This window comes from Salminus brasiliensis, chromosome 2, assembly GCF_030463535.1.
Source record: "Salminus brasiliensis chromosome 2, fSalBra1.hap2, whole genome shotgun sequence".
Taxonomy (NCBI): Eukaryota; Metazoa; Chordata; class Actinopteri; order Characiformes; family Bryconidae; genus Salminus; species Salminus brasiliensis.
Window position 1 is genome coordinate 35485514 of NC_132879.1, and position 514203 is coordinate 35999716.

At 41.0% G+C, this 514203-nt stretch overlaps 11 protein-coding genes and 1 non-coding gene across 26 annotated transcripts; 3 read left to right on the top strand and 9 right to left on the bottom strand.

Moving 5' to 3' along the window:
• Positions 1-3510: 3510 nt before the first annotated feature.
• anks1b (ankyrin repeat and sterile alpha motif domain containing 1B) lies at positions 3511-264756 on the bottom strand. 8 transcript variants are annotated; one of them, XM_072672508.1, is made up of 26 exons: positions 264312-264756; positions 200467-200547; positions 194457-194613; positions 178357-178653; positions 168605-168680; positions 167536-167637; positions 163847-163969; positions 162566-162747; positions 159463-159579; positions 141416-141569; positions 129765-129901; positions 106494-106680; positions 83253-83950; positions 78924-78996; positions 74937-75043; positions 62881-62979; positions 55174-55326; positions 26557-26664; positions 24236-24424; positions 22760-22885; positions 18837-18908; positions 17085-17168; positions 16356-16493; positions 14798-14965; positions 6092-6183; positions 3511-4862 (listed from the first exon to the last, which is right to left on the bottom strand). In XM_072672508.1, the coding sequence occupies exons 1-26, from the start codon at positions 264440-264442 to the stop codon at positions 4814-4816; spliced, it is 3900 nt and encodes a 1299-aa protein (XP_072528609.1). In that variant the 5' UTR covers positions 264443-264756; the 3' UTR covers positions 3511-4813. The 8 variants fall into 8 exon arrangements, with proteins under 8 accessions (XP_072528609.1, XP_072528608.1, XP_072528607.1 ...); XM_072672507.1 differs by having other exon boundaries at positions 17085-17171; positions 264312-264755; XM_072672506.1 differs by having other exon boundaries at positions 16356-16496; positions 17085-17171; positions 264312-264755.
• trnak-uuu (transfer RNA lysine (anticodon UUU)) lies at positions 211514-211586 on the top strand. Its single transcript has one exon. It is a non-coding gene; the product is annotated as a tRNA-Lys (tRNA).
• A 4182-nt stretch (positions 264757-268938) lies between the features above and the next one.
• Positions 268939-313714, bottom strand: bltp3b (bridge-like lipid transfer protein family member 3B). Of its 4 annotated transcripts, none has more exons than XM_072672500.1 (22): positions 313438-313714; positions 298524-298686; positions 296349-296387; positions 295242-295333; positions 294890-295079; positions 292643-292783; positions 291937-292107; positions 290797-290977; positions 290630-290713; positions 290270-290416; positions 289302-289411; positions 288369-288510; positions 287357-287550; positions 284771-286095; positions 283429-283479; positions 282726-282871; positions 281777-281931; positions 279557-279707; positions 274973-275229; positions 273065-273173; positions 272678-272838; positions 268939-271059 (listed from the first exon to the last, which is right to left on the bottom strand). In XM_072672500.1, the coding sequence occupies exons 1-22, from the start codon at positions 313479-313481 to the stop codon at positions 270919-270921; spliced, it is 4194 nt and encodes a 1397-aa protein (XP_072528601.1). In that variant the 5' UTR covers positions 313482-313714; the 3' UTR covers positions 268939-270918. The 4 variants fall into 4 exon arrangements, with proteins under 4 accessions (XP_072528601.1, XP_072528600.1, XP_072528602.1 ...); XM_072672499.1 differs by having other exon boundaries at positions 283399-283479; XM_072672501.1 differs by lacking the exon at positions 283429-283479.
• Positions 313715-322111: 8397 nt separating this feature from the next.
• Positions 322112-331071, bottom strand: LOC140549156 (plexin-C1-like). Of its 2 annotated transcripts, none has more exons than XM_072672512.1 (17): positions 330973-331071; positions 329396-329524; positions 328842-328976; positions 328490-328590; positions 326790-326895; positions 326550-326700; positions 326360-326453; positions 326052-326145; positions 325920-325955; positions 325571-325701; positions 325303-325479; positions 324675-324774; positions 324325-324501; positions 323718-323879; positions 323488-323587; positions 323271-323355; positions 322112-322855 (listed from the first exon to the last, which is right to left on the bottom strand). In XM_072672512.1, the coding sequence occupies exons 2-16, from the start codon at positions 329471-329473 to the stop codon at positions 323318-323320; spliced, it is 1680 nt and encodes a 559-aa protein (XP_072528613.1). In that variant the 5' UTR covers positions 329474-329524; positions 330973-331071; the 3' UTR covers positions 322112-322855; positions 323271-323317. The 2 variants fall into 2 exon arrangements, with proteins under 2 accessions (XP_072528613.1, XP_072528612.1); XM_072672511.1 differs by lacking the exon at positions 330973-331071 and adding an exon at positions 329712-330703.
• A 21541-nt stretch (positions 331072-352612) lies between these two features.
• Positions 352613-367332, bottom strand: LOC140549683 (plexin-C1-like). The gene is made up of 16 exons (XM_072673432.1): positions 366394-367332; positions 366078-366206; positions 365475-365609; positions 365025-365125; positions 361727-361832; positions 361484-361634; positions 361200-361293; positions 360937-361030; positions 360799-360834; positions 360447-360577; positions 360166-360342; positions 358993-359092; positions 358740-358910; positions 357172-357333; positions 356943-357042; positions 352613-352800 (listed from the first exon to the last, which is right to left on the bottom strand). Exons 1-16 carry the CDS (start codon positions 367330-367332, stop codon positions 352613-352615), a joined length of 2814 nt encoding a protein of 937 aa, XP_072529533.1.
• Positions 367333-375743: 8411 nt separating this feature from the next.
• Positions 375744-400248, bottom strand: plxnc1 (plexin C1). Its single transcript, XM_072672514.1, has 31 exons — positions 399022-400248; positions 398706-398834; positions 398181-398315; positions 397735-397835; positions 396591-396696; positions 396345-396495; positions 396046-396139; positions 395745-395838; positions 395579-395614; positions 395225-395355; positions 394948-395124; positions 393817-393916; positions 393564-393734; positions 393026-393187; positions 392822-392921; positions 392600-392701; positions 392382-392485; positions 391935-391976; positions 391137-391261; positions 390813-391011; positions 390101-390253; positions 387626-387794; positions 386509-386609; positions 384958-385033; positions 381333-381367; positions 379663-379758; positions 379004-379167; positions 377980-378130; positions 377745-377885; positions 377511-377585; positions 375744-376335 (listed from the first exon to the last, which is right to left on the bottom strand). Exons 1-31 carry the CDS (start codon positions 399958-399960, stop codon positions 376231-376233), a joined length of 4464 nt encoding a protein of 1487 aa, XP_072528615.1. The 5' UTR covers positions 399961-400248; the 3' UTR covers positions 375744-376230.
• A 10402-nt stretch (positions 400249-410650) lies between these two features.
• LOC140549684 (testis-specific serine/threonine-protein kinase 6-like) lies at positions 410651-412313 on the top strand. The gene is made up of 3 exons (XM_072673433.1): positions 410651-411459; positions 411589-411783; positions 412088-412313. Exons 1-3 carry the CDS (start codon positions 410651-410653, stop codon positions 412311-412313), a joined length of 1230 nt encoding a protein of 409 aa, XP_072529534.1.
• Positions 412314-416629: 4316 nt separating this feature from the next.
• On the bottom strand, positions 416630-427302 carry LOC140549158 (plexin-C1-like). Of its 2 annotated transcripts, XM_072672515.1 has the most exons (15): positions 426171-427302; positions 425855-425983; positions 425076-425210; positions 424833-424933; positions 423906-424011; positions 423614-423764; positions 423319-423421; positions 423009-423102; positions 422688-422723; positions 421012-421142; positions 420726-420902; positions 420421-420523; positions 420134-420313; positions 419875-420036; positions 416630-417203 (listed from the first exon to the last, which is right to left on the bottom strand). In XM_072672515.1, exons 1-15 carry the CDS (start codon positions 427107-427109, stop codon positions 417120-417122), a joined length of 2631 nt encoding a protein of 876 aa, XP_072528616.1. In that variant the 5' UTR covers positions 427110-427302; the 3' UTR covers positions 416630-417119. The 2 variants fall into 2 exon arrangements, with proteins under 2 accessions (XP_072528616.1, XP_072528617.1); XM_072672516.1 differs by lacking the exon at positions 422688-422723.
• Positions 427303-439661: 12359 nt separating this feature from the next.
• On the top strand, positions 439662-442194 carry LOC140549685 (testis-specific serine/threonine-protein kinase 6-like). The gene is made up of 5 exons (XM_072673434.1): positions 439662-440470; positions 440600-440788; positions 441091-441221; positions 441316-441575; positions 442018-442194. The coding sequence occupies exons 1-5, from the start codon at positions 439662-439664 to the stop codon at positions 442192-442194; spliced, it is 1566 nt and encodes a 521-aa protein (XP_072529535.1).
• A 3381-nt stretch (positions 442195-445575) lies between these two features.
• Positions 445576-456337, bottom strand: LOC140550030 (plexin-C1-like). Its single transcript, XM_072673829.1, has 15 exons — positions 455298-456337; positions 454982-455110; positions 453932-454066; positions 453685-453785; positions 452748-452853; positions 452497-452650; positions 452197-452299; positions 451887-451980; positions 451566-451601; positions 449917-450047; positions 449631-449807; positions 449326-449428; positions 449039-449218; positions 448780-448941; positions 445576-446157 (listed from the first exon to the last, which is right to left on the bottom strand). The coding sequence occupies exons 1-15, from the start codon at positions 456234-456236 to the stop codon at positions 446074-446076; spliced, it is 2634 nt and encodes an 877-aa protein (XP_072529930.1). The 5' UTR covers positions 456237-456337; the 3' UTR covers positions 445576-446073.
• Positions 456338-474725: 18388 nt separating this feature from the next.
• On the bottom strand, positions 474726-497217 carry cradd (CASP2 and RIPK1 domain containing adaptor with death domain). The gene is made up of 2 exons (XM_072672517.1): positions 496650-497217; positions 474726-476398 (listed from the first exon to the last, which is right to left on the bottom strand). The coding sequence occupies exons 1-2, from the start codon at positions 496954-496956 to the stop codon at positions 476103-476105; spliced, it is 603 nt and encodes a 200-aa protein (XP_072528618.1). The 5' UTR covers positions 496957-497217; the 3' UTR covers positions 474726-476102.
• A 4998-nt stretch (positions 497218-502215) lies between these two features.
• Positions 502216-511450, bottom strand: socs2 (suppressor of cytokine signaling 2). 3 transcript variants are annotated; one of them, XM_072672520.1, is made up of 3 exons: positions 510738-511445; positions 509946-510211; positions 502216-505277 (listed from the first exon to the last, which is right to left on the bottom strand). In XM_072672520.1, the coding sequence occupies exons 2-3, from the start codon at positions 510100-510102 to the stop codon at positions 504811-504813; spliced, it is 624 nt and encodes a 207-aa protein (XP_072528621.1). In that variant the 5' UTR covers positions 510103-510211; positions 510738-511445; the 3' UTR covers positions 502216-504810. The 3 variants fall into 3 exon arrangements, with proteins under 3 accessions (XP_072528621.1, XP_072528620.1, XP_072528619.1); XM_072672519.1 differs by having other exon boundaries at positions 509994-511450; XM_072672518.1 differs by having other exon boundaries at positions 509946-511445.
• Between the last annotated feature and the right edge of the window lie 2753 nt (positions 511451-514203).

Here is a 514203-nt window from a genome sequence, read left to right on the forward strand (position 1 = left end):
TTGACTGGCTCAGGACATCTTCAAAACATCAGGCAGGTCTTGAGGGACCAAACATTAACAGCTATTCGAGTTTATAAAGCTGCGTTAATGAAAGTTAAGAACATTCAAATGAGGCAGTTATATATTAAATGGTGAATTTATCCAATAATTGGTGGTAATTAGTTTCACAGTTTAAAAGCATAATAAACTTAATTACTTAATAATAATAATAAACTCCTTTAAATCTGCAGATCACATACTGGTGTCACAGGAGTGGCATTTTGACTTTAAAGGCAGCACAGCCAATCAGACAGTAGAAGCAGAAATATGTGCTCTATGATTATTGTTAGAAATCTGTTAGAGCACTCTACTACTGCCACAGTTAGGAAACTGGCTTAGATTTCTTGTAAAATATTGAGGCAACAAAAAAATTGTTAAAGGTGTAATTACATTCTTATTCATTTTGAATATTATTTATTGGCCGAAAAATGCTTGTTTATGAAATGGGTAGACCCAGTTATTCACACCCACTACATCATAGTCTTTAAAATAGTTTAGCCTTCTTCAGACAAAGGGATATGAGAGGGCCTCTTTCAGTGATCTTTGTGCTTCTGATGCTCTCAGCAGCCTGACTCCTGGCTTGTTTCACACAGACTTCTTTGATAAGCAGCCCTCTTATCTCACTTGAAATCTATTTGGCACTTTTTTGTAAGTGCTAATTAATTAATATGTGATATAATTACATAAACTGTTATCCTCTGATACTTAATTTAGCAAATGGCTGGAGGATACGAACCATCTGGGACACAAGGATCCTCCAGTTCTCGCATGCTCTCTCTTTCTCTCTCTCTCTATCTCTCTTTGTAAGTGATGAAATTATGCCGAGTGCATAATGTTTAATAATAAGTCCACGTTTTTGCCAAAATGTCATTCAGGTCCTTGCGTAATGCACATTAATGAAAGCAGCCCGCTGTTCTTTCAGATTTCTGCGCTTCTACAGGAGTGCTTGTGAGCTTTCAGCAAAACTGAGGGGATTAAACTTTTAGCTTGTGAGGCACCAGGCTGGAAATGTCTACACGGTGTAGATGTTCCTGACGGAGCTCCGGAGGGATCAGTAGCTAAACTTAACCTTAACATAAAGCACTCTGGAGATGTCTGCTACACACAACTTGTACAGAATGCAGGCCTCACTCTGTCTGGTGGTGTGTCCTATATTGAGCTTAAAAAAAAAAAAAAAACTAGACAAGACAGGCTCTTAATTCTCAGAAGATGGGAAAGTGCTCAATTCATCTAAGTCAAGGAAAGTTCTCTGTAAGCACAGTCATTCTTAGAATCACTGCACAGGAGCTCTCACACGGTGCTCTGAAATACGGCATACTTGGTAATCTGTAGACATTTGTCTCGATAGGAGAAGGGCTGCTGCCGTTTTTGCAGCTCGCGTCCATCCATCACAGCGTGAACATGAGCCGCAGAAACTGGATTCTGAAGGACTAATGAAGTAGGATGTGTGTAGAGGAACGTTAAGGTGGAAGCTCCATGGCAACAGAGGCCACCACAGACAAACTACTATCTTTTCATCGCGCCTCAGGGCGAAATCACCCTGACAACACACACGCGTGCACCCCCCAACAACAGCCTTGTCAGAACGCATCGCATAAGATGGTCTACGTCTCTCAGCTGAGTCTTATCCAGTGTGACAGGCATCATAGGGCTGCTAATAAGCCAGACTTCATGCAGAAAGCTGGGGAAAGAGTCGGTCTGCTGTCTCTCTTGCCTTATTTTGTGAACATAGGCATCATTATTTCCCATCTACTACTGAGCTGGCGTCAGTTGCAGCGTGGAGTTTTTCTAGGGTCCTTAAATTAGGCTCTAATTTCCCCCTCAGGTCCTCACAGCTAACAGCGTCTGTCCAGTGTCTGTCCCCATTCTTTCATTTCTTTGTTTTTGACCTGGCTTGTTGGAAACTCTCACTTGTGTTGTTGACAGAAAGGATCACTGAGGTCCAAGAGGTCTCTCTATATGTCTGGCTAATTTTTCTGGCTAAAAATATTTTATATCCTTGATATGTTTATTAGGATTAAACAGCTGAAGGCTAAGATCCTGCTATATCAGCACAGCACCTTCAGCTTCTGATGATTTGGGAAAAGGCTGTAGGAGAGGGGGGGGGGGGGGACTGGAGTTCGGGTAGCTTCTGCTTTGTGGATGGAAGCCGCCCCCCCCTCTGATATGCGGAGCCAGGAATTATAGACGACAGGGTTAAAAGGGAGGGGGCGGGGTGGAGGCGGGTTGTGCAAACTTGTCGTAGACATGTGAACAAGGTAGAGGGTGGAACTTATAGGAGGGGCTTCAGGCATGTTTCTCCTCCTCCCACTTATCATTACGAATAGCAGGTTTTTATTCAGCACTTGCTCAGGTGATGATGGGTCGGCTCAGGTTAGTTTTTTGTCCGGCTCGGGTCAGTTCGGTTGAAAATTTCAGGAAGAAATAAGGACATTTGCACACAGCATTAGACAGATTACTCCCCGCTCTGCCTGTCTCTTTCCACTTATCGTCTGACAGGTTAGCGCAGCTTTTCATGCAGCAAGAGGAAAATTACTTGTGACTGCAACACTGGCCAGCTAGAGCCCGTCCAGTGTAGACAATACCTACAGCAGAAAGCCAGCACTAAAGGATGAGGCGATTTCAGAGGCAGTTCAGTTCTTGCATTGTAAGCCCAAAACGTTTCTACTTGGAGGAAGGCAGGTGTGTGCTGACACGTGAGGTGGTTTCTTGGGGTCAAGCTCGCCTGTTGCACCACCTGCTGCTCTGCAGGCATTGCTTTGCCTGTCCACCAGCCTCTCGTTGAAAATAAACAGGGGGGGGCGTGAATGTCACATGCCGTGTAAAAAAACTCCTAAAGCTCTAACTTGGCTAGTCAGGATTGTGAAGATGTAAGAGCTGAATAAACACCAACATGAGGAGAGCAGGGGTACTCCATCACCAAAAAAGACTTTCTCTATTGCTGCTTGATTGAACACCAATCAAGGGACAAAACCGCCTTCCTCTGGATGCAGTAGCAGTAGATTTTCTTAGCCGATTTCCAAGTAAAATAGGATATTGAGCCATGATGTTGCCAAAATGTTGAGCCAGTTTATTTAATTTCATTTTAATTTGAATTTTAATCTGTACACACAGCCAGAAACGGAGGTGATAGCTGGATTTGCCTTCAATGATAGGTGTATCCACAGGTGGTGGGAGGGGGAAGGAAATCATGCTGGTGTAGTATTGGTTAATTACATTTTTCCAGAAGCTGTTTAGAAGCAGTCAGTATGGTTGCAGAAAATTCATCAATCATTTTGAATGTTATGACACAGTAATTTGTGTTTAATACGCACAAGGACATGAACTAGCAAGTAAACAACAGCCCTATTGTGATTCCAGGCTGGCTTTAATGCATGCAGGGCCTGGTGTGTGGAGCCCGAGGCAGACGTATCTGCAGGCCGTGGGCTGATGCAGGAACGATGGAGGAAGCAGAGACCACACAGCAAGAAATGGTCGTACAAGTCCAATTTATTCCATGTGCTTTGCCAGGATATAAATAAAGACCAAACTTAGAAAACTTAGAGTGCTGGAAGCCCAAGCCTATGTACATGTAGGTTAGCAACTCTGCTTCTCGACTCAAACAAGCTCTTTTTCAACAGTAAAATCAGTTGACCTTCGAAATTTGGTACCATGTTAACCAGTGTGATGTCATATCCTTCTCTTTCTTTTTTTCTGTTATTCGTTTTCTGCTTTTTTATGTTAAACTACATTACATGTATGAACAATGAGTCAACAAAATATTTATTTACAGAGAGAATTGTGGCAAAAATTTCTACAGTGACACTGAGTTAAAATAGTACATCTGTCTCTGTGTAACAGCCCCATGAGAAACAATGGCCTTTTCACCTGAAAGCAAAGTTGAATGGAGCCATTCACACATTCTTTGCTTTACTACAATAATAATAATAATAATAATAATAGATATTTTGTTTTTTTGTTTTTTAGGATTGGCTGTTATTCTCAAGCCCAACATATCATATAAAAATAATATAACATTAAGACAACATTAGACAAGAATTGCACATTAATAATAATAATAATAATAATTAATAATAAGAAGAATAGTTAATTAAGAATTAAAATAATGGTAATATAGACTTCTATTGAACAGTAAAATGTTTTGTCAATATGAATAGTAATCTGCATGGCATTGTCAATCATGTCAACAACAAATCTGTAGTGAATTTGGCACGAGACGCATCAATTTCATGGTTGTCCAGTGCAATAAATCCATTCACATTGTGCATAATATTCATAACAGAGAATCAACCATAAACAAACTGAAGAGAAACTGAAGAGGACAACTGAAATGTAAAAAATGCGTCCGCTTTTGCCCTGGTTTGCGTCGCGCCCTGGCATTCTGGCATAGAGACCAGGGCAAAAAGAGTCTGTGAGAGTGACCATGGTATACGTCCTATCCCCATGGCACCTTGCCTTTCCCCCAACTTTCTCCCTCACACAGCATAGTCCACGGGCCCCAGCAGCAGAGCCAACGCAGTGAAGCGGCTCCGAGTGAAGTGTACATTCAAACGCGACAGGTCCCTGTCGCTCTGTAGTCCGCTGTAGTGTGCGCATTAATGCATTCGGAAAAGGCCATAGGTGCACACCGGTAGTGTCTCTTGCACACTGCATTTAGGCTAAAAGTCCCTTCACCAGAGGCTCTGCCACATTTGTAGTCCAGTGACACTTTAAGGCTCCGCATTTGTAGTCCGTTTTGCAATGTGTGTATGAGAGGGTCCATGTTAGGGGCTGGCTACATTCTTTGATTTCCACAGTAATAGACATGGGCGTCCGGCACTGCCCTGCAAATGAGATTAAATCACTTATCCAGAGCGTCCATCAAAAAAAAAAAAAAAAAAAAGAAAAAGAGAAAAAAAAGGAAAAAAAAGACTCTCAGACCAGTCCAACACGGACCACATGCTCTCTGCAGGACAAAGTGCCTGTTTCAGGGCAACTTGCGTTCAAAGCCAAACAAAAAAACAAAAAATGAGGAAAAGGAATTAGAGATAAGATAAGATAGCTGGAAAATGCTTCAGTGTAAAATAAGCTTTCTTTAAACGACGCGCTTGCGCTTTTTTGCCAGGGTAGAGGATATGAACAGAAAACCCTGACATAAAACACGGCTCAACCTCCAGCAGGGTTTAGAGAAAGCCAAACCCTCCAGGCTGCCCGTTACAGGCCATTCTGGATATGTTAGCAAAAGTTAAAAAAAAAAATCTATTAAAAGGGACTGAAAAGTCGATTTGCTGTTTTCAGACAAGCTTACTTTTTATTTTAATTTTTTTAATATATAATTAAATAAACATTTTGCTACACAGCACATAAGCAAAAATGTTCTCAAGTGGCATCTGATCTCCATTCCTACACTTGACCGTGTGGAGCAGCCATCTCTAAAGTCCCTTGCTTTTGTTTTTCCTGCCCCCAAAAAACCTCTGCAGCTAACTGCGCCTCACGCTGCCTGCTGACAAACGAAAGCAAACCCCCTCCTAACTAAAACACTGTAGTGACACGCTTGTAGCAGCATTTACGGATTTGAAGTTCTCATTCAAGCAGTCGCGAGGGTGTAGGGCGGTATGCATGTGTGTTTGCGCGTAGTGGTTCGGTGGGGGAGAGAGTAAAAGCATGGAACGGAGGAGAAAGGAACAACAAAAAAAAATCAACAACAGACTGCACCTCTTTTTTCGATTTACGTTGGAGGAGAATGAGAGCGGAGTGAAGGAGGGTGTGACACGCAGCGTGTCAGCCTGAGGGCTGAGCGTGACCCTCCTGTATAGAGCTGCAGTCGGAGAGGGGGAGCGAGATAGATTTAGAGAGAGCAAGAGAGAGAGAGAGAGAGAGAGAGAGAGAGACAGCAGCAGCGACATCATGCAGAGGCCACGGTATACGGCTGGACCGGGCGGAGGGACGCGGGGCGGGTCACAGGTCACTGGGCCCGTGGCTCCGTGGGGGGCCTCTAGAGGGCGCTCTCTGAAAGGCACACACACAGGAAGTGGACAGTGTGGGTGTATATTAGAAAATAGTGGTCTCATACTTGGTGTTGACGCCTCTCTTGGCCTCCTGTCCCGGCTCCACTATCCAGGGGACGTTGCCGTGGCCCTTCTGGTCCATCGAGGGCTGCTCCATCTAGGGTAGAAGACAGGAGCGAGAGAGCAGGTCAGGCAGAGGCAGGAGACGTGAGAGGGAAATGAGAAAAAAAGAAGGTTAGACAGGGAGGGGGCGTGAGGAAGAGAAAGAGGCAGAGGGGAGTGTTCAGAAGAGAGTCAGGCAGAGAGAGAGAGAGAGAGAGAGAGAGCTGAAGGACAGAGCAGGGTGGCCACACAAACATAGACTTGCACAGCACAGTTAAGTGAAAATCCTTGAGGTGTCAAGGTGTTTTTTAAGAATTAAAGAATTAAAAGTGCACTCCGCAAAACTAGCGCATTGTCGCCGACTCGCAAAACATTATTTAAATATGGCGATTACTCTTTACATTGTGCTCAAATTTCATAATTAATGGCCCAATGGAAACAGTTTGAAATGCCCTGCAATCATCTAGTTAAAAAGTTAAGGTTTTTCTTCTCCCGTAAAGCTGCCAATGTTTTTGCGCGACAGCACAGGTCATGTAGTATTATGTGGCACAGTACTTTTTGTCCACTGGCTTTCTCTCACTACGATTCCCATTATGCATTATGCAAGTATGTCATACAACCACTGGGATTCCCTATTGCAATCACCCAATCCTGATTACCAGCCACTAAAGATGGCACATCGGTAAAAGGAGTATCAGCATCTGGCCTGCGATTTGAATCCCACATAGCACATACTCACACTGTGTGATGTGATGATGTTAGCTGTGTGTTTCTTAATGTGGGCTAATGTGTGTGTTTGAGTAGACTGACCATGATGATAGTCTTCTTTTTGATGCTTTAAGTGAATCGCTTCAATGAAAAACAGCCCAAGTATGAAGGTTAGCAACCACACAAAAAAAAATCGACTACCCATTTGTCACTGTTGTGCAAAAACAAACAAACAAATAAACAAACAAAAAACTAAAACAACAACCAATTTAAATCAACATTTTTGACATTATTTGGATCTGGCGCTTGTCCTTTACATTTTGTCAAAATGTCATGATGCCTGGGTTTGGGAAATGTGATGATAAGGGTAAAGGATCCGCTGGTTAGTAGTGTTAGTAGTAGGAGATATCTATTTAAATGATTATAAATACCGCGATTCCACCTTTATTTAACATGACCTACTTAACCAGAAGCGAGAAGAAGCAAGAAGACGCTAGCAGCAATATCAGCTATTGGTCTCCATTCCCTCTGCTGAAGCACAATGGGATTATTAAGCCAGATAGCACAGAACAATTCAAACAGCCCATTCTCAAGTATCCACCCTTGGCATCCTAGTGATGGTAACAGTCTTTTCAAACATACTACCATCTTCATGGTGCACTGCCAGAGGAGGGGGGGTCTGCATTCTGAAGCTGGCAAATCTCATTCCAAAGGCACAGAGGCATGTTCACAACAGGTGTATCAACGGTTACATTTTTGATTTTGGCCGAGGCGTCCCTTTAGAAAACAGATGGTGGAGTCATTCTCAGGAATGTGAGCTCTTTGTGAAGACAAAATCGCGTCAATCATTCAGCAATCAATGGGTCGAATGTGAAGGGGTTAATGTCTTTCTATGCAAGTAAACCCTGCTGTACAAAACGCTGCTTTCACATCACCTTCACATTTCTGTACGAAATGTTTTGGTGAAAATATGTTACCTAAAGATTTTAAGTAACAACAAGGTAAAACATTGAGCTTGACAAGTGTAATCTAAAATTATGATTTAATATCCTATATCAGAGAGAAGATTATCTTCCCTCTATTCGAACAGTGTGGTCAAAGAGACCATCATGATGTCACTTCATTTTAAATGATGTCAGAAAGATCAAAGCGTTGTTTTTTTACGGGCAGAGAAATTGCAGCATTACTGGGTTGAGTGGGTCAAAAGGACACTGGAAAATCCTGCAAAATCTAGAAAAAAATTGAATCATTTATATGTGGCTTTGCACTTTTAATAATATACTCAAATGAGATGACAATTAGATGCCAACAAGCTGGTATCAAAATAAATATGAATTAAATATTAATTTATATAATTAAAATAACAATTTAACCACATGTTACAGGTTATAAAGTGCACTGAATCCTGAGAATCACCTGGTAACAAAAACATGTTTCTTATTTTTCACTCACAGTTCACTGAAATAAATACAGACCTGCATTTGAAACCATTTTACTTCTAATTTTATTCTGATTGAACTGTTTTGAACTTGTTTTATGGAAAAATATAAAAATGATACTCCTTCAGTCAAAACTAACCCATACATGCAACAGCTATAACCACCAATCACACTGCTGTGTACACTGTGTATCCATGCAGTCTGAGATTTATTCCACACAGAGCTTCACACTTATCCTTCTCTACAGCAGCAGAAACACACACACACACACACACACACACACACACACACACACACACACACACAGTAATCTACGCCTTCTGTCATCTACATCTTCTTTTCTTTATCTGGTGTTTCCATATGGAGCCACATGAATATTAAATATCGTAATCCTCACACTGCCTGACTACCTCTGAAATCTCACATACGCAAATACACACACACACACACACACTTCTGATTAAGTGCACACAATCTGTAATCTTCTATGATAACTCCTACTGGTGCTCTGTCTGAGGCCTGTCTGGAAAGCCGCCATATCTCTCAACAGCACACTGCCAGTGAGGAGCGCAGCTGCATGAAGTGATGCAGTGTGGTCATCTAGACTGCAGAAAAAGATCTTACAGACTGACGGGATGAAATCCACAGCGTGCTGATTCAGCTGGTAACGCAGATGGATGGTAAGCAACATGCTCATACACACACACACACACACACACACACACACACACACACACACTCGTCAGCAGAGAAAGTCAAACAAATAAGCAAAAAAAGTTCCAGTCAAAAAAGGGTGTTGTTAAAGGAACAGCCCTAGGAAATATCTAATTTACACAATTTTCCTCTGAGATCAAATGTGCTAGATCAGCCCAACCTGGAAGAAATAATTACAAATGCCAGGCTTCAAGAAGCCAGCTCCTGTGATTTAGCTCACTATGCATTTTATTCAGTTTTATGAATAACAGTGCGCCATACAGTGTCAGAAAAGCAATAGCAGTAAACTCTGCATGCTTTAATGCAAGTGTGAATGAAGGCAAGTGTGTGAATGCCAACTACTGGGTATAAGCTAATAAGATCAAATAAAAAATGCACTCATCTAAAAATGACTATAGCAAAAGTGGGCGATATGGCAACAATATTATGCAACAGATTATTTTATTTATATTTGATTTCTTATTCACTTCTTCCTGGTCAGGGCCAGAGCCTACAGGAATACCCCCTGTAGAGGGTACCACTCTATTGCAGGGTACAGCACACCTCACCATTCACCCACACACCTAGGGGCAATTCAGCATAGCCAAGGTGTGTGTGTTCTTTCGGAGGTGGGAGAAAACCAGAGTACTTAGAGGACAGTGACATGAGAGACCAGAAATTGGAGTGAGGATTGAACCCATACAATTACAGGTCCCTGGAGCTGTGTTGCACACACTCACTGTACCACTGAGCTTCTGCAGTACAATGACTGTAATTCACAATTTGCTGCAATACGTCAGTTAAACAGGGGCAATTGTGCTCTCTTTGTATTAAAAAAGTAACATATAACAACATTTATCACAACAACAACAACAACGACCTGTCATAATGCCCATCTCTAGTATAGTAAAGTTTAAAAAGTTTAATCTCTTTAAATATTTTCGGTATTTTAAACACAGATGTATCCTCTTCTAAATATTAATCTGAGCAATAAAGAAACACAAATGCACAGTGAATAACTTACCAACCAATACTGCTGAGTTGTATATAGTTATATACAGGAATTACTCATCTCTCTGTTCTGGTTGTGACTTCTGTGAGAGTTTAGATTTGTTATGAATTTGGCATTTATTTTCCTGCTGGAAAGTGTCTGATATGAAATTCACCCAAAAATATGTAAATTAGAGAGTAGGAATCAAGAGTATTTAGTGGAAAAGGGTGGAGGAAGTACAGTACAGGTGGTTACAGATCCATACTTATCAGTAATACCTTTATGACTATTTACTATAATACAATAATCATAATTATTATTTATACATCTGCATTCCCCCGCAGGACCCGTGCAAAACTAAAGAATCACATTTTGTGACCAAACATGTCTTGGTTTGATTCATTCCTTGAGAAAATTGTGCAAATTAGATTTTCGCCAAACTAGTCCCTTATCAACGGTGCTGAGCAAAACCCAACCCAATGCAGACGAGGCCAAGCGGAACCAAGGAAAGAGACAGGAAATGAAAATTCCGAACAGAAACCAAATAACATGGGATGGGAGCTAATGGGATGAGAGCTAAGAAGGCAAAAGGAAAGGAAAATGCAAGGAGACCTGAAATTGAACTTTGTGTGGATGGAGGAAGAGGAGTCGTGAGGAAGGAGGGTGGAGAGGAGGCCGGTGCGGGGTGTATATGTGCCCCAGGGACCAGCGGCTAGAGGGGGACATGACCTAGGGGTGGAAGACAGAGGTTATAGAGGTCACAGAGGTCAGAGAGTGGCAGCACTCAGGCACAGACACACCCAGCGAAGCACACACACAGATGAAGGCTCGGGGAGGAAGAGGAGAAGAAAGGGAGGCAAGGAGATTGAGAGAGAGAGAGAGATAGAACTGATCCTAAAAGGATGAAGAGTATAGTAAGTCACTTACATGGATAAGGAGATGAGTATGTAGCAACATAATGTTCACTTTCTCTTGTGCTCAGGAAAATCAATAAAGTCTATTAGTGTATGCTGTACTCCTTGTGTGACGGCACACACACATACACACAGAGCCACACAGACACAGGAAGCAATTAACGAGTAATGTAAAGTTGCTGGCTCAGCAGGCCTCTTCACATATGATGATTAATCTCAACATACTCACACGCTTAGCTCAAGACTGAGTATCTTTACAGGAACAACACACACACACACACACACACTCACATGCACAGTGTATGGAAGTGCTGGAGTAGGAGCTTAAGTTTACAATCAGCTAGCACGTCAGACCAATACCAGCACTTCTTCCTTAGTGTCTGAAGCCAGTTCTGGATGGTAACCCTACTATAATTGTAACAATAATTATATACGGGTGCATCTCAATAAAAGAAATATCATGAAAGGTTAATGTTTGTTTATAATTTCATTCAACATCACATGTCATACATTTTATATTCATTACACATAATATGACATTCAGAAATATAGTACCTCAAATCATTCAAATAAGATCAAACAGAAAACTGTACGATTCAGAAATGTCAAGTGTGCTCATTTATACACTTATTCCATTCTAGGTTGGGTCTTCTTTACCACAAATCATTGCATCAGTGTGGCCGGGCACGGAGGCAATGGATTTGGGGCAGTGCTGAGATGTTACTGAAGCCCAGGTTGCTTTGATAGTGGCCTTCAGCTCGTCTGGGTCGAGTACTTCTCTTCGTCTTGACCATATCCCATAGCTTCTCTATGGGGTTCAAGTCCAGAGAGTTGGCTGGCCAATCAGGCTCAGTAATATCATAGTCAGCAAACTATTTAGTAGAAGTCCTGCTGGAAAAGAAATTCACCATTTCCATAAAGTTTGTCAGGAAGCCTGAAGTGCTTGTCAACCTCCTGGTCAACGGCTGTGTTGACGTTGGACTTAATAATACACAGTGGCCCAACACCAACAGATGACATGGCACCCCAAACCATCAGAAACCATCTTGGATGCTGTGCCTCTCTACTTTAGGACCTTGATTGCAAAATTTACTTTCTTCTGAAAAGACGACTTTGGACTGCTGAACAACAGTCCAGTTCTTTTTATTTCAGGTAAGATGCCTCTGATGTCTCTGTCTCTTCTGGAGTGACATGATATTAAGAATTTTGGCCAGTTGTAGCCCCTGTCCCGGAGACGTCTGTGTTTGGTGGCTCTTGATGCACTGACACCACTTTTTGAATCAACTCCTTTTGACAATCCTCTCAAGACCGTGGTCATTCCTGTTGCTTGTGCATCTTTTCCTACCACATTTTCCTCTTCCAGACAACTTTCTATTAATATGACTTTTCAGCAAAGACCTTTTGTGGATTACCTTCCTCATGGAGGGTGTCGATGATCGTCTTCTAGACAACTGTCAAATCCCAATGATTGTGACTGTGTGTGCTCTAGACTAGGCCGAGAGATACCCTGCATTAACACTGTCAAAATAGTAATTTACCATTTGATATACTGGATTTCTGGCTTAAAATTTGAAACTTTATGTAATGAATATAAAATATATGACAGTTTATTTTTTTTTGATGAAACCTTTTCACAATATTCATATGTTTTCAGTGCATGTATGAAGTCTTGGCTCAATTGGATATTATCAGCTACTACATAGTGATAATGTGTGCCTTTTACTTGGTAGAAAAAGAAGTAAGTGCAAACAGTAGGCTAAGTATATGTTACTAATGTTGAACTTACAAAGGACCTCATATAAGATTTCATATTTGATACATATTTTCTTTATTTACTTAATATTACTCTAGAATACTAGAACATACATCAGAATGAGCCTTTTGTTTTCTGAGGAGTCCAAAATATTCTTAAACCTAAATCAATAGAATAATCATCGATAATTGTCTCAAATGTACAGGAAGCAGATATATGATATATATCGTTGTAAATATATATATATATGGTTGGCCATACCATCCAACTACAGCTCTCAGACTAGGGCCAGAAACTCCCTGACTCTATGAGGCCATTGTGCCAGTAGAGACAGTGGAGACAGAACTGTGCCAGAACCCAGGATCCCTTAAGAGAGCAGTGAGGCCATAAATACAAGCTGATCTTCAAATCAAAATTTATCTGCAACCACACAGTGTGTTATCCATCACTGCCCTGCTTTTGTAATGCGCTCGCCCCTTGCTCTGGGGCTGCTCCAGATTAGTGTAATATGCTTGCCGTTGTCAGGGGAAGGTGCAGGAATTATGACTGTCAGTGGGTCACTGAGCCCGGGGCGGCTGCAGAGGCAGACTGTGGGGCAGACAGAGACTGAGCTGTGGAGCTCCAAGCAAACAGCACCTCATCAATCACCCTCAGTCTTAAGCCACAGGCCACAGAGAAGACAGAGGGCACCGTTTACCCATCAAAACACACACACACACATCTCCAGACACACATGCCCAACCCACAGTGACAAGTACCAATGTCTGGAAGTCAGTCAGTTTTCACATCTGAACATAGACACACACACACATACACTACAAGCCAAAAGTCTGGAAGCTAGGAATGACATCACATGTCACATCTGAAAAGTCTTCACAGTCGATGTCGACATCAGTCCCTTACATTGTCCAGTCATAATATAATTCAACACACCTGACTGAGCTAATCAAGCCTGCAGAAGCAGCTGAATGTGTGAATCAGTGGGATCTGATTAGAGCTCTAATAAAACTCTGCAGGTGAACCATCAGCTCCAAAACAAAGGAGCAATTAATTACAGCAATTAACAGCAATCAGCAATTAGTTCTACACAAAATAAAGGTGCTTCAAATGGTTCTTTGAGTGAGTTTGTGCCAATGAAGAACCACTTTTGGTTCCATAAAGAACCATATTTGTGAAAGAGAGCTCCGAGTGGTCTAGCAGGTGCAGGTGCTGCCAATATGTTCCAAGCAAACAGCACCTCACCACTGGTTCGAATCCCAGGTCATGCTGCTTGCCATCAGCAGCCGGAGCCTGAGAGAGCACAATTAGCCGTGCTCTCTCCGGGTGGCCAGATGGCTTTTTGAAAAGAGGTGGTGGCTGGTTGTGCATGTGTCAGAGATGGTATGTGTCTGTCCTCACCCTAGCAGTGTTGGGAGCATTACATGTGATGGGGGAGAGTATTAACGAGTGGGTTGTGTACAGTTGGGGAGGAAAATTGTGTAGAAAATAGAAAATAGTCAAGAACCTTTACAAGAGATGGCTCTTTAGACCTTAAAATGGTGGTTCTTCTTTATCATCACTTAAAGACCTCTCCAAAGCACCTGCTGCTGCAAACTTGTAGTTTTGTAATTGTACTGAACTACTGACTACATTTTAGAGCTAGTGTTGCGTCCCAACTTTTGGCCTGTACATACCTGAACAGAGAAATATATATATATATACACAATATGCAGACATAGATATATATTTAGACATTGTTTCCCTGCTCTGTCTTTGACAGATGAACAGATGCAATGCAAACTGGTGCAAACAAGATGCAACCAAAATCAACTAAAATAACAGCATAACCGTCATAAAGCAGAGCAAAGACTTCCAACACCATGGCAGCTCTCCGTAGTGCTGGACTTACTGAACAGGACATTTAATCTTTTAATATTTCTGGACCATGAATCGATAAAGCGCAGGCCAAAAGCAAGCGATTAGAGAAGAAGCCCTTTGGGAGTGGTGAGGATGGAGGACTGGATTTAGCAGCATTAGGCTCAAAGCTGCACTCATGAGCCACGGGGCCAGCACACACAGATGGGGAGGATAGTTAGCCGCAGGAAAGGTGAAGGGAGTAGAGAGGCAAAATGAGACAGAGCCAGTAGGAGTGGGCATGTGAGTGAGTGTGCATATGTGTGTTCAGCACTCACAGATTTGCGGATGTTGGCGCGGGGTTTGGGGATGGGTTTGGAGGGTTTGCTGTCGAAGCTTTCGGGCAGTGTAGAGGAGCCATGGCCGCCCTTCCTGGCCTGCAGGGCTAGCTGATACGCCACCTCAAATGCCTGGCCCAGTGTCAGGATGATCTCATAGGCCAGATTCTGCACATAGCACACAGGGAGAGAAGAGAAAAAAAGATAAAAAATCAATAACAGGTAAATAAATGAACCAGAATTTACAGTTCCTGCATGTTTATGTAGAAGATTTGAGAGAGTATCTACTAGGGACTTTTCCCTTTCTTTCATTTTGTTTCTTTCAGATGCAATGTTGCAATTCTTAACACTTTATTAATCTATTACAGTAATAGTATTATTACATTTAGTGCTGTTTTTAAATACAATCACATGCTCAATGATTTTCAATGAAAAACATGACACTTTTAGTATTATTAGCACTAGTACTAATTAGAATCCATACTTTCCAAAGAAGTAAATAAGGGATAAGGGAGAAATATTCAATTACTGAATTAGCATTAATAACAAAAAGGCAGTTACAATACAATGGCAAAAGAATCTTGCATTTTTCAGTGGTGTTACTCAGTGGAGCAGCTACGGAATATTCAGAATGAGGATTTTACAACTTTTGCCATCTATTGCACCAGTAGAATAAACCATGGGCCCTACCAGGAGAATTCATGAAAAAAAAAATGTTTTGATAAGTTAATAAGAATGTTCTTAAATGCAATTTTAAAAAAAAACAACAATTCAAATGTTTTCTTATCTTTATAGTTTTCTTAAGTAAACGTTTGTAACCTAGCCTTTTATATGGCATTTTACAGCTCACCATAAACAATGTTCAAACACATTTTTTTCAATATTGGGTTAAATCCATGCAGGATAGTAAAATGGAGAACAAACATAATCTAAATAGGTACTAAAAAAAATTAGTTAGCAAGAGCAAGAAGTGATGAAGTAGCAAATTGCCAACATGAAAAATGTTCATATTTGGAATATGATAAACATGAACTGTGGCGTGACTTCTTAAATCAAAAATAAAGCAATTCAACTGTTTAAACTGACCATTTTAGAGGCGTACCTTCAGAACTTTTTTAATACAGCAGTCTAGTGTAAAGAGTGTGAAGCTATCCTAATACCAATGTTTCTTACATATTTCTTAACAGTAAAGTTACTAAAAAAAAGTCTTAAGATTTTTGAAGAAAAAAAACTTTTTTCTTAAGTATGAAATTCTTGAAAGAAATATGAAATATGAACAAAAAGTTTCAAATTACTTTCTCCAGACACTTTTGTGAATCAGAGCTCAGAGGTTAATAAACTCAACAAATATTCAACAAAAAAACAAGGTTATCAAAAACACCATGAAAGAAAATAGTGTGTATTCCCAACAGCCTGTACTGGTTAGACTGCCACTGTTATTCCAGTAAATCACCATGGCAACATTTCCATGGCTGCATGCAGTCATCGGTCAGTACTGTTATGTGATCTAGATCTCAGAACTGTGTAGATTTGTCAATACACAATGGGGGCTACTGACCACATCGAAAGCTGTAAACACATGGCAGTAGTGGTGACTGGACTTCAAGTCTTTGGTGATGTAAGCAAACGTGGAGAGGTCCTCAGGATCCTGTGCTGCACACGAGATGTTCCTAATCTCATGCTCCGCTATAATGTTCTGCTTAGAGAGGGGAAAGAGAAAGACATTTCAATAATTACTGCCTTTCATCTTTTTAGAGTTCTTGTCATAGTTATAGTCATGCTTTTTTGTCCTGCCTGTGTCTGGTGGCTATGGTTTTCTGCAGCACACAGCAACAAACTCCCAGCAACTCTCGTAGGTACGTTTTGACAATTAGCCTTAGGCCCTGTCTACACGTGTCCACAAGTCTCCATATACGTTTCAAATTGTAGGTTTTTCTCTACATCTCCTGAAGCGTTTCTGAAAATGTCTTCGTCCACATGAGAATGCTAAAACTGTCCTGAACCGCTAATGTGAGCATGCCAGCCCAGTGTAACAGACCTTAATACAGTGCAAATGCGAAGCACAGCAAAGACTTTCTCACTTTTTTCAAACTGCAGCCTTAAAACCTTAATATATAAAATAAAATAAACCAAGGAGTAACCACAGTCAGTAGCTTAGTTAGCATGGTAACTGGGCCATAACCCTATAATTCATCCACCCTTATATTCCATATATGCTTGCCTATTTCAACATACTTCCAGAGTATAACATTTTGTAAAAAAGTGACTTGAAATGAAGGATACTTACCTTATTTGTTGCATCAATAAACTTGACTCCCTTGTAAGAGACGGAGAGGACGATAGTAGGGACTTTCTTCATTTGTTCTGTAGACTTCTTACAGAGCAGAAAAGAAGAAGATCATCACAGAGCTGCCAACAAAAACCTCCTCAACCCTTCATACACCCCAAAACCTAACATGCTATACAACCCCAAAAACCACTCACTGATTTACAGACCCCCCCTAAAGCCGCCACAGCCTTTATATTCCCAGAGAGAAATCACAGCATCCCTCATACTCATGAAAAAAGCAAGGGATTCGAAATTCCAGCGGAACACACAAATAAACATAAAGCCGAGAAAGGAAGTCTGTGTGCCAAAAAAGGACACCTAAACCAATTTCCTCTGCAGAATCAGCAGTAACCCACTGCATAAGCATTCAGAGAGATTTCTACTAAGAAAGACAAAGAAAGCTGCTCTGTACATCGTGCTCTGTATATATAACAAGGAATGCGACCTAAAATAATATTTCATGACTATGCGAATCTGATTGTGAATAGTAATGACCGGAATTAACTGCAGCTTCACCCTTTACCTCTATCTAGCCCTTCTGACAGTAATATATTCAGGGCTTTATTATTCATTCCTTTTTCTGGGTTAGCATTTATCTTTGCCTCAGCATGTCTACACTGGACCTGTCAGAATCTGCAGCTTAAAAAAAGAAGGGGAGAGGGGGCAGATGGCATATTACATGAATATAAAAACAGTGGTGTAGAGAGGAGCCATGGAACTCCAGACAGAGAGAAAGAAAGAAGGCATGAGGTAGTGAGTAAAAGAGAGAAAGATTTGTCTGTAAAGGACGACCTGAAGTCGGTTTTCCTGGGAGTCGGTTTTCAGTCATGTCCGGAACTCAGAAACTGAATCAACAAATCTATCAGTCTGCTCTGAGCAGAACCACTATTTTAACACTTCCGTAGCTGCAATCCATCCGCAACCCAACGTTCCCAAACCAGGTTGGATTAAAATATAATAAGCTGCATGTAGTCCTAATGTAACACAATAATAAGTTTGGGATGCTAAGGTTTGGGGAGCCAGCAGCTGTGACTGTACTGATAAGGAATGATCCACACACAGGCTAGGGAATTATTTGGGAGTTTAGAGGTAAGACATAGAAAATTAGCTAGTGGGCTACACAAAACCAAAAAAAATAGCACTATTAGCTGCTATTATCCAGATCAGTTAATGATGACGAAGCTTCTGGTTGTGAGGCAGGGCAAGAGTTCAGGGGCGGCTTTGAGTTGGCGCATGAAGCTGTACCCCAACATCCTCGAGGTGGATAGCAGGGATACAGGGGGGAGACGGGGTGGTGGTGGGTGTGATGTTGTGCAACATAGGAATACGTTGTGGAGAATTTATATAGGGAGAAGGAGGAGGAGGAGGAGGAGGAGGAGGAGGAGGAGGAGGAGGAGGAAGAGTTAGGGCGTGGACCCAAAATTGGATTGTGGATCTTCAGTTATGATATAATGCCATTGCTGTAGCCCAGAACACTAAAGCTGCTCAGTGTGTTCTCTCTCTAAGATGCCGTCTCTTTACGTTTGCCATGCAGCTTCATAACACATAACACAACGGCTAGTAGGCATTATAGACAGAACCAGGCCCATGTTGTTGGCATGCTTCTTGTCTCTATAGGCTTGTGATAGCATTACTAGCCTTAATACTAGTTATGCAATCTTTGTAGTTAGAGGAATGTGAGACTAAAATGTGACTCTACAGGAGTCTTACCCTCATTTTTGCGCAGGCGTCTTGTGTGGATTCTGTTCCTCTCAGTTCTTTCACCAGCATTGAGCCCAGGTACTGTAAAACACACACACATGCATCACATTTCACATTTCTTATTTCAGTGTCCTCATCTTAATCAGACAGACACACACCATGAGTAGGTAGCTAATCCCAAACTGTCCCTCGCAAATCAGCTCAGAAAGCAGCAAAATGGCCTCTGGGACCTCATGATGGTCTAGATTTGTGCACTATCCTTAAGCTTATGTTCACTGGAACACAGTAAATGTAGACCAAATGATCACTGTAAGCATGTCGGCAGTCTGTAGTCGACATCATGCCCATTTTAGGATTTTAGGAAGGTAGGGTTTAGGCTGGATATTCACCCTGGGGTAAACAGTATGTCCCAAACTCTGTATATTTTGTCCTGTGTATATTTTCCCATAATTGCCACTAGCTCCTCTGAATTATTAGGTGATTAAGCAGATGTGGAAATGGTAATAAGCTAACACTGCTGCATGCTGAAACCACACTGCATGAAAGCAAGTCAAGTCAGTAAATATGGGCGTGACACTCTAAGACACTTTTTTCCAGAAAGTGCTGGCGTTACTGACACTGTCACTGGATGATGTGTGAGTGTAATATCATCTGTGTAACCCTTTAGGCATCTTTCGTCTTAAAAATAGAGTTATGATGGACGAAAGTGGCCTTAGAGACCTGACTGCAACAGTGTGGTTTGATCTGGATTTATGAGGTTTTTTTTTAAACCTCTATTCAATACATCCATGAAGCTTATAATATATGTCTGATCAGGCTCACACTGAACATTTCCCTCACAGCACTGCAAGTACTCAGCTGGGTTTGGTTTGGGGTATTTCATCAGATAGCTTCTTGCCGGTTTGAAAGGCCTTTTTTTTTAAGAAGGCCGAAATGGTCAGATGCCATCCGTGACCCATTTGTGCTGCAGTAGGACCATCTTTTTAAAGAGCTTTCGTAATTCTGTCCTGTGTAGCTTTTGATATAAGTAAAGGGAAGTCTTAATCATGCTAGGGTTTTGAAGGCCACTGTAAAAAAAGGGCTTCTGTATAGGACTGAAACAGGGTTCTTTGACTCTTCTAATGACAGCAAAATCCACAAATTTAAGCATCCATGGTTCCATAGAAACCCAACCCTTGACCTACAGAACCCCTAAAGAACCTTTTTGCAAGGGTGCAAGCTGTAGTTGTGTCTGAGTATGTGTGAGAGAGAGAAAGTGAGAAAGAGGAAGTTAAACAAGGACAGCAGTGTGGGGGTACTGATTTAATAAAGGAAGTGTTTATGGTAATATTAGAGCACTCGGTGGAGTGTATGGAACAACATCTCTCTCTCTCTCTATGGAAACAGAAGCCGTCAGGCTGAGGCGCTTTGTGCTGCTGAGATCGATTGATGGAACCTGATGAGATTAAAATGCTGTTTGCGGAGACACTGTAGGCTCCTGCCAGCATGGGGGCGTGTGTGTCTTCAGTGTATGGCCTACCAGATGCTGTCCTGACAATTATATGTTTGGGCTCGCATGCACACATACACACACTCATTTGCACATCCACATTTCCCTGGCTCAGGGCTTTTACTGCCCTTTTGGTACTCATTACTGCCACTGTCATAATGAGCACCAGGATAATTATGATAAACACATGGAGAAAACGCTCTGGAAATATTCATCTTTCAAGCCCCGCTTTGATCTCTTCATCTGCTTGTCCTTTTTTCCTTCATCTTTTTATCTGGACATCTGTCTGCCGCAGCCACCAATCAGACGCTATGCCGGCCTGTCTCAGGGCCAATCATATTTACACAAGAGCAATACGGCTATAATCTACAGTTCCGACATCGTTCCTTGTGCAGGCAAAAATATACCAATCAGATTTACGGTGCTGTTGCTAGGTAACAGAGCAGCTTTATGTAACCTCCAGCTAAAATTACTCCAGGATGGAGAGAAGCTGAAAAACAGGCCGCCACTTTAATTGAAGAGAGAAATACTGTTATTCAGCACTGAGGAACTACAGGCCCCTCACATTTCTCTCTCTCTCTCTCTCTCTTTCTCCCTTGCTCTACAATTATTTAAAGCAGCTAGACACGTCTGCATTTTATGGGCTATATGTCTATGAAGAACTGCAGCTTCTTAAAATTAGCCTACCTTTTTCTATACTAGGTAGATGCACTTATGTACATACAGTACAAACGCTGTGGAGTGGAGATATATTTCTATACTAGACTCCATTAACAATATTATACTGACTATAAGGAGTAAAACAAGAGCAGAAATGAGGAAAGAACAATGGCTATTTACTGTAAAGCCCAACTGTGCATGTTTAGCAAGTGCACAATGATGAGTAAGTTAGGGAAAATAAACGGCATTATAATTTTTGTAGTTTATATAGCAGCATAAAATAATTTTGAACATGTTTCTAACCCCCCAGCAAGATTTTACAAATAAATTCTTCGAATAAAACCTTTTTTCAAACATTGAGTAATATAATGCAAAACATGACCTTTATACTACCATTACATTTTTATTAATTTCACTTCACTTTCATAAGCTCTAAACAAAAGACCAATGACCAATAAAAAGATTATTAGATCACTAGGTTTATATTAATTACACAATATTTTGTGCATGTATTCAGTAACATGTTCATTATAATTAAGTCACTATTACAACAACTGTTATTATTGGCAGTAGTAGTGGTCGACATAGTAATGTGGTAGCAATAGCAGAAGTAATAGTAGAACTAATAGTAGTAATAATAGTGGCAGTAGTAGTTATAATAGTAATAGTATTAGTAATTGTAGTACTAATAATAGTAGTAGTAGTAACTGTAGTAGTAATAGTTGTAGTAGTAGTAGCAGCAGTAGCAGTACTAATAGCAGTAGTAGTAGCAGCAGTAGTAATAATGGTTGTAGTAATAGTAGTAATAGCAATAATAGTAGTAGTTGCAGAAGTAGAAGTAATAATGGTAGTAGAAAGAGTAGTAGTAGTAGCAGTAGTAATAGCAGTTGTAGTAACAGTAGTAATAGCAATAATAGTAGTAATAGTAGTAGTTGCAGAAGTAGAAGTAACAATGGTAGTAGAAAGAGTAGTAGTAGTAGCAGTAGTAATAGCAGTAGTAGTACTAATAGTAGTAACAGTAGTAGAAATAGCAAAAATAGTAATAGCAGGGATAATGGTAGTAGTAGTAGTAGACGTAATAACAGCAGTAGTAGTAATAGTAACAGTGATAGTAATAGCTGCAGTAATAGTAGCAGTAATAATAATAATACCTTTTTTTGATGAAAAAGAATCATTATTTTAAAAATGAGGTCATTGGTCTAACATATCTAACGTAATACTCTCACTATGAAAGAAAACAAATCAATTGTAACCCCATATCCAGTAGATCAATTAACATCAAAACTTTTCCCGGGCAAAGAATCGACTTATATTACAACCTGGCCATATGTTAAGATTAGGCCTGATGTCATAATTTTATCAGGAAACAAAGTATGAGAGGGTATTGTACTGTGGAAGCTTCTTCCCTCAACTTACCTGGCTAGATGAGTCAGTGTATTATATACTGCAAAATGACTCACAGTGACTTTCTACAACAACTGCACAGTGCCTCAGAAACGGCTGAGCTGAGTAGTTGCAATGCTTTGCAAATATGAAATGAACTGCAGTTTTGGAAATGGTCAAATGCTGGAACTGCACTGTAATATCTGCCACTCAACAGGAATGCAAATTCAACACTCATAAAATAAAAGTACCATTGAGTCGGTCATTGCACATTGCATTTAAAGGGACAAGGACAAACACACTACTATGCATGTGAATGGACACTCAAACATATCCTTACACTCACACACACACACACACACACACACACACACACACACACACATGTAAACACACTTACATAGGCCTCGTAGTCACATGACTGGAATATGAGCTTCTCTGGATGGTGCTGCCAGTACTGTACAGGAGTGGATGATGTCGCCTCGTTGGGAGGTCGCAACGTGATTGGCTCACACCATTCCCCTTGCTGAAACAAAGGATGAAGACAGCTGTTAGAACATGAATTCAGCCATATACATGTGCTCAGGTCTACAAATGACCCCCCCAAATATTGCTCACCAGACAATACATGAGTGACAGGCATCATCTTTTTTTCCTGATACTTGGTTAAGCGCCTCATTGCCCTAACCCCAGTATGTCAGGGTTTAATTGCCATCACTTTTATAGGCCCTGAAATAGAACCCTGTGGCACTCCACAAAATCTTGTAAGCTATACGCTATATAATAGTTTCCACTTTAGGATCAAAACTGATTTATTAATTAACAAACTTTGGGTTTAAGGGGTTAATAAGTATCGTGTATGCCAAGTAAGGATTACACCAGCCTCTTCACATAGTTCTTTTAGTCTTTGGTACTTCACTCTTTTATTAACTGGATGCACATTTCTGAGAACTGGGATTGATGTCTGGTGATTTTGCTGGTTGGTCAAAGTGCCCTACTGCGGTCATTCTGGAACGTGAGAGTGTCAATGTTGTGTGCTTTTTTGACATGATGCACAAAGTTAAAGAAAGAGTGGGTTAAATAGGCACAAGGAATTGCTACCTAACAGGACTAGCGCTGATATTAGGGCAAGGAGATGCATAACCAAGTACTCCGAAAGAAATGATGCCTATTTTTTTTGTGTGGGGGAACTATAAATATATATCAAATCTGCTAAAAACGGGTTCTGCTCTCAGTACACAAGGTTCTCATTGCACTCATCAGCAGAGCTGGAGAGACTGATAAAGAGCCAGACAGAGGTGTTATTTATCCTCAGTCATTACACCTTAGAGTGCAATGCATCATTCCATTCACGGCAAGTAATCACCCGCAGACACGCACACACGGACACAATTAAGAGAGATGACAACAGGAGTGAGTGCAACCGGTGATAAGCTCTCCATCAGTGCCACAAAACATCAAAAGGCTGCTAAACATAAGCACATTTATGACATGTACTCACAAACAGGCACACGTGCAGAAGATACTTATACAAGAGCTACTGAGCATAGTGAAGCGACAAGCCTGCTATCAGCATACTAAAAGATCAATTACAAACAGGAACAGACACACGCTCACACACACCCTCGCACAGAAATGCCACCTGCCACTGAGGTTAGGTTTCATGAAGGGAGAAGGTCCACATTTGTAATTCTGTGGCATGTTGGGAAAATGTCAGATCACATCCATCTAAAAGGCTTGTTATACAACAGGCCAACATTCAGCCCCATTTTTAAGGGTGATCTGTATCAACCACAGAACCTAACCAACACCATCGCCATCACCGCCACAGTTGATGCTCCTTACATACAGCAGCACTCCAAGGCAGAGCACTCACCATACTGACTTGGGCCATCTGCCTCTCCAGCTTGGAGCGTGGAACGTCCTCAAAGTAGTTGTCATTGCGTCTGCGCCTGGCGTCGGCCTGCATGATGAGGTGCTGGACGTCTAGCGAGCCGGCGTTGGGGTAGGCCGTCTGGCTTATTGATGGGGAAAGCTGTGGAGGAGTGTGATTCCCACTGGGCTCCTACAGGGGCAGATCCATTAGAGTTAAGGATATTAGCATCAGAATTCCAGAATTTGAGATGGTATATCAGTATCCATTGGTATCAGCATCAGGCTGATATGAGCAGACCAATAGGCTGGAGTAGATACCAAAGTGAAAAACTGTAGTGTTAATAAAGACTAAACTACGGTGTTAATAAAGAATTAAGCCTGGTCTTGGATTAAACTGTAGTGTTAATTGTAAATTAGACCTAGTTTTGGACTAAACTGCAGTGTTAATAAAGAATTAAGCCTGGTTTTGGACAAATCTGTAGTGTTAATAATAAATTAGGTCTAGTCTTGGACTAAACTGTAGTGGCTTCCTGTAGCTGCTTCCCGCATCAGATTCAAAACCCTGACTCTGGCCTACAAAGCGAAGAACAGACCAGCCCCTCTGTACTTGATGGCAATGGTCAAAAGCCGATCCGCACCAAGAGCCCTTCGAGCTTCAAATACGGCTCGGCTTGACCCGCCATCCCTCAAAATCCACGGAAGACAAGCGTCCAGGCTTTTTTCTGTCCTGCACCAAAGTGGTGGAACGAACTTCCCCTGGGTGTCCGAACGGCCGAGTCGCTCCCTGTCTTCAAACGCAGACTGAAGACCCAAAAATAGCAAATAGCAAAGCACTTTTGTAAGACGCTCTGGATAAGAGCGTCTGCTAAATGCCTTAAATGTAAATGTAAATGGTAAGTGTGAAATAGTGCTGATGTTGAACTAAACCGCAGTGTTAATGGTAAATTAAGCCTAATATTGATCTGAACTGCAGTGTCACTTTGACTTGTTTTAGTTTAGTCTTAACCTGGGTCTGAGTAACTGGTTCAGAACGTTTTTTTGGGTCAAACACAGAAAAAGATTTACTATTATACAGCTTAAAAAATGAAAAGAACTGAAAGTATTGAAAGTTGGAGCATTGATGTGTTCGCCAAATTGCATGACTGAAAAAAAAAGTTTAGATGATCTGTGCAACGCCAACGCTACAGTACATTAGCCTCATAACTCCAGTAGCTGCAACTTTGAATACCAAATTGGCTAGTTTGGCATAAGGGGGAAATTGTGTATATTTGATTTGTTGCCAAAATGCTCCTTTAAGTCAATGGGAGCGATTTTGCTGGGATTCAGGTGCAAATGCCAGCAGTGCCAAGTGCTTCCTTTTGGCAGGGGGTCTTTGAGAACTGCCAGCGTTCTTGGGGGAGGATAACAGAATCCCTCTCTTTCCTGATGCCAAACACTGCACTAGTCAGATGGAGTGCCTGCACGCTCACGTTTTAAGAGGCCAACGCTTATTATTATTATTATATCATTTGAATCCTGGCCAGTACTTAGAAAAGCAGTGGTGGCAGACTTCATGTGGCTCAGAAAATACACCTGACAGGCAATAGCCCCTCTGGGGAACGAGCTGTGACCGAAAATAAAAGTGGTCAGAAGACCAACTAAATTCTGCTTAAATAAATCTACACTGGGCATCCAGTGTGCACTGCAGTTGTCCTGGTCATGGTGTTAGCTAGAGGTCGAAGAGGCTTTCTGCAGCAAAGCTGAAGAGCCTTCTGCTGCCTTTGGGACACTGGAAAAAACAGCCACATGATCCAGACAGTCTCACACGAAGAGCACCTTCAGTCCCCAGAGACAGAAGCACAAACTCCATCGCAATGAGAGGCAAGACCAGGACTGAATGCACAATGAGACCATCCAATACAGAAAGTGAGTAGGGGGAGGGGGTGGGGCGCTTTTCTGCCCTACCTTTTGGAGAGTGAAAGATGTACAGTATGTTAAAGATTACAAAGCGAGTTCTGGGCCTTCTCATACTGTAGATGTAATTAATGTGGAAGTGAAGGAACAGTCTGGCTCTTTTTTCTTAACAGAGAAGAGAATTAAATAGGACTGGAGGCGTCCCTAAGGAGAATAAGAGAGAGAGAGAGAAGGGGAGAGATTGCCTATATGTGCTCCAGTCCTGCATTTCTCAGTAGTTCCTACTTTTCATTGTGCACACCTTTAGGCTTAGAATTTCTCCCGCTGTATCCATGAGCAGATGAAGATAACATAATAACAGCCATGCTGCTTTCATGCAGCATTTAGTGTGTGTCTGTGTCTGTGTGTGTGTGTGTGTGTGATACTGACCCTCAGAGAAATAGCTCGTGGAGGTTTCTGTGGAGGGTCTTCGTGTAGCCGGTCTCCGAGCGATGCAAGAATTCTTTTTCTGTGTCCAATCAAGTTGATCTTAAGGACCTGAGGAGAGAGAGAGACACAGAGAGAGACACAGAGAGAGACAGAGAGAGAGAGAGAGAGAGAGGCAAACAGGTCATGAGTGGAGATAAGTAGATAGATTAAGATCAGAAGAAGACAGAGGAGGAAGAGACCACCATGGTGCAAGGCGCCCAAGAGGACACCCCAGATTCACTTGGAGGTAAACATGGCATGACTTGAAGGCATTGGAAGTTGGGACAACGCAGAGACACTCGCTCAAGACCAAAAGTACTGCAGAACACTTGCTGTCCGTCAGGCTAGTTAGCATGGGAGGATCTAAGTCTAAGCCTAAGTAAGAACCTAATATCATGAATAGAACTGAACTTAATTGTATGCTGAGCGTATCGTTACACCCCTACAAAACAGTGGCAAAGCGCATCTTAAAACTATTGCCAAACAGTGTCTCAGGCATCAGACAGTGTATTCATAAACAGTTGATGTAACAGTGTTCTCTGATGTAGCTTTCAGAGTCGTAACGCTTTTCAGAAGTCTGGTTCCTCCCAGCACTAATTCTGAGTTTCCCTACAACAGAGCTTTCACCTCAAAGCACACTGAATGACTTCTTTAATACATCTTGACCATTTAATTACGTCAGAATTTCGAAAAAATTAAGGAATTGGAACCACAGACCAATCATTCTAAAGTTTCCACTGGTTTTCAAAACGCTCCGAAAAAGAACCGACAAGACAAATGATTCAGTTCAGTGAGGAGGAAAGAACATTCTAGATTCTCCCATCAATCACACATATGACTACGTCAAAGTAGCACGACCAGGCTGTCTCATTTTGAAGACTTCGTACACGGCTGCGAAATGCGTTCTTCTTGTCCATGGTAACGAAGCATCCGACAGGTGAATCCTTCGTTAGCCAACATATGCCGAGATTCATTATATACCAGCAAGATGTGAGTAGACACACTTTTGCTGGAATATGTTTGTAATTGTCATTTTTAATATCATTTCATGATTATATATAAATGCATATAACACTACAATCAAGGTGTCGCGACTCCGCAGAGTACCTCTGCAGTTCCGGACTTCATGTCCCAGAATTCGTCAGTTAATCACATAGACCCCTTTCATCCCTCCATGTTCCCAGTCATCTTAGTACTGATCTGTATCACATGTTTGTTCAACTAAGGTGAGGTAAGGTGGTAAAATGAAATGGGGACCACCTGGTGCAAGGCACCCAAGAGGACACCCCAGACTCACTTGGAGGTGAACAATTTTACAGGCATGACTTGAAGGTATTGGAAGGTGTGTGGGACAATGCAGAGACACTCACTTAAGACCGGAAGTATTGCAGAACACTTGCTGTCCGATAGTTACCATGGGACGATCTAAGTCTAAGCCTAAGCAAGAACCTAATATCATGAATAGAACTGAACTGAATTGAACTGAACACATTTAATTCTAGGTCCATAGGACTGAGCAACCTGAAATTGTCGGTTAGTGTTTTTGCTATATGAGAAGAAGCAAGCAGAATACACATTAGGGTCTTCATTTTGAATCATACAGGCCTGTGGAGATTTTCAAGAGTGTCTGGCAAGAGTGTCAAGGTTTGATTTTAAGAGGCTTAGCCCTTAGACCTTACATTTTTAATGTTACATTTAGCAAATAAATAGAAATGCTGCTCTAACATTTACCCAAAATGCAGAAAACACATCATTTGAGCAGTGGTGTCTAAATTTTTGCATATTTTGCTGTACATATTCAGCTGATGTAATGATCTACATTGACTAGAAATTAAGAGTTGACTGTCAAAGACTGTACTGCCCTCAAAATTACATTTTAGGATTCGGACACTAGAAGGATAATTGGTCGACAACTTGGTAATAGTGTCCTAATATGCAAATATGGATCCATTTTTGGTCACAGACACAGTGGTGGCCTGCCAACCAAATGTTTGAGTCTGTTCGGTCAGTGTGCTCTGGTCTTTACACACTGCTGGCAAGCAGATAAGCATGCTGCCTTTGTAATAGAGGCCAGCATCAAGTCATATCAAAGGGAATGGTAAAGGGGGAGCACAGTATGCTGGAGATGACAGACCAACATATCCAAGCTAATTATACAGCGCTATAAAAATGCACACACACAGACACACCATGTGATCAGCATACATCGCTCATTCCAGACAGATTATTTCCACATTAATTACCAATTCCAACATGATCACACTCTTCAATATTGATAGATTTCTCTCTTCCCCTTTGTAAGGAGCCAGGCCTACATCTAATCATTATGGAAAGGTGGAACTTTTAAGAGGAATGGACTCTCAACAGTATTCTCATTAACCTAGTTTCAAAAAACCCAGCCAAAGTGTCATCACCAGTAGCCCACATTCAGCCTCGCCCCAGTGTGTCTCGGAGACGCTGGCCTGTTTGTGGGGAGTTTGGGCTTGTCTTGCAGTCTTGCACTGCAGTAATATCCCTCTGGACCACACTGGAGTACACACATATTAATGTATCCAGGCCATTATACATGCCTGTACCGACTTGATAAAGGGTATCTGGTTTGTTCATAAGAGTCTAGTGATGGATTTACGTCACCAGACTGTTGAGGACCTTGTTCGTTTTCTTCATACAACTACCAGTAAAACGTTTTCGCCAAATCTGCAGCTCCAAGTTTGCTCCTCACAGTTGACGAAAACTCACTAAAACTCCAGTGTTAAGCTAAGCTACAGGGTCTGATCAGATGGGGGTCTGATGAGTAGAGCAAGAACTGAGAGAAAAGAGTCAAAGGTGTGGAGGTTTTGGACACGTGGACAAGTGGTGATGGAGATCCAGTGGTTTCATAACTCCACTTAATTACTGCTAATTAGGCGTCAACTGGTACATCAGTACACCAATACAATGGTTGGATGTTCTTGTCCAGTGCCAAAATCCATATTGCACAGATGAAGCTCAGCTGCAATGACTGATGTTAGTCATTTACATAAGTTATTCAGATATATTATGATATTACAACATACTGTAACATATTTTATGCCTAGATGGCTTATAAAATATCAAATTGTTTTCCTACCCATGGTCACTGCTCCAATGCTCTTAAATACAATGGCGGTGGTCACACATTTCCAAGCAAGGGTACTGGGTGTTCCTGAATCCAGTAATTTATGTTCAATGAAGATTTGCTGTGAACAATTACCAGTAAAGAAATACAATACCGACTGTGATTGTTTGTGTCTAAATCCCGAGGAATTGATTTCTACACTGGCGGAGAACAATGCAGCAATACTGAAGTTGCACAGAAGTCTAATCGACTCCTGTGAACCGTATCAGAAAAGTCATGATTTGAATTAGAGACACAGATTAATCCCGCTCACATCAGAGTGTTTATCTGACAAAGCTCCCGCAAGGCCTGTGTTTATTTCCAGCATTTTAGTGAAGCAACAATCATTTGCTCCTACATGAAATGCTGCAGCTATATTTATTTATTGACCTTTACCTAACCAGGCTAGCCAATTAGGAGTCAATTCTTAATCATATCGGCAGTCTGACAGGCTTGGCTGGCTTTCCACCCAGATGGAGGCAGTTACTTCCTCTTCCTCTGCACCGTGCAGCAGAGTGGCGGAAATGTGTGTGCTTTTTTTCCGAGTAATTGCAGCAGTTTTAGCATTCAGCTGATACTTTAATCCCATTAGATTAGAGAGAGTGAAGAGGAACAGGGCTGATTAGAGGATTAGCCTCAGTGGACAGGCAGAGTGACCGTAATCTTCGCCTCTCCGGACAAGCGCACCCACACTGGAGCAATGCTGACACAGGGATAGGAGTCACTCACACATACACATACACAGACTCATTAACCAGTCTTTATAAGGAAGATTTAGCAGGGGACATTGATGTAGAAGCATATAAACATGGAAACAGGTCACACATCGGTCATGATTTGTGAACATTCACACATCACAACTCCTCTGCAAGCAAAAGGGGCCATTCTCTGAATGGGTGACCAGGAAGATGGTCAGTTTTAAAGTGTCAGAGGAATACAGTGGTGACATTTTTTTTAAATGGACAAAAAAAACTTCAATCTACTTCTCCTACTCACTCCTTTTAATGAGTGAGTTCAGCTACTTTATGCATGCAAAGCTTGCTTAGTCATCATAAAAAAAGCATTGACAATATAACAGAATGCTCTTGAGCAGCCATCCAAAGCCCCCATGCCCAATGCCATTCGGTAGACAGAGGTGCATAAAGCCCCGCAGCACTGGGCTGTGGATCAGTGGAACTGACTTCTGTAGAGGGCTGAAGCTCCAGCCAGTAACTCAGGAATAATTCTGAGTGGCATTTTTGATCTATGACTAATCACCCATTATCAGTACCTGACATAACGCTAATTCTCTTATGACTTAATGCCATCAAATCCTCACAGCAATGTTCCAAAGGGAAAAGGGAAAGCAAAGGGAAAACAAACTCTCTATTATTACCCTTGATTTCAACAGCAACTCTGGAGGAGCAGGTGTCAAACAGTTTATTAATTTAAACTCTTCTCTTAGGATGAGCATCTAAAACTAGACTATCATAGTCTAACTACTTGAACACATTTAGGTACCCCACAGGATGAAACACACAGCTAACATCATTACAACAGTGTGAGTGTGCTGTTTCAGTCTAGGATTAAATTGGATTTTCTTTTGTTTTCCCTTTCAGATCCTGCATTTTCTGCTGATACCAGTTCAGTATCGATATTCAGTGATACTGACAGGTCATCTCTATAAGAAAGTATATTTCACTCAATGCAGTTTAGACGTGCAGTGCTATTTGGCGGGGTGTATGTTTCTATTACTAGTTAGCTACACTCTTAAAAATGAAGGTGCTACAGCGATGCCATAGAGGGACCACTTTTAGTTTCATTAAGGCCATCAGCGTCCGGAGTCTGAGAGGGCACAATTGGCCATACTCACTCTCCAGGGGGGTAGATGTTGTTAAGTCCTTACCCTCCTAGTGCTAGGAGCATTGCTAGTGCTAGGGGGAGCTACGAATGGGTGGGCTAATTGGCAGTATGACAATTCTGACAAAATAACAAAGCAAAACAAAGAAAGACTTCACTCACACATCTCTAGTACATGATGGTTCTTCAGGGAACCAAAATCAGTTTTTATTCGGCTTTTGGCATTTTTAAGCATCTTTACTGTTAAGAGAGTACACTAGCCTTGCAGCATCTGTGTGTGAATCTGAAGGTATAACACTGAGATCAGCATTACAGAACATTGGTGGTCAGCTGAGGCCAGAGCCTCCGAAAAACTCCATGGTCACATTACCCTACATGATCTCATGCCTGGAGCCCATAAAAACAATGCAGTGGAGCACAGAGCGAGCGGCAGCACAGATGATCTGTGCTTCGCTAATTGAGGCCTAGGAGGCCAAGAGGCCTGGCTGATCACACACGAGCTGACGGGAGCGACATGAAAGCAGCCTTGTTTCTGCCTATGCACCATTGGAGCATTGGGTTTTTAATGACCTCGCAAACACAAAGTCCTCCTCTCTCTCTCCCTCTCTCTCTGTCTCTTGCCCATCACTCCTTTTGTCTCTTTATCTCTGTCCCATGCGCCATTGCTTCACGACCCAAACAATGTCCTACCGTTATCCAAACTGCACCCCTCCCACCCCCACCTCCTCCTTTTTCAGCATTTTTAGCCCTGTTCTCCCACCACTTACCCAACCCCCACTGCGTCTTCCTCTATGGGTTATTTAAGAGGAGAAAGAAGCACCAGCGCTCTGATTGGGTAATGAGCTGGGAGGCTTAGACGCGATTGGCTGAATGACCCGAGAAAGACGGGAGGAGGCTGAAGGCGTTTGTGTTTCTGTGTTTTTTTCTGGTTGACGACACATGGCCATGTCTGTCTCAATTCTCAGTCTCCTCTTCATCTTCAGGCCATGGTCAGACATACTTACATCACACAGACCCATTTCCTTCACACTGTAGTTCATTTTTTACAGGACCATTTCCCTACATCTCCTTATTGCTTAGACTGTGCCTTTAAGACTGATATGTAGATGACATCGGTTTTGATTGCTTGACCTGTATTGTGTCCCATTCAAAAAGCAGTCCAGGCTGAAACACGCCTCAGTGTGACTGGGTGGGGCTAAACTGCTGTAGGCTGAGTAGGTGGGTACCAAAACTAGTTTTTCCATGCTTTCCACGCGTCCTTTAAGATGCGCAACTGGACAAATAGGACTATGTGGTAGCATTGAGGGTACATGTATGCCTTGGAGAACAAATGTGACTTTTATTTTGACAGTGTTCTGAAAAGTATGTCAGAAACAGTTTGTGTAGTATGAATGTTTTTTGTTTTTTTTCCTCAGCTATTCATACTGTGCACATCGATCAATCAGATGTGGGTGTATTGATTTTGCGAACTGTCCTTTTCCAGGGCACCACTTTTTTTTTTTCTACGTCAACTGTAAAGGAAAAAACATGCATTTCCCGTGGCCTAGTGTGCAGCAGCCTTGCAATTGTGCTCTTTTGGGAGATCCACAGAGTGTAAAATCAATGCTCTCATCACCGCGGACATGACATTCCACTGAAATTATGTGCCGGGTAACTCACAGGGGGTGTAATGAGGTGTGTGTGTGTGTGTGTGTGTGTGTGTGTGGCACTTTTCATGCCCTCACTATGAGAAAATGCTTCAGTAGAGCACTAAGAACCAGTCATGAATCCATTCATTGGCATAATTCTCATTTCAGGTCTCCCAGAGTGTAATCGTATCTCCACTGTCGCACACAGTGGAGATGCCGGTCCAGTACGAAGCGCAGCTGAGGTCGGTCACAACCGATGCCCTCAACTCTCCATCAGCGTTATCAGCCAGCATTCAAACGTGGCTGGGAGCACCATCGTGACTAAACCACATTCATCTCCACAATCCATTTATAACCAGCACCTCCCGACCAGCGGACGACTGGAGAGGAACCAGAGTCAGCCGGTTACCTAGCAACTACAGAGGCAGCGCCGGGGCTATGCGTAAAAATCCGCAGGCCTCCCAGGCAAAGTAAAGCAGTGTATACTGTACAACAGAGCAACGGCGGCACGAGGGCTGACTACTAGCGCAGAGATGACGGACCAATGAGAGGAGGTGATTCATTTAAGCTCTGGCCAATAGCAGTAAGAGAGCGCACGGGTTGGAACGGTCTGCGGTATGTGGGAGAGATCAGAGACAGAGAGAGGGAAGCAGGCAGAGAAAACAAGACACACATAAACGCAGGAGAAGCCAGCAATCTGCTTGGGTTCTAACATACACACACAGACACACACTCATCCTCACACCTCCCCACCGACTCATACACACAAGCTAAAGCGGGAATATTACCGGGGTAGGCGTTGCACAAAATCTGTCGCTTCTTCTCAGTAAAGCTGGATAAGTGCAGAAGACTCAGACGTTCAGGCTTTTTCAGGTTTTCTAAATACTTTCAAACAGGGATTACACACTAAAACACACACCGTACACACTGCTCACCCACACCTGCAGTACTGTGCAAAAGAATCAGCATCAGAACACAAAGCTGAGATATATATTTTTAAGAACCTGACACAGAAGCCTCAACAGCTAAATCTAATATCAGATATTTCAGTACAGCTAGTAATGAATCAACCTTGGAGCATTTTTTGCTTCTCACCATCCAAAAAAAGCCAAACACATTCAACAGCAATGAGGCCTGGACTCTGGGACAGACATATTATACAGTATTATATTAGACTGACTGGCACAAAGGCTCAGCCAGCTAAATACACCCTTGATCTCATCAATGGAGGGGTTCCATACCCACCATTTAGAATGGCACTTCCGGACCCCAAGTAGGCACTCTGAGTGCTGAGGAAACAGCATGCAGCTTGCGCTGCTTAACTTGGTCTATGACTCTAAAAAATTGCAAACAGATATGCCAGGAGATTTTTACACACCTCCAAACTTCGGTCTTAAAAGATGAAGCCATTTTTTTGCTTGAAGCCTGGACTCTGGGACAGCTCTCTCTCAGAGTGGGGTAAGTGGGGTTTATCTGATGAGGTAGTTTTGGTGGTCTACAAGGTCTAGACCAGGAAAGGTCTTTCCTGGAAAAGTGGAAATAACTCAACCCAATTCCCCCCTTAGCACCCCCATCACGTTTATTGCTCCCAACACATGTGCAACCAGCCACTGACACCAACGCGACATCACCAAGGTAGCAGACGCCTGCCATGCCAGCCAGCATCACACTGCAGTGAGGAGAGAAAGAGAGAGCCATCCACCCACTCAAAGAGAGCCAAGTTGTTCAATTGTGCTCTCTCAGGCTCTGGCTGCTGATGGCAGGCAGCATGACCCAGGATTAGAACCAGCGATGCTCAAGTCATGATGCTGCCCATTCAGAGCCCCCTTTTTCCACTCTGTGGATTTATCTGTATTTATCTATTTCTAATCTCCTCAGAAATATCTCCTGACATGGGAAATAAATGAGAAACACTAACAGGCTTTGGAAAGAAGAAGCAGCACCCCAAAAACTCCTCATTCTGTGTATCAGACAAAAGTTGCATCGCCTGTGATGTGACAGAATACGAGTGTCTAACACCCGTTCCATCTGACAGTGTGTGCACACGCTCTGCTCTGGCCTCTGTGTACAGCTGTGTACACTGCTGAGAGCACGCCATAAGGACACACAGCATGCGGTTTAGCTGAGCTACACTCATTCTACCCAGTGTCATTCTGCCTCGTGTCCAGACCACACCAGCAGGGTTGCACTGGAACAAGGCCTGCATGGTTCCTTTCATCAAGTCAATCATATTTCACAGTATTACATTAGACCGACTGCCACAAAGGCTCAGCCAGCTAAATACAGCCTTGATCTCATCAATGGAGGATTTCCATGCCCACCACTTAGAATGGCACTTCTGGACCATCAGCGTTTTTCAGTCAGACCTGTGTCAGTCAGAGCCAATGTACATAAGTTTCGCTATCAAAAGACACCATTTCATTTTGACACCCTTAAAATGTGTATATTTTTAAACTAAAATGGGTAATGGAAACCGGGCAAAGATGGGACCTGAAAGAGATGGAGTAATGTCAGCACTCATGCTTTGTTTGGGATGAGGTAGGATTGAGGCATCAGACGCAATCGGATAAAGCATAATCCCCAGACTCCCTGTGCTGTCATTAGCTCGTCTTGTGAAATTCATTAAAGCAAGAAGCCTCAGCTATCTTTAACATACCTGCTAAACCTGCGAGGACATGCAAGGAGGACTTTTCAGGAAAACGTTCGTAGGGGAGTCCCAAAGGACCTGCACCACACATTCCTGGCTGTTAGCTGTAGACTTTTAGAAGAGCGTTCAAAAAGTCACCAAAGTGAACTGGTAAGAACACAAACTGGACATTTAGGACAACCTGAAATTGAGGCAAAGGCTGAATTACCCATGTTTCTGTATGACTTGCAGCTTGACTTGTTGCAACTTGGGCTTCTGTAAGACCTGACTGGACATGAAGCTAAGGGTGTTGTCACATTTGGTTCATTGTAAATCATCCTCAGCACTCATGAGATCTCAGGCCACTTTCTAGTCACACTCCAGCTTCTTTAGAACTCAGGACACATCTGAGAAACACTGATTTAGGAGCAGTGTTGCACAATTTCATCATCTAATAGATAGGATTTGGTGCTCTAACAGCTGATTTAATATTTTATGATTATGCATTTGAATATTTGATTACATATTATATTAGTTGTAGCCATTAAAAAAAACTAAGGCCACTGTAGCCTCTGTGGTCATTTGCTGTAAGACGAAAAGCCTTGAAGTTCTGCAACCATAAAGTGAAAGGTGAAGAAGACCAGGGCAGGCCGCAATACAAACCAAAATACATATCATACAGAGACCACCTCTGAGTTCAGTTTTTTGTGGGTTCGTTTACAGAGGTCTGAGACTGTTTGGACGATGAAGTGTTCACATATGCAAAAGAAACCATGATATCCCCCTAGGTGACTTTACTACAGCAATAGTATGGTTTTGTAATCTAGTAATCTGTAATCTAGGTTTTTGTATATTGGCAGGTGCAATTGTGTAAAATCTAGTCCATATATCTAATATTTATCATTTTGAGGTTGTTCTAAGAATGTTTTAGGGTTATTTAACTTTAAAAATGTAGCTGCTTGTTCTTGTTTTAACCTTAATGCTTCATGATTTTATTACACCATGAGAATTACTAATCAGTAACTACATGCAAAGCAATGCAAACTGTCTGAGTTGTTCCTAAGTTATAACAGTCTGAGAAAAGCCAGGAACCACCGGTCATGTTTCTGCTGTCACATATTTTTTGTGTCTCAAGCGAAAAAAATAAATAAAAATAAATAAATAAATATAAATAAATAAATAAATAAATTATATACATATAGATAGTAGGTTTATGCTGATTTTATTAGTCATGATATAATTTTTGCCTCTGTGTCCAGTTTTAGATGGTTAACGGTTCTAACTGCGTTGTCCTCAAGATTGAGGAACAGCTGGTGTTTTTGTAGTGGAATGAGAGTGCAGTCCTGCTGCAGTCTGTCTGAGACACTGGGGGCTTTTGAGTAATGCAGACTTTGTGCATATTCTGAGCTCCACATGTCACATGGGAAATAATCTATCGTAATCAACCTTGGGTGAAGGTGTATGTGGTTATAGTGAAATTTACACTGTTCGAATGCACCCCTGGATCAAAATGCCAAACCGCCCTACACAACATACATCCAACCAACAAACAGGAACAGGAAGCTGGCAAGTTGATTGGTTAGTCGAAGACTAATGCTCAATTAAACAGTGTGGCCAGCAAGCCAATATTTTTCAATGAAATCAACTTGCAGTCAATTTGCCATATGTACCACTGCTTACCAACGATAAGGCAGTCAACCAAAGCCATTGAACCGCCCACTGAACTGGTGTACAAAGAAGCACGAAAAAAAAGTCCAGTATTGGCAATCAATCAACCATCAGACTTGGACGGCTGCGTGGCTTGGCACTGTATACTGTGTATCTGGATTAGTGCTGTTGACCTGTGATTGGCGGACCAGGCTGCCTACTGTACTCTTAAAAATGGGTTCTTAGTAGGTTTTTTAGTAAAGACTATGTGCTTCTATATAGAACCATGCTTCTATATATACAAGAAAAATGCAAGGCACCTTAACTCCAGAAAGCCCTTTTTGCTTAGAGTAGGGAAAGCTGGGGAACTCCAGCCCTGGAGGGTCAGATTCCTTTTTTACTTGTGCTTTTCCTGCTCCAGCACCCATGATTCAACTCACCCGTTAATTACCAGGTGTAGTCAGCGCGTTACAGCCAGGAGATCACCAACTGTGCTGGACTGAGGCCCTTGGTTCCCCAGCCCTGGCTTTGAGCGTAAAGTCAGACGGGCACCATGCCCAGTCGAGAAATAAGCTCAGCCATGCAAGTAAGGAAAACTTTCCTAATCGAATTTCCTTCAGGTCGCACCCCGAACACGAAACTTCTGACTGCACCACTGTGTTGCTGAGACTGAGCGCTGGAGTTTGGAGTCCACTGCAGAGAGCTTATCTCAGCTGAATGTGAGCGGCATAGTGATGAGATTACTACAGTAGCGCTACAACACTCCAGCATCGTAAAGGAGCAAAACAGGGCAGTGCACTTCTATTAGAGCGTAGCCTCCGCTCTAGTGCTCAGCTCTGGTCTTCTGCATAATGCAGTCTAATGGGAATGGCTTACTGCTCGTCACGCTGGACTCTGACACCTGCAGATCAGGAGGGCCGCGAGAGAACTCAGCAGCGGGGTACATGAGGACAAACACACACACGCGCGCGGGCGCATACGCTCGTTACACCACGCACACATGTGCTCGGAGAGACAGAGGGGAGTAGAGAGAGTCTAGTACAGCCCAGATTAGATCTGAGAGGAAACTAAATGCAGGTATACTGCAGCGATCCCAGAACAATAGGCTTCACAGTGCACCGATCAGAGACCCTCGGCCGTAGTGAACTCTCCTTTATTCCCTCTTCTCCTTTCCTCTGGCCGTCACCTCACTGTTTCACCTGCTCCTATGTGTGTGTGTGTGTGTGTGTGTGTGTGTGTGTGTGTGTGTGAGTACTTACCTGGAATCTCTGCTGTTGTAGATGTGCTGGAACTGATAGAGTAATATCCTGGGTTCTTCAAGAAGATGCTTCACTACACCACCAAGTAGCTCTTTACACAGAGCATCACACCAGTCTACCACCTACTCCTTTTCTTTTCTCTCTCTCTCTATGTCTCTCTCTGTCTCTCTCTCAAACTGTTCTTCTTTCAGTGAGATGGCTGTAATGGTGAACACCACACCACACTACATTGCAAAAAACAGGCCCTCTCTCTCCCTCTCTCCCTCCCTTTCTCTCTCTCTCTCTCTCCCTCTCTCCGTCTATCTCTCACACACTCGTACGCTCTCCTCTCTTTCCAGTCTCCTCACGCTACGTTCTCCAGCACCTGCCTCTTCCTCCAGCTCCAGCACTCTCTCTCTCTCTCTCTCTTTCTCTCTCTCTCGCCCTCTTTCTCCCACCCTCTTTTTCTTTCTATCTTTCTATCCTTGTTCTATCCCATTTGCTCGATCCCTCGCTCTCGGTCCGGCGCTCCTCGTCCTCCCTCTGCCTGGTTACTATGGATACTCTGCTCCCATCCAGAGAGGAGCTGATCCGCTTCTGCAGCCATGCGCCTTAATGCTGTAAAACCTCCCTCTCTCTCCTTCTCTCCCTCTCTCTCTCTCTCTCTCTCTCTCTCTCTCTCCCCCCTCTGTGTGACTCTGTCAGAGCTGCTGTTTAACCCTTCCAGTGCCGTTGCTCGGCTGTAACCCGATGCAGGGAGAGATCAGAGTGCAAGGAGCTCCAGCTCCTGCTCAATACCCTGCTCATCGATCAAGCTTGAGTTGTAAAGCTGGGTGTGTGCAGAGGTGATAATGCAACGTGCTTCAGCGTGCAGTAAAAGATTTTTCCCATGTTTCTCTCTCTCTCTCTCTCTCTCTCTCTCTCTCTTGCTTCTCTTTCTCCCCTGCTTCTCCATTTGTCTCTTTTTCTAAGCCTGTGAGATCTGTCTTCAGCCAGAGCTGCAACAGCAGAAGAGCAGAGGAGCTCCAAAACCAAAGAGCAAAAATATCCACAGACAACATGAACAGGCGTGATCCTGCACGAAAAAAAATGTTTGCATGCTTTGTCTGCTGTGGATGTGTGTGTGTGTGTGTGTGTGTGTGTGTGTGACCACATGTATGTGTGTCAGAGAGAGAGAGAAAGAGAGAAGGCAGATAGCGCAAAGGATACAGAGAGAGGGGAGAGTGCGAGACAGAGAGACAGGGCAGAACAAGAGAGAGAGACAGAGAAAGAGAGGATGGAGAAAGTGAGGGAATAAAAGAAAGCGGTAGAGTGAGGGAATGAGAGAGGCAGAGAGAGCAAGCGAGTGAGGGAGTGAGAGAGGCAGAGAAAGTGATAGAGTGAGGGAGTGAGAGAGGCAGAGAAAGTGATAGAGTGAGGGAATGAGAGAGGCAGAGAGAGCAAGAGAGTGAGGGAGTGAGAGAGGCAGTGAGAGCAAGAGAGTGAGGGAGTGAGAGAGGCAGTGAGAGCAAGAGAGTGAGGGAGTGAGAGAGGCAGAGAAAGCGATAGAGTGAGGGAATGAGAAAGGCAAAAAGAGCAAGAAAGTGAGGGAGTGAGAGAGGCAAAGAAAGTGATAGAGTGAGGGAATGAGAAAGGCAAAAGAAAGCAATAGAGTGAGGGAGTGAGAGAGGCAGAGAGAGCAAGAGAGTGAGTGAGAGAGGCAGAGAGAGCAAGAGAGTGAGGGAGTGAGAGAGGCAGAGAGAGCAAGAGAGTGAGGGAGTGAGAGGGGCAAAGAAAGCAATAGAGTGAGGGAATGAGAGAGGCAGAGAGAGCAAGAGAGTGAGGAAGTGAGAGAGGCAGTGAGAGCAAGAGAGTGAGAGAGGCAAAGAAAGCGATAGAGTGAGGGAATGAGAAAGGCAAAAAGAGCAAGAAAGTGAGGGAGTGAGAGAGGCACAGAAAGTGATAGAGTGAGGGAATGAGAGAGTCAAAAGAAAGCAATAGAGTGAGGGAGTGAGAGAGGCAGAGAGAGCAAGAGAGTGAGGGAGTGAGAGAGGCAAAGAAAGCAATAGAGTGAGGGAGTGAGAGAGGCAGAAAGCAAGAGAGAGGAGAGACAGAGAGACAGGCAGAGACAGTGAGAGAGAAAGCAAGACAAAGAGAGAAAGATGGTGAGAGAAAGAGAGCAAAAGGCTTCCCTGATGCTTCGCCATTACTGTAACTACATGCAGTCATCCCATAAAACTGAACCCGGGCGCGCGAGAGAGGCATTTGAACGTGTCAGCATGAAGAAGAGTACACTTGCAGCAGCTTATATAAAACTCAGCGCCGGTCGACGTCACCATCGCTGCATTCGTGTTCCTTCCTCTGTGCCTCTGTGTTCAGAACGATCTCATCTCTAAACCTGCACACACCGGCAGCCTCCAGCACCGTGTGCCAAACATGCTCGCAGGACGCGTTAGTGTAACACATGAGCCCACACACTCGTCCACCCACACACACTACCATGTCCACACACAGATACTGAGAGCACACAGCACCACTCACAGAATGAAAACATTCCTGCACACACACACAGCATGCTATTGCTATCATCTCATGTACACAAGTACACACACACACACACATATATACATACACACACACACTCACGACCCAGCAAACAAAACAATCCTCACACAGAAGCACAAAATCAGTATTCAGTGCATTCTTAGGTCCTGAAGAAAGTCGTTTATCTTGGTAAAGGCACTGTGTACGTGGAGATCTGAGTGTGTGTGTGTGTGTGTGAGAGTGTGTGTGACTCTAGAGAAAAAGGTTGGCATCAGAGGTGTAACAATACAGAGTATCAAGTATAGAGATGGAAAATTCGGGTGCAGAAAGTCAAAATCCGCCCCAGGATTTTGTTCCAACTGCCTGGGCAGCTTAGCTGCAGCAGAGCTGCCCAGGCAGTTGGAACAAAATCCTGGGGTGGATTTTGACGTCTCTATATTTGAACACTGATTAAACTGCAATAAATAGAGGGGAACAGGGCACATAATGACATGGGGGTAATAATGTAACACAGACTTTCCTTATGCACTTAAATTGGTCCAAGCCGAAGATGCTTTAGGTCTTTGATCTTCTCATATTGCCATAGCAACATAAGTCTCAGCATACATCATGTAGACCACAAAATAAAGCTTTTTCATCATAAGTGGCCTTCCATCACTAATTTGTCGGGATGAAATTTACCCAGATAAGAAGCGCTCAGTGATCCTCTTTATTTCTGTCTGGATTGACAGAAATACCTACTGGTTTTCACAGTGGTGGTCTGACAATTTTAGTCCCATCCGGATTTAAATCTCTGTGATTTTCCAGGCAGATGTCGCCTTGTGCGCAAGAAAAAAAGGCTTTAGGTCACTGCTATGTGCTGTTTTTAGACTCATGCATGTGTCCATCAGAAAGTCTACTACTTTTCCCAAAAAACAAAAAGACTCTCAGAACTGAAATAAGAGCCTGTGTCGCAGAGATTCAGGTACTAGAAAATCTAGAAACGCTGCTATAAATTTTGCCAAAAAAACTAAAAGCATTAGGTCCTGTCCACCTCTGCTCTACAAGACAATGGAAACAAGCAGTCTGATAATGAGTACAAACCATCCATCCTCTAAAAAACAAGCCCACGCAGTGTCAGTGATGCAAAGCACCAAAAGCTATTTGCGCACTCCTGGGGAAAACCTTCAGCTTGCTGAATGTGTGAGGGAGTAAGCGGGTCCACGAGGTGCCAGAAATCTAGAGTAGACTCTTTCTAAATTTCTAATGGCTATGCTAGCTTGGGGCTAACATATTAGCTTAGTATAAAATATAGCACTCTTATAATGTTTAATGCTCTAATAAACTGAAAATGTAAACATTAGCATGGTAATATTTGGTTGCTGGCTTTAAAATAGGGCACTGAAAAATACACTGAAGTGAGGCATCCCTGTATCGAATCAACTTGTGAATTTTGTGAATCGTTCCACCTCTAGTTGGCACCGTTCTCAGCCTGTACAAGGAGAGAGGAAGTGCGAGAGGAAAAGACACAGAGTAATAATGTGTGTATGTGTGTGTATCCATTACAAAGTGTGTGTTGGATAAACCTGCTGTGTTAACGAAGGCAGCAGCCATCTGCTGGAGTGGGGAGAGACAATCTGCAATCTGTGCTTTTGGAGAGGTGATGGAGGAGGTAATGAACACAAGAACACAACACAAAGGACACAGAAACTAGGAACACACACACACACACATGCGTCACACACGCACGTCAGATTTGAATCACCCTTACTTCACGCAAGTGGTCTCTATGGTAACTACCGCTAGCAGTCATGGCAACAGGGTAACAGTTATCAGAAAAAGGAGCTAAACTATTATTACTGGCTTGATGACTTTTGGCCGCCTACTATTAGGACCCCGGTGACGCCATCACATCCTCACTGGATGTATTTCAGCGCGCACACACTTACCTGCTGTATGTCGAGTTATTGAGTTCGTTCCCATGAGCGTGGCCGACATAATCACGCTGCAATCATGGTAATCAAGTGAGCTCAGCATTAATAAACAATTTCAGTTATTAGTAGCGTGAATTATGGGCTCATTAATGTGAACTGTAATGTTGACAAGACCCAAACATGTATTCTAATGATGCTGCAGTCGTTCTTGGCAAGTAGGCCAAAAGGGCACAGATAGGTCCGCATTCTGGATGGGAGTCTAGTGCTCACCAGTCCTGCTCGTGGAGATCTACAGCCTTAGTCTCAATCTGTCATATTTGGTCTAGATAATAATTGCCTTCAGACATGGGTAAACCTGATATGACTCAGGTTTAAGGTGAAATCAGGAGGAAGACAGTAGAGCAGGTTTGGTGTCCACTGGCTTAGTTGCTCTCTCCTCTGTCTATCTACACTGACCATCTGTGTGCATCTGTCTCTCAAACATGTCCACTCACTGTTTCTAGCTGGTTGGCAAGGAAAGGCTCATTTTACCCCAGGTGTGGTCAGTGCACTGCATCCCGTGGCATGGACTGTATTGGGTTCATTATAGAGGTTAACTGCTCCACTGTGGTGCATCAATTGCTCTGCACCCCTCTCTCGAATTGTCATTCCCCTCTGGTATCAATGACCCATGGGGCACCACTGTTATGCTGTTGGGTGGCACTCAAGTCCATTCTCGGCACACCTTCACTACAGCGGCTCTAGAACATCGCACAAACTTAGTAGTTTCTGAGATGCTCTGTCACAGTCATATCAGAATATTATGACCACCCCTGGTCATGGGCAAAGAAGGTGATTTGGCTTATGCTCAAAAGGGCATGATAAAAGAGTACCGGGTGAAGGTACTGCTAACTTCATGGGATGTTCTAGAGCCACCATATTGAAGGTGTACTAAGAGCTGTGGACTTGTGAATGCCTCCCAATGGCGTATCACTGTTGCCCTATAGGCCATTGATGCCAGAGGGGAAAAATGATTTCGGAGAGTGGTACAAGACAATCGATGCAGCACTGTGGACCAGTAAACCTCTGTACTGAACTCCCTATAATAAATCACAGTCCATGCCGCGAAATAGTTCTTTGCCTGGTTAAATGAAAATGCCATACTCTTCTTTAAAGAGTAATTATAAGCTCTAAATTAAAACGTGTGGATTGAAAGACAGTGCAGCAGATGTTTAGATGGGTCTGTTTAGACGTATGAGCTGACAGTGATGCTATGCATTCATACAAGATGAAACAAGGCTGACTACATATGCTTAATCCTAAAAATATTCATAAGCACAGCCCCAGGGCAAGGCATCAATTTCCAGATGATGGTGCTGCACCTACACAACACACAGTACGGGTAGAAAGGATGTTCCAGATGTAATCTTGTTAGTTGCTCCTTTGCATTCAGGTATGGCTGAGTACCCCATAAGCTACTGTCATTATCATTGACTTTAGTGTTAGCCCAGAGCCAAATACATTCCACTCCACCCAGTTCTGCAATGAGGTTGCAGTGGATGTATGTACATGTTGAGAAACTGATGTCTGGCATGATTAAACCTGGATCCTGGCTGGAAGTGAGACTGCAAGAGCCATCATTTTAACCATAACCATCATCACAGGTCCACGCCTAACAATAAACACAGCTCTACCCGCAGTCCCAACTATCATTTTGACCCTTAACCAAAACAAAGAGCCCTAACACATGACCCCAAGCTACAAATTTAACCATGGTGACGTTTAATACAAGTGTATGCTACAAGCGCTGTATACGCTACCAGTGGTTGCTAGTTAGGACGCCTATTTTTATGCATACTCAAAATTCAATAAACATCTAAGGAGCCACTCTAGTCCTTTATGCTCCTAGCAGAACACGCGTTCCGTCATTAGTGATGTGACAGGAAAAAATAAAGTATTTATAAATTGGGGTCAGGTCTCAGACAGCTGGAACATGCTGCTAGCAGAGCCGCTGTACCTGCTGTCTGAAGAAAACAAATTTTTCTGACTCACATTTGAGGAAGGGAAGTGAAGGTAAGCTTGTACTGTGCTGATTGGACCGCATGCTGCTTCAACAGCACTGAAAGTGATTCAGCTTGTTCCAGAGACCGACGATTAACAAACCTGCATTGTGTGGCCTGATCCCTTGTGGAAACGGGCTATAGCACTTCCTGCAAGAGTACGCACATTCTGTAACACACGGTAATAGTCATATCTGCATATGTAAACATACCATGGACATAAAATGGATCAGTGCAGGTCAAGGTTTCATAGCTGCGTCTCTGAGGCCACCAGCTTAGCCAGCTTTCTCTAGATTGAAGTCTGCTTATTATCTCAGCCTTCAGTAGAACTTACAAGTCATTCAGGAGGTCCATTCTTCAGATGCCAGATTTTTATTATGCCAAAAAGTATAAAACATGTTATGTGAATTATGTGAAAGCAACAATATATTATTTATATCCAAGTATAACTGTCACCTGTTACAGGTATTTCTGCTTGAGGCTACTGTGTAACAGTCATAGCCATAAAACAGTACTGAGGTCTAAGAGTCCAAGGCAAGACCGAGACCAGACCAGGATAAGAGGGGGTGGACAGGGAGTTACCTAAAGCAGGCCAGCTTACCCTCTACCCTCATCGATCTTATCCTCAGAGGGTCAGTGTGGCTGCAGGCCTACATTCCATCCATGCAGTAGCATGTCTTCTATAGCCTCGCAGGCCAGGCTTCTGACAATCGTCTGGTGCTTTTCATCATGTGGCCAAAACTCACCTACTGTTGCTGTTTGACTAATGTGGAAAATGGCCAATCACAGCTTGCTGTTTTGGCATTGTACGTAGGGAGGGCACTGTGAAAAATTCCATTAAAAATGTTTTGAATGGATATTTTATTCATACTTGGAAACAACACTGCTCCTTTATGGAGTGTGAAAAAGATACTGCTTAACCTTGTCATTTCTTTATATTTCTATATTGTAAGGGTATGCTATTGGGTAAGCAGACACTGCAATTTGCTGCTGTGTTGTTGTCCGCCTACCGTAGCTTTATCCCCAGCCACTGCCACTAAAAGCTGGAGTAGGTGATTTTGTAGCAGGTGCAAGCGTAAGCTAGGTTTAAAAAAAAAAAATCAACTAAAAAAATCAACCCCCCTACTTTTAACCCTCCTTCCAAAGAATGAATAAACATGGCCTGACTAGCCATTATAGAGAGGGCAGCTTAGCGAGGGGTGGTGGTGTTGTAAATCCACGCATCCATGCTTTGAAGGTGTAGAAGTTGAAGAATCTCTCTTAACTCACTTACTTAGCTGCATCACCTCATTTGCAAATGTCCCGTTCAAAGCCAACATCGACTAACAAAAAATGAATACCATCAAACGACACCAGCTGCAGCACAATCTAGAATGCAACATTTAACATGAAGATGGCTAGCTAGCTTACACCCACAGCTAGGGTTTGCCACCCGTTCCGTAAAATACAGAATCGTCCTTTATTTGGCACTTAAATGTTGCGTCCCGTATTGAACCAATTTTGTTCAGTATTTCCATAAATGTCCAGTACAGACATGAGTGGGGAATGACACATCCTTGGCTGGACAGTGAAGATGATTTCAAGGCACATTGTTAAATGGGGATAGCTTATTTTAGTAGACTATGGTGGTTTGATTGCCTGTTTAGGATATTGAGTTTTGAAAGTCAAATGAATGATCATTTATTTAATATTCAGTAGTATTAACCAATGTAAATATTAGTAGTGGTTGGTGTGGCGCAACAGATAACACCACTATCTGCCAGTGAGCTATTACACCATGTGGGAGACTGGGGTTCGATTCACGGTCTGACTGTGCTGCGCTACACCAATAAGAGTCCTTGGGCAAGACTCCTAACACTACATTGGCCTACATCTGTAATAGGAGTAACCTTGTAAGTCGCTCTGGATAAGAGCGTCAGCTAAATGTCATAAATGTAATCAAAGCCATTTAAAGAACAAATCATACTAATGCAATAATAGTTAATAAATAAATACATTAGTTACGAAAAAACATTTATTCTTTATACATTTCCTAGATACAAAATGTTTGTAGTTGGGCCCATGATGGTCATGGCTCCGAGGAGCCATGGTGGGCGTCCCTTATTTTCATTTCTGAAAGGTGGCAACCCTACCCACAGCTTAAGACTGATTTCTATGAAGACCACCCAAGTCCATTTCATCCATCCAGACTTCTATGCGTCCTTTTCGCTGGCATGGATGTTGAGCAATATATCTAGTAGAGGGCAGTTCAGAAACAAAAGTTTTTGACAACAACAAGCATGGCGATGGAAGAGAAGGTCATGGTAATGTATAATAATGATGAATGTAAATGTAAAAAGTTCTGCTGTAAGTTTCTTCTTCGCCGTGTTCACATGGCGGCGGTCGGGTTTTGCTCGTACTATTGGCTACACCGCTCCCACGATTTCCAGTTTCATTCTATGTGGATCCGTAAGCTTTCTAAGAAATGCATGAGAGTACGGACCTTTAGCTACATAACACGCCTTTAACACATAATGTAGCTACAAAGGCTTGCTACTTTTAATTCATTACCTATCCAGCAACATATTTCTCTCTTTATCAGTGCAAGCTGTTTTGAATCCAACTTGGTAGCTTTCAGCTGTGTGTGCAGCCATATTTCACGTGTGGGCCGGTCAGGAGGTAGGTAGGTGGGTAGGTAGACAGGAAGATAGGCTATCCAATAATGTAATTCAGGTTGGAATCAAATTATTGGACAGGGTTTTTACATTTAACATGTTTTTTTTTTTAATACCAGAGCATAATTAATCATAATTAATAAAAAAAAATCAAATATAAAAATAATAATTATATTTTCATAATAAATCAAAATTAATAAAAATGAAAAAAAAAGAATAAATCACCTTCTCCAGCTTTAAAAAGTCCTAAATACATTTTTGTATGGTTAGTGAGTTTTTTCAATGCCTTCCCTTATCATTAAAAAAGGTACTGAATATCAAATACTTCCCACAGTACGGTACTGAACTTGGTAACCCCAGTATCTGGACAAAGTAACTTGTGGATATGTCTAGTGTGAGAATGCAAACATTTCGAGCCCCACCATAAATACAAATAGAAATCTCTCTCTTTCACATACACAGAAACACAGGTTCTTACACGTGTGGAATGCCAGTAAACCTTTGCCGAAAAATGAGAAGCACACACACACTAACACACCCACCCTTTGATGTTTGGACAGCAGCTTTGTGCTTTTCTCTTCAATAAAACATCTGAACTCCTTCAGACTCGACAGCTCGGCTCCCACCAAACCCATCCCCCTTTTTCTCATGCAAAAATAACACCCCTAAAAGCCCTCTGTCCCAAAAGCCCTTCCATCAAAGTGCACCCCCTAATTCCTTCTTTTTCCACTGCTCTATCAATCAGACAGTCCTAACAAGTCCAGGGTTCTTCTGCTGAATGAGGTGAATGAGGTCTGAGCTGAGGCGCACTAGAGCCATCTAGTGGAGAGCTGTGGTTAAATGACGGTCTGGCGCTCTGAGAGCAGTGGGAGTTTTAGTCCTCAAGACTCATCACTCAGTCCGCTCACTTTCCTCGTCTGGGGAAATCCTGCGCCGCACTCAGACCCACCGCCAGCATTTGGGGAAGGCGCAAATTTGTTTCATTTTGCTGCAGCCAAGTCCGCTGAGCCGCAATCTTATACCACCCAGGAGTGCCCAGGTGCGGTCTGCTTTCTGTGCCTACGCTCCTTTCAGTACTAAACACTTATTTAAAGCTCAAAAGGCACAATATCTTCCATCAACCTCACAATACACTATATAGACAAAAGTATTAGGACACCTGCTCATTCACTGTTTCCTTTGAAATCAAGGGTATTTAAATAAATCTGTGTATCCTTTGTTGGAATAACCGTCTCTACTGTCCAGAAAAGAAGGCTTTCTACTAGATTCTGAAACATTGCTGTGAGGATTTGGTTGCATTCAGCGACAAGACCATTAGTGAGGTCACCTCATCCCCAACCCCCCATCTCATCCTAAAAGTATTGGACAGAGCACCCACCATCATCCCTGATAACACTGCTTCAGCTCAATGCTTTGGGGGGGGGGGGGTGCTTTACACCCCTTTAGCCCACACCTGGCATTAGGCATGGTGCCAATAGGTTCATCTTTTTGGCACTTATTGGCACTACTGTACTACAAGGTGTGTGGGTGTGTGTGCATTTGCACAACTTAAAGTAGCTAAACGTCCAGAAACATTTGGACATATAGTGTATATCAAAAAGTTCCATAATATGGGACCTTCATCCACCTACCTGTGTGACATGACTCAAATAAAAGTCCTTGTGCAGACGACGTCAGCCACATGTCATCAGTGTAAATGGGTATACACTTCTGTTACTATCACTTTTAAGGGGTTCCTTCAAATGTCCCCATAGGACAAGTCACGCCTGGCGTATTAATGAAGCTGTGAGCTCAAAGCGAGCTCTGTATTCAGCAGCAGCATTAACACGCTGACTGCATCTCATTCACGTTCTGCATTATCCTCTTCCTTCCCTACTTCCATTCCTTCAAAGGAGCTCAGCAGTGCTACTTCAGCGAAGGTCAAAGGAGTGGCGTTGTGGTATTTTAATAATCCCCACACAAACACAAATCCATTTAACCGAACCCTCGCCACAGAGTGGAATTAATTAACCAATCAGATCAGAACAGAACACAACAGAAGCCCAGCTCTCAGGTCAAACTGGATTATTTAACCCTTAGAAGTCGCACTTAATGCTGGTGATATCTAAAGCAAGTAGTCCTTTCATATGAATTATAGCTCAATAATAGCTCATAGCTCACTGAATGAAGAAGTGAGTTCCTTAAATGACCAAGGCCTCACCAGTGGGCTGAGAGTTTTATTACACACTTCTATCTTCTATTACCGAAGAATAGCCTTCACCCACTGCACAGAAGCCCCAGTAGTAACTGAGTAATACGCCTTAGTGTGTAATAAGCTGTGTAATTAGAGTGTAACAGGGCTAGGATTGCTCTCCATACTGTCTTGTGTAGCAGAAGTTAGAAGGCTATATTTTGCGGACTGCCAGATTCAGCAAGAGCTTTGTCCCACAAGCCATCAGGTTACTAAACCCCTACAAACACAGCATACAACATGATGGCCTTCAGGACACATACACACATACTCAGCTCACATTCTATGTACAGACCATCAGTCTACACAACAACACACTGGCCTAACAGAACTGTAAACACACACACACACACACACACACACACACACACACACTGGATTGATGCACCTATTATTTATTGTATTCATAATGCAGTATATGTATATATGCCTATCTATTAATTCTATTCTATGTGTATTTTTATGTCTGTCAGTGCTGTCTGATATGTCTACTAGTCTAGCGTAGTCATTTTGTGTTATATTTGCACTCTCGTTTGGCTATGCGCTCCTGCTGGCTTCTGACTTATGTTGAGTAGTTAATTATGTGAGTAAATTCCCAATAAAATCAGCCACTCATCTTCTTATCTGCTTCTCGCTGGTCAGAGACGCGGTGGGTCCGGAGACAGTCCAGTGCAGGGTACCAAACGCACCCATTTTCTCACAGCTAGGGGCAATTTAGCATGGCTAATTCACCAACCATGTGTTTTGAGAAGTGAGAGGAGCCGGAGTCTCCAGAGGAAACCCACACGAACACGGAGTTCACAATAAATGATGTAATCATATTCAGGCAGGATGGCAGGATTGCATGACGCAGGCAGTGTGTGCGGTGCGCAGCTCTGGGGTTGTGGTTTTCGATTCTTGCTCTGGTTATATTTTGTAAGGAGCTGTTGTGTGCTCTCCTCATGTCTGTGTGGATTTCCTCAGGGTGCTCCAGTTTTTCCTCCTAAAACACATGGTAGGCTGAGTTGCCTCTTGGTGTGAGTGAATGGGTGGATGTAGTAGCCTGTAATGGACTCTGGGTAGAACCAACAACTCTGGATAGGCTCTGGAAGAAGTGGATTAGATGGACGGATGGATTATATTGAAACAGTGGCAATAAACAACAGTTCTTAATTCTGTACTGTACTCTGTACAATAATACTCTGCCTCTCATCATCACCAACAACACACATCCTGTTCTCCTGTCTCCATCTCCTTCCTCCCTTTCTACTTCTTGCTTCTTCTCACTGTGATACACACATCATCTGTTCCTCTATCTTCCACACACACACACACACACTGTTTTTCTCTTTACTCTCTCAAATAAAACCACACAACACACCACTCCTACTTGTCCAATTTTCAACACTCCCTTGGCAGCCATATCTCCCTCTGTGTGCATGTGTGTGTGTGTGCGTTGGTAATTTGCAGAATTTGCAGTACAGATTGCTGTCGGCTGAGCTCGGGGACAGAGCTTCTCTCTGATGTGAGCCGAGTTCAGACGCTCATTAGAGGAAAATTCACAATGTCCCTGCAGTGACCTGCGTCACCCTTCACACACACACGCACACACACACACACAGAAGATAGAGACACAGACAAAGACAAATAAAGAGAATGTGAAAATAAACAGAAATTGAGAGAGAAAACAATACAAAATTGTGTTAAAGCAGCATTATGGAAAATTGGCATTTCTTGCTCCTGGTCTCCCCCTACAGTCCGGAGGTGTAATTCACATTTTGAGACACGGGCACGCTTTTCACAAGCTGATAGATACAAAGAAGCATGTGGACTGAGGCGGTATTATGCAGAGTTATGAGGTTCTCAACAGTGTTGTCATGCTGACATCACCAAAGTTGCATAGTGCAGTTAGCAGCGAGACGCCATTCTCCATATTACCGGTCAGTGGAGCATCAGAGCAATTATTAAGTTGTTATTGTAAGGTCAAAATTTCACATAATGTTGCTTTAATAGCAGTAATTGGAGGTGAATATCACCTGTTCATTAATAGAGCTGCTGTGTTTGTATTACAAACACTGCTGTTCTTCACACTACAGTAACCACAGCTCTGACAGACTGAGCAAAGAAATATTTACAACCAACCACTGCTGACTGCTCATTACATACACACACACTCACACACGTACTCAAATGGAATATACACACAGCATCTTGAGTGTGTAACAGAGCTTGTGAGTGTGTGTAGCTGTGTCATTAGCAGAGTGCAGCACCCATATTAAACAGTCAGCTCTAATAAAGCTGTGTGAAAAGCTGAGCAAAAGCGTGTATTACTTAACCAGGAAGCCGGAGGGCTAACATAAAACCACACTGTGCTAGTCCTTTCCTCACACACGTACACACTGGTGATGTGGCGATAAGCAGTGTTACCGAAATACTGCAGTATAGACCTCAATAATAAGCATACTGCTGCAATAACACTAATACCAATGTACTATTACACCAGTACTATTATTGTTCTTATTATTTATGATCACTGAGTGATACTGTCTATTTAAAAGTCTGATTACTTCCAAACTACACACCAAGACAGTAAAGACATGTTGGTGGGTTTCCTTAAAGTACAGAGATGATTTGAGCTAGAGAAAAAGGAAACGCTGCAGATTCATACTGGATTAAAATCACTTTACAGTTCTTACTATCAGACTGTAAAAAACAAAACATTTAAAGGTCTGATTACTTCCAAACTACACACCAGGACAGTACAGACATGGAGGTGGATCTCTTCAAAAAGTACTAAGATTATTTGAGCTGGATAAAAAGGACTGCATATTCATACTGGATTAAAATTATTGCATAAATATTGTCCGTCTATCAAAATGAACCATTCAAACGCAATGCAAATTCATACTGGATTAAAATGATTAAATAAATGCTATCCAACTGTATAAAATCACACACGCTGCAGATTTATAATGGATTAAAATGACTTTACAGACAGAACAGTTATTACATACATACATATACATTTAAAAGTTTAATTACTTCTAAAATACACACCAGGACACGCTGCAGATTCATACAGGATTAAAATGATTACATAAATTGTGTCCAACTATAAAAATGACACATGCTGCAGATTCATACTGGATGAAAAACCAGTCCAGTTCTTACTGCCACGGTATAAAAATAAAACACTGCAGATTCATACTGAATTTACATCACAGATCTCGTCCGTTCCAATAAGCCTTATGTTTTTATGTCTGACAAACAATCATTTTATGAGTGAGTGTGTTCAAACCTTTGACTGGTAGTGTACATTATGAAGTACCTATTTTCAGCCCTATTTGGATTTTCTTTTAATTTTCAAATGATGTAAGAATAATAATAAAAAAACTCAAATACTGAATATTAAATAATAAAATGTGTGTACGAATAACGTACACTTTCCTCAATTTCAAATGAGCAAATACACTGCAAAGCATAAACACACAATCATGTTTACACATTGACACGAAACTTGATATCTGACTCCTTGCTGCCCTCTTGTGGCAAAAACTGTATCCCATCCCACTGCATCAGTCTGTGAGCTACTTTAAACAGCGTGTGGGTGGTTTTGAGAGATGAAATCACAACCCACGTCATTATATAATTCTCTCTCTCTCTCACTCTCTCTCTATCTCTCTCTTTCATTCTCTCTCTCATCATCAGCTTGGCCCTGAGAGCAGCAATCAGGCTCTAGGCTGCAGTAATTGCGGTTGGATATGGATATATATGGAAGATATATGAGATCACACTGACACTTGTGTCACAGAACATGTTGCACCACATACCAAACCCCTTCTCCTGGTCATCGTCCTCACACGATCACCTCCCTCTCTTATCAAACGCAGGGTCTGATCGACACTCGTCAAAGGCAGTTAGACAGCCCGCGACGAGCACTGCTGCTCATATCCGCACAGCTATTTAGTAAGACCACCGGTGTAAATTAGCTCCTGTGGAGCTCATATGTACGTGCTTTCCCCAGAGTGAGAGCGCTTAACATCGCTGATTTCATTGTGCATTTCATTTCATTACTCATAATTCCATTTTCTACATAAGAACAGGAGCAGCCTTTGATTGTCTGGGAAGGAGGCTGTCTGACTGTGGACAGTTTTAATCAAACCATTAAGTACCACAGTGTATATCCTCAGGAATCTATATGCAACGTGATTCTATAACCTCTGAGTCGCTCATATAGAAATATAAGGAAAGGATAAGGAAAGCTAGAACTTCTGCAATCATGGAAGGTCTGAGTATCAGCATTGAGCACTGCAGATTTCCAACGGCCAAATCTGATCTGCATGATCTGTAGTTGCTCACAGTGCCACACTGAATGCCACAGTAACAATGCATGCATGAATACTCTGCCTGGAGCAGCATCTGTGAATCTACATGTAGTATAGTGTACCATGTGTACCATAGGCCTGTCACAATAATGACATTATTGAATTATCATACAATACTGTATATGGACATGAGCTCATGAGATCATTTGTGCTGACCTCAATACTGCCCACTGTGTGTGTTACTTGTGTGTGTTTTAGCCAGGCATGAGTTCTGTTCTCGCCTCTGTTCTGGTCTCATCCGCTCTCTGCTCGAGTCTTGCAGTGGCCAATACCCCAATAATGACCTCCATACACACAGGTTGGACACTGTGACTGCCAAAGGCCTTAAAACAGTTTGACCGGTCCAATTTGAAATCCAATCTGAATCCAATTTAAAACTACATACAAATAATCATGCTTACAGATGACATATGAATACCTGGCTTGACTCTGATCAGAAAAGATAGTTTGGAAATCTGTGCGGATTAAATCGGATATGCTCAATAATCAGATCCAAAGCCTCAGAGTGTCTCTGGTCTGACTCACTCAGTTCAGTTCTGGAAGAATTTGTTAATCAACCGACAAGCTGGATCTGCAGTGTTAGGATAGGGAAAGCCAAAATACACAGGACATGCAGTAGCTACACCAGAAACATAGTTGAGGACTTCTGGACCAGATTAGTGAACAATACTCATGATAATAGCAACTAACTTCATAAAACCATAAAGACAGGCTGAAAGGGAAGAGCGTTTCAGGACTCACGTTGATGAGTTCAATTTCCCAGATCTTCTTGACCAGCTCCATGGACGTGTAGCCATTGATGAGAAAGGACTTGGTGTAGTCTCCTAGCTCCAGAGACTCCAGCCACTCGGCCACCGAGGTGGGGTTATTGCCGTCGTAACCTATGGGTCGCACCTGAAACACATGCAGAGTCACATCACCACAGAGCTTTGCGCCACAGCATGAGCACCGGGTCATCATTTTATTTTGGAGACTTGGGCCTAATCGCTATCTCCATTTACATCAGCTGTGGTGCTGTCTCATGGGTTCAGCACTGCTGTTTCCACTTCTAGTCTGTGATCTTGGCTTCAGCAGTTATTCACGTCAACACAGGACTGATCATTTCGTTTGAGGATCACGTGATCACTGAACATCTAAGCAGTGATCTATGCATTTTATGGCATATTAGGTGGTGACATAAGCTATTTACAGGTGTAATCATGATCAACAGAATACACTTGGTACTGTGGTGCCTGTCAGGAATGTAGTTTGCGGTTTCACTGTCAGTGGAATTGTGGTGATACACTCACCATCCACTTTATTACAAACACCTACCCTGTGCTTCCACTCACTGGGCACTTGAGCTCCACCTACGTTGTAGGGTCCGCTATACACGTTACGGACATTTTGTGGAAAATCACCCCATATCCCATTCGCCATTGGTCAGTTTCGTACAACCAGTGCAGCAGGCACATCAGTGTGACCAACCAGTATAGTGTACACCTCAACACCAACATGTATTTAATCTCCACCTGTACATCAGCAAGTATGCAGTCTGCACCTGTACACCAGCAAGTATGCAGTCTCCACCTGTACATCAGCAAGTATGCAGTCTCCACCTGTACACCAGCAAGTATATACTTTCCACCTGTAACACCAACAAGTATATACTCTCCACCTGTAAACCAGCAAGTATATACTTTCCACCTGTAACACCAGCAAGTACATACTCTCCACCTGTAAACCAGCAAGTATATACTTTCCACCTGTACACCAGCAAGTATATACTTTCTACCTGTAACACCAGCAAGTATATACTCTACACCTGTACACCAGCAAGGATATACTCTACACCTGCACACCAGGAAGTATATACCCTCCACCTGTACACCAGCAAGTATATACTCTACACCTGTACACCAGCAAGTATACACTCTACACCTGTACACCAGCAAGTATATACTTTCCACCTGTACACCAGCAAGTAAATACTCTGCACCTGCACACCAGCAAGTATATACCCTCCACCTGTACACCAGCAAGTATATACTCTACACCTGTACACCAGCAAGTATATACTCTACACCTGTACACCAGCAAGTATATACTCTACACCTGTACACCAGCAAGTATATACTTTCCACCTGTACACCAGCAAGTACATACTCTCCACCTGTACACCAGCAGGTTTGCAGTCTCCACCTATACACCAGCAAGTATATACTCTACACCTGTACACCATGGCTAAAGGGTCTACCAGTACACCAGCAAATATGCAGTCTCCACCTGTACACCAGCAAGTATACAGTCTGCACCTGTACACTAGTAAGTATACATCCTCCACCTGTACACCAGCAAATATATACTCTCCACCTGTAAACCAGCAAGTATATACTATCCACCTGTAAACCAGCAAGTATGTACTCTCCACCTGTAAACCAGCAAGTATATACTCTTCACCTGTAAACCAGCAAGTATATACTCTTCACCTGTACATCAGCAAGTATACACTCTTCACCTGTAAACCAGCAAGTATATACTCTCCATCTGTTCACCAGCAAGTATATACTCTCCACCTGTAAACCAGCAAGTATATACTCTCCATCTGTACACCAGCAAGTATATACCCTCCACCTGTACACCAGCAGGTATATACTTTCCACCTGTACACTAGCACGTATATACTCTCCATCTGTACACCAGCAAGTATATACCCTGCACCTGTACACCAGCAGGTAAATACTCTCCACCTAAACACCAGCAAGTATAATCTCCACCTGTACACCAGCAAGTATACACTCTCCATCTGTACACCAGCAAGTATACACTCTCCACCTGAACACCAGCAAGTATAATCTCCACCTGTATACCAGCAAGTATACAGTCTTTAGCTATTCAGCAGAAAGTATACAATCTCCACCCAACAGCAGCAAGCACACTATATGAACAAAAGTATTGGGACTGTTTATTCATTGTTTCTTCCCAAACCAAGGGTACAAAATAAGTTCTGTAGAGTTTATTCTATATTTATTGGAATAACTGTCTCTACTGTCCACGGAAGGCGTTCTACTAGATTCTGGAGCATTGGTGATTGCTGATTTGATTGCATTCAGTGACAACAGCATTAGTGAGGTCAGCATGTTGGATGCTCACCACCTCATCTCATCCTCAACTCCCCAGCTTATCCCAAAAGTATGGAGCACCATTCATCATTCCAGAGAACACAGGTCCACTGCTCCACGGCTCAATGCTGGGGGGCTCTATACCCCTGTTTACCTGTTCCAGAGAGTCCTATTATACTATGCTATTGGCAAGACTTCTCTACAGGGACTAGATAAGCTGCGTATGTGCACAGATGAAAGCATTCATTAAAAGGGGCATCCACAAACATGCAGCCCGGCAGCAAGTATACAGTCTTCACCTGTACAACTACAAGCATACACTCTCCACCTGTACCCTAGCAGGGTGAACCTACAACACAGGGGTTTATAATAATGCACTAGTGAGTGTATATTTTAATATTAGCTCAGTTAGGGAATATGTTTCCCTGAACTGCACATATGTTAAACACAACCCCTGCAGAAGAATCCTCTGCTTCTGTGTGTGATCCACCACATCCCCTGTGTGTTACTGGCCTTACTCGGAGAAGGGAAGAGAAAGAGAGAAAGAAAGAGAGAGAGAGAGAGAGTGAGAATGCTGTCTCTTTTACTTTAGAGGTGCAAGCAGACAGAAAGTGCTGACTCTACAGCTCAAAGTTTCCTTCCTCTCACTGGGAGCCTGCTTATCTCCATATGATTCACACACACACACACACACACACACACACACACACACATACACACACACTGCACCAGCAAAAGTGACAGCTCCATCATCTCTGTTTTATTGCTGAAACTCCTTTTGTTCCTTACACCCTCTGTTTATTAAATTTACATCCATCAAATTCAGTGGGTAAATTCTGAGCAGAGTCGAAATCTGCAGATACTCCAGCTTCCATACACAACCACACTTCCCATAATCGATTCGACAAAGTATGCAGACGGCTAAATAAGATGAAGTAACGTCACCATTTGTATTCTACAGCTCTGGAGAACACAGAGCTTTTGATTTTCCGCTCACATCTGATGGGGTCAAATTCTGAAAAAAAACAAACAAAGCTGGCTTATGTGTGTGTGTGTGGGTGTGGGTGGGTGTGTGTCCATCCTGCTCTCAATTCAGTCACACAATCTTTCCCTCGTTTCTTTCCCAGTCCTCTCTGATTGTGAAGGTTAGGGGGAGTGGAAGGTTATTCAGGACATTGGAGAGATTTATTTGGTATCATGGCGTATGAACGCACACGCATACACACAGTGCTAAGAATGGCTCTGGTGGATTACTGCAGTTGTAGGGGTCTTAGACTGAGCCCTCTTGTCTCTTGTGGGAGTGATTGTGTATATTTGTGCGCATGTGTGTGTGTGTAATGACAGTGGGCGAATACCATGAAATCTCATCCAGTAATGACATTTATGGCACATGCACACATAATCACAACACACACATACATAAAAAATGCAAGGCACTGTATGTAAGCCCTGCTTTCGGTTTTGGATGAAAATTCCTTTTTTAAACACTGTAAAATTATTAAATTAATGAACTAATGCACTGGCGATGACAGCTGTAATTCGGAACGCAAAGTTTTTATACAATTTATTTTTAAATGTTTTTTAAAAATAAAAAAGAGCAGATTATTTGGATTATTACTGAATGAAGTGCTTGAGAATGAGATTTTGGGGCTGCGTCCACAGTTCTTTGTGCATAAAGGCTGGTGTAGAGTTCAGGTCTGTGTTAATCGATAGTTGTCATTCTTAGAATCCATGCTTTTATTGGCCTGTTATTTTGAGAATCCTAATTTGGTCGTCCGGATCCAGCAAACATGCTCAACTTGCCGTCACTCTCATTTCTGCACATCTTGTTTTAGCAAAATATTGCCATCATCTGTCCTATCCTATTGGTTTGGTTTTGCGGATACATACTGTTGTTACATTATGCCTAACTGTTATGCTTATGATGATACTGCTAAATGAGTGAGTCTGTTATTTGCTCTGCTGAGCTACTGAATGTTTATCTGCACTCTATATTTAATATAGTATATAATAATTTAGTGTATTTAATGCAACCTATTATTTAGCTAGCTACTGTTGTTTTTTCAGGCCTGTTGGCTGATCTTTAAAATGCATTCGGCAGAGTAAACAGGTAGCCTACGTACTGGGCAGTTCTTATGCATACTTCATAATATATACCTGCCCGGGCTACTGAGCTAATGCATCTGCACCTGTATGGGTGTCACAATGGTCTGAAAATCTCAGAGAATCAGAGTCATGGATTCTGAATCAACCTCCATCTTGTTCATCACTCGCTCGCTAAGCAGTTGTATATGCATGCTTTTGGACCTTACAGGCAGTCCACATACCGGGCACTCTTTGACATTTATACCTGTCAGCGCTACTGAGCTAATGCATGTTAATGACCAGTGCTCAGCACCTGTATGGGTGTCAAAATGGTCTGAAAATCTCAGAATGTCATGGATTCTAATAAAAATGTCAAAAGCAGTAATAAAAACAGAAAAACGAAATATTTATAAAAACTGATAACATTAATATACCACATATAACAATAAAAAAAGTTAAATATTCAGATATATAGGCAGCTTTAGTGCTCGACACCAACTGTATGTTTGCTCTGAGTTGACTGTACTCCATGATCCTCCACCCAACTAATTTACAAAATATAGCTCAATTAGCTGAGTAGGTGTATGTGCATCTAGACTTGCCTAGGCGACCAAACATGTTTGAAAACATTACACAAATGTTAACCAAATCAATTTCAGCTTCCTACTGGGAAATTTACCATCAAACTCTTCCATATGAAAGCCGCACTTAGGCCTTTAGTATTTTTCTGGTGGACGCAGCACTAATTTTCTCTATAGAGCAGTGCCTGTGACTTTTATACTACTGAAGTCTCAAATGTGCATTCATCTCTGTAATGAGGGGTTTATGACCTGTAGCCCTCCGATAATATTCCTCTTTATGGAGCTGATGATGGACTGTTGTTGCTGACCATGGTCTGATCACGTCCTACGCTGCCACTCTCAGTCCCTGATAACCAGCTACTCCACTGTTTCTCCTTACATATCCCATTAATGCCCAAGGATCACACTCCAATAGATATAAATGCAGAGTTCACTTCAACCACTATTCCTGCTGAAATTCTGATTGCTGAGGAGCTTCATCACCAGCATGTTTGACTGTTGTCATAATGTTCTTATTCTGGACCTCTTCCAAAAACGTTCACTTTTGATTCCAAAGAAAATATTTCCAAGGCTTGGGGGTATTTCTAATTTTCACATTTTGCCACATTCTTTCTAATGGTGAAATCATGAATACTGGCCTTATCTGAGTTAAGCACTGCCTGTATTAGCTTAGGTGTTCATCTGGGTTCTTCTTCTGTGGCTTCCTGGTAAGTCGCTGCATTCTGAGGAATTTTAGTAGGCCGGCCGCGTCTGGGAAGATTCACTACTGTTTTCTCCATTTGCAGATAACGTCTCTCACTGTGGTAAGCTGGAGCAACACAGCCTTGACTTGTAAATGGCTTTGTAATCCTTCCCAGACTGAAATATTTCATTAACTTTCTTCTTCATCTCTCATTTCTCATTCTTATACTTTTGATTGCGGCGTAGTGTGCTGCATGTTAAGACCTTTTAGCCTACCTCACAGGGCTGGAAAGGTTCTATATGAGTGATGATTAGCTTCAACAGGGCTGCTAGTAATTGAGCTTGGATGTCCAGTGCAATTGATCCCAATGATCAACTTTAAATTTGGTTGATTTGTCAATTTGCTGACTGAGTAAGCAAGGGAGGAGGTACTTTCCACACAGGGTCTGTTGATACTGGATGGCGGTTCATGACTTCCATGACTTCTGCATGTGAGAACATGTATACAACGAGCGCATTAAAAGCCTCTCTGTATTAACTGGTTTTACACACATGGTTATACTACTAGTAAACACCTAGTACAAGCAATCGGGAGAAAATGACATGCAGCTAGACTCAATACAGCTGACTGATGCTTGCTATGAAGAAAATACAGGTTTAAACAATTTACGATTAAGAAGGAAAGCCTGCCAAAGTGTGAGGCACATGTGTGCTAAATGGTGTACTATTCATCAGTGATATACACATATTTGTATAGTGAGTTATGTATCTATTTATACTATTTAACACAGTTGGATATGATGCCAGTGTATACATTTGTCCACATGACCGTGCAGCATTACAAACTTCACTTACATCTACATTGAAGGCAATCAGCAGACACTTTTATCAGAGCGACTTACAAAAGTGCTTCACTATTTACTCATAAAGCACCTTTAGCTAGTTTGTATAGACTAGGATCCAAAAGATACCTCTAAGCTTAGATGCTACTAAATACAAAACTCCGTATGGAGACCACTATACGCAACACTACACTACGCCCAAGTGCTCCTGGAAGAGGTGGGTCTTCAGTCTGCGTTTGAAGACAGCGAGCGACTTTGCCGTTCGGACACTTAGGGGACGTTCGTTCCACCACTTCGGTGCCAGGACAGAAAAAAGCCTGGATGCTTGTTTTCCGGGTCAAGCCGAGTCATACTTGAAGCTGAAAGGGCTCTTGGTGCGGATCGGCTTTTGACCATTGACATCAAGTACGGAGGGGCTGGTCCGTTCTTGGCTTTGTAGGCCAGCGTCAAGGTTTTAAATATGATGCGGGAAGCAGCTACAGGAAGCCAGTGAACAGAACCCAGCAGAGGAGTTAAATGGCTGAACTTAGAAATGTTAAAGACAACGGAGCATCAGTAGCTTAAATATGCAATCACAGTGGCTTAAAATTCCTAACGATTTGTGCTACATTTTTCATGCGTTTCAATGACTGAAAAAACAGATATTGAGAAAATTGAGAAAATTCCAGGCTTTCCAGACAGCGTTCAGACCATGTTTTTAAAGCATTTTAGGCTTACTCGGCTTGTTGTGTCTTAAATAAAACTGAGTTTGAAATCTGAAACAATTAAGTGTTACCAATGTGCAAAATGTGCAAATATCTTTATAGCATAGTGTGCATATAGGCAATCTGTCGGTCAACCACATGTCTAAACTGTGAATCAGTTATGCAGCATCATAAGGATACAAAGCTCCTTTAGAATTTACAAACTGAATTTGATGGATATCAGTTGAAGTAGTTTTAAAGTATCTTCATTAATGATCTATAGACATACATCAGAGCTTTTAATCAGGGAAATCATCAGACTTTATAAAAACTCAGGACACTGAAGAACCCTGATACAGATACTGGATACTGGGAGTATGTTTAACTATAGAAGAATTTCAGGACCAAGGCAAGCATCCAGCATTCAACGCACATACTATATGACCTTAGTGGAACCACTACTCAGTGTACTTACCCTGGGCAGAAGGCGGATGGCCTGTAGAAGTCGTTGTCTGTGGGCAGAGTTTAAAATCCCAATCTCCAGCAGGTCCTGGTCCTCCACCACATTACTTCCCTGCATGAGAAAACAAACCACTACATCAGCTTCTTTAACTACTTCACCAATCTCTTATTCAACCAATAAGCCAATGCATGTTTTCATTAATCAGATAATATTGAAAGCAATATAATAAAGAACACAAATATTTGGCACATCAGTGGAGTACAGAACATGCAAAGAGAACTTTCTTCTGTCTCGTCTTCACAGCTGTAAAGTTGACAGATGTGATAGCCAAGGCACTCTTACATGCTTATTGATTCAGAACCCTCAACATGATGGTTTCATTACACCTGTCCTCCTCCGGATTCGAAACACACAAACCAAAAACACACCACACACACATTTAGCACTATCAATCCATTGCTTCATGCTGAGCTTCACCTTTAATGACCTTTCCTTAAGCCCTGTCAGACCAATCAACCTGGCATCCGGAGGAGATCTGAGGATGCACATATTTACATGCATGCGCACATATACTCAGATGTCCTCAGTACCTCAGGCCACACACAAGGCCAATTTATTTATGCTTCTGGGTCAAGGCAACGCAGAGCCTACGCCATTGTCAGCGTTTATACGTGTGCGTAGTTGCGTCTGCGGCACTCTGCAGGGGTTCTTAATGCTACTGTGTTGACTCTCTGGGCGTATTCTAAACGGCGGTGGCTGAAACTGAGAGGATTAGGTTGGAGTTGGAACAAAATAGCTGTTGTTTACATTCGATTTTTGGTAACAAAAGAGAGAGAAGAAGGCCATTGAACCTAGACAGAAGGAGGGTGAATTTTCTGTGCTTGTCTGGCCACACAGACGAGGAAATGCGGGTGTGCTGGATGCTTCGGTTGGTCACGGGCAACTGTTTTACATGTATACGCACAATCCATGATCCTTGGGGGATTCTCCATACAAACTACGGTGGGTTTGGACTGGTGTATTCAGTAGTACTGACTTGGCAAGTTCGCCCCGCGAGTACAAGGGCTCTGTACAGAAATTTTGCAATTGGAAACAGCAGCATGGTGTGCAATGCATTTATAGGCTGTATTTGGGATATAAGTCACTTCCTGATGCTTCCTAAATAACACGGGTGGAGCAAGAACAGATTCGGGCATTCGGACTGAACTTCGCTGGAGGTGAAACATTTGAAGGGAACAGTGGTTGGGCTGCAACTGATGAGGTTTAACAAGAACACAAGAACACAAGAACACAAGTACAGGTAAGAACTCGGGCAATGTTTGTCCAACTGAATTTAAAAGTGGTGGCAAAGGAAAAGCAGACCAATCACAGTCCACGCAGAAGCATAAATTGCCCCTAACAGGTAAGATAAGAGCGATCGAGGCCAGCAGAAACAGAGACAGAGAGAGAGAGAGAGAGAGAGAGAGAGAGAGAGAGAGAGAGAGAGAGAGAGAGAGAACAGGCAGGAGATAAAGTTAACAATAATATTTGTCTTGGTCTTGCTATGTGGATAACCTTGGGGAGAGCTACACTGATGCCACACTGATGAAATGAAACCTGAGTCAACATGCTGTAGTCATCATCACTGCGGTAGAACACTAGACCAGAGCAGTGCAACCACATCTGAGGCTGGACTGATGGGTGTTCACAAGCATGACTAATAACTCTGTTCCACTCTTCCACAGGGCAGGAGGTGTGTGTGGACTATAGATATACCATAGATAAATCTTATCATATCCCCCACCTTACTCTCCACACCTCCAATACCCACAAGCAATTCAAAGTAATAATGTAATTATAAACACGACATTCTGATTATCCAGCACTTTCCCTAAACCTAAAAGAAGGTGTCATAGAGATAATTATAAAGAAATATTATACAATTATTCATCCATCCATAGTTTTATCTGCATTTTCCAAGGTTATGGTGGGTCAGGAGTCTACACAGAATCACTGAGTGCAAGGCAGGAATACCCTGCACACTATCCTTTACACACTCACACCTAGCGACAATGTAGCATAGCCAATTCACCTACCTACCTACCTATTTTTGGGAGGTGGGAGGTGACTGAAGGACCTGGTGGAAACCCACACAGGGCAGAGATCGTAGCGAGGATGGATACATTATACAATTAAAATAATTATAATAATATAATATTCATCTCACAAAGTCATAGTGGTTTCAAGATAAAAAAAATCGTGAAAAAGATAAAAAGATTACACGATCCAGAGACCACAGGACCCCTATCAACAATGCAAGACCAGGTAGATCACCAAAACCACCTCCATCAGATAAACAACACCTAAAGCTCTCATCTCTGAGAGAGAAAAGAACATCAAGCTCCACTTTCCCTTCAAAACCACAGGTGCTTTTGTCCATACTTCTAAAGTGAGAAAATGACTCAACACTGGGTCTGAACAAATGTGGAGCTGATAAAGATGATCTTAAAAAAATAAAATAAAAAACAATAAACCTTTCATCCAATCAAACATCTGTGTATTACTGAATTCATCTGTGTATTAATGTATTACTGTGCTGTATTGTGCAATTGCTACTGGCTGCTAAATTTCCTTCAATTTCGTATCAATAAAGTATTTATCGAGCAATCGATCGCTTGCTCGATCTATCTATCTATCTCTCTATCTCTCTAACAATCTATCTATCTGTCTATCTATATCTCTCTCTCTCCTTCTCTCTCTCTCTCTCCCTCTCTCTCTCTCCTTCTCTCCCTCCCTCCCTCCCTCCCTCCCTCTCTCTCTCTATCTATCTATCTATCTATCTATCTATCTATCTATCTATCCATCCATCCATCCATCTATCTGAAGTTTTCAGAACCCCTGAGTCCAGATTTTAACATTGTTGAATGCATTTGGGATTATTTGCATGGTGTGGCAGGAGGTGTGGCAAGACCTCCTTCAGAAACATCCCAAAAAAATAGAAGCAGTAATAAAAATATAGGTGGATTCAACAAATACTGATAACTTCTGCTTGTGACTGAAAAGACGTTGAATTATAGGCGATCCCTGACCTTTGTGCAGTACTGCATATATCATACAATATTGGAAACTGCTGTATGTGCACAAACAGTACAATATGTGTAGAGAAATTGCAAATGGTGTGTCTCTACACCATTAGACCACCTAATTTGACAAGAATGCCTCCATAGTTACTAACCACTCCCCTTTTATTAAATGCAGAACATCAGCTGGCTTGGACATGAAGGTAGGAAAGTAACCATGGCAATGGATACCATGATGCAACACATGAAAGTGAGTTCTTCTCAGAAATAGACCAGATATAAATAGCATTTCCACAACAGGAGCACATAGACCCACTCTCAGCACAAAGACATGGGCTTCTGAAGTCATGCTGAACATGTCAAACTTTTCCTAGGATCAGTGGCCCCTCAGTAGAAGGGGGAATCATTTGGGCATGAAAGGCCAAACCTCACAAAGATCCCACAGACCAGTGCTACTCACTAAGTTGGTAGTAAATGAATGTTTCGGCGGCGCTGAACATCTATTCTTCTCCCCATCACAAAGCTCTTTGATCAGGAAGCAAAGGCCTTGGCCAGCTCTCTCTCTTTCTCTCTGTGTCTTTCTACACAGTTGTGCACTATTACGCAGTTGGAGTGTTCCCGGCGTACTGCACTTACATGTAGAGCAGGGCCACCACACACCAGCGCTCGAGTGGCAGGACATGAGAAGAAGCTTCAGAGCTTCCCAGCTTCATCAGAGACTGGAAAACACTGCGGCAAAGCAGCGGCACGCCATTCAATATTAATCATATCTGAAGGCATTTCAGTGAGGCTCACTCCATCAGATATTTATACCAAATGAGAGGCAGGAATGGGCATATTGAGACAGGCAAAGAGGGACGGGGGGTTTGGTGGGGTGTGGGGAGGAGAGAGAGTGAGAGAGCCTTTATGAGGTTCTTTCAGATGTCCCAGTCATCCGGAGCAGATAGCGCAGTCTTACATAATAATGAACTACTGATAGAGCAGGTGCAGGGGTGTCTGTGTGTGTGTGTTTGTGTGTGTATGTGTAGGTGTGTGTATGTAGGTGCTTTTTCGGCTAGATTGACCCTTTTCTTTACTGTTCAGCATGCTTAGACAACTCTGCATAGTGGTAATTCGACTGATTCTAAAGGAGTTTAGAAGGACCTACAATGCAGAAGACTTCAATGTTCTTGTTGATAATTGATGAGATGGCTTGCTTAACGAACATGCACTAATGCGGGACACAAGGATACGACGATCCTGATTTGCTAAAGCACATATCGAGAGTTTTTTCGATGTATGGTTGAGAAATTCCACGGGAGGCTCATGAAAATCTGGTAACGCTTCAGTCAAGGGGGACTTGCCCCTGTAATGCCCTTAATAAGCTTCAGCAAGCCAGTAGCCAATAAAGACCAAGGTGCTCATTTGTAACTAAGCTGAGGTAAGCATTTTTTTTTTTATATCTGTATATTAAACAGTGGCATGCAAAAGTTTGGGCACTCCTGGTCATAATTAATGTTACTGTTACTGTGGCTAAGTAAATAAAAGATGACCTTGCTTTTCTTTGCTTTGCAGATTTTTATTTTTATTTTATTTGAATATTTGACAGCATCAAAAGAACAAAAAAAAGTAACAAAGCAAAAGTGCAGGTCAGTACTTTGTAAGTATTCACAGGGCCCAGGTTCGCTTGCTGTGAGAGTTCTGTGCATTTGGTATAGAGTGGTGTGGTATGGAGTCCACTTCAAGCCGATTGATGTGGGGTCTGCTGTGTATGTGGAACCTTCTGGTGTCTCATGTGTGGTTGCGTGAAAGGTTTGTCACCTGCATGTCTGAAAACCTTCTCCAATGACAATGGCTCCTTGTTTGCAGGTGTTACTGTATGGTGAAATGCCATGGCTGCACAGTAAAATGCTCATGAAGTGTTCGTATCTAACAACAATAATGATAAGCAATAAACGGCTGGATCTAGGTCCTAGCATTTTGCAAAAATGCACACAGAAAAGTGACCTTCAACATCGAAATTCTTCTGTGTAAAAGCAAACTGCCGATGATATGCCCCGCCCTTAAACAAGCCCAGAGTCAGTGCTCAGGACAAGTGTAAAAACGACCACAGTATCATCCCCTTTGGCCAATATCACAGCTTGTGAATGCTTTGTGTAGTTGTGAGAGTCTTGAGCCTTTTCCATGCACTATGTTTTAGAGGTCAGTCCTCTAGGTTAGGGTGCTGTGAAGGCAATGGCAAAATGTGATGTCCGCTTTTGGAATGTGCTGGTATTTAATTCAATCCATTCATCCCTCTGCTTGTAAAATGTTCCCCTTGCCACTGGCTGCAACACATGCCCAAGACATGGTCGATCCACCTCATGCGAAACAGTTAGAGAGGTGTTCTGTTATTTTTAGGAAAATCTGCACCCTTTTTTCTCCAAACATACCATCAGTCATTGCAGCCAAAAAGTTTCATCAGTCTTCTTGTTTCCAAAATGTACCAGGGCTTATTAATATGAAAAGATCTGAGGCAGAATCTGGTGGTGAAGATGCAGGAAAGGATTTTGTCTGATTAATCTTCCATAACAGCCATAGGCAGGAAGGTAGGAAGGTCACATAAGGGTTGTTCTTGTGCAGGTGCTGCTGCATAGTAGTCTGCTTAATCTTCATGAGGGAAGCTGAGGAAGCGGCTACCCACAAATGCTTCGCTATCTTCTTAGTCTTAGACTTCTACTTCTTTGTGGACATCAATTATTATCATTTTCGGAGTGTCGGGCAGCTGTGTTTATAAAGCTTTGAAATGTATATCACCTGGCCTTTCTTAATGATAGTGAACTAACCATAGTCCTAACAAACTAATAAAGGTCTAAGACCTTAGTTTAGGTTTAGCTGAGAGCGCAAATATTTTGCATGGTGCTCCTTTCCTTTTTTCCACTCTTCCCTTGTTTAAAAGAAAAGGCATCTTGCTTAAACATTTGTAGAGAAAGTGTCATCCTTAACATTATGCCTTTTGGAGTTGAGTTCATCTTCTATCCACTGCAATAGTCACAGTAAGCAAAGGTGTGACTACAGGTGTTGCAAACTGTTGCATGCCACATAACTGAAGTCATTTGTAAAATGGAATTATTAGAAATGCAATTTTCCTGTGAGGAACAAGTTACTACACCCTATCCCTTAATATTTGGTATTTCCCCTTTAAATAAAATAGCCTCGTTTCCTATAACTGTCATTATTAGTATATACATTTTGGCCATTTCTCCATGTAAAATCTTTTCTGCTGTATACATTTTTTTTGCATGCACAATCCCTTTAAATGCTCTCACAACATCTCAATAGGATGAAGATCAGGGCTTTGACTTGGCCATTCCAGAACTCTCCATTTATTTATTCCTTGGTTGATTTACAGGAATGTTTTGGGTCATTGTCATGCTGCATTGTCCACCTCCACTTTAGCTTTCAATCTTGTACAGATGGTCTCACATTTATTTCAAGCACCCTCTTATACAATAAAGACTTCATAGTAGTTTCAATGATGGAGAGCTTGTCAGGCCCTGCTGCAGCAAAGCAGCCCCATCCATCCAGCCACATCTCCACCTCTGTGCTTCACGGTATCTGTCAAATCTCTGCTCAAATAAAGATCAAATGTGGATATCTTTAAACATATTAAGAGTACATTAGCTGTAAACTTTGTATGTACATTTTATCCTACAACATATTGGACAAATCAATCTGTTCATCTGCTAACAGAGAACTCCTGAAGCAACTTGAGCTTAGACACCTTATATATTCTAGGGTATAACTCTAGTGATCAGCTGGTATCAAACTGTTTACACTCTTAAGACCAAGGGATGGTCTCAGACTGCTAAAACATTACTACCCTGTGATGCCGAGAATTGAACAGATGGTATGTCCTTTTTTATTGTACTAATGGATTTGTTCATTAAAAACTACTAGTGGGGTTCAAACCCATGCAATATGTTCGCTGTATCCTAAGTCCATCGGCTTAAAGGGGAATTTGTGAAGATGGAAACAAAATAATGTCGAATTATCTGCTTTGAAATGAGCAATGAAAATAGAGTCAGAATTGTCCACAGTGGTGCTGATAGGAGCTATGACAGTGGAACGAAGAGTGTAGATGAATGGGTCTTTTATAAGACAGTTATGAAGTATCACTCACATGTAACGGAACTAATGCAAGACAGGAGCTTAATTAACAGTATAAATCACTATGCCCTCCAACTAAAGTAATCATTTTCTTACACTATTTCCAGCAAATTGTCCTGATGTGTCATGAAACTGACACTGTATATCTCTGCCCCTTTCAATTACATGACAGTGCCGCTCCATAACAGCGTTAAAAACTGAACAAATGTCTGTCACTTTAGCTTAAAGCTTATGTCAATATAATGTCATGGTTGTTTTATGAACAACAACAACAACAACAACAACAACAACAATAATAATAATAATAATAATAATAATAATAATTCAAAGAAAAAGAACACTACTACTACTAATAATAATATTAATAATAATAATGCGAAGAAGAACACTACTACTACTACTACTACTGCTACTACTACTAATAATAATTATAATAATGCGAAGAACACCATTACTACTACTACTACTACAACTAATAATAATGCGAAGAAGAACACTACTACTACTGCTACTACTACTACTAATAATACTACTACAACTAATAATAATGCGAAGAAGAACACTACTAATACTACTACTAATAATACTACTACTACTAATAATAATGCGAAGAACACTACTACTACTACTACAAATAATAATAATAATAATAATAATAATAATAATTAAAAGAAGAAGATAATATTTCTCATTCTCAAGGTCTTACAAGGTATTACAAAAAACTATTGTACTTATGCTTGCATTACATGAAGTATGTAAGTATGCAGCCTTTAACCCCCTTTAACGGCCTATGGTCTGTTTCTATTATTTCTATTAGCAGAGAATAGCCCCACCAGTTTGTACAGAAGTCCCTGTTTGACATAATTATTATTGTTGTTTCTTTAATTATCAAGACACTCATTCTTCTGAAACATTACTAATAAATCTAATTACCTCCAAAAAAATAGGCAAGTTAAAACATGTTCTCAGCAACAACATCTCAGTCTCAGCGTCAAACCACTCGGAATGACTTTGCTTACGTACTTTGCTTGCTTTGCGTAATTAACAAATGGAACAACTGGTAAAAGTCGGTACCTGATCTGCAGGTATGGTGACGTAAGCCCACCGTCACTATATACATGTCTACCTTTGTAGACGATTTACACTTGAATCAAGTCGCAGGTGAGAGAACATCCAAGTACCCTTTGAAAATGATCATTTGTTCTAGCTGAGCCTTGAGAGAGAAAGAGAGCATGTGCACAATAGAGAGAGCGGCAGAGAGACAGCTTAATGAAAATGAATCTATTCTAAGACTATTCATTCCAGCTTTGCTTATGGAGCGGACAGTCTTACACACTTCACGTCTCGCTTTTGGGGCTCAAAGCTCACGAGAACAGAAATACACTTTAATGCTCTTAAATTCAGCCAGAAGCCTGGAGATTGCTTCAGACATCCTGCTATTATGGCGTTTCGTTGGATTGCCGGGAATCCGGGCTGTATCTACTATGTGGCATGCAACATACGTCCGTATTACAGATTACAGTCGTGGATGCACACGTAGAAACTAATACATATATGTTAGCGGATGAAGAAAGAAGACACATAAATGCTGTGGAGTGAATGGAAGGAACTGGAGCTGCAGAAACAGTGTTTTCTCTTGTGTGGCGCAATGCATGAATCGGCCCACTCACACTGCAGTTGCCTCGGCAACCACAGGAACAGATGCAGGTCAGAGCTAGGAGAGGGCAATCAGAATCTGTCACCAAATGGCTACAAAATTATTCATTTACATATACACACACACACACACAATGCTAAAGATCAATTTATACTACAGCATGTCTCCTTTTCTGATCAAACTCCCCAATCAGACAGGGTGGTTCGTTAGCTCTCCTGAACTACAAATCCCATAAGTCTGTGTAACAAGTCTTACCTGGGAACAGAGTTTGTAGCTTAGCCTCACTTCTCTCATTAGAGCAGAGAGCACAGCACCCAACTGCTCGTGTACTCTACAGAGATGGGCTTACAGGCCATGAGACTTGCTGTGCCACCACCAGTCTGTCAGCCCTTAAAATAAAATCTCTCTCCCATAACATTCATTCCGAATTAGGTCCACTTCGAGCTCCACCAAGCTTCTGCTTCGCATAAATATTCCCAGAGCACTTGCTTCGGAATTCTGTACGGCTCAATGCGGATAACTAAAATGCGATTTTCGCATTGAGATGTTGCACAGTATTAGCCGAGCGCTAAAACCCTTGAAGATGACAGCGTACCTAATGGGGAAGTACGCCCAAGAATCTTTTTTTTATGCTGCCACTACATTGACCGAAGCAATTTTCTGGATTAGTGTTCCTTACTAAGAACACTAATCCAGAGGTTTTGACTGCATGGGCTAACTGAAATGGATCATTAGGTGAACTAGCATGAAGGTGAACTAGATCAAGCTGAGCTGGAAGGGCCTTTTGGAAAGCACAGCTTCCAGACCTCTCACTATATCGCAATGAAGAAACCAGGATAAAGGATGAAACCAGTCAGTTTATCTGCTTATGTAGATCCTGAAATAATGGTTTGTTCAAGGGGTTCTTTAGTAAAGCCCTTGGTTCTATATATGTCTGGTTAAACTGTTCTTCATAATGGTTCTATCTAGATTTTTATTTAAATGGCACTGCAATATACATACCATAGAATCTTTATTATTATAAAAGCTGGGCTTAGAAGGAGTCAATCAACTGCTGACTAACTGCCTAACATCACCTTCTCAACAAATACTTGTAGTCTGACAATCTCAAGTCCACTCGCTCTCTGTCTCCATCCTCTGTTCTCTGGTTCTCTTGATTGATCTCTCTAAGAGTCTTTTAGAGACAGAGGAAACAAGAAGAGGGGGAAAGTCTTTAGTAATCAAAATCAAATGAATAATGTAGCGATGCTGTCAGCTCTACATTATACAGTACCCTTAAAAAGGGGTTGTTCAAAGGTTCTGCAGTAAAAGCAACAGAACCGCGATCATGCAAAGACCCATTTAAATGCATTAAATCGCTCCTCGCTATGAAGGAAAACCTGTTGTACATTGTCTTTTTAAACAGCTTTTTATATAGCACTAAAAGGGGTTCCACCACTGCTACAAGTCAAGTAACCTTTTGTCAGTACTATATAGAACCTTTTTTGCTTAGCATGTACATTGCATGCCCATTTCCTGCCCACTCAGCTTTCGTTTTGTTAGAATACAGCTGCCACGAGTGAGGTCTGAGCCCAGCCAGATATACTGTAAGTCCATTAAGTCTAACAACTCAACCACTCAGCCATTATGGTGATAGAATAACATCTGTAGACAGAAGGTCAACTTTGAGAGAAGTTTGGTTTACAGTATAAGTTACACTCTTACCAAAAAAGGGCGACATAAAGAATAAAAAAATTCATAACATAACCGTTTTGCTATATAGAATTTTTTTTTCAAAGCACCACGTACAATAATCAACAGCATCAGTTTAGCTGTTTAGTAGATTAGTGTATTATATATATATATATATATATATACAAATGACAAATTTCCAAAGAGAAAAAATGCTTAGCTAATAATCTCATTTCCATTCCGTCCCTTGGCAGCTTAACATATACCAAATACCACAAACACAATATACCAAACAAAATTACAGAAACCCACGATTTTCAATATATGACCCACTCACACTCTCCAATTGATCTACCCTATCCAACCCAACCTGAAGAAACCTATGACCAGGCAAATACCTATTTAAACATGGCTATATATAGATCTGTGGCTTTTAGTAAAGAACCCTTGCAGAAGCCTTTTTTAAAGGGTGTCCCACAAGATACACGTAGCTGCCTTTTGACATTATCCATGAAGTAGGGCAGGGTCTTCCTGACCCTTAAAACGAGCAAATCAAAGATGGTACCAACAGTGCCAGGTCTACAGCATGCAGAAACTGGTTTCAGAAAGCTCCCATTAAGCCAAGTGAAAAACAGGCTGCTATGCTGGTCTCTTCCGGTTTTTGGACAGAAAAGAAAAGAAAGAAAAAAGCGAAGTCAATGGCAGGGGATTGAGTTTGCTTTTGATCAACAGATGGAGGAATCAGACACTTTTGAAAGCAGGTGGGGGATAAATGAGAGCGTCTGCAGAGCACTGGGGGAGGATCTGAAAGGAGATTTTCATTTAGGGGGTTTGGGGTTTCCCTCGTCACATGATCGAAAAATGGGTTGGAGAATATGCCCACAGAGGTGATCATTAATTCATTTAATTCATTTGAATTGATTGATTGATTGAATTCTCCAACATTTTTCAGTCTAACCTCTATCAGCATCCCCTCCTGACCCTTAGCTTCTGTTGTAAATGTGTTTAGAGTCAGGAGATATACAGACTGGACAACACAGACAGATGAAGTAGCTCAAGATGTAACACGCTGGAGCACACCTTTAATAAGCCAGGTTTCAGCAATCACAGCCTGCACACATCTCACTTACATATTTGCATGTCAAAGGCTAAGAGTGTGTGCTTGTGCAGCGGCACACACTGTGAAGGCAGTTCTGAGGTTGTCCCTACTGCAAGCAGCTCCAGACGCATGACAACAAATGCGAGAATGGCCTCCAACAGCGACACATGAACAGAGCACTGATGTTGGACTACAGACAAACTCAACTAACCCAAGCTACAAAGTCCCAGAATAAAGAAGCCGGCATATGAGAGGCGCCGGAGGGGAACAATAAGAGGCAGCTTAGAAGTGCACAACCCTGCAGAAAGAGTACAAACAATGGTGTACAGACAAAATAAAGAGAGTGCAACAGCCTCCAGACAAAACACGTGAACGACTGTAGTTACACTGAACTCTTGACTCCAAACAAACACAGCTCAGCACAGCAAAGAGGAGTGGAAGTGTTGGCACTCACCATGAACTGCACGTTGTCGAAGCCATTGGCAAGCAGGTGGTTCTCGTACTGGACCAGGCCGATGTTGTCCAGCCACTGTCCCACGGACTGCACGGGGCAGCGGGGGCCTATGAGGGGGTGCAGAGGGAGGCGTTTGAGCAGAGAGTAACCGTCCACCCTGTAGCAGCGGCAGTCCGGTTGAGACAGCTGACACTGCCACATCATGTTCCGCGCAAAGTGACTGTCAAAGGAGCCCGCCATGCTCGGAGACTCGAGAGTGAGTGTGGACGGCGTAGAACGAGAGCGGGGGTAAGAGAGCGGAGGTAAGGGGGGGGGGGGGGGGGGTGGGAGTAGTGAGAGTGGAAGAGAAGGAAAGAAGAGACGGAAAAGAGAAAATGTAGTACAAGGAGCGCAGTGATGGGCAGGAGAAAGGGAGGGAGAGAGGAAGAGGGGGGGATGGAGAGGAAGAGAGGAGCCCCCCTGTGCAGGTGAGAGGGAAACAGAAGAGGGAAGAGAGTCTTCTGTCTGTGAGGAGCGAAAACCAAAACGCAGCAGAACGAGGAGGCGACGGGAGGCAGAGGAGAGGGGAAAAAAGAAGAGCAAGGAGAGAGATGGAGAGGAGGAAGAGGAAAGGGGGAGGTCAGGGCGCGGAGGTGAGGAGGCGAGGCAGGGGGGTTCGGCCACTGGACATGCTGAAGGCTGGAAATCCCGTCCACTGCTCCCGCTCAGCTGTTGCTCCTGGATGCTGCGCCACGCTCAGAGTGCGTGTGTGAGTGAGCATGTGGATCCCTGCGTGTGTGTGTGTATGTGTGAGCGAGAGAGAAAGATAGAGAGATGGAGAAAGAGAGATAGCGAGAAAAAGAGAGAAAGAGAGAGAGAGAGAGACAGAGAGGGGGGGAGCTTGCAGCTTGCCTGGTAGAACGCTCTTTATCAACTACTCCCACACTCATCTGTATGCTTCTGCAGCCTGCTCCTCAGTGCTCCCCCGCTCTCTCTCTCTTTCTCTCTCTCTTCTTCTGTCCCTCTCTCTCTCTCTCACTCTCCCTCCCCTCGCTCCCTTCCTCTCTCCCTCCCTTCCACTGATTTCTCTCTCTCTCTCTCTCTCTCTCTCTCTCTAGCTGTACCTCTCTCTCTCTAGCTGCCGATAATAGCCATCAGATCAGCTCTAGCCTCTTTGTCTGAGAGTGAAGCTGCTGCTACTCCCTCCCACGCGTACACACACTCACACTCACACTCACACACACACACATTCTGTGGGTGTCTGTGAGCATTGGTGGAATGGCAGCACAAACAGGATTTCTTTCAGTGGACAAAGTGTGACGGGGGACCATTGCAGCGGAGAGGACAGGGGACTTGCGTTTCCTGTTCCCCTCTATTAAGCTTCAGTAGGCTTAATGTTGTTCTGAGGTCACCGCTCGGAGATAAACTTCTTTCCAAATCCACCTCACACACTACCCCCAACCACTTTCTGTCCTCGTATCTCCATTACGGCTACAGCAGAGCATCGGCAAAGCAAAGCAGCGCACAGTAACCATAGTTACTTCTCGAAGAGCTCAGCTTTCACAGAGCTGAAAGGAAACCTGCCTCCAACGTACTGCAGACTACAGGAGATACGCACAGGCACAGTGGCTATACTGCGCCAGATTAAAGTGACAGTTTAGCAAGATGGCATGTTTATACTACCCCCACCCCCCCACACACACACTCCACATAGTAGTCATTAGCTGAGACAAGTTCGGTGCCCAAAGTTTGCTTATTTTTAGTTTAGTGCACTGGAACTATGAGCTAGCATAAGATCCATGCACAGTTGCATCTATCCAGTTGCAGATTTCCTATACTATACACCTACTGACACCTATATCACCCATTTACAAGAAGCATCCGCCCTTCTAAACTGAGTAAGTGGTTGAACCGCAACAACTGCGCCCAAAAAGTCCTTATAACCAGAGATCCAACTCTTGCTGTTACTATGGAGTAATCTTGGTCAACACTTTTTTGCAAAATTGCTTGAATTCATTCACATCTGAAGACGTTTTACCATTAAATGCCCTTTTAAGGCCCTGCCCAGCATCTCAATGGGATCCCTGTCAGGACTCTGACTAGGCCAGTCCGAAAACATTCTTCTTTTAGAGGCCAGTCAGTCACTCAGTGGTGGACTTGCTCTTGCATGTGTTGCTTTGTCTTGCTGCATAGAATTGTACTTGAGCTTCATATCATGGATGAAATACTAGCAGAAAACTAAACCATCTCACTACCACCACATGTTGGCATGATGGTGCTATTGTGGAATGCTAGGTTATCAATACGCCAGACGTAATGGGACCCTTGTCCTCCAAAAAAGTTTACGTTTTGCTTTTGACTCTTATTATTATTCCAAAATGATGTAAGGGTCATCTGTGTTTTGGCAAATGAAAGATGAACCTTCATGCTCCTCTTGCTTAACCGTGGCTTTCTAATTGCACCTCTCCCATGGATACCACATTTGCCAATTGTCCCACAAATTGAAATTTGAAATTTGAGATTTCCTTTTGAGTTGGTCTTCTGATCTTTTCTAACCTTCTAGATGGATTGTTGCATCCCATGAAGCAAGGGGGGCCTTTGGTAGGCTGGCCAGTTCTGGTAAGATTCACCACTGTCTTTTTTTTTCTCTGTGTTTGGAGGTGATGGCTCTCAATATGCATGGTGTATAGGTCCAAAACTGGCTTTGACTCATTCAACAGCCATGATGCAAGGCTTGGATACTTCGTATGACCAGTAAAATGACCAGACCTCAATCAAAGTCCTCATTCTGGAACACTAGGTGAAATACACCTTCACATACTCTCTTAAGCACTTCTTTTCGCTGTTGTCTAGCATGCACTGCAGCTATAAAACACTCCACTACTTGTGCAACACCTTTCAACCTCAACCCTGAGCTCCCATGAAAATGTACCATACGTCATCTCTCTCTTATCTAACATGGACGTAAAACTCATTTTCAAACACTCATAGCTGTGCAACACACACATTTCCACTTATATTCTACTAACTATACATTAAGGGTGTAACAATGCATTGGAGAACAGGTGTTCTATTAATTATGATATCTAATAAACAACCAGCACAAACCAACATCCCACTCCAGCATGTCCAAGCCATGCACCACGCTCCTCCAGCCTCCAAGCTGTAGTCTCATTTCTAGATTATGTAACAACATGAATACCATCATCTTCACTCACATTTGGCTCAAAATATTAAATCCTGAACCTAATATTGTGAATTAAAATCCAGCAGCCCAAGCCTGGGCTGAGTGTATGCCATTACATGCTATAACACATATGGATTTCTAAATGTTTGCTATGTGTCTCAGTATTGTGTTTACTTTCCTGTCAATCAACTGTCTTAACCCGCCCCCTGAGAAGAGCCTCCTTCTTCTTCTGAACTGGGAAACATAGTGTATACATCTCATTTAAAAAGGTGTTGTCTGAACACCCCCACAAACTGTAGCTAAAACTGATAGGATCTCAAGAGACTGCTGTAATCATTACCTGACAGGACTGAAGAAGCTGTTCTGGTGGAAAGCAGTCATATAACCAAGCATTAGAAAAATAATAAATAATGGAAGCTTATATTCTACTAACTTTGCATTGAACAAACTACACACCTACATTATCTCACACTGCATCAGGTTGTTAAGCAATCTCAAATAAGCTTGCTCATGTGAATTGATGCTTATCTTGACACCGTATGGCGTACTGTTATCTATATAAACAGCTGCTGTTGCTACTGCTAGGGGACATAATTGGGCGCTACCCTTCTATTAGTTGTTAGATACATTGGCCTCATTGATCCAGTGCAGGACTAAAGAAGCAAACTTCAGGGTAGCAACTGTGTCTCGGCTGACTGACTCCTTTTGTAGGAGAGGAGAAATGCCACCGTGGGTGATGATACTCACAAAATATAACTTATAATGATTATCACACACAGAGACACACACAGAGACACATGCATGGATGCACAGACACACACCTGAGTGGTCTTCATTGTTCTCCTCGAGCTCTGTCCCGATTCCAGCGCCAATGGAACTCATAATCTTATCAATCTACAGAGACACAGAGAGAGAGAGAGAGAGAGAGAGAGAGAGAGAGAGAGAGAGGGAGGGAGAAAAAATAGAGAGTGAGAGAGATACGGAAGGGAGGAAAGGAGGGGAGACAGACTGGGAGAAGACTGCATGTTTGCATAATGCCGTGTTTTTGTTCCTGTACTGGAAGTCTTCTTCTCCCCCCGGGATGGTGGCTAACCTGCCTCTTCTCATTCTCTAATTCTCATATTCCCACATCTAATCCAATCGTGACCCTGCCTGCCTCCTCCACAGCCTGTAATTACACTCGGAAGGACCTGGTAATTATTGGCTAAAAGCTGCTCAGAAAAAGGGGGAGTTTCTGCAAAGTAATTCATCATCATCCGTTCTGATGGAGGACGCGCTGCGTTGATGGCGGCAGACAGTGCTTTTTGATGAGTCTATGCTCATTAGAGAACAGTGTGATTGAGTCTGGAATGAAGAGCACCTCATATTCGTCTCACCTCCATCTGTCTTCAAAGGCCCTTCTCCATCAGTTCCCTGTGGACTTGCCTGTATTCTACAGGGAACAGATGTAGGAATGTTGGTTTAAAAAAAGGTTGAATTTTCCATGTTTTTTCACCTTCACACAGCTGTATGCTGAGTATGCTCGGTGAACACTGCTCCTTCTAAATGGCCTGAGTGTTTCACCACCTTACATTATTCACTTAACCCCCTTTAAACAGTCCTAAATCCCTTAAAGCAGCTTTATGGGGGTATTTTTTGCTCCAGGTCTCCCCCTAAAGTCGAACAGTGTCATTCGTCCTTTGAGTCACCCCTGAAGGGTACACTTTACACATGCATTTCTGGACAAGCTTGGAAATCCAGAACTGTCACTGAAAGTGAAAGAAGCATGTGGATTGACACAGTATTATTACCAGAGTTTACGCACATTTGAGGAATATGGATTACCCAGCGTTGCCCTGTCTGCTTTTTCAAAGGTACACAGTGCAGTTAGCAGTGTGGCGAGCCTGGAGCGTCACCGATAAATATGCCATTTTCCTTATTACCAGTCACTGGAGGATCACAGTGATTTTGAAGCTGTTGTTTTATGGTACAAATGCTACATAAAGTTGCTTTAAAACTGTAGGTGGGACCACACTGTGCTATGCTCAGTATTGCTCTCTCCTGAGCCACTTTAGCTTTAGCTACAGCTTTAGCTCTATTGCAGTGTTTAAATGATGCTTAGCAAACACCTCATTTTAGACTCTGCTACTGGCTCACATATTCATTTCACACACTTGCATGTTAGCTTCATAATAATTACTAAATAATATGCCTTGACAGCTAATAAAATGAGTATAAGTTTTGGCATCAAGATCCAGTACTAGTTTATTAGAAACCCCTGCATTGTAGGTTCCCTTTGCTTGAGTACAGGTAGTTCATCTGTGGCCATGCACAATGTGTGCTACACATCCACCAGCTCTTTATCATTGATCATTTTCAGACCACAGAGCCACTCTTGGATGGATATTGTAAAATCTCTATGCCTGATACACTTGTACGAGTGTCACATATACTATCATACCAACTACCATCCCCACCATGAATAATATATGATCAGCTGTAGTCCTCTGGTCAGAAACTGACAAGCAATGACTGGGGTAAATGGTGGCTGTCGCAAATTGTGAATGACAGGAGATCAGGACCAGACACTTTTACTGTATATCTCCAATTTGGTCATGGAGATGCATGATGTTACCAGTGCTGGGAGGGAGAAGGCAAGCATGTTGTTAAATCTGAGGATGTCTGTCTAACATCAGGCTCCCTTATATATATATATTTCTTAATGATTCTGTTGTGCTATCTGTTGTGCTATCAGGATGGGTTTCCCTTTTAAAGCTTGGTCCCTCTCAAGGTTTCCTCCTGTTAAGGGAATTTGTCTTTGCCACTGCTGCCTCTGGCTTGCTCATTAAGCCTCTGGCTTGTTCACTAACTGTCAATACCGTTCAGCTTAAAGACACCTGCCTTGGCTAGTTTCGCACTGTGATGGTGGAGATGGAGTGCCATCATACCTGAAAAAAACAAACGAGACCAATTATGCTCTCTGGAACTGCTGACTGCTGACCATGGATGGCTGTGGCATCACTAAGGAATCGAACCTGTGAATTGTTCTGAACCTGCGAACCCCAACCCTTAAGCTGTGTCTCATAAAGTGGGCAGTAAGTGTACACAGTGTGTAAAAGCCCCAGCAATTCAGGTCCACTGATGGATGAGGTAGAGCAGGGCCTGATAAATTCTGCAGCAACAGATGGACTACAGTCAGGTCTTGGTAGAGGTATCTTATAAAATGGACGGCAGAACTTTGACTATCCATAGGAAACAACTTTGCCTAAACTCATTATACCAGCAAACAGGCTTCAGCCCACCTTTTATGGGGAAAGCGGGAGAACGTTTGGAACACATGCCATGTCATTTCATTGGAGAAAGTCAAGTAACTGCACAGGCATGACCCAAACAGATGGCCGCTATTAGTGCCGTCACTCAAGCGATTTCTTGTAGCGAGAGTTCCCAACTGACCAATCGGATTCCCCTCCATTATATTTCAAATTGAGACATCTCTGTAAGATACCTGACAGCTGGAAACGGGCCTAACACATGGCATGTCACCTGAGAGGGAAAGTCTTGCTGCTAAAAGCATCTAATATGACAAGACAGAAAAAACAGCCTTTCTCCTGAATTCCATTTGCTTTCTTTTTTCCCTTCAGAGAACAGAGCAGCGGATGCTACAGTCGTCCAGCGTTCTCTGTGTATCTGGTGCAAATTCAATGTTCTCTCCTTTGATTATGACCAGGTCCCTGCTCTCATCTGTATCAGTATCAGATCACATCGCTCTGTGTCTACTCTGACACACACACCTATCCAAGTGATCAATTTCAGAGCGATCAATATGTTTTGGCCAGTGGCTAGGGCACGCTCAGGCAGTAAATATCTATTCACAGACTGAATCACATAAGAGTTCAGGGAGTGCTGGGAAGGGCTGTACACAACCTGAAGACCAGGCTCGCAAGCAGAAATGGCATTTGTTTTTCCAGCTCATTTCCATTGCTCAATCACTGCTCACACACAATTCCGTCCCATCACAGCCTCCTTATCTGGATCTTCCTTGATAAAAGTGCACTACTCCCTGCATAATTAGGGATTCATTATTCAAACTCTTTCTTCCCCATAATTTAGTGCTTGTTGACTCTGCATGCTGCGTTGCTTTGGTTAAAAGACGCCACGTTAATCAGGTTGAAGATCATCAATGCAAAATGGGATGCCGCTAGGTTTTCAGATTAATAAGGTTTCATTAGGCTTGCTTGAGGAGTGACATTAAAATGTATCTATACACATATCAAATTTGCATGGAAGAAAGAAGAAAGCCATAAGAAAGAAAAATGAAGTGTCTTCTAACAATTCATACAACTTAAACATATGTACTGTGAGTAAAACATGGGAGATATGCTTTGAAGCTTTGCACCCATGCCATATTTGTGTCCATACGCAGAACAGTCCATTACTACCCTGTATTTCAACAGAAATGGTCCACCACAGGACCACTGCTGACCAGATCTATTATACCCAGCAATCTTACTGCTGAGTTGAGGATAGTCCAGCATACAATCAAAATCAGAATACTGACCAGAGCATACCCAATCCAGACTGTGAAAAAAAATGAGTGTCTAATAAAGTGGTCAGTTAGGGTATACGATGTGTAGGAACCCCAGCAATGCTGCTGTGCCTGATATTACACTTGTATCAGTGCAATACAAACTAACAGTCCACTCATGTTAGTGTCACTGCTGGGCTGAAAATGGCCCAGCACTCAAATAATATCCGGTCAATGGCAGGCTTCCTTTTCTTTGATGGACGAAGTAGAGGGAGGCTGATGAATTGTGTAGGAATAGATGGAGTACAGGCAGCATCTGTAAATCAAAAGCTTGGCTCCAGATTTCTCCTGGACCCCCCAGCCAGCATGAGCATACATACATGTGATATTTTTGCCCTGGTTTTGTCTTTTTTTGACATTAAGACAAATGAGAGAGGATGCAGAACTCGATACAGAATGTAAGTCAATTGAAAATGTAGCTCATTACATAATGAACTATGTGATTAATTATCCAATCATTAACTTTATTCAAGAAAATGACTATAAGAACTCAAGACCTCTACGAGTTAAACGAGTTCGGTCAGATAATAGAAGGAATCAAACAGTGATTATTAGGGTAATTGCAGGGTAATTAAGGTGTTATTACCTCCTCCCACTCCGCTGTAAAGGAGGGCGTCCTCTCCAGTCTGGTGGGGCTGCCTCCTTTCCCCGGGCTGTTCTGACTCTGACCTCGTGAGCTCCACTGTTCCTCCTCAATGGGCGACACAGCTACCAGGTTAGAGTCTGACTTGGAGAAGTTTCTGGACAGCTGCAGGTCCAGGACGTTACGTGGCACTGAGCGCATCCTGCCCAGAGTGCAGGCTCTCTCCTCGTAGCCTGCAGTGCTGCAGACACTGCCGCTGCTGGCCACTGGACTGGACGGTCTGTTGCTGCTCCGCACCTCCCCGTTCCTCGCCGGCTCAGTCTCTGAGTGGACAGGTGGTGGACTTTGGTTGACCCGCGTGTGGAAGATGGTGCGGTAGACCACCTGCGGCTTGGCCTCCTTCTGGTCCTTGAGTGGAGACGGCTGAGTGGTGGCGGCAGCGGTGACGGCCGAGGCAGCGGGCCGGGGGAAAGGGAGGCCGACCGGCTCAGGCGCGCGCAGCAGGTTGCCGTGGCGCTGCGGGGGCTCTGGGGCACAGAGCTTGCGCACTCTGCCGTAGAGCTGGTAGGGGTTGTCTGGAGACTCGCAGGCTGGAGAGGAACCGTGCAGCAGGCCAGCGAACTGCTCCGGAACGTGGCTGTCCCTGCGATCGTCCCTGCGCTCGTCCCTCAGCGCACACTCCCTCTGCTCTGACACCTCATCTAAAAGAGAAGGACAGGGGTCTGAGGTCACGCACACATACGAACACACCAGGGTCCATTGTCTGTTCTCACATATGACCGTTAACAGGCACTACTTTAAAGGACGATTCTCGCAGCAGTGTAATGCAGTCCTGTGCTACACCCGTGAGTGTGTACGTGTTTGTGTAGCCATGCATGTCTACACATTTAAATAGAACCAAATGGAAGCCTAGGGCAGAGGGGGGATGTGCCCGTCTGATGAAGTGAGAGAATGTTGTGTGAATGTGTGTGTGTGTTAGAGCGTCTCTGTACGTCCCCTGGGGAGAAAAGTCTTTCAGTGAGACATGCATGCAGCCCTGCACCCAGAACTTCCACTACAGAGCCCTTAAAAGCGTCTGTGTCCGCAGGCACTCAGGAAGCTAAAGAGTGAGACAAACACACGGTCAGAGAACCAACAAACCCTCACTTCTAAGAGGTTGACCGGTTCACTCAGTCATTACGTGCTGAAGGTATCCACACATCTGCTGTGGTGTAGTTTTACCTCTAATTATAGTTTTAGTCCCCCTTATTACTGGCAGCTACACACTGTTCCCAAGAGCATATCAGAAGTGCTTATTAATCAGCATAATACAGATCAAATTAATCACGCTCTGAGCTCGCCAATGACACCTTGCAGAGATCTGACGCTCACCAGCCAAAGCAGTAGAATGTGCACGGAAGCAAAAAGAGACGATAATATGGCTTTGATCACGGGTCGGCTGGCTATTTGCGAACGCGTTCACTGCTATGTTGATAATGCGGCTTAATCAACACAGCAAATATTCCGCGTCTAGGCAAGAGCAAACAAAAAAATTAGAGTGCACAAACAAAGAAAACAGACTGGAGACTTTTATCAGAGCATCAAACAAGTGAAGATATTCTTTTATTTTGTGCCACAAGAAATAGAAGAGCGTTCGAGCTACGCTGAGATGCTTCAAGAGAAAGACACTGTCTGCAAAGCATCTCTGCAGATCTTGCAAATCTTTTTCTTTGCATTTCAACCAGTGCAGTTGGAGGAAAGTGCTGGGACCCCAGCCCTGATGTTTCTCAGAGGTTCTCAAAGTGGGCTCCAAATGTTTATTTCCTAACTGACCCGACAGCACAGGAGATCATCTGCACCATGAGTGCCTCCTCCAACTGCCACCGATGCCACGTCATGGGGCAACCAGCGCAGCTGGAGGAAAGTCTCGGGTACCCAGCTCTGGTGCATTGGTTAGCAGATGTCCGTGCTGCCCAGGCAAGTTTGTGCTCCCCATTACATCATGTAACTGAAAGAGGGAAAATACAGAAGGCAGACACTGCAGTGCTGGGTTATGCACCAACTAATAAAAACCTAATAATTAATAACTAATAAAAAAAAACATTAAAAGTAATAAAAAATTTTAATTCAGCTAACTATGTTTCATTTAAATGAATGAGCTGGAGTATTTTCCCTGTGGTTAGATTACTGGGGCACAACAGCCATCCTAAAAAGAAGGAGCCTGCTGAAAGCAGGGTGTGATAGGGTAAAACATACCTTTTTATTTTTTCAAACTCGACTCAAATGCTGCTCTTCAGCAACCTACAGAAACTAAAGCTTGACTATTCCAGTCTTTTTTATGTTCTTCTCATAAGCTAGTGAGTTACTCTGTCTCTCCCGCTCTTCTCCCGTCTCAGCTGCACTTTTAAGGACTCTTACAGATCAGCACAAACTAAACAGTGCGATCCCCGATGGAGAAAACGAGCGAGAAGGAAAAATAGCCCCGCCTACAATGTCACCTCCACCAGTGTGGCCGAACATGAGAATCAGGATCGAACATGAGGCACTACACAGAGCCGGAGGCAAGGTTCAGGAGGCAGCCCTCTGGGACGTGTCCCCACGTGTCACAATTACACTTAGCTGCTTCATCGACCACACACACACACATATATATAAATATAAATATATATATAAATATAAATATATGGGTCACTGAAATATGGGTCACTAAAAACAGAGCTTTTGGAAAAATTGTTCCTGTGCTTTCGTGTGGAAGGTTGTTGCCATGCAAGCTGACCCCTCGTGTGATAAGCTGCTTTAGTATGTGTGTTAGATGTGGCTGATGACGGAGCTGTTTCCGTGCTCAGTAATGTCGGATCTGAATACATGAAGTGACTGACCACACAAAGTATTCGATTTATTGTTATTAGGGAGTTAAATAGAAATCAGCTGACCTCTACAAGAGCACCTGGACTGTCACGTAAGATTTGTGTATGTTCATTCTAATCCTTAGTCACAAAAGCAGTGTTTTCAGAAGCAATAAGATCTGTTGTCACGTCCGTGATGTCCTTTTTTTGTTAATACAATTCAGAAGTCGGGGAAGGTGCTTTGTGGTTAAAGGGCATCATGCAAAGGCTGGAATAATCATTAAACATTCAAAATATGACATAAGGCCAATAACAGCACAGCAATCAATTTTCCTCATGTTCATTGATTAAAATAGGGCACCACTGTAACTTCTCCAAATGCCACTTCCCCCTAAACTTAGCTTTTAGCCTAGCACAGGTAACCACAGCAGGCCTTCTACAAATAGTGTTGCCTAGCATACTAGTCTAGCATGGATATTGACAATGGCCCTTCTCTGAGCAGGGATTCCCCCGTTCGGCTAGGATTTAACCTAGCACAGATACCCATGGCAGGCCATCTATGAGCAATACTTCTCTCTGTTGGCTAGGGTTAACTTTTTTAGACTAGCACGGATAGCTTTTAGCCTAGCACCTATTCACTTACACATTCTCCTGAAGGGCCTGTTGCCTTTTTACTGGTTCACAGCTTACGGCTTTTGCTAGAAGGCTGGGTGTATGTACATTCTGGTCTTAGGGTTTAAAAATGATGGCTACTTCACAGTTATACTCTTTTGCTATTACAGGCTTTTCTTTTGAATGAGGAGATTGAGGTTCACAATATGTCACTTCCAAGTACTGAACTCTCTTAATCTTAACTGTGCCAAGAAAAATGCCATTTTCCATTATAGGGCATCTTTAAAGCAAATAGTTAAGTACAAATTCCATTAAAAGCTTAATAACTACTGTCCATTGTACCTCATAAAATACTCACAGTAACACTGCAAGCACATTTTGTGCATGGGAAGGTTGACAGAGAAACTATTAGAGTAGAGTCCTTCAAAAACATAAATATTAAGGTAATTTCTTCATTAGCTTCTTATTATGAGACATGTATGTTCATGTACATGTCAAGACTGTCCCTGCTTGACACATATTACACAACAACTGGGTTCATGTGAATGGCTAAATGAGCTGCAGTTTGGAAATCCATTACACTCATCCAGGTGGATAAACAGTTACACCACCCCTCAGTTTTCCTGCTTCATGTTAAAGTGGCACATTCTCCTCATATGGTTCTACCGATTTTCACAATTACACAAGTATGTCTTGTATTTTCCAGCTGTTTAATTATGTTTTACTATGCCTTGAGCATTAAGTAGCATAGAGTATCTGCTGTTATTTTTTTCAGTTCATTCCAAAGCATTCTGTGGCATGAGGTATTCTGAGGTATCCTGCCAAGTTTGCATTACCACATCACAGTCATCACCACTGCGGTAACTACATTTGTTCATACAGTAGGCTTCTATGCATGAATAAGATGTGTAGCCCACTGTTTTGCCAACAGACCTACTCACATTACTAAATGCGCACATTTGCATCCAGCTAAATAGTGTTTCTAGATTAGTGTTGCTAATGAGTACCATCCATTCAGAGTTGTTGTTATGTGAGGTAGAAAAAGCCTGGATTTTCAGCAAGTTTCCAAATCTGATGTTCACTTGGCAGTAGGGGAACTACCTCACCAGTTGTCTGGATAAATTGTGTTGTCTTTACCACCAGTATCTTATAAATGTAGATAACTGGAGGCAGCTGCTCCAAGCATTCAAGTAAAAAGCACCAGAGGGGTTCCTGATGTTAGACGGATGGCACAGTTGTTAGGAACCGTTTGTTTCGCTTGTTTAAAAGCTTAACTTTGATATGTGTTTGATGCCAAAACTGACAAATAAGAAGACAGAAAACAGGCGAGTAAATTAATTGACTTAATTAAGCAACCGAGACAGAAACTGTTACAGTGCTGAGAACTCAGCATTATTTTACATCCTTGACACCCACGACAAAATTAGGTCTTTTCCACCCCTGAAATCCTAATTTAACCCCAGTTTGGGACTTTCAGTCAGAATAGGATTTGATCTCCTGCTAAGCTTAACACACCGCTGCTCTAACATGAGGTGTAGCTGCTAATGCGGTGTGCGTAATGCAATGTGATATGTTGTTACAGACGCCATCTGTAGTGTGTCTTTGAAGGGATCTCACATTGTGATGGCAATAATACTAGGACTCCTCAGCTTACTGAATACCATTTTACATTTACAATTAAGGTAACCTTTGATCATAGCAAACTTATAGCCAATAAATACATGATGAGATATGTCTAGAGTCAAATACACTAATACAGCTGTTATAACTGCAAGCTGTCTTAGTCTAAACAAACACAGCCATGCCACTGTGCATATATTGCCATTCCACTACCATGGTGGTGTCCTACCAAAATAACATCCGGAAGGTGGTGGGTGAACCGAATGGGACTCAACTGATTTGTATGTGAAATTTACCTATAAGACTTGTGTTGGACTTGTTTGGGTCACTTTTAGACAGAATCTGGGTCCATTCTGAGCTCAGAACATGATAATGTGGGATGGTTTAGTTTAGATTCAGCCTCCAAACTTGAAGTTGTGGGTCAGGTGGGCTCTTGGGTTGTGTTTGGGTTTAGACCAAAGTTTCAGGTCCGGTTAAAACTTAATTACAGTCAGTAATTAAAGTATACCTATATGGTAGGAGTGGCTGATAAAATGACAATGGACAAGATAGTTAATAGTCTAATAGACTGGTGACCAGGGATTAACTACTGAAGCTAGTGCAGCATAGGATCTCTCTAGGTGCTGGGTGATAGTCCACTGCAGATGCAAAAAATAAATGAACAATAACAAATGAACAAACAGGCATTGAATATATAATGGCACGATAAATAAAAAAGCTTCCAGCAATAAAAGTATATTAAAATTTGTTTATTATTATTATTGTAAAGTGTGAAGGTGGGGGTTGCAAAAACACTTCTGCCCAGGGGCCTCGTGAGACCATTATCCATCCTTGCCAGCTACTCGCTGTATGCATAGTGTACATACAGCAATATACATCCATTACCCTACTCGAACAGGCATAACAGTTTTCATCTGACATAACGGTTCCTCAGTGTTCCTATACGACTCCTGTTTATCTGCCATGATAGAACGGCATATGACACACGTGTGAAGACACAACAGCGTATGGGCCTACAGCTCGTTAACCATATGGTGAGTGTTGGCGTGCTTGTTTTGTGTGCTGGAGTAAACTCTGCCTGTCAGTCCGGATGAGAACGGAGAGGCAGGGATGTCAAAGGTCCTACAAACCCCCGTCACCCATGTAGACAGATAAATGTGCATGAACGCCCCGTCTCTGCGCTGCCTCCCAGCATTAGCGCTGTGTTCCGGCACATGCGAGAGCGGTGTTCGTGGATGATAACGATCAAATTACACCCTGGCCTGCATGGGGAGGGTGAGTAAGAAGGATGGAGGAAGATAAGGAAGGAGATGGAAGGATGCTTGGTGAATCTACCACTTATGTGGTATGTAACACAATATGTCATTTAAGCTGAAAAACTTTTGCGACAAAAAGTGGTCACCTTAATTCTGCATTTAGGCCTCAGTGAGCTCCAAATTCTTTTCTAGTCCACGTCTAACAAGGTTAATGTTTCAAGGTTACTTTTATAACAGCGAAAATATCTAATTTATACAATTTTATTAGTGAGCACAGCTTGACTATATATGTTCATTATTGGGTCAGCCTGGTTTGACTTTAATTAGCCCATAAAAAGACATTGTTACTGATAAGTTGGCTTGAAAACTGATCCCCTGCCTGTACACTATATGTGTTAATCAGAACTGAACTTGATATTTTGTATAAAACAACAGATTCTCATAATCTCCAAAAGGAATGAAAGAAAAAAGGTCATATGTTCAATGTCGAATTCTGGGCAAAGTCTAGAGGTCTCTGAAAGTCGTCTTTTTGTGCATTTTAAACATCTTTGTGTTCATTTGTTTCATGGCTTAAATACTGGATAGTCGATTAGCCAAGGCATAATTGGTGTCTGGAGCTTGCGTGTTTAGTTTTGCCTTGCAGCTAATAGGCTAATGTGGCAAACAAGTAATGGAAGCTGAGTTACTACATTCAGTTTCATGCAAACTTACCTCACACACTAACATACTGCACTAAGCTGGGGCCTGAAGCCCCTCCTCCATAATTGAACGTTCTAGAAATTCTATCTCTACCTTGTTTTCCAAATTATTCAGCTAGCCAACTACCATTTTCAACCAACTACCAATTTGCTAGTTGCGTTGGCCCCTCCCTGCTTTCCAGTCTGCAACACTAGCTAAAAGGTCAGTCCCTTCCCAATCAAAACAACAGGTTGAGCCAACAGAGCAGACATGCCACAATGTCATAACAATGTCTTCCAATAAGCTGGAAATGCCACAATTTAGGACAGGAAACTAACGGAAAGTAGTAGTAGTAACAAAACATGCATCTCATGTACAAATCGGATGCTCTAAGAAAAAGTGTGATACGTAGATTGATCCTGCACAACCACATGCAAATCAGAAAATTATTATTACTGATCCATAAACATCCATTTGAGAAAAACAAAAAAAATCCAAAAACATCATTGAGAAAAGCAAAGTCTCCCCAATGTTTTGATAGGCAGTTTAGATTCATGTGCTGATAAATCTCAGAAAAAAATATAAATCTGACAGTTTCATGTTTGTGTGTGAAAGAAGAATGTGTTGACCTTAGGCTTCTTGCTTTTAGTAGTTTAAAGGAAGCAGCACAGGTGCTCAGAGGGAAATTCTCACAGCGGAGACTGGTGAGAACCACTGCGGCTCTTGAATGGAGCAGCCAGTGTGGGTTTTGTTGCCGATGTGTATCACAAAGCAGGTGTGGAGGAAACATGATGTGATCCTAAAAAAAGCAAGCTACAAAGTATATGCTCTCTTCTGGGGCTGCTGTCTGCTCTCTCTCTCTCTCTATATATATATATATATATATATAGAGAGAGAGAGAGAGCAGTGTGTGTGGATCCAAAGCACGGAAAATGAAATATTAAACATCAACTCGTGCAGAAACTACAGCATGTGGAGCCACAGTGCCTTGAAGATGCCATGTGCTGCTCCTTTCACATTCGTTTTCTACATCCCTCTATTCCCCGTTCACTCTTTTGCCTGTCTCTCACACTTTCTCTCTTTCTCTGTCTCTCTCTCCAGCCGCAGTCGCAACAGGTGACATCTGGTCGTCATGGCAACAGTTCCCTGGCTTACTCGAGCCTTGGGCAGAAAGCATTCGGCCTTCAGGAAAGAGAGAAGATGACGAGAGAGAGGGAGAGAGGGGGAAAAGGGAAGAGGGAGAATAGGGGGTGGGGGTGGAGGGGTTGACACGGGGACTGAGAATGTTTCATTTGAATATTTGTGTCCGGGAACAGCCAATAGAAAGGCAGAGGGATTTGAGTAAATGTGAGAGCGTCTTATCTAAGGTTGGCAGACAGAGTGGTGGAGAGGTCAAAGGCCCCGTCCACCACCAGCACACCAGTGAAGCAGCGCAGCCCAGGAATCCCAGCACAGTGCTGGAGAAATCTGATGGACACCGAATCCGTGACAGATCTGAATGCTGAGTAACGGGGGACCATGGAGAACGCAGCCAGAACTAAATCCCCCATAGGGGTAAATGTGACAGAGTCATTACTTTCCTTCAAACAAGCCAGAAACCTAAACCTCCTCCTGGAGATCTACCTTCCTGCAAGTTTCAACTCCAACCCAACACAACTCCACACCCCATTCAGCCAATTAAAGGCTTGTGAAGGCAGTAATCTGTTGGATCGGGCGGGAGGAAGGTAGCACTGCAGGAACGTTGGAGTTGGAAACTGGTAAACCACAACTAACAATGAGCCATCCAGTAGCTCAGTAGTGTTCTAGTAGCTCTAGGGCTACACCACCTGTTAAAAACAGCTTTGGTATGAAGACTTCATAGTTTCTTTTCCAAATGGTTAGCTTTGATAGTTTAGCTGGTCTACCAGCCTTACTAACTAACCGTCTAATTGGTCGACCAGTGTAACCAGCATTTCCAGCATGATCACGCTGGTTGACCAGCATAAGCAGAATTTTCAACATGATAAAGCGTGTTAACCAGCATTACAAGCATAACCAGGGCAGTCAACCAGCACAACCTAATGGGTCAACCAGCATAATCAGCTTTTCCAGCATGATCAAGCTGATTAATTAGCATTACAAGCATAACCAGGGCATTTAACCAGCACAACCTAATGGGTCAACCAGCATTTCTAGCATTATGAAGCTGGTTAACCAGCATTACAAGCATAACCAAGATAATCAGCCAGCACAACCAACTATGACCAATTTGCTTGATCTGAAAAATGAGCATTTCCAGCATGATCAAGCTGGTCAACTAGCATTTTCAGCAAATCCCAGGGTGTTCGACCTGCATTACCAGCATAACCAAGCTGTTTAGCCAGCATGGTCAAGTTTTTAACCCCTGAAACAGCCAGCAACTTCTGTTACCAAAGAATATCCTCACAGAGGTGCCTGTGGTTACTGAATAATATGCCTTAGTAAATAAAATGTCTTAATAAGTCTTTCTGCGTTCAGGGGTTAACCAGCATAATATATGACCAAGTTCATCGACTAGCATAACTAGCATGACCAATCTTTGTCGACAAGGATAACCAAGATTTTCAACCAGCATAACCAGCTTGACCAAACATTATTTGTGCACAAATATGTGAATTTATTTCTTGTAAAATTTTCTTTTTTTCTAAAACTAAATTTGCCTTTAATGCACTATTAACTATTACTACAAACTAATGCCATCCCCATACGGTCAGTGTATATGCAAGCACTGAGTGATTCTATAGTGATTACACACCATAATTAGTGTGTTAGCACAACTTCCTCCCGGCCAGATGTTATTTCTGGTGCCGTTAGACACAGCAGCTTTGAAACAGCATTAAACAGTAGGGCACATCACACAGAATAGGAGATGGAGCCACAAAGCATTTAAGCAGGGAGAGCAGAGCACACATCACACACACACATACACTCACACTCACACACACACACACACATACACTCACACCAGGGCTCAGATGCTAAAGCAACAGTAGCGGTTCCTTAATAAAGCCAATCTCACTCCCCATGGAGAAATGGGCGGACCCCAAAAATAGCCTGGGACGTGTTAACCATAGCCCTCCCTTATTGTCTCTTACCTTGAAGCTGGAGGGCAGAAGCGGGCAAACGGGCATCCGCAGGAAGGGAGAAAGGAGCTCCAGTATGTTTTCCTGCAGGTGAGAGGCTCTAACTGCCACATACTGACAGTCCCACCTCTAAGGGTCACATACACACACTCTCCTAAGATATCTGATAGGCCTACTGTTGCACCACACAGCATTCCAGGGTATTGGTCTTGTGGAGCTATACTCCATACTCCCACGTACACCAATATACACACCCTTACCCACACTCATACACACACTTGTCTTGTCATGCAGAAGATACGAGGGGGAGCGAGTGATAGGTATGTTGATAAGCAATGTTTTCTAAGTGGAGCTGACAATAAGTGTATAAGGAAGACAATGTCTTGACTGTTAGAAGTCCAGTTAAGTGTGTGCGTGTGTGTGTGTGTGTGTTGTGAGTGTGCATATTAAGGGTAAAACAACAATTTTAATACAGCATTTAAATTAATTTAAGATCAGGCCTCTAGGTGCATCTGTAAGACTACACCACTTTTCACATGGCCAGATGAGCATACTTAGGTGCCTGTGATTGGCCATTTTTAAAAAGGGAATTATTTATCCACCCTCCAGCCACCAACACATACACCAATAATTATCTGGAACTGCAGATTGGCCAATAATTGTCAGCTCTGATGTTGACTGGGGGTGTGGGAGAGATGCAGTACAACCCTTTTTAAAAGACTGGGTGTGAGGGGGTGCTGCAGCTCCTCCTGGAATAGCACCCTCTTTAATATATGATCTGTATATAATTTACCTACTCACCACTATAACATAAAATATAATAGAAAAATTGAAGAGAATGAATTAACATGACTCAGAAACCTCAAATGTTTCGTGCAAATACAAAAGAGGGAGAAAAGGCAATGCCAAACTACTAGGGGCGCCAGTCTGCTGCTAGTTTGTTTGCGCCCTTTTTTTGTTTATTGACTAGAGATCAGCAGTAGTTGACTAAGCAGTTAACAAAGAGGAAAGACTGAAATTGATCTTTTATGTGTCTAATATGAGTCCATTCTACCCTGCATTAACTGATTGGTTGGTTTAGAGGTGGATAACTGACCATTTCATGATTTAATGTTGGTGTCATGTGAATGAGATGACAGCCAATTTGTGGTTCAGGCAATAGCCTTTTTGATATATTGTAATCTTGACAGGGTGATTATCTTGGTAGGTGAAGTCTCTGATGAAAACATGCTAGTAGGACGTGGTAGGATGGATTTCATTATTTCCTTGTGAGCCAGGGTTCTGTTTTGACCTTCAGGTTCTAATACAGCATAAACGCTGGGATGTCTTAGCCCGCTAGTTCCGGCAGACACTCCACTCCATTAATATTGTTGACTAAGGCCTTTCACACCTACCTTAAAGTAAAGGTAAATGTACACGTATCTGTCACTGTACTATGTACAGCAAAATGTGTCCTCCACACTTTATCCTTCTGTTGTAGTGAACACTCACACATGCACTAGTGAACTAGGGGCAGAGAGGGTTAAGTGCCTTGCTCAAGGGCCTAACAGTGGCAGCTTGCCGAGCCTGGGTAGTAAACCCACAACCCTATGATCAACAGTCCGGACCTTTAACCGCTGAGCCACCACTGCCCATAGTCACCACTGCCCACCAAAATTTAATCCAAGCAAAAGAGGTGGTGTAAGTCAGATCAACTTAACCATGGTACGGTTCGTTTGCAGTTTGAAAACACTTTTGGACCAATTACAGGAAGTTGAGGCAGGCTATCGTCCCCCATCAGACATAAGAAGAAGAAAAAGAACCGGAAAGTGGAGACGAGATTAATTCATTTTATCTGGGGAAGTCTACCTGCTAAATTGACAACATGCCCACGTCAAACACACGTCCTTTTATAAAGCAATCAGTGTCAAGTATAGGAAGATTCAGCCCACATAGGTGATGACACCGGGGCATAGGAACACCACGCAAAGTTCTTTAATAAACTAACCGACTGAATGAATACATGGTAACAAGAAGACAAACCTTGGTTCGGACCTCAGTCACGTGTGAAAACCCCCCAAAATGTCCCTAAATTTGATAAGAAAATGTGTGAGACTTGACTCAGTTTGTGTTGGGTCAAATTAACAGATGATTCACAGACTGAATATGCTTAGATGTAAGCTCTGCAAAGTGTGGTGGTGATGTTTGACCCATGGAAGACTTCTCTCCTATTTCGTTATCAATAATAATAATCAATAAATTGGGTTCATCAGATTCTGACTACTTTCATGGAGTAAATTTCAAACCTCATGTTACCTACTTTGGCTTTTTGTGGTCTGCTTCTGGGTCTAATATACTGCAGGATAAGAGATGATGGGGGGTGCTTAGAGACTTGGAGCTACTTGGAGGAGCGCCTTGATTTTTTCATGTTGAGTGTGGTCTGGTGTGCAGTAACATTAGTCCACATAAGTCAGGAGTGCAATTAGGCTAAGGTGTAGGTTTAGGTGCCTAAGGTATAAGGTGTTAAGGTGTTTGAGATTTTAACGACGCTCATAGGGCTCACGACAACCTGTAGACCCAGGGCCTACAACATAACACATAAACTTCTACCAGCTTTTTTATCATTAATTGTGCCAATATTTTAATGCCTGAATGAGGTATTAAGCATCCATTTCATGAACATGAGTCACAGAGTGTTCGCGAGTTAGAGAGAAATATTACCAGAAAAGAATTCGGCTTGGAGGGCACAATAAAGACTGAGGTGAGAGATTTATCCTTCCCCTTTATCCCTGTGTGCAGATGGATGGCTTGTTCTGCCACTGGATTACAGGCCACGTGTTTAATTGCTTGTTAACAAATGTTTGCTGTGCCGTACAGAAGTGCAGCCGCTTGCTGCCAAGAATAGTAAGGCCAGTGATGCTGTCAGAGAGCAGAGGGACTACAACACTGCTGACCAAAGCATGCCATAGACACACGTAAAGCCACAGGGGGCAAGATCTCACATGGTAACATGTAGGAAACATCTGTTTTCTGATTCTTAATGTCATCAGGGCTGCATGAGACAATATCACATTGCGGTTAAATTGATACACAGTGTGATGGTTTAACCCTATTTATTGGCAAACATTATTTGGAAGAACAGTCTCACACTTGTGGGATAATGAGGGCTCTTGATTTGTTAAATTACCCAAAAAACAGCTGGAGCATCTCAGGCTGGTCAGTATGCTCACAGCACACAATAAGTCTTCGATCAACTTTCGTTGATTGCTTAAATGGCCCATTTGCATACTGCAGCCTCCTGCCCTGTCAGCATTGCAAAGGTCAACATTATGGTAACAGTTAGCAAAGGATACACTGATGAGCAACACCATTATGGCCACCTGGTCTTTTATGCAGTTGGTCCGCAACGTACCACGGCAACAGCTCAATCTGCAATCTGGAGGTCCCCTGTGGTGTCTGCCAGTACATCCTTTAAGCCATGCAAGTTGCAAGTGAAGCTGGTGTGGAGCGGACTTCTTGTTCCAGCACAACCCACAGGTAAACAGCACTACGACCGTGTGAAATAAAAGGAAACCTGACTCATCGGACAAGACTTCTTTCCCTTCTTCCATTGAACTTTACTCACAACTCACACATATCAGGGTGTGATGCATTGTGTGCTGTGTGGCATTCCTCCCGGAACCATCAATTACATTTTCTGGGACTCAAGGCAGCCCTGCTGGATAAGGGATTGGCTGTAGGTGCATATACCGGTTCATGGTTTGTCCCTCTTTAGACCACTGTTGACCAGGAATACCCCTCAAGCCTTGCTGTTTGGGAGATACTCTGACCGAGTTGCCTGTCCTGAAGGATTTGGGCCTTCATGCCAGCCCATTTCTATCACAACCAACACATTGACTATGAGATCCAGCTGAGATCCAGCTGAGATCCACAAGAACCATGTGTGTAATAGAGATGTGTGGGTGGAAAGAACCTTCACTTTAGGTTCCTTATCAATTCAAAGGCGTCTCATGCTCACTGAACTCTATTATAAACATGGTTCTTTTGGTTCTTTGTGGAACTAAAAGTGATATGTCTGTAGTATCACTCAAAGAACCTTTTAAGAGGGTATATCCCAGACCTCATGTGCCATTGTGACCAGATGGTGTGACCAGATGTTTTGGCATTTCTACTCTCATTTTTACTGGTGCTTCCATCATGTACCTTTCACGCAACATAAAGAGGCAGCTGGTGTTTTCAAATTATTATGAAAAATACATATATATATATATATATATATATATATATATATATATATATATATATATATATATATATATATATATATATACATAATAATAATGTCGTTCTCTCTGTCCGCACACAGACTGCGAGGGCGACACAAGGTTACATAGGGGAAAAGGGCCATAGCAGAACCATAGCAGAAACAATCCTGTTTCATTTCCCATCTCCCGCCTCTCTCCCAGATATTAAAAACCACAACAATATCAGACCTGTCAATCCAAGCCTGGCTTGCGGGGCAGCCACCACAACAACTGCTCAGCTTCCAAGGATTATGATCAGCTTTAAGCGTTCCAAAGTCTTTACCATAAATCGCTCTCTTTTGCTTTCTTACTTTCTCTTGTACACAAAGCTTTTAAGTCCCCTTGGGAGCAAAAAAGAAAAAAGTGCAATAACACCAGGAGCTCCAAATGGCACAGCTCTAATACATATGTTTTTTAGCATGTAATCATCATGCCTCTCTCTTTTTTCTCTCTCTCTCCCTCTCTCTTTACCCACAGCAATCATGGGCAGTCCTGAAACGACAAATTCACACTTTCTCCCTTCTGCTTTTGGAAATGTGAAAATATCGCCACGGCAACCGGCGCGGATATGTGGATACATGCTGCCGGCTACATGCGCTGTCGGAAGTGTGACGCCAGCGCTGTGCCCCATTACATTCCCACTGCGTTAAAATAAGGCAGAAAAACAGGCAGTGTGTGTGTGTGTGAGCGTGCTGGTGCCCCGGCTGTGTGATTTTAGCCTCCTGCATGTCCGCTGCGCTGGAAGGTCAGCACGCCCCATGGTCCAAGAGGGCTCTTGATGTTTGAGGTCCCAGGGTAAGCAACAGCTGGAATGTGAGTGGCATGTTACATGCTGAACAGCTGACCCGAGGGCACCGCAACATGCTGATTGCACTCTAGTGAACGACACGTGGACATGTGGGGAATGATAGGGCTAGCTGTCTCACTCAAAGGTTTATTCAATATAACTTGTTGTAAAAATGTTGTATTGAGTGCTTCGCAAACCTTTATTCCAATGGTGGGCCAGATTTATTTTTGCTCCAGCTCGATTCACAACACATAGGGGTCGAGTAAAAGCGCGGGAATTATTGTCTGAATTATTTGACTGCTAAGCCTGCAGCTTAACCTCTCATATTCTTATGATAAGTTTAGTGGTTTCCACATAATTCCACAAAAAGTCAGAATAAAACAGGTCAGAATACAGGCCTCTAGATTGCTGCTAATACTGTTTTAGCATTAGCATGTGGCACATCTGTTCATTTTTTGGAAGATTGTGTTTATCTTGGCATAGTCAAACAGTCCGTTACATGGAACTGACATACTGTGAACCTCAGTTACTGCTATCTCTTCATTGGAAAGATAATTCTCACAGATCCAGAAACAGAGCTGCAAAAGGCCCAATTTCCCAAACCCCAAAACTGTTATATAACAGTCTTGACTCATTTAATTTATTGCACCCCCAGAATGTACATACATCCAGCCCACTAGCAAAAGCCTTTCAAGGCCCAATGGCAACCTGGGGAGAATATGGGAGCAAGGCTAAAAAAGGCTAAGAACTAAGGCTAGCTTACGGAAATTAGCGTGTTTTATTCTTCTTTTTAATAGTCTTGTAAAACAACATCTGGGCATGTTGACTCCATCCACAATCACACACTTAGTATTTATACATCAGAACAACTTAGGAAAAACTTAAAATATGAAAAAAATATTTTATGGCATCTTTAAAGTCAATCTGAAATCATGGACTTATTGTTAGTTATAATTATTATAAGTATTTTTTTATATTGTTAGTTGATGTCCTTCCTCATATGAAGCACAATGTATTCTGTCAAATAACATTCTTGTTTGTCTGCCATCTTTAATCTTCTGAAGTTTAGCTTCAGCAGGGAAAAAATATATTAACCTATGATATCATAAAACTCAGCAGCTTTTGCCTCCCCCTTTGCCACCACTGCCACCTATCAAATAAAAATGCCAGTCATCCTCTCCAGTTCTGGATGCATGTGCAGATTAATACGACCTTAATATTTCCTCTTGCTGCTTGGCCTCCTGTATTAGCAGGCTTTTGTCAACCTCTTCCAGTTTTGTTACTATTATTTTATTATTATTACTCATATGACATCTAAATGTCCTCTTAAACTTCAGCAACTTTGATTGATTAACATCTTAGAGGCTGGTATTACTTTGAAGTAAGAGTGTAGTCAGTTGCAGCTGCTATTCAACGGGTAAAAGCTGTCATTTTGTTGCTTTTCCATACTTAGGGTGCTGGAAACATCATCTAAATCTTCTCCTAAGCTTTATCAACTCCTTAGAGGTTTGAAAATAGTGGCTCGCATGGATATCTCATGACTCGAAGGCATGTTATCCTAAGCTTTAGCAACTCCAAGCGATTTTACAATATTGCCAATACAGATATCCCAAAAATTGATTAACAGTTACAGCTGCTATCCAGTGGGTGAAAGCAGTAACTACTCATGCTCTTTCTCACTTAAGCTGCTGGAAATGTATTATTATTATTATTATTATTATTATTAATATTTTTTTCATGTTTAGGCACTTTGTGAATTGCCACTGTGCATGAAAGGTGCTATACCAATACACGTGCATCTCTAAGCTTAGCTGATCAATTACAGTTTAAACCTCTAAATCTAAGCCTTTAATCTAAAATCTTTACCTGTAATTCTATCTCCTCCTACCTGTAAAGCTAATGACTGCTCTGACTCACGACCTCCAAACATCACCACGATTAAAACATCAGCTGTGGTCTTAGTCGTCGTTTAAAGAAAAGTGCTATCTGCTCTTGCAGCTCTCTCCTGTGGAGCTCAGCTGCTGCTGCGTGCGTCTGCACACAAGCTCTGAGGCAGCTTCCCTCTCACTTCACAGTTACGCAACTCCACATCAATACTGTTTACACCAAATCTGATCTATAACGTGTCTATAAATAGACCACCTGAAACAGCTGCCCACGAAGGAGACCTATCTTGAGAATACGAGATGAGGTCGGGTGAACGCGTGTGCTTTGATGGATGTGTTGGAGCAGCGATGGACCAGTGTTGACAGCAGCAGGTTGCTTTTTTTTTTTTTTTTTTTTTGCACAGACCAGCAGAATGCCTTTTCACGCTCGGCGTCGCTATCTCCCTCTTCCTACTTATCTCTCAATCAGGAGCAAATTGGTGGCCCTTGATTCATGCACCTATGAAAATAAGCCATCGAAGAAATAACAGTGTGCTCCTCCTTCAATGGCAGTTGCCACGGCAACACCACAACGGACCTTATAAAGCTAATAAAAAGAGACAGAAAGAGAGAAAGACACAAAGAGAGAGAGAGAGAGAGAGAAAGAGAACGCGGAAAAGGAAAACTGTGAAGAAATCTATTCCTGGAGATGAAACTAGTCTGAAGTTGTGACTACGAGCATGGAAAAGAGGAAATCACTGCCTTTGCTGGGTGGCTGGATGCCCGGCCTCTGCTGCTGTAATGCATAGGACGGTTCACGTTTCTGCCCCGTCAGGTGCTCAAACACAGAGGACTCAATTAGTGGGGACACTGAGTTTAGTCCCACTGGTAGTATGCCAGCTGATCTGTGATTTACATACAGCATTACATAGTAAACACTGTAGCAGCCAGGAGGAATAACCCTGTTCATTCATACTTGGCACGACCAGGACCTCTGCAGAACTGTGTAGTAAGCTGTAACCCCTTCGTTATGTTCTCTATGTGGGTTTTTAAACTTTTTACAGCCAAGGAACCCTTCGATAAAACACAAGCTGTTGTCCTGACTGTATTTTCTGAACGTATTTGACCGGATTCTAGCTTTCTTATCCTTGGTAAATATGGTGTTCTGAAGATGTGGCCCTAGGTAATACAAATGTTCAGGCTTCATTTAGATGTGTTGGTAAGTAGGATATAGGTACCTGTACTTGGTTATTATAGTGTCTAGCTCAAGCGCTAAAGTGCCAATGACAACAAAAGGCTCCATAAAGCCTGGTCAAGTTCCTTTGGCTTGTCATCTGGATTTAAAACCTAAAAGTACCAGCAAAGGGGCCCTTAAATTGGTTTTGGCATGTAGGATTGACCACATATATGAACTATCTGCTGGTACTGCACTTTAACAGACTATAAATGACAGCATGAAGTGGCAATTACACCAAAAGGCTCCCTGATGCCGGGGAGCTCTCCTCACCTTTGGAGATGCCACTACATGCTAATACACTAGCAGCCTATTGAGCTACAGTTGCATTTAAAATGATTCAACCCTCATTGCAAATTAGGTTTATTAGATTTTTTTGGGCAATAAACCAATGAAACAAGGCCAATTTAAATATCTTAACACAACTAATACAACAAGTGCTTTCTCCACATTCAACACCAAATGCCACTTTTAATGATGACTGCAGTCTCAGAATTATCCAACCCCTTCATGACAAGCGTCTTTAGTACTTAGTAGAACCCCCTTTTACTGTTATGACCTGCAGCAAACATGATGCACAGCCAGACCTCAGCTCCAGTGGTCTCCAGTCCAGTAATATTCTTACATTTGCTTGCTGCCTTCTTCGAATCCCACCAAAGATTTTCGATGGCGTTCAAGTCAGGCGACTGTGACGATCAGTCCAGAATCTTCCAGGACTTCTTCTGAAACCAAACCTTGGTGGACTTTGAGGAGAAAATGCCATGCCTTCTGTCTGGAAGCTGACGCTTGAATGTCATTTGACCTGATCCCAATCAACTTCAAAGTCCACCAAAGCTTTGTTTCGAACGAAGTCCTGGACAATTCTAAATTGGTCATCACACTCGCCTGACTTAAATTCCATTAAAAATCTTTGCTGGGATTTGAAGAACACAGTTGAAGCATGCAAACCTAGGAATATTAGTGAACTGGAGTTCATTGGCCATTAGAAAATGGCTAAGATTCCTCAGGAATGCTTTCAGAAGCTGGTTTCTGACTTTGTATTACGTTTGTAGCAGGTCATAACAAGAAAATGATGCTCTACTAAGTACTTAAAACACTTGTCATGAATAATTCTAAAACTGCAGTCATTTAAGCTGGCATTTTGTAATGAATTTGAGGAAAGCACTTGTTCTATTAGATGTTATGAGCTGTTTAAACGTGTTATTTTTTTTGCTTTATTGGTTTATTGCAAACAGCTTTTGCAATAATAATAAATCCTAATTTGTTGTAAGGGGGGGTTAAATAATTGTAAGTGCAGCTGTAGGATAAATTGGTAATGCTGTCTACAATAGCAAAGGTAATGGACAAGCAAATCTGTGGTAATCTGCCTGTGTATGTAACCTTAATCACACACAGTAACACTTCTCTTCAGCAAGCTGTCATTATTATTGGCAGTTTTGTCCAGGACATCGAACACACCCTTGCAATACTGAACTACACAAGACATCAGAGTCTATAGAGCTTCCTAGAGGGAGGCGCCATCAAAAAGGAGGGGAGATGGCCCTTCCATTTCAAAGGTGCCACCTTTTACTGTGGAAAGTAGAAGAGATGAAAGACTACAGGGGCCTTTGCACTGTGGATGCTAAACTAAATCCAGCCAGCACTCACAATCCTGCCAGTTGGCTGGAAGCCCTGCTTTTGGTAAGATAGACACATAGTGTTTATCCTCAATTTTCTCTCCTCTGCCTAAATTCAGACACAAAAGTTACAATATTTTGGGTTCAGACTCTCATCAGACACAGTCATATAACCCAAGGTTTATTATTCAGACTTATTTTTTGTCCATTATTTAGTATCTAGTGTAAACCTGATCTGCAAGTGTTTCAGTTATAAGAACATATGCATCGGTCAATTTAATATTTATATTAACAGCACCAATATAAATACGCCAAAAAGACCAGTATAGCTGGTCACCAGCACACCAAGCCAGCACCAGACCAGCATAGACCTGCATAAACCATTATAGACTGGGGTGCAATTCAGGCGGGTTCAAGCTGTTTTTTTTAGACGGATGTTTAAACATTTCATGATTAATGGACCATTCAAAAAAACTCTAAAACTGTAATCAGATTATATCATTTTAATATAGCAATGCTTAGAGTAGGTTACAATAACATTGCTTAACATTAGGTCATCAGTAATCTGCACTGGAATACATTTTTAAAGCAACCTTTCCAACCCTGGACACAACAACAGGCAAGTATGAAAGTAAGATCCTGAAAAAGAGATGGAGATTATGAATGCCATAAATGTAATGCAAATGTAATGGCGGAGATAACATTTTTATTACATTTATGGCTTTGGCTGGCGCTCATATCCAGAGCCACTTACATTTAAATGAGGCAGGTGAGTGTTACACTAGAAATCTTGCCCAAGGTAGTAGTGTAGTGTGGTGTGCTTGCCCAGCTGAAGAATTGAAGCCAAGTCTGCCATAGGGAGGGCAGTTTTGTTATGCAGCTGCCTCAGACTGGTTGGGTACATGGGCACAGAGTTATATATCTATACCTATATCAGTGTAACATCACTGACTGGTATGCTTCAATATTTTTCATTCTCTAAAACAATCAACTTCACCTAAGAAAGGCCTTGTGAGCCGGTTCTTTTATTGTATTGTCTGAGTTCAGGGTGGGGAAACCTTAAAATGTGGAGGCCAGGGGTACTCCAAGACTGGAATGAACCATTTAAAAAGCCTAAACTTCTAATATCAAAGAATAGACCCACCGGTTTGTACAGGATAAATTGGTAATGCTGTCTACAATAGCAAAGGTAATGGACAAGCAAATCTGTGGTAATCTGCCTGTGTATGTAACCTTAATCACACACAGTAACACTTTTCTTCAGCAAGCTGTCATTATTATTGGCAGTTTTGTCCAGGACATCGAACACACCCTTGCAATACTGAACTACACAAGACATCAGAGTCTATAGAGCTATACTATAGAGAGTACAGACGTCCCTGTAGTTACTGAATAATATACTGAATAATACACCCTAGTGTGTAATAAGCCTCGCTGCATTAAGGGGTTAACAACCACTGATGTAAGTGTTAATGTGAAGCTCTGTCTCATTCCCTGATCATATGTTCATATGAGGCCAGAGGTCCACAGAGTGGGGAAATTTTGAAGCGAGGCAGAGATGAAAGTAATGACACCCACAGGGATCTATAAAAGAGGCTGAGGAAGATAAATGCTGGATGGGTCCCCTTAACTGGAAGAAAGAGCACCTCCAGAACTGTACACAATACAACACTGGAGACTATTACCAACCCTTGACATTTTAAAGTGACTTTATGAGTGAAATTCAGGGGATGTGGAACACTTCTATTAGTCTTATTCTCATAACTAGTGTACTCTCTCTCTCTCTCTCTCTCTCTCTCTCTCTCTCTCTCTCTCTCTCACACACACACACTCTCTTTCTCTCTCTCTCTCTCTCTCTCTCTCTCTCTCTCTCTCTCACACACACACACACACTCTCTTTCTCTCTCTCTGCCTATCTAACCTCTTTGTTACCTCCAAGCAGAGGAAGGTGCCAGACAGCATGCAGGAGATTGGCAGCTTTCAGAAACAGATCAGCACTGAACTCATCCATCACCATGACTCCCACTCCACGGTGACGGGAATCACACTGCCATGGAAACGGCATCAACTGCCCACATGCCCTCCAGCAGTGAAGGAGGGTCCAAAGGAAGTGACACACAGGAAGTGGCATGCCAGAGGCACCGATTTGCATGCATGTAAACATTCTCGCAGAGGCTTTGTCCTCACTCAGAACCATCACCATGGTAGCGTAATACATCTCCCATCGCCTCCTACTGGCAACGTGATCGTGCTGAAACAGCCGCTACAAGGAAGTCAATGGGTAATTGAATACTCATCCCAGCTTCCACTGCTGGTGTTTATGCGAGCAGAGTGGCAGCGCGAGGCTTTAATATGCTGTTTTGTCATCTGAAGCGGGTTTGATATATGAATTATGCAAGCAGCTGCTGTGGAGGCTTTTGGAACAGCAGGAGTCAGTCTGTGAGAAACAAAGCATTAGCGCTGGTTCCGGACGTCTCACGGTTCCCACAGAGGCAGCCAATCAGGCGGGAGAACTCCTGCTTAAATTACTGTATCTCTACAGAGAAGGTAACCCTTGGATCATCGCTGCGGGGTAAGTTCTGCAGCCTGCCAACTGTCTCCACCTGAGCGAGTTCCAGTCATAACCGGCGTTAGCCTTGCCGGATTTCAGATGGAAGCCTATGACCTAAACCCGGCGGATGGCGGCTAAAGCTGTCACTCAGAGGATTTCTTTCCACTCTGTGTGTGAGGAGCTTACTGGATCCTACTTTATGTAATTCCAAAGTTGAGTTGAGAGTTTAATGGGCACTAATGGCTGGAACCAGGATTACCACAGGTCCCATAACACCAATATTAATGTAAATCTGTGTGACTCTACCCATATCTCCAGTACAGTCACTAATGTTGGCGGAGCACACTCTAAGCAAAAAATATTTGAGATAGTACTGAAAACTACTGAAAAGTGGAACTGTTTTTGGCTTTATACAGAAGGTTCTTAAAAGAACCATCTATAATAGGTCCTCAATTGTAACGAACCCTTTTACCAACACAAAGAACTGTGACATAAGCTGTACATCTCTCTCTTTGCAGGCCCCCTAGTGGTCAGTCTGGTGACAGAATTGACATTGACTGGTGGTACTTTTGTAGAAGAGCTAAAATGTGTGTACACTCATGTTGCACATGAGATCAGCATGTAAAATCAGGGCTTTTCTGTGATCTATCATGTTTTTTTACTGCTGTTTTAAATAGACGTTTGTGCTTGTTGGATACACTGTGTTTTCTCAGAGTATTATTTCAGTGTATTTTGGATTAGTAAGTGCTTATTATTGTTTTTCTGAGGAAGATCTTCATGGATTGCATCAATGAACTGTGGAGAGAGTGCTCATACCGGTGAGTGCGCAGTCTTCAGCTGAGCCAGTGGAATAGTTGGCAGGGCTGATGGGGGGGCTGGCAGGCGGGCTGGTGCTGAAGCTGGCGTAGCCCAGAGATGAGCTAACCTCCGAGGGCTCTCCACTATGGTTCTGCACGGGCCGCTGCACGTCCTGAGATGAGGACAGAGACGTCCGCTGCTTGGGCTGAAAGAGAGATGAACATGTTGATATCTCAGCCGGTTTAATGAGCTTGAAGTTTAAAGCCAAGGTGTCGTGTGTGACAGGGTTAATATGCCGTTATGATTGCTCCTCTGGCTCTGTGGTTCAGAGCTGTGTACTTTATAAGTAAGAGATTGCTGCTTTGAATCCCAGGTGCTACGACCTTGCCCTCAATTTTGTCTTTGTTATTGAGCACGGCCCTTAATCCTCAGTAGTAATGTGTGGAGCTGTATTACCGGTAATTCACTGTCCCAGTGGGTCAGAGCTTGCACTGAATGGCAGCAGAGGGCAACAGTATGAAAACTGGGCTTGTAGTGGATATGAGTGACAAGTGGGTTGACGTGAATATTACACAGACTTGAGGCCATCAGATAAGATCTAACTAGTGCACAGTCACTGAGTCCAATAATGAAAGGAAAGATATTAATAATAGCCTCTTTTCCACTGTAGGGCCAAACAGTTAACCTGGTCAGCACTGTGACGTAAACTGTTTGCGTCTCTCCACAGGCCCCCTTTTGGCCATGCTGTGGACAGAATGGAAATCGACTGTTTTTGTAGAGCTATAACGTGTGTATTCTCAAGCTGCACATAGTAAAATAGATCAGTGTGTAGGACCAGAGCTTCCTATGATCTACCATGCTTTTTTACTGCTGTTTGAAATAGGCTTTTGTGCTTGTTGGATACACTGTGTTTTCACAGAGCATATTTTGGATCAGACTAACAGTAAACTGATATGTGTCTAACACATACCAACCAGCCAACAAAACATTAAAACTTAATATCCCCACATGCTGCCGAAACAGCTTTGACCCGTCTAGGCACAGACCCCCCTAGAACTCTGAAGGTGTCTTGTGGTAACTGGCATCAAGACGTTACCAGGAGTTCCTTTGGGTCACACCAATGAGCCTTGGGTGCCCATGACCCTTTTCCAGTTCACCAGTTCCTTCCTTGACCACTGTACACCAGGAAAAAAACCCAAGACCTAAAAACCCAAGACCTGCCTTATGTACATAGCCAACACAATTTTATCTCTTGTCAAAGTGTATCAGATTCATATCAGTGGTTTTAATGTTATGGCTGATCAGAGTATGTTTTGAACATTAGCAAAATAAAAATGTATGCATTTTGGTCTATGTTACATCACATCAATTACATATTAAATAAATGCTTAGCTGGGCTTTCTAGGTGCCCTAGAAAGGCTATATGTATTTCATTTGGAAAAGCTGAGTAATGAAAGTTTGGTTTATGAAAGTGACATAACATGAACCTCAAACACGGTTGTCTCTTCAGTAAAACCAAATCTGGCACAACCACAACAGAGCTGTACAACAGCCCAATTTCATCCCCCCAAAACTGTCACATAGCAGTGAACAGCCTGTTCAGATCAGCACAGATCCAAAATATGCTCTGTGAAAACACAGTGTATCCAACAAGTACAAAAGCCTATTTCAAACAGCAGTAAAAAAGCATGGTAGATCATAGGAAGCTCTGGTCTTACACACTGATCTATTTTACTATGTGCAGCTTGAGAATACACACGTTATAGCTCTACAAAAACAGTCGATTTCCATTCTGTCCACAGCATGGCCACAAGGGGGCCTGTGGAGAGACGCAAACAGTTTACGTCACAGTGCTGACCAGGTTAACTGTTTGGCCCTACAGTGGAAAAGAGGCTATTATTAATATCTTTCCTTTCATTATTGGACTCAGTGACTGTGCACTAGTTAGATCTTATCTGATGGCCTCAAGATGGCCTGAACAGCCAGGAAAAACATTTGGAGGAGAACAGCCAACCACCTCAGAAAGTGCTGCAACAGTATTCAGTAAGGAATAATGACCAAAAATGGCCAAAAACAATTGCTAAAAACAATGCTGGACAATGCTATGCTACGCAGTGTGGCTACTGTGGGCTGTCAAGATGGTGTAAACCAGCCAATAAAAACAGTGCTTATCCTTTTTTTTCATGCACCCTTCATTTCATTCTGAGGCAAAATAACAGGGTTGTAAATGGGATTGTAGCCGCATCTGGACATGCTTCACCCCAATCGAAGTCACATACTTACTATTCTATGGTAACGGCAAAAATATGTACTCTTATTGCAGGAAGGGGGATAGCTTCTTTTTCTATAGAAAACCTTTGCATAAAACCTATGCAGCTATGGATTGAGGTGAATCCCAGGTCAATCCCTGTATGGCTTCTAAATATTGCAACAATGTTGATCATTGGTCATTTTTCTCTCAGTGGGAATCATTGTACACTACTGAAAGTGTGAAGTACACTCCCTAATATACTGTGGGAAAATGGCTAAATGACTAAATGACTTTTTAATGTGTATTTAGGCAGTTTTGGGGTTTGAAATCTGCATAATAATGCACATGTCAAGCAAGTTAGCAAATATCTACATCATTAGACCATCCCATTCAAACCGCTGAGCTGCAATGAGCGTAGGCTGCAGGCGAATCCAACTGTGCTCAGGTAAAAAAAATGCTAAGGAACCGATTACTCTACATGCTCGCCACCATTTGGCGGCTACTGTGCTTTGTGTGGGTTTTATGTTTGTGCGTGTTTGTGTGTAGGAGTCTGGATGGGTGTGTGAAAGTTGGTAATGCATGTCTGTAATTGGTAAGTATTTGATAAGGGAGCCGCCTCTGTGCTCCTGAAGATAATGCATTTAATTAGCTTGCCAGGATTACCTTTCCTATTGAGTAAACACATGGAGCACTTGCAGCACAGTGCTTTCTCAAACAAACCAACACACATGCACATACACACACACACACACACACACAGGTGCATGCACCCACAGGCAGCGGTTTTAATGCTAGAAAAGCTTTATATCATGGTGCAGCAAGACCATTTCACCAGGACAATACCACATGGGTGAGGCCGCGCTGTTCCGTAGCGCTGAGTCACAGCGGCTTGCCATGTTTGAAAAACATGATGCGCTGCTGCACACACAGACAGAGGAGACATAACACACACTGCAGCGCAGCTCCGTACCAGCCGTGAAAAAGCCTGTTAGTAGGAGTTTGGGTGGATGTGGCAGAAAGGAGAGAGAGAGAGAGAGAGAGAGAGAGAGAGAGGGAGAGGGAGAGACATGATGATGACTGTGTTGCAGTTGTGTAACCACAGGAAGTTTTACATAAGCATAATCTTCACTTCCTGTTGTATCACAGGTGTCCAAGTTGTCACATTAATTCATTTGTTTGAAATGCCTTTTGTGTGTGTGTGTGTGTGTGTGTGTGTGCATGTGTATTGTTTACTACTATACAGCCTGTCCTTCTCTCTCATGCTCTCTCTCGCTCTCTCTCGCTTTCTTTCTCTCTGACACACACACATCACACATACACACACCTGCAGCACTATATAACAAACGCCAACAGACCAATACTTGCAACCGTCCTTAGAACATCTGGAAAGGACAGAGGGCCTGTAGCAGAGCATTCTAGGATAGAGTGAATGAGGGGAGATCTAGAAGAGCGTGAATGGGGGAGTCTTATGGAACAGACTGGGGAGAGGGCATTCTAGGACAGTGTAAAAGAGCATTCTAGGACAGTGTAAAAGAGCATTCTAGGACAGTGGGAGACAGCATTCTAGGACAGTGTAAAAGAGCATTCTAGGACAGTGGGAGACAGCATTCTAGAACATTCTAGGACAGTGCATTCTCCAGCAATGTGAATGATGGAACCTTATGAAACATTGGGACTGGGGATAGAACATTGAATGGGGACATAACATTCTAAAACAGGGAATGGGGGCAGAACATTCTAGAACAGCGAATGGGAACAGACCATTCTAGAACAGCGAATGGGGATAGAACATTCTAGAACATCGAATGGGGACATAACATTCTAGAACAGGGAATGGGGACATAACATTCTAAAACAGGGAATGGGGGCAGAACATTCTAGAACAGCGAATGGGAACAGACCATTCTAGAACAGCGAATGGGGATAGAACATTCTAGAACATCGAATGGGGATAGAACATTCTAGAACATCGAATGGGGACATAACATTCTAGAACAGGGAATGGGGACAGAACATTCTAAAACAGGGAATGGGGGCAGAACATTCTAGAACAGCGAATGGGAACAGACCATTCTAGAACAGCGAATGGGGATAGAACATTCTAGAACAGCGAATGGGGATAGAACATTCTAGAACAGCAAATGGGGACATAACATTCTAGAACATCGAATGGGGATAGAACATTCTAGAACAGCAAATGGGGACATAACATTCTAGAACAGGAAATGGGGATAGAATATTCTAAAACAGTAAATGCAGAAAAGCCTTCTAGAACAGTGTGAATCTGTGAGAAATAGGGAACATTGGGACTGGCATTCTAGAACAGTGTGAAAAGGGGAGATCTGTGTAGAACAGTGCAGCGGAGCATTCTAGAACAGTGTGAATGAGGGGAAATCTTTGTAGAACAGTGCAGGGGAGCATTCTAGAACAGAGTGACTGAGGGACACTATTCGAAAAGAGTGTGATTGTGGGAAAGCATTATAGGACAATGTGAATGGAGGAGAGAGCATTTTAGAACACACTATGAGGCTCTCTCAATAATAAGACACACCTAAGAGAGTTTCTGTGGTCAGTGTGGTCACTGGAATTTTCTCTTCTTTACACAACGCACAAATCTAAGATAACGGTTCTATCACCACATTGCGTCTGAGCACACACCCTGCCGCCATGTCCAAACACCCCAGTCTCACTCAGATCAGTTCTCTTGTCCCTTTCTCTCCTCCTGACTCTAATTCCCCTCAACTCAGAGTGACCCTCAGCCACAGTCAGCCTCAGCACCTCACACAGCTAGCTTGCTACTGTCGACTTGGAATCAGGATCAGCAAGTTCAAAATAGTTTTACTTTACTTTACATGATGAACCTTTTATTTATGAGTCCATTTATTTATTTAATACCTACACAGTAGAACATCATAGTAAACTCATAGTAAACTCATAGTACATAGCTTTGGTACGGAGACCATATGGACAGTTTGATGCACACGGACAGCGTGGTGCAGAAGTGTCATGGTTGCCGCTTCTGAATCTAAAAGTAAAAAGGTACAGTGAAAGGTGTCCTCTGCATTTACCTATCTATGGCAGTGAACACACACACACACTAGTGAACTAGGGGCAGTGAGCACGCGCACACGCACGCACACACACACACACACACACACACACAGAGCGGTGGGTAGCTAACCGTCAGCGCTACCTGCCACTACCTGCCACTGAGCTACCACATCATGTGGGAGACTGGGGTTCGATTCCCGGTCTTGGTGACTATGCTGCGCTATATCAATAAGACTCCTTGGGCAAGACTCCTAACACTAAATTGGCCCTCCTCTGTAATATGAGTAACCTTGTAAGTTGCTCTGGATAAGAGCGTCGGCTAAATGCCGTAAATGTAAAATGTAAACTTGAAGTTTTGGTGACAGTGGCAGCGGCAGCTTGCCGAGCCCGGGTATCAAATCCACAACCCTGTCATCAACAGCCCGGAGCTCTAACTCACGCTGAGATAAGATAAGATAGTCCTTTATTAGTCCCGCAGTGGGGAAATTCACAAAGCCACCACTGCCCCTGAACACAAGCTTGACTAGCTGTGCTTTCATCTTAGTCCTGTCTGTTTTATTGATGCCGTTTTTAATGTGATTTTATGTGCGTCGCCTTGGGTCTTCGGTTACCTGTTGCTTCAAACTGTCCTTTTTAGGGGACTGTTTAGCAAGGAAATGAACCATTTCTGGATGCTGTGTCCTAGCTTTAGCTAATACGCTCATGCTGTGTTTCACACTGCTAGCGCAGCTGTACTTCCATCACACCACCGGAAGCAGCAGAACAAGATTTATGCTGCTTGTGTCCACTGCATACCATTTCAGAGGATTTTTTTCTTGCTTCATCACCATTAAACTCACGTCTACAGTCATTCACTCATATCTTTTCAGAACGTAGCTGATTTTATATTAGTATTGTCAGGTACACTGACTTTTCTAAGCTCTTCATCAAATTTAAGTTCATACATCTTCAAAACGGAAAGTATTAACGACATTCAGAAACTGAAAAAAGCAATAGGCCTTTTTGATGGATAGCCATTTTGGATGGATTCATGGATGAAGTTTAGAATATCTTTTTTTTTTTCAGACTGTCTGTACATTTGTAATGCCTGTGGTGTATCTTACCTCCCCTAACCCTACAACAGAACAACAGCACTGACAATCTGATACAGCAAGTTGAGGTAACTGCTCAGCCTTTCCAGCCTGAGCTGGTGTCTGGGGGGAAAAACGCCCAGTGTAGCACACAGATATGACACTCTGCAAAACTGCCTACAAACACAGACTGAAATACAAATAAAAATGAGAGAACATTGGTTCAGCAGATTTTGGATGAGACCTTTCTTTTGTCTATAGGCTGTCCAGATTTTCACCAGTGGCAGAATGGACATTCATTGATTCAGAATTAGCTCATCTATTTAATCCAAGGCAGTTAACTCGGATCATTAACCAAACTTGTTTTTCACATTCAAATAATGGTCTTAGTTTTCTGACACTGTATTGACCTAAGCCTGTAAGTGCTGTTTAATTATTCTCAGAGACAGACAGTAAACAGCCCTGCAGTGAAAGCAAGGCTGTTGCCTGACCCTGTAAAACTGGACCAATCTAAAGCCCTCTCAGCTGAAGTTGCTGAATTGTCTCTCAAGTCTCTGGGGTGCCAGTCTGAGTAGAGTCTTGAGTCTGGGGTGAAAGTCTGAGTTGAAGCTCAAATCTTTGCAACTCTGAGTTGAGTTTTGAGTCTCAGGTGAGAGTCTGAGTTAATTCTTGAGTCTCTGACGTGCATGTCTGAGTCAATCCTCAAGTTACTGAGGTGCAGGACTGAGTAGAGTCCTCAGTCTCTAGGATCTTTGTCGAGTCTCGAGTCTATGGGGTGCAGGTCTGAGTAGAATTTCAAGTCTTTGGGGTGCGAGTCTTTGCCAAGTCACTTGTCTCTCGATTGTGAGTCATTGTCAAGTCTCAAGTCTCTGAAATGCAGGTCTGAGTAAAGTCTCAAGTCTCTGAGGTGCGAGTCTTTGTCGAGTCTCAAATTTCTGAAATGCAGGTCTGAGTAGAGTCTCAAGTCTCTAAGATACAGGTCTGAGTAGAATCTCAGACTCTCGATTGTGAGTCTTCGATGAGTCTCAAGTCTCTGGGGTGCGAGTCTTTGTCGAGTCTCTGGTCTCTGGGAAGCTGGGATCTGACCCTGTAAAACTGGACCACTCTAAGGCCCTCTCCTCTGCTACACACCACTGCCCTGAGGGGTTTACGAGTTGCTGAATAGACTCTCAGGTTTCTGGGGTGCAAGTCTGAGTCAAGTCTCAAGTTTCTGAGGCACAAATTGAGTCGAGCCTCTGAGGTGTGAGTCTGAGTTGAATCTCTGGGGTCAGAATCTATGTCAAGTCTCAAATCTTTGGCATGCAGATCTGAGTCAACAGCTGCATGTGTCAGCCATAACCATTCATTTTTCAAAGACCTAACACAAACAGAACAGACCAACATCAAAAACACATTATAAAGAATCCAAAAATTGCTCTTCAAATTGATTTACTAACTGAGGAAAAGTAAACAATCCCTATCAGGTAACTCCCATTTGCATTATGCTGCTAATGGCAGAGCTCAATTTCTATTCCGTCACTGCAAAAAACTCTGAACTCTTCAGGATGGCAACTTTTTAGGACAAGGAAAAAAAATCTATTGGTTCATTCATCATGACATTGGGACGCATTGTAAGCAACAACTGCCAGATTCAAGAACTTACAACTAAATTAGAGACCCAAGGTTTTTCACAAATTCACAAATTCACAAATGTTTACATACGAATGTAGAAAGTGTGGCCTGTGAGGAGGGGGGCAGCCCCCACCACACCATGCACACTGCCCTAGTGCTGCCCAGGACAACAAACCCCATGTAATGCATAAAGGTAGTTTTACCCTCACAGGAGGGGAGGGACACACACGGGAGCAGTGACTTTGAACAGACTGGTGAGTGTTGGGCAAAAGCCAGAAACAAGTTAAAACGGTCCTCATTAGACCCCCTTTTGGGCCTTGGTTGATGGGTGGTGTTAATAAAGGTCCCTTCGGGGTTGGCATTGAGCTCATCTGTGTCTGTCTCTGTGCTTGGCTGACGCCCCTACCATAAGGGTCGTTGCCACAATAGGTAAACAAAATGTACGGCACATATACAGACATACAGCATATAAACAAATAGAAATGACAGATGAAAAAAAAATATATATATATATATGCCAATATGCAAATTTAAATAACACGTTGTGGATGACTATCATAAACGAAATGTGTCAAAAACTGGCTAATTACACTAACTGGAGCAACAGAGTATGGCTCTGAATTGCTTCGTGCAGCTGTAAAGCCAGCCTTGTGTAACAGGGTTTTAGTCAGGAAGCGAGTCAGTTAAGGATGAGCCTCACATACAAAAGTATGGGGACACCTGCTTAATCCTCTTTATTTCTAAATCAATGCTATTAAACTTTAAACTAGTTTATCCTGCTTCTGGAAGAAGGCTTTCTACCTTCTTGGATGATCACCCCAGCACCTACTCCTCTGCTCCCCAACTTATCTCAAAAGTATTGGACGATGCAACATCATTCCAGAGAACACAGAGAACAGACTTAGTGCTGGGGGGCTTCATACCCCTCTAGCCCATACCTGGCATTAGGCACGGTACCAATAGGTTCATGCTTATCTGCTCCAGAGTTTCCTTTTCTATTGCCAGTTCTTCTCTACAGGGTCTGGAAAGCTGTGTGTGTGTGTTTGCACATCCATTCATTACATGCGTTCTTTAGAAGGGGTGTCCAAAAATATTTAACATATAGTGCACACACAGGACTTTTCACTGGACATTAAACACTTATAAATGTATAATGATCAATTGCACAGCATTATGTTGCTCCTTTTCTTTGACATTTCTGCTTTGATCCTTCATGCATTCCATCTTTATTATTTGATCTTATTGTCTTATCATGTGACCGGACAGTCATCAAAGCGTTTCACTGCTAGCTGCATTGTGCAAGACAATAAGGTTAATAATGTGACAAATAAATTGGATTTGACTTGATTTGATTTGGGTTTGATTTGGGTAGCGGGTCAGTTAGCATGTGTCCCGAGTGCAAGTCTACCACTGCTGCCTACCTGCTCAGCTTGAGCTTTACAGATGAGTTTTTTAGGTAAGTTTAGGTCTTGATTAGTGTGTCTCTGTGTGTGTGTGTGTGCTCTCTCACAGTTCTGCCCTGGTAAGCAACTTTACTGCATCGCTCATTAAGTTTTCAAACACACCTTCTCAGGAACCCTAATCACTCCAATTTTAAGCTGCTAATGAATCTGTCACTCCCTCTCTCTTTTTTTTTCATCCTCGCATGCGGCAAACACACACTCTCGCTGTCTCACTGTGAAGGCTGTGTTGCTCCTAATGAGCCTGTTACGCCTCACTTTGGCTGGATTAATAAACACAACACGCCTGTTCATCCACATCACATGGCTGCTGTCTGCACTAATGTCATTGTACATGCACAGACACACGATCATTTATACACCCCCCCCCCCCCACACACACACACACACATACACCACTCCTGCTCCCCATTTAAAGACATCTTGTCTCATTTTGCAATGATTTACCTCGGAGATTGTGCATATGTGTGTGCACTCATTAGGTAGGCCCATTTCTCACCGTGCGAGCGCAGAGTGAAGAATTCCCTGCTAATTTATGAATTGTAATTATGATAATTATGCTGTGAGCACAGGGACCGCAGGGCGATGAATGCCATTGGCACGGCTATTAGGTCTCCCAATGGGACATCCAGCACACAAAAGAGCCCTATACTGCAGATGCTAATGCAGGCCAACTACAGCCCAAAAAACACAGCTCTATGATTTACAATTATGGCATTCTTTTCAATGCATCTTTTATGTTGGGAATTTGGGCTCGTTTTGTAGAATGGATTACACATTAGCATGCTCCCAGTCTCTGCCTGGGCTTGTCCGTGTTGAGGGATTTCCGGGGGCCACAGGCCTCGTTCTAAGTCACTCCGTCAGTTCATTAGAGTGCATTAGCTTTTATATTAGCTGATTTACCACAGCTGTTACAGAACTCACAGTGACATACACACACACATGCACACGAACACACTGACTAAACACTGGGAATGGCTCCTACTTCTGTAGAGGTGCTCTCAGAAAATTAGGGAAGTGGAACAAAAGGAGCTCAGTTCATGTTCAGCTGACTTCAAGTTGTCTCTACTTCCATACTCAGATATGAATATATAGCATATTTAGGCCTTATTATGAGAAATCACATGTGGAATTACATGTGGAATTATAGTCCACAGTTCGTTTACTGGGCAGAACCTCCCTTTTCTCTCTTCAGTTCCTCATAGCATGGGTTCCACAACATGTTGAAAGCATTCCCTTGAGATTCTGCTCCATGTTGACTTTATTGTGTCACACAATACCCAGCCATTTTCCAGAAGAACTTTAATGCTTCGAAGCTCCCATTCAACCACATCCCAAAGGTGTTCCATTGAATTCAGATCATGGTCACATGGTCAACAACAATACTCAAAGGCTGTGGAATTCAAGTCATCATGAAAAATAATTGGTATTAAGGGGTCCAATGTCTGCCAAGAAAACATTCCCCACACTATTACACCACATCCACCCGCCTAGACTGCTGATGGACTCTTGTTGAGGTGGGATGCTGTTGGTGCCAAATTCTCACCTTATTATCTGTGTGCCTCAGAATGGGCAGAAATAGAGACCACATCTGTCCAGTTTTGGTGAGTTCTCGGCTAGAAAAACCTTCATGTGGTCTTCTGCTGCTGTACCTCATTTAACTTAAGGTACCACATGTTAGTTATAAGAGTTACTTTAGGCTTTTTGTCAGTAGTCTGGTCATTCTCCATTGACCTCTCATCAGCAAGATGATGCTTCCATCAGCATGTTTCAAGTCCAGCAGCAGTGGAAATACTCAGCCTGTCTGGCACCAACAATCATGCCATGCTCAAAATCACTAAGATCATATTCTTCCCTGTTGTGATGGTTGATGTGAACATTATCTGAAGCTGCAGGCTCATATCTGCATGATTTCAAGCATTGCACTGCTGGCACATGATTGGCTGATTAGATAATTGCATGAATAAGTAGGTGTTCAGGCATTCCTAATCAGGTACTCAGTGCATTTTCTGATTATGGCACTCCGACCTTATTTCTTTAAGTAAAGGTTTGACCCGTTCGTTTGTAACCTAGTAACAACCACAAGTAAGAAGCCTGAAGAAAAGAAATAGAACCAAAACCAATAACAAGACTATGCTGATGTTAAAAAAAACCAACAACAACAAAAAAACAAGCCTAAAAGCCTAAAAGGGACGAGGAGAAGTAGTGAACAGACAGCTTTATCAGCTTTAGTCAATGTTTAGATGCAGCTGTGCTTACTCATAGATCAGAGCTCTGTTTCTATGCAGATGCCGGTCTCTGATAGGAGTAGTAAATATCAGGAACTGTAGATCATAGGATAATAGAACTGTGGCCTAATTGCAATGATACACTCAATGTCATACTGTATCATGAGATACATCGACACTAGCATGGTGCATTGTACCCCAACGGGTACACTGTCTCACAATATGGCACTTTCTCTAATACTACTGTGTAAATATGCCACAAATGCTGTGTCTGAGATAGGTGCCTATTTGAGTTTTAGAGCACTATTAAGTACATGGTTCAACGTCCAACCTGTAAAAAGGTCCGGGGGGCTCTATAATTCCCCACAATCCACTCCGAATTTCTAGTGAACCTTGTAGATCACTACATCAGCTAAACATACTCTGTAAAAAGTAAAAAGATCCTTGAGGAACTTTTGGAGATTATTTATTACCAGTAAATGTGGATGAACCTCATAAGGTCCTTTAAGGAACCTTTAAGGAACCTATATAATATTTTTTTTTTTAGAAGAAAAAAGGTTCCTTGAAGGTTCCTCCATGGATTCAAACTAAAAACCTCCACTTTGCTTTTAATAGTGTATACCAAGTGCCTTGTGCCTCTCTTGTTACTATACCTCAGACAGAGCAATGTAAGGTTAATAAGGTGGTCTCTGGGTCATTGCTCTCTCTGGAAAAGCACTGTGAAAAACATGTGTTTAAACACTGAAAACCATAATACTGTTGACATCCACCTCTCCGTTGCACACACACACACACACACACACACACACACACACACACACACACACACACACACACACACACACACTTTCCCTCAATTCAGTACACCAGCAATCTCCATGGAAACTGAAAAAGCTGCTTGAACACTGTGCAGCAGCAATAACAACAACATTCCCATATATAGCAGTTCCTGTGTCAGAGCACAGCCGTTTGGACTAGGAAATGAAGCCAACATGAGCTCAGCACTAAGTTAGAGAGGAAGGGTCTCTTTGACGTTACAGTATGAGTCAACCGGCCAACGTCTGTCAAGCCGTCAGGCAAATATGGCACAGCGTGTCAAGGGTGTTTTTAGCAACAGCAAAAATAAATAAATAAATAAAGGAAGGGTTTGACTGGAGAGAGAGAGAGAGAGAGAGAGAGAGAGAGAGAGAGACAAAAGCACGAGAAACAGTGGCACTCTGATGTAAATGAGAAGACCTTTTATTAAATTTTAGCCTTATTTCTGAAGTTCTCAGAATATTATCAAGGTTGCAATCCACTGGAGAGGCCAGGGAACAAGCAGACAGGTCTAGTGCACAATTTGGCAAATGTTTCTATAGAGCTGATATACCCACACTAACTTTGTGGGATGTTTTGGAGGCACCTTAGTGAAGGGTCTCACTATTAGGGCTCAGGTAGGTAGATGGCCATAATACTATGATATGCATGTGTGTGTGTGTGTATATACACACTGTGTTAATCTGCATCACACACACATGCCACCAGCTCATTTAAACCATTAGTGTGACAAACTCCAAGCCCAAGAGACCGCGGCTATGAAACATGCACGTGTCCGTTTGGCCTGGCGCTCCAGCTGAGAGTGTGTGAGTCATCAGCTCTGCTACTGTTCAGTCTCCTGAGGGGTCAGTAATGGCCAGCTGTGTGCATGCATTCACAGGCTTTTACCCACTGCCCTTTATTCACACTCCTCTTTTAAAATAATGGCAGAGAACAACGCTGCAACCAGCTGCAGGTTTCACAAAGCCATTCTGTAGTGGCAACAGAGGAGGTCAGGCACTTGAAACGCTGTTCGGCCCTGTCCTAGCATCTACTCCCCCCGGGACACCTCAATGAGCGGGGCACGCAGCTACAGGGAGCATATGGATTTGATCTCAGCTGAAAACACGTCACACCCTTGAGCAGCACATTCAAAGACGGCTTCAGGCTCTGCGCAGTGAACTCGAGTCCTCGGGTAAGGAAGCACACAGAGAACGTCCTCCGTGAGAAAGTGCAACACCTTCTGTACTGTAACTCCTCCATCCAGCTTCTTCAGCCCATGGATTTCTCTTCTTAGACTAAAGGTAGTCTTCACCTGTAATATTACATCACCAACCCTCCAGTCCTACCTCCTATCAGCTGGCCTCCTGTCATCATTATGATGATGATGATGATGGCAGGAACATTGCATCACTGCATCACCCTTTTAATAATGTACCTTTATACAGTATATTATTGCAGGATTTGCACTATTAATAACCAGACTGTAATACTCATGTGTATTAAATAAAAAAAAATAAAAATAAATACTGTTGTTACTTTGCCAAACTATATCAATTTACCTTTCTGTCTGTCTCTCTATTTAACTGTTAGAGGCTTTATGTCTGTCTGTCTGTCTGTCATCAGTGCTGTCCAACTCTCCATTCTTCTTTCTGTTCTCTCTCTCACTCTGGAGAAAGTGAATCGTCACAGCAGCTCTCTGATGTGGGTGTGAGTCAGTGATGCAGAGTGTTTGTGTTTTTTTGTGTTTGCAGGTTGTGGGGTGGGGGGGCATTAGGATGGAGACATGGAGAGGGAGAAATTAATGAGAGCCGCTAATTAAGGAGTGTTTAATTGGCAAGGCAATCAGAGCCTCAGTCCTGCAGTTCCACCTGAGCCATTGATTCCTTTTCTCTTTCTTACACACACAGACACACACACTCAAAAAATGCTTAATGTATGATGTTGTTCTATGTTCCATTATTAGTAACAAAAGAACTGCAGTGCATTTCACATTTTACTGGCCATTCAGATGAAGTGTTTACAGCAGCCTTGTGCTTAGTCATGGGCTTCTTCACCTACTCCATCTTCCTTATGTAAAATATTAAATAAAATGGGTCAAGTGGGACTTGAAAGCTGTAATTACATGTGGTTACATGGCCCAGATCCTATATTTCCTTGCATTTTATACTCCACCTTCTGACATTTTTGTCTTGTTTTATTTTTAGATCATCAGTTTCTAACATATGCCATATTATCCTGTACTGTTAAAATGGGCTGATTCTATGACTGTTACTTTAAGACTGATGAAGGTTTCTGTTCTGACTGGCTGAACATTGAAGAAAAACAACTCAAACATAAAACTGCATGGGCTGCTGGGAGAACAGGACATTTTGAAACTTTAACAATGACTACTATGACAATGAGTGAGGAAAATTCAGTGTTCCGTGATAATGGGCCTTTTAACAATACAGCACAGGCTGTTCTCCATTAATTCACAGACACTCTCCAGAACTCTCCATTTCTCCCATCAGCACCAGCAGTCTGGGAAAAAGTGACTCAGAATGCATTAATGTAATCCATGCACATTTGCACCTTTTGCATATCATCATATTCCACCTGAACTGCACTACTGTAAATACTCTGTACACGAGGGGACAACAAACTGTTATCATCTGCAGAAATACTGTAATTTAACAACATTATTAACATCCAAATTCAGATACAAAAATATCATGTGATCAGACTGCTCAGGCCGTTACCCTATAGCCTGCATTTTCCTTAATGATAATATACAGTAATTATCACTTATGTTCTAACTGGGTTGGCGTCTAATATTACTGAATAATGTACTATATAATAACTATATTATTATACCTACACAGACAGCATGGACTTGTTTGAAAACCAAAATATTGTCAAACTGGCACACTACCACCCTTCTTGTGGGGAAACGCATCTGTTTAACATCCTTCCAAGTAGCCTAATATGATATATGGGATCATTCTAATTATTATAACAAATTAATATACAAAGAGAATGGTTCATTATTATTAATGGTTAAATAGTTAATAGTATCTACCATACATTTTCTATGATTATTTAGTATCCACTAGGAATTATTTAGCATTCACAACTAAATAGTCAGTACCTACTATCCATTTGTAAGTATCCAGTATGGATTATTCAGTATCTACCATAAATGATTCAGTATCCAGTATGAATTATGAAGCATATACCATAAACAATTTAGTATCCACAATGAAGTATTCAGTATCTACTTGGGATTATTCGGTATCCGCTATGAATTATTTTGTATCTACTATGAATTATTCAGTACCTACTACACATTTTTCAGTATCCAGTATGTATTATTCAATACCTAGTATAAATTATGAAGCATATACAATGAACAATTTAGTATCCACTAGGAATTATTCAGTATCCACTATGAATTATTATTTATCTACTATGAATTATTCAGTACCTACTACACATTTCTCAGTGCATGCATTATTCAGTACCTAGTATAAATTAAGAAGCATATACCATGAACAATTTAGTATCCCCTACAAATTATTTAGTACCTACTATACACATGTCAGCCTCCTGTATGTATTATTCAGTTTCTACCATGATTTATTCAGTATCCAGTAAAAATTATGAAGCATATACCATAAACAAGATCCACTATGAATTGCTTAGAATGTATTATAAATGATTCAGTATCTACTATCAAATGTTTAGTATGCACTATGAATCATTCAATAAACATTATCAATACAGTATGCAGTATGGATTAATTAGTATCCACTATGAATTGTCCTGTAACTACTAAGAAACAAGAGACCCTACAGCATTTAAAGGGTTAAATATCAGTGAAGCCATAGCAAGTAACACATGTGGCAGAGAATAAATGAGAAGGAAAGAATGATCATCTGCAATATATTAGTACTGACTAACATTTTCACAGTATTTGATAACAATTATTAGATCAAAGTGACTGTATGCTGATTTTTTTTATTACTGTTTAATTATTTGAGCACTAATATGGCTAATATATTGCTCTCGTGAATGCATTTTGTGTGAATGAAGTGACGTTCAATAAAATATAAAGAGAGAATCCGAGATGATTATGTATTTTCAGTCTGCTTCTCCGTTTTCACCAAGGGGTTTACCCTCAAAACACAACAGTAGGCACTCAAGCAGTGTGCGCATGTGCGTAGGTGCCCGGCTGGATAGTATCTCTGTCAGCAGAGGGGAACACAGGGAGGATCTCTTTATCAAATACTTGCCAAGCACACACACCCACCTGTTACCAATCTGCAACACAGTCTGAAATAGAGAGAGAGAAAGAGAGCAAGGGAGACAGAGGGAGAGAGAGTGCTGTATCCAATCCACTCACAGCCGATTAATCACAGCTGGCACGAAGCAACACACAAACTCCAACTGATTCTATCTCTCTCTCTCCCTCTCTCTCTCTCTAAAACACACAAATACTCAAAAAGTATGTGCAGCGGACCACTCATACGAAGTTCTCAGCAGGTGGCAGAATGGTGTGATGAAGAGATGAAAGAGCAAAGCCCCAGTTTTATTTATCAAAGCTCGAACAAGGATGGTGATAATTGGATTCCATATCTACTCCCATCATTGGCCTAACTGATCTGGAAGGCTGTGGGCAGAATCCGATCTATTCAAACGGGCCTAGAACATATTAAAGAGCTCAGATCAGCATATACCAGTGATTCCTAACCATACTATTGGAGACTGACATTGTCCTGCAGTGTTTTGGGACAGAGAATGGGTCAGTGGGGCCCAGAAGGATGGTTTAGGGCCTTTTCACATTTATAGTTGGTTTGCTCTGGTCTGAGTGTTTTCCCCTTGGTTTGGTTTTCACAAGGAAAAAATCCAAGCGCACCAAAATGAGTATCAGCAAGCCATGTGAGAACATCCTCTCCGCTTCGTAGTCAGACCTGTCTGGGGTGGGAGCAAAAAAGTAAACACAGGAAGAAGGCCCTGTGTTCTGGGCTAGTGCACATTTCTGTGAAATTTAACATGGAGCAACAACAGAGCTGGCATTTTTTTTCACAGCTGCAGTGATTACCTGGGCAATATACCAGGTTAACACCTGGCTGTGGTAGCCATTTAGCTCAACCCTGCAGGATACACCTGATACACTGTTAAGATAAAAGTATAAGATCCTTGTGGAGGAACCTCTTTGAGGAACTTCCAGGACACTTTTGTCTTCTAAAAACTTTTCCTGAAGATTCCTCAAAGCACCTTAAGAGGTTCCTCCAGTTTCAAACTGAATAACCTTCAAAGGTTCCTCAAGGATCTTATACTTCTAACAGTTAGTAGGGTCAGATCAAGGTAACACCACAATTTCAACACTAAAAAACTGCTCCAGAGTTTATTTGGGGCCGGACTGAGACTCGGAGCAGTTATGTTGGTCTGCAGCCGAGTGCGATTACTGCATTAACATCTGCCCAAACGGATCGCGCCAAGCGTGAGAATGAATCAGGGTCCGATTTAACGGGCTAAGACGTGCAGGTGTGAAACCGCCCTCAGAAAACACTGGCTTATACAGTACTTATGTTAATTATTAACATATTTACACATGTATTTTTATTCACATACATACACAAAAAGGCAGGTCAACTTCAAATTAATTACTGAGTGATTTTATAGCTTTCTCAGAACTGTGTTTTTATGCAGTGTAGTTTCACAGCTCTAGAGCAGCACATCGGTCTAACTGCCTGCTCCTCCAGTGTGAGGAGATCATGTGAGAAGTTCAAATCTCAGCAAGGGCTCAGCACTCTATTGTCAAAAACCTCCCAATCTGATTGCATTAGGCAATGGGGGAAGTTCTAACCTGCAGATAGTAACAAACTGTAAAACAATGCAGGGAAAGGGAAACATGCTTAATGTCTCACAAAGTAATTAGTAATAGTAATTATTTAGTAGTTATTACTTAATGCACACATTGTACTGTTGTTTCAACCTGACCTGCTGCTATTACTACACTGCTGTCACTGTGGCTCGTAGTAGTACTATTTTATCTATAGTATTACCACCTCATATCTCTATAGTGCAATAATACATATGCTGCTCCTGTACATACTTCATATATCCACACCGACCCTGCTTACTATTGTTTATTGTTTGATGTCAATAGGTCTTCTGTAACGTATGCCTGTTCCTGTGTGCAAGATGTGCAGTACCGTGACACTGCAATTTCCTTCAGGATCAATAATGTGCCATCTTATCTTATCTTAAGTAATGAATCCATTTCAGCTGCAGCTCATTTATTAATGCTTTTAAGGGTCAACTCAATATGTACTGCTGACCAAACTGAAGGAGGAGAACGTCCTACTAAACTCAACTAAAGTTGAGTAACTCAAAAACACTCAGTTACTAATCAGTTACGTTATAATAATTACATTCATCTGCCTTTAAATTATTGGCGTATGTAAAATATATATTTATATTTTATATATATATTTATAATAATATTAATATATATATATATATTAAATTCACACATTATTTATCTACTGTATATCTGTACCATTTAGTTCATCAAACTACCTGAACACTGAAATCTAGCCTGACAAGCAAAGTTCAAGCAGAAGGTGTCTACCAACGGCTAAAGAAATGGTCCCAATTGAAGCAGATGACGCTTTGCGTGTTTACTGGGGTTTGGACAGATATAGGATGGTGATGACAGGTTTGTATTGATTTCACACTCACAGTGGTTATTCTGTCAAGCTCTTCACTCCAGAAACATCACAGAGGATGTTAGAAAGCAGACACAGCTGGAAAAGTGATTGAGGTCACAGCAAAGCTTAGAGGTCTTACGCTGAGGACAGGTATATGTGTGTGTGTGTAGAGAGAGAGAAAGAGAGAGAGAGAGAGAAAGAAAGAGCTTATAAAGCACAGAGAAGATTTACTACTCATAGCCACTTCACCCACTTTACTCCAGACCACTATGCCAGGCAATACTATATGGCTTGAAATTTCAAACAATAAAACACATCAAGCTAAAGTTTTGTAAGATGAACTGGCCAACGCTAAATGTCTGTTCCAACTTAGCTACATAAGTGGACTAGTCCCATCATTTAGAAGAGCTAGTTAGCTGAACCCAAACAATAACTTGACTAAATGATGCTGAAAGATTCATTCCATTAAATCTGTAAAAGCAGAGTCTGTAGCACTGCATTCAGCACTCTGTGCCAACATCCCTAACACACTCACACACACACACATATTCTGTCCAGTTCTATAGCTCAAACAGATGAACATAAACATATATCTGGTGGTAAAACAGGGAAAGTCATCAAGTACAGGCAGTAAAGTTGCAAAACACCATTACTAAATACTATTATTAATACAGACCAGAAAAGCCCAAGCTAAACTGCACAGAAATACTCAAAGCTTCCCAGCTCATAAAACAGCCAAACCACCCGAAACAAAAGATGAAAAAGCACAACTGGACCAGAGAGGAGTACAAAGGCATAATGTGAGCTCATTTGTACACAAGCAAGCAAGACCAATGCTTGAAAAAACATAGGAACAAGAAACCTAGATCTCCTGCCCAACATTACGGTAAGTGGCCTCGCTAATGTACAGAGAACCATTGAGAAAAGTGGCTGGTTTACTCAGGTGGAGGCCAACACGAACCACCAGGTCAAAAAAAACACCCCGTTCAGTGCAAAAACAACCAATAGAAGCTACCCCAACATAGCAAGGACAGGGCACGAAACCTCCAAAAGGTATGAAAGTTAGGATTGGGCTAAACCTGTGATCTGCATCGTGAAGCAAAAAGGCATTAACAAACTAAAGCCTGATAAAGAAAAGCCTGAGCTCCGCAAAGCTGCCAACTTAGCTCTGGTTGAAAGGATAAACACCTGACCCTCACCAAGACTGCCCAGCAGACTTCATCTAGAACTAAAACGGCCATCATCTAACGAAGAGCCAAAATAGACGATGCGAATCAAGAACAGCCGTCTCAGCAGAACAGCAGAAAGCTTCTGGAGGAACATTCTTGAGAATGGCAGGTCTTACAACACGAGCACAAGCCTACTAGAACATGCCTGCTGGGCCTCAGCTTGACTTCTCACTTGTGGAACTCTGCCAAAAAACGGAAGAGCTCCACAAATGGAAGGCCTCTAGTCCAGATAAAGAACAGAACGGCTGTATATAAAGCTTTGATGCTTGTGAAACCATGAGGGTTCCAGATATTCTACTACAGTGTTTCTCAACCCTGCCCTGTACATTTTAGTGCTCTCCCTGATCCCAACACACCTGATTCAACTCCCCAGCTCATTAACAAGACTTTTCAGAGTTGCAAGGGGTGCGTTAAAGCTGGGAGTTTACTAAAATGTGCAGAGCAGAGCTTGCCTCCAGAACTAGGGATGAGAAACACTGGGATCACCAGTCTGAAAAGGCTTTAGAGAACATCACCATCATGTACGACATAGATGTGAACACAGATCCTACCACTGGAGTAGACATTTTTCTCCATGACGGAACCAACAAACGATGCCCCCTCATTGATGTGGCTGCTCCAGATCACACAGATGAGAATATTGGTCAAAAAGGTACAAATTTACCACGCGTGGCACACAAGGGTCTGTGTGATTCTGGCCACCATCAAATCTCACTTTTCATGGGATAACATGATGCTGACTGCTCGAGATTCCTCAAAAGTATCCAGAATCTCAGCAGCTACTTCGGAACAGACAAATATGTTGAAGTGCAAGCTCAGCATTTTGGACCTAAATGCCATAATGGCATGCAGTCTTTAAGTGCAGACACTCATTATGTCAATGAGTGAGGCTCTATCTGTTAACCCCTGTGCCAAAGTGCATCTCACAGGTTTTCAGTGCAGGGTAATGAAGCAGAGCACAAAGCTTTAAAAACAGGCTTCCAAACTGCTAAAGCATCAGTTTACTACATTCACATTAACTTTCTGTGTGAGGAAGACCAGTGTAAGCATGAAGGGAATCTCTGGGGAAGCACTTACCTAATATTTACAACTTGAAAATATACATATTAGACATGCAACTAAAACGTGTAGTGTTGAGGGTGATGGACAGCCTTATCAGTCAGCTTATAAGAAGCACTTACAGTTCACCTTATTTATTTAGCCCTTAGCAGTAGATTCAATGATATGTTGATGGTATAGTATAACATGCTCCTTGTAGCTCATTCATACAATTCTGTCAAAAGCACCGATCTTAAACAGCCAATCAAAACTCTTGAAGGTGGATACTGGATTAAAGCAGGATTAAATCAGGTAAGGAGGGACAAATATAAACAGTGAAGCACATGGGCAGTGCATGGGGCATGTAAATAAAAGGACAGAGACTTCTTAAATAAGAAGTGCTAAATTTCACCTGTTGATGTCCAATTAACAGAATCAAATATAAACTACTTTTTTTATTTTTCATTTTTCTACTTTCATTAGTATAGCAAAATGAATGACCATGAACACCTTTGCATGTCCTGAAATGAATAATCTGTGAATAAGTGTTTACAATAACAATTATGTGAATACTGGGGTGAGTTTAGTGCGACAGTACAGCAGCCTGTACAGATCCTCTACTAAAAATTCTCTCTCTCTCTCTCTCTCTCTCTCTCTCACTCACACACACAGACACACACAATTGGACGTGTTATGTTTTTTTTCACCCCCTGTGTGCTGGTGAATAAAAACAGAGCACCGTGGCTTTTGTAATGCTCCCAGCATGCAGTGCAGCTGAGCTCCAGGGGGAGGTCCAGCCCCAATAAAGCAGAGACACGGGCAGAATGAAAAGAGGAAACAAAGAGGACTCTGATAGGACACTGTCAGCACCACGGCGCACAGAGAGAGAGAGGCAGAGAGAGAGATGTGGTATATAATAGATGTGATGATACACATCATCAGGAGATCACAGGGCAATATCTGCTGGGCTGTTGTTATGAGTGTTTTGCCTGGGACGGTGCTGCTGATTTTACTCACATTAGGCTGGATGTTCTACAACTGTTTGAGATATGACCCCACTTGAAATTCCACATTAACCAGCAGCTAAGTTATTGCTTGTTATAATTTCTAGGGAAATATCAGACCCAGGCCAGTCTAGATCCGAGTTAACTAGACAATCTGACCACTACAGGACAGCGAATCAGAGCTCTGCACAGCCAGAAAGGGGAAGCTGAAACCGACCCGGAACATGAAGTTTGAGACATGACCCGAGCCAATCAATTTGAAACCCGAACATGCTCTTCCAAAGAGAGATACATAGAGCGCAAGAGAGGAAGTAATAAAAAGAGTAAGGATGCATAAGGTTGTCTGAAATTTAACTAAAATTTCACATAGTCATAAAAAATGACTGATGTTCTATGTGGGGTTGCTTTCCCGAAACCTGATATTGTGGGCGGCCTTGTTGGGCTCATGTTGGGTAGCAGAGTGCAATATTGACATGCAGGAGCTTTACACCAATTGTAGGGTTTGTTTTTAAAAATATATATTATATCTAGTATCTAGTATATAGCTATTGTTCTATTGTAGTGTTTCCATCCTTATTAGTTCAAGAGGACAACACCAGTCCACTAGTGTCTCAGCATGCATTGCTTTTGAGACGTTTGGTTTGCTAGGTTAAAAAAATTTCTTTTTATCGTCTACAGTGTGTGTACGGGGGTATGTGTGTGCATTTTAAAAGATGCTCAGAAAATTACATCCTGACACAGTTCTATCATCAAAAAGACCCATTAACCTTGAGAACACAATAAAAGCATAATGGATTCACAGGAGTGTGTACAGAAGTGTATACAGGTGTGTGTGTATATGTGTGTGTGTGTACCTGGGGGCGGATGACTCTCTCGATGTTCTTCAGGGCTGTATCAGGGGAGGGAGGGGAGCAGTCTGGAGTCAGACCTGTGTAGTCATCGCCATGGTTACGCTGCTCTGCATCATTGACCAGGGCATTGGAAGAATGGCCTTGAGAGAGAGACAGAGAGAGAGAGACAAAGAGAAAGAGAGCTTAGTAAGGATTATTAAGTCATCAACATGGGACTGAAGTGAACTGTCCGCTCTGGGATGTAATGTCTGCAGTAAGGGCTGTGTTTAGCATCTGAGGGGAATGATTCAGGCTGAAGCTTCGTGTGACGGATGGAGCAAACTTGTTTTTCCATCACATAAATCAGGTCACTACCCACGTGTGTGTGTGTGTGTGTGTGTGTGAGAGAGAGATAGAGAGTTTGTGTGTTTGGCTTATAGTTCATATAGTAATACCAGTTCTGAGATGTACTTGAACCTTGAACAGTCTCATGTGCACAGACACACACCGGACACACAGCAAGACTGGGCGATCCCCTGGCAGAGTTAAAGTGTCTGCTGTGATTTCCTCAGGGTTTGATTACTTACTGAGAGCAAGGGAGGGTGAAGAGGAAAGAGAGAACGGAGAAAGAGCAAATGAGATGGTAGGGGTAAGGGAGGGTGGCATCTGACTCCTACAACATCCTATTACACACAGAAACCACCCTATCGATCACACACACACACACTCACAGAGCTTCTACCTACTAAAGTGTTTCCACATTTAGAGACAGGGTGATGAAGTATATGAGATGTTGTAAGTGAAATGCATTTTATATAGACAGGGATGGACCACATTTTGGTCGACCCTAAATTACCCATATAAACTGTGTGGCCAACTGTGTGTCTCTCTCTGTCTCCGGCTGCTGATGGCGAAGCAGCATGACCCACAATCCAAACCTGCGCTCGTCAGGTCATAGTGTCAGCGGCTTCGTCTGCTGAGAATTCGCTTTCTTTTTGTCGCTTTAATCACTACAGAGTAATGTCACGTGAGCTCTACATTTGATTTCTAGATATTTACATATCTTTCTTTATGTATTTTTTGCAATTCAAGTTTTGGTTGAATGCCTTACCTTACCCCCTTCTAAACATAGCTCTGGTTAGTTAGGCCAAACATGATCTTATCTGACCATAAAACTTTCCACCAGAGGATTTTTTACCTTACCCATTTCCATGATGTATGTACTACAACTAGAACATTAATTGACTGCATTAATGTACTCTGAAAAAAGGGGGTTTTAAGGGTTATTCACTAAAGGCAACGGTTCTATACATAACCCTCACAACCTTGTGGATGCCTAAATGGTTCACTGCCTGATTTAAGAATCTTCAGAACAGTGGAAAATTGTCTGACGATGATTTTTTTAAATGGGCACTCCATAGCATTCTGCTATTGTAGAAGAACCCTTATTTTAGCTTATACTGAGGGGTTTACTGCAGTAAATTATTTCAGTGCAGTTCTTCTTGTGCTCTTCTTAACACTGATTTCAGTCAGTGTAGGTGATGTGGTACTGCCAGTAACCTCCCTCTGCCCTTTTGATTAAGCCTCTCAGATATATCGCACTGCTAGACATTTACTTGCTCTCTTATTCCACTCTGCAAAGCAACACTGTTTTATTTATGAGGACACTGTATCATCTGTTAAATTAGCTGATGTCCAGACTGGGTGACCACTTTGAACTGCTGCAATACAAACACTGAGAGCTTCTTCCTTCCACCAGCTTCTAGTAAAGAAGCTCAAGGATTCAAGGATTCAAGGATTCAAGGAGACTTTATTGTCATTCGCATCACATGTGGTACATGGGGTGGAACGAAATTGTGGTACCCAAGGACCCAGTTTTACCCAGACAGCAGTACTTAAATAAATAAAATATACATAAATATATAAAAATATATGTAAAAATGAAAATAAAAATAAAAATAAAAAATGAAAATAAAATACAGAGAGAATAAAATACAGAGAATAGCTACAGCTAACATGGTAGTTCTTTTATAATATCTAACTAGGCTGAGATATGATGAGACTGTGAGGCATGACTTCTTCTGGGAGTTGCTGAAAAACCTTCTATTTTTTTTTTTTACAGTAGCTAACTGTGCAATATTAGCTACATTTAACTCACTTAACTCATTGAACTGTTATTCAGTTATTAAACCTTAATTTTTCAGTTTGATTTAGGATATCTTGCGGAGTCCCACTGGGTTCTATTTTAGGGACCATGAAACTGATGATAATTACGGCAGTGATGTAGTTATGAAAGTGAAGAAGTGTGAAGTACAGGGTCTAAGGGGTTAAAGGATCTCTTGCATCTTAAAAATGTATACAATAAATGGTACTAAATTAAAAATCTATGCGCTGTCTCTCCAAAGAGAAGACTTTGCAGGAGACTGAAAAAGCATTCTTACCTTTTAATGGAAAATGATGTAAAAATATTTTTGTCCAGTTCATTCTGGACCATTTCTAGTGGTCAATTTATTGTGAAATTTTGACAAAATGTACTTTTTTTTCATTTTTTGTCAAACAATCTGTCTTACGCAAACACGCGCTCACATACAGCTGGAAGAAATCACATCCAGTTGTATAATGAAGTGTTCTGTATAAAAGTAGGCTTCTGCATTCTGCCCCCGTGCTCTAAACAGCACTTTCAAACTAGCAGCTTCATTCCAGACCCAACTTAACCAAAATTCACTCACAGTGGGTGGGAACAGGAGAACTATCCTAGAAGCTGCTGCTGCTGCTGCTGCTGAGAGATGTAGAAAGCTGCAGGACTTCAAAAGATTAAAGATGATCTCTAAACCAACTCAGACTGGCTAACATTAGCAATGTGTTCTGCTGGCTAAACAGCCAGACCTAACGCACTCGGAATGTCTCTCACGTAGAGAAGTGGTGGATCCTGGGAGGATTGTGTGTTAGGCTAGAACTTAAATTATTGGAGCCAAGCTCATGTCTAGTAAACACATACACACAAACACACACACAGAATATGTTACGAAGCATAACTGTCAGAGCCAGATAAAGAGGCGACTTTTCTCTTTCACACACTCGCTGAGCATCTACATTCAGCTCACACACTCAGTTCAGACAAAAGGACAGTATGATAATAAAATAAATACACAAAACGCCTGATACTCTCACGCAGAGAACGGAATTGTCTGAGGTGATTCTTACTGTGTCGGTTTGAAAAAGACACACAAAAGGTCACACACATACACACGCACACACACACTGTACATAGCCCCAGGACTCTTCTGGTCCTGTATTTATAAACGGGTTAGACCAAAATGAAAAAGGGCTTAATTATGTTTCCAGAATTCCATGAAGCCTAATACAATAACACAACAGGGAGGCTATTAGAGTCAGCAGTTGAGTTTGGATTGATTAACAACACACACACACACAAACACACATGCACATACTGTATGTATAGCCCCAAACCATGATATTTCCACCTGGATGCCTCACAGCTGGTATGGGTTCTTGTGCTTAAATGCTGTGTCTGGTTTAGGCCAAACATGGCCTCAGATACTGTGTCCAAATACTTTAGTCTTTCATGATGGTGATTTTAAATAATAGTGTGGTATCTTTCTGATGGTAGATGCTGTACTTTGACTTTAGCTGTGGTAGGAGCTACCTTTAGGATTGTTCAAGGCTTCTTTACACATCTTGCGGTCTGCTGTTAGACTGAACCTTGTGGGACGGCCTAATGTGTCCAATTCGCCAGTTGTTTTAAAGGTTTTCCATTTGTAAGTGATTGAGTGGACAGTGGACATCTTTTGGAGTGGACAAATATTTTCCAGACCCATCTGCATCTACAATCTTCTTTCAGAAAGCCTCAAAGAGCTCTTCAGGTTTTACCATGGTAACAACACTCATATTCCCAATGAAGAGTAAACTAAACCAAATGTCTGAGGTTTAAATAAGACAGTCTCCTCTAACCATGTTCTAATCATCTGCAGCTACTGTGCTGCACCTGATTCTAACTGCAGGTATTTTTCAGTAATACATGTGGGGGTGTGCTAACTTTTTCATTACAATGACAATTAGATTTACTTAACTGAGATGAAGATCAAATGTATTTATGTATTTCATGAGGTCTAAGTTCAAATCCCAAGCCATGCTGCTTTGCCATCAGCAGCCAAAGTGGGAAATTGGCCATGCTCTTTAAAGCGATGTTGGCCGGCACAGGCATCTGTTGGCAGGTGTAGTAGAGCTCTGGAGCCAGGGCTTTCCTCTGAGCGCATAGGCTGCCTGGTAGCGCCGCATCGGCAGTAGTTTGAAAAGAGGCTGTAGCAGTGTTAGGTCTTACCCTCCTAGTATCGGGGGCAGTGCTAGAGGGATCTATGAATGTGTGGGGTAATTTGTAGTACCAAAAAAAATAAAATAAAAAGACAACAAAATTACTACCAGATTCACAATATGTTGATAAAAAATGGATCAAAAATACAAGGTTAGCATCCAAAATAGCAAATTTTACAGGACTTAGTCAATGTTAAAAAAAAAGCATTGACTTATTGGAGCATTGTGGAGCATTTCTATTGGATCATTCCATTATTGGTTCATTCATAATGAATGGATATAATAAATGGACCAACAGACACAATGTGCTAGATTCACATTATCTCAAAAAGTAAAAAAAAAAAGACAAAAATGGAGAGGCCATTGACATCAATGATATATACAGTATATATACATAATAACTACTCTATATACACAAATACTGTACACACATATATCCCCATTACCCTTGTGCTTACACATGCTTCTTTCCATCACTCCATCTTCTGCAGCCTTCCCTCCTCATACACTCCCACACAGCAGTGTCATGAATACTGAGAAGCCCCCCTTCTTCCCTATGCAAATAACACTGGAATATTCATAAAGCGCTAAACTGCACTGTGTTAATAACTGAAAGAAATGGCAGCCTTGTGTGTCTGGCCTGCGCTCGTTTATTTCTCTGTCCTTGTCTCCTCTCTGTGTAGCTGTCTGCTGGAAGCTGCCTTTCTCTGCGAGCAGGTGGTGGAGACACCGCTTGCTACAGATTACAACATTTGTCTTCTCCTGGGGGGGGAGTGGGGTCCAAGATGTGTAGTCTATGTTGTGAGTGTGTTTGTGTGTATTCAATATGTGGATCACTGTGTGATCCTTAAAATTCCACAGCTGCTCTGCTAAAGCCTGGCTCCTCGCTGTGTGTCACAGGCTGCCTAATGGGCCTTGACCTGTAGGCCGAGTCTGCCCTTGATCTAAGATGTTGATCCATTAGGGGAATGAGGCATGGAAGAGAGCGGGGCACTAACAGTACACTAGGCACTCGAACGTTTGTAGAAACCTTCTCGACCAGCGCGTGCGTCTATTGAATTCTAAAAGCTTTTACTAGGAGGTTTATAAACCACTGGGAATGCTTTATACTGGATGCTGGGACATTGCTGAGAGGATGTGTTGGCATTCAGACACAAGAGCATTAGTGAGATCAAGTACTGATATTGTAGGAATTTGTGGATCACAAATCCTATTCCAACCCCAATTCCATCCCAAATGTATTAGATGGAGCTCCTTTACTACACAGAGCACAGATCCACAGCATAAGGTCATGGGGGGCTATATACCCCTCTAGCTGATGCTCGACAAACTTAGGCTCCAGAGCGTTCCTTTGTATATGCAATGCTCTATGAAGACTATACAATGTGTGCTCCTTAGAGCAACTGGATTCACTAATTAGAAAGGCTGTCTTTTGGGCCTATGTACTGGAGCAGGGTCAGGCCGGGATATCAGCGCTAATCTGCAGCATGATGGGGGGAAAGCAAGGACTCTTCTCTTTAGCTCATCACATGCTGCTGTAATTGAACATGACCCGGACCAGGGAGCGTGCTACAGCAAGCAGGGAAGTGGATCAAAGTGGACGGGGACGTAACGGTTCACTCCACCAGGATCAGCGCCACGAAAATAGCAGCGACACAACCAGGGCTTAAGCCCAGCCCAAGGCAGCTCCTGCCTCTTCACACTCAAATCCCTCCTGACAGCCCACCACTGCTTTCTAACCACATGCTGGCAATGCGGGCTTGCTGCAGAGTCCCTGCATCCGGGAACCCTCTCTAAGCTTAGAGATTCTTGAAGGTCAGAATCTCGTGTTTGTTTTCACAAAGCTTCGGAGGTTAAAGCTCCAATTACAATCTGCCAAAACAGTGTCAAGGCTGCCTCATGGCTATGCCTGTGTTTACTACCACAGAGACACAGCCATATTACAGCTATTTTCCTCCTGAGGTCCTCTGAAGGTAGGCAATATGGCAAAGGTCTAACATCATGATATTTCCATATAATACGTACATACTATTCCTAACACCTGGATAGCTTCGCTGGCTTCCCCACAAGGCGCTGCTTCATCAGCTTCCTCGCGACTAGTGAGAAGGGCTTTAACCTGTTGGCTAGCCTTGCTGTCATATGCTCCCAAAGTAGCCGCTGCGTTTAGCCTAGAGAGGGTTTCATTAGTGGGTGGGGTGCATGTAAGACCCCTTTGGTCTTTTCATTTTTGATATATACGGCCATCTAAGCTCTGGCCCTATCATTGAGAAACTGCCAGTGTAATCCCCAGTGATGTCAAAGCCAGTCCAGGAGTGCTTAATTGGCCTTGGGTAGCCCTACTCATTCTCTGGGTAGCCCTTCTTCTTCCCCACCTCACTCAACATGATGCTAGCCACCAAGGCAGAACTGACACGTCCAGCTGTCCAATTATGTTGTGCTAGCATGAGTTGAAATATAGCTGTCTGTCAAGCAAATGCTAGCCTCCTATCATCATGAGATAAATGTAGTACAATACCAGTGTATTGCCTATATGCCTTACATATGTTTGACTTAGCATATTGCATATAATGTCATTCATTATGCATTGTATATGATTTTTTCAAGGTAATGATACACTTTATGGACAGAAGTATTGGGACACCGTCTCATTCACTGTTTCTTCTGAAATCAAGGGCATTAAAATCATGCTTTTGTTGGAGTAACTGTTGCTACTGTCTAGAGAAGAGGGCTTTCTACTAGACCTTTGTAGCAACAAGAGCATTAGTGAGGTCAGGGTATTGGATGATCACCAATGCCCTTATCCCCAACTCCCAACTCATCCAAAAGGTACTGGATAGAACACCATCATTCACATTCACAAAACACAGTTCCACTGCTTCACAGCTCAAGACTGGGGGCCTTTATAATACCCCCAGACTATCCACATCTGGCATTTGGAATGGTGACAATAGGTGCAAGTTCATCTGCTCCAGTCCTGTCCTAGTCCTGTTTCCTATTCTATTGGTAATACTTCTCTACAGAGAGTAAACATGTGTGTGTGTGTGTGTGAGAGTGAATTTGCACGTCTGTGTCAGCAATAGGTTAAAGTAGCAGAATGCATTGATTATAAGGGGTGTCCACAAACATTTGGGCATTTTGTGTAGCACCCACCCCTGAATTTTGTATCTTGAGCCATTATACACTGTGATTGCGGTGAATGAAGGTTTTCCTAACACAGGCTAGATCTAACAGAGGTGATTTAAATGAATCAAAGCCCACCATGTCAATGAATGTTTGCCACAATTCATGAGAGCAGACAGGAAAGCGCTCAAAACAGCTCTACTGAATGACTGTGGGGAAACAGCTTTCTGTGATGATGTCCGGAGCAAATTATAAGCTTTCTAATTCCCAGAGTGCTTCTTCAGAATGAACTCTCTTTAGCCATTTTGTGTTTGTGTGTGTGTGTGTGTGTTTGGGTTGGAGGGCATGTAGATCAGACACACTGCAAACTTAGCTTCAATCTCACCAGAAAATTACCTTTTAGAAAGGGTCCATTTAGCTGGGCCACAGTAGGATATAACAACAGTAACAGCATTGATCCGGTTCCCTTGGTCTAATGTCTGCCTGTTGTTTTTCAATCCACACAACTGATGCACTGCAATCAACTGTTTGCAGTAGTTTGGGGCCTTAAGGTCAGCCAAAGCTAGAACCTGTTAACCTCTTGAACCCAAGAGGCTTACTATTATTATTATTTTTTTTTGGTTATTCATTTTAAAGCTTATTGTTCAACAACCACTATTACTTATTCAGAAACATATAGTAGTCATAGGGAAAAGCAATGAGGCAATAAGGGTTCATATACAGGGCCTTTAAGAAGACATATATTCTAACATTTTACTGCAGGCATTGTGATTGGATTGAAAGTACTTAGATGTAGATGAAATGCATAATCTGGCGACCCACAGGGTTTCCTCAAGTCTCATTATGCTGTTTATATAATAAAAAAAATGGTCTCTGTATGTTACAGGATTTCGCAGGAATTTAGACATGGAAACTGATTCACTCTGAGACTAAAATACAGAGGAAACGACTGTGGAATTATTCAGTAAACTGAGTTAAACAACTATATAGAAAAACATTATCTACACTGTTAAAAGTATAAGATCCTGTAGAGGAACCTCGTAAGGTGCTTTGAGGAACCTTAAATGAATCATTTTCTTCTAAAAAAGTTTTTCAAAGCACCTTAAGGGGTTTCTCCACAGTTTTAAACTGAAGAACCTCCAAAAGTTCCTCAAGGTGTGGGAATCCCGAATGTACAATGTTTTATTGCACTACATTACATGCATAACCCTGCCATGCCATAACCATGGCATGCATGATATATCCCTTATAATGCTTGGCATGCAATGTCTTTAGAATTGCTTGTAATTAATTATAGCTCTAATAATGCTCTAGTATATGTTATAAACTATAATATTCTAATGCACTTAATGAAGAAATATGCTTTTGCTATATAAAGTGTTATGCATGTGACTACAATCACTTGTGAGCAATAATACAGCCCCATACTAAGCATTGGAAGTTCACCCATTGGGATTGCATTTATATAATGCATTATTACCATGTGATTCATATGAGGTGTTTTCTCATTACTAAAATTGTTATTTATTTTTGTTTTTAGTTTTTTCTTCTTTATAAAAGATCTGCTGCTTACTTTGCTGATCAAAAGGTCAGAGATATGGGGTCTCCTTATGGGCTATCCTAAACAATGCCCATCATATGTTCCCTATTAGCCCTGTGCCGAGTGCTTGGACCCCGATAATCGCTATTTATCACAGCCCTCATCGCGTCTAAGACAGTCCACAGAAACTCAACATGTTCTACACCAGTATTAAATGAAAACTGGAAAAATTGGAAGCTGATGGAAGCTTGTCTTGGCGCCAGCAATGATAATTTGACATACCAACCCTCTTTTTCATCTACCGTTTGACAGCTATTGAAGATATAAACCTGAATATGCGAAACTAAAACCCTTTCACCGCTCACAAAACATGGATCTCTTCTCACGCTTCTGCAGTGTTATCTTATTTCAGTCCATAAAATTACTATTACACTACATCATGGGGGTCTCAAGTGGGAGCTGCTGGTGTGCTGTGTTTTGGACCTTCTTCAAAATGAAAAACTCAAAAACACATTTACGAGAATGCCATATTCTTCACTCAAAACTGAAAATACAATCTGAATGTGGTTCAGTGCTGGTTCAGTTCTGGTCATCAAGACATGAAAAGTAAAAAGGTCTGTAGACCAGGACACGTGTAGCCTAAAGCCACACACCCCACGCCTGCACACTGCAGACTCCAAACTGCTACAGACATGCAGGCTCGCCTATAATCAGACAGAGAGCGGCTCCTGCAAGCTATGATTGTGTTCTTCTGGAAAAAAATAAAGGCCCAAAGCCTGTTATAATCCTGCAGTCTCTCTCTCTCTTTCACACAGAAACACACACACACACAGAAACACTGATAGGACTCTTATCACAGTAGAATGGCTTTGGTGGGCCACTCTCCAGTGATCTCACATAAAATGAACACGCATACACACACACACAAACACCCTTTGTACGGTCCCACAGCAGCCCACAATGCTTTGTAAACAGGGAGACAGTGGAGGCTGCGCCAGATAAACGTTCTCACCGCAGCAGGTGTGAATCACTCTACCTACAGGCAACGCAGCGCTGCACAGCACGTCGCTATGGCAACCCACAGGTGACTCACCGGGCTCGTTTCCACGACAACCCGAACTTTCAGCAAAGCGATGCTGATGCCACAGATGCGACTGCAGCAGAAGGCTGAACTGCTGAGATTCCCTCAGTCACCTCTATGAGCCTACCTACGACAGGAGGAGGCAGCTGTCTTGTCTTGCCTCTGCCTCGGTGGCTTCAGACAGGTGAAGTGAGAGGACCACTGTACAGACAAGCATAAATGTGTATGTGTATGTGTATGTGTATGTGTATGTGTATGTGTGTGTTTGTGTTTGTGTAAAGCTGGTCAAATTGATGTCTGTTGCCATTGTTAAGACATACTAGAGTGAGAAATTGGGAGTGTTTGTACAGAATAACTGTACTGTTTAAAAGTTTGGAATCACCCAAAACAAAACTTTCCTTTTTTTCATATACAATTATAACTGCAGAAGAGAAGCCAGACATTATAAAATAATCTATAATACAAGCTAATTAACTACTTCTATTGATTTCAGTGCTGTTATTAAGAATAGAGCTTCATCAAGCGTTGAGAATAGTCCTAAAAGTTATGAATATTTATATGATTCACATTTTAAATATATTGGAGGGAAAATGTTTTAAATCAAATTCTATGTTTTTATTAAAACCCGTTAAACACATATAAAATATAAATAATATATATATATATTATATATATATAAATTGACCACTGGTATAATTAACTTAATTATATTTCTAGATTTGTATGTATATATCTATCTCTCTCTCTCTCTCTCTCTCTCTCTCTATATATATATATATATATATAGTTATTATTTAATTTCAATTATTCATGTGCACCCACTTTTTTCACATGTATCTGCAACCAAACTGGTTTTATATGATAGAGATTGTCAATCCCAACCACTTAATGCCAAACTTTTAAAAGGTATTACATTTTACATTTACATTTACGGCATTTAGCAGACGCTCTTATCCAGAGCGGCTTTGCTATTTACCCAAGAAAAGCATTAGCTAGTTAGATTAGACCAATAATTCAAAGGATACCTCTAAGCTTAGACATTACTAAACACAAGACAATAAGGTGACCATAGTACTCTAATCATCCAAGTATCCTCGGAAGAGGTGGGTCTTCAGTCTGCGTTTAAAGACAGCGAGCGACTCTGCCGTTCAGATACCCAGGGGAAGCTCGTTCCACCACTTTGGTGCAGGACAGAAAAAAGCCTGGACGCTTGTCTTCAGCGGATTTTGAGGGATGGCGGGTCGAGCCGAGCCGTACTTGAAGCTCGAAGGGCTCTAGGTGCGGATCGGCTTTTGTAGGCCAGCGTCAGGGTTTTGAATCTGATGCGGGCAGCTACAGGAAGTATTGTTAGATATATAAGGTTATTACTATTGGAATGATGTATTTGGTATATGCCATATGGTGTATAGCTCTTACACACACATACACACACACACACACACTTCGACTCAGGAACCCATTAACAGGTTAGATGAATCAGGCAGCTGTGTTGGGGTCAGGCAAAGCACCAAAGTCTGGAACACAGTGTTACGAAAGGACTAGGAAGCACTGCTTTGTGAGTACGGTGAAGCGATGTGATGTGTAACGAGTTCAGTAACTAACCATTGCGAGGACAGGAGTTGAGAAGGTGGATGTCCAGGGAGCAGGGTTTGCGAGTAACAGCTGTGGCCACAGACTCATATGGATTATCCTCGTCTTCTGGTAGAAAAACATCCAGAGAGGGAGACTGGATGATCTCCACACAGCGCTGAGAGTCCTGCAACACAGAGCAGAGCAGAACATCAGACACCTAGATAGAAAAAAACAAGCAGGCCTTTACCACCTTTACCACCTTCACAAGTTAGTCAATAGAGAGTACATGAGCATTAACACAGCTATAAAAAAAAGACACAAAGTGAGGGTATATACTCAAGTACTTAAATTAAATTAAGTCAAAAGTGACTGACTTTCAGTCTCAGAATTACTGTAGTAATGGAAGGAGAGACATTTTCCAACTGTTGATATAGCATTGTGGGTAACACCACAGCCCTCTGTGTGGCAGACTGAGGTTCAATTTTCTGTATGGGCAAGAACACCCATGATCTTAATAGCATCTGCCAAATGGCATTAATAACCATCTCCTTTAATCATTTCTCAGCTACACTCTCAATTATGGAGCAATACCATAAAAAAACACTTACGGTTCCATAAAGAACCATATTGGTAATGTTTGAGATGTGTAAGTGTGAAGAACCCTTTTATTTCTGTCTACTATAACTAGCGGGGCGGCAATATGATATTTTATCATTAGCGTGATAAACAATGCACTTTTCGAAATATCATCAGTGCACTGACAAGCTGCATATTTCACTAAGGAGAGGTTAATGAATATTTCTGTACTGAATTAAAGTTTTCAAAATCTGGCACAACTAGTGCAGTCAAAATATCATGATACACATTGTGCATTGTGAAAATGCCTTTAAGCATCATGATACAATATTTTGGCCATATAAGCCTAATGAATTATTACATTAAAATACCACAAACATACACACACATATATATCTACCTGTCTCATCACACCGAACAGCTTAATGAGAGCTGCAAACTCAAATCTCAGAGCTACTTCACTTCGTCAAATGTTGATGATATCTCAAGATGACAATGGTATATCAAAATTATGATATCTCTGATGTGTCAAATTTATTTTCTGTGTCTAGTATCTAGTGCACGGCCAAATAAACTCATTGCCCCATGTGCATGTAAAAGAGCCACAGGGTGGGGGGCGCTGTGGGAGCTCACTGATTGGTGATGTCATGCTGTGAGGGAAAAACAGCAAGTCCACCATACTTGTGAGTATAATTACATGCTGAGTTTGATTAAAAAGCAGAGCAAGCAAACCTGGATGAACCAGTCAACTCAATGTGCCTGAAAACAGTGGAAAACACTCCCTAGATCCTTCACTTCTCTTTGTGCTCTCAAATATGAGGCCTTTTCCTCTACACAGGTGTGATTTGAGCCTCAGTTAACTTTGGTGTTTAGCCTGCTAGCTAACTTATGTAAGCCTAGATAGCCAGCTACCATTCCAAACACAGTAGCTACTCCCAACACCAGCCCTTCAACGTCACTCTGAGACACAAGTTTTATCATCAACACTGGCGGTAGCTTAGCGAGTGGTCTACAGATTCAAAACTGAAATACCAGCTTTCTGATTTCAACAGCAGTCGAACGGTCCGAGTCATTCTAGTCTAGTGGTCTTTCTGTCAGCCAGATTTTTATCCTGCTACCTGAGCGAATGCTAGCCAGCTTCTCTCCCCTGATTCAGAGCAGTAGAACATTTGGATTTGTTGTCAGCCTGAGGGTTTAAGACTTATTGAATGCTTGATGACCCCCCCGCCCCCTCCCCAGTCATCATCATATTCTGCAGTGATATTTTGAGGTGGCATGACGGTATACCACCCAACCCGAGTAGGTACCAGTGTAAAGCGCTGCGTAAAGAGTAACTGTCACCCTGAGACAGAAAGTGTTATCAGATTCATCTCATGTGATCTGTATCGATTTCCTTTCAGCTAAATATAGGAGCCATTACTCTACCTGCCGACTTCGAAATCACACACATTACTACATTACCCAGCGAGCATCGAGCAGATCTGTCAAGCAGTGGGTGACAGCACATGAGTCAGAGTATGTGTCTTAAAGATCTGCTCTCTCTTTCTCGCGCTGTCTTTAATCAAGAATTTAGTAAACCTCACAAACAGACACACACACACAGAGTGCAGTGCAGAAGAACGTGCAGAAGCACAGCGAGGACACAAAGCAAAGACGCGAACAGCGATGGTGGTGGATCATGAATAATGAAGTAAATGCCCTTTTCTGGTGTTAGAAGAAAACTGACAGTTCCAGCAGTTGTCAAACTCTGAGACGGTGCTGAATCAGGCCACCGCTTTAGGCCTTTTGGCAAACCTGTCAACATTCTCACACTTGAATCAAGGCAGCTGTAGTTCGCCTTGTTCACTCAATGATGAAAACACTGTCAATTTTTCAGATCCAGGTCCTTTTTGATCCATTTCCCCCTTTTATCGTTTCTCTGTTTTCTCTGCTGTGTTTCTTTCCTCATATTTTCAGCTCGCCGTGTTTCTAAACGACGCCGTTAGACGCTCTTTGTTTTTTTGAAAAGCACTGATAAGTGCGATGTGGAGCAGCAAGGGTTGCACATCCTTCCTCCAAGGCACGTGGAGCCTCCCACTGCATCCTCACAAACCAGCAGCTTTGCCCCATTTTCTCCCGTACTTTCACACGGCCGAGGAAAGCGGAGCAAAGTGCGGATCACTCGGCTCATCAATCAGATCATCAATTAGATGTTAGAGCAAGTGGAATCCTTCACAACAGCACTTCCTCTACAAATCCTACAAGCTTCTCTTAGCTCCAGTCTTTGGAGGAAGCCAGACCTGGTCTGCTTTATCAGTTCCACTAACTGCCAATCACTTATTCTCGCTCTCTCTATCTCTCTCTCTGTATTTCTCCAGAATGCTGACGGAACATGCACAGTGGACATACAGCTCAAATTTGTGTCTCTCTACATGTATGGCAGCTATTTAATTCCAGGCATTTCATCAAACAAGGCTGAGTTACCTGAATTTGCAGACCATGAATGGCATAAAGACTAGTGGAGAGCCTGCCAAACATGAAAGCTGTGATTGGCAGTCAAGGTTATTTCACCATAGTGATTTCTGAATGCTCAAATATTAGTACTGTGTTGTTTCAATTTCAATAATAACTTCTGGCATTATAATTATTATCATTATTTCTTTGCATTATTTGAGCATTTCAGCATTTCTGCAAATAAATGCTCTAAATAGCAATATTTTTTATTTGAAATTTAGGAGAAATGTTGTCCATGGTTGAAATACAGGGCAAATATTAATTTCCCTAAACACACTGCCTATAGATAGTAAAACCAGAGAAACTGATAATGCAGGGTGGTCTCATTTTTTTCCCGGAGCTGTACGTCGAAGCTCTTGAGAAACAGAATGGGAGAAAGAACAGGAGTAGAAGCGCAGGCCCCTCAGGAGAAGTCTGAGCTCATAGTCGGTGCCTGCACAGTCAGTAAGGGCTGAAGCTGGGATGCCAGCTAGAGTTAGAGATATGGGAGGAAGACATGGATCAAGCAGAGGAGAATACTGCAGCTCTGAGCACAGGAAGCTAACCGAGAGGCTTTGAATTGGGAGCTTCCTGATTCAGAGTGTATTATCTATTACACACACACAGAGAGTGATCGGGAGGTAGAAAAACCTCTGTCTAGGTTAAAATAGAACCTGAAACCGAAACAAAAGCAGACTTAAGTTACAGTACGAACAGACGATCCGATTGCAGCTGATAGTGCTGAGGAGGAGATGTGAAGCTGTGGAAGCAGTCTGAGAGTTTGAGGGTCCGTGTGTGGGACCACACTTCAGCTCCTTACTGTCGTAGTTCATTACTCTCATATTTCTCACACAGCTCTACTTTTACTAGTGTTACAGTAAACACTAAGAGTTACCGAATAATGAACTGGCGGCCATTCATAACACTTCTTAGGACTCGGTCAGGAGAACCTGCGCAGGCTTGGAGAACCTTCATTCGGTTAACCAGGTTTATTTAACAAAAGACTTTATTAAAAGTGTGCATTGTTTAGTTTTCACCTCTTTACAGTACAGTAACACACCTAGAGTTTAAGGGGTTAAAGCTTGAGAAGCACACACAGTAAAAAAAAGAAAAAAAAAGCCACTGACCAGCACACTCACTTACGCGCATACAGCGCAGTCGAGAGCAGATGAAGAAACAGATCGGCCTGTACCTGCGACCTCAGGTCAGCTCCTAGGGTTTTAACATTAACCGTCCTTGCTCTGTCCACACCCGTTCAAACTCCTCTCTCTCTTTCTCTCTCTCTAACGCTCTCTAACCCTCTCCGTTTCTCTCGTTCCCTCCCCCCTAGCCTGACTGCAGAGATAGGGCTGAAGAGGAACTGTGTGATCTGAAGAAAGGAAGCAAACAAACAAACACGAGCGGCCCTCTCAGTAATTAGCGGGCGGCGTGGAGCTGCACACGCTGCAGCTCAGTCCAGAAAGGAAATGCCCCCCCCCCTCCAGTCCCTGCAGCCTTCACCCCCTGCACATGTGACCACAGCCTGACTCACTTCTTATCATTTCTCCCCTCCTTTCCAAACTTTTCTCACTCAACCCCGCCTGCTTCTCCCCTCTCCTCTCTTTCCTTTCACTGTGCGGCAACCAGATCCACGCTCTCTACTCCTGCTTTCCTTCTTCGTCCTGACACATTCACTCTTTGTCCCGCTGCCCCCCCCCCCTCTCTCTCTCTCTTTCTCTCTCTCTCTCTCTTAAGACACAGTAGATACTGTATCTGATCTGAATAGGCTCTGTCATTTCCTGTGATTTCCCCATCAGTGCTGCATGTCTGATTTGGAGAGGGGAACACACTGGAGGACAGAAGCCCCACCGCACACTGCAGAGGAGAAAACACACACGCATACACACAGACACGCAAAAAGAGGCAGAGAGACACAGAGAGAAAGAGAGAGAGAGGAGGTCACAGAAATAAAGTCAAAGAAAGACACAGAGAGAGAGAGAGAGAGAGAGAGAGACAGAGACAAAGAGAGAGAGCAACAGAGGTCATAGTGATAGTCAAAGAAAGAGAGACAGAAGGAGAGAGAGAGAGATTATTATTAGTATTGTGTGTATAGATATTAGTGTGTATATAAAATATATGTACATATTTTATATTTGACTTTTGTAAAAAAAATAATTATTGCTATTCTTATTCACTTCTGTTGTCACTTATTATTTATTATTAATTATTAATTATAATTATTATAACTGTTATTGCACTGTAATTTGATTGTAATTATTGTTATTTTTGTAATAACAATAATAATAATAATGTGTGGTTGGTGTGGTGCAACAGATAACACCACTACCTGCCAGTGAGCAACCACACCACGTAGGAGACTGGGGTTCGATTCCTGGTCTGGGTGACTATGCTGCACTACAGCAATAAGAGTCCTTGGGCAAGACACCTATCACTGCATTGGCCCACCTCTGTAATACGAGTAACCATGTAAGTTGCTCTGGATAAGAGCATCAGCTAAATGCCATGAATGTAAATGTAATGCTATGGCAATATTGTTGTCATTACAGGCATGCCAGGCATAAAGCTTCTTTGAATCTCAAATCTTGAAAGAGTGAGAGAGAGAGAAAGTCAGAGTCAAAAAGAGTCATAGCGAGAGTGTCAAAACGAGAGAGAGGAAGCCGAGAGTTCAAATGATAAAGAGAAAGCCAGAGTCAAAGGGAAAGAGAGTCATAGAAGAGATAGAGAGAGAGAGAGAGAGAGAGAGAGAGAGAGAGAGAGAGAGAGAGAGAGAGGGGAAAGTCAGATTCAGAGTGATAGAGAGAGAACGAGACAGAGAGAGAGAGAGAGAGAGAGAGGGGAAAGTCAGATTCAGAGTGATAGAGAGAGAACGAGACAGAGAGAGAGAGAGAGAGAGTCACTGAGTCAAACAGAGAGAGGGCTTTATTGAGACGGATAGTGTCAGAGAGACACACAGTCATAGAGAGAGACAGAGAGTGATCATATGATAAGTAATATTAACTCTGGCATTTGATCATGTGCTTGAAAGTAGGGCTCTCTATAAACTCTAATCTGAACTCAGGACAGGGTGAAAGCAGGAGGAGCCAGCGGGGGGAGAAGGAGCTATTAGACCATATGACTTCTATACAGCACTGAACACTCCTATTGTACCAGAGGGCACAGAGTCAACAAGAAACACCAACGGCTAAACATAACACACACACACACAAGCAGCACTGGAGCTTTCACTCTGTAATAGTTTAACACACACACACACACACACACACACAGAACTCATTTCCCTTCAGTGGGCAATGGTGCATATTCCTCGAAACACCTCTCTCCTTACATTTACTCCTCACTCAGTGAAACAGACAGAGAAGCTCTGCGGCAGGTGTGGCTTCCAAACTGTCTATTGAAGATGAGGAGAGTATGGCTGTGTATTTCTGTAGAAAGAAAAATAGCCTTTTCCTTTTTTGTTCTCCTGATATTAAAACAAAAGGACAGGAGCATAGACCTGAAGCTGTCAATCACAGACGTCAATCAAGAAATTGAACGTGTGTGTGAGAGAGAGAGAGAGAGAGAGAGAGAGAGAGAGAGAGAGAGTGAGAGAGAGAGTGAGACAGAGAAAGAGAGGGGGACTAAAAGTATAAAGAAGTAAAGCTACTGAGAGAGAGAGAGAGAGAGAGAGAGAGAGAGAGAGAGAGAGAGAGAGAGTGGGAGTGACAGAGAGACTGAATAGGCGTAGTGACCCCAGAGAAATGACTTGCCTTCCTCCTGAAATGAGCCGGCTCCTGTGTAAAAAGAGCCGAGTGCTGTACTGGCCTTTCCCCATTAAACCACTTCCCTTCAGAGATTTAACTCCAGCTCCTGGCACTGCCGCCTCGCTCTGAGGCTGGCTGAGAGTTGGGTTCATTTGCAGAGGGAAAGTCCACTGAAAGAAGGAAATGCCAGCCTCAGTAGCAGCAACAGGAGCAGAGGGCCGAGGGGAGTACCCCTGGATTTAGCCACTCCCTCTGAAGAGTAAGAATGTGGGTGTACTGCAGGGGTTAATGGGAAAGTTTGACATTTGAGCCATTCTAAGTACTTTTATTTGCAATTTTGAGGCATCTAAGATCTGTTTTCATCAACTTCTTGATTTCCATCAACTTCTAAACTAAATGAAGACAGAATGCAAGTAAAGGACTTTTCACACTTTTTTACAAGCAGAAGCACTCTAACTATAAATATGCGGCGGTTAAAGAAAATCAATGGCAGAGGCAATGACGGTGAGAACCTTGCACAGACTTTTCTTAGGTTTGCTTAGGTGCATCCTATTCTGTTCTTGTCCACAAAGCCAAGAGCAAGAGCAAAAGCGGACAGGGAGCAGAGAAAAAGTGGTCCGTCGGAATAAGGTGTTATCACAATGACCAGAGAATTGCTAGTTCAAATCCCGGGTTGTGCTGCTGTTCATCGGCAGCCGGGGCCCCGAGAGAGAACAATTGGCCAGAAAAGTAGCAGCCCCTGGTAATCCACTCCCTTCAGTGTGAATGCCAGTAACACAAAAACGAGAAAGAGCTTTTGTCTATACAAACAGATTCATCAGGATTTCAGAGCTATCATAGCTATCGACTGCTGAAAGCTAAAGAGAAGAGACACTAATGGATTGCTGCAACTCACAGAAACAAATGGAATCCGTGTGGGAGCTCACTGAGTGGTGAAGCTGCGCTCTAAAAGACAGGTGGGGAAAAGAATAAGCCCACTGTAGCTGCAAATTTAGCGACTTCATGCTCAGTTTAAGTAAAAAAGGAAAGCAAGCAAATCTCTACTAAATGTGCCTGAAAACAGTCTAAACCGCACCATTCACTTGACTTTGCGCTCTCAGATAAGAGTTTTTTTCGTTAAACGGGGTGAATTGAACCTCAGTTAGCTAGACATTTCTGGCAGCACATCGATGCCCATGAATCATTGGTTCACTCGCCTTTAGCGCGAGCAGATAATGGCTTGTTTTTTTCCCGGTTTGGTCGTTTTCCCTAATACTTGTTGGCGTTCCAATGGGAACGTGGCGCCAATGCAACCCCTCCATAGGGCCCTCAATGGCATTAGTCACAGCCATTGCTACCTGGACCTTTTGTCCCCAAATCAACATCGGTCCTCATGAGGTGGGTATGTAAACAGAATTGTGTCCACATTAAGAGATAAAACCCAATCCACACACACACACACTCCTTATTAGAGAATCTTGACTCTAGACTGTGTGAGGCCTGTAGGGCAATCAGGGGCATTTGTAAGTGATGGATTTTCGAGCTATCAGCCATGTCAGAGTAAACTCGTACAGAGACGACTGACAGCAACTCGTACAGAGACATCCAGCACAGCCCAGCAGACTGATCCATTACTGCTCTACTTAACAAGCAACCAGAACACACTCAAGGAGAAGCCTACTTACACTTTGGGTGAGCGAGTGACGCACAAAACGTAATTTTCACTGGATAGATATTGGCAAGGACAACAAGCACGTCCACCATGAGGCCATAGAAGGCAGAACTTAACGCATGCGGCCAGCCATCAGTGTTAGTATTCTCAACCTCTTTCTTAATCATTTTCTAAATCTTTACCCACCCACTTTTTCCCTGTGAGATTGCTCTGCTGTGCCTGGTCTCTCCCCATTGCCTCTGCTGGGCTGTATATTTTCAGAGCACTAAGGCATATCCCGGGCTATGTGCAAGCACAATTTGCTTTTGATCAAGATCGTAAAACACACACTACTTTAAGGAGACTCTTATTTCAGGCAGTCTATTTGGAGCAATCTATCATACACACAGACTGAACACCAGTGCCACTGGGGAAGAGGAGAACAAGCCAGAGAGACATAACTCTCCTCCAGTGCATACTCTCGGAGATGCCTACCCACACACACACACACACACACACACACACATTCAAACTCCTGAGCCCTCTTTACACACTCCCATTCAATTCTACCACATGAACAGAGAATCCTGATGGACTGCATTAAACATAAATGAATTACAGTGAGACGATAGTTTACAGCCCAGGCCAGAATTAACAACCGCCACTAAATCGAATACAAACGGTTTGTGTTCTGGATGCTGTTTAAGTGGAGCTTAGGCTCCTAGAACGCTGCAAAGAATTAAAAACAGGAACGTACTATTAAATGACTCACTTCTGCAAGTTTAAATTAAAACAGGTTAAGAAACGGTGACAACAAGGAACTGGAGGCCTTATTCATAGTCTCAGAGTTTCCAGCACACTGGAAACTCCAACACACTGTCCTATCATACTGCTTTTTGTGATACTGTTAGCAATGAGTTCATAGATAACGAGACTTATGATACGATTCTAAAGAATTACAATGCCAACCATTTTTAATGGCATTTTGTGTAAAATATGTAATTTACTGGATGCTTCCAGTTACTATGTGCCCTCTTTTGAAAGTTTTCAGAATCGGAAACAGAAATACCTTATTGATCCCAGCAGGGAAATTGCTGTTGTTACAGTTGTGTAACAACCATTTGTGTAAGAACAAACACTCTATAAAATAAACTCTATAACATGATTTTAAAACAAAGAGAAAAATGTTAAATATATCCATAAATATAAATATAAATGTAATACTAATATCTAATATTATATTATTATGATTATATTATACTAATATAATAACATGTATGAAAGATTCCGTTGCACTTACTATGTCTTATTCTTCTCCACAGGTTTTGCATAGTTTAGTAATCTCTGCACTCAGGTTCTAGGAACTGTGCACTGCTTGCAAATTGTTGCAATAGGGTTATTGTATGGCTTATTTCTGGCAGAGTCCGAGCTCAAAAGTATCTGGAATTATCAACACTAGCTTTGGGTTTTTTGAGTGAATGACTAAGCGCTTTTGTAAGTTGCTGTAAGAGTGCCGCTTAAATGCCATAAATGTAATTTTGAAAGAAATGTAAGTAAAACTAACTTTTAATTAGACATGGTCTGACAAGTTTGTGAGACACCTGTCATACACATCAGCAGTGCTCAGAAAGCATAAGGCAATTCACTGATGTATCAAATTTAACTGCAAACTCATTGATAGAATTGTCACCCAATATCTACAACCTAATGCATTTTGACTTACCTGCCCAAATCTCACTCAATGCTGCTACCTGACCAGCACAGTCAGAGCTTAAGAGATCATGATTGCAATGTTCAAGAACAGTCTGTCCACAACTCCACAAAGAAGGATATAATAGTAAGGCTGCAGCATATAAAGACCTCATTACAATGACGAATGGACACTGGAGACTTCAAAAACCCATAAAATGATCACAGTCTAACAGTCGGACTACTTCAGGAGAGAGACTAGGCTCTGTCTCTCCGGAAAAAGTATTTTGGAAGGCTTGCGATTTTGCCCAATCACAGACTTTGCACCGAGCCAACAGTGAAGTGCATTAAATATTAAGCACGCTACAGCCAGAGACTATATTCAAAGCCAACGTATTACTACACTAAGCATAATGATGAATGTGCTGTGTAGTACTTTTACTTTTACTATTTTGCCTGGTATTACGCCACAACGAAGAGACATTCCTTAAGGTCTGGTTATGACTCTAGGGCAAGAGTGTGGACAGCTAACTGGGACCGGAATCCAGCCCAGTTTGCTGATTTACCTGCTATAACAGACCCACTACACCTAGCAACTAACAGTTGAGTTGCATCAGGTGTGCTTGAGCAGGAAAAGCACAAAACCGTATGGGAATCTGTGCCTCCAGGGCTGGAGCTGTCCCACCCCTGCTCTGGGGCTACAATCCGAATTACATTCAGAGCCATACTGTCCAAATGCAAAAGGTTTTAATTGATAGTCAATTTTCCCAGGAGTGTACATCCTCCCAAAAATCTCTCCAAAAGCACAGTGTAAAATAGTCTGGGAAGTGACATGGAAACCAAGGACATCTAAAGAACTCAGATGCTTAGCTCAGGGTTCATGACCACTGTCAAAAAAGCACTAAGCAAGAATGAAATCCAAGTCAGTAGGATATAATGTGTAAAATCTAAGCTTTTTAAAGTCAGAACCTCATACCAACTGTGAAGCATGGTGGTGGTAGTGTGATGGTTTAGGGATTCTTTGCTGCATCAGGATGTGGACATGCAGATACCATTGAGAGAACCAAGTCTTCTGTTCTGTAGAGAATCCTTCAAAAGAACATCAGGTCGTATGTCCGTGACCTTAAGCTGAAGCTGAAGTGCAAGCAACTTCAGGCCATTGATCCAAAGCACACAAGCAAGTCCTAACCTAAGCCTTGTTGGCATGCTGCGATAGAACCCGAAACAAATGTCACTGAGCTGAAGCAGTTCTGCAGTAAAGGAGTGTGCCAGATTTCCTCTACGCCGTTGTGAGACACTAATTAACAACTACAGAAAGCGTCTTGTTGCAGTTATTGCTGCTAAGGAGGTGTAATCTGCAATTAAAAGGAAGGGGCTAATCACTTTTCTACACAGGGGGATTGTGTGTTGATTGTGTTCTTAACAAATATCTAGAGTCTGTTATTGTCATCGCTATAGCCTTCTGTGTAGCTGCCCAGGCACTACAGCTAGGACACATTTACAGAAATGGAACTGAACAACATCCATTTACATTTAAGAACATTTGGACAGGTACAATTTGCCCCCCGCCCCCTTCCAAACAAAAAAAAAGGTAACTGTAATTTTCATAAACATTGACTAGTACACCTTGGGGACTTGGGGATGATTCATCTGCCGGGACAGACATCTGTGATTTAGGAAAACAACCACTGAACACAGTGAAAATGTGAACAGGCCCACGAGGACACGAGGACCAGCACTTAACTCAGTCATAACTCAGAACTACTCATACGATAAATAGTGCTGTTTATAAGCAGCGCGTCGTGCCGATAATTAAACGACATGCGTTAACGGTTGGCCCTTCACAATTAATGAATCACACGGGCCAAAGTAGCTTTATTGAGTGATATGTAATTAACTGTACAGATCTCAGAAGAACGTAAAACTTCTTCTAGGGGTTTAATTTGAGCCCTAGTCATCGATCACCATTATTTTATGACCTGAGATCCAGATCATGCCAACAGAAATTGCTTTAATTAAAACTGCTTTACTGATATTGAGCCAGTAAGAGCACGCAGCAGCAGCCAATGAAGGGGGAAAAAAGCTGCAGAAATGATAGGGATTTCAGACAGTTCATCCCACAGACACGGCTGACTGTGCCAGTCGCATCATTAGTCACAACAAGTTGCAGGCATTTCCAGCCATATGGCAGCGTTACTGAATGAAGGGCACAGCACAACTGTGCAGATTGTCTTTTACCACCGAGCATGAATCATACATAGACCATGTTTATTTCAGAGAGAGAGAAAGAATGAGAAGGAGGGTGGCTGTATCAGAGAAATGAAGAAAAAACATGTATATGGAGACACTGCAGAAAAAAAAGAGGGGAAAGAAGATGTTGGCACCAAGTTATGTGAAGATCGAGATGATGATGATGAAGATAAAGATGGAGCAGAAGAAGAAGAGACTTGCTCTTTCTCTCTTGCTATTTCTCTCTGTCTTTCCCTCTGTCTCTCGCTCTCTCTGCTGTGACGCACCTATTCGGATGAAGCCTCAGATTTGTCAATGGAAAGTAGGCGGATATCCCACGCCTTGCACTTTATGAATTCTCTGTCTCCTAGCAACCATGAGAACCCTTCTGAATCTGAGTGCATCAGTGTGTGTGTGTGTGTGTCCGTACCCTGCAGTGCTGAAATTAAGCATTAGTTTGGAGCTGCAGAACTATGTTTCGCTCCATGAGGAACCCCGTCCCGAATGAATTGCTCACACCCCCTGCCCACCCCTCCGTGCCACCAGGAGGTGCCTCGGGGCTTTCGTTACTGTGGCAGCAGAGGGATCCTCACATGGCGCAGGTGGGCGGACCGGCGTGTGACTCCGGTATGCTTCCTGCAGCATAATTACACTTCCTGTCTGAGGGACGGAATCCCTCCTCCGCGATCTCTCTCTCATGATGCACGTGGGCCAGAGGAGCTCTCTTACACGTGACGTTCACTTATCCAGCACCACTAACTCACACAGCTGACACCTCTGCTGCAATTCCTCAGCGGAAATCAAGCTGCTGAAATAACTGATATAGGTGCGGAATTCATGGGAGCAGCAGACGCAACCCCCTCCTCTGCACTTTCTGAATGAACGTCTAGAGTAATTACACACACACACACACACATATCTGTTCGTATACAACACACTGTTTATACAGTCAGGACCAGTATATTTAGACAGTGACACAATATTTGCAGATCTGCCTCCATATAATACTGGGGGGAAAAAATACTGCATTGAATTACAGTTTTTTTACAAAGCCCCCACCGCCACCACCAATTTCACAGAAGTAATTGGACAGTTAACTAAAGTCTTACCTACATCAACACCTTTTTGAACAGCTCCACTGAGGTGTAATAGGCAGAATGCCGTCTCTGTCATTGCCGCCGGGCCCAGAGGACTACTAACTGCACTATGTACCTTTGGTGAAGTGTGCCCTACCAAGAGTATGCCGTCTTAATTATGCAGCATTGTGTGACCCGAGTCATATTTGTCAGAAAATCTCATAATATCACTCTGCCATATCAGTCCTAATGGTTCCTTCACTTCAGATGCCGGTCCTGTCTCTTTTAGCTTTTCAGCAAATTCCAACAAATTATAAATGCACATTCATATCTGTCTACGATGGGGAGCTCAGGGCGTATTTTGGTTCACATGACGCTGTTTTAAGTCCAGACCTTTTATCTCCTTGTCATCAAATAACAAGAGGACTGGCCACATCTGCACAGGAAGCTGCTTATCGGTTAATTGTCCAATTACATTTGAGTCTGTGAAAATGGGAAAAAAGGGACTGTGCCAGAAATTCCTGTAATTCCTAAATAGTTACAGGAATTAAACTGTTACTATGGTGAATTTAAGATGAAGGTCTACAGCTACATTATAATAGTCCAAAAATGTTGTTTCAAGTACAGTTATGGATTTTGGATAGAATAATTGCTCATTCTGTGTGAATGTGTAGACATCTAGCCAGACCAGCATAAAAGAAATACAGAGAAATATAGAACTCATTTTATGTATCGTTTTATGTTATAAACACAGTCAAATCTATAAAATACAGATTTTATTACAGTAGTTGCATTACCTAAAACATTCTGATATTTCAAAATGATATTTATATCATTAACCCCTTAAACAGCCGAAAGTGTTATTACAAACTTCTATTACCAAAGAATAGCCCCACCAGTTTGTACAGAAGGAGTAATACACCTTAGTGTCTAGTAAGCCTTGCAGTGTTAAGGGGATAAATATCACTTTGGAATATCAGTCAAATCTGTCCAATGTTTCTTTTTTATTATCTGCCAATAGTATCATTATTAGACTTCAATACAATTGTCCATCCTTTTTTTTCATATTACCTTGTAGCTCCACTGCACTTTATCTTAGCTGATGAGTTTCATTTGGGGGTTCGAGGAAAGTTGTGTAAATTAGCTGTCCATATTTCTTGGTATCTCTATCACTTTCTATCTCTCTCTCTCTCTCTCTCTCTCTCTCTCTCTCTCTCTCTCTCTCTCTATCTCTGTCTCTCTCTCACACACACACACACACACACACACACACAAACAGGTTCTGCCCTTCTCTTCTACACACGGAAACATAATCAACACAATTATCTGAGATTGATTGGTTAACAGCTAAGTGGCTAGGCATCATTATCAGATCAGATCAATCAATGCTGTATCTAAACCAGCTCCCTCCCTCCATTTGTTCTAGTATCCATCCATCCATCCATCCATATGCTCCATGCATGCCCTCCAGATAAGAAGCCCACTGCCCTACTGCAGGTTCGAGACTACTTGGTCTCTGCATTGACTCTGAAAGGAGAGAAACTTCCAGATCCTGTCGGAGCCGCCAGGAGTTTGCTTCTTACCTTTGTCAAGTTCCCATAGCAACACATTCAGATAAGAGGAGGCTTGTAGGAATGGCCACTAAAACACAAGCAGCTAGCACCACCACTTTACTCAACTGATAACTACAAGCAGATTAACACATACTGTGTTATCCTAGGACCTCCTCAGAACTGCATGGACACTGCATGGACTGCAATGAGCTGACTTTTCCAGATGTTTATGCATGTACGGGACAGCCCTCACACCAAAGCATGAATGTCAAAGGCACAGTTCATTTTCATGACTTAGGCCCCAGTCTGTTAAGTTTTTTGTCTGCATTTTGGCATCAAACTGTCAGAATGCACTGCACTCAGTTTTTGCATTGTGATTATTACTAGGGGTGTGCGATATGGTGAAAATATTATATCCCGATATTTGAAGATAATTTTACGATACACAATATTTATCACAATATTTTGACATGCAGACAAAACGCACCAGTAGTGACAGATTTGTGATTTGCTGCACTCTTGTCTAATTAAACAGCACTAATTACACTCTCTAGAACAAAATATGAAGTTGGTCACTGTTCTTTAAGCACTGGTGATATCCATAATATACACATATTTTGGTTTAGGACTAATATTCCTGCAATATGTTCGCTCACAGTGTTCTTCTTGATGCTATTTGACAGCATGTTTCTCAACTTGTTTTTGTGATCTCGAATGAGTGAATCAATTTTTATAAAACATGGAAAACTACAGTTTTAAAAACAGTTAGATTCTGAGAATGTTAAAGATGATCAAGCAATATTAACTTTCAGTTTTACAGACCACTTTTACATGATTGTGTGTGTGTATGAGTTACTTCTCAATGGTAATGTCTTGAAATATGTGGAGAGATTCTGCCATAATCAGCAGAAGTCGATTCCACATTTATGTTTTATTTCTATAATATAAATAATATAATTTAGAGTCATTTGTGAGAGTATTTGTTGTTGTTCTGTGGAAAGAAAACTCTGCAATCCTGTGCATTTTGCACAGGTTTTGTTCAGTCACAATAAAACGACTAGTAGCTAACAAAAATATGGTGTGGAAACTAGGCCTGTCATTATAACAGCTGTTATATAATTATAATTTAATTGCAATTAGCAATATTGACAATTTATTATTTTATCATTTAAAAAAGCAATGCACATTTAATTAAGAAGAATATTCAACATTTTAATTGGAATATATATATATATATATATATATATATATATATATATATAGAGAGAGAGAGAGAGATAGATAGATAGATAGATAGATAGATAGATAGATATATTCCGATTTAAATGTCTGAATATTCTTAATCATTGTCATGATTAAGAATTTCATTAAAAAATGACATATATTGTACGATAAGTCTACAATGTAATTATCTTGACAGGCCTAGTGGAGACCGGTGCTGAAGAATGCAAATCAGGCTAGTGGCATTCTTTACATGCCCACGTCATGAATAATTATGCAATTAAGTGTTGCATCTAAAAAATTATGTAACTTAAATGAAATCAAACATGGCTTATCAACAGTAACTCTAGATTTCTAAAGGTTGAGCATGCAATGTGTGTGGGGTTCAGTTTCCACGGGATCCTGCTCCGGCAAATATTAGATTTCCGCAGTGTGCATTCTGGGGACAGATTAAAGGATACATCAATTATCTATGCTGCGCTGTGGTGAGGGGAGGTACTGGCAAGAGAGCCAGTCTAAACTGTCAATGTTAAATCAAGTTAGTTTCCATCAAAGCGCCCTTATAGGCCGTATATAATCAGATTCCTTTTGCATGCAAAATAAGCCAAGCTCTGCACTCCTGCATGGCATCTGAAATGCCAAAAAAGCTGCCATGTAGGCGAAACACGGCTGCGCAGGCGGTCTTACGTCACTTGCCTACTTAGCTTCCTCTCTGGAAACCTGGGCAGTCATTGCTATTAAGTTTTTCTAGGTTCACAGTCTGAAAAACACTGAGCTTTGCCCAGTGTACAGTGTACAAAAGCATAGACTGTACATATGACGCTGAGACTGTGTCGAGATGATAAGCAGCGTCTGAGTCAAAAAACAGTCTGAGTGCAGCAGAACATGAGTGCTAGATAGGCCTCTGTGTGGCTGGTGAAACTTTCCGATTGAAAGCAGAAGGAGAGCAAGGTCTCATTCTGACCTAGCAAGAGAGTGTGTGTGTTTGTGTGCGCATGCATGCATTTGTGTATGTGTGCTGCCGTGACTCATAAAGCTTTGAAATAGAGGAACAGAGGCAAAGAGCCAGCCAGCAGCAGGTACAGCTGTTCAGCGTACTGTTGATAAGTGATGCCGATGAGTTCATTGTATTGTAAGCTGTATGAGGATATTTATGCTCCAGGAAATATGATTCAATATATATATATAATATGATTCAATATATATATATATATATATATATATATATATATATATATATATATATAAAAAGCAATGCACATTTAATTAAGAAGAATATTCAACATTTTAATTGGAATATATATATATATATATATATATATATATATATATATAGAGAGAGAGAGAGAGAGAGATATAGATAGATAGATAGATAGATATATTCCAATTTAAATGTCTGAATATTCTTAATCATTGTCATGATTATATATATATATATAGCAGTCTGTCAGTACTGTGAAAAAGGTCTAGGCACCTGGAAAAATTAAGTTCCTTTTCAGTTTCATGAGCTCTCTTCATGGGACTACACTCAGAAAAGGAGAAAAGGAACTTAATTTTTCCAGGTGCCTAGACCTTTTTCACAGTACTGACAGACTGCTATATATATATAAATAATTTATGGTTATCATCCAACACCTGGTTTGGTAAATCAGTGCTTAATGATGCAAAACCAGGTGGGCTGGTGATGGAATTGAACACGAATGTCATCTATTGAATTTAAAGGAACAACCCTCTTATTGCTCAGATTAATGGTTTTAAATAGCGTACTTAGATGCCTAAAACTTCTGCATATATATATATGTGTGTGTGTGTGTGTGTGTGTGTGTGTGTGTGTGTGTGTGTGTGTGTGTGTATAAAATGTGTGTGTAAGTGTGTTTTGACGTCTGTGTACCTGAGAGAAGCCCAGGTTTCTGCAGCCATTGCAGGGTGTGAGTGCCTCCCACAGGCCTGATGGACCACACACTTTCTCCTCCTCCTCCATGGCAGGGGGCAACGGGGGAGAGGGCCGCTGTGGCCGGGAAAGAGAAATGACACACTGTTACCACCCGTCTGGGACAGCTAGGCCTGTCACAATTATTGCAAAATAGGTTGATCACAAGCATTAGGGTCATTTGAGCTGAGCACCATTACTCTCAACTGTTGCTAGCCTTCAGAATGATATATTACCACAGCAGAGTGTGAATTTGCTGAGACATGCGGGGTCTTCTAAATTCTGTCTGGTGCTATAACATTTTCACAATTTGGCTGAGAATAATGCTTCTCTATTTGAGTTCAGGGTGTTTCTGGCGTCAGCTGGGAGCCAAGTATTGACAGCTAAAATGCAGGATAGACAATTAGTCAATGTTTAGCCACTTCAAGCTTTTATAGCTTATTTAGTAGCTGTTTATTCATGTGTGGTTACTTACAGTCAAGCTGGAACGTCAGCACACCCCTTTTACCTTCTCCATGTTTCAATGCATTATAGACTGATTCTACAATAGACCTTAGTTCATCTTTTGTCACAAAATATGCAATTTTATTTTACTGACAACATTAGGAGATTTAGGGATTCCATATCTCAAAACATCCTTAGCCTAGGATCTCAGAGTACGTAGCTTAGATAGTCCTCCAGCAGGCAGTCATGTGACTTTTACAAAGAAGTGGCCTCCGTCTGAACACTCTACCTCTAAGGCATGATTTGCCTGAATGGTTGATCTTCTCCACAGTGATACTCCGGAGCTCTTTTCAGAGGGATCCTCTGGTTCCTGCTCACCTCTCTGGCCTACACCCGTCCTTCCCGACCGCTCAGTTTGGCCGGGCATCCAGGTCTAGGAAGATTCTTGGTGATTCCAAACTTCTTCCATTTACGAATGATGGCGGCCACTGTGCTCTTTGGGAGCCGTAAAGCAATTTTTTCCATACCCTTCTCCAGATCTAAGCCTTGACACAATCCTGTTTTTGAGGTCTGCAGATAATTCCTTTGACCTCATGGCTTGGAGTTTGATCTGACATGCATGTCAACTGTGGGACCTTATATAGGCAGGTGTTGGCAATCCCCAATCATGTCCAGTCAATTGAATTTACCACAGGTGGATTCTAATTAAGTTGTAGAAACATCTCGAGCAGTCTCAGTGGAAACACTGTGGACCTTAGCTCACTTTTGGGAGTTATATTAAAGGGTGTGCACAAATCTATTGTAGAATAAGTCTGTAACGTAATACGTGGAGATGGTGGCGTTCCAGCTTGACTGTATATGCTAATATACAGACCCAGTACAGTGAAATGCACTGATTACTTGGTCAATCCTCTGCATAATAAAATACATGACATCAACTGAAATTCTGTGATGACGTAATATATCTTATTTATGTAAAATCAGTGTAAAGTAGAGCATTAGGTGTTCTTGCCTTTTCAACAGACACCCAAACAAGCACACACACACACACTCACACATAAAAGCATACACACCAACCTTCAGAACTGTTTTAGTTAAATGTCAGACTCAAGCCACCTGTCATCCCAAAGCAAACTTGACTAGGTGTGACAGATGTGATTAAAATTGATCTTGTTTGTGCGTGTGCATTCACCCTGCTTATGCGTGTGTGTGTGAGTGTGTGTGCATGGACACTGATATTACTCTGAGGACTGATTTCTGACCTGACACAAACACTTTGTACACACATTACTGGTGTGCGTGTGTGCATGTGTGCGGGTGTCCCAGTTATCGATCACGCCAGCAATGAGAAAAGCTAAGCTCCTGTGAGTTCCTGTGGACTATGGTGATGAATGATCCTGCCAGCTATCACCTCCCCATTGAGGTCCAATCAGCGTTCCAACACACAACACAGCAATATTCCACCGCACTGCCGACCCGAGGACTGAGCCATATCTCTGGCAGAGCTCAAACGCAAGTGCGATTTAGAGCGAATCATCAGCTCTTGAGCATCTATTCATCCTGCAGTGTGGGCTCGTTTCAAAAGAGAGCCTCTGTTCCAGCTGAGTGACGTCAGTGCTGAAATCTGGAACAACAGGAAAGGAACTGTTTTGGCGCTATAAATAAGAATTCTATGATTACATAAAGTGAGGGATACCCAACACAGACGCTCGCACTTGGAGGAAGTCTGCTCTCTACTGGCCACACGCTGATACGTCGAGCCGAATGAGACCTGCGCTGCTGTAACAGTGCAGTTATGTGCAGCTTATCAGCTTGATCGGTTTCAGCCTCATGTGATGCGCAAGCAGGAAAGTAAACACTTCCTCTGCTCGAGAGAATCTCATGTGAGGCTTGTTCACTCTGCCGGAGGGGTGTGGGTTAGTTGGTAACAAGGCTAGTTGCACTTCTGTAATGACTCAAAAACACCTAAAGCAGCTCCTCTTTTTTCTGGGGTCGGCAGTCTTAAATATGGCAATACCTGTGTTCCAGTAGCCAAAATCATGATTTGTTTAAAATATAAGAATACTTTTAATTTAATTCATTAATAAGAATTGCGTAGTCTGCCTGAGTATGTCCTTTTTTATCAGAATTGCTAATACATGTGATTTTGACCTGGCAACATTTTTCAGAACCCTTCTCTTTTTTAGAAATGAAAGACTTTCCTAAGTCCATTCAATCCCCATATGTGAACCAGGCTGCAAAAACAGACTGTTTAGAATTCATCATGCTTGTGGAGTCACAACCATGAGCTTATGAGAGCATATGTCATGCACTCATTGAGCCTCCAGCACTTCAGCCATCCATTCTCTGAATGTAACAGTATGTGTTGGTGATTTCAGGTTGGCACAGAAATGACAAACAGTCAAAATAGAAGAGAAAAATAATAGTCAAAAATAAATAATAAATTAAATGTTTTAGTACAGAAAACAACACAAACAATATTAATATAACTTTGGTTAAAAACATAAAGAAAAATGCCAGCAGAAAATTCAGAACATGCACCCTTCTTCCACAAACAAGCCTGATCTTCATGGCCATCACAGGGAGTGCGAGCAACTTTCCATGGCCTTGCTGCACTTACCTTGTTGACGCGAGTGAGGGTGCTGTTCCTCTCCTCGTCGGACAGACGGCCGCTGCAGAAGCTCTCCACAGACTGCGAGTGAGAGGAGATGGTCTGGCACAGCTCCTCAAAGGAGTAATCCCTGTCCCGGCACATCTTGATTTCGTTCAGCAACTTTGACAATTCTCCCGTCACTGCATCATCTGGAGAGCGAGGGGGGAAAGGCTTGGTTGAGGAAATCAGTCGAAATCATGAGGAAATCCTAATTTGACGCTAAATTAACGACAGTACGGGACCTGACAGATTAAAGCTGACAACCTCCACTTGTAAATAAATTTTGAATCTTGAAGCCTCTCCTTCTCATTCAGCCTTATCTCATTTCTCCTCATGAAGAAGGGTCCTTATGTGGCCCAGTTCTTCCCTCCCATAACAACGCAATGTACATAATGGGTCCATATTAGTTTCATAATAGTCACTGGGTTTGAGGGGTTAACCAGACTGGCTGTGTGAACTTAAAGTGCTGTAAGTTGACACGCTGTAAGTATATCCGCTGTGATGATTGCTGAGTCGCACCTATGCGGTGCACTGATGTGTGTTAACATCCGTTTTGCCCAGGCATACTGTGAGGTTTGGCTGTAATTGAGATCATTAAGAAAACGCCGCTGCAGCCCCGGTGAAAGGCCCTAATTCAGCAGTCCTCCTGACCACAGGGACTCCAGCCAGAGATGCACTGCTGCACGCTCACCACAGGGGGAGCTGCTGGTTGAGCAACGAGTGGCCATTCCGCACTCTACTATTCACCATCATTCAGGCCCTTGCTGAAATATACATAGTAATGACTGTTTTATCAGCCTAATTACTTTTCCTCATTTTACGAGGGCTGCTGATAAGTGATAGATATGATCAGCCGAGAGGATACTACACTGCTGAGGCTAAAAACATAGGTCAAAGACAGTGAGGATTCTGGCTGTTGAAGATTCTTAACTACTTTTCTCGAAATAATTTAAATATAAATTACAGTACTCTTTTCACATCAATATTGTATTTGTATATGAGGTAATTCTACAGGTGCCTTTCCCATTGATCAGAACTATGCTAAACTGTTCAGACTGGAATACCCTGCAGTACTCAACTTGACCGCTTGGTGCTGCTGTTATCTGTACTGGAATCGCATGTCAGTGAAAGAACGGTGGTCACTGGTATCACTGAATCGGGAAGACCAAAGTGACTCTCACATGTAAACATAAACATTATTTCGCAGTGTAGCTATTTTTACAGGAGCGCTCATCTGCACACACTTACTTTTGTGTCTAAGGGACGGGGAGGCAGCAGGTGAGGGTATTGAGGTGCGAGGTGTGGGAACTGGACACTGGCGAACTGGCTCCTCCATGATACTGCCTCTGTCACTCTCGGCCATCATATATTCTGCAGACAGAGCAAATATAAGTGTGTACAGCAGGGATAATAACAGATCATATCAGATATCTGTATCGGTATTGACAAATAAATGCTTACAAAAATGATCAGAGTCGGACAGATTTGATTTGGCATCATCAGTTTTGATTTGACTGCATTTACTGACTGATGTATTTACTGCGGTTAGAGCACCGGGATATCGATAACAGGGTTGCGGGTTCGATTCCCGGGCTCGGCAAGCTGCCACTGTTGGGCCCTTGAGCAAGGCCCTTTACCCTGTCTGCCCCCGGGCGCTGGAGTTGGCTGCCCACTGCTCTGGGTGTATGTATACTCACTGCCCCTAGTTCACTAGTGTGTGTGTGTGTGTGTGTGTGTGTGTGTGTGTGTGTGTGTGTGTGTTCACTACAACAGATGGGTTAAATGCAGAGGACACATTTCGCTGTACAGTGTACAATGACAAATACTTGCACCTTTAAACATCTCACATTTTATTCATGCATTCATAACCCTACAGACAGAAATCTGATTCTCGGGTCAATTTGATTCAGGTGGATGTCGTCTCAATTTCTACATGTCACAAATGATTATGCATCGATGTATCAGCATCAAAAGATGCCTACATTGAAAACACTGTTATTAGCATCATACTACAATTCGGGCATTGGTGCATTTCTAGTGTACATGTACTTGCAGATACATGTAAATTCACTGTAGCTGGAGAAGACTGCAGCAGATGCAGTAATGTGATCTCACAAGTTTTTAAAGAATGATCAATAAAGAATTGACCAACAGAAATTCTTCAAAATGCCTTTCAGTGATATTCATTTGCAGTTAGGAAGTTTTTTATGTTCATTTGGGTGACGGTTATGCTACGGTATGCTGTTTAGACCTGACATCATCAATAGTGGAACCCTTTGTGGTACTATATAGAACTATTTTGTATCTACAACCAGTTTCCCATCAGTCTACTATTAGTAACTATTTAACTCCAAATGTTCCTTTGAGTTGATCTATTTAGAACCATGGCCTATTTTGTAGGGTTAGTGTTACCCAAGAAAGTGAAGAATTTGGGTGAGATGATTCAGGCAACTGTTGAGGTGTAGGCTTTTACTGCTAAGCTAAGCTATGTCTTGGCTATTTCAACTCCATTTAGCATAGAGGGAGCACTGTAAGATTTTGACCCTTCACTGAACTATGCCTCTACAAATCACCAAATATCACTATCTAGCCTTAGGATACGCCTCTGGAGATCAAGTGCAACCTTCATTGACCTCACAAACAGAACGTGGCGTTCCCCTGAACGACAGCATGAAAATACCGCCACTGAAAACAGGAAATGAAACAAGAATGATCTTTTTCATTTTAGATAGAGCGTATATCAATCTCCTGACCCCTTCCTGTCTCATATTTACTCACTTGGCAGTAATTTCTTTCATATGGGCCTCATCCTCACACCCTCTCGCAGGCTGGCTCGTAAACACAGCTTCTGCAGCGACTGCGACCACAGGTTCAGCAAATGTTATAATCTACATCTCCACGGCTCCTCTAACTATAGCCCTACCCAGCCCATAGGATTGCTGTGGAAGCAACAATAGACTCAGAGCCGCCTCGTATACTAGAGATTAGCAAAACCCAAGTCATCCATAATCAGAGAATTCCTGCACTCTGCGGATGCTGGAAAGCCCACGTCTGAGGTGACTGCGGTGTTCGGATGGGCTCAGACAGAGTGCCGGAGTGTCTCTCCCGTACTGACTCAGAGGAGCAATAAAAGCACACCCACATTCTAATGAGACACTAAAATGGAGCTAGAAGATGAAAGAAAAGACACTCGACGTCCGAGATGAGACTGAGAGCACAAATACACTTAACTACACTCTTTCCTTGCAGCCCAGGTTGAAATCCAGTATAGGACACGATAACACACATAATACAGCATAAAGGACTTCAAGGTATTAAAGGAATCGTCTAAGTTCCTAATTTTTTCCTTTATTCCATATGTAGTTGAGCTGTCAATCATGTTTGGTGTGAAAAGATCCAAACCTTCATTCGTTTTGCAATGAAGTTACATTGCTAATTTAGTGGCTAATGAGGCTAGTGAGTCATGGATGCTCAGATAAAACAATTCAAAGTTATAGTTCATAGTTGCGTAAATTCTCTGTCCTAGCCCTGCCTTGTCATTAGTGTTTCCACCTGTGTTTCCTTTGTCAAGTCAAGTCAAATTTATTTGTATAGCACTTTGTTTTCACAAAGCAGCTTTACATAATCAGTAATTAGTAAAAGACAGAAAATGACAGTGGCAAAGAAAAACTCCCTCAGGGCTGGGGGAAGAAACCTTGGGAGGAACCAAGACTCACAAGGAGGACCCATCCTCCTCTGATCTGTAGCCCTGTCTTCTTGCTTTCTACCTCAGGTGTACCTTGTCAGTCTACATACTGTATACCTTTGTTTCTGTGTTGCTGGATGACATATTCTTTGTATTTGATATTTTTAGGTATAAGTAACTTAATAACTTTATTTTGCACCTTAACCCCTTAAACAGGCGGGCCGAAGTGTTACCAAAGAATAGCCCCACCAGTTTGTACAGAAGTTCAGACACACAGGGGAAGTTTGTTCTATCACTTCGGTGCCAGGACAGAAAAAAGCCTGGATGCTTGTCTTCCGTGGATTGTAAAGGATGGTGGGTACTCGAAGCTTGAAGGGCTCTTGGTACAGATCAGCTTTTGACCGTTCCCATCAAGTACAGAGGAGCAGGTCCAGTCTTGGCTTTGTAGGCCAGTGTCAGGGTTTTGAATCTGATGTGGGCAGCAGCTACAGGAAGCCAGTGAAGAGAATGCAGCAGAGGAGTTACATGGCTGAAATATAGTATAAGATATATGAAGATTTTGTGCTTGTTGGATACACTATGTTTTTTTTTCTATGCCCAGATCTATTCAGAGTGTAGTTCAGATCAATAAGTGCTTCTTTGTGTTTCTGTTTTTGTCCTAAATGATTGAGATGTGCCCTAAAAGTCTTATTTTGGGCATTGTTACATCATGTTCACTAGATGCAACAACACACGCATCAAATTATTAATAAAAAATGGTCGATCAAGCGGGAGACCCCCTCAGGGGTCAATAGAACTTTTGAATAGAAAACCTTTCAAAAGATTAACCACAGAAAACCTTCAGAATATCAGTCTGTCACTCTTAAAAAGCTCCAGCCACAACAGTAAGAGGCAGGACGGCATCAGCCAGAGCTGCTTTAGCGAGGCTGATTAGACACACTGAGATTGAGTTCCAAGGATGAAGATTTCTTTCATACTGTAATCTTCCATTGTTCTCCATCTAACACAAACTTCCTCCAATAGCCGTTATCAATCAGCACACATCCGTCCTCAGACCCACGCCAGCAGCATATGCCTGCTCGTTGGAGCGTGTGTGTGAGTGTATTTTGAGCCAGTGCTCTAAAAGGGTGGGATGGTAATAAAGGGGGGGGGGCAGCCAGACTGTACCAACCAGACTGTATGTTCTAATCTGTTGGGTTCTTGTCCATGACAATTCATGCTTCAGCTTGTGTGTGTGTGCCACACACATTACCTTGTATGAGAGCTGTGATTTGCTGCGATTTCTGGGCTGGGTGTTCCTTCAGTATCTCCAAAGCTGTTTTTCCCTGGTAATCTCTAATGTTGACATCGATCTCTGAAAGAGAGAGAGAGAGAGAGAGAGAGAGAGAGAGAGAGAGAGACACAGAGAGAAAGTCAGGACACAACTGGGTCAAATGGCCAATCAGGATGCCCTCTGTCCTAGCAATACTTCCTACTCACTTCCACTTCCCCACCTCCCAAAGGCACACACACTCACAGTGACTGATATACAAAATGTCGCTGTCATGTAACAACCTTGTATCTCCATTTCAGTGGCTTTTTTGACATAATGTGAACCTGGCAAAATGAATCTGTAAATCTGGACAACTCCATGAGGAATGGACCAATAGAAATGCTCCAAAATGACTTGGAATAAAATAGTTTTACACTGACCTTGACTTCCACTGAAAGTTGAGCAGGTTTATTCCTACTCCTGTAAAGCTGCCCTTTTGGAGATACAAGGTTTTTGCGTGACAGCGACAAAACTTACCGCCCATTCTTCTGCATGTGTTTACTTTCATCCCGCTCTACAAACAGATCCTTTGAAGAAGTCTGAATGCAGTTTTTTGGAGAATTAGGACTGTCAGTATTAGGGGTCTTCCATAACAGAGAGAAAACACTGTGTTGGCAGGATGGAGGCGGCAGCTCCACTACAAAACTACACAAACTCGATTCGGTTCTAAAACATTTACAAATCCAAGAAAACAGACTTTTTCCAGAACAATATACGACAAGAGAGCCCACAAAGCCCATTCTGTAATGCAGGAAGTTCCTCAGTCTCCCACTTCCTGCTCTGCAGATGGCTCTGAGAGGGAAGCGTCAAGGTCACAGAGGGATTAGGCTTGGAACCTCGTACACACCCTCGTACAAATATACCACTGTTCAGACCCAGAAACATGCACCCACACAGACACACACACACACATCTCCACACAGAAATAACCTTCTTCCAAACATACCACCATAACACAGCCCATGGGACAGAAGGCCAGGGGAACATCTCTGTGTCTGGAATAACGTACCTGAGTCAAGCAGGAGCCGGACTACATCCATTTTACCATAGAGAGCGGCTTCGTGAAGCGCACTGCCCTTCTCCGTCTGTGAGAGAGAAAGAGAGAGAGAGAGAGAGTTGTCAGTAAGTCAGAAACAAGCAGGAGGATGGAGAATATGATGCTGCAATGTTATTACTGCTCCCAGAAAAGGTGTGTGTTTACAATCTATCAATGAGACAAAAGCTGTCCTCTGGGGAAGTGTATAACAGAGAGTGTATAACAGAGCTCCACACACTGTTGAGCAGGAGCATTTTAATAAACTGCCGGGGGACTGCACACAATATTCGGCTTTACCGAGAACATGTCCCATCAGTCTTCATTAAATCAAAGACCCCTACAACATCCTGCCCCCTCAAGCATAGAATCCCACCCTATAGATAGGGAAGCACATAAGATAAGCACTTCTACAATGGATGCAATTTCCATGCTCCAGTTGATCATGATCAGAGCTGATCCAGACATAGTTTATTGGACAGGCTATCAGCTATTTTAAGGCTGATTTAGGGCCAATCCTTTGTTTTTACCACTGTGTTTTAGCATAGTGTCCTCTAGATACCATTAGTGGACATTATTCACAGTCCACAGCAGTGAGGAGTGTTCTAAAAAGGGAGCGGAAAAGTTCGTAGTCTGGAACATTAGAACATAATTAAATAATAAGGTCTGTGTTTCTAGTGCTTGGACTATTTTGGAACTGCTTTCCTCCAGATGTTTAACTATTTGCTGCTGCTTTTACCAAGTGAAACCTAATTTTGTTGTACTGCAATGGCATATTTTATTCTATTCTATACAGCTCTGGAAGAAAAGAAGTAACCACCCTATACGATCCATTTCTCTGCTTTTTCTATCTATAGGCAGTGTGTTCAGGGAAATTAACATAAACCATGGACAACATTTCCCCTGAATTACTGCTATTTAGAGCATTTATTTGCAGAAATGACAACTGCTCAAAAACAACTGCTCAAATAATGCCAGAAATTATTATTGAAATTTAAACAACACAGTACTAATATTTGAACTTTGAGAGCATTCACAGGCTCTAAACCAGCTCTAAAAAAACAGAATATAATACACATGTTACAGTAAATCAGAATATAGCATATTCACAACAGTTCAGACAACTGTAGACTACACATACACACATCAGACATGACGTGAATGTAGGGTTTTATTCAGTTATTAATCTTTATTCAGAAACTATTGTGCAGTATTTGGAAACAGTTTGGTTTAGCATAACACCTGGAGTCCCACATGGTTCTATTTAAGGGGCCTATGGCACTTATGTTAATTATATGACAGTAATCTCTTACCGAGCTGAATGATCAGGCAGGTCGGTCAGACTTTCTTACACTACAATAAAGCAGCTTTAAAATCGTAGACTACCAAACTCTGTAAATCAGTTCAGAATGTCTCACATCAACTGTTTGCTAAAAATAAAGTGATTTTACATCAGTGTTAATTAGCAGTACACTGTACTATCAAAATCTATAGAAACACCAAAATCAGATTAGATTGGACTGGATGATAATCAGCAGGTACTCAGCATTCAAGGTACCCAGGGGCTCAAAGATTAGGGGCCAAAACAACTGGATCAGGACATATTTATGATGGTACAATGGTGATGGGAAAATAAGGAAACTTTCATTTTCATTTTGCCTCACAACAGGCACCCATACATGTATAACCATGTTGTGTATGAGCTTGTGTATGAGGCACTGTATATGATTTCAGTCCAATACACGTTACACTACTCCAGCCAATCAGTAACAGGCAGACATGTATATACTAGAGACCCAGACTTGAGTAAAAGTACAATTGCTCTATCAAAAAAGTGACTTGAGTAGAAGTAGAAGTGTTCTTTAAGCACCATACTTAAGTGGAAGTACTAAAGTATTGTGAATTCTAAACTGGAACATGGAGTAAAAGCCCCAAAAAAAGATATCCTGTTATGGGTTGATTTTGCTAAAAAGAAAATGTAGCAAAAATAAATATGTAATATGCTTCCAAGTAAAATTACATAGAAATAATGATGCATATATGTCAAATTAATAGAAAAATGGCAGTCATCGTAGACATTTAAGCATCGGGATACAATGTATACAATAGTAGTAGTAGTAGCAATTTTGTAGTAGTGCATGTCTCTATAGGATGCAGAGAGATGTAAAACACTTCTCTGGGGTTTTGGAATACTGATTGGTTCAACCCATTCACATCACACTTCATCATCAACATCACACGTCTGACAGGTTGCTGGACTTCAGTTGCAGTCCAGGGGAATCCCGAGGAGTGATCGCACTCGCATACACAGTTCCCAGAGGCCACCAATAAAGCAAAAACACCAATCTTTTCAAAGGCTCTTCTGTAGCTCTATGCTCCTTTGCGCTGTGTACACAGAGCAAACACAGACCCTGCACCTACACAGGCTGAAGAGGCCCATATAACCCATACTTACATCTCAAAGAGTGCATCCTCAATCAGCAGGAAACGTCTCAGACCCGAGGCCAACATTCTGAGGGCCCAAATGTTGCAAAGAAAACCCACAGCACGATCGCATGAAAACCTCAGGAGCTAATCCAGACCTGACACAGTCAGACAGAAGCCTACGGGCGCGGGACGGTGTCTGCCGCTGGCTCCAGGGCTAAAGCTCAGAGACTACAACCAGGCGTGTGGAGGGATCTTCTAGGCTCCAACTCTCACAACCATGTTCTTCAGGATCTGAATGAGTACTGAACATGCTCACAGTGAGACAGGAAGCCAAACACCCCCCCCCTCCCATCACTGAGGGCCATTTCCAGCCTTGTTTCCCATGGCGGTTAGCTTGTGATATCATTGGAGAAAGGAAATCAATTCACTCTCACTGGGCTTCCAGGAATTTAAGAGCTTCCCTATGTGTCTCTGGCCATCTCTGTCTCACTTTTGCTCACGCTGACTTCCATTCGCTCTCTTTCAAACATACACACAATTGCTTTCGCCTTCCTACACCACTTCGGTGGGTTTAACATGAAGCAAATGAAAGCAATGAAGACCTGATTGAACTGTCAGGGCTAAGTCAAGTGGTTAAGCGTAAATACTGCATTAAGCTTTTAGGAATTACAGCCACTTTTTACATAGCATCTCCATTTTCACAGGCTCAAACCTAATTGGACAATTGACTGGTGAGCAGTTTCATGGGCAGGTGTGACCCATTCCCTTGTTATTACATGGCAAATTAAGAGGATAGATGTTGATACAAGTGTTCCGATTAGCATTCGGTAGCCCTTCATGGGAATCCTCAATATGCTGTTCAAAGAGGTGCTGATGCAGGTGAAGTACACCCGCCTCCCAGCCACTTGGCATGCTGGAAAAATGCATGGCAGGGGGTCGTTAACAAGCGTGCGGAGGTGGGGCTTAGTGACAAGAACGGAGCCAGTCAAAGGCTTCTCTGCTTGATACACCACTGCCGCAATCAAAGAGAGTGCTAACATTTAGAAGGCCGCCCATCACTACCTTATAGATGGCAGGATTCCCTCTATTTCATCAGCAATTGAGGAGGACTTACAGATGTGGCAGAAATGAATTTTCAGTCTCTTGGTGTCCCTAGTTTTGAAATTGCAAAAGTGCAATTCAACAGCATAAGTTTTTTTGTGACAATTTATTTACTTTAACACAATTCTACACATACTAACACATAAGAACAGAAAGGCCAGTTTAGACCAGGCCAGAACAGGAAAATTCTTTGGACAGATGAATCTGGAGAAGAATCTAAAGAATATCTGTCAAACATGGTGGAGGCAGTATTATGGCATTGGAACTGGGTTCCAAACAGTGTTTACTGGTAAGGTGATGCTTGACATGAGTAGACAGGAGCAGCAGTAGTTGCTCAGATTCTGCCAAATGCTGCAAAACTGACAGGATGCTCCTCACAGTACAGATGGATAGTGACCCATAGTGACCATGAAAGCAGCTCAAGAGCCTCTTAACACATGACCTCTACCCAAGTGACCCTCAGCCCAATTTCCCTTTTACTGTAAACAACACTGGACTCCCACAAATACCCACATACAAGCAGAAACCGAATACGGCTGCAGTAAATGACTGGCAAGGCATCTCAATGAAGGAAACTCAGCATTTCTCTACACAACACATTACAACGCACTACACAAGTCATTAAACTATGGCTTCTATACTTAAACTGAGCACTAAAGGCAGTACTGCATTTTTTTCTGAATACAAATGGCTTCCAATTAGACATATAAAACACTATTTTGTGTGTAGAACATAGAACCTATATTTTATGAGCCATTTGTAATTACGCCATAGATACTATCAAGGCAAGATACAGCAAATGAGAGGCTGGGATAGTTTTGCTTGAAACTGCTTAATGTTTCTGTGAATTTATTGCATTATTTCATTATGACAGAGTACTAGAATAAATGATAATGCCAAAAATAATGAATATAATAAACAGACACTGCCTGATGTGTGAAACAGTGGATTCCTCACCTCCTTGTGGCTCTTCATGAGGATAATGTAGCACTCTTGGACAGCATATCCTTCTATTATATTATCCTTCTAGCTCCAGAGCAGAAGTCAACTATTCTTGGGGAAATATTCCTTTAACTGATTATGTAAACTAGGTATTGAATGGTAGCTGTAAATATTGGGCTTTTTGGAGAAGAGCTTTGAAAATGGTCAGGCTAGCACACTCACACACACTGTATCACAATGTATCGTGAGAGCATTTCTTTATATGTGTCCTAATGTTACTGTTCTGCACATTTATTGCCCTGGGCTGGGTTTCCCGAAGGCCTCTTAGAACAACAACCAATTTTAAATGCTGAAGCAAGCATCAGACTAAACACTGTCTTTACCAGCTGAAATGACCTTAACACCACAATGCTTTAGGTCAACAGGGCTTAGATAAATAGCTCATACACAATTAGCACAGGACTGTATCCCTGGTCTGCTTTCCCAGGCTGGTGCTTTATTACCATTAGTCCTACTATTTCTCCCTTGAGAAGAACAACAGCTGTACAATCAGGCCTTCAATTTGCTGAATTTGCTCCTGTGTCCTCAATCACACAGTGGAACTGCCCCAAACCTGGTCACCACTGCATATGTGCATGTGTGTGAGTAGTTGTTATCAGATTGGGTGAGTGTGTTTCACACAGAGAGTGAGAGTGAGAGTGAGAGTGGAAACACTGGCTTGGAGGGAAGGAGGTGGGGGTGTTTCTGGGGACAGAGAGCATTGCAAATGTATCATAAATAATTCATTCACATTTACACTGAGAAGGGGAATTAGGTGTGATTATTTTCAATGTGTAAATGTGACGTGTGCACACACACAAACACACACATACACACACACACACTCCAATTACTCGTACAAATTGCAAATGGCCTGACAAAATACGCTCGTATTACACATAGTATTACTGCAGTATCATATCCTCATCCTGTTTTTACAGCCTTCACTGGTTCTGTCGGGGGGTAGAGGGAGGCAGAGACAGACAGAGTGGAGTGAGATGGGTAGAGAAAGAGAGGGACAGGAAGAGAATAAAAAGAAGTGAGGGGAAAAGAGATGGTGAGAGAGAGGAGTAAGATGAAGAGAAAGAAAGATGAAGAGAGAGAGAGAGGGGAGAGATGAGAAAGAGAAAGGGAGAGAGATTGGGTGAGAGAGAGAGGCGTGACGTGAGGAAAGAGGGAAAGATGGGGAGGGAGAGAGCAAAAGGAAGAGAGAGAAAGAGAAGAGGGAGAGAGAAGGGGCGAGAGAGAGATGAGCATTATGGGGAGAGAGACAGAAACAAAGAGAGAGGAAAGGAAGAGAGAGAGAGATAGGGAGAGAGAGAGAGAGAAAAAGCAAGAGACAGCGGAAGAGATGGGGAGCGTGAGAGGGGAAGAGGAGGGTGGGGGGCAATGCCCATGGCTTCCGTGATCAAAGTCCTGTTCTCATACAGCTGCTCTCAGTCACAAGCAAAGACCCCTACCCAGCATGTGTTCTGCTGTTCACGTGACAAAATATGCACACACACACACACTCTGACACACACACACACACACACACACAGTGAGAGCGATTAGTAGTGACTGTAGTTTGCTGATAATTGCCACAGTTTAGCTTTTGTTGATATAGATCAAGTTTGGCTTCTCTGGTTTGCAATGATAATCCCATTGGCATCAGTCTGTACAGATTCCCCGTATATCACGATTCTTCTTTTCAGGCTTGAAGATATACAGCTCTGTAAGGCCGGGAGACAGGAAATCTAGTCTAATCCAGTTTCCATCGCAAACTTAGGACAATTAACATCAATAACACTGTCATGTTCAGAATTGTTGCTCATTTTGTGTTTTATTAGACTAACTAGCCTCAGTGATGAGATCAGGCTGCAGGTGGCGGGGTGAGGGTGCACTGATTTATGTGTGCTATAAACAGACATTGCCTCACATGAGAAATGGGCCCGGCCATCAAAGCAGCTCTCGCCACAACTGAAAAAAGCGCTGAAAATGCAGTGAACATCAGATTGTCCGAATGGAGTTTAGATTCTTTGTCCCTTAAATGTTCCCTTGAGCGCACAGCCCAACAACTGATAACTTTTGCTTGGGACTCAGACCATAATCAGCTTGTTAGAAAAACATACTAAGGGGTCTTAAGTACTCAGTAGAGCTCCCTTTTGCTGTTATGACCTGCTGCAAACATGATGCACAGCCAGACATCAGCTTCTGGCAGCATTCCTGAGGAGTCTTAGCCCATTCTTCATGGCCAATGACCTTCAGTTCAATAGTATTCTTGGGTTTGTGTGCTGCAATCGTCTTCTTCAAATACCACCAAAGACTTTCTATGGGGTTCAAGGTGTGCGACTGTAACGGCCACTCCAGAATCTTCCAGGACTTCTTCTGAAACCAAGCCTTGGTGGACTTTGAGGTATGCTTGAGATCATTATCCTGTTGGACAATCCAGTGATGCCCAAGTTTCAGCTTCCTCACAGAAGGCATGGAGTTTAGTCCTAGGGTTTCCTGATACTTGAGTAAAGCCATATTGTCCCTTCACACATTCCAGTGCCAGCAGGCAAAGCAGCCCCAGAACATCACTGAGCCACTGCCATGCTTCACTGTAGGCAGGGTGTTTGTCTCAGCACATGCTTAATTCTTCCTCCTCCAGACACACCGCTGATACCTGGAAAGGTTCTGATTGTTTTGGGATTCTGTTCTGTGGACTAGGCCTAATAATGGCTCTGCATGGTCCTAGTGCTGTTTTGCACAATTCTTAGACAGGTTTCTGCTGTTTCTGTTTGGTGTATACTTATACATATTACAACTGACCATAATTCATCACCAAATTCATGTAATTAAATTTCCAATTAAGTGTTGATATTTGATAATATAAGGTCTTAAAAACTGCTAGTAGAACTGCACAGTATGTATTTCTTAATTTCATTAATTCAGTTTGAGCATTTACAAATGTTCTCCCTATCTCTCTCACAACACATGTACACACACACACACACACACACACACACAAGCCCACACGTGATCTGGCCTGAGGCCTGAGCTTAAGAACAGAGCGTTCCACTGTTTCTCTCTCACTCTCGGAGTCAGATCAATTATTCATTCCTCCAGGCCCTACACCACTCTCTCTACATCCCTCTCTCTCCCTTTTTCTCTCAAGAAGACTCATATACTCACTCACTCATATACATACACACACACACAAACTGCCCTGTCTGACCAAGTCAGGACAGTGGTTTAAGGTCCTTGACACACTGCCCCTAAGCTCAGGCTAGGTCAATGTCTTACCGACGCTCTTACTGAGAAAGTCTTCTGTCTTCCTGATGAAGATCAGGTAAGATTTAGGCTGCTGGTAAGTGCTAGATTGCGAGTGGCAGCACAGAAGACAGATTTTTCCAGACAAAGACTGAAAAAAAGATCCGAGCAATGATTGGGCAGTTCTTCAGCTGCAGCGGTATCAAGGCCATCAAAGGCTACGTTCACATTATCCAGAGAAGAGAGCTTGTCTAAATGACAACAGAGATGTAAACACAAAAAGTGGATCTTTTCCAAATCAGATCTGAGGCACTTTAATATGTGATCCTAAAGTAGGTACATGCCTGATAACATGGTCATACCACAGAGAACGGTCACACTGAATTTAATTCAGATTCAGATTTAGGCACTATTACTATATGCCAAAGATATTATTATTATTATTATTCTATATGCCATAGAACGATGCCATACAAAAAAAGAAAATTTGGTTGCAAATAGAACTGTTTTTTGTAATAGAGATGTGTAAGAAATTTTAAGAGTGTACCCGAGCTTCTGTCTTATTACAGACCTTTAGACGATTGAATGGAAGTGAATTCTTTTTTATGCTAAATGCAGCTTACCTGTAGTACTTACTGATTACACTGACATTTATGGCATTCAGCAACTCCTCTCATCCAGTGACTTCCAAAAGGGCTTTGAAAGCCTTGAATTAAAATACTGCCGGACACAAAAGACTGCAAAGTGCTGATTCCAATATACAAATATGCACATCTGAAAGCTCAATACTAACAACAGACTATGCCTAAAATATCAATATCTGCAGCAATAGGACATTGGCGAAACCATAAGTCTTGAATAACTGCTCGAAAAAGTTCAAGGTCTTCAGTCTGTGTCTGAAAATACCGCCAGCGACTCAGCTGTTTATACACCCAAGGGAGGTTCATTCCACCACTTCAACGCCAGGACAGAGAAAAGTCTAGATGCCTCACATGTGTTAGGCAAAGCTGTACTTGAAGCTTGAAGGGCTCTCAGTACGGACTGAGCACTGCCAACCGATAGGAGGCTTTTTTGGCTTTGTAGGCCAGTATCAGGGTTAAATCTGCTGCAGAAAGACACAGACTATAGAAAGGGGTTTAGGTCTGTAACTGATGGTGGCACTGTGTACATTTTTACAGGGAGGAAAATGCAGCTTGACACCTGATGCTTACATAGCTAGAAGCGTCTGCATTCATATACCTACCTAAACTAGTTTTTTGGCCTCAAACTTCCTTACAATAGCTTTATTCGATTTTTCAGTGGCATTAAAACATACTGATAATTGTATACAAACTGTTATTACATATTGTAGAATAATTGCAAATCGGACACCCCGTCTATGTTTAAAATGTGGCTCATACTGAGAGGCTCAGATATGTTTCGTCTGGTAGTCTGATGATTTTTTTTAGAGTACCTAGCGAATGTACATGACCATTAGGTTTGATACCCTAGCTGTTGTTTCTTTCTATTGTTTTTCATTACCCAGTTAAACTGCTGGATGTGTGCCCATTAATGTTGATAGCTCTATGGATATGGATACATTGTTATCTTACTTTAACTTGATCTTTTTACCAGTTTGATTCATTTAATTTATCTACTCAGTTTTGTTTACTTATTTATGTATTTTTTCTTTCATTTTTAATTGGAATCAGTTGCAATATGTGAAATAGGGAATATGTGAAAATTCTGTAAATATATATTTATCAAAAAACTTGTTCTTTACATATGCATAGCATTGCTGTTACGCAAACAGTTTGCATCTCCAAAATGACAACTTTACAGAAGAAGGGGAAAAAACCTCAAGTCATTTGGAGCGTTTCTATTGGTCCTTTCATCTTGACATTTAACCACAATGTAAAGAACAACAGCGAGATTAACTTACTTACTAACTTACATCTTTAATGCTGCATTATTGTTAACACTCATCCATAGTGACCCTCACACACCTGTGTGTTGACGTCCATGCCGGCCTCCAGCAGGGCTTGCACGGTGGAGTGGTGGCCGTTGCGGGCGGCCAGGTGCAGCGGCGTATGTTTGCGTGTATTAAGGCTCATGAGGTTGGGGTGTGCACTCAGCAGCATGCGCACCACCTGCAGCCGTCCGTACAGAGCCGCCAGGTCCAGAGGAGTCTCCCCGTGGCTGTTCCTCATGCTGGGGTCAGTCAGCTCCTGCAGCAGCACACACACCACCTCCGAGTGACCGTACTGCGCCGCACAGTGCAGAGCCGTCTCCTTCTCGTGGTTCTGAAACGGACACAGGCACACAGTACTGGTCAAAAGTTTGCAGACACTCAGGACCACCTTATCTTTCCTTACTATTTTCGAAAGTGGTTCCTTCACTACCAAGAGAGCCTTTAACAGCAAGATTAATACCATATATACATTAGCCATGGTGTGATACAATACGTTCTACATACCATCTGAGTAAAAAAATGCAACCAGAGATGCAATCAGAAGTCAATCTAAATCAATCACTCTAAATACACCGCTATTTAGCAGTCAAGGTTTAAACACAACACAATACTGTGTTTTTGAGAGTTGATACAGTATTGCAAAACATAATATCACAATAATATCACAATACTTTTATATATCGATATGTGGATATGAAGTGTTTTATACATCAATATGTGGATGTATATATTAGAAGGGGAATATGGGAGATATCCTATGTGAAACCATGAGATGTGCCAAACATATTTCCTAACATTCTCCAAAATCTCCCCCAGACACACAGTGTATGTGTGTATTTTTTTGCCAGGAGAAATAACTGTTACTTTGTTGCTGTAACATCCCTAAAACGACAGCAATGACACAAACTGTGACTGTGACTGTACTAGTAAAAACTGCAATTATTGTCCTAGAAGAAATTGTCATTTCAGATCAACTATAAAACTAATAGTTTTAGTGCTATGAAGACATTCTGACCACCCATACTGTAGGGAGGACATATGCTTAAATGTAATTTTGAGTAGTCATATGTTGTCATAAATTTAATCTGATGTTTTACGCTTAATATCTATATTTACAGTTTTACTAGTAAAATGTCCAATTAAAGATAGCGTCATTGTAATTCCAGCTATCTACACTGTAATTCAAGGGAAATCAAGGGATAACAATATATTTATATTTATGACTAGTCTTTCTAGATCTGTAGATCTGAAATTATTACTGTATATTATTATGTTCTATGTCTGAAATGATATTTTCTATGAGTAAAAAGTTTTTATTAGTAAAAAAATAAAAAGATCTGTCTTCTATCACTGTTGTCATTTTAAAACTGCTTGTGTGTGTGTGTCTGTGTGTGCATATGTGTGCTATTAAAGGTTATTTCTGAGCAGGAGCGTAGCTAAGCTATGGGAAACATCTGAAAGTGCAAAGTGAAAGGCTGCCTATAACTGAGCAAACGACAGCAAGTGGCTGATTTAACTGAAATGACTTATTTGAAGCAAATGGGTTCCTTAATTAGTCAGATGATTTAGAGCAATGATAAGAGCCTCCTACCCAGAAAGTGCTGGATCTCTGGAGTAACATGCAGCTCACGCTCTCCTACACACATACAGTCTCTCTCTCTCTCTCTCTCTCTCTCTCTCTCTCTCTCTCTCTCTCTCTCTGATTCTCAATCTTAAATTGCAGGCTGACTTCTCCCTTCCCCAATATTTTCCTTCCTTATCTCTTCAGATGTTCGTATCTCACATATTAAACACACGCATGTACACTGTAACACACCTAAGTATATGTAGTTTAAAAGCAGCTACTTTAAGTATAAGGTAATATCAAGCCTAATAACACTGCCAGTGTTTTGTCAGAGAACCCATTACCTAACATTGTAGGTATGTCAGACTCTAAGTAAGTCAGACTTCATGGCCCATGGCCCAAGCTTAGTAAAACCTAGGCCTCAAATGCAGGATCATTATTGAGTTAATCATCTTAAAGCGATAGTCTGAACGTTTTGGTGATTTGGAGACCTCTCTGGTGAGAATGTGTAATTGCAAAGAGTACTTTTAAAATGTGCAGTGTGATCTCCTTTCAGAGCGGATGAATCTAAACACTGCAAGCTTACATTTAGTCTGTTTCTTTGGTCTAACAGTAGGTGAATAAGGAGATGAAGGCTGAGTTTATCGTCCTGACATCCCCACGTCTGCAGCAGCTCTCACAACTAGCTGTTCTGTTTGCATCAGCACCATTAGGTAACCTGCAAACGGTGCTGGATCCTCTTTCAGTGGCTGTGTACATAAAATCATGACATGGCCAGGAAAACTACCACGAAAGCCTACCAGACCCTCTCTGTTTTTAGAATAAATACATTAGACTACTGCTTTCAGTTGAAATGAAAAAATCTTAAGGACTGTTTCTTTAAGGAATACTACTTGCACACAATGTTAATTTGCAGTGCAGTCTGTACGTCCCGCTGCATCACACTATTTTGGGAGCACTGTGCTGTTATTCATGATTCTAATAAGATACATTTTGTGGGTGTGACAGCAACCATGTGTTATTTGACTTTTGTAAGCTTCAAATGTGCTTAATCCAAGGCTGCTAGAGCACTTTCAAGTGCACAAGCGTTAGCTTAGGACTTCACAGGGAGCAAGAAGAAATTAGCATTACTGAAGGACTGAATTGAATGTGCCTGTAAATTAACTGGGTTTTTGACACCTTTGGTCTGAATTGAGGCCTGGCTCTGATAGTTAGGGTTTGCAACATACTTTGTGTAGTTATGAGAGAGTGGGAAAGAAGTCTGGACCCAGTAACACATTCTTAGAGCTTAATCACTTATCACAGCAAGGCTTATTACACACTAAGGCGTATTATTCAGTAACTACAGGGACATCTGTACAAACTGATGGGGCTATTCTTTGGTAATAGACATTTGTATTAACACTTTTGGCCCACATGTGAGCCATAGGCGGTTAAAGGGGACAAAAGGGTAATGGCAGACAAAAGTGTGCCTTCAGAAGCTTGGTAGCATCAATGATATTATTCATAGGAACAACCCAAACAGGCTGGGAATCTCATGTTCTGCTAAGTGGAGGGACAATAACTAGTAAAACCCGACTCCCCAAGCCACTACAAAACACCACCAACCCCAACTACCCCAACCAATTTCAACTCTACCACACCTGTACAACAGCCCTGTTCTCCTCCAAATCTGATGAGTGTATGTGCGCGCTTAGAGAGAGAGAAAGAGAGAGAGAGAAAGAGAGTGTGAAAGAGCGAGAGAGAGAGAGAGAGAGAGAGAGAGAGAGAGAGATGGGGAAGAATGGAAGGTGTTATTTCCTACTCTTCACTTGATTAATGTCAAAGTTACTCTGCCAGAGAAAAACTGGAACATTACACACACACACACACACACACATACAGACACAGAAGCACATCATACATCATGTGATTGTAAAAAAACTATCAATACACTTTAGTCAGGCAGAAAGGAAACGCTCAGTCAAAGCTGTGTGCAGGCTGCAGCAGACAGCAGCAGCATTGTAGCGACAAAAAGACGCATCATAGAAGATCATTTTTTTCAGTTTATGATATGTAAGGTATTATTATATTAGTTCACTGAAGATGAATCTTTGAGCTGCACTCATTAAAAACTGGTTAATGCTTAATACCTTTTCTGCATTAGTGCATGTCAGCATGGTCATACAGTCAGCTCCATAAATATTCGGACAGTGAAACAATTTCCAAAGTAAAGCAATAAAGAAATGACAGACAATTTTTACAATCCCTCCGTTTCCACAGTAATTAATGGGTCAGAGTGGTCCAGTGGAATAAGGTGCTGTCACTATGACCGGAGGATCGTTCGGTTCGAGACATCGGCAGCCGGAACTTAAAGGGTGCCGTTGGCCTTGCTCTCTACAGGGTGGGTAGATGGCACTTTCTCCCTACTTCACTCCAGTGCAATGTTGGCCCACACTGGTGTCTGCTGACCGATGCATCAGAGCCAGGTACACACCGCTTTCCTCTGAGTGAGTTGGTTGCCTGGTGACATTGCACAGGTGCTGGCTGGCTACTGCATGGGTCAGAGGAGGCGTGTGTCAAAGTCAAGGGTTAGGTCATACACCCTTCTCTCTTCCAGTGTCAGGAGGGGGAGAATATGTATGGGTTGGGTAACTGGTGATCCAAATTGAGGAGAAAATGGGTGAAAAACCACAAATAAAAAACAAAAGAAAATTATTTAAGTAATTGGACAAGCAACTGGTAGCAGTGTAACAAACTAGCAGTAACATGGCCAGATCTGGCCTATACTCTCCTCATTAATTCATGACAAATTGAGAAGATTGTTCACCTCTATGGTCATGTGAAATAATTTGCACCCTTCCTTGTTTAGACAGGAGAACTCGGGATATAGGGAATTTACTGTGTGGAAATAAAACCCTAAGAATTTTGTTTAGGCCAAAAAGCGCACACTAGAGCAGGACTATTTTTTTTAACTGAACAATAACTTGGGGGGAAAAAAAACATCAATCAAAGTGATAACATGTCAACAATCAAGAGCAAATTTATTTACACATTGTCATGTATTAATAAACTTACTTTTTACAAAATTGCATTTCTATTCATTACAAATGATATTTTCATTTAAGTTTTTTCAGTTTTATGTGTCTAGTTATATTACCCCCATCTCCCAATATTGTTTAAATAAAGATCAAATGTCCAGAAGTGTTCAAATATGTTAATAAAAGTTACATGGGTTCTCTTTTTCACACGACTGTGTGCTTCACTAGCCAGGCCTGAGCAGGTCCACATCAGATTCCCCTGTAGTGTAACTCTCACAGGCAGCTAAGTGTGTGAAGTCTCCTGGTGGCACTGTAAGAAGATTGGGGAACGGTGGCTTGCCCAAACAAGGCATGCTTACCCACAGAGGCGGATACAGAGACGGTCACACAGAGAAACACATGGTTTTACTTACACAAGCACACATACACACAGGAAGTGACCTCACACTACTGACCTCGGCCCACCAGGGGGGAATGGAAATGGTGCACATATTCAAATCAAGGAAATTCTGTATAGCACTTTATTATATATTTAAGTGGGAGTCAGTGGGAGAGTGTGTGTGTTTAGAAGAGAGAGAGAGAAAGAGAAAGAGAGAGGGAGAGTGGGAGAAAGATGGGGGAGCATGGTGTGTATTCTCTGGAGGGCTGTAGGGGTCTGGAGGCAGAGTGAATGGCGTAACCTCTCCTTCTCTCTCAGCCAGAAAACAAAACATTCCTGAGCTGCGTCTCCAACCCGGGGGAGGAGAAAGCAACACACACACACACACACACACACACACACACACACACACACACATCCTCTCAGTCTTAGTCTCAGTTTCAAACTCACACACACACACACACACACACACACACTACTACATAATCACATAGAGTACATACTCAAGCCCACTATCACACACTGGCTAAGTCTCTTATATACCCACAAACAAACCCGCACACACACACACACACACACACTCTTATATATATTACACATAGTGTCGACTCACAAAGTCATACAACTTCTACATTCTCTCTCACACAGCTTCTCTCCTGCAGAAGATTTTAACCTCTATATCAGGGGTGCCTAAACCTGGCCCCAGTGATCTGCAGGGTGATCTCCCAGACCAGGACTGGGCCCCCCATTAGGAAGGAAAATAATCAGAAAGAACGCAAGGCAAAAACATAAGACATATTTCAGTGTCTATAAAACTATACAAACAATACAGACATCAACCTCAGCTTTTCGTCAAATCCAGCTGATGACAGATCACCTGTTGTACAGGCAAACACAAATGTGATATCTATTTAAAAAGTGTGAAGTCTGCACTCCTCAGAAATCTCCCCACTTGTTTCTTGTTTGTTCTTTGCGAGGGAAATAACTGTATTTTTGAATTGATAATTATGAATTGAAATTCCATTAAATCATGTCATAAATAAATCATTACGATGTAAAACCATACACTTTAAGGGAAAGCCATTACGACACAAGACAGCGATACAACTCAGTATTTTCAACATTAAAATTATGTAGGTCATATATAATTATGCAGGTACCTTTAATGAAACCTCTTACTTGTGAAAATGTAAGTATAGGTATGAGATTCCAGGTAAATCAGTGTTTAAATAGGACTAGTCAAAATTATGTTACATGGCCGGTGCCTGAAATCACACCAGCAAAGTAATAAGTAATAAGACGTAGGTAATATATAGTAATAATATCAGATCATATACTACAGATCTATAAAGACATTCTGACAAGTTAAATTACCAGAACCACATACCCTTGCTGTAATATTGACTGGTCATATGTTATCATTGTTTTGCAGGGAATTATACTTTCTCTTATCTGTGATTAGATTTGCACTGGTACAAACTCCAGTCACAGATATCTATAACTATTACTAAGTATAAGTAAGTAGATACTTGTAATACCAGATATCTCCACTGTAATTCTGACTAGGAACACATACAGATTCACATAAGATAAGATAAAATAAGATAATCCTTTATTAGTCCCACAGTGGGGAAATTCTCAGTGTCACAGCAGACAGGGATAGCAAGACACTCAAACGTAGATAAATAAATTACACTATATACACAATATAAATAAGAAGTAAAAAAGCAATAACACTATTATTTACAGGCCTGCAAATGACTCTTAATTGCACATGTGTGTGTGTGTGGGGGGGGGGGGGTATTGCACATAGTATTTTTACATATCTTGAGAATCAAGAATTCTGTCTAGTACAAAAGCTAATTCAAAAAACTAGTACTAATATGCATTCACAATTTGCAGAATTTGAAATATCTACAATTTGAGTTTTGAGTAATAACAATATTATTGATATCTAAAATTCTTTAGAGCTTTTACTAGTCAGAATTACAAAGTAGATATCTTTAACTATAATTACAACATAGATTCCCTGTAAATCAATGGTAACATAGTACTAGTAAATGTTACATTACAAAGATATGTCGTCCTGGTAATGTGACTAGTCAGAGGATCTTCATGGATCTGTAGATCAGATATAATTACTAGGAAAAAGTTCACAGCTAACATCTGAGACAAGATTTTTTTACTACTGAAAACTAGGGATGCACCGATCCATCTTTTTCTGTTCCGATACAGATATTGATACATGAATTTTGCATATCGGCCGATACCTGGTACTGATCCGATTAATAAACCATATACCTGACTATCTGGTAGAGACCTAAGGCATCAGGATTAACGTAATCATTACTTTACTAACTTTGTAAAATAAATATGACAAATGAACACTGATATAAATGAACCCAATTTCTGTTTATTGGTCACTAAAATTAATAGCTGTGCTGGACCTTGGCTCAGGACTTTTATTCTGAAATTTGAAGTCTGTCTAAACTAACTAAAGAGGAGCTAGCAGCTCCCTTCTCAGTTCTCCTTATATAAAAAAAAGCTGGATTACTCGCTGATAGTTGATGACAGGTTGAGGGGGGCTGGTTAGATAGGGAGAGTCTTGCTGTTTGCTATGATATGTGTATGATGTATGTAGGTTGCTCTGATCCTGGATTATGAAGCCTAGAACATCGTCAGGTTCCGTGAATGGATCGGCCCTTTGGATCAGACTAATAATCCGATACCCGGTCCAGCTAATTTTGTTAGTATCGGGACCAATATCCGATCCAAGTATTGGACCGGTGCATCCCTACTAAAAACTACATCACAGTTCTTGAGAGATTGAGTTTGAGTTTTACTTGTGATATCCGCAATATGACTAGTCAGAATATCTTTATAGATCTGATATGACTGGTAAAAACTGTAAAGTTGATCTGCGCAATTAGAATTTCAACTGTTTGAAATCACTTGTATCGCTGGCAGTATTTTAGGCTAAAATTACTGATTATACTTATTCAGACATGATTCAGAGTGGTGGTGATAGGAACTCGATATTTGACGTGTTTAATGCCAATGAAAGCTAAATTACAGAGTTATTAGACAAAATGGTTATGCAGGCACTGCCTGATTCTTGCGAAATATTTTAAAATCCATTCGCACTGTAGAGAAACAAGCAGAGCATTGTAAGTACAAAAACTCAGTAAGTTTCTATTTCTTGATAAGCCATTTTCAGCATTGTATCTATTCACAAACACAACCTGCTATTGACTGAAAGTTTGCACTGCACTTTCCACAGAGATTTTTCATTTCTTGAGAAATAATCAATAGTGATTCTATACTGTAGAGCTGTGAATTCTGCAGATCACTGAGACTTCTGAGGGTTAATTCATCCACAGTAAGCCTGCTCCTCTCTGCACTACCTGTCAGCAAAGCACCAACACTCATCAAATCACATATTGTCACATCCTTCACATTCCAGGGTTCCGACCACATTACAGAGGCTGCACACACACAGACACACCGAGCCGGAGAAAGATAAACCAGTAGTATGAAGATAAATGAAATGAAAAAATGTAGTTTATCTTCAGTTGATCCCTTTTGAAAGACCTCAATATAAAACTACAGGCACACTATCACACACCAACCATGTGTATCAGTCGTCGAGAGCGAAATTATAAAAGCCACTGAAGGAAAGTGCACTTCTGAATGATGGAGTTCACCATAATTCACAGTGGCGCTGACTTTAATAGAAGATGATTTTGATTTATTCAACAGAAAGAGGATGTCTTGTAAGCTGTTAGCGCAGTCATTTATCCTGCAGGCACTCAGGGATTCATTTACTCTTCCAAATCCCATCCGCAAGCTGCAGGCAGAGGCTAACAGTGCCTAGCCATTGGCCACTAAAAGCCAGGGAGGCACAGCAGAGCAGGAATGACATTCAAAGTTTTAATACGAGGCCTGTATAATGCAAGAGATCATAGAGTACAGAAAACAAAGGCAGGGAGGACATTTTATTTTGATGGTAAACTCGCAGAAAAACGTACGGATAATGCCTCAAATCCCACTCAGCCAGTCTGTGCGTAGTAAGTAACGGTCTGAATGCAATACCTGGCTATGTGACCTCTAAGCTGGCGGTGACAGCAACGTCCAAGGGTAAAGAAACCATTTAACCACTCAGGGGCATGAGAACGGATTTATCCCAACCAAGTTATTTATATCACCCTCATTGAAACACTGTGGAGTGATCTCAGGCCAGTAACTCAGGCAAGCCATTTCTTCAGACATGACCTTTAACATCTAGTCCATTTTTCCAGTTTTGTGAACCTCAAACACTGTTCTGTCTGCTTAAGCAAAACAGAGCTGGAAAACGAGCCGATTCCAAAACCCCCAAACTGTTACATAACAGTGTTGACAGTTTATTCCCACCCCCAAAAACAGTTTACACACACCCAGCCCACTAGCGAAAGTGTTTCGATGCCTAAAGCTGCAATGCGGTAAAATGCAAAGGCCACTTCAGGAAAATCAAATGTAATTGATACCTGCAGTCTTTACCCACGATGTTCATAGGTAACATTGGAGAGAAAAGCAGGCCTTTTCTTGTGGCAGTGTCCTCAGCAGGAGAGCTCAAAAGCAGTGAACGACAAAGCAACATGTATCCATACCAGGATAAAAGCTAAGCCTAGCCAACCAGGTATCATCTCTAGCGAACCAGCTCAGCTAGCTAACTGCACAGTGCTCAGAAAAGACAGCAACACAAATTGTGCACAGGCCCTTCATAAAAAATATTCTAAGGTCAAATCATAGCAATGTAAACGGCCCAACTAAAGCCACATACTTAAAGAACATCCATTCTGTGGCACGTTTAACTTATAGACATACAGAATGCAACTATAGGGGGAAGTCATTGGGCTGAGACCCCAGGTCCACTCTTTATCTTAATATTTCATCCTGGTTTGTTCGTTGTTTATAAACATCACACACATTGTGTGCTTTTGGTCTGTATGCCACAGTCTAAAATCGAACAGTGTTTGAAAGATGTCGGAAATGACAAATGTTTTGATAGTCCATGCATGCAAAATGTTGAATTTCTGATCAAACGAAGGGACAAATCTCAAGTCTCAAATGATGACATATCTGTTCTATATATCGGGATGCTTGAATGGTCATTTGCACGGTGGGTGGTAAATGGGTGGTACCTTATATAGATAACTCTACATAGAATCTTTTTTTTTGGTTGCTAGGAGGGAAGCAGCTCTTTTCAGTATTATAGTATGCATTGACGCCAAATTCTCGCTGGAACACGCCCTGAGTTTACTAGGAAAAACCAGGGATGAAACAACATTATCTGCGCAAGTTAAAGGCAGCTGGACTCAGCAATTCATCCAAATTACCAAAGAACCACTTCTCCACGGACATCAATGTCTAGCCTGGCAAGTCCAGCTAACTGCGGGTCAAATCACACCTGTTTAGAGGATAAAGCCTCATATCTGAGAGCACAAAGTGGAGTGAATGGTCTTAGGAGTGTTTTCCACAGTTTCGAGGCTCATTTAGTAGACTGGCTTATCTAGGTTTGCTAGCTTTTCCTCTTACTCAGTGTGTGGATTCCATTAGTTCGTGTGAATTGCAGCAATTTATTAGTTTCAGCAGTCTGTAAAAGGATCGTTCTGAATTCCTGCTAAATCAGTCAATCACACAACAGCTCTTTCTGCCACTTAGTCTGTCTTTATGCCACTCAGTGGGCATGGCCACAGTGACTCCTGCCACCTGTGATGTCATGTACACACCCTCAATAAAGAACCCTCCCTAAAAAACACATCTGGCATGTTTGACTGTCTCACGTAATACTGTAATTGTAACTAACCTTTGTAAAAATGGTCTGCTCAGAAGCTACAGAAAGTGTTTTCTGGAGGATATCGGCATTATTTTCCCTAAATCATATACTTATTTACTATTTCTTATCTTTCTACATCAATTCTCTTGGGTCTTGACAGCATTTCTTCAATAAAAGATATATCAGAGTACAACTGTGTTCATTTTCTGTTAAATAGACAAAGATCTGGTCATACTGTCTTCCAGTCTTCCAGCAATTAAGATCAGCCCAATCTGGAAGTTAGGTTTTTAATGTCCAACCTCTTGATATGATTTTATGTACGCCTCCTAGTGGACGAGATGCATACATCTGTAATGATTGTCCATATCCCCAGTGTAGCAGCAGTGTCTGCATAGGTAAGGGGTTGTAGTGAGACCATGTAGTCCATTTAGTTATACATACAAGTTGATATATGCATAGTGGCCTGCAAATGTTCTGGTCAGAATTTCTGTCAATGTGAATAGCTAAGTGAGCAAAATTAGACCTGATTTCCAGGCATAGTTAAAGTTATATATATATAATATTTTTTTTTCTTTTTCTTATTTACATTTTATTCTTTAAAATAAGTAAATAAATAATACATATCAAATACTTTTGCAATTTTACTATTTTAGAGTGTGTGTGGGCTGATAATGCTTTGGGTTTGTACTGCAGCCAGCAGCATGGAGAGCATTTCGCTGGCAGGGGGGAGAATGTAATCAATTAAACACCAGCAAATTCTGGATACAAGCAATGCAAGGATGTCGGCAAGGATGTCAATAAACACTCTTTTTTATCATTATTTTGTGAATATGTATGCATGTAACATTACAGTCTGGGACGTGGACTGTAGACTCTCTAACTTTGGTCCGGCCTATGCAGTCATCACAGCTTTAGAAGGCCAAGTCTTTGACGGCCGTGTCCTTCAAAGGATGCAGCCCCTGAGGTGGGACACAACTAGAAGTGTTTCAACAAATTCTGGATACAAGCAATGCTTTCAAAACAGCTGAAGATGAAAAAGGGATGGCTACTATAGAATAATGACCTTAAACACACCTCAAAATCCTTAATGAACCACATCAATAGGGTTTTTCCACAGTCGGATGAGCATGTAGCTTTGCTCTTCGTATTCATGGTCAAATCCAAATCCAGCTCAAACTACACACATACTGATGGATGTCTAGCTGGTGGAGTTCAGGTTTGTGTATGGTAAGCCAGTCATGCTTTATACCTATTCGATACCTGTATATACTCACCACTACACTACCCATCACAGTCACATCACTACACTAAAGGAAATGTGCCCCTTTTTATTGGCTTGTCTTTAATTCTGTGCATTTGTCTGTATTACAATACAGTGTAATTGATTTGAACACCATTCTGGTGTAATCGGTGGATTATAGACAATAATTCACTCCAGAACTCCAGTACTAAGCAGGCTTATAAAAACGTCAGACCTCACAGATCCATACTGGATTAAAATGACAGACTTTGTTGCTCATCTTTCCAATCACTTCTCCTCCTCAGGTAAAACTAATCCAGCTCAAATAAGGCTTTAAACATAAAGATGCCAGTAAATAAACAGAGTTTAAGATAGGCTTTACCAAGGTACTTCACAAAAGATTAGAAATAACCTCTACAAATGTAAGCAAACTAGATGCTAGCGAATTTATATTCACATTTACATTAAAGGCATTCAGCAGATGCTCTTACCCAGCGACTTACAAAAGTGCTTCACTCTTTACTTTAAAAATACCTTAGCAAGTTTGTATAGACTAGAATCCAAAAGAAAGCTTAGACGCTACTAAATACAAAAGTCAGTATGTAGACCGCTATAATCAACCACACTTCACGAGTGCTCTTGGAAGAGGTGGGTCTTCAGTCTGCGTTTGAAGACAGCGAGCGACTCTGTCATTCGGGCACCCAGGAGAAGTTCGTTCCACCACTACGGTGCCAGGACAGAAAAAAGCCTGGACGCTTGTCTACTGTGGACCTTAAGGGATGGTGGGTCAAGCCAAGCCATATTTAAAGCTGGAAGGGCTCTTGGTGCGGATCGGCTTTTGACCATTGCCATCAAGTAAGGAGGGGCTGGTCCATTCTTGGCTATATAGGCCAGCATCAGGGTTTTAAATCTGACGTGGGCAGCAGCTACAGGAAGCCAGTGGAGAGAAGCCAGCAGAGCTAGAAAGACCTATTGGCAAGAGAGTGAATATATAATGACTACACAGTTTTTGTTTTTGTTTTTTTTGTCAGGAATTAAATATTAAGTTAAAGCAATCCCCAATAATAACATACATACCCAAAGTGATCTATGTCTGCTGAGTGCCTTGAAGATGACACTTTCAATTATGTAGGGCAATGTAGGGCAACAAAGGAGAGTACACCACACTGCCTTCAAAAGCCAGATGGACAAAGCTCTGCTGGTAGGCATTTGACTCAGACAAGACTGGTGGTGTCCTGTCCCAAAATCCTGCCCGACTGGCAGAATTTTCTATGATACAGAGAAGAACAAAGAGGCTGTCACAGCGTCCGGCTAATGCGGCTGGATGCTGTCTGCTCCAGTTTCTCAACAAGCTTGAGCAAGTGAATTCATTCTGCTCACAAAAAAAAAAAAAAAAATGTGAGCCATGGGTTCCATCAGGGGAATGATACAACACAGCACAACTCAAGTGTGATGTCTCTGACTGAAACATTAATGTAATGTATGAGTGTGTTCCTGTCATCTTACAGAGCCACCCCAGTGCACACCTTCTATACAGGAAAACAGCCTGTTTTGGATGCATTGAATTTGTGATGTCACAAAATGCATAGGTCCGCCCCTTCCAACAGCAGTGTGTTCCAATTCAGTGGCTGCATCCTTCGGAGGCTGTATTTAAAGGCTGTCCCATTTCGAAGGCTCCTTCGTATTTGGCAGAGAAACCCATCTTTCTTTTCTATGGCAACAAATGATCCAACAGGTGGATCTTTTGCCAGCCAACATATCCCGAGATTCATTGCGTGTCGGCAAGGATGTCAATAAACACACTTTTTAATATTTTTATTAAAAAAAAAAAAAAAAAAAAAAAAAAAAAAAAATATATATATATATATATATATATATATATATATATATTTATTATTTTGTGAATATGTATGCATGTAACATTACAGTCTGGGATGTGGACTGTAGACTGTCTAACTTCGGTCCGGCCTACGCACTCATCACAGTCTTAGAAGGCCAAGTCTTCGATGGCCGCGTCCTTCAAAGGATGCAGCCCCTGAGGTGGGACACACCTAGAAGTGTTTCAGCTTGGACTGCTTTTTGAATGAGGAACATCCAATCAGAGCAGACGTCATTTGCATATATCACTCTTAAAGGTACAGTCATGCATAAACCCACACAAATGTCGTAAAAAGAAAAAATAGACACACGCTCGCCCGCAAAGACAGACCTCTCTCTTTCTTGCTCGTTGTTTTCTGTGTAAAGACTGGCTAGGAAATTGTAGGGGTGTAAAAGTGAGACTGCCTTTTTTTAATTAGCTAAGTTAAGTGACCTAAATTCACACAATTAACTTAAAAATAGCTCAGCTTCGCTTCCAAGATGAGACCTTTGTAATATTCTCCATAAAACCCAGCCAAAGCTTTACAGCAAGCCCAATCCTGCAGCATGAGCAGCATCACAGAGGAGAGAGGCAGATGCGGCTCTTAATTTTACTGCAAGTAGAGGGCAGTGTTTCAAATCATACAAAATATGAGATATTAAAAACAGGAAAAAAAAAATAGCATGCCACCCCAGTACTTACTTCCCAGTACATAATTAGCAGCTGTGCCTGAATTAATGGCCTGGGTCTGATAGTTCTTTCACTTAGTAACCAACACACTCTCTCCTGTTGAGACACCTCCCTTGCTAAAAAGTTCATCCATCTCTGTGTGATCAAGCTAAACCGCCAATTAGATGAAACACTACGCTGAAGAAAAACTTGTGAATATATGTGAAAGTGTAAGGACTTTGCCAAGTGGGTCAACTGACTGAAGGTCTCTCAAAGTCTAAATCAGGGGTGGGGAACCAAGGGCTAAGGTTGGCCATCCCTGGTCTGAATAAAAAAGGTTAACATTAACAAGTAAAGCTCATGGGAAGTATTCAGAGTCTATGATACTCACCCACAGTGTTTTCCACCTGTGTGCACATATACTGCACACGTTAAGTAATGTTTACACCTTTTTTATTAGCTGGCAATCAAAATAGAGCTCATTTACATCTCATCGTCAATAATCTGCCTGCTCTGCCTAGTGCCTCTCTTTCTGCTCTCCAGGTCTACAAGGCGCTCAGAATCAGTCATTCTGGGTGGCAGCAGTTTTCCATTACAGTGCTGAGACGTGCTGCTCTCTGCACTGGAGATGAATTGAGAGGGTGGATTGACTTTCTGTCTCTGAAACGTTTGCTGGTAGTGTAGCAGTGATGTACACGCACACACACACACACACACACATTCACACATATACACACACAATTACTAAGGCATACAAATGCTTCGAAATGCATATGTAAACAACATCTCATTAACACAAGCACACACACAGTGTGTATTTGTGCATTCTTGATCACAGACTAATACCTCAGAGCCATTCAGCTAATTGAGTTCACAAACTCAGGACACTCTCTGCACCCGTTTCTGTTCCCCATTCTGTTTACGTCCGCATGTGCTTGTGTGTGTGTGTGTGTGTGTGTGATTGTGTGTGTGAGTGTGTTTGTGCATATGTCCCAGGATAGTAAGTATAAAACAGTTAGCTCTAAGCGATGGCCCCATAAAAGGGCAGTAAACAGCAGTGGTGATTTAAAGACAGTGGCGGTACATCAGAATATGTGCATAATATTTGCGTATATATGAGTAATGCACACTCCATGGAGACCGACAAGCATCTCACTGCCATATAATAATCCCTCTGTCACTGTGTGTGTGTGTGTGTTTGTGAACAACAATTTATGCTTCTATTAGCTATCTTAACCAAAGAGCCTCCTCAGCCTATGAGTTACGTTTTTACAGAGAACAGATAAAACACCATGAGTAAGAGATGACATCACATACACACATACTCCGATACACACACACATGCACAGTATAAGTTACTGGCTGCTGTCATTCTGGGAGGGTGGGTGAGGCCTGAATCATCATAAACATCCTCCAGACACTATGAATGATTACTCTAGCTTACCCTTACACACACACACACACACTCCCTCAGTGTGGCTTCCTGTAAGCTGTCTGAATAAGCAGTAAATTATCTAGATAAAATGACAGCACACGCAGCCATGTTCGTAATCAGTGAATTACAACTAAGTAAGTGTGCGTCTGCATACCTGTTCGTTGACCCTGCAGTGGGAGGGGCCGTGGTGTATGAGAATTCGGACGATGTCCACATCTCCCCTCCAGGCGGCCAGGTGTAACGGGAAACATCCTTTACTGTCTGCCATGTTAGTGGACGCTTCAAACTGCAACAGCTTCAGCACCACATCCCTAATACACACAGAGAGAGAGAGAGAGAGAGAGAGAGAGAGAGAGAGAGAGAGAGAGAGAGAGAATAAATTATGATTTTATCTGGAACCACTATTATTTTTGATAATTAATTCAGATGCTCTAGGTGCTTTTATTTTCCTTATCACATTAGTGCATGTGCAGATATGAATGTTTAACGTGACAATAATATTTATTGCCTTCTATTACTATTATACTTTAAACATATTATAAGACTAGCGGATAATTCTAATACTCATAAATAATAAGTATATATTTGCTATTTCTCTATGCAGTTGCTTACTTAGTGTTTGAAAGCCTTGTCATTTTAAACCCTTTTTACTCCACATACTTATTGATCCCTTACAAGGTCCAGAGCTACGGGTTTATTGATCCCAGAAAGATACTAGCTGAAGACTAGTTATTTTATTACATGTGTAATTGAATATGATATTTTAATGGAATATGGGCCTACATTTGCAATGCAATGTGATACTGTAATGGAGTATGATATCATAATGGAGTATGATATTGTAATGGAGTATGAACCTACATTTTCAATGGAATATGGTATTGTAATGGAATATGATATTGTAATTGAGTATGAACTCACATTTTCAATAGAATATGGTATTGTAATAAAATATGAAATTGTAATGGAGTATGAACCTACATGTGTAATGGAATATGATATTGTAATGGACTATGAATCTACATTTGAAATGGAATATGGTATTGTAATTGAATATGATATTGTAATGGACTATGAATCTACATTTGAAATGGAATATGGTATTGTAATTGAATATGATATTGTAATGGAGTATGAACCTACATTTTCAATGGAATATGGTAATGTAATGGAATATGATATTGTAATGGAGTATGAAATGGAATATGACATTGTAATGGACTATGATATTGCAATTGAGTATGATATGGTAATGGAATATGAACCTACATTTGAAAAGGAATATGATCTAGTAAGTAACATAATAAAGGAAAGATGACATAACCCTGCACTGGGGTTACACATTTGCCCCAGCCCCTCCCTTTCCCCTACTCACCCACTACATCAGAAGCTCTATTAGGTATCAACCTCCCTTCCTATGTTGCTGTGGCTGTCTATGATCAATCAGCAATACTTTCACCCATCATTACACATTTATCTACATGAAAATAACAGCTGTGACCATTTATGATCTGATCAGCAACACTTCCGCAGGAACAGGGAAGATAAAAAGGTGCACGTATTTGTCACTGTACAGCGAAATGTGTCCTCCGCATTTAACCCATCTGGTAGTGAACACACACTCACACATGTGTTAGGGTCAGTGAGTACACACACACACCCAGAGCGGTGGGCAGCCAACTCCAGTGCCCGTGGGGGAGAGAGGGTAAAGGGCCTTGCTCAAGGGCCCAACAGTGGTAGCTTGCCGAGCCCGGGAATTGAACCCACAACCCTGTTTTTGACAGCCCGGAGCTCTAACCGCTGAGCCACCACTGCCCCCAAGTGCTCTATACCTAACAGTTAAGGTTACACATAACCTTCCCTTCACCCATAGGCTGTTCACCCACTACATCGCAAGCTCTTCAAAGGGGTCATCAGGTAGGCACCTCTCCTCGTCAGTGTTTCAACACCCATGACACCTCCAGAAGGCTTGACAGTAAACGGGCCTAACGGACCCGCTCCCCTCCAAGCTCACTTCATGGCAGTGTATTATTCTTGTGTAATGAATCACTTGTTTACAGGATACACAAATCACAAAGTGTATAGCGCTGTCAAAAACGTCCAAGTTCACAGTCAACAGGGTTTAAGCAAAAATCAGGGCAGACCAAAATCAATAACCAAGGACAAGCAGAAGATCAAAAATACAGAGAAGTCAAGATACATGATAATCCAAACACTCAGAAAATGGGGCAAACACTAGAGACTGCAAGTTATGTGTGAGTGTGTGTGCGTGTGTGAGTCTTTAGAATCTGTGATGATCGCCTCCCAAGTGAGTTCAGTGTGCCACGGGCTATACTAGATTACAACTCTAGTGAGGCAGATCATTGAGTCAGTATCATTATATATTTGTGACTAATTGTAGATGGCGGCATGGTCAACTATTTGACTATTTCTTCAGTAAAGCATGGCACTTATAACAGCACCTCAGACAATTAATATTGTTTCTTAAAAATTTAACAATTTCATTGGTACTGCCAATTAACCCACACCTTTGTAGCTCCTCCTAGCACTAGCAATGCTCCTGACACTAGGAGGGTAATGACTTAACACATGTCTCCTCCAATACAGGCAAAGCCAGCTACCACCTCTTTTCAAACACTGTGATGAGGAGAGTAAGCATCATCTAACCACCCTAAGAGAGCATGACCAACTGTGCTCTCTCAGACTCTGGCCACTGATGGCAAAGCGGAGAGGCCCCCGGGTAATATTGGTAGTGCATTAGGCCGCTGAGCTACTCAGTGCTCATATTTCATGAGCTTTTTATATTAGTGTTTATAAGTACTCCACTACGACAATGCTGATTTTCAGCATTGGACTGAGTTAGACTAAGAGAGGTTGTCTTGGAAACACTTTGCCAACTTGCTTTCTTCATTAGATGATGTACATACTCCAGTTACTAACGTATAATTCAGTCAGAACTATATGATATTTAAAAAAGTCACAGTGCTGTTTACATGTAAACGTAAGACTATGTAAGAAAGGGCACATAGAACTTACAATTTGTGCTAATGATATAGTGCTATACAGCACATATAGTAAATGGGGTGGCTGATTTCTCATATGTTATTCAGCACTTGGAAAGGAGCTCTTCAAGTGAAGTGCCTGCTGGCTTGGGTTTTGATGGACATTTTCTATATTGAAGCTTGTGATGCAGCTAATGTGCTTTAGGTTAACAGCAGTCTCGTCAATACACTTCTTCAGCCTGGATTTGAGCAAGACGTTTCAGCTGATGACTTTCTTAGCGAAACTGACAGTGTAGCCATAATTTGCCCTTGGAGCAGATAATGGGGAAGCCTTTCAAGCGATTATGGAGGATGAGATGCCTCTAACAGCATTGGCCTGGCACAAGAGTTCCAGCAGGAGCTGGAATCAGGTAGACTTCTGGCATTTGTGCCTCCAAACGCTACAGGTGGAAGACAAGGCTAATGTTTATGAGGACTGTCGACTGAGCAGTTGTTAGTAGTCAACTGTGGGCAGTTAATGCTAAGGTCAACCTCATTAAAAAGGTAAGGATGATCAAAAGGATGATGATCTCAATAGTGCTGCCAATCCTAGTCTTGAAGAACCACTGGTCTGCAAGTTGGAGAGTCTTTCTGCTCCAGCACACTTCATTCTGCATTAGCTTCATCACAAGGAAACTGTGCCATGTGCAGAGCAGTGGTACTCCAGTAGCAGAATTGAAAACCCCTGCCATAGAAAAACTAAAGAACCACTTATGTAAACAAGACCTATGTAAACTCTGATAAAGACTGATGAAGGTTAGAAATGATTGATTTATGGCACCTCTATAAAACAGTGACATGGTGCACAACATAAGTATAGTATCAGGACTGGATTGGGCTTAAAGCAAGCAAACTTATGTAGCATTTCTAGTTTAAAATAATAGCTTTAAACTCTAAACTAATGCTCCACTGATGTGTGAAATGAAAAATAGTCTCTATGTCATTACTATTCTGGGCTTGGCACACTACTAACTGCAGTAGCCACCTTGGAGAAGTCGGCAGAAAAACACTCATATTCGTGTAAAGTCCTGTGATACTACTCTACCATGTCAGCCCACACCCTTCTTTCACTTTTAGTGACAGTTCTGTATCTCTCAGCTTGTCCAGAAATGCATGTAAAAAAGTGTTTCACCCTTGGTAGTGCCTAAAAAATACAAATTCTCCATAATGCTGCTTTAATAGAGGCGATTCCTACTTCATTTAAATGCGCCCCTGTGTTCACAGCAAGGGCAGGGTTAATTACATGCCTTTTAAATGATGTTTCATCATGAGATTTCTTTGAATAGAAAGGAAGTAAAGCAAAGTAATCTTTTTACTGTTCAGAAGATGTAATTACTGCTTTATAATGAATTCCTTAACACTGGATGTGAGTACATGTGTGCAAAACCTTTTAAAGGTTTAAAGGAAATGCCACATAAGGACAGTTTAAAGATTTGCATCCCAATCCAGGAACAAGATCAAGAATAAACGTGTGGGGACGCAACTGGCTTGAGACAGAAGAGGATTGGGCATTGGAATGTCTTCATTAATACTGACGTGAGCAAAGCAGGTCTCTAAGGAGGCTGTTTCATCCTTTTTTTGGAAGCGAGATGCAGGATTTGAAGCAGCCAGGCACAACGCGCAAGGCCAGGAATTGATTGAAAATCTCTTGGAACGCTGAGGCCAGCTGGTTGGCACAGGGATTTAATGTGGCGCGGAATACTAGACCAGACAAAGACAGGCAGAGGCACAAAGGCGCAAACTGAGAGCAGGAGAAAGAGAGAAAAGAACGAAGACAGAGAGCTGATCCTCCCACGATTCTGTCTCCAGAAACTCACAAAGCATCTATAAAACAAATAGGAAATGTCAAGCTATAAATCACCAGACTTTTTGGAATATCATCCAAATATTTGTTGAAAAAAGTTTAGCGACACAGTGATGCTGACCTATTTTTCGAGACATCAGAATTCAGGGATCACGACAGTCTCTATCTATAATTGTTAGGTAGTTTTTTAAGTCATTTGAATTTCAATGAATAGAATGTCTTTAAATATGGGCTCCGAGTTGCTCAGCGGTCTAATGCTCTACCACTGTTCCCAGAGGGTCGTGAGAGAGCACAGTTGGCTGTGAGATCGTATAGAATCTGAAAATATGCATATCACTTCACCTGTAGAACTGGCTTACAAAAAGCCAGTGTGTATGTGTGTGAGGTGTTTGTGTTGTGGTCCAGGTCGTATGTGAATGGGTCAGCTGTTGAAATCAAAACATCAGAGCTTGATATTTTAACTGTAATTGCCATTTATGCATTTATACATTTATGTATTTATATGTGTATTATAGCATTTATTTGGGCCAGAGCTGTCAGAATTGACATTTCAGCTGATGATTAAGTGCCAAAAAAATAATTGAGATTAACGAAGCCTGGAGACCATAAATTGACTGACAAGCCCAATTCCCTATTTATCCTCTAAATGTGTTATAGAGCCAGTCAGCAGTTTCTGTTGTATCGTTGATTCCTAAGGACACTTGGAAGTGTCCAACACATACAAACGCTCCAATTTTGATAATTATCAGGTTAAATAATTGTGAATAGATGATAATTTAGTAGTTGTGACAGGCCTAAACTTGGTGTATTAGAGTTTTTGTCAGAGTACGACAGAATTTTGTGAAGCAAGAAGAGTAAACCGAAAAGAAAAAAACTAGCACTTCATATGTTTTGGCCTTTTGTACCTCAGAAATCATATTTAAATAACTCCAATCCTTTTCTAGTATTCCATTCTCGGAGCAGTGTAACAGGACTTTCATGGGTACTAAACTAACACAGTGCGGAAGGTCACCGCAGTCTATGAACGAGGACAGTGCCTTTCTCTGCTTCAGTGGCTGAATTAAGCTTTCTTCCAGTTCGGAAAATGCAGAAGCCAGACATGGTGGTCGAGCAGTACAATATACAGTAAAACTAACAGCACCAGCCGCAGCATGACAGTGACATGAGTACTACCATGTGCAGCCCAGCACTATCCATCATTTAACTTGTGGGTCAAGCACCGATCAGTACTTGAGAATCAAACTCTAACATGAATTGAGAGAGATATGTGTGTGTGTGTGTGTGTGTGTGTGTGTGTGTGTGTGTGTGTGTGTGCTTACCTGTGCCCGTTGAGCGCAGCATGGTGTAGAGGTGTGTATCCTGAACTGTCAGCACAGTTCACATTCAGCCCTCTCCACATGCTGCAGAGAACAGAGACAAAACAGGAGTCCGTCAGTCAGTGCGGTATAATGGGTTCTGTTCCAGTAACACATTCTTAAAAGTGCCTGAGAAGAAAGAAAATCTGGGCAAATAACATGTGGAACTGTTCTTAAATAGGTTCTTAGGTCTAATGCACTGCCACTATGGCCTGAGGGGGTCACGAGTTCGAATCCTAAGCCATGCCACTCTGCTATCAGCAACCGGAGTCCAGGAGAGCACAACTGGTCATGCTCTCTTTGGGAAGGTAAAAGATCCTTATTGCTCAAGGCACAGGCATTTGTAAGCTGGTGCGGTGGAGTTAAGAAACCGGTGGCAGCTCAAAAAGAGGTGCTGGCTGAATTAGGGGTAGTTAATTGGCAAGACGAAATTGGGAGAAAAAAGAGAGGTCTTAAAGAGAGCTGTGGTTGGTGGAGAGTGCATGTCACCAGCAAAAAAGTGGCAAGATTAGAGGAGACAGTGAATAATATTAATGTGTTATAGCCAGTGTTTTATCTGTTGTTCAATGAGTCCAGCTCTTTACATCTGTATCGCTGCACCTCAAAGAAAGTCTTCAGATATTTTCTCTATTTTTTGTTCTCTACGATTGTTGGACGTGACAGTATTTCATCAAAAATGAGCTAAACAAAATGCTAAGAAACTCATTTATTTACACTGACCTGCATTAAAAGTTGCCTTCAACTAAAAAGTCACTATTGTGAATAGGGACAGTATGTAACTGTATTTAAACTGTTTACAATCTAAAAACATTTAAAAAGTGATCTTTCACATGCTGAGTGCAGTTACACATTCTCACCAGAGAGGTCTCCATCACGTTACTATCCTTCGTAATATTGTTCTTGCAGTCACAGTATGTAAGCAAAGAAAAACTGTAGCACCTCCCACCCTACAGTACAGTTTAAAAGATGAGTAATACAGGCCATTTAAAGGTCTATGTTGTGCATCATTTTATCACTGAAAATATGGAAGAAATATAACCTGAGGTGAAATATATTCAAAGGCAAGAAGTCAGATTAAAAACATCACAATCACTTAGTTCAGGTTAAGGGACGCTCACAAATGCAAGCAGGTTCAAGTGGCAGCAATCGATTAAAACACTACGCCTTCATCACTTCTGTTTTTCTCTTACAGTAAAAAGGGACTGAGGTAAACCTCCTCTCCCTTAGTGCTTCAGTGACGACTTCTTCAAACGTTTGAGGTTTTAAGCACAACCACAATGACAAGCGTACAAGCATTACAAAACTGATGGTTAGCACAGAACCACACACACACACACACACAGACAGAGAGGCCTAAGGCCAGCTGCACTATACTGTATGTCCATAACTAGTGCATGAAGAGTCAATAGGACACATGTCTAGACGGATCTCCCAAAATATTCCAAAAAGGAGGGGGAGGGGTCAGGGCTTTACAGTATAACAGACTGAAGGACACATGCACACTTAATAGGATGTAAGGTCATGCATATGTGTCATATGTATTATACATAGTTTACATTAATCTGCACGATTAATCTGCAAACTTTAACACGTTAACCTTTTATTAATCATTTTACCAAGTTTGCCCCAACTTCGTCCTGAAGGTCACTATCTTTACAGAGCCTAGTGACGTAGTAGCGACTTTTTTAACGACGCAGATTACACTTTATTAATGCTGAAATATGGATTAAAGCTCATAACTAACTCTTATTCTCTTACCCCTCCCTCATCTCCCTCTCTCTCACACATTCCTCTCTCAGCTCGCTTGATCCAGCCTGATAACTGATCATCCATTTTCAAGGATGTGCAAGCTAGCATGTTAACATATGATTGATCATAATTAATAGTCACAGAATATTGTTGTGGTTAATGTGAACTTTCTAATATACACCACATATTATATATGTATTATATAACTATGGCTACAGTATATATAAAACTGAAGTTTCCAAAAGAGTATTAAAATGATTGAAAGATACAGAGAAAACAGGGACCCCTGACAACCATACAAGACCTGATAGACCACCAAAACTGTCCCCATCAGATAAACAGCCTCTGGAGCTCAAACTTCTCGAGCTCGGCTCTTGCTTCCGATCTGAACAAATCCACAGGAGTTTCTGTCCATCCTCCCACTGTGTTGAGAAGATGACTCAACACTGTGGGTCTGAAAGGATGTGGAGCTGATCAGGAAGCTCTTAGTGAGAAAAAACCATCTGATTTGATCAAACTGCTGAAGCTTCCTGAAGAGAATGAAGGTTAAATAAAGGTAAAGGCGGATTCACTCAATACTGAAACATCTGACATCTGTCATTTTCTCTTAAATACAGATTTTCTGCTGTTGCGACTGAAAATGAATAAATGAATGAAATAAATAAACGATAGTGTCTTTTGCCTGGTACTGTAAGTGCTTATAGGTACTAAGAAATTCAATTCTTAACCTAATTTCGTCTAATTTTAACCGTGAAATGAAATGCTAATGAAAATGTGAAAAAAAAACACACACACAGTCCTGTATACGCACATCCAGCCATTCTGGTGTGCTGCATACAATTAAACAAGCATGTGAAAATGCATGTGAAAGAGACAGAGGGGGAGGCATTTGACCCAGGTCACGCTAAGTGCAATGACTAAGTGTAACATCACTGAGTATGCACACACACACACACCCTAGTTGTGCAGCGTTAATAATCACTATTCATTTTAAGTATTGTGACCTGTGATTCAGGTCCATTTAGAGTGATTTTCTAAAAGTCTGAAGATGTGTGTAGGATTCCCACAGCCCAGCCATCAGCTGAGGAACAGCAGCTGAAGTAAAAGAGGAGCCCAATGAAATTAGCTGGACGCATTAGATTAAACCAAAATAGAGACGCTGCTCAGATCCAACTGTCCCCCCCACAACACATTACCCAACTATGCAGAAAATGTCCCTGCACACTAACAGACACGCCGTTACCTCTCTCTGTATCTCTCACTAGCTGTCTTTCTGCCTCTCTCTATCTTTTCTTTCTACCTCTGTCGTCCAGCCTCTCTGTCTTTCTTTCTGCTCCTATGTGTCTTTGTCTTTATGCCTCTGTCTTTCTTTTTGCCCCTCTGTCCTTGCGTCTCTCTCCTTCTTTCGGCCTTTTTGTCTTTCTACCTGCCTCTCCATTTTTTTGTCTCTCGTTTTCTTTTTTTCTGTCTCTTTCTTTCTGTCTCTCTACATGTCCTTCTGTCTCTGTCTTTCTGTCTCTCTGTCTGTATGTCTCTGTCTTTCTTTTTGCCTCTCTGTCTGTATGTCTCTGTCTTTCTTTTTGCCTCTTTCTGCCTTTCTGTCTCTGTGTCTGTCTTTCTGTCTCTCTGTCTGTCTTTCTGCTTCTTTCTGCCTCTCTTTCTTTCTACCTCTCTCTGTCTTTTGCCTTTCTTTCTGCCTCTGTCGTCCGGCCTCTCTGTCTTTCCTTCTGCCTCTATGTGTCTTTGTATTTATGTCTCTGTGTCTGTCCTTCTGTCTCTGTGTCTGTCTTTCTGCTTCTTTCTGCCTCTCTTTCTTTCTACCTCTCTCTGTCTTTTGCCTTTCTTTCTGCCTCTGTCGTCCGGCCTCTCTGTCTTTCCTTCTGCCTCTATGTGTCTTTCCTTCTGCCTCTATGTGTCTTTGTCTTTATGTCTCTCTCCTTCTTTCTGCCCCTCTGTCTTTGCATCTCTCTCCTTCTTTCTGCCTCTTTGTCTTTCTACCTGCCTCTCAATCTGTTTGTCTCTCGTTTTCTTTTTCTCTGTCTCTTTCTTTCTGCCTCTCTACCTGTCCTTCTGTCTCTGTGCCTGTCTTTCTGTCTGTCTGTCTTTCTGCTTTATTCTACCTCTCTTTCTTTCTACCTCTCTCTGTCTTTTGCCTTTCTTTCTGCCTCTGTCGTCCTGCCTCTCTGTCTTTCCTTCTTCCTCTATGTGTCTTTGTCTTTATGTCTCTCTCTTTCTTTTTGCCCCTCTGTCTTTGTGTCTCTCTCTTTCTTTCTGCCTCTTTGTCTTTCTACCTGCCACTCTATCTTTTTGTCTCTCGTTTTCTTTCTTTTTCTGCCTCTCTGTCTTCCCTTCTCTCTCACTCTCTCTTGCTCTCCTCCCATTTCTCTCTTTATATTTCCCTTTAAATTTTCTCCCCTCAACACTATTACACACTATTACACTCTCTTATTTTCTTTCTCGTACACTCTCTCCCGCTCTCTCTCCTTCTGTCTTCGTTCCCCTATGTGAAGCGGTGTTTGATCAGTAGAAGTTCTTCATGTGTGAAATGATGGATTTGATGAGAGTCAATAAGGAGAGAAACAGAATGAAGGTTAAGGAGGACAAAAAAGCAGTAAGCAGTGCTGAACCTCTGAGAGCCTTCAGAAACACTGGCTGAATACATACATGCACGTTTACACACACACACACACACACACACACACACACACAATCTAGGACAGACATAGAGAAACAGCAAGAAAAGTTGGTATATTGTAAAGTGTTTTGTGTCCCAGATGCCTCATCACTTGCTAAAGCGCACACACACAGATGCGCAGGGAGTAAGAGGGAAAGCCCTGCTGCAGCTCAGCAAGGATGAGTCATCCCATCTGAGTGTGTGTGTGTGTGTGTGTGTGTGTGTCTTTAGAGGTTCTGCAGTGCATACAGTACCAGCAATATTACCTAAACAAGCTGCACACAGTAATGAACTCACACTGTACCAATATTACTCAAGTCTAACAAGACTCGCTCTACACACACACACACAAACACACACAACCGTGCATGCTGCAGTTGAGCAGGGTAGCTTAAACAGTGCACAGCTGCAGAGTTAAACACATCCAATATACACATTGAGAGAGAGAGAGAGAGAGAGAGAGAGAGAGAGATAGAGAGAGAGAGAGATAGAGAAGGAAAGATTGCGAGAGAAAGGAAGAGAAGAGAGAGGGGGAGAGAAATATATAAAGTGAGAAAATGAGAGAGAGAGAGAGAAGAGAGAGAGAAAGAGAGAGGGAGAGAAAGAGAGAGAGAGAGAGTGAGGGGGAGTACACACACATCACCTCTCACTCATAAGCAAGCTCCTATTGAGCATATTCCCTGCACGGCCCCACCCCCACTGAACACACACACACACACACACACACACACACACACACACACACACACACACACACCCACACCCACACCCACACACACAGATATAGCCATCATATACTAACCAGCTCACTCCACTGACACAATGTATCTGAACACACTGAAACTGACTAAGGTCACCAAACCCTTGCTGCTCTCTGATTGGTCTGCAGCTCGTGCGTCAGATTGATTGGCGGCGTCTGCCGATGCCCCTCTCCTTTCATTAGTGCTGGAGCATAATTAAAACCAGACACGAGCAATCAATAACCGCATGCCGCCCTGGGGACACAGGAAGTGCATTGATGTCATTGAGTCTCCCCTGAGTCTGTGTGGCAGGACAACACAATCTCCTTCTGAAAGACTGCAGATGCCACCCCCCAACTACGCAAACACACACACACACACACACACACACACACACAGCTTTAGTCTGCGCAAAGAATTAATCTCAATTACATTCAGTTCTATCACATCTATTATATCTACCTACTGTCGGTTCCATAGTGAGCCGCTATTGCTCAGTGCAATCGGATTACAGCCAGTCAGTCTGATCCCTGCTGGAGCTCTTTACAATTACAAACATCAACATAAGAGCAACAGGAAAAGCTTAAGAGATTAGAGAGGGAAGAGGTAATAAAGCTAACAAGTAAAAGAACTTAATGAAGAACAGTTAGCGCTAACGTGGTGCAGACTGCATGCCTGTAGCGTAGCACACTCACCTCAAATCACATTCTAGTCCATTATAAACATTTACTACAAGTACCCAAAGTAAAAGTACTGAGTTACTGTAGCTACAGGGACTACAGGGACTATTAGTATATGTTTTCATTTCATTGCATTTTATTAAGTCCGCACACATGACAAATACAGTATCTAAAACACAGGAATTCTTGTTACTCCTGTACGCTACAGCTGTAGGTATTAGGGGCGGGGTTTGGTTGAATCATTGTGCAATGATTGGTCTACTTTAATTTAAAAGCCCATCATATTAAGGACTGATAAAACACTCTACAAGTAGTACATATACATCATCACTGTCCATCACTGCTACAGATGCACATACTTTCAGCCTGGATACACACACTGTTCCACACTGCAGACACCTAAACTGCTTAGATATGTGTTAGAGTTATGACATAAATTCACGGCCCAAACTCCGCCTCCCAGCCCTCAAGCCCCTTAAGGTGCAGACCACAGCAAAGCCCACCCTTTTGTTCCAGGTGAGAGCGTGGCCCGCACCAGCAAAAGCAACATGAAGTATTTCATTAAGTATCACTATTGAGAAGAGCTGTCTCTGCCGTAACTACTCCGGGCTTAGCACACTGCCAACTGCGCTCTGGAGGACAAGTCTTGTGAGAGCTGCGTAACGCCATATTTGTGCACAGTCCTGTACTATTACTCTGCTGCTTTAGTCCACGTGACCATTCTGTGTCTCTCAGCTTGTCTAGAAATGCATGTGCGAAGCATGTCCTTTGCAATCATACTTACATTGAAGGCGTTCAGCAGATGCTCTTACCCAGAGCGACTTAGCTTCACTTGTTACTTAGAAAATACCCTTAGCTAGTTTGTATAGACTAGAATCCAAAAGGAACCTCTAAGCTGAGATTCTACTAAATACAGACGTCAGTATGGAGACCACAGTACTCAACATACGCTACACCACCACCCAAGTGCCAGCATGGGTCAGCGAGCAACTCGACTGCCATTCGGACACCCAGGGGAAGTTCGATCCACCACTTCGGTGCTAGGACAGACTAAGTAGTCCCCTTTGCCGGAGTCGTCAGACACACTCTGATATGCTCAACATTCTCTGCTCTCCATAAAATCCCTAAAGTCTCTTTACCTTCTCCGCGTAAATGGTCACCCGGCCCGACCTGCTGGAAGATTGCCCGCTGAGGTCCCCTCTACCTGCATCAGACCAGCTGCCACCTACCAGTACAACTAGCAGGCTCCGCCCCCACCACCACCCATGCCAGACCAGCTGCACACCCTCCTACCACTGCTGCCTGTCTAATGACCATTATTATATATAATAGATATAATATATATAATATAGATGGTTTGGTAATTTTTATCAATAATTTATAAATAGTTCTGATCAGAGGAGGATGGGTCGGGTCCCCCTTGTTAGTCTTGGTTCCTCTCACGGTTTCTTTCTCCAGCTCTGAGGGAGTTTTTCCTTGCCACTGTCATCGTTGGCTTGCTCACTGGAGGTCTTGGATCCTTCCTGTCTTCTTACGCTTTCTTTCTTTTATTTATTTTTGTTCTGTCTTTTACTAATTACTAATTAAGTAAAACTGCTTTGTGACAACAATAATTGTAAAAAGCACTATACAAATAAATCTGACTTGACTTGACCTTGCTGGTGGCTTAAGGCTCAAAGTCCTGACTGCAGAGGCTGTTTAAATCTAAACCGCTCTGTTAGCTTCTGAAAACACTCCTCGCTGCTGCAGGTTGTGAGTAAGCAGTGTAGTGGTAAAAGCAAAGAACCGGACTGAGCTTAAAATTATCAATCATTATAATTTAGTGGACCATCCTTAGATATGGCTGATCACCTACATCTCGCCTAAGAGAAAACCTGTGGTTCGACCTTTTGCTGTATTTCTTGAGTGTCAAAATCATTTTGTCTTTGTCCTGCAAAAACCTTGTATCTCCATTTTGAAAAGAATGTGAATGTGAGTCTTAAAATGTTGTGAAGAATGGACCGATAGAAACGCTCCAAAACTATTTTACATTGACTTCCATTGAAAGTTACGTTACTTCCTTCTCCTGTGAAGTTGCCTTTTTGGAGATGTGAGGATTTTGTTTAAAGAGACCTGCATGAACTTTACTCCCCATGCTACAAAATGCATTAATAAGTGCAAAGCACACTCGATTAGCTAAAGCGCTTTAAAAGAATGTTGCTTGGAAACCACTAAATCACCTTTACATCCCCATGGTTCTTATTATCCTGCAAATGAGGCCGTGCAGTCAGAGTTCAGACGCCGCCTGAGTCGCCTGCAGGAGCAGGAGCACGAGAAGGAAACTGATCCACAGCAGATGGAGATCCCGCAACTGATGCTGACTCACTGCTCCTGACGCTGCTCTCCAGCTACTGATCTGTGCTCCTCCGGATGCCTGAGGAGCTGAGCATGCTCTCATGTGAAGGACATTAATCACGCTAATGTGACCTGGGTCAGAATTAACACATGACTACCAGGCACTGGAGAGCCACTCACAGGCTATAGTGAATAACTGTAGCCAGGTTGTAAACATCAGTGCTATTGTAACAGGGGGGTGGTGGTTGGACATACTGGTGGAGTAATTCTATTGATTGGCTCTTTTTCATAACATAAGACTATATGTGATGCAATTATACAAAAGGTAGAGGCCCCTTAGATGCTGTGTCCAGACAGGTCCATAATATACAGAGCGATCTAGCAAAACAGGAGGAGCAGAAAACAAACCCAGTAGCAGAAACGAGAAGTATGAGAGAAACCTCTTATAAGCTTGGAATCACTATTCAGAAGAAATTAGGATGGGGCAACATGGCAAAACTTCTAGATCATCATATTTTTAAGATATTTTGACACATGTCAAAATCTCTTTGTACAATGGTTATTACGAATCCTCCATCACATGACGCTACCAGTGCTTGGAGGGTGAGGGCTAGCATGTGCTTCCTCCTGCCATTAATGCAATGTCATTGGACAGCAGAATGTGCTTGAAGTAGAGCACTAATTGCCAGTTCTGTTAATGTCAGCTAACAGACGTCCATGTTGGCTAGTATTATGTATCATGTTGAATAATGGGAGAAAAGAGGGGCCATCTTGCCCATCTAGAGAGCAGTGAGGCCAACTGCTTTCTTGGGTTTTAGCCGCGTATGACTGTGGCATCATCAGGGATCTGATCCTAAACCTGAACAACTGAAGTCCGATTTGAGAAATTCTTCCTATTGCCTACTCATGTGGACAAACTTTGGTTTGGTTTGGTGCTTGAAATGGGTTCACCGGAATCTATTAATAAAAGCATACATAAATGGCAAGAGGCAGAAGACAAGTTTGAGTGTCCATTGGTCAGTTTCACACAAACCCGTAGACGGACGCACAAACCCACCAATTAAAGATAAAAGGCAGATAGCAGACACAACGAGAGGCAGTGCGGCTGAGAATCTCGACCCGTCTTCACGGCCTAGTGAAACTGGATGTAGGTCATGTACGATGGCATTGAGCTGATTGAATATATTTCTGTGCTCTATTATTGCAAAGATATTAACAAAATATAGAAATATCCAATTTATTGCCTGCCTCATTTTTAGACACCATAAAAGTGTGTCTAAAAGATAAAATCCAATTAAATATCACTATCTATACTTTACTGTAAATGAAATTTGAAATTAGAAAGCATTTCTTAGGTTCTAATGATAACAATGATATTTAAATCTATATTGTGCTAAGTGTTAATATTACAGATGTTTCGGTCCAATCCAGTGGAAAAGGAACAGGGCCAATCCAGGCATATTTAGAGGGTGATCCAGTTCAGATCCTTTGTTTTTACCGCTGTGTTAAAGCAGAGCGCCATCTGGTATCCTTCTGCGGACGTTATCCATTTTACAGTGGCACATTCATAAACATATGTTCCACGAAAAACACAATGTTATGTCTGTGGTTCTAGTTCTTTGACTGCGCTTCAGCTGCTTTTCATCCAGACTGTTGTTTTTACTCTTTGTCTTTTTTCCATGACACAAAACCACGTGTGCAAATACACGCCCACCATGTTTTTACTTTTGATTACGGCTGATTAGAAACGGATCTATTGCTATTACTATCAGTCCTCCTGAAAACTGTGGTCTAAGGTTAGCTGCAAGTAGACTAAAATATGTATATATATATATATATATATATATATGTATATATATATATATATATATATATATATATATATATATATATATATTACTATGTAAATGTGCTAAAATATCAGTTCAGAATGTCTCATTACATAAACTGTGAAAACTGTCAGTAATTTTACTTCAGTATTAATTAGCAGCACATCATACCCAAACTGTGTAGCTATATTATTCATAGAAAAGAATACTGTAGAAAAGGTACTGTAAAATAACCAAAATGATTCATATTACAAGTGATTCTAAACTTTTGATGGTTGGTGTCCAGTGTAATTCAGCTTAATCTAATCAAAAACAGAGCTTAAAGAGCTTGAACTAATGAGACATAGGCGTCATTGATAAACACCAGCTGTGGGCGGAGTCTGGGCAGGGATTTCATGACAGCTGTGCAATACAAACACTGTGTGTTAGTAAAATGTGTGTGTGTGTGTGTTTGTTTGTACATGAGAGGGAGTCTGTGTAAGAGGTTACTGCTCTGGCTGGGGTAGAGGAGAGTTTTAAATAGTCTGTGTTTGTGAGCTGATTCATGCTGAAGTCTTCATGCTGCCACTGACCATCGTTCCCCTGCGGCAAACGCTGACCTCCCCACAACTCAAACCCAAATTACCCAAATCAAGACCACATCAGGGCTTTTGGGGAATAGTTCAGTGCAACAACTGATTTACAGTTTTCTTTTTACCCCAAATGTAGTCAGTAAGCCAAGATAAGATGTTTAGTGTTTGACACTAGTGGCCCAAACCTTCTCAAAACCATGGTAAACCAACGTCTCGGGAATCAGGCAATGTATTATTCATGACCACATAACTACTTTCTGCAGTGCATCTTTTACAAGCATCTACCTGCCGGCTGACTTCTTTACCTGGTTCTTCTCATGTGTCCTAAATAAGATTCAGCCAAGTTATACATAACCCGAGTGGTCCAGCATACTAAGGCGCTAGCACTATGATCGGAGGATCACTGGTTCAATACCCAGGACAATGAATTAGGGCCCAAATAGCTCAGTCGGTAGAGCATCAGACTTTTAATCTGAGGGTCCAGGGTTCAAGTCCCTGTTTGGGCGAGATGTCAATTTCTTTGGGGCAGTGGTGGCTCAGTGGTTAGAGCTCCAGGCAATTGATGACAGGGTTCTGGGTTGCCTACTGCTCTCTCTGTGTGTGCTCACTACTGTAGAAGTTCAGCCTTTGACTGCATGTCTGTGTGAGAGGGAGTGTGTGTGTATGTGTGCTAGTGTCAGTCTTTGCCCTGATATAGCTTCTATTAAAGAAAGATGAGAAAAAGGCTCAGCAATCACGCTCTGAATGCCTCTTTACAATCCTACCACCGAATTCACACCTATGAATTTCTGTGTGTGTGTGTGTGTGTGTGTGTGTGTGTGTGTGAGAGGGAGCAATTTCAGGGTTGATCCGAGGAGGTAAAACTCACGAATGTCAGATTTAGGATTGACCCACTCGTTCAGCTGGGGAAGCCCCACTGCTCTTCATTAGATAGAGTGAGATCTGAGATCCCTAGACCTGAATAAATATATTTATATGTGTGTGTGGGGAGGGGTGGAGAGGGGGTACTGACCACATAAGGTGCCTGAGAAGCTGGCCCAAAATATTGATCAGTGATCTATAAAGTGTATGAAAGGAATGAGTCGTCCGTATCTTCAGTACACCGCCGATATTCAGGCCCAAAGGAGGATCAGCACACAGCAGCACAAGCTACAGAAACTTGTCTAAATCTAGTCTAAATCCACACACACGCTACAGCCGTGTCCACACACTCACAGCTGCTTCTGTCACCCATGGTTTTACTGAGAGTTCAAACCTTTACACACAAAGATTCATAGAGTCAGCTCATCATCGACCACTGTGCGAAGCATTACCACCACACACCACACAGTCTGGAACTTCAGCACATCATTCAGCAGCTTGCACGTTGAGGTGTGAACTGCCAACCAGTGGCGCGCTGAGAGCAGGCGTAGCGTGGGCCCAGTATGAACGTGTCCATTGAGAAGGATAGCCCCACCTTTTACACACAGAACCCTCAACAGGGGGTCCCGGGCCCATGCACCCAGCAAACACGTGCTCCCACGTGCTTTGTGCCACCTACAAAACCCACAGCGATCATCAACAAAGGGGGATAGTTAGTGGATTATCCTCCGCTGTAGATCACCTTTTGAGTAATTTTAATTAAAAAGAGAGAAGGAGAGAGAGAGAGAGAGAGAGAGAGAGAGAGAGAGAGAGAGAGAGAGAGAGAGAGAAATACAGAGAGAAATACAGAGAGAGAAAAAGAGCAAGATGATAGAACAAGATAGAGAGTGAGAGAAAGATAGGAAAAGAGAGAGAGAGAGAGAGAGAGAGAGAGAGAGAGAGAGAGAGATGAAGAGGTAAACAAAGAAAAACAGAGAGAAAGAGAGAGATACAAAGAGAGAAAGAGAAAGACAGAGGAAGAGGTGGGATAAACAGAGGGAGAAGGAGTGAGAGAGAGACAGAGACAGAGAGAGAGAGAGAGAGAGAGAGAGAGAGGGAGATGAAGAGGTAAAAGAGATACAAAGAGAGAGAGAAAGATAGAGGAAGAGGTGGGATATACAGAGGGAGAAGGAGAGGGAGATGAAGAGGTAAAAGAGATACAAAGAGAGAGAGAAAGATAGAGGAAGAGGTGGGATATACAGAGGGAGAAGGAGAGGGAGAAGGAGAGAGAGAGAGAGAGAGAGAGAGAGAGAGATTTAGCACAGTTTAATGAGCACTCCATCAGCTGCAGAAAGCACTCGGAGCAGTCAGGAATAAAAGTGACATGGATGAATTGTGCTGTGCAGATAAGCTGCATAAGTTTAATAATCACTCCTGTTATGACGTTGGCGCAGATGCTGCTGCTGCTGTGTGTGTGTGTGTGTGTGTTTATTGGGCTGATGTCCTTCCCCGTCTCTGTTCGGTGTTGTGGCTGTATTTATAGGAGTGAGAGTCCCTAGTGAATGTTACTCTGGTGAAGACACACACACACACTACAGCATCAGAGTTCTGACTATATATGGCTCTGCTAAGGAGCGCTGGCCCTCCACAAACGTGCTTCTTCACTTCTTCTGTAAACACACAATAGCAGCTAAAACCAGACAGCACTGACAATGTTTATCTGCGCACCGGTATATCAACACACACCAACACACACAGATGCATGCGTAAAGTACATGAGGAAGCATCTCACACCTGTGTGTGTGTGTGTGTGTGGGCGGGGTGCTGACAGCAGGGATGTTTGGGATGACAGCAGCTGTGTGTGTGCTGTGTAAAGACCTCATTCTCTTCCATGCGCCGAGACGACTACTGCTGTCAACACTGCAGCCTAATCCATCACACACATATGGATACACACACACACACTTCAATACATGTTGACGTGCATAGATACAGTCACACAGAGACACACTCCTTCACTCTCATGTTCACTCACACACATTCTCAACATTTAGGCATGGATTAGAGTTTGGAATAATACACATCATTCAGGGCTGTTGTAATAAACATATCCTCAATTGGTTCATGCTAGTACCCAGATTTTTAATACTGAGTGCTAGTCTGAAGGTTCTACATAGAACCCTTTAAAATCAGGGCTCCTGAATGGCACGGCTATGTAGGAGTAGCACTATCACTGAGAGATCGCCAGGTTCGAGCACTGGTGATGCCACAGTCATCTGTGGCTGGAAGTCAAAAGGTGCAAAAGGTGGCCTTGCGACAAATCGTGGCAGCCCTACCAACAGTATATTAGGCCGGTGGTCATAATGTATTGGTCATAATGCTCATCACTGTATATATATACTAAAGTACAGCTTCAAATCATTATTGCAGCACTGGTTTCTGTCATACACCACAAAATCCAAGTGCTCCGAACAATCACTGAAACTCCCATTGTGTGTAATGCAAGCATGCTGACCAATCCCAGCTGTTTCTGCTGCAACTCTGAGAGACGTTAGGGTCACACGGTTCACAACACATCATTCACGCTTATATATAAGGTGTAAAACAATGGGAGCGCATTAACATTTTAAGTTACGGTGATATAAAGGCTTACTGAGAAAGCCAGCTGCTTTACCATGACATAGTAAACACTGACAGAGCTGAGCGTTGTTCATTTTTTTGCACACACACACATACACACACCATCACACACACACACACACACACACACACACACAGCTGGCTGCAATTCACCTTACAAGAAAGTACTGAAAAAACACAACTCGACTGTTTTGGCTTACCACTGTATATCTACTCCATCAAAATAGCTCTCCCATAAAAACCACCATGGCCTGCCAGCCTCCCTAACTGGACCGGGGTAAAAAAGAGAGAGAGAGAGTGAGAGAGAGAGAGAGAGCATATATGAGAATGAACAAAGACAGTAAGTGCAGATTCGCTTCACTTCTGTCTTCAGAAATCAACCGGAAGAACGCTGTCAATCGCACAGCGTCAGAGGCAGTCTGACTGTGTGTGTTTGGCTTACTGCGTCAGTCCGTCCGCATGTCAGTCTGCGGTGTGGAGGCTGTAGGGAAATAGGCAGGTGGTGACAGATGCTGAAGATGCCTGTGGTTGATTCCTGTCACTTCATCTTTGCTGGTGCATACATCTCTCTCGCCATTCGCAGATGCACTCGCACGCAAATGAAGGATTCCACGTGGAGCCAGATGTGATCGAAGCTCATTCAAAACACACAGCACACACACACTATGGAGTATGCAGTAAGCATTGAGCAGTGGAGGACTGTATGAGCCTCTTAGTCTCTCTGTACTGACACTAAAAGCTCCATAAATATTGCATGTGCTGCAAATACCCCTGTGCCTGATTGTAACTACCTAATTAACACAAGCATGTGGTTATGGTGTGTGTGAGGGAAGAATAGATGACAGGGGGGGCTCTGGGAACTTTGGGCTGGAGTTCAAGCTAGAAGGCCGGCCGCCCCTTTCATACATGGAGCCACTTTGTCATGGGTCATAAAGGGTATTTGTAGGCTTTTAGATTGGGACGAGGAGGGGCTTCAGGCATGTCCCCCAGTCCAAACTTCAGTCATTTCATAGCTCCATTCATTTCTGAAAAAAACAACTGAAAAACACTGGCGTGACAAAGTGCTACGACCTTGAATACTGAAGTCTGCTAGAGACATGCTGTCTTCCCAAATTCCACACACACTTAACACCCACCACAGTAAGTCAAAGAGACAGGAGGGTGCAGTAAATACAGCTTGTGAACCACATAATGCTGTGTTGAATGTGTGTGAGAGGAATCTGACAACAGCAACAGCTGGGCCTCAGGCAAGAAGCAGGCATACACAGATTTGTACAATTGTACACAATTCATAGTTCCTACAGTCACATTCATCTGCCTGTTCTTATTTAAGCTCTGGCTAATGGAGTGTGGTTATTTCCTTGCTATGAACGCTGTCCTCTATCAGAATTTACTATATACTAGAGCTGAGCGATATGGAAAAAGTTTATATCACAATATCACAGTATCGATGATATTCACCATACACTCATAAAATCAGATTGTGTACCATGATAACAAAATGTAACACTATACAATAAAATATAGGCATATGGCCCAGCCCTACTGTATACTAATATTATATTAGGAATGATCCAGTGGGTGGGGGTCGAGGTCCGTTCAAATCATATTTCAATGGATCGGGAATCGGCTAGTTTAACCCTAATCCTGTTTCGAGTCTTTGTTTTAACCACAGTGTTCAGAGCGCCATCTGGTGTCCTCAAGGCACAATTAATGGGGATTATACCCAGCCGGTCGGCAGCCGTGTGGACGTTCTCAGAAGGTAAATAAAAGAGTCTGCAGTGGAACACGACAACAGACCATAGTATCTGAAACTTTATACAACTACTGCGGAAATGTATACTCAGGAGAACCAGGCGCCGACTGGTACTACACTGAACTGTTAAATTAAACATTCAGCAAAGATAAAAAAGAAATAAAATGATAAAACATGATAAAAGAACCTCTCTGACTGACATTCCTCTGTCAAAGGCTCCCAGTCTGCTGCAAAGTGCAAGCAAAGTAGGGAGAAATGAGTGAAACAGGCGCTACACATGCAGGTGGGGTTGTAGGCATTACTAGAAACAGGCATGTCCAGATGAATGGGTGAATGAATAAACAGACTGGGAATAAATGTACACACTCTGAGAATGAATAAACAGATTCTAACAGATCAGAAATGAATGGTGAAGGCACTGCTTACACAAGCATTATCTAAGATTTGAGTGTTTACACTGACAGGAGAGAAATATAGCACAATATATTAGTCATTTATTAGTCATACAGGAACATTATTGTTAACACATACTTAGGATGTGTTAAGGCTTATACACGGATTGCCCACAAGAGCTAAAATACTTGAATTTAGATTCCCTGGGGCTTTTTTAAAAGCCACTGCTATCTAAACCTGTCATCCTTGGTATGCAACTATGCGGAAATATAAAAAAAACACTAGGTTTCATTTACGCATATAGCACTTTTTTACACTTCATATACGTTGGAGATTTCTTTGTCTTGAAGTCTTTGGGAAAAAGACTTATCTGATGCCATTTTATACTGCAATCATCATTTAATTAGTATCACTTATTTGATTTCCCTATTTTTTTTGGGAGCCAGGCGGTCAACCCATGGTAGTCTAGCCCAATGTTTCTAAGCCCTGGTCCAGGAGGCACCCTGCCAAGCGCATTTTGGTGCTTTTCCTGCTCCCAACACACCTGATTCAACTAACCAGCTCATTAACAAGTCCTCTCAGAGTTGCAGGAGGTGTGTTTAAATGCAGGGAGCCCACTAAAATGTGCAGGGCAGGGTGCCTCCAGTACCATGGTTGAGAAGCAATGGACTAACTAACACGCTGAGTGTAAAGAAATGGCACCACCATCTGAACCATCAGCTGGGAAGGTGATTAGAACAATAACCCCCTCAAACAGCTGTACAAACATCAAGTAAGTGGGACAGTGTAGTGAAACCAGAGTGCAAATAGAGTGCATCGACAATAATGTGCGGAAGCCTTGAGTCTTAAATGAAAACATGCAAAACATTGTATCTCCAAATTGAGACCTTCTTAGCATTCAATGGACATCAATGTAAAATGATTTGAATCCAGGTCATTTTAGAGCATTTCAATTGGTCCATTCTTCATGAAACATTGACGTGATGTAAAGAACTGCCAGATTCATAATATGTCAAAAAGCAAAAAAAAAAAATAGCAAAAATGAAGGTAGTTTAAGCAGAGGTCCGAATCAAGCTGCAGTGTGTCGGTCACATAAACAGCAACACTGTGCCAGTGTGATAGGTGCCAAAGGTGATGCAGGCACTTTCCAAGCCAGGAAAAAAAAAAAGATTTCAGAGCCGAGCCAGAGACAAGTACATCGACAAGAACGTGTCCCGCTGCAGATAAAGCTGTAGCTCAGAGATGGACGGCACACAAAGTCAATACAGAAATGAATAAGTTTGTGTCGTGAGCAGAAAATCTGGGCATCAAAGGGATGGAAGAAAGGCATGCAGTCCAATGAGATCTCATTACATGCCTGTCTGTAGCCCTGTTTATATGAAGAAAGCCAAAAGACGGCCCGCACCACCTTCCCAGAACTGTTCATCAATGAGAGTGTTCCTTTAGAAACACGGTCCAGCTAACTCTGCAGTAACTGTTCAAACAACGAAAACAGCATTTCAAGATAGGCTGGAGCTGCTTGGTGGAAAAAAGAAGTAGCCTAGCTTCTCACATGGCTGCGATATTCATGTTCCATTATTGTGTGCATCCCCTAAAGCTATTATACCCACCCCGCACACACACAAACACTCTGCTCAGAGGGTCACAAGCATTGATTTTGTTGGACGTATAAGTCATGCCCCATGCTGGTGCTCTGTAATGTTTAGCGCACTGAGGTTGAAGTAATTAAAGAAGCCTATTACAAACCACTGCACACGTACACAGATAATGCCTTATCCACTCTTTCTAACATCATGTCCTATCTACACAAAGATGGATGAGGCCATTTTAGGCTAAGATCACAGGCCAGCCCTCCCAAACATACAAGGGGTATAAAAACTGCATCAATTCGGAGTGTTTATGATATACACTCAATACTCGGTTAACAGGTAAAAGCTGGCTGTATTGCTGGTCCTGTCTACATGTGGAGTTACGTCGTAACGTAAGGGCCCACAGCCCTAACTCCTCCTCGTGATCCTCTTACGTTTTAAGTACCCTGCTTCTCAGTCCAACCATGTGTCGAACAAACTTCGCCTCCGCTGTGGGGCACCCAACAGTGGCAGCTTGGCGAACCCAGATATATCAAACCCACAACCAACCAGCGCTCTAACCACTGAGCTAAGCACAAGATGCCTGCCAGTGGTTACTACAGTAACAGTATTTCATTTTAAAGACGTGCGTTATGTGACATTCTAGGTTGTATATTGTAAATATTGTTTATGATGCTATTCAATGAAGTATACACTCAATTCTCAATCACTAAATGGGTAAAAGCTCGCTGTACTGCTGTTTATGTATTACTGTCTATATGTGGAGTTATGTTATACCTTCATTTTATGAGACAGACCACCCCCCAAACTCCTCTTGAATCCCTTACCCTTTATGTCGCTTTGCTAATCAGCATTTGTCTTCTGATCCAGTTTGATGGATCTTCCACTATACTCCTTTAAGGGTTCCTTATTAAAGGAATAGTGCTGCATAAGACCAAGACAACATTCGGATGCGTAAAATGTTCTTTGCCTGGTTAAAAAGATCTTCAGATTGGTGGGAAATATTTCGCAGCTGCCTCCTTTTGCTCTCGAAACAGCCTCAAAATTCTTCATGGCATGGATTTCACAAGATGTTGAGAACATTCCTTTGACATCCTGATTTCGGTTGACATGATTGTGTCACGCTGCTCCTGCAGATTTTTCAGGAGCACTTTTATGCTGCAAATCTGCCGTTCTAGCACATCCCTGAGGTGTTCTCTTGGTTTCAGGTCTAGTAACTACCACTGAAAAACACTGCAGAACACTGTACTCAGCTTTCTGTTCCTGGCTGACAGAAGTGCAACCCGACGTGAGCTTCTGCTGTTGTAGCCCGCTGGCCTTAAAGGTTCAACATTTGAATTCTGAGGCGTTTTCCTGCTCACCACAACTGTGTAGAGTTATTGTATGATCTCATTATGAGTGAAAGAAACCTTACAGAACCCTTTTGCTTAGAGTGCAACGGTTATGCTTTAAAATGCTGCATTGAAATCACGTTATTGTTGGTATGTGCACAAAAGCAAACACAATGGTGCAGAGGCCATTATTTAATGTCATAGTGCACTACATAGGGAGCACAGAGCCATCTGCGATGCAGCCTCTGATTTCATATCACTGCCCTCTTTGCCCTCTTTCTGAATGTGCTGTTAAATGCTGGTTTAAACCAGAAGTGGTGTTAGTGGTGTGTTGTTAGCAGCTCATTTAGTAGCCACGCTCTTACAGTTTACATGTCTAGGGAAAAGACAGTTAGTTGGCACACAGTGAAAACGCAGACACTGCAGATGTTGTTATTATTATAATTATGAAAAATAGATAAACAATTAAGTAGGAAACAATTAAAAATGTTTACCCATGTAAAAATCCCTAATCCTAAATACAGTCACTCCCCTCTTCCGCTCCATGTCTTTAGTTTTGTCCTCAGTAAGCAAAAAGCTGCTCATATGGATTGTTCAGGATGTTTTGGATCACCATCCATCGGTACTGCAAAGCACCATCCTATCAGTTTTGCCGCATTTAAATGAAACTGAGCAGAAGGCATAGCTCTATACACTTCAACAGCACTTCCAGCAGTCATATCTTCAATAAACAAGACAGTTCCATTGGCAGCAATATATGCAGTGCCTCCACCATGTTTGACAGATGATGCTTCAAATCAAAATCTCATCCTTTTCTTCTCCATAATCAATTAAATCTTGTTTCCATCAGTTTTATTTTTTTCCAGATGTTTTCTATCAGGCTAAATTCATATGCATAGATGTTGAGTGAACAAAAAGTAATGCATCTGTTTGTATCTAAGCTTGCAAGTCTGAATACGTCTATTTGTCTCCGGGTGTAACATGACCTTGAAACTCTGTATGTTATTGTATATCAGCACTTATAGACTGAACAGCAGCACTCAAACACATCCTCCAGACTCGCCTTTATCTCACAGTCAGACACATTTCTATGTCTGAGAGGTAGCTGCGTCCCTCACTCTCTCAGTACAAAAATAGACAAGTGAAACTCACTAATGAAGAGACTCCCACATCCCTATAATTTCAGTGTGAAAAGAAATCTGCAATTTTCCAAAGCAAGAGCTTCACCTAGTTCCTTTTCTCTTCCAGATGACCCATTTTTATTACATTTACAGCATTTAGCTGACACTCTTATCCAGAGTGTGCCAGTGTGGTGTTAAGAATCCTGCCCAAGGACAGCAGCATAGTCACCCAGATCAGGAATCGAACCCCAGTCTCTTCCATGGTATCCGTTGTGCCACACTAACCATGTCCTAATATTCCCCTCAGAAAGGGCATGGGGCATTTCCTGTGCAATCCACATTAAGCTAGAACTCACAAACTTGTGATGTCACATCCATGAACACATGTCGATATGGAAATTATGGGCCTATAGCTATGAACGCCCATATAACGACCATGTTTCTCATGTACACATCAGCAACACTATTGATTTCTACAGTTATTAATGCAATGAAAAACCTGCAGTAGTTCAACATTGCCTTAACATTCTGTTCTTCTGGAAAAAAAAAAAATACATTATCAAAATATCAGTCTGAAATACCAGTCAAATATAGACATCTGACAGATGCTGATCATTTTAATTAAGGTATAAAGGTACAAAGAACAATCTAGAATACAGGTCCCTTAAAAAAAAGAGGGCCAAAAGTTCCACAAAAGCATAAGTGCAGGGAAACAGCATGCGGGTCGAACAAGAGCCTTCCGAAGCCTCGTCTTCTCCTCACAGATTAGAGAAAGGGGGGAGAAAAAAGCCTAGTGAAAGAGACGGGAAGTTGAAGGAGCGGTGTACGTCTTCCTTCAGGTGAATTCTGCTGAAACATGCACAAGTGCTATCTGGAGACTCTCTCTCTCTGATCTCGCTCTGACTGATTTTCTTATTAAGTACAAGAAAAACACTTCTGCGGAGAGAAAGTCTGCACTGGAGGAGCTCTTCTATTTATACACACACACACATACACACAAATCCTTAGAAAGAGGTAGAAGGGAAGACAGACACTAAAATAAGAGCTACTATTTTGATAAATCCCAGACAGCCTCCACTCCATCTAACAGACTTATAGACACAAACAAGTGCTAGGCAATATAATGATGCATATTACTGTTGTTAGGTCTTCATTGAAAAGAAAATCTGGAATAACCAAAACAGAGCTGTTAAACAGGCCAATTAAGCTTTGGCTAGCCAACAGCATACAATGCTGACTGGACACTACAGGACTGCAACACTATCCAGGAAAACTCTGGATATATGCTTGTTACAGTTCAAATCTATGCAAGGCTAGGCAATGGGCTGTCTCATTGACAAAAAACAAACCCAATAAAAATCTCACAAGAGTTCATAATATTTTCCCCCTAAGGCCTCCATAAAATGAGAATCTGAGTGGTTTATTCTGAGGAAAAATAACACTTCTAAAACTACATCTGAGCATTTCCTACCCCAACGAAAGCCACAAACTTACTATTTATCCATTAAGCATTAAAATACTCAATAAATGCTTTCTTTGCCACCTTCATTATCTAGTTCCTTTAAATATTCAGCAGCCAAGTGCAACTTTAACCCCATACACACAATAAATACAATAAAAAGGACATATCTTTAACCCCCAACAGTGTAGTGGGGCAGCTGCTTACTTTCCAATGTTCTACGTCTTTGATTAATTTAACGTCTGAATAGAAGATATGTCGAATTTTTAATAATCCAACAAAGCTTTTTATCTATTTAAAATAGATTCATCTTATTCCTCCACACCCACTTTCAAGAGCTCTTCCACTATTGTGTAACGGTTTACGGTTGTATCTTATTCAAAGTGTAGTCTGAAGAAGGCTAGTACTGTAGACACTGATCATAAAGTAGCTAGCTTTGCCAACTCAACAGGCCAACAGGCTATCCGTATATAACGTTATTCACAGCTATTTAGAGCATATCTTGCTAGCTTTCCAACACAAAAAGACTATTGTGGAGCACCGTATCCAAAAGCAATGAGGACCTGTGTCTATGGTTGAAGGCACTACATTGAAAACGTCCACCCAAACGTCCATACGTCTGCTGTCCATACGTCATTTTACGCTTGTGAGGCTTCATAACTGATGTTCTGGTGTTGCTTGTTGTTGACGTAGGGACGTTTGGTTGGATGTTTTAAATGTAGCACCTTCGACCATAGGCGCAGGTCCTCTTCTTATGAAAGCATTGGAGTTACATGGCGTCCCACAGCACTCTGATCTTTTTTGTGGTGTGTTCATAACACTGTTGTTCAAGCGAAATTCTCCTCTTCTTCCAATCACTGTGACTGATTTCATATACTGTGAGGATATCACACTACTCATATCATGTATGTTTATTATCATACAGTGCGACCCCACCTAGCTGTTGTGCAAAATAAGGTAAATAGAGCTGTGTAAGTGGCGGCTATTCAGTTACTTATATCGTATAATGCTTGCTGTCTTAATCAGGCACTGAAGTATGCCTAATGAGCCGGCATAAAACCCTTGTAGTGTGTTTACTAAGTTACAGGTCACATATGTGCGCCCTCACAAGACAAATCACTCGGGAATCATAAAGGTATCCGCAGATAATTGCTTGGGAAAAATATCCGGCCTCGGACAGATGTTTAGATTTGACAGATACTTCAAGCTGATATTTGATGATGCATTTATTGAACTCCAGAAGCATTTGTTTATGCTAAATCGCCAACCCCTTCCACACACAGTGCAGCACTCCTTCCAGTGATGACGTGATTGGTACATGAATCACGTGTGAACTGCGTGCCCTAAGCCTACTGAGGAGTGTGTTATCGCACTCGGCACAGACAGAGACGCCGTCTTTTTTGACATGACTGAAGACAAAGCTGGGACAGAAGAGTGATTGTTTCCACGATTAACGTATTAATTAACATGGTCAAAATGTTTCTTCATTCATCAACCAATCCACTGACAAAACCTCTGCTTTTCTCCATTTGTTCTATTATTTATTCATAGGCTGTGATTGTCTTCTGTTTGTTTAGAAACTGCTCAACTTGCAGTACAGTCTCAGTGCTGCAGAGGAGTCCTATTGCTTTTACCTATTTTTAAACCAAGGCAGCCACGATCCCTTCAGGGTCTGCAACAGCCTGCAGAGCGCAGTCAGGTACACATCCAGGTTGCAGTCCTGAAACCAGACAAGAACTGTACAATAGAAATTGAACCTAGTGTATTTGTTTATTATTTTTAATTGGGTATTTTATAGCTATTTTAAGCCAGATCCAGTTCCGATCCTTTGTTTTTACCACTGTGTTTTAGCAGGCAGCAATTAGTGGACATTATTCAGGCAACTTTTACTTAAATGCAGTATGGAACTATTTCCCATTTTTGCCACATCTTTACTTTAGGAATGCACCGGTCTGATACTAGGATCGGATATTGGTCCCGATACTAACAAAATTATGCGAATCCATTGGGCCAATCCTTTCACTGAACCCGTTTCCCGCACATTCCTGCGCATATGAACATAATTTCAGTTATTTTCCCATGTAGTTCTTCCCATATAGGAGGCTTGTGTTCATAAGAAACATAATGCTCAAATATAATTCCATAAGCAGCACAAGGCTTTAACTATCTTTCATTCAGAATTCAGTTTGTGTGTGTATAAAGATTTATACATAAGTGTGTATATGTATAGATGTGTGTTTACGTGACCGGTGCTGATGCATGTTGATGATTAGGAAGTGTCTGGATTCATTGGTGTTTCTAAAGCTACATAGTAAACTAAATAGTTTCCCTATATAGCACAACACTAATGAGGGAGCAGGGATCCATTTCAGTCACAGCCTAAATTATAGCTTTTTCACTACACTATAAAATAGTTGTTTCACATCAGGGGTCAACCAAAACCATAAGATGCCAGTTCCACTATACACACACATCATACATTAAGTGACTTCACTGGGAGCTGAATGATCAGGAAGTAGAATGATTATAATACACTATTAAATAATTGTTTTATTTAAAAAAATCCTCTTGCTGAATGTATTTGTATACTCTGAATTATGAGGAGGTTAACAAGTTGGTATACAAGTTGGCTAACAGTTAACTGCACACTTAATTAACATCAAATGACTGGCAACCTCAACAAAATTAGCCTGCTTGCATTATTCATGTTTCATTCATGATTTCATGATACAGGATACAGTGGACTTCCAGAGACAAATGTATACAGAGTAAACCTATTTCTATAACCCATCCGAGGAGGAGAATGAGGAGGAGGTTTTTCCTTGCCACTTTTGCCATTGGCTTGCTTAAGAAAGAGGCTCAGACCCCAATCTCTGTAAAGCTGCCTTATGACAACATTCGTAAATCTAGTAGAAAGCCTTCGTCATATAAAAACTGAATTCTGGATTGGGAATATTTTAGTTTGCCAATGGGCACGATATCCATAATTCCATAGTTTCCATGCCCATATAAGGAGTTATATGGACATGATACCTAACTTCAACTATGTAACAGGTTCCTTTTGATAGGAAAAATAATGGAAAACAAGGGAAAATCTGTAGAAAAGGGTTAAATAATCTATAATATTCTGACAGGAATCTCAAAATGAGAAATATTAGATATAAGATATAAAAGAATAGATAGAATATTAGCTTTAAATATGATCAATATTAAATATTTAGCCTAGCCCACATTAACCTTTCACTTTCAAGTTTTTTCATTATTCAGAGTTCTTTGGAACCCGGGGCGAGGCGGCGGGATTCGTATGCAACAGAGGAAGCGGCCGCTGACCTTTAACCATGCAGATGGTAGAGCTGCCATACAGAGAGACCTGCTAGTGTGGTAAAGAAATAGGTGTTAATGCTGCACTTTCTCCAGCAATTCATTTGCGCCCGCGACCCCCATACACACCACCACCCACTCTGAAACAGGATCTGCTGCAGGTGAAGCGTGAATACACATTGGATTACCAGCAAAGCAGAAAGGCACAGTGCTGAAACAGTGCTCAAGCTAACTGAAGCACAATCCTTTCTCTCTGTCTCCCAACCCCCCCCCCCCTCATCACCCCCTCGACACACACACAAGTACCCAGCATTAATTATGGCCTTAATGGAGAGGCCAATCTTGGCCTTGCGAAGCTGAGTGCGGTTAGCAGTGTAGATGCTGTGCTAATGAAGCCTTTACACACGCGCACACACATGCACACACATGCATACACACACACACACTTCCACAGAAAAGACAAATGATGAGTCAGTTCGTAGCAAAGAGCAGTCTTTATAGGGTGAAGAATACAACTGCCTACAGAGTGCTAATATAGAAGGAACAGATGTCTGCTAATACACACCCTCAACCCCCTGAGTCTAAAACACATGCAAATACACACTAGTACAACACTACTCGCACCCAAACAGTGTTCATATATCACACGTTACAGTAACACATGTGGACAAAAGTATTGGGACACCTACTTGTTTGTTGTTTCTTGTGTAATCAAGGGTATTATAAAGAGTTGGTCCTGCTTTTGTTGGAGTAACTGTCTCTACTGCCCAGAGAAGAGGGCTTTCTACTAGACTTTGGAGCACTGATTGCATTCAGCGAGTGTTAAGAGCGTTTGGAGGTCAGATTGTTGGACCACCCCACCTCATCCTCAACTCCCCAACTTATCCCAAAAGTATTGGATGGAGCACCATCCATCATTCCAGAGAATGCAGTTCTACTGCTCCACAGTATAAAATATTACCACGCCTGGCATTAGGCTCTATTGTCAGTAGACAATACAAGCGTCTAGTGTTTGTGTGTGCATTTGCACACCTCTGTCAGCAATGGTTGCAACCTAAGGTAGCTTAATGCATTTATTAGAAGGAGTGTCCACAAACAGCTGGGCATAGTGTAGTTGGAAAATGGAAACTGCAGCAGTGAAGCCACATGTAAACACTGCTACTACTACTACGAACTACACAACTACTTGTATTAGTCATGTAACACACTGTGCTGCCATGAGTCTAATCAACCAGGACTAATCATGCTCTCTTTGTGATGAAACAGACAGCTGGTCGGCGTGTTTTAGGAGCTGATGATATTCATAAATGTTCGGATTTACTTATGGGTCTTGAATTTTATCCCAATAACCTTAAAACATCATCATATTCCTCAGTCCTGTGAGTTAAAGGAAAATCTTCAAAACACAGAAGCAATGTTCTGAGCAAGTCAGGAATTTGGTTACAGAGTAAACACAGTCTGGGAAAGGGTACAAAACTATTTCACACGCACTGAGCGATCCCTGGAGTTCAGCGCAGGCCACCATACGGGGGGAAAAAGAAAGAAAAGTATAGCCACTCTGCCTAGGTCAGGCCATAGCGAGCAACAAGGGAACAAGCCCCGTCCCATACAGCCTTTAGAAAACTGTTGAGCCGACACAAAAAATTGATACAGCACTGAAAAGAGGTTCTGCGTATGAAAAAGGGTCTACAGAAGAACACTTTACCCAGACAAATAACCATTTATGCATCCAAATGGTTCTGTATATGGTTGTCATGGTTCTGTATAGCACCGAAGTGTATGACCTCTATCTTACCCTCCTAACTTACTCAAAACCTAAGGTCATTAAATACTGGCATGGATCTGTAAATAAAGGACTAACAGTGGGGTTCTGATATGTTGTTCAATTCATGTAAGGTGTGATGGGACGTCACTCGGTGCTGGGAGCTCTCACTTTATTACTAGTTGCATCACATTCAGGTGCAACTGATTAAGGAGAAGCACACAGCCCCTTTAAATGCCCCACCTCACACATACACAAAAGAGAGCTGGCAAAGCTTTGGTGGAGAGTTATAGAGGTGAGAAAACTCAAAGGTTTTGGAAGTTTGTGTGTATAAATGTGTAAATTAAATACTTGTGGTGGCTTCACATCTGTGTGTGTGCTTGTGTGAGGTTTTCCAGTCATGTGACTCAGCCAATCCCTGGTTTGAGATCACAAGGGATGCACCAAAATAAAAAAAAGAAATGAAACATTTGGCTGAAGGCCAAATACCCTGTACTTTTTTGTCCCAGGTTTTTATTAATTTTGCAACTTTTCAAAACTTTTTTCAATTAAATCTCTGCAAACGGCCATTCTTGGATCATTCTCTTGACACCTTAAAATGCTTATGTAGGGGACATGTTTGCTGCATTTACAAAGAGTGCCTCACTCCACACCGGTTATGATTTTATCACATTATTGTTCGGTAAAACTTATTCAGTCTTTTCATTATTAGGCCGAACATCGACAGTGCACTGACGTTTTTTGCCATTTTCAGGCAAATAATTTCGGCTGCTGATTAAGTTACCAAACCATCTATACTGTTGAACTGCTCTGATTATAATCATAATATAATAATCCTTGTGTAGTAATTTAACTTAATATAGTCATGGCAGTGACGGTAAGAGTAATGAGAGTAATGATGGCTAATAGTGGTATTATTAATAGTGGCAGATAGTTAAGAGTCCATTTAGGTTTTAACATGGTCATTAGGCAGGTAGCAGTGGTAGGAGGGTGTGCAGCTGGTCTGGCATGGGTGGTGGTGGTGGTGGGGGGGGGGGGGGGGGGGGCGCGGGGACGGACATAAGAACACCGAGACATAAGAACACTAAACACTGAACTGCTGAAGAACAACAGAGTGATCACTCCTAGAGTCCACACCTCAACGTCATCAAATGTTTGCTTTAATTATAATATATAAAAAAAGCAATAAATCAAAGGACGGTCTGAGATGATCACAGTACTGTATTAACATACACTATATACATTAATACAGCAGAAAACAACACTATTTCTCTCTTTCCAACCACCCATGCTCTCTTTACCACAAGCCTTTCACTGTACAGACACTATGAGAAGGACCATTGTGGTTTCTGGCTGTTGATCAGACTTGTGTATGTGAGTGTGTGTGTGTGTTTGCAGGAGGCGGGGTAATAGAGTGGCGTTGGTAATGTAATCTTGATGACTGGGGTTTCTGTCACTATTAAAAAGTTTCTCAGGCTATTTTGGGCCTTTCCAGACAAACCGAAGACCGAGCAAGAGGAGTGAGCCCAACACACACATACACACACAGACAGAAACTCTTTGTCTGCACCCAAATACTGTAGACAGTGTGTGCATTTACGACTGGCAGTCCTACACCATGTCTCTGGTTTTATACTAAAACTGTAAGACTCATAAAATATTTACTGATTTGAGAAACCCAGACTTTCACTTTCTTTCTCTTTCTTTCTCTGTTTGTTCTGTGCAAAACCTTACCTAGTTTGACCTCACTGTTGTACCAGAAGCCTCAGGCTGCTGTAGAAATCAAATGAACCCAGAACAGTGCTGCACTACTCACACAAACACACACACACACACACACACACACAGCTGAGTACAAGGCTGTTATTAAATTATTACACAGCGCACTCTTTAATGATGAATTAACTCTTACAGTGTTCATTTGTGTCAAGCTAGTCTTAAATGAACACCGTAGGCCTCATTCAGCTCAGCTCAGTGCAGAAGCCAGTGCAGGGGGATTCTCCAAGTGACTGCTTACGTAACATATGGATGCTGTGTCTTGTTTGGAATACGGTTAGCAGCAGCATCCTCATGGGACCTGGCTGCACGTCTCTTGCACTCAGGCATATTTACAGAGTCCAATGCAAACAGCCTCATTCAACTCGAATACCAACTAATCACAGGAATTGAAAGGATGAGCAAGTACAGCTTGCTGCCGAGTGGTGGCTGAACATCCGTAGACCTCAAACTGCATAGTCTTTAATCCTTGGATATCTCAACTATAAATACAATAGAAATCCCCACTTCCCACTACTCCACCCACATCTCCTCAACTCCCCATTACTCCACTCTCATCTCCTCAACACCCCACTACTCCACTCCCATCTCCTCAACTCCCCACTACTACACCCAATCTCCTCAACACCCTACTACTACACTCCCATCTCCTCAGCACCCCACTACTCGAACCTCATCACCTCAACACTCCACTATTCCACCCCTATTTCCTCAACACCCCACTACTCCACTCCCATCTCCTCAACACCCCACTACTCCACCCAATCTCCTCAACACCCTACTACTCCACTCCCATCTCCTCAACACCCCACTACTCCACCCAATCTCCTCAACACCCTACTACTCCACTCCCATCTCCTCAACACCCTACTACTACACTCCCATCTCCTCAGCACCCCACTACTACACCACCTTCTCCTCAACACCCCACGACTCCATCCCCATTTCCTCAACACTTCACTACTCCACTCCCATCTCCTCAATATCCCACTACTCCACCCCATCTCCTCAACTCCCCACTACTCCATCCCCATCTCCTCAACTCCCCACTACTCCATTCCCATCTCCTCAACATCCCACTACTCCATCCCCATCTCCTCAACTCCCCACTACTCCATCCCCATCTCCTCAACTCCCCACTACTCCACCCCATCTCCTCAACATCCCACTACTCCATCCCCATCTCCTCAACTCCCCACTACTCCATTCCCATCTCCTCAACATCCCATCCTGCATCACCAGGTACTTGTACTATGATATGCTTTCTTGCAGGTGATGTACACACATGGGGAGTGGCTGCTCAGAGACATTCATAATGAAACACACCAAGACAAATAACTTTATCTATCTTGTCCGTCTCTGCACTCATACTGTGGACAAAAAATAAATAAATTACCCCCCCCCAAAAAACAAAACAAAACAAGTGCTAATATTGGAAGTACTTTTCCAAAATGGAGAGAATTATTACACAAGAAGAAGAGTCACAGACTTTACATAAAAAAAACTTGAGTACTTACTTACTTACTTACAGCACACTTGAGAAAAGTAAAGCTTTGGGTGAACCTCGTTTTCTTTAAACTTAACTTTTAAAACCTTTAAAACCAATTTCAACCTTTAAATCCAAGATGAACTGTCTTTGTTTTTGTTGTTACTAGCCATGCAGCTTCTAGTATTAGTCACATTACAGATGGCGTACTTTACAACCATATTAAATATTAGGCATTTTAAATTAGCTTGCTGCAATAGATTTGTCAGCTTCACTCGATATTTCTTTCATCTTTGAGAAAAGGGGAAATGCATCAGAAGGTTGCAATGATTTCTGATTTCTGCCGAAGTCCACACTTGTGTTTGGCCATTCCCCCACCCTTCCAAGAGCTCAAATCAATTAACTTCACTTCAGCTAATAAAGTAATGCCACAGCCCTTAAGATGGCATCTGGGGTTTCCCCAAGGGGAAATGGACAGGGGAGGGACGGGGGTGGGGGGGTCAATATGCCATCTCTAATATTATTTTTTTCTCCTTTATGTAGAAAATGAGATGTTTTCTGTCATTGTTTGCCATTTAAATGAATAAAAGTTAATCTGAAATCCAAGTCTGAGCTTGTTGCTATAAATGTAGACCAATCGTAAACAGAATTCCACTATTCTGTTACTCAATTGCATTAAACTGTGCAGCAAACCTACAGAAACAGTCCAGCCTTCTAATGCCTAACCAAGTAACAAAGCACTGAACGTATCCTCCCTACATCCCCGTACTCTTTAAGCTTACATGTGCACAGGCCATGCACAGTCACGTAAGTGCTCAGTGGTTGCCAGATTGAGACAGGGAAACCCCCTCTGTGCTGTTCTCTTTGTTTTTCTTATCGCTTAGCCCTGTTCTTTCAGCCAAGCCTGACTGCGTGCTCAACAGTGTGTCTGAATGAGGCAATGATATTTGCAGCACACTGAGCATGATAGCCTAAAAGTGGCTAAACGCCATGTGACTGGCACCTTCAGAGGAGTGTTTAACTGGCCAGGCAGACAAAAGGGCGGACAGAACTCTGCGTATAGATTCATGGCCGTAAAACAAATACACACTCGCACACACACACACCACGAGTGTGTGTTGCTGCCACGATGGTGGTAAGTGCAGCTGGAATAGCACAGAGCTGTGGGGTCAAGTGTGTGCCTTACAGAGCCATTTGCAGGCCTGCTTTACGAGGCCCTTTTTACTGCTTCAGCCCTGTGGGAACGCTTACTGCACCTCACACATACACACACACACACACACACGCACACACACACACTCACACAGTCAGAGGGGAGCAGAGACAGAACGAAAGAGTGAAATGAAAAATGAAAAGTGACAAATGGCCAACGTGGAGGGCACCTCACTCAGAGCTGAGGATTGGACTCCTCTCCACACAATTACTTCCCCTCTTCCTGTCTCTGTCTCTTTCTCTAACACACACACACACACACCTGCACTTCATTCTAATATGACACACCACTGTGCTTTTTGCCTATACAGAGGAGCGCATCACTGTTTTTAATAACAGCTCTGAAGATTGACTATTAGCCATGATACAGTGTGATTTCTGCATGGCTGATGAGAAGGATTACTCTGTCATTGAGGACATTCTCTGGTCTCTGAATCCTTTAATACCGCACATACTTATCATTTGTGTCCTGTAGGAGTAAATTTGCAATCAGAGGCAGAGCCAGACTCCCCTACTCAGTTGGTAGAACCTCCTCCTTGTCCCAGACCAAATGTGTCTCAGACCACCTTCATTGAGCTTACAGTTTGTCCAGTAAGTAGAATGCTTCAACAGTAAAAGTGCAGCTCATGCAAGTTCCACTACAACTCAGCTACTCCATGTAATGGACAGAAAGAGCGCAATGCAGGGCCTGCAGAGACTGGCAATCACTTCATTTCTGAGCCTTCTTACGATACAGTAGAATAAAAACAGATTTTTTGGAGGACAATAAAAAATTGGCCACAATTATTGCAGGGAAAACAAACTGTTGGAATTAGACACTGCAGATGGAAATACAGTTTAGAGGAGAAAAATGGGAAAAGATGGATAACGAGAAAATTGTCATTGAAATATACAGGCCGGAGCGCCACATCACAGAATTCATAGCCAGAATTTATAGCCATCTTTCGAGTATTTGAGTCACAGCTGATTTGAGAGTATCTGTATCGGTACTCAGTATCGGCAGATACTTGAAAATCTTTTATCTGTATCTGTATTGGAAACACAAAAGTGGTATCGGTGCATCTCTAGTGTATACCGTAGTTGGACAAGGCTTGTATATGTTATCAGAGAGGTTTGGACGATAATTTGTCCCAGAAATAATTGAAGTAAACAATAGTATTGTCATTTTAAAGCAAGCTATGTCACTGATATATATCTAAAACTAATATAATAGCATAATAAAATTGCACTCCTACAAAAAGCACTGCATTAACACTAGTATTAAAACATGTATGTTCATTGGATAATTTGTACCGCCTATATGAAAGCACATGGCCGTCACTGAACCACAACATGTAACGTTAGTCAGCATACAATGCGTCCATGAGCATCATGTAGGGATAGTGCGTACATGCATGTGCTGCCTGACTTGATGAAATGCCCCTGTATGCTCTTTTCACACACATACTATACACCATTTTTTCCCAGCTTTTCTCTCCTCCACTGACTATATCAGGAAGAGAGAGAGATAGAGTGTGTGTGTAAGAAAGAGAGATAGAGCAAGAGGGGGAAGAATGGGACAGAGGAAAATCCATACAGTGCAGGCATTGGCTACATAATTGGTTTCCCCTTTTTTTTCTCCACCTCCCCCAGTATTAAGATGCTGGCCTGCTGCCCACACACTCGGATTAACCCAGACTATAGCATAGGAATACAGCTAGAGAGATAGAGACAGGGAGAGAACTACATGCACACCATCCTGCTAATCTCCAGAATGGTACTTTCTAATATAATATAGGCTAATATAGGAGGTTCTTAATATTTTAATAAAGATATTCCAATGAATTTAGCCATTAAAAATGGCTGAAAAGCTATAGTTGAGATCTAACAGCTGTCTGCTCCCCTGTCTGAGTACTGGCTGAGTACTGCATTCTAGAACAGTGTGAATAGGACAACCCTTTAGAATGGTGTGAATGTGGAACTGTATTCTAGAACAGTGTGAATAGGATAACCCTTTAGAACGGTGTGAATGTAGAACTGCATTCTAGAACAGTGTGAATAGGACAACCCTTTAGAACGGTGTGAATGTGGAACTGTATTCTAGAACAGTGTGAATAGGACAACCCTTTAGAACGGTGTGAATGTGGAACTGCATTCTAGAACAGTGTGAATAGGACAACCCTTTAGAACGGTGTGAATGTAGAACTGCATTCTAGAACTGTTTGAATAGGACAACCCTTTAGAATGGTGTGAATGTAGAACTGCATTCTAGAACAGTGTGAATAGGACAACCCTTTAGAACGGTGTGAATGTAGAACTGCATTCTAGAACTGTTTGAATAGGACAACCCTTTAGAACGGTGTGAATGTAGAACTGCATTCTAGAACAGTGTGAATAGGACAACCCTTTAGAACGGTGTGAATGTGGAACTGTATTCTAGAACAGTGTGAATAGGACAACCCTTTAGAACGGTGTGAATGTGGAACTGCATTCTAGAACAGTGTGAATAGGACAACCCTTTAGAACGGTGTGAATATAGAACTGCATTCTAGAACTGTTTGAATAGGACAACCCTTTAGAATGGTGTGAATGTAGAACTGCATTCTAGAACAGTGTGAATAGGACAACCCTTTAGAACAGTGTGAATGTAGAACTGTATTCTAGAACTGTTTGAATAGGACAACCCTTTAGAACGGTGTGAATGTAGAACTGCATTCTAGAACAGTGTGAATAGGACAACCCTTTAGAACGGTGTGAATGTGGAACTGTATTCTAGAACAGTGTGAATAGGACAACCCTTTAGAACGGTGTGAATGTGGAACTGCATTCTAGAACAGTGTGAATAGGACAACCCTTTAGAACGGTGTGAATGTAGAACTGCATTCTAGAACTGTTTGAATAGGACAACCCTTTAGAATGGTGTGAATGTAGAACTGCATTCTAGAACAGTGTGAATAGGACAACCCTTTAGAACGGTGTGAATGTAGAACTGCATTCTAGAACTGTTTGAATAGGACAACCCTTTAGAACGGTGTGAATGTAGAACTGCATTCTAGAACAGTGTGAATAGGACAACCCTTTAGAACGGTGTGAATGTGGAACTGTATTCTAGAACAGTGTGAATAGGACAACCCTTTAGAACGGTGTGAATGTGGAACTGCATTCTAGAACAGTGTGAATAGGACAACCCTTTAGAACGGTGTGAATATAGAACTGCATTCTAGAACTGTTTGAATAGGACAACCCTTTAGAATGGTGTGAATGTAGAACTGCATTCTAGAACAGTGTGAATAGGACAACCCTTTAGAACAGTGTGAATGTAGAACTGTATTCTAGAACTGTTTGAATAGGACAACCCTTTAGAACGGTGTGAATGTGGAACTGCATTCTAGAACAGTGTGAATAGGACAACCCTTTAGTACGGTGTGAATGTAGAACTGCATTCTAGAACTGTTTGAATAGGACAACCCTTTAGAATGGTGTGAATGTAGAACTGCATTCTAGAACAGTGTGAATAGGACAACCCTTTAGAACGGTGTGAATGTAGAACTGCATTCTAGAACAGTGTGAATAGGACAACCCTTTAGAACGGTGTGAATGTGGAACTGTATTCTAGAACAGTGTGAATAGGACAACCCTTTAGAACGGTGTGAATGTGGAACTGCATTCTAGAACAGTGTGAATAGGACAACCCTTTAGAACGGTGTGAATATAGAACTGCATTCTAGAACTGTTTGAATAGGACAACCCTTTAGAATGGTGTGAATGTAGAACTGCATTCTAGAACAGTGTGAATAGGACAACCCTTTAGAACAGTGTGAATGTAGAACTGTATTCTAGAACTGTTTGAATAGGACAACCCTTTAGAACGGTGTGAATGTAGAACTGCATTCTAGAACAGTGTGAATAGGACAACCCTTTAGAACGGTGTGAATGTGGAACTGTATTCTAGAACAGTGTGAATAGGACAACCCTTTAGAACGGTGTGAATGTGGAACTGCATTCTAGAACAGTGTGAATAGGACAACCCTTTAGAACGGTGTGAATATAGAACTGCATTCTAGAACTGTTTGAATAGGACAACCCTTTAGAATGGTGTGAATGTAGAACTGCATTCTAGAACAGTGTGAATAGGACAACCCTTTAGAACAGTGTGAATGTAGAACTGTATTCTAGAACTGTTTGAATAGGACAACCCTTTAGAACGGTGTGAATGTGGAACTGCATTCTAGAACAGTGTGAATAGGACAACCCTTTAGTACGGTGTGAATGTAGAACTGCATTCTAGAACTGTTTGAATAGGACAACCCTTTAGAATGGTGTGAATGTAGAACTGCATTCTAGAACAGTGTGAATAGGACAACCCTTTAGAACGGTGTGAATGTAGAACTGCATTCTAGAACAGTGTGAATAGGACAACCCTTTAGTACAGTGTGAATGTGGAACTGCATTCTAGAACAGTGTGAATAGGACAACCCTTTAGAACTGTGTGAATGTAGAACTGCATTCTAGAACAGTGTGAATAGGACAACCCTTTAGAACTGTGTGAATGTAGAACTGCATTATAGAACAGTGTGGAACATTTTTGATAATTGGATAATGTGGAACATTGTGTGGAACAGTGTGGAACATTTTGGATAATGGAGAGGAATATTTTGAATAACATTCCAGACTAGAAATAAAGGAGAACATTCAATAACAGTCAACGGGGAAAACGTTCCATAAACAGTGTCAGTAGAAGAACTCTTATGAATGAAGAATTACATTCTAGAACAGTGTCATTAAGAGAACATTGTGAACGAACCTTCTAGAACGCTGTAAATAAGAGAGCACAATCTAGAACAGAGTAAATGGAGAAATACTGAAAAAAAATTAAATAGGAACATTTTAGAAGGGAGCATCTTCTAGAACACTGTGAATGGAGAAGAACATTCTAGAACAGCAAATGGGCAGAACATTCTGTAACAGTGTCAGTGAGAATGCTGTTTTAGAACATTATTAGGGGGAGAACATCTCATAAACAGTGTCAGTGGGAGAACTCTTAGGATACTATGAATGAAGAATAACAGTCTAGAACAGTGTAAATAAGGGAGCACAATCTAGAACAGAGTGAATGGAGAAGAACTTTCTAAAATAATCTGAAATAAAATAATTTTAGAAGGGAGAATCTTCTAGAACACTGTGAATGGATATTGGCCATATGTCAGTAAAACCAACCCAACCCAGTCTTTCACTTCCGGAATATTATTATATATATATGATAATGATAATATATAATATATATGATGATGATAATTGATACTAATCAGTTCTACACACTCAACAACTCCAGCAACTGATACACCCCCCTCAGATCAATATGTGATGATGCAGTCATGCATTTCTACATGGCTAGAAGTCATAAGAACACTGTGGGGGAATTCTCTTTCTACAAGCCCACCTCAGATCTATCACACACCTAACTTTTACCGACACACACACACACACACACACACACTCCTGCTGTGCCCTATTTCAGGGATCAGAGCGCAGCATGCTGAGTCAGCTGCGTGGCGCCTGCACATTCAGACAGAAGCTGAAAAGCAGCCGAGAGGCCTCTGGCTCTTCTTGTTCTTCATCACTCCTTCTTTCTACTACCCACTCTGGCTCCTCCCACTCTCTCTCTCTCTCTCTCTCTCTCTCTCTCTCACACACACACACACACACACACACTCTTACTCTCTCTCTATTCCTCTCCTCCCTCTCTCTGTGCCCCTAGCTGTTTGTGGGGGGCTCTTCTCACTCCTTCGTCCCCTGTCTCTCAGATATAGTCTCTGTGGTCAGTACACTTCAGGCCTAGCTAATTGCTCTGTGATACATGAGCACTTCAGATTCATGGCCTAGCAAAAAAAAAAAAAAAAAAAAACTCAAATATGAAATAGGTTCCATTTTTCATGCTGCTCTGAGAACTATGAATATTTGATGGTGTTTAAAAAGAGTCATTTCTCCTCAGCTACTCAACCCTGAATGGGACAGACAGAGCGGATCTGTCATCATACCCTGCACTTTCATACACAGGGAATGACATGCAGGTACAATATACTTGATGTATATTGACGTATAGCCAGTATATACAAAAGACAAAGCTTACCAACACCTAAGGAGCAAAGACAAACTATACGCATATAAGGCCTATCATGATAATTACATTATCAATTTATCGCACAACATATGAACATGACCTCAACCATTTTTGCTGTCTTTGATATCGCACATTTTGTTTAATTAGTGAGGAGAGCCCACTAACCGGTATGTCAAGCTTTAATTCTGTTAATATTTTATTTATTTTGGACATTTAAATATTTTATATTCCTCTTTTAATCTCTGAATATTAATAATAATTAAGGATTCATACACACACTCTTAAAAACACTATTTTATTTTCTTTATGTGAGAGGCATATAATGGTCTTAAAAGTACAATAATATAGTTTATCCCATTTTTTTTGTTTTTTTTTTGGGGGGGGGGTTGTTATTGTTAAAAGCCCAATGCAGTTGTGCAAAAACCTCATATCTCCAAAATGCCAACTTTTTGGGAGACTGAAATCTTTCAATGGATGTCAATGTAAAATTATTCAATCATTTTATTCCAAGTCATTTTGGAGCATTTTTATTGGCCCATTCCATCAGGACGTTTTGATATACTAAATACAACAACGGCCAGATTGACATTATGTTTAAAAGTGAAAAATGGTAACAATGGACATACAAGGCTTTTTTGGGTGACATATCAACACCTCATGACTTTGGTTATTCCTTTTTTTGCATGGAGTAAAGATTCCATCACAAATAGATAACAGAAATTGTATTAATTGCAACCCAAATGAACTGTAAAAAAAAAAAAAAAAAAAGCACATTAACGGCAATTTAAGATCATGAACAATTTAATAAATCATCCACAGGCTAAGAACATCCAAAACAGTAATATATAACCTTAACTTTCTCATTTCCGAAGCAGAAGGTTTTGCCACGAGAGCAACAAACTGCACATATGAATGCTGTAAGCATTATGGAAGTTCTCCTTCCAGAAGTACATGATTATGCATAAAACGTTACAGTGATTATCTTGGTGGATACTGAGTGAATATTAATTGTTGGGTGCTGCATTTCGGTTGCGCATTTCAGTACAGTCACTGCATACCAGCTTCTTACTGATGTCTGCATCCAAGCTTTCATGTGACGACACAACAAAAAAAAGGCAGAGATCTGATCTTTGTTTCTGGGATCGAGGTAGACCACTATCCCCTTTGGGTAACATGCCAGTGAGCCAAGAAGTACAACACAGCTACAGCAATGTCTGTCATCCCCTTAATGCAGCATAGCTCATTACACACTAAGGTGTATCACTCTACAGTGTAACTACAGGGACTTCTGTACAAACTGGTGGGGCTATTCCTAGGTAATGCCCTGGGTATACAATGGCTGTCCTGTAGGTGCTTTGTGCCTTATCAAGATGGCTTAAAACATCTGTGCATGCTTTTATCAACTGCAAAGACCAATGAAGCATTATTCACTTTATTATAAAAACTTACCTCAGACATCATCACTGTATATACCCCACCTACCTTACAGGCCCATTTTATGGTGTACACATACTGAGCCTCTAGCTCATCTACTGTCATGCACAGTTTGTGTCAGCCACCCTCAACCCCATTCATCATCGGTCCGTTTCTGAAGACAGGATCATTACTGTAAGAGAGTCTGGGGGATTTTGTGGCCAAGAACTCTGAAAGCGCAATTACCCTCACTCTCTCTGGGTGGGTAGAATGGCCCTCCCACTCCCCATCACTCAACACAATGCTAGCCAGTGCAGGTGTCTGTCAGAATTGGCAGTTGGCACTGTCCTCATGCTGAAAATTGACATTTTGTGTAAAGATGCAATTGGCTGGGGCAATGGTGGCTCAGTGGATATTGATGATAGGGTTGTGGGTTCCATAATTAGCTGCCAGTGTTGGGCCCTTCAGCAAGGCCCTTAACCCTATCTGCTCTCCAGGTGCCACAGCAAAGGCTGCCCACCGGGCACATGTGCTCACCGTATCACTGTGTGTATTTGCTTACTAGTGTGTATGTGTGTGTGTTCACTGCATGGATGGGTTGAAGGCGGATGTCAAAGTCCATCTTTGTCCAACATGAATGGTGAAGGTGACTGCAGTTGGCGGCGTCATGAGACTCAGAGGAAGCACATGCTAGCCCTCACACTCCCAGGATTGGCAACATCGGTGATGGGCTAAAAAATAAGTGGAAATTAGTCTTAGATTGAAACAAGAAGGAGAACAGGATTGGGATTAGCTGTATCAGCAAGGTACACCTCTTTCACTTGTCTTTGACAAGTCTTCCCAACCCTCCACGACCCCGTCTCTCTCCTTCCTGGCTCCACTTACTAGAGAGTAGAGACTGGCTTCCTACCACAAGCGAAAGCCACCTGAACTTGATGGCATGGTCCAGCCCTTTTTAAAAGGACAGAATCATCTAAAAAAAGGTTCTCCACCAATCAGCCAAAGAACAAATTAAGCATCCTAATGGTTATTTGATTTAATAGAACAATTGCCTTTACTTAAAACCCCTTAAAGCACCTTTTTTGAGGAGTATAGCAGCACACAATCCTCACAGATGTTTCTAATATGATATAAGCCAATGAAAAAAAGCACAAGTCATATATAAACGATGTGTGTGAAGGGTTCCTGGTTTGCATTATATATCAGCTAAGGTTTTAGTTTTTAATATTAGCCTAGTATGAAGCAGTCTACATGCCAGAGGAGAACTCTCACATTCAGCACAGCCTCACTGCCCTCACCACATTTCAGCAACAAATCTGGTGTGGTGACCAAATAGCAAGCATTCAAACTGGTTCTTTTAACTATCCAATTCCATCTTCATCTATTCATCGAATGTCTAATTTAACGATTCATTCAAGTCTACTTTTTCATCATCACCTCAAATACAGTCAAAATATGCAGAAGACATTGCTATGAGAATATGAGAAGATGATCAAAAGGACCTGGGTGCTCGCTGTTAACATAACCACAACAACACGTGAAATATCAACAGCCTAGTAATAAACAGCCTAGATTCTCATATCACGATCACTAAAACTATCAATGAACTGACCCATCTTAAACATAGGTGTCTGTGTGGGTAAATCTGATGGTGAGATTTAGACTAATCCAAAGCACCCTTTGATTTGTTTTTGAGTCTGTGGAACTGGGTCGAAAACCATCAGGGTGTCGGGTGTCTTCTATAAGTCTCCCCAGAAGGCTACTAAGCAGTGATTAGAGCGCTATATAAAAAATGAGAAGAGGCTCAAAATGAGTCAGTTATGCATTGATAAGCAGAGGAGGTGCTGGTGCACTGATAACATGGGAAGCAGAGGTGATTCACAGCCCTCCTAAACAAGTGCATACCCTGCATACCTAGACGCTATGCCACTGCGCAAGGCCTAACTGCTGATGAGGCAGTTTTAACATTTAACAGGATTTAAGTACTTATTCATGCTACCGAACAATATTTACATCTCATAATTAAGCAGAATTTTAGGCGTATCAGGTAGGCATCCACAATGTGTTAATACGCGATAGTGCAAATGAATTGAAATCAGCTGTGAAGCTGTTAAATGTCTTTTGCCGGATGCTAATCCACATGGTATTAAATTATATTTGGAGGCCAATGTCAAAGTTTTTCTTTTGCTAAAAAAGATTAGAGTACCCACACTGGTGAGGATACCTGCCATGAATTAATAATGTTTAAAAACCAGCTACAATTTATTTATTTGATTTTTTTTGCTAGACATCCATCAGTCCATTTTTTTTATCTACTTCTATCTGGTCAGGGTCACGATGGGTCGGAAGTCTACCTGGAATCTTTGGGCACAAGGCAGGAATACTCCCTGTACAGGGCGTCAGTCAATCGTAGGGTACCACATACAACTATTCACTCACGCACTCACACCTAGGGGCAATTTAGCATAGCCAATTCAACTTACATACAGTAACCATGTGCATGTGTAAAGTACATTGTGCAAGTACAAAAGTAAACAGTATTTGTACAACAGTAGCAGTGATATATGTAGTCGGTTCATATTAATGGTTACAAGTCAGAGTTCAGCCAGTTCAGAGTGTGAGGGGGGGGGGGGGGGGTGTTCACAAGCCTGATGGCTTGTGGATAGAAACTGTTCCTCAGTCTAGCAGTCCTGGACTTCATGCTCCTGTAGCGCCGGCCTGATGGTAGGAGCGTAAAGAGGCTGTGTTGAGGGCGTGTACTCTCCCTGATAATGCTGTGGGCCCTCTTGCTGACCCTAGTCCTGTAGATGTCCTGCAGTGAGGGGAAGGCTGCTCTGGAAATGGACTGTGCAGTCTTGATCACACACTGGAGAGCCTTCCTGTCCTGAGCAGTGCAGTTTCTGTATCAGACTGTGATGACCAGACAATATCTGTAGCTTATGAAAAGACCTCCAAATACTACACATTACTTTAAAGGGGGGACGATTCAATATATTGATGATATATTGCGATACTATAAACTATAACTACTATAAAGGCAATATTGCCTTTTTTTATTTTTTTTTTATTTTAGCAAAAACTGTCATAGCATAACACATTATATGCATAAAGTCTAAGGGAAAGTGTCCTTTTTGTACAATCAGAACAGTGGAATCCGAAGATGACATACAACACTGCTACTTACTGCTAACAATGAACCTCTGTCTGCCATCAATCAGTACAAGTCAACTATTCATTAAGAATCAATACTGTGTTTTTGATAACCGCTACAGTATTGCGAAAGATAACATTGCAATACTTCAACATGTCAGTATTTTCCTACACCTGTAATGCACACAGAAATGAGAATTAACGAATACTCAACCAGCCTTATTGCAGCCTCATTGATCAATACGATCAAGTGAAGCAGATCCATGGCCTGTTATTACAGTGTTTCTCTTTCGTGTTAAGTGTGACTGTGCTCGGATCCCTGGCATAAGCTCTGTTGAAAGAGGTCACAGCGTGGTGGAGATGTGCCTTAAGGAGCTGCCAGTCATTATAATTCACTTCCTGTTCCCGCTGCCCACGCTCTGTCTCCGTCGGCCACAGACATACAAATGGATAATCAATTACAGAGGGGAATTAAGAGCACGCTATCATTCAGGCTACCGACTCAGCTCATACATCAACACTGCCACACTCACACACACACACTCTTTCCCTCTCAGAGACAAGCACAAACACAAACAGGAGATGTACCGGACAGGAAGAACACACATCCATCAGCGGTGTGTGTGTGTATGTGTGTATATGTTTGCATATGTGTGTTCATGAGAGAAACTGAGTGGTTGAAAGGGGTTCATTTGTAACAGGTGGGCTGAGTGATTAGTGTTCAGACCTTTACAGGGGTGACACACACACACACACACACACACACACAGATAGATGAGGAGGGAAGTTGTGTTCTCCTTCAGAACAGAAGGCCACTCATCGTTAACCACAGCTCTTGACAAAGATACATACACACTCACACACACACACGCTAAGCAAACACTTGTGTATTTCATTAAAAGAGTCTAGAAATTGAATAAACACCACATTGAAACTTATATATGTATCAGATCAGGATATTCTTTGAAAATATCATGCATCTTATAATTGAATATCACCATATTATCAAGTATATCATTACAGCCCTATGCTTCAAAGTATCTGTATACTCGGCTAGGCTAAAAGTGATGATTAAATTGATGAATAAACAATCGCAGGCCAAAATACAGCAGAGTACCTTTTCTTTGTGGGTATTTAATATAAACATGCTTTCCTGCCCCAATTTGAATAAGCAAGATTGCTGATGCAAATCAACTTAACGTGACGGAGAGAAATAAATGTAAAGTAAATGAAAGAATAAAGCAAGTTCTTACTGCCTGCATATCTCTTACACACAGTAACAGCCACTGAGCCTGCACCCAGCTGACATCACCCAGCTTCTGTCTTTGAAGTCAATCTGCATAAACCATTACAAAGACTCGAGAGCTGTCTCTGAAAGCAAATTGAATGCTGAAAAAAGGAATTCAACTCGGGTCTGGAAACTGAGCAGGACACAATCAACAATTTGGAATGTCTGGGAGAAAAAAACAAAGAAACAAACAAACAAAAAACAAACAAACAAAACAAAAACAACAAAAAAGGCAGTTGCCGTTTTTAACAATTGTCCGAGAGCGGGTTGGCTGATGAAAACAACTGCAGCTGAGGACAAAAACAAGCACACCTGAAAAGGAAAACCCTAAAACATCTGTCACAGTAAATCACCATCAAGCTCCGGGGTGCGGGAATAATCTACCGCTTGCAGGAGCCTTCAGGAGCACAACTCCGAGCTTCTAAGCTACACCAAAATATATGAGCCTCTCATCACCGTCAAAAAAAAACAAAAAAAAACAAGGCCACAACTAGCAGAGAATGCTTCGGGTGGTTAGTCTGTAATATTACAGTAATAACATTCCAGGAATGTTCAGAAAACATGTGTCGTAACAATGGTTTGCATCACAATGTTATAAAATCGTTTCTTACATAACATTCACAATTACACAAAACGTTATGGAAACATCTGAAGTAACTTCCCAAAAATGACTAACACAGTAAATAAATACGTAATCCCACTGATAGGGTTGCAAAGAGGTGGAAAAATACTGATAAATTTCTAGTAAATGACTGCTAGCTTTTCATGGGAACTTTAGCTCCGGAACTATATATATATTCTAAAATCAAAATTTTCCATGGAAAATTCAGGAATGAATGGGAATTTATTGGAATTAATAGCAAATATTGGATCATTTAAAGGAACTATATCATACACTGCCATCAATGTACTGTTTTTTTTCTCAACAGAAGACATGAAGGCATAACAACACAAATAATACATAGTTAGTTGCGAGCAGAACGTTATAAATTCTTAATGCAATTCAATCAAAAGTTCAATCATAAACAATCAAAAGAACACAACTTCTGCCCTCAAAACTAGAACTTTAGGTAGTCATTTTGGTCCAAATGTGTGATTTCAGTAGTGGTAAGTGTCAAATTTCTAGAAATCATCTGGACATATGCTGTACATGTGATGAAGGAATGAACAGTAAATGCAGGGGGTGTGGTCTCAATAGCCCTTTAGTGTGTAATGTGCTATGTGCCTGGGATTGAGAACTGTTTTGGGATCATACCTGATTATTTTAGCCACAACAATGCTTCAGTATATTTGTTACCAACTATATGTAAGTTTCTCACCTTTAGCTTTGAATATTCCCATTTTATTCTCATTCATTCCTGTTAATTCCCATAATTACTTATTAATTACCATGGTTAATTTATCAACCCAACTGATATCTCATCGATAAATAATATTAAATGTTAAAATTGGTAAATGAATTTACATTTTATAACATGCCTACCAAATGTCAAAAGTCTGTATTCAGTTAAATAAATGATAAGATAAAAGAATAAATGTAAAAAAATATAAAAAACGTTTTGGGAACCTTCAGATTCAGAACCTGGCAGATTTAATGTTTTAGGAACTAAACTACTTTGTACTATGTAAACTACTATATGTCCATGTTACAAACCTACTAACCAATGATTCCAAGCTGGGACTGCAGTAGGCTACTATAGTGATGAGCCTCCAAATGTCTTCAACAAAGTTCCAAGGAGAAGTATATACAGTGGGGTAAAAAAGTATTTAGTCAGTCACCAATTGTGCAAGTTCTCCCACTTAAAAAGATGAGAGAGGCCTGTAATTAACATCATAGGTAGACCTCAACTATGAGAGACAAAATGTGAAAAAAAATTCAGAAAATCACATTGTCTGATTTCTAAAGAATTTATTTGCAAATAATGGTGGAAAATAAGTATTTGGTCACCTACAAACACGCAAGATTCCTGGCTGTCACAGACCTGTAACTTTTTCTTTAAGAGGCTTCTCTGTCCTCCACTCATTACCTGTATTAATGGCACCTGTTTGAACTCATTAACAGTATAAAATACACCTGCCCACAACCTCAAACAGTCACACTCCAAACTCCACTATGGTGAACACCAAAGAGCTGTCGAAGGACACCAGAAACAAAATTGTAGACCTGCACCAGGCTGGGAAGACTGAATCTGCAATAGGCAAGCAGCTTGGTGTGAAGAAATCTGTGGGAGCAATAATCAGAAAATGGGAGACCTACAAGACCACTGCTAATCTCCCTCGATCAGGGGCTCCACGCAAGATCTCAGCCCATGGGGTCAAAATGATCACAAGAATGGTGAGCAGAAATCCTAGTGAATGACCTGCAGAAAGCTGGGACCAACGTTACAAAGGCTACCGTCAGTAACACACTACACCGCCAGGGACTCAGATCTTGCAGTGCCAGACGTGTTCCCCTGCTTAAGCCAGTACATATCCGGGCGCATCTGAAGTTTGCTAGAGAGCATTTGGATGTTCCGGAAGAGTGTTGGGAGAATGTCTTATGGTCAGATGAAACCAAAGTAGAACTGTTTGGTACAAACACAACTCGTTGTGTTTGGAGGAGAGTGAATGGAACACCATACCAACTGTGAAGCATGGGGGTGGCAACATCATGCTTTGGGGCTGTTTCTCTGCAAAGGGACTAGGACGACTGGTCCATGTACATGAAAGAATGAATGGGGCCATGTATTGTGAGATTTTGAGTGCAAACCTCCTTCCATCAGCAAGGGCATTGAAGATGAAACGTGGCTGGGTCTTTCAGCATGACAATGATCCCAAGCACACTGCCAGGGCAACAAAGAAGTGGCTTCGTAAGAAGCATTTCAAGGTCCTGGAGTGGCCTAGCCAGTCTCCAGATCTCAACCCCATAGAAAACCTTTGGAGGGAGTTGAAAGTCTGTGTTGCCCGCCAACAGCCCCAAAACATCACTGCTCTAGAGGAGATCTGCATGGAGGAATGGGCGAACGGTGTGTGCCAACCTTGTAAAGACTTACAGAAAACGATTGACCTCTGTCATTGCCAACAAAGGATATATAACAAAGCATTGAGATTAACTTTTGTTATTGACAAAATACTTATTTTCCACTATTATTTTTATTATAATTATATATTATTATATATAATATTTTATTATTATTATTTTCTCATTTTCTCTCATAGTTGAGGTCTACCTATGATATCAATTACAGGCCTCTCTCATCTTTTTAAGTGGGAAAAATTGCACAATTGGTGACTGACTAAATACTTTTTTTCCCCACTGTATATATATATTCCAAGACAGTGATGGGTCCATATTACTTGTATACGTCAAGGAACATTGTAACAGTTTTGACCTCTACTCTTTTATGTCCCAGTAAATGAATTTGGTAATAAGGCCAGAGCCAGAAACTTAAAGGTGCTCAGACTAAGCAAGAAGCGAAACTGTGGTAAAATACAGGACGATGGTGATGCCATTGGAACTGCGTGAAATGTGAGCAACCAGTTCACCACACCTTTCACACCTCCAAAAACAGCAACGCGGGCCTACATGGCTCTACATGGCTTTCTAATAGTTTTGGCTTACGGTTGCACTTATGTGTGCATAAAGGAGGACTGAGTTCAATAACTCAATAAGGTGTTTGTGTGTGTCTTCCTGAGCTCTTGTTGAGTGGTCTGACCCTTCTTCAGGCCCGGGTTTAATAAAAAGTCTCTTAAAATGATTCCTAAGGAGAAGTGGGTTTGAATGGGTGTATTGGTGCTTTTTCAACAGCCCAGCTGGCAGAGGATTCTGGCCCAAACACGGCCCTGTTATTGCCTGGCCCACACTAAAGCATGATCAGAGCGATTCTGAGGCTGATTTGCAGCGCAGTTCTAACGGATCAGCTCAGCATGTGTAATCCAGTAAATGCCATTAACTGGCTTTAATGGCTTTATATTGACATAATGAAGAAGTACAGCATTGTGGTCACTCAGTGAGAGCTCTTGTGAGCTGCTAGGTCTCAGTGACGGAACCCAGATCTCACTGACCGAGCTAGACCTATCTCCTTCCTTTGCTACAATTTCAAAACAATAAACTACTAAAACCATGTGCAAACACAGTGGTGCAGGACCGATATGCCTCATATTTTCTTCTCGTATATTTTATATACAACTGGAATACATCCTGATATCAACATCATATCAGTAGATTTACTCATATAGTGATTTTACAGCAGGCAGGGTAGCAAAGCAGCTTTACAGAGATCCAGGTCAGTGGCAGAAACAGTCTGTGAGAACATTCATAGAGGAACCTCATATTACAACACACACACACACTAAAAGTGCATCAATCTGAAAGTGGAGATTTAGAGTAGATTTGTAGATTTGTAGATTCGATTCAGTTTGGGCAGATAATTGCAATGAGAATTGAATTATTTTATTCAAATATTTCTAACTCATAGTTGATGCTGTATTTATTGACCTCCTAAAGACCAGCATGTATAGGTGATGCTGGACCACTGTGCTAACATATTAGAATTGAATTTATTTGATGTTATATTTGTCTGTAATGTAATCCATACACTACTAAAATGTATTAACTGCTACAGAACATGGCAAAAAGCATAATTTAACTGGTAATAACGTGATTTAACCCCAAAAACTGCATTGATCTGACAGTGGTGATTTCTTGTAAACAGCTACTCCAGTCCAGGTCTATGGCCGAGTCCCACAAATCTGAGATTGAGAATAAGATCAGAATTAAAGATTTACACCCCTCACACATACACACACACACACACACATACATACCCTCTGTGGGTACAGACATGCAACCTTGACCTGCAATGATAGTGCAAGAGACACTATCATTAGTACACACATATACTGGCCAGCAAGTACAATTCACTTTCCACTTCGGCTTTGGTCTCAGACTTTGTCCTCAGAGTTTAAGTTTCTACATCTTTGCGAAGCAAGCACCCACCCACACACACTCACACACACACATACAAAGAGCTCAGAGAGGAGACATCAGGGCTGATAGACAGTGGCTGCTGAGTCACACAGGCCGGGTTCACTCCGTACAGTCTTATTCACAGAGCTGGCATGAGCGTGAGGAGGAGAGAGTGAGGGAGTGCAGTACTAGAACAGAAGGAGAACCCACCCGAGGACTCATTTAGTGTGAGTAATTACGCATTACACTAAACACTACCAGAAATGTTATGAATGATGATGGAACAGAGCACTTCCCTGTCCCCTGATGACACACACACACATGCACACTCGCGGTTATCACTCCGTAATCGGGAGAGCCGTTACTTCATCATTATCTTCGGTGCGGAACTCAGTGGACTGCTGATGACAGCAGGCGAGATGGCATATTGGAAGAGCATAACATTGTGTTGGAAAGTTGTCATCACCACACACATACACCCACACACTCACTCCCTCACTCAGCATCCCCATTACACACGAATACTGTACACACACTTGCCAGACACAAACAGTATATAGCAGATGATAAGATCAAAGCTGCACAACAAAAGCTCTGTTTAATGGCTCTGCTAGCATGATTGGAATGTCTCAGTTTTCGCCAGGTCATCGTCAGTAACACACAGACACACACACACACACACAGCAACCATCAGCCAATGCCTGACTCGATGCTAAGTGGGTTAAGCCCGTCAGTTGGTGTTAACTCAATCTTAAGTGGATTTTCCCTCTGGGGTTGAGAAATTTCCCATTCCCACAATTCTATGGCACTTCATCAACGCCAAACACCAGCAAACAGCACTACTGGAGTGACTACGCGTCTCTATATATGTTCTGGAACGGGAAAGGGGGGGGGGGCAGGTAAAAGACAGAGTGGTGATGAGAGGGATAGTTTGATGGACAGAGAGAAAGAGAGAGATGTAGAGAGAGAGAGAGAGAGAGAGAGAGAGAGAGAGAGAGAGAGAGAGATGAGAGAATGGGACTGTAAACACAATCCCTGGCCTAAAAATGAGAGAGAAAGGGGGAGAGAGGGGGTGAAAAACAGAAAGACAAAGAAAGAGTAAGTGAGAGAGAGAGAGAGAGAGAGAGAGAGAGAGAGAGAGAGAGAGTGAAAGGGAAGGTATATATGTCATGCATGTGTACACTTTGGACACATGGAGAGAGAGAGAGAGAGAGGGAGAGAGGGACATGAGAAAGAGAGAGAGCAGTGAGAGGAGTGAGGCAGAAAGAGAGAGCAGTGAGAGGAGTGAGGCAGAAAGAGAGAGAGCAGTGAGAGGGGTGAGGCAGAAAGAGAGAGAGCAGTGAGAGGAGTGAGGGAGAAAGAGAGAGAGCAGTGAGAGGAGTGAGGCAGAAAGAGAGAGAGCAGTGAGAGGAGTGAGGCAGAAAGAGAGAGAGAGCAGTGAAAGGAATAAGTGAGAAAGAGCGAGAGGGACATGAGAAAGAGAGGAGCAGTGAGAGGAGTGAGGGAGAAAGAGAGAGAGAGAGAGAGAGAGAGAGAGAGAGAGATGGGAGATGAGAAAGAGAGAGCGAGAGAGAGGAAAGAGATAGGATATGAGAAAAAGAGAAAGAGAGAGAGAGAGAGAGAGAGAGAGAGAGAGAGAGAAAGAGAGAGAAAGAGAGATGGGAGATGAGAAAGAGAAAGAGAGAGAGAGGGAAAGAGAGAGATGGGAGATGAGAAAGAGAGCGAGAGAGAAAGAAAGAGCTAGGATATGAGAAAAACAGAAAGAGAGATAGAGAGAGAGAGAGATAGTATATGAGAAAAAGAGAAAGAGAGAGAGAGAGAGAGAGAGAGAGAGAGAGAGAGAGAGATGGGGGATGAGAGAAAGAGAGAGGGAGAATGAGAAAGAGAAGAAAGGTTAGAGAGGGCCGCTCCATGACCAGTCATGGTGCGTAGTCTTGTGCCTTGACTGAAGGCGCTGAAAGAGTGGAGGGGGGAAGGAGGTGGGCAGTTTTTAACTCACACGCTTAAAGCAGTGACAACAATGAGCTCTTACACTGCTGAGGTCAGAGAGCGCGACAGACGTGAACTGCATGAGCCACATTAGTGCAGTCTGGCCTCCCGAGCTCTTTTACTATCACAGCAATGTTCGACACCAGCACAGCAGAACTGCAGGCCCACTCACAGGAATGTGGAGCATGTTTAAAATGGAAATACACAAGCTGCAGGCACACCATCGCAACTTCACAAAACACCACACACACACACACACACACACATCACACCAACTTCACCATCTTTTATGCCGGGTGAAGCAACATTGGGGTCATGTGTAGAGATCTGAGTCATATAATCCCTCCTGCTCTTGGGGCTAGTGTGATAAATGAGTTTATGAACCAGCCTAAAACTTCATAAATCTCTCTGCCGCAGTTGCAAAACGTAAAGGGAGAGGAAGTGTCATGGCACACATGACAAATGTGTGCTGTTTTCGAATGGGAAACAGCACGGTTTCCGCGCTCCCCGGAGCAGTTTTCCGTGAAGGAACCTTCAGAAGTGATCTGGCGTGAAAGGGCCGTTACTGCCAACAGCGCTACTTTGAGACAGGGAAGGGCACCGGCCGCCGAGAGATGCCAGCAGCAGTGCACTCTGGGCGCTGACCCGCAGCTTCTCATGCTCAGCTGTTGGGAAAGGGTGGTAAACCAAGACTTCCTGCATTAGACAGGCCAGCGTGCCTCTCAGCGGCTCCCACAGTGCACTTCTCTCTGTCTTTAAATGCTTGGGTGTGTGTTGTTGACCATTTGACAACATAGCTCGGGTTGTTAGCAGCCCAGCACTTAATGTAAACTGCTCTACAAGCTGCAGTGACGGTGCAAACATTCTACTGACAGTAACTAATAACATTTAATATGTATTTACATATATTTCAATTAACAAATATAGGAAGGAAACAAAAAAAAGGACAAAGTGAGAAGTTGGTATGCCTTTTTAAATGGTACACTTCTTTTTGTTACAGTCCAAAGTGGCAATCGCAGAGATGCGGTTCTCACTATCAGAGTACCTTCAAAGGGAGGCTGAAGCTACCTTTTTACTGTTTATCTACAGGATTTCTGGATACCTACATGTGTGTATATCTCTCTCCCCCTGTTTGTAACTCCCAAAAACACACACATATACAAACGCACATACAGAGAGACTTACATTCCCCAGAGCTGAACTCTGACCCTGACTGGGCCTCCCTCTGTCTACTCTCCACTTAATGGATCCTGTGATTTATCCCTGTTTCCCCTCTCTCTCTCTCTCTCTCTCTCTCTCTCTCTCTCTCTCTCTCTCATTCTCATTCTCTGATCTGACTGTGTGTGTGTATGAACTGTACTGTATATAAAATAATATACTGTGAACTGTACTGTATATAAAATAATATATACTATTTTATTATTATTATTATTATTATATTATTTTTATATATATATATATATATATATATATATAGACACATTTATATAAACGCATTTTTAGGCTCAGAACAAATCTTTATTTATAAAACAAATGCTATACTAATCATAGAGCTATAAGTAATACAAAACCTGGACAGATTCATACAAAACCTTACATGTCTTCATTTTTATTTTGTTTGCATAGTAAAAGCCCCTGCCCACTTGACTTGAATTGGCCGCACTGCACAGCTGATTATTATTATATAAGTGTATAAGATTTTCAGATTCAATTTTTAAAACCATGGCTAAAAATGACTATACAAAGTACAGGTTTAAGACAAAATTTACAGTCATGTGAAAAAAAGTTAGGATAGCTGTTTTTAATATATTTAAACATCCGGACATTTGAATTCAATCCTTCTTTTTAATTCATAATAATTTAATTAATTTCCTGTGATAAAAATGTTAGAATACCCCTCCACATTTATTACTACTTCAAATGTCTAAAATTAAAATGAGCTGCAGATGATTAGAACCTCATTAAAGGGGATTTTGGAGGATCCTGTCTTATTTAAACCTCAGACATTTAGTTTGGTTTGCTCTTGACTGGTAAAGTGAGTGTTATCACCATGGTGAGATCCGAAGAGCTCTCTGAGGCCTTCAGGAAGAAAGCAGACCATAAGATGTAGCCTAATGGCGTGGGCAGGTAGAGGGAGTGGCTTATGTTATGCACAATCCAATGACTGGGCTCTTAAAAATCTATTAAAGGTAAAGGTGCACGTATTTGTCACTGTACAGTGTACACTTTACAGCGTGTCCTCCGCATTTAACCCATCTGGGAGTGAACACACACTCACACACACACATGTGTTAGGGGCAGTGAGTACACACTCACACACCCAGAGCGGTGGGCAGCCAACTCCAGCGCCCGGGGAGCAGAGAGGGTAAAGGGCCTTGCTCAAGGGCCCAACAGTGGCAGCTTGCCGGCGCTCTAACTGCGCTCTAACTGCTGAGCCACCACTGCCCCATATAAAGTCTAGGAGTTGTGATTGTGGTGGTTTATTAGTCAGAGGGCAGCTTGACATGTGCAATCCAATCTACTCTGTGTAGAACTCAGTATTAGGGTCTCAATTGTATTGGCTCTATCACGATAGAGGGGTTTTGTGGCATAAATGGTCTTAAAATTACAACAACATTGGTTATCGCAATTATTTCTAGGACAATTTATCGAGCGACCACATTAGTTTACACTTTACACACCCCAACTGACCAATGCAAAAAGGAGAAAATATTAACTAGCTGTATTAGTTGAACAGCACTGACTCCATATGCCTTTGCCGAGGGACTGTACATTGAGACTACGGCCAATGCTGTGAGTGGTGGAGTGCTATAGCAGACTGTGATATTAAAAGTCCACACGCTAAAATCAAAAGGGCAGTAGGACTTGGCAGTGGTTTTTGGCAGTGCCATGGTGTAAGTGGCTCGCGCCTTGTTCAGTATCTCCAACAGTGCAGTTGGAACAGACTACAGGCTCTAGTCTTACACTTCATGATACAGAGATCAAATTCCTGCTTGATGCCAATGCCCTCACCCTGCTATCACCCACTCAAACAGGGCAAAAGCACAGTCTCAAGCTGCTCCAACAACAAGGCCAAATAAGGGCCTTGGATGTCAAACCATTTAAGACAAATACCACAGCTTTGAAAAAGAGGCTCAGAATTGGCACTGTCCTGGCCTGTAAGCACTGTGCCATTCTTTTCACTTTTACATTTTTATATACATCATTTTAAAACGTCAGCTGGTCTTAACACTGGGTCAAAAGTTCATGACACGTTGCCCATGAAGTTGGAAAGGTTTTAGAGATACGAGGTTTTTTACCGGCAACAGTGACATTGTTGCGACAGTGTATTAGATCATGCACACCGTGGATTATAAAGGGAGGTTTTTTAAAGCATATGCACTTAAACTAAAAGGCTCACCAAGCTCTATCTGATATCACTAGAGCATTGCCACAAAATTGAATCATCCCGGAGAAGCTGGACAAAACTTTAACATCATCCAACTGCTAAGTGGAAGTGAGATCTACTGTCCACTTACTGGACCGAAACCCACAAGATGGGAAATACAGTATTACGCACCCTTTGCCAGATGACACATGCATATATATATATATATATATATATATATATATATATATATATATATATAATGGAGAATATTAAACAGCATCTGTGGCTAATCAAACATTAATAACTAATACAAATGCAACAGCTAGAAATCTTTCAGTTCTTGTAGTCTTGTAGTTCCACTCTTCTCTAGTTCTGAGCTATTGGGTTATCTTGCTGCACAGCTTGTTTAAGGTCTAGCCACAGACTTTTATATGATGCTTAGGCCAGATGCTTTTTGATAACAGTTTTCTAAACGTTTAGTTAAATATTTGCACAGATTGTTTATCATTAGCATCCAGGATTTGCTAATATTAGGTATAATCCATTCTTCCCTCTATCCATGCAATACTGCCAATGCCACTGGCCCCATGCTCCACCCCATCCCAGTTGGCAAAGTGTAGAGCCAAAATGTCTATTTAGACTTCATCCCCTCACAGCACTTGTTTCCAAAGGACATCTGGCTTCTCCAGATGTCTTGTAGTATATTCCAAGTGAAGTAAGATTTCCTTTTCATGACTTTTCCATAAGGATTGTGGCCTGCTCATTCATTGTTTCTGCTGAAATCAAGGGTAAAGAGTTTATCCTGCTTTTGTTGGAGTAACTACGTCTCTACTGTCCAGGGAAAGCTTTCCACTACATTTTCTACTACAACTAGAGCTGGGCAATATGACAATATTTTATCATATTGCGATAAATGTTGTTATCGTGGTACACAAAATGCTTTTATGAGTTTATTGTAGATATCGTCAGTGCTTAAAGAGCAACATTTCATTACAAAGAGTGTAATCAGTCTTATTTCATTCAATGTAGTGCAGCATATTTTGAGTAAAAATCACAGTACTCACAGTGGGAGAGTATTTGGTAAGCAGTTTTTTTTTAATTACACTGTTGGTGCATTTTGTCTACATTACAAAATATTGCAATAAATATCATATATAGTAAAAAAAAATTCTTTAAATATTGTGATATAATTTTTTCCCATATCGCCCAGCTCTAACTACAACACTGCATTTTACAATGACTGCGCAATATATATTGATTTATAATTCTAATCGCAAGCAGATCTGTGAAGGATGACCATAAATATCCACAAGTCAGGAATCTCTCTTGGAATGTCTCTAGTTGATTTGTAAACAGCTAAACAAGCAGCCCTGTACAGTGAAACACTGTAGTAGCCTCTTGACTCAGCTATAAACGGTCAAGTGCCAATGCTGGATGAGTGTTAGTACAACATTTTAAGAGAATTTATAAAGCACATGATTGGCCTGATTTCCTAATCAAGGTCTGATGCACTATATGGACAAAATTACTGGGACACCTGCTCTTTCATTGTCCCTTCTGAAGACAAGGGTTTGAAAAAGAGTTATTTTTCTGGAGTAACTACATTTTCTACTACAACACTGCATTGCTGTGAGGATTTCATTGCATTCAGCAACAAGAGCTAGTTTAAGTTATTCTCTCACTCATGGAAAAATGGAAAATGGCAGAATAACAATGCTGAATAACACATGATGCAGCGTTATGTTTCAAAAACAGCAGCAGTGTAGAAATGATATGCCCCATTCAGCAAATGATTAAGTCCATGGGTGGCAGACTTGCGCTCTGTGTGAGTAAGATGGCCCTTCCTCCCCTTCCATCACTCAGCACTATGCTAGCCAACATAGCAGTCTGTTATCCAATGTTACATCATTGGCAGTTAGTGTCCTCCTTTAGGTGCGTTGAACTTAAGGCTGGGCGATATGATAAAAATACTTTATCGCAATATTTATACACAATATTTATCATAGTACTTGTAATTACAGACACATCAGTAGCGACAAATGCTTATAAACTACTATTCAGATACTCTTATGTACTAAGTACAGTGATTTTCATCCATCTACTGCTCTTCATCCAAGTAAACCCGTCTAATTACACTGTTGGTATTGAAACCTGCAGTTGATCAGTGTTTAGTAAGCACTAACAGTATCCTCGATATGCTTAGAAAAGCCTTTTGTTATCACAATACGATACAATATTATCATATTGCCCAGCTCTAGTTGAACTCCAATTATGCTAAGTTAGCAGCAGTTTAAAGGCAGTTGGCTGTCCTATAAGTACAGGCTTGTCTTCGCAATCTCAGTAACTGGTAGCATAATGTCCTGGCTTGACTAATTCTAATTAAAGTGGGGAAACATTTTGGAAAACACACAAAAAAAAAAGTTTTTCGAACAGGGGTGCTGAATACATCTGCATACTTCTGCAGTTATAGGAATGAGGAATGCTGGAGCCACTAGTGTTCCTGTAGAGTTGAAGAGGTTAAGCCAGTTTCCACAGCTGAACTGGGGGGGATGTGAGTCCAATTTGGCTCAAGTATCTGGATCCTTCTTCATTTCCACAGAAGGAGCTGAATAGAATTGCACCTGGATTTGCTTTATGCTGGCTCTGAGGCTTTATAATGGTCTGTTATGGCTTTGCAAGCTGGTAGCTTCACTTCTGTGATTCGTTACCTAAATCTTACAGCGACGGTTTGGCGAAATATCCAATTCACACAATTTACCCTTTACAACAAATCTAGCCTATCAGCCAAGACATGCCTATTTAAAATGAGCCTGAAGTTTCCATCTTTAATGTCAGAATGAGCTACTCCATGAGGCTAGAAGCAAATGTGTACTGATTTAGTAAGGCAGTTTGCATGATGGTAAGTGGTGCTTGTTAGGGATGCCCCGATCCGATATTAGGATCGGATATTGGTCATGATAATAACAAAATTATGGCCGATCCATGGAACCGATGAGACTGCACTAAATGTGCAAATAAATAAATGACAAATAGCAATCTAGTACATTCATATCTATGTGTTTATTATATAAAGTAATGTTTATGTCAATCCTAATGCCTTAAGTCTCTCCCACGTGATGAAGTATAGGGTTAATTAATTCAGCAATGTTATCGGACTGGTATTGGGTATCGACTGATATGCAAAGTTTATGTATTGGTATCGGTCTCGGAAATGAAAAAGCCGGATCGGTGCATATCTAGTGCTTTTAAGGTTTTATTACTTCGCATTATAGCTACATTAGCCTTAGAATACCACTGCAAAGGTAAAAAGGGAAACTTGGATGGCAAACAATAGTAATAATAATATTATTATTATTATTATTATTATTAATAATAATAATAATAATAATAGACTAAATTTGGGGGAAGACGTATCACTGAGCATCATTTCTTTTTACTATTGTTTTCACTTAGATGTATAAAGGCTTTGCACTTTGCATTATATACATACTATTTCTTAGTATAAAAAGCCTGGACACTTATCTGAAACTCCAAATCAAAAGGATATTAGTCCCTGACTGTGAATCTGTACACAAGTGATTAACCATGACTTGCAAGACCATTCAAACCATATGCTAGAAACAGCAAACACTTTCCCTTTCATCCCTTTCAAGTGTGAGAACAATAAAAAAAATGTAATAATAAAAAAACCCACACCCAAAGCTCAGCGCTTATCTCAAGAGCACAGGCTGAACTATAAGAGCACAGTAGCCCAAAATGTGCTGTATTCTGTTTACATGCTGCCAGTAAGGGTCACAGTATTGGGTGTTACAAAGATTGCGCAATATATTAATTCTTAATTATAATCCCAAGCTCAGTGCAGATCTGAGAACGATGCCCATAGATTTTCCATAGACAGAAAAATCTGTTGGAGCCATTTCTAAACAACTGCAGATCCCAAAATCATCAGGAAATTGGTTTTGGTAATCAGAAACAACCCAAGAACCCAAGATGACTGTCATGTCGCTGTCTACAGTACAGCTACAGAGGTAGACTGCCATCCAAGAAACAAGCCCCTGATTCAAAAACGACACCTTTTAACTGCACTATGGTTTGCAGCTGACCACATGGACAAGACAAATCCTGTCTGGGTAGATGTTTTCTGATCAGATGTTGTAGGGGTAAACATGAGGCACTCAAACCCAAGAACATTGTAGCAGCTGTTAAGCATGGTGGTGGTAGCAACATGCTGGGGAACTGTTATACTGCACAGAGTGGATGGGACAATGAAGGAGGAGGACTACCTCAGTATAGCCTAAAACATTCAGCAAACCAGGCTAACTTTAAGCTTTTGGACCTTAAGTCCTGACCTCCTGAATCATATCAAAAAATATGTGGACTGTGTTTAAAACTCCGGCCTATGCTGGAAAAACCAGTGTGGTCAACTATCCAACCAGAATTCTGCCAAAGGTTTGCCAGAAGATGGCTACTAAACGCATCTGGTCAGGGTGCAACTTGCTAAGGGACATTTAATGATTTGAATACTGGCATGTCAGTGCGGTCCATGATGAGTGTGTAAGCCTCTGACCACAATATGCAAAAAACATAAATATTCGCTATGTGACAATAAAGCTATCAGAAGGCTTTTAATGTGATGGGGTTTTGAGAAATACATTCAACAATATGGAGAAAATTAGGATTGTTGCACTTAGCACCTAATCCTGCTTGCTGTTTGAATGTTAGTTACCAGTTAGCAAGGTACCTCATACTTGCATCCCAACTGCATACTTCACACTAATACTATAAGGTATAAATATTTACTAATCGGGACAGTGTGAGCTTGGCAGGTTAGTACACAAATTGTTAATGTACTAACTCGTTTCCAACTAACAGGTTTTTGTATTTGTATTTCTGACATTTTAAAGTTTCTAATACTGTATTTTTGAAACGTTTAACACATAGGAATATACAGGATTCCTACAATAATCTTACAGTTCATGTGGACAATTTCTATTGTTAAGAGAATACTACTCAAGTAATTAATTTGTATGCATACATACACTACAGATTACTCTAGTATTAAGCATTTTTATACTCTGTAAGTATGTATTTTACAATACTACAACTTTTTTTCTTGTTTTAATCATTTTTAATCATCACTAATGTCTTTTCAGGCTTCTTGCAATCACAATATGTAGCAGTATCACGGCAAAATGGCATTTTGTTCATATCATGCAGCACTAATCCTGCCGTAAAACGAATTGCAAGTAGATTTCTCATGATGTCTAGGCAGCCTGAAGTTAAGTGTGCAGGTTCTCTTGCAGCCATCTGGCTGTGTATTTTCAAAAGCTAGTCTCAGCGTCAGATTCAAACCCTCCATTGCATGAAACAGCGCTCTTATCTTTGAGGGAGTGAGCTTCCAAATGACAGCTAACACTCATAGTCGATATTTTACTGCACTCTGCTACCTCCCTTTGACCTTCCCTTCTCTACAGCAGCCATCAAGGCTGGCAGACACCAGCTGACGTTGATCTGGGTCACGGCACCAGCGCAACCCACTTTAATCAAACCTGGATTTCAAACCGAGAACTGATGCAGCACAGGGCGCGTTCCACAGTATATCTAATCCAGTTTTCTGCTCTTTGACAAAACACAGCTGACAAACCTACTGGCTAGTCTGTTTACACACGAGAAGTTCAGGTATTAAAATTGCCACATGACACATGACATTTTCATGCATCTTGCTCTTTCATTTGTTTGTTTTTCAGTAACAATACTTTTTCCAAAAATCTCACTATCCCTATCAATTAAACCAGGTGATTTTGTTATAGTGATTTGGGTAGATTGATATACATGTATGTATACTGTATATAGATGACCTCTTTGTTCAGACTGGGCACCCTGTACTGTTGCCTCATTTAAAACGCAAGTGTAAATTTGCAAGAAAGCTGTAAGGTTGGAACTGAAATTCTTAGGGCTGACATCAGGACCATGAAGAAATCAAGAGGGGTGGTTTCTGAAATTTAGTGTCCATGTATTTACTGGGAAATAAACTTAAAGGTTATGAACCCTAAACATTTCACATGCCCAGTTAACATGCCTGTATGAGTAGCTTCGCTGGGTACCTACATATGGATGCCCACCAGGGTCCCATCAGGGTCAATGATGGGACCAGGAGGGGTTAAACATGGGCCCCATCTGGGTTGTACACTGCACATGGGGACTAGATGGGAGCCATGTGAGATTAGGGTGGGCTGTAATGATGGGGCCCATTTAGGAGGCCAAGGAACAACACATGGATAAACCCACTTAGAGTCCACTCATGCCCACCTGGAACCCACCTATCCCATGTTCAAGTCATACATGCTCCACATAGGCATGTTGGCTGGGCTAGTACATCAAACTGCTATTTCAGTTTTCCATGATATGAACCCTTTATGGCGTATCATTGTGTGAATACTATGAAAGATTTGGTAATTATTTTAATACTATGACTTGCGTGGTTACGAAAGTGAGGGACTGAAGTGTGTGTGTGTGTGTGTGTGTGTGTGTGTGTCTGGATACAGCTAAAAGGCATTAACAGACTTCTGCCTTATCCTGTTCTTTAGCAAGTAATGATGGGGTCAATAGCATGCAAAAATATGTATCCTACATCAGTGTAAACTCATCTGCATGCGGGCCTGTATATTATGTAACCATGGCCCATTCTCCTCAGTATGTCACTCAGTATTATTAGTGGTGGAAATTAATGCAAAGCGATGATAGAGCAGCTTGTCAGTGAGCGTTGCTGATACAGGGCACAGTGCACAGTCATGCGGCTTCCCCCTCGCATTATTGATGGGACGATCCATTAGGACTATGAGGGCACAAGGTATTGATTCCATGGCAGCACATCAACAGTGGTGCAGTGGGTCCCATGCTTCTGCAACTGTGTGTGTGTGTGTGTGATCACACAGTTTTACCAAATGATTCACAGCTTCGGTATTTCCTGTGCAACCCTTCAGTGGCCTCAAGGTGGGAATAACTCAATCTCAAATTCCAGGAGTACATGACCTCTGACCTTTCACACGCCCACACACACTGGATAAAGCAAGGATGGGCGATCCTCCTCAGGCCTCGCTGAATGTCTCTCTCTTTAGCTTTACATCAACTATATCAAACCACTAGGTACTAGCTTTACTAGGTAAACAATTTCATGACATTTGAATACACTACATGTCCAAATGTGTGTGGACAGCCCTTCTAATGAATGTATTCAGCTCCTTTAAGTTTTTGTAATACCCTAGGTTTTAAAAGCTCGAAGCCTTGGTGTAGTCATGGATGATAAGTTATCGTTCTCAAGTCATGTTGCAAACGTAACTCGGTCCTGCAGATTTCTCTTGTACAACATCCAGAGAATTCGACCCTTCCTCTCCAGAGAGGCCGGCCAGGTGCTCGTTCAATCTCTCGTCACTTCCAGACTTGACTACTGCAACTCTCTTCTGGCTGCTCTCCCTTTTGCTCACCATCAGGCCCCTGCAACTTATGCAGAATGCAGCAGCACGGGTCATCTTCTACGTTTCTAAATTCAGCCATGTCACTCCACTGCTGCGTTCTCTTCACTGGCTTCCTGTAGCTGCTTCCCACATCAGATTCAAAACCCTGACGCTGGCCTACAAAGCCAAGAATGGACCAGCCAGCCCCTCTGTATTTGATGGCAATGGTCAAAAGCCGATCCGCACCAAGAGGCCTTTGAGCTTCAAATACGGCTCGGCTCGACCCGCCATCCCTCAAAATCCACGGAAGACAAGCGTCCAAGCTTTTTGCTGTCCTGGCACCAAAGTGGTGGAACAAGCTTCCCCTGGGTGTCCGAACGGCAGAGTCGCTCGCTGTCTTCAAACACAGACTGAAGACCCACCTCTTCCGAGAATACTTGGGCGAATAGTAGAATTTGAATTTTTAGCCTATTCAAACTAGCTGAGGTTATTCTTGAGCAAACAGTGAAGTACTTTTGTAAGTCGCTCTGGATAAGAGTGTGTGCTAAATTTGTAAATGTAAATGTAAAAGAAACAATGAAAGAGCAGGTGTCCCAATACTTTCGTTTACATAGTGTATGTTCAATGCCTTATGTAAGGGGCCCATATCATGGAAATCAAATTTTCTGTGGTAAATAATAGTAAAATGGTAAAGTATTAGCATGCAACTTTCAAAATGTGCAGTTCACAGCCCAGTCAACGAAGCTGCAAAACAGCCCATTTAAAATGAATCGCTGTTGTGTTGTCACAGCCATGAATCCATTTATGTACTTAAGCTTACAGAAGTGTAGCCTGGCCATTTACACCATTAAGTCAGCCTGTAGTCCAAATTACTGGAGCAGATATAATATATTAAGATGATGTTTTTATGTTGAATTCAATGTTTTTGTGACATGGTGCCTATAAACTTACATACTTCAGTCTAGGGCTAGGCAATTAATTGAATATTATTGAAACCATCCCTTAGAACCTCAAAAGGACATAATCTTGCCTGTGTGTTTTTTATTCTGTGAATACTTTCCCCACTATGTGTTCATGTACTGTCCCATTATAAACATACTACCACCTGTGAGGTCACATACACTACATCAATCTCAAAGATTTGGAGTTTTTCCTACAGAAAACCATCCAAACATTATAGCTGGATCTTATGATGAAAGAAAAACACAAGAAACAAATTGCATATGGACTCTCTAATTGTGGCCAGTTCTATGCTCTGTTTTGTAGTTTGCCATAGCATCACTTTGGTACTACACTTGCTATCAAAATGATAATGCTGTGACAAGCCTAACTGGAAAAACGCTAACCGGTGGCTTTATGACGCTGTTCATTACAAGCAACATTAGCACTATAGACTGAAATATCCCTTTATTGGAGATAAAGAAAGAGAGACAGAGAGACATAGAGTGTGTGTGAGAGAGAGAAAGGGGGGGGGGGCAGCACGTGTCTTATTGGACCAAAACAGACCACCCACTGTACTGTAACATAGGCCTGTCTGCTGAATAACCAAACACACTCAATACCCGGTGCATGCCTACACACACACACTCTCTCTCTACCGGAATACAAGGAGTCCACAGCACGGCGAGAAACAAAGACCAGACAACAATGTCTGGCAGCGTCTTTTAGCAGAAAAAGAAGAAAACCACACTAACTAGATTATAAACAGACCACAGCGACTGACTGGGGCGGAGAGGCAGTCTTGCAAGAGGTCTGCAGAGGTGCAACACTGAAAGACACTGGAGTGTGAGGGAATATTGTCAGGATGGAGGTTGCTGCCTTCTCTCCCTGGCCTTACTCTCTCTTTCACACACACACACACACCCAGGCAAGGAGGCATGCAGTTTCCAGTCACCCCTCCCCCACGACAGCCTCCACCTCCAGCTCACATCTATCTCCTTCTGGGCTGCACAACACAACAGTTGTCATTTCACGTATATGGCGCTGAAGCTGTGCTGCTGTATGCCCTCTGCTGAAAGAGCCTGCAGGCTGAAGCTGTCTCTCCGGGAGGGGAATGTGGTCCTAGAGCGCTGCTGCATTCACACTGTAAACCTGGAGCCTGACTGGAGAGACATCTCTGTGACGGCTGTAGCATCAGGAATATCCTATAATGTAAGTCCATGAAAGTTTTGGGACGCAGAAGCTGGCATCCCCTTTGCTTCTCCCCTAGCTATTGAAGAGGGACGGTGGGTTCAGATGACAACACAATAGAATATTATGGTGCATACAGAAACACACACACACACACACACACACACATACAAATATGCTTGGAAAACGTGAAATGTAGTCACCATCAGTCCTACATATCCCAGATAAGTCAGTCTTCAAGTGTTACCAGGATTTGTAGAGGATTGTACACACACACACACACACACACACACACACACACACAGAACACAGAGTTTCCCTCAAAGGGCATCCCCAGGCAAACTCGGCAGTGGGACCCTTCCGAAACTTCAGGCCAAAAGTTCAGGCCGAAGATGACACCCCCCCCCCCTAACCGCCTTACCCCGAGCCACATGTAACGGGACAGAACCGGGTCGGACCGCTGGGCAGCCTCTGCACCCCTGCATGCCGAGAGTGGGTGTGTGTGCAACACATTGCATAGCATAAAGCAACTGCGCTCCTATTACTACTAAAGCCCCACAGACGGTGGACTCCAGCCAAGTGTCCCTTATCTAACCCCACTTTGGACCACAGAAAGACCCCCCTCTCCCTCCTCCTCCTCCTCCTCCTCATCCTCCTCCTCCTCATCCTCCACACGTTAGCAAAAGTTAGCCGGGCGGCTTACCTGAGCAGTCCCGGCAGTTGGATGGAGCTGGAGCCGGAGCCCAGGAGCCCCTTCTTGCCGCTCAGCAGCTTCTCCACCACGGCTACATTCCCTGTGCGCGCCGCCTCGAGAAGCTCCTGCTCTTTTCCCATCTCGGACCCAACGGACAAGCTCTGAAATCCGACTGAGGAAAAACACGGCGCCCGGCTATACTCCTCTACCCGGCCATGGTGGCACTCTGCTCGGCGGAGAGCTTTTCTAACGGCCCGGTTGCCTGGAGACGAGCGACCGGACCGTTATGGCTCTGATTTCTCCCTGCCTCTCTCTCTCTCTCTCTCTCTCTCTCTCTCTCTTACACACACCCGCACGCGCACACACACACGCACACACACACACGGTGTGTAGAATACACGCTGTTCTCTGTTCCCTCTACGAGAGAGTGTGTATGTGTGTGAGCTGTTGTATCGAGCGGTCCCGCATCACAGGCTCTCGCTCTCTCTCTCTCTCTCTCTCTCTCTCTCTCTCTGCTGGGCGTGGAAGTAGAGGGTCGGTGTGGCTTTGTTGCAGTAACCTATTTTTAATGTCGCGTGCGCGCATGTGTGTGTGTGTGTGTGTGCCGTCCTGCTGTAAATGGAATGTAGTGTGTGTGTGTGTGACAGAAGCGGTTCACGTTTTCAGTGTTAGGAAAAGCCAGCAGAGCTGAGGCACCAGTGAGGGGGGCTATAGGAGACGCACTACCCCGAGGAAGGGTCTGCGCTCTGTACACTGGGGGTACAGAACAGGGGGAAAGCGAACACACACTTCAGCATCGCTTCCTGCACGCCGGAATATCCCCTCTCCTCCAGAGACACAGAGAGAGAGAGAGAGAGAGAGAGAGATGCATTCAAACAGAGAGAGTATAGACACTGAGAGAGAGAGAGACACTGAGAGAGAGAGATGCATTCAAACACAGAGAGAGAGAGACACTGAGAGAGAGAGAGAGAGAGAGAGAGAGAGAGAGAGAGAGAGAGACAGCTGCAGGCCCACCGGGTGTTGGACAGAATCGCTGAGCTCCAGCCCTGCCAGGAGGGAGTGAGAACCTGATCTTATGAGCCAAATCTATTCCAGATCCCCTCCTCCTCCTCCTCCTCCTCCTCCTTCTCTCTCTCTCTCTCTCTCTCTCTCTCTCCATAGACACACAAGAAACAAGAAGCCTGTTTAGGAACTATTTGGTAGTGGGAGTAAACTACACAGGAGCCGCACAAAGGGCAGCATTCATTTGCCTTAACTGGCAATAAACAGAGCAGAAGAGCAGAGCAGTGCCGGGAGTGCTTCTATAGAGGACCCAGCATAAAGGGCAGTGAGTCAGAGCATAGATAGTACGATGCTCAGGGTGAGGAAGAGAGAGAGAGAGAGAGAGACAAGGAGAGAGAGAGAGGGGGGGGGTTTCCACGTGGAAACCAGGAATGATATGACCTTTAAAATGTCTGATGCGAAGTGATTCACATCCCATAAAAAAAAAAAAATTAAATATGTATATATGAAATTGGCCGTGGAAAACTAGTCAGTCCTCTCGGACAACAATAACGCCGGTGAGCGTTGCGATTCCTCCGGCAGCCCATAGAGGCCACTGTTACCAAAAGCGTTCTGCAGTCACGTGATCTGGCAAACCAGGCACCAGGTGACATGACCGGTGCAGCTTTTCTCAATAGCTTTGGCACATATAAAAAAAAAAAAACGTTTATAGAGTTCAGTTTAACAACACCTCTCATATCTACACGATCATAAATCACTCCAAATTAAAAAAAAAAGTTCAACAATCAATCCCACAATGTGTACAATCAGTGCCACCCAACGACTACAATAGCAGCACTATCAATTCACCAATTCATCAATAATGCTTGGATTTGAATTGATTTAACTGTATTAATTGATGTCATAAGGTTTGGTAATTTTTTATTTTATGTGCATCCATTTGGACACACATTAACAGCACCTTTTTTTTTTAGCATAACACTGATTATTTACACCAAAAAAAAAAAAAAAAAGATCAAATCAATGACAATGAAATGACATTGGGAGCAAAAGTGAGTAAAGAGGTGTGGCACAGTCGCACAGCAGCTAGGATTTGTAGGCGTTTTCCTCATGTCTGCGTTTGTCTGAGTTTCCAGTGGCTTTACTCCTAAAACACACAGTAGGCGAATTGGCTATGGTCAAATTGGCTAGGTGTGCAGTACCCTGTGCCATTCTGTCTTGTGGGTATCCCTGCCTTATGACCAATGAATTTAGGTAGGCTCTGGACCCAACTGCGACCCTGACTAGGTAGAAGTGCAATGAATGTGGACACACACTGACCCAAATACAATAACAATACTGTAAATTTCCTCTATTCAGTCCATCTGATCACTCTACACATTCTTACCATCGCACATGACATCCCCTGCAAGAGCAGCATCCACTAAGAGCAGCATCCGCAATTGTGCCAATTGTGCTCTCTGAGCATGACCTGGGATTTACACAAGCGATACTTGGGTCATAGTGGCTGCACCTTAACCCGCTGGACCACTCTGACCACTCGGACCACTTCTTTTTTCAACAGCAACAAAATTCGAGGCCTGAATGTTGTTTACATAACCTGGGTTTTTTGCCTTGAAGATAGCCATGTGTAATAGTTGGTACTAGGATACTAGTAAAAGGGTTACTTTTCAACAGTGTAAATGTAATTGTAACTTTATTACCTTATTATAATAGTTACTGTAAATAATTCGAGCTTTTGGAAAAGGAAATACATTCATGAAATGCATTAATATTGATGTTGTTGTGGGATCAGTCTCCAGTTCTCTGATGTACGAATGCTGTAAACATCTTCACGCCCTGCACTCAGAACATCTTATAAGGATTCAGTGGTGGTTAGACGTTATGGTCTGATGTTTATGGAGGAAAAAGCTACATGACTTCATCCTGATGTCTCTCATTTCAGGCGATTGGAACGTCACGGTTTGCACCAGTCATAACTCTATGTATCCAATCCAGAGTAAATGCATCTAGAAGATGACTCATCAGGTCGTGTTACTTTTCTTTTTCCATCCACCACTGGCCCATGTTTGTGTTCCTTCCACCAGTTGTGCGTCTTTGTGCGCTGGCCTTAGATCAAGTGAATTCCAGACAGCAGCGCCCTCTGCCATAAATTCCTGCTTTGTAAAGCTCATGATTTAGGTTGCTTTCTTGAGAGTCACAAAGGCGCTGATTTACTTTTGTGGTCATTTTAGAGGCAGCACTTTTAATTGCGTTTAGCCGACCACATGTTGACTAGCTGTCTAAACCTAGGAGTAAAAATACCAGGTATTCCTCAGACGCAGTTTTTCCAGCATTGGCATTATTTTGGCAGAAATAAGGAGGGCCTGAAAATGGGTCTTATGTTATTGTTTTGATTTTTTTTAGTTTATTAGAACAGCTTTACAAAAACTGCATCCTAAACTTGCTAGCCAATGCTAATATGCTAGTCAAGTTTGTCCCTTTAGCCAGTTGCACTTTGACCAGAAGCTTTTGGTAGCCAATCAACGTATCTAAATTCTAGTTGGATATTTGACCACTCTTCCTAGGAGAATTGGTTCAATTAAATCTGTCCATGTATTTGAGGTCATAACTTTGGGAAAGCCATCCCATTATATCGTTTGGGATCGAGGGCTGGTTGGAACACCCTTAAGCAGAGGGCATGACGTTATGCTGAAGAAGTCTGAGGTAGTCCTTCTTCTTCACTATTCCATTCACGCAAAATGGCCTTAGAGCATGATGCTACCACCACCATGCTTAACAGTTGCAGTTCTTGGGATTAAATGCATTAGCTTTACTTCTCCACATTTATCTGACCATTGTAGCCATACAACTCAATATTTGCCTCATCTGGCCATAAAAGCTCCTAAAACATTTTTCTCTCTGAGGGTGACAGTTTGGGTCGTTCTCCAGCTCTACACCCCCCTGATAGCATGTACTCCTATACAATAGTTTGAACTAGTCATCTTAAAATCTGCAGTTATTTAAAAATGGCTTCAAAAAAAATTCTGAGTTGTGTAAATCTACGATTTTTCAGTTACTTCCTTCTCAGATCTGCTCTGAGCTCCTTAGACTTCCCCCATTGTACTGTATGTTGGTCAATCCAATGAGTGTTGGCACAGAGAAGCTACCACATCTGTATGTGGCCATTATTTGGAGTTTGGTAGTTGCCTCATGATTTGAAAGCTCTTATTTCCTGTACGAAGTGGATTTCAGATCTTTTCAAGTTGACCCATACTTCAGTTATAAAAGTGGTATTGAACATATTATGACAGAACAGTGAAACTGTGTATATGATTGCATTGTAAATGGAGCTTTTCTAAAGCCAGAGACTGACCTGACTCATGACTTGAGTAACGTATAGCTAAGGTTTGTTATCCTTATCCACCCCGGGATTCCCACAAGACATTGGAAACATTCCTTCGGGATTCTGGTCCACACTGACAATACAGATGCTAATGGGCGTGATGCTTCAAGTAACTTTGGGGTACTTTGTTCATAAACATCAGTTCACTACTAAAAGGCTTCTGTTTACCTGGATTTTGACCAAAACGTGACCCAGCAACTGCATGTACAACCTCCACCAAACATACTAGTGACAAACACATCCAGACAGTTTTTAGAAAGACATTCACTTTCATTGCTTTTTTTATTTCAGATGGTTCAGCAGCTTTTACAAATTCAATTCTTCTACAAGTTTGTTTGCTTGTTGCCATGACATTTTCCCGTTGTGCTCAGTGGGTGGAGCTCACGTTACTGTAGAGCGGATTTTGTTCGGATGGCGGGCGGGCCGCAGTGAAGGGGGGGGGCTTTTGGGAGTTCACATTGCCTCTTTTAAGTTCGTATACAATCAAGTGTTTGTAAGTCCGGCTCTCTGGGCTCGATGCTGGTGGTCGACACTTTTCCCACCAAGCAAGGGAATGAAAAAAGAGCCTGACGGGAAAAAAAAAACAAAAAATAACTGAAGACTGGAACACATTCAGAAGGAGGACAGATGACCAGGCCCCTGGAGAGGGCGTGCAGCGACAGGCACTTGTAGAGGCTGCTGCGAGGAGCAAGGGATTGAGAAAGAGAAGAAGAAGAAGAGGAAGGAGGAGGAATAAAGAACTGGGGCTTTGGTCTAAGAAGGACTGAGAAGCATTTCTACACAGACGCATTACTGTACATGATGAGAACACGGGCCTGTAGTGTCCTCGTAGTATAAATAAGCAAAAGGAACGAATCAATGAAGTCAATTTCATACAGGACAGTTACATTCTCTAAGGGAAGTACATAAGGGCATCAGTGGGACCTTTCTTGTTTGTTTTTTTTAAGCGTATAACATGGTATATTTTTTAATTATTTATATTTTCTATTGTGGGCCGTTTGCCATCTTCCAAGGCAATTACAAGAACTCAACCTGGGCCTTATTGTTAGAACCTCCAGTGAGAATTATACTGATACAATGCTCACACAGCATGAGAACTGCAAACACTGTGCAGCACTTCAGCTCATATAAAACTAACGCATTGAAAATATGTCCTATAACACACAAGATGGTAGCACACACACACACACGCACACAGACACACATTAGAGAGCTTCACTTGGCAGGATTCTCTCCTACGACTACCTAATGATCACTACAGTTCGCAAAGTGCTGCCATCTCAAAACACACAGTGCTACGTGCACGCAGACAATCAACAGCTAAGTGCAATGTTGCATTATGGAAATGATAATTGTAGTGAAATTAAAACGTTCTAGGAAAACCAAAAAGAAAAGAAAAAGACTTTCACCTTCTGGGCGTATTAAAACAATGTAGAAAAATGTCCCAGATCTCCACCTCTCGCGCACACACACACACACACACACACACACACACACACACACACACATACGCAAAAACACTGCCATTCCAACTGCTGTACAAACAAACAAACAAAAAAAAACATTCCTTTGTGTTACCCCTACTGTACACACAGACAATTTGTTAATAGCTCGATTGCTTTTTAAAGTACGTGATACAGGTCAGCACTGTGCAAACTGTCCTTTTTTAAGGTTAAGACATTCCTTTAAAAGATATGACATTCAGAGTTTCACTGAGCCTCTGTAAGACTAAACGTGTCCATCGGCTGAGCCTATGAATATGGAATGCGCTCTCCCGCTCACACACACACACACACACACACAGTCAGACAGACACACATGCTCCCCAGAGTTTGTCTGTGTGTCTGTCTGTTGATGGGGTTGTGTGAGTGACCCTCATACATAGCAACCAAGCTGACATTTTCCAAAAAAAAAAAAAGAAAAAAAAAAAAGTCCATCAGAAAGTGAAAAGAGGAAGATATGAGAAAGGGGGGGGGGGGGGGGGGAAGAGAAAAATGACACAGCCTTTAAAGCAAGCTGTTCAGGCTTTCCCCTGTACCCTATCCATCACAGTCCACAGAGTGTGTGTACGTGTGGACCCCAAGTGTGGTCAGGACACCATCCGGGAAACACGCCGTCCTCCCACAGCCCAGGCCCAGGAACTGACAGGGCTTGCCTTCGGGTGCCGGGCCCCTCCAAACTCGCCGCTGCCCCCACGTGGCTGGTGTCAGTCCTGCACACCCACGGCCACTAGCTGGCGCTGCCCCTGCTGTTGAGTTTGAGGCTCTTCACGTGGTGCAGGAGTGTGTCCTTCTCCATCTGGACCTCGGCAAGCGCCATCTTGGTTTTGGAGAGTTCCTGCTTCAAGCACTCGTTCTCCTCTACCAGCAGCTGTGAAGAGGTACAAGCACAGTGCTTAGAACTTCAACAGCTGTGGAAGGACAGTACGTCTTCTCATACAGTGTTAATAAAACGAGGACAACTTTTACAATTAATACCACCATAGTGTCTCCAACAGACAGCAGAACTTGCAATATCAACCTTAGGACTCTAGCTATAGCCTATAGAAGTAGCTTTTTTTTGATGCAAGTCTTCATTTAAGTAAATATTGTAGCAAGCAATTATTGTTTCTGCTGGACCATCAGTCATGACATACAACATAAAGGGCAGCTGGCAGTTTTGTTCTGACAGCAATATATGATATGATTTATAGTCGATTTCATTACTAGATACATTATAAATAAAACCACTTTAGATACAAAAGGATTCTAATGTTTATATGCCAACAGTGGCCTATTCTGGAATGCATTTTACTTTTAAAGTAGTGCTGTGTGTGAGTTGGTATATTTGCTCCTTGGCTCCCCCAACAGTTGCAGAGTTTAAATTACTTTCACACCAAGGCCGTAAACGGAGAGGGAGGGTGGGGAAGTGGAGGCTGTGAGCTCGCCCCTCGGAGACATAATTATCCCAAAGTTATCTTGGAAAAAAATAGTAATTACGATAGGATCAAGATCACGCCATACAGAAATCGCACAGCAGTAGAATTCAATTTAACGTCATTAATGGCAGTTCATGAACACACACTCACACCAGTGACTAGAGATAGTGAGCACACACTCCTGGAGTGGTGGGCAGCTACCTCAGCACCCAGTGAGCAATTGGGCACTGAGAGAGAAGAAAGCAGTGTTTTTTACTTCACTCCATGGCCCAGGGGATTTAGCCAGCGACCTTGCGGTCCCAATTCAGCTTCTCTAACCTTTAAGTCTCGGCTGTCCCCCTAAAGGCTAACCCTATACGCGTTTGCTCTCTAAAAAAAACAAACAGGATCTCAGATGGTGAGTGACTGCACACGGGGAGGCAAGGGACAGCGGCATTTATGTTGCAATATATATGTTGCATTATTGCTGCTTATTTGTGGCAGAACGGCATAAAGGGGTATGACAAAACTCCTACCTTATTTATGGATAATTTCAACCAGCATTCCGGATGAACCACATATATTGCCCACAACAAGCCTGCAGCATTTATATATACAAAAAATATAGAAATAAATAAATATAGAAATAAACAACTAAATATAAAAAAACCTTGCTGGATCTCACAAAGCTTTCACTTTCTCCTCCTCTGTGGATTTACTCTTCCGTTAATCTAATAGAGAAAAGAGTTTTAGCCTGACGAATTATACTGGGATTCTACTGGTTCTGTATGGCAGGGAAAGGGGGGGCACAACAATAGCTGAAGCGGATATATTTTAGGAAGGCACAACTGAACAAAAAAAGAAGCCCTAATTATCTGGGTAAGGAGACGTTTTTGCTCTTCTCCAGTAGGAGCTTTATTTATCAGCTAGTCTAGCCATAAGAACTAGCCATACAGCCAGCAATATGAACAAAAGTGAAAGCTTGATGGACTCCAGAGGGTTTTCCCAGAGGCTCCAAAGGGTGGACGTAGTGTGCAGCATGCAGGAATCACATTTGAACAAACAGCTGTGTTTGTTCGTTTTCCTCTATACCTTTTCTCTACTGGCGGGGATGGGGCTTGTGGGTGACAGAGGTACAGTCTGAGTGGCTTTCAGCTCACAGGCCACGCCTACGGGAACTTCAGGCACAGAGCTGAGCCTGCTGTCAGTCACAGGCCCCGCCTTCTGAGGCTCTGCCTCTGCAGCACGCTCAACTGTCCAAACGGGAGAGAAAGGGGAGGGACCAATACAAAACAAGCATCATTCAGTCAATTCAGTTTCAAAATAAAAACAGGAGGCAGACATGTCAAAAGATTTCATTGAAAGGCAGTGAGGTAAATCCGTAGCTTGAGCATGCGCAGAACGAAAGGAAAGACTACATTCGAGAAGGAAGAAGGCAAGGAGAGAAAGAGAGAGAATCAGCAGAGTGGGATGACTAACCTCCAATGTGGAAAGAGCCATCATCTCTGCGGTGCACCAGGAGATTGTGGATGTGTAGGGAAATGGGGGTGGATTCCAGCTCTGATGGGTTGTCTCTGGGAGCATCATCCTACATCAAACACGCAAACAGCAGCAGGCTTTAGCAGGATTATGTGATTTCTGATAAATGTTGTATGGAAGGCATACAACTGTTAATCTAAGCGTTATATAAATATTTAAAGGGTTGCATTTCATGAAAAACTGGGTTGATGTTGTATGTAATAACTCTATGAAATATACCTTACACTCCCCAGTCCATATATGCAAACTAAGCAGCAATAACAGCAGGTTCTGACTGCATTATTCCTTTTTTTGTAGTATCACGAAAACCAACATATTTAACCACCTACTCGGCCTATAGTACTTCAGACATAGCTCTTGACAAAGCTGGGAACTTTGGAAGGAGTGCTTTGGCTTGGACGACACAGGGCAGCCAATCAGAACAGAGGTCATTCACATACAGTGGAACGCAAAAGTTTGAGCACTCCTGGTCAAAAGTTTTGCTACTGTGAACATATAAGCAAGTAAAAAAGTTAAATATGACGTGTTAATATATAAAATATTTTAATAACACCCCCTATGTAAACTCTGTAGCCAGCTAAGAGTCCATTCTTGTCCATTTTACCTTGTAAAAGGCTTCTAGATCCGCGAGGTTACATGGCTCTTTTAAAGTCTGTCCACTGATTTTCAATTATATCTAGGTTGCAGGACAGTGAGGACCATGGCAATACCTTCAACTTGTGCCTTTTGAAGTAGTCCATTGTGGATTCTGAGGTGTGTTTAGGATTAGTATTCTAGTGTGGAAGCCATCCTCTAGTCATCTTTAGCAGTTTTACAGACAGTGTGATGTTACTTGATGATATTTCAGCACCATTTCCGCCCTAAACATACCTCATCAGTCCACAGGAAGTGTTCCCAAAAAGCACCAGGTTTCTTTAGATGTTCCACTGATTTTTTTTTAAATTTGTGGTAGACACACAGGGAAGGTTTTCTTCTGGTGACTCTTCCATGACACAGCAGAACAGTGCAGCACCACCCCAGAGTCTTTCTAAATCCTCCTGAAGGTATTTTGCAGTGTAATGAGGGGGAGTCTGATCTGCTAATCCTACAAGCATTCTCTCTGAAAAGTTTCTAGGTCTGCCAGACTTCAACTTGCCCTTCACCTTTCCTGTTACTTGCCATTTCTTAATTACAAACTCAGGAATCCACTACTTAAAATGCTTTGCTATCTTCTTCTAGCCTTTTCCTTCTTTGTAGGCATAATTTTTTGTAATTTTCAGAGTGCATCACCTGGCCTTTCCCAATGATAGCTGTGAACAAGCCATAGCTCTCACAAGCTAATTAAGGTCTCAGAGCTTATGATGTTCTCAGAGCTAAAATCATCCAAACTTTACATGATGCTCCCTTCTTCTTTCCACTCTAAAAGTACAAAATATAATACACTAATGCTGATTTGACACCGGGGATGCCAGGGTGCCCAAACATCTGCATGCCATTGGATATGCAATGTGTATATAGACTGTATGTATATACAGGGAGGAAGGAAGGGAGTATAGGAGTGAAATAAATGTATGATATGGGGTCTCTTTTAAATATATATATATATATATATATATATATATATATATATATATATATATATATATATATATATATATATATATACACATATATATACATATATATATCAAATATAATACATAATTTACATAAGACGGCACACTTTTTCAGATTGCAATCGTGACCTTTCTCGATTTGCCACCAGCGCTACCTGCTGTTCCCAATTCCGATAAGCCAACGTGTTAAGCCCTTTTGAAATGGTCACTGATCTAAAATGCACGGTCACAGTTATGTATTTCATGCACATACCTTCAAATTCACATGTGTATCTTTGATGATGATCTCCATGGGGAGCACCTGGGAGGCGGAGTCATCCTCCAGGAAGAGGGCAAGGTTTCGCAGTGACGTAATAAGGAAGTCAGCGTTGAAGGCCTGGAGGTGGCACTGCAAGAAGCCGTTATGTTCCGCCAAAGGAGAGTGAGCCGCTGCCCCTGGACCACTCTCCAGCCGGAGGGACACCTCTGGACTCAGCCGCTGACCGCTGGGGTCCTGACCGGATCCAGAGTCTGTCACACAATTCAGAATTGGAATCACTAGCTGAAACCAAGCTTTGCTTTCCTTTACTTCAAGTTTGAGGGAACATGGTGGAGTATTTTAAAAGCTTGTTTGGCACCAAAAGAAGTGGAATAATAAACATGTGTAATAGAAATGTGTAATAGAAATGTGTAATAGAAATCTGCTCAAAGTTAAAGCTGTGTGGGCCGGACGACTCCCATCAGCCTTGTGACTGGTGAGAGTACAGCTTATGTAAGCTTCACCCTAGATTAGAACTGCTTGTGTTACAATGAAAGAGGACATTTAATTTTATTTAATTTCCAGTCCAAACAACCGTTAAGGTAATGGTTAATAAATCTAATAATATTAATAATAATAATAATAATAATTTCAGGTGTTTTAGTATTTAGGGAGTTCATTTGTTTCAGGAGAGTCTGCAGGAGGTTTTAACACACCTCCAAAAGCTCAACCTTCAAAGTTGAAGCATTGTTTACGCCATCTCCAACCCATTCAATTATGTTGAAGTCTGGACTCAGTTCACTGTTCTAAGAACAGCAGCAGTTTCTGCAGTTTTTTTTTTTTCTGATCGAGTAGAAGCTTTTCGATGAGCTCCACATCAATTCTTTTAGACCCACAGTCTTGAGTCATCTTCTCACAGTGGAGATTGAAGGATGAACCGAAACTTATTTCTCAATTTTCTGTTCTCCTTCAAAGATGAATCTTTAAGTGCTGTTTTTCTATTCGAGGCAGTTTAGGTGATCTCTCTCAGTCATAAGGATCTCTCCCCATCTCCTCAGAAACTTCTCTTTGTACTTAATGGGTTGACTAAAATGAAATGCATGAAGTGCATGAAGGTTGGTCCTCTGACATTTGCCCAATACTGTATACAAGTTCGAACAGCCAATTGAATGTATAGTGCAGCAAGTGAGTGGGGAACCAACCCAACCATCAAATGCTCCCTTTACACAGTGTAGAGATCTCATTCAGAGTTTGCAGCATCCTCTGGCCATTTACCATCAGCACACCATTCAATCAAAACGAGCATGAAACGCTTATGTACTGAGAGCAACGTGAAGTTCAATCATGCGTGCATCCACAAAAGCCACAAACCACACATAAGCAAATGGCGAGAGGGAGCCGAAGACTGTGAAACTGAAGCCATTGATACACTGGCAACTTCTGGTAATGTAATGCTGCCTGACCAGGGAAGAGCTAAAAGCCAGGACAGCAGCATAATGCACAATAGAGAACCAATTCATTATAAACAGGGATGTGCCAAACCAGTTTTTGCACTCACAGGTCCGATCAGAGTGCCTTAAATGCGGAGTATTAGCTGATACCGGTCCAACCCATCTTTGTGTTTTTAATAATAATGCTGCCACACAATTTAGGTGACATTAGGGATGTCACTAGAACTGAAAATGTGACACTACTTGTTTTCTATGGTACTAAAGGTACTGAAACTACCACAGCAGTCACAGATACACGAGATGTGCGCGATTTCTCATGAACTGGCGAGGGCAGCATAGTAAGCACTGGTCATCTGACTGCTCGGGCTACCTTCTAGAAGCACCGTTTGGTAGCCTAGTTTTAAAATTGTCATTTTTTAGCATGGTTAATATCTTCTAATTAAGTCTGACTGGTCTGGTCAGCCATAGTTGAAGAGGAAAGACATTGCGGGACTGGAATCTCCACAAGGACAGAACAGAAGAGACTATGTCTTAGTCATTGCACAAGTGCTACAACGCTGGGCTGTTTTGGTGACATGGGACAGAATTACAGAAAACAGACAAACATCTGAAGGAAAAGCGACTCAAGGTACTAGAACCACAGATATTACTTTAAGATTTCATGTTCCACGGTAAAATAGTACCATACTGCCAACTATTACTGTTTTGCTATCTTCTGAAAAAAGCTCCTGCTGCAGGCTGTGAATAATGTCTGCTGATGGTGCCACAGGGATGAAAAATCAGAATCAGGCGTGCAATAGATGATACCCAATCCACTAATATATGACTGGATCAGCACCGGGATCTGATCGGGACATCCCTCATTACAGAGCAGTGCTGCTGGAAACACTTCCACTGACACCAGTATACCAGAGTCAGTCACTGAGGTTGATTACACCTTGCATTAATGTGTCTTTCATGTCCTGATTATATTCACACTAGTCATTAAAATGTGTCCCCGGAGTGGCCAGTTTACTTCCAGTAAATCCTTCAACAAAAAGAGCCCGTTAGCTCGCTGGTTACAGATAAAGTCCCGCCCATTAACAAAAAGAGCCCATTAGCTCGCTGGTTAAAGTCCTGTCCTTCCGCAAAGAGAACCCATCAGTTCGCTGGTTAAGGATAAAGTCCCGCCCTACAACAAAAATAGCATGCTTGTTTATGCCATGGGTGGAAGAGAGTCTACGATATTGTGGCTCCAGCCAGATGGTGTCAAAATAAAAGTCACTAACACAAATGTAGCAGTAACACAAAATACTCTGAATACTGAATACTGAAAATACTGGCTGATCAGAAATGATGATGAAACTGGTTTAGTTTTGTTAGATTTTATTGCTGCTACCTAAATTGCTGTACATTTAAATTTTGACAGGAAACATACCGGAGCTTTGAGCTTTTATATTAGCTTCAAGTTATTCATCTTTATTGACTTAAAGATCCCAATGATCAATTATTTGTTTGACCATCAAAATAGTTGTTTGTTGTAGCCCTAGTTTACACCAGCCTGTTTTCTTTGAAAACGATTCATTGCTTTTAAAGGGGGCTTTGTAGAATTTAGTGTTCTTTTCTATGCAATCTTCCTAAAGCATCCCCCATCCCACCCCCCTAAATACTTCACACTGTCCACTGGACGGAGTATGAAGCCTTCGCTTAAACGCACGGTCTAAACTGCAACTGTGCGTCCTCACAAAAGACTGCCTCCTGAACCAGCGTTTAAGAGGGCTTCCAGCAGAGCGAGACAGATTGAGCGCGAGTGTGGGTGTAAGGTGTGAGAGAGTGAGAGTAAGTGAGAGGGAAGACACAGAGGAATCTTTGATCTCCCTCTATCTTTTTGATCACGCAGATTAGCAGCACGTATGGCCTGCAGCGGTGCGATTCGGCTCTAAACGTGATCACGGCGTGCCTGCTTTATCTAAAGCTCATCTTCACTCGGACAGAGAGACGGCCTGGAGCTCACCCGTGCACTGCAACACCGGGGAGCACTCGCGCCATTCTGTTTCTAAACCAAAAGAACGGCCTGTGCGCCGTATCTGCCCTGCTCGACTGCAATGGAAACAGCCCTGCTTTACCTTTACAGATGATGAGAGAGATTGAGAAATAAATAATTTTGTGGAAAAAGTAAGAGGAAAAATAAGAGAGACAGACACGAGACAGAGAAAGAGAGACCGTGCAAGTGTGGTAGGTAGAGAGAGACTGACTGGACTGTACTGTACAGTGAGCGAGCAAGCGAAAGAGAGAGCGCTAAAGCAGCCTGTGTGTGTGAAGGATAGATATGGAGAGAAACGACTGAAAAACAGCAGCTGAAGAATCAGTGAAGAGAAACCAGAGCTAAGGGATTAAATTAAAGAGGGGGCAGCATTTCACTGTAAAGCTGGGTTACACTGTGTGTGTGTGTGTGTGTTTAAATTCTCCTGAAGCAGCAGTTCTGCTTCTGCAGCACTCCGTGGGCTATGACAGTTGAGTCCCCTCAGCAGAACCACAAAGCTGGTGAGTGTGGAAGTACAGAGGCGTGTGTCTATGTGGTACAGCACTGACCCCTGTGTTTAGCAGGGCTCATAAACAAGGAAAACATGACTGCATGTATGAGACTCACTTCCACACACTCTGTAGTCTGATGTAGTCTGCATTAGAAACAAAGACACACAAACTACAAAAGGCATGCACGCACTCTTAACAGGACAATCCTAAATCCCAGAAAATCTCAGAGCACACACACACACACACACACACACACACACACACACACACACACACACACACACACACACACACACACACTACCTTCACTGGTCTGAGCAGTCATTAGTGGTGTGGAACAGACTAAACCTAAAGGGATGCAGAATGTTACCCAGCATGTTTACACAATAAATCAGATCACAACAACATGCACACTCCAATATCAGAACACACACACACAAATACCTTCACTGCACTCAGCAGTAGTTAGTGGTGTGGAACAGACTAAACCTGAGGGGATTGCAGAAAATTAATCAACGCATTTACAAGCAGTTCAACTATCAGGACACACACACACACACACACACACACACACACACACACACACACACACACACACACACACACACACACACAATTGAGGAAGTGGTCTTACTGAGGCTGCGGTTGCTAAGATACTGGCGTAGACTGACATTGCCCAGCTGATTGGGCCGAACCTGCCCCACCTCCAGAGCCACTGCAGTGTTATCACCTCTCAGGTCCAGAGAGCCACATACGGAGTGGACTTTCAGCACCAGCACAGAGACCTGTCGGGGCATGCATGAACACACGCACACACGCACACACACACACACACAAATATATTAGCACATAACATTAAACCTGAAGGTACACAGAAAGGGAAAAGGAAGAGAGGGCAAGAATAAGAGAGAGTCAGAGATTGCTTGACCAGAATCCAATGTCACTAATAAAGTAGAGATTCATGACACTTACAGACATGGTATTTTATTTTGGTAAATTGGTAAAAAAAAAAGAAAAAAAAAAAAAAAGAAAAGTAGTGCCACATTTAAAAGCATATTAATTATTTTTGTCCAATGCTTCACTTTCACTTCACTTTCTGCGATATTAGTTACGATGTTAACAAATATTAACCGCAATATTCACTAGATTTTGCCAGAAGTCAATAATCCAACATGATATGTTGTGATATTAATTATGCACTGTGTGAATCAATGCTTGGAGTAAAATAACTGGTATGGGTCTGGTATAATCTGCCTCTGGAACAGTGTGAAATTTCCTTTTGTATCAAGTTGTAGCATGATGAATATGATTTACTTTGCCTTAAGTGATATTGCACGTCCTGCGATGTCCCTATTGCGCATGTGCACATTGCGATGACGATGCTGAAACGATATATCGTGCAGCCCTACTTCACTTCCTGCACTGAATGTAGTTAAACTAGTACATCTAATTATGCTATTTTCTGACGATCCATGCAGTCAGGTTAGTGTACCAATGATACTCATGCAGATATTTATTCTTAGCATATTCCACCGACAGCATTAGCATATTGTGGTTTAATTCATCAGAATAAAACCCTATTGGTTTTCCTTTCTGTTGCCTTGTCCGTTCGTTTGTCATTTTATATATTCCACTCTATAAGTGGGTTTCTCAAACCAGGATTACACCTAGTTGTAGACCAATGTGTTGTCACTGATCAATCACCTCAGGAAATAATTTAGTCTAGGCTTACACTGGGTTTGAGAATCAGGCTGTATGTACTGTATATCAGAGTGTATCATCAATGTCCTGCAAAACACTTGTATCCCCAAAATGGCAAAGTGAAAACCTTCTTTTCTTAAAGGTTACCCATTTTGTCCCCAATTTGGACTGCCAGACACCCAACCCATCCATATTCTCCCTCTATCCCTCGATCACATGCACCAAGGTGCATTTCGACACACACCTACTCCGACACGTGTGCAGCCAGCCAGCACCTGTTTTTCCCTAACTGCCACCGATGCAACGTCACCGGGTAACAAATACACTCTAAGGAAAGCAGCGTGTATCCGGCTCTGATGCATCACCCAGCAGACGCCAGTACCGGCCAGTATGGTACTGGAGTGAAGTGCAAGGTCAGCAAGGCCAATTGTGCCGATGTCTAGCAGCATGACCGGGACTTGAACTAGTGATCATCTGGTCATAGTAACAATGCCTTATTCTGCTGGACCACTCAAAGCCTAACGTTACAATCTTCAATCTTTCAATTTATTTTAATGTAAAAAAAAAAAAAAAAAAATATATATATATATATATATATATATATATATATATATATATATATATATATATATATATATATATTCCAGGTCATTTGGGAGAATTTTTATTGGACCATCCATCCATCCTTCTGGTCGGGTAGCAGTGGTTTCGGAGCCTATCCGGACTCATTGGGTGCAATACCCCCTGGTCATGGCACCAGTCCACAGACACACAGACACAATTTAGCATAGCCAATTCACCTACTGTGTTCTTGAAGCACACATAAAACTCCTCACAGACAGTGAGAGGGGGCCAGAGTGGGGATTGAGCTCACAACCTCAGGCCCCTCGAAGTGTGCGACACTTGGACTTTGTGCGGCACCACCGTGCTGCCCTGTCTATTGGTCCATTCATAATAAAATTCTGACAGAATGTAAACTGGCAGATTCAAATGATCAAATGATTCAAAGTGTGAAAACTCGCAAAAATGGAGATTTGTGGTTTGTGTCTGACCGTGAAGATATGTTCATTGCTACTTAACGCACCCAAATCCAGTTAAACATTTACAAAAGCACAGCGGATTTTTCAGACAGGAAAGAAACAGATGGTTGTACCAGGTCTTTGGTGGGCTCGTCAATGCTCTGCGAGGTGGCACTGACCGCGTCAGGTGACTGGGCATCATCTGTGTCCTGTGCCACCACCTCAGTGGCTCGCTCTGGAGCGGTGGGCTCGCTCAGAGTGGATTTGAAGCCAGAGATGGACACGTCGTCTACGATCAAACACACACTTGTGATTAATTTCTTCAATTCAAGGTCATCCAGATACATGGCACAACATGACTGGCCAAAAATAGATTTCAATGTAGCATTAACAAACCCAACTTAACTGAATAATGAAAAGAGCAATCCGTTGGCTAAAAAATACAAGATCTTCAAAAAGTGATGTTGTGCTAAGTTTGTCTTTAAATGATGCAACAAAGAGCGAGAAATCGCTTCATAAACAAAAGACACTCCTTCGGTTCATTATTCAGTGCTGCCATCTAGTGGTCACCACAGATTCTGTGGCTCAAGTAAAACCCAGACACAACCAGGCAAGCCTTGAGAAAAAGTGACACACACACCCCATATGTCCATATGTCCAGAAGTCTGCGGACACTCCTTCTTACACAGGTGTTCAAATGCACGCACCAATCTTGCATAATCCCCATAGGAAAGCATTAACAATAGAATGGGATTCTCATGCAGGAAAGGGCCCCAAACTAACCATGCCCAGCGCCAACTGTGAGCTAACGGAGTATAAACTCCCTCAGGACTAAGCTGTGGAGCAGTGCATCCGTATTCTCTGCACCATCATATTCCTTTGGGATGAGCTGAAGTGATCTTTAAAGTTCCAGAGCTAATCGTCCAGCATCAGAACCTGACCTCACTAAAGCTCTTGTGGCTAAATGCAATGAAATCCTCACAGAAAATGTTCCAAAATCTAGTTGAAAGCTTTCCCAGGAGAGTAGAGACAGTTACTGCAGCAAATCTAAGTTAGAACGAGTGTGTGTGTGAGTGTGTGTACCTCTCTCCATTAGGCTGTATGAGTCACAGTCCTCCAGTAAGTTGCTGTCTATGGAGATGTTGTCCAGGGACTGCAGTGAGGGACTCCTCGTGTTCTTGTAGGACACTAAGAAGTTGGACTGAGAACGATCTCGCATCAGACGCCCACTGAAACACACATGACCGAAACCACTGAGCGTGTGTATTTAGAGCAAAGCCCCCCCCCTAATTCCAGTCAAATGGAATTACTGGTCTTCTGTCCTGGCCTTCACAAATGCATATTCTTTAAAAGCAAGTATACTTTTCTAGAAATGACACAAAACCTTTATTTCTCCATAGCTGTCTGCTATTGGTTAGTCTTAGGATTAGGATTAGGATAAGGGTAATGCTGGTACAATGTTACGTGTCAAATTAAGTCCTTATGAGTACAGTAATACAGCACAACGTGCATGCTTTTGCAGCGAGCAACTCAAATTCAAAAAAGTCCTTTTTAGCCAACATATCTAAAAATATAGCCAGTCACCAGCTGAGCACATGACTCTGAACTGAACACCAACCACAGAGAGCAGCTACTACAAAACAAGCACAATTACAGCAATGACAAGTAGTAAGTAGTCATAAACACACACGTACAAGCACGCACACACACACACACATACACAAGTGGCCACAGAGACCTACAGGGCATGTCTTACATGCTGGACATGGAATATAAGGAGGTAGACCTGGTGTGTGTGGAGGTCAAGAGGTCAGAGACCACTGATAAACTGCCTTTCCTTTAGAAACAGAGAGTGAAACACACACACACACACACACACACACACGTGCATCTGAGTAACATGGAAAGCAGCAGTGGAAAAATGAAGCTGTTCAACCCCACAAAGCAGTGACTTTCACCCTGAATGTCAATAATTACAACAACCTTCTTGTTAAAGAGGGCAGGTTACATTGGACCTTATGCACGAAGATTCTGAAATCACCAATGCTTTCCTACTTAGGATTTATTTAGAATTTATGAGGAGAATGGGATCAATCATTGTAAGAGCAAAGTGTCGGCCACAATAAGGGATCAAAGATACAAAAAAAAAACCTGACTCTTGTTGATTATATAAAACTTCAATCTTTTCCCACAATTTTTCCCAAATTTCTCCCAATTTTGGTACTGCCACCCTTTCATAGCCCCCCTAGGACTAACTGACACCTGTGCCGACCAACATGGCTGAACAGTGAGATGGGGGAAAGCGCCATCTACCCATCAGAGAGCACAGCCAATTGCGCAATAGCACTGTGAATTGCATGACTCAAAAACCCTCCAAATACACTAAATGTTTAGGTACAAATCAAAAGGTGCGCAACTGTTTGGTTTGACACGGTTTTCATGTTTTAATATTTTGTATGTTAATTATTATATATATTTTTTTTATTATATGCATTAACAGAGCTGTAGTTACCCTAGTTTGGCTCAGATAAATAAAAAGTTCTCCGAAAAAACTTTCAATACTTGCCATGCTCAAGAATAGAGGTGCCACTATATAAATGTTCTTTGAGCAATGCCATTTAGAGCTCCCTTAAAAAAAAAAATATTTCTGGAAGAGATGTGAGAGTGTGAAGAATCTTTTAAATCCTTGATGACAACTTACAGGATTTCTACCAATTGTAAACTCCTGCAAACTTGGTTTCACAAACCAAAAGAGGTTCTTCTATTCCTCAAAGAGCCATTTGTAGCACCTTATATTAATAAGTGTACATTTCACCTTATTAAAAATAGAAATCTATGAAGCAAAGTGTTCAGACCAAGATCTTTAAGGACCTTTAGCCACTCCTCTTAAATGACGGATCAATTACCATGGTTAATTGTTTTTCACGATTCTTTACATCTACCACTTCAGTAACTGCAGCTTTTTCCTCTGCAGACCGACGGCACGTTACATATGTATGTTAATGTGTGACATCCATGGGTAATATAATAAGATGCATCTAAGCTCTCCATTCTAAGATGTAAACAGAAGTTTAGTTATCAAACCAAACCCACAAGTTCTAAAATGATGACGCACTATAGTAGATTACCTGGACATTGACTGAGGTAGTCTGGTTCCCTGACTCTTATCATTCCAGTCTCTGGACAATGAGTCACTCGGTGGGTCTGCCACCACAGTCCTGCCTAACAAAGCCTCGTTCTGCTGGGCTTTGGGTTCTCCTTTGCACCCTTCTGGCTCATGAGAGCCCTCCCCTCCATTCTTTTCCTCAGAGCCTGGCTTCTCTTCCATGGATGCTTTCCTTTCCGCGGTGGAAGAGGCAGTGGACGGCAGAAGGGGCGGAACATTCTGACCTTGCACCTCTGTGCCCACACAGAGCAGCTGGTCCACAGAGCAAGGGAGCTTGGGTTTGACTGTGTCAGCCAGTCCCTCTCCAGCATCGCTGCTGCCAGCCTCCAGAGTGGCTCTGCTCCCAGAAAGCTCAGAGTCCAGCGAACTGGCCACAGGCTTCAACAACAAGGAAACCTCAGCGCTCTGCATGAGAAAGCCTATGGATGCACCGAAGGGCCGGCCGGTGCTCTCTCTCAGCTTGGAGCCGTGTTGCTCCAGGTCCTGCTGTAGGGTACGCTGGAGTGACTTCACAGCCTGCTGGAGCCGCAGCAGGAAAACATACTGACTATGGCTCACCTGAGCGTTCAGGGGCTTCTGCACATGCACCAGCACCTGCAGGTCTGCCTCTTCATCATCTGAAGAAGAGGATGTAGATGAGAGGGAAAGGGCAGAAGGGTTGGAACAACTCAGGCCATCCAGTGAGCGCGGCTTGCAGAGGCCATTGCTGTAAGAACTGCTTGTGGTCGCCTCGGCGCTGTAATACTCCTTCAGCAGCTTTTTCCTCTGCAGGCGGCTGGCCATCTCACTGGCAGACTCACTCTGGGGCAGCGCGGCAGCTTTGAGTCTGCGCTGGTGCTGGGCATGGCAGGCTGGCCGGCACACCCACAGGGTGAGGGGGAAAGAGTCCACACAAGGCGTTGGGCGGCCACGGCCTTCATAGTCCACCCAGAACTGAGAGAAGTGCAGGGCCCAGAGATCTGTGGCTGAAGGGGTCTTGAGGGCATGGGTGGAGAGTGAGGGTGGAGCCAGGCCGCGGTACACGTCGTGCACACGTGTGTCTTGCTCGTGTGCGTGCCGCTGGAAGACCGGGTGCAGCACAGGGAAAGAGCTTGGGCTGCGGGGGAAGGAGGATGAGGAGGAGGTGAAGAAGGCTTTCTCCCGGAAGGCCTGCAGCAGAGCCTCCAGATCAGAGCGGGAACAGCCAGAGGAGTGGCGCGTGTTGGTGGCCACCATTTCAGACGTCTGCACGGATATTGAGCGAGGCAGATCCGGCTGGAGCTGCTCCTGGTCGGCAGGGATCACTAACTGCACATGAACATACACAAGCAGGTGAATACATGCACAACATGATATTTACTCAACACTATGTTCTAAAAGGACAAGTGGCAAACAGACACGTGCAAATCAATGTAGGTGTTCTCAGAATAATGGACATGACCACCCCAAACATCACTGGATGTGTTTGGGTCTACTTGGATCTGGAAAGCAGAAAGTGACTGGAAAACATGCAGATTTCTCTGAAAAACTGAAAGCTGGATAAAAGGTAAAGGTGGTTTCAGTAAATTCTCAAACATCTGAACATTCTGATTTGTTGAAATGTTCTGCTTTCTGCGCTGATGCTGATTCTTTTTATAAAAAAAAAAAAAGAAACAAACAAGCAAAAAGCACTTAAAATGTACTAATAATTTTGACCGAAAAATAAGAGATATAAAGTGTGGTATTCTTATTTGTATATTAGCAAATTCATTGCTTGGACAATTCTTATTTTTGTATAAGAATTACCAGGGTTTGATTCCCTGCCTGGCTAAACAGACTATTAAAATCTTCAAACGAGACTCCTAATCCTCATTCACAGACCTCAAACATTAATGAATTGTATAGGATCTGCCAATTTTGATGCTATTGAGTTCTTTTACATTAAAATGGCCATCTCCCGCTGATTTTCTAGAAAATAAATAATATGAGCATCAAGACTGTGAAAGAACAGCTCATTTTGTTCATAGCTGAACATAATAGCAACACGCCGACTACAAAAATGTGGAGGTTAAAGAACATATGGCAGAGCAAACCTGAAGAACTGGGGAATAACAGAGAGTAGCACTTTATGTAGCTGTTAAACAGATTAGGATGCACCTAGACTAACTTTTAATGTCCACAAAGAATGGAGAACTACAGCATCTCTTGCTAACGCGCACTTGTGGTGAAGGGAAATTAAATAGAGCGGACAGGAAAAATATTCCAGAGTGGACATTTTTCAAAAGAAGAATAGCATCTTTTTTGCGTCAAAACATACTTCAGAGGCCATCAGCATACTTAGACTACAGCACAGACAACTACAACTACAGTATGTGTGGGAACTGGACAGACACTGGACTGACATTTTACTGATGTGAAAGACCCTGAATAATGTTTTATGCATGTATGACTGAGTGTATGAAGAACACACTTAATATGTAAGCTTGTCTGAATGTACTGAATTGCACATGCCAGTACACTCATTTCCTGCAGGCTTGTGTAAAGAGTGTGCGAGTAAGAGAGAGAAATATTTCAGGTGAATTCATTTCACCTTTAGCATGAGGCCATCCACCCTGACGTCTACGTGCTCTTCGGGTTTCTGCGAGTCATTGAGCTTGTAGAGCTCCATGAACTGCTCCAGGCTGTGGCGCAGGTCCAGAGCGAACATATTGAGCCACACCAGACTGCGTGAATCCACCACCAGCTGCAGGGCATTCAGCTGCACATACAGGTTAGGGCAGGGGACTGCAAAAAGCACACAAGCACAAACACATGCACAATTAAGAGAGCACCTTGATCTTCTGAAATAAAATATTGAGATGTCTCCCATGTAGATTTGTGAGAACTGCTGCTGAGAATGGCTTTAGACCTACTCTACTCTTGGAGGGACCTTCCTTACAGTCATTAAGCATTTGGTATAGCTCTCTTTTCACCCTCATTATATATATATATATATATATATATATCTCACAGAAGCATTAAGGGTAGATGAATAGGTGATTGCACATCAAGTTCACCCAGTGAGGGCATTACGTGTGCTGTACCCAGTGGTACGTCATATGGTCTTACAGAAAACCACTCAACGTAAGTACAGCCGACATGGTAAATCTGTGGTTAACCCAAAGCCAAGCCAACCAGCATAATTAGATCACCATCAGTTCTCAGTAGTGTTAGATGAAGCAAGGGTTTATACTGCACCATGGTTTTCTTTTATAATGCTAAATCAAGAATATTAGGCCTTTGAGACTTTTATTCTGAACTTTGTCACCAATATGATATTATGAGTTATATATGAGTTATTATATAGTAACATCAAACAAAACAAACCCATCCATTAGCCAGATCAGTATTAACATACAGCAAGCACAGCAGCCAATCAGGATGTATGCTGGTAAACTGGAATAATAATAATAGAAATGGTAACAGAATAAAAGCAGATGAAAGGTTGCCAGGAAAAGAAGCAAAAATAATATTTTTTTATATTATATATTGTTATAACAAATTATCTTATGTTTTTTTTTTGTTTTTGCTGAACTCCTCACAAAGTTACTTTGTATTCTTACTGGGATAGTCTTTTCCGTCAGGGAAGTAATACTCTGTGAATTCGGCATGAATGGCAGGCATCTCCTGGGGGAGGTACAGGGTCTTTTTATTACAGGAGATCATAGCTTTAGGACTGGAGCGCCGCTGGTCAGCCGTCGATACCTGAAATGCAGCATACAGAAAGAGTCTGAGCTAGAGGGTATGTATGGGTGTGTATAGTTAAATTTACTCAGTAATTATGCACGTGTCTGTGTGTGTGTGTGTGTGTGTGTGTGTGTGTGACACTCCTCTCAGGTGTGGGTTTGTGTGGGGTATGGCCTACTTTTCTCCATTACCAGTCAGTACACTTCTCAGTAATAAACTGCTGGCTAATTATGATTAATTATGATTAATTATGATGATTACTATTTTTTTATTATTATTATTATTTTTATACTTATATCACACCAGCTGCCATAGTGCCAGACTGTGGTAATCGGTCTAAATCTCTAGGCTTGTGGACTTGCAGCTCTCACAGACTTTGAACCTACATTCTATGACATTCGCTGAAGTGCTCAAGTACATGTTAATATCTTAGATGAGTGTAAAGGCCTGCAAGTGTTTATTTACATTGGAGTTTAGATTCTCTGCCCGAGCCTGAGCCCATCCTGAACTCGTTAGATACAGCATTTCTTGAGAGTGAAAGTGTGTCATGCCTTTGTTTAATCAATGAGCATGTGTGGGTCTGTTTGTGTGTGTACATAATTATTAATTTAGCAGCTGCTTACTATACCACAATGTTGTATTTAGGAAAAAAAAACTAAGATGTACATATAATATCTCACTGTGTCACAGGTGGTTTTTCATTACAGACCTTTCTGCCATTGCAAAAACATACAAACGTATCATACAATATCTGCAACTAACAGCCGCATGATTGCTGAAGTAATGCGTGCAAGGTCTCATTTTTTCACCTGGTAAATGCTGAAGTCAGCCATTCGCAGTACTATGGAGCTGGACATCATCTGGGTCTTGGGTGTAGGCGGAGAGGAGAAAGAACTGCTTGAACTAGTGGAGATTTTCCCTGTGAAAAACACACACACACACACACACACACACACACACAGATATCACACACTGCGGGGGCATTTGCACATAGGTCTGTGTGTGTGGCACCTCAAACGCACACCAGAGAGGTACCTGGCTCCAGGCACCAGCAGCAGTGGGCGGTGTGTGGGAGCGGAGCCCACGCCTCGGCTCCAGAGTCCAGCTGCCTAACTACTACGCCAGCACTCAGCTCCTCTAAGGGCACAGACTGAGGGACTGTGGACACACAACCCATTACCAGTGGCCAGATGCAGCTCGCAATCTAGCACAGTAGCTACTGCAAAAACACAGCGGTTATATGAGCGCTGGAGGGAAAGACTCCCCGGTTAGCAAAATGAGCTCCACTTTCTTAGCTTTATCGTGTTAATTACTATAGGGCTTCGTAATGACACAATTAGACAGAAACTCAAAGCTCAGCATAATGTGCTTATATAACATCAGCAGTTTGAATCTTTTTCAGGGCATGCTTTTACTCCCCCCCTCATAGTTCTCAAACTGAATTCAGAATAACCAGTGACTCAGCGTGTGCAGCTTTCACATCACAAGCATGCTGGTTCACTAGCTGTAAAAAATCTGAACCAGCAGTTACAACCCTGCGTTAACAACACTAAAAACATTTACTATCATTGCTGTTATTGTGGAGAGAAAGAGAAACCATAGCAATCTGAATTGAATGCATATTTTTTACTTGCCCAACCTAAATAATTTAGTTTGAGCTTTGTCAGCAACTACGGGCATTCAGCTTAGCAGCAACAACCACACAATTCTAATAGAGTAGTAAGCTGGGCTGTGAGCTCTGATGGCTAATGAAAGGGGCAGATGAAGAAGTTCTCACCATGCTGAGGGGAGCCTTGAGACTGGCCACTGACAGCGTTTTTGAGCATGTCCACATTAGACCTGAACTCTTCCAGCAGAGAGCGGGCCCAGCCTTCACGAGCCTTAGTGGCATCACTGTAGTGCATCCAGTGCAGACAACTCTCACCTAGGAGGGAGGGAGGGAGGGAGGGGGAGAGAGAGAGAGAGAGAGAGAGAGAGAAATGCATCAGATGATATCATGTGTCAAAAAAATAATCTGGAGTCAAAGGATTCTTTCCAACTGGTGTCTTCAAAGACTCACACAACTGAATCACACACACACACACACACACACACACACACACACACACACACACACACACACACACACACTTCGTACCTGCTCTGTGGAAGGGGTAGTAATCTACAGTGATTAAACTGAAAGAGAGCTGCATGGCTCCACCTTCAATCCTCTTACTGATGCCTGAGAGAAAAACAGAGACAGAGACGAATTACATATGTTTAGCCTTGCTGCGGTACGTGTTAAAGAGTGTGTGTACAAATTACCTCTGTCCTTGGCGTGGATGTCGTCGCAGATGTGCAGGTCGAGATGTGTGATTTGTAGGTGATGGGAGGTTTCACACACATTGTAGGCGTTGAAGAGCCGGGCCATAGAGGCACTTTGGTCAGGTGTGGCGGAGGCCTGCTGTGTGTGCACCTGCTGGGCAGAGGGGGCCGCTGGCGCTGCCTACAGACACATAAGACATGCAGACAAAGAGTCAAAGTCAGCAAATTCTACAAATCAACTGTCATTTAACAGAAGACTCAAGATCAACATCCAGACAATCTACTGCCATTAAACACAGCTCAAAAATTAATACAGCTTAGTTATAACATGTTACAACCAACAGGGGGCGCTCCAACACAGCACATGGGAAGCAGAGTGTGAAAAGATCACATCTACCGCTGAGTGTGTTTGTGGGCCATATGGTAAGAATGTGTCAAAAAGAATACCAGTCACTCACACAGCAGAGATCGAGATCAAGATCGAGAGAGAGAGAGAGAGAGAGAGAGATAGCGAGATAGCGAGCAAGCAAGTGAGAGACGGAGAAAAAAGGGGAGAGAAAGAGAGAAAAAGAAGACAAAGGGAAGGGGGGGGGGGGACAAATGAGAAAGAGAGAGACAAAAGGAAAAAACCAAACAAACAAACAGAGAGACTGATAGAGAGAGACAAAAGGAGGCAAAGAAGAGACATGACCGAATGACCGAAATGACCAAATGACCAAAATCTGTTTAGAATAAGGTTAAGGTTGAGTGTCATGCGGACAAATGGTGGAGCTCACGTGTGCACACTGGGTCCGGTCCGGCCCGAGTTCAGGTCGGGCTCAGGCAAAGAATCTAAACTCCAAGTTAAATACACACTTGCAGGCCTTTACACTCATCTAAGATATTAACATGCACTTCAGCACCTCAGCGAATGTCAGAGAACGTAGGTTCAAAGTCTGTGAGAGATTTAGACAGATTACCACAGCCTGGCACTATGGCAGCTGGTGTGAGACAAGTATAAAAATAGTAATGACAACAATTAATTAATTAATTCAATAATAATAATAATAATAATAATAATAATTAGCCAGCAGTTTATTACTGAGGTGCATACTGACTGGTAATGGAGAAAAGTAGGTCATCCCCCACACAAACCCACACCTGAGAGGAGTCTTGTGCCATGCTCTTTCTCTGCAGGGCTGATTTCTCCATGGCCTCACTCAGAGACTTGGCATACTGCACCATGGCTTTGAGCTGAGAGTCCGTCAGAACCCACAGCAGGTCATCCAGGATCAGGATCAGCTTCGAGGCCACCACGTTACAATCCTTCATCTGATACAAACATAACACAACACAACACACAAGGCCCTGATGTGAGGCACATTTTACATCCTCATTCACAAGAACTACAGAACCCACAGAGCAGTCTCACAGCGGTTCCGGTTTAACTAAATAATAAGTAAGATTAGTAACTGAACAACAGGCCTGAACGGAGCTGAAGGTGATTACACAGAAATTTACTCAACACAGGAAAGGAAGTGCACGCCCACACAGCAATTTACATGTGTTTTAGAAAGGAGTTTATGCTGACTGTGCTGATTTGAGATTTGATGTGCTACCATGTAGGAAAACGGGTGTTTGCATAAGCAGTCTTGGACCATGAGATAACGCTAGCTATAAATGCATAAAATTCACCAGATATGTGAATATAGCATTAATGGATAATACAAAATACAAACCTCATCTACTGCAATGCATGAGGTAGTTGATGAATAAATACTGGGTAGAAAACCCCCAAAACCCATAGGGATACATAGCCTAACTTACACAGAAGATCCGCATTCAGAGAGTGCGTGTACATGCTCACCCTTCTCTTGAGCGTAACTCTGATTTTGGACTGGTTAGTGATGAGGCGGATTGGGGCGCTGAGCACCTCGTGTTCCGAGCTCTGGATGGCATCCGCCTCGATCCGGATCATCTGCCAGTTCACCTCCTTAAATGTCAGGATCTGCAATAAGACACGCCTTAATTAGCATGAGATTGCCAAAGCGCACACCTGTAACAATTCAGCCTCACAGATTTTGAAATGGATTACAATCAGTTAGAACAAAGCACGGAATGGTGCTTGGAGATTTTTCAAATGTAGTTTGTGCTCAAAAAGGTGCAGAGTAATGTTTTAGGTCCAGATTCCAGTGTTGTGTAACAGCTCTTTTCAAACGGCCACATTTTGTCGTCGTGTCCAAGCAGCTACTTCTTGGCTGATGTCTGGCTTGTGGGATGTTAAGTATACGTTAGGCCAAAGATGCTGCTATGAGTCAGATGAGCTTATTGGCTGCCCAGTCTACACAGTCACCATTACTCATACCTACTGAGAGTAAGTAACGTGAGGTAATACACATCTCTGTAGTTTCACATTCAGTAGAACATTTTTAGTTTTTAGCCATCCTCGCCTGTTCCTGTAGCAACATTATTACAGCATATTGGGAATCTGCACAGTAATCAGCCAGGCATTTCTTAAGATTCATCCTGGAGAGGACTGATTTCACTATTATTTATTTATTCTTGGCAGCTGTGACATAGTATCGTTTTCAAGCACTTACATTCCACCTTTTACGCATATTTGAGTGTTTATATTATTTTTAAGTATTTAATCTGGAAAATGCATCTACTTCTAACAGAGAACTGTTGTGAATTTAGTGTGTTATTCAGATTCAGACTTTAAGACAGTCATCCACAAATACACACCATAAACGGATGGTGCCGGTTGATATGTGGAGGCTTTTGTAAACACAAAACAGAGCACCACCCCTTTTTAACTTGGCTAGCCTATGTGCTAATCTAGTTTATTAGGCTAGCTAATTAAACAGGCAATGTTATGGAAAAGGACAGACAGTTATTTAGACCAACACATAGGCATCAGTTTTTTTTCAATTTATCATTCCAGCATATCAGATTTTAACACACAGCACACATGGATACTGTGTGTTAACTTTATTTGTGCAAACTCGAAGCAAATAACATCAATGACTGTAGAAAAACTGAGGACAGTGCAATGTCTCTCAAAAGTGAAGTCAACTCAGGTCTAGCGCTTCTGCTGGCTGGTTGGAGTATGACGCATAGCTCCACCCATCCCCATAGGTTCCAATAACTCAACAGCCCAATATTCATCTTATTTTCCTCCTCTAAGCTGTCTTTCTATCTCCAGTGTGCAATTCCAACAGTTAGTTTTCCTGTTTTAATATTGGCCCATTTTCTATTTTCCCCCAGAAATCAGTTTTTAAACCCTTATTCTTGCTGTATTGTAAGAAGGCAGGGTGACCGACAGCCTTGAGTGGAGGAGACCGCTAATCTGCAGGGCGAGGCATTGCGTCCTTTCTGCTCTTTACATGGAGTAGCTAAATTGAAGCTGCCAGGCAACTAGCTAGTTAACCATAATATTATTTATGGTGGTGAGCTGTTGGTTGTATTAACAGACACTGTGCACAAAGTTCTTTGCGGTCTTTTCAGTATGTCTGATGTTAGTGTAAATGTGATGTAATTCCTTGTTAGCCAATCAGATAATGTTAGTGTTGTTAGTCAGTCAGATAATGTTAGCGTTGTTAGAAGTGCTGGACACCAAAGTATTTGTACTCTGTCTTGGCCAGCGCCCTCACCAAAGGTTAAACTAGATCATAGAAGCGGCAAACAGAGCTGAGCTCTGGTACAGTCATTTGATGGAAATGCAGATCTTTTATAATAAAATACATTATAGGACAAACTGGGTATCCAGGGGAAAATCCGCTCTGGCTCTACACTGTAAGCTCAATGAAGGTGGTCTGAGATACGCTTGGTTTGGGAGAAGTGAGAAATGAGTAGATGAGCCTGGCTCCACCTCTGGTCTTTACAGCGCAGACTCTGGTTGCAAATTTGACAACATGGCGGACAGTTTTGGCCTAATTTCGTGAAACATAAATTAATGGAAACATGGCGTCCATGTTTTCTACAGCCATTGAACAGAACCGAAAAAATTTGGGCAAAAAAGGAGGGGCGATTTCAACGACATAATGGTTTTTGTTCCCACGGCTCCTTTTCCTGTGTGTCTTGCACATCAGCTAGCGAGTGGGCGGACGTGTACCTCTCCACGTGCAGGGTCCTGTATGCGAGTGAATCGCAAGTCGCTTGCCACCCAGCTGGTGTTGACGCTGTACACCTGCAGCTGAGAGAGCTCGAAGGAAGCATTGAAGGCCTTGGCACTGATCCTGATCACGATGGAGTTAACAGACAGAGAGATGCCCTCTACCACCTTCTCAGCAAAACCATACTCACTGAAAGAGAGAGAGAAAGGGGGAGGGAGGATCATATAAAAGCATTATATAATATATATATATATATATATATATATATATATATATATATATATATATATATATATATATATATATATATATATATAAAAGAAACCACAAGTAAGCAGAAGCAATACAAACCTTTGACCTGAGGCTGTCGCAATGGGAGATGGGCCATTGGGTGGGCGCGGCTCATCACAGGTGCTCATTTCCATCACCACTTTGTCCAATGACTTAAAAAATCCAAACAAAAAAAAGACACAGTTCGACTGACACACCGTGACTTACCAATGACGTCAAGAAAAAAAATTGGGGCAAGATTGGGCAGGCCTAGTTAAGCTGGACTGTGAAACCAGCCCATGGGGAACGCTGTCTGTCAGGAACTGAAACCTGTCCATAAATAGTACTGGATACTCTCTATAGGTAGATTAAAGGAGGTACATCCTAAAAACTGAATGTTAATGTAGGCAACATTGTCAGACTCTTGGGTAAAGACACAGGTACAGGACGTTTGGTCAAAACCAGCTAAGTAGTGAAAGTAGTCTTTCTTCAATGTGACCCATCAATATAACTAGTGTATAACTAGCACATACCCATGATTAAGGGGACAGAGGAATAGTAGTGGTCTTTCTTTATAGAAGCAAGTTGTAATTGCTGCATTCAGTGTTTAATGCAGCCACAGTAGTGTTTTTGATATTGCTGCAATAGTGCTATGTCACTGCATGACTTCCTTTACACCCGATATGACTGCAGGTTTCAACTATGAAGAGTCAGTAAGCTAAAGACACTGAAAATTACTGTCTGGCCCAAACAGATATCCTGAATAACTTTTTCCCCTCTTCCTAAAAAAGAAAGGGGGTGGGCAGGTACACTATGGTATGGTTGTAGCTCCTGCGCATCAAGTGCACTGGCCATTGCTAGACGCCAATCAGCTTAAGCCAAGCTTAACTTGCTCTACACTTCTCACCTCAGACTGAGTACCTTCAGTAAAGGAATTTACTCCAAAGCCAAGTTAGGCCAATGTAGAAGTATATGAACCTTCCCTGGAAAGGTGAGTGTAATGTAGTGTGACATTTATTTCACTGTATTTATTATTTTTGTTTGTACCCTTTGTGCTGACAGTGTAGGTGGAGAACCAAGCAAGAAGCCAGGTTGTTCATCTTTGGCCTACAGGGTGTGTGGCTTGATTATTACCATGTTACACAGTTGACACTGGGGTAGGCATGCCAAATGAGATGCAACACTTACCAGGGTAATAGGATGCGTTTTCAGCTTGGTCCATGGGATCTGATTTGAAAAAAAACATGAACACACAGACTCAGAGGTCATTGTAGGCAATTCACATATTAATTTACAATACAGTGCAAAAAATATAAAATGAGTAAACATGCATAACTGACTAGATCATATCAAGCTCATGCTTAGGAATTGCACCAATAATAAACTGGCTGAACCGCTCTGCTGTAAAAGATTTTCTTCTCTACTTCCCTTCAAGAAGTATCAGCGAGTCGCCTCTAAATGAAATGACCACAAACACAGCAGCAGCTTACAGTCCAAACCACACAGTGTGTGCGTGTGTCTGTCCAAAACATTACATGCAGGTCAGAGAACTAAAGACATTCTGAAGTGAAGACATGAAGAGGACGCATGTAGAGAAGTACAGTTTTTGACTGTGACCAGTAACTCATGGAAGACGTCCTAGCGTTATACGGTCAGTGTAACAGTTTAGTGCCGTTTCCAGAGCTGCTTCAGCTTTGGAGCACAGTAGCAGCTCACTCAGCTCTTCACTCGAAACGTCATTAAAGTTGGCTACTGCTCTTCTGGGGCTGCCTTCCCGGGCTGGTGAGTCACTGGAAGCCTGCTGATTTTCTCCAACGTGGGCAGTCGAAACGCACTGAACCCAGCGGTGGTTAAGAGGCTTTTATATGGAGGAGAAAGCCTGCTGTTAGAGGCCGGTGTTACTGAGCAGCCTTCAAAGTAACGTGGGTGGGAGAACAATGGTAGAGCTGCATTACCTGCCCCAATACATTCACTAGCTGCGGAGATCTCTTCACTGGTAAGACCTAACATTCCGGCTTCAGTGAGAGTGAGAGAAAGCACGAGTGAGAGTGAGGGAAAGTACGAGTGAGTCAGAGAGAGAGAGAGAAAAGGACGTAGGGGTGTTTGGAATACAGCCAGGAAAAGGCTGTTACTCTCAAGTCTCAGACACTCACACTTTTATACAATGTCGGAACATGATGGTTATACAAATACCATATAATAATAATAATAATAATAATTTTAATGTCCTTTTAAGTCAGTCCCCTATTTCCTACAAAACAACAGAGGATATTATATATTATATATATAAATATATATATTATATATATATATAAAAAAAAAAGTCCCACTGCTCCACAGCTCACAGGGACTCCACAGGGGGTATTATACCACTCTGGTCCACAACTGTGTGCAATTGCATACCTGTGTCAGCAATGGGTGCAACTTAAAGTTGTTACATTGAGGCATTTTCACAATAATAATAATAATCATAATCATAATAATAATAATAATAAGCTTACTTATAACGGACTGACTTCAGCCTGTGAATGTAATACTGTCATTTATATATATATTATATATATATAAAATATATAATAAATAAATAAAGACCTGATGGCATTTTAGTTTGGTTGAAAATTAAATTGTTTTAATATTCTTCTGGACCAAATTTATTTAGCCTCGTAATTGATGAACTGATGAAGCCAAAAAAAACATTTTCATCATTAAGTTAGTTAAATAAGGGACCTTTTTGTCCTGACAGAGGGGAGGAGAAATGATGAGGGTGAAGAATGCTTCGAGAAGTAGAGAAAGGAGAATCCTACAGTGACCAATGTGTTTGGCATTTCTTGAACTTAAGACCCAGAAGTCAGAGACAGAGCTTGCTAATATATATCTGTACTGATGTTCCCTGCCACCGTCACTGGCCTTGGTCTGCCTGCGGCTCAGCCATACTCACCGTCCACAGCACAATCATTTCCACAACCTGATTAAGTTGACCAATTCACTCAGCTCAGGCTAAGGCCATTTATCAACATGGCACACACACACACACTCACCCTTACAGAAGGGTGACTTCTATTAAAGGCTCATTATACAAATGAATGGCTGTGCGTTTCTGGACCGAGCTGCAATCGGAGCCAAACTGGGCTGTGATGAACTCCACTGGAACGCAGTGCAATATTGATTAAGACGGGAGATTAAGAGAAGGTGAGAAAAGGGGGAAGAAAGTGAGAAATTCCCCAGACCAGAGTGCTAGCTTACTTCTGAGAAAGAGAAAAAGAGACAGAATCAGGAATTCCCACACTTACTGTGAGCTCTGCTCAAAGCCTGTAGAACTAGAAAACGTCCTAAGAAGCGTTACAGAGCTAAACAAGTTCTCACCCGGATTGCAGCCTTGTTGCAGAAGACTTTGTTGATGGCCAGCCAAGTGGGCAGATCAAGCATGTTCTGCAGTACTTCCTCATCCAGCTCCAGATTGGTCAGCTGACCCTCGCCTTTCAGAGTGCTCAGGTTGATCTTATCTGGAGACAGGTTCTTAGCAAACCTGCAGGGGAGAGACAAAAACATTGTCATGTTGTAATTCCTATTTTTTTGCATTTGCTGGGTGGCTGTTGCAGTCACCATCTTTACCAAGCAAAAACATGTGAAAGATTTTCCACCAGCACATGAAAGCTTGTGCAGTTCTGATCTTTCATAAGGGAAGCAGAGGCGGAGGCCCCATACCTTGCTTCTATGTGGAAGTTTCAGACATGTTTCTGACATGCTGTGTCTAAAGCCAAGACATAATTAGCTAGATCTCTAGTGAGATCTAATACGACTTCTCCATGCACACACTAGGGTTAAGCTAGCAAACTGGCAAACTGTTGTATATTTAAGCTTACAGCTTATTCAAATGTGTATTGTCTGAGGTGGATATTTTTACATGATGTTTTTACACAGATTAGACATTACATTAAAACCAATTGTGTAATATTGTGTAGTTCCCCATTGTGCTGCAAAAACAGCTCTGACCCATCAAGGCCTTTCAGTCTTTCAGAATGTTGTAGTACCTGGCACAGATCTCATAAACCCACTAAAATTGCCATGGGACTCCATGGATCACATCAAAGAGCTTTAGGCGCCCATGACCCCGCAGTGAGGTCACCAGCCACCCTCCATTAGTCCACTCTTGGTAGGAACTGACCGCCGCATATTAGAAAGAACCTACACCACCAGCACCTGCTCTGACCCGGTCATCTAGCAATCAAAATCTGGCCCTTGTGAGATCCTTATGCTTGACCATTCTTCCTGCTTCCAACAAAACACCACTTTCAAGAACTGACCACTTTCAAGACACAATCTTACCGCTTGCCAGGTGCCATTGTAACCAGATAATCAGTGTTGATCAGTTCACCGGCCAGCAGCTCTCCTTTAAACAAATAAAATAAATAAATAATGGAACAAGAAACCCTATCATTTCAGGTCTGTGGACGAGATGGGAAGATGCCCACCCCACTTTAGGACACTTTTGGGCAGGGGTGAGGAATAGAATGGAGGAGGAGGTGTGTACTGTATGACAATACCGATTATAGGCTTTTCCTGTAAGGCAGCAATTACCAGTGCGTAACAGTCAGAGGATACTCGGGGCAGGGATGAGCTGCTAAGTCCATTTCCACGCCACAAGTCTGAGTGTGTATAATCTGTGTGTGTGAGCCTGTCTAGGCGAGGCTGCAAGTTTCAAAAGTCCCAAGCTATCCCAGAAATACTCTAGACTCCTAGCTACGGTGGAGCTTGCTTGGATAAAGCCAGACGTGGGGCTTTCTCTGCTGATCTCACACATGTACCGGTCATATTTACAACCACGAATACGACATAGGACAAGTATGCATAGAATTTTTTTGCCCTTTATCATCATCACTGATAATACTGGAAGCTGCATTTTGGTGTCAACACTTTACTTACAGAGGAAGCAGGCACACAGGCCACACCTCCACACACTACAGAACATGGCAGATAAAGCAAAGTCCTTCCAGGCAAGTCTGTTCAGTCAACAGCCATCTTTGCAACACTGTCTGGCAGTTATTTCCAGTCATACGAGAGTAGGCATCCATCTCTTTGAATAGGGAGAAACCAAAGTACTCTGAAATTAAGGTTTAACTGTTAAAATATGTGGCAAAAATGCCATGAATACTTGTAGCAAAGATGGCTATTGCACTTGCTCATATCTCCACATCGTGGGGGGGGGGTCCCCCATTAGTGGTGTAACCAGCAAAACCACGATTTAATCACTAAACCTAGAGACCAACCTCGACCAAGCCAAACCACATGCGTTTAGCCCCTGTTAGCAGGGTTAGCATAGCAGCTCAGATTCTAAACTAAGGAAGCAAGCATCAGAGACTGGACCTAGAATATCTCCAATATCCCCAATGTTTCACATATAGAGATCTTCATTTGTTTGGTGCAGAAGAAAGACAAATCAATATGACTTAGAACATAGTAGGACTTACTGCCTCTAAAATAATAATAATAATAATAATAATAATAATAATAATAATTAGATAAATGGTGGTTATGCAGATGATAAAGTAAAGCTCTGGGTAAATGACAAATGATGTTCATTTCATTTTTCACTGAACTATTCCTTTAAGGGTAGATGGTCCCAGTACTGCCATGTTTAGGGGTGGGGGAGTTCACATGCAAAATTCACTGAATGTCTATTAAATAAAACATCCTGGGCTTGTGTCATGAGCGGGCAGATGCAGTGTGACCTAGAGTGCACTAGAAGGACGTTAGTGTTAGTGAATGTTTAAAGTGTAAATTCCACAGAGGCCACTGGTCTGCCGCACTCTGCTCAGAGCTGGCTCTCCAGCGGATGAGATAAGAGTCCTGCTCCATGGCTGCGGTTTCCTTTTTGTGCACAATGCAAACAAGACAAAGTGAAGGCAAACGCCAGAGACCTTTACATGAGGGCAGAATTGACAGTCAGAGTGTCAGAATTCCTTCATGCATCACTTTATATCTTACAACTGAATAGCCCATTTCTGTTACTATGGCTAAGCCTACTTGCGCTGATGTATACAAATGAGCTCTGTTCTGATTGGCTGTCATGTATTAGTCCTTATTCGTATAGCATTCCAGGCTGGAAGACTCCTTATATGCTACAGTGCGGATAGACGAATAGGGGGAACTATAGGTTGTTTTTCATGTTGCAGAACAGCAATGAATTCAGAATGGGCCGTCCTTGCAGCTTAATGTACATACAATGTCCAAATGTCTGTGGACACCCCTTCTAATGAATGCATTTAGTTGTAACTTGCACCTATTGCTGACACAGATGTGCAAATGAACACACACAGCTTGTCTAGGCCCTGTAGAACAGTACTGCCAATAGAATAGGACTCTCTGGAGCAGATAAACATAAACCTATTGGCACCAAGCTGAATGCCAGGCATAGGCTAGAGGGGTATAAAGCCCCCTAGCTGTGGAGCAGTGGATCTGTGTTCTCTGGAATGATGGTGCTACATCCAGTACTTCGAGGGATGAGGTGGGGTGGTGATCATCCAACATCCTGACCTCACTAAAGTTTGTGGCTGAATGCAATCCTCACAGCAATGTTTCTCCAAAGTCTTCCCTGAACAGTAGAGACCCTTTATTTATTTATTTATTTATTTATTTTTACTTTTGTTGATATAGTATATATGAAATGTATGGACTAGAGAATGTACTTGTAGCCAATTTCAAATTGTACACAGCAATTTGTTATTTAGGCCTACTGACAGCTAACCAATCCTCCATTCTCGGAACGGGCAGCAAATGCTTACCACACAGACCCAACCGCCGCATGCAAACACTAGGTGATCAGCTAATCTTGTTTCCACACCCTCAGACATACACCACACACTCTAAATAAAGGGCTATGGTGGAGAGATCAAAGTCTAAACATGGCACAATCACCATGCCTTCACACAGACCAACTGTTGGGCTCCAAAATGGCACAAATCGGTTGTGCGCAGGTCAGCCCTGCTGCTTTCTTGAGTGGGTAGGATGGCTTAGATCCCTCCTGTACTTCTACAACAGTGCTGTCCTATTAGCCATGCTGCTCTTTGGGTAGACAGAATCATGCCATAGGACTGAGAAATCAGCGCTCTCCTCCATGGTTTCCATTTGCCATAGGACAACATGAGCTGCAGGTCAAACCGATGAGGTAGCTGACTTCTTGGGTCTCTGAGGTAGAGTGTGTCAGCCCTTAACCTTCCTAGTTTGTAGGATAGCACTGATTCAGACACTGGGTGGGAACTGTGTCAAGGTGCATCCAAGGTGCAAATAGCTTGCGATTAGTGCGTTAAAAATGCCTTAGGCCCGAAACATACTTCATGCAAGGATGCATGTTACCCATGCAACAGGTTAAGCAGCACACACACACTTCTCTTATCATTGACATGCTTAACCCTATCCTTTTTACATACTCCATGATATGGCCTCTATCTAAGTGTTTCGCCCGCCACAGTAACATAGGAACGCACATCAAGTTTGTACAGCCTAGTGTTGGCCAGGTGTTGGCATTCGGGTATCCATACTTGTTGAGTAGTTTTCTGGCCTTACAGTCCTTTTCTCAGTCTTCTTTGGTCAAGGTGGCTAAAAAGTTGACCAACTAGGCCAAAACATACCCTATGCTGGAAAGCTAGCTGGTTAACCAGCTCTCGACCGGCATGTAGCATTTGATTTTGGTCATGCTGGAAACATTTGGTAACCTTGGGCCAGCTTGGTAACTTTGGCTGACCAGCATGGTTGTCTAGCCTGGTCAGGTTAATGGTTCAGCAAATATGCAAGCATGACCAATCTTAAACACAACAGCGGGCCTGCTCTTGACCAGCATAGGGTTTTTTCCATGTACACAAAAACACTCCTGTAGGCGTATTTTCAAGCACTCCTTATTTTTGATGCATCAGAATACACTGAATCAACCCTACAGAGGTACACGGTGTACACAAACTATTCAGAAATCAATGACACATTTGCATATCACAGTGGCCAGCCATGAGGGAAGCCATTTTTTGACAGAGCTCAGGTTGAGAAGCATTAGCACTGCTTTACACCCTGAACTGCCTATTTTCAACAAGGGTCCAAACCTTACCTTTAAACCTTCCAACTCCTCTCTGTCTCCCCCTTTCTCTCTCTCTTTCTCTCTCTATCAGTGAAGACAGCAAAGAGGCCAGCCAGATCTCCAGTGTGAATTATTGAACATGTACTGTGCAGAGCCAGCCTGGCTGTAACACAGCGTTGGTGGAAACGTGCAAAAAGTACAGGCCAAGCCACCCACTGATACGAACACACACATCTGGCTGTGTCTGGAATGAGAGAAGGTGGATGCAAGCTCACTTAGGATCCATAGTTTGTCCTTGTAACCACTTGGCCAGTTAAATATTCATTCTGAAACAGCCTCCAGTTAATGCGATCAGGTGGCGGGTCAGTCAGCTGGGGCAGCTAACAGCCTGGACAGAGGCCAGCCAAGCTAGGCTTTACGCAGAGCATTCAATTCATAGGTCTCCCCTCTCTTTCGCTCTCTCTCTCACGGTCTCATGCATTTTTCAAAAACCGAGCTGAAGGAGGGAGCAGAGAAGCCATTTTGCAGCCCAAGACTGTATGAATGTAACTCTGTGGTGCTCTGTTCCTATATGACACATAGCCCAATTCTACACAGCCTAGGCAATCACATGACAAAATGAAAGCCATCCTTATGGAAATAAGTGATAAGTAAGCAATGATTACACTACTCATTTTGCTGTGATGAATAGTTAAGGACTGAATTAAAGGTTTACTACAGTGACAGTGTTAAATAAGGCTAGCTTAATGATCAGTCTTTTCCATAGACAGTTTACATGTCCTACAGTTGTAGTGCAAGCTATAACTAGTGCTGGGAAACTCCCCAGAGTCCACCACAGCAACGGATTTTGCTCCAGTATCAGGCCAAAAATACACTATGCAACATTTGGCCTGATTTTAACCCTGATTCTCAGTCCGGCCAAGTCTGTGCTGGTGTGCTCCAGCCTGTAGATTTTTAAATAGTTGGGAGTCGGTGGTTGGGAAAGGAAATCGAGTGGTGTTTGAGGGGGCACACACATTTAATTTTTTTTGCCTACTGATTATGTGTGTTTTCCACCAATGTGACACAATCTAGCAGTGTAAAACCCACTCTAAAAGTAATTAAGAGTGTAAGTATTTCAGTCACCAAAACAATCCGCAGACACTAGTGGGATAGTGTGAGATACTACGTCTGTTTATAGTCTTTTAACAGGTCATAAAATTCATTCACTGAATTTTTTAACTTGCTCTTTAATCCCTTAGACCCTGTATGTACGCCCACACTTCGCCTCACTCATAAGTACATTACTGTCATAATTAACATCAGGCCCCACAATAGAACCCTGTGGGACTCCACAATATATGCTAAACCAAATGGTTACCAAACCAGATGTTTTTTTTTTTAATGCTAACATGCTTTAGGATTATTCCACAAGTGTCCTTTTGGCATGGTTTAGTTGAGTTGTTCAGTTAGCTAGCTGAAAATATTGTAGCTGGTTGGCTAGGTCAGCTTTTAGCCTAGCACCCGCCTAGCACTGATGTCCTCTATCTTGCCTGAGACACTTGGAGGCTTCCCTGGGGTTCCCTGCACAGACACCCACAGCTGTACATCCTCTTTCCGGCCATTCATTCTTTTCTGGCAGTCCTAGAGTTGGCTTTCAGCTTCGCTTCCATATTTTCCACTTTTATTGTTCTAAGGTACCTTTGAAAGTCATGTAGTATATCCAATGGCTGCTCTCCAGTCTCCTTTCAAACTATGGATTCATGCATACAGACTTTAGCTGAGGCAAGAATGACCTACAGTTTAGTGCATGTTCATCTGGAACCTTTAGAGGCTTCCTGAAGGATCTTCAGCTGCACCCCTCGGGTATCTTCCAGCAAGATTCACCAATGTTCCGAGGTTTCTAAGCTTTTAGTTAACGGTTCTCACCATGGTTTCAGCTATGATTTACAACCCAAGAAAGGTTTTAACCCTTTCTAGATAAACTGGTATGTCTGTTCTATATTTATTTTGTTGGTCATGGCCAACGACTGTGAAAATAACACGGATGCTGTGGTTCCATTCCCTTCCTACAGAAATGAAGCCTAAATTTAAGACATGCCACCAGAGTCTGCCTACTCGTTTGGTAGAACCACACCCTTCTTTCAGACCAAGTGTGTCTCAGACCACCTTCATTGAGCTTACAGCGCAGAAGCGGATTGGATTTTTACCCTGGATACCCAGTTTGTCCTCTACATCTGTACAACTCAGCTACTCTATGTAATGAACAGAAAGGATGCAATGCATGTCCTGCAGATGACCGGTTTCTTCCAGTCAAGGCTGTCAATCACTTTATTCCTGAGCGTAATCATGTCTTCTTAGGGCCAATTTTTGCACAAGCAAACTGTTGGAATTAGATACTAAAGATGGAAAGACAGTTTTAGAGGAGTGGAATGAGATGAACAATGGGCTGCCAGCAGAGGCTTTAGACCTGTAGTTGCTTCACTTTTCGAGAGACGTTGCACTGTCCATGTTTTTTTTTACATTAACTGGGTCATGGCATAGAAAATCCTCAGTACAAGGGAAGTTTACATGCCATAGGTTACATTACATACATGCTGCAGTTTAAGTAACGGAGGTAAGATAATCTGCTTCATAAATAAATGACATAATACACTCTAAAATGTGTTCCACATTCGATAAAATAAAATCTTTTTTGACCGAAAAGCATTCATTTGAATAAATATGCAGTAATAAACGATCAATACTTGCATAAATGTACTGTACATCACCCCAAAGCCAGTTTGCACCGTTTATTTATTTATCTTTAAGGTTAATTTAATCGATCCGCAGTCATGATTTTCTCATATTTCTGCTTAAAATCAAATTCATAAAATAAGCAGTCACAACAGAATGATTTTTTTCTACGACTCCAGTAGAGGTCATAAATGAGAACAATGACAAAGGCACTGCCATCAACTCCCCCTCATAGCCACTTAATTGCTCTTTCCATCACTGCAGCAGAGTCATAACAGACGTTGTATAATCCAACATCATGATGATTGAGTGTGTAATATCCTGCAGTATGCTAGATACAAAAAGAACATTCCTCCCCCACGCGTGCACACACACACACACACACACACACACACACACACACACACACACACACACACACACACACACACACACACCCCAGGTGTGCTCTTGCATCTCCACCTGCACTCTCAAAGCCATAATTATACATAGTCAACAAACACCTGCAGACACCAGCATCCTTTATGGAGTACTGGCAGCACATATGTCAGAATCAGTTTGGCAGTAATGTCAGAATTATGACTAGCTGCACTTATCATCATATCCCTTAACGTACAGTCTAAAAAAAGGATGAGAAAAAAAATAAATAAAATCTCATCCGAATATGCAATGTCTACACAAACATTTATCATCACTGTCACACAAACAAGAATGAATGCAGGCAGTTTTACAGTATAGCATCGAGCATTGATGCCCTCTAAAACACATCTGCTGAAGATTTATGGATTAACATTCAATACAGCTATGATGATGCGGTCCATTTTAAACTATTAAACCACTCGTGAACCAGGTTTGACGTTGAGCTGTTAGTGTGGACTGCCACGCACAGTATGGTAGTTTAAAGCTTTTTTGGGTTACACTATGCAGTTTGTATGCCTGATTCTAGCTCTTGTCCGGCTAAGTCTAGCCTGCTGATTTTTTGGCTTTCGGAGTCAACTGTTGGAAAGAGAATAGAGACTCCGATTTTGGGCCTCCCTCTGAGTTTGTGTACACGGTCTATGTGTACACTGGACAGGGACTCCATCTGAACGGGTCCGGTCCATACCCAGTGTACACAGTGCAGGTTTCAGGCAGTTATTAGGCATGTTGCAATTTTGTTTCATGCTGTAATTTTATGGCCCACCTTAAATGACGCAGCAGCGACATTCAGGCACTAGTACATATAGTCCGATACTGCAGCATTATTTAAGGTAGCCTCCAAAATGTGCTGTGCTCCTCTACCTCTGCAGTCCACCAATGGGGACTTCCGTTTCCCCACCCACAACCTCACCCAAAGGCCTTTCAGGTTTCTTTAATTTTGTGCGAATCTGTGTCTGCTGCGTAAATCGAGGCACACGTTTTGGGTGCGTTTGGTTTGGTCCAGCAACAGGTTGAGGTCATTTAGCATATGATCTCTAGCCATTTAGTGTGTGACAGACAGTTTTTCCATTCACCATAAAAAATATCAGCTTGTCAGGCGTACCCAAGGCTTTACACTTTTACATTTTAACGTTCCTCACAATTCGAGCAAACCACCATCACTGTCAAAATATTTGTGCAGACATCATGAGGAGGAGGAGAAGGAAAGGATGGGGGACCTGGTCCAAGTTTCGGTATAATGAGACCAGACGCAGACAACACAGGGCTTTACAAAATCGGCTCTCAGATCAAAATTCAGCTTCTAATAATCCTGTTTTTGGATAAACATGAGAACATGCTGCTGAGATTTTGAGCTGCTGCTGGGACACTGGAACACTTCTACCCAGGAGGAAGATGATGAGGACGTGTGCAGCCTGTAGCCTTTCTCAAACTAACACACGCACCCTGGCAGTCTCGCACACGATGGGATCTTATTATAGAGTTTAATAAACACGATAAGCACACGATGACCGTGCAGCCAACTTCATTACCACATTACTCTTAGAAGACGATTCAGACCAACTGTTTTATTAGTATAACAATTAACATACAGACAATAACGAGAGAGGGGGTGGTGGACGAGAAACCAACATAATTTAGAAGGAAGAATACTACAGACGATCCTTATTAGTGAGGGAGCATAACATGAGGTCATGCTACTGCACTAGACACGCTGACGTCGTTGGAAAAAAACTACATTCAGCTGCTTCCTTCTTTATGAGACGGACAAAGGACTTCTAGTAAAACTGAAGTGAAAGGACTGCAGCTGAAATGCAGTCAGGCAAATGGCAAGTTCAGAAGTGCTATTTTCAGGTCAGTATTGAGAGTGAAGGGGAAGGAGTGAAAGCAAGAGAGTTCCTCTGGTAAAACAAAACCACAAGGAGGATCTGGCTCGGCCTTAGGAAAGTGAATCTTTGTGCCGAAGGCGAAATGATTCAAATGATTATAGGTTTTCAAGAAATGTAAAATGATGGACGAGTCAACTTAAATGTCACAACTTGATTCACAGCTTTAAACTTCTTTAATATAATAAAGTAATAAAATATGTTGAAAAGACTGAAAAGACCCTAAAAGAGTGATTACTAAAGATCGAGCCAATCTAGGCAGATTTTAATAGATCAGGTATTGTTTCCAAGCCCAATCTAGCTCCGATCCTTTGTTTTTGCCGTTTAGACAGAGCATTGTTTTATATTGAAATACAGACCTGGGATGTTTTGATCAGGTTATTTTGCCCCCCCGAATCCGATACGATATTGGTGTTTGTGTAAATAATGTAGCCACACAGTTTAGAGAAGATGAGCTGCTGATTAATACGACAGTAAAAACATTATTATTAGTATCGGTTTCTATATTAAGACATTCTGGACTGACTTTTCTTAAAATGACCGTTTTATAGTGTATTTAATATCTTATAATCTAGACTCTCCTCCCTGACCATTCAGCTCCCAACTCCTTTACAACACTGCAGTCAACTCACTTCCTGCGAGTTTCTTTGTGTGTAGTGGTACAAACTCTGGACTGATATCTCAGATCGGACTCAGCATCACGGCATGCAAATCAGATCATCCGGCTATCGTCACGCAGAATCACAGAAGGAGAGAGAGCGAGGACAGTTTCCCGAACTTGCGATCTCCCAAGAAAAGGGGCCAACGCTTAGACAGTTGTGCCACTCAGAATGGTTATTAATTATTAAGGGAATAAAATAGTAGAACAAAACAGAAGACAAAATAAAAGTAGTAACTCAAAATAAAAAAAATGGGGAAGATCTGTTCACGGCATCAACAAAACAAATGACTCACCACACGCCTACTACATGTGCTTTTAGTCATCTTACTGGGTTTGCAAAGTTAGCACTCAATGTCCGGCCAACATTCAAACTCCTTGTTGTTTGACACGGTATGTAGCGGGAATCAACCGAAAGCCACTGGCCTAGGTAGGATTTTTCCAGCCCCCCCCCCCCCCCCCCCCACCATTCAAGTGTACAAGCACTGCTTTTGTTTTTTTTTTAATGACATGCTCCTTAAACCAGAGACAGTCATCATATGTTTCAGGGGCTGCTCTTAATTTGCTACTCACTCATGACTCAATCCAACCACCAGAACAGAATGACAAGCATTTCTGCCTTTCCTTCTTCAAAGGAAATAACTGTCTCAAAGTCTCAAAGTCTCAGCTGTGGGAAGGAGGAAGGGGTCTTGGGCAGGGCTGGACATACAGGCCCACTGTTCTACCATTATGCAGCCGCAAGAGAGTCTTGTTAGAGGAATGCATGCAGGCCTCTGCATTTCTCAACCCCACTGGCAAGGTCACATCATCAGTAGACTGTACTGTTATCCCCTGAGCCATTGAGGGAAGGCGCAGCTGATCATGAATACAAATGAAAGGGAGGAAAGAGGTCAGTCAAGAGGCTACATAGTTAACACGGCCAGTCTGTCTCACCACTCATAGGCTAAAGTACATTCCTTGGTACCATTGGGTACCACAACATGACCTACAGTCCAATGGAGCGGTATAACCTTCAGATAACGGTATAACCGCCCAGCATGTGGTCAAAGCGATACATGCTGTTATTTCACCTTATAAAGACCTGTTACGCTTGGTATTAACATAAGTCATAACACCTGATAAGCTTTAGGCTCGAATCGTGGGCAAACCGCTATGAATTTCATATGACCGTGCATGCCTAATCATAAGAGGACAGCGAGGAGTACAGATGTTTACCCACTGCCATTTCCATGAGTGGGATTTGGTTTTGTGACTGGAGAACATAGGAGAATCTGTGCACATTTACATTGCTAGCGCAACCGAAAAACAAACAGGACAGTGGGCAAACAAGACCAAGACCAAGAGGTTACATGGGGTTTAAAAATAACAGCAGAATAGGTGAACTCCACTTCAGAAAGCAGGTCAGTTATCTTCCACACTGTAAAGCTGTGTACAGACTACACACAACTACAACCGGCCTAGTGAAGAAGCACTTGAACAGGATAAGACATGAAAGTAATTCAAAGGATTGGTTCCATCATCAGGACACTGTCATTTCTGTCATCTCCGTCATCTTAATTGGCTCTTAGACCACACCCTCCCCATCACAGTATCAAAGTGATTAGCCGATGAAGTAATAGCAGTTTTCGTTCTGCTCCAAATCTAAACGCGTTGAGCCGTCCAACCGCAGTTAGAATAGATGCGGTCTTGCTTCACATGCCGTGACCTAAAAGGAAGCAGGTGCCAGCCTTTACCCTCCCAGCTTGGCGGTATGGCATGTGATAGGGAAATGTGTACAGAAAGCTAGAAGGCAAGCTTTGGCTAACAGCACCAAGCTGGCTGAAGCCAACTGCCTCGTCACAGATAATCAGAATAATAATCATCTGAATCATTTTGCTCCACCCCAAAAGATTCAAGGTTCAAGGACAGATGAACTGATAGCAACCATACACTGTGTTCAGGATGTCACTGAATACACTGTGGTTCAACCTACACGCAAGTCTTTAATCCATCTACACTTGCAGCAGCACTACAAACTAACGCATCTGAACGGAGACGGTACTGGATCATGCTTCTAAAGTTCACAGACTCACATTGTTGTTAAGAATGTGGGTGTATCGAATTACAGCTCTACTCGCTACCAGAGAGAATCAATAATGCAGGTGGGCTGACCTGAGATCCATCATAAACAATGGGAACAGCACTAATGCCGGTTGGTAAAACAGATAGCCTTTATTGTCCCCAAGGGGAAAATCTCTGTGGACGTACGTGCAGGCCTGTTGTATGCCTGAAGCGCCTTCTGTAAACCCATAACCGCAAAGACATATGCAGCAAAAAAAGGTGAGGTAAAGGATCACTGCTGCTCGGTAAGTAATAAACTAGGTATGGAGCCCAGCCCAGTGCTGGACTAGATTTCTGACTATGCTCTAGTCACCTAGTCAAATGACTCGTCAAGAACATAGTGGGAACCCAGCCAATGTGGAAATCCAATGCATTTCCTCAGTTACAGTTATTATGCGACCTAGTTCCTCCTTAAAAAGTGAATCACAAAATACTTGCTAATTAACTTACTAATGTCTTAGCCATTAATCTTTAAGCATTAAGAATGTTTCTAATCAATCAACACGTGGCTAAAGTGTGAGTTTCAAACACACAATTGATTTCCATCCAATTTGTCTTCCATCAATTTACAGAAACTAAATTGAGAAGATAAACTCTATAGGTAAGAAAAGCTCTTGGCCCAGCGTCCAAAAGGCATTTTAGTGTTTTGACCATTTAAGAATATGCTCTGGCCTAAAATGCTGTTGGCAAAACCAGCCTTGTTCTAGAAAAACCTGCAGAGTCAGAATTGTTCATAGTGGTGGTAAACTGAACCAGACATCCAGAACGTTTGATACCTATAAACCTGCCTCATAGGAGATTGTTACACATAAAGGTTATGAATACGCTGAAACATCGTTAAACATATCTATAAATAGTGGACGGAACTACGCAAGGCAAAGTAGTACCATCATCAACGATACATATAAGACTCTGAATCGCGTGTAGGTTTACTGGCGGTTTAGAATAGTGAATTAGTACATTTTGCTCTATTTGCTCTGTACACTCTTAAAAGTATAAGATCCTTGATGACGTTTCAGAGGTTCTTCGGTTTGACACTGTGGATCAACTTCTTAAGATGCTTTGAGGAACCTTCAAGGAACCTTTTTCTTGAATGGTATTCTTTTTCTTCCACAGTATTCAAACCTCCAAAAGTCCCTCAAGGAACAGTGTATAGGATGGCCCTGTTCACACCTGGTCACTACATGTGACTGGCTGAAATCCATTTGAAGCCCAAATTGTGGAATATGCAGATTTGCTCATTGTGCAGCATTTTTTACTGGTGTTTCAGTTGTACTGGGCGGAGTTTCGGTTGTCGAAAGTGTTTACACTGCTATAACATGTGGCTGAAATGCGTCTCAGACCACCTCCTGAAGTGGTTTGAGCGATGAGATTTTTTTAATGTGTCTTGGGCACGTTTCCACTTGCATTTGTATGTGGCTTATCCGGATAGCATCCTGATACTCAAACCGGATAAAGTGACCAGGTGTAAACGGGGGTCACTGTTATCCCCTTGTTCCCATCATCACCCCTGTACAGAAAGCTGACTATGTCTCAATGATTTCACATTAAACCATAGCAATAATGCAGAAAATAAGAAAAAAAAGAGATTTTTATTTTTTATTTTAATACAAATAATTAAACAAACGTTCATTCTTTGTTGATCATTTCTGCCTCCAAGAGATGCAGTCTGGTTTACTGGATCTCCTTTCCAGTCGTTAGCAAAGCTCAGCCTTAATCAGTGGAGATAAAGGCATGATAAAACCACTCATTCTGGGTCAAGCCTTTCGGTAAAGGCTTTCGATAAGACCTGCGCTGTCTGTATTCAGGTCTGACAGCTTTCACGGAAACCGCAGCTGATTCACCTGCACCTGCCGTGAAGGAAGCAGGGTTAGCTAGCCCCGGACGGACAGACAGGCTGTAGCTATCTAGCAAAGAACAGAGAAGCTGGGCAATGTCATCGTGATCAGCCAGTGTGTCCGTCGGTGTAAGTCGGATAGCTAGAAATAAAGAAGGTGCACTCCTTCCCAGTCAACCACAAACACCACAAATCAGGACAGTGAACTGACTAACGGCGTCGAGCTACCGAGCTAACGTTGCCTTAGCTAACTAGCCAATTGGTCTACTCGTTAACTGCTTCCGTTATAACCAATCGACGCACTAATCTACTGCTCGTTCATACGATGAGCAATACAGCAGACTGTTGACTCACTTATATGAGGCTGTAAAATCCCCGCTCGGCTGTTCAGCTAATGATAGCTAGCTAGCTACCCATCAAGCTAGCTAGCCAGCTAGCCAAATGTTACCATGACACCGTGACAGTCGGCTAGCTGACGTTAGCTGTGTGGAAAACAGATGAGACATCTCGGAAACAGGACGCCCTGCTGTAGCTACTATAAGTGGAAGAGCTCCACCATCACGACAATCTAATGAAGGATCTGGAAGCTGGATACTGACCTGGAAAGATGCTTGAGGATCTGTTTCTTGATCAGTCCAGCCATGGCCGTATCGTATGAATGATTTATCCACACCCAAGGATCAGATCTTCATTTCTTTTCACTCCATTGTCAGCCAGCTAGCTATCTGTTCACCGGCATGTTTCCTTCCCCCGCTGTAAACACACAAACGTCGTGCTAGCTAGACACCTATAGGCTGAATGACAGCAGCTCTCCAGGCAGTAGCTAACGTAGCGTCCCCCACTTTCCAGTGGGCTCCATACTGACTGCGGTACTGCTGGGGCCTATGTGGTCAGCACTGGGCGTGTTTCCATGAGCCTGCCCTACATCAACGAGCCAATGGGAGGACGAGAGAATGTGAACGTCACGCAGGTCAAACGTGTGCATTTTGTTAAGGGGAGGGAGGTCTACGTCACATGTATTTAGATCTTTGTGTGGACCAAGTGTCCCGGGATGATCTGTGAAGAAGGCAAGAAAGCGAAGTTACCGCGAGCTAAAGGGAGCTTAGTTAGCTTTACAGTATTACAATAAATGAAATGTAAAAATATTTAATTGGAGTGTTTCTATTGGTGCATTCAAACAGGTTATTTTGACACAATGTAAAATAAAATAAAAATAAGCAGAGCCAGAGCCCCAACCCTCATACGGTTCTACACCTTCTGCATCACTGTGTGGGACGCCGCCTGCACTGTGTCCTGTCACAAGGTCATCCAGCGCATCCTGAGAGCAGCTGAGAAGATCGGCTGAGAAGAGCAGCTCGGAAAGCCCTCTGCATGGCGGGGGACCCTATCCACCCGGCACACAGCTTCTTCAGCCTGTGCCATCAGGGAGGAGACTGCGGAGTCTCCAGGCTAAAACCAGCAGACTGAGGGACAGCTCGGTCCACCAGGCAGTTAGGATGCTCAACTCCCTCCCTGTCCTGCCTCCCATTTCCACTTCACCCCCTTAACATACGAAACCTCAGATCCTGCACACCAACACAACTCAGTACTGAACTCTGCATCATTAAGAACTGGTTATGCACACGTCACTCTAAGAGTCTAAAAGCTTCGATTTGCACTTCTGTTTATATTTGCACTAACCATGCTCAGATTCTTAATCCACTGCATATGCCACTTTACTGTTATGTCAGGAACCGCTATTTCTACACCTTAGAAGTGCATTGCTGCGTATGCCACTTTACTTCTGATATCAACATCAGGGACCTCCATCTATTTATTTATCCAAACACTTAAAGCTCTTACATTCCTACAAATGACCATGATACCATTTCTCTCTTAGTGTTATTTAATGATTCATTGTTATTTAAATGTTTGATGTTATTGTTGCACCATAGGTCTGAGAGTAACGCAATCCTTTCAATCCTGTGTATGTCCTGAACATATTGCAGTTTTGACAATACATATTTGACATTTGACGTATCACTGTTTTATTTCTGCAAGTAGTCTGATCTAGGGTCAGCAATTGTTAACAGTCTGTAAAACTGACCAAATTGAGCCACAACTGACCCAGAATTAACAATGATAACCAGAATCATCATTTTGATTGATGTTGAAATGTTGATATCAGTATCAACGTTACAGTATCGATGATAGTTGCTAGTCCCTAATGTTGGCAGCAGTGATATAGAATATATGGAACAGTGTTAAAAGATGCTTATATGAAAGATCAGCTCAGGTCTGGCGGTCTCACTTCATTCCTCCTTCTTATGATACAGCAGATTGAGGTTGTAAAAAATGGGCCACTATTAGTACAGGGAAAACTGTGTTCAGGTACATTTCTGGCGTATTGCTATCATGGCAATGGAAAACACAGCTGACCACTGACTGCAAACAACCTAATCAGACGTCAACAGTCAGATGTTCATTGCGAGCCCAGCGCGCGAACACCCCCCGCCTGTTACGCACACCTGGACACGCAGCAGTGCACAAACCCATAGTGCATGCCAGTTGGCAGCTATGCAAACTTTTACATCAACAATAAACAGAATACAAAATAACACGATAACAAAGACACACTAACATGCCCTAAATCGAGCTGTACAGTGCATGGTTGCCGGCTCCCCTACGATTGCTAAAATAGGGCCCTGTTGGACACCTGTTAGACACAGGTGATGGAAAGAAAGCTTTGAGGAGAAAAATAAGATGTTCGATTAGTTAACTGTGATTTTGATCATATTTCATCTCCTCAGCGGTGAAAGTTTTATTTTTAATATTAATATTTTGCACCAAAAAAGTTTATATGCATAGAAAATATTGTATTCATTTATGCATATATTTAAGCAAATGTATTTCTATTTTACTGTGGTGATGTTTACCGATATTTCCACAAAATGACCCTTGCTGTACATAAAGCAGGGTTAATACCATATTTTACTGCAGTAATGGTGTAACAGTTTAATAGGTTTAAATGTGTTTGAGGTAGTGTTGGAATTCTGTTGATGTTTTTAAAAAATTCAGTGTTGTTTCAGTATTAATTCAGAGGGCAAAATTGATGATGAATCAGATCAATCAGATTGGATCGTTGATTCAGTAAAATTAGTGTTGACAGTTTAACCTTGTTTTAACATCTATTCAGTGGTTGATTGTTATATGGGACATGACCAAGCAAGACCCACATCACCCACAAATCATGACCAAAATCAAATGCAACATACACTATGCTGTTCGAGCCTCAAAATCAGCTAGCAGCAAAAGCAGCAGGGCAGTGACACCTCTCAGAACTAGTGATTTTATTATGTGTTTTCAAATATTTTTAGCCATTTTGCATTGTCATTTTGTCATATATTTAAATATACATCTTTTTTGCAGTTTAAATGGTTGAAAGTATTTGATCTCATACTATGAAACTTGCCCTCTATATGCCCCTGGGGGGACAGGCACTACATTTTGTTATATTTGTAAATATTGTTAAAGTTACAAAAGCATACTCCATATACTTATAATTAATGTTTTAATGAAAATCGACACATTAACAAATAGCTGCAATGAATTCAGTCTACAACACGTTAGATCTGCCCTTTCACAGTAACATAATAGGGTGTTTTGGCCTGGTACCATTAGTGAAATTCTTTAAAAGAGCATAAATTCTTCAAATGTAACACCACTATTACTAATACAACATTTCAAACACTATACATACTCATGCACATGCATGTTTTCCTTCATGCAGTGTTGTGATTAATTTCCATTATATATTTTCTTTTTAATGAATGTAGAGTAGTACTTTAATTGCAGTACTAACTCTATATGAGTTTTGAATACTAAAAATCCACTGAACTTCTCCACAAATACAGAGAGAGTATGTGTTTGTATTTGTTGTATGCGTGTATGTACTCTTGCCCTTTTTATTCATTACAGTCAAGCTGGAAGACTGCACATCTCTTTCACCTTCTCCACATTTTTATGATAGACACACAATTGCCACTAATTACAAAGTAAAAAAATGTTTTTGTTAGAAAATGTTATGTTACTGATAAAAATAAGTTATTTAGGGGTTACATATCTGTACACTCTGTACAAGACTTGGTTGATGCACCTTTAGTAGCAATTACAACTTCAAGGTATCTTAGGAAAATAGTTACAATCTTGGCACACTTGTTTCTGGACATTTATCCATCGGGTTGGATGGGAAGCGTCGGTACACAGCCATTTTTATCTCCTTCCACACATGTTCAAATGGATTCAGGTCTGTGCTCTGGCTGGGCCACTTAAGGAAATTCTCAAGGAGACTTTCTCTGAAGCCACTCCTTTTTTCTCTTGGGTCATTGGCATGTTGGAAGGTTAACCTTCGCCCTATTCAGGCAAAAAAAGTACAATTTTGGTTTCATCAGACCACAGGATCTTGTTTCTCATTGTTTGGGGCTTCCATCTGCCCACTCTACCATGAAGGCATGATTTGTGAATTATTGCCTGGATGGTTGATCTTCGGAAATGTTCTCTTATCTCCACAAGGATGCAGTGGAAGTTCCTGCTGTCCTCCCTGGCCAAGGCTGGTCTTCCTTGATCACTCAGTTTGGCTGTGCGGCCAGGTCTCCAGTTCCAAACTTTATTTGTCAATGATGGTGGCCACTGTGCTCTTTAAGAGCTGCAGCAATGTTTCTTTACCCTTCTCCAGATCTATGCCTTGACACAATCCTGTTTCTGAGGTCTGCAGGTAAAGAGTAACCAAAGGGCACTTTGACATGTTGACTGGTGTTTTAGCACCACCCACTTAAATAAAAACAGCAGTGTCCTGTCACTGTATTTGATCAGCAGAGGGCAGCACTATAGCCTGGCTGAAATGCTCCTCGACTGAGGAACCTCAAACCTTACCAGTGTCATTCTTCCTCTTTTTGTTAATATTTGCAAACAGAAACTGCAACAGAAACGGCAGTAGAATACAAATAAATCTAATTCAAACAAGGAAAGACTATAAAAGAAGGACAAATTTAAAAAAGTACATTTGTAGAATTTCATGCAGGAAAGCAGAAATCTAAGGTTTACATAATGTTCAAGCATTAGATTTGAATGCAGTGTTGAGTCTTCTCACTATGCCCAAATGATTTCATGGAAGTTCACTGCCTTGTGTAGGAGTTCTATGGTCGCCTTATTGTATTGTGTTTAGCAGTGTCTAAGCTTAGAGGTATCTCTTGAATTATTAGTCTATTCTAACTAGCTAAGGTTTTTCTTGGGTAAATAGCAAAGCACTTTGTAAGTCGCTCTGGATAAGAGCATCTGCTAAATGCCGTAAATGTAAATGTACTTCTCGGAACACATGCCACTGCCACATTTATATCTTTAGACAACTTCCTGTTGACAGCCTCAGCTGATATCTCTTCTATTAGCTATCTATGACTGCATATTTCTTATTTGTAAAGATGCTTTGACACCACATGCAGTTTGTTAGCACCTCTGCAGTTCCACGCTGATATAAAATATCTGTTTGACCGTATGCAAACTCTGAAAATAGCTTCTAGGCCTGGATAATCATTTACGCATTAGTGTGTGGTGATACATATCCTACATAGCACGTTATGGTAAAATCACTGACTATTTATTATAAATTACTGCATAGAGCTGTACAGGCTTGTAAAAATTCCATTAAAGGCACAATAGAGAATAGGTTTAAGGGCGACAGGATAGCTTATGTTAGTATAATGCATTATAATAATGATAACATTTGCCTTTTATACTGACATGGAGCAAGCTCTGTTAAATGTAGCGGTTGTAATATTTTGGATTTGGATACTTAAAGTTGGACGTACGTCAGCATTAAATATCTTATTAATGTAGAGTTTAGCTGAATGTCGTTACATTACTTCTACAGAGCATTCCACAGTGCTGGAGTCAGGTTGTGGTTGTAGTTCTGTGTAGTAAAACACAAGTGCACATTTATGACCCACCCAAGTCTCTTCACTACTCTTTACATTCTGGCTGTCAGGCAGAGGACAGAACATGCATTGCAAAGATGAAAGTAGCCATTTCAAAGTAGCCTGCAGTACTGTGTTATTTCCCACATTCGGTACAGGCAAAATAACTTAAAAATGTTGGAAATCCAGCAGCAATACAATTTTGAGTGCACTGAACTTTCAATAGAAAGATAGAAAAGAATTCAACTTCAATAGAAGTTCTTAGTATTAGAAATTCAGTTAACTTAAAATTTTATTGCAGCATGATTTCTAACTGTTTAAGTTAAAACACCAATTGTTTTATGATGTACATTTGCAGGATAGTGTCCAATTTAGACACCCATCAAGACAGCATTCACTTCTTCCTTTCAAAGACATGGCATGAGGTTGTGGGCTTGAAGTAGTGGACTCACAGTCCAAGGTCACATCATGTGGTTTGGGTAATGTCACCATGAGATGCATGCAAATAAAAAAAAAACAATACACACAGTACAATAAATAAGATGAAAGACAATTGGCACGCTATACAGGCAGAAGAGTGCAGCACTGACACTGTATGCTGTACTAAATACACGTAGATAGGGACAAGTGCAGAGTTGTGTACCATACTATGATGTACAGATATTCCCTAAACAGTTTATATCAGTACAGTACGGTAGAAGAATATAGAATAGTTGTTAAATACCAATTTTGGCAGCAAATATGACCTCAGAAAGAGTGGAAGGAGGCTCAGTAAGGGTACATCAACTGAGTTATGTGCGATTGTGTCAGCAGTGTCCTGTTAGTGGCCATGGATTTTCTGTGTGTAGGTACACTTTGCCTCTCTAATGGCCTGTTTCTAATGGAAACATTGGTCCTTGCTGTTCTCAGGCCTTCTTTACCATTTGACATTCAGCATTTGCTTTGGGGAGAGGTGTATACTGCTACTATGAGCACAGTGGTAAATCCACCAGGTCAACAAAATGGCCAGCATCTAACAGTTGCAAACACCAGTGGTTAGCAAACTAGAAACTAGAACTAGTGTTCCTACATCATTCAGTGTTGAAACACACAAGCCACCTCCTTGAGTCTTACTGCACAGAGTGCTTTTTCTGTCTGTGCACAATGAAGCTAGCCCATCCAGCTGAATGGTGTTTGTCATCCATGCTTCAATAAAAACAAGTCAAAATCAAGGTCTGTTTGTGGCAGACATGAGTACCAGTTGTTTTATGGCTCATACGTGTATTAGGTTCGAGCTGAAACAATAAATTGCACTGTTTTTTCAGCCATGCTGAGTGGATGCTTCCTCCCACCATACCCCACCAGCAACTGATACCAAGAATTATGTTGCAAAATAGAACTTCCCCATTGTGGGTGGCCAAATAGCCTGTTGGTTTTACTTAGTACTATCCAGAGGTGGCAGAAGTACAAATACCCCATACTTAAGTAAACATATAAACATTCCAGTTAGAAACTATTTAAAAAGTAAATGTCGAAGTTTGATTTTACATTTATTCACATTAGAAAAGTACAAACTCCAAAATATGCTTAAAGAAAAAAGTAAAAGTATTTTTTTTAAAAGGTGCTTGTCTTTTCTTGATTTTAATGTTTCCTGAAATGGTTTCTGAGTTACAGACGGACACAACTGTGACACTGAGTATAAATAATGGTTCATTGTAGAACTGCAGCGTAATCTGCAAAATCCTTCATAAAATTTGAATCTCTGCTTTTTTAATGCAGCAAACACTAAAACTAGCATAATTAAAATATACAGTTTACCAGTTTCATGTTAAGCTCACAGCACACATTCAGATAAATGTAGTAATACATGGTTCTCAGCTCCGATATGCTGACTATGTGATTAACACTGATGATCCTGTTTCTGTCTTTACACTTAAACCTTAGTTTTAACAAATTTACTGATATAGCAAAAAAGAAACTGACACCAACCACCTGAAATCAACTCTCCTGTTTTTATTTATTTACTGTTTTTAAGAAATTAGTGGTAAACTTTATCTAGAAAAATGGTGACATGCTCACCCCTTTCAATGTTGTTTATTCAGATTTGGAAACCAGTTTCTCAGACCACTGAAAACGGCATCATTATCACTTCGCAGAACTCACTGATTTAACTGATTTAGCACTAATACACCCCTCTGGCACTTTTTCCCTACCGGACAGAACATATTTATTTGTCTTGGGAAACATTATATTACAGCAGAAAGGGTCAGATATGTTCCCACAGAACACAGAACTCTTGGTACAGATTGGATTCAGTGTCAAACTGAAACTGAATCAGATTACAGAACCAAAGCTCAGCTCTGTTTCAGTTTTAAAGGAACTGAAGCTTTCACATATTCAGATTCACCAACAGCATTGCACGATTAGCTGCCTGATCTACGTAAGGAACTACGTAAGTAGAAGTCCAACGTGCAAAGCTCTTGGCAGGTGATTCTCAGCAACTTCCCTTGTTTTTCTTGCAAGGCTGCAGTTGCACACTGTACCTGAGCCTGATAGGTTTGGGCTACCTCTCCCCACCTACGACCCACGTAAATGCCCAAATAATCACCTCCATTGCCACTGTAAATGCTCCCTTGCTTTACTTACCTTGCTTACCTACCGAAAATCTTATCTTTTACATTGACATTTCATTCCTTGAGCAAGGCCCTTCAGCCTCTTTGATCCCCAGGCGCTGCGGCACCAGCTACAGACACATGCGTGTGTCACTATGTGTGTTTCACTGGTATGTATGTCACATGGTGAATATGATTGTCTTGTCAAGCTCAAATTTCTGAAAATAAGTAATGAGGTCAGAACCATCTTGTGACTCATACATCTGAAATCTAATTCCTTTTTTTACATTACTGTGACCTGCATTCATCTAGATTTTGGTTTTGATATTATTTTTGTTATCTAACCTGACCAACGTCTTTGATCATCATGCCTTGTTGGTTTAGCTCACTTATAGTGCAGTGCGGTTCAGTGGTCACAGCTCCATTGCATCTTATTTTTGTTGCTGTAAAAAAACATGTTGGTGTTCATGTTGAAATACATTTATTTACTTTATTGTTTATTTTACTTAAACAAATATAATTTATATTTGTTTATGTTTTGTTGTGGTGTCAAACCTGAACCCTATTGAGAACTATAGATATTGATGTATAGATATTGGTCTGATGTGCGAATCCACAAACCCAGTGTTGGGTAATTTACAGCAGCGTGACAAACAACATGCGATAGAATTATAAAAACTCCCAGTCTGGTAATTGTCTGGTAAAATGTCAAAATGTGAAAAGATGATCATGAGTTTCAAATTTAAAAGATATTCAAATTTACTTGAAATTTGTTTCAGCATTACAAAGATATAAAAATTAACATACGTATAAAAGATTGAATAAAACTGTAAAATAATCGATAGGTCAACACATTCACAACCGACAGAGAGAGAGAAAATTCCCAAAAGGCATGTTAAGAGGTTAAGGCCACCCTTGGGTGTGCCCTCTCCGAACCTAACACAGACTTGGTCTAAGCAATTATACCCTAATGAATCATTATCCCTATGATTCGTCGTTAAAAACTTATCAAAACCTAAAACTAATGAGTAAGTAAAAAAACTATTGGATAGCATCTATTAATATGACTATGTCAGCCGTGTCTAATTAACATGTTGTTGGTCAGCTCTGATGACCGTGAGGTGTCCACTGTGCTTCAGCAGATTAGAGATGAACAGTTCTTATCTAATGCCACAGTGTCCTTCTTAAACACAACAACCAGTCTTCATGCATCAAAGAATCTTTAGGTGTTTTAAAGTCTCTGTTAAGGTATAACAGTAGAAAGATCTGCTGACCTCTATGCAACTTATGAACAGGTGTGCGCTGACCAATCTGAAAAAAGTAATCATGCTATATGTCACCACTATATAATCATGTCACTCATATAGCTTGTCATAGGCTCATAGTCTTTCTGCTAGGGACCTCTAGCAAAACAGCAGAAGAAACGTCATTGCCACTCGGGGTCACGTCCCCTCACAGCACTTCAACTTTCACGACTCCTGAAACAGCACAAATACAACCTTCAAAGTCTCAAACACATTGTATCACCATAACACAATGAAAGAGAGTGCATATCAAATATCAAATAACCATATAAATTATTAAGTAAGGAGTTAGAAAAAGAAATAATTTGTAAAAGGAATAAGAGGTGAGGGGGGGGGGGGGGGGTAATAACAGCAAGGCCTTGTTGTCAGCACCCTGTACGGCACGATGGCCCACAGACAACTGCTGAGTGATTCAGTGTTGCTGACAAGAGCACTGCTGTTTTGGACATCCCACCCAACACTGTGGGCCAGAGTAGGAGGACACACCCCCTTACATCCTCCTACTTTCTCTCTCTCCCAGGTAATTGATGCTCCCCCGTACGCCATCCAAATTATATATGGTGTCACAAGTGTTTCCTCTGAGACTGACCTTATCTGATTTCATTCCTTATTTGACTCTCAAGAAGTTCCAGGCACTCAATTATTTCTGCGCCCATGATAGATTAGTGCTCCAACTGCACAAAGGTACACAAACAGGCAGTGACACACACTGTTAACATATGTCAACTAGGATGTCTTTACCATTTACCACAGGGAGGGATTAATAAACTTCAACCCCCTAAACCAACAAACAACTCAATACTCACCAAGAGAACAAAAAAGTATCAAAATAATTAGTGCGACAAGTATATAGAGAAACACTGGACCATCCACATATACAGCTGTTTTAAAGTCTCCAACTTCAACCTGAAAAACAGAGAAAAAAAAGTCTGTAAAACTATAGCATAATTCAGATGATCTGAAATCCATTTGAGGCGTCCATAAATCAATAAGGCCATTACAACAGGTGGTAGATGATATACTGAATCTGTTGTACCTCAATTGAGTCCACACTGATTACATCTTCCTTCTCGCCCAAAATCCTACAGATGACAGCAGTGGGTGTAATCTCTTTTATTTTACACTCATGTAACTTCTCTCCAGACAAACCCCAAACCTTTACATCTGCAATACTAATATTCAGCATGTCTGTCTTTTTCTAGAGGGGGAATAAAAAGCATGAGAGACAGAAAGCAAGATGACAAAAAATATCAAGTTACATAAAGACAGTGACTTGCAAAATTAGGATTACATGAGACCTCCAAACTTGAATAGTACCGCATGTAAATCAAGTGCTGTACCACAGGTGTAGCCCAAAGCACTACATTGTTCTAACATAGTAAAGCCAAGCTCAGCCCAGCTTTAGCGTACTGGTTTATTAGCATCAGTTACTTCTTAAGCCTTCTAAGAATAGAATCATACAGCAGAGAAAGTCTTTCTCCAGTCATAGGCAAATAAGCCCCATTACTAATGCACTTAACAAGTTAAATTGCTCTGAATGACAATCACTAGGTAGTGACTCTGGACAATCCTAAACCGAATTTACAACAGTTACAACAGTTTAGACTATACGTCTGAAATGACACCCTGAAATGTTGCTTTACCTGTATGGTGACCTGTATGACACCTGTGTCCAACTCAGAGGTTAAGAAGGTGTTGAATTCTGGATCTGGGAGGTAAGAAAGTTTGTCTACACAGTCCACTGTTGTGTTCCCCACTCTGAGAGAGACACTGAATGAGTCCTTGTATTCTCTCAGACCATGAGTGTGGAACCAAAATGTCTATGAGAAAGTGATATACAAAGATTTTCACCATGTGAGGGGTGAATGGTACATTAGCAGCAAACGATCTTGCCATTTATGAGTAACAGTGCCTTCCTGTTTACCCTCATTATGTTTTTCATTGGAAAGTAGAGTTGCTGCACTCATTTTTAAAGATAATCACATTTTCATACCTTGTTTGAGATGATTACTGGGGTGATCACTTTGGGAGAAACACTAACTGCATCCACATACGCCAACTTGTACCCATGCAGTTGGATTTTCCTCCCGCCACTGAATGAAAAATGTTAAATACTTGTATGATCTAACTGATACTGATGAGTAGTATAAAAAAAGTTTAAATTTGTTAAACGTTTTTAAAATATTTTTAATTAAACAGTGTGTGATGACATTATCAGTTATCACCTGGAAACTGAAATAGTCAATTGTGAGTGGACTATTTAGAATTTTGGTGTCTGTTTTGCTCTATACATTTTATACATTTTTGCATCCTAGCAGAAGACATTTTGCTTAATGACTGGCTGGGTGAGTGAGTGACAGACTGACAGACCTTGCCCAAGAACTGCCTCTTGTTTACCTAATAGAGACAATTTCTCTATTGCTACTGAAAGTGTGGTGTGAAGCTGTAATAATGTGTCCTATAGTTTCCTAATTGAAAAGGCAACACCTCTGTAAAATATAGAGACATGACTAATGGTGTTGTTTAAACTAAATGCTTATTTTTTCATAATTTTCTATAAAATTTAAATATTTTAAACAGATTCAACCCAAGGAGTGTACGTGTCTTTCTCTGTACTGTACCTGGCCCAGGTGACTGAAGGCTGCAGTCCAGTACAGGTGGGCTGGGAGCCATACGTGATGATGGTGTTGCTGTGACAATAGCCATCTGCTGTAACCACACACACCCTTGTGCTTCCTTTATTTCCACTTGGAATATTGAACTTCAGAGTGTCACTGGAGCGTTCAATCACTGGAGTCCTGATAATGAAACAGCAGATACAAAAATAAAATATAGCAGGCATAAAAATAAACACACTCAAATACCACACACTGTTTTAGTGACACTCACTCTTTAGTAGTGCACTCTGCGAACCCTTGGAAGCGAATTTTCTCAACCAGTCTTAGGTCTTTGCCTTTCATCACAGCATTGTTTCTGCCATGAAAGGAGACTTCATTGGGCTCCAGAGAGAGGATCTCTGGCTAATAAAGAGATGAAGAGAAGATACATTTAATACTGGTTATACCTGGTTTGACCTTAACTGAGGCATAACTTAATGATGCATTAAATTGGTACTGGTAAATATAAATGAAAACCCGATGACAGTTTTTCATCTGCACTTTTTTTAAACTCTTCACTTGCCCTGACACAGATCTAACTTCCACTAACATAGTGTGTGACAGTTCTGTAGGCCACTTACTGCATTCTGTCCAGAAGATAATCCTTGACATGTGTCCTACAGAGGGGGAGATGGACAATGGTCTAAAGCAGTTAATATCAAGACTGAATAGGATTTATTTCTCAAAAATAACTTAATAATAACTTTACAAACATTGAAGGTGAGGCTGTCGACAGAGCCGTGAGTCCAGCTGCATGTCTGACTACTTGAGGACCAATTACACCCTGCTGAGACACATGCTACACACCTGCACATAAAACCATACACACCAATCCAGAGTTTTATGTGGATACATTATATGGGATTACTGTAACCTGCTGAATAATTTTAGAAACTGAACTTGTCAGCATTACTCTAATACCAGGATTATTCTATGCAGAAGTAATAAAACTATAGTATAGAGAAAGTGTACTTGAGTGAAAGTATGGGCAGTTAAAGCCCTGAATCCTAACAAGTCATACTTAGCATATGGAGAGGTCTTGGTGATGTCTGGGCAGCTCCTCAGTTTCAGGTTCTCTGTGATTTTCTGATTTCCTATAGTGACCGTCGCTGTGACTGGACAGACAAGACATATTGCTGTGGTAACCCATTCAACCTTTTTTTTTTTTTTATTTGGACTGCCAATTACCCAACCTGTATCTATAAACGAACCATTAGCAGGCAGGCGCTGACTGGGGAAACTGCAGGCGCAGTTGGGGAAGACTGACTTTGAGCTGCACAGATCCTCAGCTCCTGCTTTGAAGGTACATGTAAAGGTAGGATTATGTGTCCCCTCCACATTCAAGTGGAGATTTAGAGTGACCTGAATGAGAGAGCAGAATGAACAAACATGTCAAAAAAGATCAAATAAAATATTACAATGATGACATCTTTTACCTAAAAGTAATGTACCTCTGTGGAGACTTCACTAATGTGAAAAGTGATCAGTTTTTTCTGAAAAGAATCTTCAGGAATGGAGATCCAAGAAGAGCTTGAACACTCTGCATTGGTGGAGCACCTAGAGTGACAGACAATAGTCACACATTGTGACTCTTTGTTGTTTAGGAGCTGATTTGCTGCTCTGAAAGGTTTTTAAGGAACCTGACAGGAACAGATCTAGAAAAATATTTATGGAGTGGCGAGAGGGGGGCAGGACTTTTTGAGGGGTGGCAACGTATGACAGACGTATATACACTGAATTTAATCACAGTTTGATGAGAAATAGTATGTACACACCACAAAAGGGCACAGGCTGCCATTTACAGACTCATACAGACACACTTAATCTCATGCAAACAATGTTTTGCATTTGATATATACACTGCTGAAATAAATGGATCATGCCACTCAAACAAGGTCCTGGACATAACTTTTTACTCAGAGCCCACATTCTCTCCATTTGTCCCTCAGTAGCTTAAAGATAAGATAAGATAATCCTTTATTAGTCCCACAGTGGGGAAATTCTCAGTGTCACAGCAGAAAGGGATAGCAAGACACTCAGTTACAAAAACGTAGATAAATAATATACACTATATACACAATATAAATAAGAAGTAAAAAAGCAATAGCAATATTATTTACAGATTATTGCAAATGACTCTTAATTGCACATGTTGGACGGGGAGGTGGTGGTATTGCACATAGTATTTTTACATTTACATTTACCTCTGTTCCCTGAACATGTGTGTGTGTAGTTAAGTGTGAGTGTATGTGGTCTGCTGGGAGCAGTGCTGGTTGTGGAGACTGACGGCAGTAGGAAGGAAGGACCTGCGATACCGATCTTGCCCAGAATAACAATGCGGAGGTCACAATGGAGTTCTTAGACACCGTTGTGTACTGAAACAGAGCTCCAGAATGTCTCAATCAAAATGGAAACTATTTATATCCTGGTAAGCCAATGCAACCCACATGGACATCAAAGCATAACCACACGGTCCTGAAACATGGTCTGCGGTGTCAAACTTTGAGCACAAAATATATTAAAATAATGTAAGAAATTGTAAGATCCTTAGGTGTTTGCATCAGGGTAACCACTAATTTTTGGAATAATGTTTAAGGAGCATTATTTTCTCTTCATCAATGGATTGCATTTAAAAAACACTAATTGACTGCATTTTTCCAAATGATACTAAGATACTGATACTGGCAAATATGTATTATTTAATAGAGAATTGTTGAGCTAGATGCTGTTTAGTTTATTTCTGGATAGGAAACACAAAACTTTAGGTTAATCATCAATCTGCGAAGAACTTGCTAATACTATATTTCCTATACTATTCTTAATGTACCATACAAAGCCGATCAGATCAGCTGTGCAGAATGACTACAGAGTAAGTTGGTATTAGGACAGAGCGAAAAATTAGCTACCCTACGAATCCAGCATCATAGTGTACCTTGTTGTTATACATGGTCTAAAACATTTTATGCACAAAACAAAGAATAAAGGCTAACTGTCCTTTTACAGAGTTTAAATCATGCTGCAGTGACTCATCTAAAATCTCAGCAGAATTAATGTCATAAAATAGATACACTGCAACTTTACTTCAACAGTTAATAAACTAAACATGCAGTGTTGAATGTGATAGATATGTAAGAATTGGTGAGAAACTTACTTGCTTGTTGTCACACACCAGCCACAGAAAGGGTCCTGAGAGGACCTGCAGTCTCTCAAGGTGCTGTATGTACCACACTGGGTAACTGCAACCCGCCTAATCTACAAACCACACACAAATACAGCAATTTCTTATAATGAAAAAGTAATGCCATTAAATGAAAGACTTATGCCAAAAATCCATTTCCTGCTACATAACTGATTGTCACACATTGTTTTTACAATGAACAATCATAGAAAGTTGATCTATGAGCTAATATCTATATAAATATCTAAAAGATATTTATTAGAGCCAAATAACTACAATCTTTGCACTTTAATTGGTGCTCAACTGTCAGTTTTGTATCACTCACTTGATTTCTCAAAGCTATGTAAATGTACTGATTATCCACTGGGTCAAAAAGCATTCTGGGAAACACCATTCTATCATCATCGGATCTGTACAGCACAGTCACACAGCCAGATCTAAAATTCTTATCCAGCACCATCTGCAGAGACAGAAAAAAGACATCATGATGATCTGCTAGTGGCATCTGGTTACTAGTCAAACCATAAAAACCTATGTAGATAAATAATTTACCCAACTAAAATAAGTAATAACAATTTATTTGTACTAATAGCTTTTAGCAAATCCCTACATACACTGGGTTCTACACTGAAACTCTGATTTTGAAGAATAAGCATTTCTCAAATATGGGTTTACTGGTTTAGGATTAAAAGCTTAAAAGATTCAAAATCATGAAATTAAAATGGCATGCAATAAAATTTGTAATAGTTACATGATATTCATCTGAATATGGACAAATGGTGCAAAGAAAAGGTTTTTACATGATAGATTTCTATTTTTTATGTTGACTGATATTGGACTTATCCTATTAGAGATTAGACAAGAGACAGAAAAACAGACCTTCATCAGTTGTCCATTATTAGTTCCAATGTAGATCACAATCCAGGATCCTTTCTTCTCTGCTGCTACAGAGGTCATTGAGCTGTGTCTTAACACCACAGCACGAGGAGCCAGAACAGCATTTCCCCCCTACAGAGACACAAAACATCACAAGCATTAGAAATGTCCAATACTGATCTATTTAATCTGATTCTAAATGCTGAAGACAAAGTGACACACAGTGCAGATACTGCTTCATATTATAAATCATCATTCAGATTTGTTCCACATATCTGTTATCTACTGTATATAGATCTATACATATCTATATTCCAACCTCAGGTATGCACGCTGGACTACAGGTGAATTGTAAAGGCACTTGGCTTCTGATCTGGCTGAAGTTGTAAATGGCCAGTACAGTGTTCTCCAGCTCTGCTTGTGCAGTGAATACTCCCACCCAGAGAAGCGGAGATCCAGAGGAGATAACAGCAGATGACAGGAGCTTTCGACGGGGTTTATCATCACAGCACTGTAACTCTGCACCTTTCAGAGATTTGGTCATATCTGATTTGATTTTACTGTTCTCCATCCTTAAGACCATCACTGCTGCATCTGCTTCAGGGTTAACGTTCACCAGCAGGTACGAGTGAGAGGGAGATGATGTCTGGAACCCGTCAACCCACTCAACATCTCCTTTTGGTGAAATGCTGGCTAAAACTGAATCCTGTGATTTTGAGAAGATTTCTCCTGGCTGGGAATCCAGAGTGTTCCTCAATCTCACACCACCATCGTCGAGAGATCCACAGTCTTTCTGGTCAGTTTTCTTTTTAACTTGGTCTTCATTCTCTCTGGCAACCAGTATATATGTAGCATTTTTAGGGTTACTTTCATTAAAAACTACTAGAAAAGCGGCAGATGATTCATCCACAAAAGGTCCAACAGACCTCCCCTCCCTGTAGATACTTCTGGATATATCATCTAGATCGAGAACTTCACAGTAGCCACAGTCAGAGGTCCCACAGCTGATCAGGGTCTTGTTCGCGTCGAAAGGCAGTAAAAGAGTAAGTCTGTTGGGGTGTGTGTGGTTAGATATGTCCTTGTGTTTCTCCACTACTAGATCATGCTTCATCTGGAGGAGCTGAGAGTCGGTCACAACGAACACTTTCCCGTTTCCAACAACAAAGTTCCTGATATCTCCATTAACGCTCTGCTCCATTAAAGAGAAAACACCGCTTCTAAACAACAGAAGAAGGAGTCCCACTAAAACTGTCCTCATTTTGCCTGAGCGGAGTCTCAAACGCAGAGAGAGAGAGAGAGAGAGAGAGAGAGAGAGAGAGAGAGAGAGAGAGAGAGAGAGAGAGAGTATCCGTCTGCTCCGGGTGTGAAGCATCAAACTTGTCTGTGGTGAATGTGGACGGAAGCGAAGACTTCCGTGTTAACTGAGTGTCAAATTTTGAACCAAAGGGAGGACTGTCAAATAACTCAGGTTCCATACCAGAGGTCCCGTATAAAAAGGTCCCTTTATTTCACAATCAACAAAAACAAACCGAAAGCAAACTTGGCAGAACGCTTTCAGTTTCAGACTTGCCGTTACTCACCACTCACTGGATCGGGAGAGCCCTTTCGCTCCTGGTAAGAGACAGCCGTCTCAGCAAACCGCCGAGCTGGACCTGCAGTTCCACTCAGCCGACTCTCACCAGAAAAGGGGGGTCCCGTCCCTTATATCTTTTAACAAAATGAGGAGCTATGTGTGGGCGAGAGTGGGGGCCAACCGCTCCCCCCAGGTACAGCCTTCCACTATCACTTGTACATTCCAGTGGTTTCGCAACTGCATCCTCATGAAAAACAAGTTATATAATTGATTATATAAACGAGTTTGCAGTATAACATAACCTGTAACTTAATGTAATAATATAAAAAACCTGTATTAACATATTACCAATACATTATGACCAGCAAGCATACATTTAATATAAAGTGAACATGGACGCATTATATCCTTATATTCCGATATGAAGACCAAATTAGCATGGCTCCGCAGTGCACCAGCACCACTTCATAATGCCTTTCATAGTACAAACACCCTTGCAGCCTATCCAAAGGAGTAGGCCTTTTCCTAGTGGTTACATCCCATAACCGAACAGTAAGTTGTTCATATGATACAGTGTGTACTAATTGGATGGAGTGCACCCTAGGCCGGCGCCTAGGTATCAGCAGGGCAGAATTCATTCTTATTACATTCGATCCTTCGGCCATGTTCAGCTATATATTAAAGTATAATTAAGCCGATTATTCAATCTCCGGAGATACATACACATACAGAGCTGCCAAATGCATAGTAGAATAACCACTACTAATAAGACTAGTAGTGGGTGAATGAGCATATTCATTACAGAACGTGCACGTGGCGACCATCCCTCAAAAATTGACCACCAGGTATCTTGAGCTTCAGCCTCAATTACCTTACCTATGCTCAGCAACTTACTACCAGCTACCATAGTTTTCACTATTAGTTTAGTGGTATTGTGTCGATGTTCTGTTGCCAGCCTAACTAACTTCCTAGATGCATTCATCAACTTCTAATGTTCCTTCAATGATATTCTAATCCCCGAACGGAGAACCTCCCACTGGATCCGGGTGAGGTGTTCTTCCGACGTGTGATTTGTTAATAGGTAGGTGTTATTACCCCAATGCCAGATGTAAATCCCTTCTAAACAACCTGAATATGGAGCATAAGGCAGTTGTGGGTGGGCACGCGCCGTAGTAACACATAATTTATGAGGACCTACTTCGTGCAAAGTCTCCCTCAAGGGCTTGTGTAACCACTCACACACTGCATTTGTGTCTTTAAAACATACATTCCTATGTCCTGTCCTCAGAGAGCATACCATGCCAAAATCTGTGTCTGAACAGTCATCCAAGTCATACGTGATGTTAGAGTTTATGTCTAACCATTTACCTTTCACCTGTAAAGTCCACAGCGCTCCAGCTGCTAGAACAGGGTGAACGTAGTACATACACACAGTTCTCTGATGTGTAACATTATGTCGTAGGTACACCCCCGTACAAGTAGTTTCATTACATTTTGATCTACCAGGTGGAACTTGTATCCATAGTAACATTCCACCATTGCCGGTATTCATTAGTCCCAGTCCGGCTCCGGTCCCACCTAATATGGTGTCATACCATGCCCGCTTCACACGACACTTAAGCACGGGTGGGAACCTAATGGTGAACCTGACAGTCGTAATGACGGTGGAAAGTCCCATAACTTTACAGGTATTGACAGTGGGATAATGGTAGCATTTGTGGGGTCCGGTTCCTCTGGCATAACCCAGACCGGATACCCATAAATAGTTCTGTTCTCAATTTGGGTGGCATTAGCTGTCCAATAGGAACTGTTAGAGCAAACAGCATCCGTAATGTTCTCAAGACACTGACTACTAGTTAGGTTCCAGATACATAGTGACACTTGGGTACTAATATTCAAACAATGCCCTTTAGGCATAACCAAACCATGTTTGCCTAATCTTAGGCAGTTGTCGCACTTCCACATCCTTCCTGTGATGTTAGCCCAGAAACATGGGGTGTTGGCTTTACAAATATAATTATCCTGTTGCCGTGTGAGTGAGGCATTCTTCCAGCCTAATGGCGCCACTCGCGCACTCGTCATCCGATTGCCCGGAGTCCAGGACAGACCTGGTGTCACACACCATAGCATCCATAAGACCACTCTAGTAGTACCTTTATCCTTCCCATGACAACAGTGGGAAGTTACTCCGTACCTGCACACAGAATAAGAAACACTCACAAAACATTCGTTTTCCCTAACATAACACTTAGATGCAGGCACATGCTCCCAGCCTTCTTGGCCTGGTTTCATGATTGCTACAGTGTTATCTTTCCCCATAGCTATAACATCAGCGGGTACTGGAGGACCATCCGACTGCATTCCACATTCTTATCCTTTGCCCATTGTTTCACTAGATTGCCTGTGAAATGGATGAGTTAAATGTGTAAAGTGTGCAACAGTTGAAGTGTGAGATCTTCATTAAACATGAGGATCATTAAGCGTTGGTCCACATCATGTGTCACCTTCTGAATCTCTGACATTTTCTAGATAATGTCCATCGTTTTATTTTTTTTTTACTTAAACAACATCTCTAAATGTTCAGGGTAGATAATCAAACCTTGAAGATGTTTTCTTTTAATGCCTTTATTTAATTATAACTATAATATGTTAATAGTTTATGTTCTTTTATGTGTGTTAAACCGAATCATAGAGACAGGAAAGGAGGGGTGGGATATGTGAGAGTTGTATATATGGCGCATTAGAGTAAAGCACACTTTAAATAATAAATAAACGAATGCCAGTTTGTTATTTATTAATTATTTTAAAACAACACATCCGACTTTTTAAATGTTTTTGTTGAAGTGAATGAAATGAATACATTCTATCACAACTAGAGTTTAAGACATGAATACAGTACTAGAGTTTAAAACGTGAGTGTGCACCTACACCAGTGAACTTGAAATATTAAAATTTTACATGATTTATGAATGTAAATGTTGAAGAAAGGATGAAAAAGTGCTCTAACCGCTCTGTTCTAGATCGAGAATGATGGTGACATGTAGTTTATAATGGGGAGTCCTGCACATGCTTTCTCAAGCTTACCTGCAGGAAGAAATAAAATGTAAATAACGTAAGACAAATCAAGCAAACCTAAAGAAAGAGAAAAACGAATAAAATTAAAAGCTAGCAAATACTTGTGAAAATAAGATTAGTAAATGACCATGTGCAGAACTAGAACAATAACTGTATTGTCTAATGTTTGATTAATCTCTTTTTTTAATTTAACTGGCATTAAGGCTTCTTAGTGCTGCTTTTGCGGTTCGTTTTTTTCAGAGGGTTAAACTCACTTCAGCACGATATAACTAATGTTAAACTGTTGCGTTCGAGCGGGTCTGGAACTGGGAAATACTGTTTGTACCACTTGTAAATTGCACTGAACAGGCAGTGTCGTATTTACTCTAGATACACGAGTTTACAAGATGTTACTTGTATCGCGACAACTTATCTTTTACATGTTTTAAATTTTTTACACTCCAACGCTCCAGAGCTGACTGACATTACTTGATTTAGTTTGATATTCTGCAGTTTTTATGGACGACTCAATGTCGTTGTTTTTCTTCGTGGTTGATGTTTTACGGATCTCCGTGCTTAGTGGGCCGATCTTCCTGCAAGAAGCCGAAAATAGTAAAGTTGTATCTGGTAAATACAATCTACCTAGAAGCGCTCGAGCTCATCAGAAGAAGAGGGGTTGTATAAGGGCGTGAGGGTCAGGAGCAGAAGGTTGGGGCGTGGTCCTTCTCCTAAAATTTAGTTATATCATATTTCTAAATTGGAATCGGTTTAAGCAACGTTTTAAAAATTTTGAGCGTCTTAATTCTCAATTCTTGGCCTTAATTCTAATGCAAGTTTAATGCAAGAAGGTTTAGAAATGCCAGAAGCTTCCTAATGTCCGACAAACAGTGTCAGTTACGGAACGCAATGGCTAAGTTTAAGGAGTACTTTGTCTCCAAACAGAAGGTCGCGTTCAAAATGTATTTTTTTCTTGTGATCAAAATGACGAGCGCATACTACGCAAAGTCAACACGATATAGACAGGAATTGTTAATAAATTGTCAAGTATCTTCAAGTTCAAGTGTCAGGTTTATTGTTAGGACATTTATGCATTTGACTGCTTGTAGTGAGGCTCAGGTTGATACTCTACAGGAGGACAAAACTATATACATACTAAACATATTAAAATAAAGTTTTTTTTAAAATAAAAATGAACATAATTAAATACAAAATACACACATAATATACACAAAGATATAGAATATATAAAGACAGGAGGGGCATGATCTTGTAGATCTGAAGTATCTTCACCAGACCTTCTGCTAAAAATTGAAACGCATATTTAAAACGTTTGCCTGAGATGTATATCACTACCCCGTCGTAACGGAGTATGTCTACACCAGAGAGGCAGGGAAAACGTACCGCAGTTTGGCCGCATAGAATTACAGGACATATTTGTTCCTGTAGTGCAGGGGGCTTGGGTATTGTGTAAGGTGAAGTTACAGCAAACCAAACACTGTCTAAAACGCACTCTGTGTGGTTTGTAGCCAAGAAGGAAGTGGAGGTTGTGAGCGGACACTGTACTTGTATGGCAGGGCGAGTTAGCGGTTTGACCAACGACAGGACGTGTATTTATTCGCTTAGTGTACAGCTGGTATTAAAACCACTGTGACATCTGAACCCTGTATGTGGTGGCATACATAGCGTGTTTACTGAATGTAGTATTAAATAAATGATTCTTCTAGATTGACCCAAAACTAATGTCAGAATCTGACTTCTGTAAACCAATCGGGCACAGAATAGCTCAAAGAAATGCTGTGAAGTCTGTTGCTGTGACAGCAGTATCCTCAAATATGCTTTTTAAAGATTTAAAGGTCAGCTATGGCCTCACAAGCAGAGATGTATACTCACATTTATTCTAATACCACCACAGATGAGCATAGAAAGCCAGCTGTAGATGCAACAATGCAAAGTAAGATCACAGAGATCCCAAAGCTTCTCAATCTCCTGTTTGATGACAAGTACGTAACTCTCTCCAAAACAGAACTTGAACAGGAGTTTGATGAATTAATGCATAACACTCCTCCAGCATTTAGTATTCTGAACTGCAAATTCCTTTAAGAACACACAATTGGCCAATTGAACTGTGAATTCTGGTTTGAACAGAGACAGGGTTGAATCACTGCCAGTCACTTTGGCACACACTGGGGCACAAAATCCAGCAAAATTCAACTGTTTAAGTCTGGGTTAGGGGGAACAAAAATATCTAAAGTGGCATTTATGTCAAAGCTGCCATCAGAGTTTAAAGGTAGAGCACATTGATTTGGTGGTTAATCCAAGATATCCTTATTTAGGGTCTAGCCCAGATGGATTACTGCAATGCAAGATGTAAAACATCTAACTTTGTAGTAGGGACAACTACTGACTGTCACATTCAGAGAGCACAACGGACAGTACAGGGTTTAGATCAGACCTAAAACAAACAACATATTCTTAAAGACATTTGCTGAAAATGCTGAAATGCTTTTCATAGATGAATTGTATCTACCTAAATAGTCAAAGCACAATCATTTATATTTTTCTACTTTGTGTTACACAAGTACAAAAAATGCCCATGGCTGCATATGTCATTTAATCAACACAAGAGAATCTCATACAGATCCTGTAAATACATCACATACCTGTTGGTTAGTGCTTTTGTCTGTTGGCTTTAATAAAAAAAATATTCTGAAGAGTTTGAATCAGAGAGTATGAACATTTTAATCTCCAGACTCGTCAATCACTTTCTCAAACTGGTGTTCTCCTTTCTGACAATATTAATTGACAGATCAGTTCCATCAGACATATCTCTGAAGTTGTTTATATCTTGCATGTGCATACGACTCCATGTCCTCCACTGCTCCCTCTATAGATTGGGCCGAAGATGCTTTTTTGAGGGACCTTTGGTATGTAATCATCCAATGGTTTACCTATAGAAAAAAAACAAAAACAAATGAAAATATTCACAAAGGTATAAAAAATATAGGAATGTGGCTCATATCTTTTTTTTATTGGCAATTTTTTCATGGGTGCAACCCACACACTCAGCTCTACTGCTCATCCCACAAATGCATTTTCCTTACAAATGTGGCACCATTTAAAAGAGACATTAACAGGTTTTCCAAAGGCATAAGATGTATTGCCAATGAGCATTGTTACAACAAAGAAACAATCTACCAAACACACATTTGCCCAGATCAGATCAACCGCTATATTTTTCAGAATTATATAACTAATGTTAAACTGTTATAGTTGTGTATCATATAACCCCGGCAAAATGACCATCTATGAAATAAATGGTAATTTTGCTATTACATAAACGCGCTGAGATAGAAGGGGAGGGTGGAGGGTGAATATTTTTGGCTTGGAGTCCGGGTCGGCTTTTTTGTGGTCTGTGCGGAACAGCGGACCCCCAGTTTGTATGATGAGGAGACGATGCTTGTTCGACAGTCATTTGGACTGATGCTGCGTTCGAGCGGGGTCTGGAACTGGGAAATACTGTTTGTACCACTTGTAAATTGCACTGAACAGGCAGTGTCGTATTTACTCTAGATACACGAGTTTACAAGATGTTACTTGTATTGCGACAGCTTATCTTTTACATGTTTTAAATTTTTTACACTCCACCGCTCCAGAGCTGACTGACATTACTTGATTTAGTTTGATATTCCGCAGTTTTTATGGACGACTCAATGTCGTTGTTTTTCTTCGTGGTTGATGTTTTACGGATCTCCGTGCTTAGTGGGCCGATCTTCCTGCAAGAAGCCGAAAATAGTAAAGTTGTATCTGGTAAATACAATCTACCTAGAAGCGCTCGAGCTCATCAGAAGAAGAGGGGTTGTATAAGGGCGTGAGGGCCAGGAGCAGAAGTTTGGGGCGTGGTCCTTCTCCTAAAATTTAGTTATATCATATTTCTAAATTGGAAGCGGTTTAAGCAACGTTTCAAAATTTTTGAGCGTCTTAATTCTCAATTCTTGGCCTTAATTCTAATGCAAGTTTAATGCAAGAAGGTTTAGAAATGCCAGAAGCTTCCTAATGTCCGACAAACAGTGTCAGTTACGGAACGCAATGGCTAAGTTTAAGGAGTACTTTGTCTCCAAACAAAAGGTCGCGTTCAAAATGTATTTTTTTATTTGTGATCAAAATGACGAGCGCATACTACGCAAAGTCAACACGATATAGACAGGAATTGTTAATAAATTGTCAAGTATCTTCAAGTTCAAGTGTCAGGTTTATTGTTAGGACATTTATGCATTTGACTGCTTGTAGTGAGGCTCAGGTTGATACTCTACAGGAGGACAAAACTATATACATACTAAACATATTAAAATAAAGTTTTTTCAAATAAAAATGAACATAATTAAATACAAAATACACACATAATATACACAAAGATATAGAATATATAAAGACAGGAGGGGCATGATCTTGTAGATCTGAAGTATCTTCACCAGACCTTCTGCTAAAAATTGAAACGCATATTTAAAACGTTTGCCTGAGATGTATATCACTACCCCGTCGTAACGGAGTATGTCTACACCAGAGAGGCAGGGAAAACGTACCGCAGTTTGGCCGCATAGAATTACAGGACATATTTGTTCCTGTAGTGCAGGGAGCTTGGGTAGTGTGTAAGGTGAAGTTAGAGCAAACCAAACACTGTCTAAAACGCACTCTGCGTGGTTTGTAGCCAAGAAGGAAGTGGAGGTTGTGAGCGGACACTGTACTTGTATGGCAGGGCGAGTTAGCGGTTTGACCAACGACAGGACGTGTATGTATTCGTTTAGCGCACAGCTCGTATTAAAACCACTGTGACATCTGAACCCTGTATGTGGTGGCATACATAGTGTGTTTACTGAATGTATTATTAAATAAATGATAAAATTGCCGAACCCGCATCATTCTTCTAGATTGACCCAAAACTAATGTCAGAATCTGACTTCTGTAAACCAGTCAGGCACAGAATAGCTCAAAGAAATGCTGTGAAGTCTGTTGCTGTGACAGCAGTATCCTCAAATATGCTTTTTAAGGATTTAAACGTCAGCTATGGCCTCACAAGCAGAGATGTATACTCACATTTATTCTAATACCACCACAGATGAGCATAGAAAGCCAGCTGTAGATGCAACAATGCAAAGTAAGATCACAGAGATCCCAAAGCTTCTCAATCTCCTGTTTGATGACAAGTACGTAACTCTCTCCAAAACAGAACTTGAACAGGAGTTTGATGAATTAATGCATAACACTCCTCCAGCATTTAGTATTCTGAACTGCAAATTCCTTTAAGAACACACAATTGGCCAATTGAACTGTGAATTCTGGTTTGAACAGATACAGGGTTGAATCACTGCCAGTCACTTTGGCACATACTGGGGCACAAATCCAGCAAAATTCATCTGTTTAAGTCTGGGTTAGGGGGAACAAAAAAATATCTAAAGTGGCATTTATGTCAAAGCTGCCATCAGAGTTTAAAGGTAGAGCACATTGATTTGGTGGTTAATCCAAGATATCCTTATTTAGGGTCTAGCCCAGATGGATTACTGCAATGCAAGATGTAAAACATCTAACTTTGTAGTAGGGACAACTATTGACTGTCACATTCAGAGAACACAACGGACAGTACAGGGTTTAGATCAGACCTAAAACAAACAACATATTCTTAAAGACATTTGCTGAAAATGCTGAAATGCTTTTCATAGATGAATTGTATCTACCTAAATAGTCAAAGCACAATCATTTATATTTTTCTACTTTGTGTTACACAAGTACAAAAAATGCCCATGGCTGCATATGTCATTTAATCAACACAAGATAATCTCATACAGATCCTGTAAATACATCACATACCTGTTGGTTAGTGCTTTTGTCTGTTGGCTTTAATAAAAAAAATATTCTGAAGAGTTTGAATCAGAGAGTATGAACATTTTAATCTCCAGACTCGTCAATCACTTTCTCAAACTGGTGTTCTCCTTTCTGACAATATTAATTGACAGATCAGTTCCATCAGACATATCTCTGAAGTTGTTTATATCTTGCATGTGCATACGACTCCATGTCCTCCACTGCTCCCTCTATAGATTGGGCCGAAGATGCTTTTTTGAGGGACCTTTGGTATGTAATCATCCAATGGTTTACCTATAGAAAAAAAAACAAAACAAATGAAAATATTCACAAAGGTATAAAAAATATAGGAATGTGGCTCATATCTTTTTTTTATTGGCAATTTTTTCATGGGTGCAACCCACACACTCAGCTCTACTGCTCATCCCGCAAATGCATTTTCCTTACAAATGTGGCACCATTTAAAAGAGACATTAACAGGTTTTCCAAAAGCATAAGATGTATTGCCAATGAGCATTGTTACAACAAAGAAACAATCTACCAAACACACATTTGCCCAGATCAGATCAACCGCTATATTTTTCAGAATTATATAACTAATGTTAAACTGTTATAGTTGTGTATCATATAACCCCGGCAAAATGACCATCTATGAAATAAATGGTAATTTTGCTATTACATAAACGCGCTGAGATAGAAGGGGAGGGTGGAGGGTGAATATTTTTGGCTTGGAGTCCGGGTCGGCTTTTTTGTGGTCTGTGCGGAACAGCGGACCCCCAGTTTGTATGATGAGGAGACGATGCTTGTTCGACAGTCATTTGGACTGATGCTGCGTTCGAGCGGGGTCTGGAACTGGGAAATACTGTTTGTACCACTTGTAAATTGCACTGAACAGGCAGTGTCGTATTTACTCTAGATACACGAGTTTACAAGATGTTACTTGTATTGCGACAGCTTATCTTTTACATGTTTTAAATTTTTTACACTCCACCGCTCCAGAGCTGACTGACATTACTTGATTTAGTTTGATATTCCGCAGTTTTTATGGACGACTCAATGTCGTTGTTTTTCTTCGTGGTTGATGTTTTACGGATCTCCGTGCTTAGTGGGCCGATCTTCCTGCAAGAAGCCGAAAATAGTAAAGTTGTATCTGGTAAATACAATCTACCTAGAAGCGCTCGAGCTCATCAGAAGAAGAGGGGTTGTATAAGGGCGTGAGGGCCAGGAGCAGAAGTTTGGGGCGTGGTCCTTCTCCTAAAATTTAGTTATATCATATTTCTAAATTGGAATCGGTTTAAGCAACGTTTTAAAAATTTTGAGCGTCTTAATTCTCAATTCTTGGCCTTAATTCTAATGCAAGTTTAATGCAAGAAGGTTTAGAAATGCCAGAAGCTTCCTAATGTCCGACAAACAGTGTCAGTTACGGAACGCAATGGCTAAGTTTAAGGAGTACTTTGTCTCCAAACAAAAGGTCGCGTTCAAAATGTATTTTTTTATTTGTGATCAAAATGACGAGCGCATACTACGCAAAGTCAACACGATATAGACAGGAATTGTTAATAAATTGTCAAGTATCTTCAAGTTCAAGTGTCAGGTTTATTGTTAGGACATTTATGCATTTGACTGCTTGTAGTGAGGCTCAGGTTGATACTCTACAGGAGGACAAAACTATATACATACTAAACATATTAAAATAAAGTTTTTTCAAATAAAAATGAACATAATTAAATACAAAATACACACATAATATACACAAAGATATAGAATATATAAAGACAGGAGGGGCATGATCTTGTAGATCTGAAGTATCTTCACCAGATCTTCTGCTAAAAATTGAAACGCATATTTAAAACGTTTGCCTGAGATGTATATCACTACCCCGTCGTAACGGAGTATGTCTACACCAGAGAGGCAGGGAAAACGTACCGCAGTTTGGCCGCATAGAATTACAGGACATATTTGTTCCTGTAGTGCAGGGAGCTTGGGTAGTGTGTAAGGTGAAGTTAGAGCAAACCAAACACTGTCTAAAACGCACTCTGCGTGGTTTGTAGCCAAGAAGGAAGTGGAGGTTGTGAGCGGACACTGTACTTGTATGGCAGGGCGAGTTAGCGGTTTGACCAACGACAGGACGTGTATGTATTCGTTTAGCGCACAGCTCGTATTAAAACCACTGTGACATCTGAACCCTGTATGTGGTGGCATACATAGTGTGTTTACTGAATGTATTATTAAATAAATGATAAAATTGCCGAACCCGCATCATTCTTCTAGATTGACCCAAAACTAATGTCAGAATCTGACTTCTGTAAACCAGTCAGGCACAGAATAGCTCAAAGAAATGCTGTGAAGTCTGTTGCTGTGACAGCAGTATCCTCAAATATGCTTTTTAAGGATTTAAACGTCAGCTATGGCCTCACAAGCAGAGATGTATACTCACATTTATTCTAATACCACCACAGATGAGCATAGAAAGCCAGCTGTAGATGCAACAATGCAAAGTAAGATCACAGAGATCCCAAAGCTTCTCAATCTCCTGTTTGATGACAAGTACGTAACTCTCTCCAAAACAGAACTTGAACAGGAGTTTGATGAATTAATGCATAACACTCCTCCAGCATTTAGTATTCTGAACTGCAAATTCCTTTAAGAACACACAATTGGCCAATTGAACTGTGAATTCTGGTTTGAACAGATACAGGGTTGAATCACTGCCAGTCACTTTGGCACATACTGGGGCACAAATCCAGCAAAATTCATCTGTTTAAGTCTGGGTTAGGGGGAACAAAAAAATATCTAAAGTGGCATTTATGTCAAAGCTGCCATCAGAGTTTAAAGGTAGAGCACATTGATTTGGTGGTTAATCCAAGATATCCTTATTTAGGGTCTAGCCCAGATGGATTACTGCAATGCAAGATGTAAAACATCTAACTTTGTAGTAGGGACAACTATTGACTGTCACATTCAGAGAACACAACGGACAGTACAGGGTTTAGATCAGACCTAAAACAAACAACATATTCTTAAAGACATTTGCTGAAAATGCTGAAATGCTTTTCATAGATGAATTGTATCTACCTAAATAGTCAAAGCACAATCATTTATATTTTTCTACTTTGTGTTACACAAGTACAAAAAATGCCCATGGCTGCATATGTCATTTAATCAACACAAGATAATCTCATACAGATCCTGTAAATACATCACATACCTGTTGGTTAGTGCTTTTGTCTGTTGGCTTTAATAAAAAAAATATTCTGAAGAGTTTGAATCAGAGAGTATGAACATTTTAATCTCCAGACTCGTCAATCACTTTCTCAAACTGGTGTTCTCCTTTCTGACAATATTAATTGACAGATCAGTTCCATCAGACATATCTCTGAAGTTGTTTATATCTTGCATGTGCATACGACTCCATGTCCTCCACTGCTCTCTCTATAGATTGGGCCGAAGATGCTTTTTTGAGGGACCTTTGGTATGTAATCATCCAATGGTTTACCTATAGAAAAAAAAAAAAAACAAATGAAAATATTCACAAAGGTATAAAAAATATAGGAATGTGGCTCATATCTTTTTTTTATTGGCAATTTTTTCATGGGTGCAACCCACACACTCAGCTCTACTGCTCATCCCGCAAATGCATTTTCCTTACAAATGTGGCACCATTTAAAAGAGACATTAACAGGTTTTCCAAAAGCATAAGATGTATTGCCAATGAGCATTGTTACAACAAAGAAACAATCTACCAAACACACATTTGCCCAGATCAGATCAACCGCTATATTTTTCAGAATTATATAACTAATGTTAAACTGTTATAGTTGTGTATCATATAACCCCGGCAAAATGACCATCTATGAAATAAATGGTAATTTTGCTATTACATAAACGCGCTGAGATAGAAGGGGAGGGTGGAGGGTGAATATTTTTGGCTTGGAGTCCGGGTCGGCTTTTTTGTGGTCTGTGCGGAACAGCGGACCCCCAGTTTGTATGATGAGGAGACGATGCTTGTTCGACAGTCATTTGGACTGATGCTGCGTTCGAGCGGGGTCTGGAACTGGGAAATACTGTTGGTACCACTTGTAAATTGCACTGAACAGGCAGTGTCGTATTTACTCTAGATACACGAGTTTACAAGATGTTACTTGTATTGCGACAGCTTATCTTTTACATGTTTTTACATTTTTACACTCCACCGCTCCAGAGCTGACTGACATTACTTGATTTAGTTTGATATTCTGCAGTTTTTATGGACGACTCAATGTCGTTGTTTTTCTTCGTGGTTGATGTTTTACGGATCTCCGTGCTTAGTGGGCCGATCTTCCTGCAAGAAGCCGAAAATAGTAAAGTTGTATCTGGTAAATACAATCTACCTAGAAGCGCTCGAGCTCATCAGAAGAAGAGGGGTTGTATAAGGGCGTGAGGGTCAGGAGCAGAAGGTTGGGGCGTGGTCCTTCTCCTAAAATTGAGTTATATCATATTTCTAAATTGGAATCGGTTTAAGCAACGTTTTAAAATTTTTGAGCGTCTTAATTCTCAATTCTTGGCCTTAATTCTAATGCAAGTTTAATGCAAGAAAGTTAAGAAATGCCAGAATCTTCCTAATGTCCGACAAACAGTGTCAGTTACGGAACGCAATGGCTAAGGTTAAGGAGTACTTTGTCTCCAAACAGAAGGTCGCGTTCAAAATGTTTTTTTTTTTTGTGATCAAAATGACGAGCGCATACTACGCAAAGTCAACACGATATAGACAGGAATTGTTAATAAATTGTCAAGTATCTTCAAGTTCAAGTTTCAGGTTTATTGTTAGGACATTTATGCATTTGACTGCTTGTAGTGAGGCTCAGGTTGATACTCTACAGGAGGACAAAACTATATACATACTAAACATATTAAAATAAAGTTTTTCAAACAAAAATGAACATAATTAAATACAAAATACACACATAATATACACAAAGATATAGAATATACAAAGACAGGAGGGGCATGATCTTGTAGATCTGAAGTATCTTCACCAGACCTTCTGCTAAAAATTGAAACGCATATTTAAAACGTTTGCCTGAGATGTATATCACTACCCCGTCGTAACGGAGTATGTTTACACCAGAGAGGCAGGGAAAACGTACCGCAGTTTGGCCGCATAGAATTACAGGACATATTTGTTCCTGTAGTGCAGGGAGCTTGGGTGTGTAAGGTGAAGTTAGAGCAAACCAAACACTGTCTAAAACGCACTCTGCGTGGTTTGTAGCCAAGAAGGAAGTGGAGGTTGTGAGCGGACACTGTACTTGTATGGCAGGGCGAGTTAGCGGTTTGACCAACGACAGGACGTGTATGTATTCGTTTAGCGCACAGCTCGTATTAAAACCACTGTGACATCTGAACCCTGTGTGTGGTGGCATACATAGTGTGTTTACTGAATGTATTATTAAATAAATGATAAAATTGCCGAACCCGCATCATTCTTCTAGATTGACTCAAAACTAATGTCAGAATCTGACTTCTGTAAACCAGTCAGGCACAGAATAGCTCAAAGAAATGCTGTGAAGTCTGTTGCTGTGACAGCAGTATCCTCAAATATGCTTTTTAAGGATTTAAACGTCAGCTATGGCCTCACAAGCAGAGATGTATACTCACATTTATTCTAATACCACCACAGATGAGCATAGAAAGCCAGCTGTAGATGCAACAATGCAAAGTAAGATCACAGAGATCCCAAAGCTTCTCAATCTCCTGTTTGATGAAAAATATGTAACTCTCTCCAAAACAGAACTTGAACAGGAGTTTGATGAATTAATGCATAACACTCCTCCAGCATTTAGTATTCTGAACTGCAAATTCCTTTAAGAACACACAATTGGCCAATTGAACTGTGAATTCAGGTTTGAACAGATACAGGGTTGAATCACTGCCAGTCACTTTGGCACATACTGGGGCACAAATCTAGCAAAATTCATCTGTTTAAGTCTGGGTTAGGGGGAACAAAAAAATATCTAAAGTGGCATTTATGTCAAAGCTGCCATCAGAGTTTAAAGGTAGAGCACATTGATTTGGTGGTTGATCATTGATCATTGATCATTGTTTAGGGTCTAGCCCAGATGGATTAGTGCAATGCAAGATGTAAAACATCTTACTTTGTAGTAGGGACAACTACTGACTGTCACATTCAGAGAACACAACAGACAGTACAGGGTTTAGATCAGACCTAAAACAAACAACATATTCTTAAAGACATTTGCTGAAAATGCTGAAATGCTTTTCATAGATGAATTGTATCTACCTAAATAGTAAAAGCACAATCATTTATATTTTTCTACTTTGTGTTACACAAGTACAAAAAATGCCCATGGCTGCATGTGTCATTTAATCAACACAAGAGAATCTCATACAGATCCTGTAAATTTTTGAGGGACCTGGCTTACCTATAGAAAGAAACAAACCAATGAAAATATTTACAAAGGTTTAAAAGTATAGGAATGTGACCATTTTTAATGGGTGCAACCCACTACACTCAGCTCTACTGCTCATCCCACAAATGCATGTTCCTTATAAATGTGGCACCATTTAAAAGGGAAATTAACAGGTTTTCCAACAGCATAAGATGTATTACCAATGAGCATTGTTACAACAACGAAACAATCTACCAAACACACATTTGCTCAGATCAGATCAACCGCTATATTTTTCAGAATTATATAACTAATGTTAAACTGTTATAGTTGTGTATCATATAACCCCGGCAAAATGACCATCTATGAAATAAATGGTAATTTTGCTATTACATAAACGCGCTGAGATAGAAGGGGAGGGTGGAGGGTGAATATTTTTGGCTTGGAGTCCGGGTCGGCTTTTTTGTGGTCTGTGCGGAACAGCGGACCCCCAGTTTGTATGATGAGGAGACGATGCTTGTTCGACAGTCATTTGGACTGATGCTGCGTTCGAGCGGGGTCTGGAACTGGGAAATACTGTTTGTACCACTTGTAAATTGCACTGAACAGGCAGTGTCGTATTTACTCTAGATACACGAGTTTACAAGATGTTACTTGTATTGCGACAGCTTATCTTTTACATGTTTTAAATTTTTACACTCCACCGCTCCAGAGCTGACTGACATTACTTGATTTAGTTTGATATTCTGCAGTTTTTATGGACGACTCAATGTCGTTGTTTTTCTTCGTGGTTGATATTCTACGGATCTTCATGCTTAGTGGGCCGATCTTCCTGCAAGAAGCCGAAAATAGTAAAGTTGTATCTGGTAAATACAACCTACCTAGAAGCGCTCGAGCTCAGCAGGAGAAGAGGGGTTGTATAAGGGCGTGAGGGTCAGGAACAGAAGGTTGGGGCGTGGTCCTTCTCCTAAAATTTAGTTATATCATATTTCTAAATTGGAATCGGTTTAAGCAACGTTTCAAAATTTTTGAGCGTCTTAATTCTCAATTTTTGGCCTTAATTCTAATGCAAGTTTAATGCAAGAAGGTTTAGAAATGCCAGAATCTTCCTAATGTCCGACAAACAGTGTCAGTTACGGAACGCAATGGCTAAGTTTAAGGAGTACTCTGCCCCCAAACAAAAGGTCGCGTTCAAAATGTATTTTTTTCTTGTGATCAAAATGACGAGCGCATACTACGCAAAGTCAACACGATATAGACAGGAATTGTTAATAAATTGTCAAGTATCTTCAAGTTCAAGTTTCAGGTTTATTGTTAGGACATTTATGCATTTGACTGCTTGTAGTGAGGCTCAGGTTGATACTCTACAGGAGGACAGAACTATATACATACTAAACATATTAAAATAAAGTTTTTTTAAATAAAAATGAACATAATTAAATACAAAATACACACATAATATACACAAAGATATAGAATATACAAAGACAGGAGGGGCATGATCTTGTAGATCTGAAGTATCTTCACCAGACCTTCTGCTAAAAATTGAAACGCATATTTAAAACGTTTGCCTGAGATGTATATCACTACCCCGTCGTAACGGAGTATGTCTACACCAGAGAGGCAGGGAAAACGTACCGCAGTTTGGCCGCATAGAATTACAGGACATATTTCTTCCTGTAGTGCAGGGAGCTTGGGTAGTGTGTAAGGTGAAGTTACAGCAAAGCAAACACTGTCTAAAACGCACTCTGCGTGGTTTGTAGCCAAGAAGGAAGTGGAAGTTGAGCGGACACTGTATCTTTTTTTATTGTCAATGTTTTCATGGGTGCAACCCACACACTCAGCCCTACTGCTCATCCCACAAATGCATGTTCCTTACAAATGTGGCACCATTTAAAAGAGAAATTAACAGGTTTTCCAACGGCATAAGATGTATTGCCAATGAGCATTGTTACAACAAAGAAACACTACCAAACATCTACCAAACACACATTTCCTTACTTTTTGTGCTAAGTTTTAGTAAAAACTATCAAAGCAGAAGTCCACGCTTCCATTAGAAGTCAATGACAAGTCAATCTTACAGTGATTACCGGACTTTGAATAGGAAAAGCAAAATGTACCCTGTCAAAATGGGCTGAGTAAAACTGGAGAAAATGACACTGAAAGGAGGCTGCTTAACCACCTTCAGACACAAAGGAAAGAGCTACAAGGTACAACTATTGATTATAGACAAGGATATACAGTCCATATTAAGCCTGAGTGCTTGTGAGAGACTTAATCTGAAAGAGTCACAGCTGAATAAGTATACTGATGTTTTTGAAAGCCTAGGTTATCTCCCAGACGAGCACAAAATACACACAGATAAAATTGTAGCTTCAGAAGTTCATGCATGTTCCTCTTGCACTAAGAGAGAAACGTGAAGAGGAATTGACTCACATGGAACAAGCGGACATGATCAAAAATAGATGAATCTACAGATTGCGTAAGCTCACTGCAAACTGCAGAACAGAAAAATGGCTATGCATTTGTTTGGAGACTTTAACAGAGCTAGAAAAGAAATCATGTGGCAGTTTGCAGGACAATTCAAGTCAAGTCAAATGGCTATTATTATCATTTCTGCTCTGGACAAGTACACTCAACAAAACAATACAGGGCAGGACAGACTGCAAAAGTGTAACGTGCAGACATTAAACTAAAAAGACAGAAAAATACAGTAAATACAATAAATACAACTCATTACTGAGTAGAGGTAGTGATTCTAATATAAACATAAAACAATAAAAACAACAGTTCTAATTTTAGGGTGTGTTTATACTAACGCATAGTTTTGGTTTGATTAAAATGAACCCTGTTGCAATTGCTTTGTGTGTGGTTTGTTAGAGTAGATAACAATGCCTTTCAAACTCTGCCATGCACCAAACAAGCGGACTTAAGCAGATTGGTCTCAATCCATCTCTAAACGAATTCTGTTGCAGTTAGTTTAAAGCGTGAACACAATGCGAACCAACGAGCGAAACATAGGACGTGACATCCGTCCGTCCCACCAGCGCCATGCTGTCCGCATCTACCTGCTTCATCGAGATGCATCCATTTGCAGGGCCACACCACCATACTTGACCACAGTTTTAAGACAACAGTTCTGGACCAACAGTTGTAGGACATGTCATTTTTAGACTTGCACCACCTAGCTTCTGGGGACGGTAATTGCTTGACACGTTACAACCATACAGTCTTACAGTCTTATGCAAAAGGTTGTTATATAAGTTCAGTACATAGCTTCAGTTATATTGGGACAACTCCATCCTGATGTCTAAGGTTATTGAATTCATCCTACAAAACTTAATCTAACCATACTGTCTAAAGTCTGTTAACAACCAAACCTGAATGATAATGCTATTTCAAGCAAGAAATAAAAAAAAAATGAACAAAGCTTTAAAATGAGAAGAGTTTAGAATAGACTCACAATGTAGTCTGTCATGACTGTTGGTCCAGAGCTGATTGCCCAAACCTAGGTTGACATGTTGTGAAATATGGCATTACAGCGCTGCAAATGGATAGTTTTGAGATTCACCATTTTTCTGTGCTTTAACAACAGCCCAGTCCCAATACTCACACTTATACCCTTGCGCCCCTGTTTTTTCTGTTTCCTTTGGAACTGTAATGGTGAATGTGGTGTTAAATGGGGCACACTGAAAGTTCACTACATTACCCTTTGGCAGCTATTAGGCAGATGCTAGAGTTTATAAAGATGTAAATGATTCCAAGTTGGGAGGTGTTCCTATACCTGATATCTGTTTAACAGCTACATATGAATATCTTTGTATTCCATATGTTGTAGTGTTTGTAAATCATCCAACTCCATCTACCTAACCACTCCGTTAACAACAAGTCCATGCCAACACCATCCCAAACAGCTACAGTTGTGTGAGGAGAAAAAAGGAGGCTTCCAGTTAAACCTCAATGTTGTGATTTACTTCACATAATTTGGCAGTTTCTCTGTACAGGCCTCACTGTGCTTCCCCCCCTAGGACAGCTGTGGATCTTTCTGACTCCTAGATAAGGATCTTCTGATCATTATCAAAGTCACAAATATAGACAAACACATTCTAGTAACACACTACAACAACAGTTGTACTGTTCTTGTGTTTAATTTAGCACATTGAGTAAATATCCAGCAATGCAAGCACATAAAAGTATATGAACCTTTATCAAAATTTAATAACGAATAGATCCTACTGTAGCAGCAATTACAGCGTATCACAAAAGTGAGTACACCCCTCACATTTCTTTTCATGGGACAACACTGACAAAATGACACTTTGACACAATGAAAAGTATGTGTCAGTCTGTGTGCAGCTTATATAACAGTGTAAATGTATTCTTCCCTCAAAATAACTCAATATACAGCCATCAATGTGAAAGTGAGTACACCCCTTAGTGAAAGTTCCTGAAGTGTCAATATTTTGTGTGGCCACCATTATTTTCCTGAACTGCTTTAACTCTCCTGGGCATGGAGTTTACCAGAGCTTCACAGGTTGCCACTGGAATGCTTTTCCACTCCTCCATGACGACATCATGGAGCTGGCGGATATTTGAGACTTCCGCTTAAGGATGCCCCAGAGATGTTCTATTGGATTTAGGTCTGGAGACATGCATGACCTTTAACCTCAGCCTCTTCAATAAAGCAGTGGTTGTCTTAGAGGTGTGTTTGAGGTCATTATCATGCTGGAACACTGCCCCGCGACCCAGTTTCCAGAGGGGATCATGCTCTGCTTCAGTATTTCACAGTACATATTGGAGTTCATGTGTCCTCAATGAAATGTAACTCCCCAACACCTGCTGCACTCATGCAGCCCCAGACCATGGCATTCCCACCACCATGCTTGACTGTAGGCATGACACACTTATCTTTGTACCTTTTCATTGTGTCAAAGTGTCATTTAGTCAGTGTTGTCCCATGAAAAGATATACTTAAATATCTGCAGAAATGTGAGGGGTGTGTTCCCTTTTGTGATACACTATACTTCCACCAAACATTTCCTGTTGCTACAAAAAAGATTTGCACAACTTTGAGGAGGAATTGTGCACTATTTCTACAAATGTGTTTCAGTTCTGATTTTTCACCATTTGTAGATAGTTTGTCCAAGTTTGTACATAGATTGATGTAAACCCAACTCTATGTGTCTCCATAACATGTCTTCATTCAAGGTTCACACTGACCACCCTTTCTTTGGAAGAACAGATTTGTCAGGAACTAGGCTTTGTGTGCCATTTATTATTTGGGCAAAGCATATTACAATCTCATCTCTTTAGCTGTATCTCATTTTGTCATTTAGCTCTTGGAGAAAGCATTGACAGGTTCACTTTCTAGCCTACACTGTGGATGTTTACTCAATAAACACAGTACAACTGTCTGTGTTAATAGTTTATTTAGATTGAGTTGTCTGTATCAGTGACTTAGATAGTGATCAGATCATATTTCATTAGCAATAAATGCAGATATCCTGGCAGATATCCAAAGGGTTCACTAGCATTTTCCTGCAACTTAACATTGCACATTGAACTGAAACATTGGGTTCTGTTCAGAAATAGGTTAATTAGAGATTAATGGTGATTTACATAGCCTGAACAAAGTGTAAATCAGGGTGTCAGCTCATTTTTTATTATAAAACAGAAGCATCCCAACTCCTAATACGCATAACTGTAAAAGGTGAAAGAGTGTTTTAATGTGAGAATATTAAGGGAATGGAAAGTGATGCAATGTTAAATAAGACATATGTTTCTGAGCAAAGCATGTGAGAAACCTATTTGTGTGTGGTCACACATCACCCTCAGAGAGGGTCCAGAGAAGCTTTGCAGTTACTCACCACACTAAGTCATAGCCATCACCCTAATCTACAAATCGCACAAATAATATCACCCCTAGAGATTCTTCAACTGCATAAATGGGTTGATCACACAAAAACAAAGTACTGTTATACTGTAATGTACTTTAGCTTGTAAAAGTACTTCATACTCTAAGTGAAACTTAATGTTCCCTGTTTTAACCAAGGCTTTAATAAACTTTAAATTTGCAGTTACTTATAATAGCATCCATAGCCATTACCATAACACCCCATAACACTCAGAAAAAACTGCAAAACTGCACATTACACACTTGAACATATTTAGCACTTTTAAGCACATTAGCACAATAACACCTTGTTCACTCAGGAGGAGTGCCCTGTGTCCAGTTCTGCTGTCTGACAGAAATACATATGAGAAGTGTCTGCCATGTGACTTTACCAAAATTGAGTAATCACCCGAATTTCATTTGAAAATCATCTGACAGACGCCATCCAGGTGATTCTTCTACAGCCACTCCATTCTTGCTGGTCTTCCTATGCGTGCTTGATCCAGAATGCGGCAGGATGACTTGTCTTCAATGTTTCTAGCCATGTAACTCCTCTGCTGCATCTTCTTCACTGGCTTCCTGTACCTGCCCACATCAGAATCAAACACCTGACCAACAAAGCCAAAAATGTGCATGTCCTCCATACCTGATGGCAACAGTAAAAACCCAGTCTGTACCAAGAGGCCTTAGAGTTTCAAGTACGGCCCAGCTTGACCCACCATTCCTTAAGAGGAAAGCAAGAATCCAGACTTTTGTCTGTCCTGGCACCTAAGTGGGGGGACAACCTCCTCCTGGGTGGAGTCGCTTGCTGTCTTTAAATGCAGACTGAAGCCTTATCTCTATCAAGCGTGCTTAAATCATCACTTATCTTGCACTTATTAAAGGCTTATGATTGTACTCATGGTTTGAGGAGAAGGTTTGTTTACGTTTATTTTTTTTAAGGTGCATGTTTATTAACAGTTTCACTAAATCAATCATATTTCCATGTATTTTTGTAACATATGGGTTGAGGCAGGCTGCATGTGCAGAAAGACTTTATTAGGGCTAAAGCAATACAGGGGGGCAGGTATGCAAACCCATAATCCAGTTTAGAATACAAGACAGAGGGTCAAAACCAGAATAAACAACAAAGAGCCACAAACTAAAGTGTTTGTGGCTTTGTTGTTTATTCTGGTTTTGACCCTCTGATTTGTAACAGAACAGTGACTTCACCAAGAACACCCAAAACTGAGATGCTTAAGAGGAGTCATAATCAGTCCAATCCTGAACAGCACATGTGTGCTGGATATAAGCCTCAGATGAAGGGCGGAGCTTAGCCCATGCACACAGGAGCAAAAAAATCTATGCATGAGCTCCCCACTGAGGCCAGCAGAGGGAACATTAAAATTTTCAACATCAGGTCTAAAAAAAATAAAATATAAATCATGTCAGGGGCAACAGCACTGTGATCACTGATGGCATTAAAAACGTATTTGTATACCTATGTGGAAAATCTTTAAGTATTAAATCAATGAATGATTTATCAGGATACTGCAAGTTTGGCCTAGTACAGCTGTCAACTAACTAAAGAAACTAAATTACAAAATGTTTTAAAATCATCACATATTAACTGTAACCAATTCAACTCTCCAATTAAAACAATTTGGTTAAATTTTATTGACGGCAAAAGTTGTGCTGAGGAAGAAAGAGCATCAATATGAGCTAAAGGTGTATAATAATAATAATAACATATAACAACCAACATTAGTGAGCTATGGTTATTTAGAGATCACCAATTTCAGAGCCAGAGCTATATGTAATCAGTGTACAGGGTGGACAGGGTCATTAATTCTGGTCCTTGAAAGTCCAATGTGGTTTCCCTGTTCAAACACACGTGATTTATCACATATGTCCGTTGCCAGGTTTAGTAGGTACATTTAAATGACTCATTGTTTGTAGGACCACAGTTGATGACCCCTGGCATGTCATGAAGCTACTGTCTTTTTTGTGATCATGTAATAGATGCATGCAATATGTAGCACCCATCTCTGGTCCTGGACTCACCACTGTTCTTCACAGTTTGGTGTTTTTCCTGCTCTAATACACACATTAAAGGAACAATAGAGAATAGGTTTAGGGGCGACAGGATAGCTTATGTTAGTATAATGTACTATAATAATGCTCTAACAAGTTCTGTTAAATGTAGCAGTTGGAACATTTTGGATTTGGATCCTTAGAGTTGGACGTACGTCAGCATCAAATATCTTTTTATACCCAATGTAGAGTTTAGCTGAGCGCCATTACATTACTTCTGCTTGACTTCTAAAGGACATTCCTCAGTGCTGCAGTCAGGTTGTGGTTGTAGATCTGTGTTCTGATACACAACTGCACATTACCACTTAACATTCAGCATTTGCATTGGGGAGGGGTAAAACTGCTACTATGAGCACAGTGGTAAATTCCCAAGATCAACAAAATGGCCAGCATCTAACAGCTGCAAACACCAGCGGTCAGCAATCCAGAAAGTAGAACTAGTGTTCCTACACCATTCAGCATTTAAGTAAACACACAAATGCTGTATTTTATTTTTGAGAACAGGCTGACTTTGAAGCTGCAGCAAGGCCTGGTGGTGGCAGACATGAGTACCAGTTGTTATCATGGCTCATACATGTATAAGTTTAAGTTAGATTCAAGCTGCACCAATAAATCGCCCTGCTTGACACACCAAGTAGCTGCTACCACCTACCATGCCGCAAGAAAAAAAACTGTGTTGCAAAAACAAAAATCAACTTTTTTTGTGGGTGGCCAAATGGCATGCTGTTTTTGCTTAGTACAATCAGAGGTGGTAGATGAGCACACATCACATACTTAAGTAAACATACAAATATTCCAATTAGAAAATACGTAAAATGTAAAAGTTGAAGTATGATATTACATTTTTTACACAAGTGAATGTATAAAAGCATGCACTCTTAAATGTACCTAAAGTAAAAAAAAAAGTACGTCTTTTAAAAAGGGCTTCTCTTTTCTTGATTTTAAACATTTCGTGGAATGTTTTTGAGTTACAGATGAACACAACCATGAATGTAAATAATGGCTTATGGTAGAACAGCAATATCATCTGCAAAATCCTTCATGCCATTTTAATCTCTGCTATTTTGTGCAGCAAACATTAAAACTAGCCAAATTAAAATACTGAGTTCACTAGTTTTATATTCAGTTCAATAATAAATGTAGTAATACATGGTTCTCAGCTCTGATTCGCCGACCATGTGATTAACATAAATACGTGCACCTTTACCTTTACCTTAACACTGATAGTCTGTTTCTGTCTTTACATTTAGACCTTAGCTTTAACAATATTTACTAACATAGCAAAATAAAAACTGACACCACCCATCTAAAATCAACCCCTCCTCTCCTGTTTAACTGGGAGAATGGTTGGGATGCACAGATGCATCATAATTAGCAGATTTTCAGGTAACAGTAGAAGCAGCACACTGGTCTGACCTACTTATATCTTGTAGAGCCATGACCTTTTTGTCTACCTACTAGAAGCACCATGTTTGGGTTCAGCGGTCAGTGCTTCATTACCAAGAGCAAGTCTTTATACAAGGAAGCTGTTACTGACATATAAAGATCAGTATATCTCCCTTAATTTTTTATCAATTCTGGTAACATGACTACTACTTCTAAATTTACAGACAAAAGACAAAAGAAAGGAATGGCTCTAACATTTTCGATTAGGTCTGATTTGCAAATCCACAAACATTGTGTGGGGTAATTTACCACAGCATGACAATAGCATGAGATAAGATTATGAGAACTTCCAGTACTAACAAATGTCTGAAAAGACAACCATGAGACAAAGTTTCAAATTTTAAAAATATATTTGTTTTAGCTTAAAAAAAGATAATGTTTTAACAAAAAAATGTTTTTGCATTACAGATATAAAAATAAACATATGTATAAAAGATTAAAAGAATTAAAAGAATAAAATAGTAAAATAGTTGATAGGTCAACACATTCACAACTGACAGAGAGAGAAAAAAAATCCCCATAAAGCACAGTGAGAGGTTAAGAGCACCCTTGGCTGTCCCCTTCCCAAACCTAACACAGACTTGGTCCAAGTAATTATACCCTTATGCAGATTATATGTAAATCAAACATAAGCAAGATACGTAACTTCAGATTTACTATATTAAACTCATTGATATCATAATCCCTATGATTGGTCAAAACTTATAACTAATGATTAAGTAGAAAACTATTGGATAGCATCTATCAATATGACTATGTCATTCATGTCAAAATGTTGTTGGTCAGCTCTGATGACCGTGAGTGGTCCACTGTGCTCCAGCAGCTTAAAGATGAACACAAGAAGTTCTTATCTAATGTCACTGTGTCCTTCTTGAACACAAAACCAGTCCTTAATCGTCCTGTGTCAAAGTGTCTTAAAGTCTCTGAAAAGGTGAAAGAGGAGAAATGAATGGTTGTTTTCAAGGCACCCCTTGCGTCCTCCTACTTTCTCTCACTCACAGATAACTGAGGGTCCCTTTGGACGCCATCCATACTAAGTGTTGCTTCAGAGACTGACCTTATCTGATCTCATTTCTAATTTTACTCTCAAGAAGTTCCAGGGACGTATTCATTGCTGCAATGGACCAGTACTTCAACTGCACAAAGGTACACACACAGGCAGTGACACACACTGTTAACATATGTCAACTAAGATGTCTTTACCATTTACCACAGGAAAGGGTTAATAAACTTCAATCCCCTAAAACCAACAAACAACTCAATACTCACCAAGAGAACCAAGAAGAATCAAAATAATTAGTGTGACAAGAATATAGATATAATTTGATCCATTCACATATACAGCTGTTTTAAATTCTCCAACTTCAACCTGAAAAACAGAGAAAGATAGTCTGTAAAACTATATCATAATTCAGATGATCTGAAATCCATTTGAGGCGTCCATAAATCAATAAGGACATTACAACAGGTGGTAGATGATATACTGAATCTGTTGTACCTTAATTGAGTCCACATTGATTACATCTTCCTTCTCGCCCAAAATCGTACAGATGACAGCAGTGGGTGTAATCTCCTTTATTTTACACTCATGTAACTTCTCTCCAGATAATCCCCAAACCTTTACATCTGCAATACTAATACTCAGCATGTCTGTCTTTTTCTAGAGGGGGAATAGAAAGCATGAGAGACAGAAAGTAAGATAACAAAAAAAAATTTATATAAAGTTTTATAAAGACAGTGACTTGCTAAATTAGGATTACATAAGACCCCAAACCTTAATAGTACTGCATGTAAAGCAAGTGCTGTACCACAGGTGTAGCCCAAAGCTGTTCTAAAACCATAAAGCCAGGCTCACCCCAGCTTTAGCGTACTGGTTTATTAGCATTTGTTACTTCTTAAGCCTTCTAAGAATAGAATCATACAGGGAACAGCAGTATAAGAAAGTAAGAAAGTTTCTTCAATAATGCAAGAAAGATTTTTTCTCCAGTAGTCAAATACACCCCGTTACTCCAAATTTACAATTACAGTGGTATGAAAAAGTACCCTAATCATTTTACGGATTTTCCTTTAGCACTAACTATTGGAACTCATTGACCCTTGACCTACATACAAAGGTGAATCCAATTATGAGAAGGAGGTTAAGGTGGCCAATTGCAGATTGTTTCTCCTCTTTGCATCTTCTTTGAAGAGTAGCAACATGGGAGCCTCTAAACAACTCACAAATGAAAACAAAGAGTGTACATCATCATGATTTAGGGGAAGGTACTAAGAGCTATCTCAGAGATTTTGGAATAAGGTGCTATAGATGTAATAAAGCTTTTTACAAAGAGTTTTTGGACAGAACAAGGGGTGGTATGCATGGCAGAAAAGGAACACAACATTCCAAGACACTTGCTACCCACAGTACAATTTGGTGGCGGTTCCTTCATGCTGTGGGGCTGTGTGGCCAGTGCAGGTACTGGAAATCTTGTTAAAGTTGAGGGTCGCATGGATTCCAGTCAATATCAGCACTTTAACAAGACAACGACCCTAAACACTGCTCAAAATCTACTAAGGCATTCATGCAGAGGAACAAGTACAATGATCTGGAATGGCCATCTTAGTCCCCAGACCTGAACATTATTGAAAATCTGTGGTGTGATTTAAAGTGGGCTGTCCATGCTTGGAAACCATCAAACCTGACTGAACTGGAGATGTTTTGTAAAGAGGAACAGTCCAAAATACCTTCAACCAGAATCCAGACTTTCATTGGAAGCTATAGGAAGCGTTTAGAGGCTGTTATTTCTGCAAAAGGAGGATCTACTAAATACTGATGTAATTTTTCTGTTGGGGTGCCCAAATTTATGCACCTGCCTAATTTTGTTTAAATAACTATTGCACACTTTCTGTAAATCATTACATTTCACTTCTCAAATATCACTGTGTTCGTCTGCTGAACAACCAATGATTTATAAAGGAAAATCATCAGAATTATCAGGGGTGCCCAAGCTTTTTCTAAACCACTGTACAACAGCAACAACAGCTTAGACTATATGTCTGAAATAACATCAACAAATGTTGCTTTACCTGTATGGTGACCTGTATGACACCTGTGCCAAAGGTAGAAAAGGTGATGAATTCTGGATCTGGGAGGTAAGAAAGTTTGTCTACACAGTCCACTGTTGTGTTCCCCACTCTGAGAGAGACATTGAATGAGTCCTTGTATTCTCTCAGACCATGAGTGTGGAACCAAAATGTCTATGAGAAAGTAAAATACAATGTTTCTCATTGTTAAAAAGGTTTGCTGCACTCATTCTGATAGATAAACACATTTTCATACCTTGTTTAAGAAGAACACTGGGGTGATCACTTTGGGAGAAACAATAACTGTATCCACATACTTCAAATTGTCCCCACGCAATTGGATTTTCCTCCCGCCACTGAATAAAAATATTAAACACTTAATCAGTGAAGGCTTTGATGGGTATGATCTAACTGATGTAAATATTTTGTGAGTAATATGATATTTATTTTAAAGGAAACATATTTTAATGTTAAATACTTACAACTATGACTATTTAGGACTAGAGTGTGAAATATGTGAATACTGTGGGCGTATTTTTATCTCATACTAACGTTCAGGGTACAGTCAGTAGAAGATGAATTTAGTTATCACATTGAGGTATCACAGTCACAGTCATTGTCAGGAAAAGCCCTGGCCCTGGCCCTGGCTCTGGCCAATACAAATGTTTACAAGCTCTATAAACTTCTCAAACCTTGCATCTTAACGGGAATGGTGGAGATCAAGCTGAGATCAGGAAGGCCAAAAAACATTTTTGAGAGAGCCGCTCATAAGACTGCTAGAATGGCAAGTCCTTTAAAATCCTTCATTTAATTGCAAAAGACCTTCAGATAGACTTAACAGATACAATCTGTTTTACTGTGCTGCAACATCTGCATAAATTAGACCTTTATGGAAAAGTAATTAAATTACATATACATTTCTTGCATTCTCAGCATAAAATTAAATGTCAAAGGTTTTTTAAAGAAACATTAAAACAATTCATGCATTCATGCAATGCAACATTGATGCATTTTGGAAAGAATGGCTGTAACAACCAAAGGTAAGTCTTTGTTTAGAAAAAAAAAAAATTAAGGACAGGGATGGACTAATCATGCCTTGATCCTGTGTGGGACACACACAGGCCAATTTTAGAATCACACATCACAAGAATACCCAACCTTTGACTCAAGCCCTTTCCTTTTCTCGTATTTACATGGATGCATGCAGATAAGACGATCATTTTAAAATTCATAGTTTAGATGAAGTTGTGAAAATGTGTCCAATACTTATTTTCTAAAATGAAAAAGCAGTTCTGGCAACATCCACATATGACTAATGGTGTTGGTCAAACTAAATGTATATTTTATTTCTAAATACTGATGCTTTTATTATCAAATCTTTAAAAGAGTTTCTACCCAAAGAGTGTAAGTGTCTTTCTCTGTACTGTACCTGGCCCAGGTGACTGAAGGCTGCAGTCCAGTACAGGTGGGCTGGGAGCCATATGTGATGATGGTGTTGCTGTGACAATGGCCATCTGCTGTAACCACACACACCCTTGTGCTTCCTTTATTTCCACTTGGAATATTGAACTTCAGAGTGTCACTGGAGCGCTCAGTCACTGGAGTCCTGATAATGAAACAGCAGATTTACAAAATAGACATACAAAATATCCTGTACATAATCATGTACACACACACACACACACTACATACACTTTTAGTGACACTTACTCCTTGGTAGTGCACTCTGCGAATCCTTGGAAGCGAATGTTCTCAACCAGTCTTAGGTTTTTGCCTTTCATCACAGCATTGTTTCTGCCATGAAAGGAGACTTCATTGGGCTCCAGAGAGAGGATCTCTGGCTAATAAAGAGAATGAAGAAAAGATACATTTAATACTGGTTATAGACCATACACATGATAATACATGGTACATTTGACACAAAGAAGCTGATGTCTAAACTATTTTTGTGATGCATGAAATGATACTTGTTAATAAAAGATGGGGAAAAACCTGATCTGTTACACTGCGTTTTTTATCTGCAGTTCTTTTTTTAAAACCCTCAGTTCTGTAGGTCACTTACTACATTTTCTCCAGAGGATAATCCTTGACACGCGTCCTATTGAGGGGGGAGGTGGACAAATGACTAAAGCAGTTCACATCAAGACTGAATAGCATTTGAACAGTATTTGTTTTCTCAAAAATAACAAAAGTGACAAACATTGAAGGTGAGGCTGTCGACAGAGCCGTGAGTCCAGCTGCACTCCTGACTACTGGAGAACCAATGACACCCTGCTGAGACACACGCTACACACCTGCACATAAAACCACACACACACCAATCCAGAGTTAAATGTGGATACATTACATTACAGTTTTACCAGCATTGCCCTAATACCAGTATTAGAAAGTATGGACTCTGTATCAAAGTAAGCATTTAAACCCTAAAGCCTTTATGTGGCCTCAGCTGCAAACAAGTCTTACTTAGCATATGGAGAAGTCTCGGTGATGTCTGGGCAGCTCCTCAGTTTCAGGTTCTCTGTGATTGTCTGATTTCCTATAGTGACCGTCGCTGTGACTGGAGAGACAAGACATATTGCTGTGGTAACCTATTCACAGTATAATTTTTCCACTGTGGTTAACATAGTTTTATTGTATGTATGTTTTGACATTTTAATAAAATGGCTCTTTGTTAGGGTTCCTTATTGTCTGTTCTTCATTTTTCCTTCCCCCTCGGTTAACTGCTTTTAAAGTGAACTTAAACGAACCATTAGCAGGCAGGCGCTGACTGAGGAAACTGCAGGAGCAGCTGGGGAAGACTGCATTTGGGCTGCACAGATCCTCAGCTCCTGCTTTGAAGGTACATGTAAAGGTAGGATTATGTGTGCCCTCCACATTTAAGTGGAGATTCAGAGTGACCTGAATGAGAGAGCAGAATAGTGAACAAACATGTCAAAAAAGATCAAATAAAATATTACAATGATGACATCTTTTACCTAAAAGTAATGTACCTCTGTGGAGACTTCACTTATGAGAAAAGTGATTAGTTTTTTCTGAAAAGAATCTTCAGGAATGGAGATCCAAGAAGAGCTTGAACACTCAGCGTTGGTGGAGCACCTAGAGTGACATGATAGATGATAGTCACACATTGTGGCTCTTTGGTGTTTAGGAGCTTATTTGCGGAACGCGATGATATTCAGCACGCAGCAATTGGTTCATAACACTTCTTGTTATAAAATTCTGCATATCAATACACATTCTCTATGTTCAAGTAATGTGTTTGAAAGAAATGAAATGGCTCTGCAAATTTGGCGTAGTTTCACTATGACTCTTTGCATTTTGTGATGTAGTAAACTTTTTTCAGACTGTTGATACTACTGGGCCAAGTGTCCTGACAAGCCTTTTAATTTAATAAGCCGTGTCACGCAGGATATTTATTAATAAATGAGGATTACTAGGATTACCAAATAAAGCAATACAATAATCACACAGAAACAGGCCAAGTCAACAAACCATAAAACCAAAATACACATGCACAAGATCAGACAAGGGACAACTGAAACAAAGGGCTACTCATACAGAGACTAACAAGGGAGTCACCTGGGACTAACAGGGGGGCTTGGCTACAAAGAAGACACAGGTGGGAACACTAATGGACAGGCGGGGCAAGGACAGACAAAACACAAACAGGAGCACATGGCAACACAAAACAGGCAGACATGACAGAACAGGGGCAGGCATGACAGCTGTTTAATGAACTAATTATTTTCATTTTTACTAACATGATTTTTTTTTTTACTAACATGAGTTTTAGAGATTTCTATTTTTAAATACATAAAACTCTCAAATGTTTAGTCAAAGTTTTTAAAATTGCTAATGTTTTTATGGCTGTTGTATCTACATTTCTATATAGAACCATTGTTTTTCCTTTATCTAATTTTTTCTCCCAATTTGGTTCTGCTAAATAACCCAACTGCTTGTAACTCCCCCTAGCACTAGCAGTGCTCCCAACACTAGGAGGGTAAGGACTATGGATTATGTCAATGACAAGGATGTTCAAAAGGGAGGTAAATGTAACATTGTTCCCTATTCCAAATTATAGCCCTCTCTGATAATAAATAGACTTGTGTTGTAGACTAGTATGTTAAAAATAGCTAGGTACTTTGGAGGGTGAATTGCTCTAATGTGGGATGCTAAAGCATTATTTGGTGTAGGTCTCCCTTAAATAAAGTCTATTAAACTATTGGTTAACACAAACTGTGATGGCATGTGATCAAAATCACATGACTTCTCAAATGTCCAATCTTAGATTAGGTTGGAGCAATGTTTAAACAGAAGGAACACCATGTATAGATCACCCAAAGGTCAGTGACGTGAAGTTTAGACAAAAATGTTAAGGTTAAACGTTTAGCACAGGACTGTGCTAAACAGTTATTTTTTTATGGCTTTATGTGTGTTTATATGTGTTTAATACTGATTTTTGTCTGTATAGTAGATATGATAATATATCCTAATGGCTTTTTAATATTCTCAACATTCAGTGGAATTTAATATAAAAAGTATTTATTTCAAGTAATTTTGGAGCATTGGTCCATTCAATAATTTCACTATAAAAAATGACCTGCTAGATTCATATTATGTGACAAATTAAAATCCATCTAATGAAGATGAAAAGGTTTGCTTGACAGTAACAAAATAACAAAAATACATAAAAACTATTACTGATTGTTACATGTAACTATTGTAACATGTAACACCCATTCCCATAAGCCTCGGTTTTGTAACTGCAATAACATAACTGGTAATACCACTAAGCATGGGATTGCAAATTTAGCCCTTAGTGTTTCTGACCTGAGAAGTATTTATTACATGAATGGATGTTTATAACCATTTGGTAAAATAGTGGTTATTAACATGCATTTATGTAATGTAAAATAAAATAAAATAAAAAAAAACATTGCTAGGTTGTAATTTGTCATTGTGGATAGGTGCCAGGTCCATGCTGGAAAAGGAAATCAGCATCTGTGTATGTGCTGAACCAGTATTTATACGGTTTGAATAGCAATTTACTCAACTTGAAATTAAATATTCTGATTATTTGAAATACTGGATTTCTGATTAATGAGTTATAAGCCATATTGATGTGAAAAGACATAAAATGTCACTTTAGGAATAATGAATAAAATATATCAGAGTTTACCATTATAAAGTCATTTATGAACAAAACAATCAAATATTATTCTAATCTAGTTTATTATTCTTAAGCTGCTCTAGTAGTTTTCTGCCTAATGTATGATTAGTTAATTACTTTGTCAACCCAGGACTAAAACTTAGAGATACTACATTTCGTTTACCTGATTTGGCATTTTGAGTCACTGAGATAAGTAAATATGACTTTGCATGAAAGTAAGCAAAAACATGTCTGGTCAACATATTTCACCCTGATACAGTGCCAACAAGATTTTCTGTGTTACCTGAGCAAGCAATTTTATGTGACACAACATGGTTGATTGTTTAAGCTTTTGCACAAGCAGACACGCTAACCACAGTATTGAAAGCTGTAAGAGCACTTGTTGAGTGTAACTACACTGGATGAATACTGCAATGTTTACTCTCACAACTGAATAGAATAGAAATTTTGTTGTACCTTTACAATTCAAGTTCTTAACAGCCTGAATAAAATAACCAATATTGTTTAAACAAGCAAATCTAAGTTGGCTAAACAAATTTTCTGAACGCCAGAAACATACTCAACACAAATGCCAATGACAAGCCAGCACTCTGCATGGTCATGCTGTACAAAGGAGGGCAAATCAAAATCACAATTGTTCAGCCTTGAAAGCGTGAAAAAAGTGGCTGTAGCAACTTGTCTATTTTGCATTTAAAAATGCGTCCTGACACAACTTGGCATCTATGCACAAAACATACATAGCTTGAAGTGCATTTGTGTATTTGCGTAAAGTATGTTTCAGACCTAAGAATAACAACAGCAAGCATTTGTAAAGATAAAAAATCATTGTGCAGCATGTTGACTTAATATTATTTTTTTTTTACAGTATATGTCTATTTAACGCTACCTAAACATGTAAAACAGAGTTGGAGGAATCGGATATTTGTGTGAAAATGACAATAAAGAAAAAGGGAAAAAAGGAAAACAGTTTGTTGGTAGTATACTATCTTAAATAAGTAAAAGGCTTTGTAACAATGAAGTGCATGTAATGATATACAATTCTGACTTTCTGCAGTTTACTGTAAACAAGAACATGTTGAGTTTACTTACAGATATGTAAGAACTGGTGAGAAACTTACTTGCTTGTTGTCACACACCAGCCACACAAAGGGTCCGGTGAAGACCTGCAGTCTCTTAAGGTGCTGTATGTACCACACTGAGTAACTGCAACCCGCCTAATCTACAAACCACACACAAATACAGCAATGTATCTGAAATTAAATGTATGCCATAATTTAAAGACTAATCCCATAAATCCATTTCCTGATGGCTACATAACTGACTGTCAAACATTGTTTTTACAATAAACAGTCATTCTAGAAAGTCGATCTATGTTACTATCTAAAAGATATTTATTAGAGCCAAATAACTTCAGGTCCACCTTCATTTCAATTCATTGCATTTTTATTGGTGCTCAATTGGACATCATAACTAATGTCTGGTCCCAGACTTTACAATCACTGTTGGTCAATTAGTTCAATCAATGTGCCAAAATACCATTTTTTAGACCTCAGATTTGTATCACTCACTTGATTTCTCAAAGCTATGTAAATGTACTGATTATCCACTGGGTCAAAAAGCATTCTGGGAAACACCATCCTATCATCATCGGATCTGTACAGTACAGTCACACAGCCAGATCTAAAATTCTTATCCAGCACCATCTGCAGAGACAGAAAAAAGACATCATGATGATCTGCTTGTGGCATCTGGTTACTAGTCAAACCATAAAAACCAACATTGAATATATATATATATATATATATATATATATATATATATATATATATATTTATATATATATATATTTTTTTTTTACACAACTAAAATAAATAATAACAATTTACTTGTACTAATGGATTTTAGCAAATACCATTTGCTGGGTTCTGCACTGAAACTCTGATTTTGAAGAAGGTGCATTTCACAAGTATCGTTTTAGGATTAAAAGATCTCAAAAGTGATCTCAAAATCAATAAATATTATTATGCCCAGTTCATAGTTATATGATAGTAATCCTACTATGGACAAATTGTACAAAGAAAAGGTTCTTACATTATATATTTATTTTTTTAAGTTGACTGATATTGGACTTGGATCCTATTAGAGATTAGACAAGAGACAGAAAAACAGACCTTCATCAGTTGGCCATTATTAGTTCCAATGTAGATCACAATCCAGGATCCTTTCTTCTCTGCTGCTACAGAGGTCATTGAGCTGTGTCTTAACACCACAGCACGAGGAGCCAGAACAGCATTTCCCCCCTACAGAGACACAAAACATCACGAGCATTAGAAATGTCCAATACTGATCTATTTAATCTGATTCTAAATGCTGAAGACAAAGTGACACACAGTGCAGATACTGCTTAATATTATAAATTATCATTCAGATTTGTTCCACATATCTGTTATCTACTGTATATAGATCTATACATATCTATATTCCAACCTCAGGTGTGCACGCTGGACTACAGGTGAATTGTGAAGGCACTTGGCTTCTGATCTGGCTGAAGTCGTAAATGGCCAGTACAGTGTTCTCCAGCTCTGCTTGTGCAGTGAATACTCCCACCCAGAGAAGCGGAGATCCAGAGGAGATAACAGCAGATGACAGGAGCTTTCGATGGGGTTTATCATCACAGCACTGTAACTCTGCACCTTTCAGAGATTTGGTCATATCTGATTTGATGTGACTGTTCTCCATCCTTAAGACCATCACTGCTGCATCTGCTTCAGGGTTAACGTTCACCAGCAGGTACGAGTGAGAGGGAGATGATGTCTGGAACCCGTCAACCCACTCAACATCTCCTTGTGGTGAAATGTTGGCTGAAGCTGAGGCTTGTGATTTTGAGAAGATTCCTCCTGTCTGGGAATCCAGAGTGTTCCTCAAAGTCACACCACCATCGTCGAGAGATCCACAGTCTTTCTGGACAGCTTTCTTTTTAACTTGGTCTTCATTCTCTCTGGCAACCAGTATATATGCACCATTTTCTGAGTTACGTTCATGAAAATCTACTAGAAAAGCGACAGATGATTCCTCCACAGACGGTCCAGCAGACACCCCCTTCCTGTAGATACTTCTGGATAGATCATCTAGATCAAGAACTTCACAGTAGCCACAGTCAGAGGTCCCACAGCTGATCAGGGTCTTGTTCATGTCGAAAGGCAGTAAAAGAGTAAGTCTGTTGGGGTGTGTGTGGTTAGATATGCCCTTGTGTTTCTCCACTACTAGATCATGCTTCATCTGGAGGAGCTGAGAGTCGGTCACAACGAACACTTTCCCGTTTCCAACAACAAAGTTCCTGATATCTCCATTAACGCTCTGCTCCATTAAAGAGAAAACACCACTTCTAAATAACAGAAGAAGGAGTCCCACTAAAACTGTCCTCATTTTGCCTGAGCGCAGTCTCAAACGCAGAGAGAGAGAGAGAGAGAGAGAGAGAGAGAGAGAGAGAGAGAGAGAAAGAGAGAGTATTCGTCTGATGAAGGCGAAGTATTCATGAAAATGACAGGTTTCTGGTTTCAAGAGTGTTTTGAGGGGGGTTTTCTTGGTTATGTACATCCGTGTTAACTGAGTTAAATGTGTAAAGTGTGCAACAGTTGAAGTGTGAGATCTTCATTAAACATGAGGATCATTTAGCGCTGGTCCACATCATATGTCACCTTCTGAGACTCCGGATTTTCTAGATAATTCAAATTCAAATTCAAACAAATTCAAACAAATCACTTTTCTGATTCAGCTCTGTATCCGCTGCCGCCAGTCTCCGACTTTTTAAATGTTTTGTTATGTTTTTAATTCTTAGCACACTTTTTAAAACTAGATTTTAACTAGATTGTAAAACATGAATATAGTACTATCTAATCTAGATTTTAAAACATGAAAATAGTACTCTTCCAACTAGATTTTAAAACACAAATACAATGCTAGATTTTAAAACTTGAATACAGTCCTCTTTTAACTAGAGCTTATAACATGAATATAGTACTCTCTAATCTAGATTTGAAAACATGGATACAATGCTAGGTTTTAAAAGTTGCATACAGTACTCTCCCAACTAGAATAAATAACATGAATACAGTACTAGATTTTAAAACACGAATATAGTACTAAACATGAATTCAGTACTAGAGTTAAAGACATGAATACAGTACTAGATTTCAAAACATAAATACAATGCTAGATTTTAAAACATGAATGCAGTACTAGATTTTAAAACATATATGCAATGCTAGATTTTAAAACACGAATATACTACTAGATTTTAAAACATGAATACAATGCTAGATTTTATAACATGAATATAGTACTCTCTAAACATATATGCAATGTTAGATTTTAAAACACGAATATAGTACTAGATTTTAAAACATGAATACAGTACTAGATTTTTAAACATGAATATAGTACTAGATTTTAAAACATGAATACAGTACTCTCCCAACTAGATTTTAAAACATGGATACATGTGGGTGGTGAATGCAATATTTTAATTAAATTAAATTCTACCTAAATTAACATTTTTATTAGCAGCCATTGTTTAAAAGTTCTTGATTTCTACTTGCAGCTAGCTGTATAGAGCCTCCATTGATCAGAGCATTCTTGGACACCGAGACCTTTCTTATTTCTTATGTAAGCAGCCAAAGTTGACAGAAAGAGATAATGATTCATTTGTCAAACAAAATTAAATAAACCAAATAAACATAATACTTGATTTTAAATGTACATTAATGTAATGAATTTATAATTAATATTTTACACCATTTTAAAAATGTTGTTTTATTGAACTTATTGGCTATAATTACGTCTGACACCTTATCAATGTAATTAGAACTTGTGCATTAAAAACACTGACTGTTTGAACACTAAGCTGTTTTGAAGCAGCAGGTGTGTGCGAATATATGGTCCTCAAAGGGCCTCAAGAAGCCAAAAAAATGTCAAGCTTCCTAATGTCTGACAAACAGTGTCAGTTACGGAATGCAGTGGTTAAGTTTAAGGAGTACTTTGTCCCCAAACAGAGAGTCACGTTAAAAATGTATTTTTTTCCCGCACTTGACTGAATTGCATACACTGAGTAAAACTTGTGACTTTCGTCAGCTAAAGGATTCACTCATTTATGACAAACTAGTATGTGGCCTTCCAGACCATGCAGACAAGAGGATGTTTATACCAGAGAAGCAGTGAAAACGTACCGCAGTTTGGCCACAAATAATTCCTTTCTTAGTGGAAAAGTTATATATTTGTTCCTGTATGTAGACATATTTGTTCCTGTAGTGAAGGGTGCTTGGGTAGTGTGTAAGTTGAAGTTAGAGCAAACCAAACACGTTTTAAAACGTACTCTGTGTGGTTTGTAGCCAAGAAGGAAGTGGAGGTTGTGAGCGGACATTGTACGTGTATGGCAGGGCGAGTTAGCGGTTTGACAAACGACAGGACGTGTATTTATCTGTACAGCATACAGCTCGAATTGAAACCACTGTGACATGTTAACCCTGTATGTGATGGCCTACAGACAAAAATGTTAGTAAATGCAATGCAATGCAACACAACTTAGTTTACTGAATATATTCATTATGAATTAACTGCTGTACTTTTGGGATGTTTTATTAAATAAAATATAAAATTGCAGAACCTGCATTCTTCCAGATTGACCCAAAACTAATGTCAGAATCTGACTATACTACCTCACTGGACTCAATATTTATTGCACACTGCATAATTTGCACACTATCCCTAATTTATTTATTATTCTTTGTCTGTATTGTGTTGTATTGTCTGTCTGCACTTGTACTGTGTTGCACTATGTTGCACCATGGTCCTGGAGGAACGTTGTTTCGTTTTACTGTGTACTCTGTATGTAGTTGAAATGACAATAAAAACCCACTTGACTTGACTTGACTTCTGTAAACCAGTCAGGCGCAAAATAGCTCTGAGTGACTCTTCACAGCATTTCTTTTCTGTGACAGCAGTATCCTCAAATATACCTTTTAAGCTTTCAAAGGTCAGCTATGGCCTCACAAGCAGAGGTGTATACGCACACTATGCTCTAATACCACCACAGATGCGCATAGAAAGCTAGCTATAGATGCAACAACATATAATACAGCACTCTCCAAAAACAGAACCTGAACAGGAGTTTGATGAATTAATGCATAATATCCTTTCATCGTTCATCTGAACTGCAAACCCCTTCAAGAATGTACAGTTGGCTAAATCCAATCCAAACCAATGGTTTGAGCAGAGGCAGGGTTGAATCACTGCCAGTTACTTTGATGAAGTTAAATGCTCAAGCTAGTGTGACATCAACAATCATAGGAGACACATCCAGCAAAAATACAGCTACTTTAGTCTGGGGTAGAGGGAACAAAAACATATATAGAGAGGCATGTATGTCAAAGCTGCCATCAAAGTTTAAAGGTAGAGGACACTGGGTTGGTAGTTAATCCAATATATGTTTTAAAGATGGCCTAGATAGATTAGTGCAATGCAAGTGCTGATTACAAACTACCGACTGACATAGTTAGAGAACACACTAGACAGTATTTGGGCTCAGATCAGACCTAAACCAGACTACTTTTACAGACAACATATTCTTAAAGAAATGTGCACACACAATATGAATGAACCATTCCTAACGGCTAACAGCATCTGCCTGTGTGAATCTCACCTCAAGATAAATGTTGTTTAGTGCAGAGCATGTCAACAGGTGTCCGATCTTAAATGTGTAGGGTTAAAAAGACAGCCACACGAGAGTGTGTTTACAGAGATCATAAAAGGAATATCATCTGACTCAACCGACAGCAACCAACAGTGAACTACATTTGAATTAGAACATTCTAGCTAATGCTGAAACACCTTTTGTAGATTGACTGGAAGGGTCTACCTAAATACTCAAAGCACAATCCCTTACATTATTATAAATAATATATATATATTTTTTTTTTAACTTTGTGTTACATATAAAAGCCCAGGACTATATAGGTAATTTAATCAACACAAGAAACTTAATACAGATTTAATCAACATGTTGGATAATCTACCTGCATGCACATCAATGTACATACCAGTTTAGGTGGTACTTTTGAGTTTTAATCAGAGAGCATTTTTATCTATAGACTCTTCAATCACTCTCTCAAACTGATATTCTCTTTCTGCAGCTCTGACATCCTTCATTGACAAGTCAGTTCCAACAGACATATCTCTGAAGTTTACATCTTGTGTGTGTGTGTCCGACTCTGCAGATCTTAGAGTTGCTAATCAGCACCCAGCCATCTTTTTTCACGGCAGCAATCCAACCATTTTGCTGTGCTCTGTCCCTGGCAACTGAACAACATGGTCCTAATTTAGACAATCTTTTAGTGAATCAAACAACAACAAAAGAGACCCGGTTATGGTTCTGGCTTTTGTTTTGAAGGCTGTTGTGGTATTTGCTTCTCCGTGCTTAAAGAATCAACTCAATCAATCATTTGCCTTCTACTATTCTCCAGACAGTTCTATATGTAATAGCATGTGGTAAAACTAAAACAAATGAAATGAAAAATAATCTATACATACAATACTAAAATTCCTGAAAATTTCCCCCATTTTCTCCCTGCCAAACAGAAGCATCTTAGGAACAGTCTTACACTTCTTACGCTCATGAATATTTATTCTACACTAGCAAACCACAAGCTAGCCATAAAGGCAGGGCAAGAGGACAGGCGTCATCCAAAGACAAAGTAAATGAAATGAAGTGATGTGTATAGTAACATATACATATAGAAAAACCTTCAATAAGTGTGGTAAGCAGATTATAAACAAATGTTATTAATGCAGTTAATTAAAATGTCTCTTGATAATCTACTGACTGTGTGCAGATGCTTCACTGCTGCTAAATCATTTATGCAGTCATTGCTCACCAATGGTCGCTAACCTGCTGAATGAATTTTTTCCTCAAGAATCATAAAGCTACCAGGCCCTGAGGCAGTAAAGCAGTCTTAAACCATGATACAAGTTTTGAAATTGGTGTGCATTTTCTTTTTCCGCCACACACAGCTTTATGCATTTGTGTTAAAAATAGCATTTTTTTTGACAGTTCCTTGCAGTCTTCTTTAGATCTAACAATCCTTGTGTTCTTTCTCGCCTCTTTCAGGGTTGCCTGTTCTGCTCTTGGAGTAATCTTAACAGACGGCTCACTCCTACAGGGAGTAGCAACAGTCCTGAATTTTCACCACTTGTAGATTGGCTTGTAGTTTGTCCAATCATGGATTGATGTACATCCAACTTCATGTGTCTCCATAAGTCAAGGTTCACACTAACCAGTCTTTCTAAAGAACAGATTTGTCAGTAACAAGGCTTTGTGTTCCTTTATATCTATATATCTCTTTAACTGAATCTCATTTTGTCAGTTAGCTCTTGGCGAAGGTATTCACACAGAGATTCACTTTCTAGCCTACACTGTGGATGTTTACTTAATAAAAGACATGAACAGTACAACTGTGTTACTAGTTTATTTAGATGGAGTTGTCTATAACAGTGACTTAGATAGTGATCAAATCATATTTCATTAGCAATAAATGCAGATATCCTGGTAATTCCAAAGGATTCACTGACATTTTCCTGCAACTCAGCATTACACATTGAACTGAAACACTGGGTTCTGTTCAGACAGGGTAATTAGAGATTAATGGTGATTTACATAGCCTGAACAAAGTGTAAATCAGGGTGTCAGCTCATTCTCGGTTATAAAACAGAGGCATCACAACTAGTGATACACATAACTGTAAGGCAGGTGAAAGTGTTTTACTGTGAGAATATTAAGGGCATGCAAAGTGATGCAGTGTTAAATAAGACATATGTTTCTGAGCAAAGCATGTGAGAAACCTACTTGTTGGTGGTCACACACCACCCTCGGAGAGGGTCTAGAGAAGCTTTGCAGTTACTGAAACTGCTGTACACACCACACCACCAACCTAATTTACAAACCGCACAAACACACTCGCCCTTAGAGAACTGCGTAAGTGAGTTCATCATTTCTTTAAAAAAAAATACCACATTTCTTTGTACTGCAATGTTTTTTAGCCTGTGAAAGATTTTTATACTCTAAGTGACACTTAATGTTCCATGTTTTAACCGAGGCTTTATTAACCATTAAATTTGCAGTTACTTCTCAAAGCATCCTTTAAACACCCCCATAACACTCAAATGATACACCAATCACACACTTAAACACATTTAACATAAGGCTCACACACATTGTTCACTGTGTCCAGTCCTGCATCTCACAAAAATACATATGAGAAGTGTCTGTCATGTGACTATCAAAATTGAGTCTGAGTAACTGCACTGGTTCCGGCACTCACCTGAATTTTGTTGCCGGCCCTGAAACCTGTTATGGTACCACTATGTATCACTGAAACATGCATTAAGTTTAGGATGTTTGAGATTTAAATAAGACCTTCAAAATCACCTCTAATGATGTGCTGCACCTGATTCTAATTGTAGACATTTTAAGTATTAATGAACGTGGACGTGTTTTCCTCACACATAAATAATTCAAAATACATTTAATTTGTTGTATTTGTTTAGTTATATTATTTCCATCACTTTGTTAAATAAAGGTTAAATGATATTTGTATGTAAACCAGGATATTTGCATGGTGCAGTTTATTGCAGTTGCAGTTCCACCACATACACTTTCAGTCAGTTCCTTGCTTAAGAAGAATCAACGCTGGGGGAAGAGCTTTCTCTTATAAAGCCCCACAACTCTGGAATAAACTTCCTGTTGCTGTTCGGGACTCAGACTCACTCAGTGTTTAAATTTAGATTAAAAACTTACCTTTTTCAATCTTTCAGATAATCCACCAGTGTACTGCACTGTCTTCACTGCTGATGTAGCCTGTTTACACACTAGCACTGTTCTGTATGGGTCTGATTACAGGTTCTGACCATTACTGTCGTCTTCCTACTTATTTTACAGGCCTACACCAGTCAATTCATATTCCTAAGCCCTTCTTAATTTTCTCTTTTCTTCTCTCTCTCCTCTGTTTGCTCGCTGCTGACGCAAGTTCATTTGTGGTTGGGTGTTGGTGCCTACCCTTTGGATCCTGTCTCGCTTTTGCTGTCCTGCTCTTGGTCCTTACATTGATTCATCCTGAATCCATCACTGCATAGCTGTGCACATTTTTTTAAGGTGCATATGGGTTGAGGCAAGCTGCATGTGCAGAGAGACTTTATTAGGGCTAAAGCAATACTCATCAGGACAGGCAGAGGTGAGGGAACAGTAAGACAGGTACAACACATGCAAACCCATAATCCAGTTCAGAAGACAGAGGGTCAAACCCAGAAAAAACAACAAAGAGCCACAAACACTTTAAGATTCAGAACAGAACACCCAAAACTGAGATGCTTAGGGGGAGTCATAATCAGTCCAATCATGAACAGAACCTGCATGCTGGAGATAAGCCTCAGGTGAAGGGTGGAGCTTAGCCCATGCACACAGGAGCAAAAAAAAATATGTATGAGCTCCCCACTGAGGCCAGCAGAGGGAACACTACCATTTTCAATATCAGGGATCAAATAATCTAAAATAGACTGCCCCATGTCTGGGGCAACAGCACAGTGATCACTGATGTCATTGTGAAAGTATTTGTATATCTATGTGGAAAATGTGTAAGATTTAAGTCAATAAACGATGATTCATCAAGACACTGAATCTTAAAAATCACAGAATCAAATAGCAAAACACTTTTGTAAGTCACTCTGGATAAGAGCGTCTGCTAAATGCCTTAAATGTAAATGTAAATGTAAATGAGTCCAATGTGTTTTTTCCTGCTTGAACACACCTGATTTTACATGTCGGTTCAATACAAGGTTTAGTGAGTGCATTAAAATCACGCCAGACAACAATTAATGAATCATAGCATATGATGTTTTGCCAAAGTTGTGTCATAAAGCTACTTTTTTGTGATCATGTTATGGATGCAAGCAACATATAGTACTCATCTCTGGTCCTGGACTCACCACTGTTCTGCATATTTTGTTTTTGTTCCTGCTCTAACACACCTGATCCAATGGAGTATTAAATTACTGAAAATACTGATATACTCTAGAATTAGGGCTTGACAAGAGGGCACTTTGACACTGGGGAAATGGTCTGGTGTTTTAGCACCACCCACTTGTACTTAAATAAAAACAGCAGTGTCTTGTTATTGCATGTGACCAGTAGAGGGCAGCATTATAACATGGCTGAAATGCTCCTCAACCTCAATATTAATGTTGTTACAATTTGCAAATAGAAACTGCAACAGAAACTGCAGTAGAATACAAATAAATCTAACACAAATAAGGAAAAGATATGAAAAAACACAAATTAAAAATGAAAAACAATAACAACAAAGTACATTTGTAGAATTTCACACAGGAAAGCACAAATCTAATGTTTATACACAATGTTTAAGCATTAGATTTGAATGCAGTGTTGAGTCTTCTCACCATGCCCAAATGTTTTCATGAAAGTTCACTGCCTTATGTAGGGTACTTCTCAGAACATGCCACTGCCACATTTATATCTTTAGGCAACTTCCTGTTGACAGACACAGCTGATATCTGCTCTGGTAGCTGTCGGTGACTGCATATTTCTTATTTGTAAAGATGCTTTGACACCACATGCAGCTAGCACCTCTGCAGTTCCACACCTATATAAATTTATTTAAAGGTATTTATTTTTTCCTGTTACAAATCCTAATACAATAGGCCTGTATGTAGGCCTGTAATTACCTAAAGCATTAGTGTGTTAGAGACGAGCAATACATATCCTACATAGCACATTATGGTAAAGTCACTGACTATTTATTTATAAATTATTTCATAGAGCTGTACAGGCTTGTAAAGATTCCATTAAAGGCACAATAGAGAATAGGTTTAAGGGCAACAGGATAGCTTATGTTAGTATAATGCATTATAATAATGATAACATTTGCCTTTTATACAGACATGGAGCAAGCTCTGTTAAATGTAGCGGTTGTAACATTTTGGATTTGGATACTTAGAGTTGGACGTACGTCAGCATTAAATTTCTTATTAATGTAGAGTTTGCAATTACATTACTTCTACAGAGCATTCCACAGTGCTGCAGTCAGGTTGTGGTTGTAGTTCTGTGTAGTAAAACACAAGTGCACATTCAGGACCCGCCCAAGTCTTTTCACTACTCTTAACATTCTGGCTGTCAGGCAGAGGACAGGAGCAGACAGGTAAAAATGAAGGCAGTGGTGTTCTATTTTGTCTTTGTCAAAATCCAGACTCCATGATCAAAGCTCAGGTCCATGCACTTCTTTTCATGTCTTCAAAAAGGTCCTTAACCCGATGCATTTCCTCTTTCAGTTTAGAACTGGCTTCCTTCTGATCCAGTTTTTGAATGATCTGCACAAAAAGGAAACCACGGATAAGGCAGAATTAAAATGAACTGGTCACAAGTGTGAGGTTTTTAGAGTTTAAAACTGTTTAAATACCCAGGAGCTACCAGTCAGTCCAGGCTTACATTCCTCACACCCCTTAACTAAGGAAAAGGTTTGCTGCCAGGTTTAAACTGCACATTAAGCCTGGTTTGTTAAACTGTGATTTTTTGAAGTGGCTGCTAACCCATGTAAGTGTCTCCCCATGTCACACCACATTATCACCAGTCTAAAATAGTGAGAGCCAAACTATTAACCAATTTCTGACACTTTAGCAGAGAAGTTAAGCACACAAAGCTACTGCCACTCCTACTGTGAAGAATTCTCATCTACTAACCACCAGCAAAATATTTAAGGTCACATACTGCAAAGCAGTTGTGCTTTCACTTTGTTGCTGGACTATGAAAACTGATGGTACTTGGATCATCAAAAAAAGTATTTTACATTTGAACTTCACAGTAAACGCTGATGAAATAAAATAAAAACATCTTCCTGGCAATGCATTGCATTTGTTGAGTCTTGAGACAACCAAAAGCAGAACAACAAAACCTCATGACACACCTCAAAACTGCACCATGTCAAAGCGAGAAAAGGAAGTGTGAGATGCACGTTCTAGCACTGCCAGTGACATTTGCAGCTTGGCAACACTAACATTCAGACCATAGTGAATTTTACAGCACAAACTGGAGCACCTCCCAGACTGAAGTAAAATCAGGTAAAATCTGAAAATGCCCAACATACTGTTGTTGGGAGGATAAGAGATTATTAAAGAACACAATGGAGAGCATGTCTTTTGACAGATATATTGGGTGGCTTTAGCAAAACTACAATATCTGTCCAAATGTTTGTGGACACTCCTTCTAATAAGTGCATTTAGCTGCTTTACGCTGCACCCATTGCTGACAAATGTGCAAATGTACTCTATAAAGTGGATAAACACAAAACCTATTGGCTCCTTAAAGCACCCCAGCACTAAGCTGTGGAGCTGTGGAACTGTGTTCTCTGGAATGATGGTGCTCCATCCAAAACTTTTGGGATGAGTTAGTGAGTTGTGTTGTGAGTTGGGGATGAGTTAGCCCAACAAAATACCCCTTATTGTGTGTAAATATGATTATGTAAATGTTCATCCTGCTGTTCTCATACCTCAGAGAAATACCGGTTCATGTACTTGTACAGCTCACGAAGGGCAGCAGATTCATTGAACTCATTTTCATGCTTCTGTTGAACAAAACAACAAAACAGTTTTTCAGAAGTCTAGCTTTCATTTCACACAAAAGGCCAAAAGGGATAGCCTGTAATTACACAATATGGCACTAGAAGCACTTTATACACAATCAAACATTTCATTTTATTTCATGTGGTTGGTGTGTGCAGGACCTTTGATTCATCTTGCAAGAATGTCTTGAACTCCTGGCTGCTCACAGATGGCTGATCCTTCACAAGCTTGTAGTACGTCTTTACTTCCTGTTTGTACAGAGGAATGTCTTTTGCATACAGCAGCTTATTGGTGGGGGCGTTCTGTGAGGACAAAAGATAGAAGAGATGAGAAAGGTAAGATTATTCAAAGAATAATGCCTTATTTTGGGCTCTAAGGAACCTGTTCCATGGTTACCTTGCCCAGCTGTTGATCAGAGAGGGAGAACGAGTCCATGAAGGCTTGAGCTATGACAGACAGGCAACTATCCAGGTGATGTGTTTTCTCTAGGTCACTAAACACAAAGTTGGGGTTCTTCAGAATGTTCACCCAGAAACGTAGTGGAAGGCTGGAGGGAAGAGCACTGTGGTCACATCAAACTTTCCATGCTAAGAGTGCTGAGTTAGGAACATTTTTTGCTTTGTATGTGTGAATAAATACAGACTCCCCATGCAGTTTTCTAAACATAGTTCTGGATATGAGAAGACTCCTGGCTCCTGCCATTTGCCATTTGCCCATAACATAATTTTAACTTTATTTATTATCTTTACTTAATTATATTATAAATTATAAATTGAGGGACAATGCAATATAATGATGTGTCTAACATCATACTACGAAAAGCAGATGTTGCGCATTGTAGTATAACTCACAAACATGTTTACTACTGAGAGCACTGTTGTGTAATTTTAACCGTTAATAAAAAAAACAAAAAATACATTAATAAATGAAACAGCATTTTTTCAGTACTACATAGAACCTTATTTAAGAGTGTAATTATTTACTGCCTTTTCTCTATTTTGAATACATATTCACAATACTTGTATTCTGTTGCATCTAAACCCTTTTAAAGCATGAGAAGACTGATAAATCACTGTGCTGATCAGTTATTTATCTCAGTGTTACTCAGCTCTGCTAAAGCCTGAGTAGACTGATAAATCACTGTGCTGATCAGTTATTTATCTCAGTGTTACTGAGCTCTACTAAAGCATGAGTAGACTGATAAATCACTGTGCTGATCAGTTATTTATCTCAGTGTTACTGAGCTCTACTAAAGCATGAGTAGACTGATAAATCACTGTGCTGATCAGTTATTTATCTCAGTGTTACTGAGCTCTACTAAAGCATGAGTAGACTGATAAATCACTGTAAATCACAATTTTCTGTTTGCTTTCTACATAGGTGCTGGAGTGAAACTTTTGTGCATTTTTGTGTTTAGCACCTGTTTGTTTTCCAGATGTGGAGAACATCTGTATCTGAAACCTTTTTCTTCTCAGCTTGTGCATCCAGGAAATCAAAGAAGTACTTCACTGCAGAGGGAGCTTTGTTGTTGGGCATTCCCCAGATACTCCTAAAGAGGTTCTCCACAAAGGAGTGCACTGCCACCTGAGTTCAATAAAATCATAAGTGGATAAGAGGATGACCAGTGAACAGTAGATTGAATACAAAAAGCAAGTCATTAAAGAGCCTAAAAACGCAAACAGATAATTCTGGAGAAACATTACTCATATGGTCACCAGGATTTAAACCAGAAGTTTTCAAATTGACAACACAATTGTAATAATACTGAAATTTCTTTAAACAGCCTATTTATATTCTAGACAGTCATTAAATTATTATATAGGACTGTGTATTCCACCACACATAGGTGTTCTATTATTTTTGTTTACTGATTTGGTTTCTCTACAAAAAAATTTAAGGTGTAACAGAAACAGTGTTTTTACTCTTGACACCTGGTCAACTAAGGTAAGTAAGGTACTCCTGGCTTTTATGAGTTGACTCAGGTGTAATAAAATAGGAAAAATACAAAAATGTTGGAGTGTATAGATTCCTCAGTACCTTTACCATTAATCCATCAGTTCATCCATTCATCAGTCCTACCTTGGTTGAGAGTAGTTTAGTGAGGTAAATCTCTTTAAGCTTCAATTTCTTCCTCTCTGGGTGATTGCTCTCGTCTCTGTCGATGTCTGGGTCAATCTGATGGCCCACAGAATTGCAACAACTCATTAAAGCAATGTTCATTCACTTTCACAGATTTTATCTACTAGACATTATATAATTTCACTATAATAATTCAACACAACTGGTTTCAGTAATTAGCCTAGATTATATTTATAACAATAAAGAAAAGCTAGTTATTGATGCTAAGGGATTATTATGAAAGGTTGACACAATGGTTTACAAAAAGATATTTAACTCAATATTTTATTGCTGTGTGAGTACTGTTTTTGATGTACAGCACCAGTTTTAATAAAGAGTAAAGTTGCAGTGTACACGGGCAGAATCATTGATAAACCAATCAAGACAGCATTTGTTTCTTCATATTCCAAAGACTTCATGTGGTTGTGGGTTCTCAGTACATGACCCAAAAGTAGTTTTAGTTACAATTACGGTTGAGGCAAATATTATGTGGTTTGATTAAAGGGAAATGTCACTCAAGTTGCTGAAGGTGTAAATGACAAATGGAAGCCCCTGGGTCCATGTAAATGCAAGTGAGATTAAGCTAACTAGACTCTACAAGTTTTAATTTATTGTTAGTCACATTTATCAAATGTATTAAATTTGTACACAACAATTGTAATTCAAAATTTAGGATATTTTTTTAGTTCCCCTCATGTTCAGCATTCAAACACCAATCTAATATTATATAAATATAAAAACTCAATTATTTCTGTCAGTTAATTCTACATTCAAACACACTTGTGTAAGGTGCTAAAGGGTGGAAAATGTGCTTGTTAGGAAATGTATGTATACAATAGCACAGTATGTGTGTATTTTATGTCCAAATGTTTGTGGACACTCCTTCTAATGAATGAATTCAGCTACTTTAAATTGTACCCATTGCTGACAAAGATGATTGTCTAGTGCCAATAGAGAAGGGACTCTCTGAAGCAGATAGTCATGAACTCTGCACCATGCCTAGTACCAAGTGTGGGCTAGAGGGGTATAAAGCCCCTTAGCATTGAGCTGTGGAGCAGTGGAACTGTGTTCCCTGGAATTATGGTGCTTTATCCAATACTTCTGGGATGAGTTAGGGAGTCAGGGAAAAGGTAAGGTGGTGATCATTCCACATCCTGATCTCACTCTTGTGGCTGAAGACAAATCCTGAAATCCTCACAACAATGCTTCAAAATCCAGTATAAAGCCTTCCCTGGACAGTAGAGACAGCTACTCCAGCAAAAGCAGGATAAATTCTAAAGTAATACCCTTGATTTTGGAAGAACCAATGAATGAGGAGGTGTCCCAATACCTTTGTCCAATGTATGTACTGAATGAAATAGTCTGTATTTATTTGAATATGTATATTGACCTTTAGCAGTGACATAGCTAACCATCTTTTTTATTTATATATTCCTTTCATTTTTAAAAAGATGTAGCCTAAAAAACGTTGCTTCTGACATTGTAACTCCCCTGTTTATCTGTTATCCAACAAAAACAGGGCATTTTTGTCCTGACAATGTACAAAAACACACACATACACACACACACACACACAGTATGTGTTTTTTTTGTTTTGTTTTGTTTTTCAGAAACAATACATTATGACTCACCAGGTGGAAGTACTTTGTGGAGAAGTTCTGGTCATCTGTAACATTAAATAAAAATAGAAAGTACTTAACAAGATGTTAACAGATAGACTTCCATTCATGCATGAAATGACAGACAGCTGAATTTGTTGTAGTAAAACCTTCCAGCAGTTCATGTGACTAGCGTTTCCCCCTAGACCTTTTCAAGCAAGACTGCGGCAATCATCATTAGGTTGTGAGCTGTCTTTGCACATAGTTCCTTTCCAGTGTCACTTTGAACATCCGGTCACACCCTGGCAAACCAAATCTAAAACCACAGTACCTTGCTTGACTGCTGTTTTGTGGGCAGACACTGCTGCATTACTTAACATGGGGAAATTACATACAGAAGTAAGCATATGATAAATGCTTTTTTCCCAGCCACCAAACAGCCTGCACAGACAGAGTGTGACTTCACTGTGCCGTTAAGATTCATACTTCCTCATTCTGTACACCTGGAAGTATAAATATGTAAATATAACATATTTATTTCATATTTTTATTAATAACAATCTTGTATTACATATACAGTATATTAATGCTACCAGTTGGTCAAATATAGATTAAAATGTATATCACTATCACACAAAAATAGACAAAAGTCAAAAAGTCAAATATTTTATATTATAATATTTAATATTTTTATAGTTATGCTATGTGGCGATGGTCCAGTATAGTAAAAGTGGTAAAAGTGTAAGGGTGGGGAGAATGTTTTCTTAGGACACAGCCTATTAGAGTATTGTTGCAAAAGTTATGTCAAAATGGTTTCATGAACATGCCAGATGTGTTCATCTGAGGCCTCCTCAGTTACTGGTTCTGAATCTGAACCTTTGGGATGGGTAGAACAGGAAATTTGTGGCATGAAAATGTTCCAGAAAATACTGATGATCATCTTGTGAAATCCATGTTACAAGGAACTGAGATTGTTTTGAGAGCAAAGAAAGGCCCTACCCAGTATTAGTGTCATGTTGCTAATAAAGTACACTCTTTATGTACATTGTGTGAGTGAATACAACACAATTAAAACAGAACACTAGTACAGCCACAGCTCTTATTAAACTGTATGTCAGCAGAAATGGGAATCATTGGCAAAGTTTTATATAATGGGTTGTATAAAGAAGCTACATCATAATTGGAACCTAGTCTGGTCGAGTGATATCATATTAGGTGTGGATCCACAGAACTCACTAGATGCCCTTAGAAAAAAATATATACACAAAAGACTACACATGCACATCATTTTGAGTAAGCAATAGGAAACTACATAGTCTGTTCTCACAGTCTGATCTAAAAGGAGAAATGCGTGTGAGCTCGGCTCTGAAAACACTGTGGCTATGAAGCTGCCATTTTCTCTCAGTGCTTTACTGACCACAAACAAGGTGTGGACAGGCTTAAGTGGGGGAAATGTAGAATTCATAGTTCACATGAAGATCACATGCTCATGCTTGTTTTATCTAGCGTGTATACTGGGTAACTGCACGCTGACTACATCCGCAGACGGCTAACTAGCTCCTTCACTTACCTTCATGTCTCAAATATATATGTTTATGATGTTACTGCTATGAAGTATGGATGTTGACTACTGAAAATCCCACAGATGTACAAGTGATTGTCACCGCCCAATACAGCTCAATGCCTCTACATCTAGGCATTACCTACAGGGAGGAAACTGGACAATGTCTTCCCAATCCAAAGACAAGGAAAGGCATGGTTGTTCATTTGCTAAAATATTAGCAATTAAGGATTTGCTTTTAACAGTGTAGAATCAGTAGGCAAGTTTAGCTGCGGGGTCAATACAGCAAACCAGAAACTCTGCACAATATCCCACATTCGCATGATTCACTTCCCTACTGAAAAAAGTAGACTCAAGTATGCTAAACTTCATTATGCTACAGTGCACTAAAGTGCACTTACAGTACAGTGCCATTGAAACACAGTAGCATTCAAATACATTTAATACTATTACAACTGCATTACTGTTATACACAGAGTGTATTAGAAACATACTAAACTATACATCAAATATTTTACATTAAGACAAGCCAATTCCAGTTCCAGTCCTAGCCTTTGTTTAGTCTTTGTTATCACTGGAGTAAATAAGTGGCCACATAGTGTCATAGACACCAAGGACTACAAAGACCAGAGTTGAAGACCTCTTTCAGACTTAATTCAGAGTGGTCACTATAGTATTCAGCCAACAAGAAGCCACACTCAGCAGCCAGGCAGCCACAACACTAAACAGTTTACAAATGCACACATAGGGGAAGGTAGCCAGGGGGGGCGGGGGGGGGGGGGGGTGGCTTCACACTGATGGTGAGTGAAGAAGAGAAAAACATTTCCTGTAAGCAAACAGGTGAAGCCAGGAGCCAAATGAAAAGTTGTGAGTTTCACTCAAATAGGAAATATGATAAACATGAAGAACAATATGCACGCTATACGGACAGGAGATTGCAGCACCAACACCATACACTGAATACATGTTGTGAGGACAAAAGTACAAAGTTGTGTAACATACTGTGACGTATAAAGTCAACAAAATGGCTAGCATCTAACACTTGCAATCACCATAACTGAAGACAAGTACAGTGTCCTAGTACAGTACAGTGTCCTAGTAAGTGCAGTGTCCTCAGTGTTTATAGAAACACACAAGCCACCTCCTTGAGTCTTACTGCACAGAATGGCTTTTCTGTCTCTGCAAAATGAAGCTAGCTCATCCAGCTGAATGGCCATGCTTCCATAAATACAAAAATGCAAAAGTCTCTTAACTACCACTCTGTACTCTGCAGGACTTAGTCCTTAGTCCTTAGTTTGCTCTCTAGAGGACAGGAACTTGGACAGTAGAATGAACGGGACAAATTAGCTTTTAGCCTAGCGCAAGTGGTCTGGTGGCCCTGGTCTGTGTAGCAAGCTTCGCAAGCAGAACTTTGCATGCAGGCTATCTGGTAAATGAGTTATGGACAGATTTTGAAGTTGTAGCCAGGTCTGTTGGTGGCGGACATGAGTACCAGTTGTTATCATGGCTCATATGTGGATGAGCTCAAGCTGCAAAAAAAATTGCATTGTTTTTTCAGACACGCTGAGTGACGGGTACTTTCTACCATGCCGCACCACCAACTGATGCCCAGAAAATTATGTTGCAAAATAAAACTTCCCTGATGTGGTTGGCCAAATGTCATGTTTTGCTTACGTTTTACTTAGTACTATCAACAAGCCGAGAGATGAAAAAAAGTTTGCACAAGCACTAGTTTTATAGTTTTTTTCTCACCAATTTAATCCCACAATCCCACCCACTAGTTTTGACTTCCCTATGACATAATGCTACAATGTGATGGCTGTGCTACTTGATACCACAATACCGTGGTAGTATCACATAATTTAAACTTAAGTAGCTAATAATGAAAATAAGTAATGCCATCAATATATAAGCACTTTTGGTATTTCCACAATTTTGGTATTTCCAAATGCAATTGTAGTTAATAGTAGACTTTGTCAGAACGGGATCATAATCAGTGCATGGCCTCAAGGATGCTGAGAGCTTAAACAAAAATGTGGCCTGGCTGTTGGGTGAAAAGCTTCCAACAGCCAGGTCAGGAAAGAATATTTTACTCACCCTTTACACTGGTTTGGGGACTGAGAGGGGCATGGACCTTTTTAGTCATAACTTTAAGGGAAGCTCCATCTGGGACCTGTGGAGAGGAACAAGCCTTGACGATGCATTCACAAAAAACAAAACAAAAGCTGTGCATGTTCAAAATACTGCTGTTATGAAGCAGTTTGTGAATGAATTGTGAGAGGTATTTAAACTAATACTGGTCTTGTGACACTAATGTGAAGCCCTACTTTTCAAAGCCTCATACGAGGTTTACATTCAGCACTGAGATCAAGGTGATTATTGTTGTACAATGCGATTATAAATAAGTGAGCTACTTAACACAGCCCACACAAATGAGTCATGACAGATACAGTGGCAGGTGTTTGTGGTTTCCTCATTGTACACAAGTTCTGCATACAGTGACATGCAAACATTTAAACATCACCTGATCACTGTGGCTAAGCAAGTTAAAGGTCAAAAATGAAACATTGCTTAAATATTTTAATATTAATATACACAATGTTTTATCTTTTACAGGTTTAAAGTTACAAAAAAGAAAACTGACTTGTAGCAAAAGTTTGGGAACCCTGCAGGGCCGATCTTTAGTCTTTGATTCTTGTTTTTTTGCCCATTCTTTTTTGGGCTTCTAGTTCTATTTTTTAGCTTTTAGTTCTGGGAGACTCTTCCGTGTTTTACAGCTAATGTTTGCTTCCAGAATTTGTTAGCATATTCAATTTAATCAATTCTTTCCTATATCGGGTAAATGTTCCCAGTCCCACTGGCTACAACATAATCCCGAAGCATGATGGATCCACACAAATGCTTAACAGTTGAAGAGTTTATTCTACATCTTTTTTTCTCCAAACATACCTTTGCTCATTGCGCTCAGAACATTTTTATTTTAACTTCTTTAGTCCACAAGATTTGTTTGTTTAGATGTTCTTTGGATTCCTGGCTCTGAATTTTGTGTTAAGGATTCAGGAAGGGTTTTTATGTGATGACTCTTCTGTGAAGGTCATATATTTGTGTAGGTGACATTGCACAGTAGAACAGTGCATCACCACTCTAGAGTCTGCTTAATCTTACTGCAGTCTGCAATCTTCTTTTCAATTGCACAGGGGGTTTGATTTGCCTTTATACCTACAAGCAGTTCTCTTTTGAATGTATTCTTGCTCTTCCAGACCTCAACTTGACTTCTACCATTTAAAATGTAACATAACAACCTGAAAATACTGATAACAACCAATGACTGCTGATTGTTGACATACGTTTTGAGGAGTCACAATATAACCTGGCTTTTCCTAATGGTGACTGTAAACAAGCCATAGCCTTAACACGGGCTGAGACCTTGGTAAATGTTGTCTGAGACATCAAATCTCTTAGAGAACCCCTTTTTTCTTTTTAAAATTGTACAAAACAAAATCTTGCTTTATCTTTAACTTCATGCTGATCAGTTCAGCTCAGTTGGAGATCAGTTTATCTTCTGCTGACTTTGCTAATTACAGTAAAAAAAAAACTTTTGAATGGCACTGTAGATTAGTGAGTTTCCTGAGCATAAGAGACACTTACTTGATAATGCATGAGTGTGTTCAGCATAGTCACATCCCCCTGAACCTCTGAACTGGAATCAACTTCCTCTAAGGGCATGTAACTTCCCTCTTTCTCATATTCTTTCAGTGGACAAAAAAGAACATGTAAGGCTTAAGGTAATACAGTCTCAGTTGATTTACAGATATAACCTATGATGATGTACTATGCAAAATTTAGAGACCATAAAATCTTTTTTTTCCAGGCAATACAGCCATTAAGTTATTTATTTTTTTACATTTTATTTGTTATTTTATTATATAGTTATTTTTAATGTGCACTTACTGTTCTTAACCCTGCCTTGTTTGGTTTGTCCTCCAAGAAACCATTTCTAGCAGTGCCATGGAACATGTTTTGAATTTAAATCCAACACTAACTAATATGCAAATTCAGTTCTCATAGGCAAGACACGGGTGGTTAATAAACAGCAGGATGCTTACATTTAGGATGTGGTTTAGGTTTTTAATTTTAAACAGTTTTCCCAAAATGGGTACAACAAAGAGCCTCTTTTAGATAATCTGACTGTAGCTGCTCCTCAGCTTTAACTTATTTTTCTTTGGCATTCCTTATATAAGTTGATTACCCTAATTGTTATTATTGTGTAACTCATCAAAAACCATGTACTTGTACTTAATTGCCATGTTGACTGGAAATTAAATAAATGAAGGCTGGTCTCATCAAATAATGTGTTCAGAGCATCTAACAATAGCCTGTGTGATCTGTCTGTTAAAGAGTAGTGTTCACAAATCTCAGGGCAACTATGCTTAGATAAGCATCTACATTTAGATAATGCTTGTTAAAGGCATGTTATGTGTATTATCACAGTTGTGTATACATTGTTGTCACACTCAGAAGTCTAATTGTAATACAATGGTTAACTGCAGTACTATTCTGACAACACTGCTATTACTGTTGCAATTATTGCCAACAAAATGACCTGGAGGTGTAAAAAAAAGTATAGTACTAAAGCAATATTTTAGTCCAGTAACATTGGATGTAGGATGTAGGATGTAACATTCTATGTCATCCTTCAAAAGAGATTTATAATGCTTTCTCATCAATTTGCAAAGTGAGTAAACTGACAGGTAAACATACTCACCTATATCAATCTCTCTCAGTTGCTGTGTATATGGAAAGCCAAACTTGCGCTGGAATGTCTGCAGGATCTTCTCTTTCACCTGCTCTATGGTATCACAGGTCAGTGCGTTGACCTCTAGTGGTTCACTGACTTCTCCTTCCGTCCCCACAGCAAATAGCACATTCAGCTTCTGAAGACATAGGTAAAAAATGGGAAGTGGATCAGTAGTCTATCATTACAAATACAGTGTTTACACTTGTAGTCAGAAGTTACATACATAAAAGACATGAATGTTGGGCTTTCAGCAACGTCTTTGAACAATTTTAGTCTTTAAGAGGACAAATCAAGGATGCAGGGCACAATTTTGCATTTTTGGGGGTTTACTATAATCAACACAGAATCTAAACTATGCACATGCTGTGGTAGACATAAACAATCTTCTGGCAGAATTCTGGATGCATATTTGACTTTTTTTCTTGCTACAATTGGTAAAGTTAATTGAAATATGACAGTTTTCTGGCACTTTCTCTGTAGGCCATTCTGACAGCTTAATGTCTGCTTTATCCATTCCACAACCAACTGTGGTGTGTGTTTGAGGTCACTGTCCTGTTGCAACACCCAACTGTGTTTCAACTGTCAAGTTGATGCTTTGATATAATGCTGAAGAATTTTGAGGCAGTTCTCCTTCTTCACTATTTCATCCACTCCATTCAGCTCCAGCGCATGAATCTAACACACATTGCTCAACAGTTGCTATTATTGAAGGTCTCACCTTTATTTCTCAAAACCATATTTCTGGGCAATGTGGTCAAACAACTCTGAACTGTCTGAAGTTGAAATAGAACTTTCCTACAGAAGGCTATTTCTTTGTCCATATGGTCAGCTGCAAACATTAATAAAGTTTAAAAGTGCTTAACTTAGGACTGTGACTTCTTTCTCAAGAAGAACAAACAGGAAGTAATGAGGCCTTAGCAAGTTAAAATACATTTTGGAATGTTCAGTGCCTCTGAATAAATTTTGACCCTGTGTGTCAAATTTATACCCTGTGCCGATTTCAGAATGCCTCTCAAAAGAGAAAACCTAATTAAAACTTGTTCCCCAAAGAAATCTGAAAACTGAAAGCCCAAAATTGTCATGACATCTGTGTCCATGATGACTATATGTAAACTTCCAACCATCTTACAACTAAAATAACTACATAATCTCGGTCCCACACTGGTTGTTCTATGGGAGATTTTTGTCTGAATATTGTGAATACGTTAAATGAACAGAAACATGTGGAAAGTACACAGTTACTCACAATGTTCTAAAAATTCATCATTTATCTTAATTACGAAAGTGTAATGCATACTGTTCTGTTCTGGAAAATGCTTTATGGGAAATGAACCCAGCAACTGAATATGTGACAACTTGGAATGCTATTTATGGTGTGTCTCGGTCCTTCCTGTAAGAAGAGGCCTGGATGGCAGTTGAGAAAGGTTTCTTACACAGGAAACTGATGTACGCATTACACAAGTGCTGTTTAGAAATACATCCACATGTTCAGCCATTTTACAGAGTGCTCTGATAGAGCCATCTTGTAATGAGAGACATCTCCTAGGAAGATGAAGTAGAAAGATGATAAAGATTTAAAGAGATTTAAAAGATTGAAGAGATGTTCTAGGGGTGGGGGGGGGTGGGGGGGGGTAAGTAGATGGTCAGGACATTGTAATATACAGGAGCTGTTTTTATGTACTGTTATTTATATATGTGAAGACATATGTTGTACAATGATGTAAAAACTCCCTGTGTTTAATGTTCAAATGTTAGAGACAGTCTAAAAAATGAAATACACTGTAGAAACCAATTGCTCATGTGCATGTATGTCATACCTGGTGTTTCTAATGTGTCTGTGTCACTAAAAGCAGAACAACTACAATAAATGGCAGACATTTTAACAAGATAAGGGAAGGTGCCACAGAGTTCATTAAGTGACATTCAACCATGGGTTACAACTCGAGATCTTGTTGGAAACCTGCTGTAAGCAGCAGTGAAAATGAGTAAGAATAATTTCCTTTAATATTTTAATAAAGCATATAACAAAGTATTAAAAACATGTGAGCTTGTCTTTAATACTACATGACCTGTAACATGCTGGATAAACACTAAAAACTAAAAACTCTGTATTTCCTATTTTGATGTCATTTCTGCTGTGTCAGTATCTTTTGAGTAACTCCTTTAACCATGTGGTGTTCATCAGCATTCTGTAGCTTCTTTAGAGTTGAAGACAATCTCACACTGCTTTGCCACACTTTCCTAAAACTGTTTAACATTATTTCAAGGAACTGCTATTACTTCATACATTTGCCAAACTCAATCTACAAGATTGGGTTTTAAATTATACCTCATTAACAACTGGTCTAATTGATCAGTGGACAACATACATGCACATGAGCAAACCTTTTTGACTGCCAGTGTATTTCACAGTGTATTAACAAGAGAAGAGAAGGTACAAACCAGTGGGTTAAAGTTGAAGTCTTGAGCCTGCCACAGCAGCCAGTCTTCATTTAGAGTATACAGAGCTTTCTCAGTCACTGCATCCACTGGCCCTTTAGAAATCTGCTGGGTCAAAGCAGACACCAGCAAGAACAGAGGCTGTCCAACTGACTCCTATGAGGGGAACACACAAATAAAGATGTGTTGATGTTTTTTACCTAATGTCAAAAGATTGATCTGCAATCATTTCTATCACAATGGATACAGTGGCATGCAAATGTTTGGCTGCCCTGGTCAAAATAACTGTGGATAGACAAATGAGTAAAAAATTACTTTTTTATTTTTTTATTACAAAGGCATAAAGGGGACTGCGAGGGCAATGGTAAAACCTTTAGCTTGAGTCATTGTGGATTTTAAGATGTGTCTTGGATCATTATCCGGATGTTTAACTAAATGCATTCTTCCCTTTACCAGTTAAATGTTCTGCATGCAACTGGTTGTGACACAAGTCTAAAGCATGTCTGATCTAAAGCATGGCCAAACATTTAACTCTAAAATTGTATAAAACTTAAATAATGCACTACCTTTGCTTAAGATGTTGAAAAGATTGTTTTATATTGAACTCATTGGAACCTTGGGTTACTCAATACATTAACAGATGTAGCTGTAGAGTACATGGCTAAATGGTGACTGGGTGAATACAATTGGTGATTAGCTGAAAAGACAGACTGACCCTGAGAAAGCCATAGAGGCAGATGGACATCCAGTTGGTGAGAAGTTTTTCAACAATGGACTCTGTACGGCGCAGCAGGAGTTTGGGCTGAGCATTGCTGGGCTGATCCATCAGACTTTGGAGTAGGTCCTCCATCAGCTGAGTCAGATATGGAAGGTCACCATGCAGGGCTACAGTCAGCAGAGATGCCACCATGCACCTGAGAATCAGTAGGCGACACAGGTCTTCACACAAGTCAACAGTCAAAGTAGAATCACCAAACTTTCAAGCTAAACACAACTGATCTTGGTTTTCGGTGAAACTGTCTGTGGTCTGAAGACTCACTTGTCCTTTATGCTGAAGTTTTTCTGCTCCTCCAGGGCATGGACAAAACAGGTGAGAAACATCTGATCTCGGATCAGTGCAGAAAAAGCTTGGCATTTTTCGTCCACTTCCATTGTCACTGTAACCTGATCAGAACACCACCACAGAGCACACATCCTGAGGTTATATAACACCTCACATTCATTGCTACAAAACACTGAAACATTAAATAGAGAGTAATTTTTCAAATTACTAAAGCTTTGATAGGCCTGTCTGAAAAAAGTACTATTCAAAAGTACTATGTAACAATCATTTTAATAATTTCATAATGATTTCTTGTCTTTTGCTTTTGTGAACTAGTTTGTTAATTTTTACCATAGTCAATAATTCTGAAAAAAGCATGTGCTATAATTTAACAGATATGTGGTTTGACCAATCATTTAATTCGAACAGTGGAGAAGAATAAACAAACTCTACTTTAATGTTATTTGAAATTTTGAGCTCTAAGAATGCATGAAAGGATTCAGCCAGCTTGCAGATTCTGTAAAATACTGAAACCTGTTAAAATGGAGAAAGTAAAAAAACATTCTTGATACTGTGGGTGTATGTGTTAAAACTACTTTCACTTTTCAGTTTCATTCATTCTCAGCATCAATAACATTCTGGTTGAATTGTACCACCCAACTATAGCTGTAGCTTGTGGTGGTTTAGTTCAGAATTATATTGTAACTCATAAGTCTAAACAACAATAAATCATATTCATTAGTGTGACCTGCATTAGTTTAGCTTTATTTTCATTACTGAATTAAAGTATCTCACCTGACCAATGTCTTTGATCATCATGGCTGCTAAAGGTCCTCCCTAAAGACACAGCAGAATAAAACAGAATAATTCACAGAAGCTAAGAATGCACAGAATCAGAAACTGCAGATTTCTGCTCCAAACATTTAATGAGCAATTTGTGAAATTGTTGGGATTATTTTGGCCAATGTGTATTGCAATTTGTGATGTATATAAAGTGAGCTGGATAATTAACTCTCACTACACTTGAATGCTTGTGTACAAACTAAGTAATGTTACTTATGTTGCAACTTTATCTAATAGAACATACATTGAAATGTGTCTTCATTTAACCCACACAGTGAGTTTGGGTTTGGCCTGTTTGGCTACAAGGACTTCTAAATTGGCCACAAAAATACACTGCCAGTGCTAACAAAAACATACACTAGCTCATATACACTAACAGAGAGAAAGATGTTCACAAACCTCAGGAAAGAATATTTTCAAAGCAAAATGTTTATAGTCCAGGAAAGGAATGGCGGCAACATTTTCGATTAGGTCTAACTTTTCAGTTTGCAAATCTACAAACCCTGTATACAACAAAAAAAGCAAAAATAAAGTGCATTTTAATGGGAATTCAAGTGAATTTAAAAATGTATGTACACACAACTCATCTTTCATATTGGCTGTCCTCTGAGACTGACCTTGTCTGATATCATTTCTAATTTTACTTTCAAGAAGTTCCAGACGTTCATTCATTCGTGCACTCATTTGTCGCTGGCTCTTGCGATGGATCAGAACTCCAACTACACAAAGGTATACGCACGGGCAATGACACATACTATTAACAGATGTCAACTAAGATGTTGCAGTTACCATAAAGAAAAGTAAAAAAAAAATACAACCCCAAACAATTTAATACTCACCAAGAGAACCAAGAAGAATCAAAATAATTAGTGCGACAAGTATATAGATATAATTTGATTCATTCACATGTACATCTGTTTTAAATTCTCCAACTTCAACCTGAAAAACAGAAAAAATTAGATGATCTGAAATCCATTTGAGGCGTCCATGAATCAATAAAGACATTACAACATGTGGTAGATTATATACTGAATCTGTTGTACCTTAACTGAGTCCACACTCATTACATCTTCCTTCTCGCCCAAAATCATACAGATGACAGCAGTGGGTGTAATCTCCTTTATTTTACACTCATGTAATTTCTCTCCAGACAAACCCCAAACCTTTACATCTGCAATACTAATATTCAACATGTCTGTCTTTTTCTAGAGGGGGAATAGCAAGGCATGAGAGAAAGAAAGTAAGATGACAAAAATTGTAATATATAAGATGATATATAAGATGACAAAAACATGTATATTAAGTTATATAAAGGCGGTGACTTGCAAAATTAGAAGTACACAAGATCCCCAAACCGAAATATTACTGTATGTAAAGTAAGTGCTGTACCACAGGTTTATCGTACTGGTTTATTATCATCAGTTACTTCTCAAGCCTTCTAAGAGTATAATCATGCATATAATCATACATGTACATGCAATAATGCAAGAAAGATCTTTCTCCAGTACTCCAAATTTACAATTACACAGCAAAAAAGCTTAGACTATACATCTGAAATAACACCCATAAATGTTGCTTTACCTGTATGGTGACATGTTTGACACCTGTGCCAAAGGTAGAAAAGGTGATGAATTCTGGATCTGGGAGGTAAGAAAGTTTGTCTACACAGTCCACTGTTTTGTTTCCCACTCTGAGAGAGACATTGAATGAGTCCTTGTATTCTCTCAGACCATGAGTGTGGAACCAAAATGTCTATGAGAAAGTAAAATACAATGTTTCTCATTGTTAAAAAGGCTTGCTGCACTCATTCTGATAGATAAACACATTTTCATACCTTGTTTAAGAAGAACACTGGGGTGATCACTTTGGGAGAAACAATAACTGTATCCACATACTTCAAATTGTCCCCACACAATTGGATTTTCCTCCCGCCACTGAATAAAAATATTAAACACTTAATCAGTGAAGGCTTTGATGGGTATGATCTAACTGATGTAAATATTTTGTGAGTAATATGATGTTTATTTTAAAGGAAACATATTTTAATGTTATACGTTAAATACTTACAACTATGACTATTTAGGACTAGAGTGTGAAATATGTGAATACTGTGGGCGTACTTTTATCTCATACTAACGTTCAGGGTACAGTCAGTAGAAGATGAATTTAGTTATCACATTGAGGTATCACAGTCACAGTCATTGTCAGGAAAAGCCCTGGCCCTGGCTCTGGCCAATACAAATGTTTACAAGCTCTATAAACTTCTCAAACCTTGCATCTTTACAGGAATGGTGGAGATCAAGCTGAGATCAGGAAGGCCAAAAAACTTTTTTGAGAGAGCCGCTCATAAGACTGCTAGAATGGCAAGTCCTTTAAAATCCTTCATTTAATTGCAAAAGACCTTCAGGTAGACTTAACAGATACAATCTGTTTTACTGTGCTGCAACATCTGCATAAATTAGACCTTTATGGAAAAGTCATTAAATTACATATACATTTATTGCATTCTCAGCATAAAATTAAATGTCAAAGGTTTTTTAAAGAAACATTAAAACAAACATTGATGCATTTTGGAAAGAATGGCTGTAACAACCAAAGGTCTTTGTTTAGAGAAAATATTAAGGACAGGCATGGACTAATCATGCCTTGATCCTGTGTGGGACACACACAGGCCAATTTTAGAATCACACATCACAAGAATACCCAACCTTTGACTCGAGCCCTTTCCTTTTCTCGTATTTACATGGATGCATGCAGATAAGACGATCATTTTAAAATTCATAGTTTAGATGAAGTTGTGAAAATGTGTCCAATACTTAGTTTCTAAAATGAAAAAGCAGTTCTGGCAACATCCACATATGACTAATTGATCAAACTAAATGTATTTTTTTCTGAATACTGATGCTTTTATTATCAAATCAAAGTTTCTACCCAAAGAGTGTAAGTGTCTTTCTCTGTACTGTACCTGGCCCAGGTGACTGAAGGCTGCAGTCCAGTACAGGTGGGCTGGGAGCCATATGTGATGATGGTGTTGCTGTGACAATGGCCGTCTGCAGTAACCACACACACCCTTGTGCTTCCTTTATTTCCACTTGGAATATTGAACTTCAGAGTGTCACTGGAGCGCTCAGTCACTGGAGTCCTGATAATGAAACAGCAGATTTACAAAATAGACATACAAAATATCCTGTACATAATCATGTACATACACACACACTACATATACTTTTAGTGACACTTACTCCTTGGTAGTGCACTCTGCGGACCCTTGGAAGCGAATTTTCTCAACTAGTCTTAGGTTTTTGCCTTTCATCACAGCATTGTTTCTGCCATGAAAGGAGACTTCATTGGGCTCCAGAGAGAGGATCTGTGGCTAATAAAGAGATGAAGAGAAGATACATTTAATACTGGTTATAAAACCAACCTATTTTAACTATTTTTATGATGCATTTAATGGCACATGTTAATACATAATTGAAAAAACCCAGATCTCTTTACACAACGTTTCTTTCATCTGCAGTTCCTTTTTAAAACCCTCAACTTCCCCCGACACAGATCTTATTTTCACTAACACAATGTGCAGTAAGCTCACTTACTGCATGTTCTCCAGAAGATAATCCTTGACACGTGTCCTACAGAGAGGGAGGTGGACAATGGTCTAAATGCAGTTCACATCAAGGTTGAATAGGATTTGAACAGTATTTGTTTGCTCAAAGATAACTTAAAAAAAATAACTTTACTTTAATAAACAACTTTACAAACATTGAAGGTGAGACTGTCGACAGAGCCGTGAGCCCAGCTGCATGCCTGACTACCTGAGGACCAATGACACCCTGCTGAGACACATGCTACACACCTGCACATAAAACCACACACACACCAATTCAGAGTTTTATGTGGACACATTATATGGGATTACTTTAACCTCCTGAATAATTTTAGTATTATTATAAGTGAGAAAAACACTGAGAAATTGTACTTGAGTGAAAGTATGGTCACTGTATCAAAGTAAGCATTTAAACCCTAAAGGCTTTATGTGGCCTCAGCTGCAAACAAGTCATACTTAGCATATGGAGACGTCTCGGTGATGTCTGGGCAGCTCCTCAGTTTCAGGTTTTCTGTGATTGTCTGATTTCCTATAGTGACCGTCACTGTGACTAGACAGACAAGACATATTGCTGTGGTAACCTATTCACGGTTTGATTCTTCCACTGTGGTACTAGTTAACACAGGAGTTTTATTGTAGGTGTTTTTGACATTTTAATAAAATGGATCTTTGTAAGGGCTCCTTTATGTCTGTTGTTAATTCTGCCTCCCCCCCTCGGTTAACTAGTTCAAACTTTTAACATGACCTAAACGAACCATTAGCAGGCAGGCGCTGACTGAGAAAACTGCAGGAGCAGTTGGGGAAGACTGCATTTGGGCTGCACAGATCCTCAGCTCCTGCTTTGAAGGTACATGTAAAGTTAGGATTATGTGTGCCCTCCACATTCAAGTGGAGATTTAGAGTGACCTGAATGAGAGAGCAGAATAGTGAACAAACATGTCAAAAAAATATAAAAAATAAAATATTACAATTATGACATCTTTTACCTAAAAGTAATTTACCTCTGTGGAGACTTCACTTATGAGAAAAGTGGTCAGTTTTTTCTGAAACGAATCTTCAGGAATGGAGATCCAAGAAGAGCTTGAACACTCAGCATTGGTGGAGCACCTATAGTGACAGACGTTAGTCACACGTGGCTCACAAAACTCTAAATGTTTAGTTATAAATAAATCCACAGGTCTTGGTCATTGGGATCTGCTGTTTTACAGGTTAGTAGCACCAGTTAAATACAGCACCAATTTAATATAGCACAATTAACTTATTTTTTTACTTTTTCTTTCAGTTCATGCTCAGATCCTAGAATATTCTGTGAGCGAAAAGCTTGCCAGTGAGCATCTGGTATTCTTTTCTAAGTGTATATTGAGATGTATTCCCTACTTTTTGGAGGGGTATGTTTTCTACTAATTGTTTGCTCATTTTGCCTGCTCAATTTCATTTTTTTATTATAGAGTTTTGCAAAACAAAATTAAAATTGAAAGGCTATGTAACCATTTTCTGTCACGTCTTTACCTCCTTGTGTATGATGATGCATGTTAAATACTGTATCAGCAACAAGTGCAACTTAAAGTAGCTTAATGTATTTAAGATACCCCCACTGCGGGACTAATAAAGGATTATCTTATCTTATCTTATTTGTTAGAAGGGGTGTCCACAAACATTTAGACATTTGGATAGTGTAGCCTTTGAGTAGATCTCAGAAACTACATAGTAAGCTGCTAAAAGGACAGAGCTAAATATGTAGCTACTGTCATGATTTTGATCTTGCTACCCTAAAAAATCCAGCATTGTAGTATATCTTGTTATTTGTGGTCTGAAACATTTAATGCACCAAAGAGAGATTAAAGTATAACTGGCCTTTCATAGAGTTTGAAACATGCTGCAGTGACTCATCTAACCTCTCACCAAAACTAATGTCCCAAAATAGATACACTGCAACCTACTCTATACGGTAGCTGTGATGTTGCCCCACATCATAAGTATCAGTTTGTTTTACTGAGAAAGGTTTGGCTGCATGAAACATGGCTAAATAAAGTTATAGTGAGATCCAGCATATGATTCACCAATATGTGTTACAGAAGAGCAATTCATAAACTAAACATGCAATGTTGAATGTGATAGACATGCAATAATTGATGAGAAACTTACTTGCTTGTTGTCACACACCAGCCACAAAAAGGGTCCTGAGAGGACCTGCAGTCTCTCAAGGTGCTGTATGTACCACACTGGGTAACTGCAACCCGCCTAATCTACAAACCAAACAAAATTCTTTATCATGAAATATTTATGCCATTAATTTAAATACTAATGCCATAAATCAATTTCCTGAGGGCTATGTGACTGTCACACATTGTTTTTACAAAAAGCAGTCATGCTTGAAAGCCAACCTTTGAGCTAACGTCTATAGGATATTAATTGGAGCCAAATAACTTCAGTTGCACCTTAAAATCCTGGCATTTTTATTGGTGCTCAGCTGGACATTATATCCAATGTCTGGTTTACAATCACTGTTAGGTATTTAACACTAGTTGGTCAATTAGTTCAATCAATGTGCCAAAATACCATTTTCTTGACCTCAGATTTGTATCACTCACTTGATTTCTCAAAGCTATGTAAATGTACTGATTATCCACTGGGTCAAAAAGCATTCTGGGAAACACCATCCTATCATCATCGGATCTGTACAGCACAGTCACACAGCCAGATCTAAAATTCTTATCCAGCACCATCTGCAGAGACAGAAAAAAGACATCATGATAATCTGCTAGTGGATTCTGGTTACTAGTCAAACCATAAATACCTATATAGATAAATAATTTACACAACTAAAATAAATAATAATTTATTTGTATTAATGGATTTTGGCAAATCTCTACATACACTGGGTTCTGCATTGGAACTCTGATTTTAAGGAATATGCATTTCTCAATTATGCCAGATGTGATCTTAAAACCATGAAATGCTAAAGACACACAATAAACATAATAATGCCCTGTTTGTAGTTACATTATATTAATCCTACTATGAACAAATAGTACAAAGAAACATTGTTTCGTTCTATGTTGACTGATGTTAGAGGGAAGTCTAAGAGATACAAGACAAGAGACAGAAAGAAAGACCTTCATCAGTTGTCCATTATTAGTTCCAATGTAGATCACAATCCAGGATCCTTTCTTCTCTGCTGCTACAGAGGTCATTGAGCTGTGTCTTAACACCACAGCACGAGGAGCCAGAACAGCATTTCCCCCCTACAGAGACACAAAACATCACGAGCATTAGAAATGTCCAGTACTGATCTATTTAATCTGATTCTAAATGCTGAAGACAAAGTGACACACAGTGCAGATACTGCTTCATATTATAAATCATCATTCATATTTGTTCCACATATCTGTTATCTACTGTATATAGATCTATACATATCTATATTCCAACCTCAGGTGTGCACGCTGGACTACAGGTGAATTGTGAAGGCACTTGGCTTCTGATCTGGCTGAAGTCGTAAATGGCCAGTACAGTGTTCTCCAGCTCTGCTTGTGCAGTGAATACTCCCACCCAGAGAAGCGGAGATCCAGAGGAGATAACAGCAGATGACAGGAGCTTTCGACGGGGTTCATCATCACAGCACTGTAACTCTGCACCTTTCAGAGATTTGGTCATATCTGATTTGCTGTGACTGTTCTCCATCCTTAAGACCATCACTGCTGCATCTGCTTCAGGGTTAACGTTCACCAGCAGGTACGAGTGAGAGGGAGATGATGTCTGGAACCCGTCAACCCACTCAACATCTCCTTTTGGTGAAATGTTGGCTATTGAGTCAGTTTGTGATCTTGAGAAGATTTCTCCTGGCTGGGAATCCAGAGTGTTCCTCAATGTCACACCAGTATCGTCAACAGATCCACAGATTGTCTGGTCAGTTTTCTTTTTAACTTGGGCTTCATTCTCTCTGGCAACCAGTATATATGCACCATTTTCTGAGTTACGTTCATGAAAATCTACTAGAAAAGCGACAGATGATTCCTCCACAGACGGTCCAGCAGACACCCCCTCCCTGTAGATACTTCTGGATATATCATCTAGATCGAGAACTTCACAGTAGCCACAGTCAGAGGTCCCACAGCTGATCAGGGTCTTGTTCGCGTCGAAAGGCAGTAAAACAGTAAGTCTGTTGGGGTGTGTGTGGTTAGATATGTTCTTGTGTTTCTCCACTACTAGATCGTGCTTCATCTGGAGGAGCTGAGAGTCGGTCACAACGAACACTTTCCCGTTTCCAACAACAAAGTTCCTGATATCTCCATTAACGCTCTGCTCCATTAAAGAGAAAACACCACTTCTAAACAACAGAAGAAGGAGTCCCACTAAAACTGTCCTCATTTTGCCTGAGCGGAGTCTCAAACGCAGAGTGTCCGTCTTCTCCGGGTGTGCAGCTGAGAGAAGATGATCACATCATCAAACCCGTCTTTGCTGAAAGTGGATCGAGGTGAGGACTTCCGTGTTATCTGGGTTTGCAGCATATCTTCAGTCCTCAGCAGATTAAAGTGTGCAACTGTTGAAGTGTGGGATCTTCATTGAACATGATGATGGTGGTTAAGCGTTGTTCCACATTCGGTATCATATCGGGAGAATCCAGATTATTCTAGATAATCAAATAAGTCTCAGGCAAGTCTCTCATGTAGCTAACATTAATCTTTATATGACTCTGTTGCTGGAATTCATGGCTTGCGTTACTGATTTGGTTTTGACCACCCAGTGCTGCTCTCTAGTGGTGAAAAAAAATTAAAAAGCTTTAGGTGCATGTTTTTATTTTATAAAAAAGACACCTCAGTATGTCCAAAGTGAATAATTACATCATAAAGATGTTGTCCTCTATAGCATGTGCCGTTATTTTATTAAAACCATAATATTTCGCTCCCATTCTAAACGGCAAAATTAACTTTTTGTTCACTTGTGTGTGTGTGTGTATATATATATATATATATATATATTAGTAAATAGTGTTGTGTTCACCCTTCAACAAATGGCTTTCAAATGACATCATCAGAACATAGAAAATAAAACTTGATAACATTTGACCTGGCTATACATTTAATTTAGGATTAGCCACTATAACTTGTGTTTGGAAATAGTTTCCCCCACCTTTTCTTCTTGTACTGGTATGTTAAATTCTGTTTAACATGCCAGTCTCTGAAATGTTCGTCCATTGCGAAACAGCCCCCAATTTTTCTAATATCACTATTGGATTCAGTTGTTGAGATGTAAACCAAGCACTCATTCTCACTCGTGTTTAGTGAAAAATGGACTCCATACACAGCGGTGGTGATTAGCCCTTCTAATGAATGCATTGAACTACTTATGTTGCACCTTTTGCTGACACAGATGTTCAAATTCATACACACAGATTGCCTAGTCCATGTAGAGAAATATTTCCATTAGAACATCTTTCTAGACTTTCTAGAGCAGATAAACTCGAACATGTGGGAAATAGCTGTGGCAGAGTCTTGTCGTGTTGGACCGGATGCTGTGATACCAACACGAGAACAGTTTGTGTAAAGGGTGGGTGGGGTCAACCACAGTGCTGGTTGCTTTGCGGATGCTGCGGGCGGTGTAAATGTCCATGATGGATGGGAGAGAGACTCTGATGATCTTGGGTCTTGCGGTCAGAGACGGTGCAGTTCCCAAACCAGGCAGTGATGTAGCTGCTCAGGACGCTTTCTATGGTGCCTTTGTAGAAGATGGTGAGGATGAGTGGAGGGAGACGGGCCCTTCCCAGCTTCCTGAGGAAGTAGAGACGCTGCTGGGCTTTCTTGACTGTAGGGCTGGTGTTCAGGGTCCAGGTGAGGTTCTCTGCTAAGTGGACACCAATGTTGAGGCCAGAGTGGTTGTGTCGTGCTCTCCTGAAGTCAACAACCATTTCCTTGGTCTTGTCTACATTCAGGTGAAGGTTGTTAACTTTACACCAGTCTGTCGCCGCTGCACCTCCTCTTCAACTATGAGCACTGTGCCGGGAATGTTGTCCGGTCCTGCAGCAGTGGATTAACTCTGTGCAGAGTTTTCCTCACATCCACCGCAGTCAGACACAGAATTGATCAAAGGCATCTCACCAACGTGTGGACCGTTGTTTTCTGCATCCACGACCCCTGCGAGCGAGCGAGCTGAACCTAGGAAAGTTGACCCGCGTTTCTATAAACAGCGGAAAGGCTAGGAGAAGGCCGGCGGATTGTATTGAGGGCAGAGCGGTCTCTGGCTTCTGTCGGCAGACTATTTGGTTTAACGGGCCCGCTCTGGAGTGGGACTCCTCAGTGTTTTGACCTGCCCTGAGCGCAGGGCACTCGGTGTCAGGCGCTGGCGTAAGTGCCCGTGGTTTGTTTTTTCCCCATAAATGGAAGAGCTTGATGAGTAGAGAGCTGTGCAGGTCACGGTCGATGACCCTTGAAGGACGTTCACTTCTTTGGAATGGTCTTAAACACTCAGTCAACCTTACCCCCCCCCCCTCCTCCACCACCACCCCGTCTCTCGGAAGACCCGTGAAAGGTGGCGCAGGGCCGTAAGTTTTCTCTACATGGAGCGACACCTGCCTTTGACGTACCCTCTGTTGCTAAATAGGCCTTTATGAGTCTTGTACAACTGCAGGTACCCCTGTGAAAAGCAGTGCTGTATACAGTGGATTAATTACCCTGCCACAGGTGTGCGACTGCCTGATCCACTTACCGAACCGCTCAATCCCATCATGCATTTAATTATGAATAGACTTTGTCTTTATAATAAGGTAATTTGTTGGAAAAGGTTATCTGTCTTCATATGTAAAATCTTTTTTTCTAATATGAATCATTCTGAATGTTAATTCTAATTTAATTCTCAATGTTATGTTTTTTTGCGGCGTGTATCATTTTAGATACATATACTAATATATGTTGTTCATGTTTTCATCTGTTTTTCTGTCAATTGACATGTTTGTGTTATAATACATTTTCTAATCAAAAGACTTTTACTTCGTAAAATAATTCATTACATGATGAAAAAGGTCATTAGTAAATATCTAATAGAAACTAAAATGCTGGTGGTAAATATTGAATTATCTTATATACATATATATATATATATACTACATAAATTGTTCATTCCATCTTTCATCTACAGGAAAAAATGAAAACTGACAAAGACCTTAAAGGTTTGGTCTACAAGGTAGTTGATAAAGGTTTTTTTTAGCAGGGTAAAGCTGGCCACATCCAAAAGGCACCGCAACCGGGTGGACATTTCAATAATGGCATCACCTGCTTTTGTTCGTAAATTTCTGCCTCGAGAACTCGACATTATCCGATTAATATATCACCCTCACATTGTTGAGGTGCATGATGTTTTTGAGATGCCTAGAGGACGAGTGTTCATTGTGATGGAGGCTGCTGCAACTGATCTCAAGAAAAAGATCCAGAAGCTCCATCGCGTTCCCATCACCCAGGCCAAAACATGGTTTTCCCAGCTCGTCAGTGCCGTGGCCTATCTGCACCAGCTGAACATTGTCCATCGAGACCTGAAATGTGAGAATGTCCTGCTGACTGCTGATGGCCAGGTCAAACTGACTGACTTTGGTTTAGTACGCTTTTCAACAACTGACCTAAGTCGTACGTTTTGGTGCACCTGAGGTTCTCTTAAAAAAAAGATCCAAAAAAAGGTGACTATGGAGCAAGGGCGTCACCGGGACCCTGTCTTTCAGAGACGTCAATAGGAATAAAAATAGGAAAAAAATCATGGCTGCTTTCATTAAATTGCTCAGTCTGGCAACACCAGTACAATCATAGCACAACATCACTTTGTTCACCATACGTAAAAAATTGTGTTGGATCAACGTAAAATCAGAAGTTGGCATAACTAAAAAAACTAATGCAAACTGTTGCCTTAATTTTGTTTGTTGGCCCTGATGCATTATTTTTTAGAATGAGACTTTCTAGTGTTTGTGATGTTGTACACTCCAAAGTCGACAAAGTAGAAGCAGCCTGCCAAGACAATACAACAAAGACGAAGGTGACCTTCTTCTTTGGACTCGTCGACGGCACCGTTAGTTTATCCTAAACGTGTCCAGCCGGACAGCCGTCCACAGAACCAAGAAGACCCCCGAAAGTCAAACAGAAATGCCTTTAAAGGTCTTACAGCATGATGATGCTTAACGGCTCTGCGTGGACTCTAAAAAGCCTTGTTTTTTGATGGTGCAGACAGACGCATCAGGTACTGCAGCTCTTTATTACCTTTAGTACTTTTTACTTTTTTAATGTATCCCCTACCCTATTTATTGTTTAGTGTCATTTTCCTTTAGTTTAAGACTGTGTTCTGTGTTTTTTGTTACTTGTCCTACGTGTTGCTCTCACCAAGACAAATTCCTTGTATGTGTAACATACTTGGTGAAATAAAGAGATTCTGATTCTGATTCTGCACTGGAAATAGTGCTGCTGCAAGGACAGGTACAGGATGAAAATCCTCATGGCTGAAAAAAACCCAGCACGACCCGCTTAAGCTGGTTAAATGGTTTAACCAGATAGCAAACCTTTATTCAGATAGACAGATTTTTTTTCTTAATTTCTAAATTTCATAATTTTCTAGATTCTATTTTTCTGTATTTCTACTTCAATTTATTCCACATTTATGTATTTATTTATGTATTTCCATAGTTATTCGTTTCTGTATTTGAATATTTCTACATTTATATCTGTTTTGCATTTCTTTATTTATTAATTTATCTAATCTTTTTTAAACGTTCCCTTATTTATTTATTTCTGCATTTCCTAATTTGTATATTGGCTCATGTATTTTCCCATTTTTATATTCATTCCATTCTGTATTTTATATTTATTTATTTCTCTACTTCAACATTTTTACATTTTTCATTTATTATGGTTGCCCCTTACAAAACAATCATGTGTGCTTCCAAAGCCATGCGAAGTGGCCAAAACACTCCCAGAGAAATACATAGAAATCTGTCTGTAATTTTTAACTCCTCTACATTCACCAAATGTGTCACAATTGTTGAACTAATAATGTAGTTTAATGCTTTACGCCTTTTCAATCTCACAGTTTTCGCAAAAGTATTGTACATTTTCCCCATAAAAATGTATGGTGGATACAATGAGCAGCTCTACCACACTCTAGCTCTTTTCTCTACTTTTAGGATGAGCTGAAGTGACAAAACTAATCATTCATCAAGACCTGACTTCACTGATGCTTTCCCAGATAGCAAAAGTATGTTGAATTAACGTTCATTGTCCATATAATAATTAAATAATTAATTATTTAAAATTAATTCAACGTTATGTTTCGATTTACCCAGATGAAATATTGCTTATTATTGATTTATGGTTGTTTTGTGGTTGAAGGGACGTTGAATCAGCGCATAAATCAGTGGCTTTTCATTCAATCAATATAAACATGAATATAATATCCACGATATAGATCAACACAGTAAAGTATACATCAGAATTATAAACACTAATAAACGAAGTAAACTAATCATATGCATATTTTAAGTTTACATTTACTAGTGGTCTCTTTTTTAGCATTATTATATGTTAATAATTCATTTCTGGGTCTAACAAAAAAGTTTTAAACTCACAATAAAAAGTGTTTATTAAAATGTATTTAATGAAGTTGATAAGTGCTATTTAACTAAATTTGAGTAAACTTGCATTTCAACAGTATAACATGCACTAAATTCTAATGTGTGTAGCAATTGTGTGTAGCAGATTATTCTAAATAATAAAATAATATAAAACGAATATTAAAATATGACATATATGAGATTCAAAATGACACAAAATTACAGAGGGTTCAATTACATTAAAATATGTGACCATGGAACACATCATAGTCTCCCCTTTAACTGCAACCACACTTCTGTACATATAGTGCTATGAAAAAATATTTGTCCTTTCCTAGTACTTCTGTTTTTGCAACTGTCAGTTCAGTTCAATCTACCAGCCACACCCAGGCATGATTACCTGAATCTACACATCTCCTAGAACCTGTCTGGCAATCTGAAGCAGGATAGACGTTTTTCAAAAAGCAGTAGATGAAGCCACGTTCTGAAGATATTCAGAACTATCATGTTTATAGATTTTATAAAGCGTCGGTTTGGGGGAACATGTATGTATTCTATTCTTCTTCTTCTTCTTATTATTATTATTAGTAGTAGTAGTAGTAGTAGTAGTAGTATATGATATTATATTTCTTAGATTTAAAAAAGTATTTAGTTTTACACTTGGCCAGATCGGAGAGCAACAGGTCTAAACTTGACTAATTTAAGTTCCTCAGAGCTCAGACTCAGATTTTCACATAAAGTTACTTTGCACTCTGAAAAAAGAAACATCCAGAACTTCAGCAATGCAGAACTGCTCTTAATTTGTTCTATAGACAAATACTGACACTCCTCCAGATCACTCCTCCTGCTCACTCCTCTCGCCCACTCCTCCAGGTCTTTCCTCCAGCTGGGTTGCTGTTCCGGGCACACATACATACATACACACACACACGCACACACACACACACACACAGACACACACATTATAGATTATATACACTTCCATCTCCGTCTATAAGGGTTTATTCTTCACTAACACTGTTTATTTAAACCAAATCAACAGTGGCCAATTTTTTTATGATCTATTCAGCTGAATGTCTCCCGATAGCTGGGCTTTATAGACACTTCTGAACAGGATGCTGGAAATGTATTGTAGCAGAAATAAATATATTACAGCACTGATGTTAAACAGTACAATGAGGATGTGTATATTATTATATATATATATAATAATAATCACTGACGGAAAGTCGCATTGATGGTGAACAAGAGGAACATTTTCACATCTGAGGGGGAGCCGAAGCGTCGGTCTCCTTGTTTCCTGCATCACTGTGAGCTGTGGGAGACCAGGATCTGCCTCCACCACCGGCCCACGGAGCGGGACTTTCCCTTCAGAATTGAACCCAACCAGTTTGTTATCATTCCCGGGAGCCGCGTTAGCCGTGTTAGACCCGTCATACTGCAACCAGCCAGCAGAGGCGCTAAAGCCGTGGTGTCTTCACTTTTCAGAGAAGATGTGCTGCCCATGTTTTCTACAGTCATTGATTGCAAGCTTTACGAACTGTCTAAGCTGGGCCACCATTCTGTGTTCTTCAGGAAATATAGCAACCACCTAGCAACAACTCGTTATAGCAGCCACACAGTAACAGCATCACCATTACAACCACATAGCAGCCACTTAGCAACACCAAAGCACTTTTTTCTATAATTATACATTTTATTTTTTGTTTATGTATTTCCACATTTCATCTCCATTTTATGTATTAAAACATCTACAGAATTGCTGGCCTCACTGTATTAAAATATGTCTTAAAATATCTAAAGAACTGCAGGCCTCACTTGCCTCAGTTGAGGTCTATATACAAGATTTCACAGTAAGAGGGTCACTGGGCAAAAATGGCATCCATGGGAGAATTGACTTGAAGTCCACTTCCGAATGGCTCCAAATAATTAAAGTGACCCAGTCTGAAGGAGATGACATAACTGTATCTGTTAGAGCAAAATCATGGATGTCACACATGTTTTATTATTATTTTACAAAACAGACCCATGTTTATAAAGAGTAGCACACTAACAAGGACACAGATTACTTACAATTGGCCTCTACCTGTGGAAGTTGTAAAATCAACAGAGAATTTTGGCTTTGAAACTTAAACTTAAAGAACTTTTACTTTGCTGGTGTTCAACAATAATACTGACTGGAACATTGTGTAATCGATGCTAAACCAATGATGCAAGGGAGCTGAGTGATTTTCCAAGGCACCATATTCACTGAAATGCACATTTTATAACATGTGATAAATTTTCTGGTTATACTGTCCATGTCCCAAAGAACTTGTTGTTGGAATAGCTGGAAATGAAGGTCTTGTGTTTGGAGGCTATCCAGGAAATGTAACTGTCAGTAATTGTCATCACGTTACTGAAAACCACTACTGTAACAAATTTATTCTAGCGATCTGGAATAAAAACACCAACTATGTGTTATTTTTTACATGAATAAAACTACGTAAAGTTAAAAATAGCAATGTTTTCATAAGCAGCAGAATTTTCTAAAAGTCATTTTTATTTTTCATTATTGACAGACTAGTAACAGACCTTTTTTTCTGATTTATCAAGATCATAAAAGGTCAACTAGTCAGTTATAAGATTGTCAGTTACAGCTGTACTGTAGTGTAAGGGTGTTGTTTGTGTAAGAATGCTGGTGCAAATTGGCTGCTTTAGTTTCAGTTGTTTAGTATCAGTTGTGTTTCTGTTGTTTTTATGCTGCTTTCTTTGGTTTGCATGTTTCTTGTGATGTTTGCCCATTTGTTGCAAGTGACTTTTGTTCATGTCTTTGTAGCTGTAGGAATTTCTGAGCCAGCTGCATGTATTGCTCTTCACTTCAGCATAGATGTTTACGCTGGTCCGCTGTGGAAGTTTCACTAGCCCACTGTTGGTGTGGCTCTGCATTGAAACGATGATATTTTGTCAGCCTGCTGTCAAAGCTGTGTACAGTAAAAGAAATGAAAACAACTAGAATTTAACAATATTTAATCTTATGTATCTCATTCAAATGATCAGTTCCACTGCTGCATCATTTAAGGTTAAAAGAAATGTTGAATAAGAAGCTGACAAATAAGAACCCAACTAAAAAACTTAAAATACATAAGTACAAACTTCTGAAAACAAACAAACAAAAAAAACACGTTTTGTTACACTGCAACTGATGCAGCAGCTATCTTAACTTAAACTGAGTAACCAGGACCCAGTGTCATGCCGGGTCAGGCGGGGCAGTGAGAACACATGGAAACACTTGCAGGGTTGGACAATGCAAAACAACACAAGGAATCACAGAAACGCAGTACAGCAGAGGTACAGCAATCTAAGGGTCATAACGTGAAAACAGACAGAACTTGACAACACTGTCTGGGCAACGCAAGACACCTGGGACTGGGAGGGCTCTGAACGGTATAATAGGGAATACATGAACTGGGCAAACATGAACTGAGGGGCAGAGCTAATTCAGGGCAACGACAGACTGAAACACCTTGGCTTAAGAAGCCCCAGTCCCAAGTGTTTGTTGTCTACTTAACGACCTCCGGAATCCCGATTCCTTAAATGGGCAAGGGGGCGGAGTCTGGGGATCGCCCCGGGCCTGACACCCAGATATTCTTTCTCCGCACTGTTCCCTTACTATGGGATCAATTTCTACTATGCTGCTTATGTTCTGACAAAGAAAATGTTTTAGCAGATTCATTTTTTAAATGAACGAGTTTTAACAATTAAAAACAAATTGAAAACATTTGTTTTAAACTAAAAACATCATCAATTTCAACTGAAATATGGATCTTCACTGAGATGTTAGTAAATACTATTTAAAAAACTTAAATGTTAAATTCTGAGTTTTAATCGTGTAAACAGCAAGAAAGGGTCACGCTAAAATAGCCTTTATACAGTACAATCAACCTACACCCAAAAGTCCCGCCCATGTCGTGTTTTCATTGGTCCGATACTCTGTCACTCAGTGGATTCCCCCTTCTGCCCCCCTGCAGTCTTTTTGCAGCACAGCTTCTCTATTTATTATTACTCTTCATTTAGTTCAGTCTGACTGACTGGAAAACCTGAAAATACACATTTCTAATCCTAATTAGTGTATTTTTTTACTTGTAGGTATTTCATTAAAAAAATCCACAAATAAAACCTAGATTTTCCAAATAAGACTAACAATTATGTCATATCTGTGCAGTAATAATAATACTCGTTTTATGTAATTTTGAAAATGTATTTTTTAGTACTGAAACATCAATAATGAAGATGAAGAAAAATAAAATTTCTATAGTTATTCTTATTATTATATATTTTTACGTCAGTAGTAGTAATTAAAATGTTTCAATACAATAACAAATCAACACAAAAACAAATCCCTCCGTTATTCTAATTAACATTTATATTGTACATTATATTTATTCTTAATAATATTTGTTGTTGTTCTTCTTCTTCTTCTTCTTCTTACTATTATTATTATATATGTTATATATTGTAGAATATTGGATTATTATATATATTATTATATTATATCGTATAACGTAGTTATTTTCTGGGGGGGGGGGTCGTTTTTTTTATAAAAAGTTTAAAAGTTTAAAAGTGGGCATGTCCCAGTGAAAGCGAGAGATTGTGTGTGTGTGTGTGTGTGTGTTATATTCACTGGTTGCCGTTTTGACAATGGGCAAAGCTTTCCTTTGCAGACAGAAGGATGAACAGTGTTTACAGCCACTGCACAGCGGTACAGCTAACTTCAGCCTCCCCGTACATTTAACTTCACTGTGAGTGTATCAGTACCCCGACCCTTCAAAGCCTTCCAATAAACGTTGATTCAATGGCAGAAGTTCAACAAAAACTGATGCCTATGAGAGTTTATTTAATGTTAATTCTTATCTGGGTTCACTTTCGGGGCTGCATGCCATCAAATCCTCCTCTCAGAAATAATGTTTAACATCGTTTGGCGGGACCGCATTTGGATTCAGGCGTTGCTACGGGTTACCAGCAATCACCTTTTCACAGGAATTATTTGCATTTAGGATAACTTTAAATAAATGCAATCATTCATAAGAAGTGTGTGTTTGATTAGGTTTATTTTCATCTAAAATAATTATGTACACATATTTAATTACAGAGGAAGTGCAGAAGGAGGGCAAATACTTTTTCACAGGTCTGTGTGTACCTACACTAGGTTAAAGTGTAAGGTCCACTGTGTCTGAGATACACTGTGTGTACAGACAGTCATATACACTCAGTGGAAGCTGAGGAGCAGCCAATCGGCCCTGCCATTGTGACGTCACGAGGTTGACGTCACGCTCCTATAAAAAGGCGCGGCGCTCTCTCACTGAGCCAGTTAGGATTCAGCACCTTGAAAGACGGTTGATTCCTACGTGCACACTGACACTGAGGTCATCTGATTGATGCTCGTATCTAGAGCCACTTCATTTAGAACCAGATATTAAGGATCTAGATCCACAGAGAATAATGGACACCGACAAAGACCTTAAAGGTTTGGGCTTTAATGTAATTAGTGACCTTGGTGAAGGGGTTTTCAGTAAGGTCAAGCTGGCCACATCCGAAAGGCACTGCAACAATGTGGCCATTAAAATTATGGACCGCACATTGGCATCACCTGCTTTTGTTCGGAAATTTCTGCCTCGAGAACTCGACATTATCCGATTAATATATCACCCTCACATTGTTGAGGTGCATGATGTTTTTGAGATACCTAGCGGACGAGTGTTCATTGTGATGGAGGCTGCTGCAACTGATCTCAAGAAAAAGATCCAGGAGCTCCATCGCGTTCCCATCACCCAGGCCAAAACATGGTTTTCCCAGCTCGTCAGTGCCGTGGCCTATCTGCACCAGCTGAACATTGTCCATCGAGACCTGAAATGTGAGAATGTCCTGCTGACTGCTGATGGCCAGGTCAAACTGACTGACTTTGGTTTAGTACGCTTTTCAACAACTGACCTAAGTCGTACGTTTTGGTGCACTCCTCGCTACGCTGCACCTGAGGTTCTCTTAAAGAAGCCTTATGATCCCAAAAAGGCTGATGTATGGAGTTTGGGCGTGATCCTGTACGTCATGGTCACCGGGACCCTGCCCTTTAGAGACGTCAGTAGGAAAAACATCCCATTTCTCCAGCGAGAAGCACTGACGTATCCAGACGGGATCAGAGTGGAGCAGCCCTGTCGCTCCTTCATCTCGTATATGCTGCAGTATAAACCCGAGAGACGTCCTACAGTGGCAGAGGTGGCAGCACACCCATGGCTGCAGTTGACACAAGAACCGTAAGTATGAATTTGCAGGTTTATGTATATATATGAACTGCATTTTGGTTATATTCTATTTTATAGATTGTGTGTAAATCAGATTATATATGTGTGTGAACATACACTTAACTGTATTTTCATCAACAGATCTCCGGAGGAGAATGTGTTTGGAGCTCGGTGCAAGAAGGACATTCAGCAGCAGCAGCAGCAGCAGCAGCATCAGACTGCTGAAGTTGATGTGAAGGAAACAAAGGACGATTCATCCACAGTCAGCTGTCTTCACTCGTCTGTAACCGATGCCTTTACACAGGACACCACTAATTGTTTGGAGAAACCCATCAGGTATGTTTGTTTGTTTGTTTATTTAGTTGTTGTTTACACACTATTCATGAATTTCTTTACTAATTAATATATTTATTATTATTGTGTATCTTGGCTGCCACCATTAAACCTCTCAGTCTGGCAACACCCGTACAAAGGATGCACACTTTGTGTATTGTACATATTATGCACTGATAAAGGTCAGTTTAAATGAAGACCTTTTTTTTGTAAATATGAAACAGGTAAAGTACAGTAACACTTCACTAACAATAAGTTAATAATCAAAGATGACTCATTTTCCACATTTATTCTCTACCATCTCCAGACTTACAGGCAGGTTTACTGTGGTACCCGTCGATGAAGATGAGGGAAGTAGGAGTCATCCAGATTCCGAGCCACTCCAGGAAGATGACGGCAGTAGAGCTGGTGCAAGTCTGACTTGCAGAAGTGTAGAAGGTGTGGAGGAGGAGTATGGCTGCTTCAGCTGTGCTCCATTTTGTGCTGCACTTAAAAGAGCAGCTAATGCTTTTGTTGTAGCTCCAATTTTTTAGAGGCTCCCAGTCACTGGAAGCTGAAGAAGTGCTGCACAGGTAACTCTGTGGTGCCGGACTCCTCCTCTTCTTCCCAGCAGGATGCTTGTCATTCTGCTCCCTCTACAGAAGCTCCTGCTTGTTCATTTTCTGAGCCAAGAAGACAAGAAGATGGGACTCCAGACATTACGCTCTGTGGGACAGTGGTTGAGGAGAAAGCTGACCTCCCACAGCCCACGCTGAAGGAGGAAACCAGGAGGTTGAGATTCCCCCACTTTAAGGTATGTGATTTGAGTGCTGGGTGATTGTAAAAGCCTCAGATTTCAGACCATAACATCACTTCAAATATCAAATATAATAATGTTTCATTGGATTAATCTTTTTCATCTTTTCCCTCCAACAGATCCTGAAGAAAAAGATTCACCCTTTTTAAACGCGGCGAAAATCCTGGGAATGATAAACTGGTTGGGTTCAATTCTGAAGGGAAAGTCCCGCTCCGTGGGCCGGTGGTGGAGGCAGATCCTGGTCTCCCACAGCTCACAGTGATGCAGGAAACAAGGAGGCCGACGCTTCGGCTCCCCCTCAAATTATTCCAACAGAATTTCAACTTTAAGGTATGTATTATCAGTTATCATTAATACACACATTCATTCTGACCAGTGGTCTTCATTTATACACATGCTTTAGATTTTAAACCACCTTCTTCATGGTTTAATCTTTTCTAAATAACTGTAACATTTCTATTATTCAGGTTGGAGGAGTGAAGCCAGAGGAGAGAGCCCGGGAGAGAGAGGCTGTAGGAGAGAGCCTAGAAAAACGTGGCCGGAGGAACAAACCTGGAGGAGTGAGTCTGGAACAGCAAGAACAGAGGAGCTGTGAGCCCAGAGGAGTGAGCGTGGAAGAGGACGAGCCTGGAGGAGTATTCTAAAGGAGTGAGCTGGCGGAGCATCTGTGTTTACAATAAATTAAGAGCAGTTCTGCATTGCTGATGTTCTGGATGTTTCTTTTTTAAAGAGTAAAACTGGTGTCTGAGCTCTGAGGATATAACTTGCTCAGAATTTAGCTCCCATTCCGAGAAATGAACCAGATACACCCATGTCACAAGGCACCAAAATCCCATCTTTAGCATGTTATAGAATAACTATTATTGTTAATAATTAATTTAAGGTGTCACCTTTTAAATGTACTAAGATAGGATAAGATAATCCTTTATTAGTCCCACAGTGGGGAAATTCTCAGTGTCACAGCAGAAATGGATAGCAAGACACTCAACACAAAAAACATAGATAAATAATATACACTATATACACAATATAAATAAGAAGTAAAAAAGCAATAGCAATATTATTTACAGATTATTGCAAATTACTCTTAATTGCACATGTGGGAGGGGGGAGGTGGTGGTATTGCACATAGTATTTTTACATTGAGGGACCTCTGTTCCCTGAACATGTGTGTGTAGTTAAGTGTGTGTGAGTGTGTGTGTATGTGGTCCGCCGGGAGCAGTGCTGGTTGTGGAGTCTGATGGCAGCAGGAAGGAAGTACCTGCGATACCGCTCCTTCACACACTTAGGGTGAAGCAGCCTGTCACTAAAGGAGCTGCCCAGTGCTGCCAGAGTCTCATGCATGGGGTGGGAGCTGTTCTCCAGCATGGATGCCAGCTTGAATGTCATCCTCCTGTCTCCCACCACCTGCACTGGGTCTAAGGACCCCAGGACAGAGCCGGCCCTCTTTATGAGCTTATTCAGTCTTTTCTTATCTGCCGTCGAGATGCTATTGCCCCAGCAGACCACTCCATAAAAGATGGCAGATGCCACCACTGTGTCGAAGAAAGTCCTCAGGAGTGCTCCCTGCACTCCAAAGGACCTCAATCTCCTCAGTGGGTAGAGTCTGCTCTGGCCTTTCTTGTAGAGTGCAGCAGTTTTGACTGACCAGTCCAGTTTGTTGTTCAGATGAACACCCAGGTATTTATAAGAGTCCACACTCTCGATGTTCATACCCTGGATGTTCACTGATGGAGGGGGGTGTCTGCACCTGCAGAAATCCACCACCAGTTCTTTGGTCTTTCCAGCGTTTATCTGAAGGTGGTTCTGCAGACATCAGTCCGCAAAGTCCTGGATACGTTCTCTGTACTCGCTGTCCTCCTCATTGGTTATGAGGCCGACGATCGCTGAGTCATCAGAGAACTTCTGGAGGTGACAGGTCGGTGAGCTGTACGTGAAGTCAGCAGTGTACAGGGTGAAGAGGAACCGTGCCAAAACTGCTCCTTGAGGGGCTTCTGTGCTGCTGACCACCATATCGGAGACACTGTCCCAGCTTGTCCTTCAGGAGCCCTGGCTGTATGGTGTTAAAAGCACTGGAGAAATCGAAGAAAGTGATCTTCACAGTGCTGCCGGGCTTCCCCAGGTGAGAAAGAGCTCTGTGTACTAAGCACTGTCTTTATGTAATAAACTGTTTCAAAAAGTAACAGTCTTTTAAGGTTCTTTAGTAATACTTACAAGAAATCTTATTTTATTTTTGATTACAGTGGCCTTATTTCCACTGCAGAGCCAAATGGTAACTAAGGCTGTGCCTTACTGCTCCGCTCCTGTTCTACATATTCGCGTTGCTAAATCAGAATGAGGACGTGCACAACGTCTCTTATATTTATGCAACAGTCTCTTTCTTCAGTCTTGCACTACAAGTACAAGGCTACTGTAGCTATATGTAATCTGCATGTATGAATCATATTCGTATCAAACCATGCCAAGGAGGCAATTTTTAAAATGTTGTATGGCAAATCATTTTGGAATTCAGTTAAACACGACGAAGTGACAACTTCAGCACATAGTTAAGCTAACACTACATAGACAGATACGCTATATTGCCAAAAGTATTAATTCACCCATTCAAATCATTTTGACCAACATGGGAATTCCATATAAGCTGCAGGCCTATATCCGTTTACTATGGCAGTCACAATCCACATGCTTTTTCGTTATGAGGGAAAATTTTATGCTATATTAAATGCAAGCAAATTGTGATGCAAAAGTGATGCAATTTTGAATAAGAGAGATGTCTACATGTGTAGGAAAGGTAAGAAACCTACTTGTTTCTGATCATACACCAGACATGGACAGGGTCTAGGGAGGCTCTGCAGTCTCATAGACTGCTGTACACACTTGTTGTCACTTGTTAATCAGAGAGCTTGTAATCAGTCCTGCTATGAAACTGGACACAGACACTGAAGACGTTCCTGCTTCAGCAGACTTTTAGCTCAATTTAAAACACTGTTACTGTACTATTCTGCAATGGCACATTCTCATTCTTATCTTTAATAGCATATATTTTATATATATATATATATATATATATATATATATATATATATATATATATAATTTAGTATTCCTTTCTTGTTAATTATTGATTTTTTTAGCTTAATTTGTAATGCTTTTAAAATATTGTCTTTGCTTTTACTGTTTTTATGTCTTTGTATTTTCATTGTTCTTTGAATTGTCACTGTGTATGAAAGGTCCTTTCACAAATAAACCCGCCTTGTTGACGGAGTGGTTGAGGCAGGCCGCATGTGCAAAAGGGCGTAGGCAAAACACAGCTGATCAGGTTCTTAATCACGTTGCAGTAAAATTGTAATATTACAGTTCTGTGCTGAAAGTGGATGGAATGTGAGGACATCTTTAGTCATCACCAGCGTCCAGATTATAGTGCCCAGATCTTATTGTGAGATCTTCATTAAACATGATGGCCATTAAGCGTTGTTCTACTTTAGGTATCACCTTAGGTATGGTCAGGACATACCCAAAGAATACCCAAAGTTTGTGCCTTCTAAAACTGCTTTAACAACTCAGTGCTGCTCCCCAGTGGTGCCACTACGATACTGAGAACTGGGGTTAGTTTATGTTGGTTTCTATCTCTGTGTCTGTATGTACCCTTTAGCTTCCATAACAAAAATCAGTATAGAAAAATCTATATAGAATATAACATTAGTTTGTAGCTGGAATCCATTATTGTTCAATTCCTTTTAAAACAACTATTTGTCTTTTGTCTTTAAATATCAGTAGATAATAAAAGTAGATAATCAAATCATAACATGTGTTCCATACTTCCTGCTATTTAAAACATTAAATATATTATTATTATTGTTGTTGTTTTTGTTGTTGTTGTTGTTTTCTTCTGTTCCACTATTTTCTTCTTATTAATAGTATTCACAGTTGATGTTTAACAGGCAGTTTTCAGTCATCTCCAGAACAAATTACAAAATGTCTCACATGACTACTACACAACTTTACCACAATGCAATGACAGCAGTGTCAATTATTATACAACATATCATTTCAATGAGGTTTATTTAAATAACCAGTGTCACAAGCCACATACACACAACGTAATCTCAAAACATGAGACAATAAGCAGCCCTTGCCTAATTATAGATTTTGTCATTTTTTAAGTGAAAGGAAGCTGCATTAAGAACAACCATAAGCTTTTGAATGTAGCTGGTTAAGGATCTGAACTGAATTAGTGGTGCACCGTTCTACTATGCAGCACTGCTTACACAATCATAATCTCCAAGTACCCTGACTTAAGCATCACTCACAATCTGGGGGTGGATCTGAAACATAATGTGCATTAAAAAGGCCCTGGATATCCCTGAACTAGAAGCATTGTACAGGAAACAGTGGTTGACAACTGCTAAACCATACAAATCTAAAAATACAGACTGTACATATAACTATTATACACAACAATCAACAGTAACAAACACACAAATATCTAAACTAAGGACAAGAACAGGAAGATCAGATCTTCATTCTTACAGGATACAAGGATTCAGGGCAAATCTTTCACACAAAATAAACTGACTGTGTTTCTCACTTCTGTTTCCAGTACTGTAGAAAAATCACCAACACTGATCTAGAACAAACCAAACAAAGAGGTTAATGAAGAAACAGGTAACAGAATAAAGAACAACTGCTGATGTTCTGTGCTCGACTTTGCTTCATATTTTTATTCAACTGAACAAACTCACTATAATGTCTTAAATATGTTGTTAAAGGACCTTATTTAAAAATATGTATATTATATATGTATTATACAGTGAGGAAACACCCTGCGACTTTGCAAGTTCTCCCACTTAGAAATCATGGAGGGGTCTGAAATTCATCCAGAATGCAGCGGCACGGGTCGTCTTCAATGTCCCAAAATTCAGCCATGTCACTCCACTGCTGCGTTCTCTCCACTGGCTTCCTGTAGCTGCCCGCATCAGATTCAAAACCCTGACGCTGGCCTACAAAGCCAAGAATGGACCAGCCCCTCCGTATCTGATGGCAATGGTCAAAAGCTGATCCGCACCAAGAGGCCTTTGAGCTTTAAATACGGCTCGGCTCGACCCGCCATCCCTCAAAATCCGCGGAAAAGACAAGCGTCCAGGCTTTTTTCTGTCCTGCACCAAAGTGGTGGAACAAGCTTCCCCTGGGTGTCCGAACGGCAGAGTCGCTCACTGTCTTCAAATGCAGACTGAATGCTGACCCACCTCTTCAGAGAGTACTTGGACGAATAGAGTACTATGGTCGCCTTATTGTCTTGTGTTTAGCAATGTCTAAAGCTTAGAGGTATCTTTTGAATTATTAGTCTATTCTAACTAGCTAAGGCTTTTCTTGGGTAAATAGCAAAGCACTTTGTAAGTCGCTCTGGATAAGAGCGTCTGCTAAATGCCGTAAATGTAAATGTAAATTTTCATCTTAGGTGCATGTCCACTGTGAGAGACATAATCAAAAAAAAAATCCGGAAATCACAATGTATGATTTTTTAAGAATTTATTTGTGTGTTACTACTGCAAATAAGTATTTGAACACCTGCCAATCAGCAAAAATTCTGGTCCTCAAAGACCTGTTAGTCCGCCTCTAAAAAGTCCACCTCCACTCCACTTATTATTCTAAATTAGAAGCACCTGTTTGAGGTCGTTAGCTGCATACAGACACCTGTCCACCCCACACAATCAGTAATACTCCAACTACTAACATGGCTAAGACCAAAGAGCTGTCCAAAGACACCAGAGACAAAATTGTAGACCTCCACAAGGCTGGAAAGGGCTATGGGGCAATTGCCAAGCAGAAAAAAGGTGAAAAAAGTGGTGAAAAAAGGTGAAAAAAGATCAACTGTTGGAGCAATTATTAGAAAATGGAAGAAGCTAAACATGACTGTCAATCTCCCTCGGACTGGGGCTCCATGCAAGATCTCACCTCGTGGCATATCAATGATCCTAAGAAAGGTGAGGAATCAGCCCAGAACTACACGGGAGGAGCTGGTCAAACCTGAAGAGAGCTGGCACCACTGTTTCCAAGGTTACTGTGGGTAATACACTAAGACGTCATAGTTTAAAGTCATGCATGGCACGGAAGGTTCCCCTGCTTAAATCAGCACATGTCCAGGCCCGTCTTAAGTTTGCCCATGACCATTTGGATGATCCAGAGGAGTCATGGGAGAAAGTTCTGTGGTCAGATGAGACCAAAATAGAACTTTTTGGTCTTAATTCTACTCACCGTGTTTGGAGGACGAAGAATGATGAGTACCATCCCAAAAACACCATCTCTACTGTGAAGCATGGGGGTGGAAGCACCATGCTTTGGGGGTGTTTTTCTGCACATGGAACAGGACAACTGCACTAGCCAGTCTTCAGACCTAAACCCTACTGTTAAAGGCTACTGTACCAAATATTAACATTGATTTTCACAGGTGTTCAAATACTTATTTGCAGCAGTAACACACAAATAAATTATTAAAAAATCATACATTGTGATTTCCGGATTCTTTTTAGATTATGTCTCTCACAGTGGACATGCACCTAAGATGAAAATTTCAGACCCCTTCATGATTTCTAAGTGGGAGAACTTGCAAAGTCGCAGGGTGTTCAAATACTTATTTTCCTCACTGTATATGTATATGTATATATGTACTTATATAAAATATATGTATTTATATGTATGTATATTTATTAATATGTCTTTTTGCCCCCACAGTTGCTGAGTGTAATTAAATTTTACACAAATTCACACTTTGAGCTCCCCCTTAATGACAGCTGTACACATGCATTTGTTGACAAGCTGAAGGATTCAGAACCTTGAAAGAATCTTGCCGACTAATGTGGCAGAGTAGTGTTACAGGATTTCACACAAATATGACAAATAGGGTTAAGCAGTTCTCCCAAGAGCCCCTCTGCAGCTCCACCAAAGTTACCAAGTTCAGTAGCAGCATTCCCAGAGGCAAAATTATACCATAGAAAATTATGTTCAAAGCTGTTGTTTTCTTTTAGATAAAATTGCTATGAAGCTATTGCTACTAAAATGTGCCCTTTGACTATGGGTACCCAAACGTTTCAGAAATGTGGAATCTAGTACACTAACTGATCTAAAAGCGTGTATAGCTATTTCAACCTGTTATAAGTCTGTACTGTTACAGAGAATAAAGACATTGTCAGCACTGGACTCAATCTTTACTGTCGCACATTCAGACTGCAAAGAGAAATAAAATCTGAATCAGAAATACATTATTGATCCCAGGAGAGAAATTGCAGAAGACTGGTTACCTTGAGTGAGGTTACATTTATGCTGACGTCCTGCGTTCCCACAATGTTACAGATGATAGCAGTGGATATAACTTTCTGTCTCACACACTCAAACTGCTTCTCTTCCTGCAGACCCCACACCTTTACATCCTCATCCCTCATATTCAACCTGTCTTGCTTTTTCTACACAGCCAGAGAGAGAAATAGTTCAGCGTTCATGTCTAAGAATGTGTGAATCTGTGTTCTGTTAAGCAACTTTTATGTCTTTTAAGAAACTTACATTAATGAAAACCAACACATCATTAAATTCCAGAGAGGTGGAGAAGCTGATGAATTCTGGATCTGGGAAGGTAATGAGTGTATCTACACAGTCCACTGATGAGTTTCCCACTCTGAGAGAGACACTGAATGACCCATAACCCTCCCCTACCATGAGAGGAGGAGTGTTAAACCACAGACCCTGATAGAGAGAGGGGATTAGTGTAATACATGTAATATATTTCATAAGTGGAATAAAATGAAGTACAATAAAGATGAAGGACAGTAGTAAGCCTGCAGATATTTTACCTCACTGCTTTGGCTTGACCTGACACCGATTTCTTTTTTATTCACTATGATGTTTTCAACGTACTGCAGACTCGTCCCCAGCACTTGAATTGTCCTCCCCCCACTGATGGACACATATTAAATGTCAAACATGCTGTCAGCAGCACTGCAGCAGGAAACCGTTTCAATTTTAGTCCAACAACAGTCCGAGTGCTCAGATCAACATTATAGAAAAGAGGAAGACTCAAAGAACAGACAATAAGCTTTCTGCAGTAAAAACAAGAGAGTATTACATCATCTGACTTTTGGGTAATTTTGTTCTTTACCTGGCCCAGGTGATTCTAGGCTGCAGTCCAGTACATGTGGGCTGGGGGCCATATGTGATGGTGGTTTTGCTGTGACAACGGCTGTCTGCTGTGACCACACACACCATTGCATTTCCTTTATGTCCACTCGGAATATTGAACTTCAGAGTGTCACTGGAGCGCTCAATCACTGGCGTCCTAGAAATAACATATACATAACCTTGTAAACACATATATACACACAGTTATGTACATACGAGTGCATCTACAAAAATATGACAAATATATATTGAAGAGTGACACTCACTCTTTTGAATCACACTCCTTTAACCATTGGAAATTAATTTTCATGACTGATTCCAGATTTTTCCCTCTTATTGTTGCATTGTTTTTTCCATGAATGGAGACTTGATTAGGCCACAAAGACATGATCTCTGGCTGATGATGGTAATAAAGAGAGGACAACATTAGATGCTTACTATGAGATCAGTTACAAACAGCACGTTTAAGACATGGTAGAATAAGAGCACAAGTATAGAGAGATTGCACTAGGTTCCTTAAATCTGTTAACTGCATTGCTCTCTGGGCCTATCATGATAATTATTGAGTTATCGTACAATATATAGACATGACCTAGATGATTTATGCTGACCTCAGTATTGCCCAACATTGTGTTTACTTGCATATGTACTGTAAAATGTCATCACTCAGTATAGTGAGTATCAGAACACAGCCACTAACAGCACAAAAGGCGAATGGTCAATCTTTAAATGACAATGGTAATACATAGAGCATGGTCACACATCTAAAGTGACATCACTCTGGTGTTTCAGTGGAGAGCAAAGTTTGTCTCCCTTTTTTTTTGACTCAAAAATATGATCTGTTCTGAATTGTGAGTTTAATCTATTACACCTTAAGCAACAGGTGAAGACGTGTTACTCAAACTAATAGCTGTTTTTCTCCCAAAGAATACATAATTCCAGCCAGAAAGTTTGGAAGTTAAGTCTGAAGACACTTGATTTTACGGATCTGGTGTGGATCTGAACATTTTGGCTTTCAGCAGAGTGAGCGAGGAGAGCCAACTTAGTTTAAAAACAGTGTTTTTATTTTATTCACGTTTTATTTACTTACTAAATTGAAACATTTGAAATTACAATTTCAATGTCTGAATATTCCTAACTATGAAAAAAGTTCCTTAAAGGAAAAAATGTTCCTTAAAGGATGTAATTGCATTATTACAATTTATCGTCCAAAAAATAGTTATCATGACAGATCTATTGCTCCCTTTACAGGGTTAAATGCCCTAAGTCCTATAAAGTTGTCTTTGTTAGTGCTCTTTAAAGTTCTGGATTGGTGAGCCTCAAACTAATCCTTGCTGTAAAAGGACTAGGCTTTCTAGGTTTCTAGGCATTTATCAACAATCAAGTCGATTAAATAAAACATGAAATTTACAAAAAGATTTTCTACAATTTCTTTTTGCATTCAAGTAAAAATAATTGTATAAATGACTGCATGACTAAATTGCAGGTCATTTTATAGCATGACTAAATTGCAGGTCATTTTATAGTATGAGCAAAACTACACGAGATGTATAAAAGGCAGCAATAGAATTTATTATACTTAATAAAAAATGTGTCATTTTAACCCATCTGTGGTAGTGAACATACACACACACACACACACCCAGAGCGGTGGGCAGCCAACTCCAGCCCCCGGGGAGCAGAGAAGGTAAAGGGCCTTGTTCAAGGGCCCAACAGTGGCTGTTTGCTGAGGCCGGGAATTGAACCCACCCTGTTATCAATAGCCCGGCACTCTAACCGCTGAGCCACCACCGCCCTGTAAAAAACTAATGTTGCAAAATGAAACAACAGAAGACCTGAGCACTTCTCACCCACACTGTGCTCAGCTTCCTTTTTAACCCTCAACTTCCCCCCCTGACAGCCAAAGCATTAATTTCCACTAATGCTGTGAGAGTTTACTTACTTTATATTCCACAGTCAAAAACCCTTTACATATTTTCTACAGAGAAAAGAGAGTTACAGCATTTGTTATTAATGTTTGGATTGTGTCTGTTTTAAAAAGCAAGACTGCTTCTACTAAAGAGGTTTCTTGCCTTTGCTAAGTCAGCAATCCACAAATCATTCAAATCAAGAGTTACACTAAATTTAGAGATGCACAGAGCTACATTCACAGCAATACATAGCATAGAGCACATTATAAATATATATGACATTTTAAAAGAAATGAAGTGGCAGTGCCTCTGCTCAGTCTGGGTGTATGTAAGAGACTGTTACACGATCTTACCTGAATGTCTGCCTGTGGTTCAGAACCATTAGTCCAGCTGCACTCCTGACTACTTGAGGACCAGTAACACCCTGCTGCGACACATGCTACACACCTGCATATAACATATACAGCACATCCAACCCCCAAGAGCAAAATCTTAACAGACAAATTTGCTTTCACTCTGAAATGTTGGATATTTAAAGACTGAACAAGTTTTAGAGTAGACATGCTGTGCATGTGTATTGACAATTTCACCTGAAGCGGCCCTACATGCCACAAACTGTCCAGTCTGATTACAAATCCTGTCTACTGATCCAAATCTTCTTACTTAGCATATGAAGAGGTATCTTTGATGTCTGGGCATCTCCTCAGATTCAGGATCTCTGTGATTTTCTGATCTCCTACAGTGACCGTTGCTGTGACTCTGAGGCCTGGATGTGAAAAGATATCACTGTCTAGCTGCACATGTTGAGTTATGTGATTTCTTGTGTGCTGTGAAAATATATCACTGTGCATTGTGCACTTTACACAAATTAAGCTGTTTGATTTTTTCTGAGCTGTTCACTAAATGTGTCAAAGGTAAAAAAAAGTATAAAGATAGGCTAAACTGTGAATGCACTGACCTTCAGGAGGCAAGCGCTGGATGGAGAAGTTGCAGGAACAGCTGGGGAATACTGAGACTTTTTCACACAGATCCACATGTTCTGCCTTCATACTACACTTTAAAGGAGGGCGGCCTGAACCCTGTGCACTTAGGTAGAGATTCAGACTGACCTGAACAAGAGCAGAGCAATAGGTGAGAAATGGTGTCATTTATATATATATATATATATATATATATATATATATATATATATATATATATATATATATCAAAATATATCAAAGAGATATATAAAGAGACCAATAATGTACCTCTTCGGAGATCGCAGCTACTTGAAAAGTAATCAAGTCTTTCTGAAATACATTCTCAGGAATGGAGATCCAAGTGGAGTTCAAACACTCATCCAGAGTAGAGCACCTACAGTGACCCAACAGAATCACACAAGGAGAGAAGTCAACACCCACTCGTTCTTAGCTCCCCCTAGCACTAGCAATGCTCCTTATACTAGGAGGGCAAGGACTTAACATTGCCACCGCCATTGTGGAATGCTGTGCAGCCAACACGCTCAAAGGAAAGCACCAGGTCCCCAGCTCTGACATACCAGCTATCAGACTTCTGTGCCAACCAACATCACTAAGAATGTTAGGCCCTGGACCACAGTAGTAGTGCATTAGACCACTGAGCCATTTGGAGCCCCCAAGATTTACCGCCCACAATTTAACATAACAAACGAGTGCCGGGGAGCAGAGGGGGTACATGCCGGGCATGTGTGCTCACTGTCACTGTCTGTGTGTGTGTGTTTACTGCCCAAATGGGTTAAAGCAATCTATTCATTAATAATGGAAAAGCTCAGTGCCTCAAACTAATTCTACATTTCAGTAAAAGGCTTGGGGAGCAGAGGGGGTACATGCCGGGCATTTGTGCTCACTGTCACTGTCTGTGTGTGTGTGTGTGTCAGACAGCATATGAACTACTGTGTAGGCTTTAGCCATAGCTGACAATGTCTACATATAAATGAATGTTCAATATCAGTCATTATAGAGTGTGCCAAATAAAGACTGAGCACAGCCATGCCTATAAAATGGTTATCACAAGTCCTAAGCTTATTTGGTATTTTTACAAGGTAGACACCACAACTCCCCCATACAACATATGCCTTATATAACATATATGGGTTATCAAACTGAACATTCAGTGTGCACGAGAGCACATGTGGAAAGAAAAGATGAGAAACCTACTTGTTTGTGGTTATACACCAACCACATAGAGGGTCCAGAGATGAGCGGCAATCTATCAAACTGCTGTACACACCACACTGGGTCACAGCCACCCGCCTAATCTACACAACACACAAACACACTCACCCATAGAGACTCACTCAGACATCACACATACACAGGTGTATCATGGATATATCTGATCTCTTAAGTGTAACACTGAACATATCAGATAGATAGTAGGTGTACAGTTCTACCACTTACTTGATTTCTCAGAGCGATGTAAATGTAATTATGATCCACTGGGTCAAAGTGCATTCTGGGAAACACCATTCTGTCATAGTCAGATCTGTACAGTTCTGTTGCACAGCCACAATTAAAACCCTTATCCAACACCACCTTTCAACATCCAAAACAAAGAAATTAGAAGTTATAACAATAATTAAGTAATTAAGATTAACATGAATATACACTGCTTATATTAGATTTATTCACTTGGTGCTTGAGATGCAATTTTTAATTGTTAGTCGGCTGTGAACTGCTTGAGCCTGAGTGGACTGCACAACTTCCACACCTAGTTTCATCTCCTTACACTATAAAATATACCCCACTGTGGTCTGAGCTTACAAATCCCTCATAACCAACACTGATTTTCTCTCATCTATCACATAAGTAGACTTGCTAGCTTGTACTTCGTATCGTGCTATCTGGTGTCAACCAAAGGCAGATGGGTTTTGCTTTTGGGGTTTTAGTTTCCCTCAAGGTTTATACCTCCTGTTCTCACATAGTTTTTCATTCCACTGTCACATTTAGCTTGCTCAAAAGAGGCTCAGATGTCAGTAAATGAGCTTTGTGACAACGGCCATTGTGAAAAGCGTAAAACAAATATTCTTGAATTGAAATTGAAATTGATATTGAAGCTGATCTCTAAATAACATATGAATACCAACTGGCTAACAATTAAATAAATACATACATACATACATATACACATAGATATTCAGACAAATACAGAGAAAATATAATATTACTAGTTACAAGACCTTCATCAGTTGTCCATTATTAGTTCCAATGTAGATCACAATCCAGGATCCTTTCTTCTCTGCTGCTACAGAGGTCATTGAGCTGTGTCTTAACACCACAGCACGAGGAGCCAGAACAGCATTTCCCCCCTACAAAGACACAAAACATCACGAGCATTAGAAATGTCCAATACTGATCTATTTAATCTGATTCTAAATGCTGAAGACAAAGTGACACACAGTGCAGATACTGCTTAATATTATAAATCATCATTCAGATTTGTTCCACATATCTGTTATCTACTGTATATAGATCCATACATATCTATATTCCAACCTCAGGTGTGCACGCTGGACTACAGGTGAATTGTGAAGGCACTTGGCTTCTGATCTGGCTGAAGTTGTAAATGGCCAGTACAGTGTTCTCCAGCTCTGCTTGCGCAGTGAATACTCCCACCCAGAGAAGCGGAGATCCAGAGGAGATAACAGCAGATGACAGGAGCTTTCGACGGGGTTTATCATCACAGCACTGTAACTCTGCACCTTTCAGAGATTTGGTCATATCTGATTTGATGTTACTGTTCTCCATCCTTAAGACCATCACTGCTGCATCTGCTTCAGGGTTAACGTTCACCAGCAGGTACGAGTGAGAGGGAGATGATGTCTGGAACCCGTCAACCCACTCAACATCTCCTTTTGGTGAAATGCTGGCTAAAACTGAATCCTGTGATTTTGAGAAGATTTCTCCTGGCTGGGAATCCAGAGTGTTCCTCAATCTCACACCACCATCGTCGAGAGATCCACAGTCTTTCTGGTCGGTTTTCTTTTTACCTTGGTCTTCATTCTCTCTGGCAACCAGCATATATGTAGCATTTTTAGGGTTACTTTCATTAAAAACTACTAGAAAAGCGGCAGATGATTCGTCCACAAAAGGTCCAGCAGACACCCCCTCCCTGTAGATACTTCTGGATATATCATCTAGATCAAGAACTTCACAGTAGCCACAGTCAGAGGTCCCACAGCTGATCAGGGTCTTGTTCGCGTCGAAAGGCAGTAAAAGAGTAAGTCTGTTGGGGTGTGTGTGGTTAGATATGTCCTTGTGTTTCTCCACTACTAGATCGTGCTTCATCTGGAGGAGCTGAGAGTCGGTCACAACGAACACTTTCCCGTTTCCAACAACAAAGTTCCTGATATCTCCATTAACGCTCTGCTCCATTAAAGAGAAAACACCGCTTCTAAACAACAGAAGAAGGAGTCCCACTAAAACTGTCCTCATTTTGCCTGAGCGGAGTCTCAAACGCAGAGTGTCCGTCTTCTCCGGGTGTGCAGCTGAGAGAAGATGATCACATCATCAAACCCGTCTTTGCTGAAAGTGGATCGAGGTGAGGACTTCCGTGTTATCTGGGTTTGCAGCATATCTTCAGTCCTCAGCAGATTAAAGTGTGCAACTGTTGAAGTGTGGGATCTTCATTGAACATGATGATGGTGGTTAAGCGTTGTTCCACATTAGGTATCATATCCAGATTATTCTAGATAATCAAATAAGTCTCAGGCAAGTCTCTCATGTAGCTAACATTAATCTTTATATGACTCTGTTGCTGGAATTCATGGCTTGCGTTACTGATTTGGTTTTGACCACCCAGTGCTGCTCTCTAGTGGTGAAAAAAAAATTAAAAAGCTTTAGGTGCATGTTTTTATTTTATAAAAAAGACACCTCAGTATGTCCAAAGTGAATAATTACATCATAAAGATGTTGTCCTCTATAGCATGTGCCGTTATTTTATTAAAACCATAATATTTCGCTCCCATTCTAAACGGCGAAATTAACTTTTTGTTCACTTGTGTGTGTGTGTGTATATATATATATATATTAGTAAATAGTGTTGTGTTCACCCTTCAACAAATGGCTTTCAAATGACATCATCAGAACATAGAAAATAAAACTTGATAACATTTGACCTGGCTATACATTTAATTTAGGGTTAGCCACTATAACTTGTGTTTGGAAATAGTTTCCCCCACCTTTTCTTCTTGTACTGGTATGTTAAATTCTGTTTAACATGCCAGTCTCTGAAATGTTCGTCCATTGCGAAACAGCCCCCAATTTTTCTAATATCACTATTGGATTCAGTTGTTGAGATGTAAACCAAGCACTCATTCTCACTCGTGTTTAGTGAAAAATGGACTCCATACACAGCGGTGGTGATTAGCCCTTCTAATGAATGCATTGAACTACTTATGTTGCACCTTTTGCTGACACAGATGTTCAAATTCATACACACAGATTGCCTAGTCCATGTAGAGAAATATTTCCATTAGAACATCTTTCTAGACTTTCTAGAGCAGATAAACTCGAACATGTGGGAAATAGCTGTGGCAGAGTCTTGTCGTGTTGGACCGGATGCTGTGATACCAACACGAGAACAGTTTGTGTAAAGGGTGGGTGGGGTCAACCACAGTGCTGGTTGCTTTGCGGATGCTGCGGGCGGTGTAAATGTCCATGATGGATGGGAGAGAGACTCTGATGATCTTGGGTCTTGCGGTCAGAGACGGTGCAGTTCCCAAACCAGGCAGTGATGTAGCTGCTCAGGACGCTTTCTATGGTGCCTTTGTAGAAGATGGTGAGGATGAGTGGAGGGAGACGGGCCCTCCCCAGCTTCCTGAGGAAGTAGAGATGTTCAGGGTCCAGGTGAGGTTCTCTGCTAAGTGGACACCAATGTTGAGGGCAGAGTGGTTGTGTCGTGCTCTCCTTCTTGTGGGTTCGATTCCCGGGCTTGGCAAGCTGCCACTGTTGGGCCCTTGAGCAAGGCCCTTTACTCTCTCTGCTCCCCGGGCGCTGGAGTTGGCTGCCCACCGCTCTGGGTGTGTGTGTACTCACTGCCCCTAGCTCACTAGAGTGTGTGTGTGAGTGCGTGTTCACTACCACAGATGGGTTAAATGCGGAGGACCCATTTCGCTGTACAGTGCACACTGTACAGTGACAAATACGTGCACCTTTACCTTTGAAGTCAACAACCATTTCCTTGGTCTTGTCTACATTCAGGTGAAGGTTGTTAACTTTACACCAGTCTGTCGCCGCTGCACCTCCTCTTCAACTATGAGCACTGTGCCGGGAATGTTGTCCGGTCCTGCAGCAGTGGATTAACTCTGCGCAGAGTTTTCCTCACATCCACCGCAGTCAGACACAACACCTGCTCGTCTGGCTGGGGTGTTTTTTTCGCCAGCGTGTCATTTTGTGCCTCAAACCGTGCATAAAGTTGGTGGATTGTCCGGATGCCTTGCCACATGCGCCGCGTGTCACCTGTACCCTTGAAGTGGCCGTGGATTCTCTGCGCGTGCACGCGTTTTGCCTCTCTGATGGCTCATGACAATTTGGCTATTGCTTTCCTCAGTGCCACCTTGTCACCCGCTCTGAAGTGTTCACAGTAAAAGGGGGTTCCAAATTTGCATGCCCATTTCTTCTATTTTTGCATATTTGACACATTTAAATATTATTTAAATATTCACTTAAATATTCGATTAAAGTATTGCACTCATTTTCATATATAGAAACAACATGAGTTAACACTAAACACCATTCATTAAAGATAAAGATTTATGTAAAACTTGGTGTGCCATCCTTTTTTCTTTTTTTTTTTGCATGACAACCACTAAATATTACAGCATATAGTTATAACATAATATGAACGTCAGAATATCCGGAGCTCATAACCAGAGAAGAACAGAGGCTTGAGACTGGAAACAGTGGGAAGAAATGGCAAGCTACAGGAGGAAATACTGCTGGAGTGACCTCATAGACCACAGAGGAAAGTAGGTCAACAAAAGTATTTGGATATTAAAGAAAAAAGAGTTTATCCGTCTTTCGTTGAAGAAGCTGCCCTCAGCTGTCCAGGGAAGAAGTGTTTCTACTAGATTCTGGAACATTGCTTTGAGGATTTGATTGCATTCAGAGAGAGACGAGAGCATTAGCGAAAACAGAACGTTGGATGATCACCACCCCACCTCATCCCCAACTCGCCCCAAAAGTATTGGATGGAGCACCACCGTTATTCAAAAGACCACAGTTCTTCCACTGCTCCACAGCTCAAAGCCTAGCTCTAGCCCACGCCCGGCATTAGGCAGCATGATGCCAAAAGGTTCATGTTGATCTGCTCCAGAGAGTCCTATTCTATTGGCAGTACTTCTCTACAGGGACTCGACAGGTTGTGTGTGTGTCAGCAGTGGGTGACACTTAAAGTAGCTGAATGCATTGATGTGAAGGGGTGTCCACAAACGTTTGGACATGTAATGTATGCAATAGCCTCAGTGAGTTTCTTGAGCACCCTGATGGTCCAGAACATTGCAGATTAGGCTCGATCACTGGCATTGACATTGAGTACGCTGTGGTTGCCATGTAAGGGTGTGTTGCTCAGCAGTGCATTATCAAGTTTTTTTTTTTTTTTGTCTACCATAAAGGCGTTTTGAGAACATGGCCATTTTAATGTCTCGGACCTTTTTCACAGGTTGTAAAAGAACAGATCCAGTTTTGGAATTGATCAAAGGCATCTCACCATCTCATCTTTCTATAAGGCCGGCGGATTGTATTGTGGGCAGAGCGGTCTCTGGCTTCTGTCGGGATGGCAGACTATTTGGTTTAACGGGCCCGCTCTGGAGTGGGACTCCTCAGTGTTTTGACCTGCCCTGAGCGCAGGGCACTCGGTGTCAGGCGCTGGCGTAAGAATAATAAATGGAAGAGCTTGATGAGTAGAGAGCTGTGCAGGTCACGGTCGATGACCCTTGAAGGACGTTCACTTCTTTGGAATGGTCTTAAACACTCAGTCAACCTTACCCCCCCCCTCCTCCTCCACCACCACCCCGTCTCTCGGAAGACCCATGAAAGGTGGCGCAGGGCCGTAAGTTTCCTTTACATGGAGCGACACCTGCCTTTGACATACCCTCTGTTGCTAAATAGGCCTTTATGAGTCTTGCACAACTGCAGGTACCCCTGTGAAAAGCAGTGCTGTATACAGTGGATTAATTACCCTGCCACAGGTGTGCGACTGCCTGATCCACTTACCGAACCGCTCAATCCCATCATGCATTTAATTATGAATAGACTTTGTCTTTATAATAAGGTAATTTGTTGGAAAAGGTTATCTGTCTTCATATGTAAAATCTTTTTTTCTAATATGAATCATTCTGAATGTTAATTTTAATTTCATTCTCAATGTTATGCTTTTTTGCGGCGTGTATCATTTTAGACACATGTACAAATATATGTTGTTCATGTTTTTATGTCAACAATTGACATGTTTGTATTATAATACATTTTCTAATCAAAAGACTTTTACTTCGTAAAATAATTCATTACATGATGAAAAAGGTCATTAGTAAATATCTAATAGAAACTAAAATGCTGGTGGTAAATATTGAATTATCTTAATGGATTATTTATATATATATATATCTTTCATCTACAGGAAAAAATGAAAACTGACAAAGACCTGGCAGGGTTGGGCTTCAAGGTAGTTGATAAAGGTTTTTTTTAGCAGGGTAAAGCTGGCCACATCCGAAAGGCACCGCAACCGGGTGGACATTACAATAATGGCATCACCTGCTTTTGTTCGTAAATTTCTGCCTCGAGAACTCGACATTATCCGATTAATATATCACCCTCACATTGTTGAGGTGCATGATGTTTTTGAGATGCCTAGCGGACGAGTGTTCATTGTGATGGAGGCTGCTGCAACTGATCTCAAGAAAAAGATCCAGAAGCTCCATCGCGTTCCCATCACCCAGGCCAAAACATGGTTTTCCCAGCTCGTCAGTGCCGTGGCCTATCTGCACCAGCTGAACATTGTCCATCGAGACCTGAAATGTGAGAATGTCCTGCTGACTGCTGATGGCCAGGTCAAACTGACTGACTTTGGTTTAGTACGCTTTTCAACAACTGACCTAAGTCGTACGTTTTGATGCACCTGAGGTTCTCTTAAAAAAAAGATCCAAAAAAAAGGTGACTATAGAGCAAGGGCGTCACCGGGACCCTGTCTTTCAGAGACGTCAATAGGAATAAAAAATAGAAAAAAAATCTTGGCTGCTTCCATTAAATTGCTCAGTCTGGCAACACCAGTACAATCATAGCACATCACTTTGTTCACCATACGTAAAAAATTGTGTTGGATCAACGTAAAATCAGAAGTTGGCATAACTAAAAGAACTAATGCAAACTGTTGCCTTAATTTTGTTTGTTGGTCCTGATGCATTATTTTTTAGAATGAGACTTTCTAGTGTTTGTGATGTTGTACACTCCAAAGTCGACAAAGTAGAAGCAGCCTGCCAAGACAATACAACAAAGACGAAGGTGACCTTCTTCTTTGGACTCGTCGACGGCACCGTTAGTTTATCCTAAACGTGTCCAGCCGGACAGACGCATCAGGTACTGCAGCTCTTTATTACTTTTAGTACTTTTTACTTTTTTAATTTATCCCCTACCCTATTTATTGTTTAGTGTCATTTTCCTTTAGTTTAAGACTGTGTTCTGTGTTTTTTTTTACTTGTCCTACGTGTTGCTCTCACCAAGACAAATTCCTTGTATGTGTAACATACTTGGTGAAATAAAGAGATTCTGATTCTGATTCTGCACTGGAAATAGTGCTGCTGCAAGGACAGGTACAGGATGAAAATCCTCATGGCTGAAAAAAAACCAGCACGACCCGCTTAAGCTGGTTAAATGGTTTAACCAGATAGCAAACCTTTATTCAGATAGACAGATTTTTTTTCTTAATTTCTAAATTTCATAATTTTCTAGATTCTGTTTTTCTGTATTTCTACTTCAATTTATTCCACATTTATGTATTTATTTATGTATTTCCATAGTTATTCGTTTCTGTATTTGAATATTTCTACATTTATATCTGTTTTGCATTTCTTTATTTATTAATTTATCTAATCTTTTTTAAACGTCCCCTTATTTATTTATTTCTGCATTTCCTAATTTGTATATTTGTTCATGTTTTTTCCCATTTTTATATTCATTCCATTCTGTATTTTATATTTATTTATTTCTCTACTTCAACATTTTTACATTTTTCATTTATTATGGTTGCCCCTTACAAAACAATCATGTGTGCTTCCAAAGCCATGCGAAGTGGCCAAAACACTCCCAGAGAAATACATAGAAATCTGTCTGTAATTTTTAACTCCTCTACATTCACCAAATGTGTCACAATTGTTGAACTAATAATGTAGTTTAATGCTTTACGCCTTTTCAATCTCACAGTTTTCGCAAAAGTATTGTACATTTTCCCCATAAAAATGTATGGTGGATACAATGAGCAGCTCTACCACACTCTAGCTCTTTTCTCTACTTTTAGGATGAGCTGAAGTGACAAAACTAATCATTCATCAAGACCTGACTTCACTGATGCTTTCCCAGATAGCAAAAGTATGTTGAATTAACGTTCATTGTCCATATAATAATTAAATAATTAATTATTTAAAATTAATTCAACGTTATGTTTCGATTTACCCAGATGAAATATTGCTTATTATTGATTTATGGTTGTTTTGTGGTTGAAGGGACGTTGAATCAGCGCATAAATCAGTGGCTTTTCATTCAATCAATATAAACATGAATATAATATCCACGATATAGATCAACACAGTAAAGTATACAACAGAATTATAAACACTAATAAACGGAGTAAACTAATCATATGCATATTTTAAGTTTACATTTACTAGTGGTCTCTTTTTTAGCATTATTATATGTTAATAATTCATTTCTGGGTCTAACAAAAACGTTTGTAACTCTCAATAAAAAGTGTTTACTAATATTTATTTAATGATGTTGATAAGTGCTATTTAACTAAATTTGAGTAAACTTGACTTGCATTTCAACAGTATAACATGCACTAAATTCTAATGTGTGTAGCAATTGTGTGTAGCAGATTATTCAAAACCCTGACGCTGGCCTACAAAGCCAAGAATGGACCAGCCCCTCAGTATCTGATGGCAATGGTCAAAAGCCGATCCGCACCAAGAACCCTTCGAGCTTCAAGTATGGCTCGGCTCGACCCGCCATCCCTCAAAATCCGACAAGCGTCCAGGCTTTTTTCTGTCCTGGCACCAAAGTGGTGGAACAAGCTTCCCCTGGGTGTCCGAACAGCCGAGTCGCTCGCTGTCTTCAAATGCAGACTGAATGCTGACCCACCTCTTCAGAGAGTACTTGGACGAATAGTTCTATGGTCGCCTTATTGTCTTGTGTTTAGCAATGTCTAAAGCTTAGAGGTATCTTTTGTATTATTGGTCTATTCTAACTAGCTGAGGCTTTTCTTGGGTAAATAGCAAAGCACTTTGTAAGTCGCTCTGGATAAGAGCGTCTGCTAAATGCCGTAAATGTAAATGTAAATAGACGTTTTTCAAAAAGCAGTAGATGAAGCCACGTTCTAAAGATATTCAGAACTATCATGTTCATAGATTTTATAAAGCGTCGGTTTGGGGGAACATGTATGTATTCTATTATTATTATTATTATTGTTATTATTATTAGCAGCAGCAGTAGTAGTAGTAGTAGTATATGATAACATATTTTCGTAGATTTAAAAAAGTATTTAGTTTTACACTTGGCCAGATCGGAGAGCAACAGGTCTAAACTTGACTAATTTAAGCTCCTGTCTGTTGCACTCTGAAAAAAGAAACATCCAGAACTTCAGCAATGCAGAACTGCTCTTAATTTATTCTATAGACAAATACGAACACTCCTCCAGATCACTCCTCCTGCTTACTCCTCTCGCCCACTCCTCCAGATCACTCCTCCTGCTGGGTTGCTGTTCCGGGCTTGCTCTCCGCTTCTCCAGCCTCTCTCCCGGGCTCTCTCCTCTGGCTTCACTCCTCCAACCTGAATAATAGAAATGTTACAGTTATTTAGAAAAGATTAAACCATGAAGAAGGTGGTTTAAAATCTAAAGCATGTGATGAATGAAGACCACTGGTCAGAATGAATGTGTGTATTAATGATAAACTGATAAACGGATTGGTTCTGTGCTTCTGTGAATCTCAGCTCGTTCTTTTTTAATAACAGAAAAAACACACACACACACACACACACACACACACACACACACACACATTATAGATTATATACACTTCCATCTCAGTCTATAAGGGTTTATTCTTCACTAACACTGTTTATTTAAACCAAATCAACAGTGGCCAATTTTTTTATGATCTATTCAGCTGAATGTCTCCCGATAGCTGGGCTTTATAGACACTTCAGAACAGGATGCTGGAAATGTATTGTAGCAGAAATAAATATATTACAGCACTGATGTTAAACAGTACAATGATGATGTGTATATTATATATATATATATATGAGTCCTTTAACTGACGGAAAGTCGCATTGATGGTGAACAAGAGGAACATTTTCACATCTGAGGGGGAGCCGAAGCGTCGGTCTCCTTGTTTCCTGCATCACTGTGGGCTGTGGGAGACCAGGATATGTCTCCACCACTTTCCCTTCAGAATTGAACCCAACCAGTTTGTTATCATTCCCGGGAGCCGCGTTAGCCGTGTTAGACCCGTCATACTGCAACCAGCCAGCAGAGGCGCTAAAGCCGTGGTGTCTTCACTTTTCAGAGAAGATGTGCTGCCCATGTTTTCTACAGTCATTGATTGCAAGCTTTACGAACTGTCTAAGCTGTGCCACCATTCTGTGTTCTTCAGGAAAAGCACTTTTCTAGTTCTACTTTCTTGTTATCACTATTTTATCTGCCAGAGATATTCGCTGCATTTCTCGTCTAGCAGTTATCCAGATATCGACATCGCTACAGCTCCAGATTCCTTAGTCTGATTATGTGATGCCTGTTTGTGTACAGCAACCACAAAGCAACATCATAGCAACTGCCTGTAAAATCTACCCATTCAGCTTTCACTTAGCAACAACATAGGCACCACTTAGGATTGGACAGCAACCACTGAGTAATATCAAAGCAACAAATTAGGATAACATAGCAACCACCTAGCAACAACTCGTTATAGCAGCCACACAGTAACAGCATCACCATTACAACCACATAGCAGCCACTTAGCAACACCAAAGCACTATAATTTATTTTTTCTATAATTATACATTTTATTTTTTGTTTATGTATTTCCACATTTAATCTCCATTTTATGTATTAAAACATCTACAGAATTGCTGGCCTCACTGTATTAAAATATGTCTTAAAATATCTAAAGAACTGCAGGCCTCACTTGCCTCAGTTGAGGTCTATATACAAGATTTCACAGTAAGAGGGTCACTGGGCAAAAATGGCATCCATGGGAGAATTGACTTGAAGTCCACTTCCGAATGGCTCCAAATAATTAAAGTGACCCAGTCTGAAGGAGATGACATAACTGTATCTGTTAGAGCAAAATCATGGATGTCACACATGTTTTATTATTATTTTACAAAACAGACCCATGTTTATAAAGAGTAGCACACTAACAAGGACACAGATTACTTACAATTGGCCTCTACCTGTGGAAGTTGTAAAATCAACAGAGAATTTTGGCTTTGAAACTTAAACTTAAAGAACTTTTACTTTGCTGGTGTTCAACAATAATGCTGACTGGAACATTGTGTAATCGATGCTAAACCAATGATGCAAGGGAGCTGAGTGATTTTCCAAGGCACCATATTCACTGAAATGCACATTTTATAACATGTGATAAATTTTCTGGTTATACTGTCCATGTCCCAAAGAACTTGTTGTTGGAATAGCTGGAAATGAAGGTCTTGTGTTTGGAGGCTATCCAGGAAATGTAACTGTCAGTAATTGTCATCACGTTACTGAAAATCACTACTGTAACAAATTTATTCTAGCGATCTGGAATAAAAACACCAACTATGTGTTATTTTTTACATGAATAAAACTACGTAAAGTTAAAAATAGCAATGTTTTCATAAGCAGCAGAATTTTCTAAAAGACATTTTTTTATTTTTCATTATTGACAGACTAGTAACAGACCTTTTTTTCTGATTTATCAAAATCATAAAAGGTCAACTAGTCAGTTATAAGATTGTCAGTTACAGCTGTACTGTAGTGTAAGGGTGTTGTTTGTGTAAGAATGCTGGTGCAAATTGGCTGCTTTAGTTTCAGTTGTTTAGTATCAGTTGTGTTTCTGTTGTTTTTATGCTGCTTTCTTTGGTTTCTTGTGATGTTTGCCCATTTGTTGCAGGTGACTTTTGTTCATGTCTTTGTAGCTGTAGGAATTTCTGAGCCAGCTGCATGTATTGCTCTTTACTTCAGCATAGATGTTTCGCTGGTCCGCTGTGGAAGTTTCACTAGCCCACTGTTGGTGTGGCTCTGCATTGAAACGTTGATATTTTGTCAGCCTGCTGCCAAAGCTGTGTACAGTAAAAGAAATGAAAACAACTAGAATTTAACAATATTTAATCTTATTTATCTCATTCAAATGATCAGTTCCACTGCTGCATCATTTAAGGTTAAAAGAAATGTTGAATAAGAAGCTGACAAATAAGAACCCAACTAAAAAACTTAATACTATATATATAATAAAAAACTTAAAAATACTTAAACTGAGTAACCAGGACCCAGTGTCATGCCGGGTCAGGCGGGGCAGTGAGAACACATGGAAACACTTGCAGGGTTGGACGATGCAAAACAACACAAGGAATCACAGAAACGCAGTACAGCAGAGGTACAGCAATCTAAGGATCATAACGTGAAAACAGACAGAACTTGACAACACAGTCTGGGCAACGCAAGACACCTGGGACTGGGAGGGCTCTGAACGGTATAATAGGGAATACATGAACTGGGCAAACATGAACTGAGGGGCAGAGCTAATTCAGGGCAACGACAGACTGAAACACCTTGGCTTAAGAAGCCCCAGTCCCAAGTGTTTGTTGTCTACTTAACGACCTCCGGAATCCCGATTCCTTAAATGGGCAAGGGGGCGGAGTCTGGGGATCGCCCCGGGCCTGACACCCAGATATTCTTTCTCCGCACTGTTCCCTTACTATGGGATCAATTTCTACTATGCTGCTTATGTTCTGACAAAGAAAATGTTTTAGCAGATTCATTTTTTTAAATGAACGAGTTTTAACAATTAAAAACAAATTGAAAACATTTGTTTTAAACTAAAAACATCATCAATTTCAACTGAAATATGGATCTTCACTGAGATGTTAGTAAATACTATTTAAAAAACTTAAATGTTCAATTCTGGGTTTTAATCGTGTAAACAGCAAGAAAGGGTCACGCTAAAATAGCCTTTATACAGTACAATCAACCTACACCCAAAAGCCCCGCCCATGTCGTGTTTTCATTGGTCAGATACTCTGTCACTCAGTGGATTCCCCCTTCTGCCCCCCTGCAGTCTTTTTGCAGCACAGCTTCTCTATTTATTATTACTCTTCATTTAGTTCAGTCTGACTGACTGGAAAACCTGAAAATACACATTTCTAATCCTAATTAGTGTATTTTTTACTTGTAGGTATTTCATAAAAAAATCCACAAATAAAACCTAGATTTTCCAAATAAGACTAACAATTATGTCATATCTGTGCAGTAATAATAATACTCGTTTTATGTAATTTTGAAAATGTATTTTTTAGTACTGAAACATCAATAATGAAGATAAAATTTCTATAGTTATTCTTATTATTATATATTTTTACGTCAGTAGTAGTAATTAAAATGTTTCAATACAATAACAAATCAACACAAAAACAAATCCCTCCGTTATTCTAATTAACATTTATATTGTACATTATATTTATTCTTAATAATATTTGGTGTTGTTGTTGTTGTTGTTCGTCTTCTTCTTACTATTATTATTATATATGTTATATATTGTAGAATATTGGATTATTATTATATATATTATTATATTATATCGTATAACGTAGTTATTTTCTGGGGGGGGGGTCGTTTTTTTATAAAAAGTTTAAAAGTTTAAAAGTGGGCATGTCCCAGTGAAAGCGAGAGATTGTGTGTGTGTGTGTGTGTTATATTCACTGGTTGCCGTTTTGACAATGGGCAAAGCTTTCCTTTGCAGACAGAAGGATGAACAGTGTTTACAGCCACTGCACAGCGGTACAGCTAACTTCAGCCTCCCCGTACATTTAACTTCACTGTGAGTGTATCAGTACCCCGACCCTTCAAAGCCTTCCAATAAACGTTGATTCAATGGCAGAAGTTCAACAAAAACTGATGCCTATGAGAGTTTATTTAATGTTAATTCTTATCTGGGTTCACTTTCGGGGCTGCATGCCATCAAATCCTCCTCTCAGAAATAATGTTTAACATCGTTTGGCGGGACCGCGTTTGGATTCAGGCGTTGCTACGGGTTACCAGCAATCACCTTTTCACAGGAATTATTTGCATTTAGGATAACTTTAAATAAATGCAATCATTCATAAGAAGTGTGTGTTTGATTAGGTTTATTTTCATCTGAAATAATTATCTACACATATTTAATTACAGAGGAAGTGCAAAAGGAGGGCAAATACTTTTTCACAGCTCTGTGTGTACCTACACTAGGTTAAAGTGTAAGGTCCACTGTGTCTGAGATACACTGTGTGTACAGACAGTCATATACACTCAGTGGAAGCTGAGGAGCAGCCAATCGGCCCTGCCATTGTGACGTCACGAGGTTGACGTCACGCTCCTATAAAAAGGCGCGGCGCTCTCTCACTGAGCCAGTTAGGATTCAGCACCTTGAAAGACGGTTGATTCCTACGTGCACACTGACACTGAGGTCATCTGATTGATGCTCGTATCTAGAGCCACTTCATTTAGAACCAGATATTAAGGATCTAGATCCACAGAGAATAATGGACACCGACAAAGACCTTAAAGGTTTGGGCTTTAATGTAATTAGTGACCTTGGTGAAGGGGTTTTCAGTAAGGTCAAGCTGGCCACATCCGAAAGGCACTGCAACAATGTGGCCATTAAAATTATGGACCGCACATTGGCATCACCTGCTTTTGTTCGGAAATTTCTGCCTCGAGAACTCGACATTATCCGATTAATATATCACCCTCACATTGTTGAGGTGCATGATGTTTTTGAGATGCCTAGCGGACGAGTGTTCATTGTGATGGAGGCTGCTGCAACTGATCTCAAGAAAAAGATCCAGGAGCTCCATCGCGTTCCCATCACCCAGGCCAAAACATGGTTTTCCCAGCTCGTCAGTGCCGTGGCCTATCTGCACCAGCTGAACATTGTCCATCGAGACCTGAAATGTGAGAATGTCCTGCTGACTGCTGATGGCCAGGTCAAACTGACTGACTTTGGTTTAGTACGCTTTTCAACAACTGACCTAAGTCGTACGTTTTGGTGCACTCCTCGCTACGCTGCACCTGAGGTTCTCTTAAAGAAGCCTTATGATCCCAAAAAGGCTGATGTATGGAGTTTGGGCGTGATCCTGTACGTCATGGTCACCGGGACCCTGCCCTTTAGAGACGTCAGTAAAAAAAATATCCCATTTCTCCAGCGAGAAGCACTGACGTATCCAGACGGGATCAGAGTGAAGCAGCCCTGTCGCTCCTTCCTCTCCTATATGCTGCAGTATAAACCCGAGAAACGTCCTACAGTGGCAGAGGTGGCAGCACACCCATGGCTGCAGTTGACACAAGAACCGTAAGTATGAATTTGCAGGTTTATGTATATATATGAACTGCAGTTTGGTTATATTCCATTTTATAGATTGTGTGTAAATCAGATTATATATGTGTGTGAACATACACTTACCTGTATTTTCATCAACAGATCTCCGGAGGAGAATGTGTTTGGAGCTCGGTGCAAGAAGGACATTCAGCAGCAGCAGCAGCAGCATCAGACTGCTGAAGTTGATGTGAAGGAAACAAAGGACGATTCATCCACAGTCGGCTGTCTTCACTCCTCTGTAACTGATGCCTTTACACAGGACACCACTAATTGTTTGGAGAAACCCATCAGGTATGTTTGTTTGTTTGTTTATTTAGTTGTTGTTTACACACTATTCATGAATTTCTTTACTAATTAATATATTTATTATTATTGTGTATCTTGGCTGCCACCATTAAACCTCTCAGTCTGGCAACACCCGTACAAAGGATGCACACTTTGTGTATTGTACATATTATGCACTGATAAAGGTCAGTTTAAATGAAGACCTTTTCTGTAAATATCAAACAGGTAAAGTACAGTAACACTTCACTAACAATAAGTTAATAATCAAAGATGACTCATTTTCCACATTTATTCTCTACCATCTCCAGACTTACAGGCAGGTTTACTGTGGTACCCGTCGATGAAGATGAGGGAAGTAAGAGTCATCCAGATTCCGAGCCACTCCAGGAAGATGACGGCAGTAGAGCTGGTGCAAGTCTGACTTGCAGAAGTGTAGAAGGTGTGGAGGAGGAGTATGGCTGCTTCAGCTGTGCTCCACTTTGTGCTGCACTTAAAAGAGCAGCTAATGCTTTTGTTGTAGCTCCAATTCTCAGAAGCTCCCAGTCACTGGAAGCTGAAGAAGTGCTGCAGAGGTAACTCTGTGGTGCCGGACTCCTCCTCTTCTTCCCAGCAGGATGCTTGTCATTCTGCTCCCTCTACAGAAGCTCCTGCTTGTTCATTTTCTGAGCCAAGAAGACAAGAAGATGGGACTCCAGACATTACGCTCTGTGGGACAGTGGTTGAGGAGAAAGCTGACCTCCCACAGCCCACGCTGAAGGAGGAAACCAGGAGGTTGAGATTCCCCCACTTTAAGGTATGTGATTTGAGTGCTGGGTGATTGTAAAAGCCTCAGATTTCAGACCATAACATCACTTCAAATATCAAATATAATAATGTTTCATTGGATTAATCTTTTTCATCTTTTCCCTCCAACAGATCCTGAAGAAAAAGATTCACCCTTTTTAGACGCGGCGAATATCCCGGGAATGATAAACTGGTTGGGTTCAATTGGTGGTGGAGGCAGATCCTGGTCTCCCACAGCTCACAGTGATGCAGGAAACAAGGAGGCCGACGCTTCGGCTCCCCCTCAAATTATTCCAACAGAATTTCAACTTTAAGGTATGTATTATCAGTTATCATTAATACACACATTCAATCTGACCAGTGGTCTTCATTTATACACATGCTTTAGATTTTAAACCACCTTCTTCATGGTTTAATCTTTTCTAAATAACTGTAACATTTCTATTATTCAGGTTGGAGGAGTGAAGCCAGAGGAGAGAGCCCGGGAGAGAGAGGCTGTAGGAGAGAGCCTAGAAAAACGTGGCCGGAGGAACAAACCTGGAGGAGTGAGTCTGGAACAGCAAGAACAGAGGAGCTGTGAGCCCAGAGGAGTTAGCGTGGAAGAGGACGAGCCTGGAGGAGTATTCTGAAGGAGTGAGCTGGCGGAGCATCTGTGTTTACAATAAATTAAGAGCAGTTCTGCATTGCTGATGTTCTGGATGTTTCTTTTTTAAAGAGTAAAACTGGTGTCTGAGCTCTGAGGATATAACTTGCTCAGAATTTAGCTCCCATTCCGAGAAATGAACCAGATACACCCATGTCACAAGGCACCAAAATCCCATCTTTAGCATGTTATAGAATAACTATTATTGTTAATAATTAATTTAAGGTGTCACCTTTCAAATGTACTAAGATAGGATAAGATAATCCTTTATTAGTCCCACAGTGGGGAAATTCACAGCAGAAAGGGATAGCAAGACACTCAACACAAAAACATAGATAAATAATATACACTATATACACAATATAAATAAGAAGTAAAAAAGCAATAGCAATATTATTTACAGATTATTGCAAATTACTCTTAATTGCACATGTGGGAGGGGGGAGGTGGTGGTATTGCACATAGTATTTTTACATTGAGGGACCTCTGTTCCCTGAACATGTGTGTAGTTAAGTGTGTGTGTGTGTGTGTCTGTGTATGTGGTCTGCCGGGAGCAGTGCTGGTTGTGGAGTCTGATGGCAGCAGGAAGGAAGGACCTGCGATACCGCTCCTTCACACACTTGGGGTGAAGCAGCCTGTCACTAAAGGAGCTGCCCAGTGCTGCCAGAGTCTCATGCATGGGGTGGGAGCTGTTCTCCAGCATGGATGCCAGCTTGAATGTCATCCTCCTGTCTCCCACCACCTGCACTGGGTCTAAGGACCCCAGGACAGAGACGGCCCTCTTTATGAGCTTATTCAGTCTTTTCTTATCTGCCGTCGAGATGCTATTGCCCCAGCAGACCACTCCATAAAAGATGGCAGATGCCACCACTGTGTCGAAGAAAGTCCTCAGGAGTGCTCCCTGCACTCCAAAGGACCTCAATCTCCTCAGTGGGTAGAGTCTGCTCTGGCCTTTCTTGTAGAGTGCAGCAGTTTTGACTGACCAGTCCAGTTTGTTGTTCAGATGAACACCCAGGTATTTATAAGAGTCCACACTCTCGAGGTTCATATCCTGGATGTTCACTGATGGAGGGGGGTGTCTGCACCTGCAGAAATCCACCACCAGTTCTTTGGTCTTTCCTGCGTTTATCTGGAGGTGGTTCTGCAGACACCACTCCACAAAGTCCTGGATAAGTTCTCTGTACTCGCTGTCCTCCTCATTGGTTATGAGGCCGACGATCGCTGAGTCATCAGAGAACTTCTGGAGGTGACAGGTCGGTGATCTGTACGTGAAGTCAGCAGTGTACAGGGTGAAGAGGAACGGTGCCAAAACTGTTCCTTGAGGGGCTCCTGTGCTGCTGACCACCATATCGGAGACACTGTCCCAGCTTGTCCTTCAGGAGCCCTGGCTGTATGGTGTTAAAAGCACTGGAGAAATCGAAGAAAGTGATCTTCACAGTGCTGCTAGGCTTCCCCAGGTGAGAAAGAGCTCTGTTTACTAAGCACTGTCTTTATGTAATAAACTGTTTCAAAAAGTAACAGTCTTTTAAGGTTCTTTAGTAATACTTACAAGAAATCTTATTTTATTTTTGATTACAGTGGCCTTATTTCCACTGCAGAGCCAAATGGTAACTAAGGCTGTGCCTTACTGCTCCGCTCCTGTTCTACATATTCGCGTTGCTAAATCAGAATGAGGACGTGCACAACGTCTCTTATATTTATGCAACAGTCTCTTTCTTCAGTCTTGCACTACAAGTACAAGGCTACTGTAGCTATATGCAATCTGCATGTATGAATCATATTCGTATCAAACCATGCCAAGGAGGCAATTTTTAAAATGTTGTATGGCAAATCATTTTGGAATTCAGTTAAACACAACGAAGTGATAACTTCAGCACATAGTTAAGCTAACAACACTACATAGACAGATACACTATATTGCCAAAAGTATTAATTCACCCATTCAAATCATTTTGAACAACATGGGAATTCCATGGGAACACCCGAAGCTGCAGGCCTATATCCGTTTACTATGGCAGTCACAATCCACATGCTTTTTCGTTATGAGGGAAGATTTTATGCTATATTAAATTGTGATGCAAAAGTGATGCAATTTTGAATAAGAGAGATGTCTACATGTGTAGGAAAGGTAAGAAACCTACTTGTTTCTGATCATACACCAGACATGGACAGGGTCTAGGGAGGCTCTGCAGTCTCATAGACTGCTGTACACACTTGTTGTCACTTGCTAATTAGAGAGCTTGGAATCAGTCCTGCTATGAAACTGGACACAGACACTGAAGACGTTCCTGCTTCAGCAGACTTTTAGCTCAATTTAAAACACTGTCACTGTACTATTCTGCAATGGCATGTTCTCATTCTTATCTTTAATAGCATATATATATATATATATATATATATATATATATATATATATAAAATTTAGTATTCCTTTCTTGTTAATTATTGATTTTTTTTTAGCTTAATTTGTAATGCTTTTAAAATATTGTCTTTGCTTTTACTGTTTTTATGTCTTTGTATTTTCATTGTTTATGTAAAGCACTTTGAATTGCCACTGTGTATGAAAGGTACTTTACAAATAAACCCGCCTTGTTGACGGAGTGGTTGAGGCAGGCCGCATGTGCAAAAGGGCGTAGGCAAAACACAGCTGATCAGGTTCTTAATCACGTTGCAGTAAAATTGTAATATTACAGTTCTGTGCTGAAAGTGGATGGAATGTGAGGACATCTTTAGTCATCACCAGCGTCCAGATTATAGTGCCCAGATCTTATTGTGAGATCTTCATTAAACATGATGGCAATTAAGCGTTGTTCTACTTTAGGTATCACCTTAGGTATGGTCAAGACATACCCAAAGAATACCCAAAGTTTGTGCCTTCTAAAACTGCTTTAACAACTCAGTGCTGCTCCCCAGTGATGCCACTACGATACTGAGAACTGGGGTTAGTTTATGTTGGTTTCTATCTCTGTGTCTGTATGTACCTTTCCTGTATGTACCTTTCACAACAAAAATCAGTATAGAAAAATCTATATAGAATATAACATTAGTTTGTAGCTGGAATCCATTATTGTTCAATTCCTTTTAAAACAACTATTTGTCTTTTGTCTTTAAATATCAGTAGATAATAAAAGTAGATAATCAAATCTGCTATTTAAAACATTAAATATATTATTATTGTTGTTGTTGTTTTTGTTGTTGTTGTTGTTTTCTTCTGTTCCACTATTTTCTTCTTATTAATAGTATTCACAGTTGATGTTTAACAGACAGTTTTCAGTCATCTCCAGAACAAATTACAAAATGTCTCACATGACTACTACACAACTTTACCACAATGCAATGACAGCAGTGTCAATTATTATACAACATATCATTTCAATGAGGTTTATTTAAATAACCAGTGTCACAAGCCATTTACACACAACGTAATCCCAAAACATGAGACAATAAGCAGCCCTTGCCTAATTATACATTTTGTAATTTTTTTAGTGAAAAGAAGCTGCATTAAGAACAACCATAAGCTTTTGAATGCAGCTGGTTAAGGATCTGAACTGAATTAGTGGTGCACCGTTCTACTATGCAGCACTGCTTACACAATCATAATCTCCAAGTACCCTGACTTAAGCATCATTCACAATCTGGGGGTGGATCTGAAACATAATGTGCATTAAAAAGGCCCCGGATATCCCTGAACTAGAAGCATTGTACAGGAAACAGTGGTTGACAACTGCTAAACCATACAAATCTAAAAATACAGACTGTACATATAACTATTATACACAACAATCAACAGTAACAAACACACAAATATCTAAACTAAGGACAAGAACAGGAAGATCAGATCTTCATTCTTACAGGATACAAGGATTCAGGGCAAATCTTTCACACAAAATAAACTGACTGTGTTTCTCACTTCTGTTTCCAGTACTGTAGAAAAATCACCAACACTGATCTAGAACAAACCAAACAAAGAGGTTAATGAAGAAACAGGTAACAGAATAAAGAACAACTGCTGATGTTCTGTGCTCGACTTTGCTTCATATTTTTATTCAACTGAACAAACTCACTATAATGTCTTAAATATGTTGTTAAAGGACCTTATTTAAAAATATGTATATTATATATGTATTATACAGTGAGGAAACACCCTGCGACTTTGCAAGTTCTCCCACTTAGAAATCATGGAGGGGTCTGAAATTCATCCAGAATGCAGCGGCACGGGTCGTCTTCAATGTCCCAAAATTCAGCCATGTCACTCCACTGCTGCGTTCTCTCGCCTACAAAGCCAAGAATGGACCAGCCCCTCCGTATCTGATGGCAATGGTCAAAAGCCGATCCGCACCAAGAGGCCTTTGAGCTTTAAATACGGCTCGGCTCGACCCGCCATCCCTCAAAATCCGTGGAAGACAAGCGTCCAGGCTTTTTTCTGTCCTGCACCAAAGTGGTGGAACAAGCTTCCCCTGGGTGTCCGAACGGCAGAGTCGCTCACTGTCTTCAAATGCAGACTGAATGCTGACCCACCTCTTCAGAGAGTACTTGGACGAATAGAGTACTATGGTCGCCTTATTGTCTTGTGTTTAGCAATGTCTAAAGCTTAGAGGTATCTTTTGAATTATTAGTCTATTCTAACTAGCTAAGGCTTTTCTTGGGTAAATAGCAAAGCACTTTGTAAGTCGCTCTGGATAAGAGCGTCTGCTAAATGCCGTAAATGTAAATGTAAATTTTCATCTTAGGTGCATGTCCACTGTGAGAGACATAATCAAAAAAAAAATCCGGAAATCACAATGTATGATTTTTTAATAATTTATTTGTGTGCTACTACTGCAAATAAGTATTTGAACACCTGCCAATCAGCAAAAATTCTGGCCCTCAAAGACCTGTTAGTCCGCCTCTAAAAAGTCCACCTCCACTCCACTTATTATTCTAAATTAGAAGCACCTGTTTGAGGTCGTTAGCTGCATACAGACACCTGTCCACCCCACACAATCAGTAATACTCCAACTACTAACATGGCTAAGACCAAAGAGCTGTCCAAAGACACCAGAGACAGAATTGTAGACCTCCACAAGGCTGGAAAGGGCTATGGGGCAATTGCCAAGCAGAAAAAAGGTGAAAAAAGTGGTGAAAAAAGGTGAAAAAAGATCAACTGTTGGAGCAATTATTAGAAAATGGAAGAAGCTAAACATGACTGTCAATCTCCCTCGGACTGGGGCTCCATGCAAGATCTGACCTCGTGGCGTATCAATGATCCTAAGAAAGGTGAGGAATCAGCCCAGAACTACACGGGAGGAGCTGGTCAAACCTGAAGAGAGCTGGCACCACTGTTTCCAAGGTTACTGTGGGTAATACACTAAGACGTCATAGTTTAAAGTCATGCATGGCACGGAAGGTTCCCCTGCTTAAATCAGCACATGTCCAGGCCCGTCTTAAGTTTGCCCATGACCATTTGGATGATCCAGAGGAGTCATGGAAGAAAGTTCTGTGGTCAGATGAGACCAAAATAGAACTTTTTGGTCTTAATTCTACTCACCGTGTTTGGAGGACGAAGAATGATGAATACCATCCCAAAAACACCATCCCTACTGTAAAGCATGGGGGTGGAAGCACCATGCTTTGGGGGTGTTTTTCTGCACATGGAACAGGACAACTGCACTAGCCAGTCTCCAGACCTAAACCCTACTGTTAAAGGCTACTGTACCAAATATTAACATTGATTTTCACAGGTGTTCAAATACTTATTTGCAGCAGTAACACACAAATAAATTATTAAAAAATCATACATTGTGATTTCCGGATTTTTTTTTGATTATGTCTCTCACAGTGGACATGCACCTAAGATGAAAATTTCAGACCCCTTCATGATTTCTAAGTGGGAGAACTTGCAAAGTCGCAGGGTGTTCAAATACTTATTTTCCTCACTGTATATGTATATGTATATATGTACTTATATAAAATATATGTATTTATATGTATGTATATTTATTAATATGTCTTTTTGCCCCCACAGTTGCTGAGTGTAATTAAATTTTACACAAATTCACACTTTGAGCTCCCCCTTAATGACAGCTGTACACATGCATTTGTTGACAAGCTGAAGGATTCAGAACCTTGAAAGAATCTTGCCGACTAATGTGGCAGAGTAGTGTTACAGGATTTCACACAAATATGACAAATAGGGTTAAGCAGTTCTCCCAAGAGCCCCTCTGCAGCTCCACCGAAGTTACCAAGTTCAGTAGCAGCATTCCCAGAGGCAAAATTATACCATAGAAAATTATGTTCAAAGCTGTTGTTTTTTTTTTAGATAAAATTGCTATGAAGCTATTGCTACTACAATGTGCCCTTTGACTATGGGTACCCAAACGTTTCAGAAATGTGGAATCTAGTACACTAACTGATCTAAAAGTGTGTATAGCTATTTCAACCTGTTATAAGTCTGTACTGTTACAGAGAATAAAGACATTGTCAGCACTGGACTCAATCTTTACTGTCGCACATTCAGACTGCAAAGAGAAATAAAATCAGAATCAGAAATACATTATTGATCCCAGGAGAGAAATTGCAGAAGACTGGTTACCTTGAGTGAGGTTACATTTATGCTGACGTCCTGCGTTCCCACAATGTTACAGATGATAGCAGTGGATATAACTTTCTGTCTCACACACTCAAACTGCTTCTCTTCCTGCAGACCCCACACCTTTACATCATCATCCCTCATATTCAACCTGTCTTGCTTTTTCTACACAGCCAGAGAGAGAAATAGTTCAGCATTCATGTCTAAGAATAAGTGAATCTGTGTTCTGTTAAGCAGCTTTTATGTCTTTTAAGAAACTTACATTAATGAAAACCAACACATCATTAAATTCCAGAGAGGTGGAGAAGCTGATGAATTCTGGATCTGGGAAGGTAATGAGTGTATCTACACAGTCCACTGATGAGTTTCCCACTCTGAGAGAGACACTGAATGACCCATAACCCTCCCCTACCATGAGAGGAGGAGTGTTAAACCACAGACCCTGATAGAGAGAGGGGATTAGTGTAATACATGTAATATATTTCATAAGTGGAATAAAATTAAGTACAATAAAGATGAAGGACAGTAGTAAGCCTGCAGATATTTTACCTCACTGCTTTGGCTTGACCTGACACCGATTTCTTTTTTATTCACTATGATGTTTTCAACGTACTGCAGACTCGTCCCCAGCACTTGAATTGTCCTCCCCCCACTGATGGACACATATTAAATGTCAAACATGCTGTCAGCAGCACTGCAGCAGGAAACCGTTTCTATTTTAGTCCGACAACAGTCCGAGTGCTCAGATCAACATTATAGAAAAGAGGAAGACTCAAAGAACAGACAATAAGCTTTCTGCAGTAAAAACAAGAGAGTATTACATCATCTGACTTTTGGGTAATTTTGTTCTTTACCTGGCCCAGGTGATTCTAGGCTGCAGTCCAGTACATGTGGGCTGGGGGCCATATGTGATGGTGGTTTTGCTGTGACAACGGCTGTCTGCTGTGACCACACACACCATTGCATTTCCTTTATGTCCACTCGGAATATTGAACTTCAGAGTGTCACTGGAGCGCTCAATCACTGGCGTCCTAGAAACAACATATACATAACCTTGTAAACACATATATACACACAGTTATGTACATACAAGTGCATCTACAAAAATATGACAAATATATATTGAAGAGTGACACTCACTCTTTTGAATCACACTCCTTTAACCATTGGAAATTAATTTTCATGACTGATTCCAGATTTTTCCCTCTTATTATTGCATTGTTTTTTCCATGAATGGAGACTTGATTAGGCCACAAAGACATGATCTCTGGCTGATGATGGTAATAAAGAGAGGACAACATTAGATGCTTACTATGAGATCAGTTACAAACTGCACATTTAAGACATGGTAGAATAAGAGCACAAGTATAGAGAGATTGCACTAGGTTCCTTAAATCTGTTAACTGCATTGCTCTCTGGGCCTATCATGATAATTATTGAGTTATCATACAATATATAGACATGACCTAGATGATTTATGCTGACCTCAGTATTGCCCAACATTGTGTTTACTTGCATATGTACTGTAAAATGTCATCACTCAGTATAGTGAGTATCAGAACACAGCCACTAACAGCACAAAAGGCGAATGGTCAATCTTTAAATGACAATGGTAATACATAGAGCATGATCACACATCTAAAGTGACATCACTCTGGTGTTTCAGTGGAGAGCAAAGTTTGTCTCCCTTTTTTTTTGACTCAAAAATATGATCTGTTCTGAATTGTGAGTTTAATCTATTACACCTTAAGCAACAGGTGAAGACGTGTTACTCAAACTAATAGCTGTTTTTCTCCCAAAGAATACATAATTCCAGCCAGAAAGTTTGGAAGTTAAGTCTGAAGACACTTGGTTTTACGGATCTGGTGTAGATCTAAACATTTTGGCTTTCAGCAGAGTGAGCGAGGAGAGCCAACTTAGTTTAAAAACAGTGTTTTTATATTATTCACATTTTATTTACTTACTAAATTGAAACATTTGAAATTACAATTTCAATGTCTGAATAATCCTAACTATGAAAAAAGTTCCTTAAAGGAAAAAATGTTCCTTAAAGGATGTAATTGCATTATTACAATTTATCGTCCAAAAAATAGTTATCATGACAGATCTATTGCTCCCTTTACAGGGTTAAATGCCTTAAGTCCTATAAAGTTGTCTTTGTTAGTGCTCTTTAAAGTTCTGGATTGGTGAGCCTCAAACTAATCCTTGCTGTAAAAGGACTAGGCTTTCTAGGTTTCTAGGCATTTATCAACAATCAAGTCGATTAAATAAAACATGAAATTTACAAAAAGATTTTCTACAATTTCTTTTTGCATTCAAGTAAAAATAATTGTATAAATGACTGCATGACTGCAGGTCATTTTATAGTATGAGCAAAACTACACGAGATGTATAAAAGGCAGCAATAGAATTTATTATACTTAATAAAAAATGTGTCCTCCACATTTAACCCATCTGTGGTAGTGAACATACACACACACACACACCCAGAGCGGTGGGCAGCCAACTCCAGCGCCCGGGGAGCAAAGAAGGTAAAGGGCCTTGTTCAAGGGCCCAACAGTGGCTGTTTGCTGAGGCCGGGAATCGAACCCACAACCCTGTTATCAATAGCCCGGCACTCTAACCGCTGAGCTACCACTGCCCTGTAAAAAACTAATGTTGCAAAATGAAACAACAGAAGACCTGAGCACTTTTCACCCACACTGTGCTCAGCTTCCTTTTTAACCCTCAACTTCCCCCCCTGACAGCCAAAGCATTAATTTCCACTAATGCTGTGAGAGTTTACTTACTTTATATTCCACAGTCAAAAACCCTTTACATATTTCCTACAGAGAAAAGAGAGTTACAGCATTTGTTATTAATGTTTGGATTGTGGCTGTTTAAAAAAGCAAGACTGCTTCTAATAAAGAGGTTTCTTGCCTTTGCTTAGTCAGCAATCCACAAATCATTCAAATCAAGAGTTACACTAAATTTAGAGATGCACAGAGCTACATTCACAGCAATACATAGCATAGAGCACATTATAAATATATATGACATTTTAAAAGAAATGAAGTGGCAGTGCCTCTGCTCAGTCTGGGTGTATGTAAGAGACTGTTACACAATCTTACCTGAATGTCTGCCTGTGGTTCAGAACCATTAGTCCAGCTGCACTCCTGACTACTTGAGGACCAGTAACACCCTGCTGCGACACATGCTACACACCTGCATATAACATATACAGCACATCCAACCCCCAAGAGCAAAATCTTAACAGACAAATGTGCTTTCACTCTGAAATGTTGGATATTTAAAGACTGAACAAGTTTTAGAGTAGACATGCTGTGCATGTGTACTGACAATTTCACCTGAAGCGGCCCTACATGCCACAAACTGTCCAGTCTGATTACAAATCCTGTCTACTGATCCAAATCCTCTTACTTAGCATATGGAGAGGTATCTTTGATGTCTGGGCATCTCCTCAGATTCAGGATCTCTGTGATTTTCTGATCTCCTACAGTGACCGCTGCTGTGACTCTGAGGCCTGGATATGAAAAGATATCACTGTCTAGCTGCACATGTTGAGTTATGTGATTTCTTGTGTGCTGTGAAAATATATCACTGTGCATTGTGCACTTTACACAAATTAAGCTGTTTGATTTTGTCTGAGCTGTGTTTGACACTAAATGTGTCAAAGGTAAAAAAAAGTATAAAGATAGGCTAAACTGTGAATGCACTGACCTTCAGGAGGCAAGCGCTGGATGGAGAAGTTGCAGGAACAGCTGGGGAATTTTGAGACAGGATTCTCACACAGATCCACATGTTCTGCCTTCATGCTACACTTTAAAGGAGGGCGGCCTGAATCCTGTGCACTTAGGTAGAGATTCAGACTGACCTGAACAAGAGCAGAGCAATAGGTGAGAAATGGTGTCATATATATATATATCAAAATATATCAAAATATATCAAAAAAAGAGATACCAATAATGTACCTCTTCGGAGATCGCAGCTACTTGAAAAGTAATCAAGTCTTTCTGAAGTACATTTTCAGGAATGGAGATCCAAGTGGAGTTCAAACACTCATCTAGAGTAGAGCACCTACAGTGATCAGTGAAGGAGAGAAGTCAACACCCACTCGTTCTTAGCCCCCCCTAGCACTAGCAATGCTCCTTATACTAGGAGGGTAAGGACTTAACATTGCCACCGCCTCTTTTCGAACTACCGCCATTGTGGAATGCTGTGCAGCCAACACGCTCGAAGGAAAGCACCAGGTCCCCAGCTCTGACATACCAGCTATCAGATGTCTGTGCCAACCAACATCACTAAGAATGTTAGGCCCTGGACCACAGTAGTAGTGCATTAGACCACTGAGCCATTTGGAGCCCCCAAGATTTACCGCCCACAATTTAACATAACAAACGAGTGCCGGGGAGCAGAGGGGGTACATGCCGGGCATGTGTGCTCACTGTCACTGTCTGTGTGTGTGTGTTTACTGCCCAAATGGGTTAAAGCAATCTATTCATTAATAATGGAAAAGCTCAGTGCCTCAAACTAATTCTAAATTTCAGTAAAAGGCTTGGGGAGCAGAGGGGGTACATGCCGGGCATTTGTGCTCACTGTCACTGTCTGTGTGTGTGTGTGTGTGTCAGACAGCATATGAACTACTGTGTAGGCTTTAGCTATAGCTGACAATGTCTACATATAAATGAATGTTGAATATCAGTCATTATAGAGTGTGCCAAATAAAGACTGAGCACAGCCATGCCTATAAAATGGTTATCACAAGTCCTAAGCTTATTTGGTATTTTTACAAGGTAGACACCACAACTCTCCCATACAACATATGCCTTATATAACATATATGGGTTATCAAACTGAACATTCAGTGTGCACGAGAGCACATGTGGAAAGAAAAGATGAGAAACCTACTTGTTTGTGGTTATACACCAACCACATAGAGGGTCCAGAGATGCGCGGCAATCTATCAAACTGCTGTACACACCACACTGAGTCACAGCCACCCGCCTAATCTACACAACACACAAACACACTCACCCATAGAGACTCACTCAGACATCACACATACACAGGTGTATCATGGGTATGTCTGATATGTTAAGTGTAACACTAAACATATCAGATACATAGATAGTAGGTGTACAGTTCTACCACTTACTTGATTTCTCAGAGCGATGTAAATGTAATTATGATCCACTGGGTCAAAGTGCATTCTGGGAAACACCATTCTGTCATAGTCAGATCTGTACAGTTCTGTTGCACGGCCACAATTAAAACCCTTATCCAACACCACCTTTCAACATCCAAAACAAAGAAAATAGAAGTTATAACAATAATTAAGTAATTAAGATTAACATGAATATACACTGCTTATATTAGATTTATTCACTTCATAACCACCTCATAACCAACACTGATTTTCTCTCATTTTTTCTACATAACCCATGGCTTGCTCTTCAATTACTGTTTCCCATAATTTTACTTCCCATCGCTTTACTTCTGTCTTATCCTGCTGGAAGATTGCCCGCTGATGTCCCCTCTACCTGCGTCAGACCAGCTGCCACCTACCAGTCTGACCATCAGGCCCCCCACCCACCACCACCCATACCAGACCAGCGGCACAGCTGCTACCTGTTTAATGACCATGTTAAAACCTAAATAATACCACTATTAACTATCTGTTGTATCTGGTTTGGTCATTTTTATCATTAATGTTCAAATAGTTCTAACCAGAGGAGGATGGTTTGGGTCCCCCTTGTGAGTCTTGGTTCCTCCCAAGGTTTCTTCCTCCAGCTCTGAGGGAGTTTTTTCTTGCCACTGTCGCCGTTGGTTGCTCACTGGGGGTCTTTCCTTCATGTCTTACGTCACTTATTTTTTGTCTCTGTCTTTTACTAATTACTAATTGGATGGATTTAGCTTTTGGGGTTTTAGTTTCTCTCAAGGTTTGGACCTCCTGTTCTCACATAGTTTTTCCACTCCACTGTCACATTTAGCTTGCTCAAACTCAGATTTCAGAAAATGAGCTTTGTGACAACGGCCATTGTGAAAAGCTTAAAACAAATATTTTTGATTTGAAATCTGAAAGCTGATCTCTAAATAACATATGAATACCAACTGGCTAACAATTAAATACATACATACATACATACATATACACATAGATATTCAGACAAATACAGAGAAAATATAATATTACTAGTTACAAGACCTTCATCAGTTGTCCATTATTAGTTCCAATGTAGATCACAATCCAGGATCCTTTCTTCTCTGCTGCTACAGAGGTCATTGAGCTGTGTCTTAACACCACAGCACGAGGAGCCAGAACAGCATTTCCCCCCTACAGAGACACAAAACATCACGAGCATTAGAAATGTCCAATACTGATCTATTTAATCTGATTCTAAATGCTGAAGACAAAGTGACACACAGTGCAGATACTGCTTAATATTATAAATCATCATTCAGATTTGTTCCACATATCTGTTATCTACTGTATATAGATCTATACATATCTATATTCCAACCTCAGGTGTGCACGCTGGACTACAGGTGAATTGTGAAGGCACTTGGCTTCTGATCTGGCTGAAGTTGTAAATGGCCAGTACAGTGTTCTCCAGCTCTGCCAGCGCAGTGAATACTCCCACCCAGAGAAGCGGAGATCCAGAGGAGATAACAGCAGATGACAGGAGCTTTCGACGGGGTTCATCATCACAGCACTGTAACTCTGCACCTTTCAGAGATTTGGTCATATCTGATTTGATGTTACTGTTCTCCATCCTTAAGACCATCACTGCTGCATCTGCTTCAGGGTTAACGTTCACCAGCAGGTACGAGTGAGAGGGAGATGATGTCTGGAACCCGTCAACCCACTCAACATCTCCTTTTGGTGAAATGCTGGCTAAAGCTGAGGCTTGTGATTTTGAGAAGATTCCTCCTGGCTGGGAATCCAGAGTGTTCCTCAATGTCACACCACCATCGTCAAAAGATCCACAGATTGTCTGGTCAGTTTTCTTTTTAACTTGGGCTTCATTCTCTCTGGCAACCAGTATATATTTACCATTTTTAGGGTTACTTTCATTAAAATCTACTAGAAAAGCGACAGATGATTCCTCCACAGACGGTCCAGCAGACACCCCCTCCCTGTAGATACTTCTGGATATATCATCTAGATCAAGAACTTCACAGTAGCCACAGTCAGAGGTCCCACAGCTGATCAGGGTCTTGTTCGCGTCGAAAGGCAGTAAAAGAGTAAGTCTGTTGGGGTGTGTGTGGTTAGATATGTTGTTGTGTTTCTCCACTACTAGATCGTGCTTCATCTGGAGGAGCTGAGAGTCGGTCACAACGAACACTTTCCCGTTTCCAACAACAAAGTTCCTGATATCTCCATTAACGCTCTGCTCCATTAAAGAGAAAACACCACTTCTGACCAACAGAAGAAGGAGTCCCACTAAAACTGTCCTCATGTTTGTTGCTTCGCTGTTGCTGAGTGCTGCTGGAGACCCAGGCAGATGCTCACCGCAGGCGTCGTGGCACAAAGTGAAAGCGGACCACAGGAAAGAGGCACTTCACCGCAGTGTCTGAGTTTGTGAGACTTCTACAACCATCTGCATATTATGCAAATAATTATTCAGCTTAAGTCATTCGCATATAACAAATAAATAATAACAATAATGTAAAAATAATAAAAAAATTAAATACATTTATATATTTTGTCTGTTCCCTGCAGGACAATCAGTACAGTGCATGTACAAAAAATACATACAGATTTCTAAGTCGAAAAAAAGGCAGTCAATAGAACAAGGGGTCAAATCATTTCGAGTTCTATATGTTTTAGTTGCGAGCAATACATTCCTGATGTATCAAGTATCTACTTGTCAATCATGTGTTGCAAGGTGAAAATTAAGGCATAATGTAAAAAAGTGCAAAGAAATGCAAATAAATAAATATATAAAATAATTGTAAAATAAATAAATAAATAAAAATCACCATAAGAATAGCAGGTTTATATCACATGCTACTTGGCTCAGAAATAAAGCTATAATTCAAAGTAAATGAATAATTGATTAATTCATTTTAATGTTATTTGTTCTGCTATGCAGCGTCGAATAGAGGAGAATATGTGTCCCTTATGAACCTTGATTCTTCCTCAAGTGAATTATTCCTTGCTGCTTTCGCCATTTGCAACACATCTTTGTGGAAAAACGCCATTAGTTAGCTTTAATGCAAGGGGGTTCACAAAATATTGCATTTACCATTTAGGAATTACAGACATTGGGGTGGTGCACTGCAGCAGAATGTGTCCAGTTGGGAGCAGTGATACGTGAGAGATTTTGTTAGTACATTAGGCCAAGTCAAGTGGTCTTCTTGAGTACTTGTGACAATGTGCGAGAATATCTAGTACATGAATTTATGTTTTTTTTTTAATATATAATACAGAATATCCCCAGGCATAAAGCCACCATTTGTTCCTGACTGCCAGAAAAACGGGGGCGAGCTGGTGTTTGACCGACCACTTCTCAAAGTAATAGGTCAAAGTAGAGGTATAAGCACAAACGGCCAAGGTTAGTGGCAGAAGCACTGAATATTACATTTTCTTAGAAATTAGGCTTCAGACACAGCAAACTAGTGTTGAAGAATTTGTGTCAGGTAAGGTTGGTTGATGATCTCCTCTGGTCTTCTGTGAAACAATTTGTACTCAAACACAGTAGCCCATACAACAACTGGTCTTTTAAATTTATAATCAGTGCAATTTTTGCCAAAACAGTTTACAGTTATCTTTGTAACTTCTATCCAACTGTGAAAGTGAAATGGTACACTGGTATGCAGCTGTGGTGCTGCATATTATTACTGTTGGAACAAACATTTCCATCTATTTTTGTCATTGTTTATTTTTACATAACTTAACCCTCAGGTTGCAGGTTGCAGGTCCAACTGACCAATTTTCAACACAGGAAATATATTTAGAATAATATTTGAAGCAGAAACCTTGTCTTCTGGGCTAAATTTAGTGAACACATGGACATGTAAATGGAAATAATTTCATGATTTTAAGAGAGGGCAAACCTGCAAGGCCAAATACAACCTAAATAAATACAATCTGTTGAAAGTTTATAAATAAATATGGAAATCATTATGATTATACCAAATATTCATTAAACTAATATTGGGCTAAAGACAATATTTCTGACCAAAAATATTGTTTTGGATAGTAAAACATGCACCACGCCCATCCTTACATTGCTATGGACTGAGAAGCCCCTGCTACAAAATCTAAACTTTCAAGCGCAATGTTTGCAAGTGACCACATGGACAAAGAAAAAGCTTTCAGGAGAAAAGTTATGTAGTCAGATGAGACAAAGACAAAGGATGAGTCAAAGGGAGACACTCAAACTCAAGAACATTGTACCAACTGGAAAGCATGGTGTGGGTACCAACATGATCAGGGCTGTTTTGTAACCTGTCCTGACCACAAATATAATAACTGTGCCTTAAAGTCAGGTTCCAACCAGGGTTTTGGTTTGAGTGTCTCACTTTGACTCATACTTTGTCTTTGTCTCATCTGACTACATAACTTTTCTCCTGAAAGCTTTTTCTTTGTCCATGTGGTCAGTTGCAAACTTTCATTGCACTTGAAAGTGGTTGGTGTGGCGCAACAGATAACACCACAACCTGCCAGTGAGCTACCACACCACATGGGAGACTGGGGTTCGACTATGCTGCGCTAAACCAATAAGTCCTTGGGCCAGACTCCTAACACTCCTAGCTCACCTCTGTAATACAAGTAACCTTGTAAGTCGCTCTGGATAAGAGCGTCAGCTAAATGCCATTAATGTAAATGTAGGAGACCAACAAATGTAGTTGTGCACCTACCAGATCTACCAAGAAGAACCATCAAATATCCAACCGGAATCTCAACAGTCGTTTGCTAAAACCAAAAGCCTACAAAAAAGTGCCTGGTCAAGGACATTTAACTGAATGTAGGATGTCCTGTATTATATATTTGTATGAATTACACCCCCCCCCCCCTCTAAAATTTAAACTTGCGCATCACATTGACCAAAATAACTGTTCAAATCATTAAAACCCCCCAAAAATGAAGTTTAGAGACCTCTGATCTGGGATGACCATTGCATGTATTTGATCCTTTGCTGGTGGTAGTAAAGAAAAACATGTTTAAAAGTTATTTTAAATCTGTTAAAGAACAACAGGTAAGTGGGGAGACAAAAATTATGAACCCACCATTCAACCATTTAACAGTTGGCAACAGACGTGGAATGTTGAAGGCATCCTTTGAATTTCTCCAGATCTAGCTTTTTCCAAAAGATAAAAGACCACTTGCAAGATCACAATATTTTTTCCACTATTTAGGGGCCAACATGTGTGCTTCTTACAGTGGGTTATCCCACATTGCCTCTCAGAATTTGCCAAATACAGAAATAATTTGTAAACTGCAGTTTTGCCAAAAATTCCAGTTTTGTGAAGCTTACCTTGCCCAGTTTTTGTTCAGACTGTAATAACTGATTCAACTAGCAAGAACGATCTTAACCACTGTCGTTTCTCAATGCTTGGGACATCTTTAATCAGCTGAAGACCTTGTTTCTTGGGACGTTGAAAAATGTTAAAGAAGAAATGCCAAAATGACACTAGGGGGCGCTCTAAATTCACAAACTCAAAGCAGCTGTATTGTGGCTCTACACTGGTCTAAACAAAGATCTTATCATCATGAATGAACATTCTTGAGGCTGAAAATGCATGTAATGGTAAAACTGCAATGTAATAAACATACCAGGAGGGCAAACATATACTCCATACATATACTATACCTACATTTCCATTATAAACAAAATAATGCTTACATTGTGTTCATCAATTCGGACTGTGCCTGAACTAAATTAATAAATAACTCTGTGTAATAATACTGTGTGCATGTGAATGCCCTATAAATTAAGGGACTAAATTTGGAAGTGAAAAAGTAGGATGTCATCATAAAATCGTTATAACATACTACACTATACTATACACTATACAGCACAGCTGTGTCTGATCCAACGGAACCAGAGCAATACACTCTAAAGCACTCACCACCACCATGTTAGTGTCCCTGCAGTGCTGAAATTTACCCAGCACCCATGTAATAGCTGCTCTGTGGTGGTCCTGTGGGGTCCTGACCTTTAAAGGACAGGGTGAAAGGAGGCTTAGATAGTATGCAGAGAAACAGATAAACTACAGTCTGTAATTATAAAACGAATATTCCCATAGGACTGTGTAAACAAAGAACACAGACCAAGACAGGAGCAAGGCTGGGCTAGATTTGGGGTACGATTTGATAGGAAGGTGGCAGCTGATGTTATTGTCATTACTTTCATGTATATAGTATATATAGTATGTATCTTTAATGTAATATATATAAATATATATATATATATATATATATATATATATATATATATATATATATATATATATAACATTCAAATTTTTAGCTGATTCTGCCCTCTTAGTTAGTTTCAAGGCCATGGATTGATCTTGTTCAGCTAATGCAATAATGCTGACCTCAGTCTGGCTGTATCACTAAAATCTGATGTGTAATTCCACAAATGCACAAATACTCTCACATATTTCATGAGAGGGAGAGAGTAAGGAAAAGAGAGAGAGAGAGAGAGAGAGAGAGAGAGAGAGAGAGAGAGAGTGAGAGACAGAGACTCTGAAAAGTGACAAGAATAAAGGCACATTTCCATCGCCATGGTAACCAGCAGGGCCACATTCTTCGGATCTCCAGTTGCGGAAAGATCAATAGCAAATTATCCACTCACTCTCGCATTCCAGGAAGGCTGAATGCTTTCCAGTAGGCAGGCCTGCTTCTGCGTACGCTGAAGCACTCCTCTGCCTGCTGACCTCAGACAGCAGTTCATCTGAGTGCTTTAGTGCCCCAGACATTAGTGCACATTACAGGACTTGTAGTGGGAGGCCTACATTAACTGGCCTACATTAACCATGCTGAATAAGCCCAGTGAGCTGCCTGTCATTGCTCTTCATCAGGTTACATCATGATGTTGGGAGTGAGAGTGACGGTTGGGCTAGTGGGGAGGGCAGTGCAGCAAAGCCGGGGGAAGCCTCAGGGCTGGCTCTCTGTGTCACTTAAACGTCTGCCCGGAGGAGTCTGACTGAGAGGCTGCCATCAGCAAGCGTCAGCTGGCATTGCAAGCCGAGCCATTCAGAGAACTCGGGCAGGGCACCTTTCACAGAACTGCGTCTATTCAGCATGCTCACACGCATACACACACACACACATATGCATACTTGTTTTTATACAGTGTCAGGACGTGGGGTCATATATGGATTCCATTTCGCTGACTTTACAGGAGAAGGCATTTCTACTGGTCTATTCATCCAGAATTATTTACACAGTGTACAGAGCAGCCGCAGGGTTCAAATCATGGAGAAAACTAAAAACAGACAAAAATGGAGATACATGTTTTTCATTAGACAGCAGCATCTAGCATTAGATCATTATCTATGCTGTAAGTTGAAAAAACCTTAGTTATTTATTTGTTTGTTTTTCATTTTATTTGAAAATGAGGGGACTAACAGGAACTGATGTTACATTACATTGCATATATTTATGTTACCAAAGAGTTACTGTTTATTGTAACTATGTAAAGTGACCATTTTGGAAATATGTAAGGATACTATTCCTTTCATGTAAATATTTCCACTTTGTGTTAGATATTTGCCTTATAAAGCCTATTTATTAGCAAAAATAAATCAATATTGCAGTAAAATGCAGTGAAACGTCTTAATACACAAACTAGATGGGAATACATTTGAAATAGATAGGAAAATGGCTTTTAATGCATTTTTTCAGTTCATCCCACCATATGTACAGTTTTGGGCACATTAAGTCCTGGTCAAATTATGTCTTTGTGTTCTAACATCTCAATTATGTGCTTTTTGATTTTCTAAATGTAAACACATTCATGTCCTCTATAGAGCAAAATACTTTCATTTCACAACATTTCAATGCAGATTTCAGTTCACATCTTGAACATATTGGAACACAAACAAAATACAATCACTTTCCAATTTGTTGGCAGAAGATTTGTTTACATATTTTCATAGAAAACCAACTAAATGTTGTCCAAACTTTTGCATACAAATGTACAGATACATTATATGTAATAATAATAATGATCCAAATGTTTTCTAGGCATGTAAGTATGTAATAATATATCCAATATGTATCCAATATGTATATGTAAATAATATGTTCCATATGTATTACATATACTCTACATGGAAGTTTTGGGACACCTGCTCATTCATTGTTTTTTCTGAAATCAAGGGTACTGAAGAGAGTTTATCCTGCTTTTGTAACTCTCTCCACTGTCCAGGCAAGGCTGTCTACTAGATTTTGGAGGAGCACAGCTGTGAGGACTTGATTGCATTCAGTGACAAGAGCATTAGTGAGGTCAGGATGTTGTATGATCACCACTCCAAAAGTACTGGATGGAGCACCACCATCATTCCAGAGAACACAGTTCTTCCACTGCTCCTCAGCTCAATGCCGGGGGACTTTATACCCCTCTAGCATTAGATGTGGTGCCAATAAGTTCATGTTAGTCTGCTCCAGAGAGTCCTATTCTATGGTCAATACTTATCTTCAGAGACTAGACCGGCTGAGTGTGTTAGCCCTGTTTTCTCTAGTTTTCCAAGAATGTCAGAACCTTTTTCTCCCAAAAAAGTACAAAAATGCACACACTCACACACACTCACACACACACACACACACACCAAGCACTTTCACACACAGCAGGCGCAATTTCAACCTCAGAGAATACATATAACCCTGCTGTGACTTGTAGGAAAAAGACATCTGCTTTCAGTAAACTCCGTTATTGCACGTAATCTCCCCATGATGGACTATCACGCTTTCTGAGAATGATGGTCAGTCACTCAGCTACTCTCAGTCAGCAGTCTCGAAGCCCTGAGGTTCCGACTCTGGTCTTGAGGTTGATCTGATAGAATGAATCAGATAAGATAAGGAAGTCATGGAGGAATGGAGGTGTGCGTAAGACACACTGCCCACAGTCATTGAGGCTAGTAGCTGAGGGAAATGGATTCTGGGTTTGTGTGCTACAGGTCATTTAGTAAAGCTGAATATCCTCTGGTTGTGTGAGAACATGTGTGAGTGTTGTAATTGACTGTTTGTGTGTGTCAGAAATAGAAAAGCATTACAATCGGTAACTGGATACTATTTTAACACATTATGGGTGGCATTAAGTCACATTGAGCTTTTTAGGCCCATTTTTCCCCAGCTACTCTTATATTCTCTTTCTTCCATGCACTCCCTCAGCCTGTCTTTCTCTGTCTCTGCCTGAAGACAGCACTTGTGAAACTTGGTTAAAGAGCTAAATAAACCTCTTTGGCTAATTAGGAGTAATTAAATCTCATGGGAGGGAGCAGAGCTGATACAGGTCAGCAAACCAGTGACAGTAAAGAATCCAGAATATATATTTTTAAACAGTACCTTTTAAAATGGCTAAAATAGCTACAGAGAGGGTAGGTGGGAACACATGCCTTGCGTCTGTCTAGCCTTCCTGAGAGGAGTTCCTTTTAATGAACTTACATGTGATTAAATAATCACATGCTTCTTCCTTAAATGATACTACACCTCTTAATACTCTTAGCTACAGTGTGTGTCTGTGTGTGTGTGTGTGAGAAAGGGGATACCTGTCTGGTTCCATTGAAAATGTTGTTTTCTAAACTCTCTAGATGGCGGTTTGCCTCTGTTGATGTGGGCAAGTGTTACCAATTGGATAAGAGCGTGTGTACGATATGTGTATTACTTGCTGTGGATGAATTGCTAACAAGCTTTGGAGACAGGGGGATATCTGAGAGAAGAGGGGGGTAGGCTCCAGATACAGAAAGACAGAGAGATGGACAGAGGGAGAGAAAAAGAGAGGGATAGAAAGTTATGGAGAAGAGGAGAGAAAAATAGAGGGCAGGCGAGATACAGAAAAAAAGAAAGAGAGGGAAGGAAAGATAGGGTGAGCGATAAAGATATAAAGAGCCATATAGCGAAAAGAGAGGGATAGAGAGATACAGAAAGAAAGGGAATAAAAGACAGGGAGAGAGATGAGAGAGAGAGACAGTGAGAGAGGGGGCAAGAGGGAGGGAGAGAAACATAAAAAGAGAGAGAGGCAAAGAGTGAGACTGAAAGAGAGAGAGAGAGAGAGAGAGAGAGAGAGAGAGAGAGAGAGAGAGTAAGAAATAAGAGGGGGAGAGACAGGAAGACAGCAAAAAGGGAGAGTGAGACAAAGCCAGAGGGAAGGAGAGAAAGATAGACAGACAGAAAGAAAGAAAGAGAGGGAAGAAGAGCAAGTAAGAGAGAGGGGAGGAGAGAGAGAGACAGGAAAACAAAAAAAAATAGAGCGAGAAAGTGGGAGGGAAGGAGAGACAGACAGAGAGAAATAAAGAGATGGAAGGAGAAAAAGGGAGTGAAACAGAAGGGGGGGGAGAGAGAGAGAGAGAGAGAGAGAGAGAGAGAGAGAAAGAGGAGGCGGGGTTGTTAATGGGTGATCCCACTCGTCTGGCCTTCTGCCAGTTCGCCCTAATCACCACTTCCTGGAAGTCCTTTTCCGAGTGTGTGGAATTCTGGGAAGTCCGCTGAACTGTAGGTAATCCCAGAGAAATTCCTCACATCTCTCATCTCCTTACAGCGTGAAAGGAGATGTGGTGTGTATGTGTGCGTTATCAGTGCAGCACTGGGCGTTACTGGGAAGAGCGAGACTGTTCTGTGAAGCTGCCTCTTTGCGGCTGGTAAGCAGAAAAGGCTTTCAGGAGAGGCGAGAGTGGGAAGGGAATTCATCTGCATTCATTTGCTTTCCTCTCCTTCAGCTTATTTCCAAGTGATGGGAGAACCAGTAGTAGTAGCCAGAAAACAACAGGGAGGGAGAGATTTACATGACTAACTGTGACCATATATGTACATATAAAAATGTGTGTGTGGGGAGCTGTAAGGAGATATGTAGGCAGCATTATGCAATGTTTCTGCTGAGCCTGTTAAGTCTTCTCTGTATTCCCGCTGCACCCTCCTCTTCCGCTGGTGTAAAAATAGCTCCCAAAGATATGCACTAATATCAAGCTTTGCAAAACCAAGCCCACACAACTGTAATTTCACACACTGAAATCCGCAGTGAGTTTATGTGTGTAACTGTATAACTGCAATTCAAGATATGCTTGGTAAAATTCCTATGAATTGGTTTTGCTGAGTCTGACTGTTAATAATGCTGTATTCGCCATATGCTTGTGTTAGCGTATCGATGCTGGCCTTTGGGCTCCGCAGCTGGGATATTAGGGAAGCATAGTAAAGACGAAGAACCTTTTTGTAATTATGTTTATGGATATGACTGTCAATAAATAAATATTGATAAGCACATAATGTAAAAAGAATCCTCATACATACTCATCTGGAACATTTGCGATTAGTCATCATGATTACACCGCACACACACACACACACACACACACACACACACACACAAAAATGAACACAGATTTTTCAGATATTCTACATAATACAATTGTGAAGGTAAACAACTTTATTTAGAGAGGTTTAATGTGGAATGGTTCATAGAGGTTCATTGTAGAGAAGCTCGCAGAGTCTGAATCCTTCAGGAACCACCTGAAGTGTTAAGTGACTCTAAAACTACATTAAATGTCTTTGTAAAGCTTTTTTTTTTTATAACGGATGCTGTCGCAAAGCAGCTGTACTGAAATCCAGTAATAAGACAAAAGAGTCACAACACATAAAACGTAAAAACCTCAAGTGAGCAAGCCAAAGGCGACAGTGGCAAGAAAAACCCTTGGGAGGAGGAACCTAAATGGCAAAACACTACCCTTAAGTACCCTTAAGTTACACTTATCCAGAGCAACTTACATTTGGATCATATTTCACAGCTAGGAGAAAGCCTTGTTAGGAGTCTTGCCTAAGAACCCTAAGACCCTAAAAGAGGTGTAGCAAGGTGTGTTTAGACAGCCATGGAGAAATCCATACTCCAAACTTCAAACATTTTGTGACAGTTCTTCGATACTTCAAAACCTTTAGCCTAAAATGTATTAAAAAAATATATGTCAACAATACATGTCAGGTGGAGAAATACTGTACATGCAGGGAGTTGTGCAGCAAAGTAATCCTCACAAAACTATGTCTACTATTTGTTCTATTTATTTTAACATGTGTCACTATTTTACTATCATCTTAATACTATTTAAATTCTGTGTTGGTAAACTGGTGGTTTTGGATGGTAAGTAAAATTGCTGTATTTGTGTTTTAGACATCTAAAACCCTATAATCTCAATCTGTGACTTTATCTACAATAAATCATTTCACATTAAACGACTTAGCAATTTTGTAAAGTTGTGGGAATTCCCCATTAAAGCAGCATTGTGCAAGAATGAGTATTTCTTGCTCCTGGGCCCCCTCTATATCTAGGAAGAATATTTCCTGCTTTGAGCCACATGCATTTTTGGACAAGCTAAGAGACAAAAAAGGGAAAGAATAATGTGGACTGTTGTGTCATGGTGGAGTAATATTATAGGATTTTATACAAATAATAAATTAAGCAGGGTGGTTCTCATGAGCGTTGTCCTGTCCGCTTCTCCAAAGTTACAGTTAGCAGCGTGCTAAGCCTAGAATGGGAATGACAGAGCCGCTATTCTCCCTATTACAGGTCATTTTAAAGCTGATATTTTAAGGTAAAAAAATGCTACATAATGTTGCTTTAATGTTGTTTCATTTGCATATGACAGCCTTCTACAGCTTAAGCATCGCAAATAACAACATTGCGATAAGGATTAACAAGGATTAGATTGTGCAGCTCTAGTCTGCATTGTATTCACTGCTTCATCCATGTGGTCATATGGGCTCCAGCGTCTCCGCATATAGGGTAAGCCATCGTCTATGTCTGAAGAATAGGGTGCAATTATGGGTAAAGCCGTTAAAGACTTAGCTTTGTTATTAAGCAAGATTTATTATAAGATCCTCTATCACACAAACACCATAATTGTAGGTATTCTGCAGGAACAAAAGGAGAGACAGGGTAAAACTGCAGGATGTGGAAAGACACTTTTCGATAAGCTTTTCAGAGGGCTCGTGACCACCCACCCACACACACACATACGCACACACACACACACCTACCCAAGGAGAGCTTTTTCAACCAGAGGTGTTAAAGACTAGGGGTTACAGCTGCAATGGTTTACAAACCCTTACCCACACATCCTACAGTGGTTACAGCACCACACCCAATATTATATACTCCCTTTCTCGCTCTTGCTGTCTTTCACACGTGTGTGCAAGAGCACACGCACACACAAGCACAAAGAGAGGACAAGAATTCTAAGATGCACAGACCCCACCCGCTCATTTCGGTGAAACAAAAACAACCGCAGCACAGGAACAACAGGAAATGAAGCGTCCTGCAGAAGAATCTGCCACTACAAATGTCAACGTTTGAGAAGAATGCTTTGTTAAGAGGGACACGGTTTACAAAGCCGACATCATTTCCACATTCAAAATTCATTTTCATTCTGCACCTGTAGCTACTTCAACCCATATGTCGAAATTATAAGAAGAAAAAAATAAATTGGCATTTGAAACGGGGACTCAAGACCTGAACTACGTTGCACTATTTGTTTAGTTGTGTCCACTGTAAACAACTCAGGTTGAGGATTTACAGTATGGTGGTGAAAAAGCATTTGCAAAGATTTGCTTAAAACACATACAGCAGGGCTTCTCACCAGAGACATACATAGACCTCTGAGGTCATGCATCCTTTTGCATCCGGCAACATGCCCAAATAAGGAGCTTTGGGTCAATGCCGTTTCACTTTATGAGAAAAGTGAACGCCTTGTGTAAAAATCATACTTGTAGCATTCTGTGATACAGAGAAATGTTCCAAAGCCTGGGCATTGTGTGCATCAAAACATGGCGAATGGGTTTCCACCATAAGTCACTGGATCCTCTGAACTATATGGACATTAAAGCAACATTGTGTAGATTTCTTAACCTTAAAAGAAAAGCTTCAAAATCATGTTGATGCTCCACTGGCTTGTAATATTGAGAGTAGTGTCTCTATCATTCCCACTCCCACGCTCTGAACACGGTGAGGTTGGCAGTAAACACTCACAAAAACTGCATAAGGCTGCCTAACCTGAATCATATTTGTATAAAATCCTGTAACTCTATTCTGTATCTCTCAGCTTGTCCAGAAATGCATGTGTAAAGTGTGTCCTTTAGACTTCCCGATTGTAGAGGGAGCCCAGGAACAAAACATACCAATTCTTGATTGAAGCACTTGAAATTTATAGTCAGCTGCTACTGTTCTTCAACACTGTTAGATAACCACAGGCACTCAAACTGTAGCTAATACAGGCTACCTGAGTCCGACACTTCTCAAAGCTTGCTGGCGTTTAATGTGGTTGCATGTTGTGTGGATGTAGCAATATTAATATGTGGTAAGTTATTATTTTAAATTGAACACTGATATTAGGATACGTCAAACATACAGGTTTTGGATTTATTTGGTTAGCCACAAGAGTGGTGACCTAGCACCAGTATTCAGATTCGAGAACTTAAAGTTCTCATAATTGCTTAAAGCACAAAGAAGCCATAGGCAGTACAACAATGTAATTAACTCCCCAAGCGTTAATCAATGACAACTTGTAAATGCAACATACTCACAGCTGCAGGAGTCTAGAGTCAAGTATTTTGAAAGGGTCATATGGGGAATAGATGTGAGAATTATTGCATTAGCAGTTCACACAAGATAACAATAGATTTTTTTTTTTTTTGGGGGGGGGGGGGGGGGTATTCATACAGCAAACCATACAATATTACTGTAAGGTAAATGAACCATCTGTTCCTGTTCCAAAAAACAGCTACACCAGAACTGGCCAGTGACACAGTCTCATTTCCAGTTTGCATCGAACTGAGGGGTATTTCTGGGAATGCTTTACGCTAAAGGTTGGAACATTGCAATGAGGATTTAAATGAACCAATGCTACAAGAGCATTACTGAGGCCAGGTACTGATGTTGAATGATCAGTTCTGGATTAGAAACACCAATCCAGCTCATCCCAAAGGTACTGGATGGAGCTCAATCACGCCAGAGAACGCAGTTCCACTGCTCCACATCCCAGTTCTGGGGGCATTATACATATCTTGGTATTGGGCATGGTGAGCTTAGACTGATGATGGCTGTTGGACTTGCTTTTCTATGGACATTATACAAGCTGTGTGTGGTTGCATGTCTACACATAGCTAAATGTTTGAAAAGAAGCCTGGATACTTTTGGATATATTGTGTATGTAAATGCACATTTCCACATAAAGAAGGCCTGTATCAGATAACGTATTTTTTATTGGGTGTGATCAAAAAAAAAAATAAATAAATAAAAAATAATGAAGTAAAGGTAATGTTTCATTATAGACAGCACCAATGACTGTAGTAAAACATGGTCAGTGGCCATGGTCAACATGGCTGCTCTGCTTCTGCACTGTAAGCTCAATGAAAATGGTCTGAGACATGCTTGGTCTGTGAGAAGCAAGTTGGTCTACCAAATGTGTGGGTGAGTCTGGCTCAGCCTCTGGTCTCTATTTACTGTTCTGGTTGCAAACTTGACAACATTTGACAATTGCCGGAATTTACCTCTCTTTGTCACCCCAGTGGATCTAAAGTAAAGCAGTCAGTATGTGTTTGAAGTGTTAGCTTAAGCATAAATCTTAAAAAAATAAATAAATAAATTAAAATTAAATTAAAGCCATTTTATTAAGAGGCCCTTCTTGTTTTTTACTGGCTTAAAGGTAATTGGATTGATTGATAAGCTGCTGTATGGGCAGGTGTGGCTTGTTCCTTCATTATTTAATGGAAATTTGAGGAGATAAATGGTTGGTTCTAAGTATTAATTCCAAGCGTTTATTTGGAATGTCAGATTTGCATTAGCTGTTCATATGCAGCCCAAAAAGATCTTGATGCAAGTAAAAAAGGTCAATAATGTGCTGGGGAAAAATAAACTAATGAGAGAGATGATATAAACGGCATGGAGTGGCCAAATCAGTGACTTGTTACATTTTTAAAAAGAAGGACGGTAGCAACACCAAAATGCCTGGAAGACTATGGAAGACAACTTGAGTGAATGATAGCAGAATCCCTCCCACATTTATAACTATGTTACTTTGTCCAATTACTTTTGAGCCTGTAAAACATGTCTGTAATTACTAAAAAGTCAATGCAGTATTCAAGTCCCCTGAACTGAGGTTGATACTCTATGCTTCAATCACATCTTAAGAGCCTTATTTCTAACCTGCTGTGTCCAAATACTTATTATTAAAAAGGAGTGTAATATTACGGTAAATTTGAATGCTATGGATCAACCCCCCCCCCCCCCCCCCCCGCCCACTCACTTCTCTTTAGAGCTTCCACTTTGTATAGCCCTTACAGACGACAACAGATCTTCAGATAGCGTTGAACTAACATTGTCAGATGTGACAGGTGCAAGCCCCCCAGGCTGTAACTGTCTGAATGACACATGCACATAATTAGTTAAAGCTTCAGTTTGCAGGGTGACTGTATAATCAAGAGACAGGTTCAGATAGTGAGCACTTATCTTTGACCTGGTGTATTACTCCAGTCATTCTGCATGACAGAACATGGGGCTATATAAGCAAACACACTTGCAGATTGGTCATAGTGAAATAGGATAGACCACTGACATCTTTCTCATTTGGTTTTCAAAATGTTTCTGTTTTAGATTTATGAATTTAGATTTTCATTTGAGGTAATATCCCACAGAAAAGTATCCCATTGTCTATTTCCCACAGAAATGCTTTGAAAATAGGATCTGTTGCTGCTTTAAAAATGGCTGCCTTTAAATTTGCCTTGTTTTGTTTGGGGAAGCAAATGGAAATCATTTAGTTTGTCAAAGAAAAAGAGGCCGAAGCTGATTCCTCTGTTGGCTGCTGGATGACACACTTCCCAATGAGTTTTTGATTATACTCAAAAAGTTGACACTTCTACTTCACAGCTGGTGCTGTCAGGCCACCACAACTACTGAGATTCTCAATGCCCAGCTTTCCAGGTGACTGCTCACTCACTGAGCAGTTAAGATAACCCTCCTTTGGCATGTGATGTTGATAGAAGATCTCCACAGAATCCTTGGTCTGTTTTGATGATGATCAGGAAATGCCAGAGCTAATGACACAAATGCTCTGCTCCCCACCCCCCTTACCCAAACACTCCTGACCCGGCACATGGAGTTTTATTTCAGTTAGTTGACCAAAATATAGTTCTATGTTGTTTGAACCAAACAAACTTTTCAACCTAGATACATAACAAAAAGTCATCCAAATAACTATTATTAATTATTAATTAATTATTTTTATATTTGACCAAAAAAGAACACATTTCAGAACAACAGCATTTAAATATACAGCTGTGGTCAGACATTTATATTGACTCCTGGCCATGAATGGCATGCTAATATTGGACTTTGGTTCACAGCACAAGTTTTGGTGGGATTTCTGAAAATAACAGCTTTAAACAAGTGCATTTTAGCAGATATTAGATTATTTACTGTAAGCCAGTAAAGTTGTGGGGCCCAGTGTAATACTATAGGCAGATTAAATTATTAAAGCAGTGAATTTTGCCACCTAAACACAACATTAAGGGATCAAAAACTTATGATCACAAAAAGTTACTTTTAAGGTTCAAAAACCTTTACTCAGGGCAAATCTCCTCTACTTTCTGAATTCACAAGTGTCAATCAGTCCTCAACAAGAACCATTAGAAACAGATTCCTACAGTCGATACAAGTTCTGCTTACAATTTTAATCAGGGTCCCCACCCTTTTCTGCTACAGAGGAAAATGGAGTGCACTCATTGAACTCTTAATGGGATCGCTATAACATTCAACATAGCAGATGTATTACATAAAGTCCAGCCATTGAATGAAAAACATTGGTAAATTTGGAAGCAGGAAAGATAGGGATAGGGCAATGCACAGCAGCCAAGACCAACAAATCCTTTTCCTGCAAGTTATTCGAGCCAAATTGTGTCCACATTTTTTCTCAGATTTGACCAGTGACATTTCTAGGTTTCTAGGACGCACCTTACTCAAAAAGACAGCAGCCTGGTCTTCAATGACAACATATCTGTCCTGGGGTGTTGCTAAGGTACCGCTGAGAGCACAGACTGTCCTATAAGGAGTTGGCTTTGGAAAGATGAAAGCGCCATCCTACAGACATGAAAAAAAAAACAACTGGCTGCTGTTCCGGCCTCACCTTTGGCCGGCTCTGACCCCGGCACCGTCTGCCCACCCAGCCATGTTTTAACAACTAGGATCTCTTAGTGACCCCTCATTTGTCCTCATCTTCTACTAGAGGAAAAAAAACATCTGTCTTTCTGTTGGGTTACTGGGAAGGAGGGATTAGCTGCTAAGCGTAACCAGCTGGGTTACAAGTAGTGCCTGGAGGGGGAGGGATGTTAGAAACAGGTCAAGCGGGCAGCTTGGTGGTCCTGCAGGGAGATCCAGGGTTAATTTGGTTCAGTGGTGCTCCTAATACCCTCCCCTGTATTATCCACCTCCTTAGTCTGAACTGATGCCCACTCAACAGCTTGTGTTTGCATTCTCTGTCTCTAACGTTCTAGACAGGAACAAGGCCACAGTGCACTGCGTAATACATGTCACTTGACTATAACCCAGTTTCCACAGTGACCTCAGTGGAAGGGCAAGGCTCAGAACTTATAGCAGGGTGTTTGGGGGGGTTTCGGGGTCAGTAGAGGCTACATGTATGCGACACTTACAGGAAGGCTGCTTTGGGAGGGTGAACGCCTGTCAGACATCTCTAAATCAGCCTTAAAAAGCCCTTTCTCTTGAAACCTGGTCCAAAGCCACAGTGGATGTTGATTTTTACAACCTGGACGAGCATGAGAACATTCTCTGGGCTGTCCAGGATGCTTTTTTGGCTCAAGGCTCGGATGGACTCAGCTGGATAAAAACAACAGTACGTGACCCTTTCCTGACGGGCCGACCTGGCTGCACATGGCTTTGTGACAGACTGCACAGAGAGAGAGAGAGAAGCTTTAAAGACTGCATGTTTAACATATCTTCTCGATCTCTGAGAAAGACTAGCAGGGAACAACATAAAGCCTGAGCTACATTTCTTCAGTCTTCAGTAGAACAGCTGTGTGTAGGTCCGGGCATGCAGGCTTGTGGCAGCACTTTGTTTGTGCATGTTTGGTACAACAACAGTCAAAGTCTCCTAGCCATTCAGAAAAACAACCCAGAGGAGTGCGCTTGGTGTTCCCAGCCAGTTCATGGGCTGTTCAGTTCACGTATCTGGAAGGCTCACCAAATAGATCAGGCGCACATGCTTTAAAACAAATCCTTACGCTTCCCCCGCACTCACCGTCCCGTCCAAATCTAATAAAATACGGGTGGAAACTCATGTGTAAAGTATGCTGTTTGCTGGCAACCCATTCTTATTGTTGTAGGCAGATCCTTTCTAACTGTGAAAGGCATGTCTGGTTTCATTATCTTGGCAACCTGCTTACAGATAATAATGAATTACAGTTAGCAAAACATGTAACTAGTGATCTCACATACTGAAATTATTTTTACAGATCCACTACCTTGAAAACATTCCACTGAATCACAGGGTCGTGTTTCAGAACAATCTATGAACTGAATCTGGTTCAGGATGCATCTTGGAGACAAAGTGCTGTGCTCTTCTTAGCGATGGGACGGTACCAAAATTTCCTATTATGAATTTAGTGACCACAATTTAATATACAGTGTCATTTTAAATACTCAAAACAAACAGTTATTTACACTGGTATCATTTCACGGACAGTTTCACACTGATAGACTCCCCATATTTCTTCATAACTCCCATAAATCAGCTTTAATGTAAATAAATTATTAAATTATACCTAGCACTGCTACTGCCTACTGCTCTCATTCAACCTAATGAGAATCCGTCCCATACTAGGCTGGGTGATCTTCACAATACATCATATTTCTGAGATATGACCAAAAAAACCTATGAGTACAGTCCTTTTTATGCAGCATTACACAGAGCTTTACTAAATCTGGTTAGACAACACTGATTATGTTTCATGTAGTTGGATGATGTTCAAATACTTTGGAAATCTGTGATATGCTTAGAAACGTTATTTTAATAATGCTAAAATATCATATTGCCCATCCTCCCTATATATTACAGTGTTATTATGTTCCAATTGTTTTTTATGTGTTTCTGAGGTTTAACCTCTAAACATCTGACAGGTTTTACGTTAAGGACACTAAGAAACATCAGTTTCCTATGTCAACACTCTAGCAGTCTCCCACTAGCTTACAGCTCACAGAGAACCCAACTGTATCTATACCCCATTCTTGGTTCCACCACTTCTGACGTCTTCACTTCAGCCTGCTTTCAAAGATCAGACCAACAAAAAGAATCTGTTCAGCAGCAGCATCTCAGCGTGCTCCATAAATAGGTTATAAAATACATGCCCACGTCTGGTATTCAACGTGACATGATTAACAAAACGGCCAATTTAGCTTAGCAACTGAAACTCAGGTAGCAGAGATTGAGACGGTTACCAAGAGAACACTGACTGACCCATAATAATTTCCAGGGAACTTTTCAGTCATGCCATTTTTGTGGAACATAAATACACATACACACACTGGGATGTAACCTGTGGCATGTTACACAAGCACATCATGCTTACAGTACGTTAATACTAAATATACAATATATACAGGGTTTCCATTAAGTATTCACACCCCACATTTGGTAGCGTTACAACCTGAAACTGGAATGGAGTTTACTGGGCTTCTGATCATTTGAATAACACAACATTCACAAGCAGCAAAATATACATCGATTTTTTATTGTGACACAATTCTTTACTAAACCAAAAAGCAGACAAATACTTTGCAAACTGGGTCAGTCCTTGGTAGAATTGTCTCTGACTGCAAATACAGCTGCAGGTCTTCTGGGATATGTCTCTATCAGCATTGCACATCTGTATCCTCTATTTGTGGCCAGTCTTCTTGCTCAAATTCAGATATTTTGAACATGACAGTTGCTGAAAATAAACCGTCAAGGTTCACCATAGACTCTCAATCAGTCTGGGCTTTGACTGAGCTATTCTAAAAACATTGAGGTTTTTGGTCATACACGCTGATCATTGTCCTGTTGGAATGTCAATTTTTACCCCAGTCTTAAGTCTCCTGAATATTTTTTATAATATAATAATTTGAGAGTTGCCCTGTATTTAAATCCATCCATTTCTCCCCTTAAACGTCTTCAGTTTTCCAGTTCCTGCTGATGAAAAGCATTCTCACATGATTCTACCACCACCATGCTTCACTGTAGGGATGGTGCTATTAGGGTGATGAATAGTGCCCAACACAGCATTTTGCTCAAAGGGAAAAAAGTTCCATTGTGACCAGAGTTCCCAGCATGCCTTTTGGCAAAGTCCAAATAAGATTTCATTTGATTCCTTTCAACAATGGCTTCCTTCCATTAAGCTCAGCTTTGTGGAGTGCGTGGGCTTTGGTTGTCCTGTGAATGGTTTCTTTTATCCAAGCGGTTAACGTGTCCAGCTCCTTCTGAGTTACCGCTGGCCTCCTAAATGTTTCTCTGACTAATGCACTCCTTGTCCAGTTACTAACCTTTTACAGATGGCCTTCTCTAGGCAAAGCTGCAGTTGCACCATGTTAATGCCACATTTTTAAATGATTTATTAATGATTTATTAAATCATATTCATTTATTAATGAGAACTGATACCTCTCTAAAACACATGGAGCTCCTTGATATTCATGATGTTGATGGTTTGGGGTTTTTTTCTAACATACTCTGGGCCTGCCAGCAACATGGGAATAAATACTGACATCAGGGAGCTTCTTTTCCTTCTTTTCATACATTTTAGTATTTAATCATTTCAGAATACAAGGTTACAGCAGCCTTCCTAGGTGGGAAGTAAACCTACAGAAGGTATTTTACTGATTTCATGTGGCTTAGTTAATTATCGAATTTTGAGGAAATTCCTCAAAATTCTGGTAATAAAACCTAAAGTTTCAAAACTTCACTGTTAATGTGGCCACTTATGTTTTTGGAGTGTCTACTGCACAATTCGGTAAAACTCCAGCCCTTCTCATACACTGCTGGGAAAGCTCCACAGTTTCTGTCATGGAATACAGTTTTTTTGTACACAGAAAAGAACAAAGCATGGTGCTCTGTTATTGCCATGTAGTCTCAGATGAACACCTGGTCGAGGGCTGATGGATGGAGGTCAGCAGTCTGTAGACTCTGCAGCAGGCGCTGTACCGTGGCCCTACGACCCTGTGACTGCTTCCACTTCACCAAACCTGCTAGCACCTGACTCTGGACACTGAGCGGATGGTCAGCACGGCAACGGTAGAGGTCCCCTGGCGAAAGGCCCAAGTCTAGCAGCACCGTCTCCCACTCTGAACCAAGACTAGACGCCAGCCTGTTCAGCTGCTGATTAGACGGAATCGTGTGGAGAAGATGCTCAGGAACACCCGACTGACCTAGAGACAGGGATAGAGCAGTTATGTCTATTAGTAGAGCTGGGTGGTTTTGATAATTAGCAATATCTCAAACATATTTCTCAAACATATGATGGAATCAGATGACACAGTGTATGATGTTAGAATAACGGTAATGGATTCATGAGTACTGATATTGTGATAAAACAATGTCTTACAAATCTGGAGCCTCATTCACAGAACATATGTAAGCAAGAACTGGATGTTAATGCATGTAATGATTAAGTAATGATTTATAAAATATAAATGTAATGCTAAAATGTTAACATTAACATGTTTTATGTTTCAGGTTTGTCAACAGGTCGGAGGGGGGCAAAAGAATCATACATATATAGACATATATTTAAGACTAAAAAAGAAACACTGTCTTTGCTAAAGATAAAGGCTAACCTTTAGGATTACCTTTATAAACTTATTCCACTAGTACACTTGCCTCATATAGCATCTTATTGAACACACACACATAGTTAACTGTAAAAAGTAATGTGCAACATGATAAAGCATATAATGACAAATGACTGTTTATTAAATTTGATATATATTCAATGTTTATAACAGGAATAATACTAACATATAACTGATGGATCCAATTTACACTAAATGCAACTACTGTTCTGCTACCCTTCATTGGGACGAATGAAGGCCTAGGTCTATATATCCTTGTTGGATTGCTGTTAACAGACACGTCAATCTGATTTAAGATGAAAAGCTTTCCATACATCACCTAAAATGACACCAAACTGACAATGGTAGTACGCAGCTACATCTGATCAGCTAGCTCCTGACGACCAATAGGTCTAAGTGGCTTTCTCAGCTAGGAAATACATGGCTATCATTCCAATCAGTGCAATTTGAGGGGTTGGTTACCTTGCAAGACCAAATCATTTTAATTAGATATCCAATCTGGCTAGTTTCTACCTTGGCAACAGAGCGTTCTGACTGGAGATATCAGTGACGAGACCAGCTCAGTAGATTACTAGAACAGAACTGCTTCAACTCAACTCACACTGCAGGCACTATCCTCAGAGCCTCCCACCAGCCGGGTCGCAATCTGTTCATCTGGCGCTAGACCAAATATAACTTTCGGTGTCACCGATAACAGAACATCATGACCCGAAGACATAGGTTGATCAACAGCTTTTACCCCAGGACAGTGCAACGACTGCGCCGACTGCCAAGGACAGGCACAACAAAAACATTCATAGGGTCCACTCATTTCAACCTCCTCGGCCCACTGACTACACTCAGCTTTTCCTATATGGCTTGTTTGCGTTCATTAGCTTGTATTTTTATTTCTTAGGCATGGGTGACTTTTACATGTTTACATGTCTACATAAACAAAGAAGAGACACATAATTATACATTCAAATGTTCTCCATCAGCCTGTATTGCTACAATACAATGAGAAAGTACTGAACGTTGTTAAATGCTCAGAAAAGATGGGGGAGTTGATGCTTTATGAGAGCATTTTTAAGTTGTCAATGATAAAACTGCAGGACCTCGGATTGGTGCGATTCTCATTCAGTACACTAGAACACATCTTCAAATGTTTCACTACATGGCTACGACACGGCTGTGCCAGTCCCGTCGATATGCAATATCAAATCGCTTGTATTTGTTTTTTCAGAACAGGATAGAGATGTGTTTTGTTTAAACAGTTGGGACAAAAAGAACAAAGTTCAGACCGGCAGTTTGTTTTGAGAGTGTTTTTAAACGCCTCACAGAATCAAGGACAGTCATTGATTTCTGCTGGGTGATGACAGAAGTCACGTCAGAGCTTTGAAAACAAATCAGGTCCTCTCTGTTTGGGCCTGAGGAACTCTTGGCTGGACGAGAGGGTTGTGTTTTTAAGGTGTAGTGTGGACTAAATTCAATGATGAAAACTGACGAAACTTCCAGATGCCTTTGGAATGCAGATGAACTACTGGGGTACAGTACTATGCTGTTAAACGCAGGGTAAAATCCCTATATTTTTGTCCTGAAACAAGTAAAGGTGATCATACTCTGGGCCCAATCCCAACCCCAGGATCATATTCAAAAAATCTATTTCAGAATTGAGACACTGTATCATTTTTACATGTTTATACTTCCTCTGAGATTCAGATAAGCAAACTTCTGACTCTGGAGTCTGGTCATAAATCATGGGTTCAATCTAAGGACGAGTTTCTTCAAGTCAACCCCAACCACTGCTCTCAGGTAAGAATGGATGACACCTTCCTATCTTCACAGGGCTTTAAAGGTTTCCGAATAGGAATTAGAGTCAGATTTGTTTATACGACACGGTTTTATTACCCATTATATCAATTGTAGGAAGGTATGTGTCAGGAAATCCAGTCAGAAAGCTAAAGACTCCAATAGACATTGCTAACTTGTGTAAACCTATAATTGTCCTTTTCAGATCTGCACAGAGCTTCTTGTACTTTGCAACCATACTGAATCCAAACAATCTTATGTAGATACAGTGAAAGCTACCAGCAGTAGTCAATTAGGATCCCTACCATGAAGTTCTTGGCCTTGGTGAGTTTTGGACATTTTAGGCAAATGTGCATGTACGACCCTGTGTTGATTTCAGACAACCCCAATAAACCTCAACTGATTTTAGCCCAAAAAGATTCTATGATGACTGTATATAAATGTCTGACTGCAGCTTTATCCTTCTGCTTCCCAAATCACACACACTTCATACACATTGCACACTGTATGTATTATATTTACTGCACAGTGGTGTTTATTTTTGTATATTACATTTATTATACTTTCACTTTTGACGATAGAGTGCTAATTCTAATACCTGTAACACACCATCAGAAACTGCAGTGTGCCTAAAACTAAGTACTAATTAGTCACATTTTCCATCTTAGGTTTCTCAAGTACACTTCTTTCACTGATAACGAATTTAGACAGCAGCAGTATTTCTAGAGATTTAAGGCACAAAGGGAAGAGTAAAGTAATACAACTGTATTTGTGTGAACTAATACAGTGTAATAACTAATATAGTGACCACCCAAAAGCAATCATCACTAGCCAACATTTAAAATATTATTATTTTCTTATTATTGTCTTATTATTTTTATTATTCCATTTCACAGCATCTTCACAAAAACAGTCACTCAGGGAGGAGGGGAGGTTGTGTTCTCTATGACATTTCTAGGAAAGGTCTCCTTTTTATGAGACACAGTGTTCCAGCCTCCTTTTTATGAGACACTGCATTCCACAAAGATGTGTAGACACTTAGGTTCTAATGCACACACACACACACACACACACACACACACACACACATACACACATACACACATACACACACATACACATACACATACACACACATACACACACACACACATACACACACACACACACACACACACACACACACACACACATACACACAGACACATACACACCTAAGAAACTGAAACATGAGAACCAAGTGGAACGAGACAGGTTTCCAGGCCATGTGATGCACAAACGTGACTCTTGTGATGTTTGTAAAGATCAGGGCTCTCAGTGACACATTGTGGAATTGGCCTTGCATGCATGGCAGGTGAGAATGGTGAAATAGATATTCAAATAACAGGTGCTACACTACCTAAGCTGTTTGAGCTGTTTGGTGAAACTGGTTAGATAAAACTGATTTTCATCAACAACTGCATGTCACTGCATGCAAGTACGTACAGCTGCAACCCAAACGATATTTGTGCAAGCTACGCCTTATAGCACATGCTGTTCAAGACGCAGAAATGAAAAATTTAGCGATCACCATAATAAAACTACTGCAAATTAATTTTAGGTTTAAAGTCAGGTGTTTCGAGGTGATTCAACATTGTTTTTGTTCATTTCTAGCTTTCTTTAATGGGGAAGAGTGGTAAGGTGTTTAGGAAACTTTTAGTCAACGAGCATTTTTGTTTTAATGTTTATTTTATGATTTCTGAAATGAATAAAATGACAGAAAGGAAGTTGCTAAAGCATTTAACCAAACGTAGATGACAACTGGGATCAATTTAACTAGACACATCCAGTCTCTTTGAATCTGAACATTGCTTTAGTAGAAGTAGACCAAAGTCTCAACAATCAATACCAGAAAAACACAATTTGCTAAATGAATCATTATTATAATTTATGTAAAATAACCAAACGTTTACTAATGTTTGCAATTTTACAGTTTTCCCCTATTGCTCTTTTTTTTCCCTCACCTCTTTCTTGACTCATTTACAGAGGTGAGGCTGATCTATGGCACTTAAAGTGTAGCTTCTCTGTAATAATTCTTTCAAACAACAAAGTGGTGGAATACAAGCTCATTAGCTTCATTTCTCAGTAGCTAGACCGATTTGCTTGGTAATGAGGGCAAGCTGTTTGCTACAACTGGGTCTCTTTGCAAAATGTGTGACTTGAGGCGCAGTCTAATGTGAATTAGAACGTTTACAATGCTCGGTTTTGTTTCAGAACATTGGCCCTTATTCATCAATGCTGAATAGAAACAACCGCAGACAGGAGCACTGAGAATAGTATACAAATTACTCCACATCTGATTCATGAATCTATTGAATGACATCCAAACAAGCAGTGATTCAAGCTCAACTGCTGAATGAACTGCACGCAAACAAGTACAGTACACATCCAATTCATTCACATATATTTTGTAGCGGAATATATATATCTGAAATGATGACAGAGGAAGTGGAGATGATGGTGATGTTGTCTAACCCAGTCTATTTATTTCTAGGCACCAGACAAGAGGGAGGGAGAAAGACAAAGAGGAGACAAGAGAGAAAGGTAGATTCAACTTGACAATGTTTTGATACTTGCTAGGTAATGTAAAGCCTGTCACACACCAGATGCGCCATGTGCATGCAGGTGCTTCATGACTTAGCACTTTTTAATTCCTCAGCACTACATAACATGTATTTTGATAGTACTACATTAAATAAAAGCCATATCAAGACCACAAGAAGCCACAGTAGATCACTAAATAAATCTATAATGCTTTGCTGTTTAGCTTTATTCTAGGTCTTAATGTGGGTCTGACGCCACTACAGGAAAAAAAAAAAAAAACTTACCTACACTACAATACCAAAGCACAATCTGTTGTGGGAATGTCAACAGTGGACCAGTAAAAGTAAAACCTTCACCGGTAACAAAACGGAAACGGAGAACGGCAAGACCGCGGTTCAGAAAACCACTCTGAATGCACAAGACAAAAACAGTGAGGTGGATGGTCTACAACAGCAGAAGACCGTGTCAGATTCCACTTCTGTCTGCCAAGAACACAAAGCTGAGGCTGCAGTGGACGAAGGTTTACCAAAACTAGACAGTTGAAGACTGAAAACACACAGCCTGGTCTGACGAATCCATCGTCAGATGATCCGAATTTTCAGTTCAGTGTTCTTTAGCAGCCTTTCCAGTCACCAGATCTGAATCTGACCACTGGTATATACCAGTTGAATCATATAGAGAGGAAACAGCACAGGACACAGTACTGTATCCTTGCAGCACTCCAAAGCCAAAGTTGGCAACTGTACCCTTGAGGACCACTCAAGACGATCAGTGAGTGGACCAGTAGAATTAGTATGGCAGAGTTTCCAGGGTCAACAGTACACCACAGGTCATTTGTCAGTTTTAGCAGAGCTGACTTGGTACTGTGATGGGGTTTAAAACTAGACTCAAACAATTCAAAGATGTAACGTATGTAAGATGTGCCAATCTAACCATCTCATCATGTCTTCCAATACGTTTGACAAGAAATAGATCACTAGAAGCATGCTTAAAATATGTAGAAACCCTGCCAGAGGTAAGACTATGACTATGGGCAACACTAAGACCAATTCTGTCAAAAGTCTTTTTTTAAAGAAGGTCGAAGGATTTTATTGAAGCACATGTTTTTAAAAAGTACGCTCCAACTTACTAAAGATCCCTTTCTGTCTTTTCATGCTCATACTTGTGAAAATCCCGCCCAAGTTGTTTGTTGTTTAGTTAGGGCTGAGGGTGAATTCTTTGATCTGTTTTTTCAGGGGGCAACCGAGTCACATACAGAGGAGTGGTGGATAACTCATCAGCACCCCGGTCAGACTGCGCAAGTTAAACTGTTGGTTTTCTTAACAAAGGCTTCAGCAAGGCCAATAAGGGGGTCAGTGGGCTGATCGCAGTAAATTAGATGCTTGGAGAAATCGTTAGCTATACTGGTTTAAGGGATACTAAATGCAATAGGTTTATGGTCTAAAGCATATTTAATTTCTATATTGTTTATAATGAGACCAAAAGATAAGCTGAGCTCATGACTGTGACCATGGTTTTGTGGGATCAACGACCTCATTTATACCTGGTTACTTCAGGTGACTAGCATCTGGATTGTATCCTGATGGGATTTTAGCCACATGCATTTACATTGGTTAGAAATATGCAAATTTGCTTGTTGCACGGTGCTTTTACACTGCTGGAACGTGCAGGGGCACTGCCAGAGACTTTGGGCCCCATGAAAGGATATTACACTGGGCACCACCAACCCACTGCCCCAGGCCACGCCAACCCTGTAAATGTAACATTGTGCACACAGTGGAACTCACTATGTGATGCAACACTGATACCCTTTTTAAAACGTGCTGAAGACCATATCTTACAGTTAATACAATTAAATTAATGTATTTTTAATGGTAAAATTATTCAATGGAAAAGTTCTCTTAACATTAATGATTTGCCCTGCTGGAAAAATGGCTGGGCACCAGCAAAACCAGCTTGCTTTTATGCTTTGGGTGCTATTATGCTGAAAACCCAGCACTGGTGAGACCAGTGAGTGAGTGTGCTTCTGTTTTGCAGCAGGGATTGGAACAGTAATTACATCAAATCCTTTCGATTGTAAAGAATTTCACTGTAAAGTTATTTTTAATCATGAAAATAATAATAAAATTATTAAATACAGTCAACATTCAATACAGTGCTGCTCATCTCCTTCTTCAGTTGGGATTAGGGCTATTAAATAACTAATGTAAGCCTATTTTTCTATGGACTACGCTAACAAGCGTTCCAACATTTCCACCACTCAAAAACTACACCCAATTTTCTTTATGAAAAAAATCTTTCTCTCTCCTGTCATTGTTTTCTTTCTTTGCGTTTTTGGCAGCTAGACTTTTTACTTGAGGCACATTTAATAACATGTTTATCTGAACAGTTAAAAATAGTAATTTATTGTCATTACTCACAGTAGAATATATATAGTGTATATATAGCATGTCCTACTGAAGCATTTTTGGATGTTGTGTTCTATCTGCAGGCAATCCTTTAAGGCTGAAGCCAGGGTCCATTCAGAGAATGTGCATATGCTTGGATAAGCCTTGTTTTCCACACTTCTGATCTGCTGTCTTGTCTCATGAGAGGCCTTTTGTGGTGTTAATTCCTTTAGTTATCCAAACTCAGTTGGAGTTGCTATCCAGTAAGTGTTACGGATCGCATGCAGCAAGACAAGTGCAACACAGGCCCCAACTACTATTTCATTTCTTTTTTAAGCTCATCAAACTTAAAGTAACACTTTGTGCACTGACATTTAAATTGGCCAGGGCTGCTCAATTATTTACGAACAACTGTATGATGACACTGGGATTAGTCATCCTGTACATCACACTCTGTTCTGTTGAAGTGATGTAAGACAAACCTAACATACATCGTATGGACTGTGATACGCCCCTATCCCTCAGAATGAGCACAGCATTTCACTCTACTGATCAGGTGATTCAGAATGTGAATTGCTGCTGTTTGCAAACTGGCCTCAGCCTGCAGTGTAGTTTTTAACATCACTGTTTTAGGGTGCTTTCACACCTACCTTGTTTGTTCCAGACCTTTGGACTTTAAGCTTGGTTCAAACCAAAATAGCAGGCGTGAAAGATGCCTTTGGCCCCAGCCCAGACCAAAATTGTGCAGTGTGAAAACACTTTGTTTTGGATCATTTAGACTTTTGGACCAATTACAGGAAGTTGAGGCAGGTTATTGTCACTCATTAAACTAGAAGAAGAAAATGAACTGCAAAAGAAGTGAAAATGAGCCGAGGTAGCACATAGGGACGATATCTTAAGACATTTCTTAGTTTCCATAGTTCCCAGAAGCTACTTGTTATAAATGGCAATCCTTGGCTAACCTGACATAAATAGAATTTGAACAAAAAAATATAATACTGCTTATTTAGGGACCTTTGTCCAAACATTGACCAGCTATAACAATATGGTGTGGCCAATATGGTGTATGCAGAGGTGGCAAGTACTTCTGCAAGTATTACTGTCTCTTTTTACTTCTACTTACTACATTTCAGTTGTGTAATCTTCTTTAAACTGATACTATTTAATATGATGAACCACACTGACTCAACGCAACTTCGGTTCTTTCTTTTGACACCAGCAAGTAGAGTGAGTTCTGTAAGTATGTATCTAACCTGTTCTGCTGTATTATTATATAGTTCTAACATCGTAACATACTTCGACATCAGCCTGGTTAGAGCCCAAGTAAACGTGTCAGAGGTGTGTATCAGAGGCTGCTCTGTCAGTTACACTAAGAAGCTGAATCAAACCATCGTTCATTGGCACTTACTGGTCCACGTAAATAAGTTCACTAAATCAGTACACTTGGTGTACTGAAAGTCTTCCACACATAGCTGGCTAACAGAGTTTAATACTGAATAATACTGATTAATATAGCCAACTCTCAAATCAGAGAAGTTAAATCAGTTACCTGAGAGGTGCTGGGGTTTTCAGTAGTCTGAGAAACGTGTTTCCAAATCTGAACAGACAGCATTGACAAAGGTAAACATTCCACCAGTTCTCTGGATAAACTGTCTCTTTCCCACCAATGTCTTAGAACCAGTAGATAACTGAAAACCAACACAGTTAAGAGGGAGAGAAGAGGTTAGAAAGATAGAAACCAAATAGAAAAATAGAAATACTGAAACAGTCTCAGTCATTAGTAAACGTGTTAAAACTTTACTTAAAAATTTACTACATAAACTACTACCCAACTACTTTTACTTAAGTACCATGCCTAATGCCAGGCGTGGGCCAGAGGGCTATAAAGCCCCCTAGCACTCAGCTGTGGAAGAGTGGAACTGCGTTCTCTGTAATAAAGGTGGGTGCTCCGTCCAAATTTGTTTTGGGCTGAATTGAGAGATGGGGATGAGGTGAGATGGTGATCATGACACCACTAACCTTCAAAATCTAGCTTAAAGCCTTCCCTGGTTAGTAGAGACAGTTACTCCAACAAAAGCCAGATAAACTCTTTTTAAAACCCTGGATTTCTAAAGAAACAATGAATAAGCAGGTGTCCCAATACGTTTGCATACATCCCTCCCTGTGACCGGGATCATTGTAACCAGATAATCAACTTTAGCAATGCTTTGGCGGATTTGTGTATACCAAATATACTATAGGAAAGTCTCTCCAAAACAAATAGAGATATACTGCTGCTGATGATGAATACTCATTCACAATCATGACTGACAAAGGAGATATTACATAAACACAGCACAGAAGCTCTGATCCACAATATCCATCCCAACACTGCTGTGTTTTCATGTATCTCTTAAGCTTTCTCCAGAGACTTATCAGTATTACAGTCTAACTTAACCATAACTAACTCAGACCTGCACGAAACATCTGCAAGCTGTTCACAAAGTCCTAGAGGAAATATATGAGGAGCACCAGGGGGTTGTAAGGAAGCATGTTTAATGGCCAAGAGAATAAGCCAGCTGGTCAGGTAGACAGGCAAACAAGCTTGTGCAGACTTGCAAAGCAGTCTAATCCCTTCGGTGCCCAATTAAAGTGCACTTGAGGAAAGATACTGGCAGAATATAGGAGCAGACAAGTCTGCGCTGAAGCGGTGTAATTATCTGTTAGTAGTGGATTAGGTTCCAATGTTTGCCAAGTCACCGCTCCCATTAGAGGTCTTAGCTTCCATCTCTTGTTTACACCTGGTAAGCAATAAGCATGAATAACATGAACAACCAATAGAGTTGAGGCAACTAATGGGCACATTATTGATAACGCTGAAACAGGAAAAAAGTACTTAGCAATTAGTTTTTGTTAATTCAGCATCTTTTGGTGAGCAATGCAGATGTGATACTATTCCCTTTGATAAAAGGGTTTTCTTTTTTATGTGCATCACAGTTAGATGTTGGCAGTTTCACAGAATATCACAGTATCTAAATTTATTCATATATATTATTTTTCTACTTTTTCTACTTTCCAGTAGCTCTGTCTTTTGTGTACTGTTTTAGCCTTTTCCCCTTACTTTTTCTTTCTTTTATATGTTTGCTGAATTTTCTTTGGGATTAGTGATGTACGTATGTACGTACGTACCCGTCTGTCTGTCTGTGCCGGTAAAACTGACTTTAAAAATGACCTTTTAAAAAATAGAATCAATTCTATTACAATCAAACAGTAGGCCAAATATAGTTTTGAGCAAAACAGAAATAAATAATACACAGACATGTACATTTAAGGCATTTAGCAGACGTTCTTATCCACAGCGACTTACAAAAGTGCTTTACTATTTACCCAAGAAAAACCTCTACTTTGAATAGACAAAAAAATCAAAGATACCTCTAAGTTTAGACATTACTAAACACAAGTCAATAAGGTGACCATAGTACTCTACTATTCGCTCAAGTATTCTCAGAAAAGGTGGGTCTTCAGTCTGCGTTTGAAGACAGTGAGCGACTCTGCTGTTCGGACACCCAGAGGAAGTTTGTTCCACCACTTTGGTGCAGAACAGAAAAAAGCCTGGATGCTTGTCTTCCGTGGATTTTGAGGGATGGCGGGTCGAGCCGAGCCGTACTTGAAGCTTGAAGGCCTCTTGGTGCGGATCGGCTTTTGACCATTGCCTTCAAGTACGGAGGGGCTGGTCCATTCTCGGCTTTGTAGGCCAGAGTCAAGGTTCTGAATCTGATGCGGGAAGCAGCTACAGGAAGCCAGTGGAGAGAACGCAGCAGTGGAGTGACATGGCTGAATTTAGGAACGTTGACAGACAAACCGGTCAATACTGCATTCTTTAAAACTTCTCTTGAGCTCGCTTTAATATATAGTAAATCAGCTGATGACCTCTGGTAATGACCTCCCCCAAAGATCTTACATCGGCCTGTTCTTCGCAATTGTGACTTTACCAACAGAAGCGAGTGGATTTACCTTAAAACAGGCAGATGTGAGAACACCCCAGGGGTCATTCAGGAGTGTTTGTGTGCTAGCCTACTGTCTCTAGTAACACAATCCTAAGTGTTTGTGCTGCATCTAAATTACGCAGGGCTAAAACTCGTTCAGATCATAAATAGTATAGCAAGTGAACAGTCATAACACCCAGGAGTAGTGCCAATTATCTAATTATGGAAATATTAGTTAGTTGCAGCCTTAAAAACAAACACAAAATTGGTAGACAAGCCATTTCTGTACAGCACTAACCACATGCACCACAATGTCTTTGCAGCTATAACTTGCATTTTTTTCCAGTGGATCTCTAAAAAGAGTACAGCTATCCACTGGTCATGTAAACCAACAGATAAACTCCTGTGACTAACAGGTAGAGCTTTGCACAGTTTCTGAACAAAAACAGGCAGTTCAACTGCTTAAAGCACTTATTGCAAATACAGACAATAACATACTAAGCTAACTTAGATAGCATCAATCAATAAACATTACCATTAGTATGTTAGTCGGCTGAAGTGAGGTAGAGCCAGTGAGTTTCATTTCTAGACCGCTCCACAGTTCACTTTACAACAGTTAAAAAACCTACTTGAAATTCTGTGAAAGAGTGAGGAATTGCAGTCACACTGAAAGTTTCAAGCTTTCAAGTTTGTAGTTCCAGGAAAAACCTAGAATCCTGGCAAGCGAGGTAATGGAAGGCAGAACTGTGGTCACTGTGGATGTTTTCTCACTGACCTCAGCACAGCAGACCAGGTGCCTGAAGGCAGGCATTGTAAGACACCCAAAAGAGCGGGCAAATAGATAGATAGATAGATAGATAGATAGATAGATAGATAGATCACTTTATTTATCCCACAGGGAAAGTCAGTTTTTACAGCAGCAAAAATCAAACAAGAGAGCAGCATGATAGAGGCATAATACTGCTTGAAATACTGCTTGAAACACTGCGTTCTTAGAAGCTTTCCAAGCATCCCTTCACAAACCAGTCACATGTGTCAAACCAAGAGCATCACAGCAGATACTGTGTGATGTTTATTTGCTTCGCAGGACTACGGAACGGTCAAGTCAAACCAGATTGGCCATCAAAAGATGGCCTGGGTAAAAACACCCTAAGACATGCCAGGCTTATGGATATACCTTTCCCTAACAAATATCCCTATCAGCTATTTAAACACTGTGTCAAGTAAATGATCAACATGTTCCCAAAAGCTGCCAGTTCTTTATAAATGGCCTTCTTACAAAAAAATGAACTAACAAAAAGAGCACTGGTCAGTGCCAATCCAACTAAAAGATTGATGAGACAAGCTGTAGTCCAGTAACCGACATTACGCCGATCTGTTCCCTCCTCCTTATCTGCTTTTTCCACCCTCACTTTGGTCTGCTAAACCTGCAGCGTCCGCAGCTGCTTCTACAGTTCTCTTTGACAAAACGCAGAGCAACTGTTTGGGCCTCTCAATAAAAGTTTAATACAGCCTGCGTGGCTGGGAGTGTGTCGGAGAAGAGAGGCCAGCTGGACTGCAGCTAAACCGCTGTTAGGAGGAGCACAGCCTACTGCATGTTTCTACACTGACAGCAAAGCTTTTCTCGCTCCAAAATTCCTGGAAAGCAGACTGCGCCAAAGGAGAGGGGTGGGGGCTGGGAGAGCCAAAGAAAACAAATGGAGCTGCTTTGAGAGCCAATTATTAAATGTGTCTGCTTCCCTGCAGTGGTTGGCGGGGAAGCTAAGTGGCATGGCACAAAAAGAGAAGGCTGTACATTAAAGGCTTTCATATACTTTCTCAGAAAAGAGCCGCATGTTTGCAAAGTCCCCGACTTTATTCAAGTCTGAAAGAGGCAGAGAAAGAGGAGACGATTCAACACCTATGAAGAAGGATTACGCCAGAATTCCAATGGGTGGAAGCAATAATAAATCAGAAAGACTGAGGAAATGTTCCTACTTTGGCAATATGAGGCAAGAGACCTCATACCATTTGCAGTGGAACACTTTCTAGTCTGGCACAAATAGGGGCAGGAAATATGAATCGTGTGAATTGGCAAAAACGAAGAATCACAGAGGAGGTCTCAATGACGAGAGTAAAGGATGATCAGTCAGACTGACGGGCTTTTCAGAATTCAGCTGGTTAGGTACTAAACTATGGAATAGCCCCTCACATACTGATGACAATACTCCAGTGTGCTCTGACTTTAAACCAATAATTATACAAGACAATGCAGCAGAGCTTGAAACCAGCCTGAGTCTGTTTCTATGTCAACAGCACACTATCATCTGTTGCCAAGACAAAAGATACAAACACACAACTGTCATTCAGAGAAGTCGTCGAGAGATCTTTGCTGAATGACAAGACAGGGCATAAGAGCCATAATTCTTTTTCCATCCCAACAAAACAACTATTGAAAGTAAGCACAAGCAACTGACAACAAATAAACATGCCAAAAAACGTAGACGTCACTGCCCACATTCTTCTAGGCGTCCTTCATGCTGGCACGGATGTTAAGCGATACATCCACACGAAGGGCAGTTGAGAAACAAAACGTGGCGATGTAAAAAAAAAAAAAAAAAGTCCCACCATAAATTTCTTCTCTGCGCGAGTCTTTTCTTCGCTGTGTCCGTTTGGCAGTGGCAGAGATTTGGCTGAACTCTTGGCTACACTCACTTCCCCCTACGATTTCCAGTGGTACTGCTGCACTGCATCTGTATGCTTTTAAAAACTGAGCACAAATATGGATGAAATGACAGAAGACTCCATCTGTATTTAACAGTGAACATAAATAAGCCTTTAGTGGCATAGTGATTTCCAATATCTTGCTCAACTCCTGCAACTAATCCAATCATAAAATAACATTAATACTACAGCAGTAACTGCAGTCCAGCTAATGCAAACAGTTCTTAAACAAATGAATCAGTAATGTATTTGCTCTGTATCCAACAAAATAACTACAAAATCTGCATTATTATATCTTATTATATCTTTTTATTTCTATAGATTTCGAAGTTAGCAGCTACCAGTCAATGGGAGTTAGCAGGGAAAGAGGAGATCTAGTTTCGTGTACTTGTTTTTTTTGGCTCTGCTTTCTGTTTCTGGTGCTCTGCTCTCCCCCCCCTCCGACACTTAACTTTCCTGGCATTACAGCCAAACCAAAACCAAGACACGCTTTTGTGTTTCACCAACAGAAAACAGAATAAAATGCCTAGAAATGTTCAAACTGAACAACACAGGTTTGGGCAACTGTCACCATTGTGCTGAGGTGAGTGGAAAAGAGGGTGCTAGTAAACAAGACCTAAGCTGGCTTCTTGTTCACCAGCTTCTTACTCAAACTTTCCTGTCATCCTTCAGTTTTTCAGCAGTTTTCATTTAACCTAAATATTCTTAACAAGAAGCCAAAATTTGGTGCTATACTGTCCATTGATGCAGCTCTTCAACCAGAAGGCAACCTACACAGGTTTAGCAGAGGATCACACATCACACGTTTGTGTTCATTTATTGCAAACTCCCACAGTGCAGTTTCTCAAGTCTACTGTAATCATGTGCGGTCACCATGCTGTTACTGAGCTAATCATGTGTGCAGTTCATGTGTGCAGAATTGGACTGAATTCCTTGTTCTCTCTCCTCAGATATCTTGGCTAAATACCAATGGTAACAGGGTCATCTCTTATTAGATTACTACTTACACCAGCCACTGATTTCAGGGATACACTGACATGTTCAAATGCGTACTTTCAGTTTTCAAAAAAAAAAAAAAAAGATGTCATGTAGACAAAATGCACCAGCAGCATAAACGCTTTAAAAACTGCTGTCCAAATACTCTACAATACAGAGTACTAGGGATGCACCGATCCATCTTTTTCTGTTCCGATACAGATACCGATACGATACATAATCTTTGTGTATCGGCCAATACCCAATATTGATCGGTTGAATTAATAAGCCATACACCTGACCATCTGGGAGAGACTTAAGGCATCAGGATTGCAAAAATCATGACTTTACTAACTTTGTAAAATAAACTATTACAACACAATTTCAGTTTATTGGTCACTAAAATGAATAACTGTGCTGGACCTCGGTGCAGTGTTGTCTGGGCTCAGGACTTTTATTCTGAAATCCAAAGTCTGTGAGACTAAAGAGGAGCTAGCAGCTCCTCCCTTCTCGGTTCTCCTTATATAGAAAACAAGCTGAATTACTCGCTGATAGTTGATGACTGGTTGAGGGGGGCTGGTTAGATAGGGAGCGTCTTGCTGTTTTCTATGATATGTGTATGATGTCTAAGTTATTCCGATCCTGTGTTATAAAGCCTAGAATACGGGCGGTGAGAGAATTGGGTTCGGTGAATGGATCGGTCCTTTGGATCAGACTAATTATCCAATGCCAATTTTGTTAGTATCGGGACCGATATGCGATACTAGTATCAGATCGGTGCATCCCTACTGAGTACTGTGATTTTTCCATTAAATAAGATTGATTACACTCTTTGTAATGAAACATGCAGATAATCAGTGCTCTTTACGATACTGACGACATCCACGATAAAATTATAAAAGCATTTTGTGTACCACGATAACACGATACATTTATCACTAAACTATAAAATATGGTCATATTGCCCAGCTCTAGTTTGGAGCGAATTGTTCAAATCTAACATTTATCAAATGATCTGACTGACAATGAAAAAGGGACCATGATTAAAAACACTGTTCCCCTCCCTCTCTCTCCCTCTCCACTCACTCACAGCAGCACATAAACAGCGGGAAATAAAGGGAGCCACGAGGAGCTGTTTTGCTGTTTCTATGAGGGACATCAGACAGTCAATATTCAAGCTGATTATTCGGAGAGGAAACACCACTCAAGAACGTCTCCGCCAAAGGTCCGATTCCACTGGAAAGCACCAAATTATGTTCAAGTGAGTTTGAATTGCGGTGGAGAATTAAATTGCAGCCTAAGAGTTTCCTTCTGGTCGGCTACAGGAACGGTGTGTGTCAAGTGTGTACTGTTTGGTTTGTTGTCTTTGCTCAATAACTGCACAACCTTGGGTCTGGGAATGATGCATGCCTTATGAACGGGAAGGCATGGCCTTTAAACATTGCTCTGGGGTGAGAAACCATGGCCTCGTACAGCAACTCCGCTAAGTTTTACTGGAGTAGCTGATGAAGCTGTGAAGTTAGGCCAGTGAGTTCCATTCAGACTGCCCTACAAAGACAGTTACACAGTTCACACTGCGACGCAAAAGACCCTCTTGAATCTCGATGACGGCAGCATCTGTTGCCAAGACAAACGTTAGATACAAACACACGAAGGCCATTAATCTAAACCCTTAAGAGAGCTTTGTTCTCTCTGAAAGACAAAAAAATTCAAGAGACAAAACTCCTTTTCAGCAAATCATCTACTAAAATGACACACATTTAAGCAAGTAATCAAGTAATGCTTCTCTAATTTAAGCTAGAATTGGGAAAGAACTGCCAGCGCTTGTTCATGATAAAGCTAGTCCTTCACCTTCTGTTTCCTAGAAGTATGGGAAGCGTGCTTATTTTTTCCATTTCTTTTATCCGCGGGCCTCCCTCTCCCATTTATTATAAGTCAAGCCACAGTGAGTCAATAAAATCTTCAGTTCAGAAGCAAGAGACGGGAAGGAGAGGGAGCGCAGCCAACAAATGGCTTTGATTAGGCTGTATTTTTCCTAGAAATGAGGATGCAGGGCGAGAGTGCCGGGCCTCAGCGCTGATGCCAGGAATTAATGTAGCTTTCATGGAAACCAGGGCAGCACGCCTGGCCTTGAGAAACTGAAAACACAACTTGGGCCTTTTCACACTCCTTTTCAGTCTCTCTCTGTCTCACTCTTTTTTTCTCTCTGTAGTCATTTCACTCAGAGTTAAATCGCCTTAAAAGAGGTGCTTTCATCACACAAGTCTCCGAGCCACCGCTAAATACAAAAGGTACTGACTTTTTGAATCCTGGAAACAAAAAGTCGGTTACATTTTTTTCATTTTTAGTCGACATGAGTTCATTTCAGCTCCAAGCACCAAACATCATATGTCTTCTCTTAGTTTGTGCTCACAGGCTATATCAAGCTATATAAATTCTAATTGGTCCCATTGCATTAATAGTAGGATATTGCACAATATTTTTTTGTTCTGTGATATTTAGATTTTAGATTTCACCAGTCAAGTCGCCAAGTCAATGACCCAATATGTTATAATAAAGCAGTAGAATACCCGAGGTTGTGTATGAAAAATAAATTGAGACGTAAAACTAAAGTTTTAATATGTTAGCATTTTATAGATCCTTAACAAGCTGCTGTGTCACAGAAACTAACTCCACTCACTCACTGAACAGCCTGTAGTTAATTCTCTCCTGCTCTTTACTGCTCCTTTTTTAGTTTTAGGTCATTCTTGTTTTCTTTTGATTTGGGCATTTCCGTTACTTCTTAGTTCCTTATATGATTTATAGCAACGGCGTTCAGAGTAGTGAAACCGTGTTGGTGAAAAACCTGTGCTGCTATGGTAAATTTTCAGAATGGCTAGAACTCTCAACCAAATCAGCTTGCATGGACGGAGCTCACTGCTGTATGATTATTATTAATAACGCACTCCGTGTACACAAGCCTGGAGTAAACTAAATCATTTTGGGCAGATATGATCTGCCTCATCAGCCATTGCTGATTTTCCTTTGGGATTAACTGTGGGATCACCTGTGGGGTCGAGACGAGCAGCAAAAACGCTGTAGCATGATGCGTTTCGTTTCATTCGACACTGCACCCGTCACTGCACGACCTGTGGGCAGATCGATAACCAATATTTCTCATGTAAGCATCTGCCGAAGCCGATAAACAAACATTCAAAACGCATAGAAAATGAGACGAGCAGCAAAAAGGCTGTAGCATGGATTTAGCTCAGCTCGACCTTGCCTGTGGATTCTGCTCAAACCAACAACAAACCCATGCTGAAGAAAAAGAAGACTGCAATCCAACTCCCAGCGCAGAATCATCATGAGCAATCTATAATAAATTGAAATGATAAGAGCTGTGCAGAAAACTCAAAAAACCTTCTGACACTAAACTCACCTACAGCCTCCACCAGAGGAGTGCACGTATCACCATCTGCTGTTTGCATACGATATATTTATCATTCATTCATTAGCGCATAGATTTAACATTCTTAAAGGAAATGCAGAGATTTTCTTGGACCGTTTTGGACAAACGAGACAAATTCTTGATTCAAAGTCTTGATCAAAGCACTGTCAAAAAAAAGGTATGGCGAATTTATAAAGATGCAAAACATGCCAATATCATCTGTGAAACATTAGGAAGATGTGTCATATTTTGGGTACGACAAGATCATCTTTGACAAATATTTACTGCTTAATTGCTAACAAAATTAATAACTGCACAAACTGACTTCATAAGACAGTAATGACAGATACTGACTACGTAATACAGACATGGCAACTGTGGGCCGATGGCAATAAACAATATTTCTCATATACGCAATCCGCCGAAGCCGATAAACAAACATTAAAGAGGACACCTTACTTTTTCATTTCCATCTTTTAAAGTTTCAAAAAGCAAAGGTTTGGGCACCTTGCACAGTCAGTGCTTAGTAACATCCCCCTTTGGAAAGTGTCACTGCTTTTAAAAACGTTTTTTGGCTAAAAGAGTCTTTCAGTTCTTGTTTGGAGAATCCAGAGCTGTCTGACATGTACTGCTCTTCTGAGGTCTATTCACAGATTTTCAATGATGTTCAGGTTGGGGGACAGTACAGGCCAATTGCCTATTGTGGATTTTGATTTTAGCGTTTTTTTTTTTATCAGTATTCTGCTGTTGAAGCAATCATCTTATCATCTTCAGCCGTTTTACAGACGGTGTGATGTTTACTACCAGAATTTGCGGGGTTTATTTTTTCATCTATTCTTCCCTCTGCCGGTGAAATGTTCCTGGTGTCACTGGCTGCAACACAAACCCAAAGCATGATGGAGCGTGCTTACCGGTCGGAGAGGTGTTCTTTTGGTGAAATTCTGCATCCTCTTCTCTCTCTCAACGTACCTTCACTCACTGCAGCCACAACAGGTCTGATTTGACTTGTTTCTAAAATGCAACCGGCTTGACCATCAAGACGTTTCTTACTATTCGCAGTACCAGACATTTTGACCTGGGATGTGCAAACTTGCGCATGCCACTGTACATCATCGGACAGCAGCTTGAAATATTGATCAAATCAAGTTAATCTGCTTAATACTGATCATTAGATTTTAACCGAGTGCCTACGTGCCAGCACACCCAGAACTGCCGCCACTTTTTCACACTACCAAAACACTGCAAACACAAGGTTCCACAGGGTATAAAATGTCGAATTATCTCCGAATATAAATCCAATGAAGTGTGTATTTCGTTTCTGAAAATGATAAGCCAACAATGTCAGCATTAAAATAAAAATCGAGACCCTAAACCATAATGTAAATAATTAAACAGGCTGGAATCCATGGCCAAGCATATGTGAAGGACAGATCAGGAGCTTGGATATGTAAACATGCAGCTAGTGCTTAGTGTAATGCATGATGCACGACCAGGAATAGACAGGTTATAAATTACACTATCAAAGAAGGTCTACAAAGCGCTGTGTACAACTGATTTCATATGGATTGGTCTTCAAACAGGCAAAGTCTGAGCACAGGGGAAATGCAGAAGGGCCTTTACACCACTACTACAGTCCTATGGGATGGTATTCACTCCTTAGAAGGCTGATCATTTCCTAGAAAGACAAGACAGCTTGCTCATCCATGGTTTTACAACTTTTTTTTTTTTTTTTTTTAACAAGCTAACTGACTGTGCATTTTCACCATCACCCACCCAAACTATAACTTAAAATCACACAGACAAAACCTACTACTACAGACTGCTATTAGCTCGGTCACTTCACCGGAGGACACTTCACAGGAACCACAGGTACTGAGTGGTGGCAGCTGCGGGACACCTCAGTGCTACTTAGCTACACTTATGCTCAATCTCACAGCCAGCCTGGTCCCGAATACACCGCGACCCTTGTGGCCAGCACACATCCACAGTCCCACACCCACCTGTGGTGCCCGAAAGGGTCGTGCAGTCGTTCTCGCATAAGAGCAGCAGTTCCTCTCTAATCCAGGGAAAGTCGTTTCGGAGGGACGCGAGAAAGGCGCTGAAGGCGAGGGGTCCACGGCCGGGCAGGACGCTGAGCAGCCGCAGGGTCTTGTGTTTGTTAGATGGCTGTGACTGGATCTCCTCGACCTGGCTCTCGGTCAGGATGTCCTCCTGATACAAGTACTGAATGATCGTGTCGTCCACTAGGAGCTGCTCGGAAAGGTGCAGTCTGTTGGCTCGGAGTATTTCTTTGTGCTTTGGGTCCATGATTTAACGGATAATCGAGCTGAACGTTACCGTTTAAAAAGCTGCTGCTAGCACAGCTGCTAATCCTGCTGGCTGCTCAGCTGCGGTGCGGTGGACGCTGATCCGCCACATGTTGAACATGTCGGTGCAAAACTTTCGAATAAATTGAGCAGATAGCTACATTAATCAACACGAAAACGGTGTAATAGCTAGCTAATGCTTTATAGGGCTGTTATTATTGTTTAGGGACGGCTCCTGACACCGCCGTTTCCTCATGTTGCACCGCTTGGCACCGACTAGAAACTAAAACCGGGAACTAAAGTTTCTCTGCCCTGATTCTGGACCCTTATTTTATATATTTGATTCATACAATGGTTTATCATTTTTTTATACATGATTTTTGTTTTTTTACATTTGAATTGTTTTTTTTAAGCGAAACAAACCAAATGCTGATGGAAATGTTGTGGGTTTGCGGCCTGAACGATAAAGGCGTGATGATCATGGCAGGTTCAGACATGTATAGGATCAGTTTGAAGAATTTGTGTGAGCCATTAATATGCTGTCTCTCAGATGTAAACATTTACACTACACACACACTCTCTCAAACCTCTCAAATGTGTGAAAATATTCTGAGATATTTTGATATGTAGAAGTACAACCAGTGTCGTCCAGACTGTCAGTGGTGTGTTTAGGGGTCCAAGAACTTCAGCATCTTGGGAAGGTAGGATGCCCTGCCCACCATTAGTTTAGCTACAGCGTAATGTATTATTATATTTTCTTTTTCATTTTTTTTTATTATTATTTTTATAAATTTTCACCCTTTTGACTTGGGCAAAGGTTGTCAAACATTTTTTTTCCCGAAAAGCTTTAAAAGAAGAAGAAGAAAAACTTTATTAGTCCCACAGTGGGGAAATTCTCAGTGTCAGCAGCAAAGAGATAGCAAGACACGTAGATAAATTACCACTATATACACGATAGAAATAATAGAAGTAAAAAAAAAAAAAAAGCAATAACAATATTATTTACAGATAATTGCAAATTGACTCTTAATTGCACATGTGGTGCGGGGGGGGGGGGGGGGGCGGGTAATGCACATTGTATTTTTTACATTGTTTTTGGTGTGAAACTTCACTTAAAGCACAATTTTGTTCAAAAGATGTGTTTAAGAAACTACAGTAGTTTATTTCTTACTTTTGTTTAGCTTTTTAGCACAATACAATACGTGATATACACTTTAGTTGTTATATATGCGTGTATTAGTAGTAACATAAGCCACTGTTTACCTGCAAAGACAGGCCTCTTGTTTTCTCTATAATAGATTTAAAAAAAGGTGATATGGATTTTTGTCCAAAATGAAGAGGAATTGTAACTGATCAACAGCCATTTTAATACTTAAATAGAAAAATTCTGCATCTGTTTCATGCACTCATTCCTTCATATAGTGTCATTTTGTGAGGCCAAGCAAATCCTACAGTACTTAAAGCCTTCATTTTATACATGCTGAAATTTAAATGTTTTTTTTAAAGCCATACAATGAAGTAAAAACAAATAAATAGAATTAAAATGCCATAATATACCGTGAAACCACCAAAATAACAAAAACTAATACATATACATACAATATAAAATGATATCCTGTTGTAAATTTTCACTTCGGAAATTACATCATTTGAACAGGGTGTACAATTATTTTCATACAACTGTACAGAAAATAAGTTATATTTCTATTGTTATAGAAACGAACAGGCTTTCTGCTGACACTTGGCTTGTCCCTACTTCTCCAAATGCTGTACACAAACGTTTGGGAAACACTGAGCAACACAGATCAAGAAGTGCTTGGTACCCAATCATTGGGTCATCAACTGCTTGCAGATATGCTTGTGTATGTTTTTCTTGTTCCAGGATATATAAAAACAAAAACATGAGTCTTTATGAGTCAGGAAGAACATCAGCAGCTATGAGGAACAGTACATAATTTTTTTGATTTGAGGTATACGAAGACAAAACTAAACCCCACTTTTTTGCATCCTTCACAGTTTTGTTCAGTTGTATCTATTATGCCTGTCCTGATTCGAACACCACAGTTATTAAGAAACCAACTCAAATGATCCTTTAATGAACCAAATGAACTTGATGATTTACTATGTACTAAACATTTAAACATCTATTTCATGTGATTTTTATTGTCATGGTATCCCCATTGTTAGAAAGCTTATGAGATACTTCAACTTGAATGACATGAGTTATATTTGCTTTCCACATACATCCCCAAATGTCTGAATAAAATGAGATTTAGGAATGTGTTCTGGACAATATCTCCCTTGTAGCCAGTTTTTTTTTCTCTATTTAGGATGTAGTTGAACCATCAGGTGAATTATGGATGGATAGATATAATACAATTAAAGGAGGAACCAATGCTAGGTACCAAAACCTGGAGAAAAATAATGATCATTTGTCCATTTAGATTTATATGAGTTATATGACGGATGCACCCGTGCCTAATTTGAAACATGTCTTATTTTATTATAACAATTTATTGTTTTAGATTATGAGCTAGTAAATGTTTGAGGCCAAGCAGGATTGAATAATAAACAAAGAATTTTTATTAAGAAAATACTCTACTTAGAGTGTTCGACACAATGCCTACAAAGCACTTTTACCCTTTCAAGATTTTTACCTTGAGAATTATTGTAATGTTTAACCCAAACTACAGATAAGACTAAAGATTTTACACAGGAATACCTTGGGCGGTTCTTTTGATTTTCAAGTATGTATACCTTTTTAAAATAATTCAATATGGGTAATTTTTTTAATGGTTAAAATGCATTTGAGCCATTTGACTGTTTAATAATAAGCTAAATTGTTTGGTTTGGTTCAGTCTCAGCAACCATGTAACAGAAGGGGTGATTCGTCCCCAGGTTTTTAGTTTTTGTGCACTTGATTGGTCAATTGACGCTTTGCCACTCAATTGTAGTTTACTCACCCTTTCTAAGTATATCTGTGTTTTGTGACCGTGCCCCCAGAAACTATTACTATGTACATGCAATTTCCTTTCCTCTCATCTTTAATGTGTTTTTTTTATGTTGCTTTATTTTCTTACCAGCTAAAATGCCCTTTAATGGGGACATGTTCTATATTACATACACATTGTTGACATCAATAATGCTAAATTAATTGGCTTTTCTTCATAAAATTGTTTCACATGCCATAATAAACCACAATACAAAGAATCACAAGTATATATTTTTTAGTCTTGTCTGTTTTCCATTTTGGGCTTATTATAAAAGGGCAGATCAATGAGCATCTGGACCACCAGCATGTAGTGTCCTGTTTTTCATTTAGTTACTCTTTGTGGCAACATTAGCTGAATGAAATATCCCTTTTAAGGTCAAACAGAGTAGTTTTCACATCATATGTCATATATTTTCCCTCCTTACATCCTTCCTGTCACTCCTAGCGCTTGATCTGGATTTCTCTAAAAGTACTTTGTGACACTGATGTAAAAAAATTAAATTGAATTTTATAAGACGTATCGATATATTAACTTTCAAGACGAGTGTGCTAAAAGAATTTAACATTCTGACAGTGACGTTTCTCAGTCAGTTAATACAGAATACTTATCTCTTATGACAAGTTTATTCAAGTAAAAGTTATTAACGTAAAAGCAATCAGCCATTATAAAAGGTCACAGCGTATTCTGATATCAGTTTTCAAATATTCATGAAGATTGAAGCCCAGAGAGAGGGGTGAAAGTAATGTTAGATGAGGTTTTAGTGAACTGCTCAATGTCACTTACACTGAATTGATTTGGGCTGCTTTCCTGAAAGTCCCTACACCCGACACCTGTATGCCTCTCTTAACCTCAAATGCCATCAGTCCAGTGTAATGAAACACTGAGACTAATTACATTCCATTTGCTTTAATGAGGTTTGGATTACCCCGAGACCACACGGCGCTGGAGCTCCCCGAGAGCTTTTACCTCTGACAAGGAGAACAGCACCATTTTCCGAGCATGTCAGTATTCAAACCAGCAACGTTCACTTCCTTGTACAAAAGAAGTGCAGACATTTGCAACACAAGGGCTGTGTCTGCGAATACAGTCTGACAGATTGATTACAGGTTTCCACAACTGTAGAGGGACCTTAAAAACATTTAATACCTCTAAGTCTTGTGAGGTTAGCAGTGTGGATATTCTGAGGGTGTGCTGTAGGTATTTAGCCTTGGGAAATTTTTCAGGGGGAAACAAAATGGAATAGAAGTGCAGTATTTGTGATATGTATGAGTTTTGTGTTGGGAATGTTCTTTAGATTGTCCTCGGTTTGGACAGTCTTGATTTTAGGCTTATCTGGCTAAACTGAGAATCCTGCTACATAAAATCCCTAAATTAAGCTACACTATTCAAGCTGTATAGGATCTCTCACAAAGAAGCACAAATTGTCATATTTTATTAAATACAATAAATGTGAAAGCAGTCATATTAGTGGCATATTTTAGAGAATTGCATATAATAAGATAAAAAAATTGCCCTATATTTGCCAACTGTAGATTAGTTATATTAACATATTTTATGAGAGATGCTTTTCACTCTCCCAAGTTTGCATCTATGGATTCCCTTGGACCTAAGGATGCTCTTTAATAATCCAAAGAATCATGTGTGCACACCTCTATTTGACCTCTATTTACCCTTTCAGGTCAGACTTATGCATGTCCCTGTTCATTATTTTTTTATACTGTAAACCATATACTTCCACTAACTTTTGTCAGCTGTAGGATTCAGTTCTAGGGACAAACAGGACTGACTGGTTTGAATGCAAATGACTGGAGTGTGTACTATGCATAATGGAAGCAGCCACACTAATGCGTACTAATAGTGAATCAGTCTACATACATACACTGTAGTGACTACCACAATAAGCTCAGACAGACATTTAGTGAATAAGGAACAGGACAAACAACTACTGCAGTGGCACATACTGGTTTAAAGGTGCCAAAGCTGTGGCTAGATAGGTGTACGACCCATTAGAAGCAGTCCCCAGCAGGCCTTAATCAGGGCTTTGGGTTCAACTGACATGGATCCATTTACACTGGAGGATGAGTGGGCTACTATTCGAGCCCATCTCCAAACAAACCCATCATTGAATGTCTCCCTCCTTCCCTCTCACACACATGCGCGCTCACCGATGCTCAGAGAAAATAAATGCCCCATTGTCTTTCTAAGGAATTTAGAAACCTCATACTTAATATGGCTCGAGATAAAAAATAAAAAAAAGCCAATGGAACTCAAGCATTTTTCTTTTATTTCTCACTTTATGAGCAACAGAAAACACTTACTCGTAATTCAGCACCATTGTATACAACTGTATTATTTTAGTTGCATTTTTCAAGACCGATTTGAGAGAGGCTCAAAGAGCAGACTGATCAGGTGACGCGGTGCACTAATGTATGACTCAGTTCCTAGAGATGAAAAACACAGTCTTCTGCTTAGACCTCTTCAAAGAAGTCTAAGTTGATGGGGGGTGGGAGCCCTGGGAGTCTCAGACATGACAGGTAGAAGACTTCTGCCGTTCAAGAAGTGACAACAGGTCAACAAAAAGGGCAAGTTCTACCTACCGTCATGTGCGGAGTCCAAAGCAAATTAACACCAGTTTCAGTAATAAGCTGGTGAAACAGGGGAGTGCTGCACTGGAAATCTCCCTGTCTCTCCAGAAAGACAAATCATACACATTGACAGGAAAAGCAGCAGAAAACAGAACAAAATTATACTCCGTTATCATTTAAGAGGCTGTTCAGTAACCAATTTTCAGACTCATAAAGCAAAAAGGTGATCACACAAGGGATTCTTGGATGATGCCACAGAAGAACCACCTTTGTTTGAGGTTTCCATTTTTTTTGAGTGTAATAATGTAAATGTAATGTTATGTATGTGCTATTTTAAAGGTTCTTCTTATAATCTCTACTTTACATCCATCTCATTCACAAAAGTTAAAATAAAAATGATAAAAAAAGTTATTTTAGGTAAGCAAAGTGGTTCTCTTATGGCATGGCATAAAAACCCTATTTGGCGCCTTTATTTTTTAAGAGCGTATTTACAAACTTGGGCAGTCGTTCTGTGATCGGAAGCAAAAAAACGAATACTTGCTATCAATGCATCACAGGAAAAGAGGCACAGCTAAACTGTTCTATTTAGCACTGAGAGTACTATACTATATCGTCGCTGTCAACAACGGCAAGTATACAGCAGGAGGGAAAAAAACATTTTCACTTGCTATAGAAGTCAAGATTTTATTCCAAGTCAATTTGGAGCATTTCTATTGGTCCATTCATCCAGAAATATTGACACAGTGTACAGGGCAGCTACAGGGTTCAAAGGATAAGGAGAAAACTAAAAACGGCCAAATTGGACAGCAGCGAGCGACCTACTGTATACCTACTCATTAGCATTTGCCAGCAGCTTCAGATAATGTTCACATCAAGAAGCAGAATGAGGAACTAACAAATCTGGACAGGCTGGACTGGTGGAGGTGGGGTTATGTTGTGGGGAATATTTTAAGGATTGTTGCTGACCATGTGCCTTCCTTTAAGGTCACAATATGCCAATCTGCACAATCACTGGACCCGAATCCGACACAACGCCTTTGGGATGTGGTAAAACGTCAGACTTGCACCATTAAAGTGCTCCTGTAAAATCTGCAGGAACTGTTTGACGCAATCATGTTAACATGAACCGGAATCTCAAAGGAATGTTTCTAGCGTCTTGTGAAATCCAGGACATGAAGAATTAAGATTGTTTTGACTCAGAATTAGTACGGTCTTCCTAAAAAGTGCTCGCTGAGTGTAGTCTATAGTATAATACTTGTTATAAGAATCCTTTTTGTCCTAGCGGACTGGTTAAATGGTTCTTTTCTGTGATGGATCTTTAAGTAACCTTTTAAAACAACAAATCTTTCAGTACTACATAGAACAATGTTTTTATAATAAGAACAAAAGGTTCTATAAAAAAACATATACGCTCCAAGCAAATTAACAGTACTGAAAAGGTTCTTTTGACAAGAGTGATACCTATTTTTCTGAGGTCTACAAGAGATTTTCCTTCTATACAATTTAAAAAACTAAAAATTACCAGGCACATTTAGCCATTTAAATCGTACTTTAAGATCTATTAGTTCCACATTGAACATTTCCTAAGGGGACAACCTTTTCAAGGTTGTACCAGAGGTCTTACATCATAGAGAAGAACCATTTAAGCATCCAGATAGATTTGCCGGTTGTCATAGTTCTACATAGAACCACTGCCTTCACTAAAGAGCTCCAAAAATCATCCTTTTTAAGGAAGTAAATTATGGTTTGTTTTTTTGTTTTGGGTGGTGTTATGAAAGAAATGAATAATTTTAGAGCCTCTGAATATTGCTTATAGTTGATTTCACAACATCCTTTTACAATACAATGCCTCCAAGACAGAGAATAATAGTCTCTTCAATGATTACAGTAAAAAAGGAACATAATAAATGGTGAACAAATTAGCACATCAACTGCAGAAGTGAACACAGTGTTGGACACCCATGTTTCAAACACAGGAGACAAAGCATGTCTGATGCTGGCAGCATCAACAGAAGTGCAAGACCACACCTCAAGGCATATGATATGCTTCAATGGGGGTAGGGGCTTCCCGCAGCAGTCTGTGTAGACCAGTGTATCCTACACATAAAACACAACCTTAAAGGACAGCGTCTGTTGAGCCTGTAGCTGTCACGTTTCTGTAAATCTCAAGGCTCTGATATACTGGTTTATAGATTCCTGGGGTGAAGTCTCTAATCCCTAGTGCCTTTTAGGCCTCCAGGGCCGGCTGCAAGTACGGTCACTGTAGTTCTTTGGCCTCTATACATTGTAGGCGTAGTCCGTCAGGTAGTCTTTCAATCTGTTGGGCAGTGGGAGCTCCTGTACGTGTCGCGTGGTTTTATTGATGGCAATGCGGCACAAATGCTGAAGAGAGGGTATGGCTGTGTACACCGGAGTCGTCAGAAGGAGCTGCACCGTACCGTTGGATGGGGCCAGCGGAGCAGACCCGCTCTTACAGGATGTCCGGGACAGCTGGACGTAATGCTCCACAAGGTGGACCACGCTGTCAAACTGCTTGAGTTTGGGCTTGACCAGCACCACAGAGTCCAGCTTGAACTTGCCCTCTTTGTACTCGATTCGCAGGTTGGTGGGTCCAGCAGATGTCATGGCAGAGATGGTGAAGAGGTAGTCTCTTTGGGAGCTATCCCGGACCAGGAACGTCCCCTCCGATGCATCCTGTAGGATCTCTTTGGCTTCGTTAGCGGTCAGGCGTCCCCAGTACCAGCCTGCCTCAGAGAGAGTAAAAACACATCGTCAAGTATCAGTTCCTACGTATTCTCAACCTCAGGTGCTTGCAACACATACATGGATCATTTGAAATGTATAGTAATGTAAGCTGTCCAGTGTTTTGTCAGTTGCATTCTGATGGGTTATCCTCACTGCTTAGTGTGCACACTCTACTTCAGGTTCATACTAAAGCTTAGTCTATGCAGGTCAGTCAATTGGTCCTTTCCTGGTATAGTAGGCAGTTCCTGATGACTGAGGAGACGTCAGCTAGAACCATCCTTTAACAAAAAGCAGTCTATCTAGTGTGTCTAGTGAGATAAATGTAATGTGATTCTACTGTGCCCAATACTCATCATGCGGGAACCCAAAGCTTATTACAGAATTATTTATTTTTCAGTAGCTACTATGAAAGTAATACCTAATGATGTAGAGTGAGAAACTTCCACATACTTTATATACCATCTACAGATTGCTGACAGTTAGAGACTTTGGCCTAACCAATGTAAGAATTTAGATGCCGAACATTTAGAAATTTCAGTGACCAATAACCAGCAGATGAACTTCCTTTAAGGATTCACCAATATGGAAACCGAGGGCTGAATGCTGATTGACAATACTTTTCACAGAGTTCAGAATTATTATGGAACACTAATTAAGTGCTATTTTTCATATAGTGAAATAATTATGTTATAAAAAAGTAACCCTTCTAGGTTATTTGGGCATTTTTGCCTGATATTGGTTACCATTTAGTCACTAGACCATTTAGGCCAAAAGAAAAACTACTGTTCACAATTACTATGCTGGACAACGCATAACAAAAAAATATCAAAGATCAAATATATAGATTCTTCTCTTCAAATACATCAGCTTATTGCCTAGAAAAGATCCTTTAATTTCCCGAACAGTGAAAAGTCTATCCTCTAGAGAACTGGTGAGTTTTTTAATTGTGTCTTTGCGGATACTTTGGACTGGTACTGATGTCCACCTGAGTAAACTTGCTGCTTCATTCCCCATAAATTTTCAATAGGGTTTAAGTCGGGTAAGAAAGTAGGCCACTCCATTATCTTATCACCAGCAAACCCCTTTTTCTTGAATCATTCCCAAGTTTAGTAGGATGAGGCATGAGATGGGGCATTGTCCTGCATGAACTTGAGTGTTTCCTTACTCTTGCACCACAACCCTATCACCATACCAAGAACTGTTAGTCCAAGAAAGTGCAGCACCCCACTGACTTCAGTTTCACTCCATCTTGCACACAAAAAGGGGCAAATACAAGGAATAATACAATAAATAAATAAATTCAATCATCATTGATGATACTGGCCCAGAACATGACACCACCATCGCCTTGTCGTTGTTTGCTTTATTTCTCCCAATCCACAGGAAGTTAGTGAATGTATGAGACACTAATTAGCGACCAATCAGAGATTAATTTGAAGCAGCTGAATATCAAGTATAAAAAGAATATATAAAACTCTAAAACAACTCTTTAATGTCAAATTGAAAACAGATTTCTACAAAGTAATGTCAAGTACAAATTACTGAAAAGGTCATCATTAAGCAATTAAAGGAGCATGCCACATGTGTAAATCTGCCTAGAGCAGGCCGTCCTCACAAACTGAGTGACCATGCAAGAAGGAGACTAGTAAGGGAGGCCACCAAGACACCTATGACTACTGTGAAGGAGTTAAAAGATTCAGCAGCTAAGATGACAGAGACTCTGTTTACAAGAACTGCCGTTCTGCCCGGGTATGTGTGTCTTTATGAGAGTAGCTCAGCTTTATGAGAGTAGGGTTGCAGCGGTATACCGGTTTTAGGTATACTATGGTATAAAAATGGATGGTTATTATACCTTGTAAAGTAAAAATAAAAATATTTCACCCAGTTTCTATTTTCAGAGTTGTGTAAACTGATCAATCGATTCATGAAGAAAATAATCAGTATCTACATACAAAAAAATTCAAAAGCACTCCACCTCATGTGCAACTATATTTTTTGTTTGATTGTTCATTTATGTAATTACTTATATGATCAAAAGGGAGACTTTTTACATATATGTTCATTATAAAATAACTAAAAATGTTTTATTTATAGTAAAGCATTTGTTCAATAAAAAAATCAGTTTTCATTTCTTTAAAGTTCACTGTATTTAAATGTATTATTATTATTATTATTATTATTAAGAAGAAGAACCTATATGTGAGAGTGTCAAAGAGAATTAACTATCAACTACAGTTCGCCCAAAGGCATGAGAGAGACTTGAGGTTAACTGAAGGGTCACCACAAACGCACCACCCTCACCATGAAGCATGGTGGTGGTAGCATCAATTATGACTAAATTCAGAGTAGTCATAGGTGTCTCGGTGGCCTCTCTTACTCGTCTCCTTCTCGGATCTGTGCTAGGCAGATTTTACACATGTGCCAAATTCCTTCCATTTCTTAATGATGGATTTAACTGAACTCCAGTGGATGTCGGTCACTTGGATCTATCCCCTGATGTTTAGTCTTCAATAGGCTTTTCTCTGAGTTGCATGGAGTGTTCTTTTGTCTTCACTGTGTTTTTGTAGTCAGGAATACTGATTATCCAGTGACAGTGACCACCAGTCTTTTGCTACTACAGTCACTTGAGACACATTCACTGCACTCAGGTGATCTCCATTTCACTTACTTTAAGATAACTAGCACTGATTGCCTGGACCTCTCTGTATTTTTTAATTAACTGACATTACATTGTGGAGAGGTGTTCTCATTGTGACATGAACATGTATATTTTTGTAAATTCTTGTGAAAACATAAATAAATAAATAAATAAATAAATAAAAACAATAAAAAGGAGGAAACATTCAAGGGAGTGTATACTTTTTATAGGCACTGTACTTATTATTATTACTACTATTTATGGTTTAGATACAATGCACACATTTTTGGTATTCTAACTGAAAGTATCGTTGCTTATGTACTGTTTCTACTGTTGCCATAATAGCTCAACATCCAGTGATTCACACTCAGTGAATCACTGTATGTTCATAGAGTTCCCCTGTGGCTTTACCATGAACAGTTCCTCATTATAGTCGAGGGTTGCTGGTTAAAATTTCTGCACTGCCCATAAATCCTATAAATCTGTGGGTGAAGACAATATTACAATATTACTGATCCACCGATATACTGTTTGACAAAATATGAATTTTACAATTCAGTACTGTTGTATTGTAGTTATTTTGGAACTGTATCTGCTTCATCAGACATTGTCTCTCCAGATGTGTTGCTAAATGGTTCGCCTCACTGATGTTAATGAGCATCTGCATTCACAAGTGTGCGGCTTGTGAGAGCTCATCACCCTGTTTCTCACAACACAGCCAAACACAAAATCTCTGCATTCTCCCTCATACTGACCTATCAGACTCATTTCAGACCCCGCTGTGGGGTTACATAACCCAAGCAGACAGTTTTTTTTTTTATTATTTCCAAAAATCAATTCAGCATCATTTATGACACACCCAGGACCAAAATACACAAAGACACAGGATATGAGCAATCTATAGAAAAAGAGGAGTTCCTGGAAACATCCTTTTTAAAACCAGAAATCTCTTGCTGAAAAATGTAATAATAGAAAAGTGTTTTACTGCATGTTGTTTGGATCAGGATTGCTGCCGCAGATAAAATGACGTGCCAGACAGATTTAAGCCACGTAACTTCAAGAACCAACTCAAAGCATGAGCTCAACTTCAGCACAAATGGACAAACCATTAAACGAACAGCAACTAACAAACTAAACTGATTTTCCTTTCAAACCTAAACTTCTTCATCTTTGCTTACAGTACATTACAAACACTGATACTCGCAACGTAAACTACGAACTGTCATTTCTAAAGCAGATCTGTGTGTACGTCTTACAGACTTTCAAATCCAGTCAACTGCACTGTAAAAACAGAGCGTTGCACCAGAATCCGGTTTTCAGCTTGACTCTAATCAGCTGGGGCCCATTTTTATTTGATTCGTCCAACTTTCCTTTCCTGGACCAGCGGACACAGTGTAACACTGTAGTAAAGACTTACTAAGTGAAGAAAGTCCATATTATTATTATTATTATTATTATTATTATTATAGGAGAGGAGGTAGGTGAAGAAATCAATGTACATAACAATACGTTGCAGCTGGATGACAATACAAAATCAACTAAGGTAACAACTAAGTCCAAAAGCCCAGTAATAAACTGATAATAATTTAGTTATGATAATACACTAAAAATTATAACCTAAAACAATACTTCATATGGTAACAATCCACCTGAATTTGGTTTATTTAACTCAGATCATTTGTTTATTTCTGATATTTCCTTTAAATAAAAGAAACTAGTTAAACTGCTTTATTTTATTTTTTTTTAAGGTTAAACTGATGTTTAATAGTAAATGATTATGAGATCAACAAAAAGCCAAACATTAGCAACGTTGTTTTTAACAACAACAACAATAATAATTATTATTATTATTATAATAACAACAACAACAACAACAATAATAATAATAATAATAATAATAAGGAAATGAGAAAGCCCTACTTAACCACTAAACAACATTGTGGTACTAAACAGAGTGGTGGTGTTGGTGGTGTTGGTGGTGGTGTTGGTGGTGGTGTTGGTGGTGGTGGTGGTGGTATGGTGAATGTACCGGTGTTTTTCAGGTCTCTCATGGCTGCGGCGATGGCGTCCTGCTCACCCAGCTCGGGCTCAGCTCTCCTCCTCTCCGGCTCTTCTCGTCTCCTCTCCGGCTCGGCTCTCCTCTCATCCGCGATGCTCTCCGTGTTCTCGGAGGAGTGGCAGGTCATTGGGGAAACTCGAAACACATCCAGCTGAACGTGTCCTTCAGAGACGAGCCGGACCGTCGACAGCCCTCTCAGACTGGCACTGAAGGGGGTTGTGAATGAGCGCGCTGACCTGAAAACACACACACGCGCGCGCGAGCGCGCACGCACACACACACACACACACACACACGCGCACACATACGCACACACACACACACACATGCAAACACACACACACACACGCAAACACACACGCGCACCTGAATAAAGTTGTAAAGCAAGCGAGGAAAGCAAACAGCAGCAGCAGCAGCAGCGGTGTGCGGAGCTGCCCTCACCGCTCTGTCACGGTCAGTGTGAGGAGGGCTGGCGGTCGCTCGGTCTGTGTGGCAGGAGCCGCTCTACGGAGAGAGCTCGCACTGAGGCACATGCGGTGCACAACAGAGCCACACACACACACACACACACACTTGTGCTCTGAATATACTGGCCTACACAGGTCTACTACCGTGTGGTTATTTGACTAGCTAGGTGAGGTACAGCTGAAACGGATGGTCTCACTGTAAACAAAGATTCCGGCCACATTTCTGTATATATATATATACACACACACACACACACACACACACACACACATATAAAAGCACACGCTCACTTACCCCCTTTATCGTGTCAGAAAGCCACTTCAGTTACTTTCGCTTTAGCGTCGAATCTGTCCATGTTAGACACTCCAGCTCCCTCAGCGCCTCCGGCTCACCGCTCCGTGTCATCCGGAGGTGCCCAGAGTGACACACGGGGGCGAAACGAAGGGGAACACAGTGATAGCCTCTTGCCCTCTTGACCCTTCTGGGGTTTTTTTTTTCGGTCTTGGCTAGTTAGCTGCCACGCCGAGAGTAAACAAAGCGCCAACAGCTGCCTCCTCTTCAGACCTTACATCCAGTGTGTGTGTGTGTGTGTGTAGCTCGGTGAGGAGTGTGAGGGCGCAGGCAGCCCGGCATGTGGCCACATTACAGCCCTCCTGCCCGAACACACAGCCGGCGAGCAGCGATAAAACACCCGGCCAAGCCCCGGCTCAACCTGTCAGACCTTCACCCTCTCTCTCTCTCTCTCTCTCTTACACACTCTCTCTCTCTCTCTCTCTCTCTTACACACACTCTCTCTCTCTCTCTCTCTCTTACACACTCTCTCTCTCTCTCTCTCTCTCTCTCTCCCTCTCTCTGTCTCTCTCTCTCACACACTCTCTCTCTCTCTGTGTCTCTCTCTTACACCCTCTCTCTCTCTCGCTCTCTCTCTCTCTCTCTCGCTCTCTCTCTCTCTCTCTGTCTCTCTCTCTCTCCCTCTCTCTGTCTCTCTCTCACACACTCTCTCTCTCTCTCTCTTACACCCTCTCTCTCTCTCTCTCTCTCTCTTACACACACTCTCTCTCTCTCTCTCTTACACACTCTCTCTCTCTCTCTCTTACACACTCTCTCTCTCTCTCTCTCCCTCTCTCTGTCTCTCTCTCTCACACACTCTCTCTCTCTCTGTCTCTCTCTTACACCCTCTCTCTCTCTCTCTCTCTCGCTCTCTCTCTCTCTCTCTCTCGCTCTCTCTCTCTCTGTCTCTCTCTCTCACACACTCTCTCTCCCTTTCTCTGTCTCTCTCTCTCACACACACTCTCTCTCTCTCTGTCTCTCTCTTACACCCTCTCTCTCTCTCTCGCTCTCTCTCCCTCTCTGTCTCTCTCTCTCTCTCTCCCTCTCTCTCTCTCTCTCGCTCTCTCTCTCTCTCGCTCTCTCTCTCTCTGTCTCTCTCTCTCACACACTCTCTCTCTCTCTCACTCCTCGGTGTGTAAATGTGAGTGTGTGTGTGTGTGTGTGTGTGTGTGTGTGTGTCTAATCTCCGTTTAACCCAAACCGAGCCGAGCACAAAAGATCAGTTTCTCAGAACTTTCCAGGAACCGTCAGTCACGTGGGCGCGGGCGCGAGCGCCTTCTTAAGGTGGAGCCTCGCAGTTGGAGCTGCGCGTTTGACTCGCAGGTTCACCGGGTCCGAGTTCACGTCTGGTCAGTGTAGGGACAGTAAGTTCAGTAAGTGTGCAAAACTAAACCAGCAGACTTCAGGCACCAAACACCAAACATGTACAGGCCTGCTGTGTGCGCGTGCACTGTGCACTACGGGGGAATTTGTGCACATCTGATTTTTTTGGTGAACCATTCATAGCCTTTAATAGCTGCACCAACTGCAGTGGAGCCTCCAAGCCCATCCAGCATCTTTTCCTTTCAGGATCTGACATCTGTTAGTTCTCTTTTGTGGCCTAAAATGAAACGCTAGTGCTCAGAAGGCAGACGTGTAGTACAAAGCAGTACATGTGCTGTCACCAGTGGAACCTAATGGTTGACCAGAAGTACAACAACAGGAAACTACTTAAAGGAATAGTTCACTGGAAAATCACACTAACTGAAGAGTCACACACATTTCTCCTCAGTGCAAGCTTAGTCCATCAGCCGGGACATGTTGGTGTCTGAAGTTTGCTTCTTTAGTTCTGCACAGGAGTTACGAGGCTAATGGAGCAAACATGTCAATCATCTCTGTTTGCACTAATTAAATGTTTTATTGATGATTTTTGGTGGGAAACCAACCAACCAACACCAACAATGGAGTTTCTAGGTACATCCAGCAAGAAGATAGCTGTGTAGTCCTAAGCCGTACATGTGCTGTGATCAATATAACGCTTTTTAGCACATATTTCTATATGTGGCTTCATAGAAAAAAGCATTTTTGCATGTTCAAACCCTTCCAATGCTCAGCCTAGAATTTCACCCTATTCCACAGAAGAAAAAACAGCTCAGCGTTCACATACCTTTCCAACAAACAGTCTGTTGGCACTACCTGAAAAAAAAGAGCCTCATCTCACTGGGCTGAAAGCTCGCACTACACTGACTGAATTAAAAGAAGCTGTGGCATCTGCAAAATATTTAGTTGGTTGTGTGGCGGCTGTGCGGTTTTCCTGGTGGCTAAGTCAGTAGGTATGTGGTCAGGCACCGCCTTAAAAGTGTAAATGATTGCCTGGAAGCATCAAAACAATATCACATGCTTTATGAGCTACCATTAAGGCTCAATTAGAGAAGGCCGTACTGAAGCGCTGTTATCATAAACGTATATAATTGCCCATGATTCATCTGTTGGTTTAGCCTTTAGTGCACTCTGGTTTCGCCCTTGCCCATCTTTCAGCTGTAAAACTATCTCCAGCGAACCGCCGTTTTGAGTGGAGTGGCTGCGGTCAGTATCAGAATCTGCATAACTTTAATATTTAAGAAACACCCAACAATGCCGCCATGTCTTTTTTGAACGCTCCAGAGTGTTCAGATGGAACTATTAGCAGTACTGGGATAAACTGCTAGTACTGGGTTAATCAAATCTGCTCAGGTCTTGTCAGGTCTAAAAGCAGGCCTAACTGTGTGAAAGGACTGATTATGCCTGACCATCTGGTGCCCCAAGCATGCAGTGTTCTCAGAGTAAATCTGACATTTCCTCCTGAGGCGTTTTAAGGTGAAAAGCTTCTTAAGATGAACATCTGAAAGTAGACTATCACACTCAAACTACACATGCAGCTAACATCACCTCATCACATGTCTTAAGGCAGACTTGTCACATGACTGATTGAAATCAGCTATGCTGTTTGAAAATAAAAGTGAATTAAGGTGCATTGCTCCTTCGACTCTTCCTTTGGCTTCCCTCATGAACTGATGACCTGGCAGCTTCCTAGACTTACTTCTTTGTCCAAGCCTCTGCAGTCATTTAGCTGAGTTACTTCTGCGAGCTGTGTCACAGCCACATCTCCTGGCCACAAAGGGCTCTGCAGATTAGACAGCTGCCACACACATTATTAGAAAGGACCCAGATTCTATGTTTTGTATTGCATTAAATTGATGCCCTCTGTATTGTGTTGTGTATCAGAACAGTCGTCATTCATCATACATTAACACTTTCCATTAATCCATTAGAACTTAACAGGCTGCTTTAGTCATCAGACCTATAGGATGTATGTAAATGACATCTTTTCTGTTTGGCTGTTCGGCATTGTGTCTTTCCACAGGTTATGCAGGTTAGACCCAGCCTGGTTCAGAATGTGGACATGAGAATG

What these genes read in the sequence shown, in the direction of transcription:
- anks1b (XM_072672503.1), bottom strand. Translation starts at nt 264,442, where the DNA reads ATGGGAAAAGAGCAGGAGCTTCTCGAGGCGGCGCGCACAGGGAATGTA. An exon ending in TCGACAACGTGCAGTTCATG is followed by an intron (nt 62,980 to 74,936) that starts GTGAGTGCCAAC and finishes TTTCTCATGCAG; the next exon opens with GGAAGTAATGTGGTGGAGGA. An exon ending in GGGAAATTGAACTCATCAAC is followed by an intron (nt 26,665 to 55,173) that starts GTGAGTCCTGAA and finishes CTCTCTCCTCAG; the next exon opens with GTCCTTAAGATCAACTTGAT.
- bltp3b (XM_072672499.1), bottom strand. Translation starts at nt 313,481, where the DNA reads ATGGCTGGACTGATCAAGAAACAGATCCTCAAGCATCTTTCCAG. An exon ending in TGGCTCTTTCCACATTGGAG is followed by an intron (nt 272,839 to 273,064) that starts GTTAGTCATCCC and finishes CCGTTTGGACAG; the next exon opens with TTGAGCGTGCTGCAGAGGCA. An exon ending in TCCCCGCCAGTAGAGAAAAG is followed by an intron (nt 271,060 to 272,677) that starts GTATAGAGGAAA and finishes ACCTCTTCACAG; the next exon opens with CTGCTGGTAGAGGAGAACGA.
- LOC140549156 (XM_072672511.1), bottom strand. Translation starts at nt 330,650, where the DNA reads ATGAGGACAGTTTTAGTGGGACTCCTTCTTCTGTTGTTTAGAAGCGGT. An exon ending in TTAGTGAAGTCTCCACAGAG is followed by an intron (nt 326,701 to 326,789) that starts GTACATTACTTT and finishes TCTCTCATTCAG; the next exon opens with GTCACTCTAAATCTCCACTT. An exon ending in TCGACAGCCTCACCTTCAAT is followed by an intron (nt 325,956 to 326,051) that starts GTTTGTAAAGTT and finishes CCCCCTCTGTAG; the next exon opens with GACACATGTCAAGGATTATC.
- LOC140549683 (XM_072673432.1), bottom strand. Translation starts at nt 367,332, where the DNA reads ATGAGGACAGTTTTAGTGGGACTCCTTCTTCTGTTATTTAGAAGTGGT. An exon ending in TAAGTGAAGTCTCCACAGAG is followed by an intron (nt 361,635 to 361,726) that starts GTACATTACTTT and finishes TCTCTCATTCAG; the next exon opens with GTCACTCTGAATCTCCACTT. An exon ending in TCGACAGCCTCACCTTCAAT is followed by an intron (nt 360,835 to 360,936) that starts GTTTGTCACTTT and finishes CCCCCTCAATAG; the next exon opens with GACGCGTGTCAAGGATTATC.
- plxnc1 (XM_072672514.1), bottom strand. Translation starts at nt 399,960, where the DNA reads ATGAGGACAGTTTTAGTGGGACTCCTTCTTCTGTTGTTTAGAAGTGGT. An exon ending in TCAAACATGTCACCATACAG is followed by an intron (nt 393,188 to 393,563) that starts GTAAAGCAACAT and finishes TTCCCCCTCTAG; the next exon opens with AAAAAGACAGACATGTTGAA. An exon ending in ACTTCAACTTTAACCCACTG is followed by an intron (nt 387,795 to 390,100) that starts GTTTGTACCTTC and finishes CTATGTCTTCAG; the next exon opens with AAGCTGAATGTGCTATTTGC.
- LOC140549684 (XM_072673433.1), top strand. Translation starts at nt 410,651, where the DNA reads ATGGACACCGACAAAGACCTTAAAGGTTTGGGCTTTAATGTAATTAGT. An exon ending in CTGCAGTTGACACAAGAACC is followed by an intron (nt 411,460 to 411,588) that starts GTAAGTATGAAT and finishes TTTCATCAACAG; the next exon opens with ATCTCCGGAGGAGAATGTGT. An exon ending in TGTTTGGAGAAACCCATCAG is followed by an intron (nt 411,784 to 412,087) that starts GTATGTTTGTTT and finishes TACCATCTCCAG; the next exon opens with ACTTACAGGCAGGTTTACTG.
- LOC140549158 (XM_072672515.1), bottom strand. Translation starts at nt 427,109, where the DNA reads ATGAGGACAGTTTTAGTGGGACTCCTTCTTCTGTTGTTTAGAAGCGGT. An exon ending in CCAGCGCTTGCCTCCTGAAG is followed by an intron (nt 423,422 to 423,613) that starts GTCAGTGCATTC and finishes TTTCACATCCAG; the next exon opens with GCCTCAGAGTCACAGCAACG. An exon ending in AACCACAGGCAGACATTCAG is followed by an intron (nt 422,724 to 423,008) that starts GTAAGATCGTGT and finishes TTTTCTCTGTAG; the next exon opens with AAAATATGTAAAGGGTTTTT.
- LOC140549685 (XM_072673434.1), top strand. Translation starts at nt 439,662, where the DNA reads ATGGACACCGACAAAGACCTTAAAGGTTTGGGCTTTAATGTAATTAGT. An exon ending in CTGCAGTTGACACAAGAACC is followed by an intron (nt 440,471 to 440,599) that starts GTAAGTATGAAT and finishes TTTCATCAACAG; the next exon opens with ATCTCCGGAGGAGAATGTGT. An exon ending in TGTTTGGAGAAACCCATCAG is followed by an intron (nt 440,789 to 441,090) that starts GTATGTTTGTTT and finishes TACCATCTCCAG; the next exon opens with ACTTACAGGCAGGTTTACTG.
- LOC140550030 (XM_072673829.1), bottom strand. Translation starts at nt 456,236, where the DNA reads ATGAGGACAGTTTTAGTGGGACTCCTTCTTCTGTTGGTCAGAAGTGGT. An exon ending in CCAGCGCTTGCCTCCTGAAG is followed by an intron (nt 452,300 to 452,496) that starts GTCAGTGCATTC and finishes TTTCATATCCAG; the next exon opens with GCCTCAGAGTCACAGCAGCG. An exon ending in ATGTGTTGGTTTTCATTAAT is followed by an intron (nt 448,942 to 449,038) that starts GTAAGTTTCTTA and finishes CTGGCTGTGTAG; the next exon opens with AAAAAGCAAGACAGGTTGAA.
- cradd (XM_072672517.1), bottom strand. Translation starts at nt 496,956, where the DNA reads ATGGACCCAAAGCACAAAGAAATACTCCGAGCCAACAGACTGCACCTT. An exon ending in GACCCTTTCGGGCACCACAG is followed by an intron (nt 476,399 to 496,649) that starts GTGGGTGTGGGA and finishes CCCTGTCTCTAG; the next exon opens with GTCAGTCGGGTGTTCCTGAG.
- socs2 (XM_072672518.1), bottom strand. Translation starts at nt 510,303, where the DNA reads ATGTGTGTGTGTGTGTGTGCGTATGTGTGCGCGTGTGTGTGTGTGTGT. An exon ending in GAGAGACCTGAAAAACACCG is followed by an intron (nt 505,278 to 509,945) that starts GTACATTCACCA and finishes TCTCTGAGGCAG; the next exon opens with GCTGGTACTGGGGACGCCTG.